This window comes from Acomys minous (assembly GCF_964271855.1).
Source record: "Acomys minous genome assembly, chromosome: 4".
In the NCBI taxonomy this organism is placed as follows: domain Eukaryota; kingdom Metazoa; phylum Chordata; class Mammalia; order Rodentia; family Muridae; genus Acomys; species Acomys minous.
In genome coordinates, this window is record NC_140486.1 from 67,538,715 (window position 1) to 68,068,599 (window position 529,885).

A 529,885-nucleotide genomic window follows, 5' to 3' on the forward strand; every position below is an offset into this window, starting at 1 on the left:
CCAGATCTCATTATAGATGGTTGTGAACCACCACGTGGTTGCTGGGAATTGGGACTGGAGCGATGGCTCAGAAGTTAAGAGCACTGTTTGCTCTTCCAGAGGTCCTGAAAGAAAAGCTTTTATGTAAGGCCGAATCAGGAAGTACAGCAGTTCTGGGCTTTAAAGCACCCAGGTCTGGCTATCAAAGGCTTATGCCATTTACTAGTTGGAAGGCCTTACTGAATCTGAACCCTTAGCAATGCTTCGGGCTGGCCAGGGCTCTGCTATCTGAACCTGTTTCCCATTGCAATAGATGATCAGACTAGCACGGCTCTTATGATGGCTATGTAACAGAAGCACAGCATTGCTCAGGGGAGGTGATTAATTTTAGTACTCTATTCCCTAATACCCCTAATACTTAGCACACATGATTCCATCTTAATTTTTATTTGTCCCATGGAATTTGTATGCATTATTTATTATGTCCACCATCTTGGTTAAGCAATGCCAAAATAATTTATTGTTTAAAATTATATCATAAATTGATTCATCGTTTTGTTTTTGTTTGTTTTATCTTCATTTTCTACTATCTTTCAGTTCCCAAATTATATATGCTCTTCTCTCCAGTTTTGTATATGTTTCTATTTGAATTCCTGGGGTTAGTGGGTGTATGAGAGGTATTGGTCTCCACTTAAGTGAATCAATCAACAGGAGGACTCACCGTGGAAAAGCTCAGTGTGTTTCACCAGACAGTTCCCCACTCCTCATGGGAGCTCCTGGCAGAAGGTGCCATACTGTCTAATCATCAAACCCTGAGCTCAGAGCAACCACAGCATCACAGAGGGCTCAAGTCAAAACTGGCGAACAAAATACTGTTTATAAAGCAAGGGCGTGCATAAGCTTTCACATTTATATCCACCAGTGATGATATAGCACAAATTTATAAAATCATAGTCATAGTTTATTAAGCATTTTAATATTTAATTTTTATTGGTTTTTCAAGACAGGTTTTCTCTGTGTAGCCCTGGCTGTCCTGGACTCGCTTTGTAGGACAAGTGCGAGCGTGTGTGTGTGTGTGTGTGTGTGTGTGTGTGTGTGTGTGTGTGTGTGCGAGTGTGTGTGTATGTGTGCTTGTACATGCGTATGTGCAAGTGTGTGTGTAAATTTGTAGGAATTGATTCTTTTCTTCTACCATATGGATTCAGGTAACCAATTCCTACAAGAGCCTTTACCTGCTGAACCACCTTGCCAGCCCATCTAGGAAATTATTTGTCAAATATTTTAAAAAATAGTTAAATCGTCTCCATAGTGGTAGCCTGGGATATTGCCTTTCCTGAACTACTTCTTGCTGTCATTTCATTACTTACTTGTTTTCCTAGAAGTTTCAGGGTTTGTAATAGCCTTAAAAAGTAAACTGTAGTGACTTCATTAAGAAAATGCTTCCATTGACCTTTGGAGGTCTAGTTAAGGAGGGTGTGGTAAGGACGTGACTTTATTCCTGTCACCAATCTCACACTTAGAAAGGACACTTGTTGATGACAAATCTCAGGTTTGATAGGAAATTGGTCTCGAATTGTACACATTACAGTTTTGCTTATTGTGATTTTTTTTTTCTGCCAGCTTGGCTAAAAGCTGCCTAGGTCAACCATTACTTTGGTGTGAGTCTGTCAGCCAGTTTCTGGAGAAAATTAGCATTTGAATATGCCAGAGTGAAGAAGAAGCAGCATTGTTGAAATGGGTAGACAAAATACACTCTGTTAAAAACCAAACAAAAGCCAGAGGAAGGATGAATTTTTTTCTTTTGTTCCTCAGTTTGGAACATCCACCCTCTCTTGTCTGGGACACCAGCCCCCATAGATAGCTAGTCAGCACCAGCAGGAAGGAGTGTGGAATTGACATTACTGCTTGTGTGTTTGAAAACTAAGACTACTTGTGCTGTGACACATTTACATAGAGTGAAATGCACTGTTCTTGGATGTATAATGCACGAAGTGGCCATAGTAAGTGCAAGAGCGCAAGTGTGAGTGAGTTCTGTTCCCAGCCTTCTTAGCGCCCTTCTCCACATTGCTTTGCCCATTGACCTTTCTATTTGCTTTGTAGTTTCTTCTGATAAACAGACCAAATTTTGAAAATGCTCAACTTATTTTTTTCACTACTTCATTTTTTTTTGGTATGGTCAGAATAATTTATGCCCAAAGTCTTTGCTTCTTCCCAAGGCTCCAATGCTATTTCATACTTTGCCCTAGAAAATTTAACTTTAGCTTTAATATGTGCATGTATGAATCATCTTAATTTTGACAAGAAATGTTGGTAAGCTACAGGCCATCATCAGGTCTAGGCTCTTATCTTTTATTCACATAAAGTTTTTGTGGCATGGTCTAAACCATTGATAAATGCTCTTCATTACAATGTTATTAGTCCCCAAAAGTTGGAACCACATTTAGAATTTCCTTGATTGATTAGAATTGTTTATATAACTAGATTGATTTTAAAAAATATACATTTAAACAATATTGCACATATTTTCCCATGACATCTCTCATGGCATATTTTAAATGTTTACTAGATGTCATATATACCATATGTTAATTGGTGATGGGTTGTTTTGTTTGCTGTGGTAAATGTTATTTTAGTCTTCATTCCGTAAGTTCTATCGAAACATAAATATACAGGGATATATATATATATATATATATATATATATATATATATATATATATATGGAAAAATTTTTACCATATAACAAATGGGACTTATTAATGTTAATATATTTTTGTATATTTTTAGGACTCCAATGTAAAACTCTTACCTGTAATGTGAAAATTATAGCACAAAGTTTTTCTCTCTTTTCTGCATGCCTTTACTTTCTCTCTCTTCTTTTCTTTTTAAAAAACTTCTCCTGTTAGACATTATGGTACAATGCTGGGCATCACCTTTCTCAATTTTGGCTTCTAAAAGAAAGAGTTAATTTTTTCACAGTATAGTATGAAGTTAAATTTGTGTTTTCTTTGATGGCCTTTCTGTGATTGACAAATTCACCTCTAAGATTTGCTGTCACTTCAGGAATAAATGTCAAATTCTCTCAAATGTTTCTTCTGTCCCTATTAGGGAAATTATAAACCATTCTTGTTTTTCTGTTCACAGAATGAATTGTAGAGATGTATGCTTTAGTAATAGCCAGTTTTACATTCAAATGACACTCTCAATTGAGTATACAGTACCTTTTCTCTTGATATTTAAATGCCTTATTAATATATAGTTATTATACTTAATAATGGGCTTAATCATGACATTTTATGCATGCACATAATATGTTTTGATCGTAGGTAGTTTAGAATTTTGTCAGTGTTGGATTGATGGCTTATCAGTTAAGAATACTCACTGCCCATATGCAAGACATCTTACAACTGCCTGGGATGGGTCCTAGATGATCCCGTTTTCTCTTCTGCCCTCAACAGGCACTAGACATGCGCATGGTACACAGATACTCATGCAAGTACAATACCCATACGTGTAAAAAAAAGCCTTAGAACATTATTAGTACATGTTTTATGGTCTAATACATGTCCTGGAGGATGCTTTACAATCTATGTGCTGCACATGCTCACTGTCTATATATGGCTATTTAATTTAATCAAGCTAGAGTCTTGTGTTGAAATAAGGTTTTAAGTCCTTGTACTTTCTGTTAGTAGAGAATGGGTCAGGCTGTTTTATTAATAGTAAAAAAAAAGTGGTTATAAATTTCCCAATCACATTCTTGATATGTCTACTTCTATCATTCATCTAAAATTTTTACTTTTGATGCTTTAGAAGCTTGTTATGAGGCGTATGTGAGTCAGGATTACGTGAGCTTCTCCAGTGAGTTCCCAATTGATCAGCTGATTGTAGCATCCTCATCACTGTCATTGTTCCTTGTCTATTCTATTTGACCTAAAGCTGTTCACAGCAACTTCCTTCTGCTTACTGTTTGCATTCTGTTCTCTTCATTTTCAACTTATCAGCATCGGTAATGTGCACATGTTACAGACTGCGCACAGTCTGTAATAGGAGTATTTAGCTCTATCATGTAAACTCGTGCTGAGGTTGCAATGTCTGGAATGATTTCAACAAATTTGTTATTTACTTCGTAGCTTTATAGCTTTGTGGCTTTTGGTCCTTATGTTTTCCTGCATGTCTTATCCTAACCTCCTTGTCCCCGTGTGTGTGTGTATGTGTGTGTGTGTGTGTGTGTGTGTGTGTGTGTGTGTGTGTGTGTGTATGCCACCTTTGATGAAATAAACTTTTGAGATGGAATGGTGAACTTGAAACTACTTCAATGCAAAAGAACTTAAATCTTGCGTCTGGTTCAGCCAATAGCTGTTGGATGCACATTATGTATGGGATTTTTCCCCTTACTGTCTATCTTAGCTAGGGTTCTATTGTAAAAAAAAAAAGACACTATGGCAATAGCAACTCTTCTAAAGAACAGCATTAATGGGCTTGCTTACAGATGCAGAGGTTTACCCCATTACTGTCATGGTGGGAAGCATGGCAGCATGCAGCCACATGGTACTGGAGAAGATGTTGGGTGTTCTGCATCTGGATCTGCAAGCAGCAGAAAGAGAGAGAGAGAGAGATACTGGGCCTGGCTTTAGACACAAAATGATTTTCCAATTGGAAATATATCAGCTCCTTATGAAGAGAAAGCCCTACCAGGTTATCTGAACTCATGAGACCCTCACATTTTCTTGTCAGGTTGTAGGTTAATATATGAAATCATTCATCTTCAGATTCTATTTCTCAAGTTACTTAGGCACAGATAATGGAATCTGCCCTGTACACATTGAACTGCCTCCCAGGCTCAGGTTTCAGAGCTATGTTCTATTTTCAAGGACAAATCAAGCTAAAGACTATGAGCAGGCAAGATATTCGGTGTATGCTGAGTTGGAAAACAAGACACTTCTGCCTTTTAAAGCATGATTTTGTTGACAAGGTTAACATTTTAATAGGAAGTTTAATCCTGGGAGCTCTATGTGTCTTGGCCTTTCAAAGTCCTGACTCTCAGCCTTCCTTCCAGGCTAACTACCAATTTCCCATTTAATTCTGTACTTCATAAACTTTCTTATTTCCCTTTATTTAGACTGTAATGCCTCCATCAATAAGAAACTCATTCAAGGTGCTCCCATCAAAATAGCTGGATTTTCACATATTTTGAAAATAAAAAAATACAATGTGAAGAAAGATATGTGTAGAAAATCATTTTGAAACATCTATGAATATATTTTTAGAGAGACAACACTTGTGGATGCGTAGGTGTGGTGGTTAGTTCTAACTGTCAACTTGACACAGCCTAGAATTACCCAGAAAGAGTTTTATTGGGGAATTGTCTGCATCAGGTTGGCTTGAGTGACTGGCTTAATTAAGTTTTTTTATGTGGGAAGACTTAGCCTAACACTAGCTGGCACCGTTCCCTGGGTTCAGGTCCCAAAATGCACCGCAGTAGAGAAAGCAAGGTGACAAGTAGGTGTGCATGCACTCCTTTCTCTTTCTATTCTTAACTGTGGATAGGACTTGTTGCTTTAAAGTCCTGCCTTGACTTCCTCTAAATGAGGGACTATAACCTAGAACCATAAGCTCAGTCAACCCTCTCTCCCTTAATGTTGCTCTTGCTAGGGTGTTTTTATCACAGCAATGTTAGGGAAGTTAAAACCAGGAGGGTAAAGGTGGCTCGAATGGTGCACAGCCTTGCTCAACTTACAAAAGTTTTAAGAAAGGCTTGCAAGTCAGGGTTAATGGCAGCTCCAGAGGATGTCCCTCAGCTTTCTGTTTGCAATAACAATACATCATGTGAACTTGTAGTTTCATGATAAGAAATGAAAATGGATGCGAGCAGTTTATAGAAGCGAATTACTGCTCTAATGGCTTCCTAATGAAGTCATTTGCTCACAGATCACAGAGGACACAGCAAAAAATAAAAACCTGCTAGAACTGAGTCCAAGCCATTATGTTTCAAGGTTTAAATATTAAGCAATGTGCATGCTATACATTAGTTCGTTGCCACCAAAGTTTTAGAAAGTTAAAAAAAAAAGAAAAAGGTCAAAGGCAGAAGTTCAGGTACAATTGATTTCACCTAAAATGCAAATGTTGACTGAGAAGGGTCAGGCTAATAGTCCATGCCTGTTTATAAATTATTTTTCTACCTGTGGTCTAGATTATTAATAAGGAGATAAGTTCAAATTCTTACAGATCCAAGGATAAGGGAAGGGTAACATAACTTATAGAACATCCACAAAATACAACAATTCAACCTATTCCACCACATCCTAAGCTACACACTAGCTCTATCCCAGGGCACCTAAACAGGAGACTTTAGTCTAATGACACATCCAAAAGTATCTTGGCAATGACAAAATATTATATAAATAAAGTCATCATGGTAGTTAATTATTTTTCTCTACAGATTTCAACAAGTTATCCACCTTGCACTTTGGTACTAAATGCTAAATAGTTGTATTTATAGACAGGCATCATATTAACATGTTCTGCTTCAGTGGTCCTTCAAACAAAGACACTGCATTGAACATTTGGGTCAACTGAACCCTTGATATGTGTATTTCTTCTTTATTATTTTCCTTTTCCTTAGAAATGTTATAAGAGTTATATTTTCAAGCATAGGAGAAAATATGCTTTGAATGTAAAATGTACCTCTTACGCTCAAATGATTGGACACAGGATATACCAGGAATTGGCCCTTGGGAGAGGCACACAGCCTGTGGCCCTGCTCTTAGCTCTACCAAGCCATAAAACCTGTTTTGATAACTAGAGTATTGCTGCAAGGACATGAAAGCATCACAGACCTTCATGTTAAGTGGATCTATGTTGGAAAATGAAAACAATGATGAATTTTCTCCGTAAGAAAGTATATGCACTCAGAAAACTAACTCCTTAGTCTCAGTTATAAATCAACAAATTAGTATTATCAGCCATAATACTACCTTGCAAAATTTTATTCATAGTTGAAGGTTATCACTATGTTACGTAGGTGCACTTTAAAAGCTGCCCCTATTGAGTCTTGACTACCCCATCAAAAAATAGTGTCTTTATTCAAAATTGGTAGCACCAAAGCTCTAAGAATGTCATGCTTAATTTCATGTGGCTTATAAGTAGAAGACTCTAGAGAAAGAAGTTGTGAAATTCTTGTTCTGCTCTCTGACTGTTAAGGTAGTGGGTCTTCCAAGAATATAAAAAGAACAGCCTCATTTTTTAAACTGCTGAAGTTCATTTGGGTAAGTGGGCAGTCATAGTGCACACTGGCTCCTCTTCTGTGTGGACCCACATGTAGCATGGAGAAGAAGTAGAAAGGAAGAATGTCTTTCTGGTCATGTGCAATGCTAAATGGTTGGTGGTTATAAAACAATAGGGGACAAAGAGTAAATGAAAAGATTAAATGAGTCTCTTGACTCACTTTATATACTCCTTTTTTTGCTTCTCCCTAAAATGTATGTTTTAGGTCTGTAGAGATGGTTCAGCAATTAAGAACACTGGATGCTCTTCTAGAGGTCCTGAGTTCAATTCCCAGCAAACACATGGTGGCTCACAAGCATCTATAAATGGATCTGATGTCCTCTCCTGGCACGTAGGTATACATGCAGACAGAAGACTCCTACATTTTAAAAATACATAAAGAAATACATTTAAAATTTATATTTAAAATCTTAGCCTCCGGTCTTTGTTTTCTGTTGCTATAAAACAATACTTGAGATGAGGTCATTTATAAATAATAATGGTCTAATTTGCATATGAATCTGTAGTTTAGCGAATCCAAAACTGGCATCAGCAGCAACAAAAACCTTGTAAGACCCAGGAAACTCAGAAAAGTACAAGACTCCCAGGGTTCCTTGCAATTGCTGGGGAGAAGACTGTCTTCTATGGAACTCTATACCAGTTGGACAAGGAGCTCCAGTGTTATAGTTTTCATCCATGATCCTTGCATGGAAACAATGAAGAAAAACCAGCTTGAAGAAAGGAGCAAGCCATGCTTATGCAGATGATCTGGAGGCCTCCCTGTGACTACAGGCACTGCCAGCATCTTTAGGGTTTCATCGATAATACTCCTGTGATCTGCGACCAGGGCGCTATCTAGAGCAAAAAGACTCCTCCATAACAGAAGCCCAACGTTTGACTAAGATGGTTACAAACCATTAGATAGTTTCCTACATTAGCTTGGGATGACAGAGGTGGTCTACCAATGCCTCCCACTTAGTCTTTTTCATTGTCAATCCTGGATTCTAAAAGAAGCAGTCTTCATCTAGATAGATATGCAGATCACGAAGTTTGACAAAGCAAATTTTACATTTCAAACTTTCCAAGGAATTTGGTCAGTGATTACAAATGCATTGTGAGAATAAAGAATTGTGAATTCCATATTCCAGTGCCCTGCCACTGTGTGATTGTTGTAAAGTATTCAACAATAATACCATAAATGAAACAATGAAGAAAATCACACAGGGGGAAAGGGTAAAGGCTAAGAAGTAAATTGCTTTAGAAATACCATGACAATACTGATTTCAAGGTAATCTTCATTCACGTCGATGAAGCTCTGATGTTGACTATCTCCTTGCATCAACTCAGAAAAGTTGTGAGACTTGAAACCTGCAGACGTGCAACTCTTTCCTTCAAAAGAATATAAGATCTCTACTCTGCAGTGGAAACAAGCGCCTCCCAGAGATCACGATCTGGACTGTAAGCAGATGTGTCTGGAGAGAGGAAAGGGGACTTGCAGGGCTCTGAGAGTATCTGCCTTTAGGCGACAAGATCTCAATCTTCTCAATATTCAAAATACTGCGAGTGTGTAGATGTGATGTAGGGAAATGACTTGCTAATAGCAGCTTTATTCCTTAAGCTTGAAACAAGGTCTGCATTTAATAGTAGTCGCATTCATAAGAAAACAACAAGCTACAGTGTAATTATTTACCCAGGACTGTCTACCATGTATGCAAGCATATTATTTGGTACCAAGATCATGACAATAAAAGGATCTACCTGCTTACATTTATGAATCATGGAGTTCAATACACAGTTTTCAATATGGATTATGTAGATAGTTTAATCCAGTGGTTCTCAACCTGTGGCTTGCGATGCCTTTGGACTTGAACCACTCTTTCACAGAAGTTGCATAGCAGATAGATTGCATATCATATATTTATATTATGGTTCAGAACAGTAGCAAAATAACTGTTATGGTGTAACAACTAATATAGTTTTTTGGTTGGAGAGTACCACAACATGAAGGTCTGCATTAAACTATAATGAATTAGGAAGTTTTACAATCACTGGTAATCATCTATGTGTAGGTTTTAAATAGCTCATGATCCTTTTAAAGATTTACTTATACTTTTGTGTCATGTTCAGTTGTATTTGGTGGAGGAGCTAATTCTTTCATCAAACCTTTGTAAAACTGTCTATAACCCAAAAGGTTAAGAATTGCTGTGTTAAGTCAATATCAGTAATAATCTTAGAGCTTTCCTTTGGTCCTGCTAAGAGATGTTCAGTCATTTGTTAGATTAGTTATGGGTGTGTTCATAAGGATGAGATTAGCATTTGAATCCTTAAATTCAACAAAGAAACTACCCTTAACAATGTGAACAAGCATCAATCATGGTGATCAGGACTTGAAATTTTAAAAAGGAAGATTGATATCTGTATTCTCTCCCCCGTCTTGTGTGTGTGTGTGTGTGTGTGTGTGTGTGTGTGTGTGTGTGCGGGCACTCACATTAACGTCCTCAGACACAGGAAGTCCTGGGTACCAGTCTTCCATCTATGACTCAGAGCAGCAGCCCCACTCCTACACCACTGGAACACAGTTCTCATCCTTCAGACTTGGACCACATCATACCTCCATCTTTCCTAGTTCTCGGATTTGCAGACAGCAGATGGTGGGACATTTCAGCCTCCACAACTGCCAATTCCATTATATATATATTGGTTCTGTTTCTCTAGAGAATCGTGAGAAATGCAGCACGCTTAAGTTGCATTTAATTTATCCTGAGAGTAATCTATTCCCTAGAGAAACAGAAAGAATAATTAAGAAACAGTAAGAGTGGCCACATTAAGTGCATACAAAAACAGCTCATGTTAACCATTTGTCATAATTTTTCCTGGATCATTTTGCTAGTTTCTTAAGAAAAGACAAATACTTGCTGGAGAGATAGCTGAGTGGCTGAGAACACTTACTTCTCTTTCAGAATATACAGGATAGAATCCCAGAGCCCACATGATGGCTCACAATGAACTCCAGTTCTAGGGTATCCATGGCTTTCTTCTGCCCACTTCAGACATGCACATGGCGCACAGACAGACACACAGAGTGACAGACAGAAAGACAGACAGACAGAACCTCATCCACAAAAAATAAAATAAAAACACAAATACAACTAGTGGAAACTGATAAATAGTAATTAACAACAACAACAACAACAACAATAATAAAATGGTCCAGCCCATATTAAAGTTGTACTATTGCCAGTCATAGGAAGAAATTAGGAAAATTACTCCCTTCACGATAGCCACAAGCAATATAAAATATCTAGGAATAACCCTAACCAAGCAAGTGAAGGACTTATTTGGAAAAAACTTTAAATCTCTGAAGAAAGAGATTGAAAATGACATCAGAAGATGGTGAGATCTACCTTGTTCATGGCTCGGGAGAATTAACATAGTAAAAATGGCCATCTTACCAAAAGCAATTTACAGATTCATTTCAATCCCTATCAGATAACCTACAAAATATTTTGAAGATATTGAAAGAACAATTCTCAACATCATATGGAGAAACAAAAAGCCCAGAATAGCAAAAACAATCCTATACAATAAAAGATCCTCTGGAGGAATTTCCATACCTGATCTCAAGCTGTACTATAGAGCAACAGTAATTAAAACAGCATGGTACTGGCACAGCAATAGGCTAGTGGATCAATGGAATCGAACTGAAGACCCAGAGATGAATCCACACACCTTTGGTCACTTGATTTTTGACGAAGAAGCCAAATCCATTCAATGGAAAAACAACAGCATCTTCAACAAATGGTGCTGGTCTAACTGGATGTCTACATGTAGAAAAATGCAATTAGACCCTTATTTGTCACCACACACAAAACTCAAGCCCAAGGGGATTAAAGGCTTCAACCTAAAACCAGAGACATTAACCCAATTAGAGGAAAAAGTGGGGAAGAGTCTGGAACACATAGGCACAGGAGACAACTTCCTGAACAGAACACCAACAGCCCAGGCCTTAACGTCAACAATTAATAAATGGGACCTCATGAGGCTGAGAAGCTTCTGTAAGGCAGGTGACACTGTCAAGAGAACAAAGCGACAGCCTACAGACTGAGAAAAGATCTTCACCAACCCTTCATCTGACAAAGGCCTAATATCAAAAATATATAAAGAACTCAAGAAATTAAACACCACCAAACCAAATAACCCAATAGAGAAATGGGGCTCAGAACTAAACAGATAATTCTCAACAGAGGAATATCAAATGGCGGAGAAACACTTAAAGAAATGCTCAACCTCCTTAGTCATCAGAGAAATGCAAATCAAAATGACACTGAGATTCCATCTTACACCCATCAGAATGGCTAAGATCAATAACTCAACTGACACCACATGTTGGCGAGGATGTGGAGAGAGAGGAACACTCCTTCATTGCTGGTGGGAATGCAAACTAGTACAACCACTTTTGAAATCTATCTGGCGCTTTCTCAGAAAAATGGGAATAGGGCTTCCGCAAAACCCAGCTATTCCACTCCTTGAAATATACTCAGAAGACGCACTACCACACAACAGTGACATATGCTCAACCATGCTCATAGCTGCCTCATTCATAATAGCCAGAACATGGAAACAGCCTACGTGTCCCTCAGTAGAAGAATAGATAAAGAAACTGTGGTACATTTACACTATAGAATACTACTCAGCTATTAAAAACAAAGAATTTCCGAAATTTGTGGACAAATGGATTGAACTAGAAATTATCATAATGAGTGAGTTCACCCAGAAGCAAAAAGAGTCAAATGGTATATACTCACTTATATCAAGACACTAGTCCAAGGAGTATGTCCCCATGAAAAGCTTTACCTACCAGGAAAGTGGGTCAGAGGAGAGGACACCCTATTGAGATTTTAGGTGTGAGAAGCCTGGGAGAATGAGGAAAAAGAAGGATCCAGAGGGTCCTGGAAAACTACAGGCGGGTCTGGGCCCTGGGGTCCTCCTCAAACTATGGCACCATTGGAAAATATAGTAAACTTCGAACCCCTACCCAGTCTAGTCAATGGACAGGGCATTTTCCACCGTTAAGTAGAGAAGGAGATCTGACTTTCACACAAACTCTGGTGCCCCATATTGGACCATGTCCCTTGGATGCGGAGGCCTGGTGGCACTCAGAGGAAGGATAATAGGTCACCAAGAAGAGACTCGATACCCTATGAGCATATACAGGGGGAGGAGGTCCCCCTCAGGAACAGTCATAGGGGAAGGGAGTGGGGGGGGGAAGCAGGAGGGAGGGAGGAATGGGAGGATACAAGGGATGGGCTAACAATTGAGATGTAATATGAATAAATTAATAAAAAAAAGAAAAAAATAAAGTTGTACTATTGCCAAGATTTCGCCCGTGAAAAATCCCCACCATCACAAAATGATTAGGCAAAGTTCTATTAGTAGACACATTTAAAGTAAACATCCTGTATTCAGATAGTCACCTGCATGTCCTCAGCTTCTTCTCATCTAATTAAAAATAATAAATAACCAAATTTGCTCTTTGCATCATTTGAATTTTTGCTATTTTGGAAACACTTGCATCTTAACAGAGTTAGGTATGGGGAAAAAAAAGTTTTGTTCTAGGGAAAGTATTGCTAATGTTAAAATTGGTTTTGGCTTTATGTTACAATGTCATATAGTCACACCATACCGTTTTTTCATCATCTCTTGTGCATTTCTACATTAAATGCTTTTGTTTTCTTAATTAAGAAGTTGTTCTTTGGAGCATAATGGATGCATATATGACTCACTGGGAAAAGTCATAACTTAGCATCAAAGAGTCAAAAATCTCTTCCAAGCCAAGAATTTCTTGTTCAGTATAGCATGGCTTTAGATGTGTCAATTAACGTCCCTGAGATTCAGATGATTATGGGCAATACTGGAGTATCCCTTATATGTTAAAATGGACATTAGGAACTTGTACTGTCAGTGTTATGGTCATGTCACTGCCACCCTAGTGACTTATCTGGACTTGAGCTTATAATGATGAAGACACATCTAAAAGGTTCTGAAGTAGACTGCTTGTAAAGTGAAAGTATCAAAGTGAGGTAGGTTTTGTCTTTGCATGCTTGTTGGGGAACGAAAGGAAAGAAAAAAGAGGACTTATGTTTCTGGATGAAGTGAAAACAAGAACATGGTGCTGGGTACTCTTTTAAAAAGCAGGGCAAATACAGATTCTGAAAGAAGGGTACCTGCAGGACCGGGCAGTGGACAATACTGACACTTGGTCAGTTAGAAAAGTAGACTTAGGAATAGAAGAGAAGCCAATGTTCTGGGTTTTTTGTGCTCAAATTCCTCCTAAATTATGGGTAATTTTGAATTTAAAAAAGAGAGATGTGCCATTTTGAAATTTCATAACTCATCCTGAATTAGCACTGATCAGCTAGAGAAGTAATGACCGTTCTTGGTTTTTGAGAAGAACAACTGGAAGAAAAGCTCATATTGTTTTCAAATCATGTACTCTGTGCTTTTATTTTGTTGTTGTCATTTCATGATCATACCACGTTTTTTTCTCCAAAGTTGATATTCTACATTAATGTCTTCCTGAAATTCAACACTCTTACAGCCACCACTTCTAATGTGGTGCCAACACACATGAAGACAGAAAAGTTTGTTTCAAGTCAGGAAGTCATTTTAGGCAGTACGAAGGTCAACCGTTACCCAACGATTGGTCACTTTGAAAGGAAATGATCTACCATTTGATCCTTGCAGAAGACCCAAGAGCTGCTGGGCTTGAAAACTTTGAAAAGCACTACTAGTGAAAAGAAAACCCTCAACTGAGATTCGCAAAGTGAATTTATGGAGCTTTTCATAATGCTGATAGATGTATTACTTTTATTGAGCTTCTAAGAGATAATAGTTCTTGGAGAGGAAGTTTTTTTTAAAATAGCCAAGACTCATACTATGTTTGACTGTAAGTCTGAGAGACTATTTTAGTTACCATGGTGTTCTATAGATGTGTGGCAAGATCAATTAATACTGAAGTTGAGTTTACATCTGCAGTCTTTATTTTTTTGCACTAATATTGCGTAGTCAGGCTGTTTCATCAGCCCATGGGACAATGATATACTTGGCATATTTCAGATTTCTGATGCCCATCATGAATCAAACCAAGCTCTTCAGTCTACTTGGCTAAGGAATCCAATATATGAAGTTTATAAAACTTACAAAGAACGTCTTTATTATCTACTTCAGTGTATTAGAAAGTTCCCCTTTAGTTCAAATTTTTATAGGAAGTCATTTTAAAGCAATAATATTAAATGTAAATGCAAATACATATGTACATCTTTATTATTTATCTCTTAAAATATTTAAATCAGCTTTTGTATAATTCATGTACCCTCTTTTCCATAATTCTTATATATACAAAGCAAAAATGTTGAAATTTTATAAAGCTAGCAAAATGATTTTATATCTATGACCTCTGTGTTAAAAAGGGGAAGTGGGATCACATATACTTAACATGACTGTATCTCATCCTAACCAGTGTCAGAGATAGAGTGAGTACTTCACAATTCTGTGAAAAAGAAAACAATAGGTGACAGAAAACAAAATAGGTTTTCATTATCAGCCCTGAAATTTCATCTCCTGACAACTTGGAGTGCCCGTGCTATAAGTTGTGTTCCAACATTCCTGCCTTTCATGCCTCCAAGATAACTAATGAGAGATGGCAGAGCTAAATCCCTTATTTGGTATTGCATAAACCAGATCACAGTTAACCTCAGAAGTGATGGCCAGCTCTTCTCCACTTACTTTATTTTGTGACACACAATTAGATATTGGGGGGGGGGGGTTGCGACAAATGAGCTTTCAATAGTTTTGTGAAACAGAAATAAAGTTCTCTCCTGCCCACCCACCCTCACAAACACACACAGACACACACAAATTCTTTGGGGACTACTAAAACTGCATAGCATTATAATAAAAGACTTTGTTCATGGAAAACAAATAAAAGTTTAGCTATTGATCCAAAACAGATATCACTGTCTGGGCTTGGTCTTTTTCATAGTTTTAGCCTCAGCTTTAGCTGCAGATCAGACTGGCTACACATACTCTCTCATCATAATTTTTCTATCTCATTACTCTTAATTACTTTACTTTAAAACAAAATAAAAACGTGTTTTCCAAAATATGAAAAAAAAGGTTATTGTGTTCCATTTTTATAATTGTAAAAGTGATATTCACATTCTATTGACTGCACTGCTTTGTCACTGATATAAAAACATGCAGTCTGGACCAGAATAAAAGAAGTTTTCTTTTCATAGGTGTTGTACAGGACTATACTCTATGCAAATCTGATGCCATTTTCACTGGATTTACTCTGCCTGCTGTTGATGGGTGACTTTCACAGAAAAAAACCAGAGACAGTTGTGAGACCACCACCCAAATATCTAGTCACTCTTCCCCAAACAGTTGTAGCAATTCTTCCCTAAATATGTGTGGCCTCAGGGAGGAGCTAGCATACACAGGCAGACAATGAATAGTCAAGGGTACCATTCGTGTAACAATGGGGATGTCATCTTCCTTGCTGGATACAGACTTCCCAGCACGTCTGCTTTAGTATCTACCATGCCTCTGTCTTTACTTCTCATCCACTGCTTGTGTAAGCCTAATAAACATTGGGTCTCCCAGGTGAACTTTGGTGGAATTGCACCTTGGTTTTCATTGGGACAACAGAGATGGGGACAAGCATTGTTTATATCTCCCACAGGAAAAGAATTTAAGCAATAATGGCAAAACTTGGACTTGATATTATGAGGTTCCTAGACTAAATGCATACAAAAAGTTTGATCTTGTACAAATTAATTGCCAAGATGAGTCTACTCAAACATGTTAACAGAAATATCAAATGTAGTGAAAGTTAGCAAAATAACATTTGGTGATCAGTTTGAACTGGTTTTGAAGTCAACGACTGAATTATGGTGTTATAAACAGCAGACATATATTGGTTTGTTTCTCTGTTCATTTTCAACTTTATTAAAATTGAATCTATGAAAAGCCTCTTATATAAAATTACTATTCCATCATATTGAGATAAAGAGTAGCTAAGAAAGATATTTTAAAAGTTTTTAAAAACTATATTAATTTCTACTACAGTTCAATAATTTGAATCACTCTGCAGTAAATATCATATTAGGAATCTAAACAGAGAAAATAATGTTATCATGCTATATTTATTAAATTAAAACACTAAAACTAAGAAAAATAAACTAAGGTAAAAACTAAAACAATTATACATTTACTAGTCAGTCATTAATAATCCTTTACATTGTTACATTTGACAATTTATAAATGTTTGTACTTTATAAACAATATTTTCATATGTTGGATTATATATCAAAATATTAATTCATCCCTTTGTCTTCAGTGAGTTGCTTGACTATAGTTAAAATCATTCTTTTGAATTTTTATTAATTTATTTATTTATTTACTTTACATCCTTTCCTTCCTCTCCCTCCTTCCCCACCTCCCTCTCCCCTATTCATCAGAAAAGGGTATTTCCCTACCCACCTGGCCCAGTTCATCAAGTTGTATCAGGACGAAGTCCATTCTCTTCCTCTGTGGCCTGGCAAGGCAGTCCTACCATGGGGAAGTGATCAAAAATCAGGCAACAGAGTTTATGTGAGGTAAGATCCCCACTCCCCTTACTAGAGGACCCACATGAATCCTGAGCTGCCCATCAGCTACATCTATGTAAAGGATCTACGTCCAGACCATACGTGGTCCTTTGCCAGTGCTTCAGACTCCACAGGGCCCACTGGGTCCTGATTACTTGGTGCTGTTGGCCTTCTTATGGAGCTCTTGTCACCCCTAGGTCCTCTTATCCTCCCTCCTACTTTACTGCTAGACTCCCTATGATTCGCCCAATGTTTGGTTGTGAGTCTCAGCCTCTGTTTGTAACAGCTGCTGGCTGGAGCCACTCAGAGGACAACTCTGATAGGCTCCTGTCTGCAAGCATATACAGAGTATCATTAATAGTATCAGGGATTGGGTCTCTTCTGTGAGATGGGTCTTGGGTTGGGCCAGGCATTGGTTCAACATTCCCTCAATCTCTGCTCTATCTGTTCTATCTTTATCCCTGCATTTCTTATAGGCAGGGTGAGTTTTGGATCAAAGATTTTGTGAGTGGGTTGGTGTTCTTCTCACCCCACTAGGATTCTAGTCTATTTAGAAGGTGTCCTTTTCAATCTCCATAGCCCCTGCTGCTAAGAGTCTCAGCTATAGCCCCCTCTCAAATCCTGTCAGAGACCTATAATGACTTAGGTCTCCATCTTTTCTCTGTAGGCCTTCTGTTCTCCTGCCTCTGTTCTTTCCAGGTTGATCTCCACTCTTATTTCTCTCTGCTCTCCCTATTCAACCTTGTTCTGCCTATTTTATTTCTTCTGAGTGAGATTTAAGCATCCTCCCTTGCATTGTCTTTGTTACTTACCTTTCTTGAGTCAGTGAATTGTAGAATGTTTATAGTGTACTAAATGGTTCTGGGTTTGGGTTACCTCACCCAGGATGATCTTTTCTAGTTCCATCTATTTGCCTAAAAATTTCATGATTTCCTTGTTTTTAATGTCTGAGTAGTATTCCATTGTGCAAATGTGCCACAGTTTCTTTATCCATTCTTTGGTTGAGATACATCTAAGTTGTTTCCAGACTCTGACTATTACAAATAAAACTTCTCTGAACATAGTTGAGCAAATGTCCTTGTTGTATGGTGGAGCATCTTTTGGGTGTGTGCCCAGGAGTGTTATAGCTGAATCTTGAGGTAGAGCTATTCCTAGTTTTCTGAGAAAACTAAATTGATTTCAAAAGTGGTTATACAAATTTTCACTCCCACCAGCAGTGGAGGAGTATTCCCCTTTTTCCACATCCTCGCCAGCATGTGCTGTCACTTGAGTTTTTCATCTTAGTGATTCTGACAAGTGTAAAATGGAATTTCAGAGTCATTTTGATTTGTATTTCTCTGAAGACTAAGGATGTTGTGTATTTTTTAAGTGCTTCTCAGCCATTGAAGATTTCTCTGTTGAGAATTCTCTGTTTACCTGAGTACCCTATTTTCTAATTGTGTTACTTTGTTTGTTGGGATTTTTCTTTTTGAGTACTTCATATATTTTGGACTTTATAGGATGTAAAATTGGTGAAGACCTTTTTCCACTCTATAGACTGCTGGTTCGTTGAATTTACTGTAATCTTTGCCTTACAGAAGATTTTCAGTTTCAAGAGATCCCATTTATTATTGTTCTTAGAGGCTGAGCTATTGTTGTTCTGGTCAGGAAGTTGTCTCCTATGTCAATGAGTTCAATGCTCTTCTCTACTTTTTCTTCTAACTGATTTAGTGCACCCAGTTTTATGTCGAGGTCTTTGATCCACTTGAACTTGAATTTTGTTCAGGGTGATAAATATGGATCTATTTGAATTATTCTATATGTAGATATCTACAGAGATGTCTATATCATTTGTTGAAGATGTTGTCTTTTTTCTACTATATGATTTTGGCTCCTTTGTCAAAAATCAACCATCCATATTTCTGGGTCATCAATTCAATTCTGTTGATTAACCAGTCTGTTTCTATACCAATACCATGCAGTTTTAATTACAAGTTCTCTGTAGTGCAGCTTGAAGTTAAGGTTGGAGATACCTCCAGAAGTTCTATTATTGAATAGGATTGTTTTTTAACTATTCTGGGATTTTTGTTTGTTTATTTCTCCATATGAAGTTTAGAATGTTCTTTCAATGTCTGTAAAAAATTGTTTTTGTATTTTGATGGGGATTATAGGGAATTTTGGTAACATGGCCATTTTTACTGTTAATCCTATCAATACATGATCATGGGAGATCTTTCCACCTTCTGATATCTTCTCCAATGCCTTTCTTCAGAGACTTGAAGTTCTTGTCATACAGGTCTTTGACTTTAGTATTTGTGGCTATTGTGAAGGGTTTCTTTCTAATTTCTTTCTCAGCCCATTTGTCATTTGTATAGAGGAGGGCTACTGATTTTTAAAAAATTAATCTGTATCAACCCATTTTACTGAAGGTGTTTATCAGCTGTAGGAGTTCTCTGGTGGAATTTTGGGGGTCACTTATGTAAACTATCATATGATCTGTGAATAGTAATACTTTGACTCTTCCTTTCTGATTTGTTATCCATCTACTTAGGACTTCTAGAACTCTATTGAGAAGATTTGGAGAGTGTGGGTACCCTAGTATAGTCTCTGATTTTAGTGGAATTGTTTTGAGTTTCTTCCAATTTAATTTGATGTTGGCTATCAGCTTGCTGCATACAGCCTTAATTATGTTCAGGAATAGGCTTCATATGCTTGATCTCTCCAAGACTTTTATCATGAAAGCATATGGATTTCATGAAAGGCTTTTTCTGCACCTAATGAGATGATCATGTGATGTTTTTCTTTCAGCTTGTTTATATGGTTGAATATCATATGTTGAACCATCCTTGCATTGCTGATATGAAGCGTACTTGATCATGGTAGATGATATATTTTGGTGTGTTCTTGGATTCGATTCGTGAATATTTTAGTCAGTATTTTTGCATTAATGTTCATGAGTGAAATTGGTCTGAAAGTCTTGCTTTTTTGAGTTTATGTGTGGTCTAGGTGTCAGGGTAATGTGGCCTAATAGAATGAGTTTGGCAATGTTTCTTCTTTTTTGTGGGGTAGTTTGAGGAATATTGGTAGCAGTTCTTCTTTGAAAGTCTGGTAGAATTCTGGGCTAAAACTATCTGGCTCTGTTTTTGTTTTGTATTGTTTTTCTCTTTTGGTTGGGAGATTTTGGTGACTGCTTCAATTTCCTAAGGGGTTATAGGGCAGTTTAAACTGTTTACCTGATCTTGATTTAACTTTGTTAGATGAAATCTATCAAGAAAAACACACATTTCCTTTAGATTTTCCAATTTTGACGAATATAAGCTTTTGAAGTAAGACCTAACGATTCTTTGGATTTCTTCAGTGTCTGTTGTTGTCCTTGTTTCATTTCTGGTTTTGTTAATTTGGGTATTGTCTCTCTGTCTTTTAGTTAATTTGCCTGGGGGTTTGTCTATCTTGTTGGTTTTCTCAAAGCACCAGCTCTCGGTTTTGTTGATTCTTTGTCTTGTTCTCTTTGTTTCTAATTTATTGGTTTCAGTCTTGTGTTTGATTATTTCCTGCCATCTACTTCTGTTGAGTGTGTTTACTTCTACTTTTTCTAAACCTTTCAGGTGAGCTGTTAGGCTGCTAGTATGAGATCTCTCCAATTTCTTATATGAAGACATTTAGTGCTGTTAACATTTCTTTTAGCACTGCTTTCATGATGTCCCATAATTTTGGTCATGTTGTGCCTTCATTTTCATTAAATTTTTGCAAGTATTTAATTTTTTTCTGTATTTCTTCCTTGACCCAGTGGTCATTGAGCATGGAACTATTCAGTTTCATGAGTATGTAGGCTTTTTGTTATTTCTGTTGTTGTTAAGGTTTAGCTTTAATCCGTGGCAATTTGATAAAGAACTAGTTATTTCAATTTTCTGGTACTGGTGGAGGATTATTTCCTGATTAACTATATGGTTGGCTTTGGAGAAGATTCCACCTGTTTGATTGTTTTTTCCTGTATTTCTTTGAGGGATTTATTCTCTTATTCCTTAAATGCTTCTAACAACTTCATAAGCATAGATTTAAGGCCATTTCCTGTGTTTCAGGTGAATTAGAATATCCAGTGTTTGATCCTGGGGGCGGCGGAGGCGGGGGGGGGGGGGGAGGGGGGGGAGAGGGTGGGGTGGGGAGGGGGGGATGGTTCAGGCGGAGCCACATTGCTTTTTATTGATTGTATTCTTATGTTGGCCTTTAGGCAGCTGGTTGTGCTTTGAGTTGGTTGGTTCTTCTAGGGACCTTCTGAGTTTCTCAGGCCTTTGTGATCCAGTAAGGTCCTTCCGGTCTCCTGAAGACAGTAAAACTGAACCAAAGCCTGGATCTGCATCTCTCTGGAGTCTGGAGTCCTCTTCAGGACGGCGGAGGTGGGGCGGGGCGGGGGGGGGGGGATTTGGAACTAACAGGTGTATTATTTTTGGAGTCAGCCTCTCCGTTTGCTAGCGGAGCAGATGCTGAGCACCTGCCACTCAAATTCAGCTGGGCTCCTCCATCTAGGACCTGGAACCTTGTATGCTCCTACTGTCCAACCGATCTCCACAGGGGGACCAATGGAACTGTGGATTGGAGGTTGGGGTGCTGTCCCTGACATCCAGGCACTAATGAGAAATTATAAAATTATAAAATGTAAGACGCTTGCTTGCCCTGCCCAGAGGCTTCTCCCAGTTCTCGTTACTACTAGCCTCAGAGTCCCACCCTAGTTCCCAGAATAGCTACATGCGAGCTCCCGATATCAGAAGTCCCATATGGTTTCTAGTAACCGCCCTAGGGACCCACACCCAAGTCCCCACAAGAAGTCTCCCACTGCCAATGTCCATATGGTTTAAGCTTGATAAGGAACCCCACGTGCTTTGTGGTTTTTGCCCTTAAAAACTAGTCTGTAACAGCTACTCGGGGTCCTTCACCTCCCGAGGCTGAAGGGACCCTGGCGCGTCAGTAAAAACAATAAACCTTTGCTTTTGCATCAGTGTGTTGTGCCTCGCGTGGTCTCTCACGGCGACCCCCCTTCCCGAGTTGGGTGTTAGAGTCCAACATTTGGTGCATTGGCCGGGAAGTTGAGGTCGCCCGAGACCCCCGACTCACCCACTGAAGGTTCCCCTCCCCCCGGCCCGGGCCGCCGACGGACGACTGAGACGTAAGTGACTTTTGTTTCGTATTTGTCTGTATTTTTGTTTCTCTGTAGCGCGCAAGTCAGTAGCAGGGACGAGAAGTAAGGGCAGACGTGCTGAGCACTCTCTCTCCCTCACCCTAGAGGACGCTCTAGGTGGTTTGGTACCACCCTGGAGGACGCTTCAGTGGTGTTCTGGAGGAGCCCTGACGGCGACACCGTCAGTCTCCTCAAATCAGTAGGCGAGCGTGTCCGCACGCCGCCGTCAGAATCAGTATTTTTGGTTTGGCGTCGATTCAATGCTGCGCAGCGTGTGTTCGCTTGTCTACTAGTTGCGTTTGTGTGTGTTATAGCCCTCTTTGTATTTGTGTTGACTGAAGCGACCAACGCTGACATGGGACAGACTGTGACCACCCCCTTGACTCTAACGCTTGACCATTTCAAAGATATACGTGCCCGCGCACACAACCTCTCTTTAAGCGTCCGCAAGGGACGCTGGCAGACTTTTTGCTCTTCGGAGTGGCCCGCCTTCAATGTAGGCTGGCCACCCGAAGGGACCTTTGACTCACTGACTATCACTAGGGTAAAATCCATTGTCTTTAGTCCAGGGTCGCGTGGCCACCCCGATCAGGTACCCTATATCTTAATGTGGGAAAGCTTGGTTTCAGACCCTCCCCCCTGGATCCGCCCATTCCTGCCGCTGAAGCCTCAATTGAAACCTGACACCACCCTCCTGCCGGTAACGTCCTCAGCTGCTGGAGATCAGGACCAGACTTCAACTTCCCGCGATTCGATTTCTCGGCAGTTCTTGAAACCTGTTATTCCCCAAGATCCAATGCAGGACCTTCTCCATCTGGACTCCCCTCCTCCGTACCCCCTACCTCTAACCCCACCAACTTCGTCTCTACCCTCTACCACCTCCGTATCTACCCCCTCCACTGTCTCACCCACAGCACCTCCTTCCCCTGACCCTCCTCTTACCCCAGCACCCGCTCCCTCCCCTCCTCGCCTCCGCCTCCGCCGGGGCCCCACTGAAGACCAATGGCAATCTTCCCTCTTTCCTCTCCGTACAACCAACGGAGAAATCACTTACTGGCCTTTTTCAGCCTCAGACCTTTATAATTGGAAAAACCATAACCCCCCTTTCTCCCAAGACCCTCAGGCACTGACATCTCTGATAGAATCCATTCTGCTGACACACCAACCCACCTGGGATGATTGCCAGCAGCTGCTGCAGGTGCTCCTGACGACCGATGAACGACAGCGGGTCCTCCTAGAAGCCAGAAAAAATGTTCCTGGCCCCGGGGGCTCACCCACACTCCTGCCCAATGAGATTGATGCAGGGTTCCCCCTCACCCGTCCAGACTGGGACTATGAAACCCCAGCAGGTAGGGAAAGTCTCCGTGTCTATCGCCAGACTCTGCTGGCAGGCCTCAAAGCAGCGGGCAGACGCCCAACCAATTTGGCCAAGGTAAGAACCATAATTCAGGGAAAGGATGAGAGCCCTGCAGCCTTTTTGGAGAGATTATTAGAGGGGTTCCGAATGTATACCCCGTTTGACCCCATGGCAGCTGAACACAAGGCAACAGTAGTCATGTCCTTCATAGATCAAGCAGCTCCTGATATTAAAAGGAAGTTACAGAGACTGGATAACATTCAGTCCTTCAGCACCCAGGATCTTGTGAAAGAGGCAGAGAGGGTATATAATAAAAGAGAAACAGAGGAAGAGAAGGAGGCTAGGATAGCAAGGGAACAAGAAGAACGAGAGGACCGTCGAGAAAGACGTAGAGGCAAAGAATTAACTCGGATCTTGGCCACAGTGGTAGCTAATAATTCTAGGTCTAAGGGGCAGGATAGAGAGGGGGGAGATCGGAGGCGGCCCAGGGTAGAAAAGGACCAATGTGCTTATTGCAAGGAGAGAGGCCATTGGATCCGAGACTGCCCTAAGAGACCCAGAGACCAGAAAAGGGTTCCAGTCTTGGCCCTAGGCGAAGATAGTGACTGAAGGTGTCAGGGCTCTGAAGCCCCCCCCCGAGCCCAGGCTAACTCTTACAGTCGGGGGGCAACGTACCACCTTCCTGGTGGACACTGGCGCCCAACACTCAGTCCTGACCCAGCCAGCTGGACCAATGTCATCAAAAACTTCCTGGGTCCAAGGAGCAACTGGAGGCAAGTTACACCGATGGACTAATAAACGGACTGTTGACCTTGGCACAGGTATCGTGACCCACTCCTTCCTAGTAGTTCCTGAATGCCCTTATCCCCTGCTAGGAAGAGACTTGCTAACCAAATTGGGGGTCCAAATACATTTCTCAGAAGAAGGGGCACAAGTACTTAACTCCATGGGAATGCCTGTGCAGATTCTTACTGTCAAACTGCAAGATGAGCACAGACTGTTCGAACCCACCCCTCAAGGGCCTCTTTCAGAAGATAACCCATGGCTCCAGCAGTTCCCTCAGGCATGGGCAGAGACTGGAGGGCTCGGACTAGCCCACACACAGCCACCTATTATTGTGACTCTTAAACCCTCGGCTGTACCAGTCTCAATCAAACAATACCCAATGAGTCAAGAAGCCCGGCTGGGCATTAAAAAACATATCCACCGATTCCTGCAACTAGGAGTCTTAAAGCCTTGTCAATCTCCCTGGAATACTCCACTCTTACCTGTAAAAAAGCCAGGGACGCAGGACTATAGGCCCGTGCAGGACCTCAGAGAAGTCAATAAGAGGGTGATAGACATCCATCCCACAGTGCCTAACCCATACAATCTACTGAGCACTCTAAGGCCGGATTTTACTTGGTATACTGTTCTAGACCTTAAGGATGCCTTCTTTAGTCTGCCCTTGGCCCCCCAAAGCCAATTGTATTTTGCCTTCGAATGGAAGGACCCTGAATTAGGACTCTCAGGACAGGTGACCTGGACGCGCCTTCCTCAAGGTTTCAAGAATTCTCCTACCCTGTTTGATGAGGCCCTGCACCAGGATTTGACTGACTTCCGCACCCAGAACCCTGAGGTGACACTCCTGCAGTACGTGGATGACCTTCTATTGGCTGCTCCCACCAAGGAGGCCTGCATCACCGCCACCCAGCACTTACTCCAAGAACTAGGTAACAAGGGCTATCGTGCATCGGCCAAGAAGGCCCAGATCTGCAAAAAGGAGGTAACATATTTGGGTTATGTCCTGCATGAGGGAAAAAGATGGCTTACCAAGAGCCGAATTGACACGGTGGCCAAGATTCCCCCACCTCAGAGCCCCAGACAGTTAAGAGAGTTCTTGGGGACAGCAGGCTTCTGTAGATTATGGATACCAGGCTTTGCTGAATTGGCTGCCCCCTTATACCCTCTGACACGGGGCACTGACTCTTTCCAGTGGGGGGCCCCCCAGCAACAGGCCTTTGAAGCCATAAAGAAGGCCCTCCTGTCTGCCCCAGCCCTGGGATTGCCAGACACCACGAAGCCATTCACCCTCTTTGTAGATGAAAAACAAGGGATCGCCAAGGGGGTATTGGCACAAACTCTGGGACCTTGGAAACGGCCTGTGGCCTACTTATCTAAACAACTAGACACTGTAGCCGCTGGATGGCCTCCATGCCTGCGCATTATGGCTGCCACTGCGCTGTTGGTTAAAGATGCCAACAAACTGACCTTGGGACAATCCCTGACCATAGTCACGCCTCACGCATTAGAGGCAGTGATACGCCAGCCCCCCGATAGATGGGTCACCAACGCCCGTCTCACTCACTACCAAGCTCTACTCCTAGACTCCGAACGTATCACCTTTGGCCCTCCAGTTACCCTCAACCCTGCCACATTGCTGCCAGCCCCAGACCAAGGACAAGAGACTCCACATGACTGTCATCAAGTGTTGGCTGAGACACATGGAACTCGAGAGGACCTCCAAGATCGTGAACTTCCAGAAGCCGACCACACTTGGTATACAGACGGTAGCAGTTATTTGGACTCAGGTACCAGACGGGCCGGGGCAGCAGTGGTGGATGGGCAGAAAGTCATATGGGCCCAGGCCCTTCCCTCGGGGACCTCTGCCCAAAAGGCTGAGCTTATAGCCCTAACCAAAGCCTTGGAACTCTCTCGAGGCAAAAAGGCTAATATCTACACTGACAGCCGGTATGCCTTTGCCACTGCCCATATACATGGGAGCATCTATGAACAGAGGGGCTTACTAACATCAGAGGGCAAAGAGATAAAAAACAAGCCCGAAATTAAAGCCTTGCTAAAAGCCCTCTTCTTGCCTGCTCGAGTGGCCATCATTCACTGTCCTGGGCATCAAAAAGGACAGGACCCCATTGCCCTGGGGAACCAACAGGCAGACCGAGTGGCAAAACAAGTCGCCTGTATGGAGGCCCTAACACTGGCCCTAGAGGCTGATAAAGCCAATCAGGCAATCAGCCAAGTAGAACCATATATCTACACTTCAGAAGACCAAGCCAAGGCTCAGGCCTTAGGGGCCTCATTAGACTCAAAACTCCAACAGTGGATCAAAAATGGCAAGACTGTGCTACCAGCCAAAGAGGCAACTGCCATGATCCAACAGATGCATGCCTGGACCCACCTAGGATCAAAAAAGCTTCGACAGATCCTGGACAAAACAGAGTTCATCATCCCTGGAGCCAATGCCCTGATTGACAAAACTGTAGCCAATTGCCAAGCCTGCCAGCAAGTCAACGCTGGAAAAAGCCAAGCCCCAGAAGGAACCAGGGTCCGTGGGGACAGACCAGGAACTTACTGGGAAGTTGACTTCACTGAGGTAAAGCCCCCAGCTGCGGGTTATCGATACTTATTGGTCTTCATAGACACTTTTTCAGGATGGGTAGAAGCTTTCCCAACCCGACGGGAAACAGCACAAACAGTAACCAAGGCTATCCTAGAAGACATCTTTCCTCGGTTTGGACTCCCTAAGGTAATTGGGTCAGACAATGGGCCAGCCTTCATCTCCCAGGTAAGTCAGGGATTGGCCAAGATCCTGGGGACTGATTGGAAATTACATTGTGCTTATAGACCCCAAAGTTCAGGACAGGTAGAAAGGATGAATAGAACCCTAAAAGAGGCCTTAACTAAATTGACCATAGAGACTGGCTTAAAAGACTGGAGACGCCTCCTACCTCTGGCCCTGTTTAGGGCCAGAAACACCCCTTCTCGTTTTAATTTGACTCCATATGAGATTTTATATGGAGGGCCACCTCCTCTGTCTACTATGCTCAATTCTTATCAGCCCTCTGCTTCCAAAACTGATTTGCAGGCTCGCCTAAAAGGACTACAAGCAGTACAGGCCCAAGTTTGGGCCCCCCTTGCTGAGATCTACAAGCCTGGCCACAACCAGACAGGACATCCTTTCCACGTCGGTGACTCAGTCTACATTCGACGACACCAGTCCCAAGGACTCGAGCCTCGGTGGAAGGGACCCTATACAGTCCTCCTGACCACACCCACCGCTCTCAAAGTAGACGGAATTGCAGCTTGGGTACACGCCTCCCACGCCAAGGCCGCTCCTCCTCCTCCTCCAGACCCCGAGCAACGCTCCCAATGGCGCCTACACCGCTCCGGAGATCCTCTAAAGATAAGACTCACCAGATCTGGTCTTTAACTGTGCTCTTCCTCATGCTGGCCCTAGGGACAGTGGCCTACCTCAATCCCCATCAGCCCATGAAACTCACTTGGCAGGTCCGATCCCAACTGGGGGATGTGGTCTGGTCAATATCCCGAGAAGCCCCCCCCCATACCTGGTGGCCTGATCTAACCCTAGACTTGTGCCTCTTAATTGCTGGCTTAGATACTTGGGATATCCCAGAGAGAAGTTATAAAGAGTTACCCATTCTTTCTGAAGCCACTCATTACCAAAGAACAGCAGCCTTAGGTTGTGCCAGGCCCTGGTCAAGATGCCAGTTACGACTGGCTCCTTTTTATGTTTGTCCTCGAGATGGTAGATCAAGATCAGAAGCCCACCGATGCGGAGGGCTGGAAAGCTCTTATTGTGCTGCCTGGGGGTGTGAAACGTCAGGCTCTGTCTATTGGAAGCCCTCCTCGACATGGGACTTAATAACTGTATCCCGCAACCACTCTGGCACTACTAAATGCCCTCAGCGGGGACGCTATCTTCCTAGCTCCCAGGCTACTTGCAATCACAATAGCCAATGTAATCCCATAGTTATAAAATTTACAGAAAAAGGAAAAAAGTATTCAGATTGGGTAACAGGGCGACAGTGGGGCTTAAGATTTTATGTAGAAGGCACTGACCCAGGACTTACTTTCTCCATTAGATTAAAATTAGAAAAACCCCTAAAAATGTCTATAGGCCCCAACCCCGTCCTTGCTGACACTGGAGTACAACCCCCACGCCCCAGGCTCCCGACTATTGCCCCAACTCCTCCACCCACTACCCCAAACACAGAGCCACCCTTACCCAAGACTGGAGATCGGCTCTTTAATCTGGTTAAGGGGGCTTTCCAAGCCCTCAACACCACCAACCCCCAAGCAACCCAGTCCTGTTGGCTCTGCATCACCCCAAGCCCACCTTATTATGAGGGAATTGCTACCTCAGCCACTTTCTCTAACACAAGTAATCATTCCTCCTGTGACTGGGGTCAGCACAAAAAGCTCACCCTGACGGAAGTTTCAGGTCAGGGGACCTGCCTAGGCACTGTTCCTCCTAGCCACCAACACCTCTGTAATCTTACCTTCTCCATAACTACCACCACCAGTAACTACTTCCTTACTCCTCCCTCTAACCTATGGTGGGCCTGCAACACTGGACTCACCCCTTGTGTCTCCACTACCATATTTGCTGCAACCCACTATTGTGTGCTAGTCCAGCTTGTCCCCAGGATTTACTATCAGACTGCCCAGGCTTTTGAAGCCAACTATGAGGACACACGTCCTTCCCGTTTTCGGAGAGAGCCAGTCACTCTGACTCTGGCTGTCATGTTAAGCTTGGGGGTTGCAGCAGGGGTGGGGACAGGGACAGCAGCCTTAATACAAGGGACCCAACAATTCAATATGCTTAGAACAGCTATAGACGAGGACCTCCGTGCCATAGAGCAGTCCATCACCAAGTTAGAAGAGTCCCTCACATCACTATCTGAGGTGGTCCTACAAAATAGAAGAGGGCTAGAACTTGTGTTTCTCAAAGAAGGAGGTTTATGTGCAGCTTTAAAAGAACAGTGTTGTTTTTATGTGGATCATTCTGGGGTAGTTAGAGATTCCATGACTAAGCTCCGAGAGCGCCTTGACAGGCGGCAACGAGAACGGGAGGCCAACCAGGGATGGTTTGAAACATGGTACAGTCAGTCCCCTTGGTACTCTACCCTGATATCGTCTATTATTGGGCCCCTGATCCTGCTCCTGCTTATACTCACCTTTGGCCCTTGCCTCTTAAACCGCCTAATGGCTTTTATCAGAGATCGACTTAATGTCACTCAGGCCTTAATCCTGACCCAACAGTACCAAGCCCTTAAACAAGAGCCTCAAGATTGAGGCCAGATAAAAAAAAAAAAGGAGGGAATGAGAAATTATAAAATTATAAAATGTAAGACGCTTGCTTGCCCTGCCCAGAGGCTTCTCCCAGTTCTCGTTACTACTAGCCTCAGAGTCCCACCCTAGTTCCCAGAATAGCTACATGCGAGCTCCCGATATCAGAAGTCCCATATGGTTTCTAGTAACCGCCCTAGGGACCCACACCCAAGTCCCCACAAGAAGTCTCCCACTGCCAATGTCCATATGGTTTAAGCTTGATAAGGAACCCCACGTGCTTTGTGGTTTTTGCCCTTAAAAACTAGTCTGTAACAGCTACTCGGGGTCCTTCACCTCCCGAGGCTGAAGGGACCCTGGCGCGTCAGTAAAAACAATAAACCTTTGCTTTTGCATCAGTGTGTTGTGCCTCGCGTGGTCTCTCACGGCGACCCCCCTTCCCGAGTTGGGTGTTAGAGTCCAACACTGCCCATGGGGAAGCCTGAGGAATCCGGGGTCTGGTTGCTGGAGTAGAGCACTCCTGAAACTGCGGGCCCACGCTCATGTAGGCTGAAAGTGCTGAGCACCGTCAGCCCAGGACTGTGCCTGACTCCTCGACCTGGGAGATGGCTTGGCGATGTCCATGTCAGTCAGGAAAGCACCGACCTTGGTGTTTTGGAGTCAGCTGCCAGGTACTCACTGTAACCACAGTCTCTGGTCTTATGCCACCACACTTCTTTGGAATTCGTGAGGAATTTCTTCCTTTCACTTTCATTGGGGGTCATTACTATAGGATTTGCCCATTTTTAGATGCCATTTAAGTTTTTTTGTTTTGTTTTGTTTTGTTTTTGTTTTTTTAATGTTTTGATTCCTGCCTTGGGATTTGTGCATCTGGGCTTAAGTTATTTTGGTTGAGTTCTTCCTTCCTTCCCCTCCCCCCACTTTGTTCAAGTCCCTCTTTCTCTTTCTTCAGTGGTGTTTACAATGTTCAGGATGGGTCTAGTTCATAGCAGTGTTGGGATCTTTATTTTTCCGTTTGTCTAGTATTTAGTGATGTTAGTTGTTTTTTCTGTACAGTAGGTCCCTTCATACTGGTTAAGATGCCTAGAACGAGTTTATCCTGCCATTGTTGCCACCTGCGGGGTTTCAAATCTAGATAGGGCAACCGGAAGGTGCCAGTCAAGAGCTGTCAAGGCTCTGGGACTCTGGGTCAAGTGCGGAAGGCACTTGATAGGATCAGGCTGAGACCTGATCCGTCCCAGACGGAAAGAAAGAGGCAGCTTTCCTCAGCAAATAGCCATGGGACTTGCAGGAGCAGAAAGACTTACCCAGGGAAGGAGGAACTTAGATGGCCTGCCTTTGTCTGCACCACATGTGTTGGCTGCAGGATCTGTGGTAGCAAGAGGGTCTGGGGTCAAGTGAGTACCAAAGAGTGAGCGATGGGCCAAGAGGAGGGGTCTCTCCCTGGAAAGGAGCCTCGGGACCTGGATCTGGATGACTGGGATGGGCAATCACGTGTATTTTCGTTTTGACTTTCAATTGTCATTCTGGCTTTTCTTTCTTTCTTTCTTTCTTTTTGTTTTTTGTTTGTTTTTGTTTGTTTGTTTGTTTGTTTGAGACAAGGTTTCTCTGTGTAGCCTTGGGCTGTCCTGTACTAACTTTGTAGACCAGGCTGGCCTCAAACTCATAGCGATGCACCTGCCTCTGCCTCCCAAGGCCTGGGATTAAAGGTGTGCACCACCACGCCCAGATTTACGCTGGTACTTCTCTGTTTAAGTCAGCCCATCTTTTACAGGCTGTGTATTTATTGTGCTTTATCTGTATCTCGTTTCTTCCATCTCTCGTGTGCCTGGTGTTCCTTCTACTCAAGAATCCTTTGGTGTTCAAGTCCTTGGAGAAGTTTCTGGATTAATGGAAACCTCTAGTTTTGCTGTAAGACATCTTGGGAAGTGTAAACTGTTGTGTTTCTTAGAACTTTGCAGATATTACTCACTGTCGTTAGGGGAAATGCTACCTTCCACACATTCACAGCCAGACTTGTTTTCCCTCTATGTACAGTACATGACTTTCTTGTCATGTATCCACTGACTCAATCACTTTGCAATGATAATACAAAAATACTATAGACCAACTGGCTTAAGCAGCAGACATTTGTTTGTCTCTGTTGTGTCTGGCGCAAAGTCTAAGAGATGATGTCAGAATGGTGCTGTGTGCCTTTTGGATACTCCTGGATCTGTAGATGGCTTCTATCTCTTTGCAGCCTCACATGATAGACAGAAAGTAGAGAGGGACAGATGAAGCTGAGCTTTGTCTTCTTTAGAGTTCTGGCTTCATTGTTCAGATCTCTACAGTCATGCTCATCTCACTTCCCAAAGTGCCATGGACATAAGGATTTGAGGCAGACATATTCAGAATACAGAACTCATATTATTTCTGCAGAATTGTGAAACCAAAGTATTTATTTCAAAACGTGCCTCGTGATCCTGCCTCAACTGTTCAGAGCTAGAATGTGCCTTTTAATTTTTTATATTTGAGTTTTTCTCCTTTCCGTGGCATTTCCCTAGAATATTGCTTTATAATTTTGTTTCCTTCATGGAAAATTCATCTTCTAAAATACCACTTATGAGTACACAAGGTTTCCTTTTCTTTTGTATCATTGAGAACTGTAGATAATATCTGTTCATTTCTGGTTATTTATTATTACTTCTAATATGACTTTCATCTTTATTAAAGTTTGGTTTTCTTTTATATTTTCTCTGTGACTCATGACAGCTTCTAGGTTTTTTTTTTCTTCACCATTCCTTATTTATTCACCCTAGGAGTCTGATGTCTATCTTCTCTTTTCTAGTATCATCATGCTGTTTGCATTTCTCCGAGGACCAGCAGTCTGAAAGCTTTTGAGATATAAGCATGCATGTTGTGCTATTTAGTAGGTTTTGTTACATTTGGAGGTTTTGAAAAGTCCCTTGTTTTCTTAGAGATAAAAAGCTTTTATGTCTATCTCCCCCCTTTTGTTCACTGTTGGTTCTGAGAGAAGAGAGGAAATTAAAAATGCTTTTACTCAACTCTATAAACTGAACTCTTCCGAAGAGGTTAAAGTTCAAAATTTTCTACTGCCCAGTGCCTGTAGTGATGTCACAGAAAGCCAACGGATGGAGGTGGTCTCTTGAAACTTGATATGCTAAAATCCTTAGAGGAGACCAATTGCAGACATTTATAACAAATGGTTGCTGTTCTAGTTCATCCATCTACGCGTGTCTTAGGAATTTCGAGCTGTAGGAAGAGAGAGTCATTGACCCTGATATCAGAAACATGACCAGAGTATTAAACATTATAGAAGTGGCTTCCAACAATATGCCCTTTGCTCAAGAAATATGAGAGAAATATGGCAAATTAAATTCTAGAAACTCAATGTCATATCTAAAAGATTTGGTTGCCTCTCTCTCTCTCTCTCTCTCTCTCTCTCTCTCTCTCTCTCTTTCTCTCTCTCTCTCTCTGTCTTCCATCTTCCACCTATCTGCACATTTTCTCTCTTTCTCTTTGTCCTTCTCTGCCCCATGGCTCTGTCCCTGTCTATCTGTCTGTCTACGTGTCCGATCATCCGCTTCTACCTCTCTTCCTGGAGTCGCTAACTTCTCTTCCTTTCCCTCTCCCAAATAAACTTCCATGTATCAGTAAAAAATGACTCGGTTGGTTTTGTCCATTTTAGCCAGAGGATGGAGATGTTAGAAATGTAGCCAGATAGCGTGAGTTCAGTCAGGCTCTGTATATTAGAATGTGAAGTGCTTACTTTTTACTGAACCTTAGTTTCCTTGTGAAGAATGTTCAAAAAGCTCTCATATAGATGTGGAACTATTTTAAAGCAAGTTACAACCTCTAAGTGAAGATGTAATTCCATATATATATATATATATATATATATATATATATGTATATATACATGTATATATGTGTATGTGTATATATGTACACATATAATCACTTACATCTGAGTCTGGATAACCATAAAACATTATACTAGATTTGAAAAGTATAAACCGACATGCAGCATGTTGTAGATAGACGTGGTACTAATTAATATAATCAATGCTTTGCACTGAAAAAAGACCCTATGAGTATGTTAGCCAAGAAGGGTAAAGACAGTTCACAAATGTAAAAGGCTCCTGGGTGCATTGTAAGCTAAATGTTGGGTCTTTCTTTCACTGCTCATGCATCTGTATAGTTTCTGAAAATTTGAAAATTCCTCCTTAAAATGTTACCAGGGGTTATTCTGAGAAAATGTGAAATAGAAGTAAAGAAACATGGTTTTGTTTTAAAGCTTTGAGTATGTCATTAGATGAAGTTAGTTACACAAACTGCAGAAGGACCCCTCAAAATAATGACCAAGTACGATGCTGTCGTACCTCTTTTTGTCTCAGACTTGAATTAAGAGGACATTGGACATACCTTACCAGACTAATATAAACTGTATTGTAGTGTTATCATTTGTTGTTATTAGACTGCAATTCGAATTTTAGTTGGAGTTACTTCTTTGAAAGTGAAAGGGGACCTATGTATTTGAATTCTTTGTAGTTATTTTTCATATGGTCACCAGAAATGTGTAAGGCATTCACAGTCACCAGATTGACGGGAAAAGTGAGTCAGACACAGGCTTTGCTTGGCCTCAGGAGAGGTGGTGCTATCCATACCAGTTAGAGTCTATTAACATGGCTCGAAAGCCCTGTGCTAAACCATTTCAACAAAGAACAGATGTTCCATCCAATATAACTCTCCTGTGTTCTCCCTAAATGTGCTCTTTTATACATTGCTCTCTCCTTTGGTATATCAGTTAAAGTGGACAAAGGTGTTCTATCAATATAAAGAGATATTTTCAGAAGTTATTCCTAGGCTTGTTATTTTGAACATGATTTGCACTGTGGTCGTTCAGTGTTTGTGTGGCTTAATGCAATCAAGCCCACCTGTTATTTTTGGCTGCTTTATTTAGACCATCTGTTCCACAAAGAATGAAAAGCTCAACAGTGGATGGAGAATTGTCTACTCCTCATGTGTCAATAATTTATTTATTCTCTCTATCCAAGCCTTCAGGTCATTGCAAACCTGTTTATCTATTTAGTTTCCAACACAATCCAATATTTAGGAATTTGTTTTATGAAAAAAATCATCACACAGAATTACATTTTTCCTATTCATAGTTTTTTCTCCCTTCTATAATAAAATGATTTGTTGAATGCATATATCTGCAGGACTCTAATTTCTTCAATGGCAGGTTGAATGTCTGCTGAGGGTAAATTTTGGTAATGGCAGACAAGCCATACATCATTTTCGGTTCAGGTAGTTACACATAGAAGCATATCTAAATTAAGATGAAGCCATGACCAGAAATAAGAATTAAGGGCAGGCATTTTGGTAGCCAACCATTGTTGTTGGATGGAATGACTTTTCAGTCTTTACCCTGAAGCACTTTATAGCACAGGGCACTTATGATCACCCCTTAAACTTTTCTCCATCAGCCAACAGTGATGATACTGTTCTCACTGGGATTCAGGACATTTGTTTCCACCTTTAACCATAGAAGTAATGGTAACAGCAGCTTTCACTTGACAATATTCCTCAAGTTATTATCTTTTGGTAGGTAATAAGTGGCATTGTCTTCACCTCTAGCATCCTATGGGATATTCCAGGATTGTCTACATGGATTGGTAGCCAACACTTTTCGCTGCTTACTAAATAACGCCCAGTGCCATCTTTTCTTCTTTTAGTTCCTGTAGCATTTGTAGTATGCATCATGCTTTGTCTGGTGCCTCAAATTTCTCCTTCTTTCTTTAATTGTTCAGCTGTTAGACAGGAAACTGAGCACAAAGACTGTACTACTTGGCCGGGGCTTAGTTTAGAAGCTTGATATGTGCTATAGATGTCTTACTTTTTGACGGACATAAGCTGTATAATTAGAACTGTTAGCCACCTGCTGCACACACTCACTGACACCACTGTGTTTGTGTCACAGGTCAAAGAGCGACCCACTTTTGACATCATATATGCCTAATAGGAAACAATTGGATCTATTTAAATTTTATGTTCTGAGTCTGTTTAAACTTTATATTCTATACCTAACTCAGTATCCCAGGCCAAAAGAGATTGTCTCCAACTTTGGAACTAGCTCACGGTAACTCTGAAACTGCAATGCCTGTTTTTAAAAAAGTGGTGAAGACAAGAGATGAGCCATATTTCTTATCGATAATCACATTTCTTTCTCCTTTCCAAAGGGCATGCTTACAGAGGAATATTTGAAGAATTATAAAAGTCACCTCTATGCCAGAAATGTGCTTTCTGATGGAACAGGGTGGAAAGATTCTGAAGACCAAAAAAGGTGTGATTTACTTCAAGTTCTTCTTGGCCTGAAACTAACACTTGAACTATGTCCAAGATAGTGACCTCTGCAGAGATATTTATTGTGCTGTGAAGAAGATGGATGATGTGACAATAAACATGGTAAACGGCTGGGAACTCAGAGCTCAGCTATCCTGATGGCTCTGAGTAGTCATCCAGGAAACCCAAATCACTGTAATGTGAGATCAAAGGGCAGTGGGTAGGCTGAAATCTCTCCCCTCAGCAACTGTATGCTCTGCGCACAGAGAGCAGGAGTTTACCTCTTCAATATTTTAAAACACATTGGTGTCATTAGTGCAGGACCATTTAAAGGTCTATAAAATTCCAATAGGAAAATCAATGGCCAGCAGAGAAGAATACTAAGGTCACATTAAAAATGGATTGAAGTAGTAAGATCCTTCCCAATGGTTTGCTGGGTGACTCAATGGGGCATCAAATAGATGAGTGATTAAGTAGAGTGAAAACTAGCAGCAATCCTCCAGCTGTATATGTACATTAAAATTACATTTACATTTTCAGTGTGTCAGAGACATGACTTAAATAGTAAGGGGGTAGGAGAACAGAGATACTAAATGCATCCCAAAACAAATGACAAACATCACTGTTTCAGTGTTTGGTTAAACCATTGACAAATTTAAGTCCTTGTATCTTTAATTTATAGATAGGGAAATCAATCTTTGGAGAGTGTCTTGATTGGGTTTTACTCATAAGTTGATACAAATCTAGAATTACCTGGCAAGAGGGAATCTCAAATGAGAAATTTCCCAGATCAGATTGACCTGTTGGGTATATCTGTGGAGACATTTTCTTTATTACAAAATTATATGAGAGGACCCCGTCCATTGTGGGGAGCACATACCTAGTTAGGCAACCCTGAGCTGAAATATTTGCCCTTTTACCCACAGATAAACTTAGTTACCACCCCTCATGAAGGAAACTTGTCTTTACAGAAAATCACAAACAACTGAAGTGCAAAGTTGTGAACCCCAGCCTCAACGGATACATCTACAAAGTGAGTCCTGTACCTAAGGCTCAGGGAACATTGCAAATGAGAGGACAGAGGAAGTTGTAAGAGCCAGAGGATAATGGAGCTTGCTGTGAAATTGTGCCTCCTAAGAATGGCAGAAACCTCATGCATAAAGACTCACCAGCATCACTGACTGAACACGAACTGTAGGTTCCTTTCTCTGGGAGACTGGGCTGAGAATCTATTCACAGTTTTCTTCAGCCTTCTGGAGGCTAGTTGATGAAGGTTCTGTCTGGAGAACTGGTCATGAGGATGGCCTCCTCCTCAGTGAGGGAGCTTTCTGCTTTCCAGTCAGATCGCCTAGCTTGAGGGAGCACAGAGAGGTTTTGTGCTTAGCTGGGTTGTCCATGTCCCTTCCATTGGGGAAAGGGAGCCTCGGACTTATAAAAAGACCAAATAACCAACCACATTTTGTTAAAGTAAAGACTGTCAAGAGTCAAGGAGCTAGATTTCACTTCACTAAGCTTATGGATAAAAGAAAGAAAAAGTCAGGGAGCTATGCAGGGAGAAATGGGGAGTGAGCGCTCCCATCCCAGACCTCTGGGTTTTAAAACCAAGGGTATCTGAATTGCAGGAGCCATACTCAGGTCACCTCCAGGGGCTTGTCTCCAGGGCAGCTTTGATATGTGTTTCTTCAAGAAGCCAGCTTTTGATACCTTTTGGCCTAAAGTCTCTGTGGTTTGCTTTGGAAGTGTCCCTGCAAGGAACTAGTCTTTTTAACACATTTTAGGGTGTAGTGGGCTGCTGCCAGCAGGGGGAACACCCGCCTATTTCCAAGCAGGAAGCTTACCTGGAGGGGGCGTCTTCTCCACCTACAAAGACCCACACTAAACAAGGACTACAACCATAGTGAATGGGGAAAGATCATGAGGCCTCGACTCTACACAAAGAACTACAGGCCGTTAAAATATGTCAAGAATAAGAGAAACAATAGCAAATGGTCAGTTCTGAAAACATGCTTACAAATACCATTATACAGACTGAACTGGTTATCTTTAGACACACACACACACACACACACACACACACACACACACACACACACACACGTAACAACAAAGGATCAAAAAGGAGATCATAAATTTGAAAGTGAACACAAATTGATATATGACAGGGTTTGGAGAGAGGAAAGGGAAGCGAGAAATAGCTAGCATCATTATTGTATAATCTCTGAAACAAAATAAAAAGAAAAGAAAGAGAGCTAGCAGAGCAGGAGGCCGAGAGCCAGCCCGGGAGGAAGCCAGTAAGCAGCATTTCTCCACACTTTCTGCTTCAATTCCCACTTGAACTCCTATGCTGATTTCACTCAGTGTTGGATTGTGACCCGGACATAGAAGCCAAATAAACCCTGGGCTCCTCCGTGTCGCTTTGAGGCTGTTTCCCTACAGCAACAGAAAGCAAGCTAAAACAGAACGTCTAAATGATGCGTGAGAAGAATTTGACTTTTAATGTTCACAGGAACACACAAGTGGGCTCGAAAGTGAATATGAACTATGAAACTAGGTAGGAGACCATGAGAGGGGAAAGGGACATGTGAAAGGGGGAGAAACACAAAGGGACATATGGGACATGAGAGGTGAGGAGGTGACGGGGGCTGCAGGGCACAGGTAGGTGAGCAGGACTGAGGAGAGGAAGGTAGGGAGGAGAAGCTATACACACAAGCTCTGTCTGGGAAGGTGCTATAAGGAAACACAACGTGCTGTACGCTTGAAGAACAAGATTCAGCACCTTGCTGAAGGTCAAGGTTACAAAGGGGATGAGCCAGTATTTGAGTCTGGAAGCTCGTTTACTTCCTTAACTTCCTTATTCAAGGCACCTAGAATTTCATAAATAAGTCTGTTGTTTATTATTTGGCAATTGGGTTTGCCAAATTCTTCTGCGAAGCAAATCCTGTAGTCAATTGTACTTCATTTTAAGGACCAGGACCCTAATACTCTATGGAAAATACTTTGAAGGATGCTCCAGTGGGAAGTTGAGACATTTGACAGGGACCTCACCTCCCTCTAAATTGCAAGGAATTTCCCAGGAGGGTTGTTTATCATCCAGGGCTCAGGAAGGCATGCACATGCAACTGAGAATGGATGCCCTTGCCTTGGTGGCTTCAACTAGAAGCAAAGCCATTTTGTCTTCTAAAGTCAGAAGCTTGACAGAGCCGCCAGGCAGAGACTAACCTTGAATGAGTTATCAATGACATCAACAAATCAACTTCAGAATGGAACCCAATCAAGCAAAGAAATTTGTGGCTGATAACCATCTCCAATGGCCCTATGCCTTGTGTGAATTCAGCCAGTAAGTTTTCTGAGGGTATGTGCTTGCGAAGGCAGCCAATGGCACAGCATCTCGACTAGCTGTAAATGTAACTGAATAATATCTTCAGAAGCAAGTCAAATGATCCATCTGGAAGCTGCTGGTTTCCACTGTGAGTTTTCAGAGGCCAAAATGTTTTATGCAGACAACTTCTTGCACCCATTAAGATACAGTCACACAGAAAGAGCTATTTTTCATGTGGCCTTATTACATCTCAACTCACCCACCCCATTGGGTGGTTCTGATCCACAAGGGTAGAAGAGCAGAACACTAAATATAGATTACATGAGGCTTAATTGGGAATGTTAATGCTCCTTTAAAATAGTTACCTTACGGACAGACTACATGTAAAATGCCCTTCACAAAGGACTTGAAGCTAATTTCAATTATGTGACCTCTCTAGGCCAATGGCTATGTCTTATTTTACTTCCAAATAGCTAGCATAATGCATTACACAGCAGTGAAGAAACTCTAACAGAAAACCAAACCATAACAAACTTGGAACTTGGCCATGGACAAATGCTATGTAAAGATGGATGCACAGCCTTGTGTACATATCTCTGTTCCTCTGGATTCCTTTTCCCTTGAGTATTCCTTGGTTTTTCAGCTTCCAATGTTGTCCCTGCCTCAAAGGTCACTGCTTATTCTCTCTTCTGCTTTACATTCTTATAGGAAAATCAAAAAGAGGCTAGATGGTTTAAAAAAGACCGCCCTCAGCGAGAACATTAGGCATATAACAACACTGGAATTGTAATCACATACAAAAAAAAAATGAGATTGTGGTGTTTTGGAGGAGAAAGGTGTGAGCTAGACTTATGTAAGTGGAATAAGCCCAACTCAAAACCAAAAAACAAAAAACCCCACAAGCAGAACATGTTTTTGCTCAAATATGGGACTATATATCTAATTATACATTTAAAATTCAATATATGTGTTTGAGCATGTGTGGGGGTCATGAAAGTAGAAAGGCATATGCTAATGAAGGAAGGCACTGAGATATTAAGGAGGGAGAGAAAGGAAAAAATGGAATGCCCTTGACACGACACAGAAGGATCAATCCTGAAGGAGGGACAAGCAGTGACAGGACAGAAGTCCTGAGTCCAATTCTCAGCACCACACGATCTATAATGTGATCTGATGCCCTCTTCTGGCATGCAGGTGTACATGCAGACAGAACACTTTATAAATAATAATAATAATAATAATAATAATAATAATAATAATAATAATAATAATAATTTTAATAACAAAATGACAATAATTCATGAAAATGCCCTTTTAAGCTCATCATTGAAATATGCTAAATTAAGAAATAAAAATATATGAAATTTTATGAAAAATTACTTCAGGGCTTACTGACAAGAAAACGGTAACAAAGAAACAGAGATCAACATATCTTAATACAGGACACAATTTCCTCATTTTCCTGTTGGCAACACTAGTCAGAGGTTCTTAATTTCATAATGAAAACACTTTCTTTTCTCATCTGAAGAACCAAAAATAAAAAACGCTCAATTCTAACTTCTCTGAGGCCCAAGAAAAGGAAGCTAAAGCTCTCTTTCAGAGCCAAGAACCCCTTGACATAGTTTTGAGAACTGCTGGAAATATTGCTTCATTTCCCAAAGACCCTGGAAGACTTCAGCCTAGGCAGCAAGTGCTCAGTGCAGGAGGCTGGCTCACAAATATCCCAGTGCTACATTATAAAATTCTGCAGGTGGTAACTGAGCTGAAGACAATGAATTCATCCTGTAAGTAGGCTGGCCCTGGGCCTGCCTTTAGCAAGTGTGTTTATCTGAGTATTTCCACCTCGTTTCAAATAATCTCTAAGCACAGTCCTGTGAAGCAGGCAGCAGCAGGTTGGCACATTCTAAATTTGACAATGTTGCAACGAAATGTAAAACTCTTCCAGGGTTGTTCCTAAAGGTGATTTAGCAAGAAGTGCCAAAAAACAATTCATAGGAAGGGCTTTCTGTCTCTTGTAACTGATAATTTCAAGAAGACATTTGCTTCAGGTTATCGTTTTCTGTCAATATATATCTAAATGGGAGAGCTGCTTTTTCACAAAGGGCTCTGAAATAACTAATGGCAGATGGTGTTGGAACAAATTGTTTAGATTTCCCAGTAGTTGTGGTTAGAGTACTTCCCATGTAAGCATGAGGACCAAAGTTTTGATCTGCAGAACCTTTGTAAATTCCAGTCAAAAGGCTAAGATGTGGGGGCGGAGGTGGGGGCCTGCTGAAGATGAAGCTGGTGAGAGAGACGGGAAATAACTCTGGTTTTGATTGACGGAATATGCCTCAAAGAAATGAGGTAATACAATTATGGAGGACAATTCCTGAAATAAACCATATATCTCCCCTCACCACACACGTGTGCTCATACATGTGTAAGCATGTATACACACATGCATACCATACTCACAGAAGAAAATTATAAAAGAAAAAATGTGTTAGAGTAAATATTATTCTTTGTCTTATGCTTCACCAGTCTTTTATATGAAAAAATATTTAAAACATACATACACTTAATTTTTCCAAAATAAAAATGTCTGCTATTAACTGATTGCTTATTATCTACCTATAATCTACCATCTATTTATCTATCTGTCTATATCTGTATCTATCTATCTATCTATCTATCTATCTATCTATCTATCTACTTATCTATCACTTACTGTCTGTCTGTCTGTGTAAATGTCATCTAATTCAGACAAAGAGGCAAAACAATAACACATATTCAACAAATATCTTTCAATTACACAGTCCTTTTTTGGAATGTTTATATTTCTATGCTTAATTAAACATAGCCCTTTTAAGGTTCAATTTTCCTTCAGCAAGTTTCTGAGGATGTAGTATCTTGCTTAGACTAATGAGACGTCTTTCAAGGAAAAGGCTCATTGAACAAGCATAGAGAGTTAACTAATTTCATCAAGGTTTATGTTACGTTCCAGCATGCATGCACTGCTCAGGTTAGCACTGCCTGTGATGGTCAGATGGAGGCACTGCATTGTCTTTTCTCCTAATCCATTTGGTACAGACACTGAGAACTGTGGCCATGCATGTACTCGATACACTCTCCTTTCCATCTCTCTCGGGCCCTTTAGTTTCTATTTTAATGCATTTGGAAGCTAAGAGTCTAACAATATTGTATTTGTGATATTTTGCAAAAAGCCAAGTGGGCCCTTCTGCTCCTGTCTCATCCAATTTTCTCTCACACTCAACATGTCAGGAAGGGGGAGCTCCTCCTGAGCATCACTTTATGGATGTCACCTTGTTCTTTCAGCTCAAACCTCCCTCTGTTGATTGAGCTTGCATATAGAACAACAAACACTAAAGCAGTGCAGAAGCCTTGGCTGCTGCAGCTCCAGTCTCTGGGTGCATCTAGTTCTAGAGGACATGGCAAACTGTGCCTAGCTACTCCTCTTTCCCAGACCATGTCACTAAAGCTGCACTGCTTAGGGAGACTTCCTACTGCCTCGGCCATTCCACATGGAAGAACTGACCGGAAGGTGTTTCTTTGGCTATTGCATAGGGCTCTCCATGGGAAATCTAAGATCATGATATTCAAGTATGACACTATGGGAAACCTAGGATTATGGCATTCCGATATGACCCAGCACTCTGATGGCTAAGGCAAAAAGAAGGGCTACTAAGGTGTGTGTGCTGAATAAACATGACTACAGAAGAAGAAGAAGAAGAAGAAGAAGAAGAAGAAGAAGAAGAAGAAGAAGAAGAAGAAGAAGAAGGAGAAGAAGGAATGGGTGTTGCCTCTGCTCAGCTCCTATTTGGCAATTCCTAATGAGCAGGTATGTTACAGGCAGCCCATCTTCTGGGCAGTTCACACTCAGGGATAACTGATAGACAGTGCTCAGTTTTCTCAGTTATGGGCTTATAAGGAGCTCTTCCATTGCTGGGTTTCTAGTTTTGCTTTTAAGCCAAGTCTCTGGACTTATTGTTGCAGAGAGCGCAGATGCTGCCATATGCACTTGGTTCTCCTATTTTCTGTTCCATTTTGTCTCGGCAAAATGTTTCTTTTCTCTGTATGGATTCCCACTGTCCCATTATCTATTGTAATGTATGGTGGTGGTGAAGTCCTTTTACCAAGAGTCAGGTGGTAGGAAGACGTGGCTGGACCCCTACATACACTGTGCTCACCGACCTTACCACTGTGGCCCTAGAGTTAACACTTCCTACTGAATTACTGGAGCATTCGGGTGTGTCTGGCGTTCAGGTTTTTTGTGTATCATCTAGAGAGCAAGTTCTCGGTCTGAAAGCACAGAACGCTAGAGAAGTATCTAGAACAACAGTCACTATATGTACAAGCTCAGGTCAGGTGTCTCATCATAGCATAAGATCTTTCGGTTTTCTGGGCAGAGTGGGGCTGCAGAGAGTGATGCTATGCACACAGTTGTAGCGATACTACTATTTTACTTTCTTAGCTTTCCATTACCCATCAAATACTATTTTGTCAATGTAGATCACAAAAGGAAAAGAAAGGGGGAAACGTACAAACACCTTATATGTTGGATCACAAAATACTTGACCTGTGCAAGGAATACCAAAGAAACACTTACAGTGGGGAGTTTTCTATCACAAATGAATAATCTGCAATAGAACAGGAGAACAATCAGTAAGTCTCTTTTATTATTGAACTGTTGGAGGTTGGTCTGATGTATTTTTACTGCTTGCTGTCTCTGTGGCCCACCTGCACCTTGCCTAAGAGCCTAATTTGTTTGACCAATAAAAGGCCATCACACCTGGGCAGGGCAAATGGGATAGACATGGCTAAGGTTTCAGGGCTGAGGAGACAGAGAGATTCTTGGGAAGAGGGGAGACAGGAGGAGAGGAGAGGAGAGGAGGCTGCGCCATCATGGGTTAGGTGGAGGAGAAGCACATGGCCGGCCTGGATGGCGACTTGGCTCAGATGATGATAATTAGCAAGTATTTGGGATTATGGATGGGAGGTAGCTTGATAGAAATTATTAGAAGCAGATGCCATGGGACTGGGGCAGGTATCCCACACCTGCCCCACTATGGGAAGTAGTTTAGGGGATTAATATCTGTCCTGCCCCAGGTTAACTAAGGCTACTTAAAATATAACAGGTGTCTGTGTCTTGATTGATTGCTAGAGGTTAGAAAATACTGCAGTAATAATAATTATAGGCCCAATAATAATAGGCACACTGGTAATAAAACACAACACTGAACACTTGTCACAAATCCAGTTATTGTCATATACCAGGAACGGGGCATGAATGTTAGTTCAACAAAATAACCCACTGAGCTCCGTCTGACTGGGGCCCCCAGAGATCTCAGCTTGCTATCTCCTGCTGCCTATCTCAACACTCATGGCTTTTGACTTGGTCATTCTTTTGACATTAGAGACTCGGTCTTTGATGAAATCTACTTCATTTTCAGGAGCGGAGAAACCTCCTACTTGGTGACAGACCAGATCAAGGACTACTACCTGAGCTTGGTGATAGGCACTCTGTCTCTCCGCTAGCCCTGTCAGCTCCCTTTGTCTCACAGCACTTTGGCATGGTAACTGAACTACTTCTCCTCATTTACTTTTCTAAAGCATGCTCTCCTGTTGGTCTTAGGTCAGCCTGGAATTTTGTAGAAGGCACTGGAAGTATACAGACTATTTGCTCCTGGGGTTTTGTAATGGACTTAATACAACCAGCAGGGTTCATTTACCCTGAAGGAACAGTCAGTCTTGTAAATCACTTCGTGTTTATGTTAGCGGTTGTCTCTTGGAGGTGTTTGTGATTGAAGCCAACCTTGTGCACCCTTGTGAGGCACAGGAAGAGTTAATCCTTTAAGCTATTGATGACCCTTTGCTACTGGTATTTGTTGCTATTAAATAATAGGTGTGAGATAGAAAAGGCATAAAATGGCCAGGTTCTGAGGTAAAGCTAAAGAAGACCAAAGGGGAAAATGCCAAAAAACCAACCCCTAAGGTATCCTAGAGGCAGAGGGGTTTGAGAGGCGTTTGAAAACACCAATTTAATATTTTGCTGGAAGGAGTAGTCTACCACAGCCTTAAGGGAGCCATCCAAATACTGTTATCTAGATAAACAAGCCTTTTCAGTCTTAGCCTTCAAATTGGTTTTAAAATGTTTTAAAATCATTAGTTCTATTAGCATAGAAATGAATGAGCTATTAGCAGGCATGTGTAAATTGCAAATTAAGAGACAAGAAAAATCTGAACTTGGCAATGTCTTCTTTTGATTAAATACCTGCTTTATGCTTTTAGAAGAGGAAGAATAATGAAATGTTGGGTTTGATGCAAATGATTTCTTTTGGTAACCATCACTTAATGTGGAACATACATTTGCAGTGAGAGATGAAATCATATCCTATATGCAGAAGGAAAAGAGTATTTCCATTAAACCAAACCATCTTGTCATTCAATGTGACAAACTTATGCACAGTCTTTAACATACACGAATAATAGGAATCTTGGAACAATATCAAATTACCATCTCAAAGGCTAGCATACTGTTTAAATTAGAAAACTGGATCCATAACAGAGAAGACCTGAAGCTGAGACGGGGATGTGGGAGGTGATGTCTGAAAAGCACGGGCGTGGGGAAGGAAGCATGGGTGTGATCTAAGCGTGTAAGGTTCATGTGTGAAATCACCAAGTAAAATAATAATTAAAAATAAGTACATAAGGTCATATACAAAGCCGTGACAATTATTTTACGTATTTACATAGCCTATAACATTAAAAATGTTGATTACATAAAATGAGAATTTAACATTCAAAAATGAAAAACCTCATTCCTTTCTTCCAAATGCACCCTTAATAAGTAAAAAGGGTATCACTGAATGAGTGATGAATGCTTACAGTTATTTTCAGTTAAGTTTGATTGTTTGTTGGTTTGTTTTGCGACATGGTCTCGCTATATGTTCCTGGCTGGTCTTTAACTTACTATGTAGATCAGCCTGGCCTCAAAACCACAGAGATCTACTTCCATCTGTATTTACTTATTTATTATTGTGGTTATTTTTTTTGTTGTTGTTTAAGTAGGTTCTTGCTGTTTAGCCAAAGATGACCTTGAATTCCGGATCTTTTGTCTCAGACTCCCGTGGGCTGGGATCACAGATGCGAAGCACCATTTCTGGTGACTCAACGTTGTTTTAAACAGTAGGTTGATGTTCAATACAACCGGTGGGACTACAGAGACGACATCCCCTAACCTGGAACACCGAGGCCTTGCTTCGCTCTGATTGCCTTGGCAAGCCTCATGCCTGCTCTTTAGTGTGTGCCTCTCAAACTTTCCACTCTAATGTATGATCAAAGGGAACTTCCACTTCCCTCTTATTTGCTTGGCAAATCATTATTGATTGTTCAACAACCAATACATCCAAGTGCTATAGATTTTACCCCTTACGGCACAGAACAGTTGCTGGCACACAGCAAGCATTTGCTTACTGTTTGTTGACTGAACAGCTCAATACTTCGCAGCTAGCACTTTCTTCTCCTAGAACTGCCTCAGCTGTCAAGGCTCAATCTCCTTTGACCTAATATGAAGTAGATTGGCTAACACATGCCTTTGGGTCTTGACTTCTACACCACTGTCATGATGAAATTTGAATATGCCAGCCTGTATCCACCCACCGTGTCTCTGAAATCTACTGGTATCAAATGACCAGGAAGGCCCATAATGTTTCCCTCTTCATTCACTGCTATACAATTTCCTACCACATGCCTCATGCTCCAGTCACATCAGGGAGTAGCTGGGGCATAATGAATTTTAGAAGAGCCTACATTATTTGATTAAAAGCTAAGTTCTCTTGGGGAAAGATAGGTCAGTTGGTAAAGTGCCCATTATAGAAGCATGAGGACCTGAGATTGGATTCTTTGTCACCCAAAAGAAAAATTAGGACACATCAGGACAAACTCAGCACTGGAGAGGTAGATATAGGCAGATCCCTGGGACACATTGACCTGTCAGGTAATCTAGACAAACCAGTAAGATCCAATGAGAGATCGTGTTTCAGAAGATCAGGCAGAGGGCACTGAGATAACATCTGCAATCAATCTGTTGCCTCTGTATGCATGTGTGTATGTGCACACACCCACATGGACGTGTATGACACACACACGAACAGGAACAACACACATGAACATGTACAACACACACACAGATACACATGAACATGTACAACACACACAGATAAACATAAACATGCACAACACACACATTCCATGTAAAAAAAAATCTAAACTTAAGAGAACATGTAGAGAAAGCTGCTTTTTTACCTGAACAGGGACTGTCTCCCTGCACAGTGTTTTTAAAGCAAGCACTATTTCCCATACTCATGCACTCACATTTGTGAAAGAGCAGATGAGCGTGGGAGTTTGGACTTCTTCGCAGGATTTTATTGCATTTAGATTTTATTTCAAAGTTATGCATTTTCATAATCATCTCAGTCATCACCATTAGCCTGGCCAGTACTGCTTAATGATGATTTATAGGCTCATGGTATATAAAGTACTTTCTATGTTTTGAATGTCCACATCAAGATACATGTTGATAGAATTTTTATTATGGTATTTGGGTATCAGACCACTGTGATGGCGGTTAAAGGAGGCTATGAGAAGACACTTTTGATCCCAGGGTACCGTGGCTTTAATAGGAAGAGGAGGAAGATCTGCAGTAAGACTTTCTGTCTCATCTCCAGTGATGCGATTTTTCTCTGTAGACTTCATGTCTTAAAATTCATCCTCCCAGCATTCACAGGATGGAGGGCCAAGTTCTCAACATGCCTTTAAAGACATTCAGGATCCAAACTACAGCAAGAATTCTCTTCTCAAATGTTTTCTTTCTCAAATTAGCATTTCTGCAGAAGAATTATGTGCTATCCTAACTCTAAACTGAAGGTATTGGTATATAATCTATACCCAATTATTATATCTGGAATCTAATAAATAACACATCTCACAGAAATTGCTGTAGTGTATCTGTAAATACAGTCCTGTTCCCGATAATAATATTTTAGTCAATGTCCCCTAGAATAACCCCATAGACTTATAACGAAGCCAACAATTTCCTCTTGCCTAGTGACATAATAGTTAAATAACATTGTAGTACAGGAGCTGAAAGTGTGGCTCAGTGGATAGAGTGTTTGCTTGACATGCACAAAGCCCTGGGTTTGATTCTCACTGCTGCATAATAACTATGCATCATGGTACCTGTCTGTTGTCTCAGCACTTGGGAGGTGGCAGTGGGAGGATCAGAAGTACAAATATCCTTGGCCACATAGTGCTTTCTAAGCCCATCCAGGAGACCATGTCTGAAAATACTACTAGTCCCAACAACAAAATCATGGTTCATTTGTTTAGCATAATTCTGCTACGAACAAAACTACTCTGTTGATACACATATAGCTATATGATTATGCAGTGATAATGACAATACTTGCCTATGTTGTTGACTTATTTACTCACAATTCTATGTTTTCTTGTTATTTTACAGTGTTTTGCTATTTACTAAACTGTTAATTGTACGAGTCCCAGTGTTATGATAGCAACAATCACATTCTCAAACACATACACACATACACATACACACACACACACACACACACACACACACACACACACACACACACACACACACACAAACACCATATTGAGATCATATTTAGTGACTGACACAAGCCACCCAGGCTTTTATTAAGCACATGCAGCAGAGATGCCACCCAGTGACTAATTAATCCCTAAGGCTCAGCCACAGCTTACAACATATCTCACTGACATCTAATTTCTAGTGCCTTCTCTCTACAAGAAACTATTTTTCATTATCTGTTTGCAAACCATCATCTTTGCCCTATTTGCAATTCAAACTTTCACCCCAAATTTTGCTCAAGAAATATCCAAGACATGTATAGAATTCAGCTACGAAGTTTTATCTCAGGAAATGGCCATCCTTTTGGACCTTTAACTAGCCCACTTCCTGAGCACATGCCTCTTTATCAACAAAGCGTCACAACCCTTTTGGGGTCAAGCAACCGTTCACAGGGGTCACATATCAGATATCCCGCATATCACATGTTTACATTACAATTTATAACTGTTATAAAGTTACAGTTCTAAGGTAGCAACCAAATAATTTTTTGGTTCTGGGTCACCACAACATGAGGTGCTGTATTAAAAGGTAGCAGCATGAGGAAGATTGAGAATCACTGCTCTATGACATTTTTCTTATATTTTCTATACTGGATGCACTTGCACTTTCTTCTATCTGTTCTATTTAAGAAACTCATATAAACCCTTCAGCTATGCCTGGTAATTCTCACTCTGTTTCTTCCTATCTATCTTCCTTATATTCTTTCTATCAGTCACCTCTTACCTCTGAGCTTCTTTTTAAATTCAACGGAACTTAGGGTGTTGTGTTTTAAACTTAAGAGTGCATGGGAAGGGTTCAGTAAATGTTCCGAGAGCCACCACTCTGACCCACTGAAACTGGAATGAGATCCAGAAAGGTTAAACTTAACAAATACAAGAGGTGACCATGACATTAGGCTGTGGGCTGTTGAACGTCACTCAGAGGTAGTCTCCCTCCTTGGCTTCTGAACACACTTGACCTTTCTTCTTTCTTACTGAAATACTGTGTATAAAACTTCCTCCTTTGTTTTCCAAGTTCATTATTTAACTTTCAGCTTTTAAACATTGACTCTCCACTCTGTCCGAAGTTGGAAATGTCGGAAGTGTTTAATGTCCCTTCTTTACTTGAGAGTGATTTCGGTCTTATTGTTTAGTGGCCAACCACTGACACTCGGACAGTGCCTTACTCTCCTTAACATATTTTGCATTGTGGCCCATTCTCTTAATTATTTGGTCACATTACATGCTGTCTTCACCGCTTTTAAAAATAACTCTGAAATAGAGGTTGAGATAGCCTCATGATCAGAAAAACATGGAAGTTTCTATTTACGTACAACAAATTCCAAGTCCTCCCGGCTGAAAAATTATAGACTTTTTCACGGGCCACTTTACCTTATTAGGCCATGCTCAGAATCCTTAGGGTGCACATATGAGTTGGTGCCCTGCAATTCTGACAATGTTGCAGGATCATTGTCATCTTTGTCCTCATAGGTACAGTGTCCTGATTTATGCCTCTTAAATGGAAACTCTTGTTTTTCAACAAATTTGTTTATTTTTTTTTTTACCTAGATTGACATCCCTTGTTATTATTCAAAATGCCTGAGACCAAAGTGTTTGGGTTTTAGACTTCTATAGGTTTGGGGATAGCACTCAAATCTAGATACAAACTCATTCAGCTATGCCTCTTATGGACCTGATACACAGAGCCTCAAATTCATGGTATAAGATTGGTTTACTACACCTATGTTTTCTTTCTTTCTTTCTTTCTTTCTTTCTTTCTTTCTTTCTTTCTTTCTTCCCTTCTTTCCTTCTTTCTTTCCTTCCTTCCTTCCTTCTTTCATTGGATCATTTGTTATTTAGTTCATTAATTAGTTAGGGATCTTTTTGAGACAGGGGTTCCCTGTATAGCCTTGGCAGTCTTGGACTTGCTTTTTAGACCTGCTAGCCTCGAACTCACAGTTATCAGCACCCACCATGTGTATGTGGGTGCCTACGGGAGCCAGAAAAGGACACCAGAACCCTTGGAGCTGGCATTAGAGGAGGGTGTGAAGCACCTGACTTGAGTTCTTGGAATTCAACTCAGGTCCTCTTGGAGAACAAGAAAAGTTCAGAATGACCACAGCATCTTTTCAGGCACACATTTGTGCTTTGAGTGCTACTCATCATAAGGTCAATTGTAGACTTTTCTAAGTGTAGTTGATGTCAGCGCTAAGAAGTATTAGGTGGTTCTTAATCACTTCAGAGTTCGGATTTTCAGATTAAGGATGTCCAACCTGCTTTTAGATGGGCAATTAAAGTTCCCTTCTTCATTTCTAAGAAAGGGAAGAGCAACAAACAGAGTGGAGAGGACAACTACTGACTGAGTGGGGATCCCTAGTCATGTTTCACAGGAAACAGAGCTCCAGTTCTCCTTCACTTTACTCACACAGCTGTAGCTGCAAATTCTGCATGCTTGGGGGATGTACCAGGATTCCCTATTGATTCCTTATGCTAACGGCACTTGTGGTCTTCCCCGTCACCATTAATCTTGATTGGTGAATCATTTGGATTAAGAAGCACCTACTAGATTAGTTAGGCACACCTCTGGGTGCAATGGTAGGGAGCTCTGAACAAAGAAAAAACACAGCATAACTCCATTGGTTTCTGTCTCAGATAAAATAAAATGGAGAAAGAGAGCTCCCGCTCTAGCAGTGTTCTCTCTTTGTACTTTCCTCTCAGGTGTTTATGCTATCAAAAACTCTGGCTAATCTGCTCATTTGGGGAACTACTCCCAACTTACATGCACTTTTTTATGATAGTATTTGTGAATAATTTCAATTATATGAAAAATACCAATGGGAATGCAAACTTGTAAAACCACTTGGGAAATCTATCTGGCACTTTCTCAGAAAACTGGGACTAGGGCTACCTCAAGACCCAGCTATTCCACTCCTTGGAATATATCCAGAAAATGCACCATCACACAACAATGACATATGCTCACCCATGTTCATAGTAGCCTTTTCATAATAGCCAGAACCTGGAAACAGCCTAAATGCCCCTCAGTTGAAGAATGGATAAAGACACTGTAATTCATTTACACTATGGAATACTACTCAGCTATTAAAAACAAGGAAATCCTGATATTTGTGGACAAATGGATGGGACTGGAAATGATCATAAGGAGTGAATTAACCCAGAAGCAGAAAGACTCACATGGTATATACTAACTTATAATTGGGCACTAGCCCAAAAGGCATGTCCTACAAAAGTCTTCACTTACCAGGAGATTGGGATAGATATGAGGACATCCTACTGAGACTCTAGGTAAGAGAAATATAGGAGATGGGTAAATGGAAGGACCCACAGGGTCCTAGAAACGTACAAGAAGAACATCGTAATGGGTGGATTGGGACCAGGGGGTTCTGCTCAAACTATTGCACTAACCGAGGACAATACATGTAGTAAACATCAAACCCCTACTCTGATCTACCCACTGGACAGCACATTCTCCACAGTTATGTGGAGAGCAGGAACTGACTCTGACATGAGCTCTGATGCTCCATATTTGACCACCTCCTCTTGATGGGAAGGCCTGGTAGCACTCAAAGAAAGAATAAGTAGGCTACCAACATGAGACTTGATAGCCTATGACTGTATAATGGGGAGGAGGTTCCCCTAGGCCATAGATGTAGGGGAGGGGAATAGAGTGAAAGTGGGAGGGAGGGAAAAATGGGAGGATACAAGTGATGGGATAACAATTTAGTTGTAATCGGAATAAATTAATAAAATTAAAATAAAAAAATTTTAAAAAGAAAGAAAAATGCCTTATGTCATTATATTTTAAATATAAGACTATATATTTGGTTTCTTGTATTTGTTGTATTATTACCCATTAATAATTTACAGCTTTTTCTGAGTAGACCTGAAAAGAACTCCAAATCAATCAGGAAGGTTATTTTATTATATGGTGCTTATGCACATATTCTATGTATTTGAGAGTGGTTTTATTTAAATCAATGGCATTTAATCTTCTATTTGTCTTGTTCCAAGTCATACCATCTACATTTCTGAAAGAAACTACTGCATATAACATTTAACTTTGTTAGGTAAAAACTCACATGTCTCCACATCTGTGACTTTTACAATTACAAATACACTTGACCTCTTTGGCATTGCTTATCTGCCTAGATGATACTGCTACCAGAGTTCTTTCAACAACAAAATCCATACAATGTACTATCCACAGGCTTCAGAATAGAGACTTTTCTGCAGAGCTTCTGATTATGATGAAAATATTGTGATTCAAGGTAAGTTCAAGGAAATGGCCTGTGATCACCATGATTGACGAAGCAATTGAGAGGGTGGTGTTTTACACAACTACGTGGATGGTTTATTCATGTTCTGACTCTGTCATTTAGAGGTCCCTGAACATGTGTAAGCTTTCATTTTTTCTACAAAGGGGGAATTTGAATGTGTGACTTTCCAGCTCACCCCAGAATTTCCAAAGTTTCAGGCCTCTATGAATGAGGAATATTGAATTGTGCACCCCTAAAGTATGTTAAAGTTCCACTCCCAGTTTGTCATAGTGTGATCTTCTTTTAGAAGAAAGATCTTTGTAGATATAATTAGCTAGGATGAATTCATGCATTATATACACACACACACAAACATGCACACACATACACACACATACACACACACACACACACACACACACACACACACACACACACACACGACTGGTGAAAAGCCATGTAAAGATACCAGAAGAGATTGAAGTGATGCACCCTAATTCCCAGAATATCCAAGAGCCAAAGATGGCTGCAGTCCCCAGAAGATAAGAAAAGACAAGGACGTACTCTCTAGACATTTCTTAGTTAGCTTTGTCAACTTTGCACAGCCTAGAGTCATCTGAGAGGAAAGTTTTCATTGAGGAATTGCTTAGATCAGATTGGTCTGTAGGATTGTCTGTGGGGAACTATCATATTATATATGAATGACATAAACACATGCATATACACATATACCCACGTACATCAGAGATGAAAATGATTGAAAACCACTAATCCGTCACACCAATAACATAGGAGTCCCTCCTAATTGTGGTCACTGATATAGGCCCAGCCCATGGTAGGCAGAACCACTCCCTGCATAGGTGATCCTCAGCCATCTAAGAAAGCCTAAGAGAGGGAACAAACAATATTTCTTTGTGGTTTCTGCTTCTAGTTCTTGCTTGAGTTCCTATTCTGACTTCCTCAGCAATGGACTGTGATCCAGAAGTGTAGGCCTAATGAAGCATTTCCTTCTCGTCTTCTTCTGGTCATGGCTTTTGTTGTATCAACAGCGTAAAACAAACCAGGAAACATGGCCGTACTTAGGCTTTCATTTCTGACTCCTGGCCTCTGAAACTATGACATCTTTGTAGCCTACTTTCTAGCACTTTGTTATGGTAGTTACAAGAAATGAAGACAATTACTAACATAATGAATGTAATATGGAAATCTGAAGTATATCCCCAAGGAAGGCTGTTATGACTAGGTCTGCATAGGTCTCAAATGCTGTGATTCAAGGTTATGTATTCATTCATTCATCCTAATATACAGTATATATAATATATACTATAGATACATTTATATCCTAAATATAGTATATATAATATATAATTATATTATATGTAATATAGTAGATAATATTATACATATTATTATCTATATTATACATACTATATATATTAGGATATAAATGTATATATACATATATGTGTGTGTGTGTGTGTGTGTGTGTAGTAGATAAGATCAAGTTGAAAAATGATGAAATCTGTTGCACAATTGCAAGAGCCTTGCCTACTTTTGATAGCTACCAAACCCTAAAATCTCTGTTCTATAGTTGCTAGCTAGAAGTACAAGACACTTCAAGGTCAATCCAATTTCATCTTGACAAACACATCTGTTTGAACTTACTTGCTCTTGGAGATATGATGCTTATTCAGTTCTCAGGTGGTAAGTGTTGGGGTCCTGTTAATGATAGATTTGCCTCATAATGGGTAATCTATCTTCTATATATAAACATCCAGTTCTTTTGCAATTGTCTGCGGTGATTGATATCGAACCATCATTTCTTGGTCTGTGGCACCAAGCACAAACTTATCTTTCACATTACTGACTCCAGACAGTCTTCTGTGCTGCCTGGGTCTGCCCTTGAGACACAGTGGCATGCAGGGCAAAGTACTGAGACAGCATCAGGGATTCACAATGTGCCCAAAGCTGACAGGGAGCCTTGAGTGATGGCGGCATCCATTCCAAACCAACATCAGGACCTCCATCCATAGCTGCCCAGACAACAATGACCCCTAACTCCACAATCCATCTCCTTCATCATCATTCATTTAAGCTCTCGCACTACAATTTTAGCTGTAATGTAGCTCGTTCTTATGAATGACCAACAGGAACCTTATAGGAAATATAATTCAATGAGGGGAAAATGCAGAGGAAGATAAGGACATTAGTGCCTTCTACCCTGCAGCATATTTTAGCAGTTGAACTTAGAGAGTTGTCAAGAGCAGGCACTTCAGAAATAGGAGGAAGACGTGGTACTTCACGTCTATCATCATGATAAACAAATGTGCACACAAGGGCACACACATGTGTTCCAGGGATTATTATTCATGGTCTTGCAAGGCCTCCTGGTCTTGCCGAACAGCTTACGTGAGAGTTCCCCATCAGAGTTAATAACTAGTCTTTCTCCATCCTTTGCCTCATCAGTGAATAGTTTTGCATATATTCACTGCAACAAATATATTATACTCTGTCCTTATTAGAATTGACAGTATTTGTGTATGGGAAGTATTCATTATAAAATGAGGATTATTGGCTTGGAAGCATGGCAGCCACAGTGTATTGTCAGGTCTCTGAGATCAGGGCGCACGGCTCAGCTTGTATTTGCTGCTCAGTCCCTGAGCCCGGTGCCTGCCACACAATAGCAACTCAATGCACTTAAGTTTATGTGAACTAACTCTGTTTTTCTGCCTCCTAATGAAATGAAGGAAGAGCACACAGAATTCTGTCCACTGAGGGCACTCCACCCGAATACACCAAGAGTAAGTTTAGAATGAGGGTCCCTCCATCCCTCAAAGCCGTATATAGAACCCATGTCACTGAGTATTAGTGACCTGCAGAGTTCAGACCAGAAAGGAGGAAGGACCTAAGCTGTCCCATGTACATTTAGAGGCTTAGAGACTACTGGGAAATTTTGAGATGAAAAGCAGTGGGCGGAGCCCAAATCTGAGCAGGTCCGTGAGCTGGGAATCACAGGTAGCAGGCAACACACAGAGGAATTCTGACAACTGTCAAAGACCGACCTACGCCAGCTAAGGCACTGGGCAGCGGGAAGAGAGAAAACCATTTCATGTCTTTGTCTAAGATGAAGAAAAGCCTTGAGATCAGGGACTGCATGTGCAGTTTGTGGTAATAGTAAACATATAAACGCCTCAGGAAGAACGAAGTCAAGTACAGAAACCTTCAAGATGTCAAGATTTATAATTTTTGGTTCATTTGTCGTTGTTTTTGTTGTTGGTTTTAAGTATTTAAAAAAAAAACTCCCTGAAACCATTCCAAAAAAATCAGATATGTAAAGAAATAGAGAAGTAGCAGCCAGGATTCACTTTTAGCAGCCGGACTATCAGTCTATATTCACACAACCTTACTCAGGAGATTATATCTGCACAGTGCTTTAAGGGGAACCGCATATATAATTCCAGTGAAGCAGTACTCATGGGATTTGTTGACATTTCTGATTTATGAAATAAGGATTGACACAGTTTAAATACTTGCTGCTTAGGCAATAGCGTGTGCATTCACATCCATCAAAACCCTCTTCCTCAAAGGGGCAGTTGTGAGTAAGACTCCGTAGCAATGTGAAACCAGCAGCCTGGTATTTTAAACAGTAAAAACTAAATCTTTATTGAGTGGTAAGAAGTCCTAAACCGTGGGAATTGGCCATTTGACATAGTTTAAGACGCCAAAGATCAGGCAGACCCAGCATTCACTTAAGTAACCTGAGAAAACTGTGCAGCATGAGCCACGTGCAGAGTATTTGCTTTCAAAAGCAAAAGAGCTATGTACGCAACAGTAATATGAGTAGTTGTGAATTTACTTGTGTTCCATTGGGGTGTAATTTTCATGTGGTAAAATGACACATCCCAAATAGCAGAATGACTTTTCTGCAAAGTTACCACTTATTTTAAAATTACAGAACATTTTCACGCCCTCAGAAATAACATGTACCTTATGAGAACAGGAGTACTGAAAAAAAACCAGTGAAATGACTACTCAAAAATCTTAAGGCATGTCAGTAGGAAAGTATAATTCGGTTTCTATTTTCACATACTTCTAGTACATATGAGCATCTTACAGACATCTAAACTTGCTCACTACTGTCCTCATTGTAATTTACTAAAGAATATTTAAAATATAAGCATTGTGTTTTAAACAATGACATGTTCTTTGCTGAAAGAGCCCCTGCCCATTGTTGCTTGGCTTGCCTACATTTCTTCATCAATAGCCAGCATTCCTTTGCCTCTTCTGAAAGTGTGGATAACTGTGGTAAAGAGTGTGCTAGCGACACCTAGTGCTAATCTGCTAAAATGTCTGAGCTTCAGAGTGAATTCCTTTTCTTGCGGTTAGCTACTGTTAATCACAATTTTGTTTATGTGTGGAGAGTGACAATGACAATCTAAGTGTCATATCATGCTGTTAAAGACTAAATGGATAACCTTCCAGCATAACCTCTTAACATAATTAAAGCAAACAGATTGACATTAACATCATACATTAAGAACAAGAGCCGAGCCTGAGAGGATCATAGAGTGAGAAGGCATATGTCTGAATTGCATTTTATTATTCACAATCAGATATGAATGCCAAAAAAGTTGTGCCATACTAGTATGGCCCACTCATTAGGAACCGGCTTGTGGGTGACATGGAGGACAGAGGTGGGACCTCTGTTCACAATGAAAAAAGACACAGCTAAGGCTGCTCATTATTAATGCATTGCTTTTGAGAATTTTGCACACCGCAGGTCAGACTCTGCAATATAATAGAGCCCACCAGGCAAATAGAGTGAGGAGTGTACTGCAAGGCTTGCCCCTTAAACTAGGTAACTTATTTTCTCTCTTTCCTTTGTCCAGTAAGAAAATCTCAGCTCTCGGGTCTCAAGCTACAAAGAGCATTACCTTTATGGAATGTTAAGAATGATGCCAAGGAATTTCCTGTCGTAGGTATTTTTCTTGCTGCTGTAATAAAACATCTGATGAGAAGCATTTTACAGGAGGAAAGATATATTTTGACTCAAAGTCAAACAGATGAAGTCACTTATGGTAGCAGGAAATGAAATGGTTACTCACACTGCATCTGCAGTCACGGGGTACAGAATAGTCAGGAAGTGAGGTCAGGCTGCTACCCAAACTCAAGGCCCCTACCTGGTGTCCTGCTTCCTCCAGAAAGGCTCAACCCCTAAAGGCGCTATCACCTTCCAAAAACAGCACCACCTGCTGGAAACAAGTGTTCAGACACAAAAGCCTGTAGGGATTTCACAAAGTAGAACACCTCCTCATACCTAACCCAACAAAATGTTGCCTTCCACCGATGCTCACAGGGAGAAGAGGAGGTAAGATAATACAACGCAGAGTGACGAGCGCGTTACAAGGATGCAGAATTATTCTCAGGTTTCCAGAGGCGTCCTCTCTGAGGAAATGGTACTTGAACTAAGGGCTGAATGATAAGATATTTGAAGGGAAATGAGGGCTGTGCCTGTCAGGCACAAAGGCTCAGAGATGGGAAGCGAACTGACAGGAAAGAGAGAAGTTCTTGTCTGACGGAAAGGCTATAGGGAGATGCTGGGTTCCTGTGGGCTGCAGCTGTGTTCAGAAATCTCCATGCTGAACACAGAACAACTCCATTTGGGGATGTAGCACTTGGGAAGAGATTAGTGTAGATGTGATTGTGAAAACTGAATTCTCATGAGAAAATTGTTGGCCTTGGAAGATTATGCTTAAAAGAAATTCCACATGCACACATAAAACAAAAATGACCATCCATAAACCAGAGAGGTGAGCAGATATCAATCAATGAATCAAATGAATCTACTAAAACTTTGAATCTGAGCATCCCAGGTTCCATAGCTGTAAGGAAGTGAATGTCTGCTATTTGAATTGTGTAGCCTGTGGTATTTTGTTACAGTGCCACAAATAGACTGAGAAATTGCTGATAGCTTAGTTTGGAATCTAAAGACAATGGGAAATTATTGGAATTTTTTAAGTCAAAGAAACATACAACGAACATATGCACACACACATGTATACATAATGCAGCCTGCCTGTGAAATGTTCTTGGGTCCACTGAAGACTCCTCAGTGGATCCTTTCATGACTTTCTTGTAATGCACTTATATTTGCACTGCCCAGCTTAGCGTAGTTTGCTCTTTGCCTGTATGCATTTCCGTGTTATATTCCCCTGGAAAATGAGGATTTGACTTATCTTCCTCTTCGTCTCCTAACAGAAAAGAATGTGTGATGTATGTTCAATCCACTCAGCATTATCAATTGAAGTGCAAGGCTTCTCACAGGAGTCAGCTTGACCGCTATGTGAAACTGTGCCTCACAATAATCTGATTCCCTCTCTTGGAGTATAAAAGTTATTTACCTCAAAAGAAACAATTCATTTTCTTGAATTATTTAACATATATGTGAGTAGAGTATATTGCATAGAGTGCTCACATGTTCTGAAATACCCAGTCACGTCAGGATTATAGCAGCACGACTTAGTCCCTATGATCACACACTCTTACATGTAGATGATGATTCCAAGGTCACAAAGATGATCAGAGTCAGAGCTCTGCTTAGTATCCTGGTAGTCTGGTTCCAAACTCTATGCCCTTGGTGGCTTCTATCTCACCTGTCAAGCTGAGATTTCACTTAGTCATTTACTTAGCAGGTGTATTCATATTCAGACAAGCTGCGCTGCCAACTACACAAGTCAAACTGTCACCGGAGCAATCTCCTGTTGTTACTTTTCTTTCAAAGCTTTACATATTAGTTCCCTGAGACCATGTTCTTCAACCCCTGCTTTTATTTCGCTATCATCTTGAGAGTGTTCCTGCTAACTTTCCAGCTAACCAATACAGATCTCATTACGCTATTTTCTTGCTTACTTTCTTACCATTCAACATACTGTACCTTCTGGGTCCCAATCACCTTGGTATCTCATACTAGATCTGTTCCCCTCTTTTAATTATCCTGGCCTATAGGCCTTAAGAACAAGGCGTGGTACTTGCTGCCTAGAGTCTGTGTTCTGGCTTTTATTTTGCTTAGTCCCTTCCAGCAGTTCCGACTGTCCACCTTTTAAGAAAATCCCTGTATATATTAAAAGAGATGAAAGGCTCCAAGAAGTCCTTTGGCATTGCTATAATTGCCTGATCTATACACATCTTACTTAAAATGTTGGATATATCATGTAGTGATGAACATGACGAGCTCTGCAACTGTGCTGCTGGACTCTGCAGCTCTGAGGCTTATGCATGCTCTGAAAGGCCCAATACACTTTGCCATCTCATCAAAAACACAGGCATGGTAAAAAAAAAAAAAAAAAACCTCATGCAACAGGGAACCAGACAACTAACATCTTAGTGGTTTAAGATCACAATTAGATTCGAAGTGCCTATCACATAACATTCAACACATGTTTATTACTACTATTCCTCAACTGTCTGTAGAGTCCAGTAACCTCTCAGATGATGATATTTAACTCCCAAATGGTTTCTTATCTCACCCTCTGTATCATTGTTTCACACTGTCTGTTTACATATTGCCCTTACTGCTTTTACAAAATGCCTTGGGTTTGGGGCTTTATTTTTGTTTTGCTTTTTGTTTGTTTGCTTGTTTCTTTGTTTGTTTTTGGACTGTACTTGAATCAGATCTGAAATGCACCCAGTAGATTTGATTTCATTTCTGGATTTTCCGAGGATTTTCACTAGTTCTATGTTGAAACAACTTCTGTTTTCATTTTGTCATATATGATACATGCAGAACTTATTGATTCTCAATGATCAGGTTTAAAAGCTTGGTCCTTATTCTTGACACATGAATGAAAGTGGCATCTTTAATAGGCAAGATTTAGTGAGTGTTTGAGTTACTGAGGGTGTGCCTCTAAACTTTGTGTACCCATCATGATGTGCCACTATGACCATGAAGCAGAAGGCCATCCAGCTATTGATTAAATAATCATTCTCTATATACATTGACTATCTCTAATGTGATAATCAGTGATGGGACTATGACCATCACATTATGGACACAACTGATTCTTTTTTCCTAGTATCCTTTAATACCAAGCCATCTAGTAATGTCCTTCCTACAAGCTCCTGGCACCCAGCCAATGACATTTCCAAAAGACTAAGAAAAGGAAGCTTCACTTATTAGTAGTCCTCATAGTGTTGAGAATACACAAGATGCCCCAGGACAGCAATTAACAGGAGGAAAACAGAAATATTCACTTATCATCAATCATCATTCATCTTCATCATCATCTTCATCATCACTAACACCATCACAACTATTTTATGGCTCGACTAAGAGATATTGTTCCACAGGCTCATGGTAACTAGCAGGTAGTTCAATTTGGGGCAGTAGTAGAAACTTTAGGACATAGGTCCTAGCTGGAAGAAAGAGGTCACTGAAGATGTCACTCCAAAGGTTATGACTATTCCTCAGTCCTTCCCTGATCTCTGCCTCTTGTCTGTAATGCTTCAACTAACCTCAGTAGCTACTTACTTCTCCCACCTTAAGTTCTGATTATACGCATGGAGCCAATCAATCAAACACTGAACCCTTTGAAATCGTGAGCAGAAATTAATCGCTTTTAAGCAGGCCTCTGCTAATGGCTAAGTCAGAATAGCTGACAAACACACTTAAGGGATTAAGTATTTTTCCTAACTCACAGTTTCATGGCAGGGAAATATAAAGATTTGAATGGGACATGCTATTGATAGAAGCACATATTTGAACACTTGTTACCCTGTTGGTAGTGTTGTTTGAGAAGCTTATGGAGCCTTTAGCAGAAGGGACTTTATTTGAGGAAGTACATAATTGGGGTGGCCTTTGGTAGTTCATAGCTTCATTGTACTTCTACTTTTCTGTCTCTGCTATTTCTTGTGGTTGCAGATGTGATCTCTCATGTTCCTGTTACCACCTATTGCCATACCTTCTCCTCTTAAGGATTTGTTCTCTGGAAACATTAGACAGAATACACTCTGCTTTATATAAGTTACTTTTAGCCATTGTAGTTTATTACAACATCAGAGAGTAACTAATATAAGAAAGCATGGCCAGCATGCAAGCTGCTGTGACTGTATGTCTGAAACTCAGTTCACCTTGTACCTTCTGGTACTAGGACAACTCAGGACATCTTGCTGGGCTGTGATTACTCAGTACATCTTGCATCTTGCTGGACTAGGAAGCTCAGAGCTCACGTGAAATGTGGGAGTAGAGAGGTGGGAGGTGTAATAGTATGTAATCCTTTAGACCCACCTGTGTTGTCCTGTGTCTAAGGGCTGTGCTGTAGCTTCTAATGGGTCTACAGCTTTCCCAAGGCACTCTACTAGTTTGGGACCAAGTGTTAAACACACAAGACAACACAGAAAATTTTATATGCACACAATTTCCACAAAAATATAATTTATATAAGTGTAATTTCATAGACACCTGAGAAAATTATATTTTAGTAGACCCAAAGAGATAATCAGAATACTTTTTCATTTGACAAATAACAGATAATATCTTTTTTTCTTACCAGCAATAACTCTTAAAAGGGTCTCTATTCTATTACTTGGGAGAGTTTTATTTGCTTATGCCTCCTGGAGGACAAGAATTTTATATTTATTCTCAGGCAATTGGAAAATTGATTTGACCCATTTAGGAATTTAACAATGGATTCATAATAAGTGTTCTCAAAGAGTACAAAAGAACAAGTATGCCAATCGATCAATAATACATTTAAGAAGATAAAGGGCTAAAGATCAAGGAATTTAAAGATGCTTTTGAAGAGCCCTTAAGTCAAAGACTAAATCATAGGCATTAAAGAGAATACCGGAATATGAGGAAATGTCGCTTTAACTATTTGACATCAGTTTCATTGTCGTTCACATCAGAATTAGAGCAACGTGACTCAAAACCTCTGAGTCATTAAAATTGGTTCACTTAATCTTATAATAATATCTGGTGACTTCTTAAAGCAACTTTTGATTCCAAATAAGTGTGTGTGTGTGTGTGTGTGTGTGTGTGTGTGTGTGTGTGTGTACACCTTCAGGAACTGATTTTTTCTTTCCATCATATAGGTCTCACAGAGGGATGAACTCAAGTCATTAATGTGGAAATATGTGTCCTTACAAGCTGAGCCATCTATCTGGCCTAAAATGCATACTCTTAATTCTCTATAGGGACAAACAAGAGTCACTGATGGAAACACAACCCCTAGAGGCCCTGTGGGGAAAGGCTTATAAGGGAAATTGCTAGACAGTTGCTTTCTGGTAAGCACTGTGCATAGGAAACAAGGAGAAATATGCCTTGCTTCTGGTTTCTTCTAGAAGAGAACACTAGCATTATAGTAGATAATTTTATGAGTCTTTATCAAAAATTACAAATCTAAGGTTGTGGGTTCAAGTCCAAACTGGGCCATATAGCAATAATCTGTCTCAAATTCCCAACTTGTTTGTGATCAAGTAGCTTCCAGAAAATTCCAGTTTTATCTGGTTAGATTCAGATTTTCGTAGAATAATTAGTTTCATTCTCCATCATTAAAGATTTCCACCATTGGTAAACTACCACCCTTGTGTGCTCTCTTAGGGCTATCCATGAGCTTGACAATTCTACCTATTTGAAAGCTGTTGATCTTCTGATGACAGAACCAGATGGATCCAACAATTGGAATATTATCTGCAAGACAAGATAAGGCACTTACCACTGTACCAGGCCACAACAAAGAGGCTTGTTCTGCCCCTTAAATCCAGCTGCATGTGAGACGGCATTACTATGTCACACTACAGTTCCATCTAAAATGTCAGTGTCTGATGTGGCTCCTTTTCCCAGGATGTCACAAGATGTTCTTCAGAAACGTCTTCTCTAAGAGACTCAAGTACTTCCCTTGGCCAGTACAGGAATTAGATGAAGTTTGGCGTGTTGCTCAGATGGTAGAATGTTTGTCTACCATTCATGTAACCTTTGGTTCAATTCCCAGGAAGTCATACACAGGGCATGGTAGTATACACCTGCAATCCTAGTACTGTAGAAGTGGAGGGAGGAGGATCAGGAACTGAAGGTCATTCTTGGCTACATAGGAAGTTCAAGACAAGCCTGGGCTGTGAGTTTCTATCTACAATGAAAATAAAAGTAAAAATAACAGATTCTCTAAAGTATCAAAATGGGGATACAAACCATTTCCTGAAAAGAGAGTGCAGCAATTCTCTCTAAAGCCTTTCTGACCTCCAAAATGCTCCCTTCTCACAGGGGATCACTAGGCAATATGATTGTTATGAAATGTAAGTCCAAGCTCAGGCAAGTACCCCGAGGAGATTTTAATTCCTTCTTTGGCATAGCATTAAAGTTAGACTCTCTGAGTTTCACGTTCTTTGTATTTCTCCAGCACCAATTTCTATTGGCATTGTGAGGATTGTAAAAGGTCATTCTCCTCACTATCTTGATATTAAAGAAGTTGCCAAACAACAAATCTTGTGAAGATAGTCATGGACAAGACTGCACTCCTTCAGCTCACATGCAATGACATCATGAGGAAGGCTTTCTGCTACCTCCCTGTTTAAATTTTCCAATGCTGTGAGACATATAAGGTCTCTTAGATAGCATGCAGAAGGATTCTATCTCCCTTTGTTCTCCACCATGTGGCTAGATTCTTCCCTTGGCTACCTAACCCCAAAATACAACCTCAACAAGACTATCTATCCAATGGCTCACTCGCCTGCGGATTGATGCTGTCAACTCAAAAAGAGTTATATAGCTTGCGTGCCAAGAAGGTCAAATAAGGCTCCTTTGCTCATTAACTTGTAGACCCTTTGAAGGGTAACCGTCTTCCAGAACTCAAATCATTCTGAAAATTGAGTAAAGTTTCTCTCTACTTAACTGTGAGGAAATTTTCCTGGCCTCAGTGTTAGCAGAGTGTACTTAAAGCATGATTTTCAAGGACAATAATGAGATCAATACAGATGTTTGTGGAGGTGACATTGCTTCCTGATGTTGTGTTCTTAAATATTTTTATGAAAGTAGGGCTCTGTGTCACTCTAGGATACTTGATTGTGCATTTCTGCATTGCCTTATCTCCATTGCTCTGCTATTGCTAGCTCAACAGGCACTGAGGTTCTGCTGGCATATTTATATACATTCAAATACATTTTGACTGCACAGTATGATGGTTAGATTTGAAATGTTGTTTCCAGACGAAGACATCCCTACAGATTGGTTAAGCATGGTTTTCTATATGTCCATGATGGCTGCCGTGTGATAGCTTGTCCAGAACTGACCGACATATGGATAAGTCAGCTGAGAGTGCAAGACATGCTGTGAATGTGGATGACACCATCTAATACTCAGCAAGTATAGATGGAACAAAAAGAGAAAGAGGAGTGTGGGGCTCAGCTCAAATACTCACACATGCCTAAATCTTTCTGAGCAGGTGGAGTTTTAACTGCTGTCAATGCCCATGGACATTAGATTCTCGAGTCCTCAATCTCTGAGCATAGACTCTAATGGGGTTGAAATGTGGAATATCCCAATAGGCTCATGGCTCACAGCTGGTTTGGTGGGTTCTGGGACCTGTAGGAGGGGGCCATTGGAGGAAGACTTTGGAATTCTATAGGCCAGCCTCATTTCTTGCCCCTTTTGCACTTCCTAGCAAGATAATTGTGCTGTACACTTCTACTGCCGTGCTTTCTCTGGGATGATAGGATTATGTATTTTCAAGCCATGAGCAAAAGTCAAGCCTTCTTCCCTTAAGTTGCTTTTTGTTAGGTATTTAGCCACAGTAAAAGAACAGATATTAATTAAGATGTGCACCAGAGACTTGCCATGGAGCATCCAGGCCTTCAACCTTAGGCGGGCTGCACTGTTGACTCCCCTCATTCTGAGACTTTCAGTCTCTTAAGTAAGAAGCAATTTTCATTTCTTCTAGCTTACTTAGCTACTGTGGAAGGTCTTAGTTCTGATGGTGTGAATGGTTCTAAAGCATACTCTGTTACAATTACTTTATTGAGGTAGACCCTGTTATAAAATGAGACATTTTCTTTATTAATTTATTTATTGCAGAAAGCTTTGTTAATAGATTCTGTTCTCATACAATATATCTTGTTTATAGTTTACCTTCCTTCCCAATTTTAGGGTCAGTTATGTATACTATTATATCATCTTCCAAATAAAGACACTTTGATTTCTTTTTCAATTCGTGTTCCTTTGATCTCCTTCAATTGCTTTATTGCTCTAGCTAAACCTTCAAGTACTATATTGAATAGATATGGAGAGGGTGGACAAAATTGTCTTCTTTCTGATTTTAGTGGAATTGCTTTGAGTATATCTCCATGTAATTTGATGTCAGCTATAGGGTAGCTGTAAATTTCCTTTATTATGCTTAGGTATGCCCCTTGTGTATCTTATCTCTCCAGGACATTTTAGCATGAAGGGGTGTTTAGATTTTGTCAAAGGCCTTTTCTGCATCTAATGAGATGATCATTTGGTTTTTTTTTTCTTTACAGTTTGCTTATATGATAGATTACATTACTGATTTTCAGATACTGAACCATCCCGCATCTTTGAGATGAAGCCTACTTGATCATGTTGGATGATCTTTTTGGTGTTTTTTATTTTAATTCTGTTTGCAGGTACTTTATTGAGCATTTCTGCATCTATGTTCATAAGGGGAACTAATCGGTAGTTCTCTTTTTTTGTTGAGTCGATGTGGTTTGAGTGTCAGAGTAACTTTGGCTTCATAAAATGAAGGGTAACTGGGCCTTCACTTTCTATTTTGTGGAATAATTTGACACTATCTCTTCTTTGAATGTCTTAGAGCATTGTTATGACCATCTGGCCCTGTTTATTTGAAGAGGTTGGGAGTCTTTTAATGACTGTTTCTATTTCACTAGGGGATATAGGTCTATTTAAACTGTTTATCTGACCCTGATTTAACCTTGGGAAGTGGTAGTTATTGAGACAACTATCCACTTCTTTTAGATTTTCTAATTTAGTGGAATACAAAGTTGTTTTTACTGTATGTTCTGGTGATTTTCTATATTTCCTAGGTGTCTGTTATTATGCCTCATTTTATGTTTCTGATTTTGTTAACTTGGATATTCTCTTTGTATCTTTTAGTTGGTTTGGATAATGTTTGTTTATCTTGTTGATTTTCAAAAAGAACCAACTCTTTGTTTCAATGATTCTGTGTGTTGTTCTCTTTGTCTCTATTTTATTGATTTCAGCCCTTAGTTTATCTATTTCTTGCCATCTACTCTTCTTAAGTGTGCTTACTTCTTTTTGTTCTAGAGCTCTCTGATGCACTGTTAAATTTCTAGTATGAGAGATCTCCTATTTTTCTATATTAAGCATTTAGTCCTATAAACTTTCCTCTTAGCATCACTTTCATGTGTCCCATCAGTTTGGATAAGTTGTGTATTTCATTAGCCATTAAATTTTAGAAAGTTTTTTTTTGGTCAGCCTAGTTTTAATTCAGTGGAGAGTTGTCCAGTTTTCATGCATTTGCAAGCTTTCTATTGTTTATGTTGTTGTTAATATCCAGTTTTAATCTACGGTGGTCTGATAGGCACCTGGGAGCTATGTCAATATTCTTGTATTTCTTGAGACTTGCTTTGTGTCTGATGACCTTCCATTGGAGAGATTAGGGTATTAGTCTCCCACTATCAAAATGTGATGATTAATATGTAATATAAGTTGTAATAGCATTTCCTTTACAAACATGGCTGCCCTTGAGTTTGATGCATATATGTTAAAAGTTGAAATGTTACCTTGCTATATTTTTTACCTTTGATGAGAATGGAGAATCCTTTCCACGTATCTTTTGATTTGATTTGATTTGAAATCTATTTTGCTAGATACTAAATGACTACACTAGCATATTCCTTGGGTCTACTTTCTTGGAATACCCTTTTCAATCTTTTATCCTGAGGTAATTCCTATCCTTGATTTTTAGGTGAGTTTCTTAGATGCAGCAGAAGAATGGATCCTGTTTTCTTCAAATACATTGTTAGTCTGTGTCTGTTTATTGGGGAATTGAGTCCACTTTTTGAGAAATATCAATAAACAATGGTCATTGATTCTTTTTATTTTGCTGTTAGCGGTGGTGGCGATGGTAGTAATGAGTGGTGGTGTGTGTATAATAGTGTGTGTGTGTGTGTGTGTGTGTGTGTGTGTGTGAGAGAGAGAGAGAGAGAGAGAGAGAGAGAGAGAGAGAGAGAGAGGGAGGGAGTGAATACTTCTCCTCTTTTGGTTTTTCTGATGTGAGATTATTTGTTTACTGTGATTTCCTGGGTGAAGTTAACCTCCTTGGGTTGGTGTTTTCCTTCTAACACCTTCTGTAGGACTAGATTTGTAGATAATTATTATTTAAATTTGACTTTATCATGGAATATTTTATTTTCTCTATCTATTTTGATTAAAAGTTTTGCTAGGTATAGTAACCTAGGCTGATACCTGTTTTCTCTTAGGATATACAGGACATCTGTCTACGTTTAGAGTCTCCACTGAGGAATCTGGATAAATTCTGTCTTTATGTTACTTTGTCTTTTTTCCTTTGCAGCTTTTAATATTCTCTCTTTGTTCTGGATGTTTAGTGTTTTGATTATTATGGAGTAAGCAAACTTTCTTTTCTCACCCCATCCATTTGGTGTTCTGTATGTTTCTTGTACCTTTTTAGGAATTTCCTTCTTTAGGTTAAGAAATTTTCTTCTGTTATTTTGTTTAAAATATTTTCTGGACCTTTAAGCACTAGAATTATAATTCTTCATCTGTATCAATTATTCTCAGGTTTGATTTTTTTATAATGTCACAGATTTTTTGAATGATTTATGGCAGTAAATGTTTAGATCTAACATTTTCTTTCATCTTTGTGTCCATTTCTTCTACTATATCTTCAGTGCCTGAGATTTTTGTCCTCGTCTCTTGTATTCTATTGGTAAAGCTTCTCTATGTAGTTTCTGTTCTAATTCCTAAATTTTCCATTTTCAGAATTCCCTCTGTTTGCATTTTCTTTATTGCTTCTAGCTGCATTTCCAAATCTTGAATTATTTTATTTGCTTTCTTCAACTGTGTGTTTATATTTTCTTGGTTTTCCATAAGGGATTTACTTGTTTCCTCTTTACGGACCTCTATCATCTTCATAACGTTGGTTTGAAGGTCTTTTTCTTGTGCTTCAGTTATGTTGGAATATTCAGGGCATGCTTGTGGGACAGCTGCCATCTCATGGAGACATTGCTGTGGCTGTTATTTTATTTCTATGCTGGCACCTAGGTATCTGCATTTGGGATGATCATAGGTCTAGTGTTGACTTCTGTATTTGTCTTTTTTGCATGGGTGTTTTCTTCCTTGATTTCTGTTTCCTCTCTGGATTTTTGGAGAGCATGAGAAGTGAATGGCACCTGTTTTACTGACCTGCTCAGCTGTTATTTTCATAGAAAACACTTGCTGCTGTTGGAGTCTAGGATGCAACGATAAGTGTGGGAGGAAGGTTAGGAGGAGATGGTCTGTGGGATTCACAGGAGATGTGGGCACGAAGGAAGGGAGGTTGCAGGGCGTGATTTGTTGCATTGCTAGGGACAAGACTGGGGGATTGGATCTAGAGGAACAGAGACAGAGAGAGAGAGAGAGAGACAGAGACAGAGACAGAGACAGAGACAGAGACAGAGACAGAGACAGAGACAGAGACAGACAGAGAGAGACAGAGAGAGAGACACAGAGACAGAGACAGAGAGAGAGAGACAGAGAGAGACACACACAGAGAGAGAGAGAGAGAGAGAGAGAGAGAGAGACAGAGACAGAGACAGAGACAGAGACAGAGACAGAGACAGACAGATAGAGACAGAGAGAGACAGAGACACAGAGACAGAGACAGAGAGAGAGAGACAGAGAGAGACAGAGAGAGAGAGAGAGAGAGAGAGAGAGAGAGAGAGAGAGAGAGAGGATAATGACTGTGGGTAGCCTTCATGTTTTTCTAGCAGCATGGTCTATGTTTGAACAGAAGGTGCCTGACTGCATGGTGTAAGTACGGAATTACAACAAAGAATTTAAGATGTACATAAGAATATGGGTTTTAATTTTCAGAAAAGGGAAAGCCTCTGTTATAATTATATACAGGTGTTAATTATTCTGTTTTCCTGAAGCACCTAAACACACACACACACACACACACACACACACACACACACACACACACTCACACATACACACTAGCAATATAGATGTTGATCAATAGATATAGATATATAATTGTAGACAGTTGTAGAAAGATATAAAATAGAGATAAATAATAGGCAGATACAGACATAATAGATAGATACATACATAGAAAAAGATAGAGATATGAGATATAAAACAGACAGATATAAAATGGATAGAGGAATAAGCAGACAGACAGACAGACAGGTACATAGATAAGCACGTCATGGATATGGATAGATGACAGATAAAGGCCACCTCCCTTTCTCTACTAGGTAGAGGGTCTTTTTTTGGTATCCCAGAAAGATAAGTTACTCAAATAAACCCCAAAGAAATTAATGCATTTGTTTGAAAATTTGTCAGAAAATAGATTCAAAACTTCAGTCTTGCTCTTATTGATTCAAAAAAAAAAAAAAAAAACAAAGTATTTAAGGTACAGTGATTTAAAAAATAATGATAAATTTTCTAATCTCTATGGAAACAATAAAACAATGTTAAAAGGCTAAGTAATGCTTATTTGCCAACTGAAAGCAGGGCATAGCAATTTGGGGAAGTGCATAATTAAAGGAGCTTTGGGAAATATGTACACATTCTTTAGTAGAATTGGGAGCACCTCTTTTAGAAGAATTTGTTTCATGTAAATATTAGCTAAAACATTTATTTTGTGGGTACTTGTAAGGGTGACAACTATTGTCAAGAGTCAAGCTTTCAAAACATAATGTACCTCTAAAAAAAGGAGAGGGGGGCAGGGCAAGTCTCTTAAGGTAGGCTTAGTGGTACAGGAGTATCTCTATGGGTTTCAGATCATCCTGATCTACACAGTGAGTACCAGGCCAGCTGGGCCTACATAGTGACACCCTGCTCCCACCCCAAAGTCCTTCCTTTAATAAAATAATTTCACTATCACTCTAGCAAACAATATCTAATTAGAAACAGGTTTGGCACATATTCTTTCTTCAAAGTTTTTTTTTTAATTTTAATTTTATTACTTTATTCAGATTATGACTCAATTGTTATCCCACTATTTGTATCCTCCCGTTCCTCCCTTCTTAATGCTTTCACCCTATTCCCCGCCCTTACATCTATGACCAAGGGGGACCTCCTCCCCACTATATGGTCATAGGCTATCAAGTCTCATCTTGGTAGCCTGCTTATTCTTTCTTTGAGTGCCATCAGGCCTCCCCACCAAGGGAAGGTGGTCAAATATGGAGCATCAGAGTTCATGTCAGAGTCAGTACTCACTCTCCACATAACTGTGGAGGATGCCCTGTCCATTGGGTAAATCAGAGTAGGGGTTCAATGTTTACTACTTGTATTGTCCTTGGTTAGTTCAATGTTCTAAACAGAGATTCTCAACAGAGGAATACTAAATGGCTGAGAAACACTTAAAGAAATGCTCAATGTCTTTAGTCATCAGAAAAATGCAAATCAAAATGACTCTGAGAGTCCATCTTACATCAATCAGAATGGCTAAGACCAAAAATTCCAGTGACACCACATGCTGGCGAGGATGTGGAGAAAGAGGAACACTCCTTCATTGCTGGTGGGAATGCAAACTTGTACAACCATTTTGGATATCTATCTGGCGCTTTCTGGGAAAACATGGAATAGGGCTCCCTCAAGACCCAGCTATTCCACTCCTTGGAATAGACCAAGAAAATGTTCCATCACACAACAAGAACATATGCTCAACCATGCTCATAGCAGCAGAACCTGGAAACAGCCTAAGTCTCCCTCAATTGAAGAATGGATAAAGAAACTGTGGTACATTTACATTATGGAATACTACTAGCTATTAAAAACAAGGATATCCAGAAATTTGTGGACAAATGGATGGAACTAGAAAGGATCATAATGAATGAGTTAACCCAGAAGCAGAAAGACTCACATGGCATACACTCACTTATAATGGAGCACTAGCCCCAAAGGCACATCCCACAAAAGTCTTCACTTATTAAAAGACTGGGATATATGTGAGGGCATCCTACTGGGACTCTAGGTAGGAGAAACATAGGAGAAGTGGAAATAGAAGGACCCAGAGGGTCCTAGAAACCTACAAGAAGAACATCCTGATGGGTGCATCAGGGACCAGGGAGGTTTGCTCTTTTTCCATAGTTAATGACAATAAGCACTAACCCTCCCCCCCAAAACAGAATAATATATCCAGGTCAGTGGGATGATGAAGGCTGGATTTACTAATTAAAAAAATAAAGGCCTCAATGTAATTCCCTTGGAAAATGACTTTGGTCATCAGGCACTATCTCCCACCCTTTGCTGGCCTTTCTTTACTTACTCCATGGCTTTTATTTTTGTCTCTTCTAGGGGAAAACAGAATCTCTTCATCATTTTCAGAGCATTTTTGGTTTGTAGTGAGATGACATGAAAAAGACCCTTCTCATGCCAACCCTGCTCACACAAGATGGCCTCTCTCGGGTCCACAGAGATGCTCTGCTAAGAGCCGGCTACCAACATTGGCTTTCCTATCGCCACCAACTTGTACCTGGGTATTTATATTTTCTTATTCCATATTAATCATTTTCTCTTTGGTTTTTGTTTTTATTGTGAATTATGACACACAATTTATTTAAGAAAATATATTTTTCAATGTCTCTTACAGCTAGGTAAGGACATGTGACTCAAACATGGGCAGCACAATGAAAGATTTTTTTTAATCCTCTTCAGGAGTCTGACCTGGAAACTGCTCACAAATATCCTCCTTATTCCTCTTCTTCAGTCCATCTTTCTCTTCCTCCTCCTCCCCCTCCCCCTCCTCCTTCTTTATCCTATCTTTCTCTTCAGTCTCCAAAACACAGAAGCTCATTTTCCTTCCCAAAGTCATTCAAGGTACAGGAAGAATATTAAAAACCTGGGTTTTTGAAGTTTTTATAGAACTCACTATACATACATTGCTAGCTCCAAATCTATTCAAATATATATTTCATACTATTTAAATGACAGTTACATGTGTAATTTGACACTCAAAGCATTATCCACCACAAATGACCATAATAGGACAAAAGCTTATGTGCGATCAAACACACAGGTCCATTCCACTTATCTAGAGGAAATAAGACTGAGAAATTGTAAATGTTCTACAAATGTTATAGTGTTTAGAAGGAGTTAAAGAAAAGCAAAAACTTGAGGCTGCAGAGACAGCTCAGCTGATAAGAACACCTGTTCCTGTAGAAGACCTGCAATGGATCCTCACCACCATCTGTAACTCTACCTCCAGGCCAGTGGACGCCTTCCTCTTGCCTCCGTGGGACCCAGACCCATACACAGTGCACAGACATACACGCAGGCAAAACACTCATACACATAAAACAAAAGTAAGTAGATCTTTACAATAAAAGGAAAAAGAAAAAAGAACTTTATGGCCAAGATGATGGATGTTTTATATCCATCAGCAGTATGAAGAAAGTAATTTAATCTTTGGGGACTACTCTAAATTACCACAAAGCCTAAGGAAGGCAAAGTGAGCTGCTTTGGCAAGGCAGTCATGGGAAGTGACCAGTGCTAGAATTTTGTAAAGAAATCAATATTAGGCAAAGAAATGTGGCCTTTATTATTTAAAAGTTAGGGTTTATTTAAATTTAAATTAGGAAAGGTAACTTGTTCTACAACCAGGGCAAGGCAGACACTGGGAAATGAAAAAGCAACGAATAATGTCTCCGTGAATTCAAGGAGACACAGAAAAGAAGGATGGGAAAATGTTGAAAAAGAACAGTCTCTCAATCTTGGCAAACTGCAGGAGAAATGTGAAGGAAGTGAGAGATAAATAAAATATTCCAGATTTTCAACCATATGAGAGCTCCAGGCATGGTCCACTAGACGAAAGCAGCAGACAAGGCAGGAAGCTGTCTGATGGAGTGGGTGTGCTAAGTGCTGCTGGATATGCCTCGCAAGATGCTTCAGGAAGGTGTGCACACTGAACAGTTCGAAACGTGAACCTTGGGATGGGAGGCAGCGTCCCACTGAAACTGCTCATTCCATGTTCGTCCCAGGAGCAGAACAGAGCAGCACAAAGCAAATGGCTTAGACACACTGAGAGAAGGAAGGCAAAGAGGAAAGAGAGGACCTTGAAGCATTCTCCCCTAATGGGTAAAAAAACAGTGAGCCAAGGAGCCACTGAAGACATGATACAGTTTCTAGAAAGTGTAATTGAAGAAGAGAGCTCTGAGCCGAAAGTGGAGATTACCAATGCAGAATGCTTTTCTGAAGTAAAATGTGATAAACGCTACTGAAAGGCTCTTCCAATGCTAATGAGCAGATGCATACATGCTCAGGATGCTTTTAATGATCATAGGAACAAAGGCAATTACTTTAGGTGGAAGAAATGTGTGGTGCAGGAGCCCAAAGCTATATGCGAGCCATTTGCTCCAACCAACCGAAAACATGGTTAGAAGATGCATGGGGATGGATGCAGGATTGCTGATAGAACAAAAATAAATTTTAGATGATGAGCTACCTTTATATTTATCAGATTCTCTCTCTTCAAGGTTTGTAAAATTCAGACTTTTCTTGTCAAGAACACTCTGAGAAACTTGAGGTGCTCAATTGGGCATTTCTGATCATGTGTGTGTGTATGTGTGTGTGTGTGTGTGTGTGTGTGTGTGTGTGTGTGTGTGTGTGTGCTTGTTTGTTTGTGTGTTCACATCTGAGGGTCAGAAAACCTCAAGTACAGATCCTTGCCTTTTTTCACTTTGTTTGAAATAGGGTGAATCTCTTCTTGTTTGCTGTTGTATACAACAGTCTAGCTAGCCTTATAGCTTCCGTGGGTTTCACATTTTATCTGGTGTCCTATAGGACCACTCGGACTACAGATCCAAACTACACTACCTCAGCCAGGTTTCCATGGGTTCCGGGGGCTTGCACACAGCATGCATTTTTTGGGACTTGCACACGGCATGCATTTTATCTACTGAGCCACCAAGGTGGAATCTTCTCAGCGGTCTGGGTCGGAAGTAGAATGAATGGAGACGAAACAACTGTGTGGAAAGGTGTGCAGAGGAGTCCTTTTGTAATGACAGCAGCATCCTAAAATTAGACGACAGTGACGATTTCATAACTCATGAAAATATAGTCAGAAGCACTGGCGTTCACAGTTGGAAAGGATGGATGCCATTACGAATGAGTTATAAGAAGAAAAGCTTTTTGTCTTTGAAACGACTAAACTGTGTGACATATATGTGAAACTCTTTTACTCCCACTGAGGTGTTTCAAATGCACAGCAAAGATTTCTTTTTAACTGTCCATTTGCCTCTCAGATACGTGGTTCGACTTTGAGTAATTCGTGTGTTCTCCCACTGTTACACATATGTTTACCTTCACGGATGAGTGAATGTCCATTTTAACATTTCAACAAGTTGGCCTGCGGAGGTGGCTCAGCTCTTCGGAGCAATTGTTGCTCTTGCAGAGCATCCAGGTTCAGTTCCCAGCACCCACTAGGTAGTGCACAACTGTCTGAAACTCCAGATCTAATCTCTGTGGGCATTGTACACATGTGATGAGCAGACATACATGCAGAAAAAGAACACTTATACATGTAAATAAATAAATATTCTAAAACAATTCAAGAAGCTAAAATCTACTTTCAATTTTAATTATCATTTGTTTGTTATGAAAATTTCAACCAAAGGGTGAGAAGGTGGCTCAGTGGTTGAAGCCCTTTACTATACAAGTGTGAGGACCAGAGTCTGGGTCTCAGCACCCACATAAATGCCAGGTAGACATGACAGCCACCTGGAACCAGAACACTCAGAAGGCATAGGCAGAAGATCCCAGAGCAAGTGAGATAGCAACACAAGCAGAAACCAGGAGCTTTGTATTCAGAAAGAGACCCTGTTTCAATGAATAATGTGGAGAGTGATTGATGAAGTCTGCTGATGTCAGTCTCGGGCTTCTATGTATGTGAACACACATGTGCATGTAGACCCACACACATAGTTGCACTGATACATGTGAATACTCATATAAACATGAATACATGCCATACACACAAAAACAGGAATGAGAAAGAAAAGGAAAATATTCAAACAAAAATGGTCTATGATGATTGTGTCTATAGAAGGTGACTCGGCCTGGTCTCCATGTCTTGGAGACATTGTTCCCTACCACAATGGGCACACACTCACAATAGCACGGGCAGCCCTCAAAGAGCAAAGCTGAAGGAATTTGCTATTGATGTGTCTGCAATAGCAAACACACACTCCCAACATTTTCTTTGGCTGAGGTTTTTATTTCCTCAGAATGTGAAAGATGCCATTCAGAAGGATTCATGCCTAAAAATGGAATAAAAAAGCCTCTTACACGTGCCACCAAGTAGGTTGGAAGAGCTTTGTACTGACTAGGTGGAAAGAAAACTTCTGGAATGGTGAGCTGGGTGACTAAGACTCGAAGAACACTGAAAGTGTATCCAGCATGCCAGTAGCCACCTTGAATGGTACACTCAACATCCCTTTGTTTCTTCTGTTCAAACATGCCTGCAGCGGGATCGGGGGCTGGAAATTGCAGTCCTCTTAGAAAGGAAAAGTCCAATCAGAACATGCTGTTCCCGTATTTCAGAGTGTGTGTGTGTGTGTGTGTGTGTGTGTGTGTGTGTGTGTGTGTGTGTGCGTGAGAGAGAGAGAGAGAGAGAGAGAGAGAGAGAGAGAGAGAGAGAGAGAGAGAGAGAGAACATATAGTTAAAATGGTCCTTCATTCTAAAATAAATGTCCCTCTACAATGTGTCCTGCCCCACAGTAGAACATGACACCCTTTGAGCTCCTGTCACAGTAAAGGACTAAGAAATCTTGGTTAAGTCCCCAGCTGGTTCACTCTTTGACATCCTTCACTGCTAGGCCATCTCCTTATTCTCCTGTACTCTTAGTAATCCCATTTACTCTCTCCAGATATTCACCCAAGGACCCACAATCCCAATTTATGCAATCTTGATTTCCTGTTGCTGCTAAGAAAGAATGTATATGTCTCCTCTACATTTCCACTGACTCTACAAAGTTACCTCTACAATGACCCATACTGCATAACTGCACTTCCAAACAAAACTAATTCTTGATTTATTTTTTTACCATTATCCCATCCCTTGTATCCTCCCATTCTTCCCTCCCTCCCATTTTCCCCTTACTCCCCTCCCCTATGACTGTGCCTGAGGGGGACTTCCTCCCCCTTTATATGCTCATAGGGTATTAAGTCTCTTCTTGGTAGCCTGCTATCCTTCCTCTGAGGTCCCGCTCAAACTATGGCACCAGCCAAGGACAATACAGGCCGTAAACTTCAAACCCCTACTCAGATCTAGTCAATGGACAGGACATTCTCCACAGTTGAGTGGAGAGTGGGGTATGACTTTCACACGAACTCTGGTGCCTCATATTTGACCATGCCCGCTGGAGGGGGAGACCTGGTGGCACTATTTTTCACCATTTAATCACATGACCCAATATTAGAGATTTCACTCCACTTTTACTTTTGACTCCTCTGGTGATCTTAGTTTTACACACTAAATATCCCTAGAATCTTTCTTTTTCTTCTTCTGACTGGCCATGTTGCCACCCCCTGTCATCCCTGTAAGAATACTCTTTGCTCCTAACAGGTTTACTCTTTTGCCTTTACTTTCTACTGTACTCTCCTGAAAGATGTGGCCGGAGTATTCCTGTTAAAATCCTTACCTGGTCATGTCTCCTTCTTGTTAAGTATCTTTCAGTAGTTTCCCACCCATCAGAGGATAGAAAAGGCATGGTCCATTATCTTTAACTCATCCCCTGAGGACCCGCACCTGAGGCTGTCTCCCACCTCTTGTGCTTTCACTTGAGCTAGTGTGCACTTCAGCATTATGGACCTTAAAAGGTTCCTCTGATGGGTCGTTCCTCTCATTCTTGCGCCAGGCTCTGTGCACACTCTGTCATATAATTTTTCCTCCCTCCCACTTACTCAGCCCTTATTTATCTAATACCTCTTTTATGGTCAACACAAATTTCATTTCCTCGGGGAAGTATTTCTGGCCTCCACAGTGCAATTTCCTCTCCCATGCTTCCACAGAACATTTCTTCTGCTCAGAACCCAATAAAGTTGTTTGATGACTGTCCTCCCAACCAGGCTGCAATCTGTCTTGCTTGTGCTGTGTATCTAGCAACTGGCAAAATAAACATGACCAAAGGAACAAAGGCTTTGAGGGAAATGATCGCTGGCTTGAGTTAAAATTTCAAAGCCACATTTTTCCTCCTGGCGGAGCAGTGGTTATCAACTGCCTCAGCTTAAATATGTTTATCAGATTAGCCAAAGGAGAAGTTAAAAGGGGGAAACACAGTGGAGGCCACATGCCTGGAAAAAGGAAATACAAAGAATGCTCAGAGGAGAGAGCAAAAAAGCAAAACAGAAATCCACTTGATAGCATCTTGGAAATAGCATGATCTTTGAACATAAAAAGATCTGCATCCAAGTCCCAGCCCCGCCGTTCCTCAACTAACAGTGATTTGTATGCAGTGATGCATAGAAAGAGTGTGAGGAGACCATTTTCATTGGGCGAAATTCTTCACCAACGTGATACTTTCATTTCTTCTTGTGTTAAAAAGATGTACTTTCTTCTCACATTTGTTCTCCACTACATTTGTCTAACATTCGTGGCAGATAAACTGAATGCAAATTATGTGTCAGTCAGGATGCAGCCTGAGTGTATAAACCACAAGGAACCCTTCAAAATGATAACGAGCCATTCAGAAATAGTTAATCATCCATAGGCTATCTTTGGGATCTGAGTTTGGGGCTTGAACCAGTCCCAGATCAAAACTATTCAAGAAAAAATATATGCTTCTTTGTTGAACATACACATACTTTTTCTTGTCATTCTTTAAACAATATAATATAAGAGCTGCCTGCATAACATTTATGTGGTGTTATGTATCATAAGGGATAGAAATGATATAAAACAGTGAGAGAATGTGCATAGGTTGTGTGCAGGTACCACACAATTTTGTATAAGATCTGTGAGGTTTTGTATTCATGAGAAGCCCTGGAGCTAATCATTTTTTTATATCAATAAAGAAATGCAAACAAAGTTAGGGGCCTAGTTTTTGTCAAGCTGAGGCAAACTAAAATCATCTGGGAAGAAGGAGCCTCAACTTTGGAACTGCCTCCGTCAGATCATCCTGTGGCCATGTCTGTGTGACATTTTCTTGATTCTTGATTGAAGTGTGAGAGCTCAGTCCCCTGTGGGTTCTGCCTCCCCTGGGCTGCTAGTCCTGGGAGTTGCAAGAGAGGCAACCGATCATGAGCCTGGGAGCAATCCAGTAAACTGCATTCCTCCATGGTCTCAGCCTCAGTTCCTGCCTTGGCTGCCCTCAGTGACCGACCATAAACTGTAAGATGTAATAAACTTTTGCTTCCTGAGCTGGTTTTGCTCATAGTGTTTGATCACAAGAACAAAGAAGCAAAACAACACAAAAACAACGCACTGTGTATGGTGACACACATCTACAGTCCCAGAACACTGCAGCCTAACAGAGATAACAAGGAAGAAAAAGGAAGACGCTCTATAGACAGAAACAGTGAGGTAAATGAAACCAGATAAGAAGCTGCTGCTACAACCTCAGGCTAGCCCAGTGGTTCTCAACCTTCCTAATGCTACAACCCTTTAATGTAGTTCCTCATCTTGTGGTGACCCCCCCCCAGCATAAAATTACTTTGTTGCTTCTTCATAACTGTAATTTTGCTACTGTTATGAATTGTAATATAATTATCTGTGTTTCCTGATGGTCTTAGGTGGTCCCAGTGAAAGGGTCATTCCACCCCTAGAGGGGTCATGACCCGCTGGGCTAGAGACTTTAAAAAAAACCAAGTAACAGCCGTGGATCAGAGCTACAGGGCTTGAAGAATAGAACACTTGGATCGGGGATCACAGAGGAGGAGAATGCCTGAGAGAAGAGCTACAACCATTGAAGACTCCATTCCAGAAGAGAAGGGGAGTTAAAGCTATGCTGACTTAAGCCTGGCACAAAGGCACACTCGTGTAATCCCAATACTCGGAGAGACAGACAGAGACAGGAGGATCTTTGTGAGTTCAAGCCCAGCCTGGTCTACAAAGCAAGCCCAGGACAGCTAAGGCTACACAAAGAAATCCTGTCTTGAAAAACAGTGTGCAAGGGCTTCTGGGGAGTGTAGTTTACATATTCAGCCCTCAGTCATAAACACTAAAGGAAGCAAGAGATGGCTTCGGAGAAACTTAGATGCCTAGCACAAAGAAGGTAGTCACAGTGATTTGGTGGAGCTCTGCCGAGGCCCAGCTCCATCAGAACAACAGAGGAAAGATTACAGTTAATAGCAGCTTCGCCCTTTGTGCTTTGCAAAGCATTTTCGAAGGGTAACAGAAGATAGTGGAAAGAAAAGGAGCTTGAGAGGAAGAAAATTCCTTCAGTGTATCAACAGCCTTACCTTAGACATAAGCAAAGAAAGAAAATCTCTATAATTTTCATTCCACTCCTACCCTTAAAAAATATTCACTATTATCAAATCAATAGAACTTTGCTAAGAAGCTTGGTATATGTTGGCTAGGTGTGTGTAGCTGTCTGTCAGAATCTCTGGGTCTTTGCTTCTGGGGTTCCCAGAAATCAAGCTGAAGATTCTCCAGCAGTATTGACATAGAGCCTAGGAACATCCTACAATATACTTTCAATCATCTCTCGGTGACTTATATTTAATACAAAGTAAATGCCATGCATACAGTCATCGTACTATATCTTTTAGGGGATGATGATGATAAGGAAGTCTTCAAATGCAGGCAGATAAGCAAGGCAATGCCTTTCTCAGCCATCATCAGAGAAGCTTCCTCCTGCAGCAGACAAGAAAAAATACACAGCCAAGACATACGCAGGGAATGAGAGACCTTGGAACACGATGTCCCAAACAAAATGTCCCTATCAAGTCTGTCCTCTCAAGGCTCAGGGAACCCTGTAGAAGACGAGGCAGGGGGATAGAGGACACAAAAACAAAGCAAATTAACTAACAAGAAAGCAAGGTCTCCTAAGCACAGCAAGACCAACATGCATATGAACCACAAACTGAGGCATCATGCGCAGGACTTGCACAGGTCTGCACCAGCTGGAGTCTTAGGGCTGAAAGGAAAGTGGACTCATGCCTCCATCCCTAGCCCACAAGCTCTCTGCAATTGATAACCATTTGCAAATGAAAATGTAGGTTTTTTTTCCCAAGGGAGTCTCACTGGGGAAACAGGCTACTCTTAAGGGTAGGCTGCATACTCAATAATAAATGGCCAGTAAAAACCAAAGGCATTTTTGGAGGTTTCTTGTCTCAGACTTTTCTTGTCAGGGCTTTTTCTTTCTCTGTTCTTTCTTTCTTTCTTTTAAAATTATTATTATTATTATTATTATTATTATTATTATTATTATTATTATTATTAATTATGCTACAGTTCCTTTGTGTATATATTGTGGCTTCCCGTTTTACATTTTAATAGGATTCCTGTAAATGTGTGTGAATAAGTAGATCTTTGCATCTGTACCTTTTTCTTGTATTATTCCTTAGATGTCTGTTTATTTTTATTTCCTTTTTTTTTTCTTAACAAAAGCTATATCCAGAGACGTCACATTTGACTGTGAATAGCAGGTTCCTCAAGGACTCTAGAAAGAAAACCTCTGTTGTGCATTTAATACCTTCTCAGGAGAGACATAAAGGGAGTGGGTAAGGACAAGAGGGGAGACAGGGAGGAACTGGGAGGAATAAAAGGACTCTGACTGCAGTTTCCCTCCCACCTCCATCCGTTCCTGGTCCCTTTCTCTTCAACAAAGAGGGGTTCTCCCATGGGTCTCAACTACCCTTGGCATCAAGTTTCAGTAAATATCTTCTCCTCCTATTTTTTTTATTAATTTATTCAGATTACATCGCATTGTTACCCCATCACTTGTATCCTCCCCTTCCTCCCTCCCTCCTGCTTTCACCCTATTCCCCTCCCCCATGTCTATGACCTAGTCGGGCCTCTTCTCCGACTATACGGCCATAGGCTATCATTGGGGCTAGATGAGGCAGCCTAGTAGGGGGAAAAGTCACCAAAGGCAGGCAGTAGAGTCAGAGACATCCCTAGTTGCTTCTGTTAGGAGTCCCGCACGAAGATCAAGGTACACAACTGTAACATATGTGCCTAGGCCCTAGGTGAGTCCCACCCATGCCCCCTGGCCAGCCCCTGTGGGTCCCTATGGGCCCAGGTTAGTCGATTTTGTAGTTTTTCTTATGGTGTCCTTGACCCCTCTGGCTCCTACAATCCTTCCTCCCCTTCTTTTGTAGGATTTCCCAACCTCTGCCTAATGTTTGGCTGTGGGACTCCGCATCTGTTTGCATCAGTTGCTGAGTAAAGCCTCTCTGAGGACCACATTGCTAGTCTCCTGTCTGTAAGTAGAGTAGAATATCATTAATAGTGTGAGGGGTGGGCTCCCTCTCATGGCATGGGTCTCAAACCGAATTCGTCAGTGGTTGGCCATTCCCTCAGTTTTCCCTCCAACTTTACTCCTGCACATTTTGGAGGCAGGACAGATTGTAGGTGGAAGGTTTTGTGGATGTGTTGTTGCCCCAGCCCCTCCATTGTAAGTCTTGCCTAGTTACAGGAGATGGCCGGTGCAGGCCCCATATCCCCTACTGCCAGGAGTCCTAGCTGAGGTCACCCTCATAGATTCCTGGGAGTTTCCATTGCCCTGGGTTTCTAGCTCCTCCCAGAAATGCCCTCCTTAATTCTGGTTGTTTCTCCAAGTGCTTCCTCACTGTTCCCTTCCACCTGATTGCTCCTTTTCTCATCTCCACCCCTTTACCGCACTCTATCCACACTATGATGTCTGTTCTATTTTACTTTCTCTGTGAGATTTATGTGTCCCTCTTGAGCCCTCCTTGCTACTTAGCATCTTTGGGTCTGTGCATTTTATCATGATTATCCTTTAATTTACAGCTACTATCCACTTATAAGTGAGTACATGCCACGTGTGTCTTTCAGAGTCTGGATTACTTCACTCAGGATGATCTTTTCTAGTTCCATCCGTTTGACAGCAAATTTCATGATGTCATTGTTTTTAATACCTGAATCATACTCCATTAAGTAAATGTACCACGTTTTCTTTATCCATTATTCAGGTGAGGGACACCTAGGTCATTTCCAGTTTTTGGCTAGAACGGATACAGTCGCTAGAAACACAGTTGAGCAAGTGTCTTTGTGGTATGGTGGAGCATCCCCACAAGTGGTTTAACCTCTTCTTGAGGTCGATGTATTCTAAACTTTCTGAGAGCCCTCCAGATTGGTTTCCATGGTGGTTGTACAAGTTTGCACTTTCACTATGAATGGAGGAATGTTCCCCTTGCTCCACATCCTTGACAACATAAGCTGTTGCTTGAGTTTTTGATTGTGGCCATTCTGACAGGTGTAAGGTGGAATCTCAGAGTTGTTTTAATTTGCATTTCCCTGAGGGCTGAAGATATTGAGGATTTCTTTAAGTGTTTCCTCTGCCATTAGAAATTCCTCTGTCAAGAATTTGTTGTTTAGACGTGTACTTCATTTTTTAAATTGGGTTACTTGGCTTGTTGATTTTTGTTTCTTGTGTTCTTTACATATTTTGGATATTGCCTAATGTCAGATGTGGGGTTGATGAAGAACTTTTTCCATTATGTAGTATGCCATTTTGCCTTATTGATGGTGTCCTTTGCTTTACAGAAGCTTTTCAGTCTCATGAGGTCCCACTTATTAATTGTTGATGAAAGTGACTAAGCTATTGATGTTCTGTTCAGGAAGTTGTATCCTGTGTCAATGCATTCAAGGTTATTTCCACTTTCTCTTCTACAAGGTTTAGTGCATCTGGCTTTATGTTGAGGTCCATGGTAATAGGTATGGATCTATTTTGCATTCTTCTACATGCAGACATTCACACCGATAAGCACCATTTGTTAAAGATGCTTTCTTTTTCTCATTGTCCAATTTTGGCTTCTTTGTCAAAAATCAAGTGTCTGTATGTGAGCAAATTTACTTCAGTGTCTTCAATTTGATTCAGTTGATCAACCTGCCTGCTCTTATGCCAATAGCAGGCAGGTTTCATTACTATTGATCTGTAGTACAGTTTGATATTGGGGATGGTGACACCTCCAGAAGTTATTTTATTGTATAGGATTGTTTTAGATATTCTAGGTTTTGTTTTTGCTTTGTTTGGTTTTTCCATGTGAAGTTGAGTATTAGCCTGTCAAGGTCTATGAAGAATTTGTTGGAATTTTGATGGAAATTGCATTGAATCTGTTGATTGCTTTTGGCAAGATGGCCATTTTTACTATGCTAATATTACTGATCCATGAGCATGGGTGATCTTTCCATCTTCTGATTAAAAAATTATTTCTTTAAAGACTTCAAGTTCTTGTCATATAGGTCTTTCACTTGCTTGGTTAGAGTTACACCAAGATATTTTTGTGAAAGTTGTTGTTTTTCCAAATTTCTTTCTCAACCCATTTATCATTTGTATATAAGAGGGCTACTGATTTTGATTTAATTTTTATTGAGCCACTTTGCTGAGGATGTCTATCAGCTGTAGGAGTTCCCTGTTAGAGTTTTGGGAGCAACTTACATATACTATCATATCATCTGCAAATACTAATACTTTGGCATCTTCCTTTCCAATTTCTGTCCTCTTGTGCTCCTTTGGTTGTTTTATTGCTCTAGCTAGAACTTCAAGTACTATATTGAAGAGAAATATATATGGAGAGAGTAGGCATCTTGCCTTGTCCTTGATTTTAGTGGAATTGCTTTAAGTTTCTCTCCATTTAATTTGATGTTGGCTATAAGCTTCCTGTATATTTCCTCTATTATGTTAGGTATATGTCTGGTATCTCTGATATTTCCAAAACTTTTATCATGAAAGGGTGTTGGATTTTGTCAAAGGTGTTTTAGCTTCTATGGAGATGATCATGTGTTTTTTTCTTTCCATTTATTTATATGTTGGATTACATTGATGGATTTTTGTATGTTGAATCATCCTTGCATCTCTGCAATGAAGCCAACCTGATTGTGGTGGGTAATGTTTTTGAATTTTACCTCCCTACAAATGTCTCTTTACTAATTTCTTGACCTCTCTGACTATTCCAGGTAAAACCATATTCAAAGACTCAAAGCTAATATTTATGTATAAAAGGAAACATACAATGTTTGCCTTTATGGGTATTTAACTTACTTCACTTAAAATAGTTCCAGTTTTATCATTTCATAATTACATTTTTTCTTAATTATATTGTGTAACTATATCACATTTTTATTATCTACTCATTGGCTGATAGACATTTAGTTTGTTTCCATTTCCTGGCTATTGTGAGTAGAGCAGCAATAAACATGAATGAGCAGGTATTTCTAGAGTAGTATACAGAGCTGGATTCTGTGGTTGAGCTACTTCTAGCATCTTGAGAAACCTCTGAACTGATTTTCATAGTTGTTGCACCAGTTTGTATATCCCACCAACAGCAAATAAGTGTTCTTTTTTCCCCACATCTATGCCAGTATTTATTGTTATTTGCTTTTACTTTTAGCCATTCTTATTATGAAGACATTACATGTTGTAGACAATGTTTTTTGTTATCTTCCAAAACTTAAAAGTCAAACTTAAATTATAAAATATGGAGGTATCAAGGTAGTACTGTCTTGGAAGCCAACTTGACACAAGCCAGAGTTATCTGGAAGAAAGGAATCTCAACTGAGAAAACGTTTCCATAAGATGCAGGGCGCTTTCTGAGTTAGTGATTTATGGAGAAGAACTCAGCCTGGTGCTATTACTGGGGCGGGTGATCCTTGGATCTATAAGAAAGCAGGCTAGGCAAGTCATGTCACCAAGCCAGAAAGCATCACTCCTCTATGGCCTCTGTATCAGCCCCTGCCTCCAGGCTCCTGCCTTGTTAGAGTTTCCATTCTCACTTTTTTCAACGATGGACTACAATGTGGAAGTATAAGCCAAACACACCATTTCCTCTGCTACTTGCTTTTGTCCATGATGTTTCATCATAGCAATAGAAAACCTGACTACTGCAGGTACTTGGTATCCTACCAGAGGCAGAGTAATCCCAAATCTTACCCAACTGTAAACCTTCGGAGCTACAGTAGTGACTAGCCTAGCAAGATATGTTCACTGATGTAATAGTGTCATGGGAGTAATACTCATGGGAGTAAACAACAACTTTGTGTCTGGTCTTAAGACCCACTTCACAGATGAAGCCCATACCTGGCACTGTTACCAGGACCAAGAATCTGTTATTTAACAGGTCATAGGCCCTTGGAGAGAACCTACTAGTATTATTCTGCGAAATGGATATACTATTAATCCAACTACTAATGATTATGATTATACTCATAGGTTTATGCATCTCGCAACCCTCATCAGAGAAGTTTCTGCTTGTTGTAAATTGTAATTAGTGAACAGCTGGTAAAGGTTCAGTGAGTAAGAATCTGTGGAGTTATGAGTCCTACATGTGACATCTGTATCCCAGGGCTCATCCCAGGGCTCATCCCAGGGCTCAGGGATAATTGCAGAAGAGTGAAGGGGAAAGAGTAAGAACCAGAGGCTGTGGATGACTACGTAGAAACACTGTCTTCTGGACTCAATAAGGCAGCTGCACAAATAAACCCACAGCAGATGGGACAGCATTCATAGAACCCATGCGAGCTCAAGCCTCACAAAATATTAGCGTGATGACGGGAAGAGAACACAAATTCCCACGCCCCAGTTAAGGGGCTGTTGTTGATTGATAGCTGCTGGGGGTTGGGAGATGGGGAAGTCCTGATGAGTCAGGTCCTAAAGAAATATATATATGTTTCTGACATGAGCAGAGTCATGACCTGAGGAAAATTGGACATACCTTTCCTCGTATAGGTCAGGCTAGAATTTAGCAAATGCTTCATTGTCTGGCCCAAGTACACTTGTTACAGAAGACTGATCAGTTTCTACAAAACCCAGCACCTACACCTTCCTCTTCCTGGGTATTTACATCCCCAGACTAAACACAGCTCCCAGGGAGACTAGCTAACCTCTCCCATATATTATGCACAGCAAATACACTGAGGTTCCCAGGAAGTAGTAGGAATGACTACACTAGAGCATGCATGGTCCACCTAACCCCAGCTTCTCTGAGCATGTGTCTGTATGTCAGTCCTTTCATCATTTCCTCACTGCCCTAGGCAGGTTCCCAGATCTAAGCCACACTTTGGAACTGAGAGAAGAAGAGTCAGTTTTCTTTTGTATCATGGAAACTGGTATGTCACCCACCTTCCTGTGGAAGGCCACACATTTAAGATTATATGGCCAGCACAAAGTGGACTCAATGGGTACTAAACACAAAACAAAAAGACAGTGCAAAGGTGAGTGGGAAAAGAGGAGTGCTGTGGATCTGGAGGAGTTGGGAGAGGGCATAAATATGATTATACTGAGTTCCCAAATAACTAATAAAACATTAAGCTTTAAATGAGTGAATTTAAGGCAGCTTGCCTCTAATTAATTTACCCATCTAAAAATAATGATGATATTTTTTTTCATGTGTATATTTTGAGAGGATCTGTAATTATATGTGACTTTTCTTTACATTAAATCCCAAAAGTCATTTGTATTGTTATAATTTCTTCATGTTATTTGAAATATATAACAACTCTCCAAAGGGACATGGCAGATCTCAAAAGGTACATTTAAAAATGAAAATAACTGAGGATCCTGAATATACTAGGGAATATACTACACTGATTTAGAAATGCAAGTCATGGTTTATGGGACACAGGATAACTAATCAGGAAAAGGTACTCACTTCTGAGTCTGGGAGACAGGATTCAGCTCCAGGGAACCCACATTGCATAAGGAGAGAAGTAACTCCTATAGGTTGGGGTTCAGGTGGATCCAAAGTCAGTTTTCCAAAGACTTTTTCAAGATTTTTTCAAGTTTATGTACTAACTAAAGACAAAGATACATAATCATTGTGAGTTTGAAGGGGAGACCACGGAAGGAAGGGAGATAGGCATTGCTTAAGTACCTCTCATAGCATTATCTTCCATTCAGCTCCTGGTTTCATAAAACAACAAACTGTACTGTATACAAATACATTCAACCAAACTTCATGAATAAATACAAGTCCTGAAAATGGATCTTTGAATCCAGGATCTTTGAACACAATGAGAGCTGATAAGTTCCAAAGATATCAAATTGGTATTTGAATAGTATTTTTGTAGTTTTCCATTGGCCATTCTGGAAACAATACATGCGGCATGAAAGAATATGTAACAGTGAAAATTAGTGGAGTAAAATAAGCAACTGTTTAAATATATGGGAATGCTCAGCACATCAGTCATTATCAGGCAGCCAGACCAAAGGTGTACATCTTACCTACCATGGATCTCCAGTGGCTCTAGTGAAATAGAAATGCTCATGGACAGAAACATTTGATTATTTTAAGATTTATGTAGATTCATAGCCTCTCCATTTTAGAGGCAAGAAGAACAAAATTCAGATGTGACTGAGAGTCCATGCAGCACAGATGTAACCTCATAGAGACTTTAAACATTTTCCATAATAATATTAGATGGTTAACCCTGGGGCTGTACACTGGAGGCCATCGTGACTTTTTCTGAAAGGCTGGACAAGGTAGAGTGTAAGCCACCAGAAGGGGAAGTCACTGGCAGCTTACACAGCTATTGTCTTCTCAATGTCTCTATTGATAAAGTCACGTATTCCATCGTGATCCATTTTAGTGACTCTTTGCAGAAGCCCCATCTGAAAAATATATGTAGTAGGTTTAAAAACCACAGCCAGAGATTTAAATTCCACATATGATTTGAAAGACTTTCAGCTACTTTTCAAGGTATCCCTAATTCTAGGTGCTGGGAAATGGCTCCAGCAGCTAAAATGCTCGTTCAAGTCTGATCACTTGAGTTCAATTCCCAAAGCCCATATAAAGATGGAAGAAGAGAACCAACTCCAGAAAGTTATTCTATGACTTCCACATAAGCACAATGGTGTGTGTGCCCACTACCACAATAATAATAATAACAATAATGATAATAATAATATTATAAAAAATAATAGATTGTTTATTGTTTAGTCTTGATGTAAGAAATGTTTCCAAAGAAAGAACTTTACTTATTTGATCACCATAGCTTCCCCCACGCACCTTCACCCTCCTCTCCTATTCACTTTCCTAAGGCAGTAACTATGGACCAAAATGGTTTTTTTTTCCAAGTTCGTGTATCATTCTGTTCCCGGTGACCTTTCAGGCAGTATTTCCTTCCATAAATGTCACTAATATGAAAAGCTATTTTTCTATCCATATCTATCTTAAGGATTTGGTGCTATGTTTTTAAGATTAGCAATCACGGAAGACTTCAGACTACAGGCACCTCAGTTTATTTCTGAGCTTTTCAAAGTAGCAGGTGTTGATAGTTAGTAACCCTGTAAACCGACAACTGCAGGTGGCCCTTTAGAGAGAGGTGCATAGAGCTAGGACCTCTGAGTGGTTCCTGCTGCAGTTACAATAAAGCAATAGGGAAGAGAAGGTTTTGCAGTCTGGGATACATTGTGCTTTTGCACTGGGAAAGGGGGGCTGTCTGTGGTGGGCGACTCCCCCAGGAAGCAACTGCAATGCCCAGTGGGCTCTGCTGCCTTTCAGAGTTCTCAAGACAGCATCTAACTCTCCTGCCAGCTTCCTGTCTCAGGCTCATAGATTTACGTTAACTCTACTTGCAGCAACACAGATTCTCCTTATGGAAAGGTATTTTTTAATCTGTGCAGTTTAACATTAAAGGTTTCTTGAAAGCGTATCTTAAAACATTTCTACATAAATTACGTTCAATAGAGTCCTAGGATCCAGTGAGATATGAGAAAATTTTGCATAAATAAAAAGGAACTGCTGTAAAAACTATTTGGGGATATTCTGAAAACTTTACATCTTATCATATATACCCATAGTTCAATCAGCATATAAACATTCAGAGAAACAACATAAAGAAATCTGACTAACTTTGAGTATTACTCAGGATTTTGCAGACATATTCTCAGTCTTATTCATCTATGACTACGAGATATCTATGATTATCTCATGTACTGTATTTTGAAAAAGCTGCAATAAGCATGACATAATTTGTTCAGAAATTTGATCCTTCTGATCAAGATAGCGAGTGTTTTGAATTAAGACACAGCCTTGGGAATTTTAGAAGAGACTTTGCTAGGCCAGCAGAACTCCTTACTATATTCTAAATCTTATATCCACAGGTAAGTAGGTGTAGCTTTCCCTCCTTCATCAGTGAAGCTTCTGTCAACAACAAAGGAAGAACATTACAGGAAAAACAACTGGACACAGTACACGTGTCTGTAGACTGAAGACCTAAGCCCCGAGAGATACACCTGCAGCACAGCAGAGCCTGGGGGAGGAGGATTGTAAGAGCCAGAATACCAGGAAGCATGCTGTGTGAGTGTCTCTCTTAGAAACAGCTTCATAAACAAGACCTGAACAAAAACAAGAACAAAGGCATTATCCATTGACATGCTAACCTGGAAGGGGAAAAGTCTTAGGGGTTTCCAGGGAGAAGCAAGCAAACAAAAAATCCAGAAGAACAAACACACAAATAAATAAAACAGAACAATAATAAAAAAAGACCCATATAGATAACTAATAATTGCTGCATCATGTGAAGACAGTAGAGCAAATAATATGACACTGGAAACACAAATAATACATGAGAAGGCAAGGTCAAAGCGCAGTCAGATGCACAGAGGGTGAAGAGACATGTTTCTGAGAGAGGGAGAATCAGCCTTTCCCAGGCATGAGACACTGACTGGTTACCCAACCCAAAGTAAGGTGGTCAGCCCTGAAGCCACACACACAAATACAAACCACAAAAATGAACTCAGTCGGTTATATTTTATATATTTAAGCATATGTGTATATACATACATACTACTTAAAACAGTGCTAGGTGAAGGAAGGGGACACAGGTGGGGCTAGAGGGCAGGAAGCAAAAGGATGAGTAATAGCAGTTCTATTTTAATTTTAAAATTATTTTAAAATATTCAGAAGTAAATTATGTTTGCAAATATTTCTGCATAGTAAACTCAGAATTTCAAATGATTCCTGCACAACCTGAATTTCTAAAGTGTAAAGGTAATGGTGCCTCTAACCTTTATTTGGATGGACATTGTCTGTATAACATACATTAAGGACTCTCTTGAATAATTGACCAAATGAGAGGCAGAGTCTAGGAATTCGTGGACAAATGATCTGCAGAGAAACTGGATGCATGGTATCCTGGGCTCAAGGCGCAATTATGAGGAGTGTGAAGATTGAAGAGCAGTGGGCAGAGAAACCAGAAACCAGAAATGGATCCAGAAGACAGCCAGAAGACCGGAGGACAAAGCCGCTGGGCAGCATATGGAGACAATAGATCAGGACTCTGGAAATGTACAAATGGTAGATAGGAGGGCAAGGTGAAAGAACAACCAGATGTACCAATGATTAAGGGACATGGAGTAGAGAGCAGTCAAGCTCCTGGAGAAGAACAGACAAAAGTATCTTTAAAAGTGGAGCTGAAGAGATGAGCCTGAAGGTAAAGACATATTGCTTTTGCAGAGGAATCAAGCTTATTTCCAAGCATGTATGTTGTATGATTCACAGCCTCTTGTGAGTCCCACTCCTAGAAAGCTCTTAGTACCTCTGTGGGCACCTGCACCCATGTGCACATACCTTCACACAGGCAAACTCAGAAAATGATTTTATAAATTAAATAAATGCTTAACAACATAAACAATGCTAGAGATGCATCAATGGGTGGGCCTGCTTGCTGTCAAGCCTGATAACTTAGGCTTGACTCCTGAGGTCTGCATGGTAAAAAGAGAGGACAGACTCCCGGAAAGCAGTTCTCTGACCTCTCGCAGGCATCATGGCACAAGCACGTACACAATAAATGGTGTAATTTAAATCTTTAAAATGGTACAGAACAGGCAGTTGTAAGGCAGCTTCCAAAAGTATAAAGCTTTGGTTAATGGGTGATGCATCTAGACATGGAAGGGGGAAAAATAAAAATAAAGACAAGGGCAACACTTCTTTGATAGGGCAAGAGTCACCTCAGCATTTACTTGGCTTTAGACAAAGATAATTTGGTTAATTTAGGTAGAACCATTATTGAATCACCATGGATAATAGTAATCAAACTTTATCTTTACATTTATATAAGGATTCATATGATATATTCATATGGTGCAAATACTCATTCATCGATTTTGTCTCTGAACTTATGTAAGGGTTCATATGATATATTAATTTGGTGCAAATACTCATCAATCCCACTGCCTACAGCCGCCTTGTGGGGTACGTTACCATTTTTCTCTTCGGCCTTCCAAACTTCAGTGGAGTGCTATTCATTGTCAGCCTCCATCCTAGGGTCATGTGACGAAAGGGATTCTGAGTAAGAGGATGTTTGCTATAAAATAGCAAGTTAGTGAACCAGAAATCAGCAGAAATACGCAAGTGAAGATCTTACAAAGCAGAAAGAAAATCATTTGAAATTTTAACACAGCGAAGGCAGGCAATAATATCCCATGAAGTCATTAAATGGCTAGTTTCTTGTAAAACCAGATTAATATTCTTAACTGGCCTCTGTAAAATTCTGTTTGTAAATAACTCAACTGCTGATTACGAGAACAGAAAACAAATCCAGCATCCTAGGCACCATGCTAACTGGCATTATAGCTAGGTGGTGTATCCGGGGGGTCAGTTAGAGAAACACTGCTGATCTCTACTGGACTGAGCTCCAAGCCAGAGCTTAGGATCAGCTCTGTTTCATGTTTCTCCTGCTACTAAGAGCTATGTGCGTAGGTGTAAAGGTTCCTCCTTTTCTCCAGAGCCTGGGAATATGTTGATGTGTAGTCTCATGGCGTAGGAGAATCAAGGCTGCAGAGACTATGAAGTTGTCTATTAAGTAAAGTGTAAAGGATATGTCCTTTTCTTCTGGGTTATCCGTAAGATGGAGGGAGAGGAGACAGAGACCGAACCAGAAGGAAAACCAGAGAAAAACAAGCATAACCAGGGACTAGGTGTGCTCCTGCTGGCTTCAAAAGTAAATCAGGGCACCCCAAGCCAGGGAGTATGGGGATGCTGCAGAAATAGGACGGGCAAGGAAACATGCCCATAGGTTATCACTAGAGCCTCGAGAATGGAGGCAGCCTGCTCATAACTCTGACTTCAGCATGGTCCGTTTGAAATTGTGACATGCAGAATGGTGGAGACGAAGCTGTTGCTTTAGATCACAATGCCTGTAACCATTTGTCATTGGCAATTTTCATCTAACAGAAACCCTGACACACCACCTATAGCTTATTCTCCTTCCTACCGATGGCTAAGGTACCAGAGCAACGAATGAAGCACTGTATGTGCCAAAAGTCTCAGCCTTCAGCAGCTGTTCATCTCACCATCAAAGGGGTGGGGGAGCAGATTACACTGCGGAAGGGATTTTGAAGCTGTAGGTAAAGGCATATGAACAGGAAAGGGAAGTCTGGGTCACCTTAAAACCACATGCTACAGTAAACATCACATTATGCCAACATGGACCCAAGATCTCTGAAAGGACATTAACTGCATGTATCCTATAACTGGAATTAGAGTTCACACCTCCCCACTTTGTATATACCCTGTGGGCAAGTCATAACACGACAGCCTGGTAGTTTTTCAAGGGAAAAGCAGAAATGAATAAGTTAGGAACATCTCCACTAGTGGAGCATTCCAGGCAGGAATCTAGTGAAACTTCACTGAAAGTTGAGAAGTCGGTGCTTTCTTTACAGAAGGGAACCAAGCCAATCCAGATCAAAAAACATTCATGACAGCGCAGTTCGGTGTTTCCGAATACCCACGGGTGGGAGAATGACATGCAAAATGTAGCATGAACAAACTATGCTTGCTGTCGTGTACTCTGCAGTAGTCAAAGGCAAAACTGGTGTAAACACGTGGACAAACTCTTGCGTATGTTAGGTGGGAAAATAGCATTAGATAGAACGATCTAATCAACAGTTAAAATTCTCTGAGTGTTCTGTGTTTTCAAACACCTTCAATTACACAAACAGATACAAAAAAAAAAAAAGGAAAATTGGAAGGTAAAAGCGAATTCCTATATATTAGACATGGATTTTAGAAAGGAGAATTGATCCACAAATTTTGGGAAGGTAAAAGCAAATTCCTATATATTAGACATGGATTTTAGAAAGGAGAATTGATCCACAAATTTTGGGAATTCCTTGTTTTTAATAGCTGAATAGTATTCCATAGTGTATATGTACCACAGTTTCTTTATCCATTCTTCTATTGAGGGACACTTAGGCTGTTTCCATGTTCTGGTTATTATGAATAAGGCTGCTATGAACATGGCTGAGCAAATTTTCTTGTTGTGTGCTGGAGCATCTAGAGGGGAGGACATTCTAGTGGGACTCTAGATGAAAGAAGCATGGGAGAATGGCAAAGTGGAAGGATCCAGAGGGTCCTAGAAGCCTACAAGTAGAACATTATGATAGGCAGATTTGGGCACAGGGGTCCCGCTCAAACTAAGGCACCAGCCAATGACAATACAGGCGGTAAACCTTAAACCCCTACCCAGATCTAGACAATGGACAGAACACTCTCCACAGTAGAGTGGAGAGTGGGATATTACTTTCTCACATACTCTGGTGCCTCACCTTTGACCATGTCCCCTGGAGGGGGAGACCTGGTGGCACTCAGAGGAAGGACAGCAGGTTACCAAGAAGAGACTTGATACCCTATGAACATATACAGGGGGAGGTAATCCCCCTCAGGAACAGTCATAGGGGAGGGGAATAAGGGGAAAATGGGAGGGAGGGAAGAATGGGAGGATACAAGGGATGGGATAACCATTGAGATGTAACAAGAATAAATTAATAAAGAAGAAAAAAATGAAAAAAAAAATCAAAAAAAAAAAAAAAAAGAAAGGAGAATTGAGAAAAACAGACAGAAGGAAACTAAGTAGGCCTCACCAGACAATGATGATCATGCACGTCCAGTTCTCAGCAAGTAAGAAACAGAAAGTAGATGATGTGGGGGAGTCAAACTCAGCAAGTAAGAAACAGAAAGGAGATGAGGGAATCAAACTCAACAAGTAAGATACAGAACGGAGATGTCGGGGGTCAAACTCAGCAAGTAAGAAACAGAAAGGAGATGGGGTGGGGAGCGGGCAGTCAAACTCAAGTGTAGAATTTCTCAGAAGAAATGTTTGCCCATCAGGTAAAAGCTTCATAAAGCAGCAGAGGTTTTGTATCATGGCACTTTTTCTCCATTAAGTTTTATGTCTTCTAGTGGAGACAAATGCTTTCTAGCCCATCTTAAAAGCTCTGTGTATATACTCTCTACTTATAGAGAGTGCGTGCATGCGTGCGCGTGTGTGCGCGCGCACGCACACACACACACACACACACACACACACACACACACACACACACACACACACACGTGTCTGTAGGGGAGGAAGGCGAGAGAAGAAAGAAGGGGAAAAGAATATTTCATTTACCTATTTCCTTTCTTATTTATTTTAGTAGAGCTGTTGAAAGTCCTTTGACCTCAAGAGTTCATTTTTAAGCTGTATTTTAAGCTTCCCTTTAAAAAGTTCACCTTTCTTGCGAGTAATATTGGAAATGAGGCAGCTGATCACACCAGTTACCTCGGAAGTGTTCTCTGTGTCAAAACATGTCTTTTGCAGAGTGGAAATCATGTCATCTTCAACAGTGAAACAGTGGAGAAAAGTCTGGTCCAGCCTATTAGGGCAAGTGTGGCTCTTAAACGAGAAGGAAGGACGGTGGAAGCTGCTTTGTAGGCTACAGCCACTGGGATGTCATCGTGCCTGCAAAGCCTCATGCTGCTGATCAGCCTGCCGAGCTGACTGCAGTCCCTGGCCACACTTAAGTCTCATCTGCTCTCAACTAGAACTCATTTCTTCTGGCATTCCAGATTCACGTACATAGCTGTTCTTGACAGAGACAGGCTTTGGGGAGATTGAGGACATGGAAGACACACAATAACTTCATAATTATCACAAGTCAATAGGCAATGAACAAATTGATTCTGTTCTTTCTGAAATGCACACATACAATATATATACATACATATATATCCATGTAATTAGTCATGTTTTTATTGTTATGATAAATACATAAGAGAAACAACAGGAAGAATTGTTTACTCTGGCTCATGATTCCAACAGTTTGCAGTGTGCTGTCTGTATGAGGCGCTGGGGTTCTCTGGGCTAAAGGTTAAATTGTAAATGGCTGCAGAGTCTGACTCTGTCCGCTGCACTCAGAGTTCAGAATTTATTACTCAGTTATGGTCTCATCTAGTATTCAGGGTAAACAGCCTCATTAAAAGTATAATGGGAAGGAGACTCAAAACTTTCCCTAGAGGGGTGGAGAGGTCGGCTGAGGAGGGGGGGAGGCAGTCACTGTGACAGGTTCTGACTCCTGGCTGCTGCGGCATCCGTGCCTCACTTGCTGTCTACACACTTCATCATTTTAAGAATGGGATCAGCCAAGAAAGGAGAAAAGGCCATATTGAAAGGTTAGGAGCCAAAATCCCTCCAGAGGTTTTAAGTAGTGATGGTGTGAATTAAACTTGGTAACAGACAACTCATTGAGGAAGTCTGAAAAACAAAAATAGAAGTCACTTCCCTGAAGGGTGAATTTGAACATGCTTTTTTAAGGCCAGCCTGACCTGTACCGCAGCAGGTAGGCAAGTCCTCTCTACCCGGAATGAAACCCCTTTCTTTCCTCGTCTATTAAGCTCTACCTGTAATGCTTCAGACTCACACTTTCTGCAGAAGCATCCTATTCAAAGTCCCCTCAATGTTCTCAGGCCCCTTTGCATATCATCTTCACCTTCTGATCCCTCAGAGGCATCACCCTGCTTTTAGTAAAGTAGCAGCGTGTTTTTTTCCTGGCTCTCCTTCTGTGTCTCACTACTGAACTTAAAGTCTTTTCCTCCTCTTAGCACAAGGTGACATTGAATAACTACAGAGGCTCAGAACAACTGTGTGTGTGTGTGTGTGTGTGTGTGTGTGTGTGTGTGTGTGTGTGTATGTGTGTGTGATTTTGGTTCTGGGGATTGAATTAGGACATTGCCTATGCTAGGCAAGTGTGGTACCACTGAGTTGTACTCCTTACCCATATAATGGTAGAGTCATAGATATTTTATGGCAAGTGAGTTACACTAACAAAGATGAACAAAGATGCCATCTGGAGCACCAGATAAGAGGTGGTGAAAGCCAGGTGTGGTGGTATTCGCCTTTAATCCCAGCACTCTATGGGGCAGAGGCAGGTGGGTCTACGTCAGTTCCAGGCCAGCCTGGTCTACAAAATGAGCCCAGGACAGCCAAAGCTAAACAGAGAAACCCTGTCTCGAACAACCAAAAAAAAAAAAAAAAAAAAAAGATGGTGATCTCTTTCTGTGCCGTAAATCACAATCGTAAGCGAGAAGAGGAGAGGAGACCCTAAGATATTGGTGGATGGTCAGGATAGGACTGTCTTCTCCAGGCCCACACAGCAACAAAATGTTGTGTTTCTCTCAAAAAGGAGTGTGCAGTGATGTAGGGCATAAATCTCTGACATACCAAGCCTTGAAAACCTACTTACTAATCATGCAGTAATGGCACTTGGTGCTGGAGGGAGAAGCTTCAGGACTAGTTAGTTAACTTTCCTCGACTAGATTTGATTTTGCTGCAAACATTTCTGATTGCTAATTTTAGAAAGAAGAGAGGTAAAGATGATCTCACATTTATACACCATTAGCAACTATAATGGGGTGAGATTTGGCAGATTGCAAAGTTACTGCTTTGTGTAAAGATGGGGGTTCATAAAAGGCCATTATTAAGTAGAAGGTGTAGCATATCTTTTATTTCTGCTGTGGAAGCTTGTTACTGACCTTTCCATGTGTTGATTTTAACATTCATTGGATATATAAATATCCAATGTTTGCCTATCATCCAGCTATATGTCTATATCTATCTATCTATCTATCTATCTATCTATCTATCTATCTATCATCTATGTGTATGTGTTCACATATTTTTAAAATTAGTCTTATGTAAGGCCACCTTCCTGAAAATGTATAATATAGTTTGACCACATCCTGTTACTGTCCTATGTCATATCATCTCCATTTTGTGCCTCAGTTTTGATTCTACCATCCTCTTATTTGTAGATATATGACTTCATACATCTATAAAGTCTAGAAGGTGCTTTTTAAGAACAGCTAAACCTTGAAGTCAATAGCATTAATTAATCTTTTCATGTTTAAGCATTTAGTTATTTTATAGTATGATATTTGGGTCTATATTCCTAACATACAATGAGAAGAATGTGTGGTAAGTGAAGAAATAAAAAAGGAGACAAGTAAACTGGGCACAGTGGCACAATACCTATAATCCCGGTAACTGGGGAGGCAAATGCAGGTGGATCTCTGTGAGTTCAAAGCCAGCCTGGTCCACAAAGTGAGTTCAGAACAGCCAAGGCTACATAGAGAAACCCTGTTTCCAACAACAGCAAAAGACACAACTGTGATCAATATAGGATGGCCATGGCCTATGTCTGACTCTGAACACCCTGCCAGTCCAGAAAGCATTGCCTAGCTTTCATCACAGCCAGGTAGGTAGTAGGCCATCCTTAACTTATTCTGTAGTGAGAAGAAAGAATATGATGATGCTGAGAGAGGGAGAAAAAATTTCCCTTTATCTGACAGTAAACTGCTTAGCTGACTATGAAGGTGATAGTTATGGGCTAGTGTGTTGTTTTCTACCACAGCAAGCTAAACAGTAAAAACAAAGGCGGACCCTCTTCCCTACTAGCCCTCTGGAACACCTCTATCAGTATTTGGCTGGTTAGCACCAGCTATTTGGAATCTGCATTCTCAGCATCTCAAACAATGTCTAGTCCTATGGCTGTGACCTTTCCCATGCCTTATACAGGATTAGCTTTTTCTCTGGCCACTTAATAATGAGGTTGCCAAAATACGCAAAGCATAGAATAGGAACAAAACAAGAAGTTATGCATTGAATGCTAAGAAGTGTATTTGGGACAAGTGAAACACCAAATACAGAAATTTTTTTTAAATATTTTAAAACTTGTGGCAACGAGTGTTTGTGGTTAGAAAGGTTTCTGTGTTGGAGGAGTTTGAATCACTGGTTACACAATTCAAAAAATAAGTTGTGTTGGTGAGACTTCTATCACTGTGACAAAAGAAGGAAGTGTTTTGCCTCACAGTTTCAGAGGATTCTGCCCACAGTCAAGCAGACAATGACTTTGGGGCTTTCATAAGGCAATGACCTGATGTCACAGGATGGAGACCAAGCCTTGGACACTGAGGTCTTTGAAGAGCACTCCAGATCTAACCTGGAAAAGTACATCTTGTCTCAATAAATTAAAGAAGTTAGAAAGATATATTAACTATAAAAATAAACTAGTATAAATTGTTGTGTAACAAAAATTTTTTTTAAAAAACACAACTCTCTCTTTGCCCCTTCCTTACTTCCCTCCTATCCTCTGGCCTTCCCTTCATTTCTTCCTTTTTCTTTATTCCTTCTCTTTTAGCAGGCTCACATGGGCCCCCACCTTGCTTCAAACTCCCTAATGTATCAAGGTATGTATGACCTTTGACTCTTGCTCCTTCTGCTTCCACTCCCAGCTTTGGGATGAAGAGCCATGTGCCATCACACCGCGATCATGAGGTGCTGTGCTTAGAACTTGGGGCTGCTGCATTCTAAGCAAGCACTCTTCTCAAGTGAGCTCATGCCCAGGCCAAATCTTTAAAGCTACCCTGATTTTGTGCTGACACCTGAAATTGCTTGCTTAGTGGAGGTAGCATTTTCAAGCTTAATCAGTCACATTCAGAAAACTTCTGAGAAATAAAAATCCCTCACATCTTGGGTTCTGGTTTTGGATATATATATATAAGAAAACTCATATGTACCTTACCGCACAAAAGGTCAGGTACACGTAGTCTCTTACCCCTTCATAAAAGGATAGAAGAACATTTACCAGTGAGTTAAAAAAATCCTTCATGAAGATAACAATCTAGAAAAAACATCATATCTTGACTGAAATAAGAATCCAAAACACAGACTGATTTAGTACCGGTCCCCAGTCTACTGAGCTCCATCGTATCTATCATGGCTTCTCTGGCTCAGGGGTTGACAAACTCCCTGAAAAGGAATAGTTAATAAAAATTTTAATCCTATGAGGTCATTTTATCTGTTTCAACTATTCCATTTTATTGTGTTAATATAAAATTAGCCATAGACACTTGTAATAATTGTGATGGCTATGCTCCCAGATGTACAAGGACAAGTAAAAGGCCATATTTTGCATGGACCCCCACAGTTTGCAGACTCTGGAGTAGTCCTGATTACTAATGTCACTTCCTAGCTGATATTCAGAACCTCAGACTAGTTTGCCACCAAGGGCTCTGCAAAAAGACAGATAAAGGGCAACGCTGCCGTGTCCTTAGCATCTTCTACAGTATTTTCCATCTTACAGTATGAGCAGGGAATCTCACAAAGCTAAGCTCCCACATGCTCTGCAGCCGGTTTCCTTTCAGTTGTTTCCTTCTGCAACAGAACTATTGCACATGTTTCTGTTTGTTTGTTTGTTTGTGTTTGCTTGCTTGTTTGTTTTTGGAGCAGAATAGAGAGGTGCTCCTCCTCTGACTAATTTACTTTCATAACACAGTTCTATTCTGATTCCACCTTCCTATGATTTCTCTGTGGATTACAAACCACTCAGGTTTACCCTCCCCGTCATCACTTGAGCTGCGTCTTCACAGGTGTTTATTTTAAGTGGATCATTGTAAATCTCGGTACTAGAGTACACATCTTGGGAAGACAAAAGATGTTTCTAATCTGTTTCCCAATTTGTCCTTAGTCATGGGAACATGACTTGTCTACAGCAAGGCCTCAGTAGTTATTTGCAAATGAACTGAAGAATCACAGTAAATTAGTGATCCGACAAATCTGATGCTTATAGGGAAAGTGTACTTAGAAAAAATTTAAAGCTAATTATAAAAACATTTTCCCCATGTTTTTAGCTCCAAAGATTTACTAAATGTTCTAAAATTTGGGAAACATAGGGAGCTGAATTTGTCAAGCCAGCCTTGGCTGACCTTAAAATACAAGAAAGAGAAGAGTGGAGAGTTCCCTTCTCACAATCTGCTTTCTTGAGCTGTTTGAGATGCCATCCTGGCATTTCATCTCTCACACGGTTTCATTGTTCACACAGAGCTGGGCCCACAGTGTGCAGACAGCACCACTTGGGGGATCAAGAGGACAGTGAAAGGAACAGTTTAGGGTAGTGATAGATCATTGCAAATAAAATTTTATCTTCCAAATTAAGGAAACTTCCCGTTATGTATATTCTTATTATTAAACTCTGAGTCAAAATGAGATTACACTGTTTGAGCTATTTTTATCTCCCCAATTGAACGAGAACATGCTGATCTGTGGATATGTAGACAGAACAATAGAACAAGAGACCTGAATTCTATGTTGGCCTATATAAGATTTATTTTAAGATGAAAGTTACTTAACATATCACAGCAGTATACTTAACTATTCACAAGCAGTCCCAGGTAAATACTTAACTATTTAAAAAAGATTTGAGATTGACAAATGTATATAAATTAATATACACACATATATGCTATATGTATGTATATTTATGTATGTATATTAATCCAACTCAATTATAGCTACACCTAAAAGATGAATTTGTAAAACAACCTGGAACTTGGAGATGGGTTATATTTTATTTATATGTAGTTTTTACTTCTAAAAGTTTTGTCAAAAACACTGAGTTAAAAATCTCAGTGGCATTTTCTGTGTAAAAAATATTCATGTCCATGTATGCATGTGTATATTATGTATATATAACATTCTGAAAGGAGAAAAAGTTATATATACATATATATATATATATATATATATATATATATATATATATATATATATATATATATTCTGAACTGAGTGTGGTGGTACATGTCTGTAATCCCAGCACTCAGGAGGCAGAGACAGACAGATTTCTGTGAGTTTGAGGCCAACCTGGTTTACAAAGCCAGTCCAAGACAACCAAGGTGACACAGACAAATCCTGTCTCAAAAGTAATGAAAATAAAGATAAAAAACAGAAGAAACAAAAATATCCAACTTGTTTCTTTCCCTCTGCTTGTTTTGGATTGTTTTACAGTTTATTTCCTGAAGTCTTGAAACAGGAGCTTAGATTATTTATTTAAGATATTTCCTCTTTTCTCATGTCTACATCTAAGGCCATACATTTCTCTTGCAAGAGAGCTTTCTCTCTGTTCCCAGACTTTTTTTGTTGCATTTCCATTTTTCTTCAGCCCAATGTATATATTGTCTTCTCTTGAGACTTGTCTGACACATTATTGACGTGTGCTTCCAAGTTTTTTTTTATATTTTTATGTTATTTATTCTAGTTTGATTCCCTTGTGGTTAGATGGCACAATGTGGTTTCAATTCTTTTAAATGTTTCGAGATACAACTTATGACTCCATTTCTTTGTTGGGACACATTTTATGGATGCTTCGAAATAGTGCTCAGTTTGTTGTTAACTGGAATGTTCTATCAGACCAATCAAGGAGGGAATGGTCAATTAGATCCTGTCGTTGGATGGAGTTTTTTTTTTTAACCTTTTATTGGTTGTGAATTTAACCTCATGCACCCTAATTCTATTCATCTCTCCCTTTTCTTATACCACCCTCCACCCTTGGAACCTCCTCCCAATAGTGGAAAAAATCCTGCTGTGGAAGCTATAACATGTCTCAGTGTGCCCCATAGTATGCCCTTTTGTCTACACTTCTTTGCTTGCAAATATTCATTGCAATGGCTTGGTCTGGTATGATGCCTCTGGCATCTGCTATTCTATCAATACGGAAACTTCACTGGGACTCGCTTCATATATCCTGTTGCTGCCCTGTGTCCTGGAGATCCTGTAGTGTTTTATCTGTAGGATCAGCCATTTCGTGCACTCCAGCAGTTCATAAATGGGGTAGTATTGGGGTGGACCAATACAAAGCTCTGGATCTGGGCCTGAGAGGGATCTGAGCTGTTCAGATATCCAAGTGCAGTGCAGGGCTCACTGACCAAAGTGCTGCAGCCTGTGAGAAACAAAAAGATCTCTCCTTCTCATGACCCCAGGTCCAGCACTCTAGCCTGTTATAGATGGTGAGGGATGAGGAAGGAGAGGAGGGCATTTCTTCTTCTTCTGTATCACTGCCCAGCAAAGAAGAAACACAGCTGGATGGGGTCTTCTGCACCCCAGCCCTTCTGCCAGCTCACCCTCAACCCCCACTTCTAGGGCCAACTCTACTACGCTGTCCAGGTGATGGTCAGAGTCTGCTCTCCCACTCTCATGACCCCAAAGCCAAGTCTCCCTCCCACAGAGAGTGGTGATGTCCCAGGAGAAAGAAGGGGATCTATCTCTCCCTTAGCCATGCAACTGCATAGGAGTGGTAGGGACAGTTCTCCCACTTTCATATCCTCAGGGCTGGCCCTCCCATAACTCCTGCAATGTATGTGAGGGTAAGGGGGCTATCCTGAGTACTGACGCTAGTGAGGGGTGAGGTCAGCTCTCCTGCTTCCATGGTCCTAGGGACCAGATTCCCAGTATGCTCAGAACTGGGATGAGACCCAGTTCTGCATAACCCTCATACATTAACATGTCTCCAGGCAGCAACCCAAACCAGAGAGGTCACCTAGTCTTTGGTAGTAACAGACCACTGATGTTACATGGTCTTGGACTCAGACATGGCCCCAGTAGTATCACATGCCTGGACCCCACCATGGTCCCAGGGGTCATCAATGGGTACTCATATCAGTCTGATCATCACTGCCCTTGAGTCTCCACTTCATTATGCACGTATACTTCTGCTTCTCTTTCTCTTCCATTTCTCCACCACTCACTTCCTTTTCTTAGTGGTTCTCCCGACTCTGAGTGTCTGGGATCATCTCAGGAGTGCTATGACCCACTTGTACATTATGACACCATGCAAAGTTCATCTTGACCGTGGTCTAACCCCTCACCTAGTCCTATGTGGCATCAGAACTGGTGGTCATATCAGGCTAGCTCTCTGTCCAGGCCTCATATCATTGCTTTGGTGGACACCAGGGTTGTTTGTTGCCCAGGCTACCTGACTGGTCTCACATGAGGGTCTTGGGCTCACCCCGACCTGATCCAGAGGTCACAGGCAAGGCCTGCATGGCACTGGTCTGCTGGTCATCTCAGGCTCATTTTTTTTTTTTCAGGAAATGCTAGGCTGTTAATCATTAAGATGTTCATGGGTCAGAACACTAAGCATTGACATAGCCTCTCTCCTCTCTGCCACCTACTGGCGCACATGTGACACAGCAGCAACACCTGCAACATTTCTAGGAACAGGTGTTGGAAACAGTGCTATATTCTTGTTGAGTTTCTATCTCATTGTATGGATTTCAACGAAGAGACTGATTTAAGATCCTGGCTCTGATTGTGTTATTGTTGCCTTATTGTTTGGTATGTATACATTCATGACTGCATGTCTGTTTTACAGACTCTTTCATTATTATTTAATGTCCTTTTGTGTGGTTGGGAACTCTCTTTGATCTCCTGTCTACACCTCCTATTACTAATATGGCCACTTCTTCTTTGTCTGAACTAATGTTTGCTTGGTATTATCTTCCTCAGTGTTTACCTTTAAAGGCTATACATGCATGAAGTGAGTTTCTTACATACAGCTTACAGTTGGATCACTCTGACAGTCTTGAGAATTGATTCTTTTAGGCTATTTGCACTTAGAATTAAAATGATGTATTAGTGCTTAGGATATTTTGCATTTTTTTCTACTTTCTGCTATGTGGCCAGGTTTACATGTGTGGGTGGGTGCCTATTTGTGTTTGTGGGTTGAAATAAGACTATAACCTGGGAAATTATTCTGTTCCTCAGGAGCTATCCACCTTCAGGTGTGTGTGTGTGTGTCTGTGTATGTGTGTGTGTCTGTGTCTATGTGTGTGTGTCTGTGTCTGTGTGTGTGTCTGTATGTGTTGTTTCTGTATGGGTGTCTGTGTCTGTGTGTGTACGCACACGCGTGTGTGTTTGGAGACAGGTTCTCTCACTAGCCTGGTCCATTTATAGAGTTGGTTAGGCTACAAATATAAACAGCCCAAGATACCTGTTTGTCTCAGCCTTGCCAACATTAGGATTCTAAGCATGAGTCACCACATTCAGCTTTCTTTCACATGTGGGTTCTTGTAATGGAAAGCCTGCCCTGGTGCTCACAAAACAAGTACAATACCTATTAAACTGTCTCTAGCAGCCTCTTTCTATCATATCTTTGCTTTGGTTGCCTTTAATGACCATATGTGTGCTTTCTGTACCATTTACATCAGTCTGCTTTTATTTGTCTGCAATGTTTTTCCTCGTTCCTTTTTGTATATATGCTTTCCATAGTGAATGAACTAGAAAAATACCTCTCCAATACACCATCATTGTGCCAGTGGAAATGAAAGACAGATTCTTATGTTTACTTACATTCCTTTAACCTTTTTCTTTCATGACATAATGCCCTTAAAACTCAAGGGAAAAGAAAAGTCCATTTCCTCATTTGAGAATGTTCAGATTCCTACATCATTCTTGAAAGATACATTTCTTTGTTGTAGGCAAGCATTGATTCCTGCTTTCTTTCAGAATGTGAAGGATGTGGTTCCAGAAGGGAAATCATCATCAATAAAATTGTTCACTCACAATAGATAAGGAGTCATTTTCCTCCTGCTGGACCAAAAGCTCTTTGAGTAGGGAAGATGCTTATCATTATTCCCTACATGCTTCCTTTGAGCTCCCCACCAGAAAGGGAGGTGGACTGTGTAAAAGCACTAATTCCCTATTAGCCTCCTCTGCTGTCACCCTAGTGATGAGGAGAGGATGCACTTGCATCCTTGCAAATGCAGATGGAAATAGCATACCCACGTGCACAGCAATGAAGCCACAGCAAAGGCACTTCCATTATACAGTGGAGTGGAAGTCTGCACTCATTACTTGATACTGTCTCTGCGTGGTGCCCAGAGTATCTTAATTAAACCTTAGAAGGATTGATGTCTAGATTCCCCTTTCGTGCTTTGTTGGCCTGGGTGGAGCCGGGACCATGGGTTACTTTCAGGAAATCTGTTGTCGACTAAGTTTGTCAGTCTAAGCTGTTACCTCCCTGGCTTCATTACTAGAAATGGCAGAGTTTGTTGGTGATTTTTTAAAAATAGTTTTTTTTTCATTTCTATATTAACCATGCATCCTGTTTCAATTAGAGAATATTAAAAATAAATAGTAACCCACAGCACTCAGTGCTGTGCTGTGTCCTCAGAACACAAAGTTCAAATCCTGTTTGCCTACTTTTCTTCAATTTAGGAGCCTTCCTAGCTTTACTTTAAACATAATTTGCAGTATATTTATCTGTCTGTAGGAAAGTTCACTACTGTTTATCAGAAGGAGTAGTTCTTATCAATTTTTTATTTTCTTTTCTCTTATAAGATTAAATAAAGGGTCTTCCACATTCTGAGCAAGTATTTTACCACTGAGCCCAAACCACAAATCCTTGCATGATTTTTAAAATATTATGTTTTCAAAGGGTAAACTTTCATTACATTTTGAGCAATGAAATCACTCCATGAAAATCCTGACATTCTGATGAAAGTGAACTGAAATAGTTTCTTCTTTCTTTTGACTATGGAGAAATGTTAAAAATAATTTTAAAACCAAGAGTGAATAGAGTCGGAAAGAAAGAGAAAGGGAGAAAATTGATTGGACTAGAATGTTCACTGAAGAAGAGAGAGAGAAAGTTGGAGATGGAAAGGGATGCTATATTCACAGTAGAGTTATAAAACAACAAGGCTTCTACTGAAAAGGACATCTTTAGAAGGTGTAAATGTGGGTGGACAGAGTGGATTTTGTCAGAAATAAGCAATAATAAAAGAGCTGGGTGCTGGAGGCCCCAGTTACAGTCCTTTTGAAACTCTATGTCTCCGCTCTGAGGAGGATTCTGGGGACTTGGCTATGAATTCACAGCTCTTGTGTTATAAAGATTTAAGCAAATCATTGTAGTGAGGCTATCATCAGTCTTTTGGGCCTGGTATAAGTTTCTTCTGTTGTTTTAACTTCCATGGCAAGCAGTTCTAAAAGACTAAGATCTTGGCATCTCAGACATCTGAGCCAATAAGCTCCATGGTTTTGTGAGAAAGATCCAAGCACCAGAGTCTCCTCCTGGAAGACAACTTAAGACACTGTGACTCTTGTATACAGAGTCACTCCAGCATGAATTTGGAATAGCATAAAACCTACATTAAAATAGAAGCATGAACTTAATATTATGTACATCTAACCATAGCAGGGAAGGTAATAATTACAGACCTTCAACAAGCAAGGTTCAACTTGAAACTAGTCATTATCACAAGCCTTGACAAAAGATAAAATAAAAACCAAGATTTTTCAGATTCTTTGACACTTCATACTAACGTGGGACACAATTTTTCTCCCTTTGAAAATGGGTGACACTTTATTGTTTCACTTAGCTCACACATAAGACAGATCCTAGAAGGTGTGGGAAAATATAAAGGTCATGATTTCCAAAGGGCAAAGGCACATTTGAGAAGAACTAGAGATATATCTCAACAGCTGAAGAAAAGAAGCAACGCTGATGGTTCAACTCCTCAAATGAACAGCACCTGACCTTTTCACCGTAAGTGATCCTTCAAACTAGCAGCTTTCATCCACTCCACCCTCACCCCACTTTGCTGCATCGCACTGAACAGCACGTAGTTTACAATCACACTGTGCTTTTTGTATCATAAAATAGAACTGATGAGTGTCCCATGTAATTTTCACACTGAAGCTGCAGACACCCTACCGGACATTGTATGGTTCTTTTCTAATTTGACTACTGAATAGCTTTGTGTGGATTGCACAGTCCCTGTGTGTGAAGAAGAGCAGAGATTTTTTTTTAAACTCAGGTGATGGACAGCATTGTTAGAATTCACATCATCATCCTCACCAGGGAGGGGAGGGACAATAAGAGTAGAACACAGGCAGCCCTGGAAGTAAGAAAAACAAGTGGAACAATGTAGGTGCTTTATACGAAGAAAATACTAAGTCAGTTAAATGTTTATAATGTGGGCTCTGTGTGAAGCCACAGCTGTCACAACTGTACTGCAATGCTTACTGCATGTAGAACTGACTCATAGTCCCTCAAGACAGAGCAGGGGTGCCTCTGTTTCTGCCCATGCTGTGCTTTGTGCTTCTTTCTTCAACTAGCTGAGGAGGACTGTGGGTAGAAGTATCCAATTGTTTCCTTGCAGGGTGTCATCTGAGAGACTGAATATACACAACACAGCAGGTAGACCACGCATGATAATGCAGTTTCAACATACAAAGTTTGCAACAATCAGTCCAGAAACTCAGTTCACTGCTGTCCCATAGGCCTAAGTATGGCTTCGGTAATGGCTACCCACTGTTGCTTATTGCCCCACTTTCACTGCAACGTTAACAGAAAAAAGGCAAGTGCCAAGTGCGCTGCCCAGGTAATCACACAGACGACTTCGTTTTACGTACGTATGTGTGAATGTACGCATGTATGTATGTATTTACTTACTTACTTACTTGATTGTTTAAGACAGCCTTTTCCCAAGTAGCCATGGTTGTCCTGGAACTCACTCTGTAGAGCAGACTGGTTTAGGAACATAGAGATCCACCTGCCTTTGTCTCCTGCATGCTGGGATTAAACGTGTGTGCCACCGTTGCCTGACTGACTTCATTTCTAATTAGCTCATGTCTACCACCCCTCGCCAGCAGCCTTTGTCAGAAGAGATCAGTAGCCTTTCCCATCCTCACTTCCCTGCCAGCCTCCAAGTTTCTGCCATACACAGCTAACTGATAATTTCTGACCATGCTGCTACAAGCTCTAAATAGACAGCATTTTATTTTTGTTTCTCTTTTCATTGATGTGTTCATTTGTTTCCAAGCATTCTTGCTTTCCCTCTATGTGGAATGAGCGTCTAAGATTAGGTCACACCCATAAGTTCCATGTCCTCAATTTAACTTTATTAAAAAAATCACCACCCAGCAGAGCACATGGCAGGATTCATCTTCATCAAAGGCATTTAGTTGTGTGTCTTCTGTTATGGACACATCCTTGTATTTCAGCTCTCTTTGTTGCTACATGGGCTACTGCCTATTACAGAACAGCCTCCAGGACAGCCTTATACAAAGATTCTCATCCCAATTGGTTCAGTGTTTCCGACTGTCCCACACAGGACTCCTATTAAGGCTGGAATTTTGCAACATTTGGAACGTGGACCACAAATGCTATTCCTAGCTTGCTTGACCATTTTCCCCAATTTGGGGGAAGGGGGCTTTAAAGGTATTATCTGCCCTAAATCAGCCTGAAGAAACCTTAAGAGAATGATGTCCCATTTCCTCTAAGGAGGTGGGGGGGATTGGGTAGGTTTCTGTTTGCTCTTTTGGTCTACAGATGCTTATTTTCATTGTGAGTTGGATAAAAGTTATTGTTGGTCTTATACAGAGAGGAAACTAGGTTGGACTCAGGACGGCTCTCTTTTCCTTTATCTTTCTTTTGTAGGTAATGAGATAGGAGCTGAAAAGAAAGCAAAGGGGATATAGAAATATAGAGGGAGGAAAGAACAAAAGGTAGATTATTGAATCTACTCCTTATCTCAAGGAGATAACTGTTACTCAAAAATAAGGTTATTTTTAATTCAATGGCATTGAATTTTGTATATTGATGCAAATCATGGTCATGTCAAATACTAGTCTAATTTTATCATAAGAATATATATTCTAGGTCTAATGGATAGATATGATTCTATAGATATATAAGGTAAAATAGTTAAGTAAGATCTTCAAAAGCCTCAGAGACCTACAGAATATGGCATTTAAAGATGTTTTTATTATTCTAAAAATTCTTTGACAACAAAACAAGTTAACTCCTGGCAACACCCAGCCTGCCTCAAAGAGGATGATGAGCATCAAAGAACTTCTTTATGGAGATGGCTTCAAATGTGGCAAACAAGCCACTGGGCAAAATGTCCTCCTTTCTGCCACAGACAGAATGCTGCCTAAAAATAGGCAAGCTTACATGCAGGCAGAGTTGATGATTGAACTTGCCAAGACAGGGTAAGCAAGTCCTCAATAGTTCCTGCCTTGCAACTATGTCTGTCAGATATATTGGGCTAGAAGGCCAAAGATGATGCTCCCACATTGTAGAAGATATTGGGGGACTGTCGAGGCGGTAAACTGTCACAGTCATTTTTCATTCTGGAAGCTGCTGACCTTGCACTTCTGGTTCACTCAGGTATTTAAGTTTTGTTCCTTCTCAAATTTCTGATGGGGTTGAGGACCAGATAATTTACATTAGGGCTTAAGATGTTATTAGATCAAGATATATGTTTTAAGTTGATAGAGATGAGATATGATAGATATTATTCTTCATTCAGAAATTTAGACCCAATAAGATAGGAAAGATGTTTACCGCAAGTTTGCCAAATACAAATAGCCAAATGACTATGAATGTAACATTTATATATTTCCTGATTGCCTCCTGGTTCTTCCTGCTGTATGTGATTTATTTTATTAATGTGTAATAATGTATATGTTAAAAAGAAGCATAATAAAATATAAAATAAAAGGAAAATAATGGAAATGCTTATTTGCTCCCTTCTAATTTGTAGGAATCTAAGGTTATTTTATATATATTTGTATCCTGTGACCATGATGAACTCTTGCATCTTTCAGTTTATAACATATTATCATAAAATATTAAAGTGATACAAAGTACAAAGGTGCAGAAGTGAAGTACTTGTCTACATAAGAACAAGTTTCTCGGGTTCATCCTCAACAATGAGAAATAAATAGTGGTTTAAATTCACGGATGTCATTCTTACTGATTTTCAAATGAGGTATAGGGCAAACCACTCTAGCAGACCAATTTCACATACTAATATGACAACAAATGGGCAAGAAATTATTTATTTTTCCTATTTTCCCTTTTCTTTTAAAGTGATTTCCTTTTCAACCAGCATTTCAAAGATGAGCATGGCTATAGAATGGCAGACTCAGTTTCATTAAGCTAGCACCTCATCCTACAGCAGTCTACAGAGTGAGCTTAATGCTGCCAAGATTCCAAAGGATTATTTTGTAATCAGCAAGCTTATTCAAAAACATCCTTCAGATATCAAGTGAATTAGAATATTCAAACCAAGTTTTATAGTAGAGGGACAGAACATCAGATTTCAGGCTTAATTTTGATATCAAAATGTTATTGAAATGACGGGCACACAGATTAAAGAATGTAGTGGAATGTACAAATGTGTATCAATGCAGAAAAACCCAGTTGATCAGTAACTAAAGTACACACACACACACACACACACACACACACACACATACACACACGCACACACACACACACACACACACACACACACGTTCATTCTGTTATTTTCTGTACTTTCTAATTTATGTGAAGATTAACTCTAAATAGATTACTGTATAGTCTATCAAAATTTTTAATAGAACTTCTGAGACAAACGCCACTTCTAATATTAATTAAGAGACTGCTAGACGTCATGTTAAACAACTCTCAGAACTCCAGGAAGTATAAGTTTTAGGGTTTTATCCTCTTAGCGTTCATTTTTTTCCCTACATAACTAAAGAGGAATTGTTGGATTGTTCACTCCTTCCTACACAATTCCTTCTCCATCTCCTTTAGACAAATACATGCAAGGAATCTTCAAGAAGCCCAAGTCATACAAAGAATTCTTTGGTGTTTCTTTATCTGTGATTCTCTAGTCATGAAATCCCACTTGTCAATTTTTTTACCTTAATTCTTGGGCAAATTGGGTCCTATTCAATAAGCCCTTTCCTACATCTGTTACGTATGTAGAGTAGTACTAGCTATGTTTTCTTCTAGCACTTTCAGGTGTAGGTTGCTGACACATTGGAATGAGATTCGGGGTGAGGGACACAGGCCTAACTTCATGCTTCTTCAGATGGTCATCAAGTCTTCCCAGCACCATGTGTAGAAGATGCTTTCTTTTCTCCAGCTTTGTTTGGAGCCTTCTTGTTGAGAGCCTTCAGTTTCGTTCCATTGGTCTACATGTCTACTTTTCTTCTAATACATATTGTTTTTTTGTTTTTGTTTTTGTGGGGGTTTTTTTGGTTTTTTTTGTTTTTTGTTTTTTGTTTTTTGTTTTTTGTTTTTTTTTGTTTTGTTTTTGGTTTTTATTGCTATGCTTTTAATACCAGGCTAATGTATTTTAATATCTAGAACAATAATCCCTCCAGCATTGTTTTTTTTGCCCAAGATTGCTTTTGCTATCTGGTGTCCTTGGTGGTTACATATCAATTCTGGACATAGTATGTTATTTTAGTGAAGAATGAGATGGGGTTTTGATTGGAGTTACATTGAATCTGTAAATAGCTATTGTTGCAATGGTTATTTTCACAATCCATAAGCAGACGTCTTTCTCCTTTTCTAGTGTCTCTATCTCTTTTTACAGATATTTAAACTTTTCATTTTAGAGATTGTTTACCTCTTTGATTGGTTTTATACCTAGATATTTTTTTCCTTTGAGGTTATTGATAATGGGAGTAAGTCCGTGCTCTCATTATTGCATGTTTGGTGTCCATAGTAATATCAAAAGCTACACCCATAAATTCTCATCAACTTCCCTGCATAAACATAAGTTGAAAAAGGATCATAACAATAGACATGCTAAAGTGGACCTGCTAAAGGCCACAAGGTCTCAACCCTACACAAAGAACTAGATGCAACTAAGAAATACTAAGTGTGAAAGAAATGGTCTTCTCCAGGGAAGATCTTGTTATTTGGCTACACAATACCAAGTAATCAGCTCTAAAAACAAACATAGAAATAACACTCTAAAGTCTGAGCAGATAGTATGCATGTATTTAGGAATACATATGTATAAAAATACACATAAATGTCTTTAATAAAAATTAATGAAAAAAGATGCTATGAATATAAAAATAGAGCAAGAAGAGGTACATGAGAGGGTCTGAGGGCAGAAAGGGAAGAGGAAATGATAGAACTATATTATAACCTCATAAAAGAAATAGATTTTAAAAGGAATTTAAAAGTGTGATTCAAAAAATCATAACCCATAATTAAGTTTCACTCAATTTAGCTTCATCGACGGGACGATTTAAGGTTTCTCTACTAAAGTCTTAATGAAATAAAATGGTAAGCCAGAGAATATTCAGAATCACTCGATACCTTGCAGGACTTACATCTAGGACACAGAAAAATGTATAAATGCAATTCTAAGACATCAAACAGCTCAGTTTTTAAAATGAACAAATATTTTTACTGCTTATTTAACGGAGGAAGTACGACCCCCAAACAGGAAATAAGTAGGTATAAACACTTCCCAGGAACTTCCAGGGAATTTAACTCAAAGCTTCAAATACTCTTCTAAAAAAAATAACTACGTGAAAAAAGGGAACCAATGAGAGCTACTTACAGAGCATTGGCCAGGTGGTAGTTCTACATACTGTTGGTGGGGATGACTTGTTTGTTCCTTGTAATATGGAGTCACATGATTGCTTGTGACTCAGTATTCCAACTCTCCAATACTTGCTTGAGATTTGAAAAAGAGTACTCTGAGGAAAACCTTCATGTAAACACAATGCAAATGTAATGTATGGTAATGCTTCTGACACTCCATTCACTATCACAAAATAACAATCAGCAATTCGAGAGCTTTCACTTGTGAAAGCATTCACAGAGAGAGACAATGGAAGAATGTATGGCATTCAAAAATATCAAGCACCCAGCATCTGTGGTTATATCCAAATGCACTTTATATGTATTGGCATCATGAAAGACATAAGCATGCAGGAAAGGGAAGAAGGTTAGTGGTTATGTTGAGTTACAGTTGAAAAGGAAATGTTTGGGGCTGAGGAATTTTGAATTTTGGGAAAATCATGGACCAATCAAAATTTCTATTTTTCATGAAGTTGAATAAGTGAATCTGACTATGTTTTTACATGAAAACTATTTTTATCTGGGTATAAGTAGCATTAAAATCAAAGGCATCAATGGATTGGCTGCTGAACTACGCAATGGACTTGGTCACTTCAGGCAGTTGTTCCTAGGACCTGTGTTTTGGGGATGCTGACAAAAAGAAGGGTTGGGCAGCTGTATCTGAGGTGTTGAGAATGGTTCTTTCCTGTGTCTCCTCCAGGACTTGTTGCTAATAATTTACTTTGTATGAGAGAGAAAAACCTGCCATGAAAAATGAAGATGGTGCTGAAGGTGATCAGATAACTCAAGATTGCTCTGAAATGACCTGAAATCCCCAACTTCCAAATATCAATAAAAATAAGACCAATGGGTTCTAAAAAAAAAAAAAGAAGATATGAATATGCAATATGTGAAAAGTGATAATTTTAAAAATAAGGTGTAATCCTTATTAAAACATTAAAAATTGAGTTTGTAATATACCTTAATTGTCTATCTCTATGTAAATTCCATTGAAATTTGATACTAATGTGATGAAGTCTAAAATACTTTAAAATTTAGTTGTGCACTCCTTATATGTTGTTATATCATATACCCTATCCGACATTACTACTTCAATTGTGCTTAGTAGGAATACCATTGGATTTAGTTATAAGTTATTACAAATATCCAAGCAGTTTATATTTCTGTGCATGGAAATAGAACCCAATTTTAAAGAATAAATGCCAGCATTAATGGTTAGTCTCTTCATAGAGTTTAAAGTACTTCATTTCCCACCTGTGCTCGGTTATTGTATTGTCTCCTGGGAATATGTAAAGTTGATAAATAAACTTTCATTTTTATTATCTTTTACTATATTTTTGCCTTATGGAAGTGCAGTCGACATTGAAGAGTGCAGCTGTTTTATGTGCTCAAATTTATAAATTTGGAGATAAGCATAGGGCTGTAGACGCCATCACACAGCTAAGACTCTTAGCATGTCCATCAAACTTTCCTTGCATTCTTGTGCCTCATTTGTTCCCTGTGGTTTCATTCCATTTGTCAGGAACCCTTAACACAACATCTATTCCCTTAACACAACCCAAAGTGCACAACTCCATATGCTAACTAGAGATAATAAGCAGCAGACTTTACAAGTTGCTCATCTTATAGAAGAGAAAATGTACAGTATTAAAGAACAATCTCCACCTCATTTTCCCAGATCCTGCAAGTACCATTCTATTCTCTGATTTTTACAAATTGTATTTTTTTAAATAAAATGTCAAGGATGGTAGATAGTGCATATTCAGGTAATTTATTTTATTCCTTCTCAAGTCTCATATGGGGTTGAAGACTAGATAATTTAGTTTTACAATTAAGCTTAGTTGTTTAGGGGTTAAGATGTTTTTAGGTCTAGAGAGATGTTTTAAGTTGATAATGATGAGATATGATAGAAATTGATTTACCTTCAGAATTTTAGACTTGCCAAGATAGGAAAGGTATTTTATTCAAGGCTGCAAATACAAATAGCCAAAACACTATGATGGTGACATATGATTCCTGAGTGTTTCGTGGTTCTTTTTGCTGTAGGTAATTTATTGTATGTGTGTGTGTTAACAAAATGTATATGTAAGAACTAAAAATATATTTAATAAAAGTATATTGAGAAAAAATAAATAAATAAAAGATCAAGGAGCCGTGCGGCGTCTTTTCTTCACAGATGAGTTTATTACAGTTAGAACAGCACCCTACAGTTTTATCCATAGGCTGGAAATAAAAGTGTTTCCTATGTTGTCAAAGGCTGGATAGTATTCCACTGTATGTATGCCTACCATAGTTTATTTACCCATTTGGTGTCTGAATATACCTTAGCTACTTTTATGGAAAGAAGACCAAAACATTTCCTTTATTAAATGCCAGGATCATAACTGACACTGCTATAACAAAACAAACATTAATAAGAGAAATTACATTATTTGATGTGACATGGGAAGGTTAAAAAATTCCATTATGGTAAGCTGACTCAGACAGAGAAAATGGCAGTGACCATTTGTTTCTAGAGCACTTTCCCTATTTCTGCAAGTATCTGGTGCAGGGATATTATGTTCTGAACCCAAGACTTATGGGTGATGGCAGAATAAATGTGCCCTGAAGATATTTCTTTAAAACCCTTTCCACAATCTTTCTACGTTCTAGCTAGGAATTTTTTGATCTAACTCATATAAAAGTAGGTAAAACACCTGAATTCACTCTACCCAAGTAGAACCTGATCAACACCTTGATGGCTCACTACCACTCTAGATTATGGCCAGTAGGGCATAATATTTGTGTCCAAACATATTTTACTCGTATTCTATTAAATCCAAGCTAATAAACACAAATTTTCCTTACTTTTGGCATTATTATCTTTGAAATCATCTCATGTCACATCAAACTTTTATTTGAATAATGTAATTTCTCTTATTAATGTTTATTTTGTTATAGCAGTGTCAGCTATGATCCTGGAATTTAATAAAGGAAATATAATATTCTGGTCCTCCTCCCATACAAATAGCCATACACACACATACACACACTCACACTCACACACACACACACACACACACACACACACACACACACACACACACACACACACGGGAAGATAGCCTATTGGGTAGATAGGATTGTACTCAGGTTCCTGTTCTTGCATGTCAAAAGTGACTATTCATTGTCTATCCTAAAGAATTAGGAAATAATATATTTCAATTTGGATTAAGATACTACAACCATGGCAGTTCATTCTCTCTCTCTCTCTCTCTCTCTCTCTCTCTCTCTCTCTCTCTCTCTCTCTGTGTGTGTGTGTGTGTGTGTGTGTGCGTGCGTGTGCGTGTGCATGTGTGTGTGTGTGTGTATGTGTGTGTGGTGTGTGAAAGAAGAAGAAGAAGAAGAAGAAGAAGAAGAAGAAGAAGAAGAAGAAGAAGAAGAAGAAGAAGAAGAAGAAGAATCTCTAGGTAAGATTTGTTTCATGCAGTGTCTAGCACTATGTATGACCATTCATGTCTTTTTTCCACCAGCAGGTGGAGAAATCTACTGCACTACATATCCCTTCAGCTAGCCATCAATGAGTTTTCTGTTAAGTCATGGTTGATTTTTCTTTAGCCTGCATTCAGAATGAGTGATTTTTTTCAGTAACAGACTCTTACCGTAAAGTTATGGAGTCAAAAGTAAAATCAATCTCAATAGTCCATATGGATCTGAATGCCTCTGTAGGCCCCCAGACCCATAACTCATAAGAAAGCACCCATGTTTCTCTCTGAGATTTTTATTTATTAACCCATGTTTTCTGGGAGCAGCATTGTCCATCTATGCTGGGTACCTTTATGATGGTACAGTGGCAAGATTGTGATGTTGATTGTATTTAAAGCCTGATGCTCAGAAGGGAATTCCTGACTGTTGTCATATACATGGTCAAAACACATGGCTAAGGAATTCATAGAACCCAAATGAAGTTTTTCTAAATGGCCAAATTATGAAACTTCCTTCTAAATAGTTATGGTTATGCCTATAGATTTACACTGTTTTAAACTTCGGTCAGAAAAGCTTCTTACTACAATGGGTAGTGGTCAATGCAGAGACTCATAGCTATTCAAAGTGCTGGAAATGAGTGACTCTGAGTACTTTGGTCATCTATAGTGGGAGATCTGCCGGCAAGGTTCAAGGGACATCACAGAAGAGGAGATGAAAGAATATAAGAGCCTGGGGAAGAGAGTTGTGAAATACTGTCCTCTGGACATGGCATAACTGTTGTGCACATCAAATCACAACATCTATTGTTACCTGCCCAAGACCTACACAAAATCAAATCATTAAAATTTCCAAAATAAAGTTGGAAGGAGATCCTAAGCTTCGCTGTATCTAAAGAGTTATTGGCAGCTGGTGATTGCTAAAGGAGGGAGGGTTTTTCTTCTTTGAGGGATGACTAAATACAGATTGTCTGTGACCCAGTGCATGACCCTTCAGCTACACACATCTGAGAAGCACTGAATGGACTGAGTGTGTTATAAATAAAATAATACTTGGAGCTGGAAAGAATATGTGTATGTAGGGACCATGGAGATTTGGAGGGAGAGAGCAGAAGCAGATATGATTAAGAAATATTTTATAAACATATGAGATTTTCAAGGGACAAAAACTAAAAATAAATATTACAAACTAAATGGATGTTTTAAGAGATTAAGAAAAGAATTTGAATTTATTATGCATATATTTACATTGGCAATTCAGAGCACTTGATAAGTGGTTTCACATTAGTTCAATGTTGCTAGACTAAAATGTTGTTTTACAATCTCTTGAATTTTTCTTCACAATTAGCTTCAATTTAATTGGCCAAAATGACCAAGCCTAATTCTAAGCAACAGTCAATTGAGAATCATGATCCTTCCAAACAAGGTTTCTCCTATTCCTAGAATGGGTTAAAAGATTCATCAGATCTAACATGAAATACATAACCATGAACACTTCCACTCTGAAAATGTCTTCTCATTATTAGTTCTGCCTTGACCTTCAGGAAACCACCAACATATACTTGACTAATTAAATCTTGACTCAGGTGTTTGGTTGTTCTTTTTTTCAGATATGATTTACTCAATGGATTATTTCTCTTTAAGAGTAACCAAGTTCCCAATCTAAGTATACCTCCAAGCATTCCCAAGTACACTACATAGGAATTGGAGAAGACTTAGAAAACACATAAAGAAAAAGAGGACAGTTCAGTGAAAACCCACATGTTAGCACCATGCACATAGAACCAAGGGAAGGGAAAGAGAAGGAGGGAAGGGAGGGAAAGGAGGGAAGGGGAATAGGCCGGAAGAGGTGTGAAGAGGAGTAAAGGGAATAAGAATTGGTAAAGAAGAGGAGAAGAAAGGAGGGAGGGAACGGGAAAAGGAGGCCACTAAAGCCATGTCTTTCACACAGAGAAACAAAGGCACATCAATATTTAGCACACATTGCTATTAACCAAGTCAGCATCAGCAAATCACATACACAAACATTTAAAATTCAGTCATACAATTCACCAAAGACCCAAGTTAAGAACTCCTTAAAAATATGAAGAACAAAGAGAAGAACGCCTGGTCACTCTAGCATAAAAATCTGAAATGGAATTGTTGGGGGTGGTTTCTTCTGCACCTGATCTGAAAGTCAGAAATAATATCATCAAAGAGACTAAACCACTCTGGTATATACTGTGTTTAAAAAAAAAGAGTGGGAGGTAGATGGCTATTTTAAAAGCAGGGCACAGATTGAAAGAGAGACCTTGAGGTCTGTCACTTCAGAGTTCCCTTTTCTGTTGCGACACAATGGTCATATTTTGCAGGGCCATTGGGTCAGCCATTTAGAATGAATCTTTCTGCTTAATAAGCCTTCTGATTGCTTGATTGTTGTCATTGTTTCTGCAGCAATCTTTTGCTCCGGCAAATAGGATGCCATTCCCCTTCTTTCTTGGCACTGCCACAGCCCTTCTGGAAGAGACTGCTGTCCCAGAAGTCAACGCTGCCCATCACTGTGGCATTTGTAAGGGAACTCTCAATGCAGGGCAGCACTTCCAAATTGCATACCATCTGGGTGAAACATGAGCAAAACTGCAATAAATCACTCATCATGTTGTGAAATTTTATGGAAATTCATATAATTTAAAAAATTTTTATCACGTGGTTATTCCCCCAATAGATTTATAGCAAGCAGATTTATTTGCTAATAACCTCATGATTGCAGCTTCGTTTGTTAGTTGCTTTATGCCTTGTGTAAAAATGTCATCTTTTTATCACTAGCAAGGGAGCCTTGATTCAAAACCTTTTAATACGTTGGCTTTTGTGCAGATGGGTTTCAGTCATTCAATGTGCTTCATGAAGTCTGAGTCCATGGTACTAGCATTTTAAGAACATTTCTATAATAAATAAAATCTTTGGCATTATGTTTTGATTGAGTTTTACCTTTATCCAACTGTGACATGTATACTTCTCATACAATAAAACTGTAGTTTAGATCAAAAAGGGGACAAAACCCAAGATTGACTAAAAGAGATTGAGTGTGATTTTCCCAATACTTTCTAAGGGAAACACACAGCATTACCACATGAACAGAGCTGGCGAACAAGCATGCACAGGAAATGTGAAACAATGAGAAAGCTCTAGCAAAATTGTTTCCAACTGAAGAAATGGAAGAGATTAGAGTGGGCTTTCCTGAACTGGGAGAGATGTCTCAGTGGTTGAGAGCATTTGCTGCTCTTGGAGAGGGCCCTGCTTCAGGTACCACCACTCACATGGTGGCCTACAACTGCTTGTGGTTCAAAGGGATCTCACGCCTCTTCCTGCCTCTGAGGATACCAGGCAGGCACACGGTGCCTGTGCATACACTCATGCACATGAAATAAAAAGAAATAAACATTTTAAATGGCCTTTCTTCCCTCCTTCACTTCTCTTCTGCACATCTTACCTTCACAGAAGACATCACACACTGCAAGATCCCTGTGGAATTCAAGTTGAATGGACTGAAAAGTAGATCGTGCTACAGCACAAATGAATAGACGTAGGACAGTGGCATAGATTGGGTACCACAGGGTACAGACCACACATGGGCTTAAATGATTCCCTTCTCTTACTTTACTTCAGAAAAAGTATTTTCTGGGAGCCTATCTTTCTAAACAATAGTAAAGTTGGTATTTTTCATACAGTATGCTGATTATATGGACCAAAAAAAAAAGCAGCTATTGAAACATGAAAGGACGTTGGTGTTAAGAATAATAAACTAGTACAGATGCTATGGAAATCTATATGGATGTTCCTCAAAAGTTAAAAAACAGAATTACCATATGATAATACTATGTCACTGCTGAGGGATTAGTCAGTTTACTATGGAAACATTTATATACAGGTTTGCTGCAGCATTATTCCTAACCAGTGTAGTTGTGAAGTCAGCCTAGGCATCCATCAATGGATGAGTCGGTAAGAAAAAAATGTGGCCTGCAAATTAAACTGAGTTGTATTCAAACAGAAAGAAAAATAATGCTATTTGTAGGAAAGCAAATGTAATTTGGGATCAATGCATAAAGTGCTAGCCTCACAATGACATCTTTACAAGTTTCCTTCCTCAGTGTGATCTGATAAAGTAAATACATAAATAACAGGATATAACAGTGAAAGAGGAGGACTATTAGGAGAGAAATAGAAGCATTGAGAATAAGAAAGGTAATTGAGAGGGAACACAAAGAAAGAACATCCTGGAACATATTGGCACAGGAGATAACTTCCTGAACAGAACACCAACAGCCCAGGCCTTAATGTCAACAATTAATAAATGGGACCTCATGAGGCTGAGAAGCTTCTGTAAGGCAGGAGACATTGTCAAGAGAACAAAGAGACAGCCTACAGAGTGGGAAAAGATCTTCACCAACCCTACATCTGACAAAGGGCTAATATCCAAAATCTATAAAGAACTCAAGAAAGTAAACGCCACCAAACCAAATAACCCAATTGAGAAATGGGGCTTGGAACTAAACAGAGAATTCTCAACAGAGGAATATCAAATGGCGGAGAAACACTTAAAGAAATGCTTCATCTTCCTTAGTCATCAGGGAAATGAAAATCAAAACAATTTTGAAATTCCATCTTACACCCATCAAAATGGCTAAGATCAAAAATTCAAGCAACACCACATGCTGGCAAGGATGCAGAGAGAAAGGAACACTCTTTCATTGATGGTTGGAATGCAAACTAGTACAGCTACTTTGGAAATCTATCTGGTGCTATCTCAGAAAACTGGGAACAGGGCTTCCTCAAGAATCAGCTATTCCACTCCTTGGAATATACCCAGAAGATGCTCCAGCACACAACAAGAAAATTTTCTCAACCATGTTCATAGCAGCCTTATTCATAATAGCCAGATCATGGAAACAGCCTAAGTGTCCACTAGTAGAAGAATGGATAAAGAAACTGTGGTACATACACACTATGGAATACTACTCAGCTATTAAAAACAAGGAATTTCCAAATTTCTGGACAAATGGATTGAGCTAGAAATGATCATAATGAGTGAGTTAGCCCAGAAACAGAAAGAGTCAAATGGTATATACTCACTTATATCTGCTTACTATCCCAAGGGCCATGTCTCATGAAAGTCTTCACTTACCAGGAAACTGGGACAGAGGGGAAGACATCCTACTGGGACTCTAGATGAGAGAAGCATGGGAGAATGGCAAAGTAGAAGGATCCAGAGGGTCCTAGAAACCTACAAGTAGAACATTATGATAGGCAGATTTGGGCCCAGGGGTCCCGCTCAAACTATGGCACTAGCTATGGACAGTACAGGCCATAAACTTCAAACACCTACCCAGATCTAGCCAATGGACAGGACATTCTCCACAGTTGAGTGGAGAGTAGGGTATGACTTTCACATGTACTCTGGTGCCTCCTATTTGACCTTGTCCCCTGGAGGGGGAGACCTGGTGGCACTCAGAGGAAGGATAGCAGGCTACCAAGAAGAGACTTGATACCCTATGAGCATATAAAGGGGGAGGAAGTCCCCCTCAGGAACAGTCATAGGGGAGGGGAATAAGGGGAAAATGGGAGGGAGGGAAGAATGGGAGGATACAAGGGATGGGATAACCATTGAGATGTAACAAGAATAAATTAATTAAAAATAATAATTGGGCACTAGCCCAAAAGACCCATCCCATGAAAGTCTTCACTTACCAGGAGATTGGGCTAGAATTGAGGACATCCTACTGAGACTCTAGAGAATAGAAATATAGGAGATGGAGAAATAGAAGGACCCAGGGGGTCCTAGAAACCTATAAGAAGAACATCATGATAAGTGGATGGGGGCCCTAGGGGTTTGCTCAAACTATTGTACTAACCAAGGACAATACACTGAACCCCTACTCTGATCTACCCAATGGACAGGACATTCTCCACAGTTATATGCAGAGTGGGGACTGACTTTACATGAACTCTGGTGCTCCATATTTAAACACCTCCCCTTGGTGGGGAGGCCTGGTGGCACTCAAAGAAAGAATAAGCAGGCTACCAAGATGAGACTTGATAGCCTATGACCATATAGTGGGGGAAGAGGTCCTGCTAGGTCATAGACCTAGGGGAGGGGAATAGGGTGAAAGCGAGATGGAGGGAGGAATGGGAGGATACGAGTGATGGGATAACAATTGAGTTGTAATATGAATAAATTAATAAAATTAAAATTAAAAGTTAAAAAAAGAAAAAAGATTACAAATAAAAGTTAATAATTTGTTTGAAATTTTAAGATCTGAAAATGAGAAACTTGCTAATGATATTTAATAGATAGTAACTTTATTCCTACAGTTAATAAGATGTGTTGAAAACAGTGACTAGGTACATTCATATACTTCAGTAGTTGAAGCAATTTATTTTAATTTATTCCTAAGAATTTCAAGCATATATTAATATAATTTCCTTATTATGAACTAATTTTATTCACATATTTTTGTTCTTTAATAATTTGATCAAATTTTATTTTTTCTTTAGTACTTTCTCATCATATGTGAGTTTAGAAATGAACAGTTTCCACTTTAAATTCATTGTCAAAAAATATGGTTCTTTTCTTCTAATGCTACAGATTCATCTTTTCTTCATGGTTCTTTTCATCACATTTTTTACTTTTTATTTCTTAGATTGTAAATAAAAGGGTTTAATAACGGAAATACAAGGCTATTTAAAAAAAAAAGAAAGAACATTATCTGCACGTTCTGAAATGTCATAATTTGTACCTGAACACTTTATACAATTAAACAAAAGAGGGGAAGATTTATCATTAAAGAAATAAAGAGGCCTTTCAAGTTGGTAATGTGCTATCTGCATATGCATAAGGATTTGACACCGAAATGCCAACACTGACATACAAAGCCAGGCTTAGAGGTGAGTATCCAGCACTGGACAGATGGAAACCCATGGACCTTGGAACTCACTGACTGGGGCCATCAGGCCAATTGAAGAGCTCCTATTTCAATGAGAGCTCTTGTTGCAAAAAACTAAAGTGGAATGAGTTTGAAGAAGACACCCACATCAATTTCCGGCCTCCACACACATGCATACTCACTTATGTTTTCACATGCACAGGTACAATGAAGAACACACACACACACACAAACATACATATACACACACACTAAAAAGAAAAGCAAAGAAAGCTCATGTTCCTAATTGCACTGAAGGAAGATTACATTTGCTAAGGTTGGTTATTTCCAAGTTTGTTTTGCGATGTGATATTTTATAGGACTTTGTGGCAGTGTTCATAATGAGCTCCTCCTGCTTTTTTAGTTTCTGATACCTGGATGTTGTCACTACCTCTCTCTGTCTCCCGCACACACGTCATAGAGGAGACATTGGACGCCCTCCTTCACGTAGGTTTATCCTTATGTCAAAATCCTGTGTAAACTTCATTTTCTTAGTAAAATTATGAAATTGTAAAGAAACCAAAGTTTGATTTATCTAATAAATTGTTTTAGAATTCTACATTCACACATGTATAAACCATTACCCGCATTCTTCCCACATAAGCTGATTTTATGAGAGGGCTGGGGCTCACGTTCCTTTTCTACTGCATCCTCTGAGACTTCCAAGATGCCCTGAATCTTTCTCTGTTAACTTACTGATCTCCCTGTTTTAAATCTGGATAAAGAAAAGGAAAGTTTCCCATGTGTGCATCATGCCTATACAACACAGTGCTGTTGGTCAGCTGTACTCTTTAACATTTAGCATTAATAAAACAGACAATAAGTGGGCTTGGGGCTCAGTCAGTAAGAGCAGTTGGTCTTTAAATATGAGGACCTGAGTTATAATTCCCGGTAAAGAATGATACAGCAGGATCGCATTGTCTCCTCCTCTGGCCTCTGTGTGAACACACACACACACACACACACACACACACACACACACACACACACACACGCATGCATGCACTCATGCACACACTCATGTGTGTGAGCATACAGAGAGGGAGGGGAAATTGGTGATGAGATGACTGCTGTCTCACTAAATTCTTTCCCACACCAAGTACATAGAAAATATAGTTCTGTCTTTCACCCATCTGTGGCCTCTGTCACTAGTTTTAGAATGATAGGGTGTTGTACCTTTGAGGTCATCAGACACAAAGACAATGGCTTGGGCATTACCAACAGAATTTCAGAGCACCTGTGAAGACATGTGAGCTTTTGTCAGCTTTCCCTGTTTATAAAGATTTGTATGACTATTTATTAACTTCCTGTGTAACTTAACTAATACTTAATGATTATTTCTTTTTTCTTTTTTTCTTTTTTATTTTATTTTATTTATTTAATTAATGTATTCAGATTACAATTAAATTGTTATCCAATCATTTGTATCCTCCTATTCTTCTTTCCCTCCCACTTTTACCCTATTCCCCTCCTCTAAGTCTAAGACCAAGGGGGACCTCCTTCCCCACTATATAGTCATAGGCTATCAAGTCTCATTTGGTAGTTGCCTTATTCTTTCTTTGAGTACCGTCAGGCCTCCCCACCAAGGAGAGATGGTCAAATATGGGTAATCAGAGTTCATGTCATTGTCAGTCTCCACTATCCACATAACTGTGGAGAATGTCCTGTCCATTGGCTAGATTAGAGTAGGGGTTCAATGTTTACTACTTGTATTGTCCTTAGTTAGTACAATAGTTTGAACAGACCTCCCTGACCCCGATCCACCCGTTATGATGTTCTTTTTGTAGGTTTCTAGGACACTCTGGGTCCTTCAATTTCCCCACATCCTATATTTCTGTTACCTAGAGTTCCAGTAGGATGTTCACACATCTATCTCAATCTCATGGTAAGTGAAGACTTTTGTGGGACATGCCATTTTGGCTAGTGTCAAATTATAAGTGAGTATATACCATGTGAGTCTTTCTGCTTCTGGGATTATTTCATTGTTAGTTCTTAGTTATAATTTTGCTGCTGTTATGAATCATAATGTAACTATGTGATATGCAGGATATCTGACATGTGACCTCCAAAAGGGCCACATCCCAAAGGTTGAGAACCATCTCATGGGTAGGTATCTACCTTTGAGTTTTTAATTTTTTGCTTCCTGCTATATTTACATTTCTCAGAGTCAATGCATAAACCACTAATTTGACACATAAATTGAATTTAGTTACCCAAACATGATAGTGCCATTTTCTAAGTATTTAATTTTCTTAGGTCCTTGATTTGTTTCCACTGAGGATGTCTGAGCCATTTACTTGTGTAAGTGAAGTGATATATTTACATACAACTTTTTTATGCATTTGCATACATTAGTGAATATTTTACACAGCAGCATGATTTACATGTTTCCAGATTCAACAATATTCTAATGCATTAGAGTCCCCAATAAGACAGGAACCATCAGTTATGCAAGCCATTAAGTGGAGAAGGATTAAGTTAAGCTAAAATTTACCGGTGTGTGGTGCACTAAAGAACATTATCTGTTGCATAAATGCTATAATATAATTCGTGATTTCTACACTAGCCAAAACCAAAGTAACTTCATGTTAAGAATCTTGCTTGAATGAGTGAGAATATTTTGTCACAAGGGATAAATAAATTTCCTTTGTTAGTAGGGAACTTTTATTACATGTCTTAATTTTTTATGGCAGTGTCTCAAAAGTTCTCTCTAAGTTTGTAATATACAGACATTTCTCCTTGTATACATATACATTCAGTTATTTTTACTAGAGAAGTAAAAGAATATGATATAACTGATGACTCAATCAATTTGAATTGATTCCCATCAGAAACAGGACTACACGTGGAAGCGTGACACAGAAAGAACCTTGAAACAATACTGAAAAATCTAGATTTTATGACACTTTTAGCACATGATTTCTCTACAGCAGAACTCTTGACCTGTTCGGACCATGATTCTTATAGGCACTGCCCTGTATACTGTATACTATAAGATGTTCATCAACATCTCTGGTTTTCCTATGAATTCCAATAGCAGTGTCCTAGATGTGAAAAAAAAAGTCCCTGTAAAGTTGTTAGATCTGTCATAGGAGTAACATTGCTCCAACCTGGAAAGTGTCAACACCCACAATACCCTGCAGCTCATGCCTTCCCTCTTTCTTTCCTGAAAAACTTTGACTCAAGAGGTGTTATGTGAAGCTCCTTGGGTAAGGACATTATGGAATGTAGTGAGAGAACTGCAGTGTCCAGAGCAAGATATTTAAGAACACAAATTCAGAATTGCCCCAGGCTATCCCTGTTGACATCTTCTGTAAGGCTTTGGTATAGAACAATGGACAGCACAGGATGCCAGGGCATAGGAGAGTCAAAGAATACCATGCCGGATGACAAGGGGTAAAGAGGGTCAAAGGGTACAGTGCAGGATGACTAACAGGGCATTAGGAGGGTCAAAGGGTACCGTGCAGGATGACACGGCATTAGGAGGGTCAACGGATACTGTGCAGGATGCCACGGCATTAGGAGGGACAAAGGGTACCATGCAGAAGGAAGGCAGTGCATACACCTGAGGCTGAAGGGTTGGAGGTAGTTGGACAAGCCAGTTCTGATTCTCACATAAACTCATGTGATAGTAGAAAAGTACATGGCATTGAGAGGATTTGATGACCTATGAGATAAAGGCCCCAAGACCTGTGGAGACACCCTGCAATGGCACAGCAGTCAGTTCCACTAGTCAAATGTTCGGAAAATTTGAACACTAGAACAAATAATATTAATAAATGTTATAACCCATTGATAAAGATAATGATACATGAGTCTATACTAATAAAACACACAGATGGTATATACATGAACGTTTTCAGATTTTTAAAGTCAGTCTCCACAAAATATTTCTTAGTTATTAAGAGAAAACAGTAACTTCAAAGAGAAAAATCCTGATAGGCATGGCAGTAGCAAACTCACGAAGCCATTATCAAAAATAAGCCACATAAAAATCATGTCCCAGAGAATAAAGAGGGATATCGCTGTGAGATGTCCCTTTCAAATATGCAGAAGGTAAAAATCTATGGACAACAAACACATGTAAATAAAATAACAGACAAATCTAAAATACTGAGACCCATAGTTGCTTCAAAAAGTCAAGGTAGCAAATGTCAAGAAAAGCTGGAACAACTCGTCATTATATATATGCTATGCTGTAAGTTTCATTATGGGTGGGATCCCACCATATTTCATGGAGGGTTATAAATGCGAATATGAGCCGGGCGTGGTGGCGCACACCTTTAATCCCAGCACTCGGGAGGCAGAGGAGGGCGGATCGCTGTGAGTTCGAGGCCAGCCTGGTCTACAAAGTGAGTCCAGGACAGCCAAGGCTAACACAGAGAGACCCTGTCTCGAAAAACCCAAATAAATAAATAAATAAATAAACGCGAATATGACAACATTGATGTATAGGATTGAAAAGGGAATGAGGATAGACATGGCTTAGCAGTTAAAGGGCTTACAGATTTTGCAGAGGGCTAAAGTTCAGCTCCCAGCCCCTATGTCAAGCAGCCTACACTCTCCTGTAACTCCTGCTCCAGGGAATCCAATGCCTGTCTTCTGCAAGAATCTGCACACAAATCCACGTGCCCAGACACCGACACACACAGACACGGTTAGAAAGAAAATGAATCTTTAAAAGAAAATGAAAGACGAAGGACGCATTATTGGAAGAACGCATTTGAAATAATACTCACGTATAAATGCCCAGCCTTTCAGGGGAGTTGGATGAACCCATTTTAAGTGTGTGAAAGTATAACGGACACCTGTGGTGGATACCTTTTCAACCACAGTACCTTTTCCCTATTAAAACTGTCTCCATTTTTGCCTTTTGAGAGTCTGGTGTTAGATCCCCCATGCTCTCTCTGTGCATAAATTCTATTCTACCTACCAAGCTAAAAGAAAGGAGGGCAGGGAAGGCAATGTCAGAGAGCTGAAAGATGAGGACCAGCCTCCCCCCTGATCGGACCCAGCTCATTTGCGCAGCATTGTTCTTCGGCCAGGCAGAGAACAATGCAGGCTCTTTCAAGCTTGCCAGGAGATCACCTCATCAACATGATGAGCAATCTAACCAGCACTCGAAGTCTATACCTGGTGGATTGGGTTCAAATCACTTTCATTTCCTTCACAATACTAATGAGGCTCAAGGTCAAGGCAGCAACCCACTGTCTGCCTTTGCTTTCTACAGGGCTCAAGGTCAAGGTAGCAAGCAATTCCCTGTCTGCCTTTGCTTTCTACAGAGCCGCAGTCCCCAGGGTCACCTGTCAAATGGGTTTTTAAGGGAAAAGGGAAATTCTCCCTTTCCTATTATACAAATAAGAACATCTGGGAAACGCGGCTGAGACTCTGACAAGAGGAACGCTGTTGCAGCAGCATTATTCTTCCGGCCCACCTTCAGTCTCTTTGCATCCTGCAAATAGTAGTTGCTTATCAGCTCATTGCCACGCTCGACATTAATTAATATCACCCCAGGCCACCTCTGAAGCTCTGTGCCTTGCAATTGGTGTCGGGCGGGGGTTGGGGGGGGTGGGGGGACAGAACGCAACATCTGCCAAGAAATATTTATTTATTCACTAGGCTTTCTAGAACCTATCACCATAATCCTTATCCTCAGAAAATGAAAGCCTGCAATAACACAAATCATTGGCAGGCTATGACACCACTTGAACGATTGCTCCTGCTTCTAAATGCAAACTGCCTTATTACTGGGACAGGCTTCAAGTAAAAAGCAAAGCAGAACCCCCTCCCCCTTTCCTTGGCTCCGATACCCGCCTCTTTCCAGGATGCTCTCGAAGCACAGAACCCCTTCATAGTCTTAAAGCACACACCAAAGGTGGTCTAATGGTGCTACATGCCAGCGTAGCTATGGTTTGTCATTGTCCCCAAAAGGGAAAGATGTTCTTTAAATTAATTATATAAATGAACGAAATGCTGTAAGCTGAATGTCAGCCAAGTGATTCATTTTTTTCCAGCTTTTAGGTGTTTTCTCCTCCATTGCAATCTATAATAATTCCCACTATGAATATTGCATAGCCTGACATTAATTATACATGCCAATGAAATATGACACTCACTGTGTCCTTCCCATGGTCCACATTGATCAGAACTCTCTGCTTCTGTACAGAGACCCATGGGAGATCACACAGGGATTTAATGGTGGAGAATCTTCTGGAATTTCTTTTAATAAAATATTTCCATATCCACTTTTTTCTACAAAGTAATTCAATATGGAAATACTATCCATTTTTTCCAAATGTCATTTTATATATATATTTAAAAACTTCCTATCACCTCTTACAAAATATATTCTCATTCAAATTTCAAAAGGTTTAAACAAAATATATATGTATACAAATTTTTCAGACAATAAAAGCATGTAAACATTAGCTATGCACAAACTCATAATGAGGAACACAAGAACATGAATTGTCAAGTTTAATTTCTGTTTTTGTTTGGGGTATTATGCTGCTTTTAATCAGAAAAGGTTATGTTTTGTGAAGTAACCAGGCGTAGAAAAGCATGAGCATCCTTTTCTCTCTCATATGCGAACACCTTAGCTTCTCATTGTTAAATACATGTGTTTTTATGTGATCAAATGTGGGGAGAAATTAGAAGGGGACCCATGAGATTAGCACAAAGAAGGCTTTAAGAAAGAAAGGGTGTGGATTGCAATAAAACACATGCGATATAAGTACAACAGGAAATACTGAGGCCAGAAGAATGCAGCAGGAGACAGGGCATGGGAGAGAAGTGGAGGGTGAGGGCAAAGCAGCCAAAAGTAAGTATATAAACACGGGAGGAAACATGTTACACTGTACGCTAACTTAAAAGTGCTACATAAACACATTATCTAATGGACATAGTGTTTAGAAGCAGCCTTCTCCCAAACCCTGAAGGAGCTTTTAGAAGACTGAGGCCTTCTCTCCTTGAGAAGACAGATTCTGAGGTGGATGTGCTTGAAGAATTATTCACCTTTGCTGTTTATATTTTGTCATCATATCTATTAGAAAATACCCTTACTTCTGGTGAGTTTGCGTTCTATTTTTCTGATACAATAAAGAGTGAGATGGTTCAAAATAATTTCCTGTAAAAACATTGAAACAGTGGGGAAGGAGGATTTAAAAAAAAAATCCTCCAGGGTGCTGTCATTAACATCTTCTTCTATGAACTGAACTCCTGGATTCTATAAGAGTGATTAACAAGGACAAATAGCTCAGGTGACCACTGTAAGACAAGAGATATAATTAGATACAATAGTATTTAAACAAAAGGTACAGTGAAATACATATTTTAAGAGTCAATAAATATTACAAGAAGGCAAACATTTTATTACTTAATATCCTGATAAACCTCCGCATTTCTAATTTTTAGTTACTTTGTGACCATGTGCTCTCTATACCAGTGATTTTTTAATGGATTCGCTTGGGTTTTCCTCTCATATAAGTCAAGAGCATCTGTTTTCACTATTGATCATTCAAAAATGTTTTGGCTGCTAGTTTGTCTTTAATATTTCCAATGTATTTTATGATCTTTATCAAGTTTACTGTACTAGGAAGTGTCACATACCGGCATACAAATACGCACATACACATGGACATAAGAGGACTTACAATTTCCCCAAATGTCTGCTCTTGCTCACTACAAACCCTGCCTTTCTATTATCCAGACTGAGGGCCGCATAAGGCTGCTACTATCACCCACAGGAACCAGAACGCCAACGGCTTCATTTGGAACAAAGAAGACCGTCAGCTGCCAAGACACCGCCTGCAGAAGGCAGTCAGTGTCCCACCTGAACTCCTCTACTTTTGAAAGTTCTACTTTTCTTTTTTCTCTTTGCTTTTTAACGTTCTGAAGACAGAAACAGGCCCTCATGCGAAGCACTCACTCTTGGGAGGGAGCCAGGCCTCTTTTGTGCTCAGCCTTGGGTCTACCTACCGGAAGGCTCCACTTTAGTCCCGACTGCACCTCCATTTCATGAAAACCCGTCCGTTTTTCCAGGCACTGATTTGAAACTTCATGCGGCTGAAATGCTATGAAGCTGGGCTTTTTTGCCTCTGTGGTAAATGTTTTTGGTTTTGATTTTGTTTTGTTTTGTTTTGTTTTGTTTTTTGCAGAGGTGGGGCGGTGTGAGGAGTGGGACAGGGTTTTTCTGTGTAGCCTTGGCTGTCCTGGACTCTCTTTGTAGACTTGGCTAGCCTCAAACACCCAGAGATCTGCCTGCCTTTGCCTCCCTGAGTGCTGGGATTAAAGGTGTGGTCTCCCACACCCAACTGATAAACTGTTCTTATCTGAGACAGAAAAACAACACAGATATTAACATCAACAAAACAGGAACACTCTCCTATAAATGTGCTTGCCTGTGGGGCTGTTTGGAGGGGTTCCACTCTGTTCTGCATTTGAAACTCAATGCTATGTGACTAACAAAACACAAAGACTATCTTACATGTGTCTCATTAAGCCACAATTAAGGAACATGACACAATCCCCACTTTTGCATTTTTAGGTGAGCACTATGATTTATTTAGTCCACAGCCGAATAATTTCAATGTTGAGATGAGGTTGGCAAGGCAGAAAAACCTAAACTAGCTGCGAAACAATTTTGGTACTCCATTGTGGAAATGCTTCCATAGATTCTGCCTGAATCAGAATTTGAATGGAGTCTTTGCCTAGAAGACCCCCCCCATCCCCGAGTTTTTTTTTTTAACATGATTTATCTGTACTGCAGTCAGACTACGTGGCCTTTTGTGTCTACCTTTTCTTTTATCAAGATAGAGGGTACTCAGGGAAGACTGAGGGGTGGGGGTGTTCTCTTAAAGACGGTAAAGGTTGGACTTTAACATAATTAACAGTTTTCAGATGCTGTGAACATAATGGCTTGCCATGCTTGTCTATTTAGTTATTGTATTTCCAAAATGCTTTGGGCTTCCTGGTTTTACAGTGTGAAGAGCAGACATGGCTTGGTTTTACATTCTAAAGAAAGGATGTGGTTTTACAGTGTTGTTTATATCTTCTTTTAAGGGGGCCTGAGAACATATCCCAGGCTTTAAAGAAAATATAGCCAACAAATTTGATTTGTTGTTTAGTTTTTTATTTTGGTTTTGTTTGGTTTGGTTTTGTCCCAGGGGAATGCCCACATCAGTAGTAAATTCAAGGGCAAGGTTGGATGGTCCTGTTAGAATTTATCTTCAACACTTATAAAATATTTCTTATTTTACATTGGGCTTAAATATCCGATAATCCTCAATGGTATGATGTCTTCTTGTTTCTAAGGACATTAAACAAACAAACAAACAAACAAACAAAATTCGGTTCCGGTACCTCAACGTTTACATTTGCAAGCAAATTAACATCATAAAGCACAGAGCTTTTTACATTCAAAACTCTAAAGACTCTATATAACTAATGGACCATTTTACAAGATAAAAATAAAAGATTAAAAAAAATAATAAGTTCTATGGCCATAGTGTGAAGTAACTTGCAATTTATAGGATTTAAAAACAACCACTAATGCTTGAGCTAAGTTTTCCATCTTTCCGTGCTTTAGCAGAGGGGATGATTTATTTCTTAAATATGAAAGTGCGATGGAAACCTTCCCGGGTGCATTTCCTTTGTGTTGCAGGGGACAGGCTAGTTGCTATGCAGTAAATTACAGTGGTAAGTACAAGGATGTGTTCAGCCCAGCCTCATAAAATATGCAAACACTGTTTTCTAAACAAGGCAGAGGTGTGGGAATAGTAACAATGGTGGACTTTCTCCCTAAACAGTCAGGAACCTAGCAGGGGTGGGGTTCCCTCCTAGCTTTGAGGGAAGGTAGGTGCCACCTGCTCAGATTATAAGGAGCTTTCGATATATCAGTTTCATCCAAAGTAATATTCTGGTTACGAAAGACAATACTTATGAAATAAATTGTTCAGTACTAGAAAAACTGACTGCTCTTCTTGTCTCTTAAGGCTGGAAACTCACAAACAAACATTCTCTCTGTGTCTCTCTCTGTCTCTCTCTGTCTCTTTCTGTCCCTGTTTCTGTCTCCCTGTCTCTCTGTCTCTGTCTCTCTCTCTCTCTCCCTCCCTGCCTTCCTCTCTCCCTCCTTCCCTCTTTCTCTCTGTCTCTCTCTGTGTGGCTTTCTGACTCTGTCTCTGTCTGTCTGTCTCTCTCTGTCTCTGTGGCTTTCTGACTCTGTCTTTGTCTCTGTCTCTCTGTCTCTGTCTCTCTCTCTCCCTCCCTCTCCCTCTTCCTCTCCCTGCCTTCCTCTCTCCCTCCCTCCCTCCTTCTCTCTTTCTCTCTCTCTCTCTCTCTCTCTCTCTCTCTCTCTCTCTCTGGCTTTCTGACTCTGTCTTTGTCTCTGTCTCTCTCTGTGTGTCTCTCTCTCCCTCTCTTCCTCCATCCCTCCCTCCTTCCCTCCCGCTCGCTCCCTCCCTCTGTGCTTCTTCCCCAACACCCTAGCACAGTTCCCTCACAGTAAACAAAGCTCTACACCTCAGCCACCCTCATCCCTGTGGGAATCTCTGTAGTCCTGCCAAAAGGTAAGAGATTCTCAATAATCTGCCTTGCCCATCTTTATTGCACCAGTGCAGTCCTACAGAGGGCACTCATTAAGTATTTACTAGAGGACTACATGGATAAGGGCAGATGGAAGAGGACAAGTAAAGTCAGCAAGGGGGGGGGGTGTCTCAGTTTCCACACCAGGTACTTTTCATCTTTTTATAGATGCAGTTGAATATAACTTTAAAAGAATGATCCACACCCCAAATCCTTTCTAAAAATGGTTTAAACCAACCAAGGCATTTTAGAAGCTCCTACTGTCTAAAAAGTTCACTTTGTGGAAAGATGACCTAAACAGTAGTTCTCAATTCTATTACAAACAATGAGAGTGATTGAGTGTTCCCATACACTAGGCCAGTATTGATTCCCATCACTTATTTCTCACAGCTCTTATCTATTTATCAGTGGGGAAAGCAAAGAAAAGGAAAGGAATTGAACCATCTTATTGCCACATAGTTTCTTAGTCCATCCCTGCTACTTTAACAGAATACTCAAAAGTGAATGTTTTAGAAAGAAAAAGTCATTTATTATGGAAGCCTGAAAATCAAGGTCAAGAGGCTCACGTGCTGAGGGAATTCATACATACTCTGACATCCTGTGGCAGAAGGCAAAAGGGCAAGAGGACATCTCATAGCAAGCAAGGAGAGTCAAACGAGTCCTTTAGTCACTAGCCCATTCCTGTGATGAGGGCATTAATCCATTCCCAAGGTCTCTGCCCTATGGCCTGATCATCTCTTCAAGGTCTTACTTCTTATTGCTCTGTTGGGGGTTGTGTTTCCAACACAGGAACTTTGAAAGACATATACAAAGGACAGCAGGTAATAAATACAGGAGCTCATGGCTGCGCTGGGATGTGTGTGTGTGTGTGTGTGTGTGTGTGTGTGTGTGTGTGTGTGTGTGTGTTTGCATGTGTGAACAGAATGCAGTATGTCTATGTGCACACAGGGACAAGAGGAAGTCTCAGATACCCAGCTACATCAACAGCAGCCTTACTGTGCTTGGAACTTTCTAAACAAACTGTAGGTTTAATCATTGGGATATATTCTTCTCTATCAAAGTCAACATTAGCATTTGACTCACAGAGTAGTTTCTGGGTGTGAGCTTAAATTACTGACAATGGTATGATGTTTCGGTAAGAGAAACAGTACCCATTTCAGTCACTTCCGTGTGTGCGTTGACAAGTAATGTTACTTGAAATAGTAGATATCACTTGATACTGCTTTATGATGATATGATACAAATAATAGATTTGTCCAACAGAATGTATAAATTATAAACATTACGCAAAGACAGGGGTGTCTTTTGCCAAAGATGGCAAACAGATTTCAACTTTGTGTGAAGATAATAATTCCTAGAGATGCATGCTACAGGCTAATCTACAGACATGCTTCTCCTTGGTTATTATGAGGACTCCCCGACACAAGTCCCCAGAACCCAGGTCAGTGGGCATGGACTCTACAGTCACCGCAGAGCAGCAGCTTCCCAATATATCCTTGTGTCTTGGTTCTTTTTTAAGTTTATTATTTTCTTCTTAGTTAAGTGTGTGTGTGTGTGTGTGTGTGTGTGTGTGTGTATGTGTGTGTGTGTGTGTGTGTTGGGAGGTAGATTGACTTACACATTTTGAGTGCAAACATCTAAAGGTGATAGAGGAGGGCAGCAGATGCCCTGCAGCTGGAGGGACAGAAGGTCCTGCGCTGCTGTGCGCAGGCGTGGGAATAGAGCTCAGATCATCTGCAAGAACAGATGAGCTGCTCTCTTTCTTCCTCTCTATGTAGTTGTTCTCAAGTCAGACTGTGTATTAGACAAGTCTATGAGCTTTTAAAAAGTTTTTTTTTTTAAATTTAAGTCAGGTGTGGTGGGCACACCTTTAATCCCAGCACTCAGGAGGCAGAGGCAAATGGATCCCTCCGAGTTCTAGGCCAGCCTGGTCTACAAAGTGAGTCTAGCACAGCAAGACATACACAGAGAGAAATCCTGTCTCAAAAAAAAAAAAAAAAAAAAAAAAGAAGTTTTTGTATTTACTATTGTATGTGTGCATGTGTGTATATGAACATGTACATGCTACAGTGAAATGCAGTATGAGTCTTTAAGGCATACATTCTGACCATCTTATATGTCAATTACAAAGGCCTAAAATACCTCTAATTGAGGTCATGCTTGCAAATGTAATTTCGTACTCCACGTTGGAATACAGCATGTCCTCTGATAGTTGTGAACTAGAGCATTATCTTGCAGCTGAGAATGGAGTTATTAATGGAACCGTCTTTAATGTAACAACTGCTAAGAAACAAAATAAAAGCAATGCTTAAATGTGAAGCAAAGAATATGGTTAAGGGTAGCTCTCAGAATACCTTGCGTTGTCATCAACCATTTTTCTGTAGTCTAGTTCATTACCTTCAATTAAAGGGATTAAACAAATCATCCATTGCTTATTTTGCAAACTTTCTCATTGTATGATATTTCCAAATGGCAAAAACGTCAATATTTTCTCTTGGAGAGCCTGTAAGTGAAGGCTCTCTCCATAACTACAGAGGCACTGGACGAGGTATAGTTGCAAGACTGCAGCTCTTGAGAAAAAGAGAAAAGTCTCCTGAAGAACTTTGAATATTACTTTTCTTTTGGCTGCCACACCAGAATAATATATCTCTGAAATATTAACATGCAAAGGGCAGTTTCTGAGACCTTTGCCCACCCCCACTAAAATGAAGAAAGGTTGCACACGTTTCTTCTTCCTGCTATGAATAATAAAAAGCCAGGGGATTCCTTGTAGCGGTCCTAGAATAATTATAAAATAGCTGATTAAGTTCAAAGTTAGTATGGAAATCTGTTCCTTTAAAAGTCTTTCATAATCTGCCTCTGAAGGGAGATAATTCTATCAAATTTGAATTAATCCATAGATAATGGCAATCCTATCACCCACCATTAGGTACCTCTATATAGAAAGTTAATAATTCATGTATTCTCAGATTTCACATAAAAAAATAACTCACGGCCAGATTACAGAGGGATTAATGGTAAACACTGTGAGTTACGACAGATACCCCAGGAATAGGATTAATCAACTGCAAACATGTAACCTGACCTAACAATAACAGCCCAGCCACAGATAATTCCTTGGAGAGCAAGGATTTTTGAATGCGAGTCACACAATGATCCCTTTATAGATACAATAAACCATTTTTTAAAATGACACTACTGCTATCATTATACAGTATAATCAGGTCCCCATATTATCATCATTACCAAAGCCTGTAGTAGAATTAATTGTTCTCCATTTATAGTAAAATACAGTCTCTTTGTCAGAAAGCCTAAATTAAAGCATCCCAAAGAGTTCACATTTTGAATACTCAAACTCATGGTTAGCAGCTGCGATGTAACAATGTATTCATTTTATCTTTGATGACATCTTGTGATTTTCTGCATCTTGGGACACTGTGCATCACTTAGGAAGTCCATGGAAAGTGGTAATACATATGCTTTGGACTTTACAGATAACTGAATTGAGAGGACTCCCACCCCACTCTTTATAAATATGTACTAAAATGGACAAGATAAAATTCACCACAGTAACCATTTTTAAATTAATGTCAAGTAACAGCCAGCCCATTCTCTCTGTTCTGAAGCCAGTTCACAGATCTGGCTCAGGCAAAGCTCCTACCATACCCTTCCCAAAGTCCCTGGCAGTAGCTATGATGTTGCCTGTGTGAATTTGATTAGCGGCATAGCTCAAGTAAGTGTAGTAACACAGTAGCTGTCAGATTCAAAACTGGTTTAATTCATTTACCTTAATGCTCTCCAAGTTCCTCCATTTATACCATAATTCAGAAGTCCGGTTTCTTGTAAAGCTGAGAAGTACCATTGTGTGTTCAGATTGCATCTTGCTTATCTTGCACCAGGGAACACTTGGCTTGCCTCCTCCTTTTGGAAATACTATAATGGATAAGGTATCCAAGAGCTCAAGAGGGCAATATTTCTTCTGCCACGCTGCTTTCACTGCCTCCATGTTTATATCCCAAAAGATAGAACTTCTGGTTCATAAAATAATTCCACGTTAATCACTTACAAAATCCCCACATTGTGTTGTGCAGCCGCTGCCACATTTTACGTTTGACACCAAACAAATATGTTTAACTTACAAATTTCTCTGTATCCCCGCCAACATAATATAATGTTTATAAGCATTGAGATTATAACTAATAATCTTACAACTATGGGCTCTCAAATGTTTTTCCAGTGTGTATGTTGGGTTTAATTCTGAGCCTGTTTCTCTTTCTAGAGAAGAAAGTTGTTAAAGTTGAGGGTGTAGGAAATAATATTTTCTGAGAAAATGTGTGCCAATTGGCATATGTAACTGCTTTCACCCACATACTTCATGTTGTCCTTTTCACAAACCTACACTCCTAGAAGCCATTCACACACCTCTAATCATAGCACTGAGGAGAGACAGAGGCAGGGTTATAAATTCATGTCAGTCTACCCTGTAGGGACAGACACTGCCCTTCTTCCTCAAACTACAAGGAGTCAGCCTTGAAATCATACATACAAGAAACATTATATAAGCTGAACAATTAGTGAAAAGGAGGTCATGAAGTTGAAGGAGATCAGAAAGGCGTATATGGAAAGGTTTGGAGGAAGAAAAAAGAAAAAGAGAAAAGCTGTGATTATATTACAGTCTCAAAAACAATACAAGCAAATGCTGATAATGAAAATGTATAATCTTAGTAATTTTTAAATAAATGAGATACATCATTTTAACACTCATAGACTTTTAAGATTTAGAGTTAATCACAAGCTTCCTTGGGAACTGGGGCCAAAAATCTTCAGGGCACTCCTCTAGTTTCATCTGGATAAAGTCCATGAACAACCTGGTTGCTGTAGGGTAGTAATTCCATGCAAAGTGCAGATAGAACTGACCATTGTAAATTTAACATGTTGGGCATCTCATTTTTATTATGATTTCAACATTGCAAAAGGCAAGCCTCAAATAAGAATCATTAAATGCATGCCACCATCATTGCTACAGTATCAAGTGTTGTCAAAGTAAAAATGATGATTCCCCGTCCTCATGGTCAGGGAAGGAGAGCTGAATTCCAGAGAAAACATGCCTAAGGAAGACCAAGGCCGTGGGGCAGGTTGGCCCCTCCCTCTGAAATCTTCTGTTTTTAGCATCCTGACCTGGTAAGATTCTTGCTCTTCTCATGTCTCGCATTTCTTTGTCCACACTCAAGCGTGTTTTGTTCTCCATGATCTAATCATCTCTCTGCACACATTTTGTCCCTGGCTGGCCTTTCAAGCTTTCATCCTATCATTAGAGGCTCCATCACACTTTGATGGCTGGCTTTCAGTGTATCTGCCTCAGCTGTGTGAGGAGCAAGGAGCAAGTGTGCCTGGCAAAGGTAAGTCAAGGACAATCTAGCGCCTACTGTAGTGTTTCTTGTTGATGCCGTGCAATAGAACATAAAAACACTTTCATTGGAACCATTACTATAAAGTGAAGAAAATGTTCTCCGTGTGACTTAAATTATTTTCAACTGAAATTTTCCATTTATTCTTTAGTGTGTGTGTGTGTGTGTGTGTGTGTGTGTGTGTGTGTGTGTGTGTGAGAGAGAGAGAGAGAGAGAGAGAGAGAGAGAGAGAGAGAGAGAGAGAGAGAAACCTTAAACCTTGCAGGAGTCAGTTCTCTCCTCCTGTAACATGGGTCCTGAAGATCAAACTCAGATCTTTAGATTTGTAAGCAAGCACATGCCTTTACCTACTGAGCCATGCTGTCAGCATCTAACTTTAATTTTATAAGGATTTGAAATTTTTTTTAAAGTTTAAATTTCTGCATTTTTCAGTTTGATCTTCCCTAGTTGCACTCCAAACTAACAAAATAAAAAATATATGCAGTTTCTTTTGAAGGATATACAATTCTGTTTTGCATGCCTGAAATTTGGTTACTGCCTACATTGGCCATTTCTTCATTTCCATGTTCTACAAGGAGTGCTCAGACATTATAATCTGGCTCAGACTCAGGCAATTCCATCCCACCAGAGAGAATGGTCTTCACACTGACCTCGGCTCCCACACTTTGAGCAGGCACAGTCATTTGTCCTCCAGGCATCTTGTCTTGCTGTCACTTCCCTGGACCTAGGGTCCTGATTACAACCCTGCTCCAGATCCCTGTTCTTGCCTCAGTAGTGTATAAAGTAAGGGAAGAGAGGAGACAGTAGCCGTTTCCCAAGCTGCTGTAGATACAAAATAAGACCATGTTCATGTGGCAGTGTGAGATGAGCTTAATCTACACACAGCTCTGGGCCTCCAGGCTCAGTTCCTACCTGCCTTCTACTAGAGCCCATTGTGTGTGACAAGCTCTGTGCACACTCCTGTCTCCAGTCAATTAGAAATGTTGCATCAATAACCACAGTCTGTTGCTGTGCTGGTACCATGCTGTTTTAATTACTGTTGCTTTATGGTACAGTTTGAGATCAGGTATGGGGATTTCTCCAGAGGATCTTTTATTGTACAAGATTGTTTTAGCTATTCCAGGGTTTTGTTTTTCCATATGAAGTTGAGAATTGAACTTTCAATGTCTTTAAAAAATTGTGTAGGTATTTTGATAGGGATTGCATTGAATCTTTAAATTGCTTTTGGTAAGATGGCCATTTTTACTATGTTAACTCTCCTGATTGATCCATGACCCAGGAAGATCATTCCATCTCCTCATGTCATCTTCAATCTCTTTCTTCAGAGTTTTGAAAATTTTTTCAAACAAGTCCTTCACTTGCTTGGTTAGAGTAACTCCTAAATATTTTATATGGCTTGTGGCTAATGTGAAGGGTGTGGTTTTCCTAATTTCTTCCTCTGCATGATCGTCATTTGTATATAGGAAGGCTACTGGCTTTTTTGAGTTAATTTTGTATCCAGCCAATTTGCTGAAGGTGTTTATCAGCTGTAGGAGTTCTCTGGTGGAATTTTGAGGGTCACTTATGTACACTATCATATCATCTGCAAATAGGGATAATTTGACTTCCTCCTTTCCCATTTGGATCCCCTTGATCTCCTTTTGTTGTCTTATTGCTCTGGCTAGAACTTCGAGTACTACACTGAGGAGATATGGAGAGAACGGGCAGCCTTGCCTTGCTCCTGATTTTAGAGGAATTTCCTTGAGTATCTCACCATTTAATTTGATTTTGGCTATTGACTTGCTGTACATAGCCTTATCATATTGAGGTATGTGCCTTGTATCCCTGATCTCTCCAAAACTTTCAACATGAATGGGTGTTGGATTTTATTGAATGCTTTCTTTGTATCTAAGGAGATGATCATGTGGGTTTTTTTTTTTCAGTTTGTTTATATGGTGGATTACATTGATGGATTTCTGTCTATGAAACCATGCCTGCATGCCTGGAATGAAGCCTACCTGGTCATGATGAATAATATCTTTGATGTGTTCTTGTACTCGTTTGTGAGTGTTTTATTGAGTATTTTTGTATCGATGTTCATAAGAGAAATTGGTCTGAAATTCTCTTTCCTTTTTGGGTCTTTGTGGGGTTTAGGTATTAATGTGACTACGGTCTCATAGAATGAATTTGGTAATGTTTCATCCATTTCTATCTTTTGTAGTAGCTTGAAGAGTATCGGTATTAACACATCCTTGAAGGTCTGATAGAATTCTGCACTGAAACCATCTGGCCCTGGGCTTTTTTTGGTTGGGAGACTATCAATGATTGCTTCTAATTCTATAGGGGAAATGGGACTATTTAGCTTGTTTATCTGTTCTTCACTCAACTTTGGCAAGTGAAATTGATCAAGAAAATCGTCCATTTCCCTTAGATTTTCAAATTTTGTGGCATATATGCCTTCAAAGTAGGATCTTATGAATCTTTGTGTTTCTTCAGTGTCTGTTGTTATGTCTTCCTTTTCATTTCTGATTTTGTTGATTTCAATACTGTCTCTCTGCCTTTTAGTTAGTTTGGCTAACGGTCTGTCTATCTTGTTGATTTTCTCAAAGAACCAGCTCTTGGTTTTGTTGATTCTTTGGACTGTTCTTTTTGTTTCTAATTTATTAATTTCAGCCCTGAGTTTGATTATTTCCAGATGTCGACTCCTCTTGGCTGTTTCTGCTTCTTTATTTTTTTCTAGGGCTTCCAGTTGTGCCATTAAATTGCTTATGTGTGATGTTTCCAATTTCTTTTTAAAGGCACTTAGTGCTATGAATTTTCCTCTTAGCACTGCTTTCAATGTATCTCACAAATCTGAGTATGTTGTTCCTTCATTTTCATTGAATTTCAGGAAGTCCTTAATTTCTTTCTTTATTTCTTCCCTGACCCAGGTGTCATTAAGTAGAGAGTTCTTCAGTTTTCATGTATGTGTAGGCTTTTTGTTATTTCTGTTGTTGTTGAAGTGCAGCCTAAGACCATGGTGATCTGATATGATTTCAATCCTCTTGTATCTGTTGAGTCTTGCTTTGTGACCTACTATGTGATCAATTTTGGAGAAGGTTCCATGGGGTGCAGAGAAGAAGGTATATTCCTTTGTGTTTGAGTGAAAAGTTCTGTAGATATCTGTTAGATTTGTTTCATGGCATTGGTTAATGATGTTATTTCTTGGCTTAGTTTCAATGACCTATCCTCCAGTGAGAGTGGGGTGTTGAAGTCTCCCGCTATTATTGTGTGGGGATCGATGTGTGGCTTAAGATTCATTAATAGATCTTTTACAAATATAGGTGCCCTTGGAGCAAAGATGTTCAGAATTGTGATGTTATCTTGGTTGACTTTACCTTTGATGAGTATGAAGTGTCCTTCCTCATCCCTTTTGATTAATTTTGATTGAAAGTCTATTTTGTTAGAAAATAAAATGGCTATGCCTGCTTGCTTCTTGTCACCGTTTGGTTGGAATATTTTCCAGCGTTTTACCCTGAGATTATTACTCTTACTTTTTTAAAGATGATAAAAGCCAGTCCAAAAAGAAGCACATTAAAAAAAAAAAAGAAATAGAGAATAACTACTATAAAAAGCATTTTAAATAGTGAAAAACAAGTCTAGCATGTTAAATATCCTTAAAAATAATAAAAATAAAAAAGAGGAACTTTTTTGCCCATATACTATACAAGGACATGATGTCCCTATGTCACCCAGCAGAGTTCTAAAGTTCTTGTGTAGACATTAGGGCGTGAGTGTTAAAAAGTGGTTTCATCAATGAAAAAAGGAAAGCAAAATTATAATTATGCTCAGACATTATAATCTACCTCCTGAAAACACAAGAGAACATACAGGAAAATGAATACTTACAGTGAGAATGAAAGTACCTCTGAATCATGCCCAAAATAATTCTGCATTAAAATGACAAGTTTGAGTTGTCCTTTACTCTATAAGCAGTGAAAACCAAGAAAAGCATTGGTTTGTTGCTCTTTCAGAGGCCTGGTTTTAGTTTTTAGTACGCTTGTTGCATGGGTCAGAGTCAGTCACCTGTAACACTAGCACCATAGGATCCCACACCCTCTTTAGCCTCTGCAGTCACTTGCAAGCACAAGCGCATGTTTGCTCTCTCTCTCTCTCTCTCTCTCTCTCTCTCTCTCTCTCTCTCTCTCTCTCTCTCTCTCTCTCTCTCTCTCTCTCACACACACACACACACACACACACACACAGAATCTTTGAGGAATAAAAAAAACTATTACTAACAAATGTGTTAGCTATAAAAACAAAATAAATAAAAATACTAAAATTCTAGGGCTGGAGAAATGACTCAGCAAGTAAGAGTACTTAATGTATACCAATGCAAACATAATGATAAATCAAGAAACCACAACAGAACCTTGGCACGGTTGTGCCTACCTATATAAGCCAGCTCTCAGCCAGGGGCAAACACGGGAGGATTCCGGGGGTTTGATGGCTGCCAGCCTGCCTCTTGATTCACAAAGATCATATCTCAAAGAGATAAAGTGCAGAGTGAAAAAGCAGGACACCTGAGACCTTTTTCTTACCTCTAAACTTCTGTAATGGCATACTTACCTGTGTCCACCAGATGATACACTATAAACAGACAACACACACACATGCACATTCACGCGCACACGCACATGCACATGCATACACACAAGTGTGCATGCACACACATTGTAGTTTTAGGAAAAAACATGAAATAGATAAACCCCAGATAAAATTTAAAAGCAAAAGTATTGAAAAGCAAGAGCTTCCACACTGACTATTCTAATTACATGTGGATGACCTTGAACTGGTATTAAAGTTATAGGTGGATGACCTTGAACTGCTGGAGCATGGCTCAGCAAATTTTCACTTATACAGCAATGCAGCTAGGCTACTCAAACCTGCCCTTTGTCTAGGAACATTTGGGTTGTTTATGGTGCTTTTGACAAAGAAAGCTCTTAAATTTTTAATTAGTCATATCTCTAAATCTTTTTAATGAGTTTGTCTCCTGGCATGAGTCTCCATCTCCCCTTGGAGCCTTTACTTTCTGGCTCCATTCCTGGTGTATTTTCTCTTGCTGGGCATCAGAAATCTTCATTTGTCCGTTCATTCTTCTCAGCAGAAGATTTCAACACTTGTTCTGCTACCAGAGATTCCCTACAGAGTAAAGATTAAGGTTGAATGAGAAATTGAACCAAGAATCTCCTCTTTATCCCCCCCTTCTCATACACACACACTCACTCACACACATACTTACACAAACTTATACAAACACACACATCTATGCTCCTAGGCTTACTGTGATGGGCTGATCATCCTCATTTATTTCTATTACATTTATAAGCTATGAATCTTATAATATAGCTCTAACTGTCCTTGGAAGAAGACAAAATAAAAATCAATAATTATATCAAAACATTCTGTCTAGAAAAGAGAAACAGATCCATCCAACTGTATTTTCAAAGCAATAGCCTTAAAATTTTCAGTTTCAAAGTCATGGTTTATCAAGAGATGATAGGTGCCTTTGTCATGAATGTACAGTGAGAAATCCATAATCCTGTTGACGCTGTCTCTACAGATGCTCTATTCTGCTGTCAACTTTCCCTCTTTTTATTTTCTTCTCTTTTCTTTTTTGTCTTTGGGGTCTAGGTCACTTTATTAAAAAGATTGTTTATAACTCTACATATCTAAATTAAAATGTCATGCTTCTTAACATCTTAATAATATTCCATCATTTAAGTAAACATACTTTTATTATTCAACCATCAGTTATTATTCAACACATCTAGATTGTTTTCCATTTCTGGCTCTTAAGAATAGATCAGCAATGGACATGAATGAACAAGTGTCTCTATAGTAAGATGTAGAGGTTTTTTGTTTTTTTTTTTGGTGTATGCCTTAGAGTGGAATATATATGTTTTTTCTTTTTTTCTTTCATTTATTTTTGGCATATACATTTATATTATTACACATAAGTAGAAAAATTACATACAGCAAGAAGAACCACAAAACAATCAGGGATCATATGAATGTTACATTCAAGGTGTTTTGGCTAATTGCATTTGGCAACCTTATAGACAACATTTTTCCTATCTTGGTGAGTCTAAAATTCTGAATGAGAAACAGTACCTATCCTCTCTCATCTCTGCCAACTTAAAAAGTCTATCTAGACATAAAAACATGTTAACCCCTAAACAGCTTAGGTTAATTATAAGACTAAACTATCAGGTCTTGAACCCCATCAATGTCTTTTTTTTTTAATATTTAAAAATTTTGTGTATTTTCTTTTCAGTAACAGAAACTATCTTGCACTTTTGCTAGAGTTTGGAATGTTCATTTATAATTAATTTTTTTCTTTTTTATTAATTTATTCTTGTTACATCTCAATGGTTATCCCATCCCTTATATCCTCCCATTCTTCCCTCCCTCCCATTTTCCCCTTACTCCCCTTCCCTATGACTGTGTCTGAGAAGGAATGAAAGTTAATTACTTAAGTGAACCAAAAGTGCAGGTTAGCAGCTTCCAAAATGAGAAGGAGAAAAAGAAAGAAAAAAGAAATGACAGAGTTTACTGCTTGAATAGTCACCCAAAACTCTTTATAACATTGGAGCATCATCTTCAGCCTTCTGGCCCAACATAGCTGACAGACATAATGGTGAGGCAGCAACTGTTAAGGACTTGCTTACCCTGTCTTGACAGAGTTTGGCCATCAACTATGCCTGTACCCAAGCTTGCCCATCTTTAGGCCAAATTCTGTCTGTGGCAGAAATGAGGAAGTTTTGCCTAGTGGCTGGTTTGCCACATTTGAAGCCATCTCCATAAGGAGGATCTTTGAAGCTCATCATCTTCTTGAAGTAGGCTGGGTGTTGCCCGGAGTTAACCTGTCTTGTTGTCATAGAATCTTTAAGATATTAAAAGCTTCTTATATGAGGTACTGAACCCATACAACTCAATTATAACATAAAGCTTACTTCCAATACCTGGAAAGTGCTATTGCAGGAACATTAAGATAATTAAGTAATACAAGCCATTTGCTAGTTGATGAAATTATGGTCATGTCAACTACCAGGCTATTTTTAATGAAAAGAATATACAACCTAGGTTCAACAGATAGATATGATCCTATAGATAGATAAGGTAAAATAGTCTTCAAAGCCTCGGAGACCTACAGAATATGGCATTTAAGAAGCTTTTAATATCTTAAAGATTCTTTTGTCGACTTTCAACCTTCAACAGTCTGGGAAAGACTGACATTGGTACTTGGGTCCAACTCTTTCATAAGGCTTTCACAACATTCTTTTTAAAAATCCATATCCCTTCTCTTTCTTATGCAAAGATGTCATTTATTCTGTTTTCTAATTCTGTCCGCTTATGTTTGGATCAGCAGTTGCAGAACATTAAATGTCTTGGTGAGACTGCTGTGATTGTGGGTTCTGAGCCCACTAGAGCAATAGTCCTGTGGCAGGATAAACAGAAATGTAAGCTGGAGGTGTATGTATTCTGTTTTCAGAGAAGTTAGCATCCCAGGGAGGCACATGAGACAGCATTTGGCAATAGGGAAGCTTAAAAGCTGTTGTCTTGCTTACATTTTCTTCTGATCCTGAGACTATTTTTGACAACCCATTTGCTCTCATGGATGATAGGGGCACAGAGAGCTTAGCCGGAAAAGCTCTCTAAGCCGGGTCACTTTATACACTGAAGCAGAAATCCTGAGCCAATTCTGGAGCCCACTTGCTCCTGAGCACATGTGTGTAGTACACGGTGCTGATAAGCATAATCTGTGACGTTGGCCAGTGACCTCCGTCCTCCCAGCACAGGATGTCCTCACTCTTCCATGATGTGGTGCTGCCCTGAAGGCCAGCTGATAACATCTAGACCACTGTGGTTTTCAATACTCACTTGAAGAAAAAAGGTGCCTAACAAGAAGATCACAAACAAACATTTCCATTCAATGGCTTTGTTGTGTGAGCCACGTACTAAGGATGAGGCCTCATGTAAGTCAGTTAGCCTGGCTGTGTCTGTTTCCTCACTCAAAGAGTTGTGACTCAATACCAATAATACAGTGACAGAGCTTGGTCCAGGGTCTAGAACATGAATATATAATGCCTGCTGAGTAACATATTGCCAACAACAACTGCCCTGTGGTGATCTCATCCCACATGAGGAGATATAGATAAAGATATAGATATATTTCTAGGTAGAGAGAGAGAGAGAGAGAGAGAGAGACAGACAGACAGACAGACAGACAGACAGACAGACAGACAGACAGACAGACAGACAGATATCCTGGTGAACACTCTGCCCTTCCTGTGTGCGGGAGCCCATCTTCCCCTCTCAGTGAGAACATAGATACTATGGCTATGTCTTTTTAATTGTCCTTTCCTAACACTTCCCCCTTTCAACCACACAAAATTGTCCTAAGCGCTTTGTTAGAGAACAATTACATAATACAAATAGAGAACCCCGTATGATTCTTTCTGCAGTCGTGGCCAGCTTTTTCCTGCTGGTATTATCAGGGCACTCAGACAGATGGGCAAGGCAGCTTTTTATTCTTAGCTTTTGCTTCCCTTCATCTTAATTTATCTTCCTGTGTCACCAGTTCACTGCAGTTGCCATCACCAAAGTCACTGTTAACTACCTATACAGCAACATCATCTTTTTCAGTCCTTATTTGACCCGACTTGTCTGTACATTTGGCATACAACCTTACCATGATCTGTCTTTCTGCATGGTCTTTTAGGTTGGTTTTCCTTCTTTCTCTTGCTTCCTTTTATGTTGGTTGTTGTTTGCCAAATCTTTTTTTTTTCCCACAAAGCCTTTGAATATCAGCCCTTTGTTTCATCTCTCATTTTGTGCACTGTGCCTGGGCAGCCTCACCTACACACAGACCATCAGCTGTCTGTAACAGTTGGAATATATGTTCAACTCCTATCACATTATACTTACTGATGACAAAACGATGCCTGTCACTATTTAGTACACATTTGCACACATATGTCTATGAAGCTTCAACAGAAGCATGTCTTCTCACTTGAATTTTCTCCCTCCTTTTCAGTCTGTTTCAGAGCATAACACATTCACTTGCAAGGCTTTCTACTCTATTTAACATATACTCAACCATTCCTTGGTTGTTTGTGGCAATATCACTTCCTCCATGCAGCCTTTCCAACTGCATGCACAAAAGACAGTCCATAAACTTTCAAATAAAGATGAAGTAAGCATGTCCACTTTCTTCCATAGGAAATCATCTGAAATGGAAGAGTTGTTTGATTGTAGTCTAAATGCTTTCCATAGTATCAGTATATGGCAGCTGCTCACTATATAATGAGTAAATATTTTATCTCAAAGATCCAACAGACAGCCTATGCTTATGCTTCATACTCTCATTATGTCGTTAGCTACCAAATCCTACTGATATGGTTGCCAGCATATTACCCAAATTTTCCCTTCTCTTTCATATGCCCTTTACAAATATTTTTAGTTAATGCCCAAATTGCTTTTCATCAGTTTGGCAACAGCCTTTTTGTAATATAATAGTGTTCTACTTAATTACGAGACTCTGCATCCAGCCTCTGTCTCTTTCCTGGCTCTGTGACATGTTATGACCTTGAGAAGGACACCTCACTTCTCAGAGCCTCCATTGGTGAAAAGATTCAATAATAAACATTATCTGGGCACAAGGACTGTGGGCATTAAATAAAGCCTGGTACAGAGAAAATGTCAAACGGTGTCTTGCCAAGTAGACAATGAATGAAAACAATATTTGTTATCCCCAGCTCTCCTCATGGTAGTGCCTTCACCAGAAAACACACACACACACACACACACACACACACACACACACACACACACACACACACACCAGAGAGAGAGAGAGAGAGAGAGAGAGAGAGAGAGAGAGAGAGAGAGAGAGAGAGATTAGAAACCTTGAATGCACACCCAGCAGATGCTAATTTCTGTCATCGTTTTCAGGGCTTCTGGTTGCCTGAGAACTTTTTCTACTGAGATTTGTCCCTGCAAAGCCTGACCTCTGACCCCTTCTCTAGGTGTCCTTGCTGCATTCTTCTAGCTTAAGAACCTGTTGTTTTTCCACATGGAGTTACCAAACCCTGACACCTCAGCAACATGGAACTAAGCATGAAGACCTAAGTGTTGGAATGACCTGAATCTTATTGAATGTTTAAAGTGCTTAGCAGCTATTGCCTAAGTATTAGCTTTATTTTGGAATATTCTCTCATTTTCATCCATGCAGAATTGAGCTACTTGAGTTTTAGTATGATCTCAGATCGAGCCCACTCCATGAGGCCTGCCTGTCTTCATCCTTTTCTGTACTCCAGTGGAGCCATCACAGAAGACAATTGCTTTAATACTATTTACCCACTTGGCATTTCACAACTGGTAACTTTCTTGAGACCAAGCACTGTCTATATTTAGTTTTTGGATTCACAGTGTGCTTGTTGCATAAATAGCGCTCCAAATGTTATGAAGGTGAAAATGTCAAAGTGAGTAGCTACTTCAGGATTTACTAAGGCAAGTGCCTACATTGACTACATGCCATTGACAAACCACTAATAGTGTGCTCTCTGGGATGGTGAACAGACAGCAAGATTCAAGAAGGGAGCAGGACACAACCAAATGATGAGACCTTCTAAGGTTTGATAACTTGTCTTCGCTTTGCATTCTCCTGTTTCATTTATTTAAAAGCAATGCCTATGGATGCCTCACAATAGACACCTCTACTTTCAATGGCCTTGCCCATGTTTCTCTACCCTAGAGTCTTACTCCGCTCTCCCACTGAAACAGCTCTTCAGCCACCTTGAGCAAAACAATCCAGCCTTCTGCATTCCTTTCTTCCACTTGGCCCTTTCCACAAATACACCCGCCACATGCATCGAGACAGCAGGTATGAGTGACAAGCATTCCTTTGAGATTATGCCCAGGCTAGTGCTTAAGATGGAGAAAGGGAAGGGGAAAAAGGTCATGTGAAAAAAAATGCTTGGGTTTCTTATCACATACCCCACAAAAAAATCTGTCTAGTTCCACAAATATATGCTTCTGTCTCCTGTCAAATTTGATTCTCAAAAGTTTCCACCAATGAAAGCCACTTGCTATAGGGTGATAGTGTATAAACATATTGAGTAGTAAAGGCATTCTTAATGATATTTATAATATTAACATGTCATATATTTCAACTCTTTGAATGCCTTCTACACTGTAGGATCATTACTAAGTTATACAAAAGCCAGATTAAATCAATTTTAATTCTGCTTTCAAGGTTTGTTAGGGTCTTTGAAAGCATTCTGAAAAGCTAGACTGCACTAAAGAATGTGGTCAATAACTATGGAATTGCAATGTTTATAAAAATAACATTAAAAAGCACTATTTTATGATAACATTGAGATTTCCCTAGTTGAGAAGATATTAAAGTTATCAGTAAGTAATAAATGGGATCTTGAGATATAGCTGAGTGGTTATATGTTTGCCTAGCATGCAAAAGACCCTGGGCTTGAGCCTCAGCACATCAAATAAGTAGTAGTTGTTGTTGTTCTTATAATATAAAATATAATAATATTGTAATATATTATAATGATTTATAATAACATAAACATAATTATTATTAATTATTAATAGGTAAAAGAATACATGTCCTGCCTTGTTGGGTTTTACTGTGATTCCAATAAAGTGTCATCAGTCATCTTTTGAGTAATCATTTTCCTACTTTGTAAATAGGGATACCACGTGCCTAAACATTAATATTGAGTTATTAATTATTCTCTGTGTATATTTTTAATTCTGATATACTTCACTGAGACATGCTCACTTAAATAGAAGTATGCTTTTAAAAAGTCACTTGACTAGAAGAAGAGACACACATCTTTAGTCTCGGCACTCAGCAGGTAGAGCCAGGCAGATCTCTGTGAGTTCAAGGCCAGCCTGGTCTACAGAAGTAGCTGGTTCCATGCAATCCAGAGCCACATCATAAGACTCTGTCTCAAAGCAAAGCAAAGAATCATTGGCCAGAAGTAAGTCTCCTTATTTTGCCAGTGTATTAAAGTATGACCTTCCATTTAGTCATGTTGACAAAAGCTGATATAACAACAACAACAACAACAACAACAAAAATGGTACCGTTCCTCCTCTGGGTAAGAGCTTGTCTGAACGGAGACAAAGTAATAACAAGGAAAGAAATCCCTTGACTGGGAATCGAACCTGCGAAATAAAAACTCTCAGAATTATTTAAAATTACCACCTTCCTCACCTGCCCCTGCATTATCTCTCCTGCTTGTTTTCCCTCAGTGCCTTTCAAATTGATGTGGGACATTAAGGATGTCATTTGTGACCTTCTGATACTAACCCTTGAAATCTACTTTCTTCTTTTCTGGGTTAGCATTCATTATTCTCCTCTCTTTATAATTTACCTCCTATTGATGCACACTTTCAATGTTAGCCCAAATATTTCATTTTTTTATTCAATTGATGGCTTTCTTGAGAACTGAAGTTTTTTACCATTAGAGCATAAATAGCATTTTGTGGGGTTTCTACTTGCAAACAGCTCCCCACAGGAACACTACAGGGAGATACAATGAACTGATAAATATCAGACACATGGGAAGAGGAAGGCATGAAGCCACATCCTCTTTCTATCCCTCCCAGCAGCAGGGCATTGGATTCTGAACAGCTCTGAGATTCAATTTCCTTGTCTTTAAAGTGTAGATATAACACTGATTTTGTGGTGTTATCTGGAAGACTAAGCTTCTAGAATGTAAACAACCTGGCTCACAACTGATGCCTCCTGCTATTGTTATTATTACATCTGCTATTTTACTGTGGTTGTGGTGAAAGCTTCCATATAGGTCTGGATGGTAAAGGTTAAATTTTAAAACTTCTACAGGAAAAGAAGCAGAACGTCTTCAAACAGTAAAGTAGTAAAACACATATATACACACACACACACCAGCTTAAAGAAAAAGAGTGCTACATTAGACTTTGTTGAGATTAAAAATTTCCCTATTTATAAAAATTAGAACAAAAATTAGTACAATTCATAAAGCATAGTAATATGACATAACACATATGAAACCTTCAACACTTTAAAGAAAACGACATCAAAAGAAAATTTTGATGAGTACCTTAACAAGAAGACAGTCAATGGACAAAGCCATATGACAAAGTGTCCAACTCACCAGGCTCCAGGGACATTCAACTTAAAGACACAACAAGATAGCAGTACACCAGTTAGAATGGCTCAAAAATTTCACCTAAACAAATGTGGAGTATCATGAACTAGAACTCTCACACTGTTGACGGGAGGGCAAATTAGATTGATCACTATCTTGGGAAACTGTAACTATCTATTGGTTTGAACATACGTGGCTCCAAGGTCGCAGCAAGCTCACCACTATGTCTGTGCTAGCAGCTTGTACCACAAATAGCTCGATGTTAGGGTGGTGGTTAAGATATCATAGGCTTGTGTATTTTACCACTTGGTCTCCAGTCAATGGCATTCTACAGGAGGCTAAAAAACACTTAGGACATGAACTCTTATAGAGAATGCATTACTGGGGCTTTGAGAGTTTATGACTTCACCCCATTTCCAGTTTTCTCTCCCTGCTTTCTGCACATGTGGTTGAAGATGAACTCTCTGAGCTGCCTGCTCCAGCCACCAGCTGCCATGCCTCCCACAAGTCCACTGTGGACTCTCTATGTCTAGAATTGAAACTGAACCAAACCCTTGCCTCGATAAGTCACTTTTGGTGTTTTATCACAGCAACAGAGAAGGAGCTACCATTAGAGGTTAGAAGAACCCCACTTGTTTAACTGAAGTCCAATTGCATAAATGGGAATGGATGGGTGGTGGGGACATATTACAATATGATCTTAAACATAAGAATCATCAATACAGCAGGAAAGAGCTTAATGCTGACAAATACAATGTTGTTCCCTTTACAAAACGTTTTAAAACAGACAAAAGTAAATGATCACCCTTGATGTTATAATGTTGGTTTTCTTTAGGGAGGGCCAGAGGGCATGAGGTGGTAGAGAACATCTTCTTATTGGGTAGAGTCAGTAATATCAGGAATTTCCACTTTGTGATAGTTGCGTGAACACTCAGGATACCTCCACCTTTCTATTCCTTTCTTCTATCTCAATAAACAAGTTTATTACAAAAGTGTACTCCTTATTAGGAAAATCTGTAGATTTCAATTGTACAATGAGAGTTCTTTCTTACCATATCTTCCAGTGAATAAGCTGTGCTTTGGGAGACATGCAAACAAATGCAAGTTTGAAACTGAAAATAGAAATGTACTTCATTACATTTCTTTTCTAATAAATATTTCATTTGTTGGTTTCCTGAGTCCCCTGAGTCTCCAAAGAGAAAACAGACAGCAGGTGACAAAGCGCCAGCCTGAACGAGACACGAATTTTTATCACTAATCACCTTGTGAGCACTTTAGAGGCAGCATCTGATCTCTCTTTTTTTCTGTGTGAGGTCCATCATATTTTTTTATTAGAAATGGCTTCATCTCTCATATAATACATCTTGTCCACAGTCTCCTCTTCTCCCACTCCTCCCAGCTTCCCCACCACCACCTCCACTCTCCTTTAAGGTCTGCTCTGCCTCTGTTTCTCTTCAGAAAAGAGCGAGCTTCCAAGAGACAACAGCCAAACAAACCGAGATGTAATTAGACAAGGCAAAAGCCCTAGAGGCGTCAGTGCGCAGGCTAATGTGGTGTGGACTGGGATGAGCATTAGCAGATTGTTGGTTCTTCTGAACAAAGTGAATACAGGTTCACTAACTTGTGCTCCAGGATTATAATTAAAGGATGAATAAAGACCAGATCAGAAAAGTCACTTGCAATCTTCTCCTGGGGGTGATGATACCTGTCCTTGGGGATAATGCTCATTGTTTACTTAAGATACTCATAAGATGTCTCTGTGATTAAAAGTTATTTGAAGATTTGTGCAAAGAAATGATTTGATCATGGCTTAGTTGTGGTGTGATCCCAATGGTTCAACCATGTGCTTGGTTCCCAAAGCAATGTTATTTTGGAGTGGTAGAACTTTTAGGAAGTAGAACCTAATAGAAAGTCCTCAGAAGTGATTGATGGGGACAAGCACAAGTGGGCAAGATTTCTCAGGAGATTATATAGCATGAAAATTGTTGCCCTCAGCCTTTCATTATTACTGTGTGAGCTACCATGGGATATATCATTTTATATCATGGGTTAGAGACAGAAATCCATCTAATCAAAAGCCAAGGGCAGTATCCTGTTTTCAAACTTCCAGAAGTGTGGGCTAAAGAAATCTTTTTCCACTGTAATGTACCCAGCTTCACATACATTATCACTGCAATGCCTGATGGTCTAAGGTAATCACCACAAATGGCTTTTTTTAAAATAGGAAAATGCCTTATTTTACTTCTTTGGGCTACCAGGATAAACAGAGCTAGAGCAACTTTGTTTTTCTTTGCACATTCTATACAATTCACTACTTTCTACCTTATTTTTATTTTTCCAAAATTTTGCTGTTATTGCATTATTTATAGTCTAAGTAAATTGCTTCTTCTTTGGTTTTTTGAGTGTGACATCACCCCCCTGATCCTGCTCACCTCCCAGTTTCATGTGTCCCTCTCTCCCCCATAACATGCACCCCCAGCAAAAAACAAGTCCATTTTCTGTTGTCTATATACACACTGCAGTATGATCAAATGCCTACTGGCCAGGACCCCTAGGAATTTTTCCCACTAAGAGTCTTTCTCCACCTGCACGCCAGAAGCCATTAATAAGGAGAACCATATGGTGGCCTGAAAGAGAGACAAGGCCAACTTTCCCCCATCCACACCATTGCCTCTACTGAAGTCTCCGGACAAACAGGGAGCAGGACCAGGTTTCCCATGAGGGGTGGGGACAGCTCTCCCAAGCCCACTCCACCACCTGTACCACCACACTGTAGGCCAGAGTCAGTCTTTATGCAAGGGACAGGGACAGTTCTTCTGTGAGAGGCAGGGGGTAAGCTGCTTCTTAGATGAAAATGATGACGTGACATGTATTTTTTATGACCCATTTTATTTTTGTGAACTCTTTAAAATTGAAAATAGATTCCATGCTTATCCAGTATGTCCTGACCACAGTTTCCTCTCTCTCTACTGCTCTCAGCTGCACCCAAATGTAAATGTTTCTATTATTCATATGATTCAGAAGATATGAAAAATGTTTTTACTTTCATAGAAACTATAGTGTAATAAACACATGCATACAAGAGTGAACAATAAATATTAAACAGACAAAACAGACAATAAAATCTTTCAGCTTAGAAAACAAAGGCTTCACATGTACAAAGAGGTCAATGGAGAAATTTGATCTGGGACTTGAACATCTCTATGAAGCAAAAAACGAAAGATTTAATGTACGATTGGCCGGCTGATTGCCTTTGAAAGAGACGTACTTTATTTTATCTTTAGCTGTTGATGAAAATACAGTCACAGGGTGCTTTATGATGGAGATACATTCTAAGAAATGTGTCACTCAGCAATTTTATCATTGCACAAATGTCATAGAATGTACTTAAAAGTAAGGCAGCTGTGACATCATAAGACTGCTCACAATCTGTTCCGTGGAATCACTGGGTCATACATGGTGTGTTGCCAGTGAAAGGCTATATGAGCTGTCTAGGAGCAGTAGAAATATTTTATCTCATGTTAACAATGTTCTTCTGAAAAATAAACATTTAGAAAATAATCCAGTCTATAGTAAAATGTATTGTCTTTTGCTGCAGCTTATTTTGGTTCTTGTGACTTGGGTATTTGTTTTTGTTCCAGTATTGCAGCCACTGATGCTCTTACCCACAGCTTTCACTGAGATAGGAAGCACTTACCAGTGAGTCATACAGCCCTACAATAAAATCTAAAAAAAAAAATTCTTTGTACTACTATGCTTATAAAAATTACAACTATTATCTTATCAATGGAAAAATACCTTTAGTCAAGATAATCATTTAATGAAGATTAAAAATCACTGGGCAGGGACAGTTGCCTCTCCCACTAATGAGTGAATACGGACTGAACACGTATTTGTCTTTTCACATCTATGTTAGCTTCAAATATGAGGTCTGAGTAGATAACTAGGATGTTAGACGTGATCAAGGAGCCAAAGGAGGTGCGTCAAGAGTAATGAATTCAAGTAGTGCCACTTAAAATATAGTGATCCTGGACAAGGAAATGAAACAAAACACAAATACATTAGTTGATTTGTACTATGCTGATATATGATGTTATACATAAGATTTCTTTGTATAAATTCAAGGTGCCTGTAGAAGGGTGTCAATTCAACTGCTGTATGTATGCAGTTAGAACATATATACTTTACAGATGTCAAGATCAGGGACATAAAAGTGCTGCACAGAAAAGGTTATTAAAACAGTCCCAAGACAGGTGGAAAGGGCCTTTACTGCTCAACTTAATGATCCAAAACTTGATGGCAACAGCATCCCATTTGAACTCTGATAATTTTTTTACTAGACACTTCCAGTGTCTGTTGAACTATCCTTGGACCCTATTATACACTCCAATTTTGTCTCTCAGGCTGTGGTATTTATACATTTGCTACTTTTCAGAAATCATTTAAATGTATGCCCAAGCCACCTTTGACTCATATTTTTATTGAACACTTGGTGTGCATCAGCATTGTTCTAGATCATATGCGGCCAAGATCAAAATATTTTTTTAAAAAATGTATACTTTAAGGGGTGTGACTAAACTAACAAAGTATCCTACTATGTAACACCAAAGGCTGAATTTAATAATAATAATTCATTTAGCTATTTTACTAAATAGTATAATGATAACTGAATATGATTACATTTGAAATCAATGGGTAACTATACCCAGAGACACAGAAGGCAATGGAAGCTATTTCAATAGATGTGAATAATCAAATACTGCCAAACTTCAAACAAGGGAGGATATATTTTAGAGATGGCCGCCTTCACACCTATTTCATCCCTAACTCGCTCCTCACTGACATCAATCCTCAAATCTAGACAGGCTTACATAGTCTAAATACAAAAGTCTCTGGGTGAAAAGAAGCTGAGTGTTCCAGTAACGACAAGAGACAGAAGATAGACAATAACCTCAGTATTTATCCCTACAGGCCCACTGCATGGCCCATTCTCCCCATATATAAACATGTAGCTTTAAGAGTCATTGCTCAGCTATTTCTGGTTAGGATTTTTAAAATATATTTTATTAATTTATTCATATTACATCTCAATTGTTATCCCATCCCTTGGATCCTCCCTCCCTCCCATTTTTCCTTACTCCCCACCCCTATGACTGTGACTGAGGGGGACTTCCTCCCCCCCTATATGATCATAGGGTTTCAAGTCTCTTCTTGGTAGCCTGCTATCCTTCCTATGAGTCCCAGCAGCCTCCCCATCCATGGGACATGATCAAATATGGGGCACCAGAGTTCGTGTGAAAGTCAGACCCCACTCTCCACTCAACTGTGAAGAATGTCTTGTTTATTGGCTAGATCTGAGTAGGGGTTTGAAGTTTATTGCATGTATTGGCCTTAGATGGTACCATAGTTCGAGCAGGACCCCTGGGCCCAAATCTGTCCATCATAATGTTCTACTTGTAGGTTTCTAGGACCCTTTGGATCCTTCTATTTCCCCATTCTCTCATGATTCTTTCACCTAGAGTTCCAATAGGATGTCCTCCCCTCTGTCCCACTTTCCTGATAAGTGAAGACTTTCATGGGACATGCCCCTTCAGCTAGTGTCCAGATATAAGTGAGTTATATACCATTAGACTCTATCTGCTTCTGGGTCAACTCACTCATTATGATCATTTCTAATTTAATCCATTTGTCCACAAATTTCAGAAATTCATTGTTTTTAATAGCTGAGTAGTATTCCACAGTGTAAATGTGCCATAGTTTCTTTATCCATTCTTCTACTGAGGGACATTTAGGCTGTTACCATGATCTGGCTATTATAAATAAGGTTGCTATGAACATGGTTGAGCAAATGTTCTTGTTGTGTGCTGGAGCATCTTCTGGGTATGTTCCAAGCAGTGGAATAGCTGGGTCTTGAGGAAGCCTTATTCCCAGTCTGAGATAGTGCCATATAGATTTCCAAAATGGCTGTACTAGTTTGCATTCCCACCAGCAATGAAGGAGTGTTCCTCTTTCTCCACATCCTTACCAGCATGTGGTGTCGCTTGAATTTTTTAAAAATTTATTCTTGTTACATCTCAATGGTTATCCCATCCCTTGTATCCTCCCATTCTTCCCTCCCTCCCATTTTCCCCCTACTCCCCTCCCCTATGGCTGTGTCTGAGGGGGACTTCCTCCCCCTTTATATGCTCATAAGGTATCAAGTCTCTTCTTGGTAGCCTGCTATCCTTCCTCTGAGTGCCACCAGGTCTCCCCCTCCAGGGGACATGGTCAAATATGAGGCACCAGAGTATGTGTGAAAGCTATACCCCACTCTCCACTCAACTATGGAGAATGTCCTGTCCATTGGCTAGATCTGGGTAGGGGTTTGAAGTTTACAGCCTGTATTGTTTTTGGCTGGTGCCATAGTTTGAGCGGGACCCCTGGGCCCAAATCTGCCTATCATAATGTTCTTCTTGTAGGTTTCTAGGACCCTCTGGATCCTTCTACTTTGCTATTCTCTCATGCTTCTCTCATCTAGAGTCCCAATAGTATGTCCTCCCTTCTGTCCCAGTTTCCTGGTAAGTGAATGCTTTCATGGGACATGCCCCTTGGGCTAGTAAGCAGATATAAGTGAGTATATATCATTTGACTCTTTCTGCCTCTGGGTTAACTCACTCATTATGATCATTTCTAGCTCAATCCATTTGTCCAGAAATTTCTGGAATTCCTTATTTTTAATAGCTGAGTAGTAATCCATAGTGTATATGTACCACAGTTTCTTTATCCATTCTTCTATTGAGGGACACTTAGGCTGTTTCCATGATCTGGCTATTATGAATAAGCCTGCTATGAACATGGTTGAGCAAAGTTTCTTGTTGTGTGCTGGAGCATCTTCTGGGTATATTCCAAGGAGTGGAATAGCTGGGTCTTGAGGAAGCCCTATTCCCATTTTTCTGAGATAGCACCAGATAGATTTCCAAAGTGTCTGTACTAGTTTGCATTCCCACCAGCAACGAAGGAGTGTTCCTCTCTCTCTCTCCACATTCTTGCCAGCATGTGGCATCGCTTGAATTTTTGATCTTAGCCATTCTGATGGGTGTAAGATGGAATCTCAGAGTTGTTTTGATTTACATTTCCCTGATGACTAAGGAGGTCAAGCATTTCTTTAAGTGTTTCTCAGCCATTCAATATTTCTCTGTTGAGAATTCTCTGTTTAGTTCCAATCCCCATTTCTCAATTGAGTTATTTGGTTTGGTGGTGTTTAATTTCTTGAGTTCTTGATATATTTAGGATATTAGACCTTTGTCAGATGTAGAGTTGGTGAAGATCTTTTTCCAGTCTGTAGGCTGCCATTTTGTTCTGTTGACAGTGTCTCTGCCTTACTGGTTAGGATTTATTGTTGAAGTCAATCAAATCAGAATTATGCTGCTTTGAGTTAGTCTGCATGGGGAGCCCCATTGAATGCTTGGAGTCTTAGAAGTTACATCAGACACAACCTAAGAGCAATCGTACTTGATGGGTATGATCATCCAGAATGAATTGGAAAAAATCTGTATCTTAGTCAGGCATGGTTACACAGACCTATAATCTTAGCACTCAGGAAGGAAGAGGCAGGTAGATCTCTGAATTGGAGGCCAGCCTGACCTACAAAGTGAGTCCAGGACAGCCAAGGCTATGCAGAGAAATGTTTTTAAAAATACACTTCAGAGATTATATCATTTTCTAAGATGTACACGGTTTTTAAGGCTGACCATTTGGCACTGGGTAAATCCAGTAATCCACTAATGTGCTTACAGCATCTTTCTCTCTTGGCATTCCTTAGTTGACTGCAGATCTTTATATAAGGTGGAGGCCCTGAACTGTGGCGCCCACGCCACTACGGTACTGAGTCGAGGGCTAGGGACTGCAGATTTAACTCATGCACACACACACACACACACACACACACACACACACACACACCACACACGCGCGCGCGCACGCGCACACACATACACACACACACAATAACACAGCGGGTCTTTCGTGTTAAGAGAGCAGCAGCAGCAGCAGCAGCTGCGGCAGCGGTTTGTTATTCTCCTTCCCAGAGTTCCAAAGAGCCTTCTTATAGGCAGCAAAACAGGAATCTTCCTCCCAGGTGAAATCTCTCAAGAGGTGATAGCACACAGGAGGAAAAGTCTCAAAGAAGGGAGGGGCACATTCTCAGAGCAGTAAACATGACTAGCTAACCAAGATAAACACAGACATGGAAGCTGCTAGAAACAGGACATGAAACAGCAAGACAGGTAGGCAGCCCAGTCGGGCCTGGTTCCTACAAGTCCCCCCTCTATATAAAATACAAATGAGCTCCTGTCTTAGGTTGCCAGAACATTGGTTTCCTATCTTACTCCTCATTGGAAAGGCTTTGTATCAAAACCCTCCTGTCTTAGGTCGATAGGTACCTCCATGGTCTTACCAATCATTGGATACTCATTTATCAAGGCTGAAATACAAATGAGCTCCTGTCTTAGGTGTCCTATCTGGCCACATCTGAAACATGTTTTCAGCCAGACTCTCCCAGAAAGTGACCGTCCCTGAATAGCAGAAGCTAATATTTGACCCATTATGTGAGTAGTAGCTATACTTCGGCAAGTTTTCAGATAGTCATTCACACTTTTATATTTATAAGGCTAAAGGGCTTCCTGACAATACTTATTAGCATTTTCAAAAGCCAATTGTTTAATAATAGGCATGGCTCCTTTCACATCTCCAAAAATCCTTCCTGCCAATTGCATAAGGCGATCAACAAATTCCTGGAAGGGCTCCGAGGGTCCCTGGACCACTGGTTCCTACACTGGGCCTGGTTCCTACACTGAACTTTCTCCCACCCATGTTAATATGTCTCTCAGTGTCATCCCTGTTCAGGTCATGTTGGGTAAGTGTAGCTCTCACCCTCACCAAGGACACTGCTTTTTTCAATAGAAAGATATCATTATGCAAACCACAGCTGGTCAAAATGCAGAGTTATGGAGTTCAGTTCTGATAAATACATCTACAAATCAATTCCCTCACCTAATGAATGGGAGAACACTGTGGAGTGGGATGGAAAAACAATAAAGGCGAGAGGAAGAGGAAGCTTACTAATAGATTATGTCTCATGGTAATGTCAGAGAAGCTGCACTGATGAGATCTCATGAATATGGAGCCCTAAACAGGTCTTTACCTATAGTTGGGAGCTGCCACTGATGACCCAGGGAAAGCAGAGGAGGCCAGGGCTTTCATCTGTTCATCTGTTTGTGTTGTTGGTATTTACAGAACGTGTATACAGATGAGAAACTCATCCTTGAGTTAGAGTGTCATATAGCGTACATCTGACTCACACAACGATGCTGGAATTGAAAGAAAAAGATGTCTCACACCCTTACTTCACCACACACTTTGGAGAGACTAAGTTGTTTCTCCCTGGGTGCCAGAGGCTTTTCTTTCTTGCTTGACATTTTGTTTTTTAAAACTCATACTAATTCTATTGTGATCAAATAACTGTTGTGCTAACAACACAAATATAGTTTAGTGGAACAGACTGACAGGCCAGAAACTATCAAACTTAGGATACAGTGATTTTGACAAAACTGGTAAGACAATTTAGTGAGGAAAAGATTTTCAAGTAACTTTAAAACAAGACAATCTGCTTAGATGATGAGCAGAAATTTGAACAGATTATTTTTCCAGATAAAATGAACAAGTGATCAGTAACCATATAAAAATATATTCAACATCAGTGGTCATTAAGGAAAGCAAAGGAGACCCACAACAGGAGCACAATGAGACACAGCATCCACCGGGATGGCTACAGTCCATAAGACAGAAAGTAGGTGATGGTGATGTGGAAAAATGGAATCCCCATGGGATGTGGAGAAGAACTACATCTTGGAAATTCCTTAATGTAACCACTGTATTATCTGTAGCCTGTGATTTTTATCCTTAGGTCTCAAAGACTTACTTCCACACAAATTTTTGCATACAAACGTCAGAACAATGTTATTCATAACAATCGGAAAATTAGAATCAGTCTGCCTTGTGAACAAATAGAACTCTGTATATTAATGCAATGAAATATTGTTTGAAATAGGAAAGAAGTAACACTATGTGAGTCACACCATGAACCTTGAAAGCTTTATATCAAGTGAAAGAAGCCAGATAGAAAGCCTATTATATGAAACTACTTACATGACATGTCCAGAGTGGGCAGCACCATGGAGACAGAAGGACGTTGGTAATTGGCTAGGACTGAGGGAAGTAGGGATACTGGCAGATATGCTTTTATTAGGTGGTGATAAAAATAATTCTAAAATCAGATGGCTGAAAACATGAATAACCGCAAAAAGACTTGGATGTTTCACAAAGTTGAAGTAGGGAATGTTAGTTATGTTGCAATATGAAGTGTGTGTCATATCTTTATAATATATAAATCTGCCACTGCTCACTTTCATTCTAAGAAGCATTTGTCTTTTTGTTTTGGTTTCAGGAGACCACCTTTCCCAGTGGATGCATGCCCACACTCACATTGCTGTCAATACTCAATGAGAGCAACACGAAGCTGAGCCATTCTCTCGCTCTCTGATGGCCTTTCTCTAGGGGCTTCCCATTCTGAAGAACACACGCACACACACACACACACACACACACACACACACACACACACACACACACACACACACTCCCTAAGTGGGAGTGACCTTGCTATTGCAGTTTGAGCCAGGGAGCATCAGGTGGGAAGCAGGGTAAAGCTAGTCCCAGCATTTCCCTGTGTGCCTCTTGCCTCCCTAGCTGTTCTGAGAGATCATCCAATTATCCTTTTGATCAAGAATCCTAACTCCTTTTTTTTTTCTGGAACAAAGCATTCATCTATCACACACATTCCATTTTATGTGCACATTTAATTCTCAGTCTGATTTAATCCTCAGAAGAAGAATTAGATTTTGCTAATCCTGTTTTGTGAATGAGGAAAGATCCTCCAAAAAGAGAATTTGTCCAAAGTTAACACCTTAACATGGCTGGACTACCATTTGAATGTAGTTTGTCATCTCTAAGATTAGGTTCTTAATCAATATACAGATCTCTTCTTTAAGTTCAAAGGCCTCAGTGTTACTGCCCTCTCTGAGGGCTTGTTCCTTCCTCCGCTAGAGTCACTAGGAGGTGTGTAACGGACTACTCATTTCCATTTTATCACTAGGTTCAAGTGAGATTTGTCCTTCAGTTACTCGTCAAATACCAAAAGACCCAGTTCTGCAGTATCACACGGTATGTCGTCCTGCAGAAGGGTGGTCGTGAGTACCCGTAGCCAAGCTCATGTGTGCTCTGGTGCTCAAAAGAGACAGGATTACTATACTCAGAATCAGCTCCTCTTTTGAATCGTAGGGGGAGGTGAATATGGGAAATGCTTTCGAATACCTCTTGCAACGGAAAACAAGCTAAGCAAGCAAGAGTAAATTTTGTCAAAATCTGACATTGCAATCGCTTTTACTTGATTACTTTAATAAGAACGTGAAAATACTAGGTAGTGTTCATAAATCCACTGAAATGATTAACAAACTCTTAAAAACTAAGTTCTCTGGGAATGAGCTGTAGGCCATATACACAGGAGCTGGTGAAAACTTTCACATTATGTAAGGGGCACCGGCTTCCTGGAGGGGGTTCTTTACCTGCGCACTTGAGACAAAGGCTGGTGGGGATCGCCCTGTCTTTGGTAGCTCTTGTTTTAATAGAAATGCCACTAAGGCTCATAACTTCTTCAGATGGAAGAGAATTCTCTTGATGCTGCTCTTCTTTTAATATTTTTCCATACACTTCTACTAGGTAGCTACTTTTTATATTATATAATAGGATTGGTGAGGCATACACACCACGAACTTAGAACAAAGCCAGGGATAACAATTGTCAGTTCTGTGGCCACTTTGTTTCATGCAACAGATCTTTGGATGATAGTGATCTTTTAGGTGTTTGTTTCCTTTCGCAAAATTTTACATTAGACAATGAATATTTTTCCTATAGACTACAGCATGGACCTGTGAGACTGAACCTTGATATCTTTTCACAGTGGTAGAGGGCAAAGTTTGATTTTAGGAAGAAAGCAATTTTGAATCGGCCAACTTAAGCCTGCCTGTAGCTTTTCCAATTTTCTTTCTCATTCTCCTTCCTTCTGCCCCCAATCCTACTGCACGCATTGCTCCTTGATATAGCAGCCTCCACTACTCATGTCTTCTTTACCCCACAGGCTACGAGACTTTCTCAAGCTCCAATAATGAAAAAATGAAAATCCCAGCAAGAGATAATGAGACAGGAAAATATTAAGGGCTCACCTGTTCTCCACTCAGAATTCCCGCAGCCTCATGTGTAAAGGAGAGTTTGTGTTGGAGCGGTAAGCAAGTGTGAGATGTTGAAATATGCATTGTGAGGTGTGGTTCTGTGTGGATAATGAGAAAAAAACCACAAAGGGAACTCAAATCACAGTGCTTTCCTCGAGATGCCTAATTAGATCCACCTGCCCCAACTGACTGCCCTAACAGATCCATCTCCACAGACTCATCAACACTTCCCTTTCCAGTACTCTAAAAGTAAAATTTCTTAGGTATTTGCCAACTAGTATCTCCAAAATATTAATTCAATTTTGATATCTTAACTCATGACTCAGTAATTTTTGATTATGCAATTGGAACAAGTTTTTAAAACAATTTCAGCATTCTCCTCAGGGCCCTCCTTGTTATTTAGCCTCTTTATGTCTATATAATACAGCATGGCTATCCTCTATTATGTGGCTAATATGCACTTGTAAGTGAGTATATACCATGCATGTCTTTCTGGGCCAGGGTTACTTCACGCAGGATGATCTTTTCTAGTTCCATCCATTTGTCTGCAAATTTCAAGGTTTCCTTGTTTTTAATAGCTGAGTAGTATTCCATTGTGTAAATGTACCACAGTTTCTTTATCCATTCTTCGAGTGAGGGACATCTAGGTTGTTTCCAGATTCTAGCTATTACCAATAAAGCTGCTATAAACATAGTTGAGCAAATGTCTTTGTTGTGTCAAGGAGTGATATAGCTGAGTCTTGAGATATAACTAGTCCCAATTTTCTGAGAAAGCACCAGATTGATTTCCAAAGTGGTTTACAAGTTTGCACTACCACTAGGAATGGAGGAGTGTTCCTCTTTCTCCACTTTCTCGCCAGCATATGCTGTCACATGAATTTTTTTTTATCTTAGCCATTCTCAGGATGTAAGGTGGAATCTCAGAGTTGCTTTCATTTGCATTTACCTGATGACTAGGGATGTCATTCGGAAGGGCAAATAGAATAGACACCCGAAGCAAGCAGCTGAAGAGAAGGAACAGGAGGGGAGCCTACTACTAGAGGTGTTTTGAAAGGCTCTACCCAGCAGGTGATCAAGGCAGATGTTAATACTTACAGCCAAACTTCAGGGTGAAGCACAAGGAGTCTTGTGGAAGAGTTGAGGGATAGAAAGACCTGGGGGACGGAAGTGGCAGGAGCTCCACAGGAAGACCAATGGAGCCAGCAAATCCCAGGAAGGCAGGCGGTGCTGTAGAGACAGACGCACCAACCAAAGACCGTGTACGGTGAGGACATAGACACCCTGCTCAGATGTAGTAGATAGACAGCACAGTCTCCTTGTGGGTCCCATAATATGGGGAATAGGGGCAGCTTCTAATATGGACTCTAGTGCCCATTTGTTGATCATGTGCCTTGGGAGGGCGGCCTTGCCAAGCCACAGAGGAAGAAGATGCAGACAGTCCAGATGAGACTTGATAAGGAAGGAGGGCTCCCGATTTCTGAGGACTGGGGAGGGAGGAGGGGGGTCAAGGGAGGAAGGATGGGACTGGGATACAATGAGGGAGGGGGCTAAAATTGGCATGTAAAGTGAACAAATTAAAAATAAATAAATAAATAAATAAATAAATAAATAAATACAACTTAGCTTCTCCATCTTTCCCAACAAAATACACTTTCATAGAAATGGGGAGAGGAAAAAGATACCAGGTCCGGAAGGATGCAGATTTTCAGTGGGTCACCTCTGTCTGAAGTGTGTATTGACAGTCAGACAGTTGCACCTTCTTGTGAATTAGCTTAATCTAGATGTTTTTCTTCAGATGTCTATATCATGGAATAGTTTGGGTGTGAGTTCTTTAAGGGACAAATTTTAATATGCGTCAAAGAAACAAGATCTTGGATTCCAACCCGCCTACATGTTGATCAATGGAAGAACTAAGAAAAAAGATGTGTCATATGCACACAATCCAATTTGACTTTGCTGTAAGGAAAAATAAAATTCTGAAAATGGAAGGTATTATAATAAGTGAAGTGACCCAAACTCAAAGAGACAAAAATCACATGGATTCTCTCTCACGCACAGATCCTAACTTTTAGTGTTTGTGTACATGTGAACAAGAGGCTGTGGGTCGACTGTGAAAATAAATAGGAGAACATAGTAATAGGAGAGATGAGGGTCACATGCCACAGCAAGGGGAAATGCAGCTACTGGACATGAGGTCACGAAGGAAGGTGGATGTAGAAAGAAAATAGAAGACAAACAAATCTTCTTTGAGGAATAAAATAGCCACAATAAGTTCTCATTATCTATAAGCTAAAAAACATAAATAAGTCAATTAAATTGTGCGGGAGAAAGAGAGAAAGGGAATATACTGGAAAATTGGAGATTAGAAGAAAGATGGCCTGAGAGGAAAGAGTAATATGATGTTCAAGTGAAACTTCAATTTTATTAATGTTCACATTTATTACCTAACACAATGCTTTCCATTGCGTCATTTTTTATCATACATAACTGACTTTGCTCCCTGACACTCATCTCATTGTCCTTTGTCCTCCTTATCTGCCATCCCCACCCCCACCCCCTTGCTGGTCCTCTTCCCTTCCCTAACTCTACCCAGAATCAAACATTTGGATACTTTATTAACATCTCTTTCCTGGTTAGATTATGCATTATACAAAACTTCTAGAAATTTTTCTAAGAAGTTACTTGAAATGTTCTTTGAGGAAAAAAATAATTACTCCTTGTAAATATTTACAAATATCTACTTCCATAACATTTTTATTTTAATATTTATTTTTATTATAATGTATTATTCCTATTCTTTTCTTTTCCCACCTCCTCTGGGATCCAACTCGCTAGCCATCCAAGTTTATGTTCATTCTCTCTCCCATTTTACCTTCATTTCTCTCAAGGGAAAAAAAAAAAAAAGAGCAGACAAGAACAAAAATCAAAACAGACAAACAAAATAAGAAAATCAGTAAGACAAAAAATAAAGTACATTTTTTACAATCAGAGCAGTAATGACTGAGGAAGTACCTAATTACAATCTATAATCTCCAATACTGAGACCACTTCCTGTATTTGCCTTTTGTATTTTTAGATGAATTGGGTTATAAAAAAAAAAGCACACTGTTTTTATTGACCACCACCTGCCTTAGTTAGGCTTTCTACTGCTGCAATGAAACATCATGACCAAAAGCAACTAGGCTTCTACTTCCATATTGCTATTCATCACTGAAGAAATTCAAGACAGGAACTCAAACATGTCAGGACCCTGGAGGCAGGAACTGATGCAGAGGCCATGCTTACAGGCTTGCTCCTCATGGCTTGCTCAGCCTGCTTTCTTATAGAACCCAGAACCAGGACCCAGGGATGGCACCACCCACAATGGGCTGTGCCCTCCCACATCAATAACTAAGAAAGAAAATACTCTACAGGCATGTCTACAACCCAATTTTACTCTTCTATCTATGTATCTATCTTTCTTTCTTCCTTCCTTCCTCTCTTTCTTTCTTTCTTTCAATTTTTACTGATTCTTCGTGGACTTCACACACCCCAACCCCACTCATCTCCTCACCCTCTCCTGTTGCAAGACCCTGCAAAGAAAACAACAACAACAACAACAACAACATTATCTTAGTTGAACTTCCTTACTCTTGAGTGACTTCAGCTTGTGTCAACTTGACATAAAATTAGCCAGCACACTTTTGAAATTAGTTTGGTTTAGATGCCTCAGATGGTTTCTAAACCATAGGTATGTTCTTTTGGATCAAATAGATTTTCTATTATTGGCTTTCCTGTTGCTGGGATAAAATAGTGTGACTTATTTGGGCTTAAGGTTCGGGAAGGATGGCATCCATCGTGGTGGGTAAAGTCAGAGCAACGGGAGCAGAACACTGCCTGAGAACATTTTTCAGCACATAGAGGAAGCAGGGAACAAACTGGAAAGGAGGCAAGGCAGTAACCACGCAGCAAGGCTCCACCCCTTAGAGTTTCCTGGTCTCCCCAACAGCACCTCTCAGGACCATTTCCTCCCAACTACCACATTCTGACCATGGTATAACCTCCTTACTCTGTCCCCTGCCATGCTGAGAACTGGAGCTCAGTACAGTGGCCTGCCTGCTCTTCTGTTCCATCACAATCCCAATAGACACAGGAAAATGCTCATTAATACAGAGCAATGGGGCATACTGGTTTTGTGCCTCCTTCAAAATTCTTGCCCTTATAAGTTTTCCACTTCCATCCTTCTGTTTTGTTATCAAGAACTCAATTTTGTGAAGGACCTCTGACAGTATTCATATAACATAAATTCATTCAGTAATGGTATGTATTTCCCAGAGGACATGACAGCAAAATAAGCAAAGTGCCATCACTTAGGATCATTGCTGTTACAGCATCCATGGAGGGTAGGGGTGAAATTATTACATCTCATTCAGAACACCAAGTGAACATAGTGGAGACTTAGCTGCGACCAAGGGCAATCACGGGTCACAGTGGCAAACAATGGAAGCATTCTCTTCCCTTGGGAGCAACTGCACAGGACATAAAGTGAACACTTTATTCTCTTTAGCTACCAAGTGTACTTGAAGAAATTGAGATATCTCATTGTTTCCTGAAGACTAAGTGCTATTGAAAATAAGAACATTTGAACACAATGCCACAGTTCTGTTTTTAAAGTTAGCCTGTGGAATATACAGATAAATGATAATTTCCATGCCATATACTTATTTCTTTATTGTCCAGAAGAACTTATTTTAAAGTACTATGGCTTGGCAGGCTGCCAGTGTATGACAAAGCAGCTAACCAAATGGTAATAATAGGTGGAAACTTCAAGAATGTCACACTGGGAGAAAACACCTCTGAAAAGAGAAAGGAGAGAGAGAGAGAGAGAGAGAGAGAGAGAGAGAGAGAGAGAGAGAGAGAGAGAGAGCAGACAGACAGACAGAGACACAAAGACACAGAGAGAGACAGAGAGAGAGGAGAAAGAGAGAGGGAGAGAGAGGGGAGAGAGAGAAAGAGAGAGAAGAGAGAGAGAGAGAGGGGGGGGCGATGCCATCACATGCTGTGAGTACAAAAGGAAACATGATCAGAAAACTAAAAGTCCCTCAGTGAAAATAAGTACTGAAAAATCTAGGCATCAATGTAGCCCAAGCTCAAGGAAAACAGATCAAATGAAAGTCAGTGCGAACCGTCAGCAAAGTCGGATGTGGAGCTGGTGGCAGGTACTCTGATTCCATCCTGCACCTCTCAGCTCTTCTTTGCCAACAAGACAGATCTATTCATTTAATAACCATACACTGCTGTGTCAGGCATTGTGCTAGGACCCAACATGATGTTGTTGTAAATAGAAAACAAGCACACAATGTCAAAGAGACAAGTGAATAGGAAGATGCAAGTCTGGCTGTGAATAGCATATTTCAAACAGACAGAAGATGCTTTGATCCATAGAAGGAATGCCAAACATAAGTTTGGGTTGTAATCACAGAGAAAAGAAGCTGAGGCATGTAAAGGTGTGTGTGTGTGTGTGTGTGTGTGTGTGTGTGTGTGTGTGTGTGTGTGTGTGTGTGTGCACAGAGAAATAGAGGGGGGAGAGATTTCTCAGAGCTTTGGCAATAATCACACATGAAGTATTGGAAGAAAAGGCAGGACAAATCACACGGGCAGTGGTTTGGAACCGTAATTCTAAGTTATACTGAACTTCCAAACTACCCTAAATATGAGAGGGAAAGGAGAATTCTTTTTTTTTTAAATTAATTTATTCAGATTGCAACTCATTTGTTATCCCATCACTTGTCTGCTCCCTTTCCTCCCTCCCTCCTACTTTCACCCTATTCCCCTCCCCTAGGTCTATGACTGAGGCGGTGATGCTGGAATCTCTCATGACAAAAGAACCACCATGAGAGAGAAAGCAACGCATCTGAATTCAGACAGCTCTCATCAGCTCTGGGCTCTGCTCATTCTGCCTCTTGACGTCATCATCCTCATGGTGTTGACTCAGGAATGGAAAGCTCGGAAGTGAGGCTTGTTTTTCTATCTCAGTTCAGCTGCTGGAGACTGGAGCTCATTTCTACTCTCTACTTTCTGATTCAAGACTGTGGAAAAGGTAAGTGAATTCACCCACTATCCCTGTGATCCAGGCACTGAGGCACCGGCTGTGTGCGCTGAACAAAACATGTCCCGTACGTGCTGGGAGGCCTCATCCTGGTGGAGAAAAGAGGCAGTAACAAGAAAGTAAGAGCAGGAGGATTGCATTTGAGCAGTTCCAAGAACTACTCAAACAGAGCAGAAGCCAAATAGAGCAATGACTGAACACGTGACTAAGGAGGGAAGAGTGTGGGAATCTCTGAGGAGACAGAGTTTGAAACAAGCCTAGATGGACAACAGTCAGCTCTTAACACCAGGCTCAGAGTAACAAAGCATAGTAAGAACTTATAGAGAAGTATCTGACATATTAGAGGAACTCAGGGTAGTGACTGAAGAGAGGGATGAAGTTAAGTTTGAGGCAAAGTTGGGAAGCAGACTGTACACAAGCTTATGAGGCACTGTAAATCAATCAATCAATAAGTTGATGATGATAATGATAATGATAATAATAATAATAATGAATCATCAATAATGAATAATGAAGAAGAAGAAGAAGAAGAAGAAGAAGAAGAAGAAGAAGAAGAAGAAGAAGAAGAAGAAGAAGAAGAAGAAGAAGAAAAAAGAAGAAGAAAAATTCTAGGTATTCTAAATGAACTGGAAGCCCATTTGGAGTGGCAGGGTAAGGGAAAAGAAAAAAATTAAGGAAACAGGAGCACCAGGGTCTTGTAGCAATTTAAATGAAATACAATGGTGAGTTTGGATTACTAGTAATAACCACTCAAGTGTATTTCTAGCAGAATGAGAGGCACAAGGGATTCCAGATGACATAGGTGTAAGAAACTGGGGAGACTAAAAGTCTCCAGCTTTGGAGCATGAGGGTACCACTTTCTAAGATAGCAAACAGGGCAGCATTAAGTTAGTCTATGACACTGCTGCACACTCAAGGAAGTAATTAAACTTTACTCATCCCCATCTCTGGACCTAAGGATTCACATTTTTGTATTCCAGTAAATTTATAGGAACTGTTTCAAGTCGGGGGTAAGGAAGGTCAATAGTCTCTACAAATATAAGGAAGGAGCAGATACGTTATTGCCAGTATTTGCACATATATGACAAGTAAAATTGTGCCTATGTGCACATAAGCATGTTTATATACATGTATGTCGATATTAGATGTATGTATATGGCAGACAAATAAAGATAAATAGGTAAGATATATTTATCTCTATATGTCATTATATTGTACACATACTAATAAATATGTAAGGACATGTGTCTATGCATGTATGCACAGGTACATATAATATTGCCTGTATTCATGTGAATTCACGTTGAACATGAATCAAGTTTGAAGCAAAAGCCAAGAGGCAAGGACAAGACGTTCTGTGATTGGCTACCCTGCAGTGTCCCCTTTCTGGCAGCCATTAGTGCCAAACTTTTGCTTTTCATGCTGAAGTTGTCCACCGTGATCCACTTAGTTACACGGAAACAAAAATATACTAACCACCTAACGCACACTTGCTTATATGCTTAGCCTCATCTGTATGATGGCAGGGAACTGGATCTTAAAGTTCAGTCCATCACGGTTTTAAATCATTACACCTCATCTGGAAAAAAAAATATTCCCCTGACACAAAGGTGGTTACTATTTCAAATCCTGAGGACTTGTCAGAGACGTCCAGCATAGCCCTTTCTTTCTGGCTCACTCACCAAGGACATTTGTAATGCTGACAAGATGTCTCTGTCCTTCAGAAATATCCCTGCAGGAGGTTGTCAACTTTAAAAATCAGAGCTCTAAAGAGAGGAAGAGAAAGTAGCCTGTTTGCATGGACCAAAGTTCAAAGAACTCCCACCTATGCGTGCCTTTCCACACACCTTTGTCAGCTGGTGTGATGTGGGATTCTTGCTGCTGACTTTCTTGTGGGAAACATCCCTCTCCCTGTGGAATGGTTTTAATGGATGGCTGGCCCATAGATCAACTATCCTATGCCCTGGAAATCCCTTTTCCATTTGTGTAATTTGATTAAATAGCATATGTCAAGTATCTTTATTCATGCGTAATGCATAAGAGATGCTCCAACGGTGACAGCAAATTGGGAACCGTGTACTTAATGTCACTTGCTCAAATGGAAACTGGGGTTCTGTGAGAGCAGATTGTCCACCTGTGTATTTTATGCTTTTTGCTATAACTGTTGTCAACTAATAATTTGTCTGTTTTGAGTTCTGGGATGTTCATCACCCGACTCTTTCTGAATGCATCCTGAAACGGCCCACAGCCATGCCTACACACTCCTATTTTTCAGGCATTGATCTCGCTGCCTACTTCAATGCCATATGAGAGAAAAGTGTGGAAATGATCTTTTTACCTGGAAGGAGCCAAGGAAAGATTAATTCTTCCCCTTATGAATGGTGTAGAAATGTCTCTGTGTCTTCCTGAGAAATGTGTGACTCTTAGTAAGACTTTAGAATTTTGTGATTTTTCACTTAAAGGAGTTGTTAATGTAAAAATACTAGATTATTGCCAGCATGGTGGACACAAACCAGTAAAACCTTCTGAGTATGCTTTGTCCCATCGCTACTTTTTGAAACCTAGTTTAAGTCATCTGTGTCCTCCACCTCAAAGTAAAAAAACAAAAAACAAAAAACAAAAAAACAAAAAACAACAACAACAAAAAACATACTAAAAGGATCAGACACCTTGCACATGTGTATGTGTGTATATGCCAGTGATTGATGTGTCTCTGAATGTGTGTGTGTGTGTGTGTGTGTGTGTGTGTGTGTGTGTGTGCAATGTGTGCAATGTATGTCTATGCATGTATAGGTCAGAGGTTCATATGTACATGTGAGAGTATGTGGTAGGACATGTAGAGGCCGGAGGCTGCTTTATACCTGTGTATGCTCGTGTGTTTATGTATGTGGAACCCAGATATTGAAGTTACATGTCTTCCTCAATTTCTCCTAGTGTTATTTTTTGAGAAAGGGCCTTCCACTGAACTTGGGGTTTGAAGATTGGGCTAGGCTGGGTGGGGATTCGAACTCAGGTCCTCGTGTTAGCAGGCAAGCACTTACTGATAAAGCCATTTTCCCAGTTGCTGCTTCAGACAGAAAGGTACCTGAGAACCTTGAACTTCTGTGCTGGGAGTACAGAGCCGGAACTATTGGACCGTGGAGGCTGAAAAGCTTACAGCATAGGAGGACTTCCTTTTGACCTGAAAATTCTGTAATAATACTTAGTTTTGCCAGTTTTCACTTAACAAAGTGGAAACTATATCAAAAGTCCATTAACACAAATGACTGTCATTAAAAACCTTAAAATAATTCCAATTTGCAACAAATTCTGCTTTTCTAAGATGTGGAAATTAAACAACCTTTGAAAAATATTAAAATAATGCTAAAATTAGTATCAAACATATATATAACATATAAATAATTTTTAAAGGTAATTATTAATGAAATTAAATGGCTAGCTGACAGAAATATTTTTTAAAGAATTTCACTGCTTAAATTTCTACATGCATAAAGTAAATACATTCAGTTTGTGTAAATTCTCTCTCTGTAGACTTCTGCCATGGCTGCACCAACACATTTATTCCAACTGCTTAAAAATGAACAGCCAACTGAAGCATGAACAGGCAGTGGTGCGCTGCTGTTTCAAGCCCGTGCAATAGGAAATGAAACAGTTTGCTTTATTTCATGAGTTCTTACTTAGCTACCCTCCATCGGTCCAGCCCGCAAGCACCGGGAGGAGCTTCATCCCACAGCGTTTGGACTTGTTGCTAATGCTGAGAACAGGATGCTGTGAGTGAGTGAAAGTGCAGTGTATGCCAGCACTGCTTCCAGAATGTCTCACGCAAGCCAGTGAAAGCAACAAAAGTGTGTCTGTATAACTGGCTGGGAGGTGAAATGGTTATGTGTGAATAAAGTGCAGACAGGCCAGGGCTCCTTCCCAACTAAATGTTTGAATGATTCTTTACATTTTTTTATTACATTTATTTACTGTCAGTGCATTACTCTACACGTGTGCCATGGTGCACAGAAGTCAAAGGTCAGCTTTCATCTCTTCTCTCCTGCCACCTTGTAGATCCTAGGGATGTTCTCAGGTAGTCAGGCTTGGCAGCTTTACCTGCTGAGTCTCTCACTGTCCTTGAATTATTATTTAAGTTCGTGGATGCTGTGTGTAAACCGACTGCCTCTCTTTGTTTCCTAAGTAGCATTTTCCTTAATAGGAACATGAACAGTAGGCTTAAATTTTTTCACCAATTTTTGCTGAACTTCACCAGGAACCAAAAGTAGAAAAACAACACAAAGTGTATTCATTAAATTAGGTCACTTGGAATTTATTTATTAAAAACAGGTTGCATATGGGCCAAAATTAGGCACAGAATCACAAATATGAGAGCAAAACTACTTAAAATTTATGTAACTGAAAATAAAACTACTACCCATAGAAACCAGATAATCCAAATACTGCAAACTGGCATTTCCCTGTGGTTTATAAGCTGACAGATTGATGCTCTGGGTCACATATGAGTTACCCTCTTATTTAAGCTGAGGGAGGGGCGTGTGCTCGGAGATGGCTTTGCAGCCAGCTGAGGTCATTTCCTGCTCTTCCAGAGGACCAGATCCCGTCCCCAGCACTACCCTGAGCATCTCACAAGTCTGTGGAACTCCAGCACAAAGAGATCTGATGCCTCTGCCCTTACAGACACCTGCACTCATGTGCACAGACACTCAGGTACACAGAATTAAAAAATAAAAATAAATAAAGCCCTTTAAGCAGCCTTTCTCTAACTGTGGCTATGCTGTTACAGAGGTTGAATATAAAGAAGAGAAGGTATTTCATATACTTCAGTATGCGAGGTGGTAAAACAACTCAAAATAATTTTAAAAGGTGAGGAATTGTCTGAAAGTACTTTTGCTATACAATTAGCTATGATGTCATACTGTTACATATAATATATGTACTTTATTATCCAATGTTTTTAATGAATGGATTTCTAAATCTGTCATAACTGATTCTCTCCTTTGATGAGACTGAATACCTGTTCCCCTCACTAGAATGCACATTCTCCCAACACTCATATAGGTGTTGACTAATAAGATGTGATGTCTCGTGTGCTAGTCAGTTTGAATCCAAATATTAATTATGACACTTATTCTGTAGAACAACTTTCTTTTTTTTTAATGATGCTCTCCACAGTCATATATATATATATATATATATATATATATATATATATATAAATTTATTCGTATTATATCTCAATGATTATCCCATCCCTTGTATCCTCCCATTCCTCCCTCCCTCCCATTTTCCCCTTACTCCCCTCCCCTATGACTGTGACTGAGGGGGACTTCCTCCCCCTTTATATGCTCATATGGTATCAAGTCTCTTCTTGGTAGCCTGCTAGAACTGTATCTGATTTTCTCTACCTGTAAAACAGGAATAATGATGGGGCTTTGTTGTTGTTAATTTGGTTGCTGTTGATTCTGATTTAGATGCTCACCAGCAGTCCATGATGAGTTGCCTGAGGCGATCAGTTTGGGTTCATTGGGCTCACAGTTTCAGAGGGTTTGGTCAGTGACTGGGTGGGTTAGGTGTTTGGGTGCTGTGGTGAGGCAGCACATCATGACTAGGATCCCACAGTAGACGAACAGGTTACTCAGCTCTGGAGACCAAGACGCATAGGAGGGCACAGGAAGACTGGGCACAAAAATCTGCTCAAAGACATATGCCCTGGGACCTGGCTTTCTCCCTTTAGGCCACAGGGTTTTTTTTGTTTTGTTTTGTTTTGTGAAGTTTTCAGTTTTGCCCTTAATAGCTAGCTAATTTGGCAAGATCTTGAATGTTTTTTCTTTGTTTTTTATTTAGTTCTAGAGTTATAATATACTACTACACTCCTCCCTTGCCTCTTCTCCCTCCAAATCCTGTCATATACCCGTCCCCACTCTCTTTCATGCATGACCTCCTTTTTCACTAATTATTATTACATGCACATATGCATATGCATAGATTACCCTTTGAGTCCATACACTGCTACTTACATGTATAATTTCAGGACTGCGCATTTGGCACCAGATCACCAATTGGTGTGCTCATCCTTAGGGAGGGACATCTTGCTCACTCTCAGCCTTCCTCACTTACCTACAGCTCTTTGTATAGGAACGAAGCCTCGTGGCCTTTTCCCCATCCACTTTTTAAGCCTCAGTTCCTAAATGCCTCTCCGGCATGCAAATAGTACTACAAAATAGCAAGCAAATCTCTAATTTACTAGGCTTTAGGACACAACTGGGAAAAACTGGACAATGTAGCATTTAAGAGAGATCAAATAATTAACACTTTAAAGAGCTGATAATCAGTCACATGTACATTAAGTACCCAATGGCTATCATGATCCTACAGAAAAAAATTGCTACTGTTTTCATAAAATCAAGCAATGGCTATGGCTTGTGGCTCATACATGAGGCCTAGAAACACAACTCATGCTGGGATACTTTTCATAATATTTGGTAGGTACTCTATAACAGTTTCATGTTCCTACTCAATAATTTGACATGGAGAAGTGGAAGGCGTGATTGGTTCTTTCTGTCTGGTTTTGAAGAATAAAACAGCCCTACAGAAATCTATCCTTTACTTAACAGAAAGGGGAAAAGTTCTTCTGTCAAAACAGAATTAACAACCCCTTAAGAAATGCAGCAGCCATACTGGTCATGAAATACTTTTTAAGTGTCAGTTTCAGAAAGCATATAAAAACCACTTGATTTTATAAATGAGGAAACAGAATCAGAGAGATTAAATACCCTACCCAGAGCTGCCCAGCTGACTTGCAAGAGGCAGTGTGTCATTATTTATTAGGACCATTTTGTCACTACCTGGGTGACCTCCAATAAATTGCCCACATTCTGAGCCCCACTGTCATCATTGGTATAATGAGTACAATCTACCAATCTGGCTATCAGAAAGATTAATAATCTGCTGCATGTGTAATATCCAGATCAGCCTTAATGCAGCCTTGGGTCCTCTTGAGACCCAGGACAAAAAGAAGAATGAGTTTTGGCTGACAGGGAAATGACTGAGGCCACAAGGAACCCTGGGAGCTGTCAGCCAATGATAACAGTAGATGAGGCTGCATTTACAGCTTCAGAAGCTTGGACCACCTCAGAAATTAAGCCACTCAGAAGCTAATGGCTATTTATTGAGCACTTAGAATTAGGTCCCAGGAACGGTATTAAATGTTGGCCTCACCAGCGTGAACAGAAAAAGTTCTATGGAGCTTACTTCCTAGTGGGAAAGAGCTGACTGATATGCAAATTAATAAAAAAATTAGACAGTGTGCTAAATTTTGATTAGTGTTACTGGTGGCAAAAGCAGAGAAAGATGGCAAAGAGGCCATGGTGTGTGGAGGAGGGTGGCATGGATGTTAAATCAGATGGCCCTTGATGGAGCACCTTGAGGAATCTTTCACAGTGCTGGGAAATTTCTGTCTCAGAATGCAATGTTCCCTATTTCAAATGTCATTGGAGGTTTACCCTTGACAGCTCTATCTTATAACACCAAGCCCCAAGTGAAAACGTTATCAAATATACACAGAGAAATTACATGAACTTTTCATAACATGTTCCAGGAGAGTACTCAGTGTTGGAGGGAGGTGTGCATCATCCATGCTATCCAAAAGAAATGCTCCTGTTTACTTAAGTATGATGCAATGATATTTCACAACTTGTTGATGGTGTCTATCTTATTGAAACATGGTAGAGATTTTTAATTTAGAAAGATTCATTCTTGTCTTCTCATGCCCTTCTATCAGAAACAAGTCTTTCAGTGACAGATGGACCTATTCCAGAAGGGATATTTATAAAGAATCTGAATTAGAAAGTATTCTGACAGGCCAGCACAAAGGCCAAAGTTGTCAAGGTAAATGTCATTCAAAAATAAATTTAAATTCTTCCTATGGTGGTTTTTTTTATATAAATTGATGAAAGAATTACACAAGAGAGATCTCTTCTAGACAGAAGTTCATGCAAAGAGCCTGGGAGGTTTAACAGCCATCAGCTCCAGGCGAGCTAAAAGTGCAGCATTATTTCTCGGGAACTGATGAGGTTTTACATTCACTAGTATGCTGTGGGGCTAGCAAAGAGGATGCAAGTCCCACTGCAGTCTACATTGGGTGAATAAAATCTGGTACCCAACTGAGCTGAAACTCACAGATGGCATCTTGCTTGTCTCTGCCACAGTACTAGCCCTGCCTTCCCTTCTCCAGGCTGTCATTTACTTGTTCAACACCTCTTCTTCCTGCTGGCCTGTATGTACCCTGAAAACAGGAACTGTAACTTTATTAGCTGATACTTTCTCTTCAGGGTCCACAACAGATGCTCATGAAAACAATGCAGTTTATTATTCAGGATCCTGTCAATTTTAGCAACCTCATTTGGTTTTCTGTTTACTGATAATTATAATGTTCACATGGACTGGATATAAAGTTGCAGTCTTTAGAGGCAGGAACTGATGTGCTTATCTTCATTAGAACCATATGAGTGAGGGAGATTCAAAGAGTTGTCAGAGCTGTCACAGAGCAGGAGTTAAAAATCTGAGCCAGGCATTTCACCCAAATGCCTGTAAAGGGCGTAGAAAAGACTTACACAGGAAATGATGGAAAGAAATAAGTTCATCACACTAAAATCAAGTAAGTAATTTTCATCAGAGATGACATGATAATTTAGGATAAAGGTTAGAGTAGTTTCCATGTACAATAGAAAGTACCAGATCTAATGACTGGAGTTCAGGATGCCCCTTCTGCATTTCTGCCTGTTGCTGCAGTGTGCTTGTAGCATCCTCTTCAACTAACAAAACATTCTAATTTGGATGATGAATTATTATATTGTCTCTAAATAACTTGAAATATCTTAAATTGGTACACTAGATATTTGCAAATGTCTCCTGCAGTTGGGATTAATCCAGTTCTCCTAGTGGTCTGTCTAGTTGCCAATGTCCTAATAGAAATATTAAGAAGCAGTTATAGGGCTTACAGTTTGAGGTTATAGTCCATCTCAGCAGGAACATCTAAGCCTAAGGCCTGGACCTGAAGCAACTGGTCAAATCACATCCACAGTGAAGACCATGCATAGTTCTTGTGCTTAGCCTCTCTCTGCATTTATGTAGCCAAAGATCTAAGCCTAGGGAATGGCGCTGCCCTTAGTGGTGGCTCTTGCCACCTCAGACAATAATCAAGACAATCCTCCATGGACAGGTCCATGGGCCAACCTGGTGTGCACAAGTGGACCCGGATAGGGTCAGTGACCTTTCCTTTAGGTTTATCTCTGTGTGTGTGTTGGCTAACACCTGAGCCCTTAAAGGCATAAATCTTTCTCAGCTGTGATCAGGAGAAGAGAAGACATAGGGAAAAAAAAAAAGTGGCCATGTTTGAAGGGGAGACTGGTGGTTGTGGTGGCTTGGAGACGGCAAGCACAAGCTAACAGAATTTCCTCTGGAACCTCAAGGAAGGAGCCCCTGCCAATGCCTTGACTTTATCCTAGGACCTACAGAATAATACAGAGATAAAAGTGTACTGGTTCTACCATCAATTTTATGACAATTTATTATAAAGGAAATAGTAAACTAATCAAATAGAGTATGAGGGTAGGCCGCTTTGTGTTTCTGGATTTAAATGATTACCCTTTGAAAGCACTGAGTGTAGCTGGTTTACAAGGCCCCATATAATTCTGAGGCTCTCTGCTAACATTCTGTGACCTATCAAGACTCTCCTCCTAAACGTGAACTTAGAGCTCCCCATGCTGTCACTGTTTAAGGAACTTATTTTAAAACTTTGAGAGCCAGGCCTGGTAACACACACCCGCCAACCTAGGGAGTCTGGAGAGTAAAGCTGGTTCCAGGAGAGGCTGAACCACAGGAAGAGAAGACCTTGCCACATTTGGAAGAGCGAGACTTTATGCTTCATCGTGCTTGCAAAGTGGCTGTGTTTCAGGGGTATGTGATGTACATGCATCCGTCTAATTCTCTGATGACACCATTTTTACATAAATTTTGGTGGAGAAGTGATCCACTTGCCCCCAAGCTATGAGTTTTATCGCCAACATACCATAATCTCAATCACACAAATCAAATACACTCCTGGTGTGCTAGAAACTCTCAATGCCTGAGAGGCAGCAGTGTTTCTGCTCCACTGTGTATAAAAAGCAGCCACAGCATGCCAGAGAAATGGAAGCTGAGTTCAATGGCGTAAGTGCAGAGTCAATGTTAAGTTATGAGGGAAAACAATTGGGTTTAACCAGATCTGTTTGTTCCATGATAGTTTGTTTTGCTATATTGGAAAGCCACATCCCATAATAATCTCCTGTTTAATGATAACAGTCCCCACACATCTTTCTATATAGCCACTAATGATCTTCTGTTATCTCCTTCACCTTTGACTTTACTGCACTCTTGGAGGTATCTGGAAACCTCTTCTGAAAAACACGAAGGCTAATCAATGACAAAAAAAAAAAAAAATGATGTGTGCATTCCACATCATGGGACGGCACCTTAACCTGCAGACCAATGAGAGATATGTATACAGCCAACAAATACATGTCAGATTCATTAAATGAGGCTTGTTATCTCATAATGTAAGTCAAATATTAGTCATTCGATTTGGCTCAAGTCGCTAATGAGGCAAATAAATGCCAGCTGATCTTAAATTGAAAGGGGGGGGGGATAACCTAGACATAAGTTATCTTTTTCTACTTTTTGTCACCTTTTCAACTTTCTTGGGTGGAACTCATTTATCTTGAGCACCCATATTTTACTGCTAATGCCACTGAAATAACACCCGAGGGCAGATGTGAAAATGGCAAGCTGTAACTTATAGTTGCTTTGGGCAGGAGAAATAGCCAGGTGTCCAAGAGACCTGTCACCAAACGGACAGAGAAAGGTCGTAAGGACAGCACTTGGGCTCACCAGCCGGAAGTGCCAGGCTTTGCGCACATGCCATGGGTCGGGCAAAGAACGAGCTTTTCTACTAAGAAAAGGTCAGCCCACTTGCACCTCATTTGAAAAACAACTTGTGGTTCATTGTCTCACAGTAACATGACTATGCATTAGCCCTGATGTGTATTCATAGGAAAAAAGCCTTTGAGCTCTCTAAGGACCAAACGTCCCATGTGACACAAAACAAGTCCCAGACAATGCAGTGTTACTGCAGAGAAGAAGAAGGACACTGTTCCTGTCCTTCTAGTGTGCATTACTACTGAGCCACATCGGAATTGTTGGAAGCTATTTGCTATTTGTCTTAGAACAGAGCTGATGTCCACATTCTGACATATTACTTGGTGGTATGGATTTTTGTAAAATTACTAAAGATGAGCTACTTCTGATGTTCTCAGTCAGTTGACCTTTGTAAAACATGTTTTAATATTCTTCCCTCCTTCTACCAAGTCTGGAGATGAATGGAAAGAATACTGAGAGAATCCCAACAAAATCACATATGCATGCACACACTTGCATAAACACAAACACACACACACGCACACACACACACACACACAAGCATGCATGCACCCATGAGCTTGCATATGCTCATGCACACCAAAAATGTGCACGTATTTAGTTGTCTGTGCATTCTTTAATAACACAAATATTGTAAAGGTGGTGCACACCTTTAATCTCAGCACTCAGGAGGCAGAGGCAGGCAGATCTTTGTGAGTTCAAGTCCAGCCTGGTCTACAAAGAGAGTACAGGACAGCCAAGGCTATACAAAGACACCGAGTCTCGAAAAACCAAAATAAAAACAATAATATTGTCTATATTATTCCTTAAAGAAAATTTCTTTGATTGTTTGACTCACCGTTAACCAGGTCTTCTCAAGACCTTTAACAATGTTTTCCTTGTAACTGAAGTTCTGCTTGCCCACATTACCTCTTCCTCTGGCCGCTGTAAGTTGTTGGTGGCTTCCGAAGCCATGCTCTCTTTCCTGACCTGGAAGAAGCCTGATCCAATGACAGTTTTCTGTTTAACCAAGAAGTTGGGAAATAATGATGTGATGAGGTACATTTAGTGTCCTCACCTTGTTTATGCTAATTCTTAATTGCCACATGACTTCTAAACGGAGGGCTGGAGATATGGCTTGGTGGTTAAGAGCCTGTGTCATTCCTGCAGAAGGCCTGGGTTTGATTTCTCGCATCCTTCAGCCAGATCACAAATGTTTGTAACTCCAACTCCAGTGGATCTGACATGCTTCTGACCTGGTCAGGCACATGCATGCACACTCACAAACACACCTGCACACATTTGTACACAAAAATAAATATTAATAAAACACCTTAAATAAATTTCCTATGTAGTAAAGTTTATTTTAAGAGAACACACAGTCACTCAGATCTACATTATATTCTTTCATAGTTCTACTCATGACCTTTGGAAATATTGAAAACTTTTGAAGAAAAAAATTAAAACTTCAAAAATGGTTCTTAGGAAGATGTTTTTTTATAAACACTATATAACTCCAATAAACCTATGTCCTTAGTCTTGCTTATTTTGGTATAAATCAATAACTCTGATTTTAATGGAAATATAATATAATATATAAATGCTACCTTTAAAAACTGTTAGCATCATCATAAAAGGAAATAAGTTCATAGCTACTGCTAAGCCACTCTGTAATTAGATCTTTATTTAACTTGTGCTCACTACCAAAATTGATCTGCTGTTGAGCTATCATTGCTGTTCCCAAGTTGTCATTTGGTTTTTTAAAAACTACACAATAAATTAATTCTATGTTTCAATTATATTTGTCAGTTTCAAATTTTACTTTGAAGTGTCCTAAAAGAAATCATTTTATTTGGACCTTGAAAAGGATAGCCTCATCCTACATCTCACTTCCAAAATCTCAATCAAAAGAAAAGCAACCTGCGCTGGGGAGATGGCTGTTGGTAAACACCAGGACCCAAGAGTGATACCCAGGGCCCATGTAAAAACAGCCAAGCACTCCTGTGCTGGGGAGGCAGAGACAGAGCAATCCTGAGGGCACACTGGCCACACACACAGCTTAATCTGCTCGGTGAGCTTCTCTGAGTGATAGTCCCAGTTTCAACCAAAGGATCTGAGAAATGTTACCTAAGTTTAGCATCAGGCCTCTACAAACACACACACACACACACACCACACACACACACACACACACACACGCTCACCTTCTCAGGAATGACTCCTAATGACATACAGCCGTACTGAACCTGACAGTGTCTGCATTACAACAGTGCATTTCTTGCCTTGCACACTGAGTCCTCCTGGTTCTGCACATAGTCCATCCTTTATGCTACAAGTACCACACTAGAACCAAAGCAGACAAGTTTCAACACTGGATCACTGTCTCCCCTTTTATACCAATTATAACCAATCTTTGCTCAGATGTCAGGTGAGCACTCCCTCCAGCATTACTTCCTTGCATGTTTCGTATTGTTAAGGCTCCCTTCCTCATATTTTACACTGGATAACTTTTCAGCCCCAAGTTTCTTGCTCAAGTTAGATAACATGAAACCCCATATTGAGTTACCTGTGGATGTCCTCTCAGCTCCAGTGAGGGTCCTTTTATGGAGCATCTAAGTAGTCTTAGGCTAGTCCCTCCTAGAAAACAAGAGCTGACATTTCAGGAGCTGTGAGACTGGATCTGCTACAATTGCTTACAATTCATGCTATTACGATTACTACCACCACTACTACTTTTTAAACACCATCATTACCTGGCTGGCCTGCTTTGTAGATCCCAAAGGCAACACCCAAAGTTGTGCAACCCCAAGGACCCCACAATGGCCACACTTCCATTGCTCAGAGATGCTTTTACCCTCTCAATCTTTAACTCCTCCCTGCAGCCTAGAATGCTCTTCTTTCCAGTATGCAACAAACACTGAGTTGTAAATCCACAAATTCTTGCAAAGAATTGTAAGCGCCATAAAAACAGGTGTCCTGCGTGTGCGGATCATGATAGGAACAAGGCTGCGGGAACAGGACCTGTGGGGTTTCTGATGAAGCTCCATTTGATCAGTACAAAGGCAGGGTGTGTGTGATGCAGCCAGTTTTCTAGGTTTTCTCGTTGTTATTTTTTTAAAGAAGTTTTCTATCCTGAAAAGGAACAATAGGTTCCGTGTAACTGTCGACACTTACTCTACACAGTCGTCTACGCCTCGGAGTGTCAAGTTCAGAGAACATGTAAAAAAGAATGCAGCAAGCAACGTCAATACCATAACTATGGTCCTTCCTGATTTCGGGCTCATGGTGTTGTTAGTGCCGTATCCAATAGTGGAGCAGGCTTCCATGAGCAAATATATGCGAAAGGGTAAAGATTATTCTATGTTAATTTCAATGCAAGTACACTTGGAAAAAGTATACTTTGTAATCTTAGTATATCAATTTATGTTACCTTTGCTAATGAGTTTTATAATTAACATTATTGACTCTCTGCCTTGTGTAAGTAAAAAATAAGCCTAACAGTCTAATTTTCTGAGTCTGACTTTCAGGCATGATATTAATGAGTTAACCACCTTTAATCAAAATTTAATATTGAGTTTTCTATTTATCAAAATCAATCTTGAAAACTGATAGCATCTATTCCCAATCAAAATTTAGTTTTTACTTTTCTGTTCTTCCTAATTGGTTATGAAAAATCAGATGTTGTTAATTTCCTATTCCTGAATTTAATATTTTATACTTGTGTAATAACATTTATATTCCTGAATATTAAATTACTATGGAAAGAACTAAGTAAAATATGGCTTGTGGATCAAGCCCAGCTGCTACCAGCTTTGTGAATAAAACATTGAAATAAAGGCACACCCACTCACTTATAAACTGCTTTTGTCTGTGCTACTCCACAGAAACTGACAAAGGACACATGATTCATAAAGAGGAAGATATGTATTACTTGGTCTTTTACCAAAAAAAAAAAAAAATGTTTGGTACCCACTGATGTAGACACCTCGGAGTGTCAAGTTCAGAGAACACGCAAAAAGGATGCAGCAAGCAACGTCAAGCTGTAACTATGGTCCTTCCTGATTTCGGGACCCAAATGTAAGCAATTGGGATGTTTATTCAGTAAGTGTAAATTATTTTCTTGAGCTATAATATAAGAAAACTATAACTCAAAGGCAAATGCTTACCTAATGTAACATCTTACAGTGATCCTCTGCACACAGCTAAATTAATCCAATAGACTTGTGCTTTCTAGAAGGCACTTTCAGTATAGGCAGATCATGTGATAAATGCTTACTCTTTCGAAATGTGTTTGTGGCACTAAGAGACAAAATGAAACAGTAACTTCATGTTTACACAATTCTGTGTGGCCAAAACATAGCAACAAAAAGTAATATACATGGACAAAGCCAAATATGTCTAATTCTGCAAAAAGAAGCTCAACTAAAGACGAGAACAAAACAAATGAGATGAAATGCGAGACTCATTCACAGCAAAAATGATCAGCAAACAGTGCAAAGAAAAGCTATGTAATAAAATAGTCATCTGTCACAAACATGCCACTTAATGCTAACATTTTAGAGTCATCCTAGGCCAAAAGACAACACAATGAAATTTTATTTAGACATGAAACAAAATGAAATCATGACCTTTACAGGAAAGTGGATGGAAACGGAAGCCATAATGGCAAGCAAAGTAAGGGGCCTCACAAAGACAAATCTACAGTTTTCTTTTATATAAAGAAACTGGACTTAAAACTGTGTGTGTGTGTGTGTGTGTGTGTGTGTGTGTGTGTGTGTGTGTGTGCGTGTGTGTGTATGAGAGAGAGACACACACAGAAAGAGAGAGAGAGAGAGACAGAGAGAGAGAGACAAGGAGAGAGAGAGCAACAGAGACAGAGACACAGAGACAGAGACGAGAAAAGGGATAATGAGAAATGATAAAGAGAAGGTCATGGTGAATAAAAGAAAGGGTGAAGTCAGGGAATCCAAGATGGCGGCTCCTAATACTTGTCTGATCAGCAGGACAGCAGTGATTATTCAACAACCCAAGGGCCGATCTGAGAACCACAAAACATCAATACTGGTGACCCACAGGTGAGAGGGATCCAAATTTTGAGGACCACAGTTGTGTCCACCAGGCAAAGCCACATAGCTCAGGATTCCTACAGAAACGGGCACACAGCCTCCAAAGGCTAGCGCTACAGGCCCGGCTGGTGCGAAGCTCTATGTGCTCATTAGTACACAGAACTAGATGGGAACCGCCAGACAACCAGTATCTGTGGACCCTAGCACCGAGGAGACTCCACAGTCAGGATCACAAGCGGATCTGACCTCAGGCCACTAAGGAAAACCACAGAGAGAGCCCCAGTATTCCTTAGCAGGCACCGAAGGCATGCGGGACCCAAAACAACTAGCAGGCAGGTTGCCCTTGTACCCCCTAGTGCACAGAACCAGCTTGAGACTGCAAAATCACCAGTGTCTGTGGGTTCTAACACCAAGCAGATCCCACATTCGGGATTACGAGCATATCTGATTTCAGGTCTCCCAGAAAAGTCACAGAAGAGCTCCTGGGTTCCCCAACAGCCATCTCCTGCCTGCAGGACCCAAAATAATTGGCTGGCAGGCTGCTCTTGCACCCCTTAGTGCTCTGAACTAGCTCGAATCTGCAAAACTAACCGCGTCTGTGGTTTCCAGCATTGAGCAGACCCCACAGTTGGGATTCCCAAGTGGATCTGATCCTAGGTCTACCAGAAAAATCACAGAAATCTCCAAGGTCCAAGCAGGCACTGGACACACACTCCAACCAGACATCACAATGGGAAGATCTCAGCGTAAGAACCCAAACAACAACCCCCAGGACCATTTGATACACCAGAAACCGAAACCAGATAAAATCTGGATCTCAATAACCACAAAAGCAACAGAATGCCTACAAACACATGGAAACTGAACAACTTCCTACTCAATTATATCTGGGTAAAGAATTAAATAAAAAAGAAATAAAAAGCTTTCTTGAGTTCAGTGAATCTGGAGGTACAACATACCCAAACTTATGGGACACAATGAAAGCAGAGCTAAGAGGAAAATCCCTAGCACCAAGTGCAGGAATACAAGGCACATACCTCAGCATAATAAAGGCAATACATAGGAAGCCTATAGCCTACATCAAACTAAATGTAGAGAAATGTAAATCAATTCCACTGAAATTAGGGACAAGACAAGGCTGTCTACTCTCTCCATATCTCTTCAATATAGTTCTTGAAGTTCTAGCTAGAGCAATAAACAACTAAAGGAGACCAAGGGGATACAAATAGAAAAGGAAGAAGTCAAACTATCACTATTTGTGGATGACATGATAGTATACATAAGTGATCCTAAAAATTTCACCAAGGAACTTTTGCAGCTGATAAACACCTTCATCAAAGTAGGTGGATACAAAATCAACTCAAAAAAAAAATCAGTAGCCCTGCTCTATGCAAATGACAAACAGCTGAGAAAGAATTTAGGGAAACTACACCCTTCACGATAGCCCCAAAGGGTATAAAGTATCTTGGTATAACTCTAACCAAAGAAGCAAAAGACTATGAAAAAAACTTCAAGTCTCTAAAGAAAAAAACAACAACAACAAAAAAGATATCCTAAGATGGAAAGACCTCCCATGTTCTTGGATTGGGAAAATCAACATAGTAAAAATGTCTCTCTTACCAAAGACAATTTATAAATTCAATGCAATTTGCATCAAAATTCCAAGACAATTCTTTAATCAATTCTCAACTTCCTATGGAAAATCAAAAAACCCAGAATAGCTAAAACAATCCTGTACAATGAAAGATCTTCTGAAGGAATCTCCATCCTGGATCTCAAGCTGCACTATAGAGCAACAGTAATAAAAATAGCATTGTACTGGCATGGAAATAAGTTGGTTGACCAGTGGAATAAAATAGAAGACCCAGAAGTAAACCCACACATCTATGGGTATTTGATTTTTGGCAAAGAAGCCAAATCCATACAATGAAAAGAAAAAAAAAAAAGATAGCATCTTCAAAAAATGGTGCTGGTCTAACTGGACGGCTACATGTAGAAAATGCAAATAGACCCATATTTATCACCGTGCACAAAACTAAAGCCCAAATGGATTAAAGACCTCAACTTAAAACCAGAGACACTAAATCTGTTGGAAGAAAAAGTGGGGAAGACCCTTGAATTCATTGGCACAGGAGACAACTTCCTGAACAGAATACCAACAGCCCAGGCTCTAAGATCAACAATTAATAAATGGGAAACTGAAAGCCTCTGTAAGGTAAAGGAAACAGTCAACAGGACAAAACGACATCCTACAGACTGAAAAAAGATCTTCACCAACCCTGTGTCTGGCAAAGGTCTGAAATCTGAAAAATATAAAGAACTCAAGAAATTAAACAACACCAAGCCAAATATTCCAATTAAAAAATAGGGTATAGAGCTAAATAGAGAATTCTCAACAGCGGAATATCAAATGGCTGAGAAACACATAAAGAAATGCTCAACATCCCGGTCATCAGGGAACTGCAAATCAAAATGGCTTTGAGATTCCATCTTATACCTATCCGAATGGCTAAGATCAAAATTTCAAGTGAGAGCACCTGCTGGCAAGGATGCGGAGAAAGAGGAATACTCCTACATTCCTGCTGGGACTGCAAACTTGTACAACCACTTAGGAAATCAATCTGGTGCTATCTCAAGAAATTTGGAATAAGTCTACCTCAAGACCTAGCTATTCCACTCCGGGGCATATTCCCTAAAGAAGGGCCACGATACAACAAGGACATTTGCTCAACTATGTTCATAGCAGTCTTGTTCATAATAGCCAGAATCTGGAAACAACCTAGATGTCCCTCCACTGAAGAATGGCTAAAGAAACTATTGTTCATTTATGCAATGGAATACTATTCAGCTTTCAAAAACAAGGACAATTTGAAAATTGCAGGCAAATGGATGGAACTAAAGACAATCATCCTGAGTGAGTTAACTCAGACCCAGAAAGACACACATAGGCAGATTTGGGCACAGGGGTCCCGCTCAAACTAAGGCACCAGCCAAGGACAATACAGGCGGTAAATCTTAAACCCCTACCCAGATCTAGCCAATGGACAGAACACTCTCCACAGTAGAGTGGAGAGTGGGATATTACTTTCTCACATACTTTGGTGCCTCACCTTTGACCATGTCCCCTGGACAGGGAGACCTGGTGGCACTCAGAGGAAGGACAGCAGGTTACCAAGAAGAGACTTGATACCCTATGAACATATACAGGGGGAGGTAATCCCCCTCAGGAACAGTCATAGGGGAGGGGAATAACGGGAAAATGGGAGGGAGGGAAGAATGGGAGGATACAAGGGATGGGATAACCATTGAGATGTAACAAGAATAAATTAATAAAGTAAAAAAAATAAAAATAAATAAAAATAAAAATTAGAGAAGACAAGCAGTCAGTTACAAAGTGAAAAAGAAATGAAAATATAAAATTTGTTGAAGTAGAAAGGAAATGTCAATAAAAACGTGAAAAATTAGGCTCATTAAAAACTAGAAATAAACAAAACAAAAGCAAAAGATTATGTCATGGCACCCCAACTAAAAATCAGTTTCAATTTTGACAAGGTCAAGTCCAGCAGATGTAAAACAGTAGGTACTCACACAAGCGGGCAGTGCAAACATAAGCTGGAGGAGTGTTTTGAAGAGCAGCTCGGTGACATCTAATAGCAAGGGAAATGTTCCTCTGATCCAAACATTCAACTTGTAGATACACGGTCCCCAAGAAATCAGATGCAAGTATCCAAGGGTATCCTGCAATAATGGCCATCAAATCACTGCTTATAATACAAGAAAATGATGCAAGGATCCATCAGGAGATTAAATGGTGTTCTACATATTCCTAGTTTAAAATAAATCACCAAACACATATTTAAATGTTGATAGTGAGAGTAAAAGAAGATACACAGAATGTTTACAGGGTATTATCAATAGTAGAAGTCAGTTAATATACAGTAACTTAAAAAAGAAATCATGAACTCTAACGCTGAAGCTTTATTGAATGCTGAGCACTTCCTAAACTCTCTTTACATCTTAATGCATCTTACCTTTATAATCTCTACCAGATATTATAATAAATTCATAGCTGGATCACTAAAGCCCAGAGAACTGAAAGAACATGCCCATGTTAGATGGAGGTTACTAAGATGCTAGGAGAGGGCTTGGGCCCAAATGATATCACCCTGGGATCTGAGACCTGGATTACCATAATTTCAAGCCACACTAGTCTAGTAACATAGCGAAAATGCTAATATTTTATAGTATTGGGTTTTTAAAGTTATATTGTGTTGCAATAATTTTTATTATTCTCTTTACATTTTCATTTTTTAATTTTACTCTAAATACTAAAAATAGTATTCTAGGGAATAAGGCTTTCTAATAATTTCATTTTAAATATTTTATCAATATTATTCATAATCATTTAAGTAAGTAATTCTTTAAAATGCTTCTTACTTTATAAGCATTTTTTTTTTTTTTGGTCTTCATAATTCCTAATCCAAATTTACTAAAAACAGGACTCAATACCACTATGATGTGAAAACCTAGTCAGGTTGTTTGCCCATAAAGTGGAGCTATTATGGCTATTTATGTATTTCAATATCTTAATCACAGCTGTGTCCTGTGGATCTTCTCTGCAGGAGTGATCAAGAGTGACATTTTGAGACCTTTGTACTGGGTGAATTATAATATATTTACTAGCAAAGAAAACAAAGGAAGAAATTCCTCCATAATGTGTGACAACACTTACTCTTCCCAATGTACCCAAAGCTATTTCACAGTTCCATGATTCTTCTAAAAACAACTAAGATGTAAGTATTATACCATGAGCCTGAGATCTTTGCAGAGATAAATAATATCACAGGAAATGTAATTGTGTTCTAAGAAGTCTGATTCTCCCTTTTTCATTTTTGATCCACATGCTAACAGTTACATATATGTAAGGGTACAATGTGCCGCTTAGAATTTGCATACAATTGTGTAACGATCAAATTAGGGCAACTGACATACTTTTATCGCACCTGAAACATGTGTTCTGTCTTTGAAATTAAAACATTCAAAATCTTCTCTTCCAGTTATTTTCAAGTAGACAGCACAGTATTGTTGAAGTAGTGCATTTAGAGAGTTAAAAGACGATGGCCAAAAATTTTTTAGAAAACAGCAGATCCCTGATGTTAGAAAGAACAGAACCAGCAGTTTCTCCAGCTGCCCAGACTTCGTGCATAATAGGTAGATTTCTTTCTCTGTCTGCCCATTGTACTATACCCAGAAGTGAGGTAGATCTCTAATTCCTAAGGAATTTGTTTTAAAATGTAGGTCAGTTAGCTACAGACCCATATTTAAGGAATGTGCTGTCATTATTGATCTAAAATTGTAATGTACACCATCATTTTAAATTCTTTTTTAATACATTTTATTAATTTATTCATATTACATCTCAATTGTTATCCCATCCCTTGTATCCTCCCATTTTCCCCTTACTCCCCTCCCCTATGACTGTGACCGAGAGAGACTTCCTCCCCCTGTATATGCTCATAGGGTATCAAGTCTCTTCTTGGTAGCCTGCTATCCTTCCCCTGAGTGCCACCAGGCCTCCCCATCCAGGGGACGTGGTCAAATATGGGGTAACAGAGTTCGTGTGAAAGTCAGATCCCACTCTCCACTCAACTGTGAAAAATGTCCTGCCCATTGGCTAGATCTGGGTAGGGGTTCGAAGTTTACTGTCTGTATTGTCCTTGGCTGGTGCCATAGTTTAAGCAGGACCCCTGGACCCAGATCCGCCTATCATAATGTTCTTCTTGTAGGTTTCTAGGACCCTCTGGATCCTTCTATTTCCCCATTCTCCCATGCTTCTCTCACCTAGAGTCCCAATAGGATGTCCTCCCTTCTGTCCCACTTTCCTGATAAGTGAAGACTTTCATGGGACATGTCCCTTGGACTCATCATTCTAAATTCTAACCCCAACATCCAAGCAGTAAAGTACAGAGACCTATGAGAATTGATAAGCCTGTTGTGAGATAAGGAAGGCATGATTGCAGGTGAATCCCCAGATATACGTTATATATGTGGTCTCTTGACTCACTGTGGTTGGCAATAAGTTTTAAGGTGGTCAGAATGTGAAAACCTTTAACTCACTCTGTAGTGGAGACTTTGAACTTTGAACTTCTGGTCCTCCTGCTTCTACCTCTGGAGTGCATAGATTTCAGATGTGAATCCTCACAGCAGAAATATATAGTGCTGGAGACTAAACCTAGGGTTTGGGGATGCTAAGGATGCTACGCAACTTCCCTGACTACTGGATCCTGATCCCAGCCTTTGCCTTTTGAATATGGAGTTCTTCTCCACATTCTTGTGATTGGATCCTCTGCTGGGACAACAGGCAGCTGCACCAAGTCCTAGTTCCCTCACAACCCACTCACATGAAAGGAGACTGCTGAAACTCCACAGTGCACCGTGTGGCTACGCTGTAATGCATGGCGACTGATGAATATCTTGACAATATGTTAATTCTCACAGCCCTCAGACCACCTTGTTTCCAGCAGGTGGGTGAGCTACACCAACTTTCTTAGGCCTCTTAAGCTCGATTCCATACTATTTAGGAGTTCTGGAACCAGCACTTTCTCCCAGAGGACTCCGCTCTAGAGAGCTGACTCTGTGAGGAAAAGCACCCGTGGAGCCGATTCTGCGTCCTCCTTTCCACATTTCCCTTCCTTGTCTCCCATCTGGCCACCATGAATGTATGCAACTGGAATTGCCTGCTGTGGGAGATTACCACCTTCTTGGGTAAACAAGTCGCATCGAATCAGGTAGAAAGAGGAAGCCAAGATGAGAGTTGAGGATGGTACATGGGAAGCGCTGCTCCAGAAAACTGATGGCCGGAAGAGAAGCCTGCTTAATGAGCATGCCTTTCTTCCTGCTAAAGACGCCTTCATAGGCAACGTAAGGAAACAGACATAGGACCCCACGGAAAGGGGTCAACTTTTCCCCTCCCTTCCTGTGGCTGAGGCATACTACTATGGCATTCATTCGATTATTATAAATGTTACTTCCGTTCTATGCTACCGATGCTTTGAAGGTTAGAACATGGCACTTCCTGACCAAGCAAGAATGGAGAGTAACTGTGGAAGACGGAGGTCAGCCCCAGGTACTGTTCCTGAGGAACTATTCAACTGGGTTTTGTAAGAAAGAATCTCTCACCAAGACTTGCAGTTTGCAAGGCTTGCCTTTGAGTCCCCTCGGGACAGGGGTTCAGCGATACACTCAGTCTTTGTTACATGGGTGTTAGGGATTGAGCTTGGGTCCTCGTGATTACACAGCAGGCACTTTCCCATTTGAGCTACTTCCTAGCACACCTTCCTCTCTTCTTTATGTACATATGAAAACAGCAGACACGCATTGTTCTCTAGCATGTTTCTTAAACTCAATGATATTTTGATTACCATTCTATATTAGAGTGTTGGTATGTGAGCCCATTGATAACCCACAATATGTGGAACCTGGTGCATTTAAGGAACTTATTAAGAATTTCATTTCAGAGAAACCCTGTCTCGGAAAAAAAAAAAAAAAAAGAATTTCATTTTAATCATTCTCGACCATTTATTATTATAAAGATTTTGGGAAGAATGGACGGATTGGAGTCCTGAGGTCTAAGTATATCTATAAAGTAAATTGTGAGACATTGAATTCTTATACTAAAAGCTCATGCATTTTTAATTTTAATAGACATGGACGTGTGCTACAATGAGTCTTCATGAATTAAAACTACTTAAATATTTAAATAAAAATTCTAGTATCCCTCCTCTTTTCAAGTAAATCTTAACTTATTTAAGCTGGTAGGACAGGAGAGTTTACACTCTGGAAAATAGTTAGTATGTAAAATACTCAGTGGCACTGTGCAATTGTCAGCAGTTCTGCTAAAGAACTGTCCAAAGCAATGATTAACGCCACCTAATTGCTACTGTGCATAAATATTTGATGTAGTTGTTGGGTGAAAATGAGTATATTTTAAGTGGGTTGATATGGAAAATGCCAGCCAGGTTTCCTTAAAAACAATAGTAGCCTGTGTCAAAAATCCTGCTATAGTTTTGTGGGAAAAATCATCTCCATGAAACTTCATATTTAAAAAAAACAAAAACAAAAACAAAAACAAAAACGACTACTACAACTGACAACACTAGAGAAACATCTGTTCTTGTGTGTATAATTGTGTGTATAAGTACTTTTTAGTATATGTGTAGGTGCCCACGCACATGAGCAATTGTGTATTTGGAGGCCAGAGGTCAACCCCATGCTATCTTCAGTCACTATCTACCTTGCTGTGTTGGAACAGAATCTCCCATCGAACCATGAGAATAAGGATTTATCCAAGCTGGCTTTCCCACCAGCCCACAGACCCTCCTGTCTCAGTGCTCCCTAGCATAGGGGGTACAAGCGTGAGCATCATTGCCCAGCTGGGGTTCTCTGGGTTTGAACTCAGTTCTGATGCATGTGCAGCAAGTACTTTGCTGATCGAACCATAACCCCAGGTGTTTTCTTCCTTTCTTTCTTTCTTTTTAAATGAATCAGCACATTGTGTTTGAATTTAACAACAGCAACAAAAACGTCAGCAGTTATTTGGTATATGTCAAAGAATTCTCTTCCACAAGCACACATTCAGAGATTTTTCTTTATGACACTATTGACCTCATTCTCAGAGTCTATCAAAAGGCATGTGACACAGAAGAAACTTTAATGGCATCTTCTTTGATTTAGGCAAGTTGTCCTCACTATCATTTTCTGCTGGAAGAGAGAAATTAATTCTTTACACTTTCCTCGGGCTGAAAAGACAATCTATAACATATATACCAAAATTCCTCTTTCTACCTGAAAGATTGATTAATCTATAGCATAAAAAATGTAAATCTTCAGGAATCTTGTCACTTTTATGGTCTGAAGAAGATGAATTCAAGCAGGATTTCAATATTGCTTGGGCCTCTGGCCTCAAAATAATATAGCCATGTCACTGGGGGAAAGTGTCTGGGGACGTGCTGTGCTGTAATAGTTTACAGATTCATAAAAAGTATTGATCACGCTTCGTCTCCTGTAGTTCTAAATAGAGTATTAAAGGATTTTATCTTCTTGGCTACAGCAGTCTGATAGTGCTAAGCATGGCAACGAACAAAGCTTGAAAATCAAATACAACCAACAAACACAAGGCATCTGGCCTTGTGTTTAACCCAATAATCATCAAGCTAACAGTACAGGCATGAAAAGCTGTCTGCTTGGATGTACTAATCAACTGTTTTCTGGTGGACAGATTTATCTTTGGCCACAGTGACATTTTTAGAAACCCAGATGTCAGGTATGTCACAGCAAAAATAGTTTTATGCAACTTCATTATGAATTCAAAACGATCCATGCACTGCCTTCCTATTTTTATGTCTTTGGTCGTATACTGAATTATGGAAATATTAATAATATCAGCATGGCAGTGACCCTGAAAATTCACCCTGCTTTTGGTGCCCGTGTTTAAAGTTTATTTTCTGAAGCAGACTTTAAAAAAAAATCATATTGATTTTTTTCAGGAATTGCAAATACTATTTTCCCCTATAAGTAATGTAATACAATTTTACCATTGACCCAAAAGTTCATGCATGAGTAAGATTTATTTCTTCTTTGTCAATTTCCCTTTTGGTTTTGATGCTCACATAGTTTTGTTTTCCCAGCAAGGAAAGAATTGAGCAGAATGCTAAAACTCCTTAATAACTTGTTATCACTCCGTGATACTAAAACTTGTTATATTGGGATCATTCAAATCAGCTAAGGTTTAGACTGCTGTCAACAGGCACAAATTCTGCAAGTGAGCTTTATAGTGTTTTCTACTGTAAAGGTCTCTTAAGTTTCTGGTTCTGACAGGATAGAAGAAAATTAGGAGGTGTGCCTACAGGCACACACAGCCTCTGTTATGGTTTGGTTCTAGGATGTCTCTGAAAAGCCTGTGTGTTAGTTAGTACAATTTGGAGGTAAGAGAATTGTCAAGAAGTGAATCTATAGATTGTTGGAGGTGTCCTTAAGGCAAATGGTGGAACTACGCCCCCCCTTTTCCTCTTTTGCTTCCCTGCAATTGGCTGAGCAGTTTTTATCTGGTCTACACCCCCACCTGGTATGTGTTACAGACCCAAAGTACTGATGAACTGTGAGCTGAGACCTCCGCGTCTAGGACCCTACACAAACCCTTTTATTCTTTTTGTCACATATTACAGGAACAGGAAGCTAAGAGAACACCTAATCCTCATGTATAAAAACGTGTTTGCTAAGATGAGGAATATCTCCAGAAGAGCAACACACATATGTTTTTCCCTAAATAAGTGAATTATTAGGGAAGGCCTGAGGTTCCGGGAATTCTCTGAAAGACACAACTTCTTCGTTGTTTGTCAAGGATCTAAAACCTAATGCTGAAAAAAAAAAATGCCATTAGCAGCCTTTTTGCAGTATTAAGAATTCAGGGGTGGTTAATGGGTATTTAAATGTTTCTCTAATTAAATTGGGAAAACAACTCATCTTCATTATCAGTGAATTACTTAAAGATGTTGTCCACTGTACATGGAGCCCCAGAGCCCCAGTAACAGTATGCTTGCATCACAGATGAGAAAGGACTATTTCTCAATAATTGTTTTATAGACAACTCAGGTTACAATTTTCATTTTATTGCTGATTAAACCAGGCTGCTCCCTGAGTACACAAGACACAGTAATTTCCAACTATCCTGAGCATAGAGATTATCTTTTTATTCTGAAGAAATAAATTTTTCAGCTAATAATGCAGGTGTTTCAATAGAAAATCAATATCACTTCAAGAATCAATTTTTCTGACTCAAAGGCACACTCTGAATTTCACATGAGCAATGAACTAAAACATGTTCAACACGACTGATAAAAGAAAAATCCCCTTAGAGACGTTCAAACAGGCCCGTGGTGTGCTCTTCAGCTCCTTTAATATAATAGCAAAGTACGGCTCTTTTCGGGAACCTCTCAAATCATTTCTGAGGAACTTGTCCCACAAATGAATTGTCTTTATTGGATGTTTTAAATTACATTTATATTATATATGAACTCATGCATGCAGTGTGGAAGGGAAGGCACTAATCCTACAACAGCATGCGGAAATCAAAGACGTCTACTGTGTAGATGCCAGGAATCCAATTTAGGTCATCAGGCTCGGCCACAAGGGCCTTTCCTCAACACCTCACCAGCCCCACAAATGAATACTGTAATGACAATAGTAAAATAATAATAATAATAACATCTTTTAGGCATGTAAACATAGCTTAGTCAGGATCCCCACTACACCTAGGGCTGCACCTGGCAACCAGAACTCAGTGACATCATTCACTCAAGAAAACCTGATACAGTCCAGGAACCCCATGACCCCACTGGACAGGGTATAAGCAGACCCCAAGAGCAATGGTCTGCTCTGCACATCTGGAGAGACGCTATCTTGACCTGCCCTGCAGCTGGAGTGTCTACCCCAGGATCCTGACCCTCAATCAGAGACTTCTGTTAGAGACTGGACAGGATGGTCAGCTAAGATACAATGCACAAGTGAGCAGTCTTGGTGAGACAAACTTAGGACCATAGTTAGGAATTCGGAGAGGGAACATTGTGTGATGACCCTTAGCATAATAAAGTACAACTTTTGTTATACTAGCTATGTGTACCCATCTTCTCTCAACAAATACTTATTCTTTTGTTGTTGGGTTTTAGTAAAAGGCAGAAAGAAAAAAAGAGGGGAGATTTCTTCAATGTGGTTGGGAGAAAGGACCAATAAGAGCTCTACTTCCTCAAGTCTGTCCTCCTTGTTCCAGAGCAAGATCAAAGTTTAAGTAGAAAGTGAAGGCTATGCTCATATAATCAGTCCCCAGGAGGATGGGGTCCTGTCCACCTTTACTAGGTTTTAGTGTCTTCCTGTTACATACCCTGGCAAGTTGTTAAAAGTGTTTGAAAACTGCCTGGGAAACAAACTCCTTCCCGATAAGTGTCCAAACTTTCCTTCTCCCAAGCATGAGATTCCTGAAGAAATTCCCATTACTTTAGGACCCATTGTTTCAATAGCCTGACTGTTAGATTGAGAAACACAAGTGTCTCTTTAGAATACCTTTTTTTTTTCTGTCAGCCTGATTACAAATTCAACACATGAACATGCAAAAGTCGAAGGTCTAATGGTCCTTTGGGAAACACACCTCAGCTTTCTTTCTGTCTCTCCCTTGGGCAGCAGTAAACAGTTCTGCCAGGGTCCTACAAACCAAGCTGCCTGTTCCTTAGTGAGTGTAGGTAGGTGTTTGGATTCTTTTAAAATGTAAACACTGCACTGAAAATAAGACAATAACAAATCCTAGAGTGAAAACAAAGCATTTTTAATATATAGTTGTGCAGAGAGGGAACCAACACAGAGAAAGAGTTGGCCTAACACAAGGGTTTTCAAACCCTCTCTTTTGTCATCTCTCATAAGCGAGGGCTTGCCTTCTTCCCAAATTCCCCATCCTATTGCCTTACTATGCAAAGCCGTCTCTAATAAATAATTTGGTCCTTTTCTGATCATGGAGCCAGTCAATTAGCAAAGTACCTGTATCCTTCTAACTCTAAGAGGTCTGAGATAAGCCAGCAACAACAATGACACCAGCTAGGAGAAAGAAAAGGGTCCCCCTGTTGTTTGTAACTCTGACAAAGTAAAAGCTGAAATGTACCCCATGTTTCGTCTTATAACCAAAAGCACACAGAAAAAGGCTGCTCATTCAGTTAATCCCAGATTCCCTCAAATGGATCATATGTAAAATTAAAAGACGTGGTGTGAGGTGTGTGGTGAGAGGACACCAGAAACTACACCCATGTCGTATACAATCTGTAGGTTCTTTCAATGGGTCGCTCATTTCACATTTGAATGCATGCTGCCATGCTGAATGAAATCCCTCTGGCTTGAGAATTAGGTGAGTCCATGTTTAGTTACTATGACAGTCTGAACTATGGTGTCCATTCCTAGATTTGCATTGAAATTTGACCTTCTGTGCAACAATGCTAAGATATAAGGCCTTCGGAGGGAGGGTCTTACCGTGGTGGATAGGGTTAGCTCCCTTATGAAAGGACTTAGGGTTGAAAGGAAAACATTTTGCCTTGTCTTTCTCCATGTGGCCGCCTCATGGAAAAAAGATACCATTTTGGGTACAGAGAACGGCCCTCCAAGACACAAGTACTGGTGCCTAAATCTTGAACTTGCTAATGTCCAATACATAAGAAATGAAATTATGCTCTTAATAAGTTGCACAGTCAAAGGCATTTTGCTATTTTGCTATACCAGCATAGTAGACTAAGGGTTTCCACAGGGACTCAGGCTAATGGAGAGTGGAAAACAGTGGCCTGCATCAGTAGCCATGAGTTTTTAAACATCGGCATGTTCTCTGGAATTTACTCAAGGACAGACAGTTCTGTTTCACTCATCTCCTAAGTTCCTGGCCTTAGTGTGCTGAGCCACTCCTGGGAAATATGTGTCTTTGTCACCATCCTCCATGCAAAAGCAGAGGCAGCTGGGGAGCGTGTGATGCGATATTCATGGCTCTTTGAGGTGAATGCTATGATTTAGAAGCCACTGGGTACGGCGAGTAATGCACTCTGCTTTCTAGTGGGTTTTCTTCCTTTGCTTGGCAAGGCTCACTCTCCCACACAGATCACCTCCACCTGACGTACAGCTCTTCCTCGGGTCCTTCTTTCATTGCTTCAGTTGAAAACTGGAGACAACACTAAGCTTTGTCCTTTACTTTTTTTTTTTTTAATCAGAACATGAGTATGTGATGGATCAAAATAAATAAATAAATAAATTAAATAAATACAGTTATAAGAAAAATGCTTTAAAAATTTTAAAGTAAATATAATAGTAAAAGTCAGAATATAAAACACAAAGACATGCTTTAGCAGAATTTTTCAACTCTTCTCTTTGGCATTGTAAAATAGCAATACAAGATAAATCAGTTTATTTAGAAAGTAGAACCTGGTATGGTGAGAATAATTGGGGTCTAGCCACATGTAAAATACCATTTCTAAAGGTGGAAAAATGTTTTAATTAAAAAAAAACATTTACTTAAGTAGCCAGGAAGATACACAGTTAAAAATTATAATTCAGTTTGTTTATTCAAAGAGGAAAAACCCTGCAAAAGGCTGAAGGCTGATCAATAGCACTCAATGGATTATCAAAACCCAGAGGCATTCATTCTGACATTTTCTATACATGCCAGGCTTTGTCAGTCACAGGCTGTGGTCAATAAATTGATCACAGTGACAAAGACACCAGAAATAAAAGCCTGGCTTACTTTGTTTCAGCTCCCCTTTCCCTCATGTTGTGCTTTTATTACTTCATAAACAAATGCTCCTCTTCACTGTTCCTGTCCTCAGCTTCATATTACACAGGCACTTTAATGGCGCATCTTCATGTACTCTAGCCCTACCTTAACACTGAATACAACCGTGTATGTACACATACATATTTTATATGATTATATTTGTGGATTAAAGAAGGCAGCTTGAAATATTTCATATGAGAGTTAACCACTTAAACATACCCATCAAATATGGGCTGGGGAGCCAGTTCGGTCATAAGCTGCTTTTCTTGCAAGCATGAGGACCCCTATGCTCATTTTAATACTAAGTCAAAACCCAGGCATTATGGGCTCAGGTGCCTGTAATCCTGACCCTGGGAGGTGGAGACAAGTAGGTTCCCAGGGTAGCAAGGCAGCCAGCAGAGCTGAAGCAGCAAGTCCCAGTTCAATTAACTACCTTGCCTCAAAAGACAAGGTGGAAGGCACCCTAAGGAATGACACTTGATGTTGGGATCTGGTTGCCATGTACACACACACACACACACACACACACACACACACACACACACACACCACATTTAAAACATATATAAGCTTTCTATTTTCATTTGGTTGTCATATATATGATACATTATATGATTATATATTACCTTTTAAATTGTCTCATAGTTCACTCTTTAAAACAAAAGGCTATAACCTTTTAGGGTTATATTAGGGTTTATATTGCTGCAATGAAACACCATGACCAAAAGCAAATTGGAGAGGAAAGGGGTTCTTTGCCTTACTCTTCCACATCACAGTTCATCACCAAAGGAAATCATGGATGGAACTCAAACAGGGTAGGACCCTGGAGGCAGAAACTGATGGAGAGACCATGGAGGGGTACTGCTTACTGGCTTGCTATTATAGCTTTTAAAATCTATTTTCTTATAAAACCCAGGACCACCTGCCCAGCGATGCAATCACTCACAATGCATTGGGCCCTCCCCACCAATCACTAATTAAGAAAATCCTTTACAGCTAGGTCTTATAAAGGCATTCTCTCAATTGTGGTACCCTCCCTCTTTGATAGCTATAGTTTGTGTCAAGTTGGCATAAGACTAGCCAGCACAACTGACCCCTTGTCAACTTGATACACAAGCACATCCCTATTAAGCTGCAACCTTCCTTATTTGTCCCCAAGATCTTTTATTAAAATCATAAATAACTTTAAAGTCCAATAGTCCATACAAATTCAAACACATTAAAATTTCAGTTCCTTTAAAATAGCTAATCTCTTCTAGAATCCAAAATCTCTTAAAATTCAAAGTCTCTCAACTGTGGGCTCTAGTAACATAAAAAATAAATTAAATACTTTCTTACTTCAAGAGAGAAGAACCAGGGCACAGTCAAAAGGCAAAACGAAAGTCCAAAAATGAAAATATATGGATTCACCCATTCTCTTGGGCTCCTCCAAGGGGCTGGGGTCACTTCTCAGGCTGTGTCCTCTGAAGCACACAGCTTGTCTACTGTGCTTGAGAAGACTCCATCCACAGCCGCTGCCATTCTTGGTGACCATCCCCTGCATAGTACTGACATCTCCAAAGCACTGGGGTCCCTTGCTGCAATTGGGCTGCGCTTTCATCAATAGCCTCTCATAGGCTCTCTTCATGGCATCAAGCCTCAACTTCTCTGCATGGCCCTTTAATTCTGGGCCGTCAACTGCCACTGAAACTAGACCTTCATCCATGGCCTCTCTTGACCTCTCACAGTGCCAAGCCTCAGCTGCTCTCTACAACCTCAAGACTATCAACACATAGGTGACTCTTACACATTACCAACTTTGGCTGCCAGCATGATGTACAACCTCAGCTAGCAGAGCTTCTGTGTGCTGACCTCAAGGAACTACTGTGCAAGATTTCACCCCAGTGATGCCGGTCTCTTCTTAATCCTTGCTAATTTCTTAGCTTCAGCTGACCAGCATCAATTGTCTCAGTAACTCAGAGTACTCACCTCAGTGGTGCTGGCCTCTTGTTAATTGTGGGTATTTCTTCAGCCCCAGCTGACCAGAATAATGGAATATTAATTTAAAATAGAAAATGACCCTGTTAGAGTCTTTGAATTTCCCCTCTGAAACTTTGCAAGCCAGGCCTCCATCTTCTGCACTGCTTTCAACGTCCTTATCTTCCAAGCTCCTAAAGAATATACGTCTTGTTGGTTACAGAATCCATGTGATTTATTTTTAGATGTCACTCTTCATATGGCATGAATGAAGATTTACAGATGTCTTTCTTCTGCTCATACAAAGAGCAGAGAACCTGCTTTAATTGTTCCGTGCATCACACACACCTCATATATTTATAATTTTAGGACTGCATAATGCTTTTGAGAAATTATATGTTTTCAGAACAAAAGAACTGAACACTGATGCTGGATCACACCTGACAGGATTCATTCCTCTCAGCATGCTGGACACTGATGTGCTGCATCCCTCATGTTCTACCACCAAGTGCTTCAGTTGTGGTTCCTCATCGGAACAGGACAGCTTCAAAGAAAGCTTCTGATCCTAATTGGTTCAGCAATTCAGACTTTCCCACACAGGATTTTAATTAAGCCTGGAATTTCTCAACATTTAGAAATTGGACCACAAATGCTATTCCTAGCTGGGTTCACCATTTCCCAATTTTATTTGGGCCCATACAAAGTTATTATTCATCAAAATAAACCAGAGGAAACATCACAAGAATGATGCCCCATTTCCCTTCAGGGGAGTTGGGTAGGTTTTTGCTTCCTTTCTTGGGATATAGATGTTTATGTTCTTTTGGGAGTTAGTTATACGTTATTATTGGTCTTATTCAGAAAGAAAACAAAGTTGGACTCAGGTTTGTCTCTCCTTTCCTTTATCTTTCTTTTTTAGGTCTGGAGATAGGGGTTGAAAAGAAAGAAGGGGAATATAGAAATATATAGGGATGATAGGGCAAAAAAGTAGATTATTGAATCTACTCCCCAACTTAAGGCCTTACTTGTTACTCACAGGGTTATTTTTAATTCACTGGTATAGAATTTTGTATATTGATGCAAAATAAGTTTAATTTTGTTACATTGGTATAGAATTCAATTTTATGATTATTTTCACACACATCATGACCACAGCAACTCTTATAAAGGAAAGCATTTAATTGGGATTGACTTACAAGTTCAGAGGTTTTAGTCCATTATAGTCATGGCAGGAAGCATGGGAACATGCAGACATACATGTTGTAGGAGAAGGAGCCGAGAGTTCTCCATCTTGAACACTGGATCAGCAAGCAGCTCGAAGAGAGAGCGAGCCACTGGGCCTGGCTTGAACTTCTAAAACCTTAAAGCCTACCCAAAGTGACACATTTCCTTTAACAGGGACACACCTACCCCATAAAGGTCTCTTGTCTTAATGTTTCAAATAATGCCATTTCCTATAAACCTATAAGGCCATTTTCATTCAAACTACCACATTCTACTCCCTGGCCCCCATAGTCTGTGGCCTTATATAATGCAAAATGCATTTATCCCAACTTCAAAAGTCTGTATAGTCTGTCACAGGCTCAACACAAATCCATAGTTCAAAGCAGCAGAATTGGCAGTTTTAGTCATGTGGTTCTGGCTTCAGCATCAAGGATACATTCCAATACTCATGGCTATCTCTTAACTGTAATTCCCAATGAAATCAAACTAAAAAAGCGTATGACATACTTCCAACATATAATGGCACACCATATATATTACCATTCCAAAGGGGGGGTCAAAGGAGCATAGTGAGAAATACTGGACCAAAAACAAGACCAAAAACCAATCAGGGCAAAGTCCAAACTCTGCATCCCCATGCCTGATGTCAAAATGCTTGTTAGATTTCCAAATCATTTCAGCTTTGTTGACTGCAACACATTTTTCTCTCTTGTGTTAGTTCCAGTCCCTCTCAGCAGCTTTCCTTGGTAGGTATCCTGTGACTCTGTCATCCCCAACATCTTGGAGTTTCCAAAGGCAATCTATGCTTCACCTTCATAGCTTCACACTATGGCATCTCTAGGTCTTCATGAAAGGATACCCTTGCCACATGCCTGGCCTCAGCAGCTTTCCTTAGTTGTGGAAGGAGATTGCATGACCCCTTTCTTGTATCCTTACCTCTAAAGCCAGAACCACATGTCTAAAGGTGCCAACTTTTGCTGCTTGCTAGGCCTGGGACCCATGCTCCTCATTCAATAACATGTGCATCAACTTTTTGTTTTCCAGTGGTGTTTTGTACTGCTTAAGCAAACTGTCCTGGAACTTAACTCTGTAGACCAGGCTGAACTCAAAAAATCCTAATGCCTCTGCCTCCTTAGTTTGGTGATTAAAAATGTGAACCATTATGCCTGGCCCTAAGTTTTTCTTTAATTTCTTTTCACAACAACAACAACAAAAAGCTTTTGGTGCTCCTTTTCCCCTCAAACTGTACATTTTGAATTTTCCTTGCTCATCTGGCTCCTTTTCATTTCATACCTGCATAACCATGGCCAGTAATAACCCAGCAGAATAGTCAATACTAGCCTGTCTGAAAATCTCCTCTGCCAAAGCTGTTAATTCAAAACTCCTCTATTTAGCCTCAAACAAATTTTTTTTTGAACAAGGGCAAAAAGCAGCCACATTATTTGCCAAAATATCTTAAGAACAATCTCTAAAGCTGGACGGTGGTGGTGCGTGCCTTTAATCCCAGCACTTGGAAGGCAGAGGCAGGCGGATCGCTGTGAGTTCAAGGCCAGCCTGGTCTACAAAGTGAGTCCAGGACAGACAAGGCTACAAAGAGAAACCCTGTCTCGAAAAACTAAAAAAAAAAAAAAAAAAAAAAAAAAAAAAAAAAGAACAATCTCTAGGCTACATACTAATAGTCTTCTCATTTGAGACCTCTTGAGTCAGGCCCCCACACACCTCAGCAGCACCATCCATGCTCCCATTATGACTGCCCATTTAGTGTCACCTAAAAAAAACAACTTCTTTTCTAGTCCTAAGTCCCAAAGTGTTCAAAGTTCCTCCAAACAAAAACATGGTCAAGCCTATCACCTCAGTTGGTTCAAGTTTCTGCGTTTCTATTGCTGTAATGAGACACCAGGACCAAAAAAGCAAGTTAAGGAGGAAAGGGTTTATTTGCCTTACTCTTCCATACCACTGCTTATCATCAAAGGAAGTTGGTACAGGAAATCAAACAGAGCAGGACCACGGAGGCTGGAATTGATGTGGAGGGCTATGGAAGGGTGCTGCTTACTGGCCTGTTTCCCAGGGTTTGCTCAGCCTGCTTTCTTATAGAACCTGGGACCATCATGGCAGGGATGGCACCACCCACAATGGGCGGGGCCCTCCCCCATCGATCACTAATTAAGAAAATGCCTTCCAGCTGGGTCTTGTGGAGACATTTTCTCAGTTTTGGTACCCTTCTTTCAAACAACTCTAGCTTGTGTCAAGTTGACATAACACTATCCAGCACAACTGCGTTGAAGAGAAACAAGAGAACTGAGTTTTTCCCTGGATGTGACCTAATGACACCCATTCAACATTCATAGCATAAGAAAACTTAGCTTCTTAAAAGGAAGAACAAAAGCTGATTGGGACAAGTGTCAGGTTTCCTGCTCACCCCTCAGAGAGACATGCTGAGCTTCCAAGCTGTGAGATTGTTTTGGAAAGTATGCCTGGACTCTAATAATAGCTGGAGAGTTAAGCAGAAAGTTGAGCTGGAAGCTCGCAAATGCATTCCCTAAGACAGATCTCCAATACCTACCTCATGATATGTAACAGACCTTTCTCACAGACTCAGTGAGGTTATAATTTTCAGAGGTCAGAGAGGAAGGTGATCATTACCAATACTCTGTATTATTTTCCTAAATAAAGAAAATATCAGCATAGACAGAAGGGCACTCTCAAATCCAGCTTGAGGCAGATCCAAGCAGAAAACAGAGGCTCATTTGATGTCAGTAGAACTGTCCTCTCTTACCTCATCTCTGGGGAAAGTGATCCCATGGCCCTCTGGGGACATAGAACATTTATTTTGCAAGTGATACTTGCTTTTTAGGTTATGAACACATTAAAAGAAACAATTGTTAGGGATTTATTCTGGAACATGGATCATGCGATTTGTTCCCAGCTAACCTTAACAGAATACCAGAAACAGAGTGGGAGAGACAATAGGCAGCTACACACGGTCTGCTGCACCATGCAGCCAGGAAATGCAGGGAGCAACTTAGCTAGTGTCTAAGAGCATGTCTGTCATTCACAGACATTCAGAATTGTTGTGTAAAAGACACTGTTGGAGTTTAATCAATGACATTAATCTATGAAGAAGAAGGAGTCAGAATAAGGTAGTAGCATGCCTACCATTCATGAGTGAAACAGTGGTGATGGATGAAGAGAAAAGGGGAGAGAAGCAGTATAATGCTCAGGCATCCAATAATGGTGCAGCAAGGACAACACTCTGATGGATCCAAGCTGGAGGCTCACTGACTTATAAAACCAATACCTGTGTTATAGATGAACGCACTGACCATCCAAGCATGAAGCTCCCAGGCCATGGAAAGAATTAGTGTAAATATATATCCTTCTTATTCCTTCCATTGTTACCCATCAACCTTCTGAAAAAAAAAAGTACAGTTATTATTGCTTTCCTCGCTTCATCCCTGACTGTGTGGGAGTAGCTATATTTCTTCTTGAAATAACTGCAGGTACATTCTGGTTTTTACAAGTGTACTCTCTTACCAACTCCAGATGCACAGAAGTAAATATAATTCCAGTGAGAACTCAGGAAGAGATCAGCGACGGTAATGGCCACTTTAAGTATGCCATGATAAAGAGGGACTGCCTAACTGTATATTTGGTTAATAAAGTATGTATGCATCGTTTTCAGAGCACACTTGTTCTTCCCCACAAATGTCTTTTTGGCGCTCAAGTTTGATACCTTTAGCCCCCTCCTCCATCTCTTCAGCCATGCCTCCTTGAGACCCTTGAGACACCTGGGTTTGGCTCATAGTGTTTCTGGGAACCTATGTTCTGCCGCAGTTCTGTCCTGCCAGAATGCCTTTTGGATAAAGGAGAGGGAAAGCTGATGATTCAGGCTAAAGATTCAAAGGAAGATGAATAAAAAGGCAGAGCCAAGAACCCGGTGTGCCTATAAACCCAACACTTGTAAGGCAGAGGCCAGAGCTATGTCGTGGGTTTGAGCCTACCTGTGGCTACCCAGTAGGTTTGAGACCAGCCTGGGGTACAAAAGTGAGACTTTATCGCAATTAAAAAAAAAAAAAGGTTTAGTCAAGTCATATAAAAATTACAATCCAAAGATACACCAAAACCAACCTGGCAACATATTGATAATTTTCTTTTCAGGGATGTGACAGCCTTGAGATTGCTGGGGTTTAGGCCGCTCGGCTAAAAGAAAGAACAGGTGAGCATGCCCTCTGTCCCAGGGAAAGATGTATGTGTACTGAGGTGTCCTAGTGTGCCAAGTGGCTGCAGAAGCTTCAGCCTGCTATCTTGGCTCATCTGTGACAATAGCTATAATCAACTATGAGACATGTGTCTGGGAAGATTTTCTGAGCATGTTTCTGGAAAGAATTAGCTGGGGAACACAAGTGTGGGCAGATGATTCCAAATGGTAGCCTAGATGTGGGGAGGTCTGAGGAGATAGCAGAGCTGCCTGCTGCAACTTGAGGTTGCTAAACATGTCTGTCCCTGCTACTGCCACAGAGTTGAGCTTTCCCTGCCTCAAAATGCACACTGAAGACCAGCACTCTGCAGGACTCTTCAGGCCTCAACCCCTGACTAATGTGGCAGAGACTGGATTCTCAGCCTCTCAGAGGCAAATGAAGGCTGTTGGGGTACTCAGCCTCTGTCATGTATGCTCATCGGGACAATCCTAATACATAGTATGTCCATATATGTACAGATATGCATATCCATATATTTGGATTTCTTTAGAATCTTTACCTAATGCATGATCTGATAGCTGCTTATTTTTAAATTGAATAATAATCAAAAGCAGGCAGTCTGAGAGTCTCTTCTTGCTATGTTTCAAACTCCTGTCTTAGTCAGAGCGCTTCTCTGGCATACCCAGTTGAAGGCTGAAGTGTATCACAGCTCCAGCAGCAACTCTGGTGCTTATGCTCTCACAAAACTAGGATCTCTGGATCCAAATTTCGTATTTTGCTAAACGTAATAAATTCCACAATGACCCATATGTATAAAAAGAAGCCCCAAAAATAAAGCAAGGAAAATATAATGTTACTTATCCAAAGCTAGTATGCCTCATATTATCAGTGCAGATCCACACGCCTAATGTCATTCATGCATACCAAGATTGAAGTTACACAAATATTTTTTATTTTTTCTTTAGTATTCTTCATTCAAATATCACTAAGACTATGCCACATATCCAAAAATCTTAATCTTCGTAATTCTAGCAATCTGAAATTCTACTCTTTGCAAGATGATAATGACCTTTCTGTTGACACGACCCTCATCTCCTTAAGAGTGTTTGATTACCTTAGGTCATTGGAACATTCCCATGAAGTTCTGTATGGGGCAAGATTGGGTTTGATTAAGACATATCATCTAACTGACACAGCACTCATTAGAATGCAGTCGAAACTTCTGAAGTGTCCCGAGCCTGGACTGTTAGGTTCTGGATCTTTGTCATTCACATGCCTCCAAGCTCCTATGATTACTGTTAACTTTTGCTACTTCAGAGTCCTGAACTTCTGGCAAGCATCATTTAAGCTATCTGGTCTAAAAAATACCCTTAGCATTTCTACAGCCTGCCTGGGCCACTACAGGGCTTTCCAAAGCACCCCAGGGTCCCTGTTCTGGGCAGAGAGAGAGACCAGCATCCTCTGCACTTTGAGTTTTCATCCCTGCCTTTCTCTTGCTGTATTTTGATCATGTGACCCTTCTCAAAAATACAAGTTTTGTGGAATATAGAATGGTAGCAAATAATAATCAGTTACATTAGTCACATAAATATTCATCTGGGCATTGTCAGACCCTTGTATTTTGTTTCCAGGGCACACTCCTAAGTGAGCTCACGGAGCTCTCAGCCCTGTGTACCAGGACTGTCTACCTCCAAGTTAGTCATTGAAGTACTAAAGGCAAGGCAGCTGGGAAAGGGATTTTGCAGATGTAGTCAGTTCCACATTCCACTGACCTGCTGATAAGGGGCTAGCTGGTCAGCCTCAAGTAATCATTTACCAAGACCCATTAACAGATGGATCAAGAAGTCAATTGGGTGGGGGTGGGGTAGGGAAGAAGTCAGATGAATATGAAGTATGAGAAGGGGGCAAGATGGGGAATCTTGGGTGTTGCTTATGGAGATGAGGGGTCGGGGAACTGAGGCAGGACTGTACTTGCGCAATGGGAGCTGCATATGTCCCAACTGACAGCCAGAAAAAAAAAAAAGGCCATGTGGGTCTCAGCCCAACAGGAAGCTGACTTCTGCTTCTAGAAATGAATTAGGAGACTCAGATGAGAGGGAAGCAAGATGAAGACCTTGGTTTTAGCTGTTAGAGTCTCTAGGTAAGAACCAACCTTGCCTCAGTTGGCCTTCAAACTGACAGATCTCATCACTAATTAAACAGATTAGTTCATTAAATTCATTAACTAAACTGAAATGAGTGAGCTGCTGAGTTTGTATTGGGGAGCACCAAGACAACTTTTGAATATTTCCTGCCTACTCATTCAACATACATATTCTGTAGAGTTTGTGTTTTGTACTGTATTTTTAAAAATATTGCCAAGAATTTGAACCAGAATTGAATTCCATATGCAAAGGAAAGCATTTACATAAAACTCTACATAGCTATGGTTTTGTTGAAGAGTTTAAACCACCCACAAGAACTCCAACCCAAAAGTTATACTGACTACAGGATGTGTAGGGATAAAGCTCACACAGAGTTTGAGGAAATGTCAAACCAATGCCTGGCCCAATCCAAGACCCACCTTATGGGAGAGAGGCAACCCCTGACACTATTAATGATACTCTGCTGTACTTGCAGACAGGAGCCTCATATAGTTGTCCTCTGAGAGGCTCCACCCAGAAGCTGATGGAAACAGATGCCGAGACTCACAGACAAACAATCAATAGAGTGTGGGAAGCCCTGTGGAAAAGTTGGGGGAAAGTTAGAAGGACCTGGAAGGGACAAGAACTCCACAAGAAGAGCAACAGATTCAACTAACCAGGGCCCAGGGGCCATATGGAGACTGGAGACTGAAGCACCAATCAAAGACCATACATGGACTGGTCCTAAGCCCCCTACACAGATGCAGCTGATGGACAGCTTAGTCATCATGTGGGCCTCCAAGTAAGGGAGCAGGGACTGGCTCTGACATGGACTCTGTTGCTGCCTTTTTATCACTTACCTCTGGCAGGGCTGCCTTACCTGGCCTCACTGGAAGAGGATGCCTTCAGTTGTGATGAGACTTCATGTTCCTGGATGGGTTGGTGATGGGGAGGGATCTTTTTTTTCTGAGGAGTAGGGGAGGATGGATAAAGGGAAGAGAGAGAGAGAGAGAGAGAGAGAGAGAGAGAGAGAGAGAGAGAGAGAGAGAGAGACAGAGAGACAGAGACAGAGACAGAGAGAGACAGAGACAGAGACAGAGAGAGACAGAGAGAGTCACCAGGATATCCAGCAATCCAGCTAACCAGCAAACAGCAAACCTGTTTGATTAAGCAGAAAAACCAGCTGCCTTCTTCCTTCTCCATCTCCTTGAAGCATTCTCTCAACGTTTTTTCTTCTTTCTAGGTGCTGATATTTATATCCTCCTTACGTCCTCAGAATTCAACTAACTGCAGTTTTGGTTTTTAAAGAAACCAAAACTTCCACTACACATTTCCCTGATTAAATGTACAAAAGCTTTCCATGGAAATTCTAGACTAAGCTATTATTTTGCCATATTCCATTCATATATGTGTATATAGAAAACATCTAATATTTTTAAGTAACTTATTTTTCCTAAGCTATACGAAATATTGATTATAATTTTGTTACATATACATGTTAGTGTATTCATATAAGAAAGATGTCGGCAACAATTTAATTTAATGCATGATACAATTTATTTTTTATTTAGGTTTCTTTTTTAAATATATTTTATTAACTTATTCATATTACATCTCAATTGTTATCCCATCCCTTGTATCCTCCCATTCTTCTCTCCCTCCCACTTTCCCCTTACTCCCCTCTTCTATGATTGTGACTGAGGGGGACTTCCTCCACCTGTACATGCTCATAGGGTATCAAGTCTCTTCTTGGTAGCCTGCTATCCTTCACCTGAGTGCCACCAGGCCTCGCCATCCAGGGGACATGTTCAAATATGGGGCACCAGAGTTCATGTGAAAGTCAGTCCCCACTCTCCACTCAACTGTGGAGAATGTCCTGTCCATTGGCTAGATCTGGGTATGGGTTCAAAGTTTACTGCACGTATTGTCCTTGGCTGGTGCCATAGTTTGAGCAGGGCCCCTGGGCCCAGATCCGCCCATCATAATGTTTTTCTTGTAGGTTTCTAGGACCCTCTAGATCCTTCTATTTCCCCATTCTCCCATGCTTCTCTCACCTAGAGTCCCAATAGGATGTCCTCCCCTCTGTCCCACTTTCCTGGTAAGTGAAGACTTTCATGGGACATGCCCCTGGGGCTAGTGTCCAGATATAAGTGAGTATATACCATTTGACGCTTTCTACTTCTGGGTTAACTCACTCATTATAATCATTTATAGTTCAATCCATTTGTCCACAAATTGTGGGAATTCCTTGTTTTTAATGGCTGAGTAGTATTACACAGTGTAAATGTACCACAGTGTCTTTATCCATTCTTCTACTGAGGGACACTTAGGCTGTTTCCATGTTCTGGCTATTATGAATAAGGCTGCTATGAACATGGTTAAGCAAATGTTCTTGTTGTATGCTGGAGCATCTTCTGGGTATATTCCAAGGAGTAGAATAGCTGGGTCTTAAGGAAGCCCTATTCACAATTTTCTGAGATAGTGCCAGACAGATTTCCAAAGTGGCTGTACTAGTTTGCATTCCCACCAGCAATAAAGGTGTGTGTTCCTTTCTCTCCACATCCTCGCCAGCATGTGGTGTCATTTGAATTTTTGATCTTAGCCATTCTGATGGGTGTAAGATGGACTCTCAGAGTTGTTTTGATTTGCATTTCCCTAATGACTAAGGAGGTTGAGCATTTCTTTAAGTGTTTTTCAGCCATTCAATATTTCTCTGTTGAGGATTCTCTGTTTAGTTCTGAGCCCTATTTCTTAATTGGGTTATTTGGTTTGGTGGTGTTTAATTTCTTGAGTTCTTTATATATTTTGGATATGAGACCTTTGTCAGATGTAGGGTTGGTGAAGATCTTTTCCCAGTCTGTAGGCTGTCGCTTTGTTCTCTTGACAGTGTCTCCTGCCTTACAGAAGCTTCTCAGCCTCAAGAGGTCCCATTTATTAATTGTTGACCTTAAGGCCTGGGCTGTTGGTGTTCTGTTCAGGAAGTTGTCTCCTGTGCCAATGTGTTCCAGGCACTTTCCCACTTTTTCTTCTAACTGATTTAGTGTCTCTGGTTTTATGTTGAGGTCTTTGATCCACTTGGATTTGAGTTTTGTGCATGGTGACAAAAATGGGTCCAATTGGAGTTTTTTACACATAGACATCCAATTAGACCAGTACCATTTGTTGAAGATGCTATCCTTTTTCCATTGAATAGATTTGGCTTCTTTGTCAAAAGTCAAGTGACCATATGTGTGTGGATTCATATCTGGGTCTTCGATTCGATTCCACTGATCAACCAGCCTATTGCTGTGCCAGTACCATGCTGTTTTAATTACTATTGCTTTATAGTATAGCTTGAGATCAGGTATGGAGATTCCTCCAGAGGATCTTTTATTGTACAAGATTGTTTTAGCCATTCTGGGTTTTTTTCTTTTTCCATATGAAGTTCAGAATTGAACTTTCAATGTCTTTTAAAAATTGTGTAGGCATTTTGATAGGGATTGCATTGAATCTTTAAATTGCTTTTGGTAAGATGGCCATTTTCACTATGTTAATTCTTCCAATCGATCCACGAGCAAGGAGGATCATTCCATCTTCTGATGTCATCTTCAATGTCTTTCTTCAAAGTTTTGAAAATTTTTTCAAACAAGTCCTTCACTTGCTTGATTAGAGTAACTCCTAAATATTTTATATTGTTTGTGGTTAATGCGAAGGGTGTAGTTTTCCTAATTTCTTCCTCTGCATGCTTGTCATTTTTGTATAGGAAGGCTACTGACTTTTTTGAGTTAAGTTTGTATCCTGCCAATTTGCTGAAGGTGTTTATCAGCTGTAGCAGTTCTCTGGTGGAATTTTGGGGGTCACTTATGTACACTATCATATCATCTGCAAATAGGAACAATTTGACTTCCTCCTTTCCCATTTAGATTCCCTTGATCTCTTTTTGTTGTCTTATTGTTCTGGCTGCATGATGCAATTCATTATTGATACTAATTCAGTGAGAAATATTTTAGTTATCACAGAGGTGACAGAATGTTTAACAGAAAACTGTCACTCAAAATTAAGACAGTAAAGAGTTAGCACTACTAAAATATAACTATTGTAAGTTCAACATTAGAGCTGGGCATGGTGGCTCACACTACTTGGGAGGCAAAGGCAGGTTTGAGGCCAACCTGGTCTACAAAGTGAGTCCAGGACATCCAAGGCTACACAAAGAAACTCTGTCTTGAAAAACCAAAAAAATTAAAAAATTAAAAAAATAAAAATAAAGAAAGTGCAACATTAATGGAAAATTTAATGGTGGGAATCATGAAAGAGAAAATTTCTTTTTCTAGTACATGTCTCTCTCACTGGTTCATTTCATGGTAAAAACATAAGAAGGAGAATGTCACAGGAAATAGTGTGATTCTCTGACTAACCCTCTTTAAGAACACATGAGCACAAGTACACAACTTAGGGCAGGCTTTGGAGAGAAAATAGAATGCAGAGCAAAGTGTGATAACCACATACAAACACTGTAGCATCAAATCCAAATGAAGCCACACACCACAGAACGCAGAGAGCAAGGCCGGTTCCATCTCATCCACGTGTTCCCTTCTATATTTGTGGAAGATTCATAACTTAATGATGCAGCTTCATTTAATCAATATAAACTTGTGGCTCCAATTACATTTAATTAACTGTGGACTTTTATTTGCTGCTGCCAAAGCTCAAATATCTTTAGATTTTCATTATGTATTTTTTCTTTTGTGTGTCCTTGAGTGCATGCATGTGTGCAGCAGCACAGTGTACATGTGACTGTTGGAGGGAAACTTGGAGCAGTCAGTTCTCTCATTTATCTATGTGGGTCCCAGGATCGAACTCATATCCTCGAGCTTGTTATCAGATGCCCCTACCAATGGATCCACATCACTGGCCCACATTTTTCCCCCTAAATACCTACATTCTATTTAAAATTTTCTGACCACCATCGTCTTTATAGTAACCGTGCTTTGAATGTGTCTTGAAAACTGGAGTAATTTATTTCAAGTGAAAATATGATAATCAGTGCAAAGGCTTTGTAAACTAAAAAGGACAATCTATTTCTTTGTGCTGAGGATAGCATTACACAGGGTAGAAAAAAAACCATATCATACTTCTAATACGTAGCGTGCTGGACTGCCTACAGAATAGATAAAGGAAGATATATCTTTGTGCTCAGGATCATAAAAGCAGTATTTGCAATAGTTTTAATTTTTTAAAGAGAAGTTCTGTAGAGGCTTTTGAAATTTATTACTGGAATATCCTTCTTAACCCAAGGGAGTAAATAGCTTTATTTTCATTTTCCAGGCATTAAGTTACTTGATTTTATTCTTGCTCAAGGCGACTCTTGGCCCAGGAAGACAAAGTGAAAATTTCATGGTAAAAATTTATTATCATTAAGGCTTTATTATAAACACAGTGTTTTTTTTAAAAAAGAGAGCTGATTAGCTCATTCACTTAGCAAGTATTTATTGTCAGCACACCCCTCTGGTGAACCCTGTTCAAATTACTATAAAGACAGAAAGGCCAGTCTACCATGAAAGCTCAGAACAATGGCTGTTTCTACACTGGAAATGCCTGACTGAACATCTTGAAAGGTTATGAGGTTGAAGTTCACCTTCATGTTGCTAAGCAGAGCTCCATGTACTTGTCCGACGCACTGGGGCCTATGCTGCCAGCATCTGGTTATCTAAGGTTCCACTTCTTCCTCCTCTCTGCATTCCCCACCCCAGAGCTCAGACGTTAGCTCATGTCACTATCATCCCCTGGCTGTGAGAGCAAAGGTCCCGGTCGTCACACATTTCCCTGTCTCCAGCCTTGCATGCAGCATGGGTTTCCTGGAAGTGCGATTCCACGGTGGTCTATTTCCTAACCTTCTCTCATTGCTTTTGAAACAAAGTTTACATCCTTAAAACAGCATGGAAAACTCCTGCTAATACCTGCAACATCCTATGCCTCACTCCATCACATCCTAAGCTTCAGCCATCCTAAGATGTTTCTTTCTCCAAATACCCCCACATTCTTTCTCACCGCCGGACCTGAGTAGAAACTACCACGCATGCTTCTCACCACTCCTACCCTCACTCCTCACGTCTGGAGTTAATTTTCATTTTATTCTCCCACTGACTGAACTGCGGCTCCAAAGTTAAGTAGCTTCCAAGAGCATGAGTGATCACCTGGCTTCACTCCTCTCCAGCAGACCTGGTGACCCACTGTTATTCTGACTGTAGACCATGCATGGTACCCAGAGAAAGACATGAGCTGACAAGGACTATCTAATAAGGCAAGGGAGGAATGATTAGATGAATGAATGACATGCCTCTACCCCTCTGAAATGTGCCTTCTTCTGGAAAGCTAGTCTTTATGGTTTCTTTCTACTAGGTAAAGGACATTATGCCAGATGGCAAAATAAGACCTGGGGACACTACAACAAGCATAGTGGATTTATTGTCTTACAGAGATGAAAGGGCTTGGAAGGAAATCATTCAGAGACAGTGTAGAACACCAGAGAAAAGGGTGGAGTTGGTACCATTGGAGCTGGGAAAAGAGGAAGTAATCCTGGGTCCCAGAGCTTTGAGCAGATGCTGACATGAACTTTAGAAGCACATCTCAAAAAGCAGGAACTAAAAAGAAATAAGGGTGTACTCTGTTCTCTCACTCCAATGTCCCTCTAACGGTAAGCCAACCAGAGCCCAGAAGACCAGGAAATTTCCATATCTGTAGAGGGTGTGTACACGTACATATATGCATGTATTTGAGGGGAAACCCTGCTGCTAAGGGCACAGTCCACCATAAAATGAAAGCCCTGAGCTTCAGGCAAAGTGGAGGACTTCCTTTGTTGGAAAGGCTTCCTCCTCTCTGCCTGGGAATCCCAGACCCCCACACCCTCTAGCACAAAGAATGTCACATAGACCTTAGGAAAAATGAGTTCTAACCTGTTCTCACAATAAGAAACACATTCAGTAAGCACCTGGGATTCCTGGAATGCCTCTCCATGTAAAGGAGGCATCTCAGTACCTTAATCCTTCAGCCAATGACCTTTTCCTGTCGGCGCCGCACCATCCAGCAGAAATAAGACACCAACAACCAGACTTCTTCCCGAGATCTTTACTCAGGATTAAGCTCAGTGGGAATGGCCCCGAAGAAGGGAAGGGCCAAGCTTAAGTACAACTCAAGGGCCAATCAGCTCATGCCAGGTGCCACCTCCTCATAGGTCTGCGTCAGAGCAGGACTGCTCGTCATCAAATCACCAGTTACCCTTGCACAGCTTTTTGCCATATAAGGACTTGTTTATCTTAGAGAGCGCTCGCCGTCGGGATGGCGGAAGGCGGAAGCCTACGCCATATTAAGGCGTGGCACCTCGCAGCTTGCCCCATTTTCCCACCCTAGATATCCTCCTCCTCAAAGTTATATATAACCCTCATTTACCCTGAATAAAATTGATCTGCCTCCCTGAAGCTGATCCTGAGAGGTCACTTCCATTCATGCTTACAGGCCATTGAATCACCGTTCATGAAGTCCTAGTTCATTGCTTCTGCCCCTTTACCCACAGAGACCAATGGCCAAGGACCACCCAGAATAAGATAGAGCAACATGTATATGTTATGTGGTGTTTGCTGCTTCCCCATTAGGCTACTCAAGTTGCTTTTAACCTTTCCCATTTTTTTTTCCATCTTGAAGACAATGAAAACAGTGTTAGGTTATTTGCCTTTTCTTGAGGATATTACATTAAATACAGTCCTATTGGTAAATTGATTGTTGCTTACCCACAGTGTGTCAGGCACTTTTTGGTGTCAGATGTAAATACATGGCTTTGCTCCACTTATATTTCCGTGTTTATATTTTCTGATATTATGGAAGCCAGGATAAAGAAGCACACATGGTAAGAATTCCCCTAGGATTTTTATACTTCATACTTTAATCTGTAAATTAACAAAAGGAATAATAAGCCTGAATGTTCCTAACTTGGCTGACATAGTTCTATTCTCACTAATGAGCATTCTCAGTATTTTATATTTTGATAGCTGATATGTCTTTTTTAGTCCTTTATTTTCCTGCAGAAAAGAAATATATGCCAGAAAATTGTTTGGGGGAAAATAATTTTGCAGGTAAAATTTAAACGGAAGAGCAATGTTTAGCAGGACTCACATTTATTCTGCCAAGATGAGAGACTACACACAGTAGGCAATGTGATCTATAGATATTTACTCTTTCTCATGCATAGACATGCTGTGGAGATACTCAAGTCAAGTGGAAGGAACAAACTCTGGGCGTCTTCTTTGTCTCCCTACGCTTTATGCTTTTTCCTTGCTGGTGAGACTATTTCATTGCAGCTTTTGAAATATTCTATAAGAGTCACTGATGTTCAATACATCCACAATAGTTTTTAATGGCAAAAAGTAATACGATTTTATCACCCTTAATGAGTTACATAAAATTTTACACATGGCTATGGAAGAGCTCTTGGCATTTTGCTTTTTCTTGTTTTAAATCCTCATATTCACCACATAGGCATAAAACTAACAATAGGCACATTGTAGTTTGGGGAAAGCTTTTGCCTTTCTAGAAGCTTTCTCTCCTATAAAGTCTTCAATCAGCTTACAACAGTCTCTGGTGAACTCCTAAACCTGAGATGATATTTGCACCTTCAAAGTAGTGATACCAGCATTTTGCAAAGAGTAACATATGCCATTGGGGTATTTTATTCCTTTGCTTTTAGCAGTGCCTAAAAAAATCCATTCACACAGCAGCTCTGTAGTTTATGGACACTGAGTCAGGAAGAAGTGACCTGGCACTGGTCAGGTAAGTCTGAAAACAGACATCACAGGCTCCTTATACCATCTCTTTGAGGAAAACAAGAAATCTCATAAGGTCTTTCAGCTGTGGCATTGCAAAAGTTTATAAAATGTGTGACCCCACAACAAAATTTCCACTGTATCAATGTGTAACTATGATATGGGAATGCCTTTACCTGACAACTTTTACAGGGTGAGATGGGCATTGTGTATCAAACATTACAATGTACATAACTGAGCATAGTCTATAAAGCAGACGAATGGGAGAGAAGGAGAAGACGAGAGCTATGGGGGAAACTCTGATATCCTACCACCCCGTCAATATTTAGCTTAAAAATCAACTGAGATACAACTTTTGTGATGGTTGCTTCAAGAGATTTTCCAGCTTGAACCCTCTTGTTAGGATGTGTCTTAAGAGATAGCTCCTTGGGCAAGACAGGCATCAGTGTTGCCCAGGAATGCAAGGCCAGTCGGAGCAATACAGCAAGACCCTCAGGAGAGCAGTACAAGAAGAGAGAATGAAAGGGGAGGGCAAAGTGGGCCCTGGAAAAGGAGGAAAAGGAGAGATCAGAGGAGAAGAGGAAGGGAGGAAGAGGAGGTAGCGAAAGGGGAATGGGGATAAAGAAGGGAAGGGAAGAAGAGAAGAGAGGAGAGGAGAGGAGAGGAGAGGAGAGGAGAGGAAGGGAGGGGAGAGGAGAGAAAAAGAGAAGAGAAAGAGGAGAAGGGAGAAGGAAGGAAGGAAAGAGGGGCTTGAGGAAGAGAATTCATTTACTTTGCCTTCACTTATAAAGTTCAAGTTGAGTTTACAATAATAAGCCAAGAATAGGATTGTTTTTCCTCTGTGAAATTAGGCAGTCTTTCAGTTTAAATTTCTGTCATTGCCTCTCAGAAATACAAAGCAGGAAGGTAAATATCTAAAGATTATTAACTTTCTTTTCTCTGTTCTAAATATTAGGAGAGGATTACTAACATTTTCCTTTATATTACAATAGAAAGAGAAATGAAAAATGGACCAAAAATGCAGAAGCTAGGAAGAATAACAATATGTTGGCATAAATTGGGATATAAACAAATGAACAACATATTCATTATTAATGATATTAAACTGACCTGGTCCTTTTTTCCCACTCACTTTAAAGATGAATATTAGAATTAGCATCTGCTATACATTCATGATTTCATATGTTAATTATGTGAGCCTACCAATATGAGGATTTGTGACTTTTATATTAATTTTGATTTATACATCGGTTTTAAAAACTCATTATTTATCACTCTATCACTTGATAAAGCTCATCTTTCCATTAAAGATAACGCATATTGAAGGAGCAGTCAATAGAATCCGTTCCTCAAAAAGGTTAGGACAGTCACCATGGTCTGTGTCCCTAGCGGCTGAAATGATATTAGTTTTGGTGAGGTGAGCTATATATCATAGGTACTCCCAGTATTGGGCAAGGGGACATTTCACTGCATGGGAAGGGAGGCTATAGAATTATTATCTGTGTTCTACTGCAGTGTTTTATCTTAGGACACACCATTGACAGCTTCTCTTAATTCCATCATTTTTGACCAGCTAGCTTGTTCTTCCTTTTGAACACACACACACACACACACACACACACACACACACCCTAAAACTATGCCCCTTAAACATAATGCAAAGCTGTTTTTGTTTACTCCCAGGATCTCTCGGATATCTCTCTCTCTCTCTCTCTCTCTCTCTCTCTCTCTCTCTCTCTCTCTCTCTCTCTCTCTCTCTCTCCCCCTCTCTGCCTCCTTCCCTCCCTGTCTGGCTGGCTGGCTTTTTCTCTTCCTTTATCTCTTCCTCTGTGGGTGTGCCTTTCTCCTGAAACCTTTCTATTCCTAAATCTATTGATATAGATTTGTTCAGTTACCATCATTTAAAAGCAACCATGGTTTATTAATTTTTGTAACCAGTGTACCAACACATAATAGTGATACTGACTAGATGGGTCATGTTTAATGAATTAATTGATAAAAGTTTTGGCAAAAAATGATCTGTCATTAGTTCTGTGTTGATGTGACAGTATAGAAACTTACAGTATTGAAGGGCTCTCATCAATGTAGACTATTTCCAATTAATTTTATTTTCACTTAAAGTCTTGAAGTCATTTATCAATTTATTTTATTGGCTACATTAATAACTCAAAACTCAACACCCCTTGGAAAAGAAAGTTTTGCATCCAATATTAGTTTACATTAGTTACATTTTTATAAACTGCTCACATGGAATTTTTCCTGTTTCAGACAATTGAAAACAAAATGGCTCAACTTGAATATAATTAAACCAATTAATGTTTAAAATAAAATTTCTGTACACAGCAGCACAGCTGCAGGTAAGATTTTTCTACTTCTACCTTAAGTTTTGTTACATGAAGACATCACCTTTTATAAAATTCTTATTTCATTTTTAGGAGAAAATGCAAATTTGTTTAGTTTAAAGAATTAGACACATAACTTTCCAAGTAACTTTGATTTTTCTAAAATAACTGCAAGCAGTTTTTATTCAATCAACCAATCAATACATATTTATTGAGCTGTTCTATTTACTGAAACTGTTGGGTACAGACTATTCCAACTTACTGTGAATTACTCCCTCCTTGAGGAAACAGATACACAAAAGCCAGGGCAATACATCTTGTTTCACTGTCATTTGCTATTAATTATCTTACATTTTTCCCTTTAACCAGTATCATATTTTATAATTTAAAGTGTTAAGTTGTTTAAAGGGTTCTTCCTCATATGTTATAAATCCTCTTTCTTTGCATAATTGATTTTTCTCATGGCCTGCCCCCTTTCTTCAGTATTCTTCTGATGCTCAATTTATGCTTATATATATATATCTGCAAGCCATATACCATATACCTTTCTTCTATACCTTAATATTTAAGAGATGAATGTGATTCTTAAAAAGTTAATGCAGGTATATTTTTCTTTATTTCTATAGAACACAATAATTTTTATATTCTAAAAATTATCATATGATGTTTGTTGTGGTGAGGATAAATCACTGTTTCTAAATTACCTTTTACTGAAAGTGTGTAATGCTTTGCCTTTTGTATTTTTTATTTTTGAGATTAAAATGCATTCTTAAGTTGCAGACAGCCCATTTGTACGGTACTTTGTATGACACCCCGTTCTGCATACCACAGATAACTCCTGACCACTCAACCTAAGCTCCTGGCAGCAGGCACACTTTTATTTGAATTTCTCCTACTGAAGAAAAGTCCACATCTACATTTTACTTTCAGATTATAGCTCACATTGGATGTCACTTTGGGAATGGATGCATTGAAGGAGGCAAGTGCCAAGGATGTTTGTCAAGGTAAATGACCTTGAGCAGGCATTACAGGAGTTCCAAAGTCAAAAGGTCATTTAGTGCCATGAAGGTCACTGACTATGCCTGCAGATGCCATGCAGAGCTACACAACAGACTTCACCAATTTCATGTGGAAAGATACAGTTTTGAGATTACAGAGATGACTCGGGCTAAGAGTGCTTGCCACACAAACATGAGGACCTGAGTTCAAATCCCCAGTGTCCATGTAAATAGCTGGATATGCACACACTTGCCCGTAGTTCCGGTGTTGTGAGAGGGCAGGGGCAGGAAGATCACCGAAGCCTGTTGTCAACCAGCCTGGCTCTAAGGTCAGTGAGAGACCCTGCTTCAAAGGGACGAGCTGAAGAAAGGCAGCAAGTGTGCACACAGCCACGTGTACCCACATACACATGTGCGTGCACTGCATCCATATACTGTATTAATATGCATACACTAGCACACACTCTCCCCAAAAGAATGAGTAAGTACACTAATGCCTAGGTCTTTGATACTTTCTCCATTTCATATTGTCAAGGAAAAATATTTCCAAGAAACATATTTAAATCTCTCTCTCTCTTTTAGGCCGTGTAGCTTTAATTTTCTCTAGAAACATCTAGAAAAGACCATGGATTCTGTTGCAAGGCTTGTGCTGCACTTTTCTTCTGCCTCAGTAGAGCAGTTATGTTCTCTTGATCCTGAAGGAGCACAAAGCCTTTTATCATCTTTTGTCTTGTTTGCTTTCTGCCCTGAAGAATAAGAGCAAGATAAGATAAAGGAAATGGCTGCAGCTACCCCACTATGCTCTGTTGACTCCTGTAAAAATAACTGCTTCCAGGTCAATACATCTTTGCTTTCCTTTCATAAAAGACTAGGAGCTGTAAATAACATGGTGCGGAGGTATGTGTGATGCCCACATGACCCAGCATAGTGTCTGAAAGGCATTCTGCTGAGTTCTAACTTTGGCTACCCATTAAGCCAAATCATCGTTAACACCTACATGGTCTGAAAACACAAAGCACAAGTAACGAGAGCTATTCAATAGTGGTGCTATACTCACAGCTTAACATGTGTGTGTGTGTGTGTGTGTGTGTGTGTGTGGTGTATGCAAGCTTTCATGTGGGGCTGCGCATCTGTGCCTGTGGGAACCAGACATCCACATCAGGAAGTCTCTCTAAATTCTTCTCCATCTTATTTTCTTAAGATAGGGCCTCTAAAGAAAACAGGCCCACACTGATTGACAGTCGCAGTGACTTTCAGAGACATGTGCCTCCACTCCCTCCCATCAGAGTTCACGTGCTGCCAGGACTAGGATTATAGGTGTAGACCGCCACCCCTCAGTTTATTGCATCTTCATTGTAGGTGTGAACGAGCTGTGTAAGCATCTTTATTGTGTACATTTCCCACCTGCCAGAGACTGATCTTCAGCAGTGCTCTTGTCATTGAGCTGTGGTGGAGAAGCCTCTCTTAGGATCACCATCGTTACCTCCACGTTAAAGGAGGGTAAGCCATATGCTTCAAGGCTGCTCGGAACCAGTCAACACTTGAACACGTAACATGCAAAGAAATGAAAAGTATGTAACTATGCAAAATTAATAGCCTGGAGAGCTTAGAGATGTGAAGCCATGTTCTAGAACTAATTCTTGATGTAAAATTTAAATTAGGTTAGATGTAAAATTAACTGATGTTGTTTTCACTTCTCAGAAACCGTAAATAAATGCAGCAGACAAAGCATTGGACGCGGGTCCTCGGCATTTGCTTGAGAAAACCTTGGATATTGACAACAATTCAAGTTTCAACTCAATCCAGCCATTCGAAAAATTTGTCAAAATTTTGGGCACAGTTTCATGAATGAAAAGTCATAGTTTTCCTAGTATTTACTGTCCTATGTGGCAGGTGAGTGAATGAAATAGCTTATGAAAACTAGAAAATCTCACAACAACCTCAAATACTCAGTCTGTCACAAGCAAGTCTAATCAGAAGTTGCTCCCTGGATGGTGACAACTTAAAAGGGGGGCCCTGGGGGGCAAACAAGGGCCTGTAAATTCATGGAAGAACAACACATGCCAGTGAAGTTTAGCTCAGAGAGCATTAACTGTGCCCTGGAAAATCACTCAGCCTGGGAAGGAATTCCCTATACGATAAGATAAGATGGTCCCATGTGCTGACAAGAAGCCAAGGCACAAAGAACAGCTCTTAAGAAGTCCATTTGACCTAATTGCCCATTTTGTCATCAGGTGATCTGACTTTTTGTTGTGGTAGGAGCTCTTTATATATTGTGGATACTAATCCTATCAGAAGTCTAAACAGCCAAATTTGCAGAAGCAAAAAGTATAGTACAAGGGTACCTCATAGAGGCTGAAGGGAGTGAAAAGGGGCCCAATTGTCTGATGGATGAAGAGTTTCTGTTTCTTAGCATGAGAAATTTTAGAAATCTATTTTACAACGTAAATATATATATATATATATATATATATATATATATATATATATATATATATATATATATATATATATAAAACACCATTGAGCAGCACACCAAAAGCAAGTAAAATGGCGAATTCCGTGGTATGTGCTTTGCTGTAAGTTTTAAGATGAGTAAAAGTAAAAGCATCTTGAGAGAAAAATAAACTAGGTTTTGTTTCAGAGGAACTGGCGTCAGAAGGCCAGTGCACCCACCGAAGTTCGCCATTAGAACAGACTGTCTGGACTGAAAAGCTCAGGACAGTTTCACTATTTAATGCTTTCAAAGAAAGTTTCTTGCGGTTTTGTTGTGAACTTATAGAAACTACTTGAACGCAAACTAAGCAATCACCGGTTCGGTTCACTTGATTTTATTTTGCCCTAGTTTGGTCAAGATAATTGCTAGCATATTTGGAGCTAAAATTTAATCCTTAATATGCGTTAATCAATGAATTTTTTCCCTTGTTAATTGCTGTAGTCTTGTTCTTTACAAAGCTCTTCACAAGCTGCCAGCTCCAGCTTGTCCGAGTTTGATCGGCAGGGCCTGAAAGCTACTGGGTCTCAGTTACTACCAGTGACAACTTCATACAAAGTCGCTGTTCAAGTCCCTCAAAGCACATCCGGCACTTAAAAAGCCCTTGGCTGCGCTGTTCTTAAACAGGAACAAGGAAAAGGAGCAAGCAAACAACCTCTGCTCAAACCAGAAAAATTCTGAAGTCTTCATAGTCCATGAGATACCCTATTATTGACTTGTCCTTCAGGACTGTGGGTCGGAGCCCTAGGGAGAAGACCAAAGGTGAGTTCCCAAAGGACAAGGCAAGGGCTTCTGTTGCTGCGGGAGCCCATAGTCACTTAAGCCACTAGACGCACTTGAGGGCCAGGACTCAGAGTCAGGTTGAGCCGGAACCAGCTGGGATAGAGGGATAGAGGGAAGGGAGATTAAAGGCGAGAGGCGGAGCCGCGGGGCTGCGGGGGCGCGGCTGGCGGTGGCGGGAGGACTCGTGGGCGGTGCCGCAGCCCCTGCCGCCTGCCTCAGAGATCTGCGGGGCCCCGAGCTGCTCAGCTCTCCTAGTACTCTGTTCCGGCACCCAGCGGCCCGCCGCGCGGAGACGTTCGCAGAGTTTGCCCCGGAGCGTGGGCAAGTTTCTTCCCTAGCCCGCTCTGCCGGAGCAGTACCTGCAAAGAGCCGGGGACCGATGCCAAGGTAACCAACCGCACTGGAGCTGGGGGATACTCGGTACCCTGAGTCAGTGCGCCTTCGGGCTTACGGGCGGTGGGCGCAGCTGTGGGCGGGAGAGATGTGCATGGTACCTTCATCACCCCCCCGGGCTGAGTGTCATCTTTTGACTCGTGTAATTCCCTCTTGGGTCACTGGCCGACTTCAGTACACTTTGTTAGCCCTGCAAGGTGCTGGGAAAGAGAGAGGGTCTGAAGACTTGGAGGCTAGTGTATGCACTCAGGGGTAACTTAGTGGGTACCTGGACTGAACTCCTGCCCACATCCCACCCCCATCCCCGAGGTTCACGTGAACTCCAGTATTCTGGAGACACACCGGGTCGGGACAGGTAAAGCTTGGAAACAGGACACCGGAGAGAAGAGTGTTGAGTTTCCCAGCGCCGGTCTGTCCAGTCCTCTGGCTTGTTTGGTAGAAAGATGAGCGTCCCTGCCCTAGTGCCTCCTTTGCACTGGCCCCAAACTCTGCAAGACCTTGCAGAGACTGCCAGCCAGGCGAGAGCTAAATTCCCAATCCCAGGCTGGGTGTTGGTGGAGCAAGAGAGGTCTTGAGAGGGGTAAACTGAGCCTCAGGTGTGAAGAAGGTGAGTGAGGAAGGATGCATGGTTTCCATCACTGTGGGGGTTCCTCTTGTGCCATTTCCCACCCCTCTCTCTTCTGCCGCCTTTGAACATCCTGTCCATCCGCATGTTTCTATAGAAAGGCTAAAAGGTAGTTACTAATGTCTGAAGTCTCTCAGGAGTTCTTGTGAACTAAGTTCCCAAGTGTGAAGTCTACAGCTGTTCTCTCTCTCTCTCTCTCTCTCTCTCTCTCTCTCTCTCTCTCTCTCTCTCTCTCTCTCTCTCTCTCTCTCTTTCTCCCCTCCCCCCATCCCAGTTGACTGTCCCCAATCAGCCCGCAAGCAAACTGTACCTGAATCTGTGGTAGAGTTTTGAAGGGAATGTATGTAAAAAGCAGACTGTTTCCGAGAGCAACCCCACCTTGTTGTACCAAGGAATCCAAACCCAAACACTGTGGACGTTTAAATAGGAAATTCCTCGTTTCGGGTTTCCCCCTTTCTGATTACCAGTATTCACTCCCCAAAATTATTCTAGCTGTATGTCATTTTATTTTTACTGTCCCTGCTCCTGCTGGCTTAAAGAACGGGGACTTCTTGCAGACTCACACAAAGCACAGTGTGACCATACTTTGTATCGGTCTCCCTGATTCAAGGGCTCTGCCACCTGCCACTTCCCCAGCATAATCATAACACCATATGCCTGTCCACCAAATTGAGGATAAGAAGAATGTCATTGTTTTCCATGGGCAAAAGTTCTCAACTTCCACATTTATTACTGCTGTTTAAATGAAGCGCTTCAGCCAAAATGAATCCCTTTGAGGCAGAATGAATTTATAATTCTACCCAAAGCTTTCAGACAGAATACCTGGACACTCACAGTTGCTTAGTAAAAGGGGGAAATTAAACTACCATTAAATGGGAAACATTGTGATTAAATAGTCAGTAAGAAACGGTGCTTATCAAACACCTAGAAACAATGAGGAGTAATTTTTTTTTCTTGTTTCATCGGCTTTTTAACATCTCCATTAGGATAGCACCTCTCTTGAGAAAACTAGTACCTTGTGTATAGAGTTAGTATTTACTAACTGAACATCAGATTGTGAGATATAGGAGCTTGGTGACAGTCCAGAAACAAGTGTTTTAAATCATCCCCAAACCATCTGTTCTCTCCCACTCCCTTGCAGCAGGAGGGCTTATTCTCACAGGTACTTGAGCGTGCTTCCTCACTTCACACCTTCGCTTGAGCATCCCCAAAGCTGACACTAGCACCGAGTTGACCTGAGCTTCACTAACGTTGTCAGGCTGCTAAGTTTCCCCAGCACACCTTTGGTTCCAACCAAGGAAGAAATCGAAAGTCTTGAGCCATTTGGCCAAGGAGAGTCTAACTCTCTGCACTCTCATCTTCTGATACTACAGAGAAGCTGGACATTAATGCAGCCACAGTATCTTCCAGATGATATTATTTTCCTTCGTGGTGGAAATGGGCATCGTTTGGTGCCCTGAGGACATGGGTGTAACATGTCTTGATCTCTAAAGGTGACTATGACAGCCTTCTGGGTCTACCATCTTATGGGGAAAAAACACTACAAAGTAGAAAACTAATTATTTCAGACATTGAAGGAAACAGATATAGGGAAAGAGAGATGGCTCACTGGAGTGAGGTGCCTGCTGCCAAGCTTGATGACCTGATGTCAATTCCCAGGACTTACATAACAGGAGGGGCGAGCAGACCCTACCTAGCTGTCCTCCATCCTTCCTCTTATGCACACGCACCACACACTTACACCTCCTGTTTCACTTCCTTTATCCAATTGTGTTTCTCTGAAAAAGCACCCTGACCAAGGCTACTTATAAAAGATGGCATTTAACTGAGCTCATGGCTTCAGGATTAGAGTCCATGATGGTGGAGCAAAGGGTTGGCAGTAAGAATAGCTAATAGCTCACACCGTGAACCAGGAACAGGAAATAGAATGCATTCTGGGAATGGCACCAGTCTTTTGAAACCTCGAAGTCCCACTCTGAGTAACACACCTTCCCCAACAAATCCACACATCCTAATCCTTCCCATACAGTTTCACCAAGTATGTAAACATATGAGCCTATAGGTAGGGCCATTCTTACTCCAATCACCACATCACACCACACCCCCTGCCCTCTCCCCCCAACACCATATGTAGACCTAAATAATTCATGGCATTTCTTCCACAAATATTGCTATCCATAACACAGGGTAGTTGTTTCCCCCATTTTTTCTCCTTTATTAATTTATTCTTGTTACATCTCAATGGTTATCCCATCCCTTGTATCCTCTCATTCTTCCCTCCCTCCCATTTTCCCCTTATTCCCCTCCCCTATGACTGTTCCTGAGGGGGATTACCTCCCCCTGTATATGTTCATAGGGTATCAAGTCTCTTCTTGGTAACCTGCTGTCCTTCCTCTGAATGCCACCAGGCCTCCCCCTCCAGGGGACATGGTCAAAGGTGAGACACCAGAGTATGTGAGAAAGTCATATCCCACTCTCCACTCTACTGTGGAGAGTGTTAACACAGGGTAGTTTATAGAAGATGAATGATTCATGGATAATAGTATTCTACACATATGTCTTGGATGTGAATGAGTCAGTATGCATGTAATTGACAAATTCACTAACAATCTCTGTTTTATACATGTTATCATTCAAGAGAAACTGAAGGTTTTCAAATCCCTCTCCATCAAATTCCCCATTCTATAACTCAAATATTAGAAAGGATTTTGTGTACATGTATGTACTGTGTGCTTATGTGTATGAAGATGCACCTTGTGTGTGAGTGTGTGTGGATGCATGCATGCACATGCATGTGGAAGCCACAGAAGAAGTTTTGTGGTTGTTTCTCCTCAGGTTTATCGACCGTGGTTTTTGAGACAAGGTCTCTCATTGGCTTGGGGCTTACCGTTAGCCTTGCCTGACCTACCAATAAGCCCCATAGCTATCTCTCTACACCTTCCCAGCTCTGAGATTGCAAAGTTGCACCACTGTGGATGACTTTTTGCATAGGCTCAAATTTCACTTCAAGTCTTTATGTTTATTTATGTCACAAAAAATTCTGTGTGCACACACATGTGTGTATCTGCTTACAGAGTTCAGAAGTTGCCCTATCCCCCAAAGTTTGGGGATTGTTTTCACTCAAAATTAAATCCTAAAGGATGGACAGAATGTTAGAAATATTACTTTTACTCAGGTCTGGCTGTAGCACAACAAATTACTTCCTTCATTTTAGGGGAAAGATTGTGGTGATTTTGCTCAGATTGCAAGTATTTGATACCTAAAGAATAGTGAAACACAGAGCAGGGCTTCCTGTCACCTGTGTCATGGACTACCCTGATCTTAAGGCTTTAACTTAGAGGAAGCAGCACAGTAAAGAGAATAAACCCAAACTATAGATAATTCTGAATGTAAAGTTCCCCTTAAAAATATGGTCTTTGTTTCTTACATAAGAATGTGTTACCTCTTATTTTTTGGTGTACTAAAAATGAATTATTGAGGGGAAGCTGTTCTACCATGTATAGTAAGCGCTCTGAATTATTCATTCTAATGAGAGGAATAGAGGCAAAGATAATCTAAAATCATGGTTATTTAAAAAGTCATTTGTGTTTGTCTTTAGAATACGTTATGTGTTTGGTTTGAAAAGGATTTCATTGTTATTGTGGGCAAGTTGCCTTTCTAATTCTGTTTTTGTTTAGGTTAATTTTTAAATGAGCTTACATGGCTCAAACACCCAAACCGGTTTCTAAGGAGGTGGGGCAGGTGGGCATCTTGCCCAGAAACAAGCTGGGTGACAGAAATAAGCAAATCTGAAACAAAAACTTTTCAGTGAATTATCCACAATCCACAGCAAAATAATCAAGACTATTGTATGCCATTTAATGGGACATGTCAGGCATTGGATATAGTCCTGGGAAAATGAGGTGTGTGTGTGTGTGTGTGTGTGTGTGTGTGTGTGTGTGTGTGTGTGTGTGTCTGGACACATGAGACTGAAGGTAACTGGTGTCCTCCTCTGTAGCTCTCTAACATATTTTCTGAGGTAATCATTGAACCTGAAGCTCACTGATTGACTCTGTTGTCTGGTCAGTGAGTTTCAGGGATCTGCCAGTTCTCAGCTCCCAGTGCTAGGAATACAGGCAGGGACTTCCACTGCAAGCTTTTTACTTGAGTGCTGGGAGAGCTGAGCTCAGGTGCTCAATGGTTGCACAGCAAGGCCTTCAGGCACCGAGCCATCATCTCAGCCTCCATCTAAGGGTGGTTTAGTCCAAATTTGGGGACATTAGTCTCACTTCACATCTAACAGAGGTTAGTCATATGTCTTAAAGAATCATAATGAGTGTTTATGAAAGCTAAAGAGAAACATTAATTTACAGGCTTCACAATAAGCTAAATTTTCAAGTGTTTTCCTAAAGCCCACACCTGTGCACGGTGTTGAGCGGCATCCCCAAACCTTGTGGAGGAATTTGCAGAAGCAGTGGCAGCAAGAAGCCATCTGAATGAGGGATTTGGCTCCTTTGATCTCTGCACCTATGTTCCAAATCAAAACCTCATTTCGTCAACGGGCCTCTTTCAAGTGTCCACTGTTACGTGGACCCGGCTAGATAAAATAGTTGAAGTTCAGCAAGACTGCCAATTTAACAGATTTCTATTGTGTTTTGCAAAAGCTCTAGGGAAAAATTGCTTGTGGATGAAATAGTTGCTCGAACAAGAAGCTGGTTCACCCACAGCAGTTGCAGTTAAACGCTTTGTTTATAGTCAGTGTTTAGTTGCATATAGTCTGTGTGGAGTCACTGACCCTGTGGACTCAAAAGGATCGGAAAACTGCTGGGTCAAAGGTTAGGCGTGCCAAAAATATATGCTTGGAAGAGCAGATAAGATCATTTTTTTTATTGCAAGAATTCACAGCCAAATTGTAGCTTTTATAGATGTGGAGAGAATGGCAATAAGAAAGGAGATGTAGCCTTCAGCGTGGAGACTATGTCCTCAGAATAAATGCACTTCCTGCTAAATGTGGAGGGATACATTTTAGTTTTTATAAGCATGACATTTTTCAGAAACTAGACTAGAATGAGTATTTTAAAGGAAATATTGTGGTTGGAAACATAAAAATTGAGACCTACAGGATATATATATATATATATATATATATATATATATATATATATATATATATATATTACATTTAGCATGGGAATCTATTTCTCTTGGTCAGTGCTGACATGTTAGAATGAAAACCATACATTTTTCACAGAGATGAAAAGACTTTTAAAATAATTTATTACAACTTAATAGTTAAGGAAAATGATGGTGGCCCAGAGGGGTCATGGTGAGTTGATGGCTACACTGGTAGTGAATGGCAAAGCAGAAACCAGACACCCACTCTGACTGACTCCAACCCAGACACTGCGTAGTAAACTGTGAAGTAAGACATGAGTGTTAATGCTCTCTGCCTGTGACAACATCACTGGTCTGTGGTAGTTATAAAGCCAAATGATGCAGAGGTGTTGATGAACGCAGAAGTCTGATTGGATGAACAGTCGCTGCATCAGACTCTGATCCTCGGTCTTTCGTCTCCACCTCCTGATAAAAACAAATATTTTGTGTTAAATCATTAATATTTTGAAATGTAATTTGCACTGATATAGTTAGCTAAAATATCAGTATTGAAAAGGAGCCCCAAGTCAACAATGATTTGTAACCATGTGCATTTCTCTGTGCTGCTTAAAGATAACTTCACAAGAACACAGAAGGGAGCCAGAGCTCCTGTGCTTGCATATGCACTAGTATAGATGCACACCGAATAAATGTGAATTTAGACAATAAATATATAGAAGAAATGGGGTGTAAGAAATCCAGGAAAATGAGACAGCGAGGGTAGACAGAAACAAAGGTAGATTAATCACCAAGCAGGCTGACTTGTGTGGAGAAGGAAGAAGGAAAGAGTTGTTACTGTCAAATTGGGAATACCTGCCAAGTCAAATACAGACGGTTGGAGCAGAAGAAATTTGGACCTGTGTTTCTGCAAATAAGACAGTGAACACTCTTAACTCTTTGCCTCCAAACTTCTGACAGCTCCATGGAGCATGTTTACTCTGTTTGTTACTTAGTGGTAGAAACTCTACTGCAAAGGGCTCTGCCGTTGACTTCCATGGTGTTGGAAACAAATGAAACTCAGGTGAAAACTATGGATTCAGTGCTGCTGCTGCTTTCCGATTCTATTACTGTTACACTGCTTCTGCTCCAAAGTCAGATGGCAGAGCACGCAGAGTGCCTACACCCCCTAGCAACCTCGCTGTACATTGCTAATTATGAAAGGCACCATCCTATGCTTTGATATTCAGAACCTCCATTCAATGACACATGTGTTATTGTATGAAATATTTGGGAGGTTTCATTATGTGGGACCCCCTGACCTCCTACTGAAAGGCACAGTCACTGCTCCAACTGTGACTCCTCTGAGGGTACACACCCCTTCCTAAGATATTGCCAAGGGGTGACACTAACCTCATTGAAAGCCATAGAGCTACAGAAACAGGATCTTTATGTAGGCTGAGCTTCTGTCTCATGCTGCTACTGTCTGGTCACACTTTCGTTAAGTGGGATCCACTAACTCACTAACTCACTTGCCCCCTGTGTCCTGTCCTCAGTATTGGAGGCATGGACTGCATTGCCTTCTAACTCGGGTTTGTGTTCTTTCTGCCTTTACTTCTGTTGTCACATTTGTAAAAACGCTCCTCTCGTACTCTTACTCATTTCTCTTAAGGATCTGTTTATTTGTAGATTACTATGAATGGTGAATTCAAGTATATAAATGGACTGATATTTTCACTCTCCCAAGCTTTAACCTTGTTTCAATACATATCTATAGAGAACATTCAAGGCTTTCATGCATAGATACAAATAAAAATATATATTTACATACATTTGTATTTTGTGTATGTGTTTATATTATATTTGCTTATATATATATATATATATATATATATATATATATGTAAGTTTAGACACTAGAAACAGAAAGAAAAATCCTATTAAAGTTGCATTTTTAATGTTCCTGAAATATGCTTATGCAAACAAGAAATTGAACTAGTCCAATATTAGAAGTAACACATAATATATAATGCTTTGAAGCATGCTTTAGCAGAGGCCAAAATCTATTGCCAACCAAAATAAACTATTGAATTAGAATTTTGTTATACTGCTTGAAGTAAATGTGTCCAAGCTAGAATATAGGAGTTGGGAGATTATAGAGTTTCATTGTTTGCCTTAGAGATATTTAATCCTTGCATGTTTATCCCTTAAAAGCATACTAATTTATCTTCTCTTCACAAAAATATAGTATTGTGAGAGAGTTTTGAGGAGTGTGTGTGTGTGTGTGTGTGTGTGTGTGTGTGTGTGTGTGTTTGTGTGTGTAGATATACAAGTGGTATAAAGTTATATAAAATGCAGGAAAAATGTAAATGTTCTTACTTCCAATATTTTTCTATATGTCCATATATAAATCTTACTTGTGAGAATGAGGAATTAATACAAAATATCATCTCAATATTAGACCTAAGCAAACAACATTGACAAATGACCACATTGTAGTACATTTATTTCCATAGATACGTCCCACTTTGATGTGTCTTTCACAACATCATATAACTTACTCCCTTTAAAGCAGGAGCATTTGGTGAAGATCAAGGTGTATCTGTGTGTACAGGAGTAAAAGTTGCTTTGACAGGGCTCTAGATTCTCCTCACTGAAGGTCATGGGTCACCTATGTGAAAAGGTGCTTTTCCTACAACAGAGATGCAGCCATGGCTCGGAGCCCAATTTGCTTTAGGGCTGTTTCACTGTGGATGGTTCATTGGCACTGGTAGACTCTTGGTCAATTGAGTGACTCAAGTCCAACCTCAAGTTGGCCGCCTGAGCTTCCTCCATCTACCTTTGTTACAGTTTCTAATGTTGGTACAACAGTGCAGTGGGAGTTGAAGAAAGATGAAGTTGTCCTGTGGGATTGTGGGGTGCTAAGGACAGGAAGAGCTGCTGTCATCCCCAAGAAGATCTATAGAAGCAGTGAAATTTTATTAGGATATCTGCCGTTTCTTGTTCTGGTTTTTATTCTTGGGAGGAATAAAGGCAAAGATTATAGTGCAAGCCGTCCTTCATCTCCTCTCCTGTTCACTTTGTGATACAAGAGGAACCGTCATGAGGATGAACAGATGCAATGCACCCATCGTCCCATTCACATAACCCCCTTTTACTACAGAAATGAGGTGTTGCCCATAGCTGAACTCTACAGAACACAATTTGGAAAAGGAAAACACCTATCCTGTGTGGTGGATACTTCAGAATCTCATGCCGTTAATGAAAATAGAAAAGCACCCAAGAGAGAGACATGTCCAAGAGTGTGATATTTACTTTTTCAGTAGTTTCACAACCAGGAAGTCCCTTAATTCCACTTAGCTCAGCCATCATTTCTGTCATTTTTCTTTCTTCATTTTTACACCACACAAACACACACACACACACACACACACACACACACACACACACACACATACACACACAAAACTAAAGCACTGTCAGCTTGTTTTAAGGAAACATCATCTGTGAAGTCTTAGGGAAAATGATCTTTGTTCCTCACTTTAAAAGTTAAGTTCAAAGTGAAATAAAGGTAATGAGTTTTAGAAACATATTTCTAAACACATCTGTTTTGTTTTTCACAGAATTCTTTAAATAGGAAGTAAAAATTTAGGCAGATTTTCTGGAGAGATAAAACAGTATCTGGAGAGATGTCTCAGAAATTAAAAGCACTTGATACTCTTAGATAGGACCTGGCTTCGATTCCCAGCACCAGTGTGACAACATACACACATTTGGTGCAAAGACATACATGTAGGCAAACCCCCCATAAAATAAAATTCAAGAATATTAAAGCTTTCTTGTAAATGATGTCATTGGACTGAAAGTGTACTACCTATATGCTGTTACATTTTAGCCTGTGCCATTTGCACTTTATTTTTAGCTAGGGCCTGTGATGATCAGGGAGAACAGGCCTGTGACTTCTGTATGGCTCGTATCAGCTGCAGGAAGTGCTACAGTTTCTCTGGCTCTTTGTACCTGGAACCCTACCTGTACCTAACATAACACATAACTTGAGCCTATGTATGCATCACTTGAAAACCATGCAGAGTTGTCTTATTTTTCAGATACTGAAGACTGGGACCTTGCAGCAGCATTCAGAGAAGAGGAGAGTTTTAATAGTACTTAGCTCCCAAGTACCAGAGATCGTCCACTTAGACCCTCAGACTTTGGTTTTTTTGAGGTTTTCCCCTCACACAGATATCAAGTACTGTTCAGCAAGAAGTTTATGAGGTATCAATGTACATTTAAATGCAGAATACTATAGGACCCATAAACATAGCTCAGAGAGCCCCTGCAAATTTACCAAACTTGGAACATCTTTGCTTACGCCCTCACACAGACCTCCAAAGTCTCCAAGCCAAATCTTGGCGTTTGTCTCGACAGTCCCCCACCTTCAGCCACCATCAAGTCTTTCATCATGTCTTGAGATTTGCTCCCATGGTACATTACAGACACCCCTTTGTCACCACTGGAGTGTAAGCTGTCACTCTTCTCATAGATCGTAACAGACATGCCACTCCTCCAGTACAGGAAGAGACAAGCCTCTCCCCCAATGCATAGCTGGTCTATCACACCTCTGACTGCACACGTCACTTACATAGACTCCCGTCACTTTGTTCAATGAGAAGACCAAAACTACACACCTGATTCCTCGAAGCCCAGAGAGGTCAGACTCCTGCACTCTCATCTCTTCCCCATGCACCCTCTTCCCTCTGCACCAGCTGGCTGGCTGGCTTCCACGTGGTCTAACTCCCCGCACTCTGTCTCATCTCATCCCCCAAACAGTCTGAACACCGTGCTCAGATACTGCCTGGTTAAATCTTGGTTAATGCTATCACTATAGCAACTCACATATCAGCCCCTCAAGTGAGCCACATCGCTCATGATATACGCTTACATGCAAACACACAAATATGTACTTTGTATGCATAAATATTCAAGTTATGTACCCACATCCCTCAGAATTCCCTTCGTTAGGGTGACTTATAAGATACAAGGTCCATCTAGTTTGATGCTTATTGTATTCCTCCAGAAGTAATCTGCCAGAGTGCTTGCCTCAGGGTTGGGTGAAGTAAACATTTGCGGAATAAATGATGAGTGTTCACATATTTATCCCTGCAAGTGGCTGCTCTTGCACATATACCACATGTCCTAGCCAGCCAGTGTTCTATTGCTGTGAAGAGACCACGACCACAGCAGCTCTTATACAGGAAGTCATTTACCTGGGGCTTCCATACAGTTTTAGAGGTGTAGTCCCTTATACTCATGGCAGGTGGCATGGTGGCACACAGGCAGTCATGGTAGCTGAGACTTCTACATCCAGCTCTGAGGACAGCAGGAAGAGAGAGACACACTGGACCTGGGTTGCTTATTTGAAACCTTAAAGTCCACCCCCAGTGACATGCTTCCTTTAATAGGCCACAATTACTCCCACAAGGACACATTCCTAATCCCTCTTAGGTAGTGATACTCCCTGACAAATTCAAATACGTGAGCCTACGGGGACAGTTCTTAGTCAAACCACCACATACACATCAAAACACACATATACCACCTTCATAATTTAGTTTAAAATGAGACAAATGCTTGTGAACTAAGAGGTCTCACTCATTTCCTTTATAGACCCGCCCCCCTCCGCCACACACACACACAGTATGCTCTTTTCTTCTCTCTCTTCACTCTCAGTGTTTTGGGCGTCACTTGAGAAAGAAATTGCTCAAAACTGAATAGAGTACATCAAAGGGACATAAGATCCAGACACAGTGGGCTCTCACTGAGTAAATTTGGGATCTTCTGAGTATAAAAAGTAATAATGTGTGTTAAAGAATTAGAATACATTGCATAAAGAAAAAAAGCCACAAGCCCATAGCATGTGCACACGTAGATGGGGAGAGGCAGAGGGCGCAATCTCCATGTCCAAGTCACACAATGATCATTAAATGACAGAAGCAACTTTTGTGACCACCGTTGTAACAAGATCCCCAGATGTTCCACTGTTGAGTAGCTGCTTCCCAGGAAACATAGATTCCCACTGTCTTGGTGGCATCACAGCCTGCCTATTAATTACGGTGGCAGAAGTCCCTTCAGACAGGTGTCAGGTTAACCAATAGGACCAGACCTACGATCTCCAGTTTCTTCAGAATCCTATCAAACGCATAGTTAAGCCAGGATCCAATTGTCACAAATACTTAGGCGAACTCAGATCAATAGGTATTTGTCAGTAAAACCCATTGTACATATGTGTATATGTATATGTGCATGTATGTGTATATGTGTATGTATGAGCGCTGTTCTTTAAAAACAAGAAGCTGAGAGGAGGCTACAGAATTAAAGGGGACCTGCTTACTGACCATGGGCCTCCTTCTTGATTAGGCTCCCGATTTAGCAAAAGGCTTTTAATGGAGGAACTGTTGGGATAATTGAGGCTGTAAACTTGAGCTATAGGGCCTATAACAGGATTGCGCCTATGTTCAATTTGTAGGACAACTCTAGCTGGATCGGTAGGAGGAGATGTCTTGGGGCATTCCAAGTACGCGGAACTATTTGGAGGTGAGGTCTCTGGGCCTTGTCCACTTGCTTTAAAGTGACAAGCAGTTGTTTTCTTACATGTGGGAAAAAAGAAATCGGAGAACATAGCAAAGGATTCACTATCATTGAGTGCAGGTACAGCTTGTATATTTTACTCATATTATGGCTAAGGCCATGCTTTAGATAGCTGTCAAAAAAAAAAAACTAGGAGAAATACTCTACAGTCTCAGCCAACTATACAAATAGGATTATTTTTACATAGTGCGGTGAGCTGTTGTGTAGCATTCCTAAACATATCTGATATATGCAGCCAGCATCCTATAATGATTTTATAAGTGATAACATATATAACAGGCCTTTTACTAGTTGGAAGCTAGTGAGACAATATCTTCAAAAGAAAAATTTAAAAGCTTAACAAGAAAAAAAATCCCCTAAAGGAATACATTTTAGGCAATGTTTTAATCAATATAGGGCACACACATGGTAATGGCATCAAAGGGTATCATATAAAGTAATGTTGCTCCTTATTCCAGGTTATCCTTGGGAATATTGTAGCATGAGAAATACTGAATGGAAATGATGCGTTGATGGGACTATTATTGCCGTTGTTCTTTCATATCCTTCCTGAACATGGTGCTTATCTATAGAATTCGATATAGTATTGGATTAGTGATAATTGTTATTAACATATCTGCAAGATAGTAAAATGCAGTGTAAAGACCATTCTAATGTGGCCAGGGCTCAATGGGATTAAGGATTCAGTGTGGTCCTCACCTCACATTGTTAAGAGTGATGGCAAGGATGTTAGTGTTTAGGTGTCAGGAACAAATACTTAAACCTAATAACATCACTTTTTCAAAGCAACCTCAAGCCAGAGAGATGCCTCAATGGTGAAAGCTGTCTGCTGCTTGTCCAGATGACCTGAGTTCAATGCCCAGAACTCAGGAAATGGAAAACTCAAACTGATTCCCAAAAGGTGTCCTCTGACCCAAACGCATGCTGTGGCACACGCTACCTTACACACACACACACACACACACACACACACACACACACACACACACACAAATGTGTGCATGCGTGCGCACAACATGGGCGTACACTACACACAAAATAAATAATAAATGTAATAATTATAAAAACTGCTCTCCATTTACTCATCAAAACCTCACTGAGAACCAATTCAACATCAAAAGGTAAAAATAAATAAATAAAAAAGTGAAATGAATTACTTTCAATTGAATTTTTTAAATGTCAAATTTAAAATAATTATTTTAAATTTTCATTCTACTCTTAAAGTTTATAATATAGTCTCACTCTGGGCTCTATGAATACTGCCTGGTGCTACTGTAGCAGTTAGTTCTCCTTCAGATAAAATCTCCATGTGACCAGAGCAAATGTCATGGTCCTCTAACACATGAAAACATTCATTAACCAACTTATGTCATAGTACACAACTGACATTTTAGTACCCAACCTAACAAACCAACGATAAGACTATTGATAGCTATTTAGTTCATAGCACAGTTCATAAATTATTATAATACTCACAACAAGAAAATGTTCATGAAAGATGTGTGAAAATAGGTTCCCTTGATATGCACAATCCACATTGTTTTAACTTTCACTGTGGTAAGATCTTCCTACTAAAAAGTTCCAGCTGATTCAGGCCATATGAAATCAAATACCAGTGATCAGCCTAAAGTTGTTATCATTCTGGTAAGTGGGAAAGAGCAACAAATTGGTATCAGGTGGGAGCCTGTTTTCATGGAGTCACGGAGGTCACTGTGGCTTTGTTCTCATGTCCCTATTCCCGTTCTTCCACTCATATTTACAACTGTAGTAAAAGAAATGATACCCAGCGTGCTGCTGAGAGAATTCTAAGACTTAAGAGAACTGGGTGGAATTGAATTTAGTGGTCTTATTAAACTGTTAATATTTTATTTCATTTTTCTGAAGTTCCAAGACCATGAATAAGTTAAAAGTTGTTTGAATTATAGCTCTAGGAAGGCGGACTTCCATATGGAATTTGCTATTAAGAAAGAACAGCTCTGCAAACACTTGGTGTAGGTAATTATTAGCTAGAAGCTATTTGTACTCTAAGTTATTGCATATACACATATGATAATAAGACTTTGCACAAATGGAAACTTTTGATAATAAATCCATGTAAATGATCACGCCCGAGGAAATAATCCTAGATGTTATAGGTGTATCTGAATTACCTGCAAACAGAATGCAGACTTCTAGACCAAGTTCATGACTATTTTTCATTCATAATATTTCATAGGTCATTGTACCTAAAGTCTCAGAAAGGATGAATAAAACAAGCAGTAGAAAATGTACTTGTGCTGTTTGTACACATATTAAAATGTTGCAGCCACAGGAGAATTTGAAAAGTAGCACCGTGAGTCTGTCACCAACAGTATGGTAAACTACACCCAATATCAGGGTCATTAGAATAAATGTGAATCACTGATCTTGACCTTGACGTCACTCTCATCATTGCACATGTAAATTACGGAGCCATTGGATTTTGTCTCTGTGGTATCTGTAGACCACTTAGAGAAAGCAACCATGGCGAAATGAGATCTAGGCATCTACACCCTCGAGACACATCATGGGACTGTACTCTGCTCCCACCTCAGGTCAGATGCATGATGTATTAAACACATGGAAAGGCGGTAGAGATGGTCCAATGCCCCCCTTTCTTCATTTTAGATTTCAATTGTATTTGTGCTGTTATGTCAATCTTTTGTTTTTCCTATTTTAATAAAACCAGCACACATGTGTTAATGTTTCACTACTGTTTTATATGCTGAACTACTTTGGTTGGTTCTGCACCTTAGCTAGATTCCATGGTCTGGGAGGTTATTCTGGGATGCCATAGCACACATTATATTTTTTGCAATGTTTTTGTGCTTTATCCCTTTTTTCTCTGTTTCTGCCCTTCACATTACCTTCCCCCTATGTCTCTAATCCACATGCCATTTTCCAATTACTTTCCATTCTGAAACCAGTGACAGTAAACATTAGGAGGTGGGGTCTTGACCTACCTGCAGCTCCAATGAAGGTCTTAAAGCACTCTCATCAAGTCTATGCCACTTGCTCTTGAGTTGGGACATTCAGAACCCTGTGACTGTGTTGTGATGTAGAGATGAGGATGTTTTGGCTTATTTCCCGCCCTCAACAGGAAGGCCATCAAATACCCAATAAAAATGGTTGCTATGGTTATTTCTCTCAACCACACAGTCCCAGCTGTGCTGCATTTCGACAGGAAAACATGTTTCCCTACAGTCTACTATGTCTAAGCCCTCATTGATCCAATCTCATTGGAGAGACCTATGGGTCTACAGTAAATATTTTACCAAACTTCACTTCCCAATGCAGACATTTGCCCTCCCACTGCATTAACGCACTTTTCTCTTTGTTGCATATTGTAAAGGTGAATTCTTTCACTTCCCATCTGTGCCTTGCCCTACCACATTGACAGTTCCCAGAGGAATATCCAGGGAGGGGATATATCATTTCTCCTGTCTTGTTTCTGTTTAAACAATTCTTGTTCCACTCAAGGCTCTGTAATGCATCCTTCATCTATTATCCTTGTCTAGTTTTATCCAGATTTTAAAGAATTTAGCAGGTATGTTTTATGATTGGTGGTTTACGTTGTGACACTTTTCTTGCTTAGTTGAAAACCTAGTTGCTTTCTCACTCTTTCACATCTCACAGTTGTACCATGTGCCACAGAGGAATACAAAATGTTTGCTTCACCATACCTCACATCTCAGATTTCTAGTCACTATGTTTTGGAATAAAATTTTTTATTTGATACACAAATAAAGCGACATATAGACAATACAAAGAATAATAACAAGAAACAAATACATGAGTATGTATTTTCAAACTAAAGTGTCCAGCTTCTGTCAGGGGCTCCTACTATGTATCATCAACTTGGTATTTTGAGTGCTTAATATAAATACAAATAGAGGTTCACTTATACTCTGCTCACTGACAGTCAATAGAGAACTTCATGAAGTAACTCAGGGATATGGCTTTCTCCAGTTTCTCAGTCCTTCCGCCTCTTTGTGTCTCTACTGTTTTTGTTGCAGGTAACGGAGACTGCAGAGAATTGTGTAGGATGCTTTAGGTGTCAGAGGGATGCATCCGCTTTTGTTCAGATCCCACCTTATTGTAATGGGAACCAACACAAACATCCTGGCAGTGAGTCCTGGAGTCAGAGACAAAGAGAGCACAGAGAGCACAGGGCGTGGTCCCTCTGCTCCTTCTGTGTACTCCTCTATTCACTAGGATAGATGACCAACTTCAGGGTCACATCTTAATAGTCCCCTCTGTCCCATGTTTGTATGCCTCAAGTGCAATTGTTCAGTACTTCCCTGACTTTGGTCCTAATAGAAACAGGTATACAATATTAGAAAATGGAAATTATTTTTGTCACTTAAAACAAATATATGTTTATACATATGTGAAGGAATGATCTTTGTTTTCCTTGCATAAAGTTTTTGACACTACTACCCAATATTATATTTTCTTGATAACCGTGATTTTGAGCTCCTGAAAGACATGCATTCAAAAGTATGCCAAGTCCTTGATGGATTCATCCATATCCTCTTGTAACATATTTTTCGCTTATATTTGTAAAACTATGCTATATTTGCAAACATATATAAGATTATAAATATATTTCTAATGAATATTACCCTTTAATAATGTATACATTCTACCTTTATGTTGCATTTAGCCTTAATATTTTATTTTTTTCTGACCTTTGATTGCTATTCTAGCTTTCAATTGATTTATATTTACTTGATTAATATTGATAAATTATTTGTTTACTTTCAATTATGTCTTTATTTTCTAAATTTTAAAAGATAACTCTGCTAGGTTTAAAAATGTAGAGGAATAGTTATTTCATTTTGATGCTTAATCTAAGATTTTACTTTCTCTGAACAAGTAAGATCAGATGTGTGCCTGTTCCTGTTTGTGCAAGTGCTGGTATAATATGTGTACATGTGTGTATAGGTCAGAGTTCAATTTTGGATGTTGTTCCTCAGGGGCAATTCATCTTTTGTTTTTAAAGACAACATCTCTCACTGAATTAGAATTCCCCAAGTAGGCTAAGCTGTCTTGGTCCGTGAATTCCTGAGATCTCTCTGTCCCTATCTTCCCTGATGTGGGATTACAAGGGCACACCATTGCCAGGCATGGTGGCTTAGCCCTTTAATTCCAGCACTTGAGAGGCAGAGGCAGGCAGATCTTGAGGGTTCAAAGCCAAGCTGATCTACATAGTGAGATCCAGAACAATCAGGGTTGTGTAGAGAGACTCTGTCTCAATAACAAAACAAGGGCACAGGATGAGACTGATACATACATATGTACATGCATATATACATACCACATAGATATCTACCTATCTATCCATATATACATTTGTAGATATATGTGGTGTGTGTGTGTGTGTGTGTGTGTGTGTGTGTGTGTGTGTGTTCTCAAACAATGAACTCAGGTCCTCATGTTTGATAGCAGACACTTTATCAGCTGAGTTAGAGCTATGCCCTACTTCCCATAAATTAGACACTTGTGATTTTAATCAGTAAATAATTTTGATTTATCTATATGTTACCTTTTTTTATTCAACTTTTTATTCTAAATCCTAAAATATAGCTCTGCCTGGTTTTAAGATATAGAGACCAGTTATTACGTTTCTGTATTTTGAAATTATGTTTAATATAACTTTTAAACTTTTTATCTTTTTTCCCCTGAAGTAATGTCTTGCTTGACACTTTCTTAAGATTCTATGTTTTTTTTTATCACTAATTCAAGAGAGCTCATCATTACTGACTAAATATTCTATGTAGGTGTTCAGAAAAAAAATAGCACATGGCCAGTTGTATTCTAGCCAGCCTCTTTATTTATTTTTTCTTTTCCAGTTTGAAACAATAGCAGTCACCCTGACCCCTCACTACAGATTTCCCAGTTTCATCCTCTTATGTGATAAAAAACACCCTGTCAAGAAGCAGCTGAGGGGAGAGAGGGTTAAATTTAGCTCATAGCTACTGGTTACGCCCATCAGTGTGGGGAAGCCAAGGAAGCAGGGGCAGCTGGTAATGTCACATCCATAGCCAAGAACAGAGAGAGAGAATGCACGCATGCTTGCTGCTCAGATCACCTTCTGAACTCATGATCCAGGACCAGGGCTCGGGGAATGGTGCTGCCCACAGTGGGCTATGTCTTCACCATACTGTCCACCTCCTCTCTCCTCTCTCCCCAACTCTTCTAGATCAACTCCTTTCTGTATCCTGTTTCTTCTGTTGGTCTTGAGCCCTTTTGCACCGTGAAGCCCTTCTGCAGACTATAGGGAGGTAATTTCTTTTTTTGAAAACTTGTCTGGAAATAGTGATTTTGCATATACGCTTGGTTAAGAGTTTGGTAAAATGTGCTAATGTTGAACATATCTTGATGTACATTCTTCCTTGAGAATTTTGAATGAAGTTTTGTTCCATCGCCTTTGTCTAGACTCGGACACTGTGATTAACAAATCTCATTGGTGCTATTCTGATCCCTGTCCTTCCCAAAGTGACATTTCCACAATCCCAGCATTCCAACTGAGCGAGCTAATGCTTCCCTGATCTTCTCACTGTCCCCAGTGTGCTAAGTGTGAGAGTGGCCAGTGTGCTAAGTGTGAAAGTCGCCAGTGTGCTAAGTGTGAGAGTGGCCAGTGTGCTAAGTGTGAGAGGGACCTGTGTAAATCGGAGGCTCACTGCCAGCCTTTCTCTGCAGTTTCATTGCATGCATGGTGTAACTAGCAACCTCTCCTTTTCCCTTCTCAGTCCTCACTAGCTGGGATGGCTGTCACTTAGATGTTGACTCTGTTAGAGGCATTCCCTTGATCTCTTTTCACTTGATATTTACATCTGTTTGTCCCTTTACTCTATTTGCTGAGAAATCCCTTTATCACCTAACCTTTCTGATGACTTTTGTTTTTCATGTGATTTCATTTTCATTTACAAGGGCTCTTTATTTCCTTTCTGTTAAATGCCGGGTCCTGAGAAGCCAGGTGCAGTGTTTCTGGGTTTTATAGCTGACAGCATCTTGCATCTCCCTGTTATCTCTGGAAGCACGTAGGCTTGCGTTTTACAGCCTTTTACATTAGTTATCACTCCTTTGCCAGCAGCCCACGCTCTGAAATGTGTGATTATCTCTCTTATAAGTGCTCCCCCCCCCCGCCTCATCTATGTCTCTGAAACTCTTACCCCCCCCCACTAATTTCTTGCTTTTGTGTTAGAGACATTTGAGGACTGAGTAGAAACAAAAACAAGTCTTTAGTTGGCCCTCATTTCACTACATATTCTCTTCATTGGCTTCCTTTTTTAAAACATATTTTATTAATTTATTCATATTACATCTCAATAGTTATCCCATCCCTTGTATCCTCCCATTCCTCCCTCCCTCCCATTTTCCCCTTACTCCCCTCCCCTATGACTGTGACTGAGGGGGACCTCCTCCCCCTGTATATGCTCATAGGGTATCAAATCTCTTCTTGGTAACATGCTATCCTTCCTCTGAGTGCCGCCAGGCCTCCCCATCCAGGGGACGTGGTCATATATGAGGAACCAGAGTTCATGTGAAAGTTATACCCCACTCTCCACTCAACTGTGCAGAATGTTCTGCCCATTGGCTAAATCTGGGTAAGGGTTTGAAGTTTACTGCCTGTATTGTCCTTAGCTGGGGCCATAGTTTGAGCAGGACCCCTGGGCCCAGATATGCCCATCGTAATGTTATTCTTCCATTGGCTTCTTAACTAAATTAACCAAAATAATATACTAAGCACATTAAAAACTTTGTGTTTATGAACTTTATAATATTCTTGGTGTATCTCAGTACTTCTCTCCTTTTATATAATTTGGAACATTTCTCTGTTTTTTTCTGGGATATTGATTTTCAGAATTCTGTGTTTCCCATTTTTTCATTTGTCTCCATCATTAAAAGCTTCTCCTAGAAAATGTCTGTGAAAGTTTGACATTATCACTATTTTGTAGTGTGCTATCAGAATATCGTGTTTTCTTTACTGTATGACTTTTGCCAGTGTGTAAGTTATTCTTTTATTTTTACTTATCCTTTTTAAAGTCAAGATTCCTAGAGTGTCAGCTGATATACTTTATGTTGCTTCTGTATACAGTGGATGAAGATAACTACATGTAGTTTAACATACAATGCAAGAGGAAAAACAATTGGTGTACGATAGAACTTAAGAAATATCTGTGTGTGGTTGCTATATTATTGAGTGTTTGGCTCACATCCCTTACCATGTGTAAGAAAAAAACTGTATTGGTGTCAGATAAACACATGCTTCAATTGTTAGAGTTTCATGTTAGTTAGAGAATTTTACCATTATGTAAAAAGGAATATTATCACTTTATAAGAGGCATTGTACAATAGCCAATGTACTATCTAGATAATACATAAAGAGGAATAAAGAATCTTCCAAGTAAATATTGTGTAGCTGAGCATTAGCAAAATCAAGTACCTACAATCTGTGGTATGAGAGGACCAGATTCTCCACGAACATAACACCTCTTCAGGAATTTTGTCTAGTTGACAACCAATAAAAATTACATTATGCTTAATGAGTTATTGTTCAAAAAGTCATTTAAAATGTATGCAGAGAACTTTTTTAATCTTGAGAAATATGACACTTTTAGTCTCAAATATTTATGCCGGGAATTTGTTTCATTGAAATCGTATTAGATACTGGACTTCAAGTAAGTGCAGGTGTAGCTATTTTGCTGTAACCATTGGCATTTCAGCACCAGCTTGGCTCATTCCATCTCAGGCTGTGGGTCATGCTCCTCCTGAATGAGAGGTTGGTTATACAGAAGCCAGCAGACAGTCAAAGAACAGCTTCCTAACACCCATTGCGTCACCTTCTGAATGCTGCTGGGAGCTGTTTGCTTTCACTCTCTAAAGTTTAATCTTATGATCTTTAAACCATTTCCTGTGGGTCTGGGGAACTGACCCAGCAGTTAAGAGCACCTGCTGCTCTTCCAGAAGACCAGCGTTCAATTCCCCTAGGGATGCACTTTCCTTATGAACCAAGTCATATTTTCGGATCTTACATTTTCTTATGTTGATTTTCCTTCTGGCCACAATCCATAGATAATCATTATTTCTGCTTTTCTTTAACCTCAGGTTCACATTTTGAGGTTATATTAAATGTCTACTTATTTAATAGACCCCATAGGATATTGATGTCTTTCCTTAGTCTATATAATATTTTTCATCCTTCACAATCCTTCAGGATTCCCACCAGGTTTTCCCTTTCCCTGCTATGTGAGCTGAAGGAAACCCTTGGGCACTAACCTGTAACCTGTTTTATTCTCCCATTTCCTCTGCAGATGCACTCAAGTACAGCCATCATTTTTCACAGTGCAGATGCGTATAGCACTGTTTGTCCATTCAATCATGCTTGGATTATTGTATCTTCTTCTGAGCCCTGCATTTAAAGGAAGGCATTAGCAAACTGAAATGTGTCTGGAGGGATGATTAAATTGATTGAAGCCTTCTAAACCATGTCCCATAAGGAATGGCTGAAGGAATCGTGTATATTTATTGTTTATCCTGGAGTAAAAAAAGATTGAGGGCAGGCAGGATAATTGTTTTCAGTAATTGGAAAGTCTGTCATGTAAAGGAGGGAACAGATTTGTTATGAGTCGTTCTAGGAAGCTCTATTAGAATCAACTTGGACAAAATATGAGAAGGACATGTTAAAATATTCTCTCGTAATAATCAGAGATCAAGCCTTATTCATTTTAGTTTTCCCCAGCACAGTTTTATTTATATCAGGACCTAATGGATATTTATTGACTAAATTGAATCAATATGATTGAAAGACCAAACCTCTCGCAAAAATCAGAGTGCCTTTCAACTTAGACGTATCCAGTCTGTCAGCAAATCTTTACCAGCTGTCTACGGAACAGCTGCTTCTGCACTTAGCTAGTAAAATATAAAGCGTTCAACATCACGATGTTGTAGAGGGCTTCTGTGGGCAAGAATCCTTCCAAATATTTTTCTTGAATTTGATTGTTTCACATCAGCCTCATGTGATAGGTCCTTTCATGGTTTACAGTGTAGGTGTGAGGATAAAATTGGGGCACGTGGCAGTTTTAGGCTGGCCAGTGTTGAAAAGCTCATCAGTGTTCCGATCAGGATTTGAACTCAGGTGGTCGGGCTCACTGCTAGGCATCAGTGACTGCCACTGTGATGAACTTCTGGCAGTGATGAAGGACAGAGACACACATAGTGAAAGCACATGAGGCTGTGAGGTCCGCAGTAGAATCTAGCCCAGTCTTCTCTCTGGGATTCTATCTCATCAGTGCTCAAGTGTCTGCAGCTGTCTCTCCTTTATTTTGTTTTTCATGTCGTCTCCAAGTAATCCTCTCCAAGGCAAACCTGACTGCCCTGCTTCCCTCATGCCTTTCGGTAATTCGTCAGACTTGCAGGACAAAGCTACACCTACCGTTTGAACAGCGAGGCCTTCTGGAATCTGTCTGTGCTCATCCCTCTGATCTCATTTCATCAGGAATACCATACAAGTCATGTAGTTAAATGAATCTGTCATGTAGCTCTTGTCTGAAAAGAAAACAAGGTTGTCGTGAGAGCGACGTTATCAATATGATATGCTCATAGCAGTGCCTTGCATGTAATAACTGCTCAAGAAATGTTAGCGTATTTATTTCCATCTACTTCTGATTATCCTGCCAAAACTGCTGTATGCTACATATAATTTATCCCTGAGTTTCCTCACTCCAGTGGCAATTGCTTTGTAATAGATTGAGAAATAAAGGGAATGTATTGGACTCTCCTAATTAACAAATTCAGAGGCAGAGCAAGCACAGGCAGAGTGCAGGCAGAGCTGTTCCTCCATTCTTCTACAGGCTTCTCAGCCAGGCCTTCCTCTGTGCTGGCTTCTGTTGAGCCTTCCCATCACTAAAGCATCCAGGGGGCTTTGAACACAGCAAGAACTCCATGCAGCCTTTTTATTCATATTCAGTAAGACAGAAGATACCATTTTCCATCACTGTTTAGCCAAAGCGCCTCACTTTGAGTGGATCCTCTGTAACATGGGCACTGTCATCCAGGAAGCCAGCGTCAGCTGGAGTAAAATGTTGACTGAAGATTCTTAAAGGTATGCCCATCTCCTAGCACCCAGAACCTGTGCTCTTATCTGGAGAAAGTGTCTCTGTTATTGTAATTAGCTTTAAAATCTCTAGGTGAGTTTATACTGCACTATCTGGGTGGCCGTTGGATCCAATGGTACATGTATTGCTGCATTTATTTGTAAAAGAGAGAGGAAGAAGCACACACAGGAAAGGGTGTGTGATGTCACAGAGGAAAGGGCATGTGATGTCACAGAAGAAAGGGCATGTGATGTCACAGAGGAAAGGGTGTGTGATGTCACAGAAGAAAGGGCATGTGATGTCACAGAGGAAAGGGTGTGTGATATCAAAGAGGAAAGGGCATGTGATGTCAAAGTGGAGACTGGATCTAAGAAGCCATATGATGTCCAAAAGGCAAATAAGCACCTAGGGGGCTGTAGCACCAAGTCTACCTTGATTTCCAGCTTCCAAGATCAGGAGGGAGTATATTGCTATTGTGTTGTTGTTGTTGTTGTTGTTGTTGTTGTTGTTGTTGTTGTTGTTGTTTTGGTTTTGGTTTTGGTTTTCAGTTTCTTGGGACAGGTTCACATGTAGTTCAGGCTGGCCTCAAATTTCCAAGAAATTAAAATACAGGTTATTTTTATTAATTTTTTAATTAATTCATTCATATTACATCTCAATAGTTATCCCATCCTTTGTATCCTCCCATTCCTCCCTCCCTCCTGCTTTCCCCCTACTCCCCTCCCCTATGACTGTGACTGAGGGGAACCCCCTCCCCTGTATATGCTCATAGGTATCAAGTCTCCTCTTGGTAGCCTGCTATCCTTCCTCTGAGTGCCACTAGGCCTCCCCATCAAGGGGATATGGTCAAACATGGGGCATCAGAATTCTTGTAAAATCAGTCCCCCACTCTCCACTCAGCTGTGGAGAATGTCCTGTCCCTTGACTAGATCTGGGTCAGTGTCCGATGTTTACTACACATATTGTCCTTGGCTGGTGCCATAGTTTGAGCAGGACCCCTGGGCCCAGATCTGCCCATCATAATGTTCTTCTTGTAGATTTCTAGGACCCTCTGGATCCTTCTATTTCCCTATTGTCCTATGCTTCTCAAACCTAAAGTCCCAACAGGATGTCCTCCCCTCTGTCCCACTTTCCTGATAAGTGAAGACTTTCATGGGACATGCCCCTTGGGCTAGTGTGCAGATATAAGTGAGTATATTCCATTTGACTCTTTCCTCTTCTGGGTTAACTCACTCATTATCATTTCTAGTTCAATCCATTTATCCACAAATTTCAGGAATTCCTTGTTTTTGATAGCTGAGTAGTATTCCATAGTGTAAATGTACCACAGTGTCTTTATCCATTCTTCTACTGAGGGATACTTAGGCTGTTTCCATGTTCTGGCTATTATGAATAAGGCTGCTATGAACATGGTAGAGCATATGTCCCTGTTGTGTGCTGGAGCTTCTTCCATACAGGTTATTTTTGAGCCAGCTCTTTTTACAAGGAACATAGGAACACACTGCCAAGATTGCACTCTTCCATTCTAAACTTTGTAACTTCTACGAGAGTAGCAACACAGAAGTCCCTTCCATACTCTCCAACTCCGCTCTCTGCTTGTGACGTCTGATTCTTTCAGTTACACCACTTTGGATACCAAGCTTGCAGTAAAAGCCATTTTTTAAAATTCATCTTTTCTGAGGTTACTGTACTAATTTCAGCAACAAAACAAGATATTTCATTTGACTTTCTAACTCCCTTAGTAATTCATAGTTTTCTCTTGCTGTGCTGACATATCCCTTGTTGGTAATACCATCAGGTGATTTTACTGATGGCCACCCAGATGGCTATTTCCCATTCTTCTGTGGGCAAAGTCTGAAACTCCAAGAACCTGTATCTTCATGTGTATTTTTAAAAAAACTAGAACGAGTCTGTATTTGCCTTGCATATTGGTTAGTGTGATCTCAGTGATTGTATACAAATGAACTCAGTTGTGGTCTTGAGGAGTCTTCACTGATGCTGACTATGCACTACACATTCTTATAGTCCCATGGAAAGAAATATAAAACCACACAGTGTTTTTACTTCATGCATGCTTAACATTTTAACATATTTGAAGCTCTAAAATCTTTAGAGTAGGTGGGCAATGCCAAGCAAAATTGAACTACAGAATGAATGGTTCATTTAGCAATAATCCCTTTGAGGGTTTTGCCTCATCTAATACAAACAAATGCTTCCAAGGGCATTTGAATTTAGCCTTACATGGTCTTAAAAGAAAAAATATATAGCTTAAAAAGTAAAACCTATATATTAAATAATAGAATGTAAGAATTCAAAACTTTGAAACAAAGAATATAAAGGCAAAGCCTTGTCTTGTTAAAGACTTTAATTATAATTAAATCTTAATTACAACAGCTAAAAGTAGAAGGTACCTGTAAAAATAAATTATATGGGAAATCTCAGGAACAATATGAATAAAGAAACACCTACAAATTACTGTCTAGTAAAGGATTGGGTGACAAAACACACTGAATGGTTGAACAATCACAGAATAAGCCCTAAAACCCAAAACTTGAGAAACCATCTAAAAAATATTTGAAAACTATCAGTGTCATTTCACAATCCATATCAATCTTACAAACTGTCGTCTTTCAAAACAGTACTGTAATGTTATTATCCTTAGCTAGATTTCTTGTTGTTTCTACTACAAAATTTATAATAATTTTAATACCTTAAAATAACACAAATATGTTATCATATAGTTGTGTAGATTGGAAGTCAGAAAACAGGTTAAAATCGAGGTGTCAGCTGGACTGACTCCTGCCTGTGCATCTGAGTGAGATCTGTTTTTTTGTGGTTTGGGTACCTAGCAATCAACACAGTTTGCCTCTCCCACCTCCTGAGCTAATACAAGACAAGCCAGTCCTTCTCTCTGCTCTACCGAGGCTGCCTCTTCCGTCTCCATCTTCCACTGTTCAGAGCATTTGTGATTAGATGGAGCCCAGCCAGCTTACCAAGAAGAATCTGTTTTATTTAAAGTTCTGCTGATTAGTGACTTTCATTCATTTTGTGATCAAAAGTCTTTATTGCCATGGTGATAGCATGTTTACCAGCTACTGTGAATAGGAGATGAACCTCTTTGGGTAACATTTGTAGCCTGCCAACAGTAACTCTCTTAACTTTCCCATTTTGGTAATGATGCCATGCATCTACAAGATGCTATCATTGGAGGAAACTGGGAATGGAACATAGGAGACTCTACCTTCTTTATAACTTTTAATTATTTTAAAGTAACAGTAGTTAAGGAAGAAATGGTTTGGTGAAAGTGTAGAAATGCTTACAGAATTTCAGTTTAGAAAAAATGGATAAAATAGTATTATTCAGCCTTTAAGATCATCAATAAAGAGTGTCAGGATGGCCGAGTGGTCTAAGGCGCCAGACTCAAGCCAGCTATATATACCCAGAAGATGCTCCAGTACACAACAAGAAAATTTGCTCAATCATGTTCATAACTGCCTTATTCATAATAGCCAGAACATGGAAACAGCCTACGTGTCCCTCAGTAGAAGAATGGATAAAGAAACTGTGGTACATATACACTATGGAATACTACTCAGCTATTAAAAACAAGGAATTCCAGAAATTTGTGGACAAATGGATTGAGCTAGAAATGATCATAATGAGTGAGTTAACCCAGAAGCAGAAAGACTCAAATGGTATATACTCACTTATATCTGCATATTAGCCCAAGGGGCATGTCCCATGAAAGTCTTTACTAACCAGGAAACTGGGACAGAGGGGAGGACATCCTATTGGGACTCTAGATGAAAGAAACATGGGAGAATAGCAAAGTAGAAGGATCCAGAGGGTCCTAGAAACCTACAAGTAGAACATTATGATAGGCAGATTTGGGCCCAGGGGTCCCACTCAAACTAAGGCACCAGACAAGGACAATACAGGCGGTAAACTTTAAACCACTACCCAGATCTAGCCAATGGTCAGAACATTCTCCACAGTTGAGTGGAGAGTGGGATATGACTTTCTCACATACTCTGGTGCCTCATATTTGACCATGTCCCCTGGAGGGGGAGACCTGGTGGCACTCAGAGGAAGGACAGCAGGTTACCAAGAAGAGACTTGATACCCTATGAGCATATACAGGGGGAGGTAATCCCCCTCAGGAACAGTCATAGGGGAAGGGAATAAGGGGAAAATGGGAGGGAGGGAAGAATGGGAGGATATAAGGGATGGGATAACCATTGAGATGTAACAAGAATAAATTAATAAAAAAGGAAAAATATTTTACCAAACAAACAAAAAAGATCATCAATAAAATGATAAATAATAAATTGGTAAGTGGAAAGGAATGTCACCAAGTGGCAATTGTGCTTAGCATGTTGGAAGGAGTGTGTGGGTTCCATCCCTACCATATATACAAAAGACTGTTTTTAAATACTGAATTAAGCCTACTGTGGTATTATACAAACTACACCTAATCTCATCTAAAATGTACATTAAGGGCTCATTCTTCAGTTAATTAAGTTATTCATTCAAGATTTACTGGCTTTGGTTGTAAACACATTCTGCAAGGATCATCTAACTTCAACGAACATGTCTTCAGTTTCCATCCCTTTAATTATAACGCTATCCACAATGAACTGGCTATTACTAGAAGCATACCGCAACTTAACCTCAATATGGCCGACAGGAGCAATAGACTTGTACAATGTTTTTAGCACACTTACCTTACTTACCAAATGAAAATCCTTAAGCCAGATTACCAAAATGGTAAGCTTCGTGCTAGTCGAATGCTTTTCAGAAACACCCTCACTTTCTGTCTGGCTTCATATTTTCTAACGCTATGTGACATGTACAGTAGAAGCTGCCACCCTGATTTCATTAGGGAAAATAAATCAGAGCTGAGCAGCGGCGGGATGGGGAAGAGAGGGGTGTGAGCTTGCGCTTACTCTCCTAGTCAGTTCTAGACCCGAATAACGATAGATGGAATTTGGAAGGGAGAAAGCATGAGAGCAAAACCAAACTCAAAAACAGCAACAGAAACAAAGAAACGGCCATGCCGTGGATGGAGACGGTGGGCCTGTTAGGGCTGTAAATGTGGATGGTCCTGGGGGAGCTGGGACTTCACTGCTGGCGTGGGGTTAGCTGGAGATAAGGAAGGAAGCACCCAGCTACCTCACAACGAAGGGCAAAAAGACATGACTGAAGAAGCAAATGGTGAAAGTTTCCCCTGGAGCTGTGGAGGTCTCAACATGCAAAGAAAGAGGGAAACAGAAGCCGACCAGACACAGCTGTCTTAGTCATTATGCCAATAGCACCCTGCTCAAGAATATCAAGTTAACAATAGTTAAACTCGGCTCCAGATTAGAGGCAGAAAAAGTCACACACCAGAAAGTTTTTGCTAGGTCAGTATAAGCAAGCAATTTATGAGCCAAAATCTTTCTCCTCCTCCCAACACATACACAATCAATATGAAAACAGAAGCTGCTGAAAGTGGGAGTCACTGATAGACTACTTGCCTCCAGTGTGCCAAGCCCTGAGTTCTATCCCTAACACCATAAAAAAAAACAAACAAACCCCCCCAAAAAAAACCCAAAGAGGAGATATGAACAAGAAATTCAAGTGGCAGGCAGAAAAGGAAAAATCAAAACATAACAACAAAGCAGAAAATTGCAAATTCTAAATCCTTTCTTGAGTTCTGCCCTGTATAACATCATCTCAACCTCTAGGGAAACTGAGACTGACATTTAGACCCGAGATGTGTGACTGGAAGCCTGTCCAGGGATACCAAGCGATTGTGGAGCGGCGCAGGGCAAGGAATTGCTGAACACCAAGGTGAAGGATGGGTTGATGGAGTCACCCTTCACAGGGACCTGGAGAGGATGGAGGGAGAGTGAGGATACTGGTTCTGTAGAGACAGAACCAAGATGCGTGGACAGGCTTAGAGGATGTCTAAGCATGGAGAGTTAATGGATGTAGTTGGTCATTGATGGTGTCTGTTCACTCAGAAGATGTGAACAAGAAATGGTCCAGCCACCATGGACACAGCTAGGAAACATGGCTGCTGAGTTCCAACTTAAGGTTAGATCAGGACACAAGCACCCCTGTTCTGGTTCTTTCTACACTAAACCGCCTGTATAATTTAGTCCTAAAATTAATTTTGCCACAAATCCCAGTGCTCTCTTGCTAAAATCATGAACTTCTGCGAACCTTAGCAACTTAAGAATTCCTTATATACATATTGCCTCTAATTAATAATTGTTCACTATTCATAAATTGCAAAACATTTTTGTTGATGCCCTTCATGTTTTAAAAGTTCCCAAGTACTGAGAACCATACTGGCATGAAGTGATTGCTCTCATACTTGTTTTTAAAATTGCGGAAACACCCCAACTGTCTGAGAAAACAAGTGACAAAGACATGAAAACGATACTTCTATACTTTATTCCACCACTCAGCAGTTAGAACTGTGGATATACAAATAAACTGTAAGATATAACCATTGATTTCATTCTGTTATCTCTCCTCCAAGTGGAGTTGAAGGTAACAAGTTATTAGTTACTTTTAAGTTGAAGGTATTGTGTCCCTAAATGAGAAGAGAAGGGCTATGCAAAGCTTAGGAACCCTTCCACTGTAGAAATGTCACTGAGTGCTTGTACATGAGCCAGTATTATCCTATGTGATTTCAGTCTCCAGCACTCTCCAGTCTTTGCCGCAGGCTTGGCAGCAGATATATGCTCTCTAAATACATCCGTGTTCCCATCACGACTGACCTTCAGGTTTGCTTAAAGCAAAGCAGTTGCTCTTACCACCTCACCTGTGTTTAATGAGAGCCGTTTCCTCATGCCAATGTTGGGTTAATGGGCTGAGATGGAGGAAAAACAAACGGATCTCTCTGTTTCACGCCAGATTGCCTTTCTGCCTTGTGGCTTTAACCACTTAGTCCTCCCCAGATTTGCCATAATAACAATTATGGCTCTTCTGCTGCTTCCTCACCCAGGAGGATTGTGACAGGTGAGCAACACCTCCAGAAAAAAAAATCAGGGAAAATTCTTAATCTATTTCTACCATTGTAGGTAATAATTTTCCTCTGCAAAACCCCAAGGGATGCTTCTGTGGGCTCGCACACCACCACCCCTCAGGTGTGTGGCACCTCTGTGATTTGTGAGTTTTCTTCTATCTTTCCTCTTCTGAGATAAGGTTTAATTATGTAGACAAGTTGTAAAAGTCTATTTGTTCTTGTAAACAACTATTTCTTTGTTAGTACCAGATTTTGTTTAAGTGTTCTCCTCCTATGTGAATCTTCTTATATATCCGGGAAATACGTCAGTTCCTTGTTTAACTGCAGTTATCAGAGGAAGAAAAAGCTGGCTTCTTCTCACAGCTTCCCTGGGGAGTTGTTCTTTGCTGCAGATGACTAGAACACCCATATGTATTTATTTTTCGTTCAGTATAGGTGCAAAGTATCACCCATCAAGTCAGCAAATTTCAACATCTTTAAAACCTACTTTCTTGCCATAATCAGAACACTTGCAGTCCTCCAAAGCACTGGTGAAATCTCTAAGAGTTGCTGCTTCCTTAGAGGACTGAGAAAAACAGATTTGAAAAAAAGTGACCTAAGATGATGACAATCACAAGCCCCTTCACATTACAATTAAAATGTACAAAATGTGAGTGCTTCTGGTTAATTTTTTTCTTCGTGTGGATAAATGCATTGGAGTGTTGGGTTGTATTTTATTTCCTAGTCAAATGATCGTTCTAAATACTTTATACTTTCTCCCACAAAAATCTGACCTTTTATATTTGCTTTGAAGCAACATGATGTGTAAAAACTGGCTTCACAGCAATGGCTAAATGAGATGCATGTGGTGGTCCAAAGCTCTAATCACAGCACTTGGAAGGCAGACCCAGGAGAAACCAGAGTTCGAGGCTAGCCTAGCCTGCATAAGGAAATACTATTGCAAACAAAGGAAGAGAGAAAGTGCATAAAAAAAGAATATCTAGACGATAAGTTTACCTGGCCCTGCAAATTACTCACAGCAGCGTTTACCTTTTTACTTGATATAAGCTAGAGTTACCTACGAAGAAGGAACCTCGGCTGAGGCCTTTTGCCTCCATCAGATTGGCCTGTGGGTGTGCCTGTGAGGCATTTTCTTGATGAATGATTGATGGGGGAGGACCCAGACCACCGTTAGTGGTTCCATCCCAGGGCGGGTGGTCCTGGGGTTTGTGAGAATGCAAGCAGTTCCTGAGGAGGAGGAGGAATCATTGAAACACAGAAAAAAATTTTAATAGATATTTCTTCATACAAATGGTCAAGAACCAAGTTAAACTTCTTAAAATCACTACTCATTAAGAAACTGAAAGCTAAACCTATACTACCTTATATTTATTAGGTAGGCAACTACTGAAAACAAGTAGAAAATAAAGACAAATTAATAAGCACGTGAAGTATATGAGCAGGATATGGTGGTACATGAGGCAGGAGGATTGTGAGTTTGAAGCCAGCCTGTCATACCCACTGAGACACCAACTAAAACACAGAAAAACCAAGCCAAATGCTGAATGGAAACAAAAACTTAGAGAAACTGAAGCTCGGCACAGCGCTGGTAGGAATAGAAAGAATAGAGCAACCACCATGGCTTCCTGAAAAACTTGAAAACAGAATTGCCTTGGGCCCAGAAGTGAAATTTCTGGAAACATGCCAAGAAGTCGTGCTGGAAGGAGACTCTTAACGGCATGATGTACATCAGCAAACAGAAGTATTGTTTACAATGGCCACACCGTGGACACCACCCAAGTGTCCACTGACAGATGAGTGGACGAACAAGTTGTGGTAACACAAATTTTAAAAATGATATGTCCTTAAACTAGGAGAGAACTTTGACACAAACTATAATCTGAACGAATCTTGGAGGCACTGTGCTGTGTGACACAAGCCAACCCCCGAAGAATCAATACTGAGGCTGCAGAGAGGGCTCAGTGGTCATCACCACTTGCTATTCTTGCAAAGGACCCTAGTTTTGGTTCCCAGTATCAACGTTGAGGTTAATTGTCTTTAACTCCAATTTCAGATGATCTAATGCCCTCTTCTGGCCTCTGTGTGCACCAGACTTGCACATGATACATAGATATACATACAGCCAAACACTTGTACACATAATAAAAATAAATAAATTTTTAACAACAGCAAAACACTGTGATTCCACTTAGTTGAGGCACTAGAAAATAGAAAGATCACTTCTGGGGCTGACAACAGGGTACTGGGAAGGGGCCAGTCAGGGAGAAGAGCCTCAGCATTGCCAAGGAACTCAACCAAAACACAGTTAAAAGGCACACTTCCAAATGGTTAAAAGGACAAATGGCCTCCACAGACTACATTTACATTTTTACATATATAAATATGTAAAAACTACAAAGAAAAAGAAGCCAGAAATTTTGATAGGGGGTGGGGTGGGGCAAGGGAGGATTTGGAGTAAGGAAAGGAAATAGGGAAATTATGTGATTTTTTAAAAATATTAAAGGGAAAAAGAACACAACAGACTCCACCCAGTGGGGGATCTGGACAAATAAGGAGACTCAAAGCCAAACCCTTGGTTAGGACATGGGAGATGGAAGGATGGGATCGGGGGACAAAAAGAAAAAGAGAGAGAGAGAGAGACACACACACACAGAGAGAGAGAGAGACAGAGAGAGAGAGAGACAGAGAGAGAGAGACAGAGAGAGACAGAGACAGAGACAGACAGAGACAGAGACAGAGACAGAGACAGAGAGACAGAGAGACGAGAGAGAGAATGCAAGATGAGTAAAGTACCAAGGAAAGCGAACCAACTCATAGCATTCCTCAGTGTCCCCTTCAGGCCCCACCTCCAGACTCTTGCTTGGGGTCCTGCTCTGGCTTCTTATGGGGTCTTTTATCACAGCACAAAAAGCTGACTAGTACAGCCTTTCACTAAGGAGCACAGTATTCCCCCTCCCAAGGACTTGGCTCAAAACTTTTGATATTTGAGATAAGAGACCAGCTATAGATACAGCAGTGTGTTTAATGTCTTCACACTGAAGACGCATTCTTGCAATTCTTCCTTACAGAGATGAAATGTGTGTGGCCAAAAAGTAGCTGGCTGTCTTTTTTTTCATTGTTCATATCTTTTTTTTAATTAATTTATTCTTGTTACATCTCAATGATTATCCCATCCCTTGTATCCTCCCATTCTTCCCTCCCTCCCATTTCCCCTTATTCCCCTCCCCTATGACTGTTCCTGAGGGGGATTACCTCCCCCTGTGTATGCTCATAGGGTATCAAGTCTCTTCTTGGTAACCTGCTGCCCTTTCTCTGAGTGCCACCAGGTCCCCCTGGAGGGGACATAGTCAAATGTGAGGCACCAGTGTACGTGAGAAAGCCATATCCAACTCTCCACTCAACTGCGGAGAATGTTCTGACCATTGGCTAGATCTGGGTGGTGGTTTAAAGTTTACCGCCTGTATTGTCCTTGGCTGGTGCTTTAGTTTGAGCGGGACCCCTGGGCCCAAATCTGCCTATCATAATGTTCTACTTGTAGGTTTCTAGGACCCTTTGGATCCTTCTACTTTGCTATTCTCCCATGCTTCTCTCATCTAGAGTCCCATTAGGATGTCCTCCCCTCTGTGTAGCTGGGTGTCTTAAATACCATCTTGACAGTGTCCCCATTGGCCAGGCTTTTAACCAGGTGAGGACCCGGGTTGTTTCATACAGTATGGTTCAGGAGGAGCTGCGATCCTCACTTGAGTTTCAAGGGAGAGTCATACAAATACCAGCATCTGATGCAGTCTATTGTGTTTATGTTTTTCTAAGGAGAATGTTTATATTTCCATTAGATTCTCAGAGGTGGGTGTCATAGATAAGTGTGACATAGATTGGGATTATATTAAATAAATGTGTTCAAAGAAAAAGCTGACTTCAATAGCTGACTTTCTTTTGTTTCGTAGTTTAAGCAATCTTTTATTGCTGATGTAGCTTTTTATGCTCTGTTAATTAATTGTGTTTCATTAATTAATTCTTGGGGGGTTATATTTACACCCAGGCCCTTTGCTATTCATTCTTTATGCTCCCAAAGATTGTAAGTTCACCATTTACATTGGATACCCTGTTATTTTACCTAAATGAGAAACGCTAAATTAAGCTTTCTCGCTTTGTATTGTATATACAGTCAGTTATCCTAATCTGTGGATTCACTAAACGTGGGATTGAAAATATTTGGCAATAACTAATGTCTGTATCGAATGTGTGCAGATTTCAACCAACGGCACATCAAAATATTCAAAAACAAACAACTACATTAAAAGTGAACCTGGGCCCTTCTTTGTGTAATTCCCTGGAACGCAGACTGTCACTGCCATTAATATAACATTTACACTGTTATGTTAGCAGGGGAAAGGGTACATAGTGGAGAGAGACTTGGCCGTGGACCAGAGGTGGAGCCTGGGTACATGTGGGTACTCAGTCAATCCTCCCCCCACCCCAGCCCCGAGGGGTTTGAGCATCCTGCCACCCTTGGATACTGATGATATGAAGAATTTCCCCAAATCCTACAAATCCTAAAGCTCATTCTTCCTTCTTTGGCAATCCATTCTATTCCTTTCCTTTCCTTACAATCACGGCTAAGTAACTCTTTTCAACATGAAACTGCTAAAATCTGGCCAACATTTTCACCTGATTAAATGTTACCCTGTGCTTGTTGTGGGCTGGATAAGAGTGTACAGTGTCTCACAGATAAGGTACCAACTTTGTTTCATGAAGGATTTTTCTCTTTTTCCATATAGTTGAGACTTCGGTGCTGTGGATATGATTTTTTTGTTTGTTTGTTTTTGCTTTTTTTTTCATATTTGAACACAAATCTCATCAGACATGTACAATGTGAATTTTCCGGAATTCTAGGTTTCTCTGTGGAATCGTCTGAAGATTGGAAGTCCATGGAAACATAAACCTTGCGGTCTCCGAATTCAGACATGAAGAGAAACGCAGCTGTCTGAAATGGTCATGAACGCCAAACAAGTCTTCCTTTCAGTCCTGCTGTTTGGGACAGCAGGCCTTCTGCTCTTCATGTATTTGCAAGTCTGTATTGAAGAACAACATACAGGTAACACGCAGGCTGTGCTCTCCCATTAAATGATAATCACTATGCCTTCTTGTTATCAAATAAATAGTGCTGTTGATAGAACTTTGGTAAGCTGGAAAGTTCCCAATGTCCATAATTCAAATACCAGGCATTTTGTTTGTATGTTTGTTTTCTTTTCTATGTATTTATTTATTTAATCACTTTACAACCTGATCCCAGCCCCCTCTCTTCTCTCCTCCAGTCCCACCATCCTCCTCCTCCCATTCCTCCCTTTTCTTCTCAAAGACGAGGGCCCCTAAGGGGTACTAACCCACCCTGACACTTCAAGTCACAGCAGGACTAAGTGCATCCTCTCACTGAGGCCAGACAAGGCAGCCTGGCTAGGAGAAAGGGATCCAGAGACAGGCAACAGAGTCAGAGACAGACCCTGCTCCCATTGTTAGGGGACCCACATGTTGACCACGCTGCATATCTGCTACAAATGTGTAGGGAGTCTAAGTCCAGCCCAGGCATGCTCATGTTCCTTGGTTGGTGGTTCATTCTCTGTGAGGCCCCATGGACGCAGCTTAGTCGAATCTGTAGGTCTTCTTGATGTGTCCTCGACCCCTCCGTCTCCCTCTATCCTTCCTCCCACTCTTCCATAAAACTCCGTGAGTTTGAAACTCTGCCTATTGTTTAGCTGTGGGTCTCTGCATCTGTTCCATCTGGTCCTGGATGGAGCCTCTCAGAAGGCAGGTATGCTAGGCTTCTGTCTACAAGCACAGCAAAGTATCATTACTAGTGTCAGGGGTTGACTCCCTCCCATGGGGTGGGTCTCAAGTTCTATTAGTCATTGGTTTGCCATTCCCTCAATCTCTATTCCATCTTTTACCTCTACACTTCTTGTAGGCAAGACACATTTTGGGTTGAAAGTTTTATGGGTTGGTTGGTGTCCCCTTCATTCATCTGGGAGGCCCACCTGGCTAAGGGGATGTCAACTTCTTGCTCTTTAACACCAGCTGCTTGGAGTCACAGCTAGAGTTGACTCCCCGCTGCCGCCCTAGACTCCCAGGATCCTCCACTGTCCCAGAGGTGCACCCTCACCGATTTCCATTCTCTGTATCTGTCCTCTCCTTCCTCTCTCCCACATGATACCTACCCCTGTTACCCTCTCCACCCTCTCCTAACCAGTACCCTCCCTCCATCTACCTCAGGATTTACTATGTTAATCCTACAGATCCATGAGCATGGGAGATCTTTCCATCTTCTGATAAATTCTTTCATTTCTTTCTTCAAAGGCCATACAGGTCTTTCACTTGCTTGGTTGGAGTTACATCAAAATATTTCCTATTATCTGTATCTTTTGTGAAGGGTGTTGCTTCCCTAATTTTTTTCTTAGCCCATTTATCACTAACATAAAGGGGGCTACTGTTTTTTTTTAAGTTAATTTTGTATCCAGCTACTTGGCTGAAGGTGTTTATCAACTGTAAGAGTTCCCAGGTAGTATTTTGAGGGTCACTTATGTATATTATCTTATCATCTGTGACTAGTGATACTTTGACTTTACCTTTGCAATTGTATTCCCTTGATCTCCTTTAGTTGTACTACATTGAATAAATACAGAGAGAGTGGTCAGCCTTGTTTTCTCCCTGATTTTAGTGGAATTGCTTTAAGTTTCTCTCCATTTAGTTAGATGTTAGCTATTGGCTTGGTATACATTGCCGTTACTATGTATAGGTATGTACCTTGTATCCCATATATCTCCAATACTTTTAACATGAATGGGTGTTGGATTTTACAAAAGACATTTTCACTGTCTAATGGGATGATCATCTGTTTTTTCTTTCATTTTGTTTATATGGTGGATTATGTTGATGGATTTTCATACACTGAACCATCCCTGCATCCCTGGCATGAAGCCCATGTGATCATGCTGGATAATATCTTTGATGTGTTCTTGGATTTAGGTTACAAGTATTTTATTGAGTATTTTTGCATCAATGTTCATAAGGGAGATTGGCATTACATTTTCTCTCTTTGTTGCCTCTTTGTGTGCTTTAGATATCAAGATGACTGTGGCTACATTAGAAGGAGTTTGGCAATGTTCCTTCCATTTCTATTTTGTGGAATAGTTTGAGGAGTATTGGTAGGAGCTCTTCTTTGAAGTTTTCACTAAATTCATCTGACCCTGGGCTTTTTCTTGTTGTTATTGGAAGACTTTTAATGACTGCTTCTATTTCCTTACAGCTTACAGGACTATTTAAATAGTTTACCTGATCTTGATTTAACTTTATACCTGGATCTTAAGAGAGGTAAATATTTTACAAACCAGTGGCCTTTACTCCATGCTCACACTACAGCTTTTGTTTTATCAAAGGGGAGCATCCTGGCCTCATTAACAGAACATCAGTGGTTTTTTGTTTTTTGGGTTTTTTGTTGTTGTTGTTGGGTTTTTTGTTTGTTTGTTTGTTTTTTGTTTTTTGTTTTTTGTTTTTGGGTTTTTTTGCAAAAAAAATGGGTACAGCATTTATTCCCTCTCTGATCTGCCTATCAATATATACCAAGCCTAAATAGGAGCAAAATACACAGGAGTTTTTAATTCCTCATTTTTATGTTGATATCAACATCAAAATGAAAATTCTTCATAGATTTGTCATTAAGTGGAGGTAGAAACACCTTATAAAGTACTAATAGCAAGAAATTTTGACTTGGCAGGCCATAATATTTCTATCATACCTATTCAATACTAAGAATATATTACAAAAGTGACCACTGATACAAAGTTAGTAAGCAGCCTGTATTTCTTTTTTTTTTTGTTATGTATAGATTTATTTTTAAATGTAAATTGGTGCTGCCACTTTGACCATAGCTTGTCATTACCTAATAAAGTTGAACATCAGCCTGTGTTTCAATAAAACTTTATTTACAAGAGATGATAGGCCAGATTTGGTCAATCCATTTAAAATGCCTGTGTGTAGAAGGTGTTCAGTGACTGTTAAAATGGGTTATCTTTACAATTCAAATGATATTATTAAGAGAAATGTCAGAGAATATTTCAGAAATGTATATGCTTATCTGTTAATTAAGTTCACTCTTTTTCCTTTGGGAGAAATGGATGTTCGTTTATGATTATTATGAAAAATAAGATAGAAGCAGAGTGATTTTTTAATTGTTCCAGTTGTGATCTACTTTAAAGATATTCTCTATAAAGCAACCATAAAAGTTCTAAACAACATTAAACAGCAGAGTGGAGCTGCCAGTGTGACAGGTTTAGAAGTTGTTTCCATCCTTCAATACCTTCTTCGGTTTATCTCTGCATATCATTTGGATTTGTTGAATTTGTGCAGTGGCCTTTGTTGACAGGGGGTATTTGTACTTGTTTTCTAGAGTTTGTGATGTTCTCCCAACACACATTCTTAATTCTTTCAATCCATACAAACCGTGACTGTCAGACACTGATTTATTGGATAATCTTGCATAAGTACTTATACTATTTAATGCGATAAAGTACGTAATCTAATCTTCTTGAAAACTCACTCCTGATGTTGGTTTTATGTCATGGTGAGGCCTCTAGAGGTGAGGATTGAATGAAGGAATAGGTTGAGACTCTGTAGACAGGAATCCAGCAAAGAAGGAAAATGTGAGAAGATCTCGTTCTTAGCTATTTGAAAACGTAATGATTGCCTAAAACTTTCAGAGAGGTCTCCCAGCCTCCAGTACAGCACATAAAGGAAAACAGATTCATCTAGATAGACTACTCTATGCGAGAAATGTAGCTTAATCTGACAGTGGAAGCAATATGGACTAAGAAACAGTCAGGTCATGTGACAACAGCCCACAAATAAACCACATCTCAGAGCCGACAAGATGGCTCGGTGTTAAAGGTGCTTGCTGAATAAGGCAGGTGACCTGAGTTCAATGTTCAAAACCCAGATAAAAATGGAAGGAGAAAACCACCTCTACAGTGTTGTTTTCTAATGGCTACACACATACTGTGGTACATGTGTTTTTGTATACACACACAATTATTTTTAAAAAATAAAATGCATCTCACGACAGGTGCCCATGGCCTTTGCTAATTGAGAGCACAATAAGTATCATGTGTTAATATAAACGTTCTCCTAACCTCATAATATCTGAGTAGATAGGAGATTGATTGTCAAAGAAACTGAGACTCCAGAGGATGAACCATTTATCTAATGGCTTCATATTTCAAGACATTTGTGCAGAGGGCAATTGCAGACTTGAACCAAGGTTGTATCTCCATGAGGACCACATCTGTATTCCTTTTGGACAGGGTAAAGATAAAAACAACTCCTATTCCCCCTGGGACCAGACGAAGTGAAAGGAACTTGTCTATCATTACATCATTACAAAGTAGTGAGTTTCCAAAGTGTGACCCATACACTGGGCCTGCCATCTCTTCAGGGGTGTATAACAAAAACAAAAGCATCAGTAAAATGTTTTCAAACCCATAATATTAGTAAATGAAACAACCCATGAAGGCATATATGCGCGAACTCTGCTACAAGTTAGAACCTTCATTAAGACCTGTGAAGGAAGATGTCATCATGCTGCATCGGTCCCCATATGTTCTGTGTTTTCCACACAGGTACATACCTAAGTCCTTGGTATCCATTTAAATAACATCAAGAATGTGTTGGGTATTTTAAAAGGCAATCACTTTTTTAAATCTAAGAAAAATCTGAATATATGCTTTGATGGTAAGAAAAGCCTTGAAAAAAGTCTGTCTTTTGGACACTTTAAAACACACACACACACACACACACACACACAGAGAGAGAGAGAGAGAGAGAGAGAGAGAGAGAGAGAGAGAGAGAGAGAGAGAGAGAGAGAGAGAGCTTGATAGAAGATAGAAGAGCTGGCCTCAGTTCCTGAAGCTCCCGCAGGTGAGGCAGCTGCTTGGGACTGCGGCAGTAGTTTGGACGGCGTGTGCACTTCAACTGTATCACAGAACTCCTAACTTTTCATCAGGCCCTTGCTTGAGGCCCTTGAAACAGGGGCTGCAGCATCATTTCTATGCTTCCTGCATTTTCTTGGACTTTTTAAAAAATAAAATATTCTAAAATCCCAAAGCAGATGTTTTTAAAATGCCCTGGCATGCTGGTGGAAGATTATGAAGACAGTCTTTTGGAAAGGAAGGGAAAATTGGATGGCAGACAAGTGAAAACTTATCCAGGCATCGTATGACAGACAGTTGCTTTATAGTACCCGTGTTTTCCTCTCTTTAAACATTTATTTATTTGCATGTGTGCATGTGGTGTGCATGTACCTGTGTACATGTACGTAGGTGCAAGTGTGTGTAAGACTTCATGTGGTGCTGTGAGCATGCATGTGAAGCCAGACATTGAACTCAGATGTCTTCCTCTACGTCTGGCAGAGTTCCTGCTGAGCCTGGAGCTCGTGATTTGGCCAGTCTAGCTAGCCATCTTGCCTGAAGCATCCTGACTCGAGCTTCTAAATGCAGGGTCACCTTTCCACTTGGCTGTTTATGTGGGTTCTGGGTGCCTCCAGTCTAGTCTGCATGCTTATGTAGCATGTGTTTTATCCACTCAGCCGTTCCCACAGCCCCATGCTAGTACCTAATTTAAAGCATCCATTTGTGTGCTTTGTTGACGTTATTCTAAGTTTTATTTTAAACTTTTTTTTTTTCAGTTAAGAGCCCAACTTTCCTATTCAGAAATGTAGGGGGAGTCCAGCTGTCTGGCTCAGTCCCTCCTCTTTAGCTCTGCGACCGGAGCACATTTCCTTAGCTTTTCTGACACTTAGTTTCATGACCTATAAAATGGGAATAACACCTTCCATGTGGTTAGTGATGAAGTGACTTAAGGACAATTAAAGGTCTCAGGTAAGATGCCAATGCAAGGGGAGTCTGCCCTTAGAGGAAGATTAAAGACCTGAGCTTCAGTGATCCTTAAAGAGCCCTACGTTTGCAAGGCACTCAGCATGGTACCTGGCAAGCAGAGGTTCATGGCTGCCACCTGCTATGCTTAGCAGAGAATGAGGCTGGGCATCCAAAGACTTGCATGCTCTGAGCTGTATAATTAAGACTTGGATACAGCTCACAGGGACTGGATTCTTCCCAATCTTGCACCTTGACTGATTAAGAAACAAAATTTAAAGATAAAAATAAAATCCTCATTTAAAAAGGCGCTTAGTGCTGTGAACTTCCCTCTTAGCACTGCTTTCATTGTGTCCCATAAATTTGGGTATGTTGTGCCTTCAGTTTCATTCTAGGAACCTTTTAATTTATTTTTTTATTTCATTCCTTACCCAGATATCATTGAGTAGGGAGTTGTTTAGTTTCCATGAGTTTTCAGGCTTCCTCTTGTTTCTGTTGTTGTTGAATTTCAGCTTTAATCCATGGTGGTCTGATAAGATTCATGGGGTTATTTCAACTTTATGTATCTGTTCAGGTTTGCTTTGTAACCAATTATTTGGTCGATTTTGTAGGAAGTTCCATGAGGTACTGAGAAGAATGTGAATTCTTTCATGTTAAGGTGGAAAGTTCTGTATATATCAATTAGGTCCATTTGATTCATGAGGTCTATTAGTTTCATTATTTCTCCATTTAATTTCTGTCTCAACCTATCTATTGGTGAGAGTGGGGTATTGAAGTCTCCTGCCATTAATGTTTGGAGTTTGATGTGTGATTTAAGTTTTAGAAATGTTTCTTTTATGAATGTGCATTTGGGACATAAATGCTCAGAACTGAGATGTCCTCTTGGTGTACTTTTCCTTTGATGAGTATTAAATGTCCAACTCAATTATAATACAAGGTTTACTTCCAACATATTGAAAGTGCTATTGCAGGCTGTTTAGGACAATTAAGTAACACAAGTTAATTGTTAGTTGATCAAATCATGGTCATGCCAATTACTAGTCTATTCTTATCACAAGAATGTAAATCCTAGGTTTTACAGATACACATGACTCTATAGATAGATAAGATAAAATAGATAAGGTCCTAAAAAACCTGAGAGACATACAGATTATGACATTCAAAGATGCTGTTATTATTTTTAAGATTCTTTGACAACAAGGCAGGTTAACTCTTGACAACACCGCGCCTACCTCAAAGAAGATAATGAGCATGAAAGAACCTCCTATAGAGAGGGCTTCAAATGTGGAAACCAGCTACTGGACAAAAGGTCCTTGTTTCATCCAAAGACAAAATTCTGCCTAAAAATGGGCAAGCTTAGATGCAGGCAGAGTTGATGGCCAAACTCTAGCAAGACAGGGTAAGCAAGTCTTTAATAGCTCCTGCTTCACAAATGTGTCTATCAGATATACTGGTGGAGAAGGCTGAAGAGTGTTTATGTCATCATCTCATTTGGAAGCTGCTAACTTGCACTTCCTGTCTACTCAGATAAATAATTTTATTCCTTCTCAATTCTCTGATGGGATTGAAGACCAGAGAGTTTGGTTTTACAATTAAGCTTAGTTGTTTAGAGATTAAGATGTTTTTAGAACTAGATAGATATTTTAAGTTGATAGAGATGAGATATGATAGATACTGGTTTATATTCAGAATTTTAGACTTACCAAGATAGGAAAGATGTTTTCTTTAAGGCTGTGAAGTACAAATAGCCAAAACACTATGAATGCAACATTTTTATAATTCCTGATTGTTTTGTGGTTCTTCTTGCTGTATGTAGTTTATTGTTTTTTATAATAAGATGAATGTATATGTAAAAAATATTAAAAATTTCAAATGGAAAAAATAAGTAAATAAGTAAGTAAATAAAATAAAATCCTAAATTCTAACTCTAGGTAGAATGGTTGGAAGAAGCTATTTAATGTCAAGCTAGTCTGGTGGCTTCTGTGGAAGTTGGAAGCGGGCGACAAGACTAAGTGTCAGGTTTGTGTTACGTGGCTATTGGCAGGCAGGGCTCACACCAGGATGTACCCAGATGGACCATGCTAAGTCATTCCTATGCGGAAGTATTTACCAGAGACTGTTGCTGAAACTCGAGCCAGGCTCGGTTCTGTCCTCAAGGCCTCAGAGGCCTGACAGATTTGGCCATAGAGCCCAACAACTGAGTACAGGGAGGATTACTGTCTGGCCATATCTTCTGCCTTCACAAGCCACCACCCACATCAGGCATTCAGTCAGCAGTTTGTCCCAAGGACTCCACAGCTACAGGTACTAAACAGTGTAGTGAATGCAAAGGTATTACCACTGTCATATTGCCACTGTAAGTGACCTAGAAAAAGTTCTTGTTCTCAAGAACACTAGTCCCAGAGATAGCAGAGGACAAAAATGGCCCTGTAACCAACGAACACATTGGTACACAAGAACAATCTATTGTGACAAGAAACAAAAGCTCTGTCTATGATGGGACAAATTAATGAGTTGGGGCAAAGAGAAAGAGCCCATCCAATTGTCAGTGATACAACTGCAAACCAGATGGCAGCTCTAGAAAGGGTTCTTGTAGCGAAGGGTGCACCAGAAAAGCATGGCGGCGAGGATCCTGATCAGGCACAGAGCACAGGCCAGTAGAGGCCTTTCAGATGCACCACTTCTCTGTTAATACCAAAAGGGCAGTGACATTGTGTGGTGTGGAACTGTTTTGTATTTTTGTCATAGGACTGAAGAGACAGAATCTCAGACTTAGATAGACCACATCACAAAGCTCAACACAGTTGTTGTCTAAATGTAATTCCCATTGTGGAGACAATGAAGGTGATTCTGAAGCTAATGGTATCTGGCCGTTGGCTGTCCAGGGAGCAGTAGTTACAGATAAATGAAGGCATAAGCATGGTGCCCTAAGCCAGCAGTGCCATGCCTTCATGAGAAGAGGGAGCCTGCTGGGACACACAGGCTCTCTTGTTGTGTGCTACACTTGGCTGCCTCAGAACTCCAAAGCTTTTCCACCAGGGAAAAAACATCCCACACTACTGCTAGCTGCCTAAACGTGAAGGTCCTAGCCTGTGAATCCATGAGTTAGGCAAACCTTTTAACATTGCCCCATCTGTCAGATCTCGTTATGAGCTCAGTCATTGCTTGTTTATTTTTGGAAAAATGTGTAAACCTAATTGCATTGCTCTATTTAGAACATTCATGATCCGGCGCTGTCTTTCACAGAACCTGACCATGAGGCACATGATCAAGACTAGCCTAGAGCTACATCCTCCTGCTGACTCCATGCTCACAGCTGCAGGACCTTTGTCCTACCTCCAAACCTCACCCTTTGAACTTAGCTCTAGTTACTTTTTCTTTGATCACTCTACAGATCACTCATCCTGACGAAAAGTACCCTTCCAACAACACAGAGCCTAATGTGGGACAGGTGCTCCACCGTTTTGCAGTGTAGGTGAATACATAATATTTGTGTTGGTTTTCCAAGATCCTAGCCAAAACTTCCCCTAGACTTGTTTCAATGTTCCTAGGGACTAAGTTCTGCACTCGCAAGGCATCCATTGTCCTTACAACGCTATCCTTTGAGAGTTCTCGGTATTAATTAGTCCATCTTGCATCCTGACCTCTGCCGCCTCACTCTTCCTATATCTTTGACCCTTCTATTATTCAGACTGATCGTTTTCATAGAGAATGGAGCCTTAGATTTTTAAACCATCTCATGAAAGAGCTGGTTCCAGTCACTCTCAGAAGTCATAGTGTTTGTCTAGGTCCCTTTACAATTCAGGGGTTGCTTGCTGGATATATATAAAATATTCACTATCAAGTAGTGAGGTGGTAACACATATATTTTAAGTTCAAAGAAGGAAAACCTAAGGTGAGCCTCATCTGAAAGCTTTCATTATTTCTTCCTTTGTCTCTGAAATGTCCCACTATAAAGTTTATTCTCAACCTTTCAAAATAAAGAAACTTCTTAAGGTATCAATTATGGAAACATTTATAAACAACATCTAAGCATTTTTATTCAAGACCAATCACTTTAGCTACTTAATGATGATGATTCTTATGTCTATTGTAAACACACCAACTCTGATTTTATCCTTTATATCTTTAAATATACATATTTTCTCAGACTTCTCCCAATTTTTTTCTGACTTGCACCGTAAGTATTGATATCTGTATCTGATTTAGGAGTTGACACTATTGGAACCCTAAATCAACTGTTTTGCTGTATGTTATCATTAATATCTATGAAAAATCACATAACTAAATCTCACCTGGGCTGGATTGAGGCTGAGTGATGACAATGTATGTTAGCTATATGTGAGCACTTCAGCCCAGCTCCCAGCACCATGACATAAGCCAGTAAGTAAACTAGTAAACTAGCTAACTATTGTAGTTTGTGTTCTGTTGTGTCAGACCAGTGACGAAAAGTACCCTGAGAAGGACAGGGTCTAACAGGCTACAGGTCATGATCCATCATGGAGAGTCCTCTCATGGCAGTTAGCAATTAGGACAATGCTCCACAGACACACCTGCTAGGCAGTCTGATGGAGGCAGCTCCTCCAATGAGACTCCCTCTCCCCAAGTGCATCTAGGTGTATCAGGTTGGCAAAAACTAACTATGGCACAAAGGGGAGTAATATCACATTCAAAAATGGTGGTACAGGACTCCTAAGCCCAGAGGTGCAGACGCTCAGGCAGATGGATCACAAGCATGAGGTTGGTCTCACCTACATAATGAGCCCAAGACTAGTCTGAACTATATAGTGAAAGCCTACTTCAAGAGAAAACATTGTTCACTATCCGGTTCTGTAGATCTCTGGCCCCAAATCCATGTTGGCCATGCTCCTGATGAGCAATGATATGATTTTCTGTGTGTCAAGACCGTATTTAAGTGCTGCATCCAACATCAAGATGACCAAAGCAAGATAGTGACATTTTATTTCCTAGCTCAATGGACATCAGTTTCACATAAATTCTCCTGTATTTTTAAGTACAGAAGAAAAAATAACCTCTGAGAGCTGATTCAGGCTTTCAGTCTCTGTGCTTCTTGTAAACTCTGAAAAGACGCCACTTAGCATTCTCTTTCAAACTCTTTGAGTTTTAGCCTCCAAGGTTTTCTTCTGTACTAGATTCATACAATTCTTTTCTCCCAAGACTCTCTGATGAGAGAACATACTCTTTGCCTCCAAAAATCAAGCTACTTCTCCTGGTTGTGAGACTGTGAAATTGTATGTCTCTTCACACACCTTGACTCCACCAGAGGGACTGTTAATGTAGAAGGACATCAGGTCTATTGTCAATCATCATTTCAGGGGACTAAGACTGCTTTTTATTAAAAAGCCACTCATTTGAATTGCTTCCCCTGATTTTGCTCACTGTGCCCAACTTTTTAAAAATGAAATGAGTGGTTACTGCTGCTGCCTTCATCTGGACACGCTTGCCCATGGCTGGGCCTTTCTGTCAGTTGCTTTTTTTCCCAGGACACATCTGCTCAGCTGTTTGTATGGCTGGGTCATCCCTTATCCTGTAGAGTGCAGCTTGAGTGGTCCTGCACATCCTAAAGCAAGTGTCCCTGACCTACATCTCCTATGCCTGTTTTTTTTTTATGGTGACTAGATCAGTGTGTATTAATTATTTTACTTACATATGACCTTGTTCTCATGATAATAAACAGGCTTTCCAAAGGAGGAGGCCTTGCACTTACTTGGTGGCCAATGCACCTGTTGCCCTCTCATGCCTCCTGATGTAAACATGGTCAGCCCTCCCTCTACTATGCACCCATCTCATCCTTCAAGCTCAATTTACTCCTCAATCACACAGTCTCCTGTAATCTGATGGCCTTATGTGCTGTGTCCTATCTCTCCGCCCAAGCACCCAGGGCTCCTAAATGGCTGAGCGATGTTCCTTCCTTTGCTCTATTTGCCAGCAGTGAAATAGTGATCGTTTTCACGTCCTTTGACAGTGACTAGCTTTCAGCAGCCATACTTCATAACAGAGGAAAACCAAATGCATAGAGGCTTTCCAGTGAGGAATGGAGCATCTTCAGAAACAAGGCAGGACTGAGGGATTCAGAGTGTGGGGTCATGGCGAAGTGTCCATATTCAAGGAGGTAGAGCAAAGGGAAGCTTTTACCAGTGAAAGGGAAAATACATGTGAACTGCTTAAATACAAAGTCTGTTGGCATTAGAGATTAGGAGGTAGAGTTAGCTGCTCCTTAGTGGACCTGCTGTTTTTGGCAAGTGTTTCATCCAGAGCCCCTTCTTGGAATTACTTAACAATATCATAATTAAATTTTGTTAGAGAAGTGTGTGTGTGTGTGTGTGTGTGTGTGTGTGTGTGTGTGGTGTGTGTGTGTGTGTGTGTGTGTGTGTGTGTGTGTGTGTGTGTGTGTATGTGTGTGTGTGTGTTGGCCTTGCAAACCTAGGGGTTCATGTAGGTCTTGGAGGGAGGGATGGATTTCTTATAAGGTATTTGGCAAAATCCCTCAGACAATACTTTTCTGGGGCAAGCAGGTATGTGTTCTCTTCCTTAATTATTTTCTGGTTCTAATTTTGTCTGAATCTGGAAAAAACTAACTATTATATCTTAGTAATAGCACTGTTCATACCTTTAAAAAGATCCTTAAGGATTTGGTGGTGCAGTGAGTGCATTTGTTACCACATGTGAATTCAAGCATGCAGTGGTGGCGTTGCTTCAGCTCAGTTTTCACCTTCTGTGGCATCCATTCAGACTTCTCTTCTCTGATAATACCTACTAGATGTACCAGGAACTGCCATGTTGCTAAGTAACCCATTGTGTGCTCCTCTGTCAGGCATCTACACTGTTCCAGGGTACCGTGGACCAGTGGATGGACACGGTCCAGAAAATGAGAGGATGGCCCAAGCATAACGAATACTTTTGGTGGGTGGATTTTGAATTTAAGAACTGGATTGTGGGTCTGTCTGGGTGTCTAGATTATCTGTTGTAAACTTCAAAAATTGTGTGGCTTTCTCATTATAGAGACTTGAGCACTGGACTTGGGGCTTGGGTGGACGGGAAGTGAGGAGCAGTTAAAAGTTGTGTCTTGGGTCCATGTCTTCCAAAGTCCTAAAGTGTCCCTGTTCTTTAAAAAAAAAAACACTTTTGTCATGTTCAAGAAGCAGCCATCATTCCTGGGGGGGAGTCATTGATTTCCAGGGGCCATCATCATGGATTAAATAACTATTTATCCTGCAAGATAGAATAAACAGGACATGGCACTGAAGATTCCCTTATCAGTGCTTTGAGTTCACTGTATACCATAGACTTCAAAGCTCTGCCTGCTCAACACTATGCAGAAGCTTGCAGGTTGGTACTTGGCACTTAACTAGGTACACAGTGAATATTGGCTGCATGAGTGAATTCATGCCCAACAAAGGATACACCAGCTAAGGGGGAAAGGTGAGGCAGACGCTCACCACCGCCTTTTTCAGAAATGAAAGTGCTTGGTGTGTGGTCGGCCATGAGATTTCTCCAAGGGTATCCTGAAATGCTTCCACTGGGATCACAAATGTGTCATGTGAAACAAAGTGTGAAATGCATACGCACGGAATATTTCTCTGCCCAATGTATAACCTGAAAAGGTTTGTTTTTCCCTTTTAAAACTTTGTTTTTAACAAAAACTGAGTTGTTGATATTGGGAAGAAAAGCAAAAACTCAAATTGGAGCTTGAGTGGCCAGCATGTTATCCAAGCACTGGAAAGAGTAACATAGGATGACCACCCTGAGTTCAAGGCTAACCTGGCTACATAGTGAGTTTCAGGACATCCTGGGCTACAGAGTATGACTCTGTCTCAAACAAAACAATGAGACAACTTAAATGAATCACCCAGTTGCTCTTTTAGAGTCTTTGATGCTGGTGAATTTCTGAAAACTTCATTGTATACTTAAAAGAGACATTAATAAAGAAAGTCTCAGAAGCTTCAGCCCCTGGCTTCTAACCACTTCTAACCGCTTCTAACCTGTTTTGTGTCCTCATTTAGTTGACTCCTCTAGATCCCATGTAGTCTTCATATTTCCAACCTCTACCCCTTCTCTTTGGCAGTCTTCAGATAGCATCATGCTAAATTGGATGGTTATTCCTGTACACTTGGGTATGATTCTGTAGTTTTTAACTCAAGTGTGTATCATTTTTCACATCCATAGCAGGGCATATATTTGCATAAACACTTTTATAACTTCTTTTTTCTTTTTCATTTAACAGTAGGTCTGGGGGATTTGTTTATATTTTGTATAATTCCAGTTCATTCACTTAGCTGCTATACTCTGTCTGTTCATGACTCTGGGAGTTTCTTTAATGAATGAGCCACGTAGTATATAGAATTTTGTCAGCTTCACAATTCCTCATGTCACATAATTATCTTTCCTTGTGCTCACAGCAGTCCAAATTGAGATTCTGTAAGACACTACATATGTTCAGTGGTAATTCTTGTAAAACATACACAGAGATGTTTATTTCGATGCATTTATTTCCACTCAGAAGCACAGTGGTAAGATGTAAGTATGAGACACTGAGACTGCACAGTCTGTCTTTGTTTATTGGTATGCCAACAAAGTAGTCAACAGTTGATGGAAAATCAATTGAAATAATTACCAAGTCATTAGTGCGGACTTTGAGTGTGAGTGCAAAGACCTCACTCAGTAAATTATTCACAGACAAGCGACAAGTTAAGTTCTGTTTAGTGAATATTGATCTGGTCTATAATACCACCTAGTCCAAACTCTAATTTTCCTAATAAAAATTAAATCCTCTCTTTCAAATACCAGAAAAATCATCTGGTCCCATGAGCTTCCTTTTACAGAGCAGCAACTGAAAGGCTTAGCTTCACAGAGCCAGTGACTGCGCCACATTGTGATCATTCCTCCCTCCCCCACCCCTCCCTCCTCCTCCCTCCCCCACCCCTCCCTCCTCCTCCCTCCCCCTCCCTCCCTCCCAGTCTCCCTCCCACCTCCCACCCTCTCCCTCCAAACCACCCACCCTAGTCCCCCTCCCATGCTCTCCCTCTTCTTCTGCCATTCTCCTTTTTCCCCCTCTTTTCTTCTCTCTCTCTCTCTCTCTCTCTCTCTCTCTCTCTCTCTCTCTTTCTCTCTCTGTCTCTCTCTCTCTCACCCTCTACTCTTTTCTCTTTCTCATTCCCACCTTTCCTCCACTTCTGGCTTCCTTTTCTGCTTTATTTCCCTTTACTTTCCAAGAGGACTCCAATTATTTATTTCCCATAGTGTCTGGAATATATTCAGTCGCAACTCTGGGTAGGAAGACTACCAGAAAGATACATCAGTGGGAACCATAACAGTTTCCATTCTCTATCTGACAATGTATCTATTCAGAGAAGAACTTACTGTGCTGTCAGCCCAGACTTTAAAAGAAAATTCAATTGGATGTAACCAGATCTTAGTACTAGAAGGTTAGTTTGGTGACAAGAGGTAGAAAGCTGAGACTCTGTATCCCCCATTGCTTGCTGATTTCATTTAGATCTCCTTGATATATGTATATGCTTTAGGAAGTTTTTGTTGTATTAGGTTTCCATACTGTCCCTCAAATGACCCTTAATTTTAGCTCTCTTTCTCTTTATTCTTCTTTCCCACCACTCAATCCCCCAAATCCACCCCCATGCATTGATCAGTATCTATTCTATTTCCCTTTCCTAATAAGATCTCACTGTCCCCTTTAGTCCCTTCCTCTTTACCTTCCTCTATGGTGCTACAGACTGTAGCGTGGTTATCATTAACTTAACAGCTACTGTCCACATTTAAGCAAATAATACCACATTGTCTGTCTGTGTCTGGGATGCCTCACTCTGGATGATTTTTTTTATCTTTCATCCATTTGTCTTCATAGTTCATGATGTCATTTTCTTAACAACTGAGTAATATACCATTATGTAAATGTACCACCCACTCTTTATCCATTCTTCTTTTGAGATATATTGTGCTGGTTAGTCTTATGTTAACTTTACACACAAACTAGAGTTATCTGAGAGAAGGGAACCTCAATTCAAAAGATGTCTTCATAAGATCTGGATGTAAGATATTTTCTTAATTAACGATTGTTGGTAGGGGCCCAGTCCATTGTAGGTTGTTCCATCTCTGCGCTGGTGGTCCTGGAGTCTGTAAGAAAGCAGGCCAGCAAGCCAGCAGGGAACAAGCCAGTAAACAGTACCCCTTCATTGGCTCTGCCTCAGCTCCTGCCTCCAGATTCCTGCCCTGTTTGAGTTTCTGTCATTCCTGACTTCCTTCAATGATGAATAACAATATGGAAATAAACCCTTCCATCCCAAACTTGCCGTTTGGCCAGGGAGTTTTGTTTCAACAATATTCCCTAACTAAAGCAGGCAGTAAAGTTGTTTCTCGTTTCTGGCTATTATGAGTAGAACAGCAATGAGCACAGTTGAGCGAGTGTTCTGTGGTAGATCTAGCATACTTTAGGTATATGCCCAAGAGTCCTATAGCTGGATCTTGAGGTAGATAGATTCTCATCTTCCTGATGAACTGCCATATTGATCTCCATAGTAGTTGTATGAGTGTCCAGTCCCACCAGCAATGGATAAGTGTTCCTCTTACTCCACATTCTGGACAGCATGAGTTGTCACTTGTGTTATTGATCTTAGCCATCCTGACAGGTGTGAGATGGAATCTCAAAGTAGTTCTGATTTGTATTTTCCTGATGGCTGAGGATGTTGAACAATTCTTTAACTGTTTCTCAGCCAAGTTTCCTCTATTGAGAATTCTCTGTTTAGATCTGTACCTCATTTTTTTTTTCATTAGAGTATTTTTACTTGATATCTGGCTTCCTGAGTTCTTAATAGGCTTTAGATATTTGCCCTCTGTTGGATGTGTAGTTGGTAAAAAAGTATTTTCTCATTCTGTAGGCTACTGCTTTGTCTGAATTACAGACGCTTTTGGGTTTCACAAGGTCCCATTAATTAATTGTTGATCTTAATGCCTGTGATAATGGTGTTCTACTCAGAAAGTATTTTCCTTTGTCAGTGAGTTCAAGGCTATATTGTTGTCAAGACTATAGGTTGCCCTTCAGAAATGACAGCAATGCCCCATTCTGAAGGCCATACTTACACAACTGATTGAGTATGATGAAGTCAAGCTGCTGACTACACAGAAGTTCATGCCTATGATCCAATGTCACTGGTATAGTAAGGGACTCTTTATTCTACCCAAAGAGTGAAGTAAACATCAAACTAGACTGTGGTCTACAACAGTGTACTACCTGCAAGCTATGCTAGGGTAATTGTGGCAGAAAAAACAATAACTGATTTGACTTAAGGCCCACTCCACAAGTTGGAAACCATACCCAACACTACACGGATGACCAAGAACCAGAAACTAGATAACCCAAGGACCTAATGTAAACCAAATAATACTGATCTAAACAAAGAGAAAATTTAGTAAAATAGTGTTAAAAATGACTCCTAGTGATATTCTGCTGTACTCATAGATCACTGGCTTGATCAGCCATCATCAGAGAAGCTTCCTCTTGCAGCTGATGGAAACAAATACAGAAACTCATAGGCAGACAGGGAGTTAGAGACCTTGAAACACTCATCCCTAAATAGTATAGCTCCAGCCAATCCCTCTCTGCAGAGCTCAAAGAACCCTGTGAAAGAGGAGGTAAAAGAGTGTAAAACCCAGAGGGAGTGGAGGCCCCCAAGAAAACACAGCCCTCTAAATCAACGTGAGCTACGAATGCACAGGGCCTTCCTGGGTCTGCACCAGGTCCTGTGTGTATATGAACTTCCCATTTAGTGGAGTTTGTGGTATTTCTGAGCATGAGAACAAGTGGGTGTCAGATTCTCATGCCTTCTCTTGCACTCTCTTCCTTCCAGTGGTTTGTCTTGTCTATCTTTGATATGATAGGTTTTTGTTTTGTCATATGTATTTCATTTTAAAAAGTGGGTAAATGAATGAATGAGTGAATGGACATCTAGCCACCAGCGTAGAGGTTAACAACTGAACTATCATTCATACCTGCAGGGAGAAGGGAAAATCAATTTTCTCCAATGTAGACACATTAGGTATATCAACCACTCCAGGGTGGGTGTCATGTTCAAGAGAAGTTGACCAACATATAGAGGACTCCACAGATGTTGGAGTGTTTGTTTGTTTGTTTGTTTGTTTGTTTTTCATTTGTGCTTTAATTTTGGTCTAAAATTTGTAGTGCTTTCTTCCTTTGGGAAGTTGTTTTATTTTGTCTTCAGGGTTTGGGGAGAGCTTGTTGTTATATTAGGTTTTTGTTTGTCCTTTGAGAAAGAACTTAAAGTTGGGTGGATAGGGAGGGGGAAAGGATCTGGAAGGACTTTGAGATGATAAACAATATGACCAAAATATATTTGAATTAAAAATATGGAAATAAAGAAAAAGTAGCTTCAGTGATGTGCAGCCACAGTCTTGGGAAACAGCTCCAGAGCTCCTTCCTGCAAGCCGGTGGCTGAGACGCTTGCTGTGGAATCAGCTGGCATCCCGTGCCTCATAGACGAAAGACTAAGAAAGCTTGCAAAGAACACATGAATCATGTTTAGACAAAGGAAGCATCTTAGTTTTCATTTTGTTCTCTGTCTGCTATTTCTCCCCAGTTACAGAGCACTGAAAGTTTTATTGCACTTTATATAGAGAAGTAAATTTCCTTTCCTAGCCCAAGGGATTAGCACTCTCCTGTCCAGTCCTTTACCTTTTAGCTGCATGCCGTACTGAGTGAGCTGGGCCGGGTTGTAAACATTTGCTTTCCTACATGTCTGCTTCTCTACAGCAGCCCCTCAAAGAGAGCGCAGCCAGTGCCTTTGTTAAAATTCAGCTCAGTAGCTGGGAGGTGGCTCCGTGCATAAAAGCACTGCCCATGAAAGTGTTGCTCCTGGAAATCTGGGTTGCCACGTGTCAGCAGGTGAATCATTCCCATTAATAACGTAATTTCAGATAGGAATCAGAAAGAAACTCAAGAACAATTTTATTAGTGTTTAGGAGAAAAGCTCCAGGGTGGGCAAGCTGTAAATCTAGGCAGTTGTGAGGAGGAGGAGGAAGAAGAGGAGGACCAGGAACCATGTGACTTACATGCACCTACATAGCTTTAGAAAAAAAAATGGATGTGAAAGCTCGAACTATCTGGGAAAACACAAAAGTTCTTGTCATGGTGGGAGAGAAAGAAAAAAGAGATTTCTCCAAAAGGAAGAAGCAGAAATCTATGCTTTTCTGAGTCACTGTAGGAAGGTTCAGACACATGGCAGAGAATTTGCAAATGACTGCACCAAGGTCAGAGTATCTGCGAATGAAAAAATACATCATCTCACCTTTGACCATGTCCCCTGGAGGGGGAGACCTGGTGGCACTCAGAGGAAGGACAGCAGGTTACCAAGAAGAGACTTGATACCCTATGAGCATATACAGGGGGAGGTAATCCCCCTCAGGAGCAGTCATAGGGGAGGGGAATAAGGGGAAAAGAGGAGGGAGGGAAGAATGGGAGGATACAAGGGATGGGATAACCATTGAGATGTAATAAGAATAAATTAAAAAAGGAGAAAAATGCAAAAAAAAAAAGAAAAATACATCATCTCTTTAAAAGGGTAATTGGTTCTTCTTGTCTCTTTGGCATGGCTTAAATTGGATCAGCCTTCCTGGGGTGTGGTCTCTTGACCAGGTGACTGACAGGCCCAGCTGGGCTCACTTTTAAGAAAGGAAGCCCGAAGGATGCCAGATCTTCACCAGGGCCAGAGGCAGATTCCGTTCTTCTGACGAGGAAGAAATAGCTTTCCTCTAATGGGCCATGAGAGGACCCTGATTATCCTTGTATCCTCAACAATCACTTAAAAATCAGGATGATTGGCATCTCCCATAATCCCAGGCTATTTTAGCAGCCTCCCCTTCCTGCATAATCCTGCCACAAAAAGGCAGAGGTAGTGCATCCCTGGGCAGGCCGCCTGTGTGACTAGACCAGCTATGTCAGCCAGCTTCTGATGCAGCGGGAGACCCTCCCACAGAAACCAGAAATGAAGAGAAATCAAGAAGTCATCCCGCATCAGCTTCTGTCTCCCCCACGTCCCCGCCCCACCACACAGAAGGGGTGGGAGGAAGGAAGGGAAGAAACAAAGACAGAGACTACAGAGGCAGATAGACACACATACGGAGAGGAGGGAGAAAGGAGAGGAGGGAGGGGAGATGCAAAGACAGACAGACAGACAGACAGATACACACACACACACACACACACACACACACACACACACACACACACACACACACGCTACAGGCGCACATGCAGAAGAAAAAAAAATAAGTTCAATGAAGGGGAAAAACTGAGGACAGACTCCAGAAGGATAAGACAGTGACTTACTCATGACGGACCATCTATCTCATTATTGCGGTCTCCATGCGAGATGTCTGCCGACTCCCACCCCAGGATCAAATGTTTGAATACTTGGTCCCTAGATGATAATGCACTAAGGAAGATGCCCAACCCTTAGGAGATCTGACCTAGGTCACTGGAAGTAGGCTTCGGTGGTTATGTTCCTGCCCTGGTTCCCTGGAGGCCTGCTACTTTCTGACTGCCAACACAAAGTAAGCAACCTCCAACCACCCCGACCGTCATGCCTTCCCACCATGATGGACTTATCCCTCCAAAACCCTGAGCTAGAATTAATCATTTTCCCCTCCTCCCCCAGCTGTTGAAGTTCCTTGTGTCAGCAACAGCAGAAAAAGAAATAAAGATCCATTGTGAGCTTTATAATATCTGTTATTTCAGTTTCCCTATTACTAAGAACTAAAAGAACTAAACAATTCTTGACAATTAATGATGCTAAGCTTTCATATAGACTTAACATATAAACCAAAGTTATTTAATTAATGATTATGACTATCATGCTACTGGAGGATTATAGTTAAAATAATTACTGGGACTGTCTAATCTCTCACCACCTATTATAATTTATAGCATCATTCATCAAGGTCAATTAGACTATGACTTCTGTGGTTGGTGACTGTAAACTATGATGGGCTAATTATAGATTAGTAACAATGGTACAGTTTCCCAGTGGACTTTAGTCTCTTCTTTCCTAGAGCAATTTCTGTAGTCACTTCTCCTTAGTACTCTAAATGCATCTCTCGTTGTATCTCTGTGACGGCGGATTTTCTGACTACTTTACAAAAAAAGATGCCTATCATCAAAGAGACCTCCCAGAGCTTTGTGCTTCTGAGATACTGGAAGACTTGAACTTCCACAAGCATTCCATACTCTTCTCTTTCCTACTTCTTGCTCCCCTTTCACTTACTTTGGCTTCTTCTCTTTCTCCTTCTCTTCTTCTTCTTCCTCTCCATCCTGTCTGGCTCCTAAAGGTGTCCATATTTCCGTAATCTTGTTTGTTCTCTGTCTATTCTCCTCTCCTGTATTCCATCCACTTCTGTGCTGCTTCTTTGACCTAAGTTTATGCACAATTCAATCTCTCCTGTCTAAAACCTACAACACAATTCAAACACCCAGATCTTTCTACCACATTTTTCCTGTTGCCCCAATATCCTCATAAACATCTTAAAAATTGATAAAATTCTAATTCCTACTTTATGAATTTCTACTCGCCCTTGCCCTATCGCCAGCCAGGCCCCATCTAACCCTGGTCCTGTTCTCCGCACTAACTTTCCTAACACGGAGTCCCCCTATGTCTTCCCAGCCCATCTACTGAGCACCCTGCGGTACCTCACGGACTCTGCTTGCCTCTGTCACCCACGCAAGCAGATTTGTCTTGCTTCCTACTCCTCTCCACTGATGCAGTCTGTGTCTTCTTCACACACCCTAGTGTCCCTTTTTAATCTTGCATGATATTTTCCCCAAGAGTTCTACACTGAGCTTTTCTTTCACCTGACCTCAAATGAATGCCCCACATAATCCCATCCTCAGAAACCCAAATCCCTCACAGGCTTCTGCAGCTGTGCTTCCTGAGCATCTACTCTTGAATGGCCTGCAGACCAGTCCTGCTCAGGGAGAAAGAAGCTGCCGCCATTTCTCTCCACAGTCTGTCCCTCCTCGGGCCAACTTTCTGGTTGACACAGTCGCACCTAAGGATTTCATCACTATTCTGCTCCCTCCACTTTCGTCCTCCTTCTTCTCTACCCCAGGGTAATGTTTTCCACTCTCAAATGTGTTTCGTCCTCCCCACCTCTTCCCTAATTCCTTAGTCTGCAGCCCCTAAAGTAGCCTTATCACAGTGACCTTGCCCTATCCCCATGCCATTGCCCTCAATAAGCTTTGAGCACAGAAGCCTAATCATTCTGTTTAAAACAGCTCCTAGGCCTGCAGGAGCTCTCAGACCACACTGGCAAGGTCTTCACAATAACATATATATACATACATACACAGACACACAGACACAGACATACACACACACACACACACACACACACACACACACACATACACACACATATCACTAATGTTTCAGGTTCATGTTGATTGCCTTATACCGAAGTCCCAGCTGGACTAACCTTTGATTTTCTTGGCATAACATAAGGCCTCAAGATTTCTTAAATGTCTGATTGCTTTTTCTACGTGAACCCTATATTTTCCTGCTACTCATGAAGAATTCAGAACGTTTCTTAATATAATACCCACAACCCTTAACCAAATAGTGTAGCATCTGCAAACAGAGACACTAGACACTAGGTGTTATCTCCTGGGCCTGCTTGTGCTTTCCTTAGCTACAGTAATTAGGATTTCAGTAACTGACGTAGGAAACACCAAATTATGAATCCTGGATAGAAATGTGAACGTGGACTGAGGAGAAGGCTCAGCAGGTCAAGATGCTTGCTGTTCAGCCATACACATGTGCTTCCTCACTGGAGTCCACATGTGCATGCTAGATGTACTAATGCACACACACACACACACACACACACACACACACACGTGTAAAATACATTTTAAAAGAAGATATGGTAGGCTTCATCTTTTCACTCAGATGTCAGCCAGCCAACTTCCATAGCCCTGTAAGCAATGTCTTGAGTTACACTGTCTATAGTAACCCACCATCTCAGCCTCTGGAAAACTGGTGTTGGTGTGGTTAGTGTGTTTGCGTGTGCATGTTCATGTGTGTGTGTGTGTGTGTGTGTGTGTGTGTGTGTGTGAGTACACGTCTCAGCAAGTGCACATGCAGCCAGAAGTCAACCCCATAGGGTCATTCTTCAGGCACCAGCCTCCTTGTTTTTTTGTGTGTGGTTTTTTTTGTTTTGTTTTGGTTTGGTTTGGTTTGGTTTTTCGAGACAGGGTTTCTCTGTGTAGCCTTGGCTATCCTGAACTCACTTTGTAGACCAGGCTGGCCTCGAACTCACAGCGATCCGCCTGCCTCTGCCTCCCGAGTGCTGGGATTAAAGGCGTGTGCCACCACGCTCGGCCAGCCTCCTTGTTTTATGAGTCATGATATCTTACTGGCTTGGGACTTGCCAAATAGAGTGGACTGGTTGACCAGAAAGTCTAGGAATCTACTTGTCTCCACCTCTGAGGCTTCAGCATCCTCATGATCCATGCTCATTGGCACCATGCACTGCTCTTTGCATGAGTGCTGAGGGTAAAACTCTGGTCCTCAAGTTTGCATGGCAAGCCCGTACCCACTGAGTCATCTGCCTAGTGTTCTACCATTGCCTTTCATGGCGGGGAGTGCACAACTGACCTACATCAGGACAGCTTATTTTATAAAGCTTCTACTTTATACAGCATGGTAACAATGGTGTAACTCAATGAAAGTCTGATGTAGCAGCCTGGGCTTCTTCTAGTTCGTTTCTTTTACTTTATTTCTTAGTTAATTTATACTTACTTTGTTCCTTAGAGCCCTCACCTCTCTTATTTCTTATTTGCTGAGTGTTATGCTTCATAAAAGTATTTGTTTTCCAAAATATGTAAAAACTTGGATGGCCCTTCTGTATGGCATACAGTACAAAATTGTTGCCTACTGTGTAGGTGACTTTTAGAATCTGGTATAGAAAACTGTAGGAGTAGAGGTGACATTGGTGACATTGCCAGCTATCTTCTCAGGGAGCGCCCATTTTTTTTTTTGGCCCCATCTCAAGAAAATAACAAAATATATTCTATGCAAATGCCAGGGTTTTTTTTTCTGATGACATTTAATTGTTATGTGGGTGGCTACTGGCTTCATATTTAGCAAAGGATCTTGATGCAGGGAGAATTTTACTCATTAATTTTCCAAAAAGTTAAGAAGACCAGAAACTGACATCAAGACTGTTTTCATATTTATTCAGAGAGGGGGCAGTACAGAGAGAACCTTTCCAGTGTTTGATGACGTGGCTGTGCCTTGGGTCCAGGACCTGTGGGAAAAATAGCAACGTTGCCCTTACTAAACACAGTGTAATGATTACAGCTCATCAAGCAAAGCTGCAGCATATAATTTCATGGCCGAAGGAAAAGCAACCGATGTAAATACTTACGTATCTCACGTCAGATGTAAACACTTGTGTATTTCATGGTCTAGTGAACAGTTTTCAGGCTACTTCTATAATCCTTTAATTGTGAGTTTTTAATTAGTATAATCAGATTTTTCACACGACCTTACATTTCTTATTCTATGAGGTATAATTTTAAAAAGGAATGATTTTTGTAGAGTAAAGTGTCCTCGTTAGTTTCTATATAACTTACTGCATGTTAAATAAGAAAGACACACTCAATATCACCAATTAAAACTCCCAATTTGGAAACTCTTTTCAAATATCTAAACTTGAAGAATACCTAGTAGAAAAAGAAAAGAAGAGCAGAAGGCAGCTTTCACACACTCGGTAAACCAAGATAGGCTCTTCTAGGCCTTTCTTTCAGTTTGCTCAGGAGAAGGCAAATCCATAAAAACAGTCAGGCTGCTTATTATCACACTGCCAGAAATACACAGTGAACAGTGAAATCACCTCTGAATTTTGGACTCAGATTTTATGACTGACATTAAGGGTCAGTTGCTTACACTTTTGATCCATCCTGAAGGCAGTTTAATAATCAACAGAAATCAGAAGTCTATTATTCTGTGAACCATTAGGCAGAAATTCCTGGTTTACTCTGAATATAAAATGGTATGTCTGATAACCTTTAAAAAGCTAAGAGATAAGATAAAGCTATAATCTGGAGTCCCATATACAAAAAGAAGAAATCTGAGAAGTTATAAGCACTCTAAAATTGATGAGGGATAGTGCAATATCCAAATAAAGAGCACACTGCAGTGGGAAATGTTCTGTTAGGTTTTAATCCCACTTGGCCTGAAGTGTTTTGCGTCAGCTAGACTGGCCATGTAATGTTAGGTATACTTTTGGAAAAATGCAATTCTAGTATGGCACTCCCCATACAGACCTTAATCGCGTACAATGTTATTAATTCATGACAACAGGTAGGCAGCTTCCCCCTGTGTCACCTACATTTGCATTTTACATTCTTTGTTTACAATTGGCGGGCGTCAGGGTAGTATTGATTGCTGCCAAGGTGCCAGGTCCAGTTGGCTGGTGTAGGATTCCAGAAGGCAAAATGACTTCTTCCTAGAAGCAATGTCTGATTAAGACGAGACTTCAGGTGATTGTCATCATCTGTAATTCTTATTCATTTAGACTTTAGGGACTTTTGGGTGGCTGCATTTCCTGGGTTCAGAATGGAGAAAATTATTGAGGAATCAATTCTATTTCCTTGAGATACTTGTGTTCCCTTTCCTCCCGTCAGCACAAGAGCACTCACACCATGGCTTTCAGCCTTCCTAACACCGTGCATAGAGTTTCTCATACTGTAGTGACCCCCGAGCATAAAATTATTTTGTTGCTACTTTACAAATAATTTTGCCACTATTATGAATCGTAATGTAAATATCTGATGTGTAGGATATCTGATAAGTGACCCATGATGGGGTTGAGACCCGCATGTTGAGAGAAAGGCTGGCCTATACCATTATAAGGTCTTACATCCAAATGTTGATGAGAATCACTGATGGCCAAGCACTACAAAGTGGAGGAAGAACTTCTGGGGGGAAGGGAAGTCAGTGGAAACATGGCAGGACATTTCATCTGCCTGGTTTACAGAGATGATGGTTGTTTGTAAAGACCATTCCTGTCATCAGGCTTAGTCTTCCCGGATCCTAGCAAACCAGTTTCTTAATGTCAGTGGATAAAAGTGGTCCCTTCTGATGCCACAGGTTATGGGTCAGATGACCAACGGGCTTTTATTGTGGGTTCATATAAAACTGATTCCTGTGGTCCTCATGATAAGTAGATAGACAGAATCTTCAATAGAGTCTTTGACTAAATTTTATGTTATAGATGAAATTTAGCACCAAATGAACTCCCTTTTGGCAACTATTACCTTGGTTTATTGCCTTGGCCTTCCCTCCAATGAGCTAGATGTTCCCTGATCAGCTATAAGGAAGTTATAACGACAGCTTGTCAAGTTCCCTCGCTGGAATACTCTCTTCAACTCTTTTCTCTGGCAAATTCTTTTCTTTGAATGGTAACAGGGAAGATGTATTGGATTCATAATTATTGCTTTGTCTTATTACTAAATAAAGATAGCCTTGGCATGCTTACACACTCTTGGTGATAGATGACAGGATGAATGCTAACATTTTCCTAGATTTTACTTTGTGTACATCATTCACTACTTCCACATAAAACGACCAGTAGTAACTCTGATGCATACAGCCTAAACCTTAAACCTTGCTGTCAGACAAAGGCTATTGTCCGCATTGTAGTAGTTTTGTACAGCTTTTCACTTAATGGGAGGGTGAAGCTCCCACAGGATTGTGTTTGGATAGCAATAAAATTGCTGAGCAGTTCAAATAAAGAGCAGTTTAAAATAGTTCATTATAAAGTTTTTGATTCATTAATTTTTAAAATGTTCGTTCATTTGTTCTTTCTAAGCACAGAGACTGCTAAGCCAGGGATCATCCTGCCTCCATCTCTCATCTCTACTCTGATCCTTTTTCTGTAGAATGGTGGGAAGTGCCTTGGACTTAACATTGCCCTGGCTGTATTGGCCAATAATCAACATTGTGTAACAAAGGAATCTGAAAACAGTATGCAGAATGTTAGACTTAAAATGACAGAAATCTATGTACATGACAGATAAATAGATAGATAGATAGATAGATAGATAGATAGATAGATAGATGATAGATAGTAAGATACAGCATAGATCACATACATACATATATACATAGATCTGATATGTGTTATTGTCTAGAATAGTCCCCTTGACTACTGATTTCAGGAATACGTAGTTCTTAAGTTGACACAATCTCATAATCAGAGCTGCCTCTGGCTTCTTCTCTTGGCTTTGCTTTCCTCTGTATCCTGTCATGCTGAGTTGGCGTTTGACAGAGAAGCTATCTATGGAAAAATTCTAGGTTTAAAATCATCTTTATTAACATTACCCTCTGGCCTTATACATGCAATTATTCATATATGCAATTGCCCACATTAGCATGTATATAAACACTACACACACACACACACACACACACACACACACACACACAAGTGATTGAGCAACATATATAGAGAGAATCTATGAAATTAGTACAGCATGGCACCAACCATGGGTCTATAAAACATGGTAAACATCTCCATTTATCATAAACAGGAATAATTAACAGTTCCATTACACTGAAATCATATGACTGCTTAGCCAGAAGATTTTGATTTCATTAGAGTAGGTACTGGTGAAAACAATAGGTCAAAAGAATGGTGACAATTCCAAAAAGGAATGAGGGCCACTCAGGAAGAGTAGTGACTGTAAATACTGATGTCTTGAGTTCTGTTCCCCATAACACACATTTCATTTTTAAAGGGGGAGGGGAAGGTGACACACACTTGGAGTAGTCCATGCTGAACAGAGATGGGTGGGTCTATGAGTCTTGGTAGCCAGACACCTTAACCTACTCCCCTGACCTTAAAAACAAGCATGGTGGTGCACACCTTTAATCCCAGCACTCGGGAGGCAAAGGCAGGCAGATTGCTGTTGAGTTTGAGGCCAGCCTGGTCTACAAAGTGACAGCCAAGGCTACATAGAGAAACCCTGTCTCGAAAAACCAAAAACTAGGTAAATAGCATTTGTGGAATAACAGCCAAGGTCATTCTCTGGCCTCCACATGTATGTATGCACACACACATACACACACCCTGTGCACTCCAACATGTATATGCCTGCTTGCATGTGTGCACACGCACATGCACGTGCATGCACACACAACAGGTAAATAAGCATCTCCCATTAATAATGGACAAAAAACTTGAACATACACCTCACTAAATAAGATACTCAAGCTCTGAGGCTGGAAAGAACTCTCATCAGTTATGAAGTGCTAATACAAAGTATCTGTGTTCAAATCCCAGTGCTCATGTTCAGTGGCTCACAATTGCATGAAATGACAGCTCCAGGGGACCCAGTGTCCCCCTCTGGCCCCCATAATCACCTGCACACACATGGCCTGCATGCATAAACTCCTGCACACACATATACATAAAATTAAAAGTTTTTAAAAAGACATATAAACTCAAGTAAGAATATAAAAGATTTTCAACATCATGCTATCAAAAAAATCTAAATTAAAGCGAGATACCTACATAGTTGCATAATAGACAAAATCCAAAGCAATGGCAAGAGAAGATCTTTCTGAGGATGAGGAACACTGATGGGAATCCGAAATGTAGTGGCCACTTGAGAAGACAATTCGGCAGCTTCATACCAAGCTAAACAACCTCTTGTAGAATCTCTAATAGACTTTTCCTTTTGATTTCAGAATTGAAAACCACATCTACAGAGAAACACACACTCAGATGTTTCTCAACTTTATTCATAGTGCCCCCAAACTTACACACATCCAAGATGTCCTTGAGTATGTAAGTATTTACTTACATGGTAGTACATCAATTAAATATCATTTAACAATGTAAATAAAGATAAAACATGGAAAGAAGGGAAGAAAATATACACCCATAGTACAAAGGAAAAAAAACTAATCTGACAAGGTTAAACAGAGTCTGATTCTGGAGAAGGCAAAGCCATAGCATCAGAACAAGTATAGTCCCTGTCACTAAGTGGGGAGATGAGGAGAATAAACAGAGGTACAGAGGACTCCCTTGAGGACACTTCTGCACAGTACTGTAAGAGCGAGTACAGATCATTACACATTTCTCCAAAGCCATGGAATGTGACTGATAGATTATGAGTTTGCAGTCTATGTGATAATCTTCCAATATAAGATCATCAATTGTAGTAAACAGTCTAATGTGAGTGAAGGTGTATGTGCTGGAAGTGGCAGTCGTGTGGGGCCAGAAAGCATATTGGATCTCTCTGCTTCCTACACTGTTTGCTATGACTGAAGACTACTCTGAAATTTTAATTGAAGTAATTAACAACAATACGGAAAGGACCTACATTGGGACATGATACAGAATGGACACATTTATTTTATTCTAATATCTAAGCAACTTTCATGCAGCATGATATTTGATGTGTAGTTTCAATATTGCCCTCACAGAAAAGATAGAAGAGCTAGGAAAAACCAGAGGCCAGGAAAAGCAACGAGTTGGGAAAACAGAGTATATTGATTCAAGTGTACAAAAGTTCAGTTACAAAGATGAATATGTTTTAGCAATTTATTGCACAACCAAGCAACTCTAGCTAATAATAGTGTTCAAGAGTAGAATACACAATATGTGGTTTTTAAAAATTGAAGTCTTCTGTCTAGATCTTACTTTATTTCATGTTTATTGAGTGTGTGTTTACATGTGTGTGTGTGTGTTTGTGTGGGTTTGTGTGCATGTACATATCTATGCATGAATGTGGAGGACAGGAGTTAGCTTCAGGCAATGTTTCTCAAGAAACATCAGATTGTTTTCTTGAAACAGGCTTTCTCACTGACCTGGAATTTGCCAGCTGTGCTAGGTTGCACACACATATACACTAGCCAGAGATCCACCAGCTTCTGCTTCCTAGTGCTAGGACCATATGTGTGCATCACCATCACCAAGCTTGGCTTTTATGTGGGTGCTGAGGACCAAACTCAGGCCCTCACATGTGCACTGCAAACACGTTACACACACCGACATTATTCAGCTTATGCTATCCAGATTTTAAAGAAATCCATTCTAGAGAGTGATGCAATCTTATATAAGGAATTTACTGAAAAAAAAATCAGAATTCATGAGTGACTTCAACAAGTTATCAGAATACAAACAATTACCTGTATACAATTACAAAAATTATCTGTACTCTATAAACTATCAGTAGAAAATGAAATAATTGAAATAATTAAGCAAGCCCTATTTCCTGGGAAACCCATTTTTAAAACACTTTGGTTACTGAGAATATAAAGGCTTAAGTTGTAGCCAAAATTTGTATTACGAACAGATTTTAACAGAGTGGTAAAATACCTGGAGGGATTAATTTAAGGAATGTAGTCTCACAGTCTGAAAGAGCACTGTCTGTCCATCATGGTTGGGAAGCCATGGGACAGGTGCAGCTCATAGCTGGAGCCACAGGCATATGAGTTAAGCAGGCCACTTCCACTTCCTCAGTAAGGAAGCAGAAATGTCAATGCGGTGTTCTGAATAAAAATGGCCACCATAGGGCCCCTACGGAGTGGGACTATTAGGAGGAATGGCCTTGTTGAAGTTGGTGTGGCCAGGCTGGAGGAATTGTGCCAGTGGGGGAGGGCTTTGAGGTTTCAGATGCTAAAGCCAGGCCCAGTGTCTTTCCTTCTGTCTCCCTTCTGCTGGCTGATTAGGATGTAGAACTCTCAGCTTCATCTCCAGAACCATGTCTTCCCACCGTGCTGATGGACTAAACCTCTGAACTGTAAGCAAGCCCCAAGTTAGTGTTTTTCCTTTATAAGAGTTGCCCCGGTCATGGGGTCTCTTCACAGCTATAGAAAACCTGAGAACCTCAGCTAAAAAACTTGAGTCTAGCTTCAAACCATAAAGCCCTCTTGAACCTCACTTCCTTCAGTTTGGCTCCACCTTTCAAAGGTTCCACAATTTTCCCTAGTACCACCATCACCTGGGGACCAGGTGTCCAGGCACCAGCAGCTTGGACGTACTTTTCACATGCAAATGAGAACACTCACAAATTGTCAGGTAGGGGATAGAAGAAAAGGCATAACCACAGTTATGCAAAGGCAGAGGATGCACGGTCATTGTTAAATTAATCCTCGTCGCCTACGCCTTAACTTTTCATTTAGTGATAAAATGGCTTACAAAATTTGAGTTTTTTTTTTTTTCAGGACTCAGTTGGGCTTTCATGTCAGAGAGTGCCTTGTGGTTTTCTATTGGAAGGCCACCGACGTGGGGTTTAAATAGGGACATGTCCACAAAAATATTTTATATGGACCCATCTGTACACACACAGTTATGAAGACTGGGAAATGTTATGATCCGTCAGCTGAGAAAGCCCAGGGACACCCACGATGGTTTTTAAATGTCTGAAATCTGGAGAAGTGGAGGTGTAGATTGATTCCATCCTGAAAATGAAGACACAGACCAGGAGAGAAGCACATCGGGGCAGTGGTGCTTGGGAGAGGGCTTCCCCTCCAGGAGCTGCTGAGCCTCAGTGGTTTGCTTACTCACACTGGGACGAGTATCTGCTTTAAGTCCTGAACTCTCCTCTCCTCCAGAAATACCCTGACAGACATACCCACTAACAGTCATGATTAACCCACTAGACCATGCCATATTTATTTATTTACTCAATGTTAAAAACACTTTTTATTACAAAGTGCTGAGTAACAGCTTAAAAATAGTTTCTTTATAGTACAAATAAAAACATTGTTTCTGATATACTATCTGAAAATATATTTTATTAATTTATTCATATTACATCTCAATTGTTATCCCATCCCTTGTATCCTCCCGTTCCTCCCTTCCTCCCATTTTCCCCTCACTCCCTTCCCCTATGACTGTGACTGAAGGGGACCTCTTCCCCCTGTATATGCTCATAGGGTATCAAGTCTCTTCTTGGTAGCCTGCTAGCCTTCCTCTGAGTGCCACCAGGTCGCCCCATCCAGGGGACATGGTCAAATACGGGGCACCAGAGTTCGTGTGAACCCATGCCATATTTATTTGGAAATGTCCAGTGCTCAACACCAGCCTTCTTCCTAATCTCTCATACAATGTGTGGGTTAGAAAGAACTGTGGTCTTCTTGCAACAGTCCTGTGACCACAGCAGCCTGACCATGACCCTGAATCAGTAAGAAACTGCCAAAAAAAAAAAAAAAAAGAGTATGGATCCATGATGACAAGTGCCCTGGAAGTAACTGACCTGAGGCTTCAGCTTCTTCTTACGTGATTTTAAAAAAAAATTATTTTTTTATCCGACTTGAGTTGGGTGTTAATGTTACTTATAGTCAAAATATCCTAGTTGATGCAGAAATACTAAGAAACTTGAAGGCAATAGAGCAAATAGAAAGGCATAAATGAAAAGAATCAGTCCTTGAAAGCAAGAGGAAAGGCCAGACATATGCTTCCCAACAAGATGGAACAATAAAACACTGATGCAACTGATGAGAATACGGTCAGGCGAAGGTTAGTGGCAAATTGGCAAGCCAGGCCCTTCTCTAATGATAGTGACAATCCCTACAAAGCAAGAGGTTGAAACACTAGCAAGGAACTCCATACTGAATACTCACACTTTCACCATCAGATTTATTTTAATGTGCTTCAACCCAGAGGCAAAGGTTCTGTCTTTCTCCATCTGCCTTTCCCCGACCCCAGGGTAATGAATGACTCAACTCTCTATACCTAAAGAACAAGAACGGGACTTCCCCTTTCAGCTCAGCTGGGATCTTCCTCCCACCCCCTCTAATGGTAAGGAATGGAGATCTAACTCCTCTCCAAGGGGCAGTGGCTCAGAGGCCAACTGTCCTAACCTATCCCTGATTATGAAGAGAAATATAAAAATGTCAAACTCACCTAAGGTAACTGGGACATAGCCTTGAGGTTGAAAAACAAGTTGTCAGAAGCGATTTGAGGATTCACCAGGCACTGCTGTCAGGCAGATGAGCAGGCTGTGATGAAGATGAACTGGCTCACACATGGTGTGATGGGAGTGGGGCAGCTGGCTTCGGCCCCAATTAGATCTGGCACTGGAAGAGCCAGTGTGCACAGTGGTCATGTGCTCCCTCGGAGCAAGCAAGCTGTTCCGCAGATCCTTGAGCTAGACGGTCGCAGAAAACACAGATCTCCATTGGATTAAGTCAGAAGCTCTGCACAGTCCTTAGCAGTAGCCGCATGCCTGCTTCCGTCTTGGTTCATGATACCTGTTTCACTTGGTATTTCACTTCTCAAATCAAGGCAAAAAATGAACATCAGTAATATAAGCTCCTTAAGACTAGGAAGATGACACTTTCCATGGATAAGGAGGGGCAGATTGTTCTAAGAACCAGCATGTGTGGTTCATGCTTTTTCAGGAAGAAACATGCACGTGGTACCTTGATGAAGAACCTGCTGGAAGGAGCCCTCTTGCTAGCAGCTGGAGATTACGGATGCCTGGGCAGGAGCACAAATTCTTGATACTGCAGTATTATTTGTTTCACATGCTATGTTACTTCATGAGCTTTGCTGTGCAATAGGGGCTCTCTAAAAACACTGCCAATATCTAATCTTAGATACAACTGAAGACCTTTCTGTGGCCCCTGTAGTGTGCAGTTATTGTGACCACCAGGAAAATGTGATATTTGAGTGAGTCTATAAATGCATGCTGGTGGGAGCATAGATAGGGAAGCAGGATGGTATTTATAAGAAAACCAATTTTGTACGGTCTTCTAGCTTAAGTTTTAGATGAAAATAAGATATCTATATACCTTTTTCACTACCTTAAATTAATACCACAATTTAAAATAAAACAGTAAATTACATATCCCAATGTAATGGCGTGGATAGGCATATATTTAGAAATGAAATCAACTTATCCAAGAGATATCTGCTCTACCATGTTCACTGCAATGCTATTCATAACAGCCATGAAATGGAAACGACCTACATGCCTACCAGCTGATGGTTGCACAAGGAATTGGTGCTATGCGCACAATGGAATACTGTTTGGCAAAGAAAAAGAGTAAAAGATGGTCATTTACAGCAACATGGATGGAGCTGGAGTTTATGATATGAACTGAAATAGCCAGGAACAGAATGGCAAGCAGCTCCCAATCTCACATGTGAACATTAAGAAGCTGATTGCTGGGCCTGGAGAGATGCTTCAACAGTTAAGAGCACTGGCTATGCTTCCAGAGATCCTGGAGTCTATTCTCAGCACTCAGAACCATCTGTCACTCCGGTCCCAGGGGATCTGATGCCATCTTCTGGCCTCTACAGGCACTGCACACATGCGGTACACATACATTCAAACACTGAAGAACATAAAATAAAAACAAGATTCTCCAGCCAAAAGATTTTAAAGTTGATTTCCTGGAAACGAGTGACATGGTAATTATGTAGGCCAATGACAGTAGGAGGAAGGAGAGAGTTGGGGAGTGTTGATCAGCATATGCTTAATCACAGTTGGATAGGGATGATGATCTGGGTATGATGTTGGGAAATAGGGTAAATAGCTGATAAAAGTTAATGAGGTACAAATGTGGTTTTGAGCCAGGACTGTCCTCCATAAGTGCAGGTATTTAGACACTTGGTCTCTGGTTGGTGGCATGGCTTAGGAGAGTTATGGAGGCTATTGGGGTGCACAAGCATGTCACTGGGAATGGACTTTGGGAGGTTTCAGCTTCATCGTACTTCCTGCTCTGAATTCTCTCTGCTTTCTCTCTGTGTGAGAGAATGTGATGAGCTATCTTCACGCTCCCAATATCATGCCTTTCTTGATTGATGCCATGGTGGACTTTATTCCTCTAGAACTATAAACCTAAATAAACTCTTGTCTTCCCTGAACTGATCTTCTCACAGCCAAAGAAAAGAAACTGATAACTTTCAAAGAAAGTATTTGAAAGGGTTTTTTTTTTGTAAAGAAATAAGTTCAGTGAAAGATATGTTTCTGTTGATTTGAACATCATATAACATGGGCACCTATAGAAACATCACCTGTCATCCTATCAGAGTCTCTTGTTTCTGTGCTCTTAAGTGCCAGTTAAAACAAATTCAACTAATAAAAAGGAAATCTAACTAGTACATCTTAAACCATATTGGTAGCTAACAATTTCTGTTCCCGGTGGGTAAGAAAAACATTAGCGATTCTTTCCCTTCCTCAACACCACATTATATCTTCACCAAATATGCAAATGTTTACAGTTAAAAGATAAAATTACATTATCTTTTGTATGTAAAAAGAAAAACATTATTCAGAGCAAAAACTAACATTTATATTTAGATACATCTTGTTTTCTTTCTTCTCTTTCCTAATCTAGCTTCCAATATTTATAAATGTGTGATATAAGCTGTGTGTCTTTTTAAAAACTGCTTTAAAAGATTGTATTTATCATAGGAAATACTGTCAGTATTTGTCATATAAATCTGTTAATGTGAAACATTTAGTATACTACTCACATATGGTTTAAATACTTATTCTCACTAGACAAAGCTAATTTGCTTATTTCTATGAAATAGTACACCTGTCTGTATCATTTTTATACTCAACAGTCTTAAACAACTTTGACTTAACTGATGATTTTAATAAAGAAAGAATTCAGAGACTGTGCTCAATAGAACACCTAATAGAGAGATGCATATGGTTATTAAGCACAAAGTCTTGAATGCACCAGCAAGCACTCCACCACTGATCTACACCCAGCTGAGATTCCTGTTTAGAAGTAGCTACAAGGAAAACTGAACAGGCAGAAGTATATAACCACTATAAGAGCCCTTGAGGTCTAGTAAAAAGAATTCAGTAGATTTCCCAGGATTCATTTGAGTAGATCCACAGGAGATCTAGGACCAGACAAGCTCTGCATGTCTAAGAGCATAAGTGCTTACCTCAAGTTTAACAGAGAATTAATAAGAGGAAGGAGACTCACGACTCTGGAAAGCTAGAAAGAAATGTATGGGAAACCAAACTAGAAACAAATTCTGAGTCATAACATAGATGCAAGATTTGAGAGTAATTGGACCGTATGGCGGAAATACAAGTGGCAGAGAATCTGCAAGTGATGGTTGCTATAATTGCTCCCTCAGACACAACATATAGGAGAGTAAAGCCATTAAGATAGACCTCTAAATGCAGCTCTGAAGTTTACATTGAAATGACAAGAAAGAAGTCAAGGTTGTCTCAAGAATGCACTGTGTGGTGACACGAACATGATCCATCCTTTTTGCAAGCTTTATGAGAACCATGGCTCAAGACCACTTATACACCATAGCTATTAGAAGAATGACAGAAGCTATATATATTTGAAGTCATTTAGCCTTTCCACCAAACTTTCAGTGTATTGCCTAGACTAGTGTGTGCCAGTTAACCTCTTTCAGTGCCCGAGAAATTCAAGAGCTCACAGTTAATCTGTTGGCTCATGTACAGTGGGACTTCAGAAAATTTTCTACGTGAGCCTTCATTCTCATGTACATGTAACCATGAGAAGACAAAATTACACCCAAGGAGCACCACAACCCAATGTCAGAGGCAGAGAAGCCTTTAGCAGGCCGATTGTCTCCTGGCCCACCTTGGCACTGCTAAGATGTTTTTTGTGTTTGAATGAGAAGTGTTCCCCCACGGGCTCCCATGCTTGAACACTTGGAGCCCAGTAGATGGTGCTGTTGGAGAGATTCCAGAGCCCTGGGGGAGGGGAATGCCATTGGCAGTGGGCCTGAAGGACGTTAGCCTTGCTGCACTTCCAGCTTGCTATATCCCTGCTTCCCATGTGTGCTAGAGATCCAATTCCCCAGCTTCCTGCTATCGTGCCTCATCTACAGGTTGGAATTTTTATCTTGAACTGAGAGCCAGAAAAAAAAAAACTTTCTTCTATAAGCTGTTTTTACTCATGTTAGTTTCACACAGCAACAGAAAAGTAACTAAAATAGAAGCCTTCCAAAACTAAGGCCTTATCATAGCATGAGTTATAACTCTGTAACATGCTATCGGTGGCAGAGAGGAACTCATATTCCACAATCAACTATGTGATGCCATTCATGGTGCCGACATTATCAATGTGATAATACCACTGCCCTAGTCTACATGGCTGAATGCCTTAACGGCAACAGCTCACCTTCTCTGCCTTCCATATGCATCCATGCCTCTGTGCCCTTCCCACCTTTTCACTCCTTAGTGCTGCCTCTAAGCTACACCAGACACCAATCAGCCAGTCATACAATTTTGCAAGCTAAGTTGATATAACCAAAGCCCTAAGTTATTTTCTCTTCTGAATTCTGAGCAAGAGCTGGGTAAGTAAAAATCATATGTTTATGGAAATAGGAGTAGAGTGGCCAAATTGATTTGTCAACTGTTATGTATAGTTGACAATGATTGACCATAGAATTTGTCAAAATTAAAAATGTCATATTATGTACTTTCTGGTTTTTAACATAAGCTTTACACATTAAAATGCTATACAAATATGCAATTTTAATTTATGTCTTAGCTTTACATTTTTTGCCGTTAGTCAAAAAGCAAATTATAAATATTTAATAAATTCTAATTCATAATAGTTGAGACAAAGTCTAGATGAGGAGGAACTCCAGTAGGCTATAAGCATGTTTCATTTGGTTCACAAATGAGGTTTTGAGGCCTAAAACACATAGCAGAATTGAAACAAACTGGTTCACTTAATGACTAGTAGATCCAAGTCCAATAAAGCTGTCAGTGGAGCTGGAGGGCTAGTTACAAATGGGGTTAATCCTGAGACAGGAGAAGAAGAACAGCCTTTAGCTATTGATTGAGAAAAGTTTGGGCATGGATAACCACACTGATGTGGGGCTTTTTCTCCCTTAGGGATGAAAGAGGGGGGAAGAAAGAGGGAGAGGGAGACAGAGAGGGAGAGAGAGAGAGAGACAGACAGACAGACAGACAGACAGACACAGAGACAGAGACAGAGACAGAGACAGAGACAAAGACAGAGAAAACACACTCAGTCTTCAGTGCTCTGCACCATGATGCCAGCAAGTTACTAAGAATAACATCTCCAGTGTTTCCTATGTTGTTGTTTTGTTTTGCTTTGCTTTCAATCTTTTTTATTTTTATTTTATTTATTTATTTCACATCCCAATTGTAGCCCCCTCCCTCACCTTCTCCCAGTCCCACTCTCCCTCCCTCTTCTCCTCACTCCCCTCCTCTAGTCCTCAGAAAGGGGGGGGGGGCCCTCCTCCCCTACCATCTGACCCCAGACTATCAAGTCTCATCAGGACTGCCTGAAAGGCAGCCCCACCAGAGGGAAGTGATAAAAGTTTGGGCAACAGCGCTCAAGTCAGAGACTACCCCTGCTCCCCATTTTAGGGGGCCCACATGGAGACTGAGCTGCCTATGGACTGCATCTGAGCATGGGTTTAGATCCTCTCCATGCATGGTCCTCCTTGGTTAGAGCATCACTCTCTTCAGCCCCCATGCCCCCACCCTACCCCAGGGCCCAGATTAGTTGGCTCTGTTGATCTCCTGTGGAGCTCCTGTCCAGGCAAGGTGCCCCATTCATCCCTAGGACTCCCTGGCTCCGCCCAAAGCTTGCCTGTGAGTCTCAGCATCTGCTTCCATCCCCTGATGGATGGAGTCTTTCAGAGGACCATTATGGGAAGCTCCTGCCCTGCTCGCTCTCTTTCAGTGCTTCCAGGGTCTGTTCTGTTTGCCCTTCTGAATGAGAATTAAGGATCCTCCCTAGGGTATTCCTTGTTATTAACAGTCATGATTTTTTAAGGAATTCATTTGGCTCTCTAGCTAGAGAAGTTAAATTCTTCCTCTAAACATAAAATGTTTTAATTAATTTAATTAATTTATATTTAAAATGTATTAATTTCAGGGGTTTTTTTTTTATGAGTAAAACAACTTACTTCTCCAGAAAGGGAAAGAAAAGTTTCCAGAGTCACATGTGACATTGAAACTGGAGCTGTGTCTGTCCTCCTTCCTCCTTTTTCCTATCTCCCCCCCCCCCCCACTGCTCCTCTCTTTTCCTCCCAGTCTCTTTTGGTCTTTCTCTGTCTCTCTCTGTCTCTCAGTCTCTATGTCTCTCTCTCTCTCTCTCTCTCTCTCTCTCTCTCTCTCTCTCTCTCTCTCCCCCTTTCTTTGTTTTTTTGTTTGGTTGTTTGGTTGGTTGTTTGGTTGTTTGGTTGTTTGGTTGGTTGGTTGGTTGGTTTTGGTTTTTGGTTTTTATACATCCCAGGCTGGCCTCAAGCTCTCTGAGTCGCCTAGTCCTCCTTTCTCCACTCCTCCAATGCTAAAATTGCAGTTATGTACTAGCATGTCCTGTTTGTTTGGTACTGAGATTTTATCTAGGGACTTTTTTATGCTAAACGAACATGTTGTTTCCCTTTCCCAATCACAGAGATACATTTTTAATAACTGGAATCCATTCATGTCACACAAAATTGATAGATTTGTAAAATATTTGCAGCTATTGACAAGGGACTTTATCAAAGTTGAATATGAAAAGTGTTCATGCTCAATAATATCTGTCTTTCTGCATAACTTTTGAATCTTGCATATGTCTGAGAACCCCAGTATCTCATTCTAAGGTATTCAGCTAGCACTTTGAGTTTATATAAACAGGTGTGCTGAAGTAATCAGACCGTTAAAAGTATCAATACAGTTTCTGATGTGAGCCAAATTAACAGAGCAATGTACTGCATAGGTTAGTGGCAGAACACACAACAACCTTCAGTACTGAACCAGATCTCCTGAAGAAAAAGAGATGTGACTCACTGCAGTACCAGGACATCTCAGTAGTGTCTCTTTTTTTCAGTCTCTTCTCAGGCACCTGTGCCTGGTGAGTTTCTCAGATGCCTGTAATCTCAGCATTTGAGAGACGGTGGCAGGATGGTGAACAGTTCAAGGTCATCCTAAGTCCCCTATCAAGTTGAGGCCAACTTGGTTATACATATAACAACCTGTCTGAAAAAAAGAAAAATGAAGGATGCCATGCTTGTTTCCAATTATCTGTGAAATGTACCTCTGTGTCCTGGATAGGTTATTTGGCATGCCATCTGACTTAACTTATAAAGTTTGATTTGGAAGTTTATGGAAAGTGTGTGTCTCTATAGTACCATCAATCCTACTTTTTCAAAACAAATAAACAATAAAAACCCTGTAACTTAGCCAAAGATGCTGCTTAAAGTGTGAAGGTGTGCCACCTGAGTCAGGAGTCATTGGAGTGGGGGGGGGGTGTTACCTTAATGATGTGTTCCCAGAGTCACCCCTTAGACACTGAGGTAATGTGCCCCAGTCACTTCTCCTGCGTGAACAAAACTGAATTTGTCTAGTTCTCTGAGGCGCAGGTCTTCATTAAGGCTGATTTATTTCTCACTCAGAAAACAAAAGCAACAACTTCTGATATCATCGTCTACTCGTGACAAGCAGGGAAAGAATCTTTACCAAGGAGCTCAAAGAACAAGGGAGATTTTGCCCACAAATCAATTAGCCTCACATGCCTGTGAGAGGCTGCGAAGAATCACAGTGATTCTCAGACTACTCTCTTGAAGTGGTTCAGCTAAATTTCAGCAATTTAAAGGACTTGTGGAAGGACGTGGAATGTCCCTTCTAAGTAATGATGCACTCTGTTGAGTACCAGGACCTAGTTGCCAGTGCATTGTTTTCACTGGTGCGTGTGTATGCATGAGATTGCACTCGTTGGCTCTTGGAAATAATAACAGTGGCTAGGCCAAGTACAACATACCTGTAATCTCATCTACTCTGGCAGCTGAGAAAGAGAGTTATAAATTAATTCATCAGCTGTCTGGGCAATCTAGTGAGATCCTGTTACAAAATAAAAAGTGAAAAGACAACTGTGCATCTTTCTCAGTAGGGAGCACTTGCCTAGTGTGGGGATGGCCCTGCATTCTATCCCTAGAGCAACAAAAAAGATAAATAGTAAAAGCATAGTAATACTTGTTCAGTCTGATAGAACCTTTGAGCCATCCCGTTATACTGGTTAATGGGCACTCCACATAGTGAACAATTCTCAGTTAAATTCCTATCCCTTCTGTCACATAATATTGAGCCTCCAAGTATGAGCAAATGTTTGAATCACGTTTTGCTCAGGGAGCTGAGTGGAGTGCATCTCTGCCTTCATGGTATGCTCATATCAGCTGTGTGAGATAAACAAAGCATGCGTTCCCTGCTTTGGCCAGTCGTCACAATGAACTAATTGCCTTGGAGTTTGCTAATGAGCAGCAGTTGATGATTTAAGGGAATCCCTAACAAAAAAGGCCACCTAGATTAACTGACCAAAGTCATCTATCTGCTCCCAGGGAGCCCAGGATGGCTCATCAATATGTATTGACTGTAAAAGATCCTATCAGGGATGACTTTGATTCTGGTACACTCCCCTTAAAGGCCCCATTCTTTGATCTCATAACTTTGTAGCCAGTGATCTCAGCTCCATGTGAACTATTGGCAGTTTTTTTTTCCACCTCCTTTGGGTTTTAGAAGTTTCAGGAGAAGGAATGTACCTGGGCCTTAAACCTATACACCCAGCTCAAAGGGAGACTGGTGCTGCTTGCAAAGGTAGACAGTCACGGAGCATGGCAAGGCAGCGTGTCAGGGGACACAGGGCTGAGGGGCCTGGTGGACCACTGAGACCACAGTGTAGGCACGTGTGCTGTTTCTACCACACTGTTCCAGCAACATAAACAAACCATACTTTTTCCATGTTTGGCTTTCTTTATATGTGTGGTAAGTGGAGAAGGTACAGCTAAGGTCCAATCATGCAGGCGTTCTGAGATGCCACACGTTATCCATGGTTTTCCCCCACAGACAAACACATTCAATCACTACATGAGCATCACAAAGGAGTCTCCTTTTAAAATCAAATTCTAACCCTTTATAGAAGCCAACAGTTGCTATACTCTATATATGATGGTCAACATAAGCACTGAGTACTTTAGAATCCAGTGCCCAGGTGCTGAAGAGATAGCTCAGCAGTGAAAAAAAAAGCTTGCTGCTCTTACGGAGGACTCAAGTTTAGTTCTCAGCACCCCATGCCAAGCAGGGGATCACTCACCCTATTCTAGCCTCTACACACACATACATGTACATACAAGTAAATAAAAGTAAACTAAATCTTTTTTAAAAATTCCTGTGCCTATGTATATGCCATTATTATGTGCTGTTATATTATTAGGTAATATGATGTGATTAACTGATTTATGTTAATGCGTAGACAGCAGATTCTGGAGATAAGTAAATTTGTGTTTCAATATTGGCTTAAAAGTAGTACAAATCACTTAAACTTATTAGACTGCAATTTTCTCATTTGTCAAAAAATAACATGTATACATGTGTATTTATACACATGTGGTACAGATTTTAAGATACTGAATGTGTTTTTGTGGTTTTATATGTGCATGTATACATAGTGTATGTATACATATATATATATATATATATATATATATATGTGTGTGTGTGTGTGTGTGTGTGTGTGTGTGTGTATGTGTGTGCATGTGTATACATATATACCGGATCTCAAGCAACAGTTTAAAGTGCAGATTCTAGCTATGTGTTGGGCACTGTGAATGCTGGGGCTTTATTCAATGCGTCTTTGAATTTTGTACATAGAATCAAATACTAAACAGATAATTACACAAATAGTGCAGTTGCTGCCACTTCTAACAGGGAAAACCTCAGCGTCCCTGCTGAGTGTGTCTTAATTTCATACAAAGGATTATCAATAGCTGTGTGTGGAAAAAGGTATCCACAGCTCACGGCAGACACTGAGGTGATGGCAAGGTTGCTCAAGAACCTGTGAAAAATATTAATGGAACAACACTGTGTGTCTTAAGCAGAATGATGGGATGTAACTGAGGTTATCCATGTTAACTGAACTTTTCGACTGAAAATTCACTGTCTAACAGGGACTAGAAATGAAAATATAATCTAATAAATATAAACCTTCATAGTTAAGGCTGTCAATTTCCAATCATCTGTGTTACTGGGCCAGAGTAAATCGAATTACCAAACAGGGAAAAATCATAGCGGTTGTTTTAGTTTCAGTCTTGAAAAGAACATCATAAATTTTCCAGAGCCTTTGTACAATCTGCTCCATAATGTACTATTACGCCTTCTTCAACTGCTTTAAAAACTCGATTAGTATTCAGGACCCTTCTTGGGCCACACAGAGGCAACTGTCATCCATAAACAGAGAAAACTTCTTACAATGAATGAAGATGATGCACTTGATGCTGGGAGTGAAGGACAGATGAGGAACAGCCCAAGACAAAACCCTTCACTCCCCTCTTAAGGCTCAGGGAATACTGGGGAAGAGAAAATGGAAAAATACAAGTGTCAGAGTATGGGGAGGTGGGGCAGTGAGCAGCTGGCCACAGAGTCCAGTCTTCCTTCGGGTTATCTCTTGGAGAGGGAAGGGACTCACTGCCTCAACCAGAGCACTGCTGACCTGCTGGAAGATTCTGGTAGAGGCAAAAGCATGGTATCCAGTCATACTGCCAGTATAGAAGCTACCAGACTCCACAGTTAGTTCTAAATTCCACATCATTCAGAAAGGCCCCAGTTAAACTCTGTGGAAAAATAACTAACACCAAAACTACAAATAAAGGAAAGAGAATTCGGGAGAGTGGGATTGTCAGCTAGAGACAGGAGGTAAATGAGGGAAGGTAGGAGGGCAGGGACCAAATTACATAGTGTACGTGAAAAAAACATTTAATAATAAAACAACTTAACAGTGTTAAAGATGTAAGAATGTCTCACTTAGATTAATCCTAAACAAAGACATCGGTGAATCCACACAGGCTCTAACACGCCTATTACTTTGCTTTAAAGTGTATGTGCTCTACTCTAGTAGAATGTGGCAATATATATATATATATATATATATACACAACAGCATCGTTTCACTGAGTTTGGAGAAACCAGGTCCTTGCTCTATGGCCCCAAGCATATACACAGACATATATAGCAGGGAAGAAGTGTCTCCATTAATTCTGCTGATATATAAGCCCACTCCCAGCTCACTGTGTTTCCTTAGATCATCCCCATGGAGTTGCTGGTGATTTCTTGTTTAATCACTAGATGATTATGATTATAAAGGGCCAACTGTGTAGGGAGAGTTTTAAATACAATATGTATTCACAGAAGATCTAGGAACTGGGGCCCATTTTGATTTGACAGAAAGACCAAGAACATTTTGTAACTCATCCAAAAATATTCACACCTAAGGTGACTTTGCATCAGACCACACAAGTTCTCAGGATGGTGACACCTCTGTGGTGGTAGTGAGATTCCCTCAGTGGCCCTTATAGTAGAGATGTCATTGGTGCCCATTGTCACCTGCGTGTAGGAAGCATTAGTTTTGAAAGCCAAAGGCACATTTTCTTTCTTACCTCTGTATAAATGTTAGCTTTACTCCATGGTAATAAAAAATAATTATACATTTTAATTATGATTATTTCTTTAATTTTCTACATAAATTCCTCTCTACTCTTAACATCTTAATTTTGCATCAGCACTCCCCCAAATTCTATGCTTTTAGTACAAGCTTGGGGATGGCTTATATCTTGTATTATGATGTACTTGGGATTTAATAATAATTTGAAGTTTACTATTTTCTAATTACTTGAGAGCAAAGAAAATCAATTATGTGTTGGCTTTTCAGGGATTTGGGTTTCTGCATTAATAAATCAATGAGATTAGAGCATATGAAATGAGTTTATCTGTGGCTGGGGACCCAAGTTTTCCTGACAAGTCTGCAAACTACTTATTCTTAAAAAAGAAAAGTGCACAGTGTAGTTCATATACAGGAAGTCACAACAGAGGTGACTTACAGTGGTTGGCTGTAACAGTCTCCTCTAGCCAACCAAGGGGTGACGCTGAACTCTATTAGTATGAAGCACTGGGCCACAGTGGAAATAATGAATATTGGTTTCTGCTAATGCCCCAGGATGTGGTCCTGTGTTGAATCCTATAATTTTTCCTGCTTATTTTCTCTGAAATTATTTAAAATATAGAATTGTGGTAAAGATATTTGAGACCATTGTATTGATTTCATTACTGTGTTATTATTTTGCATTTACTGCCCAAAGGATAGGCATGCTTGGAATTTCACTGCTACTGACCTCTGGTCTTCTTAGGTTATTGATTTTATTATTGAATCAGCCTGGACACTGGCCTTGAGAATGATAATGTTCACAACACCCATTGGTTTTCCTTCCTCCCTACTAACTGTAAATATGTGACGCACAGTCTATATGCACCAGTCTTACTAATTAGCTAAGGTTGACCCAAGACTGAAAACACATCCTCCTCATCAATTCTAGAGCTTGTACATTCACCTGAATCCCTACCCTTGTTTTGTTTTCTCTTTTGAGACAGTGTGTCACTAAATTGCCCAGGGGAGTCCTGAACTCAGTCTTTAGCTTAGATTGGCCTTGAACTTGAGATCCCATTACCTCAGCCACTAGAGTAACTGGGATTTCAGACATGCACTACCAGGCCTAATTCATATACTTCTTAATGTTGTGAGTTGATATGAATTCTGTTAAATGCATTTTAACAGGAATTCTCATCAAAATAATATTTTGCGATATAAATGAATCCCTTTAAGTTAATATAGTGGAGAAGCTGCAGATCCTAGACATTGCAAAAAATTAATTTTGGACTTGTTGTGTAAATATTGTACACTCACCTAACACGGGGACTATGTCACTTGGAGAACGAGAACAGCATTGCGTGTGAGAGTCACAAGCCTTGAAGTTGCAAAGATTGGCATACAGTTCCTTAGACGCTCAGTAGTTGTGTAAACTTTGGTCAGTCATTTTGGCTTTCTGAGTTCCATTGTTTCATTTTACTCATCCACCCGTTTGTGTCTTTAATTTGCATTTGACTAGGCTAGCGTGAGGGTCAAGTGAAGAAAGTCTCAAGCTCTGCCTGTAGCCCACGGTTTGAACATAAGACTTGAGGAGTCCCTTGTATCCACACCTTTGTCTACAAGTTTCTGCAGCCCATATATGATGCATTGTAAGGGAAACAGTGCCTGTCCTATCCATGGTTAAACTGTGTGAGTACATATCAAGAGGAGCATAAAAGAGTTACAAGAAAGAAGAGATCGTTTGCCCTGTTAACAATCCTAAAACTGAAACTGAGAATTCAGCCACAGATATTTCCATGTCACTATTCTAAGATGCCTAAATTTTCTAATTTTATTTACTTAACCTTGAAATCAAACAGCTTTTTGGTTGAAATAACTTGACATCAATCAAAACGAAATGAAAGAAAAGATTTCTCTTCTTCTTCCTCCTCCTCCTCTTTCTCTTCCTCTTCTTCTTCATCTTCTTCATTTTGTTCTTCCTCTCCTCCTCCTCCGCCACCACCACCGCTGCCGCCACCACCGCCACTGCTGCTTCATTTATTATTTGAAACAGGCTTTCTCTGTGTAGCTTTAGCTGTCCTAGAACTAGCTCTGTGGACCAAGCTAGACTTGAACTCAAGAGAACTGCAGGGCTCGGCCTCCCAGGTGCTGAGATTAAAGGGGCACAGCACCACTGCCTGGCTGACTAAAGATTTTTTAAAAATAAATTTCCTATTTTATCCAGTATGCATTAATTTTATCCCTAATGACAACTCTTATGAGGGTTCCATTTTTAGCATAAAGGACATTTCCAGATCATCTTCTCTTTCATGGAAAATAAGTACTTCATGATCTAGTTTTCTTTCTGTTGCTGTAATAAAATGTTCCGATAATAAGCAACTTGAGGAAGGAAATGATTTATGTGACTTGTACTTTCAGATCACATCATTGAGGCAGATCAGGGCAGGAACTGACGAAAGAATTTGAAGTAGAAACCATGCAGAAACTCTGATTACTTGCTCACTGGCAGATGAGTGCTTCGCTGGACCTTATTTTATGTAGCCTAGGACCTCCTGCCTAGGGAATGGGACCACCCATAGTGGTCTGGGCCCACCTACACTAATTAACAATCAAGACAACACCCACAGACACACTGATCTGGGCAATCCCTCAATTCAGACTCCCTTCTCAGGCAATTCTCAGCTGTGCCAAGCTGACAGATAAAGCTAACTACAACATTCCCACTAAGTCCAGTGAGAAACATAAAAAAAGGGGTAGGAAATTGGCTTCATAAGATGCTATAATTCTCTCAGTGTAAAAATTGCCCTTTCAAATACATTTTGAATCTAAATTATATATATATCCTAAGTATGTGCTTCTATATATAGTTTCTTACTTAGCATAAAAATGTTGTCAATAACTCCAGTATACTTGAAACACAAAACCTCTGGACCTTCTTGGGCAAAACAAAAAATAAGAAAAGAAAAACTGAACAAAAAAAAAATAAGGAATTATATGAGCTACTGATATAAATGTTGCAAATGGTGAGAATACAAAAATTAAATAGATTGCTACTTTATACTTTTTTTTTCTCAGATAATATAGCTGTACTTTAATGGAAACAGTGAGCAGGGTGGCTGTCCTCTGCAGGAGTGAAGAGAGCTACATAGGGCAGCCTGTCATGCCTGGGGATTCAGTATCCCAAGCATTCTGCCGACCCCAGCTGCACAAGGCATCAGGTGGTAAACTCTGCCTCTCAACTCCTCTCTGTAAGCGTGCCCCCCGAAACCCTTGGATCTCAAAGACAGTACCAAATTTTTTGACAGCTTGCACAGGTAGCCCTTGCCCATTCACAAGGGAACTGCTCTAGCATCTAGGTATTTTTAAGAGGATTGTAGCTAAAAGAGGAAAAAGGCATGTGCTTATAACTCAATTTGTTAGCAAAAAAGGGAAACTGAGATGGTGGAAAGAAACATTATAAATCTAGGAAATGTAAAATAAATATAGAAAAGAATTTCCTAGTCTTTCCAGGTAGAATTCCGTTTCCAATTTGTAATGGCAAACACTGTTCTTCTACAACAACCTGTAGATTTCCCCCACCCTCATATACTCCGGAGCCCAAAAATCACACTCACAGTATCTTGCCAAGATTTCTTCCAATGTCTGTGCTAAGATAATGGAGACTTGTCACTACTGCACAGTCGGAATTTATAGTGTATCATTATATTAAACAACACAAGGGAGTTTTTTAAACCTTCCAAAATTCTGAAAATGAGAATTTGTCCTTTGAAGAATGATCAAGTGTGGGGAAGTGACAGGATAAAGAGTCTCTGACATACCATCCTGCCTTGCCTGGAACGTCATGAGCTTACTCAATGCGGTGACTTTGGGCTGGGGCTAACAAGATATAATAGGCTGTTATGTCCCCTACATATCCCCCATGCCCAGGTACTCTCTGTGGATTAGTGTAGGAAATAGCTACCTTGCAGAACCCGACTGCTAGCTCATCTGATTATATAGTGAGCTAGCCTGGCATCTAGCTATACGCTGTTAGATAATGACTCATGGATTAATCCCCTAAACCAACATGGGTGAGACCTGGTTATTTAGTCTCGTCCTGAGAGTGTTTAAATTATAAAGAGAGGTCTTCATGAAGTATCGTTCTGCACCCTTTAAATTCTTGTAAGTTTGCAAAGCAGAATCTAGAATCTGAGAATATTGAAGTGAAATATGCCCTGTACACTTTCCTAAGGAAGTGCTCTGTAAATATTAGGAGAAAAATAAATGACTGAATGACTTGCTCCGTCTGCCACTGGAGAGCAACCAGAGAGGCAGAGACACAGCAAAAGGGCAAAGGAGCTCCATTAGGAAGGTGACTGTGCACGTGCTGGGTCCAGATGAGCACTGACAGTGACAGCCCCATCAGTGAGGATGACAGGACAGAACAAGCTTCCTCGTAGCTTTTCCCCTCTCTTTTGACACAGCCACATGCCGACATGTCTGGTGTCAATAAACATAAATGTTTAGAACAGGCTCTGGGGAAAAGAAAAGACGCTACGCTGGGAAAGCTGCTGTGTGATTATAGGGACACAATAAAAGGCATGGAGGCTCCCGCCCTTTTTATAGATTGACCTTCGAGACATTGTAAAGCATACTTTGATTCCTACTTCAGATAGCTATACGTAAAATCATTCTGATAAGGATGGTTCCTGTTTTGTGAGATTCCTCGTCTGTATGTAAACTCCCTTACAAAGTTGACAAAATTGGGTCATTTAAGAGACCTCACATTCTTGTAGGAAAAATGACCTAGATCTCATATGTTGATCCCTTCCCCTACTCTGTAGAGGCCTTTGTAGCGTAGTTACCTGAATATTCATTGGGGCTTCAAGATTCTGAAATTTTGGGAAGTACGCATACTCTATTCCAACGATAAGCTTTTACCATCAGTAAATCGGTTAGAAGATGCTGCCTGTCTATTTTCTTTTTGCAGCTATCACATTTAGTAAAGTAATGTGTGGAGGCTTTGGTTTTGTTTTATATTAAGGACAGCAATCTTAGATTCTATTACCTAGGTTCAGACTTTGTTTCTGCTACTTAATAACCAAATGACTGGGTAGGTTGTTTGATCATTTGAACCCTCACTCTCATTACAAGCTAGAAAATTTTCTATCATACCTAATTCAATCAGTGATAAGTAAGTACCTTAATTAAGTGATAATTCAGACATACAAGAGACTCATTCAATGAGAAGTTTTTATTATTCTTAGACTTTTCTGCAAATTCTTTTCAGAAATGTGAAATCAATTTGTTGGAAACTACTTATTTCTAAACAGATTTATGAGGGATTTCTCACCAATGTTTTAGCTGTTGAAATGACCCTAAAAATAAAAAATAAAACAAACAAAAACAAATGAACAAACAAGAATTACTCCACATGCTGCACAGGTACTTCAAGGCTGTGACAGGTTACTATATTGCAGTATAGGGACTATGACATAAGCCAGAGAAGATAAGGATTATGGGAGAGAAAGGGCACAGAGGAAATGCAGAAGGAGATAACCTAGATATTCCAGCAGCCATGCAATGTGAAGACTCATAATTCAAAAGCTAAGTCCGTGCAAGGAGAGAAAGAAAAGATACATGCAAACTAAGGCTGGGTACAACCTTGAACAAAGTGAGCCATGGGTCACTGGGCATGTTGATGTTTGGTGAACTTGCTTCACTTAAATTAATCACTTGGAAATTTGTCCTGTTTCTCTCTCAGGACCATTTCAATATCAAGTAGAAAAGAACTAAAATTTAATTTATTGTATAAAATGCATGCTCAGAGGCAATTAAATCCTGTATTAATGGACATCACTATGATGATACAAAAGTAAAATTTTCACCTCATATCTAACAGAATATACTTTGAATAATGCATGAATTATGCTTGATATTAAACTTTGATGCCACATAACAAGCTCTTCATAATGTTCATTATGAGAATAAGTAGTGAATAAGAAGTGCACTGTATTCATTGGGAATGACTAATGACTGGGCAAGGGGTGCTAGGTTGGTACAACTAAGACCACTCTCACTAGGTCTTCTTTTAGAGATGTCTTCATACTGGATTTACATGGTTCCATGGGTTAAAATGAATGATGTGACTTAAAAATTGCTCCAATAGAAGATCCAGCATACCTAGCAAAGAAACATGATGTTATCCATCACACGCCAAAAAAAAATTAACAATAAAAAACATGTGAAAAATTATCCATCACACTCTGAAAAAATATATGAACCTTAAAAATGTGTGAAAATCTCTTGATTGCTACAAAGATATAAACCTAACAAATTGCAAACAGTATGTCAAGTAAGCATTTAGAAAAAGTTTCCAAACATTCAAATAGTCTTTGAACTGTCATGGCCTACTTAAACTCTTTGCATAACTATAACCCCTCTGCTGAGACCTAGTTTAGTTTTTAGCATAACTGTTGGTACATGCTTTCATCTTTAGCATAACTGAAGCCATTTTGAACTCTAGACTCCACTTTGATCATAAGGGGAAACTGAGTTTAAGTTCTCAGGCTCTGACTGTCTAACCACAAGAATAACTTTTACTTACAATTCAGTCATTCAAAACTTGTTGCTTAGAAAAAATAATAATGATAAATCCATCTTCTGCTTGAGTTAAAGTATGTTCTGTTGTAGTTAAACCACAACATCCTGCTATGTTCCTTTCTTGCAGAAAGCTGGAAAGCCCCCCAAAAGTTCTTATACCTTAAATCCTAGCCTATTGGCTTAAAATGCTTTGTTTAGCTACCTAGACACAATGAATGTGGAAAAAGAGTTTATTCTTCTTGCTTGGCTAAACACAATATACCTAGAATAGAATTGATCCTTCCTGCTTGGTTATAGAAATGAGTAAGAGTCACAGTTTTGCTTCCATGTCTACTCTGTATCCTTAACTGGTAAGTCTTTGTTGAGCATTCATTAAACTTTTATCATTCTGAGTCTAGGGTTCAAGTGATCCCTGGCGTCTGAACCCCAACAGAATGTGACCTATCAAAGTCTAAGTATGCTCTTCTTACACTTTCACGATGTTCTCTCAGACAGAATGATGACTGAGGGTATCTTTGCTCTACACATTGATGAGACTTCAAGTAAAATATCACTATGATCCAACTGTGAAAAGCTTTTGGAATTTAGGCCCAAGAGTTTCATTTAGACACTCACTGGGTTTTAGAGACCAGTTTCTGAGATTCCATCTTACACCCATCAGAATGGCTAAGATCAAAAACTCAAGCAACACCACATGCTGGCAAGGATGTGGAGAAATAGGAACACTCCTTCATTGTTGGTGGGAATGCAAACTAGTAAAACCACTTTGGAAATCTATCTGGTGCTATCTCAGAAAACTTGGAATAGGGCTTCCTTAAGACCCAGCCATTCCACTCCTTGGAATATACCCAGAAGATGCTCCAGCACACAAGAACATTTCCTCAAATGTGTTTATAGCAGCCTTATTCATAATAGCCAGAACATGGAAACAACTTAAGTGTCCCTCAGTAGAAGAATAGATAAAGAAACTGTGGTACATTTACACTATGGAATACTACTCAGCTATTAAAAACAAGGAATTTCCAAAATTTGTGGACAAATGGATTGAACTAGAAATGATCATAATGAGTGAGTTAACCCAGAGGCAGAAAGATTCAAATGATATATACTCACATATATCTGGACACTAGCCCAAGGGGCATGTCCCATGAAAGTCTTCACTTACCAGGAAAGTGGTATAGATGTGAGGACATCCTGTTGGGACTTTAGGTGAGAGAACTATGGGAGAATGAGTAAATAGAAGGATCCAGATGGTCCTAGAAACCTACAAGAAGAACATTATGATGGGCAAATCTAGGCCCAGGGGTTCTGCTCAAACTATGGCACCAACCAAGAACAATACGTGCAGTAAACATTGAACCCCTACCCAGATCTATCCAATGTACAGGACATTCTCCACAGTTGAGTGGAGAGTGGGGACTGACTTTCACATGAACTCTGGTGCCCCATATTTGACCACATCCCCTCGATGGGGAGGCCCGGTGGCACTCAGTGGAAGAATAGCAGGCTATCAAGAAGAGACTTGGTACTCTATGATCATATACAGGGGGAGGAGGTCCCCCTCAGTCATAGTCATAGGGGAGGGGAGTAGGTTGAAAGCGGGAGGGAAAGAGGAATGGGAGGATACAAGGGATGGGGGAACAATTGAGATATCATATAAATGAATTAATAAAAATAAAAATTAAAAATAACAGACCAGTTTGTTTCTGAACAGCTATTGACCAACATTTTTCACTTTTTTTTTCATCTACAGTGTTGATTTCATATTGGAATAGTTGGGGAACCAAAGTTAATGGCTTTTTAGATGGTCATTGCCACAGAACTTAGATGCATGACAATGAAGGGATATGACCTTACCATAGTATAATAAGGGAAGTCCATGAACTATACATCTCTGCACACAATATTGTCCTTTATGCAAGCCAATGCTAAATCTGAAAATTATTTAATAATAGGAACACACACATATGTTTAAATCCATTATTTTTGTGCTTAAATGTGACATATGGACATTAAATGAATTTGTCAATTTCTTATTCATTTTAATAGGCTAAAAATCAAATTTTCATTAGCTACATAACAGTATATGTAAATTTCCTTTGTGCTTTTTTTTTTTTTAAAAAATCAGCTATGAGAAGCACTAGTACTTCCTGTGTAATTTGAGTGACTGTAACATTAGGACTCCCATTTCTGATTACTGTCAAGAGGAGCATTTGGTCAGGCAAACTGATCAACATTCTTTGAGTCATCTTAGGATTAAATCTCATCTTTGGGACAATGAGCTCTTATTTATATTTTTAAGAAAGTGCACACTCTGTCCTTTATATGACCCTTAAAGGTATCATGTAGCAGGAAGTTTCAGCTGAACAGTACACCAGGTATTTTCACACACTTCTATTTTGCAAAGGAGAATTGAACGAGGGCACTCTTTTCACTCTGGCCTGCACCTTTAACTCTTCAGTAGAGAGTTTTAAGAAAAGTTTGGTAGGAAGCTGGTACATTCTATTAGACATGAGGTGAAAAGTTTACTTTTGTATTACCAGAGTGATCTCTGTTAATACAATTGTACAGCATCGTATGATAAAAAGCCACCTGAATTTTATTAATGCATTAATCTGCTGATTGATTTACTAAATGTGAAGAATTCAATATCCAGAAGATATAAACATGCAAAAATGAAGTTTCTGCCCCTGGAAAGTACATCACTTTGGGGCAGAAACTAAAGTGACAAATACCAAACTCAAAGGCAAGATGGGCAAGTGCATGCACAGCTTTGTATCCCTACAATCTGAGGTGATCCTGGAGTTGGAAAACCTAGGCAAGAGGACAGGAACGGCACATACAAGCAACACCAACTGAATACGAGAGATGGATGAGAGAATCTCAAGTGCAGAAGATGTGGTTGAGGTAATCAATACATCAGTCAAAGAAAACATTAAAACTAAAAATTTCCTGACAGAAACCATGCAAGAAATCTGGGACAGTTATAAAAAGACCCACACTATGAATAATAGTAATAGAAGAAGGAAAAGACTCCAAGCTCCACAGCCCAGAAAACATTTTCAACAGAATCACAGAAAACTTTCCCAACCTAAAGAAATAAATGCCCATAAAGATACAAGAAGCCTACAGAACTCCAAATAGATTGTACTAGAAAAGAAAATACTCCCTCTGCCTAATAATCAAAACACTAAATGTACAAAACAAATAATGAATTCTAAAAGCTGCAAGAGAAAAAGGCCAAGTCACATATAAAGTGAAACTTATCAGAATTATACCTGACTTCTCAACAGAGACTTTGAAAGCCAGAAGGACCACAGATGCCAACCCAGACTACCATACTCAAAACTTTCAAACACCATAGATGGAGATTTCTAAGATATTCCACAACAAAACCAAGTTTAAACAATACCTTGCCACAAATCCAGCCCTACAGCAGATACTAGAAGGAAAACTTCAACCCAATGAGGCTAACTACACCCAGGAAACACAGGAAATAAATAATCCCACATCTACAAAACCAAAAGAACATACACACTCTACGCTAAGTGCCATCATAAAAAAATTGGAGAGATTCCCATACTAGCAACTTAACAGCACATCTGAAAGCTTTAGAACAAAAAGAAGCAGACACATCCAAGGGGAGTAAATGGCTGCAAGTAATCAAACTCGGGGCTGAAATCAATAAATTAGAAGCAAAGATGATAATTCAAAGAATCAATGAAACCAAGAGCTTAAATATAACATATGAACATATGATTGGAGAAAATCAACAAGATAGACAAACCCTTAGCCAAACTAACTAAAAGGCAGAGGGAGAATATTCAAATCAACAAAAGCAGGCAGCATTCTTAACTGGGTTGTCTTTTCCTCCCTCTGGTTGATTTCATATGTTGGATTTTGTATCATCAAAGGACATATCAAAGCTAAGAATTGTTCTAGTAAGTTCTACATAGTCTTTTAAGTATTGAATCATGTTGTGAACATACAGGGCTACTTTGACTTCTCCTTTCTTATTTGTTGCCTATCTCCTTCTCTTGTGCTTTCTCCCCCTTTTTCTTGACTTATTGCTATGGATGAAATTTTAAGAACTGCACTATAGTAATCAGAGTGAGCACACTTGTCTTCTTGTCCTGGAGGCCATAATCCCAGTTTTTTCTGTTTACTATAATGTTGGCTGCAGGTTTGTTACAGGTTTCTTTTACTATGTTTTGATAAGTTTTCTGTGTTCCAAGTCTATTATGAAGAAAGCACATTGATCTTTTCCAAGTCCCCTTTCTTACATTTCTGAGACCGTCAAGTAGTATATGTCCTTAAGTGCATTTATTGAAACAACTTTGTATGCCTTGGATGCAACCAATGTGACATCCTTTTTTTTTTTACTGTGACATTCTTATAGGTTCTTGAGTTTGGTTTCCAAATATTTTGTTGAGAATATTTGCAGTTCTGTTCATTAGATATGCTCCATGGTTTTGTTGTTGAATACTCATGCAGTTTGGCACCACTGATACTAAAAACAAAGAATGGATTTGGCAGAGTTCTTGCCTTTGCTGTTTTGAGAAGCATTATTGTTAGGTTTCTCTTTAGAATTTGGTAGAATCTAATGACTTCCTCTGGTCCTGTGCTTTTCTTTGTGAGGAGACTCACTTGCTTCTATCACATTGCTGAGTGGCTATAGACGTGTTTAAGTTGTCTATAGCTTCTCTTTTTTTAAGCAGTTTTTTTAGATTTAGTTAGTTAGTTAGTTAGTTAGTTAGTTAGTGTAAATGAGTGCTCTATCTGCACGTACATCTGTATGCCAAAAGAGAGCATCAGATCCCAGTACATATGGTTGTAAGCTGCCATGTGGCTGCTGGAAATTGATCTCAGAGCCTTTGGAAGAGGAGAAAGTACTCTTAGCTGCTGAGCCATCTCTCCAGCCCTTGTCTATAGCTTCTTGATGCAATTTGGTAGATTAGAATTTATTTGTTTCTTGAAGGCTTCCACATTTTTGGAATATAAATATGGTTTTAATAATCTTGATTTCACTGGAATCTACTGTAACAATTTCCCCTTTCTGTCTAATATTGTTAGTTTTCATCTTCTCTCTTTAGTTTTCCCAGGTCAGTATTCATTCATTCAACTGTGTTGAAATTTTATGAAACAAACATACTACAAAAAAAAGAAAACACAGCTGTTTGTGCCAGTATGACACATTTTATACAGTAACTAGGCATGGCAATTATGATACCTACAGAATACCCAAAGTGATCCTCAGTTGAAGAGAAGTAAACTGAAATCCTGTGTTAGAGACACTTTGTGGCTGGGTATTACATTCTATACATTGTTCCTCTTGTACAGTAACAATAATGGGTGATATATGTACAAGATGCAATATCTGTGTGTGTGTGTATATATATATGTGTGTGTGTGTGTGTGTGTGTGTGTGTGTGTGTGTGTGTGTGAGCAAGTTACAAATTTCATCACAGTGTTATATTTCACATACATATATATGTATATATGTATATGTATATATATAATACAGAATATTTATAAAATTTTCATATACTAATTTTAACCAAAGAAGTTTATCTCTTAGTTAAAAAAAAGCCCATGTCAAAACTTTCTAGCTCTAAAACATTTATTTTTGTTTAGAAGAATTATTTTTCAACACCATCTAATCATCAAGATGTCATTAATCATTGCATTTGGTGTGATATATTTTAATGTGTAAATATTAACTATATATCCCCCATATTAATAAGTCCAAGAACATTGGGGATTATTTATTTAGCTGCCCATGTACATTCTGAGAGGATTTGTGAAGCCTTCAAATCATAATTTTAGCCCCTTTAGATTTTTTCTGATTTTCGTTCACATCCCAATTAAGTTATAATTACTTCAATATTATCTACAAATTGATTGATTCTAAATACTGAAAAATGAAAAACATGACTAGTATCCCAATGACTGTAACAAAATTTGTTTTAAACTTTCTATACAGAGTCAATAAACTAGCTGGGTGGGTTAAATGAACCATACAAAGCTATAAATTCACAGTTTTATGCACCTTAAAAGAACATGCTATAAAGCATAGACAGACTTCCTGTTCTGCTCGAGTGAGACTCCCTAATCAATTTTTGCAGTTATGCTGTGTATTAGAGGCACTCAGGTCCATTTGACAGGTCACCTCTCTGAGGAGCAAATGTGTGATGAAATGATTGGTTATCCTTCCATTCAACTTCCTTCCCCCTCACGGAGCATGCAGCCTTCATACACCTTTCCCATCATGCAGAACAAATATGGAACAACCCCTGATCTGTCTTCTGAAAAATCACATTATTGCCCATAAACAAAGATGCATAGGATTCAACATTTTTACAAAGGATTTTGTGCCCTGATTAAAATTACATTTGTAAGACTCCAAAGCAAAGCCATAGAAAGCAAGGCATCCCTTGTGTTGACAGTGGATGGGATGCCCATTCTGAACTTGTGTTAAGCACAAGAAACCCCTGACTATAAAGAAAAGGCTGAGAGATAAGGGAGGGGCTGTGGCCATTCATTCTCAGCTCCTTGGTAATTAGCTTGCAGTTGTCATGGGATCTCACATGTATCCCATGGTTCATCCTGTGTCATCCTCTAAAGTATTCCAAACATCCTTTGGAGTTCCCTTTTGGAAAATGACTTCTTAAGATTTTATTTGGGATGCAGGGTGTGGTGGTACATGCCTTTAATACCAGCTCTTGGGAGGCAGAGGCTAACAGACTGATATGAGTTCCAGGCCAGCCTGGTCTACAAAGTGAGTCCAGGCTAGCCAAGGCTTAGATAAAACCTATTTCAAAAAAACAACAAGAAATTGTGTGTGTGTGTGTGTGTGTGTGTGTGTGTGTGTGTGTGTTGGATTTTATAGATGGCTGTGAGCTACTGAACACAGGAGCTGACAACAGAACTCAGGTCTTTTGGAAGAGTAGCAAGTACTTTTGACCATTTTCCTATCTCTCCTGTCCTGGAAAACAATTTTCAAATGGAAAAATTAGAGCCTAAAAAGAAGCTAAGCTTACCAAACAGGATCAATATCACACACACACACACACACACACACACACACACACACACACACACATACACACACACATTCATAAACAGCATTTTAATTAAACAATTGACTTATTACTATTGCTTTTGGAATTGCCCCACATCAGAGACTAAGCTGTCATATACAGCACATTGTAATTGCACATCTATATAAGAAAGCTGAGTTCTTTTACCATAGTACTTTTTGAGTGTTGTGAAATGTCACATTCAATAATTGGTTACATGGATATAGCATGCTTGGAAGCCATGGACATGTTGATAATGGTAACCACATGGTAAGTTATGTTACCACAGCAGGACAGCTTACTGTGGTGCTTAAGGTTTCAGCCCTGTACACTTTCCATCTTTATCAGAACCTGAGTCAAAAGGGCACGGCCTTCATATATTTGTTGAATTGTTGGATCATCTAGAATTTCACATTTTGCTCCTTGGATCATAGCGTCCACAAAAATCTTTTAGATACCAAATCCCAAAATGTCTAAACCTGGCAGATATTTTAATGTTGCATTTTAAAATCTGTTTTTGTCATCCTCACACTCTCTATGGAAGACGTGTTTTACACGTTTACTGAAAGAACTCATCATGGTTACTTTCCTGTTGCAATGATAAGACACAATGACCTAGGCATCTTATAAAACAAAGTGTTTACGTGTAGCTTGCAGTTTCAGAAAAGAATCCATGACCTTTCTGATGGGGAACAAGGCAGTGAGGAGGCAGGCATGACACCAGAGCAGCAGCTGAGAGCTCACATCTTGATACACCACAAGGTAGAGAAAAAGAGAGAGGGAGAGAGAGAAGGAAAGGGAGAGGGGAGAAGGGGAGGGAGGGGAGGGATGAAGGAGAGGGAAAGGAAAACTGGGAATGGCAAGAATAATTTGAACGCTCAAAAATCACTGCCAGTGACACACCTTGCCAGTCAAGGCCTCACCTGCTAAACCTTCCCAAACAGCTCCACCAACTGGAGACCAATATTCAAGGATGTGAGCCTGTGGGGGCCATTCTCATTCAAACCATCATGAAAATGAAGGTAGCTTTGTACTTGTGAGCATGAGCCTATCAAACAGGTACTTCCTGATCAGTAACCAATGGCTAGTATAGGAGGTTTAAAGTTTTGTGAAAAAGCATTTCTGGTATAACCTAATTTATTTTAACAAGTTATCATGATGCACTGAATTGTACATGTGTATTTTATCTACAGTTGGATAAGCGATCATTTTAGCTTCTTTGGAATCACAATGTACTTTTCCAATACTTTGCCAAACCCTAGGTAGGAGTGAACACTCTTGGATAAGGCCAGCTGGCAGCCAGGTTATTTTGTCCTTCTTTCTGTGGTACATGCTGGAAATAGGCTTTCTTATTCTGCTGGGAGGGTGGCATGTGACTTTCATAGGCAGTGAAAATTTAGTATGTTTGCTATCCAGTTGGACAGGTTTGTAAAGTGAAGGTGACCGACATCAGTGAAGCTTGTTGCTACTAATAAAACACATCAGAAAAATATCTACCTCCTGAGAGTCATAATATATACCAATTAAAGAGGCTGCTGCCGCCTGTAGCTTAGGAGCACTTCATTCTCTTTATACTTTGTGTGGGTGTAAACATGTCTGTGCCCCTGTATGTACAAGTGAACAGGCTCGTGCAACAATGCACAGATGCCACAAGAGGCCACTGGGTTTCTTTCTTTTTCTCGTCTTATTACCTTGAGGCAGAATTTCTCACTGAACCTCAAAAGCAGCAATAGTGATGGAGAACATCAATTACACAGAAGGATTGCCTTGCCTCTCCTTCCTACCAAATCCTTGCAGCATCAGCCTGAGTCCCCAGCATCCCCACGTACTATGGGACTTTCCCCGTCTGTGCTCCTGTCTCCTGACTCCATCCTTTCCTGTGTTGCCTCCATGGTATGCCATACTATATTTATAGGATGGAATCCCCAGCCTTAGGGTTAGGCTTGGTCACTTTGACCCAGGGCTACCCCTGCTTATCACCTAGGCATTATCTACATACTGGCCTAAATTGTCATGATGGTGGTGACAGTGTCCTCACCTGGTGGAACAGATCAATGCAAATTCTCTTTTTCATCCTGCTAGAAGCTCATCTATGAGAAAAAGAGTCTCCAGTGTCAATTAGAGAAAACACAGTCATGTACCAGAGTTAGCAATCTGGTGGCTTAGGCCAATGCTTCTCAGTCTTCAGCGGGCAAGCATACTAGTTCAATGTTACTGAAAGGCAGATTCCCTTTCTCTAGATTCCAGAGTACTGCATGGCGGTCACACCCACCTGGTTCTTGGGTAAAGCTGCTGTTGCTGGTATATATTGTGAGTTGCAAACGTGCATGAATAACTTTCAAGTAGGAGAGCCTCTGGCAGAGCTGTAAGTGGAACTCTGCTGAAAATGTCGACTACTAACTCTACAGTTTACTAAGGCCACGGTGGACCAGTGCATTCTGCCAAGGCTTGAGTCAGGTAATGAAGACTTTGTATCCATCAGGAAGGATACTGGTCTCTCTGCTAAGGTGAGCTGACCTGACTTCCTGGATCTCATCATTTTTCATTTTGGTCCAACAGAGGCTGAGTTTTTGGCAAAGCTAGAATGCTCTCCCCCCCCTTCTCTCTCTCTCTCTCTCTCTCTCTCTCTCTCTCTCTCTCTCTCTGTGTGTGTGTGTGTGTGTGTGTGTGTGTGTGTGTGTGTGTGTGTGTTATTGCTATAAGTCACTCTCATGGTCTCTCAAGCCTTACTATTTTAACTCTTGGCACACTATATGCTCACTGGCCAGCTTCAGCCATCTTAGCAGTACTGTGAATGTTACCAAGACGTTTGTAAACCTTGAGGTTTCTCATCTGTGCCTATCATAAGACCGTTTGAATAAGCAGATCAGGAACTTGTTAGTATCTGTGGCTGCTCAGCATCCTAATGTGAGGGAATCACTCACAAGGATGGCAAACAGAAGGCTTCATTGACATAAGACACCCTGGCTTTGTACAGCATTCACTGGGGCCTGCTGGGAAGTGGCAGTCATAGGGAGAGAAGCTTGGCACACAGAAATTCACAATAGAAAGTATTTTTTGCTGAACAAAATCTTCACAGGCTTGCTATTAGCTTAAGCACTATAGTTACAAACAATCAGCACCTCTCAAAAGCCCAGCTGTAGGCCAATCAACGAACAATCATCACACAAGGCTGTATTGAAATAGCTACTGAGTCTACAGTCATCCTGACAGCCACAGATATACTTAATGCTAGGCAGGAGTAGTGGAATCACACATATATAGAAGGTCAACCAATAATGAAATATGTCACATATTGATGTGAGTGTAGTGTAGCAAGGACAAATGGAGAGACTATTTATACTAATTCATTGTGAAAATGTCTATAACTAATAGAATCTCAGAGTTATGAAAACATGAGCCTCCAGGGCTTTAGTTGTTATATTAGTGTTTGCTCAATATTTAGATCTCTTCTGACAATCCTCCCCATGCACACACGTGTACATGCTCACACACGCACATACATTGTAGTCCATGTGTCTCAGAAATTCATATCTTAGTGTTGTGGTTATAATGTAATAATGTATAATGTAATTGATATTGTATCAATTGATATTGTATAATGTAAATTGAATGTGGAAGGAAGACACAAGCACCCACACTTAGCTGAAGAGTTATCCACTGATGGCCGGTAAAGAAGAGGCCATTTTCTTTATGGGTGTGAGTTGACCACATTTCAGGGGAAGCCACACACCTGGGTATGTATTGGCAGCATGAACTGGGCTTAGTGGGATTGTTTTTAAAGACATGAGGTTTGAGGAGTACAGAGGGGGCAGATCTGGGAAGAACAGGACGAGTAAAGGGTGAATGGTATCAAAATACAACGTGTGCAAGCTTGAACTTCTAAAGGACTAAATAAAATGCCATACTCAGAAAGAATAAGTCAGACATTTCAATAGTTTCTGTAAAAGGAATGCTGGATTAAGAATTAGAATCATGACGGTATCTGCTCTTTGCCTCTATATTTTATGCAGTGCCAGAATATAGCCACTGAGTGTGTGTTCTGCATGAAGCATTTTCCAGGGGCAAGCCTCTCATTGCAAATACCATGACTCACTCTGCAGTACGTTGCTGTGTGAGAGACGTTAAGTATTTGCCAAGTGAGTCAGAATGTTTCAAGTGTCACAAGAAAATTAATTATAAGCAAAGTATTGGGGAATTCCAAAGGTTAAATGAAAATCATTTTCAGTTTGACAGTTCTGGGTGTGAAGTCAGAGAAGAAGCCTGGGAAATCAGTCATCAGCTGGACTGGACTTGTCCCCTGCAGAAAGTAGGAAATACCAATGCATTTCAGTGATGGAGGACAAGGAGAAGAAGCATATTGCAGAACAGGATCCAGTCTGAAAAGGAGAGCTACTCTCAGGTGCATTTGTCTCAGAGAGCTGAGGAGCCTAACAGTGCAAAAAGCTTTCACAAGATAAGTGAGAATAACAACATGGCCACCGCCAGAGTGGAAGGACAAGAAAAAGATATAGTCAATGCGGCTCAGAAGCCAGGGCAGTCAGCAGACGCCCCACAGCAGGAAGTGGGGCCTTGCCGAAAGCTGGCTGACATTCCCACAGGACCCTGGGGTGGGAAATGCTCACTAGTCTGCACATCTTTTCTCTTCCACATTTTCACTGGTACCTATGAGGTCCAGCTATCAAGGAGTAATGGCAATCCTGGGAATTCTGATAATTTCTGATAACACAAAACAAGGCAAGGGTGTGAAGAAAGGAAGGGACATGTAGTTGCCTCACCAATGATATTAAGCAAAGCAGGGATGGCGGGATGTTTGGAAATCAGCAAATGAATGCCTCAGGTCACCTTTCACACAGGGTGAGTTAGCCTCTTTTCCAAGACAGCAACTGGCACATAATGAATGTCACTTAAAAGACAAAAGGAAATGAACATCTCATTAAGTAAGTACTAGAATGAATGAACGAACTCATGTGAGGTCTGGAATCATGAACTGGAGCTGTGTGTGGCCATAGGTCTTGAAATGCAGGTTAAAGAGTGTGATGCTGATATAGGAGGTGATGGGAAGATATCTGCAGACTTTTTGCCTGGAGAAAGGGAATTAAGTATTTGTCATGTATTGAACAGCTATAACTAAAAGGAGAAAGAGGGCCCCTATCAGACGGATTTCAACATCCACTTAGTCTTCATTTTTTAGCAGCACAAGATGTGTTCATTAAAAAACATCACAATGAATTAATATAGTAGCAACTTGGAAATGAGAGTCAGGTGGTACAAAATGTGATTTCTACAGATGTCCCGGTATGTGGTCAATATCTTGTAGCCGACTTATTATGCTGTCTGGATAGTGTTTGACATCTGCAGTCTAGCAGGCATCCATGCTTGAGTAAAAAGAGAGAGAGAGAGAGAGAGAGAGAGAGAGAGAGAGAGAGAGAGAGAGAGAGAGAGAGAATATAGATTTGTATTTAATAGGAATGTGTGATGAATATTGGCTTTCAGAATTTTTTTCTATTACTCTGATTTTATTAACGTCACATATTTCCTTATTTTTTTACACTGAGAACTTATAAAAGAAATTCTTAGAAATGCTAACATTTCCCTCATGGACATATTGATCCAGAGAAAGAAAGAAACAGAACTGCATCCCACATGAGATCATGACTACAGCATACATCCCAAGGACAGCAATGGCCTCCAGTAAGAATGACATACTCACTTAGTTTGCCTCTACATCGCTGCACATGTAAAGTGTACTTCATACCAAGAGCTTAGCATCTGGGAGAGCAGAAATACAAAGCAAGCATGGATTCCTAATCACGTGGAGAACTGGAGTTACAAGAAAGCATGGTGTCCTCAACTCTCAACACACACCTGCCATACAAAGTACAAAAAACAGGCTTCAACTCATGATTAAGCAGCAACAGGAAACCCTCATGTGTCAGAAAAGCACAGGCATTAAAAGTAAGAAATGTGGGGGCGGGAGAGATGGCTCAGTGGTTAAGAGCACTGACCGTTCTTCCAGAGGCCCTGAGTTCAATTCCCAGCAACCACATGGTGGCTCACAACCATCTATAATGTGATCTGATCATACTGTATACATAATAAATAAAATCTTTTTTTTTTAAAGTAAGAAATGTGCTGGGAAGATAGCTCAGCGACGGCTCTTGGATGAGAAGACCTGAATCTGTTTCCTTAACACACATAGTGGCCCACAACCATCTGTAATGTTGGTAGTAGATACCCCATGCCCTCTTCTGGCCTTTGCCCCACAGGGTGGCCCACACCCGCTCCTGTACACACATGGCGCATGGAAAATAACACAGGAATACATACACAAATATATAAATAATTTTTTCAAAAAAACAAAGACAACCAACTGACATGGATAACCGTCCTATGTTTTACATGAAGAAAACTCAGGCCACAGGCCCCTTCCTTGCAGCAGTAAGAAATCAGAAGCAAAGTAGTGAAGGAGCCTAGAAAAAAAATCTTGCTACTGCCCTCTGACCCCAAAACCTAGAGAGAAAGACACACACCAGGAGCCAGCAAACCACAGACCACCAAGAAAAAGTCACCTAAAAGAAACTTGAATCTTGGGCCCAGTTGGCAAAGTGCTTGCTGTGAGGTATGAGGACTTGAGCTCAGACACTCAACAGCCACTATTTAAATCATGCACATCTGTCATCCAGCAACGGAGAGGTAGCGGTAGGTGCAATCCTAGAGTTTTGCTGGCTGACCTTTCTATCTAAACTGGTGAGCTTCCTGTTCAGTGAGATTGCCGGTGTGAGAAGGACTGAAGAATAAATACACCCATGACACACACAATTGACATTTAGCCTGTAAAAGCATGGCCATGCCTCTGCAGTGCACACTCAGGTGCGCAGACACACTTGTACATGTGCAAACAGAATCACACCTACACACTACACACGCATGCATACACAGGGAAACTTCATGAAAACTGAGTGCCATGCGAGTACAGTCTGTTATATGCAACCCACATCGGGCCCAAAGTGATGGAAGACCTGTGTGAGAGGCAGCCTCAAACCTAGCCTGTGGTGAGGGCTGATAGACTGTCTACAGAGAGCCGCCCTGCAGTAGGGGAGCTGTGTCCAGTGATTTTAAAATCCCATGTGAACTGTCTGAGTAAAAATCACCTCACAGTGGACTGGCGGTGGGATTTCCCAAGGCCTGGACACAATAGCAAGCTTGAAATTGAAAGACCTCATGCATCTCTTAGGGGTTTGTAGAAATTATCCAAGACTCAGAAGTTATAAGGGAAAACAGAGAGTGGGTATGAGAAAAAATGGCATGGATTTGTAAAAGCCAAATGCATCACTATGTTAAAGACCTATTAAAGTTAGTTTAATAAGTGAACTGGACCAAAGACTAGTAAATGGCCTTTGATTATTGGTTTAGAAAGCATATTTCAGCAAGTCACAGAAAGCAAAGCAGGGCAAAGTCTAAAAGAAATTAGGGTCAATTCGATTAAAGAAAAGAGGCAAAAAAGTCTAGCCTGTGTATGATAGAAACTAACGAAAGGATGAAGAAAGTATTCAAAGCAATAATTACTATGCATTTTTCAGAGTTAACAATTCTAACTTATAAATAACATATAAAATCCCAAGCAGGAGAAGGGTGGCCTCGTTCTAAGAAATGTTCACAGAATGCCATGAACAAAGATTTAAACACTCCTAGAGGTAAAGAAGCATATTTAAACAGACAATACTTGTCTTCAGCTGCAATAGATGTAGAAGAGAATGAATTAATGTCGCTAAAGCACTTGGGAAAAATAGCTATATCTGACTAAAATATTATTTTAAAGGTAAGGAAAAATAAATTTATTTTCAAGCATGTAAACAGTTTTCTCCCCCAAAGAATCTCACTGAGACACTGGGGCCAGCCACAATTCACACCTTTCCCCCTTAGGAAATTGTCATCATTAGTATTGTCATGTGCTGAGAGGGGACACTATAGAGTGTGTTGAATTTTAGATGTTGTAGAGTGGGTAAATGAAATGTGCAGTTGATAACTGGAGCTGATTGTTTTTATGGAGATTTAAAAAGTCAATGACATTTAAAGATAGGAGAATTTATGTGCCTATTCATACAGGAAATTTAAAGTTAAAATTTAAGAGGCCTTGAATGATTAAATCAGGAGACCTGACTTGATAAGCAAAGTGGAAGATGGCTCAGACAATAAGGTGCTTGTCATGAGACCAGGAGGATGTGAGTTCACATTTCCAGAACCCACATTAAATCAGTTTTGTTTTGGTGTGTGTGTGTGTGTGTGTGAGAGAGAGAGAGAGAGAGAGAGAGAGAGAGAGAGAGAGGGGATGGATGGTGGATATGGGGGTGAGGTGCGGATCTGGAAAGAGCTGATGGAGGAGAAAGAGTATATCCAAACTATATTGCTTCAAAGAAATTTTAGTTACAAAAACCTTTATGTCTGAAAAAATACCAAATTCAAAGACACATTTCTGCAACCCCTGCCCTGGAAGGAGAGAGACAGGTAAATTATCTGAGCTTTTGACTGGCCCAACCAGTGAAGGTCCAGCTTCACTTTTAGTTTTGCTGGGCGAGAGGAAGAAGAAAGGAAATCCATAAAGGAAATCTCTCTCTCTCTCTCTCTCTCTCTCTCTCTCTCTCTCTCTCTCTCTCTCTCTCTCTCTCTCTCACACACACACACACACACACACACACACACTAGCTCATGTGCATACATTTACACATATGTATATGTATATGTGCATAAAATGCACACACAGGCACACCCATTCATAGGAGGAGCAAGAGAACATAAGAGAAGTTGGAGAATAATTTATTGAGAGAAAAGACCAAAAAAACTTGATATCATGTATCATGAACAAAAGAAAACAGTGTATATGTGGGAAAGAAGTCACACATAAACTTGCTAGAGTACGGTTGACCAGGATAGAGTAACATTGGAAGCCATTGCTCTGCATCTGCCCAAACAGAGACTATGGTTGGTCTAGAAAAACAGAGGGCCCTTGGTGCAATAGATCAGGAATACAGTAACTGAAGGCTGAATGTAAGTGAGCAAGTCGAGAATTGGAGCATAGATGGGAGTTTCTCCCCAAACATGGCTGTGAGGGAGACAAAAAAGGGGAGACAGCTGCTGTGATGAAATGGAGAGGGGAGGCTCGCTTGGCTCCGCTATTGTATAGCGGAGACATGATCAGGGCAAATACTAACTAAAGGAATCTAGTCAGGAGTAAGAAATAAGTGAAGAAAACACGTGAGAGTCTACAGGCTCAGGATCCAGAGCAGCTTTTAAGCTAGAGGCAACCTGTCTCCCGCTGTGACAGAGGACAAGGTAGGAGTCAGGTGGCATTAGACAAGTTGGTAGGATGTTGAAAGGAAAGCCCCTTCACCATTGTCCCCTTTCAACCGTGAAGTAAGAAACAGGGATACCCAGGTGAATAGGAAGATCAAAGGTGAGTTGTGGAACCGAAAGGAGAGAGAAGGCTGAGAAATAAGTGGGGGGAAATACTGTGCTTCAGACATCCTGAAGGTGTGTTTGGATTTGGAAGCCCCAAGTTGGAGCTGGATGTCTAACTTGTGAAGTGTGTGACGGAGCGTCTGGCTGTGTCCTCACTCATCACCAACTGAGAGGGCAGAGGGCAGAACCCACAGCAGAATCTGATCTCCTTTGAACCTTGACAAGCAAAGCAAGGGGAAAGGGCTTTCACAACTATGATAAGGAGGTTTGGGAGAGAGGACACTAATTTACATGCACAGCGTTACTGATTTAAATACTGGAATGCCTTCCCACCTGGTTTTAAAGCAGCATGTGTTCCCCATTGCTAAGTGAAGGTAATGTGTTATGTGGAGCCACTGCATGACTTCATTAATGCCCAAAGCAGTTTTAGAAACAATTAAGTCAAAATAAATTTAATCAAAAAACTCATGCCTTTTTATTCTCCTTATTTTCTTCAGATTAATCTCTCTATAAAATATAAAATATAAAAAAATAAAGAAAAGTGAATGTCACATTCACTTTTGCAGTCTCAATTAGGGTTGGGAGAGACAGGAGCCAGCAGTGAATTTGAGCGAAGATCATCTTTGCACAGGAGAGAAGAAAATGGATTATTCTTTTTTTAACTCATAAAGTAATAAAATATGCAACCACAGCCTAGTAGCCTTTTTTTCCCTCTTTGTTTAGAAAAGACATCTGTGGAGCCGGGCAGTGGTGGCACATGCCTTTAATCCCAGCACTTGGGAGGCAGAGGCAGGCAGATTGCTGTGAGTTGGAGGCCGGCTTGGTCTACAAAGTGAGTCCAGGACAGCCAAGGCTACACAGAGAAACCCTGTCCCGAAAAAAGAAAGAAAGAAAGAAAGACAGACAGACAGACAGACAGACATCTGTGTTGAGTTTCAGTACCCTTTACCTCGTCTGTACTCAATGAGACAAGTAGAGGGATCTTATGAACTCCCTGAAGCAGCAACTGGTCTGTCAATCTACTATCTTGGGTTTAACAATTTTAAACTCTCCTGCCTAAATCCTCCATTACAAAAGGGTAACATAACCTCTGGGAACACGGAGATATGCAATGGTCAAAACAGCTCCCATCTTCATAGAAACAGGCTGGTGGAAAGGAAGTACCTAGGCTGCTAGCCCTCCCTCCATCAGGACTCACAGCACTGGGTGAGGGAATCGTTCAACTCTGCTAAAAGAATACCAGTTGCAGGGCCCGCGCTGCTAGTCTAGGCTACAACAAGGGTCTGCAGATTGAAAAGTCGAAACAGCAATGGGTCATTCCTGCTAAGAGAATGCCGTTTATTGGAAGTAACAGAGCTGCTTATATAGGGGAGGAACCAGCAATGGAAAAACACCAAACAGCACTGTGGAAAGTCCCCAAGAAGAGGCAAACCAAGGGCCAAATCGAGAGACTCAAAAAACAAGGAAAATGAAGGCAAACCAATGTTTCAACTGCAGACAAAAACAAGGAAAGGTCAGTACCAGCACAGCTGCAGTTCCCCACAACCACTTACTTTCTTTTGCTTCTATTTCCTTCCGTCTTTTCATTGTTTTTTTTTAAAGAGAAGGAAACTGTCAGACAGTGCCATGTTGTTTCTGCCACAAAATATTAGTAAGGCATAAGTACAGAGCCAGAAAGCGTCGGCCTGAATGTTTAATGCACTGTCAGGTTTGATCTAGGCATTTTGCTCTAAGAGATGCCTAATCTTCTAAACAAAATTGAATTGAATGGACTTCAAAACTGTCTATAGTGGTGTACTGTCAGCCCAGTTTACCATGAAAATAGCCAACTAGAGACATGCATGCAAGTTTGTAGACACACATGTAATCCCAGGACTCAGGAGGCTGAGAAAAGATGGTCTTAAGTTCCAGGCCAGCCAGGGCTACATAGCATGATTTTATCTCACAAAACCACAACCAAAGGACATATGTGGGTGGCAAAGCATTTGCCTAGCATGTGCAAGGTGCTGGGTTCAATTGTAAGCACAGGATGAATAGATGATAGGTAGATAGATAGATAGATAGATAGATAGACAGATGATACATAAATAGATGTAAATGGTAGAAAATGGATAGATGATAGGTAGATTATTATAATGGGCAGATACATGGATGGATAGATAGATGAATGAGTGGAAAGACATACAGATGATAGATAGATGACAGATAAATGATAGATAGATAGAAAGACAGACAGATAAATAAATAGATGTCAAGTGGTCATTCACATGATATTGAAGGCATTATTAGGAATAATTATTACTGATACTCAGAGATGTGCAATGAACACAGCAATTTCTTGAAAATCATGATATTTACAAATGTTTAATGAAACTTACTTAATCTTTTTGAAAGTAATTTCAATTACATTTCAAATATTAGGATAAATATATATATAAGAAATTAAAATAATTTAGAATATACTAAAGTATAATTGATGCAGAAAGACAAATACATTTACAAAAATATCAGCAACTAGAGAAAGCATTTCTTCAAGTCATGAGTGTAGGGGATGCATGACTGATGTAGGTATTTAGGGGTTTGTGTCATCTCTGTGGGCTTAAGAATCATACTGAGAGTGTGGAGAGACTGGTGAGGTAGCAGAGTGTCTGCTGCGCAAGTGTAAGGACCTGAATTCAAAACATCTAAGGAAAGAGCCAGGCATTTGTGTGGTTGTAGTTATAGCACTGGGGAGGCAGAGACATGTGCAGGGTCCATGGGACTTGCTAGACAACCAGTTAGCCTATTTGGTGAGCTCTAGGCTCAGTGAGTGGCCTGCTTCAAACAATAAGGTGAAGAGCAATTGATGATGACATCAAACCTCCACATACACACACATACATACATACACATACTTACATGCATACACATGAACACACACACAGTCATATTGACTTATATGTTACTGTGTCTTCAAAGGCTCAAAGTCAGCATTTCTTTTGCTGTTCATACTGATCCCAAGAATGTGATGCAGTTGCTTCCATCTTGGCCAGACACAGGTGCATGAAGGAGCTGGTCCAGGTCCCAGAGGAAGGAGTTTTCATGGCAGACCTTCTCTGCCTGTCTCCCTTGTTAGACCCACCAGTTAACACTCAAGATGTGGAAACACACAATATCTGGTAGCATCTTCCTGTCTGCCCAGACTGTCTTCGCCTCTTCTTGAGTCAAAAACTATTGCAACATTACAATAAACTTTACCGTTAAGTGTTATGTATGCACCCCAGGGGACTTGTAATTTCTCCTAGACATGTATCCCACAGTCTGTTGGAGACACATTCACTTTTGGTTTGATGTTTGAGATAGAATCTTCATATCTAGCTCAGGCTTGTCTAGAAGTGACTGTGTAGGCCAGCCTAGCCTTGGACTTGCAATGTTCCTGTCTCTTCTTCCTAAATACTGGGGTTATGGTTGTACGCCATCATAGTGGACCACTTATGTCAAATTCATGACCCCCTCTCACTCATGTTTTCCCTCTTTAAATGAAATGCTCAGAGACATTTCTTAGAATCTTTCACCACCAGCACTTGACATGATTGGACCTAACTGACTGGTATTGATTTTTGGAGCTTAACACAGAAGAATTCAGCGTAACACATATGGAGACACCTTAATGAAAGTAGTTGCGGTGTTTCTGTTTTATGTCCATTTCCTGAAAAGGGCATTTCTGATTGGCTGAATCCTTCCTAAGGCTCATTATGATGACTATAGGTATATTTTTCAAGAGCATTTGTGACTCTGCCATTTTCAGAACCACTAGCTAAACTGTGTTTCTCAAATACCAAGCCAACGAGCGAACTAAAGCTGACTTTGCTTTATTATGTCTAAAATCCATCTTTCCTTTATTCCCACCGACTCTTAACCAGACTCTCCCAGGAGCCTTACATTGATAACCAAGATGGGTTTTAGGCATTAAAAATAATGAGCCATTTTCCACAAAGAGGTCATTCTGCGAGTCATCTAAGAGCAAGCAGGTATTGACAAGATGTTTTTATTTTGGTATCAAACTTTTCTCTTCATAACATTGATGTTTAGAATATATACTTTTCCCCACACAGTGGTTATAAATGATTTCCAAATTGTGGCGGGGGGGGGGGGGGGGAGGCTTGCAAAGACTTGATTTTTTTAACTCAAAGAGGGGAAAATAAGCCAAGACTACTGCATCCTGCTGCCAATAGCTGGAAATGAGACAAAAGGAGGTTGGCTGTGAGATATTAACAGAAAACTACCTTCTACCCAACAAACTTACTTACTATGCATGCATTTAACTCCATTATATGATATTATTTAGTCTTAAGGATGAAATATTAAGATATTTATGGGAGAATTTTCTGCCTCTTATCCGTAGGGAGGAAAGCTCCAGGCAGCTAATGTTCTTTCTGTCCCTTCAAGTTTACACATCACAGCCCTTATTTGTATGCATCCAAACTAAGCATCTTGCCAGGGGACACATATCCCTGTGTACCCTGCTAAAGAGGTGACACGCAAAGCCTGAAATGCTCAAGATGACAAATTGCCCAGCAGGTCTGGCCTCTTCCCCTCCTGCCCTAAGCTGCTGGCAATCTATTTCAAATGTGTGTGTGTGTCATAGGGCGAAGCATGTATCATGGGGTGCCAGCCTAACCCCAGGCGATGGAGCCAGGCTCAAGTCTCTGCAGACAAGCCAGGGAGGGAACGTGCCAGGCATCTCTAGGGATTTTAGTGGCCAAATCTCTGCACTCCGAACTTATTTCAATGGTCCTATGATGTCATGTGCATTTCAGTCAAATAATTATAAGAGTGAGGAGAAGAGAGGAGAGAGAAAAGAAGAGGAGAAGGGAGGTGTGGGGAAAAGGAAGGGAGAAGGAGAACGCTTTTCTTTAGGTGAACCTGTCGTTCATGGAGGTATCATTCGGATATATAAATTTATTTTTAAAATCTTGCTTTGGAACTTTCTTAAGTTGAAGCTACCATGACAGTTTTGTTGAATGCCCAAGCAGAATTTCCAACACACACACACACACACACACACACACACACACACACACACATGCACGCACACACACACGCACGTGCAGGAGTCACTGCTCAGAATCACATGAACGTTGTATCTACGTAAGGTAGAGATGTCAGAAGCCACACATGACAACATGAGTACCATCATACTAACTCCATGAAAACCCTGCCTGATCTCCCTGCCTCCCTTGCCCCTTTCCTATAGTGTGTGCTACAGGAACATTTGTAAATGTGCGACAGGATGTTACAACACCTCTTCAGCCTGTGAGGTTACTGCCTTCTCTGCCTCCTATCACTTGCCTAAGCTTCCACCAGCTTTTCCAGCAGGGTGCTGAGCCTGCCTGTTAATATTTACACCTGATTTTCTTTACAGAGAAGATTTAGTCATGTCACAGTGCAATTCAAAACATTGGTCCAAGTACTTCGAATAGACCTGCTGGGCTCCAGGAGAGATGTCACAACCCACCTTGGCACTGCCGTTGTCCTGTACATGGCTGAGGTTGGCCTCTCCTCTCTCCACAGCCGCTCTAGTGAAGACAGACAGCGGCACCGCAGTCTGCAGTATTGCCACCCACCCTTCCCATCTCTCCAACCAAGACTTCAGGAGCACTGACTGATTCACCTAGATGGAAAGAATGTCAGTTACAGAAAGGACGGCAAGCGTAAAATGTAAATAACCTTTTCCCAAAAAACCTATAACAAATAGTGACTTGGGAGGTTTAAAATCAAACTGGCAGATTGAGGCTATGTATGCAGCCAATCTAGATAATGCTTAAGAAAAAAATACATATTTTGCATAACAAAGGAAAAAGAACAGACCTGACCCATTTCCGTAAAACTTTAGAGAACGTTTTATTCAACAACTTATAGGATTGTTTATATCCTATAATATCTTACTCAGAGAGGAAATGCCCCTCCCCTGCTTACACCAGCAGAGGACTTTAAAAGAATAATTCCAAATTTAAAATGCAGCAATGACTAATTTATTTATATTTTGATTTTTTTTAATTTTATGCACCCAAAGGTAACTATTGCTTAGTATCTCCCTCCCTTTGACTGTTTTGTTTGTTTTGTTTTGTTTTGTTTTGTTTTGTTTTGAGACAATGTATCACAATATAGCTCAAGCTGCATTCAAGCTTGCTGGGTATCTCTGTCTCTGCTTCCTGAATTTCGAGTTGCCAGCACTGTGGCATGTGGGCTGTATATCCAAATTTGGAGAGTAGGAAGGCCATTTACTGCCTACAGTTTCCTATCCATTTTAAGTAGCAAGCAGATAAGTCAATTTTGTACAGAAATTAAACCAATGTCACAAAAATGTCACACATAGGAAGCCTGTGTGTTAAATATTGTGACTTTTAAAATTTCCTGGATCCAAAACTAAGATAATCTTTGGCAAGTTCACTTCTCTAAGTTTCCATTTCTTCCTTTATAAACAGTCAGCAAAGTGCTTCCCCCTCCTTTCCCTGAGGCCAATGCTAGAATTCAGTGGTTTTCTGTGAGCGTCCTGGCGATCTCTGAGCATTTTCCCAGGGGCTGTCTGCCCAAGGGTGTGTGTTGGAACAAATAAAGCAGGAGGATAGCCTTCCTTCTTTTGTGTTGTCTGTCACCACCCGTCCAAGTGTCAACGGCTCCTTGCGGGGTGCCGACTGGGTCTGTACACCTGCCTGGTGTACACCTGCCTGCCAAAGAGCAGACTCGGACCAAGTTTGACTAGAGAATTGTGGCATCCTGGTTTCATGGCATGACTGTAGATAAGGCAAGGTGCATCCGGATGAGAGTAGAAGTAGACTCTCCAAACCAAAGAACCTCAGTTACCTCACCTCCACAATTCCCGTTACTCTTAAAGGCAATAACGTTCCTGGCAACATTAATACTAGTTTACTCAGTGTGGTTGGCCTTTGGAGGGTGCTATTAGCTATACGAATCTGAAAGCTTTAACTTAAAAAGAAACGCATGAAGAAACATTGGGAAGAAATTTTAAGGTAGAATGGATGGACAGATGACCTCTTAATTCAGAGTATGGTGACGTTACTACTCAGTGGAGTCACCACCCAGTAGAGTCTGCCTGAGAGGAAGATGGGTTTGTTTAATGGCTGAGGCTACATACTCAGATGCCAGAAGTTTTGGTGACCAAAAGGGCACATAATTTCTCCCACCTATATCATTTTCTTGGCAAAGACCATTTCTGAATAAAGTTCTTCAGTAAAATTCACCTACCATGACGCTGTCCAGAAATATCAAATACCACCTACTTTAAGGAGAGGCAACCCACATGAACACTTTCTATGTGTTATGTTTATTTGCAAGAATCAGGTTAGGGAGCAGCACAAAAATGGGTGAAATGACTATGTATGAGGCCCCAGCTGTGTCTGTCAAAACAGGTAAAACTAGAAAGTCCCTGCCCTTTCTATTTTCCACTGGTCTTCTGGTGCCCAGCTGCACCTGCGTGTTGTGTGCATGGTCCCTCCTGCATCTCCTGTGTGGTGCGACCTGTGCTGCATCTTTGCAAAACTAGCACCTCGCACTGGACACCAGAGAACAATTTTCTCCGGGACATAGAACTCATTGCCGTGGGCATTCTAATCAGATACTCTCTCCTCCCTCCTGGTGTCACTCTCTGTGTCTCTTTTCTTAGATAAGGTCCTATTTAATCCACATTGGGAGTGCGGTCAGTCATGAGGCTGGTGCTTTCTCTGCAGCCTTCCTAGCATCCACTGTGAGGTCCTATCTGATGCCTCTCTATGGCATTACAGACACAGATATAGCCCTGTCTCCCGTGTAGTCAACACTAAATGGCATTTGTCTTTCTGCTGTTTTCTGTGTGTCAAAGTGTGTCAGACTCAGCTATACCCCAAATATACTAGACAATTAACAGTTTTTGTATTAAACTTCAGTAGTCATCTCAGTTTGTAGAGGAGAGTTTTTCCTTTCCTTTTCTTTCCTTTTCTTTCCTTTTTTTTTTTAATTACAATGTTCATTGCAGCACCCGAAAGCAATTACTCAAACCACCCAACTAATCTGTCTTTCCCTATTTTTTTTGTCCAGTCCATGAAACCTGAGCTTACCTACAAGGCTGAGGCCCAAACCTTTGATGTGGTTCAATGTAAAGGAAAAAATAAGTGTAATGACGATTATTTTAAGACAAAAAACAAAATTCCCAGCCTGCTGGCCATAAAAACTGTGTTGACATCTCAAGGGGGTAAAACAAAGCCCACCTCTGACCTCCATCAGTTTTTTTCACAAGCTAATACAATGACAATTAAGAGGAAGAAATAAAAGGCAACCAAGTGCCCTTGCTTTCTCACAAATGAAAAGCTGAGCAGGAATAGAAATGACTACCGTGAATGAGCACACTTTCACTTCAGAAGCTTTCATTCCTGGCTTTACATCATTAGATTAACTCATAACGTGCCCCACTCCCTGTTGTGTTATAAAGCTAACCCTACCTAATAGTAAAACTTAATTAGGTATTGATTCCAATAATTCATCTCTCAAAAGTAAACCAGCCCAGGTAAAAATAACTTTAATTAGTTGCTAATGTGTGCTAATTAGTTGCTACTAGATTTTTGGGGTACAGTTAACACTAACATTAAATAGTAATGTTTTTGACACCTTAGATGAGTATTTGAATACTCTTGACTCAAATGTGACCTCAGTTCACGGTTTGTAAGTTCTAAAGGGTTGACGCCCTGAAAAAAGCTAGCTCTGAGTGGCAACCTAGCCATGGGCTTCTGTGTGTGCGTGTGTATGCCCAGTGTGTAGGACAGAGGTCAGCGTTAGGTGTCTTATTCAGTGACTCGTCACCTTACTGTTTTAGACAATGTGTCTCACTGATCCCAGAGCATTCATTCATCCAGATTGACTGGCCAGCCAATCTCCCTGCTTCTGTCTTTCCAACCCTGGAATTACAGAAGTAAGCTGCTGCCTGTTGACTTTTTATGTGGGTAGTGCTGACCCAAACTCAGCATCTCATGATGTGGAGAACGCACTTTATGATTGATCTATCTCCCCAGACCTTAAAAAAAAAAAATGAAAAAAACCTGTTAACCTACGTAGACAGCCCTTTCATTTCACTCCTGCTAAAAACACGCTTTAGTCTTTCATGATCAAAAGACATGTTTAGAAGCATGCTGAGCAAATTACAGACATAATTGAGCAAAAGTTCATGGTGGGATGGGGACTTAAGTGCACCCTCTTCTGGAAATTCAGTGCCACACCTTCTCCTAGAGGGTATGTGCACAATGACCTACAACCTCCCAGTAGGCCTCCCCTTGTGAAAGTTTCGACCTCCTTTCAACAGTGGCAAGCCTTTCACACATATATCAAAACCCACCAAATCCTTTCTTGGTTTGCGTGTTAGGGAACTGGCTTGGATGGACAGAATATGACGGCATTAGTCATGTAAGCCAGGCATGCATACCTATCTGGAGCCTCCACTAAATATGGTGGCCTCAGAACAGCCCAGTTTCTTATATTATGTTCTCCTTCTCCCAGAGAAATCTTTCAAAGATTAAGGGAGAAGAACTTACTTAGTCCTTGAGGTTTCAGCCTAGATATCATCACAGAGTAATTTCTGCTGAAGTCTATTGTTTACCATGGCACGATCCTGGATAGACTAAAGAGAGAGTTCAACTCCACTCCTTTACGTGTAGCCATTTTTATTGTGGCAAAAGAAGGTATAAATGTATTGCTGCAGGCTGTCTTTATTTTATAAAAATAATTCATTATTGTTTCTTTTATATAATGAACATGCCAAAGACATTTACACTACTGTGTTCCCTAAGGATGATTATACATGAGTCGTTTAGTAGAAACATGTTTACTTCAGAGAGAAAGGTACAAGCGCCATCTCTGCTTTAGTCGGCAGCTGAAGCTCGGTTTTATTAAAACCCGTGTTCCCATTTTGCAGTGTTATTTAAGACCTGGCAGTTGCGGGCTATTTGCTTTTGCCAATCTGACTTCAACATCTAAAGGTCTTCCAAAAATCTCCTGTGCCAAGAAATGACTAGCTCAGAATGAGATTCTGAATAACAAAGGGTTAGTCGAGGATTTACCTCACCCCAGCCAGAGCTGGGGGAATCTGAAAGGGACTGTATCTTGTCACATTAATTATGTGCCTGTCAAATGGATCTAAGTGGGAAGAGACTCTACACATGAGGATCTCCAAGACAACCCGAAACAAATGTTCCTCATGCAAAATTTTGCCATTTCCTGGCAGAAGAGTCAGCCCAGGCAAAAATCTTCATGTATCTCATTCTTTCTCCACACTATGACGGATGGCAGCCCCCGCGGCTGGAGAGTGCAGATGGAGCGTCAACTCTGCCAAGGCAGATGGTCAGCCTCAGAGGCCCAGATCTATCTGTATCGATATGTTCCTGAAGAGCCAGTTTTTGTATCTCAGTACACACTGTCTGGAACTCCCAGCATTCACGGTGCCCATAATGGCTCTCTTTTCCGAAGCATCCTAGCAACGTATCAACTAACCAAATAAGCAGGCAGCGGAACAAGTGGCACTTATCCAAAGCTGCAGGAGGGCAGCGAGGATCTGCTACCAGGCAGAGCCTCATACTCAGTGTCTGCTGAAGCCAGGGCCATCCCAACAGCAACATGAATCCAGCCATAAATTCTAAAACAAAGCCTTTGGCCTTTTTGTACTATTCACCAAACAGAAGCTATGCGACTGCTGAATTTACCTAAATGCTTTTGGACCAACTGTATTTAAATTGGCCCAGTTAAGTTTCTCCGTTCCTACAATGGAGGATAAAAGATTCTTATAGCCTTGTGATAACAGTTTCTGTTGACATTATATGAAGAGACATTTGACTCTTGGAAAAGGTAACGGCAGGTCTAAGGTCCAATCATTTCCTTGTGACATAGGTTGGAGACCCACTTCCTCTGAGCAGACCTCCCTTTTCTTCTGCACCATAGCCCATTACACCTGTCACTTGCTCCAAATGAGACTTATGGTGGTGGCTTGCATCGATGAGCACGCTTATCTGGAGTACCTACTTCACAGTGTCAAGACCCCTGAGAGGCTCAAGCAGGAGGACGGCTCAGTTTGTGGCTAGCCTAGCCTACATTGTGAGTCGGAGGCTATCTTGGGCTACAGAGTGAGACCCTGACTGAAAAGTAAACAAAGGTAGACTCAGAAGGAAACTATCTGGAGAATGCAAATACACACAGTGTAAAATATATGCTTGTATGTGCAACATACTACCATGTACAAAGAATGCATAAAGTGAAAAATGCTTTAAACTGAAAAATTAAAAGACAAAAAAATTTTGCTGAAAAAATTTAAAAATAAAGCCTGGATCTTAAAGTAGCTCCTAACTCGTATCTGATTATTTTTATTTGTATTTCTTGTTATTAAGTGAAGGTGAATGTGGGCTACAGCACACACGTGGAAGTCGGAGGATGACTTTATGGAGTTGGTTCTCTCTGTCCATCTTTACATAGATGTGGGAGATGAAAATTAAGTCAGCACACTTGTAGAGTGAGGACTCTTTGTCACTGAGCTATCTTGCTGGCCCTTTGTAGCTGGCCTCAGACTCTCTATCCTCCCTGCTCTGCCTCTCAAGCGCTGGGCTGATTGGCATGCACTACCATACCCAGCAGAGTTTGGGACGTTAGGCAGTTAAAAAGATTTCAACAAACCAACTTGTATTTAGAAGGTAGGACATGAAAGGAGCAAGTGAATTAACTAAACTAGGAAGTTTCTTTCTCTGAGGAGCATGAAGAAAGCAAGGAAGACATAATGCAGAAACTATCAGAGACCAAACTTAATAATATTTGTAATCAATGAAGCCATCAGCTTTGATTGTGTTTAACAGTCGTCTGTTACTAGGCAGCGCACGCCATGAATTCCTATGCTGACACGCTGTCCTCCACAGCCCAAGCACAGCAGTGAGAGCATCATAAACTTTGCTATGAGATGCACCCAGGACTTACCCCTTACAATGATCCAAGGGAGCAGGTATACAAGTTATGCCCATTCCTGGAGGGACAAATTTTAACCTAGAGAAATCAGCTGATATGCCCAACACCTATAGATGAGTACGGAGTAGGGCTACAGGGACAAGCTCTTCACTGCTCTAAAGGATGCTTTTCATCACCACAAGCAATAGACTCAAGCAAGGGGGAGATCGCTGGCTCATATCTCAACCCCTCCATCCAGTAACGTGAACGTTGTGCATGCTACAAGAAGATTGAGAGCTCATTTTCAACACTGGAGAAATATGGCAGTCTACCCAATGTGTTACTGGGAAAAGTTAATTAACTTTTATATGTAAGTGTCAATAGAGCACCTGCCCAATTCATTGTAGGGACTCAATAGACACTAAAGCTCTTCCCGCACTCCGGAACCTAAAGATCTTTTATGAAATTGTAGCCCTGAAGCCTTGTGCTTAGCTGTGTGTGTGACAGTAAAAGAAGCAGCTGGTTCCTCCGAAGAACAGCACGTTGCTAATGAATGCACAGAGATTTTAAAGAAAGAAATCAGGATTCACACAGCCAACTCCCAGAGCTGATTTTATATGGGTTGAGAGTATTCTAGCCCTTACCTCTTCAGACCATCTCACCCCAACTTTGTTTCTCTCTCTCTCTCTCTCTTATTGACGAGTGGCGTTAGCATTATGGTGGTTTGGCTAAGTGAACACTATCTGTGACTCGGGTTTGTTTTTATCCTGAGAACAGTTACGGTATCGGTCAGCCTCGTGATACTGTAAGGATAAAATGCATGGATCTCTATAATAAACTGACAGCAATGACAGGCACACTGTCACTGATTCAAACCATTAACTGCTACTCTTACCATGACTGGAACAAAAGCCCTTTGCTGAGGAATGAAGCAAAGACATTGTGGTTTTGTTTTATTGTCTGTGACACAAGGTCTCATGTATCCTAGATTATTCTTTCAAACTTCTTATGTAGCCAACAATGAAGTTGAACTTCTAATTTTTCCTGCCTCGGTTCCCAAGTTCTAGAGTTACAACCCCACTGGCCAGGTTGTACATGGCTGAGGAGGAACCCCAGGGCTTTGTGTAAGCGAGGCAAGAGTCTCCAGCTGTGGCTCTTTTCTTTTTATTCTTCTTTTCAGTTGAAAAATCAGAGTGAGGAAAAAAGTGATGGTTAGACAGTAAATGAATGGTTTCCTGGATGCACACACTATGTCTGTGTATAAGTATCTCACACACGAGAGTGAGAGAGAGAGAGAGAGAGAGAGAGAGAGAGAGAGAGAGAGAGAGAGAACATGTAAGAACACACATTGTGTCTTCTTCCATAGTGCTGCAGCCTTGAGAGGAGGGCGTGGTGAGGATGGAAGTCAGTTATTCAATCCCAGCTTCTGTGTTCCCTCTGGGAAGAGACTGATGAAACCCTGAGCTTAGCAAGCATTCACACACTGACACTCAACAATAATTTCGAAATTACTTTAAAATATTGGCAAAAGTGTTTTTACCTCTGATTGTCCAAATACATATCCTGAGGACGAGTTTTCTCATGAATACAGAAGTGCAATGGTTAAGACAATAGTGGTGGCCCGGGTTTTGCACTTGGTTCTTATAAATCAGCTAGCTCTTTAACCTAATCAAAGTGGCCACGAGGCAAGGCATTTGACGTAAGTAAATATCAGACCCTCTTGCTCCCTCAAATCCTTGTTAGATAAATGGAATTAAAACCCCACTTTCTTTGACTTTTTCTAATCTCAGAAGTACATATGGACAACAGGTTTTACAAAAATATTGCGAGTTTTCCATTATAGTCTTGATGAAAAATAATTACCACTCTAAGCTCACAGGAATTAGCATTTTATTATCTGGGGATTATTAACTCCTACACACACACACACACACACACACACACACACACACACACACACCTTTTCTTAAATAAGTAGTGTGCACACAGTAATTTTCCTTGTCAGGAGTCTATGCCTTCCTCATAGTGCATTTTGCCAAAGGAGCATCTGACATAAACGCACATTCCCAGGTATCCTAGCAACAGGATGTGATTAATAATACCTCTCAGAACAGGGCAGATAAAATGCCTTAGAGTAAATGCAAACTTGGACCTGGCTACATTGGTAGTGCAGTGAGGGACAGTTGATAAGATTTCATGACAGGCTTTATTATATGCAGATGGAAGCAGGTGGGAGAGAGCACATTTGAGAGGGAGAGTACATCTGAGCATGAAATTACAGTATATACAACAACACTGTCCCATATATGCATATATATGTAGTGAACATGTGTGTTCTTGTGTGTGCTTATGTGTAGACCACAACACTCACACAATTTCCTCTTCCTTCAGAGTGATGACAATCACTGAGTTAGAACACTTGTTGCCCCTATTCATTATTGATGACACACTCTAAAAGTGCCAGGTCTGTGCCTATAGCTCTAACAGATCAGAAACAATCAACTGTGATTAAGAGACTTCTGTACCATAGCCCTGAAATATCTACTGTAAATTGAAGTGTATTTAATGTTTCTCTGCGGAACAAGACAAACACAAAAGCTTTGGATGACATCAAGGATCGGTGTACATAAATAGTCATAAGATTTGGAATTTTTGTGTTCAATTAAGTACATTTTCTCATATAAGAGAAAAGCTTTATCCTGCAAATTCAATTTTTATGAGCTGGTGATCCATTTTTATTCCTCACAGGTGGAAAACTGCACTTCGGTTTACACAGAAATAAGATGCAAAGCATAGTTTGCTGCATTTAAACCAGAGCATGGTAAAATAAAGCTTAACTAGGACAGAATGCCTGCTCATTATCCTGAAAGCCTCTCTGTTATTTTATCACCCACTTTTCTAATATAGTAGTTTTCTGGGTTGTCAGTTGTAATATAAATACCTGCTAAGAGCTATATTCTGATCGTACATTCACTAAATCTGAGCAGTGCTAAAACTGGTTCCGTGTTTTCCAGTGCTTTGGGATGGGTGGGAGTGTGATGAGGTTTTACAGATGCCAGGGCCATCTCAAGCACTGGGCTTCAAGGCATAGAAGGAAGGAGGCCTCAGGAGGTGAAGATAAAACTCGCTGCATCTGAGCCTCAGGCAAGCACCAGAGTTAAAGCTTGTGGTGTAAATAAAGAGCCAGGGGAGCGTGAAAAAGGACCCCAAGGGGAGGGGCTCTCATGACTCTTACATGCAAGGGGAGGGACTCATATGACTCTTACATGCAACGAGAGGGGCTCACATGACTCTTACATGCAAGGGGAGGGGCTCACATGACTCTTACATGCAAGGGGAGGGACTCACATGACTCTTACATGCAAGGGGAGGGGCTCACATGACTCTTACATGCAAGGAGAGAGACTCACATGACTCTTACATGCACTAAGGGACAGAAGGGACCGTGAAAGGCAGGAGTCATGAGGTAGGGCATTCCAGGAAACAGATGGACACAGTATGGAAACACTCAAGGGAGGCTTAACCTCACACCAGATGGGTATGATGAATGGCACTGGATGGATAGGGGAAGGAAGCAACTGTTGGAAAAACCATCCGGCCACAAATTCCATATTAGAGGACAGGGATTTTAATCCTTGGCAGAAAGGAAGAAGACCAGAAAGGCAAAGAAGTCAGTTAGGAAACTTTTTATATACACGAGGTTATCTCAGGAAACAGGTCAAGTTCATGACCACAGTGATGGCAATGAAAAAGGAGAGTAGTGAAAGGCCTTAAAGAGAAAGAGTGTTGAGGCTGGGGCAAGGTTTGTGCTGCAGAGACTTGGGTTTGTGTTCAGATGTCTGACTAGGCAACCTCACCAACGCAGTGGCTTTGGAGGATAGGATAATCCAGTGGGTTGTCTCTGTGCTAATAGGCAAGCCTAGTGTCCCTTGGCCAATAGAACTTGTCTTATATACTTTATCTTTGTAATCTGAAGTTTAGTGTGTATACAACTAGAAGTGGAAATCTAACTTGTTTTCTGTGGTATGTCTCCTAGCAGCCAGGGGACTGCCTGAATCTGGTATCCCTGATGGTATATTACATCACATGATGAACTGGCATGGGATTTCAACACATCCATAACAATTTTCCCGCTCAAAACAATAGTACATTTTTACTATTGTACATAGTATCTGTGGGGAGGTTCTTCTGAATGGCTGGTCCTGTGTATGAATTCCTTTTCTTTTGCTGTGATATAAAGCAATTTGAGGGAGAAATGCTTATTTTGGCTGACTGTTCCAGAGAAGACGTAGTGCGTTATGGTGCAGAAGGCGTGGCAGGGAGACTAGCCAATCACATTTCAGAGGGAGAGAACAGGAAGTGGAGCTAAACAATAAAGCTGCAACACCCAACTTCACCCCCATCCCTCCCACTGATGGTCTTTCCTCCAGCAAAGTCTGGCTGGAGGCTAAAAGTTCAATAGCCTCCCCAGACAGCACCATCCACTGGGGAAGTATTCAAATATAGAAGCTCTTAAGGGACGTTACCCATTCAAAAATCTAACACCATAGGCCCAGGACTTGCATGAACTTGTATCTAAGATAACTGCCAGAGCCCTAGACATCTAAGTTCCTGCCTAGGTCTAGTGATCGGGTTGTTCGTGCCCCTGAGTTGCTGATGGCTGCTGATGTGAGCTTTTGATCCTCATTGGATATTGACAGGAACCTCAGTTCAATTCCACAGGCACCTTTCTGTGACCTGTGTCGTTATCCTCATATGTATTATCTGGCTTCCCCAGACAAAGAGTTTCAAGAGAAAAAAAGATGAGAACTGTGTCTTCTATGACCGTGGAGGCCACACTCCACCATTTCTGCAAAGTCCTGTTTTCACCTTCAGTGGTGAGAGAAACATAGGAGAGACCGGAGTGTTGAGAGGATGGAAGATATAGGCCACTGAGACTACCATGATTGCCTTAAACACATTCTCTTTCATCTTGGGATTTATTAAAATTCATTTTAATAGAAGTTGAAGGCTCTCCAAAACCTTGCTATTGTACAAACACTTTGCCAAGTCAAGCTCTGCATGCATTGTTTTTAAAGTGTGTGAAAATGTCTGATGCACTTAGCAATTCTAAGTGCATAACAAAATGCTAAGGGCGGGGCATCCTGTAGAAAGTTTGCAAAAGGAAGCACATGCCTCACTTGGTAACAAATGATGCCTTTAAACGGACTGTTCGTGCTATTTATCTGTTTGAATCACTGAAATAAATGGCAACCAAGAAGTCTTCTGGAAATAACCCAAATGAAAATGATTAATCAAGGTGCCAATTAAAGGAATTCTCCAGTTCAGGCAGCTATTGGAGGGGAGACTTGCATTTTAGCATTTTTAAAGACAGTAGGCCCTCGAAGAAGTAGGTGGATAAAGTTTACACATAGCATTGATGTGCTGCACAACTTCTCGATAATGTTCCAGCCATGAAATGTTGCTGTGTGACAAGAAAGTGACAGCAGGAGGGATGGCTTTCATTTACCCATGCCAAGGCAGGGCTTTCACCTCCACACTGGTGTCCTTTCATGCCGTTATCCCGGGGCAAAGCTCCTTGCCTGAGCCAGGATGCTTGTAGGAGTGTCCCATAGATTAGCGTTAGCATTGACTTGTGTCAGCTAGAGCTATTGCCCCATCAAACTCATTTATGTGCGGCAGAGTTTCGTGAGTGACAAAGGTCACCCTTAGCCTCATCTTCCTCACTGCCTCCCTTACTCTTCTGGCCCCTTTCCATTAGAATTATTGTCGTCCACAAAGATACTACGTGAATGTGGGTGAGCTTGACAGCTTCGGATGCTGTTGGAACCCCATCCCAAATCTCCCAGAACTTTATTGTTTGTTCTCAGCTCAGCTCGCCCTTGATTTACCAAGGGTCTCTGCTGCTTCTGCTTTCTCATGCCCACACACACACACAATAGATCTGTGGTGCTGTGAATCCTTAGTTATTGACTTTATAGCCTATTTCTCTCTGTATCATCTGCCTTTGCATTCTGTTTAACCCTTTGCTTCTGCCATCTGCCATCTGAGAATGTCCTGCACCTGGAATCTGAACTTTGATCTCTGCTAAGCCTTCTATTCCCCTAACACTTTAAACTCTCATAACACACAGAATTCCCCCATTTCGGTACCCTATCACCCCTCCTAAGAGCATCACCACATGCCCCAAGTCATCTGAGTGATCTTGACCTTGCCACCTGCCTTGCAACTCACCTTCTGTGAATCCTTGGGCTCTGCTTTGACAACCTATCACCTCTGGCAGCCACTGCTTTCCATCCTTGCTTATCATAACCTAGTTAACTCTCTCATTACCTACTAGACAGCCTCTTCCTATACACTGGTATTGGAGGTTATGTCCCTAAAGCAATCTCTAAACTGGATGAATTATATGTGTATACTTAGCCTACTCCATCCCTGTTTGGTCTATCCTTGTATCAGCAGTCCTAAATCCTATGTATATCTAAGTACCAAACCAAGCACCACTGTCTCCATGGCTTCACAGGCACTCTCTCCCTTCTTAGTACAATTATTTGATTCTCTTGCATCTTCAAAATCCTGTACCTCTCAATGTATATTTCATCTCATGTTAACTGGCTTATCCTTTCTGTCTTTCAAGCATGTTGTTAGGGTGTATGGTTGTTCTTACTTTCTTCAGCTTTCCTCCCTAGTGCTTTATATAGAAATTAATATTTTTATGCTTATTGTTGGAAAAAAATATTTCATCAGTAGTCTTCCTCAATGATAGACCCTATGTGCTACAATATCTACCTACCAGGCAGGATGTAACCACTGGTGCTATGGTGGCATTACTGTTATAGCCTAGCTGACCATATTCTGATTAGATTTCAGGCCTGATATATAAGTGAGAACTTACGCTTGGTCCTCTAAACCTAGCACTCTAAATCTCATAAATGTCACAGGCCCTAAGTAGAACCTACTATTGCAGTTTCTAAATGGTCATATTATCAAAAATGGCCTTCTTGCTAAGAGAACATTTAAAGCCCAATGCAATAGTTCTTACATACTTACCATTTTATTTTTATAAAGTAATTTGAAAGCAAGTTTTATCCTTGTCAACTCTGAGCACTCATACCTAAATCATGCAGGGCATGACTGAGAGATAGCTGCTCTGCTCTGATGTTACCATAAACTGAATTTTCATCTCAGGTATATTATTTTATTCTCATGACCTTACACTGTAACTTCTTTTCTTATTTCAGGGAGAATAGAGAAAAAAAGAGAACAAAAAGGAGTATCAGGTAAGACATCACTTAATTTGCTTCATTTTCTGCTTTTATTACCAACTTTTAAAATGTAGCTATAACTTAGCATTCAAATTTTCACATAAAATTTATCATTTATAATCCTTGACTTTATCAATATTAAATTAATTTAAAATAATACATTTAGATTTTATTTTAGCTTTCACATCAATCAATTATATCCCTGTCTTTTCATTTCAATAAAAATGATATGGCATGTTTAATTTTTCATGATTACCTATCAAAAAGGCAAGTCTTGTAATCAGCAACACAAAAATAAAGATATATTCATAATTGTCAACCAACTTATTTTTCCCAACTGTCTATGAATTTCAGTTGCTTTTCTCAAAACCATTTGCCTAAGTGATGTTTTTCAGATTGTATTAACTATTTAAGTAAGAAGACTGTATCTGAGGGATAAATTGTTTTCAATGGTTACAGAATATAATCTCTTCATGTTCCTAGAGGTAGCTATTACTTAGGTCAATGCAATTGCATAAATTATGGAGTAGATATTCGCTAAGAATACAAAATAAGCGTTTACATTTCCATATTTTCTCTACTTGGCTTTTGATTGAAAAATCATTGGGGAAGATAAATTTCACTCACTGAGAAAGCATTAATGTTAAGACATTGGAGCCCATTAGGACAAGACCCGCCAACAATCATGGGGGATGTTGACTTCACTCTACCCCTTCACAAATTTCAACAGCCATATTCCTTATCCTTGTAGTACTTGTGAGTTGCCAATGTAAAGACTTAGTACTTTCAGCACACTTCCTCTCGCTGTGTGCATGGAGTCAGGGCGTGTTTGCAGGTGTGACGTGCCTAGTATAGTCAACAGAAGGTAGAGTCTGTATCGTCATCTGAAAGTAAATAGTTAAACAATTCCCTGTCACTTCTCCTACCCGGAATTACACTTTCAACTTTCATTTTAAAATGTACTCACATTTTCTTTGTTCTGCCTCTTGAAGCCCAATAATGAATACAAAACTTATATAAATATATAGATATACACATGCATATATGTATACACACCTAAACATACATATATATATACATACATACATACATACATACATATATACATACATACATATATACATACATACATACATACATACAAAAGTATACAACAACTAAGGGTGTGCCTGACTTTTCAGAGCTATGGCTGCCTTTGTTCTTGCCCTAGAGGGAAGTTTGTGTGTACCTGCTTCTAATATTATATGGAAGTGGTGCTGTAGAAACTGGCTTCTTTATGAAGGAAACTGCACAGGGGAAGGAAGCTAATCAGTCAAAGTAATGCCTCAGATGCCTTGCTCAGTTCCTTCTGTAACCACAGATTTAAGAGTTCCATGTGATCGAGGTCACACACAAACTTAAAGCCAGAGGCCGGGTAAAACTCAGATTTCAGTCCTGTCCTTTCTGGTACCATCATCCTGACCTTTTCTCACAAAGTGTTCACCTTTTTAAAAAAATAATTAACTTTATATCCTGACCACAGTTTCCCCTCCTTCCTTTCCTCCCTGCCTTCTTCCCCAACCTGTTCCCCAATCCACTCCTCCTCCCTTTCTCTTCAGAAAAGAGAAGCCTCCCATGGGTATCAACCAGCCTTGGCATACCAAGTTGCCATAGGACTGGGCACATCTTCTCCTATCAAGGTTGGACAAGGCAGCCTAAATTAGGAAAAAGAATGCAAAGGCAGGCAACATAGTCAGGGACAGCCCCTGCTCCCACTGTTAGAATTCTCACATGAAGACCAAGCTGCACAACCGTTACAAGTGTGCAGAGGGAATAGCTCAGTCCCATGCAAGCTCCCTGGTTGGCGATTTAGTCTCTTTTAGCCCCTGTGAGCCCAGGTGATTCCGTAGGTTTTCTTGTGGTGTCATTGACCTCCCTGGCTCCGACAATTCTTTCTCCTCCTCGTCTGCCAGATTCCCCAAGCTCCACCAAATGTTTGCTGTGGGTCTCAGCATCAGTTTCCATCAGTTGCTGGTTGAAGCCTCTCTGATGGCAGTTACGCTAGGCTCCTGTCTGCAGGTTTAGCAGGATATCATTAACAGTGTCAGCAGTGGACTCATTCTTTTTTTTTTTAAGATTTATTTATTATTTATACAGTAGTCATAGCAGAAGAGGGCCCAGATTGCATTATAGATGGTTATGAACCACCATGTGGTTGCTGGGAATTGAACTCAGGACCTTTGGAAGAACAGACAGTGTTTTTAACCTCTGAGCCATCTCTTCAGCCCCATGTAGACTCATTCTTAACAGAACTTTCTCAATAAGTAGAAGTCATTGTAAAAGTGAACGCAACTTTGTCAGGGGACAGGAATCAGTAAGAAACCCCTCCTACTAACGAAGTGAACTGACCTCATGTGATAATAGCATGTCAATAGGATGAAATGAAATCAAGACTAACTAATGGACAGAGCCAAGCTTGCTGGTGGGAAAAATTGGGAACAATGTCATTGAAACATATATCATGCTCCTTGAAAGTTCTCTGTCTTTAGAGCGAGTTTAAGTTTATTGGAGATAGCTTTGGACATAGATTGTAGGCACAGAGTTTAACACAAAGACTGAAGCTCAGGACACACTCAAGTGTGAGTACCATGGACTATGTATTTGTGAAGATAGTGCAAACTTTTCAAGACCAACACAGACATTTTGTCAGTTTTATCATTAGATAAATATAAGTGTGTGACACCAGCACTGATGTGCGTATCTTTATATTCTAAGGGAACCCTGAATGTCGGTGACTGCTGCTTCTGGCCTTCCCAGATGACCATGTACGGCCCACTGTTTTAAGAATCTGTGCTCTGATTTTCATATCAGGCTGTAAGCTCCTTGTTTACTGTTGGGTCTGTCTCTCCACTGAAGAAGAACAGACTTTGGCCCTGATCACATTCAATCTACTCCCACCCTATTTCACCAATGGGAAGGAAAACCAAAGAATGTTTAAAAAAAAAAAAAAAAGAAGCCACATGTGGCTATGCAAAAATAGTACCCATTAGACAGGAATATACCAAGAACCTCATTTGTTGTTATTGTTTGCTTAAATCTTTGTTTAGTTTTGGCCTGGGTAAATGGTTCAGTGGTGAAGAACACTTAAAAGACATGATGCTTAGTGCTCAGCATCCTCAGGAAACCCAATATCCTCTTCTGACCCCACAGGCATATACAATTACATGTACATACACACACATACACACACAGAGAGAGAGAGAGAGAGAGAGAGAGAGAGAGAGAGAGAGAGAGAGAGAGAGAGAGAAACATACACATAAGTAAAAATGGAATAAATTTAATTTTTTCATTAAATTTTTCAAAGAAGAAATTTTTGATCAGAACTAAAGAATAACTTTCTAATAAGGAAGTTATTTTCTAGGACCAGATATGATGACTTGCTGGTCCTATGAAGCTTATGAAGCCATGCAAAGCCTGGGCATCCAGGTAAAAGCTACAGGTGAGTAATCCAGGCAGTTGGTTAGTTCATTCTGAAGGTGGTCTCCATTTTTTTGGCTATGGCTGTGCAGTATTACTTAATTGAAATGACCTGTTTTGTACATGTCGTCAATGAACAAAACTCTTACATGGCTTATGTCCCATTATTTAACAGAGTGAACTGTGTCTTAAAGCTTTTGGCTAACTTAACCTGAAAAAAATTTCTCCTAGCCCATATGAGACAAAAGTTCAACTTCACAGCCTATGAAGGTGGCTAAGTGGGTAAGAATGTTTTGTCTTCCGTCATGAGGACCTGGTATAGAAGCTCCGAGTCAGGCATGGCCACATGTGCCTATAACCCTGGTGTGTCAGGAAGTGGCAGTTGAACAGGTAGCTCACTGGAACTTGCTGGCCAGCAACCCTAGATAAAATAGACAGCTTCCAGTTCAGTGAGAGACCTTGTCTTAAGAGAATAAGATGAATGGTTGAGGAAGATACCTGATAGCTTTCTCTGGCCTCTACATGTATGTGCACAGGTGGAGGAATCCATAAGCTTACATCCATGCACCATGCATGCACACACATACACACACACACACACACACACACACACACATACACGCATATACACACATACACACACATACACACACACATACACACACACATACATACATGCATACACACACATACACACACACATACACACATACACACACACACACACACACACACACACACACACACACACACTGCAAGGTTTGGTACACTGAGCTGATAGTTCAATGGGTAAAGGCATTTGCCACTGAGCTCAATGGCCTGAGTTCAATCCCTAAGAACCAAAGATAGAAAGACATCATTAGCTCCTGAAAATTGTCCACTTATCTCCTCCATGTACTGTAGCATGGGTGCGCATGCATACATGAACAAATAAACAAATATAAATTAAGATTTAATGTGAGATCATGAGATCTACTTAGCTTGTCTGCGTTCTGATTGTAACTCGGGCTGTGGTTTCGTTCGGGATACTATTTTGCTAGTAATAATTCCACAAGAATAGGATAAATTGCTATCATTCTGGCAGTTTTTGAAAAACAACTCAAAGCATACATGTCCTCCCTTGACAGGAGCCTTGAAAGCACAGGATCTATTCATACTACATGTACACAAAAGGTACAGCTTAATTTGGATATGTGGTATTGTAAGAATACATGGACAAAGTGCAGAGGCAAATACTTGATGTGATTATTACCTAGATGTCCCTAACTTTTTCACTAATCCAGCTTTCATCAGGAATATAGAAAAAAAAGATCATACTTATTTTATATAAAAATATCTACTGAGTGTATAATCCTTTTGTCAAAAAAAAAAAACTCTGCTTCTTTCAATGTTGTGGAGTCCCTGATATTAAAAGAACAGAGCATAAACCACTAAGAAGAATTTAGGTACACAAGGCTTTCTCATGAATTATGGTTTGGAAAAAGTAATCTCAGAGGTTTGCTAAAGATGCAGAGATGTCATTCTGTTAAATATACATCATTTCCAGCTTTCTAGCCTTTCAAATCCAGACAGCCATTAAGTAAAGAGTAGTGGTGGAGGACCAGAGAGTGGAGCCATTGGCAGAAGTGATGAATATTGTAATGAAGTTGCAGGCTCTTCATTGATGATATTAAATCATCTCCAACATTAGGCATGGCTTATTCATTCATATCATTTTTTTAAAAGTCCCCTGTAGAAAGCAGTGTTGGGTTTTTTTTCCCCTCTCCCCAAAAGGTGAAATTTATTGTTGCATTATGTAGCAAATTCTGGAACTTGCGTTTTGCCAGCTCATGCCCTCGCTGCCGACTTTAGACTGGGCTTTATGCTCCTTGGAGATGTTCCAACGTGACAATAACAATTCTAAATTGAAACACTGGCGTACATTGAATGCAGGCGTTTTTGGATTTAAAATTAGGTAGAGGCAGCAGAAGAGCTAGGAGCCGCGCAAGCCAGCCAGGCCTGTGACCCCCCACCATGCCCCTCCCAGACACGCCCTGCTGGGATACGGGATGTTGTCTGTGGCACAGGCTACCACCAAGGGCCGTGCAGATGCCAATGGTCTGTGCTGCATCCTGAAGCCATGTGATGTGCATAGTCGGTTCCGTCGCTGGGAGCCATATTGAGGTGAGTGGCCTGTGCTACCACCTGAGGCCACTGCAGTCTCTGAGGACCTTGTCTGGGACCGTGATCTTACCGCAGCATGGGGCAGTGTTCATGGTCTGTGCTGTCACCAGAAACCCTGTGGAGGCCTGAGCTCTGGGCTCCTGCTGACTGTGAAGACCAAGGAGGCTACTTTTTCTGTCATACCGATGACTGCAGAAGCTCAGTTGAGAGGGAGAAACGTGGAAAGTTTCTGTGATAATCCCTACCCACATCCCATCCCACGCCCCCACACCCAAAGTAACAGCCTAGCCAAAAAGCCACCGAAGTGAACTCTTTTAAAAAAGTGTGCTGGAGTGCGGGGCGTGGTGGTGCACGCCTTTAATCCCAGCATTTGGGGGGCAGAGGCAGGCAGATCGCTGTGAGTTTGAAGCCAGCCTGGTCTACAAAGTGAGTTCAGGTCAGCCAAGACTACACAGAGAAACCCTGTCTCGAAAAACAGAAAAACAAAAACAAAACAAAAAAGTGTGCTGGAGATTTTTTTTTTTAATGCGCCGGAGATGCTGAAGTTTGTTCTCCAGAATCCATGGCTGCTGGCAGAAGTGGGGGAGGGGAAGGGCTCAGTTCTATTTAAGGGGCAGCCACTGAGAGTTTGAGGATGCTCTGGTGATTTATTTCCTTTTCTTTTTTAAAAATCTTTTTCTGGGGGCGGGTGGCGGTGGCAGACATGGCAGGACTGGGAAGGGATTTACGGTCAGATCCATGATATGAAACTCCCAGAGAACCAATAAAAATGTTATGTAGAGAAACAAACAAACAAACAAAAATAGGTAGATAAATAGTGCATAAAATCTTCTATATACATGTGAACAACGTGTATTGTTTTTTACTCGGAGTTTAATGAACGCAGATTTTCCAGCAGCTCCTCCTTTGGTGGAGTCTCCTGTAGCTATCCCTGGTTTGTAGTGATTGCTAGGATTCCGACACAGTATCAAATATTAAATCCTCAAGAGCAAATACAAGGAATAAGTAACTAGTCCCAGGTTTGGTTCTCAGTGACCGACACTGCTGAGTCCTTATAGTCAGATGTACACATACTTTTGAATAGACTATCATTTTTTTAAAGCCCACTTATGTTTGGTTTCAATATTTTGGAACCTAGTGTTTCATTCTCACTTTCAAAACCATTATTTTAGTCAGGGTTCTTCAGCATCAATTTTGAAAACCCTCATTACCCTAACTCTTTTATTTGTCTTTAATCTTGAGAATCTCATACAAATGAAACCTGAACATAGACAACCTCGCCTTAACTCTCTCAAGTTGCCCTCAACATGGCCTCTTCCAACTTCACGTCCTCTCTCTTTATTATAACTCACCAAGTTCACACTCTGCTGCCCATGTGTGCAATGTGTGCATGCATGCGAGGCCACCCACCAATGCAGGAGACATCTGCTGCTGGCCACAGTGTCCAAAACAAGCTTGATTCTCTCCGCCCCACCCCCCAGCAGTTACCAATGACATTCCTCAGCCAACGTCGAGCCTGGTTCCCTGTTACCTCATCCCAAGAGAACTGCCTATGAGCAGCCCTCTGCAGCTTCACTCACCAAGGCCATGAAAGTGGGAGTGTTTCCACCAGGAAAGCTGACTGGCTCACTACTGGTTCTAGGGTAGAGTGAGTGTACCAAAGCCTAGCGCTTAGCAAATCTGATGAAGTCAAAGCCACTTACTCAGAACTTGAGGCCAGACTTGTGAACCACAGCTAGCCTAAGCCAAGCTCTGAGCTCTGATGAAATACATACATGAGTTTTTCTTTCCTCATTTCCCACCCAAGTAGCCAAGATTGGTGTATACAAAGTCTCACTTTTATCCATCTTCTAGCACTAAGACAGCAGTGCTCAGCTTTGATCACCCAGGCGATCAACTCCCAGAGTATTTGCTTTGTTCAAGCAGCTTTTGCTCATGAACCAGTCCTCTGAGTTGCATTAACACGTCCTATTTTTAAAAACAGCTGTCTGTGGGGTTACAGCTTGAGGAAAGTATTTATTGTTGAATGGAGTAGAGCCTCTTAGATGCATATTCCCGCCCACAATATAGAAGACTTGAATTGTTTGTTCAAAAAGTCATGAAGAGAGTCTAAATTTTAAACAAATTTCATTTTCCAACGCAGTCAAATTTATGATAGAGAATGAATAAAGACCCAGCTGTGCCGAGTTATTTTGTAAATACCTTAAATTTTATTGCACAGCATTGCATTTAAAGAGTGTATTTATGCAAATTGAACAAATATGAAATGATAAGTAGCTAATGTGGGAGAAATTGCCATGTCATGACACACTGTTGTCTTCGAAAGCACCAAACACACACACACACACACACACACACACACACACACACACACACACCTGACATGTGATTTGGACTGCTCCTGTGGTGAGCAGGGCAAAGCTTATTTGCATTCCCTTGAGATTCACATCATGACTTGTTCAGATGACAGAGGAGAAATGTCTTCAGCTACGACATAAGAGATTTCACCGTGAAGCCACATGCCTCATTGCCTAAGTGACATAGTTTCGTCTGTACCGGTGCTTGAGCACCATGTGTGTGGTCCTTGTTCTCAGAAAACGAAATGAAGTTTTCTTAATTCATGATAACCAAAATTACTTCAAGCTTCAAATTTAGATTAAATAGTCTGCTAAAAAAATTTAAACCCTCCAAGGAATTTCCAATTAGAGTAAAACATAACTCTAACAAAAATAGATTTTCATGCCAACTCGGGTTCATACCTGTCATCCCAGCACATGAACAATTGGAAGAAGGTAAATGAAAATTGGAGGCAAACCTGGGCGACATAGCAAGATCTTGTCTACAGACGAGCTAAGAAATAAATATAGAGCGCAGAAATACAGAATGTACTTTAAATGGTTAGACAAACTTAGCAAAAAAGCAGGGAACCAAACAATTCTCAAGGAAACTGTTCTGGACTCAGTAACATTAATAAGGAAGATGTACCAAAGAGCATCTTATGTGCATTTGCGCCTCAATGTTGTAAGTATATAAAGTGAAGTAATAATGTATAACGGTTTATAATACACTTTCTTCTGACAAGACCTGGGCATGGTGCATTCAAGGTAAACATGCATTTTGGTTAGTTAGAAGTGCAATCTACACAAGCAAAGGCTGAAAACTGCCCACAGAAATAGAATGCCTGCGATCCGCAGACTTCTTCTACAAAGGTCTCTTGAGTTATAACTGATTTTCCCAAAGGGATAAAAATGAGGTTGTGTTTCTAACCAAGAAACAGACGCCTAACTTTTTTAAAAAGACAAATGGACACAAGCATTTTAATCAATAGTAAATGATATATTTGGGTAATGCATAGCTTAAAAACTTTTAAGTGCATGTCTGTCATTGGAGCTGAGCGAAATAGAAATCAATCACATAAATAGTCCTGTTATTTTACAGAGAGTCCCCAGATAAGAGGATTTCGGGACAGCAGAGAAGCCAAAAGGCTCTCTGGAGACATAAAACACCTGAAGCCTGCTCACCCTGAAGTGGGGTTATGACGTCAGGGGCAGCTAGAAAAATGCTAAAGAGGTTTAGCCTTAGAGAGAGAGAGAGAGAGAGAGAGAGAGAGAGAGAGAGAGAGAGAGAGAGAACAAGAGACTCCAGAGTAGAGGTGTCCACAGTACAGACAGATCTGTGTTTACAAAGTCCTTATAAGACCCTAGAGGGGTGGTACCCATCATGGGGACACAGATCCATGTTCATATAATCCTTGGAGGACCCTAGAGGTGTTCTCTATATAGCATCTTAAATATATATACCTTTCTGTACCACTGATGAACAAATAATACGGCACATATAAGTTTGACCTTGTGTAATGCAATTTTTCTTGCTTTCATTGGTTATTTTCTACCTAATGGTCTAGCCATTTTATAATGTCCATCCAAGAAAAGCAGATAAGAAATTACAAATTACATTAAATCTAATATGTTTCAGTGACTCTCGTGGTACCTAGAAATACACTAAACTTTACTGCAGCAATATAGATATTTTCTCTGTAAGATTTTTAATCTTTATTTATATTTAAACTTATCATAAAGTACAAAGGCATAAAGTTTATTGTTGAAACTGTAACATTTAAATGAGCGGGTTATGAAATACATTTTTAAATTGTACTGCCATCACCACCACCTAGCTATAGAACTGTCCACATCTGAAACTTTGCCTATTCAACAGTAACTCTGACATTTCTTTCTCCCTTTGTTCCAAGGAAACATTCTCTCTCTCTCTCTCTCTCTCTCTCTCTCTCTCTCTCTCTCTCTCTGTGTGTGTGTGTGTGTGTGTGTGTGTGTGTGTGTGTGTGTGTGTGTGTGTGAGCGCGTGCACACGCACGCGACACAGAGTGGCCAGATTAAGGTATCAGTATCTCTATGGGCCTCCACCTTGCCTTTCAGAGATGGGTTCCCTAATTGCACTTGAAGCTTTCTGTGCTTGCTAGGCTCACTGACCAATAAGATCACAGGATCTATTTATTTCCACCCCGAACCCCAGGGTTACAGGCACTCTCAATGTGTCTGTGTGTTTGGTATTCATACTCATGTCCTCTGGCTTTCACAACAGGTGCTTTCACCCACTAACTGTCTTCTCATTCTTTTTCCTTTTTCTGTAAATTTGACTACTTTGAGTACTTCTTATTGATTGAACTAAATAATATTTAGAGAAGGGATGCATATATTTATTTTATTCTATCAAATAAAAAACTGTGTTAGTTTAGTTGGGGAGAAGCTCTCCCAGAGGTAGTCCTGAGTTCGTTCCCAGCACCCAGATGGTGCCTCACCACCATCTATATTGATCCAATGCCCTCTTGTGGTGTACAGACATACATACAAACAGATAACTCATATACACAAAATATTTAAGTAAATCATTTTTTAAAAGAATGTAGAAATATATTAGTGTATATGACACGTACATAATGATCTACTTCATTGTGAAACCATCTTGCATGTATGTAATGACTGACTTGTGTTTTTGTGGTTATCTTATTTTATAATGCCTTGAAGTTTTATCCATGTGAAAGTATGCATTAGGATGCCCTTCCTTCTGAAGGTGAATAATACTCACTGTACCTACACTGGAGGAACATTTGAGCTTTGGGTCATGGTAAATAAGCTACTGTAAACATGGATGTACAAATGTCTTTCCATGATCATGCTTTCAGTTATTTAGTATATACTTAAAGCAGATTCTCTAAGTTTATCACATTGTGTAAGAGTCGAACTAGAGATATCAGAATTGATATCTCACAATTTTCATTGTCAACTTGGTTACTTTTGGACTCACCTAAGGTGCATATTTTTGGTATGACTTTGAGGAAATGTCCTGTGAAGTTTGACTGAGGAGAAAAAACCCACACTGATTTTGACTATCAGTCACTCAGGGATTATGTTCCTGGACTCAGTAAAAAGAGGGAAAGAAAGAAATCAGCTGGTGACCTGTATGCTTCCTAACTATGGATGCAATGCTATCAGCTACCTCATACTCCAAACAATATTCTTTCTCCAAAATGAAGAACTACACGACCTCAGCCAGGAGCCAAAATAAACTGTTCCTTTTTTTAAATTGCCCCTTTTGTGTATTTTGTCACAGTAATGAGAAACATAAGTAACACAGAAAGTTGGTACCAGGAGTGGGGCCCTTTTGATGAATCTGGCCCTGTGGTTTATAAGTTTCACAGGTGACTGAAAGGATAAATGCAAAAAAATTTAAAACTGCGATATGAAAAGACCATAGAATTCTGCAAACAAACCTTAGTAGATCTTTTTTGTGGGGATTTAAAGGACCAAAATTGCAAGAAACTTGTAAGCAGTGGATATCACGGCTCATGAGATTTCAGAGAGGAAATATGGACTTTGTTGGGAACTGGGCTAGAAGCCACTCATGTTATATTCATGCAAAAAAAATTTCCAAAGCATTCTCCCTGTATCCTAAAAATGTTAATGAAGCTAAATTCAAAAGCAATGGACTAAATCATTTGGCAGAGGAAATTTCAATAGAAAATGACATGCAGTCTATGGAATGGTTCCTGTTCATTACTTTTAAGAAATTAGAATGAAAAGAGATTTAAAAAATACATTTAGATTTGATGGAAGTGTGGAAAAGTTTGAAGATGAAGAGAAGGTGTGTTTTGAGAGACAGCTGTAATTGTTAAAGATGTCATGTGTTGGAAATAAAATCTCACCCTCTGAAGACTCCAACGTTTGAAAATGTAAATTCACATGAATAGAGAGAGCCTGAGATAGGAATGACACTGAAGGGCCCTCAACTGAGAACATCATCTTTGGAAATGTTTTACCAGATTCAGACACTAAGGCTCCAGTAGAAATAAAACAGACTGCGTATTGAACAGGCAATATAAAGTATCAACATAGTCTACATGATGCTTGTTTTACAACAATGTGAAAAACAGAAGTGATGGGTCCTGGAGACTTGCACCAATGTCCTAGAAAGCTTTTGAAATCAGGCTCTGGGATTCCTCTGTATAAAGTGGTGGTGGTGGACTGTAAGTTACACTAGAAACTCTGCCATATTGGAGAGGCTAGGGCTGTGGGACATCTGAAGAAATCTGTAGCTGATCCTAGAACTGACACAATATAGAGGCTGTGTGAGATATGGTAAGGAGCTCTGGAGAGGTAGGAATATCCGAGGCTGTTGCAGCCCAGACGATGACATTAAAAGCTCCAGGTACTGGACATGGAACATCGGGATTTGGAGTTTGACCTGATGAGTTTTAGTCTTGCTTTAGCTTTTCTTGCTATTCCACATTCTTACTTTTTGTGACAGAAATGTGTCCTCCATGCCTCAATTTCTATTGTAAACATGTGGCTTTCTGTTTTGCTTATTTTGCTATAACTAACAAGTTTGTTTTGAACCTTGGATGAGATGTTGTACACTGGCCTTCTAGCCAGTTATGGAAATTGAATAAAAAGCATGGGGACTTTTGAAATTGTATTATAATATGACCATGAGGCTATAAGCCCCTGGGGTATGGGGCAGAATATTATTGATTTAAAGTGGTATGTTTGGGTATCAAGTTAACAAGGAGTGGATGTGTGGTGATAATCGTTCTTGTCAACTTGATTAGCTTCAGAATTATCTATGAGACACAGCTCTGGATATGTCTTTGAGACAGTTTCCAGAAAGTATCCTTGAGCAGGAAAATCTATCTTGAAAAAGAACAGTACCATGCAATAGACTGAAAGTCCAGAATGAATGAGAAGGGAAAAAGAAGAAGCCAGATGAGAACCAGCAGTTATGTTTCTCACTCCACAGTGGCCTGGCCCATCTGTGTCACAGACACTGAACCACCAGGCGTGAGTTTGGCACTGACCACAACCCACATTGTACACCATACCAACGAGGCTTGAGGGGCACATGAGCAGCTTTCGGCTTGGAGCTCTCTCAGACTGATTCTCTCATGCTTGCTCCAACTGGGACACAGACAGCAAACCCAGAAGATCTGATCTGGGGAGAGCCTGCAACACCCATTGTCTACCATCCTGAGTAGTTCTCTGGGGAGCCCTAGCAAGAAGCCTTCGGCTTGGAGCTCTCTTTGCCTGCTCTCAATGTGCCAGGCCCACCTAGGACACAGACAGAAACCTCATCAATGGAACCTCCAGGCCTGCTAACACCAGAGACAACCAGATGGCTGGAAGCCAGTGCAAGAACACAAACAAAACTCAGAACCATATGACACCAGCAGAAACCAGTGGTCCTACCACAGCAAACCCTGGAGATACCAATATCCACAAAAATAAAAGAGAATATTTTAAATCTGAGGTGATAAAAATGATGGAGTTAAATGAAGGAGTTAAAAAAAAAACTCCCAAAGAAATACTGGAAGATACATTCAAACAGATGAAGAAATTGAATAAATCATATAAAGAATTACAGGAAAATATAGGCAGATGGAAGAAAGAAATGAAACAAATAAATAAAACTATTCAAGACCTAAAAGGGGATTAAAAGCAACAAAGAAACCACAGCCTGAGGCAATCTTGTGGTTGTAAAACCTAGGAAAGAGAACAGGAACTGCAGACATAAGCAACACCAACAGAATACAAGAGATGGAAAAGAGAATCTCAAGCTTGGAAGATATGGTTGAAGATATTCCTACATCAGTCAAAAAAAATGTTAAAACTAAAGAATTCCTGACACAAAACACCTAAGGGATCTGGGACACTATAAAACGATCAACTCTAAGAATAATAGGAATAGAAAAAGGAGAAGACCCCAAGCTCTACATCCGAGAAAACATTTTCAACAAAATCATAGAGGAAAACTTCCTCAACTTGAAGAAAGAAATGCCCATAAACATAAAAAAGCCTACAAACTCTGAGTAGATTGGACCAGAAAAACATCCTCACAATACATAATAATCAAAACACTAAATGTATTGTACAAAGAAAGAATATTAAAAGCTGCAAGAGAAAAAGGCCAAGTCACATATAAAGGCAAACCTATTAGAATTACACTTGACTTCTCAACAGAGACTATGAAAGCCAGAAGGGCCTAGTCAGATGTCATACAGACACTGAGACCACAGGTGCCAACCTTGACTTGTAGGCTCAATTTTCTTAACAATTATATTTCATTGTGAAACTTATCAAATGAGTGTACCTCCCTTATAACCCAACTAACATAAACCTAAGGAAAAGAAGGTTAAATAACACAAAAATGAAACCTTCTGGGTATTAGTTGCCAGGAACAACCCTCCTGGCACAGTCAGCAGGATTTTTCTGCTAGAACCTGGAGCAGCTGGAACCCGAACCTCAGCCAGAGCCCAGAGCAGCAGCCAAATCCTGGAGCCCCAAAGTCTTCACTGGAACAGTTCTCTTGGGGAGCGTCTTGAAGTACAGTGATGAACAGCCACTCAATCCCAAGTTTGCAAAGACCACACCTTTTTGGCTCACATTTATATCTCCTCTCAGAATTTGTTCAAGGATGTTTTTCAGCTGGTATCAGCCAAGCTTCCCCACAAAGTGGTTCAATTTCTAAGGGGATAAATATGACCTGCTCTCTCACAAGCCTATTCCTCATGCCATACTAGGGATCTAAACAAAAACATGTTTATCTCTCCTTCAAAGACTACTTTACCTATCAAAATTTTTGATCACCATAGATGGAGAAACCAAGATATTCCATGATAAAACCGAGTTTAAACAGTATCTAGGCACAAATCCAGCACCACAGAAAATACTAGAAGAAAAATTCCAAAGAGATAAACTACACCTAGGAAAACACAGGGAAAAAAACCCAGATCTACAAAACCAAAAGAGAGAGAACACACACACACACACACACACACACACACACACACACACACATATACACATACACACACACTTACTTTACCACCACCACCACTACCACCACACACAAACAGGAACAACCTCTAGTCATTAATATTTCTCAACATCAACATCCTTAACTCCCCGATAAACAGACAGAGGCTAACACAATGGATGCAAAAACAGGACCCATCATTGTTCTGCATACAAAAGCACACTTCAGCAAAAAAGATAGCCATTCCTTCAGAGTAAAGGGCTAGAAAACGGTATTCCACGTAAACAGACCCAAGAACCAAGTTAGAGTAGCCATTCTAGTATCTAATAAAATAGACTTTCAACTAAAACTAATCAAAAGAGATGGGGAATGACACAGCATACTCATCAAAGGAAATATGCACCAAGATGTCTCAATCCTAAATATTTCACCCAAACACAGAAGAATGTATATTCTTCTTAGCACCTCATTGAACCTCCTCCAACATTGACCATATACTTGATCAAAAAAGCAAACCTCAACATATACAAACTCATGGAAACTGAAAAACTCCCTACTCACTAACCACTTGGTTAGGGACAAAAAGAAAAAGAAGTTAAAGACTTCCTAGAATCAAATGAAAATGAAGATACAACATACCCAAACTTATGGGACACAATGAAAGCAGTGCTAAGAGAAAATTCATAGCACATATCCCTTCATAAAGAAATTGGAGCGATCCCATACTGTCAACTTAACATCACACCTGAAAGCTCTAGAACAAAAAGAATAAGACACATCTAATAGGAGTAGATGGCTGGAAATAGTCAAATTTAGGGCTGAAACCAATAAGTTAGAAACAAAAAGAACAATTCAAAGAATCAGTGTAACAAAAATCTGATTCTTTGAGAAAATCAACCAGATAGACAAACCCCTAGTCAAACTAAAAGGCAGGGGAAGTGTATTCAAATCAACAAAATCAGAAACGAAAGGGGAGACATAATGACAGACACTGAGGAAATCCAAAGAATAATTAGGTCTTACTTCAAAAGCATATATGTCACAATATTAGAAAATTTAAATGAAATGGACAATTTTCTTGATAGCTACCAATTACCAAAATTTAATAAAGGTAAACAAATTAAACAGTCCTCTCTCTCTCTCTCTCTCTCTCTCTCTCTCTCTCTCTCTCTCTCTCTCTGTCCTATATCTCTTAAGGAAATAGAAACAGACACGAAAAGCCTCCCAACCAAAAAAGTCCCAGGGCTATATGGATTCAGCACAGAATTCTACTAGACCTTCCAAGAAGAGCTGATACCAATTCCCTTTTTTATTAATTTATTCAGATTATATCTAAATTGTTATCCCATCACTTGTATCATCTCATTCCTCCCTCCCTCCTGATTTCACCCTATTCCCCTCCCCTAGGTCTATGACTGAGGGGGAACTCCTCCTCCACTATATGGTCATAGGCTATCAAGTCTCTTGGGCCCAGGGGGCTCTACTCAAACTACTGCACTAACCAAGGACAATACAAGTAGTGCACATCAAATCCCTACTCTGATCTAGCCAATGGACAGGACATTCTCCACAGTTATGTGGAGAGTGGGGACTGACTCTGACATGAACTCTGGTGCCCCATATTTGACCACCTCTCCTTGGTGAGGAGGCCTGGCGGCACTCAAAGAAAGAATAAGTAGGCTCCCAATTCTCTTTAAAGTATTCTACAAAACAGAAACAGAAGGAATGTTACAAAACTCATTCTATGAGGCCACCATCACCTTAATAACTAAACCATACAAAGACTCAATAAAGAAAGGGAATTTCAGATCAGTTTCCCCTATGAATATTGATGATGCAAAAATATTCAATAATACTCACAAAATGAACCCAAGAATACATTAAAAATATCATTCACCATGACCAAGTAGACTTCATCCCAGGCATGCCAGGGTGGTTCAATATACAGAAATCCATCAATGTAATCATCATATAAACAAACTGAAAGGAAAAAACACATGATCATCTCCTTGGATACTGAAAAAGCATTTGACAAAATCCAATACCTATTCATGTTAAAAGTTCTTGGAAAGATCAGGGATATAAGGCACATACCTAAACACAGTGAAGGCAATATACAGCAAATCAATACCCAATATCAAACTAAATGGAAAGAAACTTAAAAAAATTCTACTGAAATCAGGGACCTGACAAGGCTGTTCACTCTCGCTATGTCTCTTAAATATAGTACTTGAGGTCCTATCTAGAGCAGTAAGACAGGAAATCAAAGGGATACAAATTGGAAAGGAGAAAGTCAAATTATCCCTATTCCCAGATGATATGATAGTATACATAAATGACCCAAAAATTATACCAAGGAACTCCTACAGCTGATAAACACCTTCAGCAAAGTGGCTAGATACAAAATCAACTAAAAAAATCAGTAGCCCTCCTGTATACAAATGACAAACAGGCTGAGAAAGAAATCAGGGAAACAACATCCTTCACAATAGCCATAAATAATAAAGTATCTTTGTGTAACTCTAACCAAGCAAGTGAAAGACTTGTATGAAAAATACTTCAAGTCTGTGAAGAAAGAAATTGAAGAAGATGTCAAAAGATGGAAAGATCTGATATGCTCAGGGATAGGTAGGATTAAAATAGTAAAAACGGCCATCTTACCAAAAGCAATCTACAGATTCAGTGCAATTCCCATCAAATTTCCAACACAATTCTTTACAGACCTTGAAAAAACTCTAAACTTTATATTTTAAAAACTCTGATTGGCTAAGACAATCCTATACAATAGAAGATCTTCTGGAGTTATCTGCTTCCCTGATCTCAAGCTGTACTATAAAACAAAAGTAATAAAAACTACATGGCACTGGCATAGAAACAGACATGTATGTATTTATGTATGTGTGTGTGTGTGTGTGTGTGTGTGTAGATATATGAAATCAAAAACCCAGAATTAAACCCACACACCTATGGATACTTGATATTTGACAAGGAATCCAAAACCATAGAGTGGGAAAAGATAGCATCTTCAACAAATGGTGCTGGTCTAACTGAATGTCTACATGTAGGAAAATGCAAACAGACTCAAGTCCAAGTGGATTAAAAGCCTCAATATAACACCAGACACATTAAATCTGTTAGAAGAAAAAGTGGAGACGAGCCTCGAGTTCTTTTGCACAGGAGACAACATCTTGAACAGAACACCAACAGCTTAGGCCCTAAGATCAACCATTAATAATGAGACCTCATGAAACTGAAAACCTTCTGTAAGGTAAAGAACACTGTCAACAGACCAAAGTGAGAGCCTACAGATTGGGAAACGATCTTCACCCACCCTACATCTGGTAGAGAGCTAATATCCAAAATATATAAAGAACTCAAGAAATTAAGCACCACCAAACTAAATAATCCAATTTAAAAACAGGGTACAGAATTAAACAGAAAATTCTCAACAGAGGAATATTGAATGGCTAAGAAACACTTAAAGAAATGTTCAGTATCCTTAGTCGCCAGGGACCAGTCAGAATGGTTAAGATCAAAAGTTCAAGTTACAGCACATACTGGCGAGGATGTGAAAATTCCCTCCATTGCTGGTGGGAATACAAACTTGTACACTTTGGAAATCAATCTGGTGCTTTCTCAGAAAATTGGGAATAGTGCTACCTCAATACCCAGCTAAACTACTCCTGTGCATATGCCTAAAAGATGCTCCACCATACCACAAGTATATTTGCTCAACTATGTTCATAGCAGCTTTATTCATAATAGACAGAATCTGGAAACAACCTAGATGTCCCTCAAGTGAAAAATGGATAAAAAAAAAAACTATAGTACATTTAAACAATGGAGTACTACTCAGCTATTAAAAACAAAGAAATCTTTCAATTTTTCAGGCAAATGGATGGAACTATAAATGATCATCTTGAGTGAGGTAACCCAGAGTCAGAAAGACATGCATGTTATATCACTTATAAGCAGATATTAGCCACATAATATCCACACTGCAATACACAGACATAAAGAAGCTGAATAACATGGAGCAACCTAGGGAGGATGCTTAATTCTCATTCAGAAGGGTGGAAGCAGTTGAAGAGAAGGAACAGGATGGGAACCTACCATAGAGGTCCTCTGAAGGACGCCACCCAGTGAGGGATGAAAGCAGATGCTGAGACTCACAGCCAAACTTAAGGGTGGAGCACAGAGAATCTATGGAAGAGTTGGGGCATAGAAGATCCTGGAGGGAACAGGAGTTCCACAAGGAGACCATTGGAGGCAACAGCCAAGGCTGAGGATGGGGTGCTGCAGAGACTGATGTACCAAGGACCATGCATGGTGAAGACCCAAACCCTCTGTTCAGATGGAACTGAAAGGCAGCACAGTCTCCTTATGGGGTCCCTAGTATAGGGAGCAGGGGCTGCCTCTGACATGGACTCTGGTGCCCACTCCTTGATCACTTTCTCCTCTCACAGTGGCCTTGCCAGGCCACAGGGGAAGAGGGTAAAGGCAGCCCAGATTAGACTTGAAAGACTCCTTTCTGAGGACTAGAGGAAGGATGAGGGGTGCTGAGGAAGGCAGGGTGGGACCTGGAGATGATGAGGGAGGGGGGTCAACACAATTGTTGACCACCTCCCAAAAATAAAGGTTTATATGCCATTTCCAGTGTCTCAGTCATCCAGGCTTTCTGCATAGGAGAACAGTGGCAGCTGTTGTGCTTAAGAGAAACAGATGTGCAGTGACTTCTCAGGAATTGCACAGGCATTTGCAAACTATCAAATGATGCCAACCTGACCTTAATAGACATGTTTGCACACTCTCTGCAGCATAATGCTCCATATCCAAAACTTTTACTTGTCTTGATCCCATATGTAACTGTGGTTGTTGTTTTGTAAAATACTAACTAGATGACACTATGATTTAACTAAAACAGTTTTGGACAAAAGGGTATGAATTAAAACTGACAAAAATATTTTTAGCCATTGAGTACATTAGAAAGTCATCCTCTTCTTTGCTTAACCCAGGGCAAAAGTACATAATAATTTTTAAGGTAAACAATAAATTAATTCCTAGAATTCAATTTACTTTTCCAGTGTTCATCTAAAACACAAGAAAACAAACTTCTTCATCTGTGTGAGGAAACAGATCAAAAAAGAACAAACTGATTGACTGATTTTTCAAATTCTTAGCAGAATCTTAAATCACACCTCCCTAATTTATGTGAACAAAGTCCTGGTTTCATGGCATAATGCAACTAACATCCTGTTCTTGGTTTTTAAACTATAGTTGTGATATTTGAATCTCAACAAATGACTCAGGAAGCCTTGCATACACTTGCTTTGCAGCAGTTTTATAGGTCAGAGACAAAATCTTTGAGCTATTATAAAAATCAAACAAAAGCTAAATGACCCTGAAACATACACTTTATTATCCTCTATTTTAAAATAATGTATAAGATTTGGTTGCAGAAATGTATGCAGCAAAGTGATGCCTCAGCCAATTTGCACATTGTTTTCAATCTTTTTTCTTCAAAGGACACTGTGTTGTGTTAGTTTAAACACTGAAAGATCTGTATAGGATAAGCCAGAAATCAAATGAAATTCACCATTGTCACTCCTGTGAAAATGTCAAAGGAAGAGCTTTGCCCTGGCTATAAAGATTTGCATATAAGATGACAAGTAGGAAGGAGCATGGTTCATGTTTACTGATGGAAATGGAAATGCCAAGGCCAAGTTGCAATCCATTTGGAATTCTTTTTAAAAAAATCACTTAACTGCAGAATTTATATAAGAAGACCTAATAATGCTGTAAGTGACACTACATCACTTGTCTCTGATGATGAGTGTCTGTAGAAGAGAGAGAGCAAATATGCCCCTAAACACCTAAGTGACCTTGAGCCAAGGGACAGAAGGACACAAAACTAATACTCAGCTCAGATCTTTCAAAAAAGTAAAGACACAGCAGCTGTTGAGAAGCTCATTTTTTCTCTTCTGGCATCAAGCATTCAGGAGATTGGCCACACACAGCATTGTACAGACAGTTAACAATAGCGTATTGTACACTCAAGTCCTGTTTAAGGGCAGATTCCATATTCTGTGCTCTTACTACAGTAAAAATCCAACAAAAACTGAACATCCAAGTTTTACCCAGCAGGTTACCTGTTTTCAGGTACATTCTAAAGAAGTGCACAGTGTCAAGCCTTGCCTTGGAGTTTATTAGAGATTTAGGACATGCTGGGTCCACCTAGCAGGTGAGGAGTGTTGACACCATTTGCTCTGTCTGAAGTAGAAAGAGAGAGAATGACATTAAGAAATGAGGCTTTCTAAGTGTCCCTCAGTAGAAGAATGGATACAGAAGCTGTGGTACATTTACACCATGGAATACTACTCAGCTATTAAAAACAAGGAATTCCCAAAATTTGTGGACAAATGGATTGAACTAGAAATGATCATAATGAGTGAGCTAACACAGAAGCAGAGAGACTCAAATAGTATATACTCACTTATAACTGGACACTAGCCCAAGGGGCAGGTCCCATGAAAGTCATCACTTACCAGGAAAGTGGGATAGAGGTAAAGACATCCTAAGGTAAGGCAAGTATAGGAGATAGAGAAATAGACAGATCCAGAGGGTCCTAGAAACATATAAGAAGAACACTATGATGGGCACAGGGGTCCTGCTCAATCTATGGCACCAACCAAGGACAATACATGCAGTCATCATCAAACCCCTATCCAGATCTAGCCAAGGGACAGGACATTCTCCACAGTTAAGTGGAGACTGGAGACTGACTTTCACATGAACTCTGGTGCCCCATATTTGGCTATGTCCCCTTGATGGGGAGGCCCAATAGCACTCGGAGGAAGGATAGCAGACTGCCAAGAAGAAACTTGATACCCTAGCATCATATTCAAGGGGAGGAGGTCCCCCTCAGTCACAGCCATAGGGAAGAGGAATGGGGTGAAAGTGGGAGGGAGAGAGGAATGGGAGGATGCACGGGATGGGATAACAATTGAGATGTAATATGAATGATTTTATTTTTCAATTTAAAAAATATAAAAAAAGAATTGAGGCTTTCTTTTTTCTCACATTTTCACATATTTAAAAATATTCTTAATAAAATACAGAAATTTTTAAATAAAGCAAGCTAGACATGCTTCTGCTTCCCCTTCTGTGAAAATGCTGTCATGTTACATTATATGTTATATATGTATATATATATATATATATATATATATATATATATATATATGATACATTACATATGATATATCATATACTACAAATGGCATATCATATCATATTGGGCTGGGCAAGAAGATTGCTCTCAGATCTGTCAGACAAGCAAGAGGCAAGCAAGATTTCTTTTTAATGTTCCATCTTTATTTTCTCCTTATAATTGTAGATAAGGGGGAGATGAAAATCTATTCATTCTCAGCTTGGGGCACACATACAAGTGAGTGTGTGAGCATCATTCTTACCAGAATAATTAAAATCAAACCACCTCCCCCTTTTAGAAAACATATTATCAAAAACACAGATGATGCCAAGCTGCAGGAATACATAGTGAGGGGACAGCTGCACTGTGCTTCTGGGTGACCAGGATGGTACAACGCTGTGGAAAACAGAAGATCACACAAGGAAACCACAGTGTGTTCCAGAAACATCATTCCTGGTGTACCTGCAAGAAGCTCAAACCAGTATTCATAGGGATGCAGTAAACTGTGAACTTTGTCTAATTTGAGGTAACTTTCTTCAGCAGGCACTGTTTCCCATTTGTCATTATCTAGCTAGGAATAATATATCTGAATTTGGTGGTTATACGTAGGACACCATGTTAGGTAAACCTCTTTGAGGAGATGGCATCTGAAAAGATCCTTGACAAGTTTGAAGGAGCTAACTATGAGAATATTTTGGAAAAGAGGAAACGGCAAGTGCAAAGGCCCTCAGGAAGGACAGATTTGGTTGACCAAAGTAAAAGTGTGGTGAGAGTGTGACGAACATGGCAAACGCAAGGCCAGCACCCCACTTACGTAACTGTGTATGGGGTTCAGGCATTATGTCATCCACAACAGCAAATCACTGGCTAATTTTAAACAAGGGGATGGGGTAATTTTTCCTGTTAAACTCTCAGATGTAGAAGAGAGTTTTAGAAAACAAAGTGGGAAGAAGATACCATTTAGAAAGCTGTTGAAGTAAGCCATTAGAAAGTGAAATGGTCTGGACCAAAAGGAGTTCAGGAGAAATAATGAGATGCTATCAAAGTTAGAATAGATTTCTGAAGTAGCAATGGATCAGACAAGGGACAGGTTAGGGAGGAGTGACAAAGGTTGGGCAAGTCAGGCTGAGCAGCACTGGGACGTAAGAGGACAGTGTTGCAGGGGAAGGGACTGAAGTGAGAAGGAGTTTCTATTTGCATATTTTAAATGTCAAATGACTATTACCTATCAAGCAAAGATGCATCTTCAATATTCCTGACTTCATCTAGAGCAGTGGTTCTCAGCCTTCCTCGTGCTGCAGCCCTTTAATACAGTCCCCCCATGTATGGTGACCCCCCAATCATCAAACTATTTTCATTGCCACCTCATAATCATAATTTTGCCACTGTTATGAATCATAATCCAAATATCTAATATGCGAGATACCTGATACTGCAGCTCCTGTTGGGGTCTCAAGCCCCAGACTGAGAACCACTGATCTAGGCCAAGGATAATGGTGATAAAAAACCAAAGAAGGACCCATGGGAATAGAAGAAGTTGCTGAGTTAGAAAACTCTGTGAAGACTAACGAGCAGACGCTTGCCATGTGAGGGACAGACAGAGCCTGAATGGCAGAGGCACACTGAGATGTGTGCCGCTTCGGAAGTGACAAGGGGACTTTGCACTAGAGACATTTAGGAGATTTCAAAGTAACCAGTGCTAGCCTCGCACTCATCAAAGCCTACAAAATGATTACTCTAAGCAGTATAGTGCACAGATAAGGCTATCTTGGATCGAAAGAAAATGCTGACAGGGATTATGTTGTTTGCAAAGCAATGATGAAAATGAACACATATGCACACTCACACACATACACAACAAGCAAAAAAAAAATCTTCATAGGTCAAACACCCCCGTGAACCAAGTACATTTTTAAATGGGGTACAGTACCCAGCCAGAGTCTAAACAGAGACAGCATTATATGTGAATGCAAGTTTCACACCCAACTCACAGCTGCCCACGAGGATGATAAAGGACTCAGAACCGAGACTTTGCTCTGGAGCATGCAGTGCACAGGTTGGCAAATAGGTCAAATCCCTATATTTCCCAGTAGAATTTGGGTTGCGTTATTAGACACTCATAAGCAGTAGAGGCCGACATAACAAGCCAGGAGCTTTAGAAGCAAGGCACTGTGGTGGACTGACAACTGTGTGCTGGGCTAATTTGCGAAGCCTAGTGCTTCAAACTCTGAAGACCCTGTCACACAGCCTCCTTGTGACTATACAGGCTCCCATGTCTGGGAGGAATTCCCAGGATTATTTGGTGCTAGTTTTTCATTTAACAAATGAGCTAGATACAGCCCTGAGAGGTTCACTTTGTAAAGGTCAGGCCACTGCTTTCAGGCAGAGCCTGTGATAATGCTGGAAGTGCTCCTGCTGCCCCCGTTACTATGTACTGAGCTCTTTTCAAAAGGAACGAAGCTAATTTCACATCTGCCCTTTGGATGCCATGAAGTTCTGTCTATTCCTGGAGGGAGTCAAGAGCAAAGGTTAGGAGGGCAGGCTGTACTCAAACTATCAGGACAGAGTCCTTGTTTGGCCCCTTAAGGTCGTATGACCTTAACCTCACTCAGCTTGGTCATCTTAGACATGATATAGAAACCATAATAGTTTTCTCACAGAGCTGTTATGAAGGAAAAGTGACCTGACACTCACCAAGAGAAGCTAATATCTAGGCCATGGTAGGGTCAGAGTAAAGTTTAGCAATAGGTATAATTTTATATAATCTATGTTTTATTATTTAGCATGGAAATTTTAATAACAAACCCAAATGCACACTATTCATAAGCACAAAACAAGTGTGGGGTTTGTGAGTGACAGACGAAGAAAGAAATGAAGGAAGAAGGGGCAAGAAGCAGGATGGAAGAAAGGAGGAGGAAGTGGAGGACATGATGACAGAGGGAGGGAGAGAGGGAGGAAGGGAAGGAGGGAGGGAGGGAGGGAGGGAGGGAGGGAGGGAGGAAAGGAAGGGAGAAGAAAGGGATGGATAGTCTGGTGTCTAAAGTTCAGTCATCACCTCTTTCATATTCTGAATGTGGAAACAGAACAGATATTTTTAGGGTTTAGGATACATGGTCTGTACATGTGTCAGAATGTGGAGAAAGTGGCATGTCACTATGCACTAAGCAGGCCAGTCCCTGTCAGGACTTCCTGTGGTTTCTGTGGTGACTGTTGCCACTGTTGTGGGAGTTCTTGTGAGGCTGTCACTGGTTCAGAGAGAGGGGGCACGGAGGAAGGAGGGAGGGAGCAAGTGAGAGGGAGCCTTTCCTCCAGGAGGCTGGAGGTGGCAGACAGTTGATACAAGTGGATGTTCTCAACAGAAGCTGCATTAAGCCACGTCATTTACAGCCAGGACCTGCACTGGGTACCTCTGTGACCTAGACAGGTCACTGTCATCCCTGAGCCACCATAAGGACAGAGGTAATATTTACCAGGCAAAGTTAAGGGATAAGTAAGTTGATAAAGCTAAAGGGCTTGGCCTGCCATGCAGTTCACCTCTGAGCTGTGACCAGCCTGCCCAACATACAACAATTCTTGTGCCACCACTGTGCACACAGAGATGAAGCCATCATCCATGCCTATTTAAGAAAGACTAGAACTTTCAGAGGCAGAAGAAAGAGATCCAGGTGTTTTAGGCTTGAGATAGAGATAACATAGCCTGGAGACTTCTAGACGTGGTGTGAGAGAGCCCCGAGCCACACAAGTGAGCAGAAAGCCTGTTTTAGGCAAATGTAGAGATAAACCGACTCCTTTCACCATGGAAACTAAATTGAGGCATTCAAGAGGAGACTAATGCCAGTAAAACTGTTTTTTAAACAGCTAACTAATTTGGTACATCAAGGTGAAAATGGATCAGCAGTAGGTGTTTGGAGGCAGATGTGTTAGGTCTTGCTTAGCTAGCCTTAATAGTCTTGGCTAGAACACTGCTGGTGAGCATAACGTTTTCAAAGAAGGAAAGAGTAAGTCAGTATGAGATGTGGAGCAAAAGGATCAAGGGGAGAGGCTAGAAGAGAGTGTGGTAACAAGGTGCTGCGCTGTGCCAGAGCTGCACTCGTGAATGGCAGGAAGCGCTGTCTGTGTAAGTATACACACGTGTGCAAGCTCAGGCGGGGCCACTGCAGAAAGGATTGCACATTTCATTTAAGGTTAGCTGCATTGATCCATCAATAACCCACCCTCCTGGATGCTAGAATTTGGAGAAGTGAAGGAAGGTTAAAGATTTTCCAGAGAGGTTAATGTTAGCAACACACGCACACGCGCACACACACACACACACACACACACACACACACACACATTCAAACACATACATATACCCACACTCTCACACATTCATACTCACACACATACATGTGCACACTCACACAACCACACACATGCACACTCATGCATATATACAAACATACACAGATACATAACATACATATTTAGAGCTGGATCAAACATAGATAAGATAAGATAAGAGTGAAAGAGATGGTTTGTTCCTTTTATGATGGAGGGGGTGGCATGAAACTCTTGAGTCGGAGGTCAGAGGACAGTGTTCAGGAGTCAGTTGTCACCTTCCATGTGAGTACTAAGGGTCAAAATCAAGTCTTCAGGCTTCGTGGCAAGCAACTTTACCCACTAAGCCACCTGGCAGAACCAACAGTCAGAGCTCTGTCTGATCATGTGTCAGCGGTGAGGCTAGCTAGCTCACCAGCCTGTACCTAGTGAGCAGCCACCAAGCCCATAGGGGGCCAGGCTTAGGAAAGCACTATGAAAAACAGTATTAAATAATATAGCATTATGTGGAAAATCGTGAATGACTGATTCCTAAGAACTGTTTACCTTTTGTCCTGTCTCCTGGAATTACAAACCAAAGATAAACATGAAAACATTTTATAGATGGAAGAGTTTGGAGACCCCTGGGGTAGCTGACAGTCTGGCCCAGCCAGGGGCTCAAGTGTCCTGGCCTTCACAGTGCTCTTCTTTTTGAGGCTGCCTCTTGGGCTTGCCCCATGCACAGCCCTCATGGTGGCATTCTCTTCTCACTGCTTGATACAGAGCATGTGCTGGGTCCTCCCGTGGGGGACCTGTCTTGACCACGCCCTTTGCTGGCAGAGTGACAGGCCAGAACGCTGCCTCTTCTGCAGCAGAGCCTGGCTTTACAAAGGATGCCCTTCAAGCATGTTCCTCAAACACAGCTTCTGAGGCTCACCCTGCTTCCTTCTTTCTGATCGGTGCTTCCTTTTAACTGACTAACCAACTCTGCAATCTTCACTAAACTGACAAAGCCCCTTACTCATACAGCCCCACATGGTCCTGCCATGCTGTAGAGCATCCTTCTTTCATAATCACCTTCCTAAAACTAGTGAAGCAAGATGCATTTTCTGTAAATCCCACCGATGGCAATAATTATGTCTGCAGCTGACATAAACCTGGACACCTCACTTTGAAAGTGTAGACAAGTAATGGCCCAGGGTATAAATATTTGGAAGCACTGATAACAAACCCTCAAAAGAGGGATGGATAGCCATTTGAGATCTTAAACTTTTAATGAAATCCTCACAAAGACAGAGAAGTCTTGGTTTGGCTCTACATTTCTTCTGAAAAAAAAAATCCTTGGAAAATGCCAAGGGAAAAAAATGGAGAAAGGGCTCAACTCAAACTGAAATCACCTGTGCTTGCCAAGAAAGCTGTCGCTACTCAGGCAGAACAGCTGCTGCAATGCTCCCTCGTCAGGCAGGCAGAAACTTCCTCAAAATTGGGGCTTCCACAGGCTTAGCCAGAGCAGAACTTGAGAGACATAGAAGCTGCGGGATCCAGAAGAGCAGAAGGAAGGGTGCGGTGAGGTCAGCATCACCTACCTCACTGCCTTTGCTGTTCACCCTTATATGCATTTTTAAGCTCCACCCCATCCTTGGTTCCCCCACAGGACCATTGGGTTATTCTGCATTGTTTATTGTTTGCTAGTAAGAGGTCATGCCCTTTCGGGGTTTCTCAATTTCAGAACTACAAAAGCCAGTTCTTTGTGCCCTATTAGCAAACAAAATGGGTTTGCTAAAACCCAGCCCCAACCCCCGCTTTCAGTTGAATCAGTCAAGTATGAAGTCTAGAAATATCTGGGTTAAGTCAAAGAAACCACAGGCTCTTTTGAAAATTCCTAAGACAAACTGCTCTCTGCTGCTCTGGTCTCCCGCCGACCACTCTTCTCTATTTTTCTGCCTCCTCTTTGAGGTGGGCAAGTGCACTGGATCCTGAGGAACAATGAAATAGAGTAAAAAAGTCACACTGCACCAAACTCTAGATTCACCTTAGTTTTGCAGTCTTAAGAAAAATAATAGGCATACTCAATGTCTTCCTTCTTCTCACATTTTAACGTTTAACTTCAATATTTTTAAAAATACATACATATCCAACTCTACGTACTCTGTGCCTCATATTTGACCATTTTCCCTGAAGGGGAAGACCTGGTGGCACTCAGAGGAAGGACAGCAGGTTACCAAGAAGAGACTTGATACCCTATGAGCATATACAGGGGGAGGTAATCCCCCTCAGGAACAGTCATAGGGGAGGGGAATAAGGGGAAAATGGGAGGGAGGGAAGAATGGGAGAGTACAAGGGATGAGATAACCATTGAGATGTAACAAGAACAAATTAATAAAATAATATATATCTTGGAAAAAAAGTAAAAAAAATTTTTAAATAAAAATACATACATAAAATATCACACAAAATAGTTCTTTTCCCACCTCCTCTTCAGTGATTTACCTGATGAAGCTCCTGGTTGCCCTGCACAAGACTGTGCCTATCAACAGCTGAGGAGCCCTAACCACCTCCTGATGATCGGTTCACCACCTTACAGTCTCTGTGAAAGGACAATTGTCCTCATCAGTTGTAGTCCAAATAGTGATTTCCCCACCCCTATCCCCACCCCCACCCCTACCCAAGCTCTGCTAGGCAGCTCTGGAGTTGTGGCTGCACCACATATAGTCCTGGTGAAAATAAATGGGTCACAAAACAAAACAAAAAGGCATGGATAAAGAAAGAGCCTGTAGAGAGAAGGCGCCAGAGACAGGAGTAGGTGAGAGGGGGGAGCGCATGGCGGGAGAGCAAACTGAATGTACCATGTATTTGTAAAGAGTTGTCAAAGAACCAGTCTAATCAACAAAAGGCATGCAGAAACACCTGGATCCTTTCCTGCCACACACATGCAGGCTGGTGCTCTCAACAACAAGAGCTCTCCAGGCCACAAGCGGCTACAGGTGAATCAAGAGTCCGTTGAGTTCCTTCCCACACCATCCTTAATAATTTCCTTTGTCCATAAAATAAAGCAGTTACAAATTATAAAAACCAATGACATGCTGACACGCAAGTATGTAAAAAAAAAATAGTTACTGCTTCCACGAATATGTTTTGAAAAGATTTATCAAGTCGAGTGACCATAAGTTATAGACTAAGGAGTCAAGAAGAGAATGGTAAATTATTAGGAAAAAGAAAATGCAAATCTAAAACAATTCTGCTTTGTGCTTTTCAGTTCTTGGTTCATTTCAGAGGAACTGAACTGGGGACCATGAGAGATGACCTCAGATTTGAACTATTTAAGAAAGCGCAAGTCTGGGAACTCGTAGCTTTACTCTCTGCAGTGTTCTTGAGCAATTTCTCTGATGTGAAACATAGGTCCACAGAAAGCACTTGGCAGCATGCCTGCTGCTTAATAACACCCGGTCTCTGTTAGCAGTTAGCACAGTTCTTACTGATCAAATAATTGTATACTCAGCAATTTAAAAGACAAGAGGAGAAGTTACATCAAGATGACGTCATTATTTCAAGAGAAGGAATCAAGACACAATTTTAGCTCTAGCATCTAAACACGACATCGAAGGACCCACACATCTCCACCATGACACTTGTGTTTGTTTTGCATCAAGTAACCATTCTCAAAATAAAGACAGTGTTAATTGCCATATATCTGAATGACTTAGCTGGGAGAGCAAAAGCTGTCTCATTAGTAAGAACTAGGCTTTGGGAAGTGGCAACTGGGGAAACAGCTCGGTGGCTCAAAGCACATGCCACAAAGGCTCTGTCCCCAGCACTTAGGGCTGGTGGTTCCCAACTACCTGTGGTGCGCACCAGAAGTTCTGATGTGTCTGGCCGCCATGATCACTAACAGACAGACACACAGAGACACATAATTAAGCTTTTAGTTTAATCTTAAGGTGAAGACTTTGGAAGTCGCAAATGATCTGCTTCAGCTTTGACAACTGGCTGTGTGGCTTCAGGAAGCTGTGTCACCTTTTCTTGTCTTGGTCTCTTCTATTGGGGGTGGTGACTACTATAACTGCATTAATATTTCATGTGGCCAGGAGATGACTTTGAGATCTTCCAGTGGAAAACACCTACAGTCACACCTGCTTCTCTCACCTGAGTATGAGTTCCTCATGGCTCATTATAATACTCACGCTTTGTTAAACTCTCAGTCCTCCAGATAGAGGCTGGTGAAGTGCTGGGGTTTTAAAAATGGTTTTCCATCGTAACAATGGCTTTCACTTCCAGTTTCAACAGGTGCAGCTAGCTGTACACAAAAGTAAAGCATAATGACTCCTCAGAGTAAAAGATGGGGACAACATAGAAAATTCTAGTTTTGATGCACTGTGCATGTCACCAGTTACATTTTAATACCATATTCAGTTGTAAGCACAATACACAACATGCATTGGACGGGTTGTCAAATGGAAAGATACCCATAGTATTTAGTAAATGTTCAGTTAGCTAGTAAGCCAGTGTGGCCTGAGCACAGCGCCCTAGACTCTTAATACATGGATCTGCTAGAAAAGGGCTGGGGGCGGGGCTGGGACTCTTCAGTTAAGAGTGATCACTGCTTTATCAAAAGACCAGAGTCTGGACTCTAGCACCCACACCAGGGGGCTCACAAACATCTGTAACTCCAGTTGCAAGGAATCTGATGCCCCTTTCTGGTCTTTATGGGCACCTTCACGCACACGTGCACACACACACACACACACACACACACACACACACACGTGATAGTAAGTAGAGTAAGAATGATCTAGAAGTTAGACAGGAACAATGCCTTTGAAGAGCCCACAGTCAACTGCTGTTATTAGGAGATGAGGACAAATATTTTCCCTTGAAAATAGTTTCTAAAACTTCTTTTGTCTTTTTATCAGATTATCAAAATATATGTATCTCTCAAATTTTTAATTTAATTCCACATACATTTATGCTTGACACTGCATTAGATTGGGACAGCTTATAAGGAAGAGTAAAACTGAATCATGGTAGCATTCAGCAACTTTACTGCACAGTGTAGGAGAGGAGCATCGTCTAATTAGTGTAGCTCCACTTGTGATGTGTAGGGGAGACGGAGTAGGCGGGAAAGGGGATGTAGTCACTGAATGAATTCCTTATGTCCCAATGCCACGTTTCCAGATTCACTAAAGTATTGACAGGTGGCTTTACCCTGCCTTGCTACCCCAGCCATTGAGGGGGAGCACATGCCATGCCACATCCTTATGAAACTGACTTGATCATTATAAGCCAGAGAGCTTCAGAACCACACTATTGAGAGCAATCCATTGTGTAACCAGTATGCAAACTACCAGAGATATCATCAAAGATAAAAAGAGTAGATGCACTTGGAACTGGAGTTTCTCCTTTTCCGCAACAATTGAATTATTTCCACCACTGAGTGATGGTGCATGTAAATGACAATGGCATGCTGGGGGATGTGTGGAGGAAGACATGGTATTGAGGTCTAAAGAGTATTCTCATGGCCAAGTGAGGAAGCTGTGACCTTGATGGTGCTGCTGGGACACAGACGAGCAGCTCAAGTCAAGTTGCAATTACACTAAAGTAGGTTGAAGCGGCAGGTTTACATATCAGGTTCCAACCTGTGGGGATCAGCCGTACTGAAGGACTATATTTTATTGATGAGCTGTATAAATGACTTATAAATACCTTCATCCAAAATGCAGAAATTGCTCAATCAGTGGGATGGCTGAGACCTCACATGAGGACACTCTAACCAGTGCAGCTCAGAAAGGCTCCTGGGTGTCTTTCTAAGTCACCCTAAAGCCAGAAACTCACCTCGCTGATGCAAGGATAGCCTGGTATATTTTTAAACAAATGAAATTTGGTGAAAGGCTGATTAAAAAGATAAGAGGAATGAGGATTTGTGGTCTTAATTAGGGCAAGAGAAAGCAGTATTCTAAATGAGTCATGCCGACAGCAGGTTATTTAAATGGAACAGGACACGGCAGAAGCCTAATGTTCCTAGCATGACTTAAGCCACAGCACTTAAGTACTGGTTCATATTTGAAATGACATATTTTGAAGGGATTTTTTTAGGCATTCAGATGGCTACATTTTGTATTTGTACTTTAAATATATAGTACATAGGCAGTATAGCAAATATTCTAAATATAATTAATGCTATGTGTAAAATACATGATATAGTATAAAATATATCATAATACAGTACGTGTGATGTACTCAGGAGGGAGAATTAGAATGCTCTAGGGTGACAAGGATGCTCACAGTCCATGCCTGCGTGGGCCAAGGCTCTCCTCTCCTGTCTCATAAATGAGTTAACACAGCTATGCTACATTTGAGCAACTCAATCTGGCAGAAAAGGCCCTTCTTGCTCATTAGGATGAAAAGAACTTCCGCGAAGCTCTTCCCTGCAGAACTCGCTCCCATTGCTTCTGGATGATATAAGTGACCATGGGTCGCTTCTCTTGGAATCCATATCTGCCTGGATATCAGTTCACTTTGTCCTTCTAGCCTTACACACTAAGGTATCCGATACTGCACCGCAGATCCTCAGATGAACCCAACGTACTTACCCATGTATTCCTGTTCCTCAGCCATGCCTATCCAGAGTACTCAGTTTTGTACAATTTGCCTATGAAATTTCACTATTTGTAAAAAATTTTCATACAGTGTATTTGGATAATATTCTTTCCCTTCCCAAACTCTTCTTCAATCCTCTCTACTTCCCTACCCACACACTTTTTTTTCTCTTCCTCCCTCCCTTCTTCCTCTCAAAAGGAAATCAAACACTAAGACAAATAAACAAAATATCACTAAGGCAAAACAAAAAACCTAAAGTCTCTTCATTGGTCAAGTACTCCTGCCCTAGAGTGTGGCTGATACAATTATCTTAATCAGGATAATAAGAAAGATTAAGAAGTCAGATATCATAGATTAATATGCTGGTAGATTTTAAAGTAAAATGTTAACTCAAGAGAAATCCTCATCTGTGGCGTGACCCATTTCATCCCCAACTTCCCGGCTTCCTCCTTGACACATGTTTATATATGGCAACGTTTGAGAGCAATGCCACATTTCCTAAGGAACACCTAACCTGTCACCAGAAGCCCAAGGGGTGGCATGCTTTGTTTTAGGGCCCCCCTCCCCAGTACTATCCTTGTTAAACGTCTCCATGTGGAAAGTTGTGTTAAATGCCTTTGGCTATGTATGGCACTGATGTAGAAATGCCCTTTCTGTTGTTTGGCAGAATGGCGGCTGGGAGCTCCCTTGCAGCACGTGCCCAGGATCGGTGAGTATCGGCTTCCTCTCACCTCTGCTCCTTAACCTAGCAGAGCACGCAGCACATCTACAGCTCTTACGGCTGCTTCTAAGTACCTGACTGGGGGATGGCGAGCACCAGAAACCACAGCCCACATGCTACTATGGGAGGGGGTGGGGAGTCTCTGAGGGTGAGGAGAGAAACCAGCCGACCAGGACCTCAATCCAAAAGTTTAAAAAAAAAAAAATGAGAGGCTTTGCTAATGTTTTTTCAACTCATGGAATATGCAATACTTGTCCTACTTGGAAAAAAATATTATTTTCTGTTTCTATTTTAAACTATATGCTACTTCCCTGAGGCATGGACTACAGTTTTTTAAGTGTCAAAATGCCTTCATTTGTGAATCCAGTTAAACCTTATCAATTCAGATATCGCCACTACACATCATTCGGTCTAGACGAGGCCTGAAATTTTATTTGGACAGTCTGCGAGGAATTGGATTGGCTGGGTGCAGAGGGAAAGGACTTGCAACTCCTGAGAAAATCTTTTCATGGCTCAGGCATATCATGTTCTTTAGGCAAAAAGATTCAGCTAGCAAGTAAGGATCCATGTCATTAAGTAAATGTGGCCTTAGTCTTTATTGGCCAATCACAGCACTGAGAGGAAGGAAGTTGTGTGCCATTCGGTAACTTCTGACTCACATACTGCACACTTACACTTACTTTACCTTCCCCCCACTCCAAGCCTGTGACTGCAGTCTGTTGAAATTGAATATTGTGACATATGTGACTATACGTGCCTTTTCTTTTGTGATAGTCTTGCTAGGTATCCTAGCCTGGCTCAGTATCCACTATAAAGCTCTCAAGAACTCAGACTTGCAGAAATGTTCCTGTCCAAGCATCTCCATGCTGAGATTGCAAGCACGAGCCACCATGCCTTGGGAGCAATTTTTATAGAAAAGGATCAACTCCTATCTTTTTAAAACTAACAAGTATACATTTTTATTTTTGATGGCTTTTCATAGCATTGTTCTCCTGGATGAAATACTATCTCTACATATGAAAGAGAGATAATAATACACTCTTAATATTTTGATGACACCATAGAGCAAGCGTTTTTTTTCCTGTTTTTGTTTTTGTTTTTGTTTTTAACTAGAAGCTCAATATTTTCTCAAGGCAAACAAAACAAATCTAGGATAATAAGAAAGATTAAAAAAATCAGATCATTTTATAAGTAAAACCCTCTTGTACTCATTTATATGGGCAGATCATAAGCTGAAAACGAGACTGAGGCAACTTCCCCATGTGATGAGAGATGTGTTAGCCAGTATACGAAATACTGAGCAACACAACCAATACCCATCCGACGTGAATAGAACAGGAGGGAAATATTCATTTTGGGTTGACATCTGAGCTGAAGGGATAGAATTGGAGGAGGAATAGAATTTCTAAAGCAATGAAAATGGGAGCCCTTCCAAGCAATGCAAGCAGGGATATCGAGTTAAAGAAGTACATGGATGATTCCAGAAATAGGTCTCAGTGTGACTGAGCTGTGGCTTGAGAGGACGTGTGGACGGGAATGGTGTACGTATAAAGGGATGAGATCAACTCCAGGTGCTCATGAAGTGTTCAAAATGACAGGTGTTCAGAGAGAGAACTGAGCGTTGCCTGAGTAGGACTGAATATAAAATATAGGAATAAATAAAAAGAAGCCAGAGACAAAGAAGAGGATGTTTAGGGACAGATAGCAGAGCCAGCCTTTCCCCTGGGCGGGAGGAAAGGAAGAATTAGAAGATGGTACATTTGGTCAAGGATATAAAGAGATCTGACATGTCTGGCAATTTGTGTCTGATCGAATGAGTTCTCTAGGACCTCATGGAGGCAAGGACAGGATAGAGAATAGAAGGACACATGTTCGAAAAACAGTTCAACTCTACCTGTGCACCATGTGGCACGGGCAAGTAGGTCACCACATGTAAAATGGAGACAAAGACGACAGCCAACTCATAGTTTAAAAGAATGTGTAATTGTGTGAAAGCATTCATAAACTAAAATGTTACATGAAGAAGCAGCTGGTCCTGGTCCTCAGAGGGTTGTTGCATGGCCTCGCCGAGCCTGTTTGGTAAAGCAGGGAGAATGTGTTCCTGAGGCCATGAAAGCCTGGCCCTGTAGCAGCCGCACAGAAAGGTGTGGTGGAAATGGGCACTGGCCCGTTGTTATTACTCTCTGGAAATAAGAGCTGGTTTCTGGGCAGTGGGTGGGGAGTCTCTGTGGAGAACAAACGCAGGAGACTATGAATAAATGTTCACAAGCAGCGTAGAGAGCTGGTTCTGAAAAGATGGCTTTGCAAATACAGCTGCATCCCTGGGCTCCGCCGCAACTGAAAGCCATGATTGCATCATCTAGGCGTGATGGACTGCATGAGGTTCGGGAGGACACTGAGAAACGCTGGTCTAGTGCAGGATGCAGAGATACTCCAGACTTTGAACTTCATCCCCAACCCCGACTCAAATAAAAAGTGTCTTTTCTGTTCAGAGTTAGCAGCCTAGGACCCCAAGTTTCATCACCTGCCACGTGTTGCTCACTTTTTCCCTGGCACAAGAGGTAGCAACTCCGTCTTGCAGCACCACCCACTCCTGGAGCACAAATGTAAAACTAGAGCCAAGTAACAAGCCCTCAGACTGCCTGCACCCTGTGCCTCCCTGAGCACCAATTTTCAACCTCAATATAGAATTTCCTGGGTTATAACAGACAAGACAGACTTGTTCCCACGTGTGGACACAGGTTATTGCATCAGCCACTAGGCGCAAAGCCTGTGTCCTCTTCACATGCTTAGTGAGCCTTGGGGACCCAAGAGAGAGCTGCCAAGATCTATCTTGATAGTTTCTAAACCTTCCTTAGAGGGAGATTTGAATTGCAAGAGCTCTCGCTCTCAATTTGCCAAATGGCAGTAATAAAGAAAATATAGGCTAAATTTTGCACATTATTGACTCCCATTTTAATTAATGTAAGACAGATCCCTCATGCGGGAGCATGGTTGACTCACCCAGCCAGTGATTATTCATGACTGATGACTGCAAGGAGCTCCTGACTACACTAGATCTTTGAGGATAATGAATCCAGGGGTCTTCCATGAGCAATATTTGAAATATTAGAAAAGCTTGTCAGTTTGGAACAAAAAACCCTAGGTTTCTGTGAGAAGACAACTCCAGAGACTAATTAAGAGTCTGGAAAGCCCAGAGCTTCCTCTTCTTTGTGCTTAGTCCTCAAGCTAGTTCTGCTCTTCCGTCCCGGTGTGACTCACATGCTGTTCACCTCTAAGCCTCTTGCCTCCCGTATATTCTTTCCTGCCAGTTGCACTGACCTCCCAGTCTCTCCCTACCTTGCCTCAGGACACCTGAGCATTCTCTCCCACACGTAAGAGACACCACCCCCCATAGGATGTGAACAAGCCCCTGCAATAGTGTAAATGCATCCCTGTGTTCCCCAGGCACAAAGGATCCTGGGTGCTTCTTATAATATGGTTTTAGACAGGGTACTCTGCCGCCATACACTCTGTCCTTTCTTAGGCGTGCTTTAAGCACCTGGCACTTTACCCCAGTGCCTTTTCTAACTGTCATTTCATTATTGCCTGGCTTGTCACTGTCTTCATTCTGCAGCTGTGGAAGAAATCAACCACTTCTCCCCAAACCATTACCTACGCATTCTCTGTCTACTCGCCCTAACCACACTGCCTCCTATTCCCACCTTACTTTGGGGTTTAATTTCTGGGTTTGTTGTATATTTTTCTACACTCTCATTCCTACCCTTTATAGATCTTGCAGATTGTGCTAAACTTTGGAATATTTATTATTTACTTCCTACGTATTTAGAACTAAAGTCAGTGAGGGTTACATGTAAAGCAAACATTGGGTAGTGTTGCTTTATTTACATGTTTTTCTCATTCCTCTTCGAAGGTCTTTTGCTAGGTGGTCAAACAATGGTCAACTGAGTTCAAGCCCTTGCATGGAGTCTGTAGCCCAGACTGACCTTAGACTCAGTGGGTAGCTGAGGATGACCTTTAACTTCTGATCCATCCTCTTCCACCACTCAGGTGCTACCATTATAGATGTACACCTTTACACCCATTGCTGGAGATTGAACCTATGACCTTGAGCACACTGGACAAGCACACTATCAACTGAGCCACATCACTAGCCCTTTCATTCATCACCTAGCTGTGGCCTGGGTTCTGAGCCCAGTGGGCTGGTCCAGGCACTGTTTGCCTTCAGACAGGAATGTCCACATCAAAAGTCCTGTTTCTTTCTCAGGAGTGGCTTAAAGCATTCAGAGTGAGACACATGCACTTGGCCTAGGCGAGGCTCCAGGTTTCATCAGGCGAGGTGGAAATGAGTTTTCCACCAAGTCCTAACTCTTTTAAAATGAGATTGCTGGTATCAGAAGGCAGTGGAAATTCAAGAGTACCAAAAGTCGGTGGTGATACCAAAAGTATTACAGCCATTTGTTAAACTGCCATGCTCATCTCAGCAGAGGATGCCAGGAGACACCACCCAAAACCAGCCAGAAGGTGGGTCTGGTGAGACGCAGGCCCGGAGGGTGCTTCCTCAGTGGTCAGCCCTGGGCTCATGGCAATGGAGCAGCAGGCTTCAGGGGCTACCAAGGCAGCTCCACCATCACTGTCAAGCCCCAGGCATCCAGCACTGATTCTTCCCCAGAGTAAATGATGAGACTCAGACAGTCATGGCGGTGGAATCAAGTGAGAGAGTGAGCCAGCCTTTATTCATGAATCCTTGGGCAGTAGGGAGGGGTTTGAGGGTGAATGTGTCTGATTCCCTGGGCTAGGGGTGCCAGGGATACTTAATCAATAGCCCCATCCTGTGGGTGGGGGAGAATCTCCAGGTACAGGTTAAAGGTCATTGGTTGACAGCCAAGACACCAAGACATCTTATTAGCATAAGGTGGGTATCTCTAGGAATCCCCAGGTACTTACTGAACAGGTTTTTTGGTTTGTTTGTGTGTGTGTGTGTGTGTGTGTGTGTGTGTGTGTGTGTGTGTGTGTGTGTGTGTGTTGTTTTGTTTTTTTGTTTTATCAGCAATGGGTCTGGCCTATAATCTTCCCTGAGTGCTATGTGACGCTCCTTAGGGGATATAGGGTCCCCCAGATCAGGCAATGAGGTGATCCTCAGTTTTTATACTGAGTTCAGAGGCTATCTAAAAATGCCAGACTTTGACCTTAAAAAATGGGGTTCCACACAACCCCATATTCCATAAATTCTCAGTAACAAGACTATATATATAGTCTGGACTGTAGCATCTCAGATTTGAGAACTCAATAAAATGTGCAATAGAGTCTGAAGCTTGGATTTTCTGATCTGATACTTACAGAAGAGATAAGAAGACATGTTTCTAATGCACTCTAGGATGGGGTGGCCTGGTGGCACTCAGAGGAAGGATAGCAGGCTATCAAGAAGATACTTGATACCCTATGAGCATATAAAGGAGGAGGAGATCCACCTCAGGCACAGTCATAGGGGTCGGGAGTAAGGGGAAAGCGAGAGGAAGAGAGGAATGGGAGGATACAAGGGATGAACTAACAATTGAGATGTAATATAAATTAATTAATAAAATATATATTTAAAAAGTTTTCAGTTATTGAAACGAGAAATGCTTCTTGGAACTTCATGAAGAAAAGCTTCCAACTAGTCAAAGGATCCCTGTATACAAACATAATATCTTTTTACATAATGACAGCAGATTCCATTCTTGAAGTGGAAGCCTTGAATGGAAGTTGCTGGAGTGTGTGTGTGTGTGTGTGTGTGTGTGTGTGTGTGTGTGTGTGTGTGTGTGCATGTGTGTGTGCATGTGTGTGTGCGTGTGTGCGCGTGTGTGTGCATGTGTGTGTGCGTGTGTGTGCATGTGTGTGTGTGTGTGTGTGTGTGTGTGTGTGTGTGTGTGATTTTAGAAGAAGATTTGCTATCTGTCAGTCTCTGCAGAGTCTACCATCTTGGGCTTGCACCCTCTAGCTTTGCATTCCTTAGGCACTTTCTTGCTCCCTCCTGGGCACAGCTCCTGGAAGGGACAGTTCTCTATTCAGTGTCTTTATGGTTATTGTGTTCAAAGGAAGTGAAGCCCACCTGGCTTTAGCAAACTCTGCAGCTTGCAGAATATGGGCTCTGACCCAGCAAATAGCTTTGGTGTTGAGGTGAAGGTCAGGATATACAAACGCAATCAGTGACCATTCAAGCATTGGTAGTGCTCTGTTTTTCCTTCTCCATATTGTAGGGCATGCTTCCTGTTGCCAGCCCAAGCATTCTTCTCTATAAATCCAGGGTAACCAAAACTGATAGGGAGGGTTAGGTAGAGAGGTCTCTATAGGCTTCCAGAGTTTATGTGAAAATTAAGCCTTACAGATTTCATAAGAACTGATGGAAATGATACCCCTTTTTAAAAGACACGCATCATAAGCCTTAAGATTCAAGACCTATTGGTCTCTAAGCAGATGCGATTACGTATGCTGCAAGGGTACAAGTGCTTTTCCTGCCTTCCCTACTGTCATGCAACTGTGGGAATTCAACAAGCCTCTGGATTCCCACAGTCCGTTCTCAAGTCCACAGAAAACTCTGCAGTCTCAAGGCTCAGATCGTACAGCATTATCCCTGTGTAGAAATAATTAACAAAGAAAAGAGCGGCACCCCACAGTTAATTTGGCTGTTCTCTTAAATATCTTCCTGGTGCCTGAATTACACGAACATATTAATCCAATCAGCTCATCTGCAAGTGTTGTTCTCCTTCTCCTGGAGGTTGAAAGAAGGAATCTCGAGGGTCAAGGTTGCCTGTATTTATCTCGTGCATTCAAATGATCTGTCATTTCCATTGTAGTGACACCCAAATGTCCATTCTCCGCCTCTCGTTAAAGTGCCCTAGAAGACTAATTCAACGGCAGAGACAGAATTCGTCTCAAAGTGTAACTGCTCCCCTTGCTGGTCTGAAGTGGCAATGGCATTCATCTTTAGAACTTCAGGCCAAGAGAGTTTGTGGTGGTAGTGGTGGCTGTTTGTTTGCTTGAGGGTTTGGTTTTTTTTTTCCTCTTCTGTTTTTATTTTTGTGTACCTGAAGTTCCATAATCAAGTGCCTAATCTCGGTCTAATGAAATAACATACAGTAATTTTGTCAACATTCTTTGAAAACCAGGATGGCAAAAAACGTATGGAATACTCTAAAAACATTTTTACAATATTTCCGTGCCTAGAAAGTAGAAAAACAGAAAAACAGTCATAGGGGAGGGGAATAAGGGGAAAATGGGAGGGAGGGAAGAATGGGAGGATACAAGGGATGGGATAATTATTGAGATGTAACAAGAATAAATTAATAAAGGAGGAAAAAAAGAAAGTAGAAAAACATTCTAAATAGTGTTAATGATAACGTTTTTGTTTATATATCAGCATATCATAATTTGTGCACAAAGAAATGCCCAAATCTCTATCTGATGTTTACTCTGATGCATTGTTGAAAATTGCCTAGATCTTTGTAATTGCCAGTAAAGTACGGTGTAAATCTTATACTCTGAATAGTCCTCTTATTCCCCTGTGCAACCCCAACTCCTACCCCACCCAATACCCCTGAACCTCCTCTCTTCCCTATATTATTAGCCTAGCTGTCTAGTCTAGGCTGCCCTTGAACTCTCAACCCTCTTTCCTCTGCTAATCATGTCTTGAGATTCCCAACACAAGCCACCACACTGGCCAGCTATCTCTTATTTTTATGCCCCCTGTTTACTTGGCCTCTCTTTCAACTTAGGTAAAATGGAATGGTGCACACACTTAGAGATGGCTTTTCTTTTTCACATACCAGAATATGTTTAAATGACTACACATATTAGCAATTTTTTTCTCTTCAATATTATTGTTCCTATTCTATATAACATTCCAGGGCTGAATAACAAGCTGTCTACCAATTGTCTTGTTTTTGACATTTGGGCTGTTTGTAGCATGGTACTACTTTGGTAGCTAAGACCATGTTAATGTTTCTTATGAAGTCTCTTTGCCGAGATGTTCTTCTCACTCCTGCTAGATAAACAAGGAATGGGATAGCTACATAAGGAGGCTAGCAGTCGGCTGAACAGGAGACTGCCTAAAAACTCTCCAGTAGTCTTGAAGCTCCTTGGCGCCCTAGTTCACACCAGTGATGGACAGGAGATAGAGGTTGACCTCTGGCCTCCACGTGCCTGTGTATACACCACACTCATGTACTCTCACACATAGGATCACTCACACGTGCTAATAAAAAATAAAAGTCTTGGGCTGGAGAGATGGCTCAGAGGTTAAGAGCACTATTTGTTCTTCCAAAGGTCCTGAGTTCAATTCTCAGCAACCACATGGTGGCTCACAACCATCTATAATGTGATCTAGTGCCCTCTTCTGGAGTGCAGGTGTACATGCAGGCAAAACACTGTATACATAATAAAATCTTTAAAAAAAAAAAAAGAATAAAAGTCTAGCCTCTTTCTACCCAAGGTTATTTCTGCCTGAGAGAAGCTATTCTCTTACTTAAAATGCAGTGGCACTGACCATTTAAAATCAGGGGTGGAATTATGATCATTTGCAGGCAGGTGAGGAGGCGTGGTGACGACTGAACAAAGGGCTGGTGCCATGCTTCCAAAAAGCGGTCATTAGTCTTCATTTACAAATTCTCCCTTAGCCTATGATCTTTCTCATGAAAAATGACAGGAAGTCACCGAAACTCAGATGTTTTAAGAAGTATTCAACTTGATGCATTAGGAAAGGTCAGTGTAAGGGGGGGATGTCCTGTGTAGGATAATCACTTCAGATAATGATCTCTATATCAGGAGCGATTTTCCAGCATTGTACACTGTCCTTGAGCAGCACCTGCAGTTCTAGAGAGACACATCACACTGTTTCTCTTCCAGCACGTGGACAACAGCAAAGTATTACTGTCGTAATAGTATCATTGCATAGGTTGACATAAATGTGAGAAAGCATTACTATGAAATACACACACACACACACACACACACACACACACACACACACACACATGTGCCTGTAAAGGTGCAGAGATAGATAAAATCCTTTATCAGCTTTATAAAGATGAAACTTCCCCATCACTAGAGCACAGGAAAAACTCTAATAGTGTTGGTTTTTTAAATTTGTTTGTTATGTTGGTCAATGTTGATGCACACTCTGTGCTAAAGTTGGTGAGAAAATTAGCGGGTATGTAGCCTTGAAGGGCATATCATCTATCAGGGAGAGAGGTACTGTCCAGGATTTTGCTTGCTGTTCTGCAGGGATATTCCATGGTGTTATAGACCTCTATAGCCATGAGCACACGTTTGAAAGAGGTCTGCCTAAGTATGTGACTGGAGGTCATAAATATAGATGAAGAGGGTCAAAGTCATGTATCTTATGAAGAAAGTATACAAGAGAAGCAGTGATGCTCCTAGGTGGTTAAGAGTTAGCAGATTCCACCCAAAGAAGAGCCTACACTCCCTACCAAAGAGGCACAATGTGCTTGTGTGAGGGGTGTTTATCTGCTCCCAAAGGAATCGCACATTTAAGAGTGGTGACCAATGATACAGGACCTGCTCTTGTCATGATCAGTTGTAGGGCTTCATTCAAAGGAATCTTCAGGATAAAATGTACTTAGAAGTGTTAGACACAGAGGAAGGTGCCGAGCAAAATCCATGTGAAGGAGACAAAATGCAGGTACACGAAGTCTGTTCCTTGTTTGTTTGTTTGTAGCCTAGAATTGTGGTCTGGACTTGTCATCTCAGGGCTGGAGAAGCAGAGATATGCAGACCCATGGGACTCACTAGTCACCCAGTCTGCTTTAAAAACTACAGCCCACTAAGAGACACTGTTCAAGAAAACAAGGTGAAGAGCACCTAAGGAAAGAGCCAGTGTTCTTGTCTGGCCGACACCACACACACACACACACACACACACACACACACACACACACACGCACAGAGAGAGAGACCACACAGACATACACACCACACACACACAACATACCCCCCACCCCACGCCACCACACACATACACACACACATACACACACGCATGCAAGAAATATTAGTGGCATTTATTCTTTTTTATGCTCTGCCCAAATGACAATAAAGAAGTCCCAATTTTAGAAAGAAGTTCAGATAGAAAAGAATATTCAGACTTAATCAATATAATATGAAAGTATTTAAAACTAGACATAAAGATGAATAAGTTAGGGAGAGAATTCTTGGTGAGTGTCACATTAGACACTAATAAGCAAATGTTTAAAAGGGATCAACGAAGAGGCAGAAGCTACAAGTATGACCAAAACAAGAAAGAAAGCAACACAAAGAACAAAGAATGTATAGACTATTGGTACTGATACAACTGAGAGAGAAATCTAAGAAGTGTACGCTAGGCGATGTTCCCACTGGTATTTATAATGTGCTTAAGAAAAACATTTTTTAATCAATCATTGGTCTATTTAAATTTTTGTGGAAAGAATGCTCTCTCTCTCTCTCTCTCTCTCTCTCTCTCTCTCTCTCTCTCTCTCTCTCTCTCACACACACACACACACACACACACACACACACACACACACACAGCAAATCTGCAGATAAGGCTGGTATTTTGTGAAACAATAGTTTGAGTGACTCCTCTACAACACTATATACACTTCTATTGAAATGGTGGTGGGAAAAAGCTTCAGCCTAAACAGATCTGTGCTTCTTTGCAAGATTTTCACTCACATATTGATATGTTCTTCTGTCCCTTGAGGCTAATTTTGGCTACTTGATATCTCTGTGGAATTGCACCATAGAATAGAACTAATTTCCTCATTTGACTTTTAAATTACTGCATGAGCGTGTGTGTGTGTGTGTGTGTGTGTGTGTGTGTGTGTGTGTGTGTGTGTGTGTGTGTTAACTAAATTGAAATGTTTGGATGATGGATATGCCACAATGAAGTTGTACACTCCATTGACTTTAATGAAGCACACATGTTCTTGCTGGCTTGTGAGTGATGCCTGGCTGCAGAACTCTGGAATCTGGGTATTTAATATTCTCTGCTCACACATATTTTATTTATGATAATAGCACAATCATGTTCTTGATATTCATTTGAACACAAATGAACTTAAAAATGTTTTCATCAACTTTTCCAAAAGATTAACCTTACTAAGGGAGTGTCTGAAGTATTTTTACAGAAAACAACAGGTTGACAACCAAGTTAATAAATTCAAATTAGTCAACACTTTCTCCATGGCTTTTGTGAAATGCTTTTTGCCTGGTATAGGAATAAGCAGAAAATAGCTTAAAATTATTTAGATTTAAAGTTCCAGTTCTAGGTGGTTGAAAATTCAAAACGAATCTAATAAAACATAGATAGATAGATAGATAGATAGATAGATAGATAGATAGATAGACAGACAGACAGACAGAGATAGGGATATAAATATAGATATAAATATTAAGCCAGTAGGAAAACTTGGATATAAATAATAATTGCACAAAACTTTAAAGGAAGATTTCTGCTAATTACCTAAAATCTCAGACCCTTAAGTCAAGTCTTTTATTTGAATAGTAAATGTGCCCAGATACTTACATGTGTATTTAAATTATCTGTCATAGACTGAGTTCTGGAGCTCACGTCATTATTTTCTTGTATATGTGACTATTTTTGCTAATTTATTCCATGCAAGTAATCAAATTATAAAAGAGTATTCAAATTAATATGCATTACCCAGTAGGAGGAAGACAAATGACTTAATTTATGAATGTACCAGTATGTGGTAAAGACTTAATGATATGTGTGTGTATGTGGTGTGCATTTTTGCATTTGTATGTCTACCTGTGGGTGGGTACACATGTGTGCAGGTATATGCCCACACTGCCATATGCTCGCATGTAGAAGCTAACACCAGGTGTCTTCATTGATGGCGTTTATTGAGACACGGTCTCTCACTTGATCCCAGAGCTCACCAACTCAGCTAGTCTAGCTGGCCCCCTTGCCTTGTGGCTCTCTGTCTCTGCTTCCAGAATCCTGGGACTGCAGTTATCACCATGGCTGCACAACACTTACCACATCATCTGAGACCTAGCCTTTCGATCTCCTCGGGACTGAAAATTTGGGAACTTTTCAGTTAGAAAAAAACAAGTTCAATATGTAATTCAGCAGCTTGAGTTAAGAGGCAAACTAAGTGTGTGGCCACTATCTTCTCCTGAAGGATTTCTCCTTTTGAATTTCTACTCCTACCCCGGGCTCCATCCATCCCTGCCACCCACAGCAGGCTTCTCGTAGACTCTCGGCATGGACCACCTGGCTCTGAATTCTTTGAAGCTTGTCCTGGCGATGCACCACTGAATGTACCCGACTGAGCTGCAATCATTCTGTATTCTCCAAGATGAAATGCAAGCTTGAGCACTCTATAGGTATCCACAAAGCTTGCCTAATTTCTGTAATTCATGGTCAGCTCCTAGTCTGTGTTTCTGCTGCATTATTTACTAAAGGCAACCCGTTTGGAATTAAGTTGTTTCATGATATTTCAACTGGCCCAGATAGGGAAAGAAACTGCACTACAGATTTCTTTTGGGTTATTCCTTGCCCTCCCCTCACCATACTTAATAACCAACTTCAGATTTACTTCTTCTGTATGCATAAGGACCTGGAGAGGAAGTATGGACAGCCCTCACCCCTGACTCCCTCCCTGCCACTCCCACCTTCATCTTGTGCTATGGTACTTGAATCTGAATCCCTTTCCTATATGCTCGGTATCACAAGACCTGGATTTTGGAGTTGGTGAGGAAAGATGAAAAAAAAAAAGAAGAAGAACAAAAGACGAGAGGGAGGAAAGGAGATTAATTCATGCATCTGCAGACATGTTATAAATAAAAACAATTGCTAAATAGGATGTAGCTTCTTTATAAAGGACCTAGAATTCTTGAAAGTTTATTATATATAAGATATAGAAGCTTCCACTGGAAACTAAGGTAAAAGAGCAAAGCAATTGAAACCAGTAGAAATTTTATCTTGTTTCTTCAATGAGTTTAATTTAGAAACTATGTTTTCAGGTCTCACCTCCAAGGCTTATGGTCTGTGTGCTTCTGAGCCAGCCCAAAGTATGTTACCATGGATTTGCTGCTACCCAAGGCAAAAGGAAAACAAAGTGAATGAGAACAGGGCTTTTCCACAATTCAATAATGTCTCAGAACTTTCTAGAAGTTTTCTTTCAAAAAAAATGTCTTTCTTAAAGAATGTGACAGTATGTTTTTCTACAGTGCCACAGGAAAAAAAAAGCTTATTTAATTTGTCACTCCATTACTATCCAAAAATCTAAAACCCAGTAAAGAGATGTGTTCAACAGAATACATTCCATGTTTCAAAAATTTATTATCAAACTTTCTGGATATAGTGCACCAGTTTTTCTAGAATATTCTAGTTATAAACTGAGAAGAAGGAAATTCACAAAGATCTAAACCTCAAGGAGATGAAGACTTGGGAAGTTCTGAGAATCCAAAGGTCCTTGCTCATTCATTAGCTTTACATTGTGTTCATGGGACACCACAGAATGAGCTTGTTGGGTCCACACTTAAACTTTGGGATCTACAGAGTGTGGCCTAGGGTCATGGGAAATGAGATGGTCTCTGAGTTTATTTTCAACCTTAAAAATTATGAAATACATGACTGAGTTACAGTTCCTCTTATACATAGAGTGCAACAGAACTCTAAGTTAACTCTGTCAAGGGCTTTTTCTTCTTCAAGTCCTTGCACCTACAGCAAGAGGTATGCCTCTGTATGCTGAGGACATAAGACAAAAGAGCAGAAAGTGCTCCTTTTTGTGTTTGTCTTGCAGTTTCAGTGTTTTAAAGGAAGGAACAAACACAGAAATAAAAAACCTGTCACAAGCCCATGTCTCAAGATTGAAGACCGATGAATTACTTTTCTCTTCTTTGCAGTGCAGTTGGACAGTGAAGTGTTATGGGATGTCTCTCTGAACCTAGCATTGTGCTACATGTTAATGGGATAAGAAAGCAATAGCAAAAAGTAGAGAAAAGATGAAAAGATGCAGATACAAAATAACTAGTTAAGGACAGGGTGCGAGTGCTTGTCACTTGCCCCTGCCAAGGATTGTTGGACATTTGTTTGTTCACTTACATCCTTGCTTTCTTTTTTATCTTAGAATTGTTTTCTAAGATACTCAATGTATCTCAAATGTGTACTCAAATGCATCATTTCAAAACCAAAAAACACACATTGTGAAGAGTATCAAACAAAACCAATAGCTACACTAGAATTGGTTGGATTTAACATAGCAGGTTCAGGAAGGATCAGGTGGAAATGGGATGACAATGCCTTTAGGCTGTATATATGATCTTTTCTATTTTCTAATTAATTGATTGCTGCTACCAGTGCTTTAAAGAACCTCTTGACCATTCTGAAATTGCTTATTTCATGAATAAGCCATGAAAATTCTCTGAAATAGCTATTTCCTACCTCCTCTAGTTTGAATACTCCAAACCCCCATTTTCCTATGCTCTGGGTACCTTATCTTCCTATGCTCCTGTGGATTTACTGGATTGGGTTACTCACTTTTTATCTCTGGTCCTCAAACCCTCATAGAGACTGATTTCCATAGCTACTCATAATATTAAGAGGGAGTGAAAATAGATAAAAAAGGATAGAAAGATGGATGGATGATAGATAACAGAGACTGATGGATAATAGAGATAGATGATAGAAATACAGACTGACAGTGATAGCTGATAGAGAAAGAAGAAAGTATGGATGGATGATTAAGAGATGGGTATGTATATGAGTATGTGGATAGGTTGTTGATAGATTAGATAGATAGATTGATGATGGATAGATAGATAGATAGATAGATAGATAGATAGATACAGAAGAAGAAGAAGAAGAAGAAGAAGAAGAAGAAGAAGAAGAAGAAGAAGAAGAAAGAGAGAGAGAGAGAGAGAGAGAGAGAGAGAGAGAGAGAGAGAGAGGATGGATTCAAACCAAGAATGACCTCCCCAAATTTTGTGTTCTATGCAGACACACATATCTCTCTTATCCATGACTATTACATCTGCATCCTTTCTTCTCCTCCTGCCTCATTCACTGTCCACTCCAGGATTGCTCTGTCCTAATCCTGTACCATATATTTTTAGGTTGGAAGCAGACTTGATGGCCTATAGGACTTGCCTCCATCTCATTATCCTGTCTCTGAGAAGAATAAGGCACCTGCTCCTTCTCTACACTAATGAGATTCTAACTTCATGTATCTGAATCTTTCCTACAGATTGAGTTTCTGGCTCAGCCCTAGCTCCATGTTGCTTTTTATTTATGCTCTTCGAGGAGACCTGATCCACTCATATAGACTCGTATCAATAGTCCCCAAAGCATGCCCCTTCTCCGTCTCTAGGTGCTGTTCAGGTCAAGTCATCTAGCTGCCCTGTGGTGAATACTGAACTTGTCTTCCCTTGTCCACATATTCAATTGTCAAAGCCTAAGCCATGTTGTCTCTAAAATACCTGTTTCTTTCTGTCCTTCACCTCCCACCGTAGCCTCTCCCTGTCCTTAGGTACAGCCTCCTCTCGTTGCCCAAGCCTCCACTCTAGCACCTCTGTGTCTCCTTGTCCGTGCTCCAGCCAGCGTGGTTGTCACCGTTGCAGATCAGAGTGCATCGTTTCACATCAGGAGTATTCCAGGGGTTTCCCATTGGCTTCAGAAGAAAGAACAATTTCTTTCTGTGATCATAGATGGCTCATCTCACAGATCAGCACCCCCATCCCCCAACCCCACCGCCGCCTGTGCCTCCCAGGACACCCACTCGGGTTTCTGTTGCATTGGGCTCCTCTCTGCACCTTGATAAGGAGGAGCCTCCTGGTGACGTGGGATTTTATCCTTCTCCCTCCTCAGCCCTTCCTCACTACATGCAGACTTTGCATCAGAGTTCAGATTAAAGATCAGCCCCTCAGGAAACTCAGTGCGCTTCCCTCTCCCTTGAGATTAGAGCGGAACACTGTGCTCAGTGCCATGAGACTATGCCTGGACTCTTAAATCCCCAGTCACACTGTAGTCGAAGATCGATTGGGTGATTTTCATACATCTTTCTAAACACATTATGTTCACCCCTGGCCTCCCAGCAACTTGGACACTTCCTAATATGTAGTTAAGTCAAAAACAAAAGTTGTTAATCAAACAGATGGTTTGTTAGCACTTCGTACTTTCTCTCTTCTAGCTGCTTCTTTGCAGCCACTCCTGACTCGCCTTACACAAGTTTCTCATCTTGCGTAAAAGAAACTCTTCCTGAAAAGTGGAAGCAGCTTTGGTTCTGTGTGGTCCCTAGTCTTAGCTCTTAGTCTCCCATGATTTTTGTCCTCTATTTCTTTTAAACTACAAACAGGGACCAAGAGGTTAAAACTATTAATGTGTTCTATTTTTCCCCTATAGATTCTTTTTTAAAATATTTATTTATTTATTTATTTATTTATTTACTTATTTATTTATTTATACACTATTCAATCTGCATGTGAGCAGAGGGCACCAGATCTCATTATAGATGGTTGTGAGCCACCATGTGGTTGCTGGGAATCGAACTCAGGACCTTTGGAAGAACAGCTAGTGTTCTTAACCTCTGAGCCAGCTCTCCAGCCCCCCTATAGCTTCTTTAAGAATGTAGCAGGCCCCGCAAGCCACACTTGCTCAAGCTAAGTCCCTATAATGGGCAATGCATGTGCTGTTGGTCCACATTTATCCTTAATCTTGACAGATAGGATAAAAAGCAAAAATTTGGCATTCAATGCTGTTGCTGCAAACTTTGATCTCATTCATCCGACTTCATTCACTTCTGCCTCAAACATATTTTGATTCAAATATAAAAGTCAATGAAAACACAGAGTCAAAGGCCCAAATTTAAAATGTTTCATTTGGAAATACAAAAAAATTAACATTGCTGTCTGGGATATATACACCAGCCAGGAAAGTTTTGGTCTGTCCAAAGAACAAAAATGGGTTAGAGGTTTTATTAACAAAGACAAACATTGTAGAGGTCATTTTCAGAGGCAGCTGACTGGCACTTTAGCACTTTGCAGAAATTAATCAGCTCTTGGTAAAGCTAGTCTCTGAACAGCAGCAGGTTGCGTCATCGCCGTTAGCAGGATTAGAACACAGGCCATCTGCATAGAAGCATAGGCAACCGACCTAGGCACAGATAGAACAACTGTCCCCTCAGGAGCGCTGCGCTTAGAGGCAGGCAGCTGTTGACACATAGCCAAAGACTCATTCGTCCGTTTATTCATCAAGCCATTCTTATGAAATATCAACTGCATGACAGGCTTCATCTCTTTAATTAGTAGCAAATATCCATACATAAATGTCTTTCATTCAAAGCATGCCATCTTTTGGATGAATCAGTATGTACATCACAAGAATGCACACACGCATGCAGATATGCACAGAGGGACTGGAGTATTAAAGCACCCGGCGCCCTCTGCCCTGCTTCTGGGCCATGTTCATATTGTCATAACAAGCTTGCCAACTCGTCCCAGTCACCTGCTCTCTGTTTACCAGCACCAAAGCTGCCCAAGTAACTTGATTCTGTTGGCTCTGGCTTGATCAAACCAGTCAGATCGGATTGTTCTATGGTGTGTGTGTGTGTGTGTGTGTGTGTGTGTGTGTGTGTGTGTGTGTGTGTGTTTGCATCTACACACATGTGCATGCATGTGGAGGCCAGACGGCAGTCTCATGTCACTTCTTAGATGTTGAGACAGGGCTCCTTACTGGTCAGCTAGGCTGGCTGACCAACAGGCCCTAGGGATCCACCTGTCTCTACCTGCTCAGGGTTGGGATTACAAGCACTGGCCACTGTGTCCACATTTTGCCCAGGAGTTTGTGTCCTCCTGTGTGTAAGGCCAACACTTTACCGAATGTTCCATCTCCTTATCCATCTTTGCAGTTAGCATAACTTCTAAAAACATACTTTCTGAAAACTGTGGTGACCCCAGGAAGACTGCCATAGAGCCACATGAGTCATCTGAGCCCAGAGGGGGTGTGGAAGGACAGAGGGAACTGCACGTGTGTGGATGAAAAAAAACAAAGTTGAAGCTGGAGATGAAAAAAAAAAGGGTTTTCCAAAATAAGCATTAGAACTCTCGGTGTGGCAAGCTAACACGTCACGAAGATACAGAATTAAAGGGCTCTCGATACTTTGACTGCAGTTGAAATCAAATGAAAGAAAAGTAAACGACTGAACAGGACAGAATTGCAATAAGCGTTTATGTGTCTGAGAAAATTGATCTAAGCACTATTCAAGACCCATCAGTAGATGTTGCCTGATGGGTAAAGGAATTCAGCTGTCTCCAGTTCCTTGGAGCTGGTGGTGTCCCCCAACCTCAGGAACAAGTGTTAGTGATCTCTTACAACAGATCCACCTGTGAGCATTGGCCCCCAGGGAAATACATAAGGAAACTTAACAAAGCCATCACAGACCTGCTTTTTCTCCTCAGAGGACTGGCTAGGTTACTCTACTCTTCCGCATAAGTAAGTTCTAATTGAGAACCAGCCCTGTCAACTGCGTGCTAATCAGGCTCAATTTTGACTATGTCTCTAACCAGGAGATGGGAATGGGACCATGGCAGAATAGCAAATGGAAGAATCATAAAGTATTTGAAACCAAAATTCCAATTAAAAAAATATTAGAGGCAGTCACATAAAATGTAATAAGCATCTCATTCAGTGTGTGCTGCTAGCTCCATTGTCACTACGGCGTTTCTACCCTAGATGCCATCAGGGAACTCAGCACACTTCCTCAGTCTGTATCGACAGCTCCATAAGGGAGGGCATCATGCAAAAAGCATCCCCTCCAGGAGATGTAGGTACCTCCCAAAAAAGGCGACCCTTCCCAACACTGAGACCAACTGATGAAACTCTCATGCCCTACCTGCTCGTTGGTAAGAATGAGAAAATGTTGGCACTGAACAAGATGCTCAGGAGCTGAGGGTGCAAACTGCTCTTCCAGAGAACCTAGGTTTGAGTCCCAGCACCCACATCAAGTATCTTACAACCATCTGCAACTCCAACTCCAGGGGATCTAATGCCCTGAAATTTATAATTTCTTCTTTTTTATTCACAAAAAGAACTGGCTATCGTATCAGAGCTGAGTGCATTGAAAGCTCCAGTTGAAATCTTGGGAACTTTGATTCTAACAGGAATCTAAAAACAGTATCAATGAGAGATAAACACTGTCTGTGGGATCCGCCGCCACCATCCACTTAAGAGTCATTATCAAAACTCTGCTTCAAATGAGAGGCTGCTTCCACCAGATTAATCTATTTCTTTTGGATCATTGAGATAGTGTCATGTCATGCAGCTCAGGCCAGCCTGGAACTCCTGATGTTGGGCTGGATTCAAACTGATTGTCTTACTGACTCAGTTTCCCAAAATCTGGGGTTAAATGTGTGCACCACCTCGCCAGGATTATAAGAAATAATTTTAAATGTAGCAGAAACAACATAAAGTTGACACATATAACTTGCTGGATGATGCATTTTAATTACTTTTATTTGTTGAGCCCTAGATAAACATTGACAAGCTACTAAGAACTTTGCTTGTAATATCTAATATCTCATTTTGTCACAACATGAATCTTTTCTTACGATTGTTATTTCCGTTATACAGCATTCCTCTTACAGATACAGAGCTGAGATTTAAAGGCCTTATTCAATTCTGCCCATGTCACACATTGCTAACTCATTAGGGAAGCCTAAATATGTGTCATCATTGTAATGACTTCACTCTTAGCTGGGAGGCGAATGTATGGGATGTGATCGGAGACACTGGGAAAGATTACAGAAGAGGATGTCATTCTTTATAGCTGTGCTGTCTATTGTTTCAAAAGCTAAATGGAAAACAAGCTATGTCAGAAATCTACTTCCTAATACAGCTCAACATCAGAATCAGGGATCATGAATAATTGCGTTCCCAAATAGTTTGTTGTGTAATATTGTCACTGGGGAACCCTGCTCTGGTAGTAAGGGACAAGAGGTTTTTCCAATTACAATTGAATTTCTGAAGAAACACATTAATTTGCTGTTATGATGTCCTACATCCACTGAAGAAATTCTCCTTTCTGCCTAATTGAAATAAATTGATGATAAATTAGATTCTCTGTCCCCGGGATGGTGACATCTGTACTAGGAAAAGGAAATGGTAGACAGAACAAAGTCAGTGGGAAAGAGAGTTTGAAATTAGACCTTGTCACTAGGGGGCACTTAGGGACATAAAATCAGCACTGGCCCAAAAAAAAAAAAAAAAAAAAAAAGGCTTTGTGAAATAAAACCTTGGTGGCCTAAGTGTCTCCACTGTATTTAGGTACCAATTGTTTAGAGAAAATGCCAGGTAAAGGCAGCACAGGGTAGAGCCTGAGAGTTTTACCTCCTCTACCTCTCACCACCACAGAAAGCAGTGCCAGACGGGGTCCCTGTTCCTCTATTTTCACTAGTTGTGACGTCGGCTTTTATTCCAGTTTTTCCGTTTTTATTGGGGAGAGGATATTGTTGGTGAGCGAAGTGGTTTTTTGTTGTTGTTGTTGTTGTTGTTTGTTTGTTTGCTTCTCACTTAGACACTCACATCCCTGTTTCTGTAAGAAATCAACAAAATGTGCTTGTAGAATCTGTTTCTCTAAATGTGATGGCAACAGACAGATGCGTAGCCTGAGGCGAGAGGAGATAAGGTCTCACCCCATTGAGTGCATGAGGAGAGAACGGGAGCAACCTAGACAGTGTCTGACAGGAGACAGGAAGTGGAAAAACAGATTCTTGCTGTCTGTCCAAAGGGAAAGCACACAGTGCAAGGAGAAAGGCACCACAGGCATGCCGAGAAGGGAAAGCTTTGGAAAGCAGGCTTGTTTGGGCCCATGTGCGATCCAGAAGCGCTCTGGTGGATGTCTTTCCCAAGCCCACCACTTCTTGGGAATCTGGTCATAGGAAGAGGCTGTGCTATATTTGCAGACTATGGGATATCAGAAATGCCTCCTAGCAAAGATGGGAGACCTTCAATTGCCCTATTCCTTAACATGAGGGGACCTTCCTGCATGACGCACCCTAGCTGCAGAAATTACCCTGCAGTTATAATTAAGAAAATAATTGCAATTACAATTTACCAGGTCCATGCCCATCATCCCATTCTGTAAATTGAAACAGAGAAAGCTTCACTGCACCTCACCCAGCGACCTAGTTAGGAGCCCTGGGCCAAACTCCCAGGAGCACAGATCTTGGTCCTCCGGAATAATGAAATGGTGGTCGGGGACTGGGAATCACGAGTTGGAGTCCTTGTTCCTCTGACTCACCATGTGGCCATGGGGACGTCTACACATCATCAGTTATTCTGGTAGGAAAATGATTAGGATAATTACCATGCACATTACTCCAGAGCTTTGATTTCAATAAGCCACTCGTCGACTCTGCCCTCAGCCTTCCTAGATAATGCGTTGTTCACACAAGCAACAAATCTTACTTTAAATGCCAATTCCTACAAAACCATTATTCCATTATTATTTCTAAGATTAATTGAATTTGGTTTTACTTCCTTAAAGGTACATCAAACCATAATATGTCCACCCCATATGGCTGAATCATAATAGACAAATTCACTTTAATTTCAGTTTCTTGACTTTATAAATGGCTTTCATCTTTCTGTACTTTTGCCATTGATTTCTCCCACTTGAAAATCCTCCACTGATCCAACCTCCCAGCTTTCATGGGAGCACACAAAGCTGCTACTCCAACAATAATACATCTATGGTCTTAACATATTTACTTTTCTCACTAATTATTGCATAGAAGCCATCTCCAAGTTCTGATGGAGTGAAAGCAATACTACCTCACGAGAAGGCATTCTTCACTAACTTGTGATCTTCCCCAAGCTTGCATCCTTAAGCTCCAGCCATTGTCAAGACCACAAGCGTAGACAGCTGCTGTACTGCGGTGTACCATGACTGTAAGCGGTAACACTCAGCTCTTGGGTCTAGTGCCAACGACGGCATTTTCACTCTACCTCTCCCTAGTAAGCTGAAGAGTAACTTTATGGTATTTCTAGATCACATCTACTTTCAGACCTTTGGCAGTACCCAAACAGTCCATAACTAAAAAGACCTCAGTTTTGTGGCCAGAACCTATAGATGGACTGGCCAAATGATAGCTCTGGGGTCGGTTATGACTTGAGAAGTTCTATATAAAACTAACTTTCTCAAGATACAGAAAACCATATAACATAATAAAACTCTGTGATTCTAGCTCCCAGTGTCATTTTTTAAGCAAACCTCTGAAATTTTCTCTTTATCCTACTTAAATTTAAAATTAATGTTGAGTTTGATCTCATGAAACATGTAATTGCCCTTGGAAATACATTTTATTAGACCCAGCAAAGTCAGTTTCAATGATTGGACTAAAAATCTAATATCTTACTTGCAGCTCAAGTTATCAGAACACACTGCACCAGTGGTGGTGTTTGCTTTAGAAAATAAATTATTGTGTTATAGGCTAAATCCTGCCAGAATTGATTCTGAGAACCCAAGGTTGAATATTTTGGATACTATAGTTTAATATGAATTGAACAAGCAAATAGTATTTTTATTAAAATAAAAAGTAATAAAAATGGTTTCAATAAATTGTTCTACCGGTACTTATTACCTGTTCTGTGGCTCAGAGCCATAAATCGATGCTGTATCTGAAGTGTAAGTGAGCAGCATTCTGTATCGATGTGGTAGACGCCGTCCCTAAGCTTGTCACACAGCCCCGTTATTGTGATCAGTTATTACTTTTCCTCCCAAGAGAAAGGTTGTCCATCTTAATTAAGGATTGAAAAGCTGATTTTTATTCTCTAACCCCACTTGGAAAGTTGCTCCGCTATTTTTCAAATGCAGTGATAGTCAGAATAATTTATGACTGATGAGGGCTGAAAATGGCTAGAAACCTTATACCTACAGGGAGACCCCGCTGATCCGATTGGTGGGGAGTATTCCTCTCTGAACCTCTGGGTGAAGAGGGTTCCCATGAGCTCATCATGGGGCTCCAGCCCTGACATGGAGCTACTTCCCATTTGTTATGAATGAAATGGAACTCTATTTTTTTTAAAAAGGGATGGCATTAAGACACAAGAGCATCTTAGTTACTTTTCTCAATGCTGTAACAAAACACCTGACAAAAAGCTACTTAATAAAAGGTTTATCCTGGCTCACAGGTTTCGCCATTTTTCTCCAATAAATGGCACAGACTGAAATTAGTAAAATTAGATATGATGTTAAAATACCTCTCCTCAGGTTATACACATAAATATTACAGTCACGCACTCACACACTGCAAATATCCACACCATGTAAACGGGTAAGAGAGTGTAAGAATAAGAAAGTAGAAGAAACTCAAAGCACTATTTAACCTGACTTCACAGCAGCTAGCCTGTCTGGGACATTTTGACACTACCCAGCATCTTGCACCTCTGGGACAGCAGTCCTCCCTCCAGCCTTGTGGCCTCTCTTACTTACAGAGTCTAGTTTGCCATTTCTAGAATTATCACTATCCTAACTGTTAAGTGGTGGCTATAAAAGCATCGGCATGGGGCTGACCTTTCCCGTCTTTCACTATCGGGGTCTAAAGCCCTCCATAAAATGCACTGCTGACTTGGATTCATAGCAGCCTCAGCAGAGTGAGGAGGAGTTCATTCTCAGATTCTTTCCCAGGCTGGCCTGCAGAATCTTTTTTTATGTGTGTTCCTCATTCTATTTTATTTTTTAATATTTTATTAATTTATTCATATTACATCTTAATAGTTATCCCATCTCTTGTATCCTCCCATTCCTCCCTCCCTCCTGCTTTCCCCCTACTCTCCTCCCCTATGACTGTGACTAAGGGGGATTTCCTCCCCCTGTGTATGTTCATAGGGTATCAAGTCTCTTCTTGGTAGCCTGCTATCCTTCCTCTGAGTGCCACCAGGCCTGCAGAATCTTAAATGGGCAGAACGGTTGCTGAGCAAAGCATGGTGAGACACAGACTGGATCAGACCACACTCAGTCCTGATGTGCAAGATGCATGAACAATGAATAGAGATTTCAGTTGTATCTCCAAGTAGATATGTTATAGTAAGTTCTTATTACTAACAGTACTAAACACCAGACATTTTGCTGGAGAAGTGGCTGAGTGGTTAAAAATTTTTGCTGCTCTTTCCAGCACCAACATTGGCTAGATCACCACTGCCTGTAACTAAAGTACCAAGGAGTCCAACACCTAACACACTCTTTCTTCTGGCCACCTTTTGCATCTGTACACACACATACACACACACACACACCATAGATAAAAATAATTTTTTAAAAACAGCTCTTTGATAATTCTTGGATTTTCTGTTCTTCCTTAAAAAGCAAAATTCCACTGGAAGTAAAGAATTCAATTCTGGTAGAACAAAAGTTAAAAGATGACATAATATACATCATAAGCCATTTTCTGAAATTAGATAGTGAAGGACTTTCCTTTTCATGTTACTGGTATTAAAACCTGTTGCATTGATTTATCCTAGTTTCTTTATCTCAATTTAGGGTTGTTACTAAAATGTTTCTGAAATTGGTTTTAAGACACTTGCTTATTTTTTTTTTCATAAGAAAGGGAATTTGAGTCTTATGAGTGAGTTCACACATAGAAACCAGGATCTGGATCCATAGGTTGTAACGAAGTGAAAATTTATCTAAATAAAAGTCCTCCTAGATTACTACATGCACAAACTTGACTCAGTGGATTTACAGGTCAATACATGCATTTCCCCTTTAAATTTGAGCCTCGTTTTCTTCCCAAACTCCTCACACGTCTTGCTCACTGCCACTGATGATCATTTGCATTTTCTTGGTCCTTTTCTTTTCATTTTCTAGGACCAAGTCAGCCTGTGATGTACTGAACACCCCCACTACCAATATCCCAATACAAGATCTGACTGCAAGCTACAAATATTCTCTAAGAGTTTCAAAATCATTTTGCCATCAGTTTGGTCCCCTGAAGGCTAAACAAGAGACTGACTGAAGTAGATACTTGAGATAGATTTCCTTACACTCTTGTCTATTAATCGGATAATTAAGTCAACCGGCTGCCATAGTTTGGACCTTGAAGGTCTTGCAAAGGCCTATTAAAGGCTTGGTCCACCGCTTGTGGCACTGTCGGGATGGAATCTTTAGGAGGCTGGCTGTAATAAGGCTATGTGGCTGAGACAAGGCCCTGAAGGAGATGGTGTGATCTCCCTTCCCCCTCTCTCTCTGCATCCTGGATGCCATGCAGGGCTAAAGCTCCTGTATCAGGCCTTTCTGCCATGTCATGTGATACCAACACAGCCCTAGAGCTGTGGCATGGAGCAGCTATGAAATCTCTGGAACCTTAAGCCAAAACACCTCCCCTCCTTTTATTTGTCTGTTACCAATAACTGTGCTGGGGTCAGAAATAACAATAGTGAATAAGAAACGATCGGTCCATAACTCGAGTGATTGCAAAATACTTAATAAACGTCCTACCTTCCTCATCCTCAAGCCCACTGTGTCCAGGTTCCTGCCACCACTTTCCCGAACTAGACTCCTGCATGTCTTTGTGTCTCCACCTCCTAGTTCAGCGTTCATGGCTGAGGCTCTGATAACAGTGCTCAGGGTTCCTGATCGTTATGGATCCTGGGAAGGTGAGAGTCTAAGAGATGAGCTCTGCTTCAACAAATGGGAGCTCCCCAGATAGGAGGAATGGGTGACATGAATGTGCAAATATCAGCCTTGGTTCTCACCTCTTACTGGGTTGTTCTGCCATCCCTAATCCTATTTTCCCTCACAACTACAACCCTTGCCTTGGCCTTTACAATGATGTTCTACAGAAAAAAAAATATTTCATTACTTGTTCATTTTTTTCTGAGAATTCTTGTGCATGAGCCAGGGTTCTCCACAGAACCGAACCAACAGAACATAAATACTTGCAGATGTCTAAGTACATATGCAGACATTTACACATACGGTGAGGTGAGAGTTTGTTAGATGAACTAGCTAACACAATCACAGAAAACATCCCATCATAGGCCGTAGGCAAATTAGAGCCAGATAAGCAGATGACATAGCCTAGATCAAGAATCCAGAAGCTTCAGAAGAAGGAATGCTAATGACATGACCTGCAGTTTGAGGCCAAAGGCCAGAGAGTCCCCAGAGGGCAACTAGTACCAGTGCCAGGGCTCGAGGGCCAAGAAGCTGGAATCTGACATCCAAAGGCAGCAGGTGGAGAAACAGCTCACAATGGAAGGACCCGCCAGAGCAGCTGTTTCCACTTTTCTTCTGTATTGAATCTCCCAACCCGCACTAAAGTAGGACCTTGCCTCCTTATTTCATTGACCCTTATGCCAAATATCTCTAGGGACCCTCATGAAAACACCCAAGACAAAATGCAGGGGCTGTCACCAAGGAAACTCTCAATCCAAAATTCGCCATCCCACCTTCCAAAGAGATTTTAACCTCCATTGCTTCAAAGACTGTGCTGGTGCCACGTTACTACAGTCTAGTCTCGGTTTGCACTAGGCCCATCAGAAACATTTCATGCAATTGATCAAATTAAATACACTTGATCTCTGCCCCACAGAAAAGAGTCTTTGCTTGATGTCCAAGAAACCACACCTCGAGCTCGCTGGCAGAAGACTCAAGAGTTTCTGCTTCTTCCTACTTCCTACTTTTTGTCCTTTCTTCATCTTATGCCGTGATAGCCACACCCAATCCACACCCACTTCTCTAGATCTCAGGGTTGTAGACGCAACTGCTTATCTGATGCTTGTCATGAAAATTCCAGGCACTGAACTATGTCCAAACTAGATATATTTCCAATTTTTTTCTCCAGTGCCTTCAATTCCTGCTGGCAGACAGTTATTACCATCAATGCTTAGGGAAGAGGAATTGCTGGCTTGTAGGCTAAGTCTTGATCTACGTTGGTCGTAACTGATTGTGGAAGAGTTTCGCAGCATGTTTACACAAATGGCCTTTCTCCATTGGTCTGTGGAAGGTCCTCTAGCTTGACTTCTTGTCAACAGTGCTGTGTTTTACTCGGCAGTTGTGTGCTCATCTGTCACTGCCTCTCATCTATAGAATCGAGACCCTGTCGGGTTCCCCACGTGGAGACACAGTAGGATTCACTCCAATTTTTGAATAAATTGATTCATGTTTCTCCTTGAATGGCTGCCATGGTATTTGGTGGTACTGCATAGCTTTTCAGAAAGCAAACATATGTGAAGGATTCCCAGGTGGGAAAACATTCACAGAGTCAAGTACCACCTTGATACATGTCAGGAAAGGGGTTCACCAAAGCATTAGCAAATGCTGCAAGTCTGGAGCTTCCTTTCCACCTGCCTCTTACACATCAAGAGGCGGCGGAAGCCAGCGAGTGAGGAAGGTATCTAAGCATGTGTGAGTTTTGATCATTGCTCTAGCTTTGTATGCATGATTCAGGAGACGTGCAGCTGTCAATCACACAGCTATCAGGGTGGATGCTAGGTAAGAATAAATATACAGTTTCAGAGGACCCAAAAAGCACACAACCACATTAAAAAAACAATTAACATTAAAACATTATGACAACGACATTAAAAACAGTGACAAAAGGTCAGTTTTTATACATTTATACATAATTTTGCCTTGGGAGACATTTAAAGAAACTATGTTAGTTGCAGCATCTGTACATGTTTTATAGTTTATGCTTTTTCTCTATTTTTAAAATTATATGTCAGTGAAGGAACTAGAAACTAGGACCGGATAACCTTTCAATGTTCTTTAGAGGCTGAGTAGAGGCCAGATTAGGTCCTGAGGGGCTACATGGGTCTTGTTTACTCTGTATCGGAGGCTGGGCTTGATCTTAAAGGTTGCTGTAGCCGGGGGATGATCTTAGGCATGGGCTGTAGCATAATAGATTTGCTTTCTAGAGGTCATTCTAACTGTGGTGTGAAGGACTGATTGGAAACTGGGAAGAGGAGGGTGCACGCAGGCTGCGGAAGAACAGGTGAAAGTCGGAACTGATCAAAAAGAGAGTTTCAGCACTAGAATAATCAGTGTTAAGGGTGCTTGCTGCTCTTGCAGAGGACCAGAGTTCACTTCCCAGTGCCAAATGGCATCTCCCAGTGATCTATAACTCCAAATCAAAGACATCGTGGACTCCTCAGGTGTCTGTAGGTGTATGTGCATACACATGTGCACACAGAGAGAGACAGAGACAGAGACAGAGGCACAGAGACAGAGAAAGAGAGGGAAAGAGAGAAACAGAGAGAAGTAAAAGTCAAATAAATTTTCAAAAAGAGATGACAAGAATTTGATTGAACTCAACCTACAATAGCATGGAGGATGAGATTCTGAAGATATTTAGTAAGGTGACTCAACCCACTGAATTTGCTGACAAAGATAGGGAGCTTGTCAGAAATGATTAGAGTGAGCTTTTGCTATAATAGTAATAATTAAACTGTCAAGGCCCTGCTTCCACGGCTCTCGGAGGTTATGTAATGGAAGTCTTTGTTAACTACAAAGCACCGCGCACACACAAAGCAGATAATTACCCACAGAAATCATACCTCCAACGCCTGCATGCCAGGGGCAAGTCCTGAGAGCTCTAAAATGAGTTCTCAGTTATTGTGATCAGCGGCAGGATAGCACATGCACTCCTGGACAATGAGCTTACTGTTCGTTCTCAAGGGCTCATTACAATGGAAATTAGTAACACTTGAATGATTGATGCTGCTCTCTTCTAAACACACCATGGAGCAGACACTTGCTGCAGCTAAGTAAGTCCTGAATCCGCACACTGATTGATGCCAGACATGCCTGGCTACTTTTTATGAATGGCATGAGAGTGGGTATGTCACCGCAAAGAGTAAACAGCATGTCTGCATGGGTCATAAGGAAGATATTTTTGTAGCTTAGTCTTTCCATGTGAAAAATTTTGGCCTGCTGTGTGTATTTACGTTTTAGACTCTATTAAAAAAAAACACGTAATTGCTTCTTACTAGAATTTTGTGGGTCCTTTTAGACAAGAGCCTTCATTGAGCATATCCAATTCAATCTGTAAACAATTCTAATTCCTCAGTCCATGCCTCAATTTCGGAGACCAGAAGAAGTGCAGTCCTTCAACCCTGTTAGTAGACCAGTGAAAACCAGAAAGAAGAAGCCTTCTGTGGCCTTCCTGCATTCCCCTCCATATCACAGAGTCTTCTCACACAGTTAAGGATTACTCTTTACAGATGACTATTGATTGACATTGTGAGAAAAGACTGCACATCTATTCTGAAAGATCATTTCATTTTCACGTATCCTCCCTCACCGCACGGGCATTTCAAACATACATATACAAGCTCTGTTCAGGCCAATGGGCTGCTATGAAATAACCCATAACCTCTTTCATAACCACTTTGCTCATTTTCTGCCCTTGGTGAAATAGTCATTATTAACTGCTATAAATTATAAAAAATCCTTTCTACCCAAGAAAAGTGTGGGCTTCCTTTTTTAACAGATTTAGCAGTGATATGACTGCTTGCCCTAGGCAGGACTACTAGTAATTGAATCTGCATGCTGAAGAGGTAAACCTTAGGAATTTTAGGGATGGAAGCTTGGTGTCCAAAATAGAGTGAAGGCAGTAAACAAAGAAGGGGAAACTCAATGCTGGGATTGAGTCCTGAAACCAGTGTGTGCACCCTTACACACTGGGTACTTTGGTACCTATCGGACATTAATATCTGAAAATTGACAGAACATTGAAATTTATGAAATCTATTAAAATTTCAAGGATAATGTGTGCAACTAATTCTGTAGTCTATTCATCTGTCCTTTGGCCTATATTTGGTATATAATAATTTTGTTTATCATCCTTACAGGTAAGTTGGTTTAATCATTATTGTTTTATTAAACACTATTTGTATTGTAAGATTTATGTGTGTGAGCCTGTGTGTCTGAACGTATCAATATGAATACTCATTCCGGTGTGTGCATCTGTCACACGCACAGAAACCAGAAGAAGACATCAGGTGCCCTTGTTTCTCTTCATATATTTACTCATTTTATAGGCCAGGTTTCACCCCAAACCTGAGACTCACTTTTTTAAAAACTAGGCTTGAAGTTAAAAAAAATCTCTGCCTCCCAACCTCAGAATTTGTTATAGACACACACAAGATTTGGGTACCCACAATTGTATATCACAGGCTCTTAACCACTGAACCATTTCTCTAGGCCCCTTTATTGGACTTAGAGTCTTAGCTGAAGAATGAAAGTGAATACACAGCATTGCTAAATACAACAGTAGGGCCACTGTAAGTCTATGGTAGAAAGCTTAGTGGGTAAGAGCCTGACTTGAGTTCAAATTCTGAGGAATTTGTAACCCCCATGCTATGGGGAGTGGGAAAAGAAAGATCACTAGGGGTTGCTGGCTGCTAGCCCAGCTCCAGGCTCAGTGAGGGATACTGTCTCAATAGAGTAAGGCAGAGAGTAACAGGTCACAATGGTTGATATTCTTCTCTGTCTCCACAGGTGCACATGTGGACATATGTACACACACACACACACACACACACACACACACACACACACACACATACACAATATGCATACACCACACATACAGTTTTGCATACGTGTAGACACACAAAGTTATTTCAATGATAATCGAATAGTCACTTGGGAAAACAATATGGAACCAACAACAGAACAATTTTTAGGAGAGTTGTAATATATTGACTCAAAGGAGTTTAGAGAAGATATGTGATTGCTCTAAGACTAGGCATTAGACAATGTATTCCAAAATCAATGTACACAAATAAACATGACTTCTACGTAAAGAAACCCATGGTCAAATGGAGAACGTAGAAAATTCAAACTAGTTTACACAAGAAGAGAAGCGGATTGCAGTGGTGGCAGAGATGTGCCTGCATATGGCTTAAATCACATTAGTGGGACAGATGGAGCTACGCAAGCAGGATGGTGAATGACTTGAGCTTTAAATATGAGAAGGCAGATGAAATGGAAACAAAACATTTCTCATTTTATAATAACAAGTAAAATCAGCCCATCATACAAGATATATACTTTGACGAGAACTAAGTAAAACTAAACAAGAAGGAAAGAAGGGTAGAAAGAATAAAGTAACCACGCTGCTAATATTTTTCTCACTTTTCATGTTTGGCATTTCCCAGATATTTTAGTGTAAACCCATATTTCTTTCATAATGGAAGAAAGGCCTGGGTGTGGTGGTGCACACCTGTAATCCCAGCACTTGGGGAGGTAGAGGGAAGTGGGTCTCTGTGAGTTCAAGGCCAGCCTGGTCTACAAAGCAAGTCCAGGACAGCCAAGGCTACACAGGAAAACTCTGTCTCGAAAAGCCAAAAAACAAAAAAACAAAACAAAACAACAACAACAAAAAAAAAAAAACCTAGGAATGAGCCAGGCACCTGCAAGGACACTAGAAAAACAGCAAGACAGGGGTGCAGCACTGGACAAGGAAAAGGCCCAATGGTATGATCCACAAGTGAATAAGAAAAAGAAGAAGAAGAAGAAGAAGAAGAAGAAGAAGAAGAAGAAGAAGAAGAAGAAGAAAAGAAAGAAAGAAAGAAAGAAAGAAAGCAGAGAGGAAGGAAGGGGTTGTCACAAGTTAAGAAGCACTGCATTTGTATGTTTATAGCTTAGGGGGTAACAGTCACCCCCCCCCCTTGAAGGAAAAAAATGGGATCACACATTTTCAAGAAGTACTAACACAGGGAGACATTCTAAAGGACCTTCCAACACATTAGATCCAACTCTCTGAAACAGCAACAAACCCCACAAGTACTGATGTGTCACTAGTGGCCTGGCGAGGGCTGCTCTATTCATCATGTGATGCTCTCCTGCCTCCACCCCTCTGTGCAGTGCTGCTCTGCTCAGCCCAGAGCCCAATGCAGACTCTGCTGTTACTCTGAGCATTAGCAACTCCATTTGCATAATGCTTTGGAATTTATGAGGCATTTTCCTAAAGTTTTTACTTTTATTTTATTTGCTCGGCATCCCTGTGAGGTAGGTAAGACCGATATTATTTTTCTCATTTTACAGTTGAGAAACCTAAGTCTTAGATGAAGTTTCTTGCCTCTGGTTATGAGGCTGTGAGTCTTAGAAGTGCTGCTGGAACCCAGCCGTCTTTCCCACACAGAGTTTGCTCTGCTGTGTCACAAATATCAAATGATAGTCCTTTCTCTCTTACAGACAAATCCAGGCCAGCATCTGTGAGAGCAGAGGAGCCGTCTTATTTTTAATCTGTAATTTAATCCAATACTAGGAAAATTCTAGCACACGCACTCAACAATGCCTAAATATTGTTTCTTGGACCAATGCATGAAAAGATTATTAATGATATGACTTATTTCTTAATAAACACATGGTTCCTGAATAAATTATAATAAAGCACCCAAATAAATGTTATCCTTAAAAATCCTACTCAGAAGACAAAATATGGTATCAGTACCCTCCCAAAAAAAAGGAAAAGGAAAGTTAAGAAGATTTCTTTTAAATCTTTTTAAACATAGATCGCTACTTAAATACAACACTTTAAATATTATTGTTAGTTACTTTTATGATGTACAAAGAGTTTATTTTGGCTCATGGGTCCAGCAGGTTCATCAGAGCAGGGCAGAAGTATGGTGGTGAGCAGCAGGCATGGCAGGAAACAGCAGACTGAGAGAGAACATCCTTAAGAGCAAGGAGAAAGCAGAGAGAGCAAAGTAGAAGAAGAGATATACTCTCTTCTTCAAACAGGGAAGAGATATACCATCAAGGGCCCCCAGCATGGCTGCACTTCCTAAACCTCCCCAAACAGTGCTACCAACTGGCTGACATTTTACCGAAACCACCACACACTGGAAAGCATCATGTTAAGCAAAATAAGCTAGAATCAGAAAGGCAAAAAACCCGATGTTTTCTGTTATATTTGGAGCGTGAGCGTGCGTGCACGTGCACACACACACACACACACACACACACACACACACACACACACACACACACACATGAGCCAAGCATCATGAAATGTACGGATCAAAATGCTCTAATGAAAACCATCCTTTTGTATGTTAACTTAAAACATGAATAAAATAATCAAACACAAAATTTATCATTAATTTGTTTTATTGTAAAATAAATTTTTACATTAAACATGATTATACATTGGTGGGGGGTGGTCAGAGGGGAGACTTTGAGACTCATTAAGTATGAGTGGTATCTTAGACCTCATTCTCTGGGGAGCACAAGACTGTTCTTGATCTCCTGATGAGTGCATGGGGTGTGTGTGTGTGTGTGTGTGTGTGTGTGTGTGTGTGTGTGTGTGTTTGTGTGTGTCAGGGGTCGAGCAGGATCTCTTGTTTAACACTCCAAGGTAACATGCAACCATTCCCTAGTTATTCCAACTCTATATACCCTTTTAAATTTTTCTAATGACATGTTGGATGCCCCACACATGGATGCCCCAGCTGGAATGCAAGCCAGACTGCTGCTCATGGGAATGTTTACTGCTTGGCGTCACTGTGACATTACCTCTAATCTAATGAAAGAAAATGGCTCTTGTTAAGCATAATTTTGCAGATTTCTTTACGGCTGTATACATGTTGTTGGTATATTGTGTGGCAGTATAAAGAGGATTAGTTGTACTGATGGGTGAGGAAGGAGATTTTTTAATGTCTGTGTGCTGCTAACCAAACAGTTCTTAAGCCTCAGCTGGAAACGAGGGCGCCACCACCCTCGTTACTTTTGGCTAACTACATTTGGGAGGTATCTTTAAATCCATAGTGCTTTTGTTTCCAAATGACCTTTCAAAATGATTTCCAATAGTTTCAGCCAATTTTAAGCTCAAGGCTTGGTAGGGAAAGGTCACTCTGCATTTAGACCAAATGCAGATGGATTTGTGCTCCCTACAGCAAGCCTTGGCTTCGGGACTTCCTATTGTATTTGACCCAATCCTCTTTCCAACATAGGCATTTAGAAAGCTTCCATCTGGGCTTTGTTTAAACTTCCTTTGTACACACTATGGGCTTATATGTTAGTAAATAATTTCTTCTTGCACTACAGATACAAATCGTCCTTGAAGAAGTCAGGCACCAGATAGAATAGACATTAAACTTCACAGATAAGACTAGGACTTTACCTTGAGGATGTGCAAAGTCTACCTTGCAAAGTACAAGGATTTGGACAATAGAGACCTTTTATTGCCTTCTCAATCTTCTCTGCAAATCCCTTACTATGGGGCAAGAGAAATGAAAACCATACCTGGAGTCTCCATGTAAACACACTTGCTACAGCTTCACCAAGCAACAAGAAGAGATTTGTTTTGTTTTCTTTTGTTTCCCCTGAGAACCATCATAGAGATGACAGGAGCTACTGTGAGCGCCATCTTGTGAGGTGCCACCCTCACAGCACCTTTATCACTGCCTATACACCTGTGCCAAAGCACACAGCCATTACCAGTGAACCACAGTAGGGCTCTGTGTCCTGTGACGGTCCACCTATGTCCGAGAAAGACTTCGAAAGTATTACAAAGACTGGTTTTTCATGTCTAGATGGGCTTTGACTACACCATCATAATCAAGGGAGGAGTCCTCTCTCCCCTTCTTGACTCAGGGCTCCAATTTGCCCAGATGAGAACAGGGTTACATCCTACTGTTGGGCACACGGTGACCTGGGAGGGATAACCAAGAGACCTGGATTCACATCAGCTTCTGCCTTGTACAAATTTGAAAGCTTGAAAAATAACTGACTTATCCCTCAGATTTGATATTTAATTTGAAAGGAATGAATTGATTTTGTAAATGTGATTTTATGAACTGGAGTACAGCCTGAACCACCACACCTTTTCTGAATAGCTGTTTTTGGGTCCAATTCCTCTGAGAGTCAGATGTCCAGAGCTCTCTCTGATACTCCTCTCAGAGAAGATGTTTGTGTGACCCTCGTCTGCCCGGGAATGTGCCAGAGGGCAATCATTTCTTGTTTTCAGTGTAGCAGCTTAAAAACGATGAATGGTTTTCTTTTACTACACCAGTGATACCTCATGTACTCCTAATGATTGGCACAGATTTGGGGTACAGTGCTGGATCCCCTCCACTATGCATTGCTGCTAACTGGCTGGGCCTCCCACCATGCAGAGGGTTGCTCCAGCACCCTGGATCCTCCCTGCTATGGAAAGGTGGCATTCGCCAAGCAGTGATGTAGCATGTGGTAATGCACAAGGCCAACTCTCCCACTGCCAAGTGAATCCACTCTGCATGTATCAGACGCTTTGTAGAAATCGAGCTAAGCCTGCAGTCTTTACTCCCCAGCTTGTCTGCTGGGCCCAAGCCTTGACTGGCTCCCCTGGAAAGCAGTCCTTGCCTTCCTTGCCTCTGAAATCTGGCTGAGGGAACGCCACTGAATGAAACATTAGGTGGAAACAACGAGGAAAGTTTGATGGGCCACAGTAACTATGCTGTCAACAGACTTGTGTTTGAAGCCTTTCTGCTTAGCTCTTAGCAAGGTTGTCTTCTGAGGCAGAGCCTCACCCGCCTTGTCTCTAGGATGAAAACAACGATAATACCTACTCTACCTACTGTGCGTTTGTTGAGGTGGGTCAGAGGAGATCATGAAGAGTATGAAAGTTTGGAACCAGCCAAACGCCAGAAGTAATTAACGCTTTGCCAAAGATATAAAACACCATTTATTTTTGTTTTATGTGTCCTGATGTTTTACTTGTGTGTACGTCTGTGTACTGCATTCCTGGTGCCTGAAAAGACAGGAGAGGGCACTGGATCTCCTAGAACTGGAGTAATATATGGCTGTGAGCTGCTGTGTGTTGTGTACGTGCTAGGAATTGAACCTGAGTCCTTAGCATGTCTTTTAACTATAGAGGAATCTCTTCAGCCTCTGTCAAGTTTTATTCCGGACCTCAGATGACTAAAAGCTTTTCAGAGGAGACCAGCAATAGCATTAAATATTGCAAAGCATCCATTACTTCTGGATTTCTATCCTGCACTGTTTTCATCACAGTAGTAGTAGTAGTAGTAGTAGGAGGAGGAGGAGGAGGAGGAGGAGGAGGAGGAGGAGGAGCAGGAGGAGGAGGAGTAATAGTTATTGTTGTTGTTGTTGTTGCTGCTGCTGCTGCTGCTGCTGCTGCTACCTCTGCTGCTGCTGCTGCTCCAGTGTCTCTCTCCTGAGTGCTGGCTACTCTTTTGAAAAGTCCACCCTGGCACAGCAAAGTAGTTAGAAAATGCTGCCTTTGCTTCGTTCGTTTCAATTACTTGGTCTCCCCACTCCCATGCCCCATGAAGAGCTTCCCACGCCTTACTGCCACCTCCTACTGTGCACCACCCAACTTCTGAAGAACGCTTTTTAATTTAATTAGGTGCTTATTCTTTCAAGGCAAGACACATTGGGTCTCAAAACTGAAGAAAGAAGATAAACAAACATATCTTGAGCTGGCATCTCTCAGAGCTCCAGCCTCTTGCTTCAAGAGCCGTGTGCCATCAGTTCATGAACCGATGGCACACGACAGATGTACTGGGATGTACGGCCCAGATGGTAGCTTGATTAGGAACAGCTCAATGTGTCCGAAAGCTCATGGCATGCATGCAAGGGTTTTCTTTGCCATGAAGCCTTGATAAAATTCATGATAAGACTCTACATTTAATAAGGGTCTACATTAGAAAGCTCAGCATGAGCTCAGTTGAAAGCATGGGGTCAGGATAATTTGGTACAATAAGTGCTGTCAAAGAAGCACGAGAGATAAAAGAGAGAATAGCGTATCATTTCTAGTGGAGGAAGCAGATGCAAAACTGTTCATTACACTAGAATTTGTAATACCCGGCATACTAACAGCCATCCTATGCTGTGCGAGATTCAGAAAGACATTTTCCCCTCCAACGTGCAACTTATTTCTGCTTTTCTAAAATACTTTAAATTTTCTTTAACTCCCCATGAGTGTTCTATCCTGACCTTTTGTATAAATGATGTCTACTTGTCCTTGATTAGGCACAGTGGTCTCCTTTATCCAAGACTCCCTCCAATAAGATGCTTGATACCTTGGGTAATATTGAATCCCTTTAACAGACAGAGAGGGTACACCAGGCAAAGGCATGATCCCCGCCAGGTGAGTGGAAGAGTACTCAGAGCAGTGTGCAACTGAACAACATGCGAGCTGTGCATTTCCAGGATTCTCCACTTACTATTTTCAGACCAAGGTTGCTCATGGCTAAAGGAAACAATGGGAAAATAAAGCATGGTGGATGAGGGAAGGCTACTATAGTCGCTTCATGCACTTTCCTGTGTTCCTAACTCTCTCAGCCAGTGGTTTGGGTACTGAGAAGTGGAGAGAGCTTGTCCCAGCTAGTTATAAGTCTTTGCCTTCTAATGGGACAAAAAGAGGGCCATCTTGGAGTGCTCCTGGGAGTTGATGGTTGCCACGGGTGAGAGAGTCAGTGGCGTGGTCCCTTGTGGGAATCCCATGCTGTATGGTGTGGCCCCACACCTATGCATGTATGGGCAGCACTAACTGGACTTAATGAGTTGTTAAAGAAAGCTGAAAGGTTATGAGGCTGGAGTTGGAAGAATGATGTGTTGAAGGGATACAGGCAAAGTTGGATGGCAGAAGTCAGGGGTGTATATGATTGTATTTCATCCTATGCATGTATGAAAGTTTCAAGAACAAAGAAAAAAAAATCTTTTAAAAGGCCACTGGGGCTGGGAAGGGAGCTCTGTCACTAAAGTGCTTGATTTGCACTGACCTAAGCTCAAATTCCTCAGAACATGTGTAAAAAGCCAGACATGGTTCCACCTGCTTGCAATGAACACAGAGGAGACAGAAGCAGGTGGATCTTTGGGGCTTGCTAGCCAGTCAGGCTATCCTACTGAACAAGTTCTCGACAGTACCTGAGAAACATAAACCTTTGCTCTTCACCACAAACATGCACGCAGGCACGCCAGATGCAGGCACACATGTACGTGCACATCATTGACAAAAGATTAAAAAACAGGGTTGTGGACTGTAATAATCACCACAGAGGAAACACAGACTGCTGCGCCCGTGAGCAAGCACGAGAGGCCTCCTTACGCTGATGGTGGACAAGGCATCTCCAGCAAGAGACACTGAGGCTGAGGCATGTATAAGGGAAGAAAGTGCTGTGCGGCTGGGAGGAATTCGGTGCGATCAAATGACCACAAGCGAGCCGGTGTAGCCAGAGCCACATAACGAGGTGTGGGCCATGAGAGGTGAAATTGGAGCAGGGCAAAGGTCGTGGGAAGAAACACGATTTCACTTCAGAACCACGCTGTGTTTGAAACTAAAACCACACAGTAAAGCTCACTTGCCGAAAGGAACCTGAAATCAGATCCCATGGCAAGACGTCATGCCGTCACCTGGCGTGAGCTGCCACCAGATCTAGTTGGACAATGGGGTTGCTATCCTGCACCTCCTCCATCTTTACACTCAATGCGTCTCCTCCTCTCAATACAGATGCCTTTAACAGTAATGTGAAAGTGTGTTGTTTTCCTATCTGGGTCTGAAAAAAAAAACCCAAAAACCGAAAAGTTCCTGACAGGGCCTCCAAAGTCCCATGTAGAGCTTGGCAGCCCAGACTCTGCCATCTCCATCTGCCACAGCTGTGCTAACCTCCTGGCTGTTCATAAACACACAGACATGCGCCCACCTTAGGACTTGGCACAGTTGGCTCATTTCTCAGGAAACCCTTTCTCAGGCAAACCAGAGGACAGCTTTCTGTGCCTCCTTCAGGGGCCCATTTGGTGGCAGGACTTCAGTGGACATCACAGTTTCCTCCACATTCCTGACATCATTGCTACCTGATGCCCCTCCTTCTCAGTAACACATACCATCTCCTAACACATTGTATAATTAATGCAATTGTCACGTCTGCCATGTATTCCCTGTGTTCCCTTTATGGTCTAGAATAAGCTGCAGGAGGCAGAGACTTGCCTGTTGGGGAAGTCCTGAGAACTACTCACTAACAGCTCTTTCCTTCTGGCTGGGGGTGGATTTCCTGACTACTGGACTCTGGGAGAGATTCTGTCCTGTCCTTGCTTTGGCCAATAGAAGGTGAAAAGGAAAGGGTGCCACATGAGCAGGGATGTGTGCCGTCACCTTCTCCCCTCCTTCTGATATGTCACCCCCACCTTTCAAAGGAGAGATTGCTCCAAGGGCTCAGTTACTGTATAATTAACTTGAGCAATATCACCTTGGCAACCTTCAACGGCTTTGTGAGAGCACCTTGAAATAAACTTTCATTTTAGCTCACTGGGAGGTGGCAACTGTTTGTTGTTGACACATAACCTGAACTATTCGGTGTCATTTGTTCGGTTCGTCACTGGTACTTACAACAGAGCCATATGTGTAGCATATGCCTAGAAAGTTCTTGTTAAAGGAATCTCTCTGACTTTATTCTTAATTTTATTTGTCAGGCTTAAAATAAAAATACATTACAGTCATTGCTGGCATCTAAATGCAAGTTTTATTCCATTGAATATCTTATGGTGGACTTGGGCATCTACAACAAACATGTTCCATGGGAACTAAATCTTTCCTGGGCCCCCCGGAAGAAGCCACTGCATCTACTTTAAAGTACTTAGCAGACAGAGGAGAGCCCCCATGCTTCCCTGTGTGGGGCAGGCGGCTCTTCCTGAAGCTGTGCTCACAGTTTTGAAGGTAAAGCAAACGCTGCTGCTGCCAAGGATGCCCTTAGAAAGGGACAGGAGGCTGTGCCAGCTGGGACCTGGCCCTGTGGACATGCATAGAGACAGGAAGAGAGTTCCTGACAGCAGGAACGGCACTCTACCACACAAGCGGGGATGGGGGTCTGAGACGTTTACAAAGTAGCATACAAAGTAGCATACACGGCTGTGGTTTAAAGCAGGCATGCTGTAGAGCCGCCTCTCTTGAAGAACTGGCCATGGACAGGCTGCTGTCTCTCCTACATTGGACAACATCTGCACCCCTCAGTTTTCTCATTTGTAAAGCCACAGTGCTCTAGAATCTTCTGGAAAGCATTACTGTGAAGGCTGGGTGCATTGGCAGAGATGGTGTTCAGAGCAGGACCTAGCATTTGGAAAAAGAATGGAGAAGTGGGCTTAGGTCAGACCTCTAAGATTTTGATTCTGAGATCCATCATATAAGCAGAATCATTCCCCAGTAGCAGCTAAAGGGTTTTTGATCAGGAAGATACTTTTGAGAATATTAAGATTAGATTACTGAAAGGAAGCACAGGGAAAATATGGGGGATATATATTTTTTGTTTAGTCAGTAAAGTGCTTGCTGTCCAATCATGGGGACCTGTGTTTGAGCTCCAAACACATGTAAAAAGGTGGCTGTAGAGAAACGCACCTGCAACCTCAACACAGGGCAGGTGGGGACAGGAGGATCCCTGGGGTTGCTGACCATCCAGCCTAGACTAAGAGGCAAGCTCCAGGTCCCTGTGAGAGATCAAGATGAATAGCTCCTAAGGAATGGCTGTCTGAGGTTGACCTCTGGCCCACCCATGTGCATCTACACACACAGGAACATGCAGATACACACAAGAATTGTAGGAGGTTTCAGGCCCACACCACAGAGCCAAGGAATGCAGCTTCAGAGAACTCCCAGGAGGGACAGAAACGGAACAAATTGCCCTGAAATTTTCACACAGAACAATGGAGAAGCAGAATGGCAAGGCGAGAGAGAAAGAGAGAGAGAGAGAGAGAGAGAGAGAGAGAGAGAGAGAGAGAGAGAGAGAGAGAAGCACGGATGTAACAAATTCTAATGGGAAAGTAGCATGGGACGTAACAAATTTAAGGCCGAGCTAAGAATCATTCCCAAACAGCTAATAGCTCATCTATTCTTCCCCCCCCATCACCACTCTGCAGCTCTTCCTCATACTTTATTTTCTTGGCTGCACTGTGGAACACTGCGATATAAGCCATGTATTTGCCACCGTTCCCCTCCCTCTCTCCCCACATACGTTCTACAGGACTTGAGATCTTCTCTCTGAGTCATGGCTGAATGCGCACAGCCCAGGAAAGGGCTCACCCTGCATGCTTTTGAGAACTGTTTTGTGGATGAGGATGGCTTTTAATCTGAAGAACATAGCTGCCGAATATATATTCGCAACCAAAGGTCATTTCAGATTTTTCATTCGTTATGAATTAGAGAAAGAAACGAGAACTAAGGAAAGAGGGTTAGCTAGCAAGACATGTTGAAATACAATCCAAGTGTATTAAAGGAGTGTGAAAATATCACAATGAAGCCTATTGTTCTGTGTGATTGATTTTCACTGGTAGTTTTTATAAAATATACAGATGCAGAGATTCCAATAAAGACAGAGGGTGAGTGGAGCAGAGAAACGTGAACAAATATGGAGAGTCTGTGCACGTGAAGAAGACAGGGGTGAGGGAACATGATCCGTGATTGATACCAGAGGCAAAGCGAGCCAGGGTGGGCTTGTACCTCAGCATCACACAGCCGGTTTCCAAAATGTCAGGTTCTAAAGCATAAGATACAAAGTAACAGGGCCATCAGAGCTGAAGAGATGGCCCTTGGGTGAGAGGGCCCGCTGAGGGAGTATGAGGGGCTGAGGTGCAGTCCCCAGATCCCATGTGAAAATCTGGGTATGGACATGCACTTGCCTCCGATAGTGTGGAGAAGGAGACAGGACTGTCGGAGCTGGCCAGCTCCCAGGCTGAGTGCAGGTTCAGTGTGAGCCACTGGGTCTGAAATGAAGCAAGTGCAGACTGTGAAAGGAGAACACCTCATCAGATGGACGCTGCCCTCCAAATATATATGCCCGAGTGAACATATCTGCACACATGTGTGCACAAACCACACAGATAACACATACACAGTGGGAGGTGGGGGTGTCAAAGTAATTCTCAGCTACTTACTTTGAAGTCAGTCTAGGCTAGAGAGATCTTGCCTCAAAAAATTAATAACTCATAAAAGTACTGGAATAAGATATTCATTTTACAGATAATAGAATTAAAACTATTATAATCTGACACACAAATTCACTGTTCTGCAACAAAACCACTATGAAAAAGAATTGAGACCTATGGAAATGGGCAGCTTACAGAAAGGAAAGATGAGCAACTAGCAATCACAAATGAGTGTGCTTGAATAATAATTTTTCAAGCCAATAAACATAACAATGGCCAGAATTTCAAAGCTTAATAGTGCTGAAGGCCAGAGGACGTGGCTAGAACAGCAAACACTCATACATTTTTTGGTGGAAGTGTTAATTGGTATAACATCTCTATGTGGTCATTTTGTAATAACCACTAAAAATTTAAATATGCATACCATTTGGCCAAATAATTCTGAGTTGAAGAGTTTAGCCTACAAGGGTACTATGTGACTCAAAAGTACACAGGCATGTTCACTGACAATTTTTTTTTACAATGAAACACTCTGAGCATGTGTGACAGTTACATATCTAAAAACTCTGTGTAATTTAAACTGAACTGGATAGAAAGCAATTGCCCATGATACGGTCAATATTAATCAGTATGGACAGAGAGCTGTTCAGTCACACACTGTTCAATTAAAGAAAAAGGTTGCTCAACATCACACACAGTGTATTTGTAAGAGGCATGATGGCACATGGAGAAATCTTTGCACAGTGTATATGCCAAAAGCTTTCAGAATGCTAGACACTGGTGGTCACTGTGGCTGGTCCTGAGGACTTACACTGGTCTCAAGGAAGGCTTTGGATGTGCACTTTATGCTCCCTCAATGTTTCAGTGTTTCCTTCACAGTGAGTCTGAGGACTTAAAGAATTCTGCTAAGAGTGGGAATGAAGGTCCATAATATTTCAGTTCCACCATTCTAACGGCTCTTCCCCGCAAAATACATCTGCAGCGTTTGCTCAATCACTCCTAAAACTGAAAGAAGATGTCCTCGGGCAGCACCGGACCTAAGAAGCAGCGTCTGCTCCCAGAATTCCCTCAGCCTCTGCAGGCACCTCTGTGAAGCTTATTAGAGAGAAATAATGAGTGTTCTGTTTTCATATCACCAGTGAACATCAAAGATCAGTGCAAGAACAACAGAAAATGCCCACACTTCCTTCTTGAGCTCAGCTAATAGCAACTCAGGACCCTTTCCCACCTCACTACAGGAACTGGGAAACCGAAAAAACAACGGAGACGGTCGTGCCAGGCCAAGTGGATCTGTGGCCAATTACAAGCAGCCACGCAGCCAACACACACATAGGCATGCCATGCAAAGTGCCCAGAGAGATTGCAAGCCAGGACCAGGGTTTCACCAAAGACTCTGTTGAATCAAGAAACACCAAATGCATTATTAACATCCCTGCCTTGTTTCAAAGGAATTTAAGGCAAAGGAGATGAAAATTTTAAATATTCCCCCAATCAGCTAGAATTCTGTTTTTGCAACATGAAATGAACACATATTTCTGCTTTGAGTTGTGAACAACAATACCATGTTTTTAAAAGCATCTGTGTACCTGTGCTGTGACTGGTCTTGGGCAAAAATTTAACAGATATATTAAGAAGATGAAAGGATCCTAATAACTGCAGTAATTTCCTTGATTTTTTTTACAATTGCTGCCACATAAATAACACTTTTCATTGAAAAAATATTCCACCTTTTGACTTACTCCCCCAAATTACTAAGAATTATGAGCAAAGTTTCCTTACTAACCCTTCTCACCCTCATTGATTCAACAGAATCTACCATGGAAAATATCTGAAAATGAGCATGGGAGGAGCACAGTTGGGAGAGTGCTCGCTCCACATGCACAAGGCCTTGAGTTTAATCCCCAGCTCCACATAAACCAGGGGATACTGGCTTATACTGACTTATACTGGTTCATAATCCCAACAGTCCAAAGGTGGGACAGAAGGATCAGTTCAAGGTCATATCGAGATACGTGGAGAGTTCAAGGCCAGCCTGGGCTAAAGACCTTGTCAGAAGAGAATAGGAGGGGAAGGGGAGGAAGAGGAAAGGAAGGGGGAAAGGAGGAAAGAACAGAAGAGAAATAAAATGTCTAAGACTTTAGAATGAAGCAAACACAAGTATTGTGAATATTAAAACAGCATTACGAATGAACTATTCTTTTTACCAACCAATACAGCATTAGGAGTTCTCACTAAGGTGGTTACTGTAGGTGCCTATTCTGCTTAAATTGCAAGTCTCATCTTGTTGTTTGTCAGAATGCCAGGGACTTTCCCCTTTCAGTCTTTATCACTTATCCTACTATGGGATGTTTCTTTTCTGGATCCCTCCCTAGGCCTAACAATTGGCTGTAAGGTTTATTCAGCATCTGATGGGATACATACATACATACATACATACATACATACATACATACACACACACACACATCTGATAGGGAGAAAGACTGATTTACACGTGTATATATGTATATATACATATATAGTCATAAATGTGATCTTCTTACTATTAACTCTACAGTGCTTTTTGTTACTGCAGAAATACAAAGGACAGTAAACATGTAGTTATCTCTCCCTGGCAAACATTGCTGATTTAGGCTTCACAGCAACACCATGAATCAGACTACATTACTATCCACATATCTATGATTTGTAATTTGTAGCTTAAGGATGATAAATATCTTCCCAAGCTCACGCAGTTAATGAGTGACAGACTCAGCCCTTGAACTCAGGTGATGCCAAAGTCCGTGCTATAGGCCAGGGTCAAACTAAGGTTGAACTAAGCCATGTGGCCTGCTGCCCAGGAGTGCTGGTCTATAAACAGCACAGACCATGACCTGAGTAAGCCAATAACATGCTACCAGCTCACTCGGGTTTCTACACACAGATTTTCATGTAGTTAGAAAATGATAGGACTGATGAGATAACTCTTGCATGTGGAAACCACAACCTCAAGGGACTGTTTCTCTGGAAGACATTATGAGCTGGGCAGCACAGCTTCGGGCCAAGACCCTGAAGCAGAGACACTCAGTTGAGACTTGCGATCTGGCTGTAGTCAGCAAAACTCGTAAATCTAGGTGCTGTGTGATCCAGGGCTGCTCACCGGGAATGACTGATCTCTCCTGTTCAGTTGGAAACTGTGTTGACATTTTCCCCCAAAAGTTGTTTGTTTTGGACAAGTTCACATATGAAAGAAAATAAGGTTACTATTCTAAACATTAGCAAGAAATAGAGTCTCTCATGGGGTCTTCCAAAGCTCCTGACAGCCTAAAATAGCTCTACTTGGAGCCATTAAGCAGAGTCCTCATTCCTTCTATCCCTGTGTGTTTGTTTGTCTTATACCATGCTCCTCAGTGTTTACCGAACACTCTGCCTGCCTGCCCTGCGACACTGCAAGCTCGCTGCCCACTTCCTATAGTCTTGCCCTGAAAAGGCACAGCTCAGTGCTTTTCTCTCCAAACCACAGTGTGCCCATCCTTCTTCCTAGCACAGCACACCCGAAGCACGGAGCCATTTGTGTGATATACAAAGTAAACAGACAAGGCTGCTAGAGGTTGGGGGGCCACAGGCTTAGGTCTCTCCAGCCCACACTGGCAGATCCAAGGTCTGTGGGTTAGCCCCTTGCCTGCTAACTAGCCAGTCTCCCACCCAGCAAATTCTGCCGTGAGAGCATGAGTTACCAGGACTGATACCTAGGCTCCCACTTGACTTTTCTCACTTAGTGAGAACAGACCAAGGAAAATAAAATACAAGCAAGCAATGTGCACTGAACAGAGGGGGGGAAACCAAATTTGAAGTCCTAAATGATATCATTTGTTTCTGACGGTGGCAAAATGCCACTTCTCTTTTCTATAGTCTCTATATTTCTGCGAATCCCTGATTTTCCTTTTCCATCTCAGCGCTCCTATGCCCTCGTCTGGGTTAAGTGTAAATATGCTCAAGCAGAGGTGGCTTGACCTCACATGGACCTCCCATTATCCAATGGGTGGTCGACCATGAATGCACATGCTTTGTAACCAAAACCTTTTAAGGTCATTTACTGAAACTCAAAAGAAAAGAGGCAGGCACCTCTGAATACATCCGTAACTTACTTCAAGATAAAAGTGAGCAGTAGAGCAAATCAATAATGCAGACTTAGATTTAGTCTTGATAGATCTTCATTACTTTAGGAAATGTGAGGCCTGTGTTGGTTCCATCACAGTCTCAGTTCTGATAATATTTTCTTAATCTTCATACACTTATGGCTTCTATGTTTGTATAATTTGCTGTTCTTTCCAAAGCAGAAGTGTGTCACCTCGGCTACAGCTATTTAGACTGCACGGTCATGCCCCCCTCCTTCACTTATGAGGGACGTGGTTAGTAAGGGAGACACTGACTAGGATGACAATAGCTCCATTTGCTTACAACATGCCAGTGCTGTGCCAAGTAAGGTACATGTATTATCTCATTCTGTCCTTATGAAAAAAAAAATGGGCAAGAGTTATACCATTCATCCCCATTCAAGAAGAAGAAATCAAATAGCTACATAAATTCTCTGACGCTACACATCTCTTCCTGAAATCCGAGTCTGCACTTTGATATTTGGCAGGTGGGGGGGGGTATGTAAGTGTGTGGAAGCCGTGAATACTCACGCATGCGCAAATGAGACAAACCTCAGTATTACTCCCCAGGAGCCATCCACGTTGATTTATGAGACAGGATCTCTGACTGGGACCCAGGGACTGAGCAATTAGGCTATCCTGGCTAGCCACTGAGCCCAAGGATCTGCCAGTCTCCACCTCCCCAGTGCTGGGATTACAAGCAGGCATCACTGCACCTGGATTTTTACATTAATTTTGGGTACTGAGCTCAGCAAACACTTAGCAGCTGAACTAGTAAAACCCCTTATATCTGTACTCAGACCTACACCAGGACAAATAGGCTTTAAATTGAACTGGATGTTTCTTTTTGGAAAATCACATAAAAAGGTTTTTTTCTTTGTTTTTGGTTTTGTTTTTAATGTTCTTTTAAAGTACAAACTTGAACTGAGCTGCTCAGCACCCTCTGGTTCTGTGAAGTTTTTCCATTTGAACAGATGGGGGAGCTTGTAGGCAGCTGATATCTTGTCTCTCTTATTCTTAAAAGTAAGCCCAACAGTTCAGTGGCAGCATGATTGGCGGGGCTTTTGGTGACCTGTCCTGATGAGTGCCAACCAGGACACAGAGGTCAGGACATGTAAAGATCCCAGCATGCTTCACCAGGAGGACTGTGCAGGCCCAGGAAGCAGGAGATCACTGTGCCCTGCACACAGTGCTCTGGCTAAGTGAGATTTTCGTCTAATAGCCAAGCCTCTTGAGACCATGGAGAGGGTACTGTATTTAGAGTCAGGCTGAATTGAGTTCAAACATTGTGTCCAGGACAATGTCTGGAACACTGCATACCTTCAACATCTAATGAGTGAATGAATGAATGAATGAATGAATGAATGAACGAACGAACGAACGAATGACGAAGCAGATCAGTAGCTTATTGAACCCTCAACTCTCTCATCTAAGGAGTGGGTGTCAGGAAACATCCATTTTGAAGGTTCAAATAGTCTTATGACAACCTAAGCAATCATGTCCCTCCAGCTCTGGCCCCTGTCACTAATAGTTGCTAGAAGTCTAAGGAGGGTGGCGCTACCTACTGCCAGCCGCCACCTCCTGTCAGAACCCTGCATGGATAGTCCCCAACAATGACTTCGCCTTTCAGTCCCCAAGGGAAATAACACTCCTCCAACACCACACACACACGCACACACACACGCACACACACACACACACACACACACACACACACACTAGTGCTCCCTGAATTCTGTCACTGCCAAGCTGGGCTTTAGCTGCCCTATGTCAGAGCCAGGGTCTATCCATAGAGGAGGAAATGGTGGTCATGCTCCAGTTGAGATAAGTGGTTACTTGCCAGGAAAACTACACAGTACCCACAGTGATGCTGGACCTCCATCCCCTGGACTCCCCTTTATCTTCTGTATCTTGTCACATCACTAAGGCAGCCATCACTCTAGAGTTTTCTGTCCTCTGTCATGAGGAGGGACTACTTATGTTTTCCTTTTCCTGGTATCCATCTAAGGGCCAACACAAAGCCGACTTTTGACAGTGTACCTTTAAGGTTTGAATGAGTGGGTGGATGGATGGATGGATGGATGGATTTATCCTTAAATGGCAAAGAAGAAATGGTATATGCAAAGCTTTAACTATATCCTATTACCCAACAGAAACATAATTTCTTCAAATAAATATTGTACATCTATTTATTAGGGAAAATGGCTTCATTTTTCAAGGCAGTATAGTTAATGAAATGTTACTATCACTTCTTTCTCAGTAAGTGTTAAAATACGTCCCATCTTAACTCTTTATACTTAGTTATATGATTATGTGCGCTTCTTAAAAGGCACTAATTGAGCCCACTGTTAGAATGCTAAGCCGATACTGTTCTATGGTATTACATATAGATCCAATCTTGTCTGTAAGAGTAGCCAAGGCCGTACCTTTCCAAGCCTATAAAGAAAGACAAAAATGAAGTGATACAGGCCGAGATAAAGGGAGGTTGGCATCTCCATGCAGCCATGCAGTTGTCTGTGTGCTCCCTTCGGTAAGCCTCAGCCTTCATCACTCAGTGTGGGCGGACTGGATGGAGGTGCATGGGATGGGCCTGGCACGGTGTTCTGTAACTGCTCAATGAATAGCAGCCCTGGCTGCTGTCATTTTACCATCTAGTTCCCATAGCATAAACAAGGTGAAAGACGAACTAGAAAAGGTATATGACAGGCAAAAGGGAAGCGCACACCGAGATGCTCAGAAAGGAAAGCCAGCCGAATAAAGACAAGGATCCACGTGCCATATTAAATCCTCAGTTTTCTAATAAAAAAATTAAATCCCAACACTGTGATCATATAAATAGTGCCTCCTTTGAAAATGGCACCTTTTAAACATAGTGTTGATGGAAACGGAGGGGGTGTGCCGTTATTAATGTCCTTAGTGTTGGTTTTAGACATTGAGTCAAACGCCCTAATCCATCAATTTCACTCCCAGGAGCCTGTGCTAAGAAGGGTCATGAGTGTGCTCAAAGCCCCCTGAGTGTAAACACCAGTCTCTTCCTTGCTCCATCTGATAAGACTCAAACTAAATGATATTAAGTGTCTCTAAAATAAGATTTTTTTAAAGTTTTGATATATTAAAAAAGACAACACTATTTAGCCTTTCAAAATAGTATATAGCTGGAAAGGGTGGCTCACAGCAACACTCAGGAGGCTAAATTAAAGGAATCACCCTAGAGTCCCAGGACATCCAGGGATACATATTAACTTCAAGGCCAGCCTTGCTTACAGATAACACTGTGTCTCAAAAATTAAAATAGGACAAAATACAAAACAAACACTTAATGGCATGCAAAGGTTTTTAAGTGAATAAAAATGTTTGCAAACAGTATGAAGTAAGATACATGTGAAGGGATAACAATTGGATGTAATCTGAATAAATTATAAGAAAAAGTTAATAAAAAGATGATACCACTTTTATAAAGTGAAATTAAAATTTATTGAAGGCTGTACCACAACTGTTACCCATTTGTCTTTATACAACTTGTATTGCTATCACATAATAAATGAGGCTGGTTGCTTTATAGAAACATTTATTTGGGTTATAATTTTGATGGATAGCATGTCCGAAGAACATGATACCAGCATCCTCACACCAAGCTCAATAAAAAGGAAGCCGACCAGCCCTGTGTCAAAGGGCTAAGCACAGGCAGTGGCTCTCTAGTATAACCCACGCTAGCCAGAACTAACTACTGCACAAGACAAGAGTGAATCTCCTCCAAGGCCCATGCAACCGATGGCCCCTCCTCTACAGGCAACCAACACTGTCACACTGTGGACCAACCTTCTAGCTCAGGAACCTGTGGGGATTCACTCCAGCCATGTCCTAACCATTGCACAGCCCTTGCCATTGGGAGTCAGTGGCAAATAAAATAAAGGGTAGCACAGCCATGCTAAAAGTATGTTTATGTCGATTCGATTTTTCTATTTATATAATAGTCAATCTTTTTTTATTACAGATGTAACACAGCATGGTATGCCTGTGGAAATCAGAGAAAAACTGGGGGGGTTGGCTTATTCCATCTACCATGTGGATACCACAGATGAAACTGAGGTCGTCAGGCTTGGTGGCAAGCACTTGTCTTCACAGAGCCGCCTTGCCAGCCTGTCTTTTAATAAATGGTCCTCTGCTGAGTACCTGTGCGTGAGTTGTTCTCTGTACTTTGCGATGATCAGTAATGCCACCGTGCATACATTTTTTTAACGTTATGGAGGTGTATCTTCAGGGTCACTAGGAATCAAAAGGTTAAGCCAAGGAACAAATTCAAAAGTAATTTTATTACTCAAGAACTCTCTCCCTAGCCATGGGAGGATGGCTCCTTCTGACTTCCTGATTTCCTTCTACCCATAACACCACACCCGTGTTGATTTTCTCCCACCCTCTGACCACACTTCTCCTTGCCTTTCTGCATTCCTCTTCCTCTTGGCCACAGCCCTGCTCTCTCCCTTCTCATGTATTCTGCTCCTGCTGAAGATTATCCTTCATGCTGGATCTCAGCGAACCCCGGTGCTATAGCGACTCTCCATCCACATTTAAATCCAGACAGCTCCCTGGAGATTCAGTCACATGTCCATCTGCCTTCCCAATATTTCTCCCCTCAGGGCTTTGCTTACATTACTCTCTGTTCTTCAGATGGCATCCGTTACCCAAACACTCGGCACATGTCCACTCTAGTTGCTCTTATTTCTCTCTTTCCCTTTCCTACGAAGCCCGTTTCACCTCCTGCACATTTCTGAAATGGGTACACACACACACACACACACACACATTTTTTGTATTAATTAATTAATAAACATCCTGATTGCAGCTTCCCTTCCCTCCTCTCCTCCTAGTCCCTCGCTCTCACCTCACCTTCCCCCATTTCCCCTCCCTTTCTCCTTAGAAAAGGGGAGATCTCCCATGGACATCAGCCCACCTTGGTTTATTAAATTGTAGTAGGACAAAGTGCATCTTCTCCTATTGTGACTAGACAGAGGTAGAAGGAATCCAAAGGCAGACAACAGAGTCAGAGGTAGGCCCTGCTCCAGTTGGTAGAGGACCTACATGAAAACCAAACTGTACATCATCCGTCCCATGCATGCTCTTTGATTGCTGGTTCCATCTGTGTGAGCCCCTATGGACCCAGGTTAGTAGATTCTGTAGATTTTCTTGTAACGTCTTTGACCTCTCAGGCTGCTTCAATCCTTATTCCCACTCTTTTCCAAGGTCCACCTAATATTGGGCTGTGGGTCTCTGCATCTGTTTCCATTGGCTGCTGGATGAAGCCAATCTGAGAACAACTGTGCTGGGCTCCTGTTTGTAAGCATAGCAGGGTAACACTAATAGTGCCAGGGTTTGTCTCTCTCCCAAGGGGTGGGTCTCAAAGTTGGACCAGTTCTTGGTTGGCCATTCTCTCACTTTCTGTTCCATCTCATCCCTGTACCTCTTATAGGCATGACAAATTTTGGGTCGAAGGTTCTGCGGGTGGGCTGCAGTACCCATCATCCCCCCACTGGAAGTCTTGCCCGGTGAGAGGAGGTGGCCATTTTGGCTTCCATATCTCCCTCCTGTTGCTAGGATTCCTAGATAGGGTCACTCTCATAAACTCCTGGGTGTTTCCCCTGTCCTAGGTTTCTGTCTAGTCCCAGAGCTGCCCAGGCCTCCCAAAATTTTCAGTTCTCTTTCCTAGTTCTCTCTCCCTCAGTCCTCCCCACACCTGATCCCTCCTGTTCCCCTCCCGACCCAGTTCCTCCCTCCATCTGCCTCACATGCCTATTTTATTCCCCCTTCTGCGTGAGATTCAAGCATCCTCCCTTGGCCCCCACTTTGTACTTAGCCTTTTTGAGGTCTGTGGATTGCAGCATGGTTATCCTGTATTTTATGACTAGTATCCACTTACAAGTGAGTACATATCATATTTGTCTTTCTGGGTCTGGGTTACCTCACTCAGGATACTAGTTCCATCCATTTGCCTGCAAATTTTGTGATGTCCTTGTTTTTAACAGCTGAGTAGTATTCCATGGTGTAGATGTACCACATTTTCTTTATCCATTCTTCAGTTGAGAGACATCTAGGTTGGTTCCAGATTCTGGCTATTACAAACAAAGCTGCTACCAAGAGGAGACTTGCTAGCCTATGGCCATAGAGTGGGGAAGGAAGTCCCCCTCAGTCACAGACATAGGGGAGGGAAATAGGGTGAAAGAGGAGGGAAGGAACAATGGGGGGCATACAAGGGATGAGATAACAATTGAGATATAATCTGAATAAATTGATTAAATAATAAAAAACTAAACAAAAAAACCTAAAAAACAACAACAACAAATAAAAACATATAAAGCTACTATGAACATAGTTGAGCAAACATCCTTATTGTATGGTGGAACATCTTTTAGGAATATTCCCAGAAGTGGTATAGGTGGATCTTGAGGTAGAATTATTCCCAGTTTTCTAAGAAACCACAAAGTTGACTTCCAAAATGGTTGTACAAGTTTGCACTCCCACCAGCAATAGAGGACACACTCACAACTTAATGTCGTCCATCATCTCTCAGGATGTCAGTTTTACCTCCTCAAGGATGCTGCAGTGGTCCTTTAGGCTGCTTCCATGCCAAGTCTTCTGAAAACCCCTACAGCTCTGTCAGTGAGGTTTTCAAAGATGTATAAAGACTACAAAAAGCACTACACAGCTACAATCACTGCTGAATATCTAAAATCTGGTCTGGATTTCATACCTTATCTAATGTGTATAAAAGAACTTGAGGCAGTATTTTAGCATGGAAAGTGGTGTTCAATGTTTCTTTCTGAAGTAGGCCTTTCCTAGGGTTGATACTATTATAGAGATGGCAACTATATTTGTTTATTTGAACAGAGAACCTCGGCACCATGCTAGCAGGAATAACCTTTTGCCCAGCAAATATTTCCTATCAGAGAAAAAGGAAAAGTCAGCGTAAATAGTGTGTTTAATCAAAGCACAGGAGAAAGATTTTCTAGATGTGTGAGATTGTGCTTGGTGGTTCAGGAAACCAAAGCATTATTGACCCAAACTTGGTTAAGAGAGAAGGATGGATTAGGGCCAGACCACAAGAGAAGATAAATTACCACCTCCAATTCTGGGTCTAAATGTGAATTACAGTGGGATAAACACTAGTACTTTAGAAGAATTAGCATGGTTTTCCCTGCACCATAAATCTGTATAGGCTTATGGTCCATGTTCATGTAAGAGGAAAAAAGAATAGGAGATTTTAAAATGGAAAATCATATAAATCATCTAGCAAATTATTTACAAAATGTTGAGAACAGTTGAGGGTGCAGCTTGGTTGGTTTAGAACTTACCTGGCACGCATGTACCACTGAGTTTAATCCAAGCACTGCGTAAACCACACAAGCTGTTGTACACCTGTTCTCCCAGAGCTCCAGGTGGCAGAAGAAGGCTTAGAAAGGTAAGATTACCCTCTATTTCCACAGGGGCTTTGAAGCCAGACTGAGCTAGAGACACTGTCCCCAAATAATAATACTAGTAATAATCATAACAACAACAACAACAATGGCATAATTTAGGGTCAGTGAGATGGCTCAGCAGGTAAAGGTGCTTGCCGTGAAACCTGCCATGACTTGAGTTCGGTGCCCAGAACCACAGGAAGGAAAGAGCATCCAGACCCTGAAATTCTGAAAGCTATCTCCTGATCTCCACACATGTGGACCACTCATAAATGTGGCACATGCTCTCGCACACACACACAGAGAGAGAGAGAGAGAGAGAGAGAGAGAGAGAGAGAGAGAGAGAGAGAGAGAGAGAGAGAGAGAAACACAGAGAGAGAGAGAGAGAGAGAGAGAGAGAGAGAGAGAGAGAGAGGGAGGAAGGGAGGGAGAAAGAGAGAAACTGGTTTCATAGCAACAAACAAATTTGCCTATGTGTGTGTTTTTCCAAACAGAAGAAAAGAAATTTTCAAGACATTTTCAAGACAGTGTTTCTCTGTGTAGCCTTGGGTACACAGAGACCTGCTTTGTAGACCAAGCTGCCCTTGAGCTCACAGCTATCTGCCTGCCTCTCTCTCCCCCAAACAAAAGTCTTAAAAAATTGCTCTATCATCACAGAGAGACAAAATAATCAGCACACTGACTGATAAATAAAAAAGAATGACTCTAAAATTCCAAAAGACTTTCTTACAAAGGTCAAGATGGTGCGACTGAACTGTGATGCTCATCACGTGGATTGAGCCCCTTCTTGTCACTACCTAAGACAAGTAAGAGTCTTACTAATATTACTCTGTGGTATGCCATGGGTGACAGGCACTTGTCATTTTCTTCCCACCACAAATTTCACTTAATGACATTCCCTCACCTCCACAAAGCTATCCTAACGCCATCCCAGTGAGGAGACAGAGACATCATTTACAACTACTGAAATGTAAATAAAGCAACAGCAACAAAAGGTGGAAAACACATATTTAAAATACTGGTAATTACATAAACATCTCATTCATTCATATTAGGACAATATAGGAAAACATCAAATAGCCTGAGTCTGTAAAATGAAGGCATGCATAGCCAATGAAAGGTGTCTACTTACGTTTGGTCTCTGTTGCCTGAACCAGAAGCCCATGATGGACCTGAGGCTAGCCCAGAGACCCGATGGAAAGACCACTGAAAAACTTAGTCTTTAATTTTTCTTCCTGAGAATATTAATCTACGCTACCCAAACAAACTCTCTGACGGTGTATGTACTGTTACTGTATGTATTGGGTTGAGAGTGCTTGGGAGAGTGACAATGAACCACAAATGAATAATCCTTCAAACTAGGTCTAGCCTTATGTGGGTAACTGTTGTTATATGAAATATGGATACCTTACAGGAACTAGAACACTCACATGAGTGTCTGTAGTCCCTAGTATTCTCAATGTTAGCTTTCTAGAAACTTGAGGCTTCAGTACCCTTGTTCTCAGCTGGCTCCCCCAACAGGAGTGAAGAGAGTGACATTTTTCTGTTTTATTTACTTGTGTTGCATTGGAGGTTCATACAGGAATGTGTGTATGCCATGAAACATGTATGTATGTGTGTATGAAGGTCTGAGGAAAACTTTTCTCCTACAAGTGTCTTGCCATTGTTTTAAATTTAGTACGATCTCTCCTTCTACCCTGTGGGACCCAGGGATAGAACTTGTGTCATCAGACTTGACAAAAAAGTACCTTTGCCTGCTGAGCCATTTCCCCAGCCCAAGAGTGGCATTGGTTATTCTGAGCTGCTTGGCAATCTGGGAAGCAGAGGCCACAAGCAGAAATGGGAATCATGCCTATGTTTGTATACCTTACTAAAAGTGGAATTCCAAATATTTTGATTGTTTCTTATTTGGATAATCTAAGGTTCTTGACTATTTGTTAACCATTGAAACTTGAGTGATTTTTTTTCCCATTTCACATTAAAGGTAAATATTAGTTTAAATGTTCTCCATGGGTCCCTGTCAATCCAGAGCAGCATGCATTGGAATCTTCTAGCACATTCTCATGTTTGTTACCCACACTGGCACACAGCGTGCGTGTTACTTCCACAGTCGGCTGGCTTGCTAGCCTTTGCTTGCATGCTCTGCAGTGTAAGGGAAGGAGACCTAGGCTGATACACTGCGAGTCTCAGGCCTGAAGCTCAGCCTTCTACCTTTGTGAGGTTTTTTGACTCAATGAAAACAGTTGGACAGCCATGTGCTCCAGTCTCATTTCCCAGATGAGGGAGCTCAGAGGAGTTGTGTCCTGCCTGGTGCCACCCACACGGCCCCTTTTTTGGATCACTACTGAAATCTTTGTTCTGTAGTCAGCAGGCCCCCCAGAGCTAGCTAGCATCCTTAGATGTGTACCAAACATAAACTGGCATTGGTTTTTCTGCTATAGCTTGGGATTGTTTTTTTGAGTTGAGGCTATTTGAGGTTCGGGAGGCATGAGGCCTTTGTTGTTGTCACAGTGTCTCCTGTTGTCCTGGCTTACCTCCAACTCCTTATGTAGCCAAGGATAACTTTGAACATCTACAGGTATGCACCACCTATACACTCGGCTCATACGGTGCTGATGATAGAAGTCAGGGTCTTGTGCAAGTGAGGCAAGCATCCTTCCTACCAGCCTGACAGCCTTCCAGGCTGTGCCGATGCTTTCAGAAAAGGGGTGGCCGCAAAACTTCCATTCTAAAGAGTCATCAAAATTATTAACAAAATGCAAATGTTCTCCGCATTCTGGCCTAAGTTTTCATGTGCTCTTTTATTTCAAATCAAAAGCCTTTCATCCCACAGTCTCTCAGCTCTATAAGGGATTGCCTGGTATTTTAAGCTCCACTCTGAGCTTTGCTCCTCTCTCCTACAAGTATCTCAGCATTACTTTAAATTTAGCAAATACTGAACTGTGCTCTCAACTCCTCTAGCACGTTTCTATCAATGATCCCAATTTTCTTTCTTTCTTTTCTTTCTTTCTCTCTTTCTTTCTTTTGCATTTTGCATTAAGACATCTTCTCCCAGTGCCTGCGCTTTCCTTATGTCCCACTCTTTCATTCCTCATTATGAACCGTGAAATCAGAGTGCCTCACACGCTCTCCCACCCCCTTCGCAGAATTCCTATCATCCAGGCATGCCACCGTTGGAGTGATCTACCAAAGCATTATTTTAGTCACGTCCCAGCTCAAAAGTGTTCCAGGACCGATTCGCCAAATTCAAGGCAATTATGATCCTGCGTGTATAAATGCAGACGTCAAGTGTTCACGACCTCAGTTCACCATGCACTTTTCATGTTATAGTTAAATCTTCCCTACTACACAGCAGCACTTGGACCACACAGGACCCTCCTCTCGCTGTTCCATACTCAATTACTGACTTGGGGTGGGAGAACATGTTTTTGGTTGTGGGGTGTGTGTGTGTTTGTGTGTGTGTGTGTGTGCATGTGCATATGCATGTGCGTGTGTGTGTGTGTGTGTGTGTGTGTGTGTGTGTGTGTGTGTGCCCGCACATGCATGTGGAAGCCAGAGGTTGACTTCAGGTGCCATTCCTCAATTGTTCTCCCTCATATTTTGACTTAGCCAGGAGAGTTGGCCAGTGAGCTGCACGGCTCTACCTGCCCTGCCCTCCAGACCCCCAGCACTGGGGTAACAGCAGGAGCTGCCTTGCCCAGCTTTATGTGGCTTCTGGGAATCTGAATTCAGCTTCCCAGGCCTGCCGGGCAGGCTCTTTTCAAACTGGACCATTCACCCAGCCCCTGGCATGTGATTTCGTGTTTGCTTTTTCTGCTGAGTGCAGCTCTGTCCTCGGCAGCTTCTGCTAACCCCATTCACAGTTCAGACACACAGTCCTCCATAAAACTTCCCCTGGTTTCCCACCCTCTCACATTTGTGCTAGCCTTTTGCAAATTTTTACTCTTATTCTTAGATTCAAATACTTTAAGCCATGAAGAGTGCACTTAGTCTTTTAAAGACTCACTATGGACAAAGACAAAAAAAAAAAAAAAAAAAAAAAAAAAACAACTTGGAAGGCGAGGCAGCCTGTAGAACAGCACACAAACTGGAAGTGGCAGTTAAGACTGGAGCATCCTAAAGTGACCCCATCACAGGGTTCCCGCATCAAGACTTAGGTGTATTCTGCCTCTGAGTAAATAAGCAATTTACTATAAATATCTGACAGCTCTGTGATTTGCTGTTTTGTGTGTGTGAGAGAGAGTTCATTGTTCCCTCTACTTTATTTCTGTATCCCCGAAGCAGCTAACACGCTAACTTGTCTAGAATAGACAGGCCTTAAAATATTATTAGAGGGGAAATAAATTAGTTTTAATAAAGACAAAAGTTCTCTACTTGGGGAGAAGTGGGCTGAGTGTTTGGCTTGAAAACTAAGCAATGAGCTGAGTGTGGTGGCGCACACGTTGGCAAGTGAATCTTGGTGAGTTCGAGGCCAGCCTGGTATACAAAGTGAGTCCAGGACAGCCAGGACTACAAGAGAAACCCTGTGTCAAAAAAAAAAAAAAAAAAGAAAGAAAGAAAGAGAGAGAGAGAGAGAGAGAGAGAGAGAGAGAGAGAGAGAGAGACAGAGGGGGGGACAGAGAGAGAGAGAGAGAGAGAGAGAGAGGGAGAGGAAAGCTAAGGCATGAGAGAGTTTATGTAGTTTTTATTGTAAGCAGTATTGTTCCCCCATTAAGTTCACAAAATTTTGAAAATTGAATTGAATGTCTCAAAAAAGTTGAGAGACAAGGGAAAGAAACCAGGCAGTGTTTGTACACCTCCTCTTCATGCCCTCTTCCCGGAGGCTTTCAACTCACACTGTGATTGTCTTCACTGGTAACTGAGCCAGCCCCAAGCCATCTCCTAAGATTAATAAATAATTAGCAACTTAAATTTTCACCTAAGGACTCCCAAATGTTGCCAGATGATCCTCTGCCTTTGTTTCCACAGGTGTGTGCATATACACACCCCTACGCACGCGCACACACACACACACACACAAGTCGCAACCCGCATATCTGAGCAGCTGACATGTACCACGGCTCTCTTCTGAAAAGTGTATAAGTATAAACCGTAGCTGCAGAGGGCAGGTCTGTGATCATGGTGAGAATGACAATTCATTTCTGCGACAATGACAACTGGTATTGCTAGCATCGTGCTACTTAAAGCTCAGATCTCGTGCCTAGCCTTTTTTCTTTCTTTCTTTCTTTCTTTTTTTTTTTTTTTTTTTTTTTTTTTTTTTTTTTTTTTTGCGGTACAGTTATAAGCAATGACAACCCACCATAAAAATAAGAGATCAAGCTACTAGCTTTATATGACGCCTAAAAGTCCCGGCTTCTGGATAGTTCTCAGAAGGGGATGGAAAACAATTGATCTCTCTCTCTCTCTCTCTCTCTCTCTCTCTCTCTCTCTCTCTCTCTCTCTCTGAGTAAGGCGGCAAGATAAACACGTCTGTGCGATACGTATTAGTACAAGGTCTTCTCAGCCATTTGTCAGAGAAATAGACTGACTTCAAACAACAGTTCACATCAACCTCATTCTCTAGACAAAGAAACTGAGGCTTGGTGGAGAGTGAGGTATCTGCTTGGCAAGGCAGCTCCCGAGCACCCCCGTAATTCACTTAGCCCCTGGGCTCCTGCACCCCTCATCCGTTTTCCCTCTCAGGGTTTGGGGGCATTGTTGCTTCAGTTTGCACAGACTTGGTTGGAGGTAGGCACCATAGGTTTGATTGATACAGCAATTTGCATCTCAAGGCGGCACTCAATAAATACAGCGCCGCGAAAGGCTACTCTCTCACCAGCCACTCTAGCCCTCTGGGCTGACTTTAGAAGCTCATTGATGTCACTTCCTTCCTCAGTCAGCAAGTGAATTTTCTTTAATTCTCAAGACCAGCTGTCCATGCTGTCAACAGAAAGTTATTAAAATTCCTTTAAAGTGAATAAAAATAGCCTAAAAGCAAATGTACTTGGAAACAGGAAAGAATCTGTATGCAAAGTCCACAGACCTCTGAGCGAAATAATGTTGATCCAACCAGAGATTTCCATCCCTGTATATTCAAGACTCTAGAAAAAAAATAATGAAAGGATGGTAAACCGTGCACTCTTTAATCTTTTATCAGGGAAAGTTTATACAGTTAGAATTTATCCCCCTAAATTCTATTTCTCCTTTTCAAATATGACTTGAATAAATTGGGAGATGATTTAGGTTTCCTTTAAGTGGGATTTCCTTCCTGTGCTGTTTCATGGGACAGAGAACATTTAAATGCCCATCAGGCTGAGAAGCTCCAGAAGACTGAGAAAATATATCTCCAGCAGCCATCAGAATCACCGGAGTTACAACATAATAGCACAATTATGCTTCTAACTTGTTCGGATTTCAACAGCTCAAAGCAAGGGATCGTTGGCTTCCTAGACAAAGAGCCATAAGAATCTCGGGCTGGAGAGACGTTCAGCTGGGAAAGTGCTTTAAAAAAAAAAGCCTGAGTTCAGTCACTGAACCCATGTGAAAAATCCCATCGTGGTGGCCTGCACTTACAAACCCAATTCTGGGGAGGTGGCGAACAACAAATCCCATCCTGGGCTCACTGGCCAACCAACCCAGCTAATTTAGAGTGTTCCAGGTAAAAGTGAGAGATCTTGTTTCAAACAAACAAGGTGGGAAGTATCCAAAGTACACACCCAAGACAGAACTTTAACCTCTGCATGAATACATACAGGCGCACGAGTGCATGTTCGCACGCACGCACATACACAAAGTAGGCAAACAATTAATTTAATAGCTATAATTCATAGAAATGAACCATCTGGCTTCTGCGGACCCCTGATCGTTGATGATCACTGCATGACTGTCCTGTTTACTTCCCATCATGGTTTGTCTTAGCCCTCAGTCTCTCAGCAAGTGAACGGCTACCTTGTTGCCTAAATAGAGCATTACCTAGGAGCCCAGAATTCCCCAAACATGGACATATTCCCAGCCACGCATCTCCACTGCACCCACCTGTTCCTTGTTTGGACAGATTCCCTGGTCTTTTGTCTTTTGTCTCAGAAACTTACACTGAGTGCGTGTGGCATCCATGCAGGTTTATGTCTTAGGTCCCTGCCGTCATCTGTCTTACAGGTTCCGTCCATCACCAGCCAAGGCTCTCTACTGAGTATCCTTCACAGTGCACCTGCACCATGAAACTGTATCTTAATAAATTACACATATATGTGTGCATATTATATATTATATTGCATATGTATATATAATGTGTATCAGTTAATCTTCAGGAAAGTAAAAAGAAAATTATATCCTCATTTATCTAGAATTAGCACTTTCTCTTTGGCTTCAGTTGCCAGGACTTGGAATGTGTAATACTGAACAGTCATATGAAAGATGCTAGATAAAGTAGGGTTGTTAAGAGGAACTTCTGCTTTGGATTGGGTTTCTAAGACAGTTCCCACTGTACATGGACTCTAGATAGACTAGGACTTTGTGATCTCCCTTCTTTTTCAGCCCCGCCCTCTTTTTTTTTTTTTTTTGGTTTTTGCTTTTTTGGTTTCTGGTTTTTTGAGACAGGGTTTCTCTGTGTAGCAACCTTGGCTGTCCTGGACAGGCTTTCTAGACCAGGCTACCCTTGAACTCACATAAATCCTCCTGCCTCTGGCTCCCGAGTGCTGGGATTAAAGGCGTGCACCACCACGCCCGGCCTCTTTTTCAACCTTCAAAGTCACAGGGTCACAAGGCTGTGTCACCATGCCCAGCTTACAAAATGATGAGATGATGATCCTTATCAACTGAATGCTTAAATGTCCACGGACTATCCATTGGTGATGCTATTTGTTTTTCTCACTGTTGTGACAAAATGGTGACAAAGGCAACTTAATAAAGGAATGGTTAATTTGACTCATAATTTGAGGGAACACAGTCTATCATGATGGGGGAAATACAGCAAGGAGAGAAGAGACGCAGCCAGTCACATGGAGTGAATAGTCAGGAAACACAGACAGATAAATGCCCAGTACTCAGTAGGCAGTGATCTCTCTGTCTCTGTCTGTCTCAGTCTGTCTGTCTGTCTGTCTGTCTGTCTGTCTGTCTGTCTGTCTCCCTCTTCCCCTGCCCCCCCACCCCTCTCATATTTAATTTGAGATCCCAGTCCATGGTTTATTGCCATCCACATTCAGAGTCTTTTTTCTCAGTAAAATCTCTCTGAAAAAAATTCTCACAGGCTCATCCAGAGTATGTACCCTAGGTGACCCAAATCAAGTCCAGGTAACCATGAACAGCAAACACCATAACATCCCTGTGGTCAACTTGACACACAAGCACATTGGAACCTTTCTCCGCTGCCTCAGGAACAAGGCATGACCGTCACATGATGCAAAACCCATTCAGTTCACCTTTAGTCTCAACAAAGTGCAGTCTTTCCTCTGAGACTTAAACCGACCTCTTAGCTGTAAGACTCTTTAAGATCAAAAACCAAGTTAAAGCTTTGCAGCATTCAGTGGCCCATGACAAACATTCCTGTTCCAAAGGGGAAGTAGGAGGCATAGCACGAATGGAACAGGCCAAAACAAGATGGAAGCATGGCAGAGAAAACACCCAATTGTAGCCCCTTGTCTGGCATCTAAGGCTTTCAACAGCACCATTTGTGCATTAGTCAGTGTTTTCCAGCAGCATTTTCCATTCCTGCGCTTGTGTTGTCATGCACTCAGAAAGCTTTCTGGTTGTAAAGCTCTTCAGACTTCAGTGTGTATCCTCAATCTGTCCCCTTCTGTCCACAGCCATGACGTCACTGGGCGCATCTGTGTCTCTCCCTGGGCAGCAACTTTAACCTTTGGCCTCTGTTGTGATTCACTAAATTTCTGAGGATGCCTCATACTCCTCGTCCATTTGCTTCACGCCCATTTCTCCAGCCTGACCCTGCCGCCCATTCCTTCTTGTTCATTAGCCCCCAGCAACTTTGGTTTCATATTCATGACCTGTCCTTTTCTTCTTCCAGGCATAACTGTCGCAGCTTTATTAAAGATACTTTTCATAAGCAATCATGGTATTTCAGGCAGGACATGGTCAGACAATCATTAACAGCATACGAGAACTTCCAAATTCCCTTCTTGAATAGACTACAAAAATCAGAACACCACTCTAAAAACCAATGAAATCTTCATTCAGTGCTTTGAAAAGGGGGAAGTAGGTTAGAGTGAGGGTTGACTTTTCACATTAAGGATGTTATTTAACAGCTTTTCACAAGCCAACCCTGACTTTCAGGAAATGAAATGAAAATGGCAGAATTATCTATCTGAAGATCCACAGTCTTTTATAAAAGGAACCACCACTCTTCTGAGAACACTCAATGATGTCACTTAAAAGTCCAGATCACCCACTAGACTGGAAAAACAATTTTGGGTGTCAGGTTCCAACAGGCCTCTGGTTTTAAGGGAGTTAAGTCATTGTTGATGGTACAGGGGAGGAAGACACAAAAATGAATTTAGGGTTTTTCCACACAAGGTGTTTTGTGCCATGGTGGCCATGTATGTCAACACCAGGATGTCTCTCCTGGGAGCCAACAGGAGTCATTCAAAATTGCCAGGGAAAGGTATTTTCCATCATCAATGCAGTTTGGGAGACGTTTTGTTAGTGACTCACATTTCTCTCCCGCAAATAATCAGGCGTTCTGTGTGATAACATCATAGCTTTAAAAAAAAAAAACAAGAAGAAGAAAAAAGAAAGAAAAACAAAATCGGCTTTTATAAAATTTGACAAAAAATAGTATTTCAAACTGGACAATCACCAGAAGTACACAGTTATCAAAAATCCACATACGTCGCTTGGCATCTCCAGCATCGTTGGCTCTCTGTGCCTGGTCTGTTTTGGCATCTCCATTTTCCGCGGGATTATTTGTATCCTTGTCAGCATCAGTGTTCCCCTTCTTCCCCTTGGGTACCTTCACTCCCTTCTTAGGTTTGGGCCCTGGTTCTGGAGGAGCAGGTTTAGCAGACAGCCTTGCATATCTTCTCTGTGGCTCATCTTTCACCTTTATCCCCTTTAGCATCCCCTGTGGCCTTTCTTTGGGGCATGGTGGTGCTGAGGGGACATCGGCACTGAACGAGGGGATACAGCAGCGCTCAGGTTTGGTCCATCCAGGGCTCACTCCTGCTGCTGCTGCTTCCCGTAACCTGACCTTTCCTGATTCTTTTTCACACCATTGTCACTCCAAATTTTCAGTGCTGACGTTTGTATTTCTTGGTTCTTCTTTGCTCACCCTATCTCTTCTTACAATACTTTAATCTCAGCCTGTTGTTTTTAGTACACTATCACAACTTGCAATTTTTTATGTTTGCTTTCATTTTTTTTATTTTTTTCTTACCTTCTATTCTATAATATAAAGTCCTTAAGGTCAAGAAATATGCCAATATTGCGCGTTTATATTTCCCCAAAATTCAACCCGCCGCTGCTGCTTCCTAATTATAGAAATATTTTTGTTGAATGACAGCCCATAATTTTTTGTTTGTTTTTTTTTTGAGACAGGGTTCCTCTGTGTAGCCTTGACTGTCCTGGACTCAATTTGTAGACCAGGCTGGCCTTGAGCTCATAGCGATCCACCTGCTTCTACCTCCTGAGTGCTGGGATTAAAGGTGGTAGTGTGGTATGCACCACCACGCCCAGCTCGATAGCCCATATTTTTTAATGAACGAAATTTGCTAACCTCTAACATGCTGAATGGAGTTGTTTCTGATTGGTCAGAGTTTCCCAGCATGGCCTTGTCCATTTGTGGTGTCAAGCACTCAGAAAAGTTCTAATTGTAGAGCTTTTGAAATCAGGGAACTTATCTGCATTCTACCCACATTCTTCTCTAATGAGGGTACCAGTTTGTGGACCAAATAGATGACCCGTATCCTACGGCTCACTTCTGATGGATTTTGGACTCTGCCAAACGCTTTGCTGATAGCAGGCAGCCCCTTTTTTATTAGGTGCCAGGGTGAGGCTAGCTATAGTTGTCAGACCTCATCTGAAAGCTCTTTTGTTATACCTACAACTATAAATAAAATATACTTCAGTGTTCAAAATAAACCAAAAGCGCATAGTCCCACGTATTCCAGTGAAGAAACTGAAACACTGTCCCTATAGTCCCAGGACTTCTGTGCCTCCCTCTGCCCCTCACTATCATTGGTTCCTTTTTGCTATGGCCTAGCCTCTGCATCTTTTCATCAGTACTGGATGCAGCTCTGAATTCCTTTTGAGAGTAGACAGGGCTCTAGTTCACTGAATCAAATCCATAACCATGTTGGTCCCTTTTCTCCAATGCCAGAATCCTTCTTACCATAATATAATGGGGAGGGTCTTGTATATCAATATCACAATTGGTATCACAATACCAAATTTGTCTGTATATGCAGATTAATAATTACATATTTGCACTCCAGGAGAAATGAACAGACTCATTGTCTTGCCCTCCCCTCCCCCCCCACACACACCTCAAGAAAGTATCTATACGGAACACTTTCAAAACAGTTCATTTCCACAGAAAGGATCATACTAAATGCAGATGGTAACACAGACGTAGACCTAAGCATAGATGAGGAAGGGCTGAAGTCAAGGTCTTTGGAAGGAAGAAGCAAGATGTCTGGCAGCTACTATCTTGTTCACCCCAGAGTTTGGTCCTCATATATGACTCAAGAAAGCTGATCCAATGGTATCCATTGATTAAGTGAATAAGCAACGCCTGCTAGGATGCTTTCTGGTCTTGATTTCCTGTACCATGTGTTACTGGTTACTCTCAAGTTCTTCCACATGCTTCAGTTGATTTTCCTCTTTATCTTCTTCCCTGGTCTAAGCCCCCAAAGCATCTCCTAGTGCGTCCACCCTACGAAAGCCCCCAAAGCATCTCCCAGTGCGTCCACCCAACAAAATCCCTAAAGCATCTCCCAGTGCATCCACCCTACAAAGCACCCAATTAGTCTTATTTTTCTCCACACTCCCTTCAGTTTACTCACTATTCTACTCCTCTTTCCCATGCCCTCTTTCCTGAAAAGAGCCTATTAGCTTCCAAGTTGTCAGCTGCTTCAAACATGAGGCAGCTGACTGGTGTGTATGTCACTCAAACCTCCGTGGGCAAGGCCACTCCCATTTAAACCCTTTCATCTACCCACTTTCATAATGTTCTCCAAGCCCTTCCTATTTGTGAAACTCTGAGTCACGTTCCGCCTTCTCATGATTCTGGTTTCTGGAGCTCGAAGTCAGGTCCTATCTCCGAACTTGGGTTTAATTTCTTGTCTTTACCATATTACTAAGCATTTGTTCAAACATACCTATTGTATTAGTTACTTTTGTGTTGCTGTAATAAAATCCCATGACCAAAACCATTGAAGGAAGAAAGATTTTTATTTAGGCTTATAATTTCAGAAGGAGAGTCCATAATAGCAGGGTAGCATGGCAGCGGGTAGCTGGAACAGGAAGCCGAGACAACACGGCTTCAACCATTAGCACGGAGCAGAGAAAGTAACCTAGAAGTGGGTGAGGCTGTGAAATCTCAAAGCCCACCTGCACTGGTGCACGTCCTCAAACAACAATAAGCTACACATACCCCAACAGTGCTATCAACTGGGGACCATGTGTTCAACTACATGACTCCACAGCAGATATTTCTTATCCAATATACCACCCCATCCAGAAGATAAGGCTACAAAAGGTATTCTAATCTTGTTCATCAAAAGGTAAATATCAATGTCATTAATATTGTGGTCCTGAGTTTTTGTTGATATACTTCTGAAGAGAATTTGGCATTAGTGGCAAAATATCTCTGGGGAACTTAGATGTTCTCCAAGACTCATAATATTTCTTGGTCCTTCCCTGTGTTTACCAAGCAAATCCATCATAATCAAATTAATTAAAAACACTTCCCACTGGATCATCTCTGTCATCCCAGATCCAGGGTAGACAAGGCAAGGAAATATAATTTTCACATCAGCATGAGCTAAACAATGAGTTCTTTGCCAATCTGAGCTACATAGCAAGACCCTGTCATCACCATCATCACCACCACCACCACCACCATCATCATCATCACTGTTGTCATCATCACCATCATCATCATCATCATCACTGTTGTCATCATCACCATCATCAATCATACACTTCCGACATTTTACAGTTTGTCTTGCTTTCTCTTCCTTCTCCCACTAGATCCTGACTTTGTTAATACCCTAGTGCATTTATCTTTGAATTTCCAGCATTTAGAGGGTGTCTGACATAGTAAAATTAAAATAATCTTGAAGTTAACATACTGTATTCTGAGATTTGGGATGAGTAATTTCAGCTCATTAAGTTACAGGAAATAGTTGATAAATGATGAATCTGAAGTTTTGAGGGACTTGAGTTATGAAAAGAGCTGGAACGTGAGAAGTTATCTCACGTATTCTGACATACCATCCAAAATAAACTTAAAAACTTCAAATTCTTACAGATCTGTGCCTGGATACCAAAGGCCTAGAAGCCTTTGCCATTGCTTTGTGTCAGCATTTTTTACAAGAGCAAATTCATAGTTGGTCTTAAATCCTCAAAGGGGGCTGTTATCTTAAATGGGTTGAAAATCACTGTTTTAAATTGTTTAGACAGCAAAATCATATCCCTTGAAGTTTTTTGCCAGTTAGAGGTAATTAATGAACTAATGTACAGTAGAAGGAGAGCTAAGTGGGTGTCCATGCACTTGGAAGAATGGGATGGGGTTATTCAAGGACACTGTATCACAGAAAAGTCAGTCTCCTGAAATACTGTTGGCAACGAGTTGGAAATGTTGCTGCAACATCCATTCCTGAAGTACATGAACGGACCACAAGGTCTCAGCATCATGTTCAGCACTGGATGAGCCAATGTCTCCACATCCTCCTTCTGTAGCTCACTCCGCTCCACTTATTAAAGACATCACGCAATCAAAACATACCCTAGGCAGCTGTTCCTGCATTCTATCTGCTTTCCACCCCAGCAACTTTTAAACTGCTCTTGTTCCCCTCACTTCACAGTGCATTTCAACAAAAACATAAGAAACAAGGACCAAGCATTAGGCAGACACAATGCTCCATCCAACCCAGCCGTTGCTGTGTGTTAAGAGTAAAATTAATGCAATATAGCACTGTATGGAAGAGTTGGGGGATGGAAGGAGGTGGGGGAGGTTGTCTGGAGCTCTACAAGGAGAGTGGCAGATCTGGATCCAGGCGTTAGGGGCCCTGCACAAACTGATGCACCAACCAAGGACATTGCAAGCAGAGAACTTAGAGCCCCTGTTCAGATGTAGCCGATGGGCAGCTCATTCTCCCCGTGGAGAAAGGGGGACCAGGAGAATGGCCTCTGACATGAATTCTGGTGCCCCTGATTTGATCACTGCCCCTTGGCAGAGAGGCCCTATGGGAACACAGAGGAAGGGGATGCTGGCTGTCCAGATGAGACCTGAGAGGCTGTGGTCAGATGGTGGGGGAGGAGGATCCCACCTGTCAGAAGTCTAGGGGAGGGGAATAGGGCAGAAGAGGCGAGAAGGTGTGAACAGGAAGATAAAAGCAAGGAGATTACATCGGGATGCAATGTGAATAAATTATAAATTTTTGAAAAAAATTAAGAAAGTATAATATCCCCAGTCTTCTATCTAAAATAAACAAACAAAACTGATTTGTACTTCTTTATTCCCTGGAGATAATGTATGGAGAGGGAAATCCACCACCAAGGAGTTTCGGCAGAACAGAGTGCAGTAGCCACGTTCAACTCTCCATGACCCTCAAAGTACGGTCAGATTAGAACAAGAGAATTTTTTGGAGCTTATTCCCCATTGCTGCTGTAACAAACCACAGTAATCGCTCTATCAGCAGCAGCACTAACAGGAGCTAGAGAGATGGCTTAATGAGGAAGAACACTTCCAGAGAGCATAAGTTCTGTTCCCAACATCCTCAAGTGCTCATCTGTAGCGCCAGCTCTCGGGGATCCAAACCCCTCTTCTGGCCTCTGCAGACTCATACATGCTTCTCTCTCACTCTTGCTCTCTATTGCTCTCGCTGTCACTCTCTCTCTCCCTCACTTCCTCCCTCCATCCCTTGACTTGGGAAATATTGGTCTCAGGACACCCAAAATCCGAAGATGCTCATGTCCCCTGCATAAACTTCAGTATTTGTGTAAGGCCGCACACTTCCTCCCATGTACTTCACTCATGTCTAGTTTATGTACTGTGCCTAGTACTGCCAATGATACCTGTGTGCATCATCTCAGAAACAGATAGTGGATTAGAAATCCAGATACAAAGGCTAACTGTTTTGTAATGTTGGTGGCTTTAAAAAAACAAAAACAAAAAACAAAAACAAAAACAAACAAACAAACAAAAGCCGGATGTGGTGGCACACGCCTTTAATCCCAGCACTGGGGGGGGGGGGGGCAGAGGTGGACGGATCACTGTGAGTTCGAGGTCAGCCTGGTCTACAAAGTGAGTCCAGGACAGCCAAGGCTAACACACAGAGACTGTCTCAAAAAACCAAAAAAAACAAGCAAACAAACAAAACCCAGCAATACAGATTTGTCAGTCTCATGGCTCTCGAGGCCAGAAGCTCAGGAGCTACTCAATGGACCAACAGCAAAGTATTAACCGGCTGCACTTTGGGGCAGCCTTGGGGGATGACCCATTTCTGCCTGTCTTCAGGGTCCTAAAATTTTGCCAATGCACAGGCTTTTCCTCAAAGCAAGTCGTCTCTTTTTTAAGCTCTCCACACATAACTTGATCAAGAAATCTCAGCACTGAAACATATCATGAGTGTCCAATGGAGATTTTTAAAACAAAGAAAATCGTTTTTTATTATCTGGAACCTGCAAGCTTTGCCCCTAGCATTTCTTAGCAACAGCTTAATCAAATGGTCTCTCCATTCTATTTTCTATGCTTCTTACATCTCTCCTGTGCCCTGAATAATGCCTTGTCTAGTACTGAATTTTTATAGAATTCTAAATGTATACTTATTATTGAGTGATTAATTGACTGGAGACTTTTGCGTATTTATTACATGTTTTAAAAACAGACTGCCAGATTCTTTTTATTATAACAACAAGAAGAAGAATGTACAACCAATGGAAGCCATTGGTCTCCTCCTAATGTATAGGAACAGGGAATCAAAGGCCACCAGGCTTGAGGACAAACACCTTTACCGAGTCAGCTGTCAGGATGGATGGCCCATAGATTGGCAGCGTCTTAAAAGATGGAATGTGCAGCTCACATTAATCCCTGGGTATTTGTCCCAGAGAAATGAAGATTTATGACCCATTTAAAACCTACACATTATGTTTACAACAGCATTCATTACTTTGTGTCACCAAAACCAGAAACTACACAGTTAACATTCTTGATCTTAAGATGTTATCACTGGAGTAATCTCCCTGTATTGATTTTGCTTTGCTTTGGCTTGGTTTGGTTTTATTTTGGTTTCGAGACAGAGTTTCCTTCTGTAGTCCAGTCTGACCTCAAGCTGGTAATCCTCCTGTCCCATCCTCCCAAATTGTGGGATTACAGTCATCATGATGCACAATATGTTTTATCTTTATTACCTGGCTCTGCAATTCAGTTAAGTTTTATTTTTTGAAAAAAAAAACATGCTTAATAAAGTATCCAATATAAAGCTACTCAAAAACAATAATCTTTGTGCTACCAAATTTCTTCTTTCTTTCCTTCCTGGTAATTTATTGGTTATTGATTTGTAATGGCTGAAGATTTTGACTCCTGCTTAAGATACATGTGACACTGGTCACCCTGGGCTGTTCTTGGATTCTAACTTCCCATCTGCCCTGTTGCTTTCCATCCATTGCTCGGAACTTCTCCCGCCCTGAACCACTGAGATGTTGGCTTGGATTTCAATCTCCAGCAACACTGTAACAATGAACAAGGTCTTCCTGTTGCCCAGATAGAGAAGTGCTTTGAAAATAGTGGCTCTCAGTCAGAATGGTAGCTCAACCCTGTACCCTCCGCAGAGGGGAGGGAAAAGTAAGAGGAACCCTGAGTTTTAGATCAGTAGAGCTTCATGAGCTCAGTGTTGTGCTCAGCCTTCAGGGGCTGCCATACTGTGGGACTCTTAGGCAAGCTCTGGTCTTTCCATCTCTTCTTGGTCTCTTTCGAAAAGTCGAGTACAGCCTGCTGGGCATCTCCCTTGGCAAGTGTGCCCTGCACTTTGGTTATTCTTGCCACGCACTTCTTTTTAGCCTTGATGTCATGTTCCCACTATTGCCACATCTGTCCATGTCCTTGTCCGTATGATGATTCCGATGATTCCGTCCACAGATCCTATGGCAGTTTGGCATGATTTGGTTGAGGACGGAGCAGCATCGTCAGTCCTATACTTTATCTTGTTGAGTGTAACTTCATATAAAATTTCTTTCTGTTTTCTTTTTCAGTGACTACAGGAAAAATCCAGAAACACATCAGCAACCAGGTATTTCCTCACCTTCTTGTAAACTGTAATTCAAGTTATTTTAAGTGCTAATATTTAAGCATAGTAAATGTTTAAAACAGGTATCTATGAGAAATAGATGTAATAAATAGATGAAATAGTCGTAATAAATAGAAGAAACAAATGGGTATCATTAGCTATGAGAAATAGATGTAATCTTGGTTCTGAAAACCAATAAGCCACTTATCTGTGACTAGCCATGCACTTTCTTTGTCTTCATCTCATTCCTTCCCTCTACCCCATCCTCCCAAAAGTGGAAGAGTAGACACACTCTGTCATTCCAAAGATGTAAGTGTTCCTGTAGCCATGTTGTGACTTCCTAACAAATATACTCACAATTCAGGTTACTCTCCCCTGTCATCTCAAGTGTTAATGCAATCATCTGAAAGTGAACGGTTGCCAGGGCCCACTAGATCAGAAAGTCACCTCAGGATGGACGTGCCCCTCTCGCCATTTCCCTGTGCTCGACTTGGCTGGCGTTTTTCTATCTGTTTCACGTGCACCATTCCCAGTCTCTTTATGATCTAATGTCGGGGCTGTCAGGTATGCATATTCTATAAGGGACTTGTGACATGTAGCCACCCACGGGATAAACCAGGAGAGGCCATCATCAAGAGCTGTGGTGCCCAGACCACTGACCCCTTCTACAGGCCAGCAGAGCTGCAGGGCCTCCACACACTGCTTGCTCATGAGACTCAGAAAAGTCTGACGTTAGCCTGTGGCAAAAGACGGCTCAAATTTCACTCACAGATACAAATCTCTATGGCTTTTTTCTTTCTTTCTTTTTCTCTGGTATAAATTATAACTCACCATTGCCAAGGAGGGAGGTGGTAAGTGGGCACTTATACTGGGAAAGGCATATTTTTGTTTTTCCATTCTTCTACTTTTTATTACAATGTTTCTTTTTATTATCTTTTTACGTAGGATGCAAATAATGGGTTTCAGGAGACTTCAGATGTAGCTCTGTTGGCAGAGTGCTTGTCAAATGGACATGAAGCCTTAAATTCTCTCTCCAACATCACATAAACTGGATGTGCCTGTATTACAGTTCTTAGAGGTAGAGGTTTGGGGATGGGATTCAAAGTTCAGGCTACCCTTGGTTATTGAAGGAGTTGGAGATTAATCTTGGATACATGGGGTCATCATAGCATCCTCATGCATGTGTATTAAACTTTATTCTTTGTGGTCAGCCCTCCCATTACCCTCATTTGTCTCCATCTTTCTCCTTGTGGTCTCCAAAAATACTTTCCCCTCTGTTTTCATACAGAGTCAGCATTTGGCTGCAACATCCCTGGATAAATATCCAAGGAAATCTAAGCCACATACCACAGAAATACCTGCATGCCTGTTTTTTTCAGCAATAGTCTCACTTATCTAAGTCCATAATGTCTTCCAGTCCACAAGGCTGGATGCCTCATGTGTTCCAGTCTGGTGCCAACAGCCTGGAGGATTCCTGAAGAGCCGCTAGACTGCAGGCCCTCATTGGCAGGCCAAGGAAACTGAGTCCCCATGTCAGACCAAGACGGTAACAGAAGTAGCCGCAGGATAGATGAACTAACTCACCAGAGAGGCCCTTCCTATACCTAGGCTGCTGCAGCCGGAAGCTGCCACCAGACCCCAGAGAGGGTCTTCCTGGTCCCACTAGGATAAGTGAGAACATCCTTTGAGTAGGAACAGAGGAATCGCTGATCTAGGTGACCCCTCACTGGTATGAGCAGATGCTTGCCTCTTGAGTGGTTCCAGATCGCTTCAAGTTGACAATCAGTATCAACCATTAGGAGCCAGTGCTCCCAATGCCCCCAGAGTAATTATTCTTAAGATAGGGAAGGTGCGGCTGGCAAGGACTCTCTCTACACTTAATCAGGAACCCAGCAACATGTGCGTGTTAGAAAGGGCTACCAGTCTAAGACGCTGAAAATGTGTAGAGGTTTCAGCTTCAGTGACAAAGAGAGAAAAGGTAGATAGAGGAAAAAAAGAGACTTCATCGTGATTTGGGAGAGGGGGTCTCCGAAGGCAAAAACCAAAAAACGATTTCCTCTTCTTTGGATTATGGCTGAGAAGTTTCCCATTCCCTTCCTTGCCTTCTTGCTTCTGAATCCCAGTGTGAGGGCTGTGTGCCCAGAGAAGAGCCATGTGCAGGGTACCTGAGGGGACGAGTAACGAGGAAGTCAGCTGGCCTCTCCTCGGCATGCTCCCTTCACCTTCTGAGCCCTGCCTCTCTCCATTCTTTGAACAAAGTGCTTAAGTGGTTTTGTAAGGCAGAGCCATAGTTCAGGCCTGCAAAGCTCATTGTTATGTTTATGCATTTAACACAAACAGAATGCTTTCCTCATAAAGAGATCTGCTTTCCCCCATTGATATAATGGACAAATACAGTACATTTAAAAAATCAATTGAATTGGGTTCTTTTTGTTGTGAAGCTTCTGCCGTGCATGTGTGTTTTGCCTGTTGAAACTTTCCCTCATGCCCCAATCTCCTTTTTCTCCTTTCTTTTCTCTCCCATTCCATATATATATATATATATATATATATATATATATATACACATATGCATGATTTTTATGTATCTACATAAAATCTAGGAGCCACAAATAGAAAGAAAGCATGGTATTGCCTTTCTGTGATGGGCTTAATTCGTTTAATATGCTTATCTCCAGCTGCACTGAGGCAGGTCCTTGCAGGAGAATTTGCTCCTTTGTTCATTTGACTAAACTAATAGAATGTGTGGACACCAAAACAGAACACCAAATATTTACTCATGATCTTAAACACGGATCTGATGCCAGTCTCAATAAGCAACTGCATGTCTTTGAACTTGAACACAACAGAGTAATGCCTTAATGTGTTTCTTATACAGCCTTTCTCTCAATAGAGAATAGCATTGTGCAATCTTTGACCAACAGCTTACGTTTCTAATACCCCAATGGAATTTCTATTCATCATTCTTCCAATGAAGGGCGTTTCCAACTCTCAAAAATACAATTCAAAAACACAGTCATCTGCCAACTTTAATTGAACCAATTTCAAGAAGAAAAGCTAAGCCACCCCTTTGCTTTTTTTATTTTTTTATTTTTTTTCCTCATTTACTCTGCTTTGTTTCATTTTCTGAAATGAAGTCTTATTGTACAACCCAAGCTGGCCTGGAACTAACTCACTAATATGGCCCAAGCTGCCTTAGAACTCATGGTAATCCTTCTGATTCTTCTTTGTGAAGTCACTCTGCTACCAAGGGGGGCGGGGAAGGGTGGGGGAGGGGAGGGGAGGGCGGGGGAGCGTGTCTCAGCGTACTGTTGAGAGGCTTGTGGGAGACAGATCTCTCCCACATCGTGTATTCCAGGGATCCAACTCTGACGTCAGACGTAGTGCCAAGCACCATCCCACACGCCCCAAGAGAAACAATTTTGAAAACTCCCTTTAGATAATCAATACAGTATTCTTTATCAGACTGCAATGCAAAATGGAAAACTGTTAAGCATTAATCTTGGCCCTAAATCCTTCCTACCGGGCACTATAAATTGTGTAATTAAACTGAAATTGAAAATCAGGCCTTTCCTCTCGCTCTTTCTTTTCCTGCAGTGGGCAGATAGAGTTGTGCTCCAAAAAGAGAAATCAAGGCTGGAGAGGAAGCAGTGTTCAGGACCCCACCCCCACCCACTCCCCACCCCCACCCCACCCCTGCCAATATCCAGTGTGTGTTTTTAGCCTCCAGCTCCTTTAGCGCACCTGAGCTCTGAGAACAAACAATCATTTGAGTCCTCTGGAGGGAACCCTGAATTCTTTCCCATGTAACTCGCTAGGGAAATCAGAGTGCTTTTTAAAAGTGACTCTCGTTAGTGCGGCTTGTTTACGGGGAAAGGACAAAAGTGAGCAGCAAAGTGCTTGGCAGCTCATGTCCCAAAATGTCATGAATGCATGACCCATTTTTTCAGCTGTGTCTTTGGCAACTCGCTGCTGTAGTCGTCTCCTATCCGGAAAATGTTTGCTGAGACAAAGCCTTTGCTAAATAATTTATTTTCATCAGGGTAGATTAAAGCAAATACCTTAAAATACTACCAAAGTATTTTCAAAACCAAATAATTGTCATCAGGAGGAGAGAGGGGTAAGAAAGAACCTGAAAGCCTTTTCCTTTTGCTGCTAGAAGCAAGCAGCCTTGTTATAGACTCAGAAATTGCAGCCTCCTCCGGTAAATGAACACAGGCTGTTTTTGTTCTTTATAGCACAGGTCACCAAAGCCCTCAGTGCATTAGGACCTCGGGGCTTTACAGCAAGGTGACAAGGAAGGGCCCATGTGGGGACTCCATGCTTCACGAAGAGGCTTTTGTGTTGTGGAAAACAACCTCGTTCAGGAGCTAGCTCCAAGGCCATTGCCAAGGCCAGTGAGAGCCAAGTCCACAAGTGTGCACCGGGGCTATTTGTGAGTCTCCTAGTAGTGCCATAACAGATTAGTGCAAATGAGGGCTCTAAAACAAGCAGGTCTGAAGGCTATATGTTTAAAATCAAAGTGTCATCAAGACCACCTTTCTTCTAAAGGCAATAGGCAGAATTCTTCCACACAGGTCTTAGTTCCTGGTAACCACCAGCAACCTTTGTCTATCCCTGACTCATTTAGGACAACACTTGCATCTCTGTCTGTTTGCCTCCTCCTATGACTCCATGTCCCTCATCTTGTAAGGATGCTAGCTATCCTGGTTTAACTGGTAGTGATGACCTCATCTTGGTTATATTTGTAAAGATCCTTGATCTAAATAGGATCAAATTGACAGGCACGAGACACAAGAGCTTCAATATCTCTGTCCAGATATTGTCCAGTCAACCCATAGTAAGCTGATAATGTTGGTATTTCAGCCTACTGCCCCTCCACCACACCACTGCTGTGAGGAGTGAGTATTCACTCGGCTCATGTATTAGATTCGTTCTGGAACTTGTTAAGAGAGATACAGAAGCCACACTGCCATCAAACTCTCGACTGGTGGTTCTAGTGTTGAGTACAGATTGGAGAACAGCCTTGTACCAAACTAAGGGACACATATGTGCTTCACAAGGCTCCACCATGTAGTGGACAAGGCTCTAAGCATTGTAAGTCAGAAGTGTGCTCTCCCACTCCTCGGAGAAAGATGGTCCCTACCATCCTAGATCATTTCCTCTCTAACGCTTCCTCCACCATCTCCTTTTCCTCTATGCCTCTTTTTCCTTCTATATGTCCTCTTCCTCCACTTTCTTCTTCCCCTTCTCTTCCACATCTCTTTCCTCCCCTTCCTCCTTCCTCATCTCCTGTTTGAAAGCTTGATGACTCTCAGAAGGCTGTGGCAGGTGGTGTATCACCATGAATTCAAGGCTGACCTGGGCTACAGAGTCAGCCCTTGTCTCAATTCCACCAACCAAAACAAGTTTGATAACCAACAAGAGCATCCTGGGTATGAGTAAGGCAGAGACACCGAATCGAGCTTCTAGTCAAGTGAGGATGGGTCAGAGAAGAGACTAAGAATCCCTGTGCCCTAGAGAAACCAGAGAAAGCAGAATGCTTTAACTGCTGCATACCTGCCCAATGGGCCCCAAGTAGCAGGGCATAGAGGTGCACGGAACCCCTCAGTTCTCCCCCTAGTGACTGGGATGAGACGGTGAGGACAGCTTGGAGTGGTACCTAGGGTCTTCAAAAGATATGCAGACAGGAAAGATGTGAGGGAGGAGCTACTCTCCAGGTACCCTGCCAGCCTTCTGTGAAACACTTCCCATTGTTGGGTGGGGCAGGTACAGCCACCATCTGGGCATCTTCAGTCTACAGTCACCTTCCACTCTGCCTTCACCCTGAATGCCCATGTCACCACTCAGACTTCCAGTGGTCAGTTTGAGCTTTCAAGGATAGAGGAACCCTGAGTCTCCCACTTCCAGTTTAGGTTGGGTAAGTTTTCAGACAAATGCTATATGTAGCTCATTCATACCCTTGCTATAGACATCACAGAGGTTAGAGGATCTCTACTGCGGCCACCTCAGGCAGTTTGTATGATTTTGCTGCACAGTAAAGACTGAAAAATCTCCCATCTCTAGTCTATAGGATAAGGTTCTAACTTTGAGTATGAGGTCCAAAGCCAGTTTCTCTTGTCTTCCTTTTGAAAGGATGCTCCTGCCCCCCCAGAAGGGTTTTCTATTCTACTCCTGTATGTATTCTACTAAGTGACACTTGTAAACACCATTCCATCAATATACTAACCCTTCCCTCTGTGTGTGTATAATTTACTTACATAAGACTGAACTTGCTACAAGCTCCAAATAATGTCTTCTTTCTGTAATCCCATTTATTTTGTCAGCCCCTTTGTTATAGATTTCATTTTTTACTCTATTCTTTGGTAATTTCTATTCCCAATATGGTTTTTGTGATAAAATGATATGACTCCGAAGGGAAGAACTCATGCCTAGATCATGCATTTGCATTCTCAGACCTTTCACATCTTAACAACCAAACCAATTACTAATATAAATTCTTCCACTGCCTGAATGGTAATCTTAATGGCCAGGATTGCTGCTAGATTTATTCTCTTTCCTGCCCTTGGCTGTGTTCAGACCTGGGTGTCACTGGTCCTGTAAGGCAGAAGCCAGGTGTTGTCCTGAGCCCTTCCTAGGTAAGAAAACTAAAGCAGAAAACAGAAGGATGGGTCAGGTCTGCGCATGCTCTCTCTTAATAATGCTCTCACAGGTGGGAATGGGGATGAAGCAGGGCCGAGGAGGACCCATGTCTTTAGTGTGCTTCTGTATGTACATCCCATGTAGCCTGCAAGGTGTTAAAAACTAAGCGTGCTTGGCTTGCGAGTTACTTGATTTCTTGTCTAAACCTGAACACTTCAGTAGTGTTGCTGCTGCTTTTTCAGGGGAGCAAGAACGGCAGCGCTTGTAAATTTAAAGTGGGGTTCACTACTTTACAACATCCTTACTGAAATGGCCATGCAGTTGGAGACAAGATTGACTTAAAAATACTTTTCTTTTTTGCATCTTCGTCCTAATGGACGTGCTGGGCAGCTCATCTCAACCTCGCTTTTAAGATTACATTCTCGGCTCAACTGCACTTTTCTAAATCTATGCAACTTGTGAGTCTTTTTTTTTTTTAAACAAAACTTTGAAAACTAGACTGAATTGGATCACAAGGTGGTGACACTCACTGTGGTTAAAATGAAAGATTTAGAAATGATAGTCTTTATTAAAAGTCAGCTAAGCTACAGAGCTAGAAAATGCTTAAGCATAAATATTACGGCTGCTTCCTTAAGTAGAGCCAAGAAAAGTAAATGATTATATGATGGCTTCTGGAAATGATGTGGAGACAAGAAAGGCAGATTCAAGAAAATGGCTCTGGTATGTTTTTAATTAATTCTTATTTATGTATATATATATTTGAATATATATGTGCCCATGCTATAAGTATGTGCAGGCCTGTCAGATCTCTTGGAGCTGGAGTTACAGGCAACTCTAAGCCACCCAACTTGCATGCTGGGAACTAGACCTATTCCCTCTCAAAGAGCAGCAAGCACTTGTAATGCCTGAGACATCTCTCCAGCCCTCTCTGGTGTTTGAAAAGAGCAAAAACCATGTTTAGAGTAAACACCAAGAAAGCCACTGGCAATCAGATATACAGGTAAGCACACAGAGATTAGGAACATCCGCAAGCCAGGAGTGTGATAGCCATTCAACCTTGAGGCTGCTGCACTCATTTGTCCTAACTCTCCCGTGAGGATCACTATGCTGATCCCCATTTTAGACCATGGAGACTGCAGCCTGAGATTAGACTTATCTGATAGGCATGTCCAACATTTTGATACCACAACATGCCAGTGTCGTCAACCAAGTTCATATTCCATAACTACCCAGTCAAGTTAGTACAAAATAAAATAACACCTCATCATGTTTTGAGTAACCTTGTGATTTTAAGTAAGCCTGCAGTCACAGCTATCCTTGAATGCATGTGACTCATGTTCATAAGGCAGACAGGCTTGGTCTCAGTTGTCTAGGTCTTGCCGTGATGAGCGTTAGATAAACAAGAGAGGTATACGGCGCTATTATTAATTGTTTACAAACTTTCTGTGTGATGATAGGATGCTAGGTTCTATGCAGGATTATGCCATTTAGACTTCGCAGCAACAGTTCAAAAGTGATGAGCTGAAGTTGTCTACCCAAGTTCTCAGACGTGGTAAGTAGGAGCACTAGATGGTGCCAGGCCATCCAACTCTGTATCTCAAGCCCCCGCTACTGTTCTGATGCGCTCTGCTCGGCTTATCAGAAGAGATGGCGCCAGCGAGTAACCCAGCTCACTCCAGGTGTGACTCATGCTAGAACGCTGTCTCATCACCATTGTCCTCTACCTTGGCTTCTGCAGTTGTCCCTGTAGCTCAGTTGTGACTCTCATGATGAGTCACCCCAGTTTTAGCCCCAAGACTGAAGCAGTTCATGATGCCAGTTTGGACCACGGCTTTTATGATGTAGGATCCCTTTTTCAGAAGTATTTTCAACCAAGAAGAGCATATGCTTGGTCCAGTGGTCCCTGTTGTGCATTAAATTGCTTTTTTAATTAAGTTTTTTTTTAATCATGTGAATCTGGTAAGAGAAAAAAGTATTTGTTACCTGAAAAGAGATTAAAAATAGAAAGAAAGAAAAAAAGGTAGGCATTGGGATAATCCATTGCCCACGGGCAATTTTTCTCCGCAGAGCACACAAAGAGTTATCGTGGATGTAAAGTCAAAACTGAAGCAGAAAACCTCATTCTTTCACAGAATAACATAGTGTTTTTCTTTCTTTTTTTTTTTTTTCAGAAAATCACCTTAATTTTTTTAAACTTCTCTTAAATATTCTCCAGTGTTTATACAACAGTTTTATTGTATGGGCACTCACATGAGAAGGTTCAGATATTGAAACGCAGCACTGAACATGGTGCAACTATTAGAAAGAATAAAAAATTTTCTAATGAAAACTGATCTGATCCCCTGGGGTGCTCTCATTCAATAGATGGTAGAGTCCAGGCCACAAGTCTCAGCAACCTGCTTCCCTCCCATTTCTTTCTCTCTCTTTCTTAATTTGTATCCATTTTCTATCATCTGTCTCTATAGGTGAGAAGAGTAACTGAAAACTTCCAGCTTTGGAATGTTGGAATCGGAACATATCAACAGGCCTCAATGCCTACATTTCACCCATGTAGCCAGGGGATTGAGGTCCCCTCTTTGGATTCTTAGTCTTATTAATATAAAGAAATTAAGAACCAACTCAAAAGGAGACTTGAGGACAATTGAAAAACAAACAAACAAACAGGCCAGGGGCTATCTGGAGCTGTCAGAAGGAAGATGTGGAAGAGAAAGAGGAAACTTTGAGTCAGGCAGTGGAGGTCAGTGAGCAGTCACTGGCCAGATAAGGAATTGTGGTGAGGGCAAGGGAGATAAGAAGAAGGAAAAAGGAAAACACATGGTTTTCTGAGTTATCCAGAGAAGCAGACAGGCTCAGCTAAGCAGAAAGGACGGCAGCTCTGCAGGTGATGGCACCGAGGGCAAGCGCCTGGAGGAGAGAAGTGTAGTATTTCATTAGGGAGATGATTATTCCTCCATCTCACAGGCTTTAAGTGAATCAGCATTCTTGGGGAGTGGTCTCTTGGGCAGGGGATTGACAAGCCCAGCTGGAAAACCTCTTAAGAGAGGGGCCTTTGCCAGTGCCCTGGAGAGTTAGAGAACCCTCCTTTCACTGGGGAGAGAGAGAGTGGCCACAATTGTCATTTTTATTATCCACAAAGCAAAACCAATTTCATTTGAGCTTTAGTTTGAAAAGTAGCACTTATTGAGAAACGAATGTCTGAAGAGGACAGAAAATACATACAGCTAGTGAAAACTCAGAGTGCCAGGAAGTAGCCAATGAAAACGACCTTGTCTTTATTAGCCCTAATGTGGAAAAAAAAAGTTATTAACCATAGAGGTGTAAAGTTATAGTCTGTGGTCAATCATCAAACAAAAATGAAATAAACAAGATTCTCTGCTATTGCATCACTGTGTGCCTCGCTCGGAGTCTATTAAAAGAGAATATTTTCATGATACAATTACTGGATAATTCAATTAGGCCAATGTTCTGTGGATGTAGAATAATGCAATTTACTATGTTGAATGATTAGCCAATCAGATTTCTCCCATTTTCCAAAGCAATGGATTAACTAAAATGTGACCATAAACAAAATAGATTTTATTAGGCATATTCTACTTTGTAAACAAATGAAATTAATTATTTGCCTGACCTAGAGCTTTGAAAATGAAAGACCAGAATTGAACACATGCTTCCAATTTTGATTCTGTTACTGAGATGACATTTAATGTAAAAGTTACAATTTAACTTCCCCTCAAGTATTCCATACTTGAGACTAAATGACTCCTCCAAATATGTTCATCAGCAGATGGGAGCCACTTATGGCCTCATAAACTTCCAAAGCAAGTGAAATTATCCAGCAAAATAGAAAGAGATTGCAATGAAGCCTCATCTGGTTATCTCAAAGATGATTAATGCCTTGTGTATTGCTTTAATGATGCAATGAATATTGACAGATAATCACTGTCCTCCATACCAGGAAAACGCTGGAGACAAATACCAGTAATGAATGCTTTCCATCAATCAATAAGCAATTTCTGCACATACCCTGTGCTTAGAGCTGTGTTATGAAGGGGGTGGGAGAAAGCACCGACACCAGGTCTGTTCCAAGGGGCTAACAATGGGACAAGTGGCACAGAATAGCAGGGTATGTTATATGATATCACGTCTTTCCTTAGTAAGTAGGCAGTAGAGATAATCTAAGAGCTTAGAGAAATTGGTAATCGATGAGAAGTGGTCATTGATCAAGGAAAAATAATGGGGGTGGGAGTTTTAAACAGCAAGACTATCCAGCTCTGAGAGAGGAACACAGAAGCACTATGCGTCTTTGAATCGGGAAAGAATCTCTATTTTTTCCTTTTCTTTCGTCCCAACCACAAGTCTATCTTCTGCTTGACCGACTATGGGAGTGGGTTTCATAAAACATAAATCTCATCATACAACTCCCTGTGGCTTATGTTACATGTCTGTTAAAACACACAGTCTTGGCATGGAGAGATGCTGCATATGTGTGAGGGATGGAGTTCAAATCCCCATATCCTATGTAAGCCAGGAGGTGCAGGAGCTGCCTGGCATCCCAGCACTTGGTAGGCAGTGACAAAGGATCATGCAGGGCAAACTGCCTCACTCCGGAGGCCAATCCACAAGCTCTGAATTCAACTGAATGACACTAGGTCAAATGTGAAATATGAAAGGTGAAAATGATGGATGACACTTGACACTTGAGCCTTCCAAATGCACATCTATGCATCTGTGTGACATGCACATGTGAACGCACATATATGCACACCAGATACAAATACACATGGAAAAGCCCACAGTCTTTGACATGGTCTGGTATTCCTACAGAGGGTGGGCCTGCCCTCCTCTTTAATTTTGTTTTGTTTCACTGGGCCATTTCTGTTCCAACCACAAGGGCCTGCGCAAGCCTTCCCACATGTCTAAATTCACTCAATGCAAGGCCCACACATCTGCTACTGCCCATACCTGAAATGCTGTGCTCCCATATCTCATGTTACTTTTTAGCTTAACTGGATCTGAAAATAGCTCTTCCCTGGGCATCTATTCAGTGAAGCCTCCCCTCTTCCCTTGACACACACTCTCCTCCTTTGACATCACTCTGACTCAGTGTTGCATCTACTCAGCACCATCCCAATGATCCTATTCATTTACCCACTAACATGCCTTCCCTGTCTTGACCCACATAAGCATCCGTACCACAAAGAATAGGGGCCTCGTCAGAGTGTTCACCCCACTAGTCTCAGTACTGGATCATAGAGCACATCACAGGTGCAATAAATAAATCCTTCTTGAGTGAATGTATTGCTTAATTAATTAATTCCATCAGCTCTGACAATTGTCTAGACATAGAAAAGATGTCTAAGTAAAATACTGATAGTGAGGTAAGAAGTTTTAGGAAGAAGTTGGATTCTAATAGAGGCAGGACTTAGTTAAGTAAGATATGAGTTAGCATGAAGATTGTTGTAGAAAAATTATTACCTTGGAAAAATATATATAATGTAGGGCTAAAACAACTTCAATAAATACAAACCACATAGCAAGCATTTATACTTGTTCCCTTTGTTTATTACAATGTAAGCATCACTGTCCTCTCTTTTCAGAAGAGAGAATGTTTTCCTCAATGTGTGTTGGCCCATGCAAACAAGTGCCATAAAGCTAGTGTCTCTGTGACTACAGTCATGTGTAACATGCTCTCTAGTCCCCAAATTCATCAGTACCTCTTTCCAAGTGCACTCCAGGTGCACAGCCAAGAAACACCAACAAGGCCTTCTCCCACATTTGTGGCTGTTGACCTGTCAAATTACAAACCCGTGGATGGAGTGAGCTCCACCTCACCCCATCACCACCCCCATGGATGGAGTGAGGTCCTCCTCACCGTGTGACCACCCATGCATGGAGTAAAGTCATCCTTCCCCCCCCCCCACCCATGACCACCTTACCCAGATGTTTCCAACAGTAACAGGGAGGCAGAAGAGGATCTAGATTGCATGACATCAGAGGCTTTGCTCCGAGGCTGGAGCAAAGGCTGAGTACATGATCACAGCCTCAGCATGGTCTAGGACACAAAAGGATAGACGTGACATTCCGCAGGGCTAGGTGCCATCACAGATCTCTAGGACCAAGAGCCTAGCACCTTGCCTTGCCAAAGCATTTGAGGTTTTTGGTAGAGCATTTATTTCTGGTTGGTATCCAACTACTGTGCCACTTTTCTGAGAAGACACACAAAAACACCTGTTCACCCCAGATAGAGAGGGTAATAATAGAACAAAGAAAGGCATCTGTATCACCAAAATCCCAGTCCAAGATGGGTGAAGACTCAGAAAAGCTGAAGTGTCTTGTACAGCTGGCAGGCCACTATACTAAAGTATCTCCCTTCCCACAGCAATTATTTCCTGCTTGTATAATTGGGGGCAGGGGGTTCATGAGTCCAATAAGTCTGGTGAGTTTTCTGAGTCTCCTAAGCCTCCCTTCTGTCTCCTGGAGGGAACATTATGATTTGGTGCAAACTGCTATAGGGCACCAGCAGAAGTAATTATAGAAGAGAAGCAGCCAAAAGCTGCATGGTGTGACTTATCTGTATTGATGGAACTTGACTTGGGCACGTTGGACCACCCCAAGGTAGCTTAGCAAATAGCAAGAAAATGCTCCTGAAATTGCAGTTGTGGGGTCACTAAGGGGAAAACGTGTTTGTTACATAGTGAGAAGCTCATGGTTTGGAGCCAGACAAGGCTGGCTATATGTCAACCCCAGCTCTAACAGTCACCATTTGTAAAACACTGATCAAGTTCAATGGAGATACAATCCTAGGTGTCAGCCAGAGGTAGAGGATGCAGTGCACACCATCGTTAGTGCAGACCTGTGCACATCGTATCTTCACCCCTAGATCTCGACACCTAGGCAGAACATACTCTGGTCCACATCCTCTTCCATCAGCCACCACTAAAAAAAACATTGCCCTAAGTGGATCAGAGATTTCTAGCAGGAAGAGGGAGCATGAGAACCTACAGACTACCACCAGGCATGTTCAGTAGCAAGCATAGGCTGGACCTGGGTATCTCTATATATGGCTTGTGAATGGCAGGTGAGCCACAAGGGTTTTGCCATTGTCCCAGCCTGCTGGTCCAAACATGCAAGACTTTGGTTTTTACCCCAGACCCATACACCTCTGTCGTGATACAGTTCTGGCTACAGAAGAGTTGGTTATCAGTGGCCCATCATTCTAACATGTCCTCAGAATACTCCTAACTGGAGCCTGGGACCTCCTTCCCCCTGACATGAACAATTTGCTTTTCTGTACGTGGGGAGTAGTTGGCGCTGATAAGCTGTGATAGTCCTTTCGAGCAGGCATCCTAAGCTGTGTTTGCTCCTAGCAGATGACGGAGCTATAGCAGGAGTGCTGGTGAAGCTATCGTCTGCCGGGAACTTTCAAGGATTGTGTCTCTTGCTTTATGATAAATGTGTCTCTACTACTGACTTACAATCTTTATCTTCAGTGTCCGGATATGAAAGATGACTGTGATGGATGTCAGCAGCAGCCCCTGCTGGTAGCCAGATGCTTTGACAGCTGTCCAGGCTATTGGCTATGGGTGGTTAGCATTGCTCAAGTAGCTTTGAAGTAAGCACGGGGAGGGACAGGGAGCTGGGGCTGTAATGCTGAGGCTTGAACCCTGCCTAAAGGAGGTAGCAGAAAAGGTTAGCAAGAAAGTCAGAGGCTCCTTCCCCTCTGCCAAATTGCACTCTGTAATTAGCAGAAGGCAAATACCTCCAAACCCCCACTTCCTACCCCCCAGCCCTCCCATCCCTCCACCTACACACACACACAAACACACACACACACACACACACACACACACACACACACACACATACCGTGGCCTGGAGGCCTGGAGAGGCTCATCTTATACTAACTCTGAGGAATAAAACTGAGGACTCTTGCCTTGAGGCCAAAATCCTAGGACTGGTTTTGCAGAGAAAGCAGTCACAAACAGAGAGACCATGTCCGTGGCCATAGCTGTTGCTGCTGGCCGTTCATGTACACTTTGAATCAAGTGCAGTTGCCTCTAGGATGCAATCCATTTGGAAGCCTTTAGAAGTATTAAAACCTAGAATCAATGAAATAATCATCCAAAATAAAAAATGAATCTGGATGCATGAATGAGAGAGAGAGAGAGAGAGAGAGAGAGAGAGAGAGAGAGAGAGAGAGAGAGATGTTTGCAAATGTCCATTTGATCACCACTCTTTCGATTTTCAATGCACTCTGGCCTCTTCCTATGACACCTCTTCAACTCCATTTTTTTGCCTCTCTTTCTCACTTTGCCTCTAGACTTTGCTTTCAAAATTTTCCCTTGCAGGATTCTCAGACTGAAATCCTGGGGATAAATCCTCATAGCATAGCCTCGGGATCGCCATGGCAAGTTCTAGTGCCATAGGCAGCATTTTTCCTGCCTCAGATTCCAGGGGACCCATAGTAACACACCTAAATGTGAGCTGCCTGCTCTCGGCTGGTTGGGGAGGCTGCCTTAAGTTAAGCTGAGCTGTCACATATGCAGGATGACACCAGCCAGAGAGACATGTGTGTGTCACTCAGAGGTGCTGACACAGGAGAATCTGATCTGGGGCCTGGAGAGACTTAACCAAATAAGACCAATGGAATGTGTTTTGCAGTGGCCTGCCGCCCTCATACTTGGTATTGCTTGCCCATAGCTAAAGTGCCTCTAGGCTGTAGATGATGTGGGTACCACAGCTTAGGCTGCTTCTAAGGACTGAACGTTCTTAGGCTAACAGTCCATCTCCTGCCATTATCTTAATCCCGCCCTTCTCTTCTCTTCCACTCCCCCTTTCGTTCCCATAACTGGCCATGCCCATTCCTATTTTCTAGGCTATAGCCCATGGGAGAGATGCGTTAATCCGTCTAACCACTTATCTTCACCCATCTGGGCAGTGTCTTCCTCTGAGCCCCCTCATTGGGTCCCAGCGATCTATGGATAACTGCCCTAGGTCAAGTACTCCCTCCTAACTGAATTTCAACCACTTCAGAAACTGGATTTGTGTGTAGACCAGAGAAGAAAGGCATGGAGACAGAACACCCTGACATTTTGGAGAACTTTATGTGTCACATACTATGCTCTGTAATTTCTGACTGAAAATATCTAATAAATTATTTAAAAGATTTCTTTTCCTGCCACTCAGAGTGTCAATCAAAAGGGTGGGATTTTAGCATTGCCTCTGATAATGCAGCCCAGGAGACCTCTTGTTCAATGTTGGTGCTAGGCTGCTAGACATATATACCTTCTCCAGTGAAAGTATATATGTATGTATGTGTGTGTATTTGTGTGTATATATATATACATATATATATGTATATATATATACACATAATACATATATATATACACATATATATTTGTGAGCTTTTTTCCCTCAACATTGTCTTATACATATACATAGAAATGCATATGACTATGGAAGCTAAGATGGGACAGATTTGGAATTCTTTGTTTATAGTAGCAGAGAGAGTCTGGCATCTTAGGCTTCAGCCAACACTCTTACCTCCATCTCATCACATGCAGGAGCAGTCACTCTGTTCCACCTACCTTTAAAAATTAGAAATCACAGTGTCAGAATATTCACTACCTTTTTAACTGTGCTGGCCCAGTCTTCCCGTGTTCTTTCATTTCTTAATGTCTCCTTACACTCCGGACACTGTCAGCTAGGCCCACACTGGGATCTCCATCCCAGTGCATCTGCTCTGCATGGCCAGCAGGCAACTGGCGTTGCCAGGTCTCTCCTCCAAAGAATCCTCCAGGTGTTGTGCCTGGATTCAGTGGAGCGACTCTGGGGCACATATCAGTATTGCTCATAGGATTCAGTGCTTGCTCCCACTCGGCTAACTTGCCTGATAATTCACTCTGTACCGTCTGCCTGCCCTTCCTTGGTTTATATGTCCATACTCCTGCTAGAGGATCCTGGAACCTACTCTAAATTCACCTCTTGCCCATAGTCCTTGACTCACGCTTTGCTTTAGGAGAAACACAAATGAAGACTCTGTCTTATGATCTTACAGCTATCTATCAGGTGTAAGACTTGGTGGGGCAAACTACTCTTCAAACTTGGCTGATCAACTCAGCCATGATCCCCCAGACCTACAATAGCTTTCTTCACTTCTGCATTTTTAGTCTTCAACCTGTAGGAAGCCTGGAAGCCCCAACTCCCTTGTAGTGAGCTGATCCTCACTCTGGTTCTCCTTAACAGACTGGTATATCCAGTTAGCTACCAGTGTTAGCTCATGGACTAGTCTGCCTGGCCCATAACAACCTTTTAAAATATATTTATTTATTCTTCTTTATGGGTGTACAGGATATGTGTATGATGTGTATGTCAATGCAGGTGTATGTGTGCTATTGTGCCCATATGCAGGTCAAAGGACAACTTCCTAGAGTACAATTCTTTTTTTTCCAGTATAGAACAAAACCATGTCTAAACCATCTTAACAGCACAGGACAATCTTTTTAATTATAGGGTAACACCTATACTATCTCATCCCCCTACACACAAAAAATAGAACTTTACATTTAGGCATCGGCACGAGAGTTCACTGCTCTGCACCAAACCTCTGAAAATAAGGACAAGAATGCTGCCTCGAGGGCACACTCTTAAGAACAAGGATCTAGAGCCAGGCTGCCATTCCTCTATCCCCCACTCTCAAATCTATTCATCATTGCCGCCATACATTTTTAAAAACAAGGAAAGGAGATAGTGGGTACCCAGTCCCAATTTTTTCATACGCATTTATTTTATTACACATGCGTAAAACAAACTACATACAGCAGGGAGAACCATGTGGCAATCATGAGTTCTATAAATGTTACACTCATAGTAATTTGGCTATTAGTATTTGTCAAACTTAAAGGAAGCATCTTTCCTATTTTGTTGGGTCTACATTTCTGAATGAAATTCAATATCTATCACATCTCATCTCTATTAACTTAGCTCATTTATCATGATCTAAAAATATCTTATCCTCGAACCAACTAAACTTGATTGTAAAACTAAACTATCTGGTCTTCAACACTCCTCAGAAAGTCTGAGAAGGAATAAGACTTAAAGTCTTGAGTGAACCAGCAGTGCAGGTTAGCAGCTTCCAAAATGAGCAAAATGACTGAGACAGTTTACTGCCTGAACAGTCACCCAACACTCTCTATTATGTAGGAGCCTCATCTTCAGCCTTCTGGCCCAATATCTCTGCCAGACTTATTCTCAAGACAGGAACTATTGAGGACTTACTTACCCTGTCTTGGCAGAGTTTGGCTGTCGACTCTGCCTGCATCTAAGCTGCCCATTTTTAGGAAGAATTCTGTTTGTGCCAGGAACAAGAACATCTTGCCCATTGGCTGGTTTGCCACATTTGAAGCCATGTCCACACGGAGGATCTTTGATGCTCATCATCTTCTTTGAGGTCAGCTGGGTGTTGTCAGGAGTTAACCTGTCTTGTTGTCAAAGAAACTTTAGAATAATAAAAGCATCTTCAAATCCCACATTCTGTGGGTCTCTGAGGCTTTTGAAGACCTTATTTAACTATTTTACCTTGTATATCTATAGGCATATCTATCTGTCAGACTTAAGATATATATTCTTGTGCTAGAATCTGACAAGTATTTGACATGCCTATATTTTGTGTCAATACACTAAATTCTATACCAATGACTCCCAGTCCCAATTTTTAAAAACCAAGCACTTACAAGGCCATTTCCCAAATGGATTAGACAGTAAAAATGCCAATAAAAGTTAAAACCCTAATAATCAAACATATACTTACCCTGCACCTCACAGGCAAAATATAGACTGAATTTGCAATCCCTAACTGCATTTGATATATACAGCCTAGGAGATAAAGTAAGGACAAGCAGATATTTGGACTATATTTCATTCTCTCAGATTGTACTTTCAGGATCTGCTACCTTGCATTGGAAGGAATGAGTGAGCGGAACTGTGTCTCTGAATTCTTATTGCCTTTAAAGACCAACTTTGGGTGCATGATTGCACAAGTCGATCCTGATAACCTGTAAATGTAAAACCAATAAAATAGCTTCATTTTTCCTACAAAAGTTGGAAGGACAACAGAACGAGGAATGCTTCAGTGTGGTTTAAGCTTGTGGGAGAAGCGTATCTGTTTGCATAGGCTAAGACCTCACTTTGTTCTTTGACCTTCATGCAGCCTTACTCAATCAAAGAGCAGCCCTGTTCCCCATACAGACTAGCCTGTGGTGTCCACACTGTGTTAAGGACCCACTCCTTGTATTTCAGTCTCATTCTGATTCAAGAGACAGGGATAGGGTTGAGGGGGGATTCAACCCCAAATGGAAAAGACTGGCAAGTTCAATTATAATTTCCACCCTTGGTTGCGGAGATCATTACACACCAGCTTGATGGATCGACTTGAAGTCCCTTCCTAGAGAATCAACAGTGTTATCTGGTGTTTAACTGGCTTAGATGTTTTAAAGATCATAGCATGGAGAGGCCTGAAGTACACTAGTGTCTTCTTTATCCTCCAGCAACTTATCACTATTCTTTCCTGGGACCCATCCCGGTTTTTTTTCCTTTTGCTTGCTTTACCTTCACTTCAGTTAGTCTTTTTCTTTTTCCTTTCCATCTTACCTTCAATTATTTCTATCATTTTCTTTTCTTCCACTCCTCTTCATTGATATTTAGATAGATGTATATCATATATGTATGTTCAAGGAGATATATATATATGTGAGAAGGAGTGGATATATATATATATATATATATATATATATATATATATATCATTAATCTTGCTATGCAATTCTCACCTACTATTCAGATGACAGTGAAGAAAAACAGGAGAGAGGAAAATAGCAGAGAAAAATTAATATTTACATAGAAAATGCCTGTCACCTTGAAGTTGCTCAATAAGTAACTATTCATTGCCTAAATCAATAAAAGTATGTAATGTTAACAGAGAACAGACTTTATATTAAGCAATCTCTACCTCATTTCCTGTAATCCAACTACCCAGCAAGGTAAATGCCAGCCACCTGCATTGTAAACACAAGGAAATGGAGGTTTTAAGAAACAAAATAGGTTAGCCATGGTTACCCAGCGAGGAACACCACCAGGACATGCACCACTTCTGCCTGGCTCTGAGATCTGCCTTCTGGATGCTTATTTCTCTTTTTACAGCCTTGTGTCTGATGCTCTCTTTACACCAGTTCATTTAATAAATAGCAAACAAAGAATAGATTTCTTGATTTGTGGTGAGTTGAAAACAAGCCACATACACAACAAAAATTTGTGAGGCACAGTTCCAGCAAGTACTGTGTTCAAGCAAGCTAGTTAAATCCTCAGTATGAGGACCTTCATCCATCAGGAGTGAGAATACCTGGCTTCCCCCTTCAGATTGATACCGCGATTATATCAACTAGCTCCTGTGTTGTGCTACCAACCAGGTGAACAGAATAGAGAGCACTTGAGAAAGGAAGTAAATCAGAAGACAGGAAGTAGAAATGAGTTTGTATGGTACATGACTTCTGCCTGAAGCCCTACTTTGCCTCCAAACTAAAATTAACTGCCTCCTCGACTTTTATAAATTTTACATGTTATTTATTCAGTTGTGTGTACACACACACACACACACACACACACACACACACACCAAGGCACACAGGTAAAGGTCAGAGGAAGACTTACAGGAATTATTCTTCTCCTTCCAGAGTCCCAAGCATCGAACTCAGGACATCAAGCTTAGCAGCAGGTGCCCTTACTCACTGAGCCCTCCCACCTGCCCAGCTGCAGCCCTCCACCCCCTTTTATGATCCTCTAGCACTGTGTTCTTCGAGCATACTATAGGCTGCTGTGCCTATAGCAATTTTTGGTTTTCTTTTCTATCTCTCTCTCCCCTCCTCTGGACCAAGGCTACTTACTCATGGACCAAGGCTGTGTTAGTAGCTGTGCTGCCCACACAGTCATCACCTAGCTCCTGTTCAGTCAGGAAACCTTGCTCAGTGGATGGCTTAGGGTGAGCTGGGAAAAGGACTTAGGATTGTAAGGGCTCTCTAATCACATGCTTCTGAATTGCCTCTATTGTCTGCTAGAAATTAGTTTAGGTTTCCCTTCTCGTATAATTACATACTCAACTTCTGAGGTCTTGAAATCATAATGGAAGGAAGAGGAACAGCTGTGGTATGAGGAAGTGGGCCTTTAATCTGCAGCCCTACAAAAGCCAATCAGTACCCTTGTAACCAGCTACAGGCATTTAAGTCTCCTTGCTGGCATGAAGAAATGTGACTGTATGCATGTCTACAATCAAGATAAGTCACCAAAGATACCATTTAATTAAAAGAATTAAATCTACGTGGTATGAAAGGGAGGCTGTGGCCATATGTTTATTAATTGGTATTCTCATCACCAAATGTGTTCACTGACCATGAAGCTCATCTATTCAATGTAAGTGTTCTACAGAACCTAAGACCCTCTTAAAATGGCACCATAAGCTCACATTTGTAATAGTCATGAAAGATGGGTATTTACCACAAGTGCTAAGGGTCAGCTTTATAAGAAACAAACAGGAGCTAGAGAGATGGCTCAGAGGATCCAAGCAGTTACTGCAGAAGCAGGAGGGCCTGAGCTGAAATCTCAAATGCCTACGTAAAAAGCAGGGCTTGGCCACTCCTATGTAAGCCCACAGTTGTGGGCAGAGACAGAAGGGTTGCTGGAGCTTGCTGGCCACCAGCCACAATCCATCTTCAGTGAGAGATCCTGCCTCAGAGGAATAAGGAGGAGAACAAGAGGGCAAAACAAGCAACCTGACCTCTAACCTCTACAAGCATTCAGGTACACATCAGCACAGTCATATATGTGTGCACACACCACACCACACACACGTTAAAATATACAAATAAAACCAGCATTTTGTAGTAAGCAAAGCAAATGAACCATCCTTTAAGATAGGCATACTGTCACTTACTATGTGCCAGGCACTTTTTACAAGTATTCCGTTTATATAAACAAAGTTAATTCTTTCTACTTGAGACATAGTTACCACTGTTATTTCCATTTGATAGATAGACTATGTCCCAAGAAAGAAAAGAATCCTATTGATGGTCAGGTTCTGCCTTCTGCAGAACACTTGTCTTTGTCTAGAGATGCTGGGAATCCCAGTGTGTCCTTACACACTTAGAGTTGGTCCTGGACCAAGTCCTGCTGATACCCATGGATTGCTTGTTATGATGTTTCTTCTCAGTGTTTTAAGGGGTGCGGGGAGTTAACACCATGCATACCTTTCATTGCATGTCTTATATAAACTTGAACCTTGATGCTATCTGGCACATTTAATACAATAAGAGAGTCCCAGATCTCTTGAAGAAATTAAGCCGGGAAATAAAACATTTTATTTGCCTAACAACCTGAGTATTTGCAGTTGGATGTCCAGGCCCTCCACACCATTAACTCTTACCCAGGTGGAGTTCTCCTATGGTGACTGTTTAGGGCCTCCTCACCTGAACTTACAATAGGAACAGGAAGTCTCTGTGCCAGGGAAAAACGGGCTTGTGAATGCCTTTTCTACTAAGCAGTGTGTTGTTTTAATAGAGTTCCTACTTTTGAAATTCTGTTTCTTATTTTTTTAAAATACATCTGTTCATCTTTTTGAAAAGTCTTATTCATACTCCCATCACACTTCATCTCATCTTTTTAAAATACTTATCTCTAATAGAACTCCAAGTAGATTATTACCAACTTCCTGCAGCTCCTGAATCCTGGGGTTGGGGGTATGGCTGGGTGGTTAACGGCAGAACACCCAGGTTCAGTCCCCAGCATAGGAAGGTGGGTGTACCAGCAGTCATCCTCAATCCTAAAGATATCAAGATGGGAGACAGAGACAAGTGAACCTCTGGAAGCTGGTAGGCTAGCCTGGTCTACTTGTCAAAGTTCTACATCACTAAGAGAGTCTATCTCAAACAAATGGTGGAAGGCACCTGAGAACCAACACCCAAGCTTTTCCTCTGAACTCTACACAAGTATCATGCAAACCACATGGACTCACAGAGGTGAACACACACAGAAATAAATTAAAAAGAAAATGTTTACTATTTATACTGTAAAGTACAGGCCATTTGAATAGGCTCCAGTTGTCCCAGACCATTTTCATGGGCTAAAGGCTTCCCAAGCCATAAATATTAGCTCAAGTCCTGCCTGCTTGCGCCTGTCACCAGAAACTGGACCTTTGGTGGACCCTTGGTTTCAGCACACACATTCCTCCATGCCCATGTCCTCTTCATCATTGGCATCCCAGGCTCATCTGAGCTGTCATCTCTTAATTTGCAAAGTTTGTTCCCTGCCAGATATATTAAGCATCATTTTCTTGTCTAACCAAATATCAGCTACATCCCTTCATCATGGCAATTATCACACACTTCCTTAAAATATTCATTTTCAACCTAATGAAACCTTGGCTTCCTTGAAGGACCACATATTTTTATCCCATGTCATCCTGGGCATCTAGCATACACCTGCTGTTTGGGCGGCTCCCGGTGACTTTGATGGGAGGAATGAAGCAGAACCCCTGAAGAGTATCCTTGATTTAGTGACCTTGGATGAATAATAAGGATGAACTGTTTACATTCAGTGTGAAGTTAATTACTATTCCAGAATTTTTACTGTTTCTATTATTTGAATACTAGTTGGTATTATCTGTAGTAACATCTCTTTTCATATGATTTTGCAATGTCAGTTCATTAAAGACATTTTTGATGAACTATAGACATGGTGTACAACTAACCTGTGCTTGAAAGAACATTTCCAATTTTAAAAAGTCAAATAGCACACACGGATTGCTGGTGCCATCTTTGAAGGCAATGGAGCCCATGCAAGAGATTGAGGTTGGGGTGGTTTTCACGCAGAAGCTAACATTCTTGTATTAACCTAGAAGAGCTTGAAGGTCCTAGAAAGAGGGACAGGATGGAAGAGATACCAAGAGCGAGGAGGAAAGAGAGTGTCAAGAGTAATGTAGATAGCAGTGAGGAAGGGGCCCAGCCCAGGCAATCTACAGATGCCTCCTGAGGATCAGAACTTCAGTTTGTGTCTAGCAGAGCCAGCCCAAGCTGTCAAAGGGTGAAAAAGAAAGGATTTGGAGAAGACTAATTTAGTAATCATTTCAACAAACCTGGTTGAGAAGACACTACAGAATACCCAATGAGCAAGTAATAAGTCACCGGCTACAGAGTAAGGAAATCGATCTTAAAAGATGCAGACGTGTTTTAAAATAGTCACTTTATTTTCTGATTGTTAAAAGGGCTCTGGGATTATGTGACTGGATGAGCAGGAAGCAGAGAAAGGAGCTTGGGAGGAACAGTGCGGTTTTCTAGGGGTTCACGTTAAAGGCGATTCAAAGGAAGAGCCGACTTGAGATTGCACACTTACAGAGCTGGAGTGGGGAAATCATCTATTTAAGCCTCAGATGTATCTTGCCATTAACATTATTATTAGTATTTAATTCCTATATTATAACTTAATATATTAATTTAATTATATATTAATTATATAATATATAATGCATGTTATAGTTTAATATTATATATTTTTCCTGGAAAGCTTTTACTAGAATTAGAAGGAATCAGGTCAAAGCGAAATGATAAGGGAGGAAGGCCACCAACCCCTGATAACAGCTTTTATAGAGTAAACAGGATGATGTGAAGGATTCTGGGAGAGGATCTGGAAGCCAGGCAAGAGGTTCGCCAGGCGCTCTTGCCATCACTTTAGAGAATGAACCCTTTTCCAATACCTCAGTTTGATCAAAGTAAAAGAAACTGGCTGACATGGAGAGAAAAAATCTATCAGCGGTCAGAAGTCTAACCATTAATGCATGATGAGCATTTCCCTCACATGAACACAAATCACTTGAAAGCTGCTTGGTAGTTGTGGGCATCGACAAAGGAGCGTGGTTAAACAGGAAGCGTTGTATCTGTCTCCCTCGCAGACCGATGTGACATCCAGCCTTACGTTGGAGTTCTGTCTCTTCTTTAAAGCATTCAAGTCCACCACAGAGGTGGACTCCCCAATAGAAGAAATCTTCAGACCGTTTTATTTTCTGAATTCCCTTTGTTACTGAAGTTGTGTAGTCACCTAATGTCACCATTGCCTACGGAACTCCAGGAGAGTGTGTTTGATTACAGAGCCTCTCCTTCACTGTGTCCATAGTAAGACTTTGGGGACCCAGAAGCCCTGCTGAGGTCCAAGTGACTCTGGACAATTCGAATTTGGCACCTGGCAAAGCTCTGCACCCCACCCCCACCATAGCACAATTGGCTTTTCCAGTGACTGTTTTGTTTTCTCTACTGCCAAAGATTTGTTTGAGCACAGATTTTCCATACCTTACAAGGATCAGTCAATTATCTAAGTCAACATTGGTCTTTTGATAACCACTATTTTTTTTAAATAACAGCACAAGATAATTGTTTGGAAGTCATCATTAATTCATCACCATATTTATTAATTCAGTAATTATCTCTTGATTGAACTCCAGGAGTTAAGGTCTCTGTGGTACTATTCTGATGTGCTGGGGTGGGATGGGATGAAACGAGAAACTAGAGGAGTCAGGTCATTTCTTGTGGTTATGAGTGCTGTGAAGAGAAGCAGCAGGGAATGAGGAGGACAGTCACAAGGAGCAAGGCTCAGAAGGGCTGACTAGGAAAATTGTCATTACAGAGGGATTTATTGAGAACTAAATGGTGAAAAGCCAGCTATGTGGTCTGCAAGAAGTCTGAAAATGTAGTTCAAGTCACCAAAGTATTGCACAATGGCTAACAACAATGAGCCAGATGATTAGGCAATGGTGGTCAGAAATAATGAAGGTGGCTCAAGCGTGGGACATGCATGTGAAGAAGAGCAGTCTTCTAAGGAAGGTGAGGTGTCATGGAGCTGTGTTTACTGCATGCCAGTCACTCCCCATAGTGCAGAGAACAGAGACAGATGTGAGACATCTGAATTAGAAGCCAGGGTTTTCAAGACCTGAAGCAGAGACCAGCAGCAGGAGAAAGTGAAGAGACTCCACAGAACACGTTTCACGGGAGCAGAAGTCTCTCTGGGAGCTATCCTGGAAGCAGAGGTCACAACAGGGGAGTAGCCCCTTATATTTTCGCTCAAGGGATACTTGGATCCAGAAGATGACATTTCATTTACTTGAGACAGAGTGAAGTGAGCAGAATATGGGGTCCGAGTAAGGAAAAATCATAAAAAACAAACATTCTAGAATTCCCTGAAGCTGGAAGGCAAATGTGATGACTACAGAGAGAAAAAAAGAAAGAAAGAAAGAAAGAAAGAAAGAAAGAAAGAAAGAAAGAAAAAAAAAAAAGAAAAAGAAAAAGAGTACCTGGGTCACATTCAGAGACACACAAAGCACAGTGCAGATATAGTATGAGCAAGTATGAAAGGTTGAAATTCATTTTACCATGGAGATACAATAATGTTACTTCTTTCAGTGGCATAACAATAGTTGTAGTTTTAATTATAGATAATAATAATTTGTTTATAATGATAATAGAATAATTAACAATGTAAATAATTATGGCCGCTAGTTACAGTCCTATGTGAAGTATTTCTCACGTACATCTGCCAATAGCTCTGTGATCTTTCAACCCCACAGAAAAGCTATATATAATTGATGACAACTTTATGGACCATAAATCATTGAACAGAATGAACAGAACAAAGAAGGATTTGGGGCTTTGAAGAATCCTGGCAATCTCCGGAAAAGATAGCCGAAAGATAGCTTAGATTTGAGGTCTCAACTAGGCAGCTTAACAATACAGATGAATTGAGGCAGTTATTTTATGAGGCTACACAAGCTGGTTTATGGTGATTGGAAATTATTCACAAACTCCTCTTGGCCATCTTATATTGAAGCTGGTGCAGACCCACTATACTTGAACATGACTCCAGTACTCATTTCTTTGATTTTTAATACAATTTGTAGACCATTCCTAATTATCTCTAAGGACCAAAGTCCATTCATCCACAAAAGTTGAGGGCAACTACCATCAGCTATAGACCATCCTAAACACAGAGAATAAGTAATAAATACAAGGAGGACTTCTCACTTCCTCCACCTTGTACTCTAGTGCTACTACTATTTACTCTTTCTGTACATCATTTATTTGGTGAATTTCCAAATAACATGCTGAAGACCCTAAACATTTCACCTATTTTCTCTGAGCCCACATGAGATCATGCTCCCTCTCTGTTCAGAGTCTCCCATTAGCTTCCAGGCTCACTCAGAGTAAAAGCTAATGACCGTAAGAATTTTGTTACCATTGAGATACCACATATAAATGCCGGGTTCCATGGCATCCCTTTCCCAGACAGTACAAGTGCTAGAGAAGAAAATAATAAAATGGTAACTGTTTAGAAATGGGCTAGTGAGGCAAGGGGGGGGGAAATACCTCAGTCTACTTTTGATACAATTTTTCACAGTAAGACATCAAAGATTTCTGGATTCTTAACTTTTTCTTCAAGTAGTAAAAACGGGCAATCTCATACATGAATGAAGTTATATGATATTGTGACTATAATTTTCATACTTTGTCACCGTAAATGAATTGAAAATAAAATATTTTTCAAATGAACACATGCATCACCTTTGGTAAATGCTGATTAAGCCAAAATGTTTGCTAAGGTTAGTAATTAGTCCTGTTACAAGTTTTAAGATGTAATTTATTAATTTGAAAGTGTGCATATATTACAAAGTGCATATCCATAAAACAATAAAAATTGCTGTCTAAATATAGCTCTGGGTTGCATGCCCATTCAGTACTACAACTTGCAAATAACAGACTCATTGGCGCCTCCAGAAGCACTAAGACATAGCATGATTGAGTTTTATTTCATTTCATTGCCAGCAAAGTCAAGGCAGAACTTTCAGAGCCTTCCCATCTCTATCTTATAGTTACTAGGTTTTGTTTTCTACCATTAGTTTTTCTGTGAAAAATCTTACTACAAAATGTATATTCAGCATGCTTGTTGCATTGTTTCTGCCAGCTTATACTAAACAAGTTGTAGTAATATCTCCTCTGTAATATCAGAAAACAAATATGCTAAGCTCCTTATAGACTACCCATACATTTGTGAGTATGCATCCAACATGTCTTCTTCCTATTTTACCAGAACTCCATGGTTCACATGTCTGAGGATCCAAAGACGAAAAGGGGAAATCTGCTCAACCTGGGGAGATCCACCAAGGTTATAAGGAAGAGCAGCCATTCACAAAGGGAAGATGGAGCTCCTGGGTCACCAACAGATATCTCAATAGAAATGCCTCAAGGAGCTAAGCTTCAAGTTTTTCAGAAGCCCATCAAGATGGATTGGCCACTGGTCTCTAGACCCTTAAACAAAAGTTCAGTCCAAGGCAACAAATGGAAGAAAGCAGATGCAATCCAAGAGAAACGTAGGTCCTTCCTTCATGAGTTTTGCAAGCGATATGGTGAAGTAAATGATCCCCAAGCCAATCTTTTTCACATAGTATCCAGAATCTATGTAGAAGACAAACACAGAATCCTGTACTGTGAGGTACCAAAGGCTGGCTGCTCTAATTGGAAAAGGATTCTGATGGTTCTAAATGGATTGGCTTCTTCTGCATACAATATCTCCCACGATACCGTGCACTATGGAAAGCATCTGAAAACACTAGACAGCTTTGACTTAAAAGGGATATACATGCGCTTGAATACCTACACCAAAGCTGTGTTTGTTCGAGATCCCATGGAAAGACTAGTGTCGGCATTTAGGGATAAATTCGAGCATCCCAACAGTTACTACCACCCGGTGTTTGGGAAGGCAATTATAAAGAAATACCGACCAAATGCCTTAGCAGAAGCGTTAAATAATGGATCTGGAGTCAAATTCAAAGAATTCGTCTACTATCTGCTGGATGTTCACCGTCCGGTAGGAATGGATATTCACTGGGAGAAAGTCAGCAAACTGTGTCACCCATGCTTGATCAACTATGACTTTGTAGGGAAGTTTGAAACATTAGAACAAGATGCCAATTACTTTCTACAGTTGATTGGTGCTCCAAAAGAGCTAAAATTCCCAAACTTTAAGGATAGGCACTCTTCTGATGAAAGAACCAGTGCTCAAGTGGTAAAGCAGTATTTAAAGGACCTAACTAGAACCGAGAGGCAGCTCATCTACGACTTTTATCACTTGGACTATTTGATGTTTAATTACACAGCTCCACATTTGTAATTTGCATTCATTTTCTAAAGTCCCATGTAGACTTAATGATGATGGCCTCAAATCAGCTACTGTAATTTTCCTACAATTCTCTGTATGGGGGAAATTTAACTAAGTGAAGTTGTCTTGATTGAATGAAGATTTTTTTTTCAACCAAAGAGTATGACAGCAATTGGCACAAAGTTATTGGAAAATCATCTCAAGGAGACATGTAAACAACTTGATGTGCTTTTAAATGGGAAAAGAGCTGTTTTGGCTTTGTGGCTTATACTGTGGAAGCAATAACCTAGCCAGCTGTTACATTAGCCAAGAAAGCCTCTTGCATGTAAAATAAGGGGTCAGACTGGCGAGAAGTATGCATCAAATCCTAACACTTATCATCTAACATGCATGAATCTATTCTTAGCAATCTGTGGCATATGCATCAAATGATTGGATAGTTTTCTTATACCCTGAGTCTCTCTATCCACTGTGATGATGAATCCATTTTTAAGCGTTTGGGCATAGACATTTTACTATTGATCTGGAGGCAGTCTGTGATTTACAGTATGAGAATAGAGCAGAAAAACAAATGAAGCCATGGCTTTTTTAAATTTAACAGCCAGTAGAAATGCACAGCATACTAACATCAGAACAAAAAAAAAGCCACCTTTCTCTTCCAGGAAAAACTTCAGGGGATTGATGGGGTCTGTGTGGAGGTTGAGCCCTCCATGAAGAGACACAATGAGCAAAACCAAGCAGGTCCTCATTTCTAAGCATCATCAGATAGAAATGTGCTCCTAATTCTGCTTTAATTGGGAAAGGGGCAATTGTTTCAGGATGGAATAATCATCAAAACCAAAAGTTGCCGTTCTGAATATAGACCTCTAGCAATAACAAAGTTTTATAAGAATATTATTTGAATCAGAGCACCATGTGCATAGCTTTCTATGTGGAATACAATCTAAGAATAGCTTTTGTTTGCAGTCTAATTATTCTGCTTGGGAATGACTTTTTAAGAACTAATACACCACTTCAAAGACAGGTTGTGTTCTAGAGAATAAACACAACAAGGGCCCCTAGAAATGCTTTTAATAGGCTTATGCATAAGCAAATTAAGGTATTTTCATCTTAACAAAGTCAAATACCACTGCATTGAAATATTAAATCAAAGTCTTGGGAAAATAGGACCATGTGTCGCCCTTATGAAAAGTTGCAATGCATTTTGGAATGTTTTTCTGAGGGATCTTAAATTTAAAGACACATTGAGATGAGAAGTGCCTTTTAATTAGTTAACTACTACCCTGACTTAAGCAAACCACATGTCGATCAAATCCTGTTGAAATGTCTTTCTTAAACATGTTTCTCTTACTAAGCTATCATATTTGATCAGTAAATATTCAGCTGTGTCTTGCAAAGGAAACTATGTCTTAATATTTGAATATTAATAGACCAAGATTCCTATAGTCATACGTGTCTCATTTTGATTTTCCATTTCATGGCTGAGTATTCATGAATTGCTTCACTCCATGCACACACCCGCCCTATCTCCACCATATCTCACAGGAATGGGTAAACCACAGTGGGCCAAGTGATCAAAAGTATTAAACTTTCCAGGCCAACCTTTTACTACTTTTCCACCCCATTTCCTTATGCCTCTAGAACATACTCTTAAGCCAACTAATCTAAATTACATAAATTAAAATGTTGCTGTACTGGGTAGAGTGGATTCCTAGTAACTTAGAGACCTTGAAATTATCTTTTTTCTGGAGAGAGAAAAGATAAACATTACAGAGACCTGAAAGTTTATTCTTGTACCACACAGAGTCCATTTTATTCAGAATGCGCTGCAAAGGCTGTTTCTCAAAGGCATTCCTAAATGGAAGTAAGAGGCAATGGGAAAGGCAATATGGAAGAACCCCTCACCTCCTCAGCTCTGGAAAGGAAGTAATGAAAATACTTTTTCTCGCATCATCATTTCTCACACACTGGGGGGAGGAGACATTTATATGTCTCATTTAAATATAAGCCAATGCATTTGGTGAAGTGAGAAAGCAGGACAGTGCACAGTGGTCTCTCCAGCAATCGCTCTATAACTTTTGCTGTGAGATGATGCCACCTTACCTGTGGTTTCACGTTTTGCAGTTCCAGCTACCTACCCTCTTCAACCACAGTGTGAAAATACCAAATGGAAACTTTCAGAAATAGACAACTCATATGTTTTACACTGTTCACCATCCTAAGATGAAATTTCTCACTTCTCCCTACTTCACCTGAAACGTGAATCTGCCCTGTTACTAATGTATTCACATTGTTTATATGCTACCTGCCTAATGGTAGCCATGACAGTTTTCGCTTTGAGTTTCATGGGATTGCAGCCTTGGTGTTTAAGTGCCTTTATGTAATACTCTGATGCTACATCACAATGTCTGTATCATTGACCTCACTTCGTCTCATCATCAGGCAAGCATTTCATCACTTTACAGAATTATAAGAAAGGTGAGTGCATTCCAGCAAGGTGATAAAACACTGTCATAGCTTTTATTATGATATATTGTCACATCTGTTCTGTTAGCTGTTATTAATCTCTTAATGTGTATAATTTCTAAATTAAACTTTTTCATTGGTATGTATGTATGACTAGGAAGACAGTATCCTATATGGAGTGAGGTATTTCCTGTGCCTTCTGGCATCTACCGGGGAGCATGCGGCAACCTGCCATGGATAAGAGGGGACAGCTTCACTTATTCCTTCTCTGACTCTTTCTGCCTACATAGCTACGGGTCATGCATTGTTCCTTTCTTGAGCAGATGCTCTAGCTGACACCCTGAACAGCTGTGCATTCAGCAGACCATGTTTGACTTTTCCTCACTGAATAACAACCTTTTGTATACTCTCCCCTTTGTACGGCTTTATCTCCGAGCCAAAGTAGCTAGTCACTGTCCTAGGTCTGTTGTTATATTTAAGAATCTGCTTCATTCCTCAGCACTCAACTGTCCTCCTTTGTGAGCAAACTCAAGTTCATGGTCATCGAATCAGCTCGTGTACACAAGTCCATGTGGGTGCACCATTAGGCACACAATTTCATGTCTGCAATGGCAAGAGAATGAATCCAGGGTCAATGTGCAGATATCCAGCTTTCCCACTGTAGTGTCTGTGTGCGTGAGGTGTGGTGACGTACCCTCTGATGAACCCTCTAGTGCCTATTTTCTTTCATATCCCATAGCTTGGGGTACGGGCTCCTCATTTCACTATTCATGTCTGGAATTCCTATTAAGACATCAAGTTGGCAATGAGTCTAAAACTACAGGTACTTAACCTGGAAACCATCAATGCACAGGCACAACTGGTGTGGTTGCCCTAGAGACTGCACAACCTGTAACCGGGTGTATAATGTACAAAACACCTACTTTTCTGATTTCCCCGTATGTGTTCGGAAATAGCCGTTAAGTCCATGGAAATGTGGGGCCACGTGTGATCTTCTTTAACTTCACAATCTATAAAATATTCTCCAGCAATGCAAGGGCTACTTGGCTGCCCTTCCTAATTAGAGTGAGGGGGAAAATCTTGCATTTTGTGAGAACTTACTCTTCAAAGAGGTGCTATCCTTTAAAATGCATAGTATTTAGCAGAAAGCCATCTATAAGCAGATGAACAGAATTTTAAATGTCAGAATAGCTTTGATGCATATCTAGGGGAATTGGCAGAACTGGGGACAAAAAGCTTGGGGGAGGAGTAAGTCTGTCCCTGCTGTGACCTCTCACTGGTGTCTTGAGGCATCTTCAGTCCTGGGCCTCCCTGGTGTGTGGAGTAGCAGACACCTTGCCCACAGCCAACATCCTCAGCATGTTCTACTATTCCAGAAAACACTAATCGGCAGACTTTACCCACCTGGGGACCTCAGACCAAAGTGAACTCGCTTTAATCCTACCTTTAGGACAAGGCATCATCAACTATAATGATTAACAATATCACTATACAGCACATGTCTCCGTATTTACTGTGCATCCAGCATGTTCCAAAAAACTTCCCATACATTACTGGTTTGGTCCCTCCAGCCAATCTAACTTCTGTGTTAGTATAAGCAGCTCCCTTTCTTCCCACATATAATAAAAGAAATTGAAGTATAGTGTGGTTAGGTGAGCTGCCAGAAGAGACAGAGATGATAACTGGGTAGGGAGCCAGCAAGCTCCACTGACAAACTGTTTTTAGACAAAATTTTTCATTCTTTCTTTCCTTGATATGCAGAATAGCTAAAAATGAAAAGATACACAGTATAATCTTAAAGTATGTTTGAGACATGATTTCACTATGTAATGCTGTCCATCCTGACTCAATATGTAGATCAAGCCGGCCTCAGACTCACAGAGACCAGCCTGCCTCTGCCTCCCAAGGGCTGAGAATAAAGGCATGAGTCAGTACACCCAGAAGAGAATATTTTGGATATAAGTGTAAACAGTCATGTATTTAGCTAGTTAGGTATTGCATTTCAGGCCAGCTTATGCATTTATTACTTCTGAGTTAAGCTGGCAGTTTCCATGACTTAGAAAGAACTGAACCGTTAGCATCTCCTGCATTTTTTTAACTGCACTTGCTCAGGAAACCTGGAGCCAGTTTAGTCTAATAAAAAGACTTTTAGGGTTTTTTTTATGAGAAATTCTAGATATGCACACTCAAGGTCAAGGGGGACAGCGAATAAGAAAGTTCAGACTGACGTTCCCCACATCAGCAAACAGTTCATTGTCTCATGCGACCTAAAAAACATCTACAATAGCCACATTTTTGGTGTTGCCGAAGTGAGTTTATTAAGTATATAGCAAGCCAAAATAAAAGAGAAGAGGGGGAAAGAGAGAGGAGAGGGGGAGGAGCAAAGCATTAAACTGGGTGCTCAGAATATCCAGCAGAAACCAGCCGAGAAGTCCCTGTAAGGCAGCTGGCTGGAATTCTTGGCCCAGACAGTCTTGGTCAGAGCAAATGTTCTACCAGGAGCATAACAAAACAAATAGCAATACAGAGCGATAACATCATCAAATTGGGTGCTCACAGCATCCCCTAGGGCCTGCGTGGGGAAGCTGAGGCAGTCAGTTGGAGTTCCCAGTTGCCCCATTCTCTCCATGGCTGAACTTCTGGCTTCTTGCTCCCACCGCAGGCATTTTTGTGTCAGGGATGGAAAAGCAACAGTGGAGTCTGGAGGAGTGGTGAGCCTTCTACTCTCTTCTCGAGGGCACGCTGTTTTACGTTAGGACTGCTTGATCTTCTCTTCCTTACCTGGCATAGACAGAGTAGGCAGTGGGCAGCCCATCCCCAGACAAGGGGCCTTTGGGGGACACTATGAGACACAACCACTTGCGTCTGAAACTGGAGGCAAGCCCACACTTCCAAAGCAAGCTTCTCAGAGAACTCTAAACAGCACATGACAGTTTACTATATAATGTACATTATAATACTGAGGATGCTTAGGGCTCAGAGTGAATCACAATGAAACCACAGCCTCCTGTCAGAAATGAGGCAATGATTGTGTGTCCTGAGTTAGTCCCCAGACCCAGTGTAGGCAGCAGATAAACCAAGAAGAGTGCAGAAAAGAGGTGAGTTTGAGCAAAGGTCTATGCAAGCCTGCCCTAGAATGTGAGGGCTTCTCCCTGTGAAGCAGGCGGCCTGGAGAAAATGCAATCCATTGGGACTTGAAGAGAGCATCACCTCCCATCACTGGGTTCTCAGAAGCACTGAGTCACTCTCTGGCCTCTTGCTTCTTCCCAGGAGCTGCTGATCAATCAAACCCATAAACTCCATCTCCCCTCCCCCATCTCTAAGCCTCACCTCAAGGGTCACAGGCACGCACGATGCTCTCCTCTCTATGAAGCTACCCATATGACAGCTATACACTGCTGTCACCATACTCTCCAAGGAATCTCTTTAGATCATTTTACATTCTCACATCTTCATAGACAGATCTGTGGGGAAAGGCAACATGTTTCGTGCTTCAAGTGGTACCCATCAGATGTTCCTGAGACAGTGCAAACGTTTCTTCCTCTTTTTTCTTTGTTATCTGCTTGCTTGTTGTTTGTACTACCTCTTATGAATACACAATTTCTGTTATCAGGGCTAGCAAGGAGGCAGCTCAGCAGCTAAGAGAGCTTGCTGCTCTTGTAGAGGACCTGGGTTTGAATACAAGCACACACATGGCAACACACAACTACCTGTAACTACAGTTTCAAAAGATCCAACACCCACTTTCATCCTCTTTATGAATTTCACATACACAGAGTACACATACATGCAGGCCTAAAAAGAATAAATAAATATATATATATATATATATATATATATATATATATATATATATATATATTTAATGTTTAAACCTCTTTTATCATTGGAACATATCTTAAACTTTCCCAAAATCTATTGAATGTGTCTTTCCCAAGTCACAAAGATGAATATACATTTGATGCACTCTGTACCATGTCCAGCAGAGCAGGGATGGCCAGCCACTGTCACAAACACTGCAGTGCTAAGGTTAAGGGTGTCTCTCTTAATGTAAATATCCGCTTATGGTTTTCAGGCTCTCTAGACTTGTGTGTAGGTCTGGAGAGAAAAATTAAGCCAGAGGAACTAAAGAGATAGATCGTGCTTTCTTGGCCTTTTAAGTTTATTACATGAATGACTTAAACTAGATCAATTTAAAAGTGGACTTAGTGGCTGTATCAAACAAGCATTAAGGTTTTAAAACTTGTGACACCTTGGGCCAAAGGGGAAGTTCTACTCATTGCAAAGAAATCTCACTTAACCTTCAGAGACCCACAGGTGCTTTAAACCCAGGGACTGGATCCAGAGAGATGGCTCAGTGGATGATGCCCTTGGCACACAAGGGTTGGGACCAGGATACAGATTGGCAGCACCTGCATGGAAGGCGGCAGGCTTGGTGGCCCGCCTGCAATCGCAGCACTCAGGCAGTGGAGACAGCAGATCCTCGGGACAAGCAGACTTGCTAGACTAGCTCTGTTCAACAAGAGACTCTCAGTAAACAGAAAGTAAGTGAGCAAAAGAAACAAGTAATGTCAGCTCACACATGAGGCCATGCGTGCAGCTCGCTCTCTCTCTCTCTCTCTCTCTCTCTCTCTCTCTCTCTCTCTCTCTCTCTCTCTTTCTCTCTTCTCTCTTCTCTCTTCTCTCTCTCTCTCTCTCTCTCTCTCTCTCTCTCTCTCTCTCTCTCTCTCTCTCTCTCTCAATAATGGATACCTTTTCTTGATTGTCCATAACCAGTCTAGACTCTATAGGAGTTGCCATGACACCCTGTAAGTGGTTTGCTGCCATTTCTCCATTGAATTCTTACATGGATAATCCTCAGTACCAGCAGAAAGCAGGTCGCTTTTACTTGCATGAGCAAAGGAGATGGAAAGAGTGGCGGCTGTGGATAGTCTAAGTGCCATATGATTGCTTTTCCTTGGTGGAAATAGCCTGGGGAAGTGGAAGTGGGAAGGAGGCTCAAAGGACAGTCAGAATGACAGTAGGAAGTGTTCCAACAGGCATGCTGCTTGTTCGCTGTGCTGTCTGTGTACTTTTCATTGTAAAAGCAAATAAATCACTCATCTGTAAATCCCATGCATTGCCTCAGTCTACCCACAACTCTAATACTTCCCTCCACCCCATAATATCCAAAGCTGGAAGTAGTAGACAAACAGATGCCATCACTCCAAACATGCAACTGTCCCCATGCTGGTATTGTGACTTCTGTGTTGGCACCATCATGGCAAGAAGCGAACACTTTCATCTATTTTCCCCAAACAAAGGTGACTTTCTTTTGTCATTGCAAGGGTCACTTCACTCATCCAAAAAGAAATTAAAACAAACAAACAGAAAATACCAACCAACAAATTGTGATCTGTAAAAGAACCATTTACTGGGTTCTAAGTAACAGACACAAGAAAAATATCTTAGGCACGTGTGTTCAGTGACATGAATAGCATGCCTAAGTCTTTATGGAAAAGAGGTCTTGTCCTCTTCGACCCACCATTGTATAAATGAGGATTCTAAATGTCAGAGACTTAATCAACAGCCCAGAACCAGAGCCAAACTAAAGTCTCTGATGTCAAAGACCACATACAGCAGTCCACAGGCCAGATTTAGAAACAGACATATTTGGCTTGGCCTTCAATGCATTTGACTTAATATTTGTTACTTACCAACATGTTAAGCCTGGAAACTTTTCATCAACAATACCATATTTGTTACCCCTGAATCCGTTTGAAAACAATTGAGACAGACAGGCAAGGCTGGCTGAAGATCCCTCACTCGCCACTCAGCCGATCGCTCCAGCTGCCTGGCCCCTCAACACCTCACTTTTCACCATGTGCTCTTTCTTCACCCACCAAGCTTGTGAAAGAGAAGTGGTTACTGAGCATGCTTCTTTGTGGTGGTGTTTATGTTGCGCAGCGATGCTGCCTGGCTCTGAGTGGATGTATCCACCCTCGGGATGCTACTCACTCCTTGGTGCCATTCTGAGTGGGCTCTCCAGACAGACTCCCGACATTTGAAGGAGTCTGTTTGGACCAATAACAGAGATGTTGGGAGAAGTCCGATATATTTCTATGGCTTCCTTCTGTCTTAAGGGCTGGGTGCCCCTGATGACAACACTCCTTGCAGTTCCCTCAACATTGTCTAATACTTTAATACTTTAGAGACCTTAGGTCTGCAGAACAGGCACTGGTTTTTACTGCTCAATCCAGATTGTTTTTCCATTTTATATTCTTTCTCTCTCTCTCTCTCTCTCTCTCTCTCTCTCTCTCTCTCTCTCTCTCTCTCTGTGTGTGTGTGTGTGTGTGTGTGTGTGTGTGTGTGCTTTTTAGGGTTTGCAACTATATGGAAGTCCATACAGAGGTCAGGTGAGGGCCGCAGATCCCCTAGGGATGAAGTTTTAGGTGGTCGTGAGCTACCCAACCTGAGCTACCCAACCTGAGCATTGGGGACCAAAGTTGTATGGGTGCTTAGCCTCAAGCCACCTCCCTAGCCCTTCAGATTGCTTTTCTACAACTGTCCTTCAACACATCTATTCTTTCCTGTACTCTGAAATTGACCAACTTTCCTGCTGAGTGAAATTTCAACTCGTGAAGGCCCTGTTCTGTGGACCCCCTGAGACCCGCTGTCATTCTGCCGGTTTCATTGATTCCCAGTAACATTCCACTATTTCTATTACTTTACTTCCAACTTCACCACTTAGAGAACTGGACAAAACGAAAACAGACTTGGCTTTGCACATCTAGAGACCCATGGCAGACTACATGTTACCTCATTTCATTCATTTATTTATTCAGAATATTTCCCAAGTTTAGAAATATATTCAGAAATGTATGTGGAAATGCACTTGCTTGCTGGAGTATCTATCAGCTTAAATTGACAATATTATCAGATTGACTGGTCCTTAGAGAATTTAAACACCTGTTAAACTTAAGTTTTTTTAATTAAAAAAAATCCAAAATCCTATTCAAGATTCCTGAATCGGGGTCATAACACATGGTTGGCAATTGATTAACTGTTTCCTGGAGTGATTCTTACACACATCAAATTCAGTGTGTGTGTGTGTGTGTGTGTGTGTGTGTGTGTGTGTGTGTGTTTGTTTGTGTGTGTGTGTGTGTGTGTGTGTGTGTGTGTGCATGCCTTTGGTTATTTTTTAATGCCCAGTCAATTATTAGTGATAATAAAGCCTTATCTTTCCATTTTGTCACTTTGTTGAAAAGTTAAAAATTCCACTCAGAGGCAGCGCAGCAAGTCTTGGTACGAAAGTCCTCCAAGACACCGAGCATTTGGGAAGCGGAACACTGGCGCCTGATGTCTGCCAAGTGCAGGAACTAGAGCTGAAATGATGAAGTGAGTTATGGGGACAGTGAGGGGCGCTGCCCAAACTTTTTGAAAGCTTTCAGAATGAGATGGGGAAATGGGAACTTTCCCCTGTTTGACACACAAAAGACAAATGGGCCTTTTAGGGGTTTTGGCAACTCAGCTACACACAGAGCCCAGTGAAGACAAGCTGAGTTTCTCCAATAAAAAAATAGAAAGCTGTTTTCAAATTGACCTAAGATGATGGAAAATGGAAAATATTTGCTATTTGGGTTATTAGTTTGAGAGCAAGTGCCCCAGGAAATATTTTGCAATTTAACTTAAATGACAAAAACCATACTTTTTCTTAGACTTCATTAAAGGGTTGTCTTGCCTCACCTTTTGATTGAACCATATGACCTAAGCCACTCTGGACCAGTTCTGACTGACACACAAGCACAGGCTCTTCATGTGGTTCCCATTGCAGTTCCATAACATAAACTCTCACCTGGACTGTTGGAAAGAAAAAGCCTCCAAAAATAAGTCTCCTTTTCTTTTCTCTTCTTCCTTTGTCGTCGGTGAGTGAGTGTGTGTGTGTGTGTGTGTGCATGCATGCAAATGAACCTCAAAGTGTTGCCTACCTTGTGTTGTGTTTTTTCGTTGTTTGTTAAGCTCTCTCGTGGGCTGGAGCACATCAGTTAGCCTAGGCTAGATGGCCAGCAAACCTATCACTTGCCTGAATCTATCACCCCAGCCTGGGACTACAAGTGTGCACCAAAGTAGGCTCCGTCCTCCAACCCCCCACCCTCACCCCATGTGGATTTAGAGAATCAAATTCAGGTCTTTCCGTTTCCATGACAAGTACTTTACCTAGTTAGTTATCTCCCCACACCCAGCCTTAACCTCTTTGTTTTTAATTTATCTTATTTTTAATTATGCATATATGTGTGTTTCTGCCTGTGGGTAGGCAGATACATGAAAACAGATGCCAAAGGAAGCCAGAAAGAGGCATCAGAACCTTAATCCTGGAGTTGCAAGTAGTTGTGAGCTGCCCAGCATTGATATCCTTCAAGAGTAGCATGTATCCTTAGCCACTGAGCATCCAGCCCCCACTTTATCATTTTTAAGTGTGCAGTCCGGTGGCATTAACCACGTTCCAGTTATACAACTCCACTCACCCTTTACCTGTGTTTCTCAGCATCCCAGGACAATAACAAACAGCTTAAGTAGTCAGAACACAAAAGGAGATTATTTTGGCACCTAGTCATGGAGGTTTCCATGTGTGACCACTTGCTCATGTTGTTTCAGGGCCTATGACCAGACAGCACACCATGGTGGCGGTTCATATATAGCTGACATACAAAAGAAAGAGGAGGAGGAGCAGCCTGGACCCCTGTGCCCCTCCCCTCTCAAGGCCAGCCTCTAATGACAAGAATTTCCTACTAAGTCTCTGCCCCTCACGTTTCTATTTTGTCCTAATGGCAGTGAGCTGGGGACTAAAACTTGAACATGAGGTCTTTGGGAGACTTCAAGATCCAAACTGTAGCAGCAGTGTGGTTTGAATGTGAAGTGTTCCTCATAAGCTCGGGCAATGGGACACTGGTGGAGTCTGTAGAATCACTGGGGTAGACCATAAGGAGTTATAGCCAGGCTCCACTCCCTGTCTGCTGTCTAGTTCCCAATGTAGACACACAATGGGTAACAACCTATGCTCTTGTGGCCATGCCTTCCCCATCATAATGGCCTAGATCACCACAGTATTCCTAAACTGCCCATCAAAATAAACTCTTTCTTCTTCAAGGCATTTCTTATAGGGGTTTGTTCACAGCAATGAGCAAAGTGGCTACTACAACCTCAAATGACAGAAAGCATGTATCTTCAATAATGGAGACTCTATGCATTTAACAGCTCTGCTTTACCCCCTCCATATACCCCTCTCTATGCCTAGGAATTTGTCTTCTATAGTAGATTATCATGTACATACATGTATATGTACATACATGTACATGATAATGACATGTATCATGTCATACAGCATTTATCCTTCTCCCTGGCCTGTTTCACTTAGTTTAATATCCACAAGGTTGTTTATGAACCGTGAGCCAGAATGCGCTTCCTGTGTAAGGCTGAGTAGTATTTCATTACATGCATAATTCTCTCCTCTAATCCACTCAACACATGCTGAAAAGACCGTTTACAGCATCAATAAGCTTTCACCACCAGCATCTTGCTAAGCTCCTTATTGCCTGGCCTCGGGGCTCACAAGACTGCAATTGCCTCCCAGCTCAATCAACTGCATCAGCTCCACCACTGTCCAACCAAGCCGAACCCAAACACTTCCAGAACACACCTCTTGCTGTTTCCTCTATTTTCTTATGCTATTTTCAGAGTGCTGCATTCTCTTCCTTCTCTGAGGACTTTTTCATGACTCCCAGGCTATGATACAAGCTATGCCAATGACTCTGCCTGGAGAATCTCTGTCACTCTCTTTGCTCCAACACTATCCTTAGGCTGATATTTCTAAATCATTTTTTCCAGCCTGGGTGTAAGTTGAAGGTGTTCGTGTGTAATACATGTGTGCTGGTGGGCACAAATACTTTTATGCATATGGTAGAGGTCAGCAAAGGACATTGAGCTGTCTGCTCTATCACTTATTATTACCTCATATGCTTAAAAGAGGGCCTCCCACTGAACCTGGAGCTAGGCTCAAAGCCAGAAAGTCACAGCAATCATCTGGTCACCACCCCTCCATCACTCCGATGTGGTAGCCTCGTAGGCACTGCAATACCCGGATTTTTATGTACGTGATGGTAAATTGAACTGAGCTCAGCAAGTTTGTGTGCCAAGTGCTCGTACTGGCTGAGCCATCTTCGCAGATTCACCTGTTGAGGACTCTGACTATGGTCTCCAACTTGTTGATCCAGTGAAGGTCCCACTGGCTGTTGGTGCGGTTCGAATGCGAAGCAGAATCCACGTGTTCGGTTTCTTATATAGTCAGCGGTGTTTGAGGAATTCTGTGAGCCTATGTCTTCTCTAGATACAGCCTCTTCCTCCTGCTTTTCAACTTACTTTCAGCAACCCAGACTGGTCATAGCAAGCCAGCATCATTTGGGTTCCTGTCTCCCAGGCTGACTCGTGCTATTACAAATGCATTCAAAAAGCCTCCATTTGCCTTCCCAGTAGTCACTTTCCCTAAACACAGCTAAGGAAGTCACTGTTCCTCACCTCAGCTGCCTTGCCCTGGGCATCCACATGTTATGAGGGAACAGTACAATACACTGTGGTGGTTAAGAGCCTGACACTTGACATCAGTAAGAACTCTACACCTTCAGCTTTCAAATCCCGCAATTGATTTCGCTTCCTGTGAGTCCTAGTTTCCCTATCTCACATATGAAGGTAGCAGTGCTTACAGCATAGAATGTGTATAAGGGAATGTGAGTGTCTGATAAGTATTGTATAGGTTGCTACTCTTCCTGATATCTCATAACAACCTCTGCATGGTTCTATCTCCATCACTCTAGAATTCTTACTGCTTCCATGTCTCTTATTCCCTCGGGAGATTGAATTCCTTGAAGTCAAAGTAGGGGACATGTTTATCTTTGTAACCCGCAAACATAGCTTGTTAAATATTTTTGGAAGAAATGAATGATGCAAGGACAAATATTTGTGTTCTACAGGATCTTTCCTAAGGCTCACTCCAGCAGTGTTATCACAATAGGAAAACGTGTCATATCTTTTGGTTGGATTCCAAGTCAATAGTTGATCTTAATAAACTTAATAAACATCTATCTAGCTGAAAGTAATACTTTCAGATGCTGATTCTTTTTAAGAAAATAATATCCAAAAATGCATAATCAAACCCAGAAATAAGCTAATACACTAAAACCTCATTTCCCAGTCCACTTCTGCTCCTTTCTTTCCATTATTTCTATGTCTGGACCCAACTGAGTTTATATCCCCTCAAATAAGCAGTGCTTTTTCCTGCCCTGAGGCTTCGATGAGTCTGAGACACTATTAGTCAGTCTTCATGTTTCATTATTGGTTGGAAGAGCCCTGTACAGCCCCCACGTCAGCCTAAGTAATTCAGAGTATGTTCCCAAAGCTACACCACGGTCCTGCCTGAGAGTGAATGGCTTCCTGAGCCAAGGGGAGTCATGTTGCTTTCTCTTTCTCAACACTGAGCATGTAGCCAGCACATGGTGGGTTATGTTGACTGATACATGAACAGAGCTCTGGATCTCGTCTGCTTTGTTACACCACTGGCACGCACTAACCTGAAAAGCTGTACAAGCACTAAGCCTGTCAAAGTGTAAGACTAAATCCTTTGAAACTGCTCTATGGACAGTAGTATAGATTTGTTCTATAACAGAAAAGACCGGAAAAATTAAAAAGTGTCACCTATGTTAACCAAAGACACTAACAGACATCATTTAACTTGGGATGGAATGATGGATGCTTTTCAAAATTGAAAGGGGCCCAAGAATAACATTATCAGTTCATACCACCCGTCAGTGTTCCACCTAGTCCAACAGCCCCGTCTACTGAATTCCTGACAAGAATATTTCTAGAATGTGTATCAGTCATGTTTTCTGTAATCGTCTAAATATTTACTGCCTAGCAGTCTTGCCATGTTTTTCTGCTTATGATCTGCTAAACCGCAGTGTCCCAACCCCAAACTTATTAAAGGTTTAATAACTGGTAATCTGTAGTTATGACAATAGGCAAACATTTCCAATAACCCTCTACTAATGAAAGTGATTTGTAAAACTTATAAATTATTCTCCGATTTCTACGTTCCATCCATCTAACACAGGTATGTGTTGTTTATTCTGCAACACGTACATGTGGTGGCCTCCACTGTCATTTAGTCTCATGAATTGGTCTTCCCTAAATATTTCCCCACTCACCAGATTTGGCAGAAGAGGTAAGACACTGGGTTAAGCTCTCCCTTAGTCATCAACAACTGTCTATTTCTCAGGGTCCTATCTGTGCTGTGAACCACAGGGCAGAGCCAGCAGCAGCAGGCTGTCCTGGAAGCCCCTGGGACAAATTCCCAGAAGCCACTGCTGTACCCTTTCCCGGTCCCACCAGGTCTGCTGTATCTAGCTGGCTAGCTGGCTGGCTGGCTCTCGCATTCATTGCTCATCCTCCTTTGCTCTCCTTCAAAAGACCCTTGTAGGCTCCATTTCCCAGGCCAGTACAGCCTACTCCAATGCATGGTGCACTGTTAGAGCTTGACAGCTTTCAAGTCAAGCTTCCTAACTCCTGAAGTGACAGAAGAGATTGTGCTGGAAAATCAGGGTCATAATCAAACTAATCATGACAGAGCCAGAAGCACAGCATCAATAGCTCCGCTACACCAAGGTCAAAGCCAAGATCAAAAGCACATAGGACTCTGAAACTTGGAATATTGATCACTTAGCTCAACAAGTCTGTGGATCTTAAACTTCAACCCTAGCAAAAGCAGCTATTCCCCAAAATCAGTTTCACCTGACACAGAAACCACACCCCCCAAATTAGAAGGAGGTAATTTATACAATGCTTATTTTCCTTAAGAATCTGGCAATAAGGATCATTAGATAAAATGCACTTGCCATGCAAGTGTTAGGACCCGAGTTCAAATCCTACAAACCCATATAAAGATACATAGCATCTGTAATCCAGCATGCCCAAAGCACGGGAGGCAGAGACAAGAAAATTGTTGGATGTTCCTGAGCCAGCTACCCTGGCATACACAGCAAGAAAACACTATGTCAAGCAAGCTGGATAGCAAAGACCAATAGCCAAGGTTGTGCTCTGAGTTATAGGCACATGCTATGACACATGTGTACCCATAGTCACATGCAGAGTACACACGCACACACACCACATAACGTGGTAAAAGTATCCTACAGTTAAAAAACAAGTATCAGCACAGGCCAAGAAAGACACCTTGTGATAAAACAGCCTGTCTGCTTCAAGAACTGTAGGATATTGCTAGTATGCATCAGCAAGAAGAAGATGAGCATATAGAGAAAATAACTTCAAAGGAGTTAAATGGAATGAAAAATGGATAGTGCCGAATGCTACAGTACACAATTCATTGGCATGATGATGCTTACGCACGCTCAAGAAGTTAGTTGCAAGGATCCCTGAAGCTAGTCCCTCTGGTGATGTTTTCTCTTAAAACTTGCATATGATGGTGGCCTACAGAAGGCCTCAAATTGAAAGACCTTAAAGCAGACGTACAGTGCAACAAACCCAAGAACCCGCCACCATGCTATGGTTACCAGGATGAGCCAAGAACACTCCTTTCTCTGAGCCTTTTCTGTTAGTAGAAATAGTGGATTCCAGAAGAGTGGACACCAGGTGTGCACTTGGCTTTCTGTAACTGGAGGAATGTGATGACCATAATGGGCCAGGAAGCAGGAGTGGACCCAACGGGATGTATAGCAACAGCTACTCAATCATTTATACCCAAGAGTGAGATAACTGACAGCTGACCAGGGTATTGTTCAATTTGTGTTTTGAAACCTTGAGAGTGAGAGACAGCAGATGGTGACCTCAGCTGCCCAGGTAGAACGGTAACAGCTGTTCATGCAACAGTGTCGCTGACTGATATTGGTTTACATAAAAAGTCCCTTCCTGGAAGAGAAGGAAGGTCACATCACCTTGAACAAGACTCTACCTAGCAACTACAATAGTAGGTACCAAATAGTCCACCCAATCTCTCAAAAAGATGTTTGCCACCATAGTTAATGAGGCCACATGATATAAAAATATACAGATTTTTCTGTAAGGTGTGAACTGACATTGATACACCCAAAGTGCCATCAGAATCCTCCTGATGTGATCATGTTTTGTTAGGATCTATCTGGAGCTACTATGTTTTCAAATGTTAATTGCTTTCCTTCCAAGATCCTTCCAAGCAAATAATTCTTACATAGCCAAAATGACATAGTATAAACCTTGCCTCCCAAATTATCCCTGATTGGCAAATAAAGTTGCCTATACCTGGGTTGGTAAGAAGTGAGGTAGAGGTGGAGGCAAAGTTCCCAGGCTTGGAGTCAAGCTCTAGGGTAGAGGCTTGTCTTGGCAGGACAGGACCATCTTCATTTGAAAGAGCATAGTTTTTAGTATCTGCAATGGTTAGTATTGATAGTCAAATTAATGAGATCTACAATCACGTTAGGGGAAAAAAACGCTCTGATTGTGTATCTTCGTGACAGTGTCTAGATTGGATAGAATTTGAAAGACGCTCGCTAATATAAGTGGCACCGTTCCCTGAAATAAACAAGAAAGAGAACGCAGGTTGAGCCTTCAGTGCAGTGTGCTTCACAACCCCGCAGCATGACTCCCCTACTGTGACAAGCTATACCCTCAAAGTGCAAGCCAAAATAAACCCTCCTATCTTCAAGTTGCCTTTACTAGGTATATTGTGTCAGAACAAAGAGAAGAATAATAAATATAATAGCTTTGAAACGCATTTAATCGTAGGACATCAAGTGCCTCTGTCAGGAGATTTCTATTGAGAAGGGAGTGTGGTACCACACTATCATAAGGTCAGTGTTCACAGTGCAAAACAAGAATATTATACTCATAATCAGATCTAGATGTCCCAGGGTTTTATGTAACATAAATAGATGACTAATAAGTGGCCCCTATTCCATGTCACCTGCCTCTATTGCATGAATGCCTCCCTATCAACTTGCACATCTGGTTTAAAGGGTGTTTCCCTGTTAAAATCAAGGAAGTAGGAAATTACCTAGGCTTAGTTCACAGTTGAGTTAATGTGATATGTGGGTTTTAGACAAACATACACCTATAGCACTACAGGAGCAGTTGTAAAAGAAAGTGGCATCGGAATGTTGTCACAGACACCAAAGAAGCCAAGACATACATTCAACCAGGGAAAAGAAGTCTGGAAGGTGCATTTGTCAAGGTCTCAGATGGCAACCAACAGCTTGGCCTTTTTTAAAAAGTGCATTTAAAACTGACCTTGGACAGTGAAAGAAAACAAGGCATGTGGGAAAGGTGTGTGAGTGAACTTGTGACGACAACGGGCTCACACTGTTCAGGTCTTTGTTTCTTAAAAGCACCCACTCCCTAGGTCTCTCTCAACAACCACATGGTCTGTGTAGCCTCACAGCCATGTGCCACCCCCCAATGCTGTGACAATGAACCTATTAAGTAGAGTGGTCATGATAGCAGGGGCGGAGGCAAGGCACAGGTTGGACAACAGGTGCATTCTTCTTAGCAGAGCAGATTGCTGTGGATGTACAGGAGTGCTCAAATGGTCTGTGTTAAAGCCTGTTTCCCAAGGATAGCATTAATGGGGTGCAAAAGTAGGGTTCATGGAAGACTCTTAGGTTTCAGGATGCTTGCTTGTAGAGGTGATAGTGGAACCCCAGCTTCGCAGTCATCCTTTGTTTCTCAGCTTATGAAGTCATCAATTTTCTCTACCACGTAACCCTGCCATAATATGGCAGCAACACCAGAGATCCAAATAAATGTGACTTCTTGATCTTAGACTGGACCCTCTTGGACCATGACCAACATGAACTTTTGTTCTTAGTGAGTTAATTGCTCTGTGTATTTTGTGGTGGTGAAAGAAATCTGATTACCACAAAAGATCTAGCTACTTCTATTTCAAATGCCCTGCTGCCTTGCAACAAGGACCAGACAACAATTTACTATCAGTTGATTGCACCTGACCTCAGCCTAGATGGAGCATCACTTGGCCCTATAAGAAATTTGTATCCATTACACATTTAGTTTCCCCTTTACCCAATCTACTTTCCCATCATCGGGGCACTTAAAAAGCTTGATTTACCAACGTGCCTCACATCTAACACGGCATCCACCAAAGGGATGGTGAATTATTACAGAAGGTGAATTATGACAAAATAGTTAAGAATGTATGTAGAACCATGGGGTCCAAAACTTCTGAAGGGACTAGGCATTGCTGACTTAAAAGTGGATGACAAAGGATACAACAGCGTTCTTGAGACACTGGTAGTAGCCCAGTGCCGGTCATAACCTGGTACATGTCATTCCAGATGAAGGACCACAGTGAGTGGCAGTGTTGTGTGTCTCCAATATCTGCAATACAATGTTCCTGGTAGGAGAGTTCTTCTCTTTTTTTATTACTTACAATGTGTAAATAACAAAGCATTTGTTTACTTTGCATGGAAACTTGGACTTTATTAGGTTGCATTTCATGGTTTCTCCAGGAGAAATTTTTACCTAAGAGACACTAAAAAGCCTCAGTAAGCCGCTATAGGCTTTGAACTTGTACCAGTGAGAGGGCCTTTTAAGGAATTCGATTTTGCACAATTGAATGGGTCTTTCAAAAAGATTATGAACAGCTGTGCTCATATGCCTGATGCCAGATGGGACAGGCATCTGGAAAGGAAAGCTACACACAAAATATCCAGGAATAGAAATGAATTGTAGCCTGGGAAGGTGCACTATGACCCCAGGAGAAACTGATACCTGTGCTGTTCTCCAGCACCTTTTAGCCTCCAGACTCCATACTACAGAATTTTAAGAGACCGCAGAAGGTGAAGAAACAGAGCTGGAGGACAGGTGATGCTGCTGGTCTGGCTGCTCCCTCGGTGACTTTATAAACACAGTAGTTGTAGTTGCAGAAGTGGGGGTCATGCATGGTCTGCAGAACTGCTTGCCGTGGCAGATCTAGTTGGGACCTCTGCTGAGCGAAAATGCACCAAGAGGAGAAAATACAACCTACCAACCCAACACCCTGACCCATGTGGCAACAGGACACCATGCTTTGCCAGCGGCACTTGCTGGCCACCTGCCCACTGTCCCATGAGTGTCACTCTGGTGGGAAAGGTAGCAGCATTTCCACTAGAGCTCCAGTAAGGAGCCTTTTCATCACGTTCCAAGTTTATGGCCCTTCTCTTGTGGTCCAAACTCTTGTCAGTTTCTAGTAATTGTTATTGAGTGTGCATTTGCGTGATATGTGGTGTGTACACCACAGCTCACAGGTGGAAGGCAGAGGACAACTGTGTGGAGTCATTTCTTTCCTTCTACCTTCGCATGGGTGCCTGGGGTTGAATTCAGACTGTCAGGCCTGAGCAGCAAGCGCGTTTACCCAGTGAGCTGTCTTTCCAGCACTGATCTCACAGTCTTGGATGCATGCTCAGTAACATTCCTTACATAGCTAGAGATAAATGGAAAGCAAATTGCTCACATGGGTGAAAAGACTGCATTTACTAGCAGGGTCTCAGCGCAATGCATGCTAACATAGTTAAGATGCTCAGCTGCATGGCCATATGCCTGGATCTCTCCACCCCGGCTTCCTGCATGCCTCTAGTTCCCAAATGAAGTCCCCGTGTAACGTAAAATAGCTCCTGATTCAAAAGTTATTTATTATGTGACTCACTCACAGAACTACGCTTTGGGTATAGTTTCCTGAAATCTTAGCCCTGTGACTAAACTATGTGCAGGACTTGTTGCCTGCCCTGTCTGTTTGTTTTGTTTTGGTCTGGTCTGGTCTGGTCTGGTCTGGTCTGATCTTGTTCAGTTTGGTTTGTAGTGAAAAACTAGCATTCTTCAAGACTCCTGTTAAAGCATTGAATCCATTCCTTTCTCCTTCTTTTCCAGTATACTTTATCATAAGCCGTATTTCTTCTAAATTCCGGGCAAAGATTTAGCTACATAAAGCCATGTGTTCACTAGACACTTGGTTACGGGAGGAAATAAACATTTACTGTGCAACGTGATGAGCTATCAGTGGCTCCCTTGTCGTGGTGATGGTTACTAATGTGTTAAAGTCTAATCAGGTAAGAAGGTAGGCTTAGAGAGCCCACCCTTAAGGTTCTCCAGTACCAAAGTAGCCTCACTCAGGATCCGATCCAGGAGTAGAGTATTAGTCCCCATGTACAAATTTACTTGGGCTTACTTGGGGGACTTGCCTACACTACTAAGGAAGCTGCGTAAGCAGTCTGTGTGCTTCAACTGCCTTTGTGTTTGTGGTGACCCTGAGGCAAGCAAGGCTGGCAGCTGAGAAAAAGACGAACATTTTAGTATTCCTCTTAAATGTCCTCTCAACGTTCTTCTGTTGGCTTGGCCCCACCCTGGGAGAGGTGAGGGTGGAGCCTGTAAGGGGTTGGGCTCAGTAGAAGGGATTTAGCTCCCTAGGAACTTGACTTTGAAGGAGGAGATACTGAGCTAGCGCTCTTTCCCCTGCTCTTTCTTTTTCCAAAGCCAAAGAAAACCTTTTCCCCTTATAAGTTTATTGTCAAAGGCAATCCACGCTCTCCCAATAACCATGGAGAGTGAGATATACATTGACTATTCTGAACAGGGGTCTAGGTTTGCTGCATACATTGTCCTTGCTTGGTGCAACACTTTGTGTCGGGCCCACTGGGTCCAGATCCACTGGACTTGATGGTTTCCTTGTGGGGCTACTGAACCCTCTGGGTCCTTTCATTACCCCCATTCTTCCATATTACTCTCAGCGCTCTACCTGGAGTCCAGCAGCAAGTCCCAGCATCTGTCCCACCTCCCCCGCTGTACTGAGTCTCTCAGAGAACCTCTAGGTTGGGCTAATATCCACCTATAAGTGAATATATACTATGCATGTCTTTCTGGGTTTCTTTCTGGTGCCCCTGATTTGATCACTTCCCCTTGGTGGAGAGGCCTGAGGGCACACAGAGAAAGGGGAAGTAGGCTATTCAGATGAGACCTGATAGGCTGTGGTCATATGGGTGAGGGAGGTGGTCCCTTTCTGTCAGAGGTGTAGGAGAGGAGAATAGAGCAGGAGAAGCAGGGAGAGAAGATAACAATTGGGATGTAATCTGAGTAAGTTATGAAATTTTTTGTTCATAATAAATTTTCTTAAAAAGAAAAAATAAGTTTATTGTCTTGGGTACATTGTCACAGCAATAAAAAACTAAATAGTGTGATGGACATATAGTAAAGAAGCAGTCAACAGTACATTGAAACCTGTACCTGTCTCCTACAGCCATGAGCTCTGCTGGTATAAGCAACCTTGTCTGAGATGCTGGTAGCTCTCCTCATTGAGATGCGTGTATAATTAGCCCATGACACAAAAAGGCTGACAGAGACAATTCAAGACAACCCATCTGTCAAACTACATTAAAATCATTCTAAGAGTGTTAACACCCTTTTTCATCCTTCATATATTTTAGAACCTCATATGGCCTAAAATTATATACTAATACTGATTTTATGATGAGCTTTCCAAAAGTGAATAATATATTTTCCAAGTAATTTCATAACACAAACTCAGACAAAATAGATACTTATACTGTAGCTAGCCCAATATACATTATTGCTCAGAGTTTTACATTTTTCCACTATATTTAGTTTGAAAAAGATAACATAGCCCATCCTCCTTATACACAGATGGGCATATTAAAAAGTGTCCTCTGCTGAAGACTTGAAGACGTACAATGTAGAAAGAAGACTACAAATTCCAAATGCTCTGGCTGTGATAAATTTCACACAATAACATGAAAGAAAGTTTTAAATTAATTTTAAATCAATTTAAAGGAACGAGAGCAACATCAATGCACGGAGAAGTTCACGGGTAATGTGCTAAGGAAACGCCATTCGAGCTGCATTTTGAATTCCTACTAAGGAGTAGGGAAAGATCTTTAAAGCGAAAGAAAGCAGTGCAGTATAGGCAATGGTGTATTTCAAAGGAAGATCAGAGTGGCTGCTGTAGCAGAAACCATTGCACATTGACCAGAACGTGGATGGATTTAGGAGAAAACAGTAGACCGTAGAGACTGATTGGGGAACTTACACTGGGCTTAGACAACTATGTTGTCTGTGTTCAGTGGCCCACAGCGATGTGCTCAGGGCTTGTGTTTTAAAGATGTATTTTATTTCATTTTATATATCTGACTGCTTTGCCTGTATGTATATTTGTATATGTATCACATAAGTGCTTGGTGCCCTGGGAGGCCAAAAGAAGATATCAGACCCTCCACCCCCGACACCCCACAAAAAAACCTAACGTCCCAGATGATTGTCACCACCACCCCAGGTGGGTGCTGGGAAACAAACTCAAGTCTTCTGCAGAAAGAAGCGCTTTTAACCACTGAGCCGTATCTCCATACACACTGGGAGATTTTGAAGAAAATGGCATGCGCAAAGCAGTGAGGTGCATACAGAAAGCATGAGGAGGAGGAAGACGCGGCAGGCCGCAGAGAACTAACCTGTGACTATCTTTAGGTAAGTCACTGCTACGGGATTCTGGTTTTCTCCTAAGGAAATACAATAATGAAGGAATGAATTACCAATAATAATGAAGGAATGAATTACCTCTCGGTTCTCTTTCAGATCTAGAAAAGTCTGTGTGGTGGTGACGTAGGTAAATGAGTGACTTGCATGAGTCAGGAAAGAAAGAAAAATGTTCATACTTTGGAGCAAAATGGGTGTATCGGTTCTAAAGTGTCATTTAGGAATCAAACCGATGACATTTAAAGAACAGACATCCTGTAATTTAGAGATTATTTCAGCGTGCTCCCCAAGTCAGACCTAACATATAAGGTTTAATGGGCCAAATATTTGTCTACTACTCCCAATATTTTCTACTTTAACTATACATCTGCCTAAAATATTTCCAAGCCTTAGCTAGAAAGAACATTAAACGTGTTTCTCCAAGATGATCTTCCAAAGCACAGGAATCTCCATGCCACGGGACTCGTGGGATGTTTGTTGTATACAGTAAAATTAAATACTCAAGATGAGTACGTATCTGTGGGTCGGGGGCTCATGGGCTATCGCAATGTTGTAACTACTTCTCTTTAAACCTAGAAAGTTCCCTCTTTCTTTTAAAACTCAGGCTAATGCAAAGTGGCTCCTGACATTGGGTGGTTTTGTTGCAAAGCTAACAGGACTTTGCTTTCTATTTGCTGTCATGGCCTGATCCCCTTTGTCTCGGCTCTGTAGCCAAGGATTAGGCAATTAAAATTTCCCAGAGGTCCCTTTCCTTGGCTCCTCACAAAGCTGCTGCAAGAGCTCTGTCTCTTCTTCATGGCAATGGTCTTGCCTTCCAGTGAGAAAGCAGAGCTGAGAAGGTTCCAGCCTTTCAGAACTGGCCTATTGAAATGCAAACACTCCGATGGCGCCTCCGAAAATTCTGAGAAATTTTTGGGTTTGGGTGATGTTTCCAGGAAACCTGGCACTCTAGCCCTGTTGGTGGCTGGTTTGAGGTCTCCCTTTTCAAATGACATTCAAGTCCACTCAGCCCTTGACTGTCTCCTGCAGGGCAAAATCCCAACTTGAATATTAAACAAAAGAGTAACTTCTTCTCTCCAAATTTAGCCTGGTGACCAGTAAACCTCAAACCCTTCTCTTGTTACATCTTCTCTCCAAATGTGATTTAGCCTCCTGACATGAGCCCTTCTTCTTAGCCCTGCGGATGGACTAGCACAGGCCTGAGGGGAGCTTGCAGGACCAGGTTCATGCCTCGCAGGATGGCCACTTGGATGTGGTGAGGATAATGTGGGCATTGTGCTGGGCTCCCTGAAGTGGCCATCCTGACTGCTCTCAACGGTCACCCGCCTGTTCCGTTTGTTTGACAGAGTGTATGTGTTCCGTGCTCTAACTATCAGTGTAAAATGAAGCCACCTGCCTTTCTGCCTTCATTTTCTGTATAGGATGAGTGAGAAAGAAGCCACCGAGGGCTCAATTACTACATCACTGGATTTTATCCTTAGCTAAAACCAACTCCATTACATTTTCCTCCTGCGTTGTTTTTAATGGGTTCTTTTGCTCCCATGATGTCATTATACAATAATGATAGAAAAGACAATGTCTCCCCCATTGTCTCACACACACTCACCTCCAGGGCTGGAATCATGGCTGGCTGGCGTTTTACCTTCCATACATTAAGCTCAGTGAGCATTTACGTAACAGTGATGGCTTTGAAAGAAGCTTGTCTAACTATTAACCGCCTAGCATGTTGAAGGAGCAGCAGGACAAATTCACGCCACAGCAGTAGATAAGATCTTACCGGAAGTAAGGCTGAAAGGACCTAAGGCATGCGGAAGAAAATCAAGTGAAAACAAAGAGGGAACGAGCTGCTCTTTGACAGATGCTCCACAGTGCTTTGACGTGGGAAAGCAATGCCCAAATCACAGAACAGGGGGACTTAATTGCTATGATGAACTCAAGTTAAAAGCACAATTCTATACTTAACAATAAACTTCCGTGTGTGTACACTTCTATGTGTGTGGTCATTTGTGTGTGTGCAGCTATCTGTAAAGGCCAGGGGTCTACATAGTGTATCTTCCTTCACAACTCTCTGCTTTTTTGAAACAGGGTCTTTGACTGAACCTCGGGCTTGCTGATTCAGCCAGAGTGCCTGAGGAGCAAGTTCCATGGACGGACTCTCCAATCCCAGCCACTCAAGACCCCCAATTCCTGGGTTACAGAACACCACACTTAGGGTGTTATGTCTGTGCTGGGTATTCAAACCCAGGTCCCCACCTTTTGTGACAAGCACATTATTGACTGAGCCATCTCCCCATTCTCAACAAGAAATGTCTTCCAGGAGACTGTTTCATCTTCTGAGAAGAAAACTGAGGAAAGGATGCTCAGACCCCACCAACTCTCTAACTCTAAGTCATGGCCATGCTGTCTTATGGCCTCTGCAAGCCTTTGACCCTAACTACTTACACATACAGATCTAGTGGTTCTTTTGAAAAGTTATCATTTAAATCCAAATGGACGCACAGATCAACATACAAAACAACTGCTAGCCAGGAGCCGACACCTACAGTTCATAGGCAGGCAGAGTGAGGACTCAGGCACAATGCTGACCACACGAACTTTCTGAAGGACTGCGCAAATGCCCTGGAGTATCTCAGAGAGCCAGGGCACCAGCTCTGGGCACTGCTTGTCTCCCAGCATGCCTTCTGGCTTTCACAGGAACAAAGGCATACACTAGCCGTGCTGACCTCACTCTTGGGGCCAGGAAAGGCATCCCTAAGACTGCTCCCCACCCAGAGCCATCCATCCCCAACAATTCTCCAATCCCTCAAAGAGCTGGGAAAAAGGCATATCTCTAAGCATCTGCCATGTATTGTCACCTGTATGTCTGTCTGTCTATATGATAGTGTGGGAGGGAGATTGATCTAGAATGTGACATATACAGTTGTCCACTGACAACTGTCCCTCGCCCTGCTACATGGCTTTTGAGGTTCCAGGAAATAGGTTTGTCTCAATGTCAAAATGAGGCCAAAGTTAAAGGTTCCTAAACACAGATTTTTAAAAATGGTAATAAACCTAAAAATTCAAAAAGGTCACAAATGTCAGTTGTAGTGCAGTTCCTGTTTGGAAACTTACTACAGAGCAAATTAGATCTCCCTTTCACTACAAATACACCTCACCACCACACACACATTTCGTAATCAGCTGATAATTATCAATAAATAATATTGAAGGCAATCAGTAGCCAATGTTCAATGTTTTTATCCTGAGAAATGTAGAGAATTTAGTGTTCATCACTAGAAGAGAAGACTCCTTTTTCCTACAGATCAGAGATCATAGAGAGACGAATAGCAATGGTTTGGAAATAATTTCAATTGGGAAATAAGATTTTTGAGTAGGTGAATTCCAATGTTAAAAAAATAAAATAAAATAAAAATTCTTTCAAAGCAATGTGCCTAATTCTTAGACGCTTCCAAACAAACAGACTGACAACACAATTAGTATAATCAGTTCAAGGTGGAACACTGGAGGGTGAGGGGAAGGCATGCCTCCCTATTAAAGGATGAATGCAGGGCTGGGGACTGAACTCAGCAGTACTGTGTTTGTCTGGAGTTCACAGAGCCCTGGGTTTGAGTCTCTCCACCACAAATGAGGGGAAGTCAAGAGAATGAATGAATGAATGAATGAATGTAACCTGTAATCCTTGACCTCAGGACCCGGACCCAGGAGGACTGCTATCAGTTTAAACCCAGCCTGGACCACATCGTAAGTTCTAGACCAGCATGAGCTAAATAATAGTGGTTATTATTAACATATTGCACTAGTTTCACTCTGTCACACACTTCATACTCAGGGGGTGATTTGGGGGTTCTCCTACAAGGACTCAGAGCGTGCAGAGGGTCACAGAATCCACCTTAAAAGAGGCAGACAGTGAGAGGGAAGGAAAGGCACCCTTGGTAACACAGTATAAAAGCAGTTTTTCCATCAGAGAGTAAACAGTGATGTGTCAGTTTGCAAAGAAATCAAATGAAAAATTGCTTTCCAAGGCTGCAGAATGGTCTCTGCTTTGAGGCATGGGGAAAAATTGATTTCAGTAATTGAAAGAGGGTCCTCACAGTGCATGAGCAATCAGCTCCACAGGAGACCCCTCCCTCTGCCTGCATGGCAACCAACTTCAGGGACTTCTGAATGAGGAGGTGCTCCGTGTGCAAATGAGCCAGGTGAGCTAAGACCCCAGTCTCTTTTCACAGGTGCTTTAAGCACAAGTCTCATGCAAAAATTATTAGAGATTCCTTTTAAGATCATTTCTCTCACGTGTTCTTGTTATCAGATCAAATGAAAGATCTCATTCTTGACCGAGGTATCCCCCGTTCCTCCTCTTCTTCCCCTTCCTCATCCACATCCTCTTGCTCCTCCTGTTTTCCTCCTCTTTTTCCTCTTCTACACCCTGGTCCCTCATTTCTTCTTCCCCCTCTTCCAACTCTTCTCTGCTGATAATGAAAACAATCTCACCGGCGTCCACAGCTATCAACTACAGCTCAGCTGGACAAATTCTTTTGCTTGAAAATCTATTTTTCAATTAGAAGACCAGACCTACCACTCTATTTACCTATTTATATATTTATATATCTTTCTATTTCTATCTCTTTCTATCTCTCTCCATCCCTCCTCTAACAACACTTTTCTGTCTTCAGTAGGTAGCATAGCTAAAATGAAAAAGGGTAAATGTTAAATGTTATGTCACATCCCTAAAGATAGGAAAGATAAAGGCACTGATTCTGTTATAATCTTATTACCAATCAAGGTTACCTGTAAATGTTCCAAGCTAATTAAAAGAATTTTCTAATGATCTCGAGAGAAGATCACCATACAGTCCTTGGTCAGACAGCTTCTGTCACTGGTGTGATGGAAGGAGGGAGCCAATCAAAGAGCAGAAAGGTTTCTCAAGGCTCACCATCTTGAGGTTTTCAGTCCTTGATCTATTGGCCCATTGCTTTGGGCCTATAGCCAGGTAGGTCACAGAGGGAGCAGGTGGCAGAGAAAGCTGTTCAGCTCTCAGCATCCTGGTGTGAGAAGACAGGGCTGAGGCTGAAGTCTCCATCCTCCTGGGGACATGTACTGGTTACCCATCTTCCTCCCACCAGGGCCCACCTCCTGCCATATTTCAATGGCGCCAGGGCTAAGGACCACATTTTCAATGTATTGAAGATCTGAAGTATAGCCTGGAACTGTACACGTTTTGTTTGTTTGACTTATTTCAATCTATATTTCGAATTGGTTCCTCTTATTTGTTTTCGGTATTTTGAGAAAAGGCTTTTCTATGTAACAGAGCTGAATTCACATTCACGGTGTAGCCCAGTGTGGTGGTCTGAACAGGAATGGCCCCCATAGACTCATGTGTTTCAATGTTCAGCCCATAAGGAACAGCACTCCTAATGGCCTTGTTGGGAAGAGTGTCACTGTGGGGGCAGGCTTTAATGTCTCATGTGCTCAAGCTGCTCCAGGTACTCCATGCTCTCGATGGGTCAAGATATAGAACTCTCATCTCTGTCTCCAGCACCATGTCTGCCTGCACGCTGCCATGCTTCCCGTCATAATGATAATGGACTAAACCTCTGAACCTGTAAGCCAGCCCTAACTAATTAAGTGTTGTCCTGTATAGAGGTTGCTGTGGTCATGGTGTCCCTTCAAAGCAATAAAACTCTAAGTAAGACAGAAGTAGATACCAGAGACTGGGGAAGTGTTGGGATAGGCCTGACTATGCTTTTGTTTGAAGAAATGTGGATATGGGGACTTTGGGTTAGGAAAGTAGAGGGATGCTTGAAATGGGGCTTAATGGACCGTACTACTAAGAACATGAAAGACAGTGGTGCTGAGGGTGATTTGAACCTTAGGGACCTGCCTCAAGAGGGTCCCGAGGAGAAGAATTTTAGTCTGTTGCCTAGAGACCATTCTTGTGATGATTTAGTGAAGAATTTGGCTGCTTTCTGCCTTTATGTAAAGAATCGACCTGAGGTTAAGGTAAAGAGATTTAGATAAATTACATGGGCAAAAGAAATCTCCAAACAGACTAGTATAGACTCTGTCCTGTGGTTCACCATTCTGATGAGCATTTCAATGAAACAAAGAAAGCTGAGCAAGGAAAATTAAAAAAAAAAAAAAAAAAAAAAGGTAGGACTCAAGGATTAAAGGAACACCAGAAAGTGGAATGGCACTAAATCCTATGTTGAAAGAGACAAACAGATTAAAGATATTAAGTGAAATTAAGGAAGTGGTGACCTTGGGGCATGATCCCACCCAGCTAAGCTTCCATGTTGTGAAAAGGAATTAAAGAAAAGCTTAGGTCCCAGTGTGGTGGTACACATCTTTAATACCAGCATCCAGGAGACATAGGCATGCAGATCCCTGGGTTCAAGGATAGCCTGGTCTACAGAGTAAGTTCCATGATAACCAAGCATTAGAGTGAAGGAAAACATCAAAACCAGAAAACTAGTGAAGACGTAATTGAAGGATTGAGCCGTGTTCCAACCCCAGGAAGCAGCAGAACTTTGCAGCTTTAGCCACATGGTTCTAACTTTAGAGTAAAGGATAGAAGAAAGGGGTTATGAAATCTCCCTCCAAGACTAAGGAAAGTTGCTGAGGGCAGGTGTGTGGCAGGGGTTCCCATGCACAGAGGCCTACAAAGGCCATTGTGTGAAGCTGTGAAGGTAAAGTCTTAATATCTTGGAGACCCCACAGTGTTACAGATGCCTGAGCCATGTGGCACCTGCCAAGGAAAGCTGTGAACAAGGAGTGCAACTAGCCAAAAGAAAGAAGTGTGTTGCAGTGTTGCAGTGTGTTGAAAGTATGCGATCTAATTTTTTATTTTTATTTTACAGGTGATTAGAGTGAGAGATTGTATGACTCTCAGGAGAGACTTTGGACTTGGACTTTTAAACAAGTTTGAAACTGTTATAGATTACGGAGACTTTTGAAGTTGGACTAAAAGCATCTTCCATTATGTTATGTCTACAAGCTTATGGGGGCCAGAGAGTGGAGTGTGGTGGTTTGAATAAGTATTTTCCTTTATAAGAGTTGGCATGGTCATGGCATTTCTTCATAGCAATGAAACCCTAATTAAAATACCCAGGCTGGCTTTAAACTCACTATGCAGCCCGAGCTTGCCTTAAAACTACTTTTGAGGCCTTTGCTTGCCTTAAACTTGTCATCCTCTCTGCTAGGCTATGCAAGCATGTACCAAAATATTTGTCCCCTTAATTTATTGAGCTTCACTGACTAAAAAATAAAGTACACATAAAAATTTTCCATGATGGTTTGAAATGTATCTCTATTGTGGAACAGTAATACATTTAATTATCCAATAATTCAATACTTATAAATCTACTCTCAGCAATGTTCAAATACACATTATACTAGTGTATTATTTATTGTCATGATGATGACATACAATAAATCTCTTCAACTAACCAGAATATTGTGGCTTTTCCCAACTTCTCCCCAATTCTACTACTGCTCAGCCTCCTCAGATCATCATCCACTTTACACTTTCGTCAATCTGGCCTTCTGATTATACTTAATTAGTGTGTGTGTGTGTGTGTGTGTGTGTGTGTGTGTGTGTGTGTGTGTATGTGTGTGCATGCATACAAAGCAGGGTGACAGTCCTATGACACACATGTGGTTGTGAGTGTACAACTTTCAGGAATTTTTTCTCTCCTTTCACCATGTAGATATAGGGAACTGAACCCAAGTCTTCAGGTTTGGTAGCAAGTGCCTCTACCTGCTGACTCCTCCCAACTTCCATAAATCCAACTATTAGATTTCACATATAACTGAGATCATATGGTTTTGTCTTTCTGTCCCCAAACCATAGGGTTTTCTCTTGTTTTAAGGTTTAAGCACTTTTATTTTCCACTTGTGGTTACTGTTGACTACTTTTTTGTTGCTGTGATAAAGATATCATTGTAAAATACAACCTTCGAAAGCATTTATTATGGCTTATACTTCCAGAGAATCCATGGTGATGGGGAGGTGTGGGAACCGGAGGTTGAGAGACACACTCAGGAAGTTGAAAGAAGGGGACCAGGCTACAGTCTTAAAGCCACCTCCCTACTGAGGTGTTTCTTTTTCCAGTGGCCGTTGTCATCAGTGAGAAATGGTGTCACTATGGTTTTAATTTGCACTTCCTTGAATAGTAATGATATGATATTTTTCATTCATTTGTTGATCATTTATTTGAGTGTTTTTGAGAATGTCTGTATTCAGATTCTTTGTCCATTCTCTGAATTATTTTCTCTTGATTGAGTTGTTTAAATTGCTCACTTTATATGCATTTGGAATACTAATCCCTTGGCAAATGTATCATTCTGTAGATGGTTTCTTCACTCTGTGAATTATTTTCTTAATTATATAAGAGGATTTTGGTCCTTTTTCTTCTTTTGCTTGTTTTTGTTTGTATTGCTTGTGTTTTAGGGTCCTATTAAAAAGTGGCTGCCCAGACCAATGTCATGGAGATTCCCCTGTGCTGTCTTCTGCACTCACAAGTCTCCTGTTGAAGTCTGTAGGCCATATTGAGATTTATTTTCTTTTTTGGTTGATAAGAGGTAAGGGAGTCCTAATCTTCTGCTTGTCAAGACTCTGTTCTCCTGACACTTCTTGAAGAGACTGACCTGCCCTATCATGCATGTTAGGCTCTTTTGGCAACATTAATTCTGCTTCTGTGTGTAGATTTGTTTGCCAATTATATGCAATTGGTCTGTGTGCCTTTGGCTGTGTTGCCAGAGTTGTTATGGTCAGAGCGTGAGCTCAGCATCTGTCCTCATAGGTCAGTTAGAGAGACAAATGGTAGGTGAACAGAGGAAGGACATATAGTCAATGTGGCCACAGTGGGAAGAGAAACAAAATGTCCCAAAACACCTGCCCCAAGTCCATCTTTGGGTCACTGCATAAGGTTTGGGTTAAAATGAATAACCCGGAAAATCTTGCCATGATGTCTTCCTGTCTGTTTTGACTCATCATCATCTGGTCTCTAGTCTCTTCTGCTAAGTAGGCAGCTGACTGGTGAAATCTTTTTACAGGAGACAGAATTCCCTCATCCTGATCCCATCTAGACTTTTCCTTCTCCCACCAGAAGACCCCTAGAAATTGCAGTTCCTTGGGGTCCAGTGTTTCGATAGCATGATAACCAAGGACATCTTAGTAGAATACATTCATGTCTGCCAGGTTAAGCACAGATATATCAGTTCTGTTTGATATGATTGATTATTAGTTATGGCCATAGTGGTTGTTGTTCTCAGTTGTCAACTTGACTGGAGTAAGAGATGTCTAACATTGCCAAAATGCACCTGTAACTGTTTCTGTGGGGGAATTTTCTGAGAGGATTGACACAAGACAGGGACGGGCTGGAGACAGAGTGATGTCCTTCCTTCCTGTAGACTTCACCATCCAATGGGCTCAGAACCGTGACAGGAAAACGGAGAGCATCCTCCATGCATCACCTGAAGATGCTTTTTTTTTTAATGTGCTCAACATGAACATCTCTCCAGAAATCCCCAGGTCTTCAATTTTGAGCTTGCAACTGCTGAGACTACTAGGTTCTCTGATTCTCTGGCATGTTGATGGTCACTGATGGACTCATGGAATACCCAGCTTCCTATAGGATAAGGCAATATAATCAAGTCCTCTTTTTATATGTGTCCATGTTTTTCTTTATCCGTTTCTTCTGGGTTTGCTCCATCAGGAAGCCTGACTTCTGCTCTGTGATGGTTGGTTTTTACTATCAGCTGGGGGAAGAAGTTCTCAGTGGACAGTTGGATAGATGAGGTTGTTGTGTGCATGGACCTGGGGAAGACTGTATGGCTATAGTAACTGGTAAGTGATAAGACTCATCTACAGTGGATGGCATGTTCCCTGGGAATGGCTTCATGTGTGCTGTCTTCTCTGTCTCCAGGAAAACCAGGTTCATTCCTAACACTTATATGACTGGCTTCCTCCTTTTCTCCCTCACGGTGCTACTCTGCACAGTAATGAAGGCCACATGTTTGTGGAGACATCAGTCCAAGGTCTATACACCCTAAACTGCTTGTCACAGGACATTGCTGGGCATAAGGTTGCACACAGTGGCCGTGTAGTGTGGGTGGCAAGAGATATGCAGGAGTGCTGGGCTCCGGCCATGGAAATAGAAATTTTCACAATTCTATTTAAGCACTGTGCAGGTTAGAGTGTGCTCACACGGAAGGTGATGCAATCAGTGGCATGACAGAACCTTCTAAAACAGGGGTCCATGTAAGGGGACCCCAGTGCCTGGGTCTAAGAACAGTATTGTTTCTCTTTTTCTGTAGGGCTCAGCACAGTAGACACCAGTAGACAGAAGAGCACAGCTTCATCTGAAAGATGCAAAGCGCTGATGTAAAATGTGTTCATTCTGTGGTGCTTTGCGTATGTTTTATGAAAAGTCATTTGCTCTATGGGCTGACCATTTTAAACTACTCTCCAATGCGGTACACACAATGTTCATCTGTACCTTGACAGAAGTCACTTCCTCCTGCAGGGTCTCTTTCCTTCTTCTTTCTCAAAACAACCTCATTCCTCACCCTGGAAGTAACATAAAGGTCACTGATGGTGTGAAAAAAAAAATGGCTCTAGGTAGTACATGGATGAAGTTTCCTGAATACTGCATATTGAATCAAATATGTGTTATAAAAAATGTAGCTAATATATCAACCCTGCAACATTGTTTCATAGACTGATTCCAAGTGGAAATCTGATATCTCTCTCTCTCTCTCTCTCTCTCTCTCTCTCTCTCTCTCTCTCTCTCTCTCTCTCTCTCTGTGTGTGTGTGTGTGTGTGTGTGTGTGTGTGTGTGTGTTTGTGTGTGTGTAAAAAATTTTTATTCGCCTGTTTCAATTATTGTCTCCGACTTACTTCCTCCTTCTGCTAACCTAGACCTAGTGCTGGAAGCTTCTACCCTCCGTACAATGTAACCTAGGCCTAGAGTGTCTTCAGCCTCTGAGACTTATTACTTAATAAGCTTGCCCTTTATTGTTCTTACTGAGCTCTCTGCTGGCTGGTCAACACAGCTGTTCTGGCTCAGACTCTCCTCCAGCTAATTTATTCAATATGGCTTTTCTCTCTGTCCTTGAATTGCTCTACTTGGCCTCAAGTTAACTGCAGCAACCTACTCTAATCTTCCAGCTCCTTCTCATTCTCTAGCTCATTCTGTCTTCACCTGTGTCTTGTTCTCTAATTCAACCTCTCCCTGTAAAACTCTCCCTATAAAATTTTCCTTTTCCCTCCTCATTCTCTGTGTTGCTCCCTTAAGTAGCTTCCTTTTCCTCTCTGTTAGAGGAACACCACAGAGTACACTTCACACAAACCTACATGGCACAGAACAATCACTAGATGTGGTCTCTGTTGCTCCTCTGGTTGGGGGCATGAACCTGGGGGGGCTAAAATGAGAAAGACTAAAGTCTCATGCAATAGTTAAGTTTATTCAGAGCATCTGACAATTTATACTCTGAGGGCTAAGAAAGGACACATGGGCAAAGTGTACAATCAGAAGAACAAGACACACGTGGCAAACCCATGTTTTCCATAGAGGATTATAAGCAAATAATAGCTAATTAGAATGAATAATCTGAAGTAATCTCTCTCCTGTCTGCTACATCTGGGAGGGGCATGGAAGCACATTCCAAGAACAAGCCATGTGATGGAGGAACAGAGATTACAAAACTCTGTTTACTTGGAGTTTTCTCACAAGGTCTTGAAAATCTGCGCACCCAGCTTCATTCATGGACCATGTCCTGATAGTCACTTAATGTAATCCAGAGATTTGGTAAATGAAGTGATACTTTCAGCCACCTTGGTATATATCATGTGACAGTAAATATATTTCATAAGTAGGAATAAATTCTAAAAGGATGTAGAAAAGCACAGTAGAGTAAATAAACAAATAAGTAACATAGTCTTTTATTACAACTACCAGATGTTTTGTGTTGTGAGATATTCTTGCATACAAATAGACACACAGGATGGTCAAGTATGCTATGACAGATTTAAGGTTACTAGGCAACTTATTTCATCTCCAGTATACTCTATGGGCCACTGTCATATAGGCAAGTTGATGTTAACCAAAACAGCATATGTATATGTATGTGTTAATTATATATGAAGCACATGACTAAGATACAAAAAAAACTGGTAAAGATGGCATAGAGATGGGAGATTTTTTTTAATGTTGTGTTGTTAGTGTAGTTGTGGCAAAATCAAAGGTGCCATGGCCACACACACACACACACACACACACACACACACACACACACACACTTAGGGATTTCTCCCTACCTAACACTACCACCACCACCCTCAAACCTCTGATAGGATACCTTCCCCAAGCTGCAGGGAGCCCACTACCCCCTACCAAGTCCTTCTGCCCAGAGTGCCTAACAATATCACCATTCCCAAGAGCTATGTAGCCCTTAAGCACTGAGCCACTAAACTTTAAAGTGGCTCGCTGCCAATTGTCCTTCCCACCTCAGGGCAGTCAGCCCCTCCTTCCTATTCTGGGGCTTTGGAGAAGGAAGATAAAATGGCAGCTCCTGTCAGAGTCTCAGTGGGAGCTGTCCATGGTGACTATTCCCGCTTCAGCCTACTGCCTTCACAAAGGACTGTAAATTTGGGACACATTGTAAACTGTATTACCCCTCAGGGCAGAAAACTGGCCCAACCTCTGCCCGAGAAAGCTCCAGAAGCCCAGCTGCCCAGAATCCAGACATCAGTGACTGTCATCTCTAGCCCCTCGGTATGACTTATCCCAGACAAAAACCCACCAATCCCTGGCCATCCCCAGCTCAAGCTTGAAATCTCACCAATCCACACTCAGGAAATCCCTGCCCCAGAAAGCTCCACCCCCTATGAAACCCTATATAAAGGCTGTGTCTGCCCAGTTCTTCTGCTGTCTCCTTCTCGAAGCAGAGGCAGTCACTCCCATCCCAGAGCTTTGATGTCCCCAGGCTCTAGTGCCTCGGGAGACCCTTGGGGCACTGTACCACCTCAAGCCCGGGATACCGGAAGGCAGGCTGACCACATAGACTGACCACCCGGCTATAGTCCCAGCCACCATGGGGGTCCAAATTCCAGGTCCTTCGTCTGTACCTGTGTGCTAAAGGTCCCACCACCGTTCTCTGTCAGTGGCTCACTCAGTTGTTCTCACTCAGCTAAATTACTAGGATCCTGGAAACAAACTGGTAGCTCTTCACTTCCTCAGCGCTCAGAGGCAGGAAAAGGCTTCTCTGATGAGGACTCCCTTTGTGAACTCTGTATACTTTGTAAATGTTTTAAGCTTTCAAGGTAGGAAAGAAGCCATGGCCCCTACCTGAGGGGCTCCGGCAGCCAGGCCTTGTCCACCGCCCCATACCCAACCCACTCCCCAGATTTCTCTATATGGCCTGGCCCTAATTGTCCATTTTTAATAGCTGTAACTATCATTTCCAGCCCTGAGGCAGGAGAGTGACCTCCAGGAAAAAAAATCCCACCAACCCCTGAACAGGAGAACCCACCAACTCCTGACCTCCCCCAACCTCAGGTCTTAAAATCCCACCAATTCTCACTCTGGAAATCTCCACCTTGGAAAATTCCACCGCCTCAGAAATCTTATATAAAACCTGCCTACTGTTCAGGTCCCCCGCTGTCTTCTCGCAGGAGGGCAGTTTCCACATTCAGTGTCAAAATATAAGAGCCAGTGGGGGAAAGAGGGTCATTTATTAATTATTTTCTGTCATCACCCCAGTCTATCTTTATAGGGGACCCTTAGATACAAGCTTTGGAACATTTTCCAGAAGCCAAAGGGCACATATCTCCCATTCTCCAGCAAGGCAAACTCAGGATGTGGAGAGACACATGATTCGGGCATGGCCAGCTCAAAGATATTTCTAAACACTAAATTTTGAGCTATGAAATCATCACTTTTTAATTTTTTTAGATTTTTTAAAAAATTGTTATGCATACTAATGTTTTGCCTGCCTGTATGTATATGCACCACATGTGTGCCTGGTACATGCAGAAGACAGAAAGCGGGATCCTTGAAATGAGTTACGGATGGTTGTGAGGCATCATGTGGCTATTGAGAACCAAACCTGGGTCCACTGCAAAAGTAACAAGTGCTCTTGACAGCTGAGCTATCTCTCTGGTCCCTGGATGAATACTGTTTTATAGGACCGAAGAAGACTAAGAAGAAACAACCAAACAGGTAGAGAATACTCCTGGAAAATGAAGTTGAAAGGAGGGGAAACAAGTGTTCCTAGAAGGCATTGCATTATGGGTACGATTGGTAGGATGACAGATTTGAGACTCTGTACTTTACCTTGAGAGATGCATGAGGGAGGCAGCTTTCCTGGTTTCCAGAATAAGGGCTTGGTATAACACTGCATTGCTCCAAATTTAATGAGCTCTCTTGTGCAAGGCTTTCAGGTCAGCAGTGCCCAGCGCTAACCATAATGGCCCAAGTGCTACTACAGACAGGAGCTGCAGAAGGGTCAAAGGACATCAGGATGGAGCCTGTCACCTGGAGTTACAAAGGCAGAAATTTCTGGAGCCAGAAGAGAGAAATTCACAGGAAGAGAAGGAGATGGAAAGTAGATTGCAATGGGCTGCAAAGGTTGTGTGTGTGTGTGTGTGTGTGTGTGTGTGTGTGTGTGTGTGTGTGTGTAAACAAGAAAGAATAATCCGAGAATAGGTGGTTCTAACAGGGAAGTAGATTCAGTAGTCTCTGGTAGGTGACATGGAGTTAAACATAAAACTGAACTTTGTCCCAAGATCAGTGATAGTTGAACATGCTTAAAAGCTAGCAGAAAGATTAAGTGGGAAAGTATTCTAAACAGGGGCTAACTGATTAGATCAGCATGTGTGATTCACACACTGCTCTGGGTCCTTGAGACCTCTTCTGTAAAAGCCCAGAAGATGAGCTTTTCCTAACCATGTTAAGATGTAATTTCCCTTACTATTCAAGGTTTCTGCTCCATGGAATAAAAACAATGGTAAGTGAAACTGCGGGCGCCTTGGCATGCTTTAAAATAGAGGCATCAAACCATCTCCTCCACCACCATACATCATAAAGTCAGTACCAGATCCACTCCTAATATGCCAAATGAGGGACAAGAAGTGTTAATTTTATTAATTCGTAAGCCACAAGTCCACATCATTTATTATCCTGTGTGGCAAAACAGGAAGTGTACACCAGGCCCAGTTGGTGGTTTCTCTACACCACATGTGAGCCAAACCCCCTTTCTCAAGGAAGATCATATTGACCTTACAGAACTGTTGGCAGACCATAGTTACTCAAATTCAATGTTTGAAAGTTTTTCTTGGAAAAAAACAAGATGAGCGTTTAACTCCAAGAAAACCTGACAATATTGGTTTTATTAATAATATTTGAGCTTTTGAGCAAAAATTATGTTGGAAAATTAAAATTTTGTCTGCCCTCCATGAGCTTGACAGTACTGTCAATATTAACTACTCTCCTGGTGTGATTAATGCCAATGTTTAGTGAATACTGCGTTCTGAATTGTGTAACAGATATCATAAAATACGTGTCCCAGTGCTCAGGAGAGTTCTAACAATCGTAAACTAGCAATTTCCAAACCATGAAGCATGCAAATAAAGCTGTGCCTTGTGGAAGAGTAGTTCAAAATGCAAAAGATAAATGTCCCCAAAGTACCAAGGTCTGAAATGTTCAATAGATGTTGCATTTCAGCTAAAGCTGAAGAAACCATTGCTGAGTTTGGGTCAAAGAACAGTCTTTGCAAATACCAAAAGCCCCCTTCCCTGAAGCATCCTGATATGGGGCATGATTTCTCACTGTATTTCCCCAAATGACCATGTCAGACAGATGACACACAGAAGTGGGTTCAAAAATCCACTTGTCTCCATAAAGCCAGTGTGAAGGAACTTGTACAAAAGTAAACCAGGGATTGATTCTTCACTAGTTGATTTTATTTGGAAGATTTTTTTTATTTAAAAATGCAATCTAAGCTGAGCATGGTGGCTTACACCTCCAATCCCACCTCTCCAGAGGCAGAAGCGAGAGAAACTGCTGCAAGTTGGATGGCAGCCTGGTCTATACAGGCAGTTTCGAGACAGACAGGGTTACATCGCAAGACTTTGTCTCATAAAAAGTGTTTAAAATTAAAATGTCTACACAACTGCTATATCCTGGGTTGTTACTGTTATTAATGCTAAAACTTTTAAATGATCTGTTTCAGTTTCAATCATGTTATCCACGCGTAGAAGCTCATTGCAGTATTCAGTAATTTTCCACTGTGAAGAGCTCTTGAGGATAGACACGTGAGGGAGTTCAAGAATGTGTCTTCTTAAAGTGTGTGTTGCAGACCCAACTGTCAAAATAATTTATCTTTGGGTTGTATTGTGTTAAAGTGTTCAGTTTTTCATTAATTTATTCATTTATTCACCTTACGGCCTGATAACAGGCCCCCTCCCTCCTCTCTTCCCATTCTCTCCCACACACCCTCTGCCCCCTTTCACCCCTCCCATCCTCCTCAGAGAAGGGGAGGCCCCTATGGGTACTGACCCACCGTGGCACATCAAGTCACAGCAGGACTAACTACATTCTCTCCCACTGAGGCCAAACAAGGTAGCCCAAAGGCAAGCAACAGCCAGAGACAGCTCCCACTCCACTTGTTATGGGGCCCACATGAAGAACAAGCTATACATCTGCTACATATGTGTAGGGGACCTAGGTCTACCCCATGCACGCTCATTGGTTGGTAGTTCAGTCTCTGGAAGCCCCCATGGGCCCCAGTTATTTGACTCCGTCGATCTTCTTGTGGTGTTCTTGACCCCTCTAGCTTCCGTATTCCTTTTCCCTACTCTTCCACAAGACTCCCCGAGCTCTGGCTGTTTGGCTCTGGGTCTCCATATCTGTTTCCCTCAGTTGCTGGATGAAGCCTCTCAGAAGACAGTTATCCTAGGCTCCTGTCTGCAGTCATAGCAGAGTATTACTGATAGTGTCAGGGGTTGCTTTCTCCCGTGGAGTGGGCCTCCAGTTGGGCCAGGCACTGGTTTGTCGTTCCCTCATTCTCTGCTCCATCTTTATCCCTGCACTTCTTGTAGGCAGGACAAATTTTTGGCTGAAGGTTTTATGGGGGTTGATGTCCCCCTCCATCCTCTAGATGTCCTGCGTGGCTACACAAGATGGCCTCTGCAGGCTCGATAGCCCCCTCTTCTAGGATTCTCAGGTAGGATCATCCCCATAGACTCCCGGGAGCCACCCGAGTCCCAGAGATGCTCTCCATCATTTCCGTTCTCTCTGCCAGCCCTCCCCCCATCTCCCCACTCCTGATTCCTTACCCCTTTCTCCTCCCTAACTCACCCAGTTCCCTCTCCATCTACTTACATGTCTATTTTACTTCAAAGACCCTCCCTTGGGTCCTCTTTGTTACTTAGTTTCTTTGGGATTGTGGATTGTACCATGGTTATTCCATGCTTTCTGGCTAATATCCACTTATAAGTGAGGACATAGCCTGCCTGTCTTTCTGAGTCTCGGTTCACCTCACTTGGGATGATATTTTCTAGTTCCATCCATTTGCCTGCAAATTGCATGGTGTCTTTGTTTTTGAGAGCTGAGTAGTATTCTATTGTGTAAATGTACCACAGTTTCTTTATCCATTCTTCAGATTGTCTTTGGATTGTACTGTGTTAAAATGTTTAATTTTGAAAGTTGGTATTTGAATAATTGACTTGAGTTTCATTTTTAAAATATCATTAAATAAATTTGTTTTGGGATTAGGACAGAATTTCTGATAACTTCTGAAATGGCTCTACATACTTCTGTCATCCTGAACTACTTATTTATGTGAAACTGAGTTCTGAGGGTTGAGACAGAAGTCTCTGCCTTGATGATTATGAAATAAAAACATTGACCCAGTCTGAAAGATGTTGAAGGTGCATTATCCTCTGCAATGTTACATATTATCCAAAATGTATCTCTTTATGTAAAAGTAAATAAGCATCAGATTGTTGTGAAATTTTGCTTTCAGTTCTAATAAGTTATGTATTATTACTTTTTATATATAACATCATTAAATATTGGCATATATGTCAAAATATTTTAACACTTAGGATTTGTTAGCAGCAGTTGTTTGATTTATGTATCTATTTTATATAAATATTTCTCATGAGAAAGGTGTTATAGGAACAAGTCTCAGAGGATCTGAATTAAAGATTTGTGCTACCGCAATTGGTTATCCAATACCAATGCTCAGCCCTAGAAATATACCTACAAGTGATGTCATACAGACTCAACAGTTTGTAAGTAGGAATATATGTGCATATATGTACATATTTTATATATGTATCTGTGTGTGAGTATACGCATTTAACAATTAATGAAAAGCAAGTGGCTATGAATTTAAATGAAAGTAAGGAAAGGCATACAGGAGGGTTTGGGAGGAGGAAAAGGAATGAGAAAATGATATTATGGTATAATCTTAAAAAATAAAAGAAGTAATTAAAAAATAGAAAAAGCATGCTAAAGATGCTGCAGGAGACAGGAAAGGGTGTGGCGCTGCACACCTTTGGTGCCAGCACTCAGGAGGAAGAAGCAGGTGGATCTCTCTGAAAATGAGGCCAGCCTGGTCTACAAGTGTGTTCCAGTCAGCCAAGATACATAGTGAGACCTTGCCAAAAAAAATAAGAAAGAAGAAAGGAAGGAAGGAAGGAAAGAAGGGAGGGAGGGAGGGAGGGAGGAAGATTTAAAGGTCAGCAGTAAAGAAAACAAGTAGCCAAAGAGAAGGTCACCTCTCCCATAGGAAATACAGGAAGGGGATCTGGCCAATAGCAAGAAGCATTTTTAGAAGGAATTTCCATTCAAAGGCTTGATTTTATTTTGATGACTTTGAGTTGGTATCAGGAGTTTAGCCACCACACACAGAATAACTCTAAAGGACAGAATCACCTGGCCAGAACCACAATGGCAACACTGAGCACAGAAGACTCCAGGATGTGGTCAGATCTGTCCCAAGATCCCAATGGATACCTGAAACCAGGAACAGTATTGCATTCCCTCCCCTGCTCCCCCCCCCCCGCCGCCACTCCCTCCCTCTCTGTCTCTCTGTCTCTGCTCTGTCTCTCTGTGTGTCTGTGTTTCCTCCTCCCTTCTTCTCTCCCCCTCTTTCTCCATATGCGTGTGTGTGTGTGTGTGTGTGTGTGTGTGTGTGTGTGTGTGTGTGTGCACTGTTTTTTTAAATTCAGACAAATATATAATAGAGTTGGATCTATAAATAGGAATAATAGAATAACAACAATAATAGAGAAATCATCATAATAAACCATTATAAGGTTATATTAGTATAATATCTAAACATCTTAGTGTGTACACTCATTCTTTTTTATTAATTTATTCATATTAAATCTCAATTGTTATCCCATCCCTTGTATCCTCCCATTCCTCCCTCCCTCCCATTTTCCCCTTACTCCCCTCCCCTATGACTGTGACTGAGGGGGACCTCCTCCCCCTGTATATGCTCATAGGGTATCAAGTCTCTTCTTGGTAACCTGCTATCCTTCCTCTGAGTGCCACCAGGCCTCCCCATGAAGGGAACGTGGTTAAAAATGGGGCACCAGAGTTTGCATGAAAGTCAGACCCCACTTTCCCCTCAATGGTGGAGAATGTCCTGTCCATCAGCTAGATCTGGGTAGTGGTTCGAAGTTTATGTACATTCATTCTTGATGGGACGATGGAAGGTACCATAATACATGTATGCTTAAATGGGCTGCGGTGAATGACAGAAGCCTTGTGGCATAGCCATTAGGCTACTGTGACCATATGACAATAATCAAGAGATTCTTTAGCTTCATGTAAGAGCATAATCTGAAGAGATTTCATCACCCCACTCAAAGTGGGGCACAAGTTAAAGTATACGAGTCGTCCCTGGAATCTCCACTAAGCATTTTTAGCTATGGTTGACCTTAGGTAGCTGAGACTGAAGAAAGCAAAGACACAGAGAAGGGGGCTTCAGTGTCTCCTTTTTTAAAAAAAATTAATTTACTCAGATTACAACTCAATTGTTATCCTATCACTTGTATCCTCTTGTTCCTCCTTTCCTCCCGCTTTCACCCTATTCCCCTCCCCTAGGTCTAAGACCGAGGGCGACCTCCTCCCCCACTATATGGTCAAGCAAGGACATCCCTCCACTTCTCACCTGCTGAAGGAGCTGGGCAGCAGGATGGAAAGCTTGACAGAGTGCACAGTAGCTCGAAACACATGAACTGTGTCCTTCTGTTGGTCTGCGCTTGAGACTAATGCTCTCAGCTGAGGCGAAGTGTTGAGATGCTTGGGCATGCAGACTCCACACATCTCATTTTGCCTCCTCAACACTTAATGAGCCACACGCTACCTGGGACAGCACTTTATGCAGATCTCAGAGCCAGAACACTGCCGAGTTCTTCCCTTCATTCAGTGCCATAACTTCTCATTGAAAAAAAAAAATAGCAGTGAGTGCTGAGGAGTAGCTCAGTGGTAATGGAGCACATCTAAGCATGCGTGAGGCATGGTGTTCAACCCCCAGTACCAAGTAAATAAGAAAAATTAAAAATAGCAACCAATAGTAACTGCATTGCTCTTAGAGTTTGTAGAATCACTATCATGTGCCCTTTGGAGAATTACAAAAACTATTTCAACAAAATTACAAAGATTATACTGAATTCATTGGTAAAGCATTAAGCTTGTCTTAAAAGGTTTGGTCGTGCCAAGCACTCTCAGACTGTAGTGTGAATAGCTCAATCTATCAATCATCAGTGAGTGGTTCGCTCACCTGCTTTTGAACAAGTCTCTTCCTTTAGACTAAATTTTTTTATTTAAAAAGGCATAATCAAACCAAGCAACTGGATTCTGTTTGATGATAGACTAACACGTTATGCCAAAATCTGTCCATTCCAAAGCAGCTGTTGGAAAACAATGCAAACAACTAACGGCTTTACCAGCAGACCAATGCACAAGCATTCCCTTTGTGTGACTGTGGGATGAGTGGGATTACACAGAGAAGGCTGGGTTCTCCCTCTGCGTGAACCTGTGTGCTTACAGAAGCAGTCATGTGTGCACCCCAGACAGAACATGTACAGATTGAATTGTGTAAAGAATCAACTCAGATGTCCTCCGAAAACTCTCCAGGCATTCAGGCCTCACCCAGGACAGTGCCCCATCAGCAGAGAAAGGTGGGAAGCTATTCTGTAAGTGTCTCGCTAACTCATCTCTTCATTCAGCCAACCCAAATGGATTAGAATTGAGTCTATGTTCCAACGTTGTGTACATAAGTAAAACACAGTCTTCTCCTCTAAGAGATGCATTTCTTAAGTTAGAGACCAAATCGATAAGCAAAGCATTAATCAAGAAGTGCTGTCATTATAGCTAATGCAGAAATTGTGTGGAGGTGGAGAAGTCTTTAATTCTTCCAGCTGTTCTATTGTTTATTGACATTTCTACTACACTATTGTTATAGTTTCCTCCTCCTCCTCCTCCTCCTCCTCCTCCTCCTTCTTTTTATGTGACCAAATATCTAGCAGAAAGAAACTGAGGAAAGAGTTTGATTTGTTTTTGTCTGGGGCTCACAGTCTGAAAGGACCCAGTCTGTCTCTGAGGAAAAGGAGCGAGCAGTGAGAGGAATGGTATATTAGGAAGCAAAGTTGACAGGATGTGGGGCCAGCCTACGAAGCCTCGAGGTTTTTGGAGACATGGTTGCCCACTGAACTTGAACTGGCTGGCCATCAAGCCCCAAGCATCCCCTTGTTTCTGCCTCCTGGATGCTGGGATTACACACATATAACCATATAACAGATGTCTGGCTGTTTGCACAGGGGCTAGGGCACATGCACACATGGCAGGCACTTTGCCCACCAAACCATCATCCCAGTTCTGTGTGATGATTTTTTAAGAGACTTAGGGATCCAGTTTTGATGTTGTATTAGTTACTTTTCTGCTCCTGTGATTAAAAGCGAAGATCAAGGCAATTCACACACAAAAGACTTTATTTGAGCTTACTCTTCCAGAGAGATAAGCGTCCATCATGGCAGGAAGGCATGGCAGTGAGCAGCAGGCAGGGCATCTAGGGCAGGAAGCTGAGAGCTTAAATCCCATCTACTAGCACAAGAGACAAGAATGAACTAGAAGTGGGGGACACGAGGTCTCAGAGCCAACCTCCAGTGACATTCTTTACCAGCAAGGCCTTGCCTCCTACACTCCCCAAAGAGCACCACTAACTGGGGACCAGTTCATACTTCAAACCACCCCCAATGGGAACACTTCAAGGAAGAGGTGACTGCCCAGGCATATGTTAAGACAGATCAGATAACCGTGTGACAGAAGCTGGCAGAGAGGTCACTTTTAACACACCAAGGGGCTGGCAAAGTGCAGTAGCATGGGGTCTCCACAAAGTGAACATGGGCCAGCGTGTGACAAAACATACAAATATGTGGGAAGATTAAACCACTGGTAAGAAGACTTGGTGCTTCTGGGACCTAGTGAGTTTTTTTTTTTGTTGCTGTTGTTTCTGGGTTTTCTTGTTTGTATGTTTGTTTGTTTTTCTATTATGTTTTGGGTTTGTTGTTGTTGTTGTTGTTGTTGTTGTTGTTGTTGTTTTAGATATGCCTTTCCAATTGCAGCAATGTGGGAAAAAAGGCAGGAGGTGGGGGGGGGAGCGGCTAGCGAGCAGAGATGCAGTAAAGGGAAGATGCTCTGCCCCAGTACCCTAAAGCTCCGAGAGCACTCTTCATTACAGACCAGTTACTTTGAAGGAGTCACAGACTGCAGTAGCCATTAGCTCCTTCTGCATTGGGAAGCATCTGACTCTATCATTATTCTGAAAGCTGAAGGGGAAAAGTAAACCCTCAGATTATGTTTTCCCCACTTGTCCTGCCCTATCACAGTATGCACAGAATTTTAAATGCCTGCTCTGCTCTTGTGTACACTGGAGGGAGTGTGCTTGTGGGAGTGCACCTGTGAATGTGCACACAGAGACCAGAGACCAACATTAGTTAGCTTCCTCAGTAGTTCTACAGGTTTTTTTTTTTTTGAGATAGGGTTTCTCATGGAACCTGCAGCTCACTAATAGGCTGGGCCTTCTGTGAACAGACCGCTGAGAAACCAGCATTGAGATAATAGGTGCCCTGCCACACCCACTTTTTTACTTGGGTGTTGGAGAGCCAAACTCGGGCCCACGTGCTTGCTCACCCACCACTTTGCTGACAGAGCCTTCTCCTAGGCCCGTGCTCTATTCCTCATACTGAGAATCTCTCTGATAGTCTGTTAAATTCACCAGGACTTTGAACTGCTCTGTAGTGGCCATTAGAAGTCACAGTGACCATCAAAGTGACATTTTAGCTCCAATACAGTCAAACTGATTCAAAGTTGGAACCGTCCCTACTTCAAGCTGCATTTGGATGACTAGCTAGTTCATGAAACCTGGTCCAGCTCAGAGAATCCCAGAGTTCTTGCCTTCCCTGCAAACCTGATTTTCCCCTGCGGTGTCTAAGCGCCTCTAAAGCACTAGCCACACTCTGAGCTGCCGTCATACTAGCCGGGTAGAAGATAAGGGGCAAGAAAAGCATC

At 41.0% G+C, this 529,885-nt stretch overlaps 1 protein-coding gene and 1 pseudogene across 6 annotated transcripts; one reads left to right on the forward strand and one right to left on the reverse strand.

Moving 5' to 3' along the window:
- Positions 1–227,073: 227,073 nt before the first annotated feature.
- CHST9 (carbohydrate sulfotransferase 9) lies at positions 227,074–485,896 on the forward strand. 5 transcript variants are annotated; one of them, XM_084778422.1, is made up of 6 exons: positions 227,074–227,159; positions 262,945–263,146; positions 349,722–349,760; positions 383,459–383,500; positions 454,370–454,407; positions 482,221–485,896. In XM_084778422.1, exons 2-6 carry the CDS (start codon positions 263,041–263,043, stop codon positions 483,298–483,300), a joined length of 1,305 nt encoding a protein of 434 aa, XP_084634548.1. In that variant the 5' UTR covers positions 227,074–227,159; positions 262,945–263,040; the 3' UTR covers positions 483,301–485,896. The 5 variants fall into 5 exon arrangements, with proteins under 5 accessions (XP_084634548.1, XP_084634547.1, XP_084634549.1 ...); XM_084778421.1 differs by lacking the exon at positions 227,074–227,159 and adding an exon at positions 227,356–227,567; XM_084778423.1 differs by lacking the exons at positions 227,074–227,159; positions 383,459–383,500 and adding an exon at positions 227,356–227,567.
- On the reverse strand, positions 446,658–447,039 carry LOC311595756 (non-histone chromosomal protein HMG-17-like; annotated as a pseudogene). The gene has a single exon. The product of its transcript is annotated as a non-histone chromosomal protein HMG-17-like (transcript).
- Positions 485,897–529,885: the final 43,989 nt, after the last annotated feature.

What these genes read in the sequence shown, in the direction of transcription:
- CHST9 (XM_084778422.1), top strand. Translation starts at nt 263,041, where the DNA reads ATGGTCATGAACGCCAAACAAGTCTTCCTTTCAGTCCTGCTGTTTGGG. An exon ending in AGAACAAAAAGGAGTATCAG is followed by an intron (nt 349,761 to 383,458) that starts GTAAGACATCAC and finishes GTTGTTTGGCAG; the next exon opens with AATGGCGGCTGGGAGCTCCC. An exon ending in GCAGCACGTGCCCAGGATCG is followed by an intron (nt 383,501 to 454,369) that starts GTGAGTATCGGC and finishes TTTCTTTTTCAG; the next exon opens with TGACTACAGGAAAAATCCAG.